Here is a 474,916-nt window from a genome sequence, read left to right as displayed (position 1 = left end):
GAGCTTCATATATTATCAGTATCATGTGCCTAATAGTTTCAAATGTGTTTTCCACAGTGACTTTCTCCAGCTGAATCTCAGAATCGAGAGCTTTGTTAATTGTAGCAGTTCACTTAAGATGGAATATGAAGCTTTTCGATTGGTTATTGGTGATGTCATAGGAACCACCCAAACATCTAGTGTTAAATTGTTGTTCCATTTCCAATACATTTGCCAAGATAATTAAGTAGATACCATCTTATTTTTTATAGATTTTTGGCTTATAATTTGTAGTACATTTAAATAACTATCTGAAATAGCATTGCTAATTGTGGCATCAGTTAAATATTTATGGAAGATGAACTTTGATCTGCCATTTTACTCACCAGAAGCTCAAGGATAGTGGTGGATGACATTCTAGACCTCACCGCTGGAGAGCTACATTTGGTACTTTATACAAGCTTTAACTGCTTTAATTGAAAGTCAACGTGACTTTATTTTTTTATCGTTGTTGTTGTTTTCATATATTCTCAATCAAGTAAGAGTTCAAGGTCTGCAAATGGGAGTCTACTAAGTTATTTCCTATCTAAGAGGGGATCATGTTCTTCGTGATAATTTGTTACTACAAGTACCATGAGCATGCACAGAGCTGTTCATAAATGTTTTGTTATAGTAGATTCTTTCTGTTAACCTAACATTAATGCAGGTCTTTGCATCCACCCCTCTATGGAATTCCTTGGAAATATTTTAACATATTGGTATGGGTATTGTTTAAATATTAGCACAGATTTTTAAAAATGGTACCGACTTTTAAAAAAGTCTTGTCACTTTTTTAAATTAAACTTCATTCTGAAAGCATTTCTTTCCATTATACTTTTTGCTCATTTCACATGGAAAGGCTTATGAAGAATCACATCCTTGATTTGCAGTGCTGTTTTAACATCCAAGATGAACTTAACGAGTGCAATGACAACCACGATAAAAACGCAAAATAATGTAACAAGCAATTCTTCTTGCTTATCACTCATTTTGTCTCATTAAGCTACTCCTGATCAAAGAAACCAGATTTCTTAGTGCCAAGACAGGAAAATTCTTAGGATTTGCCTTTCTGAGCTAGTGGCAGGGTTATTCTTCTCCAAGATGCAGCGTATGTAGCTAGCTGTAGGAGGGGCTAGCTATTCAGGAGGGAGAGGAAATGAACCTGGAAATTAACTCAGAGTGCTGTCACCATTGTAGCAAAACTCCCCCTTCTCTTCCCAACTCTGCTACGAACCTGTTTTCATAATGTGGTTAACTTGTATGTGTGAGCCTGATGACAAAAACCGATGGAGCTCATCAGGCCCTCTGTGCTGTGCACCCAGGAACACAGCGCTTTGGCCTGAAGTGTTTGGCTGCTGGCTTTAGCTCTGTATTGCTACAAGTCAGTCTGGCCAGCCTTCCAGTGACACAGTAGTTTATAAGAGAGAAGAGAAGCAGGCCATGCTTGTTAGGCAGGTTGCTGTGCTCAGAGCATGACAGCTCAAGTGCACATAATTACTACTAATGTGAAAACAGAAAAGCTGCTATAATTAGGGGGAAGTGGAGCAATGGTTTCTTTTCTTTTTTTTTTCCTGGAGAGAACTCAGATTACAGCTAAGCAGCACAGGGAGCTTTCTCTGCCACCTTGTATATATAATCTTTCTGACTTGTTACGATGTGTAATTGTACCCTTATTTTTGGATCTATTCTCTCTAGGCTACAGGAGGGCAGAGACCATGTGTCTGGGTTGTTCACCATTGCACACACCTAGGACATACTAGGGACATAGTGACTACAGATGCTTCTCAAGTTAGGATGGGGTTACAAAAATATCACTAAATGAGCTGGGCACGAAGACTTCTGCCTAGAATTTCAGCCACCCAGGAGGCTGAGGCAGGAGGTTCTTGAACTCGAGGCCAGCCTTGGCAATTTAGCAAAGCTCTAAGCAACTTAGTGAGACCCTGTCTCAAAAAAAAAAAAAATTAAAATTAAAAAGGGCTGGGATTTAGCTCAGTGGTAATGCACCCCGAGATTTAACTCCCAGTATCAAACAAACAAACAAACAAAAAAACACAAAAAAAGTCACTAAATGAAAAATTCGTATACTATGTCTAACCTACTGAGCATCATAGCTTAGCTGCATGGTACATTGTAAAGCATTGGTTGTTTCTCTTTTGTGATCTCTTGACTGACAGGGAGTTGTGGCTTGCTGCCACTTCCCAGCACCACCAGAGAGCATCCTATAGCACATCCTTAGCCTATGAAAAAGATCAAAATGAGAAATTTAAAATATGGTCTCCACTGAATGTGTACCACTTTTGCATCATTATAAAACTGATAAATCATAATTTGAACCATCTGTAATTGTTTCAAAAAGAGATGACCATAGTATTTCAGTTGCAGGAGGGACCTTCCAAATACGTTTTTCCCCATACATTGAGGCATCATTCAAACAAGTTATCTAGACACTCAATATATCTTTTATGTTGTTCACGCTGAATTTCTTGGTCAGATCTGGGGGAATGATACAGCAACCCATTACTGCTACATGTAAGACATGTTGGCCATGAAAGGTTGCCTACAATAGACAAGAAGCCACCTTAGCTGGTTATCTGGTCTGTTTTGTGGTCTCTTGGAAGATATGCATGCCTCTCCTTCCCTGTGGATATATTCTGTATTCAAACACTAAAAATTTTTGCCTCCCTATAATTCATTCTAACACTTACCAGCCTTAAAGATGACTACCACACTGTTGACACATAGCAGATGTTAAATAAACATTATTGCTGCTTTTGTAAAGTGAACTCAGCAGTAATAATGAAAATTGCAGCTACAAATATTGGGTGTGAGTTACAGCCGTTGTCTATAATCTCTGTTTTCAGTTCACTTGCATTTGCACAAGTTAAACTTCTTTCCTTCCAGTACCCATTTTATAGGCAGCTTTCTACTAGAGATACGCAAACCCTTCTGATTTTGCTTGTGCCCAGCATTTTGAAGTAGAGGGCTCCTCTGGCATAAGTCAGGTTGGGAGCCACTGACTGGATCACTGTGCTCAGTACCACTTGCCGCCTTATTCCCCAGTTTTCATCTGTGTATTTGAAAGAAACCCTTACTCTTACCATATGAAGTGCTTCTCAGATGTCATCTCTTAAATAAAACCTATTGGGGAATCACATTTTAATAGTTCTTTAGTTAGTGAGTTTTAGGCCCACATAATTACCATGCATGAAGTACTACTGTTTTATATATATATATATATGTGTGTGTGTGTTAGGTACTTCCTATGGGTCAAATGTTAGAGCTATTGCTGATTTGCTCAGCGCACTTAACTTACCAGCAAAAGAGAAGGAGATTTGCCCTTCTCTGCAAAGAGTTATACATGCCAAGTCACCTTGGCCAAGGTCAAGGGGTAAAGGTTATTTTGTATATTAGTCACAGATAATTTTTAAGTTTAACAAAACAGTTGACTGATATGGACTATACATTTTGGAAAGGTACTATTTGATAAGGTTTTTTTTGGTAGTGGGGATTGAACCCAGGGCACTCAAACACTAAGCCACATTCCCAATCCTTTTAAAATTTTTATTTAGACACAGGGTCTCACTGAGTTGCTTAGGGCCTTGCTAAGTTGCTGAAGCTGGCTTTGAACTCTTGATCTTCCTTCCTCAGCCACTTGAGCTGCTGTGATTATAGGCATGAGCCACTGTACCCGGCTGATAAGTTTTGACATGTGCATAAACCAGTGAAAACAATCAAGATAGTGAATAAATATACCACCCCAAAAAGTTTCCTCATGATCCTTTGTTATCCCTCTATCTCATCTCTCTGTGTCCCAACCCATCCCCGGACAGCCACAATATCTGCTTTCTGTCATTATAACAGTTTGTCTCTTCAAGCATTTCATAGAAAAATGAATCCTATTGAATGTACTCTTTGTCTTCTTTCAGGGTAGTCAGCATCCCAATTGGAGTGCATATTAATAGTTCAGTTCTTTTTATCACTGAGTAGTACTCTATTAAATGCATATAGTACAGTACATCTATTTATCTGTGGATAGAAATTTGGGTCCTTTTCAGTTTTTCTTTTAGAAATAAAGCTGCCAAGAGTATTCATGCACATGTCTTTTTTGTGGATATATATTTCCTTTCCTTTTGGTTAAGCACCTAGAGAGCAGAATGACTAGGTAGGTGTATGTATAAGTTTCAAAGAATGTGTCAATTATCTTCCAAAGTGTCTGCATCATTTTTACTTCCCAATAATAGGTTATGTGAGTTCCAGCTCATTCACATCCTCATCGACACTTGGCATGGTGAGTCTTTAATAGTAGTCATATTTTCTCCAACTTGCTGATTTAAAATTTTTTCCTTTTATCACAGTTTCTGGGCAATAGTATATATATGGGTATATAGTGGTATCTTATCATAGTTTTACTTACATTTCCCTCTTAGATAATGATATTTGCATGTGCTTGATTTAGTCAGTCTATCTTCTTCAGTGAAGTGTCTGTTCAACTCTTTTGTCCATGTTTTTATTGGGTTCTTTGTTTTCTTATAGTTCTGAGGGTTCCTTATGTTTTGGATACAATTCCTTCAGTAGACTTATGATTTGCAAATATTTTCTACCAGTCTGTGTCTGTCTTTTTAATTCTTTGGAAGAGACAAAGTTTTAAATTTTGATGAAGTCCAACTTGTTCATTTGTTCTTTTTTGGACTATAGTTTCGGAGCTATAGTTATGAAATGTTTGTCTAACCTAAACTCAAAACATTCTGTTTATGTTTTCTTATAGAAGTCATATGATTTGGGGTTGGGGATTTGGCTCAGTGGCAGAGTTCTTACCTAGCACATGTAAGGCCCTGTGTTCACTACTTGTCTCTGAAAAACAAAAAACAAGAAGTCATGTAATTTTAGGTTTTATATTTATGCCCATTCTGAGATATCAATCAAAGTCCATTTTGGTATTTTTGCATGTGGATATCCAATTGTTCTAGCACCATGTTGAAGAGACTCTTTTCTTCACTTCATGGTCTTTGTCAAAAATCAGTTGCCATATATGTAGGTGTATGTGTTTCTAAACTCACTGTTTTGCTCCATCACCCCATTTTTCTGTCATTGTGCCAACACCACCCATCTGGACTAACATAGCTTGGTAATAAATCTTGAAATCAGGTAGTGTTAGGACTTGAACTTTACTTTTTTTCCCCAAAGGTATTTTGACTATTCTATGCCTCTTGAATTTTATAAACAGCTTGTCAATTTCTACAAAACAATGTCTCTGCTATTTTGAGTGGCAATGAGTTGAATCTACAGATCAATTCTGGAAGAAGAAACATCTAAATAATATTAATTCTTTTGACTCATGAATGTGCTATGTTGCTTCATTGGTCTAGGTCTTATTTAATTCCTATCAATATCGTTTCATAATTTTTAGTGTAGAAATTTTTCACAGCTTTTGTCAGATTTATCTCTTATCATTTCATATATTTTATGCTCTTTTAGGTGGTATTTAATTTTTTTTCATTTCTAATTTAAACATTTCAAATTTTCAATTATTCATTGACAGATATAAAATTGTAATTGATTATTTAATTTGTGCTCCATGACCTCAATAAACACATTTGTTATTTTCATTATCTTTTATTTTTAGTAGATTTTATCACACTTTCTTCATAGACAACTATGTCATCTGCAAATAGAGGTTGACTTTATGAGTGATAATAGTCTGTAGTTTTCTTGTAATTTCTTTGTTAGGTGTTGATATCTGGGTCATGCTTGCCTCAGTGAGTGATCTTTCAATAATTGTAGAGATGTTATTGCACTGTTTAATTATAACAATGGAAGTGAGAAGATAGTCTGATGTCATCTTTATCTTTGTTCTTTTGTATGCAACGTGCATTATTTTCTCCATCCGGCTGATTTAAATATTTTTCCTTTTATCACAGTTTCTGGCAGTTTAGTCCTGAAATGCCTTGGTGTTGCTTTTTATTTATGTTTCTGGTATGTGAAGCTCACTGTGATTATTGGATTTATATAGTTTTCACCAAATTTGGAAAAAGCTGCACTCATTATTTCTTCAAGTATTCTTTCTGTACTCCTGTCTTGACCCTCTTTTTCAGAATTTCCAGTTGTACTTATATTATATTGAAATTGTTTCACAATTATCTAATACTCTGTTTTGTTTTGTTTTGTTTTTTGTAGGGGGGGCGGTAGGTACCAGGGATTGAACTCAGGGGCACTCGACTCTGAGCCACACCATCAGCCCTATTTTGTATTCTATTTAAAGACAGGGTCTCACTGAGTTGCTTAGTATCTTGCTTTTACTGAGGCTGGCTTTGATCCTCCTGCCTCAGCCTCCAGAGCCACTGGCATGTGCCATCACACCTGGCTAATACTCTGTTCATTACGAAATTTATCCTTTCTTTATTTGATCCATTTTGTTTCTATTTTGGCTTTGTTTGTTGTTTGTTTTCTTTATTATTTTCTTTGCTTATTTCATATAACTTTTATTTCTAGGTCTTTGAGATTAATAACCTTTCTTCTGCATGTCTAACCTGCCATTAATACCATTCAGAGTTCTTTACACCTCAGACATTTCAGTTTTCATCTCTAGAAGTTTGATTTTGATCTTTTTTATACTTGTTTTTATCTACCTAATTTTTCAACATGTAGAATATATTTCAGTTCTGATCTTAGTGTCAACTGGGAGTCAGTTTCAATTGATTCTATCTTCACTATGAGTCACATTTTCCTGCTTCTTTGTATGCCTGGTAATTCTTTTATTATTATCATCATTGTCGTCATCGTCCTCTTCCTCCTCCTCCTTGTCATTAGTTCCAGGTTGTCTTTGTCCGTTTCAGCTGCTATAACAAATGAGTACAGATTGGGTGGCTTATAAACAACATTTACTTCTCATTTACTTCTGGGGGCTGGAAGTCCATGATCAGACATCAGCATAGCTGGTTCCAGTGAGACCCCTCTTCTGGGTTACAGACTGTCAATAATCTCATTATATTTCCACATGGCAGAGAGTAAAAAGAGAAAAAGAAACAAGCTCTTATGTGCCTTTTTTTTTTAAGGGCACTAACCCCATTCCTGAGGATCCTACCCTCATGAACTGATCACCTCTCCCAAATCCTACCTCCAAATACCATCACACTGGGAGTCAGGATTTCTATATAATGAATTTGGGAGGGGTGGGCATGAGACACAAACAGTCCATAATAAAGCCATTGTGGATTTTACCTTGTTGGATACTGGCTGTTTTGTGTTCCTGTAACTGTTGCTGAGCTATGCTGTGAAGTGCAAAGAAGATACTTGAGAACAAATTGACCCTTCCAGGTCTTAATTTTAAGATGTGGTAAGTGAGTCTGGAGCAATGCTGAGTCCAGGGCTCACTATTCCCAGCTACTCATCCAAGGTCTCTTGCACTGCACTAGTGGCCTGGAGATCATGAGTTATCCTGTCTGGCTGGTGGAAAGAGATGCTATTCTTAGAGGGCTTCAGTGCTGGATATGGTTACCTCTTGTTTTGAGTAGCTCTTTTTCCCAGCCTTAGGCATTTGCTCTATGTGCAGGTATCAGTGAGAACTCAGCTGAAACCCTGAGAGGATGCCCCAATTTCCCCTCCCTGTGCAGCTCTCTCCTTTGCAGCATCCTGCCCTGTGAATTCTAGCTACTGTGGTCTCCCCTGACTCTCAACTTCATCTGCTCCACTCAGTCTGCTGGTGTCTATCTGGACTTCCCCTCTCTGGGCTGTGGCCTGGAAATGCCCAAGAGGGTTATCTAGGGCAATTTGAAGACTGACTTCTCTTCCTGTCTCTCACAGACCATAATGTTTCATTGCTTGATATCTGGCTGCTTTCAAATTTTGTTTCATGTTTGTTTCCGGTGTGATGGTAAATCTAATCCTTATAACTCCATTTTGGTCAGAAACAAAAACCTTTAAGTTTGGTAAGTCTTTGAACTTCAAGTTTAAATGATTAATTTTGTCTCTGTCTTTCCAAAGCAATTTTCCTAAATTTATGCTGTAACATGGTATTTGGATTTTTTTGGTGTAGGTGTTTTTAAAGAAAACTTCAGATCTCTGTTATGATATTTATTACGGATGTTGTTAAAAACATACATGGGCAATAGTATAGTTATCATAGTTATTTAAGACAACAGAAAACATTAACATTGTTGTTTAAATAATAATTTTCCTTGAGTGCCTACTCTAAGCTAGATATTTTTCCAGGTTATAGATACAGTGATGAATAAACATTATCCATGCCTGCAGGAGGCTGACACTCTAATGAGGGAGTCGATGGGTAAAGTAACAGAGTGATCAGCAAGTGCAAAGGCCCTGCACTGAGAGAAAGCCTGGCACTTTTGGAAAAGAATAAATTGATCTTCATAGAGTTCATAATCTAGGAGAGAAAGATGCTTATGTAAGACCACTGTCACAAGCAATTTGAGCCCCACTGGGGTAGGATTTGGTGATGATGATAATAACAGCTGGTGTTTTTTTGAGCTGTCATAATATGTGTCAGTCACAGCTATCCACGTGTTTTCTCATTTAATCATCAACATAACCCTAGGCAGGGTAAGTTGATATTGTTATCTACTTTTTATCCCCAAGGAACAGGAGACACAGAGCAGCTTAGTTAATAAACCCAGGGTCAGGTTCATTGTTCTGGTTAAAGGGTAAACTCATTTACAGGCAGATATTGACCACACATTCAATAACCATCTTTCCTTATATGGCAGTGAATTCATCAGGGTTCTCTAGAGGGACAAAAACAACAGGATATGTATATCCATGTTTATAAAAGGAGGTTTACTAGGTTGTCATCCAGGATCAGAAGCTGGAGAGTCCCACAATGGCAGTCTTTAGGCTGGAGAATAGCTGCTCAGTCCAAAGAGCTGGAGACTCCGAATGAGAGGGGTCAATGATCCAGCCCTAGTCCAGGACTGAAGGCCTAGAAGCTCCCTAGAGAATCACTGGTGAGAGTCCACGTATGGAGGGTGAAAGGAGCTGGACTCTGGTGTCGACCGACAATGACAGCAGCAATGGATGAACCTGTTCTAGAACAATCGAACTTGGATCCAAACAGCTTCCTCCTTCTTCCTTTTATTCTATCTGGCCCCCGGGATGTTGCTGTCCACACTCAGGATAGGTATCCCCCTTCAGTGTGCTGTCCCATATGTCAATCAATCATTTCTGGAAACATATTCATAGACACACCCAGACATCTCTTTATTCTGGATTAAGACTTCTAGGCCAGTGCAGAATAAAGTTGTAAGGATAGGAAGCAAAAGTTTGCTAGAGAGTCTCTAGGGGTAATGATGGTGGTATCATCCCATTTCCACCCCTTGATTCCTTAGTGATGGGAGAAATAGTACCATATACTGGACTTTGGTTCAGAGCATATACAACCTTCTGGAAAATCTTGTTCCAGCTCTTCAAGGTATTGTCACCTAGTTGGCCCAATAAGTGCATCTTCAAAGGGCCATTCCACTGTTCTATCCAACTACCTATTTTAGGACGGTGGAGAACATGGTAAGGCCAGTGAATCCCATGAACATGAACCTATTGCCATGCTTCTTTGGCTGTGAAGAGTTCCTTGGTCCAAAGCTATGCAGTGTGGAATATCAGGAAGGTGAATAAGGCATTCATTAAATACACGGATAATGGTTTTGGCAGAAGCATCACAAGTAAGGAAGGCAAATTCACACCTAGAGTAAGTATCTATTCTAGTCATGGCAAAGCACTGCCCATTCCATGATGGAAGCGGTCCAATATAATCATCCTGCCACCAGGTTGCTGGCTGATCACCTTGGGAATTGTTGCCATAGAAGAGGCCTGCTGTGAGTCTCTGCTACTGGCAGATTGGGCACTCAGCAGTGGCCATAGCCTGTTCAGCTGTGGTAAGTGAAAGCTCATGTTGCTGAACCCATGTATAACCTCCATCCCTACCGCCATGACTGCGTTGTCCATGAGCCCATTGGGCAGTGACAGGGGTGGCTGGGAAGGAGGTTGATTGCTATCCACAGACTAGGTCATCCTATCCACTTGATTATTAAAGTCCTTGTTTGCTGAGGTCACCTTTTGAGAAGCATTTACATGGAATGCAAATATCTTCACATGGTTCACCATTTGGAGAGGTCTACCCACAGACCTCTTTCTCAAATGTATTTTGTTGCCAATTTTTCCAATCATGATTTTTCCAAGTCCCTGACCATCCAGCCAAACTATTGGCCATAGCAGATGAGCTGGTATACAGCCACACACCTGGCCATTTTTCCTTCCAAGCAAAATGTACACCCAGGTGTGCTGCCTGAAGATTTTGTGTGTTAGTCAGCTTTTTTTTTTTTTTGTCACTGTGACAAATACCTGACAAGAACCACTTAGGGAGGAAAGATATATTTTGGCTTTCAGTTTAGAATGCTTTAGTCCATGGTCGGCTGATTCCACGGCAGAAGCATCACGGTGAAAGAGCTGGTAAAGCAGAGCTCCTGAACTCATGGGAAGCAGAGAGAAGAGGGGAGGGGGTATGGGGAGAGAGGCTGGGGATGTCTTCCAGGATATGCCCCCCATTGTCAGGAGCCGTCCATGGATTGCATGTGGGTCACCTCGAATGGAAGCCTCATGGATAGAGACATCTGGTGTCTGGGAATGACCAATGGACATTTCCTCTGGTCAGTTGCCCAGGGACAATGTGAATCTCTATCCCACTCTGCCGTGGCCCACCCAGCACCTGAAATGAGTGTGACCTGCCGAGATGTCAATCAATCTGCTGACTGCAAGACATCATGAAGCAAGACTCCACCCTTGAAACCCTACCCCTGCCTTTGATGTACCCCCTTAAATAAACCACTGGAGCCATTTTGTCTTTGTCGAGTTCTAGAACCCACATGGACTAGATCTATCAGGGGTTTCGCCTTTTGTAAATGTCTATTTCTGAGTATTTGTGTTTTGTTATTCACTAGTTATTTGAGATTTTAAGTTTAAGGTGGCTTACACCCTCCTGAGCACAAAGAAGAACCCCCAGTGAGTTGCTGGCCATCGACCTCTTCACCATATCCAGTAACCAAGTAGGTCCCACCACCCAGTGGTTCATTCAGCCATCAATCAATTGATCTGCATCTGCTGATAAAATCAGAGCCCTCCTGATCCTATCACTTCCTCAAAGTCCCACCTCTGAACACAAGAGACTTTGGGAGACATCCTAGATACAAACCATAACAGGTAGGAACATTTATTTGCAACAGATTAATGCCTATGAAATAATTTGGCACATACGATATATGCTATGTGGAGTGGAAACCAAGTAATCTGCACTTGAAAAACGAGTCCACACTCTTATTTTATCTTTGCCACTTCTTCTAGCAAAAGGGAAATTCTGACAAATGTTTTGGTCCTTACTCTATTGCCATCCTTCCTTTCTTTGTTTTAAGGCAAAAGTCACTGAGCAATTGGTCCTCTAATCTCCTCCTCTGGTGATCTTGACGGAATAGCTACCACCTCTTCTTTCCCCTCAGTAATTTCCCTGTCTCTGCTCTGGAAAATGCTGGTCTGAGCTTTAGAGAATAGGAGGTTTTATAAGTCTCCAGAATTTGATTAAATGCTTGAATTTTACCTGGAGAATGTAATTTTTTCTCAAAAGATGTGAGATTTCTTTATTCATGCAACATGCCAGACATTGTTAAAGCATCAGTGAATAAAGAGAAACAAAGACTATACGAAGGTTATATTCTAGTGTGCATATGGGAGGGTAAAGACTATGAGTAATTAAAATGTAGAAGGCTAAGCAAAAGGTACAAAAAACAGCAAAGCAGAACTTGCACGTGTGTGTGTGTGTGTGTGTGTGTGTGTGTGTGTGACCTTCCTAGGTACCTATAGTTATCTCACTGCAACAGCAGGAATACATTAACTGAGGCTTCTCCTGATCACAGATCTAGTTTAGATGATCCAAAAAGAAGTTTTAGGAAATTTGCTTTTCTTAAAATCCTACATTTACTTGATATTCTTATTTATCTTGAAATGTCTTTTCCATAAGATTTAAAAATTAACCTGAAATGCAGTATTTGCTTAACAAGTATGTACTTGAAGATAAGTTATCCACAGATTGCTTTATTGCCTAGATATTTTTACACATCTGATGAGTTACTTGACCAGCATTAATTTCAAGTAGTAATTCAGTTGTGAGCAGCCAAGTGTTATACTTCGAGTATGTTCTCTTTCAGAAGATTAGGACCAAGACAACATGTTATGATTTCAATGTTGGTGTCCCCACAAAATTCACGCTCAAATCCTACCTCTAATGTAGTGGCATTAGCAGGTGGGGCTTTTTGGAAGGTCATTAGGTTCTAAGGGAGTAGCGCCTTTATAAAAGAGACCCCCCAGGCCAGACATGGTGGTGCACACCTGTGATCCTAGTGGCTTGAGAGTCTGAGGCAGGAGGATTGCAAGTTCATATCCAGCCTCAGCAACCTAGCAAGGCCCTAAGCAACTCAGTGAGACCCTGTTTCTAAATAAAATACAAAATGGACTGGGGATGAGGTTCAGTGGTTAAGTGCCCTTGGGTTCAATCCCCAGTTACAGCTCTGCCACCCGCCAAAAAAAAGACGAATCTTACATCTATCTGAAATGCCCACAACTTCTGGGTGACATAGTGTTTCTTTTTAATTAATTAATTAATTTTAATTAGGTACATATGACAGCAGAATGCATTTTGATTAATGTGACGTACTGTTTTCAGTTGGAGCCATTTTTTCAAACAATTTAGATAAATTCTTTCCTGATAAGCACATTCTGACAAGCAGTGGTAAGAAAAGAGACCTTGCTGGGGCTGGGCAACTGGAACAACAAGGGTGGTCCTATTGGATAGGGAGGAACAGGAGGAAGTTTCTAAAGGGCATTTTCCCTGCTTCCCAATTTCCCACTTCTGATTTGTTATCTACTTGGTCTTCGAGGGGCTGGATGCTGTATGTATTCACCAGACTCCTGTGTTCCTTGCTCTTCATTCTTGGTCAACTTCTTTGCTCCATCTGGATAAAACTATTGCTTTAGATCTGTATGTGTTTGTTTAAAAGTGATTTTAAAATAAATTCTGGGTCTTTGCAAATACATATAAACATATCGTGTTTACACACACACACATGTATATATACATTAAATAAGCAACAGTAACTCAAGAAACTACTTTTTAAAAATTATTTTTTAGTTGTACGTGGACACATACCTTTATTTTATTTTTTATGTGGTGCTGAGGATTGAACCCAGTGCCCCATGCGTGCCAGGCAAGCATTCTGCCACTGAGCCACAACCCCAGCCCCTCAAGAAACTATTTGTATGTAACTTCAAACTGTCCATGGGTTGGGAACTTGGGCTGCCAGGGATTTTCCACTTTCTGAAGAAAGGGATACCAACATGGAGAGTCACACTGGCTCCAGAATCTGTGTGTGAACTCTCCCTTCTCAAAGGGGATGGAAAAGTGATTTTTGCTCCCTGGCAAAGAGGGAGCGTGTGGGAGGTTGCATCAACCATGTCCTAGAGGGGATACCAACAGACCTTTGCAGCACGGGAGCAATTGATGGAAAGTTAGCCAGTTCTGAAGTTTCAGAAAGGGAAATAGAGCAAGGTAAGGGATATAAATGCATAGAGAGCCATTTTTGGTGGTGAGACAGAAAGGTCGTCTTCAGGGAGGTGACCTTTAAGCAACCCTGCATGGAAGAGCAAGTGAAGTGAGAAAGCAAGTCATCACCCAGATGTGAGGGGACAGGACAGAGCCAAGCAGAGGTGGGGTGGGCCTGAGCTTGTGTCGACCTGCTGCTGTACACTGTGCAGGGAAGCCAGCTTCGAGAAAGGTGCCTTTGGAGTAGCCTAGCCTGAAGAGATAAACAGTTTTCTCTAAAAGATAAAACATCTTGGTTAGTTGTCACGATTTCTGTCACTATTTGTTGTCAGCAGGCAGACATCAGGACATGGAAAACGGGGGCACAGGACAGACTGATTTTGATAAGGAGGAAGGGTCTGATCCCACCTGACTCAGATAAGGCTGCCATAGTTATGGGTCCTGGGGAAATAGGGATCCCAAACATACTACAGAGAGATGGAGGAACCAAAGACGATTTCAAAATCTTATTCAGAATTCTGGAATAAAGCCTTCTTCCTTCCCTCTGCCTATTTCTCCCTCCTTGTCCTCCTCTCTCCTTCCCTTTGGTACATGGAATTGTGCAAATTCTCACCCTTAGTTCCTGGCACTCTCTCATGGCTGGTCTATGCATGGCCTGGGAGTAGAGCAGTTTAAAGTTCACATTTGCCCACTTTCCCACTTTGCTCTCCAATGGAATGGGCTTCTAGTTCTTCAGTTACTGGACACTAACATTGTGAGGCAAAGAAGCTCTCAGGCAGTAACCTTCCTGTGACTGTGGATGGGTGTGGGATGGTGATATTTATATGCTTATTTACTTGTCATCCAATTCGATGCAGACCCTAAATCTCCTTTGAGCAACCTTTGGCTTTTAAACCAGGCACTGTCCAAAGACTCACTATTGAGCCATGAGAGGAAGCACTGGGCAGCTGCAGGGAGGCAGTCTTTATGATGGTGACCATGGTGACATTGTCAGAACTCCCTGCAGCAGCAGTTTCTAGCCCTGATGCTGAGCAGCTGTCAGTCAGAGTGAGCCCTGCAGACAGCTGCCCTCTGCCTGCTCAGGGAATGAATGGTCAAAGTTACAGAAGCATTGGGGTGGAGACTGGTGAGTTGCTGTGGGGCCTGCTATTTATAGGACGTCTGTCTTAAGGCAGATCTATGTACACAAGGGAATTTCTGAGCCAGACTGTTTCCAGTTACCTGTAGCTTTCATTAATAATTCTTATAAAACACACAAGCTGCTCCTGTCCAGAGTTTAGCAAGATAACAAACAGTTATAGGAAAAGAATGTTTTGAAGAAACTTGAAGAGGCTAGGAGGTCGGTTATGTTGTATAAAACTCTTGCACGATGTCCACCCCTGGATCTGCCCCACCTCTCAGAATCCACGCTACCTTGTGAATGTAGGTTAAGATACCTCTAATAACACACTAACGTTCTCTTTAGGATTTGAAAATAGGCAGAAGGTGAATATCTGAATGCTCATGTGTCACATGGACATACCTTTCACGTGGACCCTTTGCTGAACATTTCTGATGATAATGTTCTAATACCAGTGATCACTAATATTTCCTTAATGGCATCAATTTAATGATTGGGCACTACAGACTAGTACATTTTCAAAGGATCTTAGCTCAATTAAAAATAATTGGGTTCCATTCTGTTTTAATGATCATTTCTTCAAGGCATCAAATTCCTTTCGGGTAGCATAAATCATGGTGATGACATTTAGAAATAATAAACAATAAAATATGTAATTTTAAATTATCAGAAGCCAAGCACAGGTTAATTATTCATTTGAGAAAGGTATAGTTTTATCTACAACTTGTTCATTTGCCTAGAAGCATGGAGTTTGGAGAATCTCAGTCACTCATTGAATGCATTTCAGAATCACTGAAGACTCAGTATGGATGTAAGGGGAAGAAGAGGACCACAAAGGCCAGTAGAAAGGACGTCCATGATCTGAGGTTAGGTTTCCAGGAGAAAAGGACTTGAGAATAAGTGATTATAATCCTGGAAAAATGGAGTTAGGAAGTGGGGAGAGATAGAGAATGAGGAAAAGCCAATGTAAGCACATCACTAAGGCACTTAATAATATTGGGTACTAGTTACCACTTGCTGCTATATCAAATGACCAGAAATGTAATGTCTTAACATAACATGATGTCACTATCTTACAATTATGTAGGCCAAAAGTCCAATGTGGGTTTCACTGAGATGAAATCAAGGTCTCAACCTGGCTGTGTTCCTTCCTGGGGTCTCTAGCAGAGAATACTTACCTATCCTTTTCCCATTTCTAGAAGATACTTGCATTCTTTGGTTCATGGTCCCTTCCTCCATCTTCAAAGCCAACAACATCACAGCTCTCTGACCCTTTTCCTGTCATCGTGGCTCTTTCTGTCCACAGCTGGGAAAATTGCTCTGCTTTAAGGACTCATATGATCAGATTTGGCCTACCAAGATAACCCAGGATAATGTCCCCAATTCAAGCTCCTTAATTCAATCACAGTCTGTGAAAAAGCAAATTCACAGGTTCTGAGGTAGGATGTAGATACTCTTGGGTGTCCATTTTTCTGTCTGCAAGAGGAGCACTGCTCTGTAGACATGTGGGGGCATCTCTTCCACTGGAAATCTGAGAAGCATATGGAGTCCCAGAATTGTCCACCTGAAAGTGACCAAAGAATTTATTCACTCCCGTCCTTCCCTCATTCCTGGTTGTTTGAAGGTACATCCAAGAACCAACTCCAAGAGCTAATTTTCCTGCACCTGCAGGCTTCAATGGATGGGGCCAGTGGGCTCTGCTGTGGGGACAGAGAAATCCTGCACTCTGTCTGCACAAACTGAGAGGAGCTAGCAAGGAATCATTTCCTCCAGGAAATTTCCTTAGTGATAACAGGCAAAGAGGACATGACACTCCAGTAGTAGGTGATCCTTAGGTCACTAGGTCACATCATTCCATGCATGTAATAGGCACCTAAGGATCACTTAATACTGGGGCTGGATACTGGAGCTCAAATCCAAGCCCTGCCGCTCACTGTGAAGACTTTGCAAGTGTCACACCTTTCCTAAGCCTCAGTTATTTCCATCTGTTATGTGGGAAGACTTATACAGACTGCCCAGAGTAGTTTTAAAGGCACTAACATGCAAAGTAGCCAAAGTGTAAGGAGTGGTCCAAAAAATACCAGTGGGTATTTTTACATAGATCAAAAAAATGTTTATTGGTTGACAGGCCCTGGAACTATAACTGTGAACAAGACAGATGAGATTCCTGACCTCATGGTGGAGTTTCCCTTCCAGCTGGGAAGGCAGGCAATAGACAAGCAAACAAAGAGTATGAGTTACATAAGACTTTACAGATCATGGCTGCTGCAATAAAGGACATGAAGAGGACAAGATGACAGAATGTCAGGGAATAGGGATGCAACACTGGTCAACTTCTCCAGACCCTATTCCTTCTAATAGGATCTTAGTGTGCTCAGGAAGCAGATGGCGACTCCTAGATCATGAGAGAATACAGGGGGGAATCACAACTGGCCTAAATCACTGTGGTGTCTAACTTCCACTGGTGAGCAGCTGGGTTAAAAGTAGTCAGTCATAAGACCCAGTGAGATTCTAGGGCTGATCAGGGTAAATAGGGGGAGGCTTCAGTTCCCTCCATTCTCCCTGCCTCAAACCAAATGAATGAGCCATCTGAACTGGTAATAGTATTTTTGTGATCAAGAGAGAGTGAGCATGAAGAGAAAAGTCTGATAGAGCGGAAAGCTTAGAAGGGCTCAGAACCTGATGACGACATCATTAAGCAGCTGAATTAGAGCCAGTAATAACCTCTCAAGATGGAGCACAAAAGACAGATACATCTCTCTCTCTCTCTCTCTCTCTGGTATTCTGTCACCTGCAGCTGAACACATTCTCAGCAGAGGTAGGTAGTGCAGGTAGTCCAAACAGATGTTTAATTTGAGACCTGAAGTGTCAGCCATGAAAAGAGCCAGGGAAGAGCCTTAAAGCAGAGGGAAGAAGTGAAAGGAATCCTACAAAAGAGTGTAGAATGGGTGAGAAGGAGAAAGGGGGTCAGAGGCTGGAGCCGGGGATGGAGCAGGGTAGGGAGGACCAGCCAGGTGGGGAGGGCAGCGTCCCAGGGCGTGGACTTCAGGATAAGGAGTTTTATTTTAAGAAGTGAAACCACACAGTGGAAGAGTAACATGTGGATGCAGAAAATTCTAAATTCCACATTCTTTAATGTAGGATTGGAAAACTACAAAAGGCCTAAGGTTTTTATAGGGCTATTAAAATAGTCATTAAAATTATGCTGACATCAGAGACTGCAGACCTCTAATATGCAGTTGTTAGCAGAGAACCTTAGGAAGTTGAAAGAATGTTGACTCAGTTGTCATGGGGAGGCAGGCCCGGAGCTATAAAGCCTTTTATGGCTCATCATTAAGAAAAAAGGCTTGGGAATAATTATTTACAGGATTTTCCACCTGGGAATTCTTAAAAAGTCAGTCCTGACCCATGTTGGGGTGAAGGCCCCATGGTGTCAGGCTGAGCCTTGTCCTGTTTTAGCTCATGATGAAGAGGTCCTGGCTGGCTTATAAGGGCTTTTTAAAGATGTGTCCAGACTTAGTGCAATACCCCCTAAAGCATCAATCCTAAAGCAATCTAGTAATTGATTGCCATAGAAAATTATACTCAACCCACTATCTGTAATTCCCGTTGGACTTGAATTCTTCTTTTTTATTTCCCAAGAAAATATCAAGACTTTGACTTTCTCCCTTCAAGTCTGACTTAAAATAAGTGACTCTGGCATATTCATTGTAATAAGTGTCTAGAACATGTATTTATTAATACAGATTTTTCTTGATGAGCATGATCTGATACATTAAAACAACCCCCTCTGTCTGCAATGGCAAGTGATGTTGTGGGGAGCTGGTGCAGGAGCCCAGGGAGGACCATTACTGTGGCCCCCGGGAAAGACTGAGATGAAGGTGACAGTGACAATACAAACACAGGGACAGATCTGGGATGTACGAAGAAGGCAGTGCTGAGAGGACTGGCTGGAGGCATCAAAGACGACTCCAGAGTTTTGTAACGAGGCAATGAGGTCGTGACACGTCTTACTAAAATTGTCACATTTGGGAGGTAAGGGCCTTTGGGTGAATAATCAATTTAGATCGGGTCACAGCCTGCACAAGGTGCCTGGTGGATCCATGTGGAGATACAAAGGAACAGTTGAGGGGTCTGAGTCTGCGACTCAGACTCAGACAAGACTGTGTGTATCAAGAAGGGAGCTTGGTGTAGGCTGGGCACTCCCACATTTATAGAATTAATGCCACCCCCATTGCAGATGAGGAGAAGCTTGATACTAAGAACAACGTTGACCAATTTTTGTGACCTGCTGCTATGGTTTTAATGAGTGTTTCCCCAAGATACTTATGTGAAAAAAGGAGCTTGTATCTTAGGACGGCACAATTTGGAGGTTGTGGAACCTTTAGAAGATGGGGCCTTCAGAGAAGCCCTTAGGTCATTGGGGGCATGACCCCAAAAAGGAATGTGGAACTCTACTTGTTCTCCCCCTCTCTCTCTCTCTAGCTCGAGATGTGAACATTTGCTTTGACACATGTTCCCATCATTGCTATCTGTTGTCCTAGTCAGAAGCTCAACCAACAGAGCCATCTGATCTTGGACTAGAACCTCCAGAAAGATAAGTCCCAAATAAACTTTTCCTTACTTCATAAATAACCTGTTGTCAGATATTTTGTTCCAGTAATGAAAAACTGACAAATACATAGAATATACTCTATTCTCTTTTGAAAAGTCCTGTAAATGCACAAATCAGGTTAGGTATATCCTCTTAGAATCTTCCACTCCATAGTCCCTCCATCAATTACTTAGGTATGAGTAATGGAAGCTAGTGCTGACAGTGACTCTCTGGGGTCAACATGGACAGCTAAGCCCTATTAACTGTGTGACTCATGTAATTGAAAGCTGCCTGTATCTTGGGTGACTAAGACTCCTTTGAAAAGCATGTCTTTTGAAAGAAGATGTGGGATTTGGGTGGTATTTTGGTACGTTTTAGATAGTTACATGGTGTCATTCTACCTACGTATAGGAGTCACTTCAAGCAAGAGAGGATTTGTAGGATCCGAGTTGAAGCACTAAGTTCACTCATGCATTAGCTGCTTTTCAAAAACATGGTATCAGGGTGAGAATGTCTTCAGAAAAGGCAGACTTGTGTGTCAGCTGGAACAGTGTGAGGACACAGGCTGAGTAATTTGGGTGATTAATCACTATTTTCAACTGAAGTCTTTGGCTTAATTATCTGTTTTAAGTGTGCTAATTTGGCCAGCTGACTCAGGGTAGCTAACTTTACCAGCTAACTTAAAAGCTTCTGCCATGGTGGAAGCTCTCTCTTTCTGGAAGAATGATAACTGATCAGAAGGCAAGTATGACTTTGTTTTTGATCAGTGTTAATGATATTTTCTAAGCCCCTTTTGATGACTATGAAAATGAAGGTCCCCAAGACATTCTGACATTCTCCTTCCACTTTATCACAATGTCACGAAAATGAAGGGGTAAACAAACCATTGCTTTCTGGGTCTCTGAGAGGCTTTGGGGATTACATTAGTAGTCTTTCTTTCTTATGCTCTTGGAATGTACTCTTATGGTTTGGATCTTGAGAGGTCTCCAAAGGCCTATGTATTAAAGGCTTAGTCCCCAGCATGGTGCTCTTGGGAGATGATGGAACTTTTAAGAAGTGGACCCTTGAGGGAGTTCTTTGGGTCACTTGGGGTGTGCCTCAAAAGGGACAGTGGAATCCTAGCCTAGTCCCTTCCTCTTCCTCTCTTTCACTCCCTGGCCTGCCATAAGGTAAGTGATTTTGACTTACCATGCACCTCTGCCATGATGTGCTGCCTCACTACAGGCCCAAAGCCATAAGGCCAATCGCCCATGGAGGGAAACCTCCCAAACTGTGAACCCAAATAAACCTTTTCCCTTATAAGTTGATTAGCTCAGGTTTTTGTTGCATGCATGAAGAAGCAAATAACACCACTTTTAAAGGCCTTCATTTGTCTTTGAGAACACTGTGCTAATAATAAACAAGATGTGATGTTTTGCTTCTCTAGTTCTGCTTTCTTGACTGAAGTTAGCACAGAGATGAGCGTGGGTGTGTGTATCGAACTGTAAGTCTTATTATTATAGATGTGGAAGGCCAGCATGCATGGGAAAGATAGCTGGTTATACTCACAGATTCCAAGAGGAGGAACACAGGAGCCACACAGAGAATACCACGGCCAGTTAGAATGGTTTCCATGGGAAGGACTGGAGAAGGCAGGTTAAGAATTGGCTAGTTGGAGTGATTTCAGCAGGCTCTGGGGCATAGATTGTTATTCCTATATGTACAGTACCTAGTGTAGGGGAATAGTGGCTCTGAGTGTGAAAGTTCAATAGAGGAGGTAAATTAATGGTTGGAATCAAATTAGATGCGTAGGCTATGGGTGGGCATAGTGTCAATATGCGGCACACAAGTTTATTTTTTTAGTGTCCAGATCATGAGCTTTGGTTATAGAAGTTTGAAGAGAAGGGTTATTTCATGGTATTGAATGGGGGAGATCAGGTAGGCTCCTTAAATACCAGATTTTCCTAATTGAAAATAGTTTTCATCTCTATCCAGAAGTTCTTTTTTTTAACTATTATAAACATCCACAGAAGTCATTCTTATGAATCCATAGGTTGCACTGAATCCATTTATTGTGAGGACCTACAGAGTAAGTGGTTTCCATAGTTTTCATCAAAGAGTCCACTAACCATGCCTTTTCTGAACGTCTTCCATGGCTGATTAATGGGCCAATTTCCCATTAAACTTTAGTTGTAAAATACACGGTGCTAGTGAGAGCAAGATTTGAAAACCTTCGCACTTTAGTTCCTTTCCCACTTGTGCAATTTCTTTCTTTCTTTCCTTCTTTCAATGAATATTTATTATACCCAAGGCACAGGGAGGAAGCAATTTGCATAGAAGAATTTAATGGAAGGAAATAGGCCAAGCAATGCTCAGGGTGCCTTGCATTTTTTTTTTTACTATGAAGCCAGTATTTATTTTCATTTTAGGATTCTCTCCATTTTTGTTAGTGTTTAAATGAAAATACCAATAAATGAAATGTCCAGAGCCACCTAGCTGAAGTCCAAGGCCAGAGAGTGGCTGCCCTGGAGAGTAATTAGTTGACGATGTTATAAATTTCCCTTCCTTTCACTGGAGAGATTTATCTAGCTTGTAGTTATTCTGCATTGTCATAGACCAAAGGAATACTAGGTCTTAAACTTGCATAAATAATTGACAGCACAACAACAGGACCATTAGGACTTGATATACCCACCCACTAGCTGACCCAGCTTCTCCTGGTCCAAGGTCAGCCGCCAGTGAGACTCAGATGCAATGAGATGATCTTTAGAGGCTGAAGGCTGCATCTGGCTCCTGCTCTTCTAGTCACTGCAGTATCCTGAGCTCTGTAGAGACAGTTCTAGGGCAACTGAGAGCCAGATGAGCTCTGGGTGGCTCTGCATCTTGCTGAAGAAAAGCAACTAAAGGTGGGTAAAGGATCTCCCAAGAAGCTGAGGGGCAAAGTGCCTCAGGTACTCTGTGCAAACTTGCTGGGAGGAGCATAAGAAGCTGCACCCAGATGCCTCAGTCAGCTTCTCAGAGTTTTCCAAGTGCTCAGAGAGTGGGGAAGACCGTGTCTGCTAAACAGAAAAGAAATGTGAAGACATGGCTTCCTTTCATGTGCCTGCAATGAAATGAAAACCTCTATCCCTCCTAAAGGGGAAACATCAAAGAAATTGAAGGATCCCAATGCATCCAGGAGGCCTCCTTCAGCCCCCTCTTGTCTTGAGTATCACCCCAAAACCAAAGGAGAACATCCAGCCTATCCATTGGTGATGTTGCCAAGAAATTGGAGAGATGTGGAATAACACTGCAGTGGACGACAAGCAGCCTCATGAAAAGAAAGATAAAAACATGAAAGGATATTGCTGCCTACCTATCAGGCTAAATGAAAGCCTGATGCAGAAGAGAGAGAGAGAGAGAGAGAGAGAGAGAGAGAGAGAGAGAGAGAGAGAGAGAGAGGAAGATGGGGAAGAATATGAAGATACAGAGATTGATAAATTGGGTCTAGTGGAGTTTTCTTATCTATAAAGTATGTAAACCCTCAGTACATAATTCTCTTCTAAAGAAAATAATTGAAATGTTAGTCTGTGTAATATTTGTTTTTAAGCTGCACAGTGTCCTTTTTTAAACAGTTGAGACACCACCAAATGCGTCTTTAGATAGCCCTGTCCTAGTGATATTTTCAATAGTCACCAACCCTGCCTGATATAGCATGGGTTGTAAATTGCATGGAAACTTACAGCAGGTTCTTGTTGGTGCGCAGCACAAGATAGTTATATATGGAGAAGGTAGGTTTTTTTTTTTTACATCTTCAGGTGTCTCTGATGCTGCTGTACAAAATAATTGTTGTTCTGTTAACTGAATAGCACTCTGTAATTGCAAAAAAAAAAAAATTGTTTTGTTGGCAGTCTGAGTGCTTCTAAAGACAATATTTTGTTTAACAAAAAAAGAAGCCAGAAGCTTTCAAGACTCGGTTCCTATGGCTTCCTTTCATGTGCCTGCAAGCCAAATTGAAACACCTCATTTTTATTCCACTTGCGTCACCCAATCCCAGCATTTGTGTGTGTGTGTGTGAGTGTGTGTGTGTGTGTGTGTGTGTGTGTGTCTGTGTGTGTGTGTGTGTGTGAGAGAGAGAGAGAGAGAGAGAGAGAGAGAGAAAGGGGGCAAGTGCAGTGAGATCAGAGGATACTGGGTTTGAACTCTGGCAACTGACCTAAGTTTTCTGAGGCTGAGCTTCTGGCTCTTGAGACAGGACTGATCCTGGTCAGGCTGTTTCCTCTGTCTTTCCATTTTTATCCTAGTGGGCATGAAACCCGACAGGATCCACTTCAGTGCTTGTGAGTTTACTGAGAACTAAACAACAAAACAAAATAAACAGCAAAGACACAAAACAACAAAACAAAAGCACTGCAGCTGACCCGAAAGAAAACGCCCTGGAACCCTAGCTCTTCCATCTGATGATCATGGTGGCTCATCATGGCTGCTTGACCCTTGTTTGATCCTGTTATAGCGACAACCACAGCTCCACAGGGCCTCACAAGAGATTTACCTTCGGTGGCAAAAATGAACAGCAAGTGGAATCAGACAGGGTGTCAACCAGTGTGTTCTCCTGATTGCAGAACCACTCCCGGGTGAAATCAGGGCAGAGCCAGTGGGCATGGCTTAATGATGAGTCTTGGCAGGTGTCTCCTCTCACCTACCAGGGTGTGTCCAGGTTAGTGATGAGAACCTGCGTGTCAGTTTGCCCAGCCTCGTCCCCTAACAATCTCTACCTGCACATTCAGTACCAACCCTGTCAGCTCTCACAGTGATACCAGGTAGCAGTCCCAAGAGCAGTCTGGCCACAGGCTTTCCATACCCTTGAGGTGAAAGCATAGCTTTTTAATGGGTGCTAGCAAGGTTGGTCAGATCAGAGTCAGGCAAGTAGCCAGTTACCCTGGCCCTGAATCAGCTCAAGGCTGAGCCTTGAAAAGTATCCAAAATAAGAAGAGCCAGGGCCCAGGTGGTGTTAAATGGTGATGCATGGTGTGGGCCCTAGGAGTTGTTATTCCACTAGCTTCAACCACATCCTGTGCTTGGCAACCAAAGGCAACTGCCAAGGTCAAAAGCAGCTGATTTGATTCTGAAGGCTGCAGAGGTCCTGGACTGCATCCCTCATCTGAGTCAAGGATACAATTTAGTGCTCCTCTGCCTCTCAGGATTTAAACTAAGTGCAAAGGACGGGTTTGGCACATTTCCCCTGGCTATTCACTCTTTCTATTCCCCTACCACCTTTATCCAAATAGCAGTTCTTTGTTGCCTGCTGGGAACTTGTGTATGTAGGTGTGTAGTCTTTAGAACCCACCCCCAGGTACACAGGAGCCAGTATGATCCACTTTGCCCTGGTACCTTTTCCTACCCCCTTTCCCAGAAGGCACCACACTTGTCAGGTGGAAGTAGCTGCCATCCCACAAGTGAGGCTTCTTAACTAGACAAGACCCCCTAACTATGATGGTCACTCTGAGTCCCAGTGATCTATGTGCCCAGCCACCTCTCCCTAGCTACCTAAAATCTCATCCAAAGGAGTTCTTTAGCTCAGGATTTGGTAGAAATTTAAAAGATTTTATTGAAAAGGACACTTTATAGTGAAAGCTATATACATTTACTAGAGTTAAAGATAAATCTATAAAACAAGATTCAAAATAGTTTCATTAGGCATCTCATAAATTTCCAGTTGCTCCCCACCAAGGGACTAAAAAGGACCCTTCCCGGGGTTTGGCTAAGATCAAGGGTTCTCTGTCCCAGTTGCCATTAGGATCACCTGGGTTGCTCTAAAATTCATGCATGTCTGACCCCTCTCGAGACCACATCTCTGCATTCGTGTATACTATCTGTACTAAAACAACTATCCAGATGCTTCTGAGGCACGGTGTAGGTTGAGAACCACTGAACAAAGATGAGCCAACCAGGCTGCAAACTGAAGAGGGTGTATAACTCAATTCTTTGTACCTAGAAGTGGAAAATAAAAATAGAATGAAAAAATGTAAAAAATCTTCTAGCTTTATTCTGTATCTCTCTACCCACCTAAGTGTTAATTATGTGAGCCACTGGAAACCTATTTAAAAATATAACCCACAGTAATCCCCAAGTTTCCCACAGTAGTCATTGTCTGTGTGCTGGTTAATTGTTCACACTATCCACAATGCCTCTTGACTTTTCCCACTCTTCTCCAACCTCCTCACCAAGATAACCTTGTCTCCTAATTCTCTGGGAAAATAGAGACTTCCTACATTTTCAACCCACACGTAATGGCCTCTCTTTCCACCTAACCTCACCTCCTCTAGTCTTGGCTCAAGGCAAGAGATCTCCTTTATCAGTTTTTAAGGTCATTCCTTCCCAGAGTCCTCCAAGTCCATTTCCCAGCATCTCCTCGCCTCTTTAGAAACATAAGCTAACTTCTCCCTGCCTGTCATCCTTAACCTTGCCAAACAAACCAACTCTTTCCAGTAGATGAAACATTCTATTCTGCCTTCTTAAATAAAAAACAAAGCAATCTGTCCTGATCATATATCTTCCAAGTTGCTTCTCTTCTTCATGATAACTAAGCTTTTTAAAGAGTAATTGACATGAATTGTTGCACTTTCCCACCTCCCATTCATCCCTTGGGTCCATACTAATCTGACTTCGAGCTCCATCATTCTGCTGAAATTGCCTTCACCAAAGGTACCAACTGCCTCTTTCTTGCTAAGTCCGATACCTCACAGCAGATAGTTGGGATGGCCACATGTTCCAAGGACCAGGCTCTTGCCCAGCCTTCCAGAGCCATCTCTTCACACAACTCACCCCCTTGCATTCATGCTTTCTGCACATGCACCCTGGGATTCTCTTCACTTTGCTAAGTTATGCCCTCTTTCTTCTCTGTCATTTCTCTTTCCCTTCATTCTACCTCTAATGCGTATTCCCACAATCTTTATCCCAGAGTTCCATACCTCTTAACTCATGTGCTTCCCCATTCTTTTTGGATGGAAAATTACCTTCTCATTGAAATGAGAACATAGGAACATTGCAACATTGAACAAAGCAACATTGAAATGACTTTCACCATTGGACAGCACCAGTGATTCCATGACCCTTCCTGGAGAATACCAATAGATGTTCCCCAGCTGACGCAGACATTTATCCTGCTTGGTATTTACTCAACTGGAAGGCTATGTTGGACCCTTACTTAAGTGCAGATTCCCTATTACATTTGAATGCTAATAATTGGATCCTTTTCTAGGGAAACTTACCTGAAATGGGATGAAACACAAAGTTCTGTTAATACAAGTATTCATTCCTATGATGGATTGTCAACTGTATTTCCTACACTTGCCTGATTATGGTGTGTTTATAAAAAATACAAATCTTTGCATTCATACCATATGCATGTACACACACACACACACACACACACACACACACACACACCATACTTAGGAAGTCATCCTCTCCAGGGCTGGCTGATTCATAATATGTATTTTAAGATCTTTTTATCTCCATGTGAGCCTTGTGTCCAGCAAGTCCACTTACCTGCCAATTACCTATCAAAGAGCAACAGTGTGCTGGGTGAACTGGAGAAACTCGGATAGCAAGTTCACAATGTTTGGTGAACCTCCTCCTCATGGGTGAGTTCTTGGTTGATACCTCTCATTTCTTCTGGGATTGGATTTTTTCAAATGCAGTGTTATCATTTTGCACAAAGTATGTAGGAAAGGGAAGAGATGAGGTCCTGGTAACATTTTCCATCTCACACTGCTGTCATAGAGTGTGACATGGAGTCACAACACTGTGTTTCATGTCTCAGGGCATCTAGTTGTGTGGGTCATTAGCCTTCAAAGAAAGGTTGAGCGTAGACAGGTAACCATCTCCAAGTCACTAGAAGTTTACCATGTGGCCACAGATATCCCCCTCACAGCTTTATTATTAGGTGGGTCCCTGGTGACACATCTTGGCAAAAGGCAGGATTTTAGATAGGTAGTTTTTCTTGTCCCTACCAAGGGAAACCATGTGAGCCTCAGCCATCAGGAATATATGTAGGAGGATAAAGCAGCCAAGATGGGGGCCAAGAAATGACAGCTGGAGTAAGAAAGGGAGATGGTAACCTCTTTGGAGGGAGATTTGCACGCAGTAAATACCATTGAAGCACCAATCTTACACTGCTTAGTTCTTCTTCCAGACCACCAGGCTTCTTGACTCATATTCCTGACCTGCAGTCTGGTTTCGACCTGGGAGCACACTTCATTTACAACTTAAAAGAACACCATGTGAGGGCTGGGGTTGTGGCTCAGTGGTAGAGCACTTGCCTAGCATGTGTGAGGCACTGGGCTCAACACTCAGGATTGCATAAAAAATAAACAAAATAAAGGTATTGTGTCTATCTACAACTAAAAAAAATAGAATTAAAAACAAGAACATGTGTATGCATAATATATAAATAATACATAATGAACAAAGCAAAATAATGCAGTATAAACACCCATGCCATTAAATTGTTATCTGTATCTGTTTAAATTCATCAGGACAAACTCCTAAGTAGAATTCATATTTTAAAATTTTATACTTGTTCCCAAATTGCCACTTTCCTCCCTCAAAAGGAAATCATTACATGATTCTATTGCTTCTTTATGTGTTTAGTCATTTATCCTATTATTTAAACGATTTTAGTCAAAACTATGGGCAAAAATAATATATTTTGTATTTTACATTTATATGATTGAGGCTAGTTATCATGTGCTTAGGGGAAATTTGCACTTCTTTTTTGTAAATTATCTTGTCCTTTGGCCATTTAAGAATTGATTTGTCTATATTTTCTTTTATTAATCTGTAAGAACTCTTAATGTATAAGAATACAAATACTTTCTCTTTTATATTTTTCCAGTGTTTCGTTTCATTTCATTTCTTGCCATACAGAAAATTAATGTCTAATGTATAATGTTTATCCTTTTTCCTGATTCATTTTTCTAAGCAAAAGGGAGAAATTAAATTTCCTTTACATGATGTAGCATTGTTATGTACATATATAAGGTGTATTTCAAATGAAGAAGAAACCTTGGCCAGGTGCAGTGGCTCATGCTTATAATCCCAGCAACTTGGGAGGTAAGTCAGGAAGAATATAAGTTCAAGGCCAGTCTTGGCAATGGGCAAGATCCTGTCTCAAAATAAAAAGTAAGAAGGACTGGGGCTGGGGGCTGGGGTTGTGGCTTAGCACGTACGAGACCCTGGGCTCGATCCTCAGCACCACATAAAAATAAAATGAAATAAAGGTATTTTGTCCAACTACAACTAACAAATAAAATATTTTTAAAAAAGGACTAGGGATGTAGCTCTGTGGTAAAGAGCACCTGGGTTCAAGCCCCAGTACCATGAGAAAAGAAGAAGAAATAGAAGAAGGAGAAGGGGGAGGAGGAGGAGGAGAAAAGGAGAAAAAGAAACTTTGTAGTAGAAGCTGTCAGTGTCCTACTCATATAACTTCACCCTATGACCTTCAAGCCTTGCCATCCCAGCTTCCAAGTGTCATGTGATCACATCTATCAAATATTTTCTGTATATTTTTTGAATTTGGTGCTATGTTTCCTAAATCTAAGATTAGGTTAATAATTTTTCTAATATTTTCTTCTAGCACTTCTTTGGTTTCATTGACCCCACTTGAATCACTAATCCATCTGGAACTAATTTTGATATAGTATGTAAAATAATGATCTATCTTTATCTAATTTTTCAAGCAGTTAGTCAATTACTCAATGTGTTGGTCCATTTTTCATCTCTGCAGCCAACATACCTGACAAGAACAACTTAGGGGAAGAAAAATTTATTTTAGGCTCACAGTTTCAGCAGTTCAGTTCATGGTTTACTGACTCGATTGCTCCAGGCCCAAGTTGAGATAGAATACCATGTAGAATGAGTGTCATCGAGATCCTGATCTACTCATGGTAGCCAAGAAAGAAGCAGGGAGTCAGGGGACAAGGAGCTAGGGACAATAGGTCATCCTTAAAGAAACATACCCGGTGACCTCTTCCAAATATGCCCCACCTGCCTAGTTATCAACCAGTAGTCCATTCAAATCAAATGGATTCATCCACCCATGGGGTTAGAACTTTTGTAATCTAATCATTTCACCTTTAAACATCTCTGCACTACCTAACATGGGTTTTTTAGGGGACACCTCATATCCAAATCATCAGATCAAAAATGGTAGAATGTGATCTTTTCAGCCTGCTTCTTCCTAGATTAAAAAAAAAAAAAGCAAAAAGAGCTCTTCTTGGGCTGGAAGAGCAAGAAAAGTGTCATCTAACTCTAAACCATAGAAGCTAAAGTTGCTGAAAGTGATCCACCTCTTGTTTCCAGAAGCCCTCAGACTCTATTTTTCCTCATGAAGTTGGAAAGATAAATGGTTGCCTTTACTTGTTGCTCTGGAAGATTTATCAGGCAATGAAGATACAGGAAATAGGAGACTGGGTTCCAGTATTTACTTGGACACTTAGGTAGCGTGACACTACCCTAGATTTTGAAAAAGCATTCCTCCTCTCTTTGCCTGTGATGTACTAAGTAGAAATATATGTTAAATTTATTTCTAAACTGTAAAGTGATGTTCAAATATAAGGTATCATTAGTACCAATGAACATTATTATTCAAAAGATAGCCTCCTTTGGTAAGCAAGTCAAAATTCCCACCACAATCTGATGATTAATAAATCAAAGTGAATCAAAGAATTTTTTGATGCTGGTTGACACAATGAGCTTACATGACAGTTTTCATTGTCTTGGTGAAAACAAGAATTCGTTGTAACACAAATATCATATTGTCCAAATCTACCACAAGATTGTCTATGCTCTGGAGGGTGCCTAAGTTGGGTTTCCCTGGGGCAGACCTTGAGTAAGAATTTGAGTAAAGGTATTTTATCTGCGAGACAAAGGACATGCCAATAATAGGGGAAGGGAAATGAAGGAGGGAGACAAAGGAGGGAAGGCAGACAATGAAAGAATATTCCCAAACCACTTCTCAGTGTGGGTGACTAGAGTGTAATTCTCCTGGGCAACCTCCAAGAATCAGTGTAGAATTTCTGTTCCTAGGTGTAATGGTTAATTTGAATTATCAAACTTGATTGGAGTAAGAAAAGTTGATGATTAAGAGGCTTCTGGGTGTGTCAGTGAGGATGTGTCTAGGAATGATTGGCATGTGGGATATTGAACTGAAGTGGAGACCCTCCCCATGTGTGGGCAGCACCATCCAATGGGTTGGGTAGTAGGCTTGGATGGAATAAAAGTTGGAAGAACAAGGAAGCAGCAGCAGATGCAAGCTCCATTCTTCTTGAACATGTTCTTGATTGCTGCCGTATCACATGAGGATATCAGACTCTTGCTCCTTCACTATTCTAAAGTGGACTCTGCTAGTGATTCTCCAGGGAGTTTCCAGAAGCCTTCAGTCTTAGTCTGGGGTACATTGCTGATGTTTCTCTTGTTCTGAGGCTTAAGCCTCTTGAACTGCGCAGCTACTGGTTCCTCCAGCTCTCCAGCCTGCAGATGGCCAATGTAGACTATCCAGCTTCTGGTTACCTAAGCCAATCTAATAAACCCCCTTTTTATAATCATACCACCTATTGATTCAGTTCTTCTAGAGAACCCTGATTAATACACTGGGAGTGTGGGAACTGGACACCAACTCCCATGAGTCACTGTTGGAGAATGCACCTGGAAGTTAATGCTCCTTGCAGCTCACCTGCTGCACAGGTGGGCAGAGCTGACTTTGCCAGCCAAGAAAAGTCTCAAACAAATGCTTTTACTGCAGAGGTTCCTTCTTAATTGGAAATATACTTTCCTTATGTACATAGTCATGCTACACAACAGCTACATAACACAGAGGGAAATTTTCTTCCTTTTCTGTTTCCTTACAAGGACAAATCAGGAAAAGTGACAAACATCAGTCCAAATCAGAATAGGAAAGATCCTTATTAAGTCTTTGGCTTTTATTCTTTTGAATAGTTGAATTTCCAAATACTTCCTAGAAATAACTAATGCTGAAGGAAGCATTTAACTTTTGACACTTCTATTCCATGAAGTAGAATGTGATATTCTCATCACATTTTTACATCTATCATCTCATTTAACTCTGAGACATGACTTGAAAAGTAAGGGAGTTAATGTCTGTTCTTCTAACTTCTAGAATATTCTAAACCTCAAAAAAAAAGAGCCTGCATACTTAAACCTCAGCTGAAACTGTAGGCCCAAGACAGCAGGAGTAGCTTAGGAGCAAGAGACTTCTAAGAGCCATAGTTCTTCTCTGTAGTGTGTGTGTGTGTGTGTGTGTGTGTGTGTGTGTGTGTGTGTGTGTGTATGTGTGTGTCTGATTTCCTCTTATTGTAGGAAAGTAGGATTAAATGGATTATGTGGAACTAAGGAATAGAAGACAAACCCTACTGGGAGTTGGACTTGTCAGGAACTGTCACAGCAGCAGCTAATCTTTGGCCCAGGAAGTGACCCAGAATGTACTTCAGCCTGCCACAGGTTCCCCTCACCAAGGACATTTCCCTTCTTAGGAAAACATGGATATTAATATTATTTTCTGTTGACAGCACTGCAGTTGAATGCTAGATAAATTGGGTCACTTATTTTCCAGAATATAGATTTAATTTCTGAGGACTCAGAGTCCTTGCAGGAACAGCAACTACCTCCTGAAATCTGCCTTTTGCCAAGACACCACACTGACATTTATCACTGCATACAAAGCTCCATTGTGACTGTCCAGGAATGCATGCCCCTTGAGTATGATGCAATCAGAATTACTGATAAATTAGCAAAAGCCTTTTGAGCAAGGGATGGATTAATCATTAGGTATGTGCTGTGCTATCAGTGTGCATTCATGAAGTCTCAAGTGCGGTGAAAAGTTCTGGTCCTTTATTCTCCGAAACTCCCAATTCTCTTTTTATTGAAGACAGTGTAGAGTGAAATGAACCACACATTCAAAATTCATGGGGAATCGAAACTTCTGGCAGTGAAAAGGTACTCTTTACATTCTGGGGTCACGGGAACCTTTATGAGCAAAGAACAGAAAAAGCATTTCCAGTAAGTGGTATTCATCATCTCAGAAGTTTGCCCTCTGCTTTGGGAGAATAATTGTTCCTCATTCTGAAAATAATGAACAAGAATACTCCAATTTTGTTTCTGTTTTTCATTCTCAAATATGAAGATGTGGTTCCAGAATTTCTGTGCCTGTGGATTAAGTTATATTGTTGGGCAAATGGGGAAACTAGAAAAATAAGACTTCTGCCACTTTCCACCATTGCTCTTACCAGTATCAGCCATGTTAAAAGAAAGAAAGAGAGAGAGACAGAAGCACAAATAATCAAAGTAATTATAGGCAAAAAGAATAAAGCCGAGGACATCACAATACCTGACCTCAAACCATACCACAGAGCTACAGTAACAAAAAGAGTATGTTACTGATATAAAAGCCAACACACAGACCCAGGGAACAGAACGGAGAACTCAGAAATAAATCCATGCCTCTATAGTACTTTTGACAAAGAACACTCCTTTTAATAAATGGTGCTGGGAAAACTGAATGTCCAAAGGCAGAATAATGAAATTAGACTCTTATCTCTCACCATATCAAAAAAAAAAAAGATGAACTCAAAATGGGTCAAAGATCTAGACGTAAAAAACCTGAAATTATAAAACTGCTAGAAGAAAACACTGAGGAAACACTCAATACATCAATATAGGGCGTAAGACCCTAAAAACAATGGCAACAAAAGCAAAAGTAGACAGATGGGATTTTATCGGACTAAGCGACTTTTGCAAACGAAACAATAAACAGAGTGAAGAGAAAACCTGCAGAATAGGAGAAAATATGTTCAAACTATTCATCAGACAAGGGATTAATATGGAGATTAAAAATGAAGAGGAGGGGTGGGGGAGGGGGGATAAATGTGGGCTCCCACAACCCCTTTCAAGGGTCTACCCCAAAGATCTAAGGACCTCCCACTAGGAAATTACCGCATAAAGGTCTGCAGCACCTCCCAAGACCCTCACCTGAGCCTTTAAAATAATGGACCTTTGGGTAATAAACAATTAGACAATATCCAAACCATAGTAGGAAACAATAGTGACTGTGGGAAAGAGTTGTTGATCCATGATACCACTGTCCCCACTTAGCCTCTCACCCCAAGGTCAGCCCAATCAGTGTAAGCATATAAACCAAAAAGAAGATGACAGTGATAATATATGGAACTTTACCAAAAAAAAAAAATCTTCAAAATGGTTCTTCTCTTTAAGAGCAGAACACATTTACAAGTGGAGAAGAGCTGCACGGGGAATTGGCATTTTCTCAACCATAATTCATTAGGGACTCTGTGCTTTCTGGTGGCTGGCATTCTAGTCAGCAAATGCAGAAGGGTGGTGGTTCTTCTTGTTGTTATAGAATGGAGGGGAAGCCATGGGGTGAGTCAGTGGAGAACTAACTGCCCCTTTGGGATGAATCTAGGAGGTTCTAACCAATAATGAGTATGATTGAATAACCCCGTACATCCAGTGAGACTAAAACCAGGAACCCAGAAGAGAGAAGTTTAGGTTCAGCAAAGACCTGTCAAAGATAGGTAAAATGGACAATCTTCCTGCTGACTTGGTTCCTGGGTGGTTAATTGCCTGGGGAATTTTTCATTTGAAAATTGGTGTTTTCAGAAAGCATGTGACTTAGTCATGTAATTCAGCCTCTCACTCAACAGAGAGTCTCTAAGGTCAACCACTCAACCTCCCTACAGTGGGTCTTGGCTACCTCTCCAGGAGAACATTCCAGTTTTGTACATATTCAGTTATTAGAAAGCATACCCATAAGACCACAGTGCAATAGTTATAAAAGAATGTGACTCAATTTCACAGGTGGAGGGCATCCTATAGGATTATCCTACCCAATTTTTAGAATCATTGTTTTCCTCCTAATGAACAGAGATACAATGTTAAAGACACAGAAATGTTTTCATAGTCTTCTTTGTTAGGCAAAGTGGTGCTTTTCTTAACAAACGTTGGTCTAGTACATTATCTAGTAATTTTCAATAAAACTAGAAGTGATTTCTCCTTCCCATGTATTTCTATTAACTTGACATACCAAGTGGCAGTTATGGTACATATATCCATCTCAGCTCTCCTACTAGATGGTTTGTGCCATCAAGGAATTGACAACCATAATCTAACTTGGTTGGTAGTGAACCAGGGAAGGAAAGGATTGGGGGACCCATGGGCTTTACTAATTAGTGAGCTCAGTTGTTCTATTTGTGACTTACTATTTTATGAAGATTTTATTTCCCCAATTGAATTGCATATTCCTGAAGGGCAGGAATTACTTCTAATACCTCACTGTAGTTCACACACTGAGCACACAGAATCTCCCAGAATGTGCTTGATAACTGAAGAAAACCATGTTGTAGGTAGCACATTGTATATGTGTTAAGGAATTAACACAGTTAACAATGACCACCAAGCCCCTGGTTCTACATTAATAAAGCATCATAATATGAAGAGTACACTGCATTTATTTAACCTCATAAATTATAACTCTTTAACATATGTAAAAGTTTCATATTTTTAAAGTGCTCTAAAGAGATTTATGTTTTAAACGTGTGTGTGTGTGTGTGGGGGGGTGTTCTTTAGAAGACATTTAATTTGTAGTAGAAAATAATATTGCCAAAATATCATGTATATGCTTGAATAACAATTTATCTTCTTCAAGACCTTTTTTTTTTTTGGTATAAAATACATAGTTAGCAGTAAATGCCCAAATGATGGGTCTATGTGGTTGGAATTCAAAATTAGATCTTCTGTCAAACTTGTCTTAATGGTGTCTTGAATCACCTTGAATGACCTTGAATGGGCAGAGAGAAGGTGAGTTCCTTGCTGGGTGGTAGCCTGAGGTTAATGGTCAGGGCAGCCATTCAGACTGACAGACCCCTGGACTTCTGTGGCTTCAGAAACAGGAACAGGGATGTGGTTGACTTGTATATTCTTCAGACAGCCAAAAAATGATTTCCACACTGGGAGTTTCAGTGTCTGCAAATTGGCTGAAAGAGAAAAGCAAGAGGCAGTCAATGAATAGTTCAGAGTGTCAGACGAATGCACCCTGAGTTTTCCAAGAGAATCTTATTAGAAAGAGCTGAAGGGACCCCTGGTCTCATCCCACCCAGACATTTCCCCCTCTTTAAGCTGAGGTCTGACTCTGCACCTGCTGCGATACATTGGCAACGAGGCTTTTCAAGTTCTTCAGAGGAGATTCCACAGCCCCAATCAATAGATGATAACTCTGAACTCTGCTGCTTTTTATGGGTCATGAAAGGCCTATAAAATTAACAACCAGACTATGTGGAAGGCCATAAAACTATAAAGAATGAAAAGGCTCTTTCCAGGCAAAATTCCAGCCTTGAACTCGATTCCCTCCCTACCCACCTGATCCTCCCATTCTCATAATTTAGCAGTAAAACTAAATGCTCAGGGAAGAGAGACACATTTTTCAGCCTCTTTCCTAGTTCTTCGCTTATATCAGGTTTCTGGGTTAATGTAACCTCTTAAGAGAGGCTTATAAATTATAGGCTTGGTCAAGGGGATGCAGCAGTAATGTCACCTGGACTGCCCTGAAATGTGCCCCCATTGTTAGTACATGCTAGAGCGCAGGGCCTCACCATCTCCACCATCCAGCCAAAGGCTGCCATGTTAATTACCCATCTGCTGGGCGTGATATATATTGGGTTAAGAAGAAAATGTTGAGAGCTGACATGGGGTAACGTGGGTGTAGAAGAAATCAGAGCCAGAGTTACCTGGGACACCTCCAATGTGGAGTGTCTCTTGGGAGCTGTCAGGCAGTAAGGTAAGCTGTCCAGCTGTGTAGCTGTTGTCTGTGTCCAGTTCTAGGTGCAAGATGTGTTGTTTGATGGTGACTGGAAAGGAAAGAAAAAATGGTTGGGTCTGTCACATGAGAGCCCTTCCCACTGCTTAACACCTACATGATTGTGTCACCATGGGCTTGATTTTAAACTCATCCCCATAGGACCCCTGGGGCCACTGTGTGTAGGCTTCTGTCAGGTTTGGGATAAATTCAACTAACTTCTTAACACCAGGCAACGTTAATTCTTAAGATGAATCTACATGGAAGACATTATCACTCCCAGATATGAGACTGTGACTCTCTATGACCTGAGTAGAAGGCCTGGTTTAGAGATCTGGGATTCAAACCCTGGTCCCTTGTCTCCAGAAGTCAGGTTTACTTCAATGCTTTCTACTGATCTCAGCTACTTTTTAACGAAGGCACTGATTTCTGAAAACTGACACCAAAGATAGCTACACAATTTTGACTCTTGATACCAAATTCCTCCCATGTTGACAATCTGAGCGAATTGCAATGTAGTTAGCTTTCCGAGTAGTCAGGAAAACATCACCTTTCACAAAAGGCATTCTAGCCAATTCAGGTTTACATATCTCTGAATGCATATCCACAGGTTATTAATAAAATAACAGATACTATTTGAGAGGATCAGGCTGCTCTTTACCTTTGGTTTGTCTAAATAGTTTGCATTAACATTAAATGATTGTTAAAAAAATAATACTACAAGGAGCTTTAATAATATAATAGTAAAAGCAGCACACTCTGCATTAGACAAGTAGGCCAAGTACTTTACACACATTTTCCCATTTCATGTTCACAACCCAGGAGGCATGCACCATTTTTATCTCAATCTTACAGTGAGGAAACTGAATATAAAGAGCTCTTAAGTAGCTTATCTTCCTCAAGGTCACCTAGGGTAAAGGATAGGCCTGAGATTGAACTGACTTCAGAGTTCCAATCTGAATCACAATGTTAGATTACCTTGAAAAAAAAATGAAGACTGTTACAGAGAGCTGGAGGCAGCAGCCTTGAACTATTTTAACACAGTTGGGGTTGAGAATGGACATGTTAACCTGGTGGGTTGACCCCGGTCATGTACTATGGATGAATGGACTGAAGCTACCTTTGAGCTATTCAATTCAGAAGTAAACAGAGTGTTTTAATACATGAACAATAGGCTTTTGGATGACATACCTGCCACTGAGTGCCACTGTCCATCACAAAGAGACTGCTTTGGTGTGACTGATGTCAAGGTCCCACCTGCTTCGCTGTCCATAGAGGCAGTGACCTGGAACACACATGCATGTTGCTATTTCCTTCCAAAAGATAGATTGAGTCAACTTTCCCCTGCCCTCTATCTCTTCCCTTGCCTTCCCTAAGCCTGGCCATGCAGACAGCCCTACGAGTGTGTTGAATGGTGGTTCCCAATTCCTGTACCTGGTGATGGGGTCTAAGGCTCCTGGAAATCCCTCTGCTGCATCCCTCCCAGGCAAGCAAGCTGCAAATCCTACCCAGCTCGACCTTGCTGGCAATGGTGATGAGCTGTTTGTTCCCTCCCAATCCAAACCCTATCCCCATCAACCCTACTCAAAGGTTACTGATGAACACTAACCATCCTCCTTAACAGTTAACACGTGACAGTGAATCTGTTGAGAAGATCATGGGAAATTGGAAGGCAAAAATGCTGGTGGAGTCCTATCCTCTGCTGCAAGGGCCAGACCATGAGCGCATTACAGCTAGAGAGTCTCATCTGAGACATAAAACAAGCCAACAGTTTTACTGGGCATATATATGTTTGGCATCAGGCACTCAAAATGTCTTGTGTAGAATCCCACCTTCCCAGTCAGGGGTCCTTCAAGATCTTTCAAGGGTTGAATTAAAGTGAATGAAATGAGAGGACTAGAGTAAGTGTCATTGTAAATAATTTACATTTAATCTGTCTTTAGTTAAATGCAGCCATCTATTCACAGGCAGCTCTTGAGGTCAACAATGTCACTGATGGCATGAAGGTCATTGGGTCTTGATTTTGTTTTCTTGAGATTATTTCCTATCCACAAACTCCCGCTGGACACCTTCTCCAACCCTTCCTCTGAAAATCAAGCCTTGTTTCATCTACCCAAAGATGGGTAATTGCTTGTTCCTCTGGGCAACTGGAGATCTATTCAGACTCAATGCTAAATTGTTCCAGGGACTGGAGATGTGGCTCAGTGGTAAAGTACTTGCTTAGCATGTAAAAAACTTGCTTAGTGGTTCAATCTGCAGCACTAAACACACACACACACACACACACACACAGATCTAGGAGTTTGGTCCATTTTATTCTTTTCTGGCACTTTTCCCACAAAGCTGTGGAAGAACAGAGATAAAAGAAAATGGCATAGCAGCACTCTTTGACTTGAAGATTATGAAAGGCTTCCTGGAAGAATATTTTCAAGAGACTTCTCTGAGAAGGAAGGAGACATGCTTGGTGGTTGAGAAATAAATGCCTTTCTCTAAAGAGCCTCCCAAGCAAGAAGATACCCCAAAGCTTGCAGAAGGGGAATCCAAGGGCGTTAAATCCAACTGGGAGTGATGAGAGGGGAGAGACAGCAAAAACATAAACTGAGGAAGGAATCCATGAAAAACCAAAGGATAGCCAGAGTGGGATCCAGAGACCAGCTTGGTTGTGGGGAGCAGAGGGCTGGAATTGTGTAGAAAATAAAGTTGGATGCAGAACGGATTCCATGGGCAGAGGACCATGGGCACAGGTGTCCCATGGTGTAGACAGCCGGTAGGAGGACATACCCTATTGATTCAGGGCCTACACTTCTGAATAAAAGTAGAAATGTGATGAGGGTGAAGAGAAAAAGGGAAAACGGACATTTATGGGGCACATGGCAACCCCAGGAAATAAGAATTATTGTCCACATTTTATAGATGCTGCAAGTGAGCTGAAGAGCTTAAGCAACTTCCCCAGGGCCCTACAACTAAGTGGTATATCTGGAATTTAGCCCAACTTGTTAGAGTTTTCCCAGTTTTGAAAATAAAGATGAGATAACATGATGACAAATTCCTTGGTAATGGAAATAGTAAGGCAGCCTCAAAGCCAGGTCTTTTAAATATAAGATCTCTTAAATATAAGCTCCACCTTCTCCCGTAACTTCACCTACCATGATCTCCAGAAATGAAATCTGGTTGCCATCTACCCTTCCCATATTATCAAACTGCCACATACCTTTCCTGCCTCCATATAAACACTTAAGTGCTGTCCTGGCTGACTTCCGATGTGTATTAGGATTCCAGTAAGACTTCTGGGGCGGATGCTGAAAACAAGCTTAAATTCTGGCCCCAACAACACAGAATTAGCTTTAAAAAAAAAAACAAATAACAGTTAAAACATCATAATTAAAGAATAAAAATGGTTCTCAAGACTTGAACTCTACTAAACTGTTTCTTACCTAGGATGATGTGACCTCCTCCTTGGGAGAAATAAATGCCTTTCTCTAAAGAGCCTCCCAAGCAAGGAGACACCCCAAAGCTCGCGGAAGGGGAATCCAAGGGTGTTAAATCCAACTGAAAGTTCCTCAGGCATCCCACAAAGCTGTTTTGGGGGAGGCTCTGCAACCAAGCAGAAAAGAAAGAATTCATTATTACAACTCTCAGAAATGCAGGGGTGGCCAACGTGAAGGGCACTTCAGTCTGAAAAAGTCAGGTGGGCCTTCCTGTGCCATTTGGCTTCCTGCCCATAGTATCAAGAAAAACCTGCACACCACATGTGTGGTGTGTGGTCCAAGTTTGAAGGTGTCACCAAACCAAGCAGGGTGTGTAGGAGGGAGAGGCAGTGAAGGCTTCCAACTTGTGCTGGAAGAAGAAGGAGGAGGAGGATCCACCTGACCCTGGTCCATCCAGACTGAGCCACAACAGGGGGAAATTTCCACCCCACCGTTCAACAGAGCTCCTCGACTTTTTGTAGGTATAAAACCACTTCTTTGGGTTTATGAGCCAATGTGCTAGCTTAATGCAGGGCAGCTGATTGAAAAACCAGGCCAGAATGTTCCAAAAATAATAAAGTGCAAAACAGCTCCCTACACCGTTAGGCTCAGTGTCCTTCCGACAAATCACGAATGCTGGAGTTAAAATAAGACGCTGTGTGCATCATCAGTGGGCTGGTGGGGAACTCCTTGCCTGCCTGAAGCTGGCCTGGAACTGGGGCTCCTCACTTGGGCCCACAGATGGGCTTTTTAGGATTTGTAACCTCTGGTACCAGATGTTCTCATTTTTCTGGGGAGAAGGACCATAAGGATTAGGAAAATTCTCAAAATATTCATAAAATTCTAAAAAAAAGTTTAAGAATCATTGAATAAAATCCCTTACCTCCCTTCTACAATAAATGCTTTTAGAACTCTGGAGTCTAGACATAAGAGAGGTGATATTAGAGATGCATGTGGTACCAGTGACAACCGTAAGCTGCTGATTGGTCTCCTCGTGAAGTTTTTAGTTTCTTTTTTCTTTTTTTTTTTTATAAAGTTGTTAGTTTCTTAAGATTTGTTATGTTGTCATGTGACAATGAAAAACCTGTGTCTGAGACCAAGTGCAGACTCCCCAGGATGGGCTCTAACCTGCCACTGAATCCCTAAGGACTGAGTACAGTTCTGGTGTTCAGAAGCACCGCTCTTGGAAAGATACCGAAGAGGACTAAAACAAAGGTTTATACCCTCAGGTTGTAGGAGGGTCACAAAATAAACCTTCACTGTAAAAATATTTTCAATGGGTGCCACATTTGCCCAAATGTTGGGAAGCCAGGTATGATTAAGAGAAGGTGACTTTAAGAGAATCAGGTCAAAAGAATGCCCAAATTTTGGCCTTGAATAACTACTCATTCCTGTGATTTCTCTGAGAGACAAATATATACAAAGGTTAGAAAACAGTAAACATTAGTATTGAGGATCCTCTTTAGCACTGAATATGTTACATATTACAGATTATATTGTATACATATATTGCATTGCAATATACATGTTTTATATTATGATATACATGTAAAAGTCACTGAATGTAATAAATTAAGATAATGCTTTCTTGGTTGTTGGGGTTCTGGCCTGTACCTAAGCCCTGGCCAAAATGCAAGTGGGCAGGCTGTACCCTGTGGAGACACCTTGGCTTTGGCTAGGTCAGCCTGAGCTCTAGCGTCCAAGCTGATAAAGACCTAATAGGATATTAGATATTATGTCCCTTTCCAAGTTCACATTTGAACTTGGCCCCTCCCTGTCTCACCAAAAGCAAACACACCACAAGGTGCCACAGGCTCTTGAGGAAAGGAGTAAAAGTTACATTTAGGTGGAAAATAGTTCCTAGGCCTGAGTTATTGACCATTTTACTTAACTCTGTAGGAGAAAAAGGAACTCTGGAAGAAGAGAAGGATGCACCAGGCCTTCCCAGGTATCACAGGTGCAATTTGCCCTCTGGCCAGGAGGGAGGAGAGAGGCATGGGGAGGGCATGCCCACAGCTGGCCCTGGGCTGAGGCCCCAGAGAGCCTTAGAATCCGAGAAACCCAGAGGAGAGTCTCTCTTCCTTGCAGACACAGGGAGTCCTGACTGTCCTCAGTCAGCATTCCCAAGTTGGGTTTTTGAGATAGTCTGTTATTTCAAACACTGAACAGCATTCGAGTAAATGTTGAGTCAGTTAAATTTTTCTGGAATTTCCCCTTTTCTGTGTGCAAGCAGGCTCTCTACCATGAGCCACACCTCTGCCCTCTTCCTTTGGTAATGCTCTTTTTAGCCCACTGGTGAGGACAAGGGACACATTTCAGCTTTGTGCTAATATATCCTAAACAGCCCTTGATCACTTGGCAAGCTCCTATTTCTCCCAATGAAGAGGGTATAGACCATTATATCCAGTTAGACTTTTCCAATTCTGTTTTATTTTGCATATCTGTTTTTATGGCTACCTACTCTTTATGGCAAAAGATACTGGGTTTCCATTTCTGAGAGAGAGAAAAAGACCCCATTAAAAACATATTAAAATTCAATAACAAATTACGAGAGAGCAAACCATGAAGTAAATCCTTTGCCTAAGTTCAGCAAGGACAGTGAAGGTGGCACAAATTAGCCTGGAATACATTATCTTAATTCAAAATCTCTTTAGGTCCACGACCTTAAACCTATTTTCCTAGAAGCTGAGACTCATGTGTATATAGCCACACCAAAGTTCCATATTCAATTTCTTGGGGTCTGTGTCTCAACCTGCACCTTAAAAAGCAAAGCTTCAGTGTGGGGGGAGTGGGCACCTTCCCTTTGGTTGTGAATATTAGATATAAAAAGTCATTTAAAGTATTTTGAAATTCTTAAATATCTCATGTAATCATAATGGTTCTGATACACAGTGAATTATTTTAAATTTACAGTTACCTTTGGCTTCCCTGATGGAGATGATCCCAGGTAAATCTGTTCTCTGGTGCCAACAGTGAAATTTCCAGGCAAACTCCCCTCTTGGGCCCTCAGCCCATCTACAACCAAGCGCCCCTTTCCACCATCTTGCCCAAATGCCACCTTTGGAGGAAAGAGAATAAACGAATCAAATCTTTACCTCTGACAATTGATGCGGCATTTTATTACTGGTTACAGGAAATTAAAAAAAAAAGTTTTTCTAACTTTCAGCTAGCTTTTAAAAATCAGATGTTTTTTTTCCTGTTTATGATCATCACCATGGTTTTGTGAGAATATATTAGAAGTTGAATACACTGAGCTAAAAAGGTGAGCTAAATAATACTAAAAAATGAGATTTGGAAACTTAAAAGATGAACAACCAAAGGCATAAAAACCAACAAATATCTTTGCAACCAAGAGAAGGAGCAGTTTGATAGAGCTGAGGAGTGGAAGTCACCACCACCCTTAGGCAGGGCTCCAGAGCAAGTGAAAACCACTTCTCTTCTGCTAAGAGGGGCAAGTGTTTTCAACTCTTTGCTACAAGTCATGGATTCTGCATCTCACGGCTCTGAGACTTTCATTAACACCCCTCTACCCTCTGTAGACACACCTGATACAGTGTGTGATTGGACACTGCCCGTAAGGCACTTACAATAGAGCTCCTAGTCTTCTCTGGCCCTAAACAGCTACCTCTCTGGCCATATCCACCTCCTCTCTAGCTTCTCCATCTCAGGAAATGACTTGCTGTTGACCCAACTGCTGGCCCAGATCCTCCCCTCATGCAATCCCCCAACCAGCCCTCTTGCTCTGCCTTCAGAACATATGCAGACCCCACCTCTTTCCACCTCCACCTCAGCCTCTCTAGGCAAAGGCAATCACATCCATCTGGCCCCTACTTCTACTCTTACCCTCCTGTAGTTTCTTCAACTAAACAGAGGTTTTTTAACAAAAACAAAACATAAATCTATTCAAGTAATTATGCTTCTTCACTAGCTTTAGTCTCTTCAAAAACTTCAGAGACCCTTGGAATAAAATCCAAAGTCCTTAATTTGGTTTTCAAGACTTAAATGATGGGGCCTTGCCTCCTTCTCTAACCCTACTGCTTTGTGATTTGCTCACTGAGCTAACTTCCAACTCAAGGCCTTCCTATTTGCTGTTCCCTCTGCTGTTTCCCATAATTCCATATGAAGACCACTCCCTGCTGGAGGCCTTTCCTGTCTACCTGACCTGAGATATAAGATAGCCCCCCACCCTGCCTTGTCATTTCCCAACCTTGCTTTGGTATTTTCTCAAGACACCAGTTTCTGACATGAAGTTGAGGATATTTTTGTTTATATGCTCCAAGAGAGCAGCTGATGAAACATTTGTGGAATCACCATGTGAAAGTCATTCACTTGACTCAAGTCAGGTCACTTGAGTTTTCTGAGTACCAGTTTCCTTATTAGGAAAAAAATAAAAAGTTCCCTTCTGCATTTCTACTGTATCTTTTTGACATCTGGGATGCCTTTGAGCTAAAGCTGGGATTCTAGGGTGTGGATCTTCTCTTTTTAAAAAATTCTTCTTCTTTGGAAGGAAGGTGGGAGATGTAGATCTGCATAATTGTGCTATGGGGAAGGCAGTTCCAGGACCAGAAAGAGGTCTGGCAGCCTGGAAGTTGGCCCTGGAGGACAGCAATGGTCCAGGAAGCAGGGGTGGAAGCAGGCCAGGGGAGTGATGCAGCCCAGGATGGTGTGGCAGGGACTGAAGAGCAGTGGGTCAAGTGCACCCTGGCACATAGGGTGTCACACACACAAGGCACTTGCAGCAGTCTTCAGTCCAAAGAGGCAGATGCTCAGGGCCTCCAACCACACTAGCTCTCCCTATGCCTATGCCTTAGTGCCTGAGAAGAATGTTGGGATTTATGTTTTTGGCTACTTGCATGGTGAATTGTGCAACAACTAGGGGTTCAGTGGAATGTCCCTTATCTAAAATGCTTGTTACAGATTTCAGATTTTTTTTTCAGATTTTGGAATAGGCACATAACATAATGAGATATCTTGGGAATGGGACCCAACTCTAAACACAAAATTCGTTTATGTTCCATATGTACCTTATACCTATACCCTGAAATTTGGTACAATTACTTTTAGTGTGGCTGTGTTTTGATTGTGATCCATCACAAGAGATCAGGTGTGGAATTTTCCATTTTCCAAGTCGGTGTTTTAAAAGTCTAGGATTCTGACACATTCTGGATTTTGGGGCATGCTTGACCTGCAGTAGTGCAGCCCCAGCTCTTACCGTGTGCCACTTCCCGTCATTGTATTTCTCTTTGCTCTTGAGCCTCAGTTTTTTCCCTTCTGCTCCCAATGCAAAGACCAGGCGTCCTTTTGATAGGTAAAGAGCCATGAAGGAGTTCCTGGTGCCCGTGTAAAACACCAGCCCTTTGGCGGACGTTGTCTGCATGTCCACAGCAAACTGAGATCTATGGGAAAAGAGCAACAGGCAATGAAGAAAAACAGAGGTTTTTAATATTTCTCAGCTTCTCTGATCTGGGAAAGTGGGTGGGAAGCAAACACTGAAACTCCCATTTGTGAGTGAGGCGCCATGCATGAGACCCTGGGTTTGATTCCCAGGGCTGCTACAACAACAACAACAACAACAAAAGTGAGATACACACTAACTGACCTGTCTCTCTGGGAACTTTCAGAAGACATTCTAATCCAACTATGAATAGTTTTTTTTTTTTTTTTTGGTACAAGTTCTTTACCACTTTGGGGGAATAATGAGGCACTTCTGTGGCAAATTTAGCTGATGGTATAAATCCTAGCATGTGGCAAGAAAGAACATGCCTGAACTTCAAAGAATATATATATTAAGAAAATTAGGGTAAAATTTACATAATATAAAATGTACAATCTTAACCACTTTAAGCATATTGTTCAGTAGTGTTAAGAATATTCATAATGATATACAGTCAATTTCCAGAATGCTTTTCATCTTCCAAAACTGAAAACGTCCACCCATTCAACAATTGTCCCCTGTTTGCCTCTCTACCTAGCCTTTGGCAAGCACCGTTCTACTTTCCTGTCTCAGTGTATTTGATTGCTCTAGGTCCCCCATTTAAATGCAGTCACACAGTACTTCTCTCTGTGTGACTGGCCTAAGGAACCTAAACTCTTTAAACCCAATGAACATGCATCCTATTTTGTGTATATTCATGGGAAGTGTAGGAGGAGCAGGGGACAGCTTGATGACAAGGATGTGATTCAAACATTAGATAAGCATTTGTTTCTGTAAGATATATTGAACAAAAAGGCACAGAGGTACAGAGTCACTTTCTCTACCCACCCCACATTTTTCTGACCCTTATTGCTCACCTATGATGGAAATGGAATCAGGCAAATACCATGGAGTCAAAGCAGAGTCAAAAGTTAATGCTTATTTGCATGAGGGTTCCTTATTATTGCCTATCTGGCTAAGCAAGTTTTATTTTCTATGAAAACTCACAACTGTCTCTCTATCCAACAATATTTAATGAGTATATAGCATGTATAAGGATTATGATGGGCTCTAGGAATGTAGTCATGGATGTTCCATTCCTTGAGTTGTTTATGGTACATGTGTACACTGAGAGGGGTTCATAAAAGTACAGCATGATAAATGTGATGAAGGCATGGGTATCATCACCTGTTGTTATGGATTAGATGTAGGTGACCCCAAAAAACTCATGTGTGAGATAGTGCAAGAATGTTCAGAGGTGAAATGATTAGATTATGAGAGCTATAACCTCATCAGTGGATTAATCCAGTGGTATGGTGGTAAATGTAGAGAGACAGGGTGTGACTGGAGAAAGTAGGTCACTGAGGGTGTGACTTTGGGGTTTATATTTTCTCCCTAGTGAGTACAGCATTTTCTGCTTCCCACTATCATGTCCTGAGCTGCCTTTGTTGGCCAAGCCCTTCTACCATGATGCTCTGCCTCACCCTAGGCCCAGAGCTATGGTGTCAGCCATCCATCATCTGAACCTCATAAGCCAAAATAAACTTTTCCTTCTCTAAATAGTTCTTGTCAGTTATTTTGGTCACAGTGATGAAAAGCAAACTAAAACACTCATTCACTGTGGTTAATGTCTAGGTACACAGGGCAGAAACGAGGTTGGTTCTGCTCACAGCTGTTTCCCCAGAGCCTAGTAAACAGTAGGCACTTAATAAAAACTAAATTGGGTTAAATAGTAAATGGAAAATCTGGAGGCAGATCTTGAAAGTGGAAGGAAAAAGTACACTATTAATTCTCTTTGCTTTTTAATACTGCAAGGCTGAGATGCACATTTATTCTTCAGATTATCAAGTTTCCTAGAGGGCAACATTCTTCAAAATGAAAAAGCAACCCATATTTGTTAAACTAAACCACCCAGATGGTAACACCGCTCAGTGTTTCTCCTGGTGTCTGTGTGCCAGTGTGGAGGGTTGGGGAATGAGGCTTGGCCAATTTGCCAATTTTAAGGAGGATGCTGGAACTTGCTCCAGAATGTAAAGTACTTTGCATATGTGGGCTTGGTAATCAGACTTGACATTTGTTTCCTAGCACTGTTTTTTTAAAGCAATTTTCTTTCAGAAAAGACTAACTAACACTCCAAAAAGGCAGCAGTAGATCCAAATCCCAATCTATGATATTGTAGCTATGAATCCTCATGGCTGAAGGAAGGGAGGAGAATCTAAACAACATTTTATAATAATGGGACCAGTTTTAAAGAAGAATCAAAACACTGCCTGCCGGGATGAAAATCAGAATGAGAACAGCAGAACGTTATAAATCTTGTGACTCCCTGAAAATATAATCCGACTGTTATAATATTTGAGACTAAAATAACTTAAAAATTCTATTTGCTGAAGATTCTTCACTTTGCCTTTTAAAATGTTACTGTTTCCACTTAGGATGGGTAACTGAGTACTGGATGCAAAGGTACTGGGCTTGAATCAGAAGAAGTAGCTTGTAACTCATCCCACTAAATGTGCTAAGGGAGAAGATGCAGGGGACGGGAGCTGCAGAGGACAGAGCTGGTGGAGAAGCCACAGTGGATGGCTGGGAAAGTATGTGCAGCTACTGTTTCTTTAAGAGAGATGGATGTCACTGAGGTCATCTTGAGAGGGGTTGGGGCATCCCAACTGAGAAGTCACCAGGGGAGAGGTAAACTGAGAGATAAACCCCACTCCCTCTGTTTTAGTCTTCTACTTGCACAGATTTGACAAATGAGGGATCCTTAGACTATTCCTGAAGCAACTGAAGATCTGGAGCCACCTGCACAGGCTCTCCCCGTAAGAACACCGGCATTGCAAGGCCTGTTGGGCCTTCACACCCAGTTGCCTATGAGTCACGCCCATGAATGGGGTTCATGGTTCACTGAAAGGGGTTCCCAGGGCCTGCTTCATTCCAGGCCATTACCGCTTCTTGCTGCAAGGAAAGCAGCATCAACCCCATTTAACTGATGAGAAAACTGAGGTCCAGAGATACACAGCAGTTTGCTAAAACATGTGAGCCAGACATGGAGAGAAAGCTTACACTTAGAAAAGTTAGACTTTATAGTGGCCACAAAGATGTGCTCCCTTCGTGAGAACTGCTGTGGGGCAGCTGCTGTGGGGCTACCTGCAGTGTGCTGGTAGCCCCCAGCTGTCACACCCTAGGATCTGCAGCAGCACGCAGGCTGTTTTCAGCCAAGGACTGAGTGAGGTCATATACTAGAGCAGGCCACTTAGGCATGACACTGAGCCCTTCTCAGGGGTGGTCTGTCCTTGGGGGGCCCATGAGGTCCTTCTACTCAACCCTCCTCCCTGTACCTCTTCCTTCGAAAATGTCTTTAGGACCCTCCAGCTACAGGTTGTCCCCTCACCTGCCTGCATCTGTCCCCTCCTGGTCATCTTTCACAAGCTTTCCCACAATAAAACTCTTGTCCACCTAACCCCATCTTGGCATTTTGACTCAGAGGAATGGAGCTGGCCAGTGTGTGGCCAAGCAGGGATTGCAAGCCACAAGTTCAATCCCAGGTCTTTTTGACCCCTGGGAAATGCTCCCTCTGTAGAATACTCTTGAAGAAATGGTTGACACTCTTTTCTTTATGTCTCCTTCAAATCACCTGAAAATAACAAACCTTGTTTTTCTACTTTGTACTGACATGATTCATATCTCTCCTCCTCCTCCTCCAAAACGATGCAACTTGTTAGCATAGAAAGTCTAGATGCATTCTCTAAAAATGATCTCTCTGGCACCGAGGCTACCTAAAAGAATGATTTTCCTTTCACTACAGAATGCAAGAGAAGAAAGGTGATTTGTCATTGAAATAAATAGCAGCTTTGGAAAAAAATATCAGCCTTATTTTTAGAACACTGTCAATTCTAAACTGGAGCTGAGCTGATTGTTTCAGGCCCTGAGCAGCATACTGTCACGTTTGCAATCCAGCTGTGAGGAAGAGCACATGGAAGGCAATCACGTTCCCTGTCCTGTGCAGGCTAGCACCTCTCTTTACAAAACTGGTAGGGCCACCTTCATTAGTGACAGGTGCACAGTGTCATACTGCTAGACTTCCCTGGGGTAAAATTGCAGTTGGGTTCTGAGTTGGCACTGGAGCAGGAAAATTCAAAAATACCTGGGTTTCAGCAACTCTTGGGGAAGCTTGAATAGCAAGTGACTGGAAGGACTGTCCCCAAACTGGAGGGCTCCTTGATTGGTCTCGGCCTTGAGAGGTAGTGGGCAAGACTTCACATCTTTCCACACCTCCATGCTCCTCAGGGAGGCCACTGGTGTGTCTTGCAACAGCTGCATGGGAGAGGAGCAAAAAATTAGGGCAGCTAGTTATCAGGGAAAAGAGGGAAGAATCTAATCTTGCCAAGTGCCTTGTTCAGTTTTCACTCTATTCTAAGGAATGGATTCAATGGAAAAGTCGAAGAGGCAGCAAATAATCCCATGGGATGGAAGTTCCCACTGAGAAACCTTCTGTGAGCCTCTGAGTGACAGGAGGAGACAGAATGGAGAGTCAGCATGCATTCTCAGCTCCTTAACCCCGCCACAGCCAGATCCACCCCTCAGTGTCCCAGTGAGGCCTCCAAGAAGGAGGAAGAGCTCATTCTTTGGGGAGACAAAGTTTTAGAGAATCTAAACATCCCCCCTTTTTTTTAAAGAGAGAGAGAGAGAGAGAGAGAGAGAGAGAGAGAGAGAGAGAGAGAATTTTTTAATATTTATTTTTTAGTTTTCGGTGGACATAACATCTTTATTTTATTTTTATGTGGTGCTAAGGATCGGACCCAGCACCCCACACATGCCAGAGAAGCGCGCTTCTGCTTGAGCCACATCCCCAGCCCCAAACACCCCCCCCCCTTTTTTTTTAGAGCATGATAATATTTTATTGGATCTCTTTACCCTTATGCATTAGAGAATTTAGATTCACATTTAGTGTGGTTAAAAAAAATAGAGTAGTTATGGCACCTGGAAGTGTGAGACAGGCAGGGCATTTATCTCTTCCTCAGTTTGAAAACTGAAAGTCAAAGAGATGAACTTGTCACTCTAGAAGTCAAGACTAGAACTAGTTTTTGTAGATGTCAGCTTATCATTTGAGAGCTATTTATTTCATCTATATCATTTAATGTTGGATTTTTAAGAGTAACTGAATAACAGGTTAAAGTACGGACATTTCCAGGTACCCAGACGAAATCCACATCTGCTTTTTGGTTCCAGTTAGTAGAAAGGTAGGAAAGCCAAACACCCCCCTTTTTAAAAAACACTCCCCCCCATTTTTTGGCTTTGTCTTTAGGGAGGATGCACATTATTCCCATCCTGTACAGTTCTGGCCTCTTTGCAGAAAGCTGCTGGACCTGGGAACCCCAGGTATCCAAGCCCCTCCCCATCATGGACTATCAGAAGAACCATGGTGTCCCCTGAGACAGCAGCACAAGGCCTCCATGGAGCCATAAGCCTGCCAACCCCTTCTTCACCATTCACTTGGGCTCTTGCAGCAGGACAGGTGAAAGGACTGAGAGAAGACACAGAAGGGCAGGGGGACCACATCCTGGCCTCATTTTCCTCAGAGGTGACCCATGTGTAAGTCTGTCCTGTGTTTTTTCAGCAGTCACAGAATCATCAAGATCAGTTTTGATAAATCCCCTTTGTCCTTCAGGGAACCCAGGCTCAAAATCTTGGTCATCATGAACACCTGCCTCCTTTGCCTCTTTCGTGCACTGTCTTCACATCTTACTCTGCCTCTCTGTGACACATTTTTGTCTCCACTTTTCCTTTTCATTTCTAGTGCCTCTGCCCTTAAAATCAACCCTGACTCTCTTGCCAGGACTATTGCAGTAGCTTGCCAATTTGACCCCTTGTCTTTAGAATTTTCCTACATCAAATCATCCCAAAACCTCCTGCCAGTTTAACAATCTTTACTTTTTAAAGTAGCTTAAAACACTTCTTTCAATGGCTTTGCATTGACTCTTGAAGAACATTCAAGGGACATACTAAGCTTGCCTGATCAGATGCTAGTGTGTGATTCCAGTTATCTCTCTCCAGTTTCCTTTCTCCATTAAATTTCCCACTGTTCACCAAGCTTTTCTAGCCTGGAGAGGCCTGAAAAGCATATTATTGGAGATTTTGACTCTACTATTTACTGACTGTGTATTCTGGGGCAAGATTTTTTTTTAAGCATTTCTGAACTCAATTTCCTGGCCCATGAAGTTGGTGTTTTATTTTGCCCTCAGAGGGCTGTGGTGCAAGCTGAAAGAGACAACATGAAGCCTTGAGAGCATCACAGAGGATGCTTGCAAAGTGTCTGGTACATGTGAGTGCCGCCCACATCCTGCCTCCCAACTTTGGGCTTCAGCTCATGCTGCACAAATATTCATGAATCTAAACACAACTCATGCTCCACATATCTCCAGCTCCTGGGTCACATCCTCCAGAAAGATCCCCCTGATTTCTATAACAGAAAAATTCCTGTTGCGCCACTCCTATAGCATGTCACATCCCTCTCATTTAGGTTCCTCTTATCATACACAGTAATAATAACTAATGCGTATTGCATGCTACAGGGAAGGCACTTTTCTAAGGGTTTTGTGTTTATTTATTTATTTCCTCATTTAATTGTCACGCCAACCTCATGAGATATTATCACTATTTGTCTTCATTTACATTGGGGCAAAGAGACCCACAGAGAGGTTACACAATTCAAGGGCACACACCTAGTCAGTAGAAAGGCCCCATGCAAACTCAGGAAGTCTGACTCCAAGGTCTATGACCTAACTATTAATTTCTGTTGCATTTGCTCTGCTATTGGAAGCAGAACGATCTTCTTCTATGTATCCTGGAGCTTGCCTGGAGCAGAGAGAAAATTAAATAATGTATTCACTGGTATCTCCCATGGCAATAGCCCCAGTTCCACCCAGAGACACTGATGGTTCCCACCTGCCCCCCCCCAATCCACCTGGATGTCCTGAAGACACCTGTCACTCAATATAAACAAACTACCCCTCCTTCTCTCCAAATACTTGTCCTCCTATCTCTGTGGCTCTCTCAGTGGCATCTCCATCTACCCAACAATCCAGATTGGCTGACAAGGAATTCTCCTGTCTTTCCCTGGTCTCTCAAATCCAATTATTGTCTCATTTCAATATATTATATCTTCTAAATAGCTTTGGAATCCATCTCCTTCTTTCCAGTCCTACTATCACTATGCTAATTTTGTATCTCAGTAGCTATCAGCCTTACAATAAAAAAAAATGAATACATGACTTAATTTCTGAGAAGGCAATTCTAAAACTATTCTTCTCACAGCAGTAAAATGACAACCCTTTGGAATTTAAGAAATGCATTTCTTCTTAATAGCAGGAAACACTTCTTCTTATGTATTATCTGTTCTCATGTCCCCGAATTATTGTAGAGCAAGGAAATATTGGTAGATGAGCAGTATGTGGTTGACATCAAGTGAAAAGTATGTTGAACAAGGGCAGATTGCTCTCCAGACAGCATAGGCTCCTGGGTTGGAATTCTATCTCCACATTCTACCTGGGGGAATATGGGCCAACAATTGCTCGCCTGTCTAAAACATAGCATCCTTTTCTGTAAGATGTGCCTATTAATAGTACTTACCACAAAAGGTTAAGGATTTAGTATGAGAGTGTACTTGGAGTGCTACTGTAATGCCTGATAGAGCAGAGGTATTCGGGGTTAACTGTGACCTCAGGCCTGGGGAGGTCACACTGCTGACCTCAGGCAGGGCGAGGAATTCCTTAAATCCTAACCTGTGTTCAATTCATGACCACATTTTCATTCCTCTACACCAAGAATGGCATTTCCTTTCAGTCTTTCTCAGCACTGCACATTAGAATCACCTGAGGAGTTTATAAACTTATGATTTGCTGGCCCAGTCCAAGGGCCTCTGACTTACTTGGGTCAGACGTAGCCTGAACATTGGGGTTTTAAAGTTCCTTGGGTGTTTCTAACATGCAGTTGATAATGCATATTATTGGCTTCAGTGAGGCCTGGGTGCATGTGTATACCTTACCTCAGGAATTGCACTAGGGCAGAGGTAATATCTGAAGGCAAGAGAAGTGGTGTGGACCTTATGTTCTAAAGAAAATCATTGGATTGCTATAGACTCAGCCCAAGTGTCAAAAGAGCATGACATCAGCTACAGAAAAAAAAAAAAAAAAAAAGAAACTCAAGTTCAAGTTCTGTTAGCAGCTATGCAGTTAGTTTTAGGGGCAATCATCTATATTGGACAGGGGAGCTGCTGCCCCTTTAGATGACTATTAGTATTCCTTTCAAGCTTTTTGTTTGTTTGTGATGTTTCCGTTGAAGCCCTCCAGAGAAAACCACAAAGAACTGGTTTAAACCAGCCAAGGCCTCACAGGCCCTCTTCCAGGTAACCTAGAGTAAACATTGTTCATTATAATCTCAATATAATGTTAAAACCTCCACCCAGGTGATGAATGTTCCTATCAGTCATTTTTGAACATGTGACATATGAAGATGCATGACTTCCAACTGAGCATGCTCAGAAGTGCACCTGCCTCTGCATGTGATTAGAGTCTTTCCAGTACAAGCCCTTTGTTTTCTTTGTTGGTGCAGAGGCACTGCTAAAGGGGAGAGAATTGAACAACAGCAGAGGAGGTAGAGAGGGAAGATGGGAGGGGAGGGGAGGGGAGTGGGGATAGTAGGGGATAGGAAAGGTAGCAGAATACAACAGTCACGAATATGCCATTATGTAATAATGTGAGTATGTAACAGATGTGATTCTGCAATCTGTATTTGGGGTAAAAATGGGAGTTCAAAACCCAATTGAGTCTAATGTATGAAAGATGATATATCATGAGCTCTGTAATGTTTTGAACAATCAATAAAAAACAAACAAACAAAAAAAAAAGAATGAACCCCAGTGTGCTCTCTGTACTTGTGACAGGCTGGCTGTCCTTATCAGTTTCACACTGAGAAAAGATCACCCACCTCAGGATAAAAACACTACTTTTTTTTTCTTTTTTTATTGTTGGTCGTTCAAAACATTACATAGTTCTTGATATATCATATTTCACAGTTTGATTCAAGTGGGTTATGAACTCCCATTTTTACCCCGTATACAGATTGCTGAATCACATCATTTACACTTCCATTGATTTACACATTGCCCTTCTAGTGTCTGTTGTATTCTGCTGCCTTTCCTATCCTCTACTATCCCCCCTCCCCTCCCCTCCCCTCCCCTCTACTCTCTCTACCCCCTCTACTGTAAATCTTTTCTTCCACTTGTATTATTCTTCCCTTACCCCTCACTTCCTCTTGTATGTAATTTTGTATAACCCTGAGGATCACCTTCCATTTCCATGCAATTTCCCTTCTCTCTCCCTGATAACAACCCTCAGGTGTAAGTAATCAACCTCTCTGCCCTCTTCTATCTCCTGGCTTTGCACTTATCAAGGGCGAACCGGTGGCCTTCGGTTATATTTCTATTTGTTCTCTGACTGCAAAAAATGACAAATTTTTATCAAGTTACAAAATAAAGGTTAAAAAGAAAACCCGCTTTGTCATTTGGTACAATTCAGCCATCAATGGCTACCAGCGCTGCTTCATGGGGCCACTGCCCAACATGGACCCAGTGACTGCTCATCCCCTGGCCCACCCTCTCCCACCAGGCAGGCTGAGGAACATGCTCTGGGGAGAAGTCAACCTCAAGGTGAGGCTTTGACACTTACCTGGTTGATATTAAAAGTCTTGGCCTTGTTAAACCTCGTGGAACCTTTGAGCAACATTAGAAAAGGTGGTTTGTTTAAACTGCAGCCTCCCAGGGACACGTCTCTCTTGGTAGATTTACTGGCCAAATCCAGGACTTCAGGACTCTCGGATAACCTGGAAGGAGGGCAGAAGTGAAAGCTGCTGTCAAGCTGTCACTCATGGAGGAAGACCCACTGGTCCAGAGAGTGCATCATAAAAATAGCATTCTCGCTGCCTAGGTCAACTTCCATCACCTGCCTGTATGTCACATCTACAGGCCAGCAGAAGGGCTCAAGAAACTTTTATTACTTGGACTTGTGGCAGGGCTAGAATACTAGTTCTTTCTTGGGAATGGGTGTCATAGAGAGAAATGTGAAAATCAAATATGCAGAGAGGGAAAAGATGGGCACCGGCTGATACAAAATGAGGGCAAACATCAGCAAACCTCTGAGTTTATGCAAGGATGCATCTGACTATGTTCGAGTAGGAAAGTGTCACAGCAGATCTGCTTTATTGCATGTTTGCTGCCTGAGACTTATGACTGCCAAAAGACTAACCCCCTTCCTGTCTTCTCCATCACTCCCACTTCCTGTTCAAGGAAGATGTTATATCAAACGGATGAAGATTGAGAACTCTGAGCCTGAAACTGGCCAAGGAGGTTGGTGCCTGATGGGTGGTGGGAGGGGAGGTAGCTCCATCAAGGCAGCCTACAAGTTCCAGTCTAAGATGCATGGCCAACACCAGGAGGACTTCTCTCTGCCTTGGGGAGGATTCTGCCTTTTATCTAAATCCAATCATTTTAAATTACAGGAAACAGTTAAATGCTAGCATGCATAGAAGCACCAAGCTCTATTCTTTCTACTAAAAGTCATGTTCAACGCCGTGGTGGTTTCATTTCCTATTACCACACTGGTCCATGCAATTCCTTGGCTTGAAAACCATGGTGAACTGATTATATCTAATTACCCCATCCTGATTAAAATGAAATAAAACTTCAGGGTGAATATTTTTTCAGGACCATAATCTGAAAGCTAATTTTAGTTAGACCTTTTCCAAGGTTATATGCCAAAGCTGCCCTTCTAAAGGGAGGCTGAAGTCAGGAGCTTTTTTGTTGGTTGGTTTGTTAATGGACGTCTCTTGCCAAAGAGGGTATTTGGGAGTCTGCGGTGTGAGAGGCTGGTACAGCATGTTGATCGATCTGACTTTGCTGACTGGATCAATGAGATACCCTTCACACAGGCAGGCTGTCCTCAGAAGTTACACATGGAGAAAAGATCACCCACCTCTGGATAAAAACATTATTGATACAACCCTCGAAATGACTCCCACCCAGGCGGAGAGATTGCTGAGAAGCTGAAAAGCCTGGTAGCCTTTGGTTTCTTCTCAGAGGCTGGTCATCAATGAGAAGTCGAAGGCTAGAAGAGGAAGAAAGCAAAACAAATATAAGAACAACTAGGGAAAAAAAAAATACCACTCTGCCATCTTGGTCAAGTTGCTGTTTTAACCTAGACTCAATCACTACTACCTAAAAGAACTAGTTAGACTTTTTAAAGAACATTAAATTTTTTTCATATCTATATTTTTCACATTACATTTTTATTAGGCATTGTACAGAAAGAGAAAGTGCACATAACATAAATGTTCAACTCAATAGATTTCTGAGACATGAATACATCAATATAACGGCACCCCCAAAAAGAAACAAAATAGATTTTGTGTTCCTTTTTTTTTTCTCTCCAGCTTCCCTCCTTCTCCAAGAATAATCAGTATCCTGAATTTTGACATGATAAATTAATTTGGCCTATTTTTTTGAACTTCATGTAAATAAAATCACAGAGGATGAACTCTTTGATGTGTGACTTCTTTTGCTCAACATTAGGTTCATTCATGTCATTAGATATAGTTCTAGATCTTTCTTTTTATTGCTGTATAGTATTTCATTTTAAATGCACCACAGTTAATTTATCTATCTGACTATTGATCTATTTTGTGAATGAGGAAATTAATATGGAACAAGGAAGGAGGCCAAGACTTATTAGTCAAATCACATTTGTATTAAGAATAAATATTTTGCAAAAAGGCACCAGAAAATTTAATTAAACTAAATAAAGTAGAACTCTCAGCTCTTTTAGCAGAAATATCATCCCACTCACCCTGCTCGGTCACTTATTACAGATACATAATGCAGTAAGCCATCCATATATGTCTCTGGAGATTTAAAAATTGGGCCGTTGCTGTCCCTGGTGCTCAATTCAATGTGACCATCTTCCAGAGTGACCTGAAGGCTACTTGTCTGAAATCATTATAGAAGAAAGCAATTAATTTGTATTCAAGGAATATGAATGAATAAATACTGAATTTATGACTCAAGCCATGTGCAAAACAGTTAGGATGTTTTGACCCAGATGTTTTGACACTGTCATTTTAATCTAAAGATTACTTTTTGAATATTTTGTCTCCATGTTTATAAATATAAAGATCTTAAGCAAATTAATTCAACTCTGATGAATTCATCAAAATCATTTTGTTTTGGACTTTCTACATTCACTAAGCCAATTGTATTTCTCAATCAGTTATACAAAATAGTTACATCATTTCTACCTTTTTCTATTTTTACTTTTATTTGCTAAAGTTATTTCCATCAATTCTTTCCTGAATGTTTTTTATAGCAAAGAGTTGATTTGTCAATTTTTAAAATAGCAAATATGCTAATTATTGATCATTAAGTTCAACAATATTTCTTTCTCAGGCTTGATCCATTCTACTCTGATTCCTTGGAGGTATGAAATACAATGAGCCATTTTAATAGTAACATTGAAACTTCTGTAAGCAATGGTAAGTGACACAGGAATTTCCAACAATGATTTTTCCTCCATAAACATTATAACAATGTTTTCTTTGCTTTGATTATTATGATTTTTTTCTACTATCTGGTCATTATTTCTAGGAAGCAAAAATTCTCATGACAAATTCTGCAGTTGAAAATTTTTGGCAAGATGATTTCTGTCTTTTGGTCAGTTATTAAATAAAAAAATGTGCAATTTCAGCAGCTGTCATTCCAATTTTATTCATATTATATTCTACCAAGTTTAAAGTTTCATGGTACTCAGCAAGATGTGATTCTTCAGTGAGCTTTCAGTCTGTTTTTCCCCGCTTGGGGCAGGGGGACCAGGGATTGAACCCAGAATGCTTAACCACTGAACCACATCCCCAGCTCTTTTCATTTTTTTTTTTTTTTTTGAGACAGAGTCTCATGAAGTTGCTTAGGGCCTTGCAAAGTTGCTGAGGCTGGCTTTGAACTTGTCATCCTCTTTCCTCAGTCTCCCAAACTGCTGGGATTACAGGCATGTTCTACTGCACCCTGCTGTGCTGCCTTTTATTTTCAGTTGGCAGTACTCATTTTGAATTGGTTCAAAAAATGCTACTTTCTATGTATTTCTTAGTTAACCCATTACAGAATTGAAGGCAATGTCCCTAAGGTATTTCTAAGATTCCTCTATTATCCAGGATTAATGTAATCATTCACTAACTCTATTCTTCCACCTGCTATTGACCATTTTCTGTATTGTGTACTGAGTAATCCTACACATGGCAGAGGAAGCAAGTATTAGTTGTCAAAAGAGCTAGGCCAAGACCTCCTGCTTTGATGGAAGACACCCCACTGTCAAATGTTGGCACATGCTTTTTTTTTTGATATTTTTATTTTGCTTACTTTATTTTTATGTGGTGCTGAGGATTGAACCCAGGGCCTTGCACGTGCTAGGTCAGTGCTCTACTGCTGAGCCACAATCCCAGCGCCTGACATATGCTTTTTTAGGACTAGTTTTAAAATTTTATATATATATATATATATATATATATATATATATATATATATATATATATATAGAGAGAGAGAGAGAGAGAGAGAGAGAGAGAGAGCATGCAAATTACCAAGAGAGGAGTGGTATTCCTAATACTAGGTAGCCTCAGAGTCAGTCCACTACCTCCCACCTTCTCAACAGATGCTAGATATATATTATACTGGACAATCCTAAAGAAACAAATCAAGAATGACAGTATTCTATTTAAAAATTCCACTCATTCTGCAAGTGAATTTTGTGGAGTCTGTGAGTGTTGACTCGCTGACTCCTACACCCACATGGCCACCCCAGCAAAATCCTCTTGAGCTGCAGAGGGCACCTCCTAGCTGAAGAGAATTTCTAAGGCTCTGTTGTACATGGGGAGGGAGCAAAGGACCCTCTTTTCCTCCATCTCTGGATATAAATAGGGTTCAACCAGTTGCTGCAAAGAAAGGTCCCTAAAGAGCTAGCCTTTGTGTAATAAAAAAGTAATGAGATAAATCTGGATTTTTTTAAAACTTAGATTTAAAATTTAGCCACATGGTTTAAATCACAAAATATACCTGTAAAGAATGAAAATGAGGGGGTAATGGAAAAAAGATGTACTGGGGATTAAAATGGAGAATACTATGCTATATGCATTTATGAATATGTCAAAGCCAACCCCATTATTCTGTATAGCTTTATAATGCACTACTAAAGAAAAGTTTTAAGATAATAAAAGTGAATTCATGGATACCCACAAATTCAGTTCTGCAAATTATTGGGTATGTCCTAAGCCTGATTTCTTTCAGGACCTACCCCACGATTGAACTATACAATAGCATTTGCCATGATGAGAGATAAAATGCCTCATAATTCTACCTTCAAAACATCTCTGTAGCTGGGCACAGTGGCACATACCTGTTATCCCAGAGGCTGAGACAGGAGATCATGAGTTCAAAGTCAGCCTCAACAACAGTGAGGCACTAAGCAACTCGGTGAGATCCTGTCTCTAAATAAAATACAAAATCGGACTGGGGATGTGGCTCAGTGGTCAAGTGCTCCTGAGTTCAATTTCTGGTACCAAAACAAAACAAAACTCTGTTGTTTTTGACACCAAACTTTGAGTCAGGTTTAAACCTTGTTCAATATTAGGGACTATTTCTTACCCGGGTCTGATGATTTAACAATACACCACTGGGTTGAAAGGTCTGAAATCCAAAGGAGGCCTGGAAGTGGTCCGGCAAGGGGAAGTCCAAATTGGTAAAACTCATTTGCCCTCCTCTGGAGAATGAGGCAGATCGCACAAGCTAAAATACAAATGTGGAATAAATTATTGGTGCTATCAACATTTCATGGCTGAAATACAGTACCTTGCTCTCTATCACTTTACTGGAACTGATGAAGGTGATTTATGTAACTCAGAAAGAAACTTGAGTTTTCTCTTCTGCCTAATAAGTTACCAATCATCTGTAAGGATTTGCACCTATCGCTGATATTCTTACTTTGCTACAAATTTAATATGCAAGTTGGAAGAGGCTCTGTATCTTGCGAATACATGGGCAGTGTAGGGGGACCAGTTTGCCGGTATTGGTGAAAGTATAGGACAGAAAATAGTCCAAAGTTCAGGAGATGGGTCAGCTGGGATACACTCCGAACTCTGTTGCAAGGTTCTGAACCTCCACTTACCTTCCAGTCCTCGGAGCACTTTTTGGTGACTCCCACAGTATCATTCAACCGAACGACACCACTAGTTTTCTTCAGATTTTTCATGCAGCCTCGGAAAGCAGGTGTAGAAATGTTAAACCTGATGGAGGATACAGAATAGGATCATGTCAGGCTCACCTGAGAGTCAAAACTGAAACACTTGCTGTCCAGCATTTCTCATCCATAAACAAGTTCCATACATTTTATAGCTCTCTGTGCTCACAGGATTCCTATCATGCTCTCCCAGGATTCCTATAATGTTGCTTATTTTATGATGCTGGAATAATCTACCTCCTTCATTCATTGAGTGAGTCTTCATTCTTCACTTTAAAAATCCAATAATGTTGACAGAAGAATGTCCACTGTCCCCAAAATGGACAGAGACAAAATATACCCAATATCTAGAAATCTCCACCCTCCACTCCCCAGAGTCTTGGCATTGCATGGTAGATGGAAAGTATATTAATAAGCTAATATATACTTATTATGTTAACTTATATAAATGTGTTAAGAAACTTGTAAATAACATATAAGAACCCACAAATGCTCTAGAAAAACTTTTGTTCTTTTTTTTCCTGTCCACTCTTAAGTGAGCCACTATGAACTTGGAAGAAGTAAGGGGTTACTTTTTGGTTCGATTCAATTATGGAAAATGTGATGTGGTTTAACCATTGCTAGGCTGAACCAATGGTGTCACCTGGGTTCCAGGCTGTATCCACCCCTTAACTATCCTTACCATGTGTGACAGTAGGCCAGGGGTCACTCTGAGAATTAAGGTAGCTAGTGTAGGGGAAAAGCTTCAGACAGTGGTGGCACATGGCTATGAACTCTCAGGTGTTCCAAAGGCAAAATAGTGCTCTCTAGAGATGAGGGCTATCCCTGCTGTTTGAGCAGGCAATTTGACTTCTCTGTGCCTCTGTTTCCATATCTGTATAATAGGATCATGTTAATGCTTCATAGAGTTGTCCTGAGTTTATATAAGTTAATATGTGTAACACATTCCAACAATGGTTGGTGCTCAGTGAGATGGTGGGGGCTAGTGACCACCCCCATATTACCATACTATCATTATTATTATGACAGCCATTTCTACAACACCTTCCTGTGTAACGCCTGGGCATTTCCCCTCTGATTTGACTTCTGGATGTGTTTGGAGCTGAATTTACATGAAGCATTAACACATGTGAACTGACTGAAGCCCAGACAAATGTTTATATTTCTAAAACAAATGGTATACTAAGAAAAGCCGAAGATTTCATTATAAGTCCCTAGGGCTGCTCACTTTTCTAAATGGAAAGGTGTCTGCATTCATTTTAATCCAATTCATTATGAACAGTGGAGCTGCATGGAACACACATAAAATTAAATTTCATTAAAAGGAAAAAGCAGAAACAAATTCTCACTGGTATGGCAGCATGAGCTTAATTATTTTGTAAAGATGGCTTTTTGGCCCAGAAGAGGAGGAAATTCTTGGAGCTGGTCCCTTTATACATATTTTTATGTGTTATGAAATTCTCTCCTGAGCTATCTGAGGCCTAAACTTTTAATTCTTGGAGCTGGTCTCTTTATATATATTTTGATGTATTATGAAATTCTCTCCTGGGCTATCTGAAGGCCTGAACTTCTGTGTTTACTCCACAGTGCAGGGTCTGAACATACTTGCTAGAGGAACGTGAATGCAGGGTACATGTTAGTGTTTTAAGGATTCCCACACTGGAGCACATGTGTGTGCATACTCTGGGCCAATCTGTCCACAAAGCTTATCTAGGTCCATGGCTGCTGTAGGCAGATTTCAGAGAGCGACAAGAAAAAAATATAATCCTAAACTCAGAGTGGAGTACTTAGTAAATGTTCAGCTGATCCCTGATCAGTTTTTCACTTTTCAAGTTATTTTCACATTTTATAATCACACTCTGTAATGCAGTGATATAAGTTCCCAGGAAAAAGTTCCTTTTTGGTGTCAGACCTACTGGTATTATCAGGGATGTTCTGCTCTTCTCCTGGGAAGCAGATGGGAGTTACAGGCTGTGATTTCTGATTAGAATCTTAAATATTCCAAGATATGGGTTCCCATTTCCAGAAGACAAATCACAGGAAGAGACAGAGACGCAAAACACCCACAAAATCCCTGGAGCAAACCTGCCTACTGCTAGTGTGTTTTGCCCCATGACAGGTTTGGATACTCAGATGTCCACAGGGGCCTTCCATGTATGCCAGGCATCAGACACCTCCCTCCTTGGGAAGAGCTGCCTGGTTGCCTCTACGCAGCTTGGCTGTGGGTTATGGGTAGAATTCCTCTGTGTCCACCCACCTCCAGAAACCCATGTCAGAGGGCAGTTTGAGGATTCACTAGATCACTAATAGCCTCACTTAGGGATGAAGCAACCCAGAAACAGCTGAATATTGCTTAGTATTTTCTTTCTTTTTTTTTTCTTACTTTCTTTCGTGTGTGTGTGTGTGTGTGTGAGAGAGAGAGAGAGTGTGTGTTTCTGGGGATTAAACCCAGGGCCTGGTGCATGCGAAGCAAGCACTCTACCAACTGAGCTGTGTCTCCAGCCTAGTATTTTACTTTCAAAAGTGTAAAAGTCCAGAGAAATCTTTAGACTTGCCTCTATTTCCTGCATTTCCCATTTTTTTTAAAAAAATTTTGATTGGAAACTGGAATATACTAGCCAGAAAAAGGAAGTAGCCTTTTTGTTTGTTTGCAACATTCTCAGACCAATTACTAGGAGAATCCTATATGTCTGTCTACATGTATAGGCATTTAATATCTGCGTATATATTTTCTTAGTGGAGAGAGATAAAAAGGCAAAGAAAGATTGAGTGTTGACTTAACCCAAGGCCACACCACTCTTCGGTGGCAGATCCTAAACTGGAACTGCTCTTGTGGTCCTGCCCTCCACCCTAGTGGGCCTCGATTGGCTGGTGCCAATGTCACTGACCAGGGACCTTCTGCTAGTAACACACAAATGCAAACCTCCTACTAATGGTTTTCTTATTGTCTTCCCTGGAGAATTCCTCCTGTCTCTGGCTCTGGGCAGCGCACCTGTCTCCATAATCTAAATGACCACCTGTCCCTGAACATCAGTCACCCTGGCTCCAGCCTGTTTTCTCTCTGGAGTTCCAGGCCATTCTTGCCACCTGCTTCTGTGCCTTTCCACCTGGCTGTGTCTCTGGCTTCTGAGCGCAGGCTGTTTCAGACTGAATATGTTACCTGCTCTTCCTCTGGTGCCTTTATCCACCCACATGTTCAACCAAAAACCAGGTATCAGTCTTGACCACTTTCCTCTTTTCCTAGCTCTGCCTTGGCAACTATTAAGGGCTACTTCTGGGACCTGCTCCCTTTTCCTCACCTGCATTGCTATTACCCCTTCCCCTGGATCAGGCCACCCTCATCTCTCACCTCTGCTAATACTCTATCTACTCTTCCAACTTCTCTGCCTGCTTCTGTTCTTCCTCTTCCCTAATCTGATCTCTGCCTTGCGCTAGAGTGAGATACTGAAAACCCCAAAGAGATCATGCCCTTTTGCTGCTGAAGTCTTTCCAATAGCTCCACCATGATTGGCAAGATCCCCTGTGGTGTGGCCTTGAGGCCCATGTGCACTCTCATAGCATGTGCCATACTTGACTATAATGACCATCTCACTTCCTCTCTTCTTGAGAGCTCTCCAACACCTGTCACATCCCTGATGCACACTAGGCCTCAAAAACACTTGTGTAATGAACAAATAAACAATAACTCTCAAATGTACTCTGAAGTGCTGACTACCTAAAGTAGTCTCTTATTACACTTAGTTGAATAATATCAAGGTCACTGGCAATTCATAACTAGTTGTTCATGACCATATTACTATTTAATATTACTATTCAATATTAATATCATCTCTTTGACTCAATTTCTTCATTTGCAAAATTCAGGTGTTATAGACCATGATCTACAAAGGCCACTGAGTTTAAAGGCATTCACTCCCAAACTACTAAGGTTGAGCTTTCCAATCTGAAGAATCACATGTAGGGCTAGGCATAGTAGTGTATGCCTGTAATTCCAGCAGCTCAGGAGGCTGAGACAGGAAGATCACAAGTTCAAAGCCAGGCACAGCAACTTGGCAAGGCCTTAAGCTAAATTGCTCACTAAATTGTGAGGTTGTCTCAAAATGAAAAATAAAAAGGGTTGGGGATGTGGCTCAGTGGTTAAGCGCCCCAGGGTTCAATCCCTGGTACAAAAAAAGAAGAATCACACGTATAAAAATGATCACAATCAAACATTCTGGGAGTATTTTAGCTTGATCATGAGGCTTTACAAAACCTTCTAGGATATTTTCATCTAACATGTTAATGTCAGTGATCTAAAAGCCTTTGGTACATTACAAACAAATTAAAAGAATATAAAAATGATTTCTGAGTGCATCCTCAAACTGGTGGATTTCAGATTAAGTTTTACAGCCTGTATGGAATACATTTAATTCATCCATGGGTTCATTCATCCAAGGATGAGTCATGAACCTATTCCATGCTTGTAGCATGCAGGGGGCTGGAAATGCAGATGGGAAAAAGACACTGTGTCTAGATTCTTCAAGAGACTTCCTAAAGGCGGCAACCTCAGCTTTCAGGGCTTGATACTACTCATCAGGCCAGGGGACACCTACCCTCTCCTTGCTACCTTTACTGGCCAGGGCTACAGCCTCATTCTACTTGTAGGCAGCGTGTTCTTTGTGGTTTCTCGACTCCCAGGGATGATAATGGGGACAACACAAAGTTTCCCCTTTTTGAATAGACATTTTCATTATTCAGTATCTGCAATCTGTGAACTATACTGTTTGTACTGAAAAGTTAACTGTGGCCAGAATTAAACAAGGTAGACCAGGGTTTTTGATGGCATTCATTACCACTATAAAAGGTGATCCTTTTTTTTTTAACAAAACATATGATCTTACCTTTCCCTGATTGCAATTGGAATTCCTCCAAGATAATATGTGCTGAAATCAAATATTTCCCCCTCAATTTTAATGTTTTGATTATCCACATTTATCCGCATAACTTTTTGGACTCTTCCAATTTTGATCAGAATCTGAAATAAATGAGGTAAATCAGAAAGCAATGGGAAAGAAAAGAATCCTATTCACATGAATGGCCCAGAGCCATTCAATCTTTACTTTTCTTCAGATTCATTATACACATGGTACAAAGATTGCAGTAGCAGTTTGGGGTTAAAAAAATCTGATATGAAAATATTTTAATAGAAATATTTTTATGTGAAATTAATCATGGTTTATATATGTGATATATATTATCTATTCTGTGCCTAAATGTTCAAATTTTATAAAGAATGTGTCCCTCAGTTAATAAAATAAGTCAGTCTGGTAATAAAAGGGGTTTGTTTTTGTTTTTGTTGGCATTGAATCAATTTTAAAGGTCTATAGACATTTAAAAATTCATGTAAACAGACTCGAAGGTCATACCAGATGATCTTTTCCATTGTTGATGGTATCCCTGATTCCTTTTTCTTTGGGTGGCTCTGAATTCAGCTTGTATCTCACCATGAGGTTGCCGTCTTCTATATTTAGGGATATGAAGCGATCCTAGAGAATGGAAATGATACAGATTACCAGGTGACCTGGGTGAAGAAGGACCAAGGCCCTGGGAATCAAGTTATTCTTGATCAAAAACTGTTCTCAGCTCCAACTGTCTTGAGTTAAGAGGAGTAGCAGTGCTATTAACAGCCATCACCGGGTGGGTGTGATGGTTCACTGCTGTAGGTCGTGATGAGAGCATCATGCCTGGCACTCAGGATGGACACAAAACATGGTAGTGATTATCATGATTTTGTTTCATGCCCATCCGTAGCCCATCCACAAAGAACATAGAAACTGAAAGGACAGAGAATATTATAGTAATTTGAAAACATGAGCACTACCTTTCAGAGAGAGAAAAATCCCCAGATATTTTCCACCACCTGTTTTCTGATTTACTCCTACGTCTTGGTCACTTTGCTGCCTCCTCCCCTCTATTCCCTATTTCAGTGTCTGGGTCCTGCAAGGCTCCCGCATGGGACTCCTTCTTTCCCTCACACCACTCCCTTTGCCTTGATGCTCATGATTGCTCCTAGGGTTCCAGCTCAGCTGTGCTCATGAAGCCCAGATGCTTCTCTCCAGCCTAGACATGTCCCTTTGGGGCCAGGTCTGTATGTCTGATCCCCTAGTTAGTGCTTGCATGACTAATGATACTTCAAATTCAAAATATCCTCAGAAGAACTTATGATCTACATGCCTCCCATATGCTGCCAAGCTGAACCTGTCTTTCTTTTCTTCATCCTGTGCACATCTCCCCTGCTCTCTCTCACTCATCATCATCATCATCATCATCATCATCATCATCATCATCATCTTGGTAAGCAAGCCATACCCTTCAGAGTCATTCCTGGTCTTTCTCTCCCATCCAATCAAATCTTCTGAATTCTTCCATTAAGTTTCTCACATCATCCCCCTGGTCCCAGCCACAATTTCTTTAGCTCAACTGCATAGCAATAGCCTGCTAGTTTCCCTGTGTCCCTTCAAATCACTTCCACTCAGCAGCAAGAGCAGCCTTCTGAAAATGCCAGTGCAAGAACCTTACTTTCCTTTGTTTTCAGACACATTCCTGATGCCCCGGCAGATACTGCAAGGGCTGAGCATCTCTTCCCTTCATTCCTTAGCACTCCCTCTTGCTCTCCAAGTCACAACCACACAGGTCACCCTTCCATCCCTGGGCGCTCCTGGCCTTCTCACCCCTAGGCCTTCTTTGTGTCCCTACCTCTGCCAGGTCCTGCATTGCCCTGTCCCCCAAATACCAGTTTCTACTTGTCGTTCTGGGTCTCTGTCAAAGCATCCTCTGCTCAAGAAAGACTTTAATGCCGTCAGCCTCATTTTCCCTCTATACAGCTCCTTACAATTGGGACAGACTAAGGACCCATTAATAGCATGCTTTGTATGACACCGGACACCTAGAGGACAGGAACCGTGTCTGTCTTGACATTATTGCCTGGCTGTCATGGAGCAAGGCATGCACCAAAGGCAGCTATTTCCTCTGTGGTCAGATAAGCAGAGGAATTTCTGACTCAGAGCTTCAGGCTTTGCTCTTACCCAGTCCCCTAACAATAAAAAGCTGTTCCTTTGAAGCCCAGGCCAGAGTCTTCATCTGAAAAGAAAAATTGGTCCTTTTCTAGATCCTAAGCCTTTATTGTTGAGAGTCAGGTTAGAGTTTATCAATCCACTAAAAAGAGTAACAGCAGCACTCAGAGAGGAAGGAACCATCCTGCTTAATAGCAGCTCTGCATCACTTCTTACACAATGACATTATGTAAGTTTTCTTCTAACATATATACTATTTTTGGTTCTTAGTCTTTAAGAAGTTCAAAATGTAGTACAGTTTGAGCATCCAAACATGAAATTCTTCAAAACCTAAAAAAAAAAAATTATTTTTTGAGCACCAATGTGATGCCACTAAGCTGATGGTTTAATGAATACAAATTTTGTTTCATGCACAAAATTTTTAAAAGTATTGTATAAAGTTACCTTCAGGCTATGTGTATAACATATATGAATTTTGTGCTTAAACTTGGGTCCCATCCTCAAGATATTTCATTCTGTGTATGCAAATATTCTGTAGTCTGAAAAAAATCCCAAATCTGAAACACTTCTGGTCCCAAGCATTTTGAGAAAGAAATATTCAACCTCAAGAAAGAAGACCTTGTTTCAGAACACACTGAAGGCACTGGGCAACTTCTCACCTCGTAGCATCCTTCAGGCTGGCTGGGACCTTCCTGACCCATCAGAACTAGCTCAGCCTCAGAATCTCCTGAAGGGTCCAGACCAACCCCAGAGAGGAGAGCTGGGCCAGGTCTGTGTCCCTACCCTGCAGGTAGAAGGGGCTGGTAAAATCTCAAACTCCATATCCACTTCATATTCTCAGACTAGAGAGCCCATGGTTTGATCCACATTTCTTCCAAAATACTAGCTGGGAGAGCAGCTACAGGAGCTCCTATTCCCAGGAGCAATTCACTGTAAGACCCAGGGTGGCTACATGGGAGCCAGAGCAAACCCACCTACTTTCCCTGGACCAGCAGGTGGCACTGATGATCATTTGTTGAGTGTGCCTTCGGATTTCTCTGACATAATGAATTTAAGTATTTCATGCTTGTATAATTATACCAAAATGGATTCTTTTTTTCATGTGTAACTAAAAAGAACCAATGAAAAAGAAGGAATGGTCCTCAGGAATCTCAGCTGCTTCAATGTAGACTGATAAAGAGACACCCCAGGCAGCCTGGCAAGAGTCAGAGCAAGATGGAATAGCAGGAGGTCACGTCAGTCATCTGGATCACAGAGACCCCAGGAGGTCTGCAATTGTTCTATGGCACGATAAGTAGATTATTAGGCAAGCAGTACTTTTCAAAGAACAAAACCAATACCCAAGCCAGGCTCTGTGGTACATGTCTGTAGTCTCAGCTACTTAGGAAACTGAGGCAGGAGGATCCCAAGTTCAAGGCCAGCCTCAGCAACTTAGGAAGATCCTGTCTCAAAAAATAAAAAAGGTCTGGGGTTATAGCTCAGTAGTTAAGTGTTCACCTAACATGTGCAAGGCTCTGGGTTCAATCCCCAGCACTGTAAAATATAAATTTAAAAATAATTTTGAACATACTCTATATGCAAAGATATGAAAAATTGTACTCTATATGTGTAATAAGAATGGTAATGCATTCCACTGTCATGTATTTAAAAAAATAAAATCAATAAAACTAAAAACAAATAAATAAAAAATAGAAACACCAATGTTGAAGAGAAAAAAAAGAATAATAAAAAGACTAAATTGTATTAAGCAAAATAATAATAATAATAATAATAATAATAATAATACTTACAAAGACAATTGAATGGGAGATATTTTTCGTCCCCATTTTGCATTATGGTCTCAAATTTCTGATTACTCTTCCTCATCAACACTCACCATTCCACCCTGCCCCCTACCAATAGAAAGAAGCAATTGGCCAAGAGAGAGGAGGCAGGCCACCTTTGCACATTGTTTTTCAGATCTACTTGGATGTTTATAAATAACCCAGTCATCTGCAAATTGCAACACAGAATGAATATTTTGGTAGGTTCCGGATGTTTATATATTACCTGGTTTTCTGCAAAGAACAGCAAACCTCTATCCACTGTGGTCTGAATGGTCTGTCCGAAGGTTGGGATGGGAGCGTTCGGTTGAGTTGGAACTCGAGCATAGCCTGTACCTTCAAAATAGTTCTTGTCTGACTCTTCTTTTCTCCTGTCAACAGCAATCATTAAAAGTTAGAACACTGCAGCAAGGGTGTTCATAAGAATAAAATAAAATAAAATAAAATAAATAAAACTAAAAATAAATAAACAAAAATAAAAATACTAATGTGGAAGAGAAATAAAGAATAATAAAAAGACTAAATTGTATTAAGCAAAATAATAATAATAAAACTGACAAAGACAATTGAATGGGAGCGTGCTACTGATAGGAGATGCTGCCATCTGAAAAGTAGGACAAAGAATATGCAATCTAGATGTCATGATTTTATTAAAGAAGAGGGAATACATTTAAAATGTTAAAAGAGCCAAAATTTTCTCCTGGATATGCTCTTATCCCCTTATATAAAAAAGGTAATATTCAAGAATCCTTTTTGGAAATGCCTGCTAACAAGGAAGTGGCCTACAAGCTGAAGCTTTTGAAATGTTGAAAAGTACTCATTTGAAATATAACCTTATTCTGAGCAATAAATGCTTGACCTAGCTCTTTGGACTCTTCCAAGACTCTTTTTTGGGGGGGAGGGAGGCGACCAAGGATTGAACTCAGGGGCACTCAACAACTGAGCCACATCCCTAGCCCTTTTTTGTATTTTATTTAGAGGCAGGGCCTCAGTGAGTTACTTAGCACCTCACTAATTGCTGAGGCTGGCTTTGAACTTTCGATCCTCGGGCTTCAGTCTCCCCAGCTACTGGGCTTACAGGCTTGTGCCACCACCCTTGGCTGTTCTAAGTCCTTTTAATTGTAAGGATGGTTAGAAGCTCAAAGCAGCAATTCTCAAAAAGGTTCAGCCAGCACTGTACCTACAAAGTCACCCACTTTGCATATCACTGTTTTTTAAAATTTAAAGTAAATATGTAATTTTATGTCTAAAACAGGTATCATCTTGTGGTACGAGACATCAAAAATTTAAGAAAGATTTCGTCTTTTTAAAAAATTGAGAAAACTCTATCAATCTAATGTTTTATACAACTTGGAGAAGACTGACATTATGAGATTTTCAGGATGGACTAGCAGTGTTGCATGCATAATTTAAGAACTACTGACCCAAAGCATCAAACAATATCAATAGCTTCCCTAACCACCCTTTCTTACAGGTAAATGTACTGCAGGCTACCCACTCAGTTACACAGACACTGAATTTTAGATTTCATTTACCTTCTACAAGGCTCCACCTCAGTTGTGTTGAGATTGAAAGTTTTTTTGAAGTTGTACAAACTCAGAACATTTTCATTGAGGTCATCTAATTCAATACAACCTTTGTATGGAGGGAATCTCAGTCTACTGGGAAGCTGAAAATGAAACAAACAAAACAAAATCTTCCACTAATTGAGCAAAGGAAAGTAATAAGTCTAACAAAAAAAATAGTATAAGCCTATCACTTTGAACAGTCAACAGTTCGTAAGGGTTAGGAATGTGGGCCCTGTAGCTTGATGACCTGGCTTTGCTTTTGAATAGTTGTATAATCATGGACAAGTTACTAAACCTCTTTGCTTCAGTTTCCTCATCTGTCAAATGCTAATGAAAATGATGTTTACTTAAATTAATACACTTAAGGTTAGAAGAGTATACAGAGGAAGTACTCAATTAGTGTTAGTTATTATCACTAGATGTGTTTAAAAACAAGGTCAAATCCATTATAAGGTAATTAATTAAAATAGAGATGAATCATTATGTTATTTTAAATTTATGTTTTCATTCAGGGAAATAACATTTATACTTACTTTAAAACCAGGTGGATAACCTCCAACATAAAACACAACATTTTCAGGATCCAAATTAAGGAGTGTGTTGCTACTTCCACTATCCATGTCATGGAATTGGGATGCTTTGGGTTTATTGGAGGTGGCCTCTTTGGTGTAATTAAGCCTTGCAAACTGATAAATTCTGTTTAAAATTAGATAATAAAGTTATAAGAAAAATTAAAGAATTCAAATCCAACATATGAAAAATAGCGTTTGTCAACAGATAAATGAAGAGTTTGGGGAGTGTAGGTCAGGTTCACAAAGAGCAATATCAAATCCAATTTGTACCTCTGAAATTTCACCCGGTCCATTACAGCCTCCTGGGACTCACTCTCGGTCAAGGTCTGATCCACCTGGAGCTCTGCCTCTCGTTCTCCCAGGTTGTACACACACGTGAGCTGGCCATCCACAACTGCCATGCCAATGTAGTCCTTGGAGGCCTGGGACATAAAGGCCACCTCAGAACCCTTCAAACACTTATGTTTTTCCCAACTTTCCATCCCAAGAAGATCTCCAGAGTTTTATTTCATAAATTAATGGGTTTTACGCATTGAGCCTTGGGCAGACAGAATAAATGAGGTACATCCTCTTATAGACCAATTAAGTTAATTAATAATATCTGGGCCATCTTTGCTCATGTTATAGTGCCTTTATTTCCATAATTCCTCCATTTTCTCAATCTCCAAGTATTTCATAACACCTGTCATACAGATAGACCAGATATGGACTCAGACATCCATTAGATTTCAATCTGGTAACAGAGAGAGAGGACATTTTTGTTCTGTTAGTGCAAGCCATACCCTCTTAAACTTTGTGGCTGTTTCTTCTACGATACCTCTATTTTGCCATGTCAGCTATGTACATATCTTTCCTCCTTCTTAGAACGTGAGCATGTTGAGGAAAAAGTAAATCTTTAAAAATTGTGGTGAAGTATACATAATATAAAATGTTATAAAGCCATTGGAACCATTTAAAATGTATATTGGCATTTAGTACATTCAAGAAATAAATTTTTGATTATCATAAACACAAGGTGTGGTAGATAATAAGTGCAATCTCCCTCTGTTTTCAGGGAGGATTGATTCTAGGACCCCCAAAGATACCCAAATCTGCAAATTCTCAAGTCTCATATATCAATTGGCATAGTATTTGCATATAGCTTATGCACATCCTCCCAAAGACATTAAATTGTCTCTACATTACTTATAATACTTTATTTAATGTAAACACTATATAAATAGTTCTTAAATTGTATCATAGAGGGAACAACAAGAAAAATATCTATACATGTTAGTCCAGATGCTTCCTATCTATCTATCTATCTATCTATCTATCTATCTATCTATCTATCTATCTATCTATCTATCTATCTATCTATCTTTCTATCTATCTATCTATCTATCTATCTATCTATCTATCTATCTATCTATCTATCTGTTTTGGGGTACCAGGGATTGAACTCAGGGGCACTCAGCCACTGAGCCACATTCCCAGTCCTATTTTGTATTTTCTTCAGAGACAGGGTTTCATCGAGTTGCTTAGCACCTTGCTTTTGCTGAGGCTAGCTTTGAATTCATAATCCTCCTGCCTCAGCCTCCCAAGCCACTGGGATTACAGGCGTGCACCATTATGCCCAGCAGATGCAATTTATTCTTGTCTGGACATTTTTGATCCATGGTTGGTTGAATCCATAGATGTGGAACCCATGGAGATGAAGGTCTGACTGCATATGGTGTAAATTTGTTGAAGGCATAAAGTAATGTGCATTTTGTCATAATACAAAGCAAAAAGTCGTGTCATAAGGTGACTACAAATAAAGTGCCAACATTTTGAAGCATGAAAGTGTAATTAATAGTACTGTTGATTTTAAGAATCTAACACCAACCATTCAAAATTCCTACAATGGTAAGGTTAGTGAATTTGGATGATAAAAAGGTGGGGCACCTGCATTTCTTATTAGGCAAGAAAGGCTTTGTTTCACTTCCATTCTCATCCATGGATGATTCCCACCCTGCAGACTTGAGGAAGGGTCTGTGGCTGGGCCTTCTGAGGAATATAATAGGGTCATGCTTCTGTGAGAAGGAGCTAAAGTTGATTTCCATGAAGTCTTGATCTTGATGCCCTGGCAGTGTGGAGAGAGGATGCCGATCCTCCCCACTCACATGTGCATGTGCTCACAGGTACACACACATGTGTCCACATCCTGAGTCAACCAAGTAAGGCCACTTGATCCATCAGCAGCTAATAATCCATGATGGATGGACATCTCAAGTGGCTGTCCCCACGGCAGGGAGGTGTGGTGAGGGGTAGCCGTGGTGGGATTTTTTGATGCCTTAAGGGGATTTACCATGATATGCTAATGGCAGGGATGTAGTCTCAAAAATACACACCTCCCAAAACATTCTGCTATAAAAACAAAAGAAACATACAAGCAATACTTACATCTTTATTTCCGAGGTACATCACAAACATATTCTCAGTCCCCCCATTTTCTCTTGAGTCAGGTCTTTGAAGAAACAAAGAGAGAGATGTGTATCCTTTCAAATCTTCCAGGTCATTTGGAAGTCGGACTTCAACGCCAGATTTACCATTGAATCTCATGGGGACTGCGACCTATGAGGAATGATCAGGTGTCAAATGTTCTGATGCAGACAGTGGTGTTCTCACTGTCTTTGTTGTTGGCCCTATTTATCACCCATCCTGAACAGCTCTGATAAAAAACAGGGAGTATGGATATCTCCTGGACCCAAGTTACAACTCAGGAAGCTGTTTGAGGAGCCAGATAATAGGGTATTCATGCTCTCCCTGATATTAATATTAATAAGTAGTCCTAGTAGTAGTATTCCAACTCTGGATGAATTTTATACAGAAATTAATGTATGATTATTGTCAGTGCATAGAAGCACTTGGCGTGGTGTCTGGATATGTAGAAAGATCTATAATACAGCAAAAATATTTTTAAATGCATTTTTAAGGAATTAATTCCCATGAACATATTACATGTTATGGTTGCATATATTACAGGCATTCAGTCTTTAAAAGTGCATGAATGCATGCATTAAGGCTCTAAAATAGTGCCTTTTAGAATCTCTGTGGAGAAGGGCCTTTTTTCCCCCTCCAATCGGACATGGACCAATACTTTTGTAAGTTGGGAATATATTTTATGTGTTAAAAAAGAGGTGGGGATGGGGTGGGGTACAGAGAATATGCCTGTATGTTTATACCATCTTAAGAAATAAAACATAAGGGATATAACTGTCCCTGTTCTACTCTCTCCCTTCTCAGAGGTCACCACTACTCTGAATTTAGTTACATACAAATTTTATGCATTTTAAATATTTTTTACATATACATTTATCTACTCACTCTAACTAGTCTTATTTTTCATGTGTTAAATATTTTACACAAATGGTATCTGCCTGTACACATCCTTTACAACTTGCTTTCTTTGCTGGGCACTAGGTTTGTAGATTTATCTGTGCTAATAATGCATTGCTCCAGCTTGTTCACAGTTACTATTTCAAACTTTCAGCTTTTCTCAAAAAAATAATTATCATGAAAAATTGCTGCAATGAACATTCTAATACATGTCTGTTAGTGCTATCCATTAGTACCACTCTGAGCCCCTTGAGGTAGAATTGGGACTTGCTAAGACATAAACACAACTTTATTCTTAGCAAAGTCTAAGAAACCATTTACAGTGGTTGGTGAGCAGCCTGAGTTCAGGACAATGACTTAGTTATTTCTGTGTCCTCATACCCAAGGGAGTACCAGTGCACATCAGGTACCCAAAAGCACTGCCTTACTTTTTTAAATATTATTTTCCACTAAGGCTACTTACTATCTGCCAGGAACTGTTCTACATTAGCTCATTTGACTCTAACAGTCTCTTGAGGTTGGTACTATTATTGACCCTACTCCCCAGATGAAGAAACTGAGGCACAGAAGAGGTGAAGTGACTTGTTCAAGGCCTCACAGTTCATAAGTGACTGAACAAGAATTAAACCAAGACAATCTGGCTTCATTCACCAGTTTTTAACCACTGTGCTATAATACACTGCAAGTCTTGTTAAATAAACTAGTGAATCAACTCATAAGGACAAAAGCTACAGACACATTCTTTTTCTTTTGGTTTTTGCAAAACATGCACAGGAATTAAAAAGGGTAGTTTCTGTTTAATGTTAATCTTTTCTTCCCTCATTGTTATACAAAATTACATATAAGAGGCTGTGAGGGGAATGGGAAAATAAACAAGGAGAGAAATGAATTACAGTAGATGGGGTAGATAGAGAAGATGGGAGGGGAGGGGAGGGGGGATAGTATAGGATAGGAAAGGTAGCAGAATACAACAGTTACTAGTATGGCATTATGTAAAAATGTGGATGTGTAACTGATATGATCTTGCAATCTGTGTTTGGGGTAAAAATGGGAGTTCATAACTCACTTGAAGCTTATGTATGAAATATGATATGTCAAGAGCTTTGTAATGTTTTGAGCAACCAATAAAAAAATGAAAAAAAAAATAAAATAAACAGTAAAAAAAAAAAAAGCTACTAAGTGCATTCAGAGGATCCCATACAATTCCTGGTTCATAATTCTTACCCAGTTAATAGCTGCCAATAATGATAATCATCATAAATAAATATTTATCTTGATAAAATAAAAAAAGGGTAGTTTCTTCAAAACTTTCTCTTTTGCTAAAGGTTCTCTGTTGGGATTATTTCTCTTTCCTGAAAGAAAGAGCAGTTGCTGAGGCTGAAAATAAAAAAGTAATATTAAGTCTAGAAATCAACCACGGTGCCTCCAGGACGGTGGTATTCTGCATTGACCTTCTTTCCCAAACATCTCACAAGAAGCTGGCTAGGATTGTATTGCAAAATACAAGGACTTGTTTTGAAATACAAAGACTTTCTTTACAATAATTCCCTCTCACACAAGGCCTTGTTTTCCAAGGTTTCAATTACTCATAGTCAAAATCTTTTTTTTGTGTGTGTGGTCCAAAATTATTAAATGGAAAATTCCAGAAATAACTAATTCATAAGTTTCACAGAGGACACCAGTCTGAGTAAAGTGGTAAAATCTTATGTTATCACACTTAATTCTGTCCAGAATGTGAATTATTTTTTTTTTGTCCAGAGTATCCACACTCTATATTCTACCTGCCCGATACCCACTTAGTAGTTGTCTTGGTTACTGAATGGACTGTTATGCTATCTAAGTAACCCTTACGTAGAACCCTAATGCTATATCATGATGCCTACACTATCAACTTCACTTCATTTCATTATGTAAGCATTGTATTATCTCATATCAACATAAGAAAAAAGGTGAGTACAGTATAATGTTATTTTGAGAGAAAAAAATTTACATACCTTTTATTATATTGTTATAATGGCTCGATTTTATAATTAGTTATTGCTATTAATCTCTTACCATGTCTAGTCTGTAAATAAAACTTTATCATAGGTATCAATAAGTAGAAAAAAATAGTCTCAGGCATCCTTGGCCAGGGGGTGGGCAGTGCTCTTGAAATGTATCTTCCATGTTAAGGGAGGATCACTGTACATTGTTTGGGGACAATATAAATCATACGAGGAATGTCAGGCATTCAAGCAAATAATGTCAGGTGAAAATAAGAAAGGCTGATCGATCAATCCTCCAGTGATAGAAAACTGCTATAATCCTGTCTTCCATCCTCAACAAAGATAGATTCTCCACTTTTCAAGTTACAAGAGAGTAAGGTTCTGTGCAGTATTATATTGCCACATTCTGATAATTGAACCCCTCACCTGAACTTGCAATAATAGTTTAACAAGTTAGGTCTGGAAGAATATCCTTCCTGCCTGCATCAACTCAGTGGGAAGAAACTGCTTCAAGTCCCTGATAGACCAGAAAATGTAGAGGATGAAGGTCATATGCACTTCTGAAGGTAAGAGAGGGAAATCAACCTTTATATTTCAATCTACCAAATAATTAGGGCGAGAAAGACAATCAATTCTCGAATAAATTAACGCCTTTCCTTTCTTGATGAATGTGATAACTAATATATCAAAGAATTAGCCTTCGATATGACAAAGTGAGGACACGGCACCTTATTTGCAGCATCTCTGGCCTGCTGAATTAGTTCCCGAATTCGGTCCATATTGTCAGAGATGTTTCCCAAGGGTAACAGTTGTTGGTTGATACTTTCAATCTTGCTCAAAAGATCTGGAAGTTTCTTAGTTAATTTCTTTACTGTTGGTGAGATGAGAAAACAGAAATTTTAAATTGTGCATTGAGAAAAGGTTAAATACAGATGTTCTTATCATGGACAACATTTAGTAAGTGGCAAGCTTAGGCTTGATGTTGAACAGGATGGATCATAGTCAGATGATCCCTTTCCAAATGCATCATAGATTTTATTCTTCAATATAAGTATCATATCCTTTTCCTTGCTCACTACAAGAAAAAAAATTTGTTTTCTAATCCTTAATATCAATCATAATTAAATACCTCATGATTCAGGAACTGATCGCTCTATTTAAAAAAAAAGAAAATTAATAGCACTGTCAATGGATTAAAAAAGGAAAAACAGCGTGCCTGGTCTTTCTAATAGAATATCAATACTATTTGAATGTATGATGTTAAACTATTTTCAAATATTTTCATTTAAGATCAGACTTTACCAGGGAAGAACTGAGATGTACCAAGACCCACAACAATGCAGAAAATGGCTAATACACCTGACCCAAGAAAGCCTGGTACCTGAGTTATGTGCATCACTCAGAGCCTGGTTGAAGTCTGCACTCTGTGTGCTCCCATAAGTATCCTTAATTCTTTCCAAGTCTGTCTGAATGGGGTTAAGCCCATCCAGAACCTCACTTGTGATGTCGTCAGCCTTTCTGACCAGGCCCTTTGCACCGCTAATCATGCCATCGATGTCACCTAATGCACACACAGATAGGGAGGTGTAAGAATTTAAAACATTCAACAAAAGAAACCGAGTACAGTAGTCCAGGGAGATGATGACCTCTCTGTATCCCACGAAGGTTGTCACGGACAGTAGTGAGATTGGTGTCTATCAGTTTTTTCTGAACCGTCACAACATTCAGGGTTTGCTGTAGGTTGTTGAGAGCTGGATTGATTTCTAGAAGAAAATAAACAGCAAGAGGCAATCACTCTATGAGCTCTGATCCTTTATTGATATTTGTGACCTCTGAGATAGCTCGCATCAGGGAGATATTGGGCAGACTTGTGCCTTGGGGTTCATTCCAAAGATGCCCGCTGCACATGGCCTAGACTGACAGCTCTGGGACCCTCTGGTTACAGATGCCACAAGTGCATCAGAGCCTTGTGGTGACAGACTCCTTAGAAATGCATGAAGAAAGCGAGAAGCTGAATAACTCAGGAAAGGGCTGAACTACTCCACTGGGACCAGAAGACTCTGCTTCGTGAAGGGAGTGTCTGTCTTATTTGATGCTAAGTACCAGCACAGGGCACAGTGTCTGGCGCTAGCTGGAGATTCATATTAGCACATATTTGTTGAATGAGTGAATGTATGAATGAACAAATGAATAATGCAGAAAGAATGCTCTTCAGTTGGAGGACAAGAAGGGCTTTTTTTTTGAGAGAGAGCGTGCGTCATCTAAAGAACACAAAGTAGACATTGTTTGTTCCTGTTCATTTCAACCTGACCAATTTCAAATATTGCTGTATATTTTAAAATATGCTTTAAAATCATACTGATGATATGTGACTCACATTATGATTCTGGGACTACTTTTTTTTTTTTAAGCAGTGTAGGTATTAGCATTCAAACCTACTTAAAACATTGATCTTGGACTGGGAATGTAGCCCAGTGATGAAGTGCGTGCTTAGTATGTGAGAGGTCCTGGGTTTGATCTCCAGCACTGCAAAAAACAAACAAACCTCACCAATCCTACCTCTAAGCTCAAATTTCATAAAGAGAGCAGGTGTCATGCCATGAAATTTTAATTCTTAAAAATGGCTAGGCAAATGTGTGTTTATTAGTACATATTTTTTCTGTATTTTATTTTTCATATATTTAATTTTTAAAAAATTCTTAATAAATAAATTTACAAAGGCATTGTCTAATCCATCGTAAAGAACAAAGAAGCTAAGTGAGGACTGTGGGCTCAGATTTCTACTTAGCCTTAAATGCCCACAAGAGACCAGAGAAATTCAAAAGACAGAATTTTTAGAACACAGGAGTTTGGTGAGTTTAAAACAGTTTCATTCTTTTTAAACAAAATTAAATTAAATTAAGTGAAAAAATTTCCAAAGATAAAATTTACGCTTAAAAACTTCTCATGTTTCAGAGCCATAGTGGCTTTTGGGGTACTTTTGATCTTTTGATTTTAGGACTTCAGAAATTATGAAACAGTAATCAGGTATGAGACTGTGCCTCAAAATAAAGCAAAATTTAAGAAAGTAAAAAAAAATTAAAGAGCTGTGGTTGTAGCTCAGTAGTAGAGCACTCTGGATTCAACTTCCAGTGAAAAAAAGAAAGAACAAAAGAGAGAGAGAAAGAAAGAGAAAGAAGGAGAGAGAGAGAGAGAGAGAGAGAGAGAGAGAGAGAGAGAGAGAGAGAGAGAGAGAGAGAAAGAAAGGAAAAAAGAAAGAGACAGAGAAAGAAGAAATTTGAAAACAATTGCATCAATGACCTGGAATGAATGATCTGGAATGTGGGTTCCCAATGCCATGGTCACAAAATTGATTAAATTAAGAGTCTCCACTCAGGGTCTATCACCACAAGACTTTTTTATGATTAATAGACTGTAGTCAATTTCATAGATGATGGATGGGGGATATTTAGAGTTTTGGGGTTGATACATGATATTGAAAAATAAATCACAAATTCGGTATCTTCTGTGTTGACACTGAAATTCAGAAAGAACATTTGTTTCCAGGGCTGCCTCTCCTGGTCCCAAAGGTCATCTTAAACCCTTGACTATCCCTGCTACCCCCAGGTCCCCAATACCTTGCTGTAGCTCCTTCTGTGTTAACTTGGCTTTGTGCAGCAGTTTATCACTGTCAGAACTCAGGGTCTTAGCTTTTCCGGGAAGATTTTCCTTTATCACTGTCTGCAAGCAAAGCATTTATCAGTCTTAACCATACGCTACACCTTAGGAAATATGAAGGAAGAGTTTCACCATAGTCTTCAAGCTCTTTCAAGTCTGAAGGGGAGAAGGGGCCTAGAAGTATACTATTCCCTAAAAAGAGATAGTTTGGTTCTAGGTAGACATCCAGGGTTCAGGGAGGTGGACCCATCTTCAGTGACATACTGGCAGATGATGAGATAGTTGCCTGCTGTCACTTGTACCCCTTCTAATAATCAAAGGGAGAATTTAATTCAGGCTTTCACATTTTGAAACCTAAATCTTTAACTTGCCATGAAGGCCTGTTCTTCTGACTCTGATATTTAATATTTTTGTCCTTTGTTTTTTTCTGAATATTATATGATACAGGTTAGATCTCACAAAACTCCACAGACATACCCAGATGTAAAACCAAATCACTGGTAGAAAACAGTGGTCAAATTGTTTACAAAAGTCTCTTTTTGGAAAATGCTAATATTTAATCACAGGATAAAGGTATACCTGGCAAGCAGAATATACTACTTGTTTACATTCACAGTCAATAATGGTTGTAATTTCTATCTGGATTTACAAATAGTTTTAAACTGCACTACAGACATCAAATTGTCAAATAAATAGAGAAATGGCCCATGAATAGAGTGAGTTTAAGTGTATTCTATAAAAAAGTTCTGATTTGCAATAATGCTTTTCAATATCCTCCATACACAGAGAATGAGAATAAGAAAATGTATTGCCTCCAGATCAAATCTACACAAGCTACTGGCACAGATGCCCACCTGGAGGGCTGACTCAGATGCACTGGTGGCCTTGTTGGCAGCATCCTCTGCTGCATTGATGGCATTGAGGATGTTCTCGTAGGCGGTGGCAGCGTCCACAGCACGGCGTACCAGCTCATCCCCACTGGCATTTCTTTTGATCCTGCAAAAAGGTCGAGCAGGTTAGGTTCTCTAACAGGTTTGATGTAAGGGCTGCCATCCCCTCCACTCTTCCCATTTCTTTAGGCAAGTGGACACCAGATGTGGTGGCCTCTGCAGCTCCACCCACAGGTCATGGTTGGGAATCCACTCCTCATTGTGGGTCTGGTTCTGACCTGGGCTGTGGGTCCTGGATGGGGCCTCAGCCAGGACCCCACTCTCTGTCATATTCTGGGCCCCTCGCTAGCTCATGAAGGGCCTCACTTGGCACTTAACCAGCCCCTAGGGTTTGGATCTCTCCATCCACTTACTCTTCCAGCTGCTTGGCCAGTTCTTGTAAAGACTGTGCATGCTTTTCTGCCTCCACTACCAGGGATGTCTTGCTCGCTGATCTGGAGAGTTCTCTCACTTTGTCACTTAGTTCCTGTCTTCTTGCATTTAAAGTGGAAACTAATTTTTCATATTCCTATTTTTTCCAAGTAAATAAAGACAGTATAAATTCAAGCAAAGGCCATATATACCATTTTCTCAAACTCTGTCACAAATGATGTTTCCCATGTGAAATTATATTTTCTAAGCCCATTTAGCATACCAATTAATCCTTGGTTACTTCAGATAGGAGTATTGACAATATCCCTCCATGTCTTACCATCATCTCGAGCATTTTATTTTTAGTGGGAAACCTCTTTAGTAAGTTTATAAAAGTATAATGTCATCATCAAGGTAAAGTTCTATGAAACCAAAGGATTTTATGACATGGAAATAGTTGTTATAAATGACACTTTCAAAATGCCCATTAGGCTGCTAAGAAATTTTGTCAATCTTTTATCAAGTCTTAAATGCATTCTATTAATAAAGATATGCTTGATATTTAAGAAACAGCATTTCAAATTGTTGTTGTTATTGTTTTTATCATAAAAGTGACTTGCTCCTTGCAGACAAATTAGGTAAAACAGATGGACTTTGATAAGACACATCATTTGTACCCCTGGCCCAAAGGAGAAACACTGATAACTTTTGGGGCTATTTGCTTCCACCTAAAAGACACACGTTCAAGAAAAAAAAAATAGATCAGTCCCCCAATAATATAACTTAAATGTTTCTAGATTTTTTCTAGAGAATTAGCAGCCTCCTCTACCTTCTGTTTTTTGTCCATCTGCTGTAGTACAGTGTTGGTCTGAAGCAAGGAAGAGTCTGCAGTAGACAAGAGCTTTGTGAAATCACTCTTCAGCAAATCAATTTCTTTCACTTGATTCTGGAGAGGATAAAAAGAACATCTGCTTGAACTCCAAGACACATCATCAGAAAGCACAGATGGATTTATTGGACAACAGCATATAAGCAATTCAGAATCAGAATGTTTTCTTGAACCTGAGGTTGGTCTGTGCAACTACAAAGTGATGGGACATGGGTTCTCTCCTCAGTGTCATCTTGTTGCCATAGTTTCCTCCCACTATCTGCTAAGGAAACAAGCGCTAACACGGTCAAAGATTTCTACCCTGGGTCAACTTGACCAGTGAGGTGAAAATATTACTAAGTTCTAAATTTGGGGAACAGAATGAGAGATTTTAACTCAATAAATCAAGGACTAACCAGCACACTGTCTGCCAGTCCCAGCGAAAATGTAACAGGTGCTTGAATGAGAGATGACACAGGACCTGAGCAGGCCAGGCCAAAAGGTGGCTCAAGGTCAAACAGCCATGCAGCTGGAGTCTGCTCCCTGCCAGGCACAGTCAGGGATTCAGACAGAGGAGGGGAAGCAGTGGGAGCTGAGCATGAGGCCATGCACAAGACATCACTTTGGGGGTCAGTCTGATGTAATTTGACTTTAATCCTACATTTTGGTTATTGTTTGTTGTATAAGACTCACTATTAAAAATGCAAGGTATGAATTCTTGAGCTCTAAATTCTGCCACTGTAGCTTCTGTTTGCAGCCTGTTCTTAACTTGTATCCTATGAAGCTTGGAATAACTTAAATGCCTTTGCTGGAGATTATGATGCTTACCTATCTGACAAATCATGTCATTGGAAACAAAGTATACTTCATTAACTCTAACATGATTAATTTATCATTTTCTTGGCATCATTATTCCTCCAACACTCTTTCAGCCAGGGGAAGGGTTGAGGCAGTTTGAAAGGCTTAGCCTGCGACTGAAGTCCAGAATCTTTTCTGGTAGCTGAGGAGTGGAATTGACTGGTTTTGTATTTATTTATTTGTTTATTTGTTTTTAGTTTTATTGATTTTATTTTTTTGAATACACGACAGTGGAATACATTTCAATTCTTATTACACATATAGAGTATAATTTTTCATATCTTTGCATATAGAGTATGTTCAAGCCAATTCATGCCTTTATACATGTACTTTGTTTTTTTAAATTTTGCATTACAATTCTTATTACACATATATACCACACATCTCTGTTTTCATATCTCTGTTTATATATAAAGTATATTGACAACCCAATTCGAGTCTTTATACATGTACTTTGGATGGTGATGTCCATCACATTCCACCGTCCTTGCGAATCTCCTATCCCCTCCATTGCCCTCCCACCCCTCTTCCCTATCTAGAATTCAATGCCTAATTCCCACTTGACCAGGCAGGGTCTGAGGTGATATAAGCAGCCAGGGCCCTAGCCATGCCACTTGTTTAATACAAATATCCTGTTCCCTTGTCTTGACCATGATGAAAGCCTGCACGTTCCAACTGTGAGCTCACCTTAAAGGTTCCCAAAGCTCGCTCATTGTCTTGGTTGAGATCAGTGGCCTGCTTCGTCTGGGCGGCTGCCTCCTGTAGCACAGCACGCAGGTCATGGAGTTTGGCTTCATAATCACTTAAAGAATTCCGTATGTTCTTTACAAGTCCATTGTTCTCCAGCTTCAGGGCTTGCCGCCTTTTCTGGTCCAACACTGTAGTAATACATTACTTTATGTTTCCCACTTGAGAGAAGAGCATACTGAAGCTAGGTTATAAAGACTGCAGAAGGAGAACTGAACTCCTGTTCATTTTGTGAGTCTCCTTGAACTTTGGAGGGAAGGGGAAAGGAAACTGACATTTATGACGCCTCCTGCATACATTGCATGCATTGCATCTTTTAGCTTCTATAACACATGAAAATAATAATTATTGTTCTCATGTTATTGATAAGGAAATGGAGCCTCTAGAAGTTAGGGGGTCAACCCATGGTTACAAAACCAATCAGACTTAGGACTTGAACCAAAGTGGCAGAGTATAAAGTGCACACTTCTTTCACTGTTAAAACTGCCACCTTAACAGTTAAAAGCCAAGACTAAGATTGCATTTGAACAATATCCTTGCTACAAGAAAACTGCTACAGTCTGCATATTAACCACAGATGCCTCACTTTACTAAAGAATAAATATCCTTACTTGAAAAAAATATATGTGCCAAGTTAACAGCTTAGTTTTGAGGCATTTTCTCTAGGCAAAACTGTTAGATAATATTCAGTTAATTTCAAGGCTGTCCTTTTCTATTGATTTCGATATAACAGTAATTGCTTTTTGATATAACAGCTAATATGGATTTGTGACTCAACAATTCAATATCAAAAATGATACAATGAGAAAATTGGAAAGAGGTACAGAAACATTAAAAGAATGAATATGCAGTTAAAAGGAAAAAGGAGGTCTGAATATCTAACTTCTAGAAGCACTTTTTTTTCTATACCATGGTAATATGTATAGATTCATAGTCACTTGAAGAAAAGTCTCTTGGTCTCTGTTATGGTTTAGATATGAGGGTGTTCCCAAAAGCTCATTATGAACAATGCAAGAAAACTTAGATGTGAAAGGACTCAGTTATGAGAGCCTTAACCTAATTAGTGCATCAATCCTCCATTAGGGATTAACTAAGTGGTGATTGAAGGCAGGTAGGGTGAGACTAGAGGATGTGGGTCTTTGTGGGTATGCCTTTGGGGTATACATTTTGTCCATCATGAGGGGAGTCTCCCTTTGCTTCTTGGTGACATGCCCTCCTCTATCATCTGCCATGATGTCTTACCTCACTTGGGCCCAGAGCAACGGAGCTGGCCCTCTATGGACTGAGATCTCTGAAATAATGAGCCCCTTTCACCCTCTAAAATTGTTCTTGTCAGGTCTTTTGGTCACAGTGTCATAAAAGCTGACTAAAACACTCTTCCAGGTTGGGGGTGTGTGCCCCTAATTCCATCATGTGATAGATACTCTTACAGTCACACTCACTGAAATCAGACCTTCCACCTATAACCAGTAGCTCCATCCAGTCTATATTTTGCACTTTGTATTTCAAGCCAGTTAGAATGGACAGAATTGGGGCAGGTCCTTACAGAGCTGGGCGGCTCTTTTTTCAGCTTCTGCCTCTCTCAGGTGCTTTGCAAAGTTTCGGTCCCGCAGTTCCCTCATCATGCGATGGGCTTCTGCCAACTCTCTGGAGAAGTCGCCCAAAGGCAAGTGGTTTCCATCTCCACCTGTCCCGGAGATCTGCTTGAGGAGAACTGGAAAATATCGAGTAGTTTATTAAACTGGGAATTCTGGGCTCCAGTAGACTGCTTCTTTTTTTAAAAGGCAGAAGCTTTCATAGAGGTTTCATATTAGTTTTTTTTTTTTTTTCATGCCACCATAGGACTTTTTCATAATGTTGAACTCGCCAAAGGAAATTCTTTCAGTGAATAACAAAGATTATGTAACAAAACAAACAAACAAACAAAAACCCCACAGTTAATTGAGTCAAGTGATTTTTCTTACTGTGCACATTCCGGATGACATTTTTAATCTTTGTGTTCAGGTCTTCTGCACTTTGGATGGTCCGATCAACATTGTTATATAATGTTTGTGCTTTCCTGGAATTTATTTGAGCCTACATGAAAAATAAATTGGTTAGCCACAAATTAAATTGATAGGGAAAGAAAAAAATGAAGATATCTAGGAAGGGGAAAAAAGGATTAGGGTAATTGATCTACTGCATACATTACCTTTTCTTGCAAAGTTTCGAAGTCAGGATTCAAGTTACTCAGCTCTTTTTCCAGGGCATCCATTTTTGATCCATGATTTGAAACAGTAGAACGATAGTTGAGCAACTGATTCTGAAAGCAACACACCAAGCTAATCTCAGTTTGGAGTAGAAATTGAGGCTACATCCTATCAACCTGGTGAACGTGGTAATGAAGACGCTCATTGAATAAGAACAACGGCAGTTCTAAAGAAAAATAATGTGGTTCTTTGAAACAGATTCCATGGGGAAAAAAAAATCCATCTTCTGATGCCGATTGTGACATGGCTCTGAAATAAAGTAGCTTTCCCAGTTAGCTCTCCATCAGTCTAACAAATACCTGAGACAATCAACTTACAAAGAGTAAAGTGTTTAATCTCGTCTCACAATTTTAGAGGTTTCCAGCCCCTTTACTTTAGGCCTGTAGTGACTCGGCGCATCACAGTGGAAGCACTGGGTGACACAAAACTTCTCACCTCCTGGCTACCCAGGAAGTGAGAGAGGAAGAGAATGGAGCTGAGGGTCCCCACTGTCCCCTTCCAGGGCAAGCCCCTAGGGTCAAGAAGACCTCTCACTAGACCATCTCTTAAAGTTTCTATTGCCTCCCAAGAACACTATTCCAGGGAACAAGCCTTCAACATAGAGGCCTTTGGGGGACATTTAAGATCCAAGCAGGAGCAAATTTAAAAACATGGAGACAACAGACACTTTGGTTGAATGAATGACCTGACCTTATAGAAATCAGAGTAATACTGCTTATCTGATGCATTGATTTCCAGATTTATATACATTGTTTAAAAAAAAATCTGTGCTTAACCTTATAGTACTAAAGGTAATGCATATGGCTACTTTATTGAAAGACTCATTAGATTCAAAGACTCCAATATAACAGAGCCGTAGGGGAATTCTAGAGCTCTTGCAGTTGGATATCTTAAAATGATAAATGAGAAAATTGAAGCTTAAGGAAGTTGGGTGACTTGTCCACGGCTGTATAGCTGACCATGATTGCTTCAGGCTACAAAGGCCGGTCTCTCATCCTTGACATAGTACAAAATTGCCTCATTACTTTTAAAGGTAACATTTCTGCACAGAAAAGAGTAGTGGTTATTTTCAGTTTGGGAGGGGGAAGTAATATCTTGAAAAAATTGACAAGAGAACAATGATCGTATTGCCTCCATTTTTTTTGGAACCAGTGTTGGGTAAAAGAACATAATCCATCCAAACCCTCAGTCTACCCACTTAGTAGATGAGCCCCATCAAGCTTAACCCCTTTCATCAGCAAATTGTGAAATGTGATATGAAACTTCAGGGTGGGTTATGGTGACAAGTGAGTTAATATATTCTAAATGTAATGTACATATGAGCATTCAAAAATGTTAGTTCATACTCTTACTGAATTATCACAGAGTTTATGTGACGTGGCAAGAAGATAGTTCTATTTTAATTTTATAATGGGAAAAGTAACATGACTGCATAAATGTTGGTAGAATACCCGGATAAGAGATCAGTGGGTCAAGAGCAGTCATTAGAATTTGGTCTCCATCTGGTTTCTTCTAGAACCTCTGTGTTCTAGATATATGGTTTTAGGCAAGTTATTTAGCTTCTCTGTGTCAGTTAAATGAAACTAGTACTATTTCCCCAATAGGGATATAGTAAGACTTGAGCAAAGCACCTAGCATAGAACCTGGCACATAGTTGGCATACAGAAAGTTGAAGCAGTGCAGGGCTGTATCAAGGAAATCAAAGCAATTCGTGTAGCTTCTTCTGTTTTTCTCATAACATAAAGGCTATTTTTTTTCTTTCTCTACTATATTAAGCCTATAAACCATGGACTAAAATTACCCTGAAGGGATGAAAAGAGCCATTTTTCTAGAATTACTTCTTGCTATATATACTCTGCTGTAGCCACTAAAATCAGCCCTTACTCTAAAAGCATTTATTAAACTTTCCCCAAAGCCTATTTCAGTGTGTCTAGTCTTGGGTTTATTTCATCTACTGCATTATTTTACTTCAATGAGTATTTTTTTTCTATTTCCATGAATTTCAATGGGATGTATTTATCTCTACCTCTCCTTGTTTCATTTCTGGTGGTTACCCACCCCCTCAAATTTCCTAATTTCTTGTTCCTTGCATTGGATACTATTCCTCAAAGTAATTTTCTGGTTATCCTATTATTTTCATTGGTACATAGTGCATTCAACTCTTGACTATTGCTTCAGTTGTGCATTTTTCTGTTGTTAATAAGGTTGTTTGAAATGGTCACAGGTTCATGGAGAGTTGCCCCACTCTCTGCATTCCCCACATCCTGTCTAGTGATCTTATAGTTATCACCATCCCCATGTTGGATCCCCCCAGTCCAGGACCAGGTCTTATGTTGGAATTCAGGACATGAGCATTATGGTGACACTGAGGATGTCATTCCAGCATAGACCCGACTTTGTGGATTTGTCTGGTCTGACCAAAATGCTGTGATTCCTATAGCTTTCCTTCATTCTTATAGTCATTGCCCAACAACAAGCTCTGGGCTGTTTTATGGTGGTGTTCTTTCATTCTTCATTCATGGACAGAGTAGGCTACAGGTTCCCTCAGAGAACCTGACTCTGACCCTGTGGGCACTTTAGGCCCCATTATTTCTAAGGATACTCTTCCAGCCCCCTTCTTTCCAAGTGCCCAAAGATCTGAATATGATCTTCAGAGCTAAGAATCAAACCTCAGCATATTTAAAATAATTGAAATCATATGTAGTTTGCTCTCTGACCACAACAGAGTTAATTAGAAATTAATAATAGAAAGTTCTCTGGAGAATTTTCCAATTTGCAAGTTAAACAACACACTCCTAGGTTACAGCTATGTCACAAGGGAAATTAGAAAATCTTTCGAATTGAACAAAAATGAAAACACAACATTTCAAAATCTGTGAAACACAGCAAAAGCAACACTGAGGGCAAGATTTTATAGCCTCAAATATTTGTGTTTTCATTAAAAAGGTTATGATATAATTCAGTGGTAAAGCGCTTGCCTAGCATGCATGAGGCACCAGATTTGATCCTCAGCACCACATAAAAATAAATAAAATAAAGGCATGCAGTCCAGCTACAACTACCAAAAAAATTTTTTTTAAATGTTTTGAATCAGTAAAATAAGCTTTCAACTAGAAACTAGAAAATGAATAGCAAAATATGCCAAAGCCAGCAAGAAAAAAGGAAACAATATGGATACGAACAGAAAATAATGAAATTGAAAACAGAAAAACAGTGAAGAAAACCAATAAAATAGAAAAATCAATAAAGCTGATAAACCTTCCAAAATAATTCAGAGAAAGAGATAAGACACAAATTATCAAATATCAGGAAAAATGAAAGGTCAGTGCTAGAGATTTTGCACCATTTAAAGAATAGTAAAAGAATATTATGAACAATTTTATGTAACTACATTTCTTCATTTAGATAAAAAAGGCACATTATTTGAAAGACTTAGATTACCAAATATTGTTTAAGAAGAAATAGATAAACTCAATAGTCTCTTATCTATTTTTAAAAATTAAAATTATGTTTTTTTTTAAACTTCCAACAAAGCAAATGTTAGACTCACATGGCTTTTCTGGAAAACTCTATAAAACATTTAAAGCAGAATTATGCTTATTTTACAGCCCTGTGTCTAAGTCTTTTGAATGAAACACACTTGAGTTAAAAGGCTCTGTGAGAAAAAAATCACCATGAAAATTCAGTTAAGAGTGCACACTTAGAAGTGTTAGGCTTGTGTGTTCACAAGCACTTTCCACAGGTGAAAATCTTATCTTCATTGAATCAGAGGAAGACAGGAGCCCCTTGATTCTTAAACTGGAGTCAATCCCTCCCCCTTTCCTGCCCGAGGATATTCATCCAGGCCTCCTCTGTAGTCAGCTCTCCATATCTGCAGGTTCTCACCTGCAGATTCAATCACGTATCAAAAATATGTTTTTAAAAAACTGTATGTGCTGAACAAGTACAGACATTTTTCCTGCCATTTTTCCTTACACAATATAGTATAGCAGCAATTTACATGGCTTTTACAGGGTATTAGGTATTATAAGTAATCTAGAGATGATTTAAAATATACAGGGAGTTGTGTGTAGGTTATAAGCAAATATTATGCCATTTTATATCAAAGATTTGAGCATCTGCAAATTTTAGTATCCAATTCCTGTGGCTACTAGAGATCCAGCTATATTCACAGAGTATGTACTCTAGGTCCCCCAGGGGATTTACCCTCAGGTCCTTGGCTTGGGTCTCCACGTGCCGAATCTGCTCCAGGGTGCTGGCACTGGCACTCAGGCCTTGTAGCTGAGACTTGGCCAGACGGAGCTCCTCACCCATGGTGGCCAGGTCATTCAGGAGCGTCATAACACAGCTGTCACAATCTGCAGGGACCATAATCAAAGGTAAAAGTGCTGGGGCTGGAGCCAAGGGAAGGCAAAGAGAATGTAAGGGCTGGACCCACAAGCACATAGGTCATCACGGTCATCACAGGCAGAAGTCACAACCCTGGCCTTCTCAGGGAGGGATGTAGATTCCAAAATCAGGTAACACCTGAGCATTTTAAATAAAAATGGTGAGTCTATGCAACGAGTTGATTCTTTGGAATGTGAAAAAAATAATAACATATAGTTTTCATTTATGGAGTTTCATTTATATGTAATAACGTATAGTTTTCGTTTAATTTTTAAAAATTGATATGAGACTATTGAGGTTATTTATTTCTTAAGAAGTTTATCTACTTCTACGCTTTTCCCCATGCCACAAATATTGTGATAAGGGATTTATAAGCATTTCCCCCAATAGCTATATGAAGTAGGTCTAGTCATGTCCATTCTACGAGTAATGAAACCAAGGCCAGGAGAAGTAAGGTGGCTTGCTGAAGGTCATCAGTGAGTGGTTGACAAAAGCTGGATTTGACCTTCGATTGTCCTTCTCCATCTCCTCCCAGGGTCTGCTTTCCCCATTTTGAAACCCTGTTTCCCAGCATAGGGCTCATATCTTAAACCCCACAACCTGGGAACGGAAGGGCTTTCTTTTCTCACCATCACATTCTTCTGCAGGGTCACTATCTTTGGGTTCTTGGTTGATGCAGTCTGAAATCAGGAAAAGAGAAAAAGAAATCATTACCATTAAACTTAATCTTCCACCTGCTTTTTAATTTGGTTTTCAGAAAAGTTAGTTGGAGAAGATTTTAGCCATCCAACCACACAACATCACTGGCCCTTCCTTTTCCCACCCTCACCCACGCCATTGCTCATGGAGCAATTTCATCTCCCAGCAAGGCTGTGCAAGAACTTCTTTGGTCGCCTCCTTGATTATACTATAATTCTATTTCTTGTCTACAAAGGGCCACCTATATAGAGGACCATGCCTTTCTTATTGGATTAAAATTCCTAATTGTTAGTGTTAAGGCTTTCTTCAGTGGATAGTTCCCTACATGTTGACACTTCTTCTAAAATCATTCAAGCATATTGTACATTCACTGAGCATCTTTGAACATTTGCTGTGTACTGTGGTACAGGAAATATAGAGCCATCAGGACAAAAATCCCTGCTGTCCTGTGGCCTAATGGTCCCCTGGGATTGGCAAATGATAAAACAGTTTGACAGAGATAAGCACACAATGTTATTGGGTCACACTGCCAATGACTGCACATATGAGCTGAGCTTTGTTTGAGGTTCTTAACTACATTTGAGGAAAGCCCTGTGATCATCCTTGGACCTTCTTCACCCTTCACTTCTACTCTTTTTCCCATGCTATGAATTCATATATGAAATGCTCTCTCACTTCCCTCTGAAAAATAATCTAATTTCACTACAGCAAAAATTAAAGCTAGAAATTTTCCAAAACATGGCCCTTTTGTATTCTAAAAATATCATAGAGGCATTTTCTATCCTTACCACTTCATGTCATCTGGTAACTGGGTAGACATGCCTGCTATATTTCCATACAAGTAAAAAATGTTCAGCAAGATGGAGTAAAAAATGAAGTACTGAGACATGGCAATAAATACCCTATTCAAGACTGGCATTAATCCATTTCCTCTGCATTCCTTTGGTTATGGTTACTTGATTAGATCTAACCCACACATCCAGGGCTTAGTTCCACAACTAAAAGATGAGAGATTTTGTATAAGTGGTATTACACTACACCAATGGTATTTTCCTAATAAATCATATTAATATTTTTAAAAGAAGGAAGTGAATAACTCTTCCTTTTTGTTCTGTGTTGCTCCTAATGAATTCATACTAACTCCCATTAACTCTTTTCCTTGGTGTGTAGAATCTACCCCAGTTGCCTGTACACATCCCAGAATATGTGTAGCTATAAGAGAAAGAGTATTTTGATGCCTTCAGATCCACACAAAGAAGCCTAATGTTTAAGACAACCCTACAGTGTCAAAGAGAGAGCTCAGCAAATTGCCAGAGTCCAAAGTGATTTTTATCTATAATTGCTTGGGTTTTAAAGATAATTTACTCTTAAAAACCCTAATAGAAGTAAGTTACTCAATAAACCTATAAAAGATACCTAAGCATTCCCAGGTATAATTGCCAGGTTATTGAAACAAGGGGATAATTTGTTAGCTGGAATTGAGTATTATATGTCCTAAAAATTTGCGCTTGGGTCCTTATATTTTTATTTTATATCAATTTTACAAATGCAGATTAGCAGAGATGTGCACTAATCTTACCTCCAGTTAGGGGGTCACAAGAATGTAACTGGCCATTGCTGTTACAATTGCATGGTCGGCAGCTACCTCCAAACTTCTGGGGATTCCCAAAATATCCTGGTGCACATCTACAGAAAATAGAGAAAGAATGAGAAACACTCCAACAATTCATCATTTATCCCACCTAATTTTCTTATATCTAACTCTCTGTTTGGGATACTGTAGCCCTACAGAAGGAATGGTGACATAGATTTGCAAGAATAAATGAATGTTTCTCAGTATAGGGATATTTATCCCTTGAATGAGGCTGTTGAGCGATTGCTCCTTCCCTCCTTTCTTGCTCCCAGAACTACCAAATCCCCAAATATCCAGATAGCCTAATGGCAGATGAGCAGAATGTACACTGAAGCAAATGGTTTGATCAATATGTAAATCAGGGATGACTGAATTTTATGGAAGAGTTATATTCCTAAAGATAACACACAATTAAATATTGCTTAACTAAAAACTAATTTCTTCCTAGCAACAATTTTAAAGTAAGACTCATAAATTTCAGACTTCTGCAAAGGAAGACTTTCTTCTTATTTTCTAATGTATTATTTCAAGGCTGCATAATTCATACTTGCACCAATTGCTGCAATGGGGTATATAAAGAGCTCAAGCCACTGAGAGCAATTATTGCTGCTGCTTCTGATCTTGAACCATTATTATTCTAGATAATTTAGTGATAAGTACAAGTTTAAAGATCATAAGTCCTTCATTCTTAGAGTCTATTTTTTAAAAAGTAAAACAAATACATGTTAATGTTTCTGGCACTGAGATGTCAATTAAAATATTTCCATTTAGCAAAATTCCACTTCCCACCCTGTCATACCCAAATTGATATATAGTGTCTTATCATCAATGGAATTGTTAGAATCAAAGAAATATGGTAACTCTTTTTACAAAATTTAAGCTTTGCATTAAAAATTGTTAGGCAATTTCAATGTCCTTTACCAATGAATACACCTACAATTTAATGCAAAGTACATGGGTTTTGGGTGAGGAAGATCTGGCTGGACTCTGCCCCCACCACTTACTACTGTGATCTTGTGCTGTTGCCATAATTCTTTGAGCTTCAGTTTCTTCATCAATTATCCCCAGGAAAACATAAACTCCATGAAGACATGGTGTATGTTTTGTTGATTTGTTTGTTTGTTTTAGGCTGTTTTGCCCATTCATAAATTCCTAGTACTTGGGGTAGTGCCTGGCAGATATTAGAAGTCAAATAAATATTTATTGAACAAATGATTAGACTTATAATACCTACTTCGGTAATTGGATGTAAGAAAAAAATGTAGTAAAGAAGCTAGTATAATGCACATAACAGACACAATAAAAGGTAGCTAAGATTGTAAGACATGATGTAATATTCATTTTATAATTGGTGCCATCTGGGATTATTTGGTGTCAGAAAGTACACAGGAATCAGAAAACTCCCATATTCCCTAATTATCAAGAAGACAGCTAGGCTGAGGTGGTTTGTCTGAGTCTACTAAGCAGGATGGTAAAATACTAATAATAGGGCTTTATTATTTTTTTTACATATTTTGCCAAACAAACCATGTTATGCGGGACATCTATGTTCTAAAATACTTTGTCCTACTTATATCTAAACTTTCCATGTAATAGACACGGAAGCACAAAGCATCTTATATTAAAATCATATAAATATTCAGGAAGTTTGATTCCATTTCTTCCTTATTTCTTCAGAGCATTAGCAACTGATTGTAAGAAATATAGTTGGTTCTCTTTTTTATGGCTAAACATAATGGATTAAAGTGAAAGTTCCTGATTTCACTGATGACTTGGGTACAGTAAATAACGTGCCGAGGACATATTTATAATCCAAGCTCTATGTGGCCAAGGGAAGAGAGGCAGATGAGCACGGCGGGGAGCTAGAAAACCTTTCCCACAGTGGCCCTGGGCAGGCTGCTCCTCCACCCACGGAGGCTCCTGTCTGTGGTATATTCTCCCTCTATTGTCCTCATGTTTGTCATTTCATACTTAATGACTAGTGCCAGTCACGATGCCTGGAAACCCAATCAATGTTTAACAATCGAAAAATGTTGACATCAACCTGTCATTTACCTGTGAAAAAGTTCTTAAAATTTTTAAGAAACAACAGCTTGCTTTCTTGAGACATTCAAGGTAACAAACATAAGCCAAGAGAACTGTTAATTAAAAATTTCTCTTCACATCAGCTGCCTGCCAAATAAATAGATGCCTCATCAAGAAAGTTGCTGTTTTCTGTTTCTCTGTTTGTGGAGAACCATAAGGAGGATTAAATTAGAAAGCCTCTCCTAGGTGTGAGCTTATAGCTTTTAAATCATGGGGCCCAGAATACCTGCCCAGACCCCAACCCATCCATCCTTCCGGTATCTTTACAGCTGCCCCCTTCCTTCCTCACCCATCAGGGTTGGTTGGATGCCCCTTCAATTGCAATCCAACTTAGCCCAGTGACCTTGTGCTTATTTTCATGTCTGTCCACCCATGGCCTTAAAGCCCTGGGGGATCCACTCTCTCTTTGCTAATGTGTCTCTAGGGTTTAACATGGTGCTGAGCAGATTCTAGGAACTCCATGCATGTTGACATTGAAAGAATGAATGAATTTAAGGCCAATGTGAGAAAGGTTCCTTTGGCTAAAATGGAAAATAGAAAATGAAAGACACTTAGCTACAGACACTCAAATTACTACAGAATGGTGTCCTGAGCTGTTACTCGGTGACTCCATGATCAGGCAGGCCCACCTTCCAAATGAAGCAGAGATCTTCTTCTTCTTGGGCTTTCTTGTACTTCTCCAACTTCCTACCTCTATTTTGTGCTCCAATGGTTCCAGTCATCCCTTAGGTTTACCCAAGTCCCACCCTGTTCACAAAACATTTCCAACAACCGCAGTCTACAGTGGCTATGCCCTACTCTGAAATCTGGTTGAATTAATTTTCTTGCATTTTATTTTTTAATTTGGTCCAACTCTTCCCAACCTTAGCTAGAAAACTAATAAGCCAGAATGACCAAGGAATAAAATTTAGATGAAAGTTACAGGGGAACCTTACTCAACCAAATAGTCAAAGGCATTTTATACTTTCAGGAACAATACATCAATGATAGGGCACGAGAACCAGAGTACAGAAATAAATCCATGTGCCTATGGAAATTTTCCACATATGCATTAAGTTTCTTGAATTCAACTGAAAGAACTTGGTAAAAGAGAGTAGGAGGATTGGACAGCGTGAGAATGAGAGAAGGAAAAGTGGTGGGAAGGTTTGGTGCCTATTTCAGGCAATGAACACATTTCTGGAGAGAGCACCACAGGCAGGATGGGCACCTGCCACTCCCCCAGCTGGTCTAGTTCCTTGTGCCTGTCCTAGCATGAACATCTCACACTGAAAATAGTTCTGGAGAGTAACCAAATCCTACCTATATTTGATGCAACAGGGTCCTTGGCTTATTGAGAGACGGGATATTAGGATATTTAAGGTTATTTGACCCCTGGGAAATTTTTGCCTTACATATTGACCCATGTAGTGCCTGATATATAGAAGCTAATCATGAACATCAGTTAATGAATAACCAAAAGTGTAGCTCTACTGCCCCTTTATTCTCTTGTTTCATAAGCATTATTTGAACACCTATTATGTGACCAGTACCATGCTAGCTACCAGGGATTCAAAACTGAACAAGTGACAGACTGTTCTCAGAGTGTTCAAAATATAGTGTGGGGATAGGGAGTGTGTGTGTGTGTGTGTGTGTGTGTGTGTGTGTGTGTGTGTGAGTGTCTAGGGATATCTAGGGTTGTGGAGACATGTGTGTATGCATGAATATATAAAGTTATATCTGTGTACAGGTAAGTAAGGATATGAAGATGGGGGTGTGTAGAGATGAGCACACGTGAAGGGGTAGGAATATGCAGGAATGTTTATGGGGTTAGGAGTATGTAAGGTTTGGAGGGAAATATAAGATGTACGGGGGAGGAGCAAGTAGGGATGTGGAGTGGGGTAGAATATGTAGGGTCAGAAGTAGGAGGACCCTGGGGGTTAGGAGAGAGAGGGTGTGTAGAGATATTTGTGGGAGAGGTAGCTGTATGTAGGGGTATATGTGTGGGGAGTATTAGAGGTGGAGGAGGGGCATGAGAGATGAGTGTGGGAATTGGGGTACACAGGCCATGCCTTGGGGCCCCATAGGGCTACTTGTGGGTATGTATACCTGTTGTGCTTCATTCTCAGATTTCTGAATCATGTACAAAGCAAGAAGGGAGGAGCATCAATGACTGATTACAGGAACAGTCTCGTGTCTTCCCCAAGAGAACTTGTTTCCAGTCCTTGGAAAAGGAACAGCCACACTGTTGCCCCAAGCCCAGCCCGCATCCCTGTTCTGTGCCAGCAGCACACACTGGCCAGCTGCCAGGTCCCCATCTGCAGGTGGCTGGGAAAGGGGGGGGGCAAGGAGAGGGACACCCACCTCTCGCACTGTGCTCCTGCGTAGCCGGGTTTGCAGGCACACCTCACGTTGGCCCCACTCACGACACAGCCAGTGGCAAAACTTAAGAGGAAGAAAGAGACAGGCCACAGTGAAAACATGATCCCTCGGGCTTCGTGCTTAATTCTCTTTTACCACAAAGGGCAGACTGTATCAAGTGAACACTGAAACCCACTGCATCAACAAAAATTTCCCTTGAAGAAAGCTTTGCCCCTCTAGACTGGTGGTGCTCAGGATGAATTATGTCAGCTAACACTGGACAAACTGCAGGGGATAAGAACTGAAAGGCACCCATTTTTTTTTTTTCTGATTGGAGAGGTGCATTCCTTCTCTCGGGACAAAGCAGAATAACTCACTCTGGAAGAGATGATTACAACAACATTTTTTCCAGGAATAACAAGGAAGCAATGCAACAAGTCTAGGCAGGGGGATTAAAAAAAAAAAAGGAAGAGTTCTATTCTTTTTAAAAAAATGTCTCCTTGCTTATTCTAGTTTATTTTGTATTCAGCATATGGCTAAGGCGGAGGAGGTCAGGTGGCGGGGGGAGGTCAGGCCAGGGGGGTGGGGGGACTGCCCAGAGAGGAGCACAGAGCCAGCTCAACCCTACTTGGTATTTTTGTGGGTTCAGTTATTGGCAACTTTCAAATTAAGCCATAAAATTTGGATTCTTCTTATTTTAGCTCTAAACTGATATATATTTGAAAAGAAGCCCCCTGTCCCAAAAGAGATCATGTAAAATTGTGATTGTCAGCTGGGTTCAGTGTCCTTCTACCTGTAATCCCAGTGGTTCGTGAGACTGGGGCATGAAGATCACAAGTTCAAAGCCAGCCTCAGCAATTTAGTGAGCCCTAAGCAATTTAGCAAGTTCCTATTTCAAAATTTAAAAAAATACAAAAAGGGTTGGGAATGTGGCTCAGTGGTTACGTAGCCCCTGGGTTCAATCCTCAGTACCAAAAAACTTAAAATTTTTTAAAAAATTAAAAATTGCAAAATATCTATGCTGTTCATTGAACATTACACTGACATAAATCTGAGGGGAAATTGCTTTGCTTATCATTTGCTGATAAGAGAATTCATAGTTGGGAAGCCTCTGTTGTCCTATTAGATGGACTCAGACACCTCTACAGGGACAGTTCGGAGTTTTTAAACAGTATTGCTGTTGCCAGAAGGAGAATTCTATGAAAACATAGCTTTACTGATAAACCCGAGGAACTACATGTTACTCCAACTCCGACAGAGCAAGAAGCTGACCTTTATGGGAAAAAAATGCTTTGCAACCAAAAATGAAAAGGTTTCCCCAAACAGCTGGTGCAAGCTTGCCACTTTATACTCCTGCCAGCTTCTGTTCAAGCAAGTCTGGGCAAGCGTAGTGACAGATCCCTGTACAAATAAACCTGCAGGACTGGGCAGGCTGAAAAGGTATCAAATACATAGATAGCAAAGCGGAGTGAACATTGCAAAGACAGATCTCCAGAAATACACACTTGGCCACGTGACTTCTAGAGATGTGAAGTCTTGGCCAATTTGTCTGATATCAATCCACTTTATGGCCCCTTCTTATTTCTGAGCCTGTGGACTCTGGATTACTTTACCAGTTTCTTGATTTTCAAACTGACTCGTGCTTTGCTTCCTTGTCTGTTATGTTCTTCTTTGCTTGGACCCCAGGGTGAACACAGGAGGAGCAAGAAGATGACCAGGTGCCAAACCCAAGCAGAACATGGATAACCATAAAAAGAAAATGGTGTCTCTACCTACATAGATTGTTGGCCTCCTGAATGACACTCAGATCCTCACTCAGGGGGTCAGAACTATCCCAAGTCTTCTATCACACTAATGATAAAACCTAGATGTTGGCTGAAGCCTGCCAGGTTCAACAGGACCTGAGACCCAGCTGACCCTCCAGCCTCATCTCCAGCCCTCTTGGAACTGAGAGAAAACCTAATTAAACCCTCCAGCTCCACTTACTTTTAGTTAATTCCTTTCAGCTCACTTTTAAAACCACTCATCTGGAGGTCACGCAGCTGAGCAATATGTTATTAGTCTCCCACTAGCTCTGCTATAGATAACGCCTCTGATGGGTGGCTCTCGATGATAATGGTTGCCTAGGTTACTTGCCAGGGACTGGAAGGCTGCTTTTGTTGAAACCGCCAACTCTTCACTGGGACCCGTGCAAGTGTCCTCTTTGAATGACTTCTCTGACGTCAAGGGACCAAAATACTCTACCCTCAGATCAGGCTAACGCTGCCATTTTCTGAACATGTGTCCTCTGAAGAACTACGGAGATTGATTATGCACATACAGACCACTGATTGCTTTGCTTTCCCTCACCTCAATCACCTTTCCCCCTGCTGTAAATCACCCTGTTTCTTTATCCCATAAATATTCCTAAATTCTACTCTTAGGAAGATGAATTTAAGACTTGCTCTTCTGTCTCTGCACTTGACCACCTCATGAATAAACTATTTCTTTTGCAAAACTTGTCAGTTCAGTGATTGGCACATAGTGTGATGGGCCAAAGGGCCTGATTGGATACATTCTTCTTGCACTGCATTTCTGCTCCTCCTGTCTGTAAGCACAGCTTCCTAGGGGCTTCCCCTGGGGACCTCATAGCTAAGATACTACTTTGCTTACTTCACCCCATCATTCCAGTACCTGCTCAATAACTCGAGGCTTCCTTAGCGATTCCCTCCTTTGGTTTTTATTTCACTTGCTTGTTGAATGTGTTCATTTTTTAAATATAACAGCTTTATTGAGAAAAAGGTCAGGCCAAAGGGCTATCAAATGCATAGAGAACAAAGCAGAGTGAACATTTACATACCATACAATTCGCCCATGTGAGTTGCACAATTCAGTGGCCTGGGACAGTTATAGAATTGTAGAACCATCACCACAGTTAAGCTAAGGATATTTCATCACCCCCAAAAGAAACCACAGCAGTTTCTTTCCTTTCCTCCCATCTCTCCTCCTCACCCCCAGTTCCAGGCAACCACTAGACCACTTCCTGTCACTAAGGTTAATTCCAAGCTTCTACAGTACCTGTTGGTATGAGGACACGGACAGACCCTACAGGATCCATGGACAGCGTTCCCATAGTGACCCTCCTTGCAGCGTTCACAGTGATCTCCAGCCGTGTTATGCTGACAGTTCTTGGGACAGATGGACAGGACAATGAAGAGCAGCCTATTACATTTATTAGTTTTGAGGTCATTATAGTCTTACACAATTATAACTTAAGTCCTCTGACTCTACAGTGATATCAGTTCTGCTAACCGTGTGTTCTTCCTATCTAATCACTGTTGGTGCCACACACACACAAAGCAGGTGACTTCTATAAGTTATTTGGAGGCATGATGTAGTGGAGAGAGACCAGCTAGGTTCAAATCCTGCTCTGGTAATTTCCTTCATTTCTCTACACTTTACTGTTTGTTTGTTTTTTAATCAATTCTCTGATGTATCACTAAATATAATTTTAATTCACTTAAAATGTACAGTTAGAATAATGCCAATTTCCAAAGCTGTTGGGAGAATTAAAAAAAAAAAAAAACAAGGTGTTTGACCCTGGGTAAATGTAGATTTTCTTCCCTTTTTCCTTTAGATTGCTCCTGTGAAGCTAGGTATGCAGCTTAGTGTAGGGGGTTTACCTAGTATGCACGAGGCCCTAGGTCCAATCCCAAGCACCACAAAAGGAAGAAAGAAAACAAAGAAAAAATAATTTTGCTCCTATGAAGATTAACTTCATTTTATTTCAAATTCACTTAACATTGATACATTGAAGAGCAATAAAATTTAAATGTTTTTAACACCTGGAATTTGTGAAAATAATAAAAAAAAGTTGCATAGGATTTGGAGGAAGCACTCAAGTCCCAAAGAAGCAAGAAATTATTTCTAAGCATTTTACTTACATAATGCAAATTCAATTAACCTCATGTTAAGGTTAATGTGTAATAAGTTGATCTTCCGTACAGTGTTGCGATAGAATTTTGCAAGTGAACTATTGACATAAAGCCTAATGGATTGTGTGAAATTTGTTTTGTGGAATTTTTAATCCAGTATAACCTTTGTTGGCTTTGCCCTGGTAATAAAGATCTAAATGCACAAAAACATATAGGAAAATTCCCCTTGCCCTGGAAATTAGGCAATTCAGACTTTTTTGTATTAATTAAATGATCTGGAATGAGTATAATTTAAAATTTTTACTTATATATATTTCACCTCTCTATGTCTTCATGCAGAGGTAGCACTTGAGCAGGAAACTGTAATAGGTGTGAGTTTTTAAATAATATCTGAAGCTCATCTGGGAAAACCAAAATACACACATATCATGAGAGGAGTGAACTTGTTTGCAATGGGAGAGAAAGACTGCCCTGCGATCCTGAATGTCATCGTTTTGTCTAGATTTATCAAATCCACCCTTTGGGAACCTTTGAGTAAATGAGAATTATACAAAACTGTTAGGTAGGAGGAACAAGTTCTAGTGTTTTCTACAAGCCTGAAGTATGACCCAGTCAACGATCCTTTATGGTATATTTCAAAACAGCTAGGAGAGAGGATTTTGAATATTCCTAACACAAGAAAATGATAAATGTTTGAGGTATTTGATATGCTAATTACCTGATTTGGGCTTTCCATGTTGAATGCATGTATCAAAATATCACACTGCTCCCGCCATAAGTATGTACAATTATTATGTCTTTTGAAATGAACAAAACACTATGATGTTAAATAGTTTTGTTGTTGTTCTAGATATAGAACTGTGCTATAAACACAGGAGATTAATGTTTTAGAAAATAGGATGCTATTCACATGTTCCCATGTGATCATCACCGGAAAGCTCACCCTATCTGGAATCCTTCCTTCCTTCCCCAAATCCCACTGCAGTGTGGATTTCTTCTTTCTGTTCAGACATTGGAAGCAAATCCACCCTACTCCACAGAAAAGCACTGTCCCAGTGTCAAATGAGGACATGAATGATTGCCTTTGCCTTTTTTTTTTTTTTTTTTTTTTGCTCAGCTGTCCTGACCCACTCATGAAACATAATTTTGAGCTAATTATTTACATTTCAACTCTAGATTTTCTTTCTTTTTAATGCAAATCACAAATAAAGAACATGCCTGGATAGATATAGTTTAGTCCTATGCCTACTTAGCTCCAAGACAGAAAACACTGGAGAAACAAGAATTGCACTTGAGGGCATCTATATCCTGCTCAAAACACTCTGACTGCTGATTCTCCCCAGGGGTGAGGAAAAGAGGTTCCTGGAAGGGGGTCAGAGCCATGCTACTTAATGAATTCCCATAAGAATGTTTCAAATCCCCATGCTAAGAGTTGATGTTGGATTCTCTGGAAGCTGTCTTGATCAGTCCTGCAAACTTATATGTGAATTATCCCTGATTTTAGAGATTTACTTTGAACCTTGAGAGACCAAGGTCAATTTGCAGCAGAATAGGCCTAAAAGACCTTTTAATATTGAAAGGTACTTGGTCTCTGCACCACTGTGCCTTGAGAATGCAAGATGCTTTCTTGGCTTTCCATGTAAAGGCATATTTTGGAGTAGAATCAGTACTTAGTACTTGCCATTGAGCAGTTCGTTGAATGCAGACAAGAGCTCCATGTGTGCATGTGTGTGTTCACATATGCATTTATGTGCATAGCATATGTACTACATGCACACTACACAACAAGCCTCTTGAGAGTAGGGATTGTCTCTGATGGTTTTTTACTCTGGCACTTGGCTCAGTATCTATCACATTAGCAAATACTCAGTAAGGATTTCCTGAATGAATAGTCTTTAGGGGCCATGTGGTTATTGGAGACAAGTGAAAACAGGGTGAAAAAGATAGGAAATGGGAAACAAATATCTTATTTGATTAAAATATGAATTATGATTCTTATAGGTTCTCCTTTCACGGGGCAAATCGACTGTAGAGAAAATTCTTTGTTCTTTGGCAGCTTTTATAATGTGGACTTGACATTTTGCAATGGCTCGGTGATAAGATAAATATTTATTTTTAATTAAGGCATTCACTTGTGTTACACACAACCTATAGTATCCAACATAAACTGTTATAAAGAAAGGCTTAGGAGCTGGAAAACAACCTTTCTCAGTGTCTTTTCTTCTGTTTGAACTTATAAGGTTACAATCCAACACAATATTCTATCAGGCAGCCCTTCACAACCCTTTCCTGTTCTGGCCTGTCCCATCTTGCAGAGGAAGCAGCTCCCTGGGACATGCTGAGCTGGCTCAATACAGTCTAGGAACTATGAGCAGTGGAAACACACAGTAGTTGAATTATAGGAAGTCCATGGCAGCAGAGGGGAGCCCTCCAAGAACACAGCACTACTGGGGCCCTCTGTATTCCTGGAGTGAGGATGTTCTCTCCTTCCCTTGACGGGGAAGGTCCTGGCTACTGGGCAGAAGAACTCGGATCAAAGGGAGGAAGGAAGCAGAATAAAGAAGATTCAGCTTTGGGATGAAAAAGGAAAAAAAAATTCCTAAGAAACTAATTTTATGTAGGAGGATTTTATAAAACATCCCGAAAGAAGTTCATTTTCAGTGGAAAATCAATAGAATCTGGAGCCTTGAGAAAAGAAGTCAAATGCAGGCCCTGAGGAGGCTGAGGGGAAAGGGAAGTGAGATGGTACTTTCCTTTCCCACACACCCTGCACTTACCCACCGTTCCCATAAGCCCACTTTGTCTTGGCAATGGTGGGGGGTTTCTTTGACTGATTGAGCGTGAGCCATAAGCGTTCCTCAGTATTTCCTTTTCCCCTGAGTGCTTTCTTGAGTTACTGCCCACCTGACAGTAGCCAGTCCTCCTCTTGCAACCTCCTCCCTCCCCAACAGAACTGGGGCTCAAGGTAACACAGCTCTGACATTATATGCTGGCAAGAGCTAAGTCCCCAGGTCCACCTTCTAATATAATTTAATGAGGCAGAGATGTAGAAACCAAGGTGTAATGGAACCGTTCAGACAGCTGTTCTCTCCTGATACTGCATGTTAAGATGAAGGAAAAAGTAAAATGAAATATACATAACTCAGCCTGACGGCGCTGGAGCCTCCTACATGGTCATAGCGACCTCTACTTAGGGTGTGGTAAGAGATGACACTGATGTCTCAGGGCACTGTAGGAGGGAAAGAGGAGAAACAGATTGCCTGCAGATAGCATCAGACTATCAATTTACTCACAATACATATGCCGGAGCCATCCTGGCATCGATTTGAATGTCCGTTGCAATTGCAGGGAACACACCGTCCGGTAAGCGAGCCTTTGTTATCCCAGTAGTATCCAGGGCTACAACCCTATTTTTCAAAAAAAGTGTTTAATCAATACAAAGAAAGAGAACAATTACTGTCCAAAGCACATGACAATTCTAACTGAGAAGACTTCATTTCCCTTTTCTTTCCTTTAGTCAGTGTGTGCATTTCTAATTTCAACCACTAGCCTGGTCCACCTGCTTTTTTTTGTCAGGTCATGTTCTTTTTCCATGCCACAGTGGGTGTGTAAGATGCATGACAGGGAACTCAGAGAGAGGGAAGGGGTGGAAGTGGGGTCCCTCTTCTCCTGCTTCCTGTTTGGTTTTTGGGGTACTGGGATTGAACTCAGGGGCACTCAAACGCTGAGCCACATCCCCAGCCCTATTTTGTATCTTATTTAGAGACAGGGTCTCACTGATTTGCTTAGTGCCTTGCTTTTGCTGACGCTGGCTTTGAACTTGTGATCCTCCTGCCTCAGCCTCCCGAGCTACTTCCTGTTTGTTTTAAGGATGGGTGGAGGCATGGATGGGTAAAGGGGATCAGGACTGTGGTTCTTCTGGGGACGAAAGCTAAGAGTAGCTGAGTCCTCTCAAATCATGGGTTTGGGTTGATGGAAGGAGCAACAGAGAAGGAGGAAGATTGAGGTGGGGTAGAGTCTTCAATGGGGCTTGCACAATAATGGCCAAATTATTGGAATCACCTCACTGCCTCTTATTCATCTGTGGACAACAGGGAACCCCAGGGGAGGCGAGGTGCTTGAATTCTCATACAGGACTATTCACCAATATTTGGTCCATGGTGAACACACTAAGACCCAGCCTGAGAGAGTCTCCTTGGGTTTGTTCAATATTGCTTTAATTATTTCTATCTACAGTATATGGTCTCCTTCCTGAGTAATAATACTAGTTGTTAGTTTTCATCTAAATAAAAATAATTATAGTTTTTCATGAAGTGATTCTAGTTAAGAAAGCCTCCAATAAATTAAAAATTAAAAAAGCAATGATCCTGGTTGCAATTGCAGGGAATACACCATCTGGTAAGTGAGCCTTTGTTATCCTGATAGTATCCAGGGCTACAACCCTGTTTTTCAAACAAAGTGTTTAATCAATATGAAGAAAGAGGACAGTTGCTATCCAGGGCACATGACAGTTCTAACTGGGAAGACTTCATTTTCCTTTTCATCCCTTCAGTCAGAAATCACTTAAATTTCTGTCTTTAAAGAGGACTACAGACATTCTTTTAATTTTAGCAGAGCTAATCACAAAGTCAGACATTGCCCCTAGTTTGTTACGCTGGTCTCCTATATGCCCTATCTTTAAAGCATCAGTGAAAAAAATTAATATTTTAAGATAAAGGGGAGTCTTTCATCTAATTTTCTTTAAACAGCACTTATGTCCATCAAATTCTGAAGTCATGATCAACACAAATCTTGAAATGAATGTTTCATCTGTAACCATAAAAGTCTCTGCCTGGATAAATGGAGGAGAAGAAGAAGTCACCCCATGGACGCTCCCCAGGGTGGAACCCCACTGTTGCTGCCTAGAGTACCTTCCCACATTACCAATGACGACTGATCGATCATACACAACAACAGGTCAGAATTTCCAATATGATGTTCCTTTAAACTATTAGGAACTATGTTTAGGCAAAAGAACACATTGGAAAAAGTTAGATTTCTTTGTATGCTATATGAACAGACTTGTCTAAAGGAGAATCAAAGTATGAAAGGAATGTTCTTTTGCTGAGAGCACAATGGATAAATACATCTGAACAAAATGCAGCCATCGATGGTGTGATCCTATTTACAACAAGCACCTACGGTTATCATGATACATCACATTGCCTACCTAAAAAATAATTGTATTTGGTAAAGAACAAATTATTTAAATCAACAAATAGATCTGGTTAGTTTGTATCGATGTACTTGAGTAAAAGCCTTAATTAAACATGCTTTGAGAAAGGCTAATCTCTCTTGATTAAAATTAAATCACTCATCTTAATTTGCTTTTGATTAGAAGCCGAAAAACAGTCTGCAAGAGTTATATGTCATATGACTCTTGGAGCATTACTGAAATGTCATCACGTCCCCCCTCTAGAAAACAAGCAAACTCAGATTCTACATAAAATTTAATTCAAGCATTCAGATTGTATTGAGCACTTAGCTCTAAATAAAAATAAGGGGGTTTGGTAACTAGTTAACCTTTACAAAGTGATGATTTTTCAAGATAGGTTTTCCAGTAAACTTTTATGTTGTAAATGATAAGATTGCGCCCCTACCCAGGTTCCAAGGCTGTTTTAGCAGCCATAGGACCTATTTCTGTAGGTGTACATAATATCCAGGAAGTTTAAATAAAGAGCAGAGTTTATGTATGCCTCACGCCTGGCAAATCGAAGCATGCCTGTTAGATATTATGCAAACTTTGATTAGTCTTCTTAGACATGGATTTCACTTTTTGTCGCATTTTACTTTGTGGGTAAATTTTCCTGAAGGTAGAATTTGGAAAGCTATAGGTAATGGATTCTTTTTGTCCCGAGGCTTGAGTTTCTCCAGGGCACCAAGTTTCATAGTCTATTAACAGCCACAAGCATTCAAGCCCTTAACTATCTCAGGCATTTCCAGGTGGGCTGATGTTTATGGAGTTTGTGGTTAATAGCTCAGGAGAGCAATCTGTCAGGTACTGTAATAAACACTGCCTGTCAATGCAGGGGAGGCCACCAGCCCCTCCCCCAACCCACCCATTTACTTCTTAATCACCCTAACTTAAAATGTCATAAAGCTGGGAACCCCTCCCCATCCCAAATCAAAACTTAAAAGGGACATTACCTGGCTGGGTCTAAACTCCACATAACTTGTTTGCAGATGACTTTGACCTGGAGGCTGAAGAAATGCTACCCTTTGTTGCTGTGAATTGTATCCCAGACACTGCCCGAGGGCTGCCCCAAAGATCCACAGCCATCCGGTGCTCCAGGCTGGCCGCCTCACTGCGGGGGGCATCCTGGTCCCGGGAGTCCTGCTGGCTGCACTGCGCACAAATCTCTACCTCTTCCTCTTATACCTGCCCTTCCTGCTCAGTGCCCAGGCCTGCCTGACTCAGGTAAGGAAGGCTGTCTGCGGCAGGGGCCCCACCTTTAAACTTCACACATGAGTCAGCCTGTGCCAGAACGCACATAACAGTCCTGCAGGGAAGCGCACCACTCTGTAATTCCTGTGAGGTGGGGCAGGCATCACCTTCTACCCACCTCGCCCCACAGACGGCCCTAGACGATTAGAACAGCCATAGATCACAGGCTGAGTCATCGCAAAGAACACACCCTGAGCAGGAGGGTGGTAATCCAGGTTCCCCTCTTTTCCTAGGGCTATCTATTTTAACGGGGCTAGAAAAGAGATGGAGGAGAGGGCGAAGAATGGAGGCGATCTATGGGCTAAAAGTCACAAGACAGGACAGAAAACCACAGCAAGAAGATATTTCCAAGTTTAAAAAGCAGAACTCTTATGTGCAGATCACCTTGGGGTTTTCTGCTCTCAAAGGTCCAGGAAAGAAAGTGAAGAATTTTGCCACTCACATTCGGAATATACACTACAGAGAATGGTGAAGTTCAATGTTTCCTGCTCATTGTACTAACCTGGAGCTTTCCCTTTGGGGAAAAAGCACATTTATAGTGTAAGGTATTAAATAATCCTATTTTGGGGGGTACATTTTAGTTACTGGAGGACAATTCGGGTTGACAGGACGGACCTTAAAGAATGAAGACCTGCGGAGAACTAGAAAATTGGAGCAAGATTTCTTCTCAAAGAATCTGGGAAATTCTCTGGAATTCTACTCATCCTGCAGACCAGGAGGTGATGGGAGGGAGGAAGTGAGTTAGAAAAAGGCAAAAGCACCCTGGGTCAGCTCATGGGGAGCAGAGATTCAAGTATGGGGATGCTGACCAGTGGGCTCCTTCCTGCTTCTGATCTCTTCATCCACTGGACGCCTGTGGTGTCCCATGCCTATCTTTTTCATATTTATTTCCTGGAGGTAGTCTAGGTAAGACATAAGCTCTAGCCCAGCAGAAGCTTGGAAATTGGACAAAGTGTCTCAAACCATCCAGTGGTGTAGGACAGGAGCCAAAAATTAGCCAGCCACAGTTGCTGCCCCAGGGGAATGCTGTGGGTGGGAAATTTTCCTACCTGACATGAGTCACCCATATAGTCAGGGGGACAGGTACACATCTCCACTTCGTGTGCTCTGCGTCCACTTCCTGTGTCGGAGGCCTCCTCCAGCCCCACCTCACCCAGGGTGAGCCTCTGTGTCTCGGTGAAGTGGAGGCCCCGGATGTGCAGCCCCTGGAGTCTAGACAGGACCGTCATCAGCTCTTCCCTGGACACTGGGGCTCTGCTACTGGCGTGTCTGAAGTTTCCCTGTAAGGGGAAAATGGAGAGGCAGGGGCTTCTTTAGGCAGTCTCACTGCCAGGGAGGTCAGGGGCAGACCCCAGATGCAAAGGAGGATATCCAGGAGGCAGATGGAAAATCCAATCAACTGAGATGGGGAAGTCCCTCCTGGGACATTTACATTCAGAAGCAGATGTCTTGGGTTACTCCCAGGAAGGGAGAGAAACACAAGATGTGGGGAAAGAAGGGTGGGGAACCGAGAGCACTAAAATGATATGTCACGTCCCCGTGCTATGCTTTCTTTTAAAATGCACATTTGTCTGGGCAAATAAAAAGTGACTGAGAAAGATATAGGAAAGGCAGTCATTAAATGACATAATGGTGACAGTACAATCTTGCACATACTGATTTTATTTTTATTGTTGTAAAAACACATCACATGAAATTTATTAGCTTATCATTTCTAAGTGCACGGTGCAGTAATGTGAGCTATAAGCACAACGCCACATGATGGGCCACTAGCACTTGCTCTTCTCGCAAAATGGAAACTCTAGACCCACTAAACCAGCCCCCTCTGCCCCTCCTCCAGCCCCTGGCAACCACCATTCCAAGAGTTGGAAGACTTTTGATAACTCCATCAGTGGAATCACATAGTAGTTGTCATTGTGTGACTGGTGTATTTCACTTAGGGCACTGTCCTCAAGGTTCACCCATGTGGGGTGTCCTCCTGTTTAAAGTGTATACTACATTTTATTTATCTCTTCATCCATTGGCAGGCATCTAGGTCATTTCCATTGCTTGTGGATAATGCTGCAAGGAATGTAGGTCCCCAAATATCTCTGCAAGATCCTGTTAGCAATTCTTTTAGATATACACCCAGAAGCAACATTGCTAAACCATGTGATAGTTCTATATAAACATTTTTAGGAACCTCCATGTTGTTTTCCACAGCAGATGCACAATTTTACATTCCTACATACAGTGCAAAAGGGTCTCAATTTCTCCATATCCTTGCCAACACTTGTTATTTATTTATTTTTACTGTTGTTATTGTTTTAATAATAATCATACTAATGAGGGTGAGGTGGTGTCTCACTATGGTTTTGATTTGAATTTCTCTAATGATTAATTATGCTGAGCATCTTTTCATGCAAAAGCTTTCACTTTTGATCTTTATATTCTGTTGTCTCCTTTGAACTCAGTTTCTACATCTCTTAAATGAGCACAGTAATACCTAATATCTCAAAGCTGTCATGAACATTAAATTAAATATAATGTGTATAAAATGTTCCACACAGTGCCTAGCATTCAATCAATGGTAGCTATTATTATTAATATAAATATAATACTTAAATAATTTTAATGGATGGTTTTAACAGCTTGGAGTATAATCTGTATACAATAATATTCTCTTATTTTAGGTGTATAATTTTTAGTAAGTTCACAGAATTGTACAACCATTACCATAATGTAATTTTAGGATATGTTATCATCCTCCAAAGAATCCATATGCCCATTTTTAGTTATTACCCATTCTCACCCCCTCCCAAACACTAATCTCTACCCTGTCTCTATAGATCTACTCATGCTGGAGAATTTATATAAATACCAACTTAATGTCAATAGTCCACCAAAACTTTCCTTCTATTACCTTCATTTCCTCTCTGCTCCTTTGGGTTATTATTGTCATATAAATGACATATTTATACATTATATGCCCATCAACAAACATTTATAATTATTGCTATATGCAGTTGTCTTTTAAATCAGACAGGAGAGAAGAAAATGACAAACAAGAGTTAGAAGGTCCTTTATATTTACCTCTGTGGTTGACTTTTAACAATGATCTAGTTCTTCATGTGGATTTTTGAGTTTCTATTTAGTGTCCATTCATTTCAGTCCAAAGGAATTCCTTTGGCATCTCTTATCAGCAAAGTTGGTTAGCAATACATATATACACACACATATATGAATGAATATTTATATATATATAGATATATATGAACACACACACACACACACATGAATGTCTTCATTTTTCCTTCTTTTTTGAAGGACATTTTGCTGGATACATAATTCTTTATTGATGATTTGCTTCTTTCAGCACTTTGAACATGTTTGCCACTGCCTTCAGATGAGTTAGCTATTTATCTTATTGAGGACCATTTGAATGTGATGAATCACTACTCTCAAGGTTTTCTGTCTCTGTCTTTCAGCATCTTCACCATGGTATGTCTCTGTGTGGATCTCTGGCATTAGTCCTATGCAGAGATTTATTGAGCTTTTTGGATGTATGTATTAATGATTTCAACAAACTGGGGGAAGTTTTCAACAATTACTCCTTCAAATATTTTTTCTTTCCCTTTTGCTCTCCCCTCTCTTTCTCGTATCCCCATTTTGCACGTGTTCATACACTGGACGGTATCCATCGTTGTTTAAAGTCTGTTTATTTTTCCTCATTCTTTTTGTCAGATTGAATAATCTTACTTGACCCTCTTTAATTTTGCTGATTTTTTCCTTCTGCATGATTACATTTGTTTCTGATCCTTTGTCTTCATCAACCTGGGCTGATATACAAAGTACCATATACGGGGTGACTTAAACACAAGGAATTGATTTCCTCACAGTTCGGGAGGCTGGAAGCTGTGGATCAAGGTGCTGGCTGAGTTGTTCTGGCACCTGGTGAGGCTCTCTTCTTGACTTGCAGGTGATTACCTTCTCACTGGGTCACATGGGGGAAAGAGTGAGCTTGCTGGTGTCTCTTCTTAGCAGGACACTAATCCTACTAGAGCGTCACCTTTTTATCTCATTTAACCTTAATTACTGCCTTACTCCAAACACAGCCACACTGGAGGTTAGGGCCTCAACAGAAGGCACAAGGACATGATTCAGTCCACAGCAACCCTTTCTAGTGAATTCTTCATTTTGATTACTAAATTCTTCAACTCCAGAAATTCTTTACTATAATTTCTATTTCTTCCTTTATATTCTTTGTTTCTGGGATATTGTTTTCAGATTTTCTTTTACTTCTTTAGACACGGTGTCTTTTAGTTCTTTGAGCATGTTTAAATGCTGATTTAAAGTCTTTCTCCATGAGTCGAATGTCTTTGTCTTCCTCAGTAAAAGTGTTATTTATCACTTTTCCATTAACTCCCCTTTTTATGGACTATATTTTCTTGTTTCTTCACAGATCCCCAATTTTTTGCTGAAAGCTGGACATTTAAAATAATATAATGTGGCAGCTCTGGAAATCATATTTGCTCCACTCCCTAGGATTTACTATTATTATTTGTTTGTTTTATGAACTAATCCTGTAAAGTCTGTATTTCTTGTAAATGACCACTAAAGTCTCTGCTTTATTAGCCTGATGATCAGCTAATAATCCGCAGAGATTTTCTTAAATGGCTGGAGTCAAAAAGCCTCCTAATCTTTGCAAAGTGGTTTTGTGCACATATTGGAGAACCCCTTTGACTCTCAACCAGGCCGATGATAACTCTACCTTAGCCTTCACTTCCTGCTTTCATAGTCCCTCAAGGTCAGCCAGAAGTGAGAACTGTAGGGCCTTCTTAGGTTTTTCCTCTGCATGTTCACATACCTGAATGTGTACCAGCCTTGAGCAAGTGTAGCCTCCCACATCCCCAGTTTATGTTGGAGCTTTTCAAAGCCCCTATGGACATCTCATTCCTAGGCAGTTTTATTTTAAGCTTTGTGATTACCTTACTGTTTGCCCCCAACCACTTCAGGTAGTGATAAAGCAAGAATAAAACTGCCTCTGAATGTTTTCAATAACATTTCTAGGGGAAAAGCTCTAGTCATGTCAAATAAAGACAATGTTCTACAAATGTACCTGTACAGAAATGTTGAAATATGCCTGAGTTCAAGGAACTGAAAAAAATGTCATCTTGAGGTATTGAACATATACTTAATAATATATATGGAACAATATTTTTTAAGGAATAGTTATGATCAAGGAGGTGTAATAAAATATTTAATGATCTGGTGAGGCTTTATTTGACTATTATTTTTATTTCTCTTGATGTAAGACATTTTCAGTGCTTTTCTACCCATCCACACCAAGAATTTGTTGGACGCTGACCAGGTTCCAAGCACTAAGGGAGACTTAAGAATGAGACTTACAGATGAGGGAGCTATGTTGTAGCCTTTACAAGCTCACAGGGTTTATAAAACAAGATTAATTAACTGTGAAATGAGAGAGTGTGTTAAAGGGCCATAAAGGTGGTACACACAAAGCAATGAGAACATCAAATAAATTATATTTTAAAGTATATGAATTATATTTTATATAATTTTGTGTCTTGAGTATATAAACTTATATCTACATAAACAAAAATTTATGAACATAGAGTATACATAAATAAACATAAATAATAAATAAATAACAAAATCTATAAGTTATATACATTATATTTTATATGATTTGTATTTTGAATATATATAAACTGTATCTACACAAACATAACTTAGATGCTAAAATTCTTAAATAAAAATTTATGATTGGCTGAAATAATTAGAACACAAACCAAACAGGATTATTAAGAACCATTGAATAGGCACCGAGCTCAGTGGTGCACACCTGTATTTCCAGTGGCTCAAAAGCCTGAGGCAGGAGGATTTCGAGTTCAAAGCCAGCCCCAGCAAAAAGTGAGGTGCTAAGCAACTCATTGAGACTCTGTCTCTAAAATACAAAATAGGCCTAGGATGTGGCTCAGTGTTTGAGTGCCCCTGAGTTCAATCCCTGGTACCCCCTGCCTCACCAAAAAAGAGCCATTGAATAGGTGCTTTTCCTTTACCTCAACCATCTGCACTCTACCATGATACAGTCGATCTGGCCGGGGGTCACTTGACTCCTCATGGATGATGGACATGTGCTGACCCTGTTGAAAGAAATACATGAAAGTACCAGTCCTTGGTTAGGATGTTTTAAGATTTACAATTTATGTAAAAACAAATATCTATGAATCTACATTATTTGAAAAGCTCGACTCTAAAACGTAGTTCAGGTAAAAGGATTAACAACATGGAAACAGAATAACAGCTAATACAGTGATTTTCACATATAGAAAATTAAGAAAATTGGATTAACTGAAAAATGACTTAAAAAGATGGAAACAATTTTTAAAAAAATATCCTGCTTTGCAGTAAATGCATGTGGTGCTGTTTTCATCACTGCTTATAGTGCCAGATTGTGGTAGCAGGAAAGTGCTTTGGTGAGTGGGTGACTGGAGTGGGAGGGAGAAAGCAAGGGTTGGCAGAGCCCAGCTGTGAAGCTTGCCTAGGCCTGGAACCACACAGCTGGTGTGTGGAGGGAGGAATTAGCTTGTAGCCTTTGTCCTGTGGGATCCAGCCTTGCTCACTCTCAGCCTTCACCCCTGAACCATTGCACTGGCTCTTAGGGGGCTTTTAATAGAGCAGAATGGGATGATGGGCACCTCCCATCAGCAACCCTACCTCAAGCACACACACAGAATAGCCAGCTATTCTGTAGGACCTCCAAATCTGAAGGCATTCCATTCATGAGGACTGGGATTTCAGAAAGAAGAGAATTATCTAGAATCACAAATCATTTAAAGCCTTAATCTAAAAAACATGCCCGAAAGGCTCTTAAGTATAGTGGTTTAGAACAAAGCAGGGGAGTAAATGTTTCATGAGCCTAAACCATTTTCCAAGTTTAAAGGTAAAATTAAGGAGAAATTTTGGTCATTACCTCTCAGTGAGTTCCAACCGTTTGCATAATCAACTCCGGCACTAAAAATAAATACACTGATAGCCTGAGCTGAGATGCCCTACTACACCATGAAACTGAAATACAACATGCTGCAATAATATTTTTATTGGGTAGCTACTTCTCCTTAGGCTATAACTCGAAAATCTTTCCTACTTTATTTTCAAGATGACCTGCAAAGATTCCTTGGGGTTTTTGAAATATTTCAATATATTTGCTTATGACTAAAAATAAAACATAGGTTGACCATGCCTGAATGTAAATATCTACTCAGCATGGGAAGCTCTCAGCTGAGCTATGTGAAATTTGCCAGTCCCTGTTGATAGTGACTGACATGAGAAAACCCTTCAGGAAGTTGTAGTTGCATTGAATTTAATCAGGAGCATATAAACCAGAAATGAGGCCACCTTCAGGCTATGGAACCCGAGATCTGCATTTGAAGTACCATCCTACAATGTAGAGGATGCAAAGTAGGATATGACATCACCCTGCCTCAAGGAATTTTCCAGATTGCCGGTCTCAATTGTGTACCAGGCACATAGAGTGTGGATGCTACTTCCCCAAAAGCCAAAGTAGCCCCCCACTATCTATATCAAGTTAACTTCATAGCATATCAGTAAGCACCCTCCCTACTCTTCCTGGTTTGTTTTCAATAATTCACACCCACTGACAAGACAGCCAAGTTGGACTGGTCTCCCTTGAGCACCACCTCCCGCCCTGCTCTCCCCTATACACCTGGGTTTCCCTGAGTTCTTTCTCTTGGCATTTCTCCTCTTGTATCCATTCTTAAGGACTTGGCTCAAAAGGAATCTGTTCCATGAAGCCCTCTGCAGGCCTCTCAGCCTAGATAACTTCCACCTGGACTCAGCCTCCAGCTCCAATACAGCCTTGTTTATTCCTAAACACTTACTGCTCCGTGGATTAAATCATTTGCCTATTTATCCAATTTCCCCCTTTTTAGAGGACAGAGTTACTCATCCTTTACAGAGCCCAGCAGTGCATGTGACAAGAGCTCAAAAACGTTAATGAAACTAAATCAAAAGACAGAAGCACAAAAATATACAACATGAAATACTTGTGAGAAACAGGGTTGAAACACAGTTAAATGCTTTGGGGGTAAGGGGGGCCATTTGGTCAGAGGATACAGGATCCTTTTCTGTTTCTCTGACACATTGGAAAACAACTGTATCCAAACTTTTTGTAGGCCACACATCAAGATGTCCTCAATTTAGCTCAGTACAAACTGCAACCACTGTTTCTGCTACTTGAGTTGTGTTCTGATACCTACAGTGAGCTGCACATCTGGCTTTTTTTCCAGAAGAACCATGTCACCAGGTAAGCCAAATGACTTGACTTGATAAGTGAGGAAGCCACCATATGAAGAAACCTAGAATGAAGTAACAGCATAGTGTTAAAAGAGATGATGCCAATATTAACCCACATATAAGGCCCTTGACATCAGGAAAAATATACAACCAAGAATGGCATCTAGAGAGTGGGATTAGGGATGATATTTTATACATATACATATGTATATGTGTGTGTGTGTATATATATATATATATATATATATATATATATATATTTTTTTTTTTTTTTTTTTTTTCAATTGTAGTTAGATACAATAGTTATTCATTTTTATGTGGTGCTGAGGACAGAATCAGCACCTCACACATGCTAGGCGAGTGTTGTACCGCTGAGCCACAACCCCAGCCCTGGGGATGATATTTTAACCTTCTACTGAACACCATTTTTTATATCATTTAAACTGTCTAGCATGAACATGATTGAGTTTTATAAGTGAGAAGAGACTCTTTTTAAAGAAAAATAATAGTCGACCCAATTTTTTTTCCTAGATGACTACGAAATCAAAATATTTATTTAATCTACAGCAATTCTAGGAAATCTAGGCCACTGGTTTCTTATTTAACCAAGAGACTTGGATAATACCTATCAGTCACAATGTGAACCCCTAAAAATAAATTTTTAAAAAGTCCCCTGAAAACAGATGGTGAATATTCCCCAAGTTATTATGAATTATACTGGGTACAGACGACATGATCAACAACTGTGTTAGGGACATGAACGGTCTTGGTGCTGGGTAAGCAGTATGTACATGGTGGCAATGAAACAGTGAATGGTTGTAGTTCTCTGACAGTCACTTCACTTTGTGCTGATGCTTCTGACCTTGAAGTAAACACCAATCAAGAAGGAAGGATGGGAATCAGAGGCAACATCACTTCAGCTTAACAGAACAAAATACTCAGGAAAATGCAAACAACAGAAAGCAGGGGAGAAATAGGGCTTTTTGGAGATCTCAATCCACAGGAGTTTTCCCTAGGATCTATGGTTTGACAAAGGCTCACAAAGTTGTGTTCTGAGAGTTGGGAGGTATTCCAATGACATCTTGAATCACCTTACTGAGATTGCCTTTCTGATGGGCTAAGGTGGTTTTAAAATTATGTGCACAAATTCTTTGAGACTCCTCTCTCTAGGAAGTGAAACTTAATTCCCTTCCCCTTGAGTGTGGCCTGGACTTAGTGACTCAATTCTAAGGAGTTAATGATCAGAATAAGGCAGAAGTGGGACTATGTCCTTTCTAAGATTAGGTTATAAAGAATTGAGGCTTCAGTCTTGAGTTCTATCATATATTTTCTTTGTGTGTCTGTCTGTCTCATCAACTGCTCTAGGGAAAGCCAGCTGCCATGTAATGAAGACTCTCAAGTAACCTATAGAGGGTCTCATGTCATGAGGAACTGAGGCCTCCGGCCAACAGCCACCAAGGAACAGAAGCCGTGCTAACAACCATGTGAATAAACTTGGAAATGAATCCTTCAGTCCCAGATGACTGCAGCCCTGGCTAACACCTGGACCACAACCTCAGAAGAGACCCTGGGCCATCATGTCCTAGGTCCTTAATCCACAGAAACCATGCAATATAATTGTTGCTTTTAAGCTGCCAAGTGTTGGTGTAGTGTGTTACACAGTAAGGGGTAACCAACACATAGGCTAACCACAGAGAAGTGAAGAGCAATACTGAATGAAGGAGAAGTGGGTCACACAAGAGAAGCAACATTTCATACTCAAGACATGAAATCCTTAGTCCTTTAATTGGAAGACAGAATTAGAAACCCTACACCAACAAGATCCTGATATTAAGTTATTCTTAATGTGAGATGATCACCTCACCTGGGCCGGGTCCTGTGCAATCTACCCCTTCTCAAAGTTTCTACCCTTGCAAAGCTTGAAGCAATATCACCAGGTGATGTATCCACATGGGGCCTGCATTTCTGTCCTTATAAAATAAGCAGAGTTGGCCAGGCTGTGGAATAATAATTTATGCAGCAAAGGAATAACAGCTCATTTATAAGCTCCCCAAGGATCATGTAACTAAATGCACATGATTCTGCTTATGAAGTTGAGCTGCCACGGATTCTGCACTTCTTTTAATAAGCTTCTGAGTCACTTCTTAGCTTTTGTTTTTCTGCAAAGGAGCCTTTCTTCTGCTCTAAAACAAAGAATCTTCAGCACTGGTATTTAAAGATGTACCTGTCCTATGTGCAACAGATATTATTTAAATAGTTATATCTTTCCCTGAAGGAAAAATCCTTTGACAGTAAGTAAAAAATAGAGGGAAAAAATGTACATTATGATTTCCTTTGCTTGGGAGCTTGTGCATGCAGGTCACAAGAGGCACTTTGCCCCTTACATAGGGTCTTCTTCATGATTGATTAACCTTATTTCTAAAATTTATATATTTATCGGGTTATTTTTTAACCTGAACTTCTTCCTGATGCTTCCTTCCAGACCCCCAGTAGATGATGGTCATGCAGTGATAGAGGAGGCCCATAGAGGGCTCAGAAGAACATCAGGCCATTGTTACCTTGTCCCCCAGGTAAGATGGAGGCGCGATCCAAGATGCACTGTGCACTGTTGAGGGCAGCTCCTGGAGATCTGCCACGACACTGTTGCTACCTGGGTTGAATGAAACAGGGACATCCACTCGATCTGCTGTCTCCAGGTACCATCCCATCATATCCACAAACTGGAACACAAAAGCAAGGCATGGAAATGTGAGGCTGTGACCTCTTGGGGGATGGCTGCATTATGTGTCATAGAAGGAGCCACAGGATAGCCACCTAGCTCAAGAGGCTTCCTTTATGTGTCCCCTCTTTTTAATTTTTATTTTTTTATTTTATACACTGAGCTATACCCGCACCCAAGTGTCTGACCATGAGCTTGCCCTCCCTAAGACTCTGACGTTGGAGCCCTCACCCACCACTGCTCCCATCAGACCCATTGTGACTAGGAGTTCTCGGAGGGCAGTGATCATGCATATGCAGGACTTATCCTTGTATTCAAGCACACATCCTAAGTTCTTGACATTTAGTATTTGGTCAATGAATGTTTGAATCATAAATAATAAGTATATGAATAATAATTAGAACTATGGGCACATTTAATAGGCAAGTTCTATGGAGAGAAATGTGTTGCTGTCATTATTTCTTTGCCAACGGGTCATCAAAATGAAATATTTTCCTGGTCACAAAAGAAGCTGGTTCCATTTTGAGAGAAGCAAATAGAAAGAATTGACAAGGCATAGATTAGGAAAAAAAATGCCTTCTGCTTCCCTGGGGGGTAAGGAGAGAAGACCAGGGCAGATTTACAAACTAATTTTTTTTTTTCCAATTGTAAGTCTGTACTCCTTTGTAGGAGGCAAGCAGTAAAATATATAGAATAATCTTCCTTTAAATCTTTGTTGGATATAAGACATTACTCACACAAAGCAAGCAAGCATGAGGCTATTGGTTCATGGAAAAATGGAAAACAACAGAAGTTGTTTTATGAAGTTAAAAGAAAAGATGTGATAAAATAGGTGAGAAGGAAAGTAAAACAGGAAAGAGAAGAAAAGAGAAAGGAAAATAAGAAGAAAAGATAAAGAAGGATGTGATGTTGTACTGTCATGAAATATATCTATTTGGTCTTTGTTCCTGGTTCCTGGCACGGTGCTCCTAAAAGTCATAATTTTTCAGGTGGTAGGGAGTGATTGGATCATCTTTTGTCTGATATTTGGTATTAGTTCTCATTTCCTGACACTGGAGCTTCTAAGACCACCAGCTCTCATGAGTGACAAGAGAGTCATGCTAATGAGATAACTGATGATGGGACCACTAGATAGCTTCAAGATGGCGGCTGATGGCCAGAAGCACCATAGTATGATTAGAGGTTGAAACTGTCAGCCCTACTCAACTGACCTCTTGGGAGGGACTGAGTTGATTACCAATGGCTAATGATTTAATCAACTAAGCCAACATAATAGAATCTTCATTAAACCCCTAAATGACATTTTTAGAGAGTTCTTGGGTGCTGGGAGGGTTTCACACCTCAAATCCATGGTAACAGAAACTCTTGTGCTTGGGACTCTTCTAGACAACTCCTTATACACCTCTTCATCTGGCTGTTCATCTGTATACCTTATCATATCCTTTATAATAAACTAGTAATAATAAGTAAAGTGCTTCCCTAAGTTCTGTTAGGAATTATAGCAAGTTATCAAAATTGAGGAGGGAATTGTGGGAACCCCTGATTTGTAGCCATGTCAGTCAAAAATACCAGAGGCCTAGAATTTGCAATTGGCATTTGAAGCAGGGATAGACTTGAAGGACTAAACCTTTAATCTGTGGAGTCTGACACTACTCAGGTAGATAGTGTTAGAATGAAATTTAGACTGTAAAACATCCAGTTGGTATTTGGAAAGAAAATTGGAGAATTGCTTGATGTGGGAAAAATTCCACACATTTGATGTTAGAATTGTTGTGAGTATAGAAACAGGATTTTCTTTAAGGGGAAAAATAATGACTATGATTTGCATCATTTTTTATTGTGCATATTGATTATACAGAATGGTGGGTTTCATAGTGGCATATACATAAAAACATAATTTGAGTATGTATTAAAGGTTTGATCCCCAGCAGAGTGCTAGTGAGTGGCAAAACCTATAAGATGTGGGGTTTAATGGAAGGAAGTTAGGTCATTGGGGGTGAGCCTTGAAGGACATATTAAGACCCCCAGCCCCTTCCTCTTCCATTCTTTTGATTCCCACTACCTTGAGGTGAGCAGCTTTGCTCCACTATTCATTCCCACCATGTTGAACTGCTTCACCAATAGAATGAACCAACTATGAACTGACACTTCCAAAGGTATGAAACAAAATAAAACTTTTCCCTTCTTATGTTGATTATCTTGGGTATTTTGTTTCAGTGTTAGAAAGCTAATTAATACAACAAACTCCATCCATTTTGTAAGTATTTACAATGCATCTATTATATCCTAGATCCTGTTGTAGCCTCTGAGGATGTATCAAGGAATTAACATTCTAATGGTGGAGGAAGCAAGATAACAAATTTTTCAAATTAAATGCATGATATATCAGCGATTGATAAAAGCTATGGAGAAAACAAGGGTAAGAACATAGAGAGTAACAGGGAATGGTGAGCATGTGACATTTGATCAGAGACCTGATACTTTGGGAAATCATCCTAGGAACATGATTGGTGCAGGCCAAAAAAACAGCAAGTACAGCATTCTCACCAATCAATAAGCAAAAAGTTCCACAACACCTCACACTAATTTATTTCTTTTTTCATTCAGAAGTACTAAATAAAAACCCAAAGACTCTAATTCTTTGCATACCTTAGCTCTTTGCTTATGTGTACTGTGACAACTACTGGTCACTCCAAAACAGAAGCAGCTGGTGCAACCCTTGGGATTGGCTGGATCCAGATAGAAGGATCCTTCTCGACACGTGTTACATTCTGTACCTTCCACATTTGCCTGTTGACAGGAAACAAGAGGAACATCATTCCTTCTAAAGGTTCCCTGATTGCAATCAGCTGCTTGCACAAATTAAATACTAACACGAGATGTTAGAATGTGGATGTTAACAAAATACTCAGAGATATGTCATCACTAAGCTGTCACAGCACTTTGGTTAAACTTCTATAAAATGTGCAAATGGAAGAGAGAATTCATAAGATGCCCCTTCATATCCTGAAGGTAGAGAAATGGCACTACAAGGACCCACAGCATGGTGACACCAATTCACCCCCCTCACCACCACATGGAAACATCTGCCCATTGGGAACATTCATGGATGCAGAGAAGAGGTCTTAGGAGGCAGGAGATAGGGACAGGCTTTGGGAACCTATTAACCTCTTGATATTGCAGACAGAAATATGCAATGATTTTTCTGGAGAGCATGTACCCATCATCAGATGTTCAAAAGTGTCTGTGGCCGCTCCAAAGGATGAGGGAGGTCTCCTTTCTATTTCCATGAAGTGAGACCACAAAAAGCTACACAAACTATGGAACTCTATTATGGGTCAGTCTCATTTCTCCCATTTTTATATGCTGAGTCAACATGAAGAACTTTTCCTGACTCTGGGCATCCCTGGCATCGTGCCGACTGTCTTACCTTGCAGAGGCAAGCCCCAGTCCCCGGGTCACACACTCCTGGCTCAGTCCCATCTCTGTTGCAATCGCAGGGAACACACTCAGGAAAATGGTAGAACCCAGAAGTACACCGGTCACACTGCCGCCCAGTGATCCTGGGCTTGCACCTGTACCCAAAGTGAACGAAAATGAAATTCCTCACCATCTTTCTATGCACCATCCTAAAGGGTCCACCTGCCCTGTGCAGAGCCGTTGCTGTATGAAGTTAGTAACATAGACAAAATCACTGCCCACGGAGTGCTTATCTGTAAAGCAGAGCAGAGAGGAGCAGACAAAAGGCACCATTGATTTTGCAAAGCACATTGTGGAAATTTGGCTGGACAGGTTTTCCGTCAGAGTGGGTATACCATTGTACTAAAAACAACATTGAAAAGCTGCCAATTTCTTTGGTGAGTGGTTGGTTGATCTGAAATCCTTCCAGGATGCCGATGCTCAAGCTGTTGACATACTCATGTTCTACTTTAACAACTGTCAGAAAAACATGATGGGGTGAGGAGGTGCTTTTTGAAAAATCGTTCATAGACTTCTGTAAGAGGCAAGATAAAGTTATCATAACAGTGATTCTTTCAATTTGGTGTGTCCTTTGAATTTTCTTTTTATATATAAAAAAGTGTTTGGTGAATTCAATAAAAACAAAACAACAAAATAGTTGGTGGCTGGCTCTGAAGCGCTCTCTGCATCTTTGTCCTGAGAAACGGGATTCTGGCAGGTGCTTCAGCTGGGGAACAATTTTCCTTCTCAGCTTTTTTGGAGATACATGGCTAATGTTCACGTGGTGTCCCATGAGAGGGTGGTTGGAGCATGAGATCTGGGACAAGTAGCTGCTTATTTCCAATGTCCAGGGAATGACTGTAAAATTCCAATTCTCTCCCATACGTGAGGATTGTGGCTGCTATCTCACTGCCAGGTTCTCCTCCAGCTTTACCATATAAGGGAAACACCAAGTGCTAGGCACCCTCCCTTGGAATTTTCTTCCTTCTTGGCCTATCATTGTCTCTTGTAACTGGCACATTAATATTAGCTGGGCATCTGTGTTGGCAAGGAAGGAGAGTGGTATGCTCAGTAGAGAGAACTCCTCTGAGTCCAAATGGGGATGCTAAAGGAAGCTCCTACCCTCCATCCCCCACTTAGTGTTCTGGGTCTGAAAAAGGCCGACCACAAAAGCTTTTCTATTTTCTCTACTATAGGAACATTTGAATGTGACCAGGAGAAACCAAGAGGTGCTGCTGCTTCTGGTGTTTCTGGTACCTCCAGTTCTGCCTCCTGAGGACTTAACTGGAAGGGTTTCTCCAGTGACACACAGGGAGAAGGCTGTTTCGTGGGTCTCTGCTGTGATCTGCCTTGTCCCAGCTTGCTAAGGAAAAGGCATACACAGTACTGGTTTTCCTGTTGTCAGGCTGTTCATACTGAGGGGCCTCGGAGCAGTCGTTTGGCCCTGAGTGTCTTGACCATGTTGTTTTTAATCCCTGTGACCCTTAATTTTAAAGCAAAGGCCAAGTGTTGACAAAGCACGTTGGCTGGGTAGTGGTAGAGGGAACCGTCCCTCAACCAAGTAAGGTCCTGAGGGGACCACTTGCTGGGTAAGCTGTCATCACTGTCATGATGAACCTGTTTTCCCTTCTTTGTACCTAGACACACACAATCCCTGATGTTGGAAGGATATTACTATGTGAATAAAGCAAGATCCGTGCCTCTTTTTTAAAAAAAGAAAAGCAGAGCAGAGAGGAGCAGGCGAAAGGCACTTACAGAAGGCAGGTGAAGATGATCACAGGGTGGTGGCCCCTGGGTCAGGCTTGGTGCTGGAGGTGCAAGGGCAGACACAAGCCCCAAGCCTGGAGGGCCCCCACAGACAGCCTGTGAGTGGAAATGAGAACAATACACACACAGAGAATCCAAACAAGGTTCAGAGGAGCTGCAAAGGCTCCAACCCAGGAGCATAACAAGTCTCCCTGGGGAAGATCACTCCTGGGCTGAGCCTTAATGGTCAGTGTTGCAGGGTAGCGGGGTGAGGCAGGTGCTCCAGACCAATGGGAACAGGGGAGAGGGCCTGGGGGAGACCACACAGTGTATGCAGAGAGCACAAGTGTGTTGCTGCTGGGCCAGAAGCTGGAGAAGGGAATGCTGGACCGTGAGTCTGCAGAGGTGGGTGGGAGCTCAGTCATGCCAAGGAGGGGCACAGCATAGTACTAAGGCTTCTGCCCTGAAGGCAGACTGGTTCTGATGCAGATGTGACATATGATATAAATTTTGTCTTTGCAAGTTATTGAACAATTGCTGTGAAGAAAAAATTCATGCAAAATATGAAGAGGTAGTAAGGAGGAAAGGGTGTGGTTGGACTTTCCTGAAGGATGGAATTGGAGAGATGGATTCCAGCAGAAGGCTGTTGGGTCAGAAGAGAAGTAAAGGGGCTGACCTCAGGCAGAGGCATTGAGGATAGACGAGGGATGAAATCCTAAGCTATTTTGGGGTGAGATTGTTGGGACTTGTAATGTTATGAATGAGAGAAGAAGAAAAAAGGAAAAGGAAAAGAGAATTCCCAAGTTTCTAGCTTGGTATTGGAATGGATCCTGGGGCCCTGGTTGGGTGGGGGAGAAGGGTCAAGGGCACAAGCTGAGCAGGGGAGAGGATGGTCAGGATAGGCATTGGGGGAAGATCAGAAGGCAGGGGACTGTAAGCGCCAGAGTTCATCAGAAAGTTCTCCAGGGAGCTCCAAGTCATCCATCATCCATTGGCAGCACATGCAAATAATGCACAGGGTAGACAAGAAAAGGGGAATCAGGGGAGAAGACCATAAATAGAGCCCAAGGAGCCCACCATGTGGGGCAGCGAGAGGAAGCAGTGCTGTGTATGAGTCTCCCTTAGCTCAGTAGCTCCCTGTGTTCCGCAGCTGAGCTCCACTGCCTCTGGCAATATCTGCTTATAACTAGATAAAGTATGTTGTACTCAATTAAGAATATAAACTTGGAACCAGGCAACCTAGGTTTGAATTCCAACTCTACTGCTTCCTGGATGTGGGACTTCGAATAGATTCATCTTTACACGATTCATGTTTTCTCATCTATAAAAATGGAGATATTAATGCCTGCTTCATGGGACTGTTGTGAGCATTACACAAGATGACATATGCAAAGCCCTTAAAACAGTACCCTGCATACACACAGTAACCCTATGATTATTCTTGTGACGACATTGGCAATGAAGACCAGATATGCGCCCTTTATCCACCTGGTGCACCTGCAAAGACTAAATCAGCTTTACCTGCAAGACCTGTTGACAGGTCAAATGTCAGGTCAGTTCTTCCAGCTCCTTCATTCCTCTAATCCCCTTTCCTACCTGATCCTGCAGAAACTGTCTCGTAAGGAAGACAGTAACCTCAAAACTACACCCAGAGCAATCTAGGTATAAAGTGGGAACCACACCGAAGGCCATGTAGGAAAGTGTGTAATAGTTCTTCTCCAAGGGATCATGCAGTTCAGTGGATTATGGGAGGGGATCAGGGGTCCTTCTGGGAAGCTGGATAAGCTACTGACCATCTTGTCAGAGAAGTCCTTATAACACACACACACACACACACACACACACACACACAAATACACTTTGCATTCACTACCAGAGGGTTCCTGGGTCCCAGGTTGATCTATTCTCTTATGAATCTCAGACTAAATGCAATCAGAAAAATTACAGATGATGTCCTGTTTCTGGAGAGACACTGCGAGTTGAACACAAGAACTTTGGTAGCTTAGAGATAGAAAAAGAAGACAAATGACCCTCCCAAGTAAATAGCAACAGAACAAGGAACCATAGAATAGAAGAGGGACTTTGGAGGTGACCTGACAGAAGCTAAGTGAACCCTACTTCTTTTGGTCTGGCAGTGACACCATGCACCAAGGAATAATATTACCATGAAATGTCATGAACTGGATATCTTGTCCCAAGGTTTGGTACATTTCTTTAGCAAACAGGCTGGGCTTCTAGCCCAAGGGTACACTAACTAAATCCTGATACCAACTAAACAACTCAAACACTAACTGCCTTTGGTCGTATACGAGATGTGATTGAGTGTCCCTAAGTGAGTGACCTGTGCCTGGACCTTGAAGGTAAGGACATACAGAGGGAAATCTGTTTTTTATGTGTTTACTCTTCTGGAAAAGAAAGGAACCGGAGTATGATATAGTGGCTGTGGAAGCTGTCTCTGCAGGCGAGGCAGAAGTGACACAGAATCATTCTCTGTCTGCCTATTTATTTCAGCATGAAATAAATGATGAGCTGATGTGATAAATTGGAGAGTGGGATGTGAGGGTTTGTGACAATCGGTCATATAGGACCCAGCTCTGAGCCCCACTCAGTATTTAAGTGGCAGCTGAGATTATAAGACAGGGGGAGGAAATGCAAAATGAGGAGCAGTGATTCGAGTAGTGGCCTTGGAACTGGTCCTGGATAGCCCAGTTGGTGCTGAGAGGCCAGGGACAGGAAGACTATAATATCTACATTCCTGAATAATGCAACGTTTAGATCACTGACTTAGGAATCCTATACAAAAATAAGCAACCAAGAGAATTTCTGGTGGTGCCATAACAACAGGGAAGAAAAAGGAAGCTTCCTCTTCAAAGTCTGGCTGAACACCTTTTTAAATGTCCTAATGTCAGTCTGACCTCACACATTTCCCCAGGGAGACTCTTTGCTACCCAAGGAGCTGCCTGAACTGCAAAAGCCAGAAGATTCCATTAGTTGCTGCTGCCTGAAGGTGCAGAACAGCAGCTCTGGGGATGCAGATCAACGGAGTCATCTCCAAGGTGATGGGCTCCCGGCCAAACATTATGTAATAACATCTGCGTACGCGGGGGTGTTGCAGCATTTCATAGAAAACCAGGCCCAGATGTGTCGGGGTGAACTCCATCCTTCTGTTATTAAGTACTGCAGGTTCCTTTATATTATCTAACACCAAACTCCAGTTTAAATCTACAGCCCAAAGTCCACCTTATTCATTTATTCATTCAAGGATTATAGAAGTTTTCTACATACACATCTCTGTGTCAGGGGACATGGGAAGGAGGGGACAGAGTTGAATAAGTTAGTCCTGACTTTGGCACATTTTCACCAAGGATGGAGAACCTAGAGCCGTGGAGAGTTAAGTAACCCTGTGAGATTGGATGACTAAGCATTAAACTTACTGAAGGCATAATGATGAGGTTATCTTCACAGACTTGTAGAAGGCTTCCCACCTTCTTTGAGTTTGTTATTTTAACACGAAATGCTTGAAGGACAAGTATAATTTGAGGGTAGCAGAAGAGGAAGACAGAGGCATTTTATAACTGGAGAACTGAATATATGCAAAAAGTATTTGGAGGAAGTGAGAAACGGAGAAGAAGGGAGGCTGAAGTTAGTTTAGGCAAGGCCCAGATTACCATGGAAAGTTGACCTTTAGGCTACTAGACAATGGCCAGTTGAGCCAACAGTGATGTCATCGAAGGATGCCACACAGAGTCCTGAGACTCCACAGCATCTTGCACACTGCCATTTTTTATTAGTGCAGGTTCCCCCAGCCCACCATAGACAGGTATGCCTTCCACATGAAGTACAGGGCCAAAATGGAGTATAAGATACACTTTGGCTAATAAAACATGTTCATGTTGGACAAAATAGAATTTAATGCAAGAATAAAACCAAACACACAATCACACACACAATTAGGATAGCCATTATGGGAAACAGTATGGAGGTTTGCCAAAAAATTAAAAATAGAACTATGTGATCTAGCAATCCCAGTGCTGGCTATATGATAAAAAGAAATGAAATTAGTATGTCAAAGAGACTTTTTCTGCACCCCAATGTTCATGTCAGCACTATTCACAACAGCCTAGATATGGAATCAACCCAAGGATCCATCAGTGGGTGAATGTATAAAGAAAATGTGGTGCATATACACAATGGGATACTGTTCAGATATTTAAAAAGATGCCATTCTGTCATATGCAACAACACAGAGAGATGATAAATGATAAAGAAATGATAAAAATTTTTAGATAATTTTTAGGGTAATTACCCTGATGTGATCATTATACATGAATTGAAAGATCAAATTGTGCTCTTAAGTATGTACATTATTATATAATGTACATATTATTATATGTCAATAAAAAATTAAAAATAGACATTGAAAGCAAAAAAAAATCACACATCAAGAAGATAATTTATAAATATAGGTATTTATCAACATTGTCTCAAGTTTTAAAGACTAAAGGTACCATGGTTTAGTGACAAAATTAAGGGGCCAGAATTAACTAGGATTAAAATCCTAGTAAAATTGTGCATTTAGCATATTCCTCTTATATTTAAGAGGAGCCAGAAAAGAGTATTAGGAACAGGGACAGCCATGGAAAGAAGGGGGATAATGTGTTCCTTGCCAGATGTTGACACTTGACTAGCTGTGGGGAAAGTGGGTTATTCTAAGACAATACTCGGATTTCAGGCTTTGAGGACTAGGAAGAAGCTATTGCCATTAAGTAGAATTTTCTTTAAAAAAAAAAAAATCCAAAAGGTGAAAAGGCTTTAAAGCCATGACAATGACACAGGTGTCAGATGAGGGTCAGAGTTAAAGAATCTGAGAGTTCAAGTTCATCCAAGTAAACTTTTATTATACATGTTAAAAGAGAGGAACCCAAGGAGTTTAGAGACTTGTCCAAGGCTACCTAAGTAAAGCTAGTAAGTGAATCCAGGCTGGACTGATTTGCCATGAAGATGGGATAAAAAAAAAAAAAGAGCCATCAAGATCAGGACTGGAATGTGGATTGGGGGCTCATGAAGGAGTAGAGGTGACTGAAGACAGGGGGATGGGTGGGATCTCAGGGGAACAAAGCACAGAGAAAGAAAGGCACATAACCGTGACCTTGGCCAATAACAACAACAGCTAATACTGGGTGTTCAGCATGGGTCAGGCACTGTTCTACAAATAGAAGGGTGGCATAGGACACTTCTCATAGGACTCTAAATACCTTAAGGGTAGGTAACTCTAGTATCCTTATTTCACAGAAGAAGAACTAAAGCAGAGAGCAGAGACGTGGTTTGACGGAGGTCACCCAGAAACCGGATGCAGCCTCCTGCAACTGCACCCCACTCAGCACCTTGATCTGAGGGCACAGGGAGAAACCAGAGTGGGTGAAACAGTCATAAATGGATGATTCAAGAGAAAAGAGGAGGTGCCAGTGTTGCAGAAGATGAAGGATGACAGCGGGAGTGTAGTGAGAACTTTGAGCCCCATCTTTGAGCCCTACCAGAGCCCAGTGCTGATCCTTCCTTTTATTCTATGAGGTTCACCTGAGGACCCGCCTCTCCACGCTGTCAGGGCTAGCCAGAAGCATGTCTGCTCAAGAATTCCAGGTCTGTGGCCCTTCCTAGGATTCTACTCATCTCATACCAATGTTTGATAAGTCTGTGAGAACTGGCTGGGGTGTATGAAAAGACACGTGGGAAACGTGGTTCAAGCGGAAGCCTGGAAGTACTGTCTCCTTGAGTCCATCTTTTCTTTCTTTTTTCCCCATGGTCCTGAGTATTGAACCTCGGACCTTGTGTGTGTGAGGCAACCACTCCACCAACTGAGCTATATCCCTAGCCCTTTAATCCATCTTAAAGTAACTTGAAAGGAGTCATCATCAGGAAGATTTGCTACAGCATCAATTCCCAGCTTCTTGTATCTATCACCAGTTGGCAAAATCTTCTGAGGATATCCTAGCCCTCTCGTGTGTCCAAAGATTTGATGGCATATATCTTCCGCTATTAAAAGGAGGTGCAAAATTACTTTATCTTTGCTGTTAAAGTTGATTAAATATATATGCATGTATATGCATTTGTTACTATAAAAATGGAATTTTGATCAATCTAAGCATCTTTTTTAAATGTATTTTTTTTTAGTTGTACACGGACACAATACTTTTATTTGTTTGTTTATTTTTATGTGGTACTGGGGATTGAACTCAGTGCCTCACGCATGCTAGCCAAGTGCTCTACCACTGAGCCACAACCCCAGCCCAAATCAAAGCATCCTTATGACCTTGTTTAACAGGGTGGGCCAAAATAAGTCATTTTGGTATTTACACAATGCAATTCTTGCAATATTGTCTTGATATAACTAGAGATTGAAGAAGAAACAGGATCAGAATTTAAATGATTTTATCAAACTTCATTTCACATGTTAGGAAACTGAGGCCCAGGAAGGCAAAGTGACTTGCCTAAAGTCCTCCTAGGACATCTGTTTCAAAGGCAGGTTGAGAACTCAGTTTTATGGTTCCAGCTGAATTTATTCCCAGTTTATCTCTAAAAATTACAATATCACTTTTAATAAAGACTGTGTATTGTGGATTGCTAGAATTATTTTTGTAATTCATTTTAAAGTAGATTAATATCTCTGACAGTTTAATTTTCTTTTAGTGAATATGATAAGCTTTAAAATCTTCAAGCTGGTAAATACAATTTAAAAATTCAATTTTTGAGCTTTGTAATTTGTGAAAATCTATACTACTGCAAGAGCATTGGGAATAATTGGGAAATGATGTGTTTTTCTTTTTGTTGCAAATGCCAGATATCTCTGATCATTCTTTTACAGGAGCTTTAGGTCTCTCTAAACATATTCTTCATTTACATCAGGAAATTTTCAGGAAGGCAGGTAATTTTTCCTCCACTATTTTATAAATAAATAATCTTTTAGGCAATCAAAAGCTTTTTCAGCATTAACACTGGAACTATTATGGGAAATGTATGTAATTTGCACTAGTGCAATACACTGAATTTTTTTGTTTGTTTGTTTTTTAAGATTATCTGCCCAGGACCCTTTAGGACAAATCCACTTTGATCATGGTAGATATGTAATCCCATTGTGTGACTTCAGTCTCTTTGGCAATGTCAAAGTGAACAATTTCACAGTTGGTTTGAGTGTGACATGGGTTAATAAGGTCCCATTTCTGTTGATGTTCCTGGGTGTGGGCTGAACGATATGAGGTAGCAATCTTCTAGTCTATTAAACTATTGGCTGGGGAGGGTTTATTAAAAGTTCTTCAAATATTTTTCTATAGTAGTATAGCAAATCCACTCATCATCTCCTGCTGCCTTAACTGATTTTTTAAAAAAAAAAATTGAAAGCATTATCCTCCTCACTCCCAATCCCAGGGCAGTAGCATTGAGAACTGGGTGAGGTTCTGTTTGCAGCAACTGTTCCCTTTGAAAACCCTCTCCCCACTAGTTCTCCTGTTTTTCTTCTTCCTGAAAACTGCTGTTCCATCCCTTTCTTGGTTCCTTTGCTTCCTGTGATTAAGCAAAGGTATCCTCCCGGGGCCATCCCGTGGTTGTGGAGTGACTAGATTGACGCAGGGAGGACTCACACCTGGATCATGGAATGATCTATGACTCAGGTTTCCTCTCAGCTTCCTTACAGACCTGAGCAGCCTAAAGAAGTTGGCAGCCTGCAGGCAACAGTTAAAAGATGATGGAGGTTCTTTCTTTTGGAAAAGTGAACATTGCTGCAATAGAAAGTTGAATTGTGTCCCCTCCAAAGATGCATCCAATGTCCTCCTGGTACCTGAGATAGTGATTTTATTTGGAAATAAGGTCTTTGAAGATGCAATCAAGATGTGATTAGGAAGGTGGGTCCTAAGCCAATACAACTTAAGTTCTTATAGGAAAGCAAGAGACAGACATGTACACAGAGTAGAGCTCTATTTGAGACAGAGGCACAGAGAGAATAGCATGTGATGACAGGGGAGACTGAAGTGATGCAGCAATAAGAAAAGGAACTCTGATTGCTAGAAATACCAGAAGCTAACACAAAAGGCCTGGAACAGATCCTCCCTCAGAGGCTCAGAAGGAACCGACTCTGCTAACATTCTTGATTACAGACTTCTACTCTTCAACACTGTGAGAGTAAATTGCTATCATTTTAAGCCATCCAGTCTGTGTTCTGTTGTTACAGCAGCTACAGGAAACTAATACAGTTACCCACAAGCTGTCACTGAGATCTTCCACCAGCTACAAACCCTCCTGGTTCTCATACCCAAATCCACATGTTTGGGGTTACCAGATAGATGGTGAATCTTATGTCTTCTCCTACTTAGCCATGCTGGCATGGACCCTGGAAGCTCTGGCATTATTTTCTTTCCATACAACCCCTGACCTAATTCTTACCAGCCTCTTCTAGCAGACTGGATCCTTTTCTTCATCATGTAGCCACTGTCCAGCACTGTTGAGATAAGGTTCGTCACCTGGGATTGTGTGACACCCATCTCTACCTTCTAATGCAGAGCCTGGCCCACTGAGCATTAAACCTCTTAGCTTCTGCATGAACAGAAGTTTGCCACCATTTCTTAGCTGTTGTGTATGGGGCTGTATGGGTGTCCCCAAAGGTAGCCACCTCCCAGCTTTTCTCCTTCCCATTCCCAACCAAGCCCTGCTGAAACGGCCTCAACTTCTAAACCCAGACACTGGTTCAAGGAGTTCAGACTTTGTGTCTTGCATTGTTCATGATAATGCTGCCAGCTAATGCTAGAATGAGGGTTGGAATGTAAAATAGAGAGGTGCTCATCACATAGAATCACAACACAAGACACTTATAACTCCATCACATATACATAGTGCTTCCCCACCTTTTATACCATGGTCCCCACAGAGCACAACCTTGTGGTGACAGCATGCTAGAGTAAATGGGCAAGGCTGCTTCTGGGTGATCCAGCACCCAGGTTCTGCCTGGTTACCCCAAGCCTGCAGAGACCTATCAATCTGCCCGCTGCAACCCTATCTGGCTGGGATGCTCCATCCTGAGGTCAACATAGAGCACTCCTTGGACAGGTGGGGAAATGGGAAATAATAATGACCAGTATGTGGACAGATGGTGGCTTACCTTCTGTGACAGCACTGATACAGTAGTATATAGCTCACCTGCATTGTCCACTGTCCTTATCGCAATCTGGGGCAGCAGCCCCAATGATGCCCCTCCTAGAGCAGTTGCAGCCTTCGCAGCCAGCTAGGGGGTGGAAGCTGAAGGAATGCAGCTCGCAGGCCTCACACTGGGGTCTGACAGTGCCGGGAGGGCAGAGGCACTGCCCCGTCGCCTCTTCACAAAGCCGCCTGCCACAGTTGCACTCTGGCCAGGGGATAGAGAGATGTGGTATTAGGATTAGGCACTGCCTGACCTCCAACTGGACTGCACCAACTGCCAGGATTTCCAGAAGTTTCTAAGGGACTCAGAATTGTTTTTCCTTCCATTCATTAAGAAATCATTGACCTCAGTGGATCTGAAAGTCCCATTTCTTGGGGCCAAAACCAACATACCAAATACTCCTGGCAGATACAGTGTGTGGACCCTGAATGAGGCATAGCTGGACCAACTGGTTCCAAGCTAGATTCTCCAAGGAGCCCACCAAATTGCTGTCATGTGCTGTTCTTTTATAAAACTGCTGTTCATCAGAAAGTTCTAGAAATAAGCAAGTAGGGGCTGCTCACAGGCTCCCTGATGCAGCTCCATGGCCTCCCAGTGCACTGCAGGCCCAGAGGCCAAGGTCAGGGCCAGTGGATGCAGCTATATCATTTCTTGCTTATTTAGGGAAAGGCTGGTCTCTGTAGGGTGCATTTGCCACCACATGACATGGGTGACCTATGCCTCAGATCACAGATGGTTCTTAGACAAAAGCTCAAGGGTTTCTCATCCAGCAGGTAGCACCTAGTCATGGGAGTGACCCTGGTTCTCCTATCTCAAGTGAGTTTCAATTAGGCCACAAAAACTGAAGGGGCTTCTACAAGGAAGGTATTTAGCTGCCCAAGATTCTGACATATAAGTCTGTAGTCAGCTGCTTGCCAAGTGCATGGGTCACATGGTATGGGGATCACCAATATTTGTCTTCTAGAACTTGCTCCTCACTGTGGCCCAGGGGAATGGGAATCAGATGGGTGCCTACTGCAAGTGCAGAGTCTCAGGCCCAGGTTTGCATTTCATAAACCTTCGAGGTAAGTCTCTGGCACAGTGGGATTTGAGAAGCCCTTCCCTGGATGAGCATCCCCTGGGAACCAGAGAAGGCCTTGGAGGTCTGGAATCGCTCACTTACGCTTGCAGTGTGGGAATCCATAGTGGCCAGTTGCACAGCGGGTACACTGCCGCCCGATGATGTTGGGCCTGCAGGGGCACTGCCCGCCCTCAGGGTTGCAGTGGTGGCTGATGGCCCCAGCAGGGTCACATTCACAAGGCAGAGCGCCATTATGGTAAAAGGCCACCAAGGACCTGGCAGAATTCTTACAGAATCTGGAGGCTGTCTGGGGACTGAGAAGACAGAAACAACTTATTGCTGACATCCTGGGACATGTGCCTGGAAATATCCCAGACTTCCCTTTCCCATCTGCTCCTCCCAACAGTATCCTTGGGGTGGGGGTGGGGTGCTCTGGGCTCTGAGACTGAGAAATCTCAACTACTAATAACTTCCCTTTTCCCCAACCATCCAGTCCAAGAGAGGATGCCACCGGAATGGTCAGTGGGAACTCTGGGTAGCTGGAGTCACAGGGTGAAAATACACCTATAGGATGAACACTGTGGCCCGTGAGTTATATCTCAAAAAAGCTGGTATTTTAAAAAATACAATAATAAGGAGGAAGGCAATCACCATGTATTGAATGTTGCTTCTAGAATCTTTAGCTATATCTCATTGAACCTCACAACCATCCAACCAATTAGGCCTCAGCCCCATTTCACAGATAAGATGACTGAATCTCCTAGAAGTTAAGGAACATTCCTAAGGCCGAAAGATGTGGAGCAGCCAAGCAGTCATTCAAGACCACAGCTGTTTGGCTTTTTTCGGGGGATACCAGGAATTGAACTCAGGGGCACCTGACCACTGAGCCACATCCCCAGCCCTACTTTGTATTTTATTTAGAGAAAGGGGCTCACTGAGTTGCTTAGGGCCTTGGTAATTTGCTGAGGTTGGCTTTGAACTTGCAATCGTCCTGCCTCAGCTTCCTGAGCCACTAGGATTACAGGCATGCGCCACTGTGTCTGGCCAGAGCCTTGGCTTTTTTTTTTTTTTTTTTATATTTGTTTATTTTTTTAAATTGTAGTTGGACACAATGCCTTTGTTTTATTTATTTTTATGTGGTGCTAAGGATCAATTCCAGGGCCTTGCATGCTCTAGGTGAGCACTCTACCACTAGGCCCCAGCCCCAGCCCCTAGCCTTTGCTTTTAATATTGCTGTCTAGGAGACATGCCTCTCCAGGGCCTCTGGAGCTCATGGGTCCTTCAGGAAACTTACAGGTGGGCACTGATGCCCATGGAAGAGCTCATACTCATCTGTCCTTGTTCTCAGTATTCAGGGATATAAGAGGACTGGGAAGGGAGGCTGCATCTCTGTATGTTCCCCATTTGGGCAGATAGGAAGGGATCAGGGCTGACGTCTGCTTAGTGGAGGGCAATGTGTGGTTATCTTTTAGGACTCTGCAGTGGTAGACAGGAAGCTGCAAAAGAGGAAGAGCTACTCCTAAGCAGCCCCAGATCCCAGCTGGGAGGGTGGACCTCTGCTGAGTTCTATCTGGCCACGCTGCCCAGATGATACACGGAGAGGTCTGTCCCAGGACTGTGGATGCAGAGGAAAAGCATCACCCTGCTAGGTCCTGAGACTTACTTGGGTGGTGGAGGAAGATCCAGGACCAGCCTCTTCTTGGATCTCATTTGGTTCTGGGTTGTGGGCATACCCCATGCATTCCCAAGCCTGGCCACGGTGACACTTACTCAATATAAAAACTGTTTCCTCCACAATTGGTGATAAACTCGAAGGACTTGTCCACCGATTTTTTGTTAAGTATTTGATAGTCGTAATTCTCTGCAGGCACCACTAGAACACGGACCTAAAAGAAACCCATCAACGCGTGTTTGGATTTCCAACAACGTGACACAACTCTAGCTCTTCACTAAGATTATATCCTTGACTGTTAAACCCAAGTCCTAATGATGCAGGATTTATGAAAAAAGAATCAAAAGATCAAACCCAAATCAGGGTTAATGGCTCAATCCACATTGCTATGTAGGAAATATTGAGCACCAGGCAGACTTGGTATGTCTATTCAAGGGAGGAGCAGCCAAGTGCCAGTTGGATCAGGGGAACTTGGGGGGAGTCCGACCTGTTAACATGGCCAGGGCTTCATGTGATCCATGCCTGGGATTCCCCTGGATCTCCAGGGATTGTTGTTTTCCAAATTTTAAAGGTAAGCAAACTGAAGTGGCAGAACCCATGTGGAGCCTATCAATGTAGAACCTTCTGGGTTTGCCCCAGAAGTTTACTTAGTACTGCAGAGTGAAAAATCATAGCCCCAGTCTTTAAAAGTATGACTCAGACTATTCTTTACCAGCTTATAGTTTTCAGACTGTCTACTGTTCTTGTATTTACCAACCCAATACATACTTGCAAATACTATGTGCCGGGCAGTGTTCTAGGCACAGGAATATGAAATGGATACAGCAATAGCCAAACACACATTTTCTTGGTATTCCCCACAGGAACAAAAGAATGAAATTTTTTGATGCACACTCAATCTACTCCCTCTCACCTTTTTTTTTAAGGTCAATTTTTAAATTTCTCTATGATTTTTAATAATGGATTCTCAAAATAATCAATCTAAGTCTACACAGCACATCTAAATCAACAAGCTTTAAAAAATAAAGAAAACAAAATGAATATAGTTAGTCTTCTCTGTGTCCTGGGACAATGGCATCCTCAGAGAGAGGTCAGGAGGCCTGAGCATAGAGCGCCACACAGAGTGGAGCCTGGGAAACGAAGCATTTCCTGCTTCTCTGGAAGGATGGCAGAGAAAATGAACTAAATCTGAGTCAGGCTAATGGTCAACGGGATTTTTTCCAGGCACAGAAGCAAGGGGACAGTGTGAGAGAGCCTAGTGGTATGAGAGTAAATGACATGTCTGGGAGCTTGTGAATGGAGAGGTTGGCCAGAGAATGTGGTGGGGAGAATGGAGGGGGAAGCATAGAAGAGAGGAATAGCGGGAGAGATGGAGGAAAGATGAGTTAGGAGGAGGTCGGGAGGGCCCTGGTCGCCAGAGTGAAGCATGTGCACTGTAGGCTATTGGAGGTGAGAACTCCGGAAAAGGTGGCTGAGTCTCAGCATGATCAGATCCACTTCAGCCAGGAGTGGGGAGGAGGGACTGGACGGAGGGGAACCCAGAGAGGGAGACCATGGCAGGAAGTTCTGGCCAGTCTGAGTGAGAGAATAGATTGTCAACCTGGGACTAGAATAGAAGGGATAGGGCCAAGAGACATGGCAGAGTGCCAAATTATGGCTCAGAGCAGATGCAGAAGGGGGAGTCATCCAATTTGAGCACTGGGGGGACCATGGGGACCATCATTAGAGGTAATGAACAGGGTAGGAGAAGCCGGAGCTGTGCAGGTAGCAGGCCAAGTGCGACAGGCCCCTGAGATCTCTGGCAGCAGATGATCACACATTGGGTGTGGAGTTCAGGATAGACTGTGGGTGCATTGAGAGATGTGGGTATTACGGCTAAGACTGGAATAAACAGGCTCTAATGATGTCATCCAAAGAGTAAAGATCCAAGGAGGCTTAGCATTGAACCTGAGGGAACTCCAACATATAGAAACGAGAAGGACAGAGAACTATCAGGGGATTATGAGGGAAAGAGACATAAAATGGGGAGAAAGCAGCAACAGAGGTCAAAAGAAGCAAGAAGTATAAAATGCTTGGGCGAGAGATTGGTCAGATGAGGAGTGGGCAGTGATGGTGAATATGAGCACTTTGCTTTTGGTCATCCCCATTTTCCTTGATTTTAATTGTCACATGTTTTTCTTTCTCTTTTGGGTCAAAGCTGTAAAATGATAATTCGATAAACATGGCTTCAACTCCTTGGAACAACCGTTGCAGTGAACCAGTTGGCCAGAGAAGCCACAGGACGAGGAAGTCGAGGGACAAGCAGAACGCACCAATGTTAAGGACTTTCCTTCCGGAACCTTCACAGTCACAGCCACCTCAGGCTCTGAGATGTCAAACTCAACCTGGCCTCCACTGATCACTTGATCCCGGCAGCCCAGCACATGGGGACAAAAGGAGGCACGGAAGGAACCTGGCAAGGAGAGAGGAGCTCCCGTCATGTGACCGCAGGGACAATGCCAGGCACACCTGCTCATGGACCTGCTCATGGTGCTCACCTGACCTCGGTCGCCCTCCATCCACAAACACCTGGACGGGAAATGTTGGGTGTGCTGCTTGATAAAAATGGATGACAAAAACATACCGGCCCAGGTGTGGTACAAGTCCTCTCAGGGTCACTTGGCTCTAAAAGGGAGAAAAATGAGGGTAATAAAAACTCCCAATGAGAACCCCTTAAGCTGAAGAGCTACAAAATGATTAGAATATTTAGAAGTTGTTATCATACGAGTATGGTTTGTCCTCACCAAAACTCAGGTGGAGACTTAATTCCTCCGTGTGACTGTGTTGGGGGGTAGAGCCTAAGAGGAGGTACTTAGATTATAGGGACAGAGTCCCCATAAACACATAAATGCCCTCTCCCAGAAGTGAGCTCTTGCCCTCCCAGGATGGGCTGAGTTACTACAAGAATGGGTTCCCATAAAGTACCTGCCCCCTTTGTCCCCTCCTCTCTTCTACAGGTGCTCACTTGTCACTTTACACATGTACGCACCATGTGGTATCTTCTGCCATGTGATGTTGCAGGACAAGACCCTTGACAGATGTGGCCACCTGACCTTGAACTTCCCAGCCTCCAGAACCAAAAGCTAAAGCAACCTCTTCTATTATAAATTACCCAGACTCAGGTACTTCATGGTAGCCACAGAAAACGGACTAGAACAGTTTAAAAACCTAAAATGACCTAGGTATTTACCCAAGCAAAATGACAAGGTGTATTCCCAAAGAAACCTTCACATGAATGTTTGTAGCAACTTTATTTGCAAATATCAAAACTGGGCACAAACCAAGCATCTCACCTACAGAATGGACAAACAACAGTGATATAACCATACATTTTGTTGGAGGGGGTGTAATTTGGTAAATTACATTGAAAAACTGTTTGTCAGTATTTGCCAATGTCGAAAACATAACCCAGAAGTTGCATTCTCAGCTAGTACCTATAATACTTTTGCTAAAAGGCTGCAGGAGTATGTTCAAAACAGCACCTACTCAGAATACCTGGGTAATAAGGAGTCTGACTCCATCTTTGATGTTTGACTACTGACAGCTTTCAACTCCTTTTACCGCACACCTGGACAAGTTGATAAGAAAACCCAAGGGCCCCTCCCTTGGCATGGGTGAAAAGTCCAAACCACACAAATTCCAGCTCTTGGGACCTGGACTGTGTTCCCTACACCCATCAACCACAACAAAATCCAGAACCACACTCCTCCTTTTGCTTAATCATGAATGTGAGCCCTGCTCTCTCCAGAAAAGCTGTACTTGGTGCATAATAATCTTTTAACTCTCAAAAAAATGCAGCAACAACAACACAATAGCAATAAAAGATTATCCTCGTTTTTCAAGACAAAAGTTATAACTAAGAGAGAGTAACTAACTCGTAGGAAGTCGCTAATTTAATGATTCACTAATTTAATGAACAAACCAGGACTAGAACTAGATCGATTTGATTTCAACCCATTTCTCTTAGCTATTATTTGGCTACCTTTCCCATCTGGAATCTTATTCAATTTTATCTCTGAGGTTCTGTTAATTTCCAAACCTTCTGCTATTTGAACGGACAGAGACCATCCTTGGGATTATAAGAACATAATAATACCAGAGTGTTAAGTGTATTCCATACTCCAGAACTTTTAAAGTCCTGTGATTATATAGTTTATGTGAAAAAAAATGCACCTGGAGAGTATGTTAAAATACAGATTGCTGAGTCCCGCCCCCAGGGCTTCTGATTCAGGAAGTCTGGGGTGGGGCCAGTGAATATGCTTTTCCAACCATCTCCCAGGTTTCATGGATGCTGCTGATTAGGATCCACACTTTAAGAAACACTGGTCTAGACACAGCACACTAGATGTGAGTCTTACCTGTGGGGCCTGTAAGGTAATTCCAGGCATGACATTTGCAGAAGGAGAATTCTCCTCGGGCAGGAGAGAAAATGGTCTCCCACTGGGGACATCCAAAATTAAGGCTGTGGGAGGAGTCTCATGGGTCAGGGAGATACAGGTGGCACTGAAAAATACAATATTAAAAAATGTTATTTCACAGTTCTAGGGTTTTGGCTCAGTGGTAGAGCACTTGCCTAGCATGTGTGAGGCACTGGGTTCAATCCTCAGCACCACAAAAAATAAATAAAATAAAATAAAAATCTTACTTAACAATTATCAAAAACCTGCAGAGCTGTCCATGGAGCAAAGAGACAAGACTTTGAATACAGGACTGAGTGAACTATTGAAGGGTTCTCATGTCAGGGAAACCATAAGATTCTAGACATCTTTTTATTTTTAAATTTCTATTTAATTTTTATTTTTGCAACGCTGGGGATTCCTGGGCTTCACACATGCTAGACAGGTGCTCTACCACGGACCTACAGCCCAGCCCACTGGAAATCTTTATATAGTGATACTCAGTAAAGTCTATTGGCCAAGTATATTCCAGCTGCCTGCTTAATACAACTAGTGTAAACAGAAAGCAGACCTCTATTTTGAGGTAAAATAAGTGAAACAGAAAATTACTGAAACATCCTTTTCCTTCAGAATTAAAATGCAACCAATACAATATTATTCATCTCTTTTTTATAAATGTCCACCTAACAAAAAGAGAAGCAAATACATATTTCTTTTAGGCACAGCCAGATCTGCACTGGGTTGGCCATTTTTACAGTCCTAACCACACACACAAGGCAAATGACTGTGTCTATAAATTAATTATTTTTGAGTCTACAGCAAAGTAAGCCTATGAAAACCCCAATAAGCATGAGCTAATTCTGATAACATAGCTGTGAGATAGCTCATTATTTTTGTGGTTTTGTGAATACAGAGCCTCAGACATAGAGATTAAAGGATTGAAGCAAAATGAGGGCTCAGAATAGAACACAGGGACCTGCCCTCCAGGGCCAGGCTTAACTATTTCCCCGGGTACCACTGTGTCAGCCTCCTGGAGTTATGGAATTCTGGAAAAAAAAATGACAGCTGAGAAAAATAATTTTGCTGGCTTTTCTCTTTTTAACATCCATCACCAGACTTCCACACCTGAGCTTATGATCACTTCTGAAGGACAGGTTGAGCATTCCTAATCCAAAATTTCAAAGGTTGCAAATCCAACACTTTTTGAACACTGACCTGATGCCACAAGTGGAAAATTCCACACCTGTCATCATGAGACAGGTCACAGTCCAAACTCAGGTAAAATAAGAATGTTATAAGACATTACCCTCCGGCTATGTGTATATTCTATGCATGATATATAAATGAATTTTGTGTTTAGACTTGGGTCCCATCCCCCTGATGTATCTCATATATATGAAAATATTCCAATTTTTTTAAAAAAAGCTGGAATTTGAAACACTTCTGGTTCCAAGCATTTTGGATAAGGGATATTCAATGTGTATAGAGTTTCAGCCTTACAAGCATCACAATATCCTTTAGATATCAGTAAGAAACAAAGGAAGAAAACACATTACCTTTGATTAACCAATGGCCCGTAGCTGGCAATACAGTGGACTTGAGGCCTCATGTATTCAGCTGAGAATTCTTCAATGGGTATGAGACAAATCTGATGCTGTTGAGCAAATACAATGTGGAAAGGTAGCCACGGTTACCAGCAAAACAGTGGTATGGCCAAATCATAACATTCATTCAGAAAAATTATAGTCATTAAAGTAGTAAATACTATGCAGTCATACAATGGAAAATGTTACCATTGGTAACATCCTTTTTTAGTGTTATACACTACTGACTAAATTGCTGTTGGAAAAATAAATAAAACTGAAAAAATCATGTAAAAGTTACAAAAAAGAAAAACTCTTTCAGTGACCTTTGATGCCTGTTTTGGAAGTTTTGTCTTGTTTCTTTTTTTTCTCTCCTCTCTAGATGTACCATTACTAGATTGGATAAGATTGTGCTGGCTCTTGAGACTCACTAACAGGAAGCCGGCAATGTGGTGGGTTACCAGAGAGCTGTATTGCTATTCAGAGAGCTGTTCTTGGTAGAAATAACCCTTCTTGATAAAAAAATGACCTGAATCTCAGGTATACTTGGACTTTGTTGAAGGATCTATCTGCAGAGGTAGTTTTTGAGTGATACAAGAAACTCAATCATTAATGTACCAGTATATTTTAAAAAACAAAATTGTATTATCAGCTGGATTGCAAACCTATTCAGTAACAACAAAAGTTTTTACTGAATATCATTAAGACAGGGGGTCCTACAAGACCAAGATAGACTGCCTCTGTCCTCATGCACCTGCTATTCTAGTCAGCCTTGAACCTGAATGACAGCAGGCTATTTCAAAAGAGGTACACGGGACTGGGGACATGGCTCAGTGGCAGAGTGCTTGCTTAGTGAGACATTTACATCCCTAGCACAGAAAACAAAGAAAAATCAAAAAGGGCAAAACCTATGATTAAAAGATGAAGAGTCAGCCTTATGGTCATTTCTAAAGATAAAGAGGATTGATTTGCTTGGATTGTTATGATTTTTTTTTAAAAAGAGGGCTGTAATTTTATAATAATAATTTTTAAAAATCAAATTTCAACTATTCTTAAGTTCAAAGTTTTTAATACTGACATAGATATTTAAAGTGCATTTGTACAGTCTAGCCTGGCATTTCCCAGGGTTTGATACATGCTTCATATCAGCAGTAACAGGAAGTTGCTTCATGCTTAAAATATCTTAAATTCCCTGAGACACCTATTGTGAATCTGGCCATCCCTTCCTACACAGACCCCAGGGTCTCTTAATGTTGAAGGTGTACCATTACAAGATTGGACAGGAAGGTTATTTCCTTGGCTCCATTTCATAGTTTAACTCTTAAGCTTATATATCCAATTAACTAAATAATGCTTTTTCTGAAAAAGAAGTTTTTGTTTTTTTTAAAAAAAAAACTAGCTGATAAAAACTTTAACTTTCTGATAGACTTTGCCAAAAACTATAAACAAGAGGTAATAGGATAGTAAAATGGGAAAATAAATAAACAATAACCAATGGCATTCCTGTACTCTGGCAATAAAAATAAAGTAGGAAATATAATGACGAAGAATATTTCATTCTTGATAACAAAGAATAAAAATTAATGAAATGGGATTTTGTGAGATGTGTTCGAATTTGATGACTAAACTTTATTGGGCGATATAAAAAAAATGGCTCAAATAAATAAAGAAGCAAGTCAGGCTCTAGATGGGAAGAAAAAATATTAAGCTGGCAATTCTTCACAGGTTAATTTTATAGATGTAATGAAACTGTAGCCAAAATTTTAATAAGCTTTAAAAAATATATCGATAGCAACAAAATGCTTCTAAAAGTTCAATGGGCAAAACAGAAGCATACCAGAAGGAATCGGGCCATGTGCACCTTGAGTTGAAGGTCTGCATCTGCCAATAGCTCATACACAGCAATGCGGCTCATGCTATCGATCACAATGCTCCGGCAGAGAACACTGCAAAAGGAAACAAAAGTTTTCTTAGCCTAGCTCCCCTCTCTAATTTGCAGCCCCTGGAGTCTCCCTCACTGTGCACATCCCCATAGAAATTGCTCTTCGGTTTCCCCCCTTCATAACTAGATGAACAATAGTAAATTTTTCCTGCATAACAAGTTGCAGAGCAATGCAATCTGCATTTGAAAGTTGAATGTCCCCTCTAAAATTCTTGTTGAAATTTAATCGCCATTGTGACCTTTAAGAGAGTAGGACACAACATGGGTGCTCTGCCCTCATGAGTATATGAACGGTGTTATCAGAGGAGTGGTTTCATTATAAAGTGGACTCCTGCATGCACATGTGTACTCTAGCTCTTCTACCTTCCACCATAGGATGACATAGCACAAAGGTTCTCATTGGATTCAGGCACCATGATCTTGGACTTCCCAGACTTCAGAACTGTGAGAAATAAACTTCTTCATAAATTATCCAGTCTGTGATATTCTGTTATAGTAGCACAAATGGACTAAGACACAGCCCAAAATCTCTATGGAAAAACAATCCTTCCACTATATGCTGTACCTCTCAGGGCTAAGGACCCTGCTTACCTTTCCCACATGGCTTGATGAATGCTTGGTTTAATCATAGGGAAAAAGAACTCTCTGGCAGTGATAGCAGATCTCTAACACATAGTCTTCTTGGAATTTTACCAATATTCTTGGGAGCATTTGAAGTTCAAGTTACCCACTCATGACCATGCCACTCCCAGTCAGTAAGCATGGTAGACCTTCCTCAACATTGGAGAAACCAGACTTTGCCTTTGAGACTCAATCTGTTCCTTCTCTTTCTTTCTTCCTCATTTCTATCCCTGACGCCCCTTCCCTCTATCTCATCAGGTGAGCTGCAGAGTTTGGAAATATTTAAATGGCCACATAATTCCAATGGTTAAACCCAGACAGGAAGTCTTTTTTGAGTAATGTTTCAGATTTCATACTCTGCTGCAACTTCTCTGCTTGTAAATAAAATATAAAACTAGTAACCTATTAAGACAGAATGACCACCTCTGATTAATATTTGAAATAATTTAGGCAATGACTTTTTAGGTGAGGATTAAAATGAGATAAAACATACCCAAAAAAAAGCAGAGTTTGTGCATATATTAGGAACTTAATAATTTCGCTTGTGTGTTTGTGTGTGTGTGTGTGTGTGTGTGTGTGTGTGTGTGTGTATAAATTAAAATATTTCTTTTGGATTCAAGCATAATCCTGGGAGTTAAATATATGAAGTGATTCATTGAAATTTAGCTTTAGCTTTATCCTTTATTAAATTATTATTTAATGATTTAGGTAGTTATTCCTCAATAACCCATTCAGACAATGCTCATGGAATGCTGGGAGGGTGTTCTTTCTTTGGTTTTAAACCCCTCTTATCCTGGGCGTAGGTATTCTCAGAGCTCTTCTGAAATGATTCAGAGTCACCAGCATCATATGAATAATTCCTCCTGTTTCTGAGCCATCTCCACTTTGGATCCTACAAAACTGGAATCAAGCCCTGTGACATGGGAGGTGGAAGGAGTGGAGAGAGCTAAACTGGAGGGTGGGCTTGGATGGACAAGATGTGGAGAAGCTCTGCCCCAGTTCTATGGCCAGCGGTCCCCAGGACTCAGGTAACTTGGTGACCCACCCCTCTAGGGGTGCATACTCTGCTGGTACTGATGTCACCTAAAGATGCAACTCATATTTCCAAATAATGACAGAACATTCTGGGGAACTCTTTTTAAGGCCCATCTCATGGTCCTGTTAAAAATCCAAATATAGAGATATGGGTGCAGCCCAGTGGTGGAACACCTAGCATACATAAAAGAGGCCGTCTTCCTTCCCCAACAACTACAAATAATAGTAATAGTAGTAATAATAATAATAATAATAATAATAATAAAAAAATTATATTTTTTGGTTTCTTTTTATAGCTGCATTTTTAATGTTGCTGAGAATAGCCATTTCATTGAATTGTGTAAAAGTTTCCCTTCTAAATTTCCAGAAGTTACTTTTTGCCTAAGTTCTTCCATTTCCACATCAGGGAAAATGTCCAACTACTCAGGTCATCTTGTGCTTGGCAAAAAAAAACAACGTTAAAGTAAGGGTAACCAAATGTTCAGGGCCTTGAGCAAGAAGTGGGTGGGTTTTCTTCAGTTCTCCACCTGCTGCTTCAAGAAACTCCAGCTGACTTCCAGTACCATTTATTATACAATTAATCTCATGTGGAAAGCCTCTTGTGCTGATTCTTTCATCAAAGCTTGTTCTTGGAATATTATGCAACGAAAACCATTTTTAATAAGCTCGTGTCAATTAATGTTTTGGACAAGAAGACCTTCACCAAGGCAAATTTTAAATGTCCTTTGTTAATTTTTTTTCATCTGTTAATCATGAAACATTAATTACCCCCAGTTCTGAAGGTGTATTGTGAATGCAGGTGTGTACTTCCTAATAGTATAGAGAATGAGTCTCTTTCCTCGTGCTATGTACACATGCACTTGGCAACCTTTGAGGTGAGAACACTGAGTTCATTGTACCACACTAAGAGCGACATGGAATCACGAAAAGAGGCCATGCAGCTTCATGTGATTCTGAACCAGATTGCCAAGGAGAGCATGTAGCTTTTTAAGAAAATGAAATATCTTCAATTCACTGCCTTCAGAGAGGACTTTCACTGGGCATGCTACAGATGAAGCTGGATCATCTAACTAGTCCCTGGCTTGTTTTCAAGATTTGCTTCAGAAAGAAAACAAGGTTCCAACACAAATGCAAATCAAAGTTCCTCAGGCATGCACCATATTTATTCCCGGGGAATAAGGGGGACTTCCTGGGGTGGGGGCGTGGGCTAATTACCTGTACTTGCAGCTATATATGGTCACCTGGCCTGCCAAAACAGGCCCCCCAGGGCTCTTCATGTTCACGTCAACTGTAAACAGCTGGTCTGCTTCTGTGACATATTCAACCATGACCACGTACTGGCCGACCTGTGGGACACGCAGCTGCAGATGCAGTTCCACCTGCCAAAGAGGCCAAACAGAGCATCATCCAGATGTGGAACACACACATGAACATATTTACATACATGATGATGAAAATAGAGAAAACACCAAGGAGACACTTCTACATGTCAGCATAGTACGGATCTGGCTCTAAGGGTGGATATGGGAAAAAATATACTTGATGCCCATTAAATTTGAAGTCCAGATAAGCAATGAATAGTTGTTTACATGAATTTCAAATCTAAAGCAGCACTTCTCAGAGGAGGATATACAATCAATCAACAAGTACATGAAAAAATGCTCACCATCTCTAGCAGTCAGAGAAATGCAAATCAAAACCACCCTAAGATACCATCTCACTCCAGTAAGATTGGCAGCCACTATGAAGTCAAACAACAACAAGTGCTGGCGAGGATGTGGAGAAAAGGGTACACTTGTACATTGCTGGTGGGACTGCAAATTGGTGCGGCCAATTTGGAAAGCAGTTTGGAGATTCCTGGGAAAGATGGGAATGGAACCACCATTTGACCCTGCTATTGCCCTTCTCGGACTATTCCCTGAAGACCTTAAAAGAGCATGCTACAGGGATACTGCCACATCGATGTTCATAGCAGCACAATTCACAATAGCTAGACTGTGGAACCAACCCAGATGCCCCTCAATAGATGAATGGATAAAAAAAATGTGGCATCTATACACGATGGAGTACTATGCAGCAATAAAAAATGACAAAATCATAGAATTTGCAGGGAAATGGATGGCACTAGAGCAGATTATGCTTAGTGAAGCTAGCCAATCCCTAAAAAACAAATACCAAATGTCTTCTTTGATATAATGAGAGCAACTATGAACAGAACAGGGAGGAAGAGCAGGAAGAAAAGATTAACATTAAACAGAGACATGAGATGGGAGGGAAAGGGAGAGAAAAGGGAAATTGCATGGAAATGAAGGGAGACCCTCATTGCTATACAAAATTACATATAAGAGGTTGTGAGGGGAATGGGAAAATAAACAAGGAGAGAAATGAATTACAGTAGATGGGGTAGAGAGAGTAGATGGGAGGGGAGGGGAGGGGAGGGGGGATAGTAGGGGATAGGAAAGGTAGCAGAATACAACAATTACTAATAGGGCATTATGTAAAATTGTGGATGTGTAACCGACGTGATTCTGCAATCTGCATTTGGGGTAAAATTGGGGGTTCATAACCCACTTCAATCTAATGTATGAAATATGATATGTCTAGAGCTTTGTAATGTTGTGAACAACCAATAAAAAAAAGAAAAAAAAGAAAAAAGAAATAAAAAAAATAAATAAAGCAGCATTGTGAATTTTTATCCTTCAAATCTTGCGTAGGGGTGTCTACTTCTTCCACCCTGTAGTGGTTTAGCTCCCATTTCTCACAGTCAAAGGCACTCCCAAAATTGAAGTAAAACAGATTACCAAGGAAGGGTATGAGGAATGGATATATGCCTTGAAGCTTTTTAGCTGTTATTTTACAAAGAATTTAAATTACCTCAGTGAAAATAACATCTCTCCCACCCCTGTTGATAGCTTGGTACATCATGACAATGACAACTGATAGCTTAGTTCTCATATTTTCAAACCATTTTCTATGCCTGGATGTGCACACACACTTTAAACAGCAACAACAACAACAACTGTGGTCATGGTAGGCAATCAAGGATGTTCTTGAACTATAATAACACAAACCACGTGGCCTGCAAAGTCGAGGAATAAATACTATCTGGCTCTTTACAGAAAAGTTGTGCTCCCCTGATCTCAACTATTGGATAGGAGCATGGAGTCTGAAATCAGATTGCTCCCAGATGTGTGATCTAGGGTTTTTTACTTGACATCTTACGTGTCAGTACCCTTCTGTGCAAAATGAGGGTAATAACAGTACCTACCTCTTAAGATGGTTTTGAGGATTAAATGAATTAATATATGCAGAGCTCTTAGAACTATATGTTCCCATGTCCTAAGCAGCAAATAAACATTGATGATTATAGCTGTGATTATTGCTTTTTGCTATGACTTGTTTCACTATGACTTGTTACTCAACAATACTTCGTATGTCTTTTTCAGCATACAGAAATATACTTCGTTTTTCTAACAGTTACCTGCCACTCTAGTGTATAACTATAAAAATATTTAATCCCCTATGGATGAACACTTAAGTTGTCTTTAATTTTCATATATATGGATATATACACATACACACATATACACACACATATATGGGAAATATATATATGTATATGTGTGTATATATTTTGTATATAATATATATGTGTGTATATAGGGAATTTATATATATTTATGAATTTATATATGGAATTTATATATGTATTTAATTTATATATATATAAATTAATATATATATATATATATATATATATATATATATATATTAAAATTCCATGATGGTATTTTTATAAGATTCCTTGAAATAGAATTGCTTGTGTGAAGTATGTGGTCATATTTCATGCCTAACCCAGTATTAGAATTATATTCCTTAGCAGCGTAACCCACCTTAGTTCATTCGCTCAAACCCAGTTGAGTTATACCACACTTAATTGAAATGGTCCTCCTTCTCCTTGCCTTCAGGAAATTCACATTGACTGCTCTTTCTGAAAAGTTCTGAACCACATAAATGCTATTTTCTGTGGTGATTTTTCCACCACTTAAATAACAAAAAGATTCCCTCAGGGAACTATGTGGATTATCCACACCACTCTTGGCTCTATTACACAGTGACGTACGGCACTACCAATGGTACAGGTGGAGAGGTCATTACTGGCTTCTCTCCCCTGGGCATCTCCAGATGAAAGCTTTTCTGTCTTCTCTTCACTATAAAACACACATGGGTCAATGACTCTTCAGGTTTTCTCCCAGAGGTTATCATTGGCTGCAAGTTCTATCATAGTACTCTACTGTAAATTTCTAATATGCTCCCCATTCTGAGTTCTATGGATTGATTTTTGAAAGATCTGTTGGAAGAGTTTAAAATACATTTGATGGCAAAAGCAGGTTTTGAGAAACTCAGATAAAAGACGTTACAATGACAAACAAAATCTTTATGCTTACTGTTGTTATCAGTTACTTATTTTTAAAAAGGGAAATTTGAATGGAACCAGTATCAAAATGGTATCATGGCAAAAACTGCCCTCTCCTAGTTACAATGTTTTAGGATAAAGACATAGAAGGTGGGTTTATCAAATCTATTGTTTGTGCAGAAACCTAACAACTCTGATGTTAAAATGGGGATTCAAATGATGTGGTCAACAAGTATTAAATGTATATTCTAGGCCAGGTTTACTGGCCAGATGGTGGACATACCATGGGGAACAAAGCAGACATGGTCTCTACCCTTACACAGACTTTAATGAAATAATTCAATAACTAGACAATAACTATAATAATTCAATAACAAGCTATTTTTAATTATATTTAAGCTTATTAATTTGATTGTATATAGTCACATGGAGTTAGAAGGTATTGCAGATCTGGAGGCATTCAGATAAAACCGTAAACAGAAATTTTCAATAAAACTGGACAGCTCTGGACTTATGTTTTATGCATCAAACCAAAGTGATTCTGCTGAACAGGTCAGTGCTGTGGCTCTGGGCTCTATCACAGGTAAGAACACCTTCTGATGAGTCTTCAGCATCCCTTGCTGGAGGCTGGCCCTTCTCAGCTACACCACCCTGTTGTCTGGGGAACACATACACAAATAGACACGAAAGCACATACACCTATGAGAATCTGTATTTTTGTGTCTATGCATTTTCATAAATGTGTATGTCAATGGACAGCTGTGTGTGTGAGTGTGTGTGTGTGTGTGTGTGTGTGTGTGTGTGTGTAGAGACACAGTACAGAAAGAAGGGATGCAGTAAAATAAATTTTAGAATAGAGACGAGGAAAGATCATTTAGTTTTTCTTTATACTTACTTATATTGTTTACTTGATACAACATACATAAATATTATTTTGTAAAATAAAAATTCTAAAAAATAAAACAAAAACTATATTTAAGAAATATATTTAATACCTTTAGCTGTTACTATCAAAATGTTAGTATTATTGTTGATTTAAAAAATGTACCCATCTAAATGCTCAAGGAGAGAACTAAGGCCACAGATATTTTCATTCTATATATTGAATGCACCAAACGAACATTTTCTTCACAGGTACAAAACAGAGAATGTTCTAGAAAATAATAAAAACGTAGCAGAGGAGGCTGTTTTCAGTGTCTTCAGTTTGAGGTGTTGTATTTTCTTATTATTGCTGATGTACTGTACTTTTAACTCGCATACTAAATCAATATATTCTTATATTTGGCTATGAGGCTCAAAGAACTCCTGGAAGAAAAGTAACACCAAGACCTGTAGTAACATGTCCCCTGAGCTATGAGTAGCTGTCTTGGGGTGCAGCAGTTCCGGATTCTGAGATCCAGGAATTCAGCTGTTCCAAATTGCTTAGCCTACGGGGTTGGATGGTGAGTGGGTGTTGTGTCCTTTTAGGGTAAGCTATGAAGATAATGGAGAGCTTTTAGGTTGAGTGTCGTCTTTCTTTGACATCAGAGATATCGCCCTGAGTCAGGTAGAATAAGATGCCTCCTCTAGGGAACCAAAAAGAAAGGATTCTATAGTCACCCATGTCCCCTGCCTTGTCTAGAAAGTGCTCATAGAGCAATCTTAACAAAGCTCAGTGTAAGGTGCCATCCAGACCCAACCAAAATCAGAGAACTCAGCAGATGCTGACTAACATCCCTGAGAAATTCTTCCAGTTTCTCTAGAACTTGAGAAGTAACTGTGGTGAAGCATTTTCAACAGACACAGATAGGGATACAGTATTAGCATTGACAATAAATAAGAGGCTTCCCCCACCTCTCTCCCGCTGAGGTCCACCATGACTGGATGTGCTGCAGTGGGCTGCCTCACTGCCAAGGGTCTCGACTGGCCATCAAGCAGGAAGTGCCTGGCCTCGCAAGCCAGGGTGCAGGGGAACCTGGTCACTGGCAAATGCTGGTAAAGCAAGCAACTTCAACAACAGCAAAACACATTAGTTACCACCGAGAACATGAAACCAAATATCAGTGTACATCCCTGAGGACTCTGAGTCATTCAATCCACCTCACTCATTCATGTATCATCCCTTTAACAAACTCTTAGTAAGTGTCTACTACCAGAACTGAGGACTTTTCATCTGCACCAGGAAGGGAAGAAACAAAAGTCCATTTTGATTCTATTTTTAAGCTCTTACCCTTACCCAGTACATGACCTTGAGGTTAAAATTTAGGCATGCAGCAACACTTCTACCTGCTACAGGGTGGTAGCCACTCATAAAAAAAAGCTCCAGCGTGCAAAAAGTGCTTTGTGATTCTTACTTGAAGGGCACAAATAAGATGGAGAAGGAACAGCACAATTAACTCATTATCCAGAACATTCAGCTGCACTTGTGATCTTGAGGACTATCATGAACTCTTGTGTTAAAGGCTCCTAATTTAGAAGATCCAGTCATGCTGCAGTTGCACCTTCTGCCCCATACTAACTTTTCCTGGGGAGATCCTGTGTGGGCACATGGTTCTGTGACAGGCAGCTGCAATGCCGAAGCTTCAAAGTAGTCTCTGGGGAGCAGCACCAGGTAATCCTAGCAAAGACCCAAAAGACAGTTACTCATTTTTCTGGGAGCCCTATCTTGATGATAAAATAACTAAACATACTAGCTAAATTAACAACCAGATGAAGTTCCTGGTTAACCTCTCTATAGCAACTTCCTGTTCCTTACCCTGACTCACCAAGACCCATAAATAACTCTGGGGGGTTCTTTACACAGGGGTGTTTCAGTGTGAACATTGGTATTTTTCAAACTGCAGAAGAAATTTTACTGTCTCTTCTAAGTCATTTATAAATCCAAAAATTAGCAACGATTATAAGCTGTCAATTGATAAGATGCTCCCTTGAGAGGCTGGCTGCCTTCAGCAGAGAACACCCAACGCAGATCATGTCAGATGGCTTTCTGCTCCTTGCAGAAAAAAAGGTTCAGAAAAAAAGTTTCACAATTCTTGGTGACTCAAGAGAATGGACTGACCTACAGCTTGTCCTACCAAATGGGAAGAAAAGCATGTTAGAACAATAAGTGTGCCAAATGAAGCCCACTCAGAATAAATTCTGTTAACCAGCTCTTCAGGAATAAATCTCCAGGCTTCAAGATATGGATAATTTGACAGGTTCTCAGCAATCTCATATATGTGGCCTCACCATAGATGTGCAAGGAAAGGAGGAAGGGACATGTAATCAACAGCAAAGAGAATCATACATGGTCTGCCTGGTATTTCTCTCCTCAGGGAGAAATGGCTAGGAGGGAGAAAGTAGGAGATTGTGGCTCGGGTAACTCGGTGGTCTTATTACCTGTTATGGTTTAAATATGAGGTGTCCCCCCAAAACTCACGTGTGAGATAGTGCAAGAATTTCCAGAGGTGAAATGATGAGGTGATAAGAGATGTGATCTAATCAGTGAATTAATCCAGATATGGATTAAGTAGGCAGGTGGGGTGTGCCTAGAGGAGGTGGGGTGTGGCACTGGGGGGTGTGTTTTTGCAGTTCCTATTTTGTCCCTAGTGAGCAGAGCTCTCTCTCTACTTCCTGGTGGCCAGGTTCTGAACTGTTTTCTTCTACCACACCCTCTGCCGTCATGTTCTGCATCACCTCAGGCCCCGAGCTATGGAGTTGGCTGATAATAGACTGAACCTAATAACTGTGAGTCAAAATAACTTTTTTTCCTCTGTATTGCTCTTGTCATGTCTTTTGATCACAGTGACAAAAAACTGACTGAAACACTGAGTTTTACTTTCAAAATGGTTATCATTCTACTTGTAATATTACTGAGGTTGGAACTGTATCACCTCATTCCTTGATATCCCATAGATCCTAGAACAATAAAGGTTGATAATAGGTGCCCAATAAAATATTTTTAGGAGAAATGGAATCATTATGGGGAAAACTACATTTGCTCTACTATACAGTGGCACCGACTATACACCATTAAACATATTCCATGCCTCGTAGTAACTTATAATGAATCCTCCTTTCCATTAGTTCAAGTTTGTGCCCATGATTGGCATCATTAGAATTTTTCTCATCCTCATTTCTAACATCTGTGCAGCCATCTTAAACTTTAAAAAAAAAAAAAAAAAAACAGCACAGTTTTCTGCCAAGAAAGTGCAAAAAAACCAGGAACAAATGGACAGGATAAACCTACATGTTATCTTTATAAGGTTCCAGACTTGGAAAGGATCTGTAAGGATTAAATACTGTCCCTATTGTCTGGAATCAGCAAGAAAGGCAGGCTTCCAGTTGAGGTCAATCAATGGGGTTGTGCCAGAAGGAAAACTTCATATTTTCCACTCAAGGAGCATAAAACCAAGATTTTGCCAATGATTTTGTCTTGAGAAGACCCTGCTATAAGTAGAAGCAGACTTCAAAACAGATATCAAAGAAGGGTGTCCTAGAGAAAAAGTTTTATCTCTCTGCTTCTCTGGTTACTTTATTAGTGTTGGTGGACACAGCTTTTCCTTTGATGAACAGTTCTTTGTCAAAAGCAACCAGTTTGGTGAAATTCTTGCCTAGGTTTAAGGTAGGAGAGAGCAGGAACAGTGTTACGGCTCCTGTGGCCTCTTCTCACTGATATTAGGGTTTTCTTGTCCTCTGTTTTTCTGACTTCATTCTGCACAGTCCCCAGAAAGGCTTATTTTTTTAGGTACCCTCTGATTTATGATGGGAAATACCAAACGAGCATTTGGAAGGCAGGGACATATGCATATGAAAGCTTTGCATTTGTTCTGATAACTTTGAGTCACTGTGAGTTACAGTTTAGGTTATTTGGTTTTTGTGTTTTGTTTGCCCAAGAGAAGCTGGCTAGAAGGAAATAATCTTACATCATTACGTCATTTTAGGGGAAAGGTCACCTTAGTTTCCTGTATGATAAAAGGGAAATCTGTGGCAGGGGATACAGCTCAGTTGGTAGAGTGCTTGCCTCACATGCACAAGGCCCTGGGCTCAATCCCCAGTACTACCAAAAAAAAAAAAAAAAGGGGTGGGGGAAATCTGTGATTTTGATGTTTTCTGGTCACTGTTGGGTCATAGTGTTGGATGAGACCATCTCAAGTGGGGGAACATCCCTCAGAGATCCCCATTCATTCAGAACTCTGTCTTACCAAGAGGACTCCTTCTGCCTTGATACAAGCAATCCATGTCCCCGGTGTCAATGAGAACGGGTCTGCAATGCCTTTTCCAGGGATGGTGACGAAAACTGGCTCCCTGCTTGGCAGGAAGGTGATCTCTTTGCTTTGAGCAGCACCTACCAGAAATACGAAGAACTGTTGCAGACATCTTTCTAGCAGCTAGTGTTAAGACTTTAGATAGTTCAGTTTCAAGTACTCAGTTTATATCTGAAAAAGTTTAAGATGGTTTACTGATCATGAATACTGATCAGATTTACTGCTCTTACTTTTTTAAAAATTTATATATATATATGCATATGTGCAAAAATAGACCAGAAAGATATTGATAAGATGTTAGCAGTGGTTGCCTATGCTGGAAATGTAATTTTATATATTTATAATATAAGAATATTAGCTTCTGTAAGCTGTTGATGAATGTTTCTTATTTATAATATATGCTTATTATATTACACTGACAAGTTATTTTTCTTTTTTTTATATGAGATTTTTATTTTTATTAATGAGCATACATTCATTTTGTTATGAAAATTTGGGGCCTCCTATTTATTTTCAGGATGCAACATTTTTTCCTCTGCATTAAGCACACAGAGGACCTTCTGCAGATGGCTCAGAAACAAACAAGACTTGCATGTGAGTCCAAATGAGACTTTTTCTTGAGAAGAAATGTTTGCTCCAAGTCCTTGCATTCACTCTCATTCTACAGACATCTATGTGCCTGGAACTGAGTTCTAGGGACAAGGCAGTGAACACAATCACATGGTCTTTACTCCCCAAGGGTGAAGATGGGGAATTTGAGGAATAGAGATGATAAAACAAGAGAATACGGTACAGGGTGAACAGTGCTGTTTTGGGAAAGGAACATGTTACCCTGGGTATACATTGCTGAGCTCCTGACTCAGACTTGGGGAGAATCGCCCCAGAGGATGAGAAAACAAACCAAAAAGTATTCTGACTATATGAGTTAACAGAGGGCAGACTGCTGATGGCATTGTCACCCAAGGGTTCTATTAGCAAGAGTTTGGAATCTGAAGACTTTGTTTACAAAGTCCAGCTGTGCACTCAGGCAATTTACTCAACCTCTCAGCTTTGTTGCCTCCTCAGTCCACAAAATTCTTATCACCTGAGGGAAGGGATGCTGGACCACTCTGTATACCAGTTCTGCCTTCTGGGTATTAGTTAACCAACCTCCATCCCTACAATCTTGACTGACATGACTGGGGCATGACATCATTTCTTCCTCCCTATTCCAATTCTGCTATGGATGCTGAACCCAGATGCTCACATCTTGATCCTAAATTAGATTTCATTGGGTGCCATTTTGTGTCTTTATGAGATTTCAAATGCTCCCTGGAATCTGTTTCCAAGAACAATAAAAGCCCTGGTTCTTTATAGGACACACTCCCAGGCCTTGTCCCTAGCTTTGGGTAAGGCTGTATTCTCTTCTCCTGTCCCTCTGAAGGAGAATTTGCAGATTTCTTCCTGGGTTCTGTTGGGATCTGTGCTTTACAGCCTTCATCTTAAAAATTCCTATCCTCACCCACTTCTCCTTGAACTACCTGGTTTGCTTGAAACAATGAGAGAATTAAGAGCAAGAGGCCAAGCTCCCCTAAATAACACCAAAAAGGTGACACCTGCTGTACCATGAATGAGCTATAAAATCAGCTTTGCTCAGTGAAGGTATCATGACGATGACACATTGGATCAGCCAAGGTACAAAGGTTGCTATATCATTTTTAAAGTAACAGTTAATGATAATTTAACAGAAGAAGTTAAATAATCAGGAACTTTGGAGAATGAGAAGGTAACAAAGAGCATCCAGAGAACTGTCCAATCCAACCACTTACTAGGTGTAATGTTTTCTAAGAAGGATTACCTTTGGGAAAATTGGAGAAAATAATTTTTTCGATCATTTTTCTTTATTATTGAAAAGAGACTTAGAATTTTACCCACCTGACTTCACCCAAGATGGATAAATGGTTATATGGCCAGAAACGGCTTCAGTTCCAGGGTTTACGTATCTCAGAATAATGTGAAACAAGGAGAGATTTGACTTCCCCACATCCAACATCACCCTTACTTCATTCTGAAAAAGATCAAAAAGCCATGAAGCACAGAAAACAGGTTAAAAGAAATGCTAGCCAACCAATGACTTCATTCTATTTGAGTTTCACTATTGAACTTATATACAACACACACACACACACACACACACACACACACACACACACAGGTATATGTTCACGCCCACTCAACAAGGACCAAGGAACTATATGGAAAAAATCGAGCCTAACAATGAATTAAAATCACTTACAGTGACAGTATGCTCTCTCAGCCACTGAGATCCTCTTTTGACCTTTTTGTGATCAGGCAGACAGAGCGAAGGATTAGACGGACTAATTTAAGAAAGCCATGGTGACGGGGACAACCACCACTGGCTGGGAAAAATGAAAGGGCAGAAGAGAAGGAAAGGAAAGTGTATTATTTCACACCCCGCCCCCCACTAAGAGACTACTCTAGGACCCATTCCACATAGAGAAAATCTAAATGGTCACAGAAACCAATGGTGGCTGGGGAAAGGTTAAAGACCCCAAACACATAAGTGATAAAATCTGGATGTCACGAAACTATGCCTATTATGTCTTATGAAGTTTTACCTCAAGCCCTTATCCAAGGAAAAATATTGGATTTTCCACCTGAAGGAGGAGCCAATGGGTTCCCAAGCTCTGAGGCTCATACAATACTCTAAGCATTGCAGAACCCATGCAATTTTAATTTGGAACATAGACATGTTCAGGTACACTGTGGCCTAAAGAAAGTTCATGAAGTGTGGAAATTCTCAAATCCGGTTTTTGTGGTCTCTTTCCCAGCATCTTTGGTTGCAATGCAGGGAAAATATGTTAAGTGAGAATCTGGTGACAACAGACTGACTTAGGGTAGGATCACTGGCCCTGGATACAGGAGCTATGGAGCTACATGTGACCCACAGTCAGGAATACCTGATGGTCCTCAGAATTTGACTGTGTTCATCTTTCAGTGTTAGTTTCAAGTTGGGAGATAAATAAGCAAAGAGGTCACTCAAGGACACCACCAATGTCCTCTGACCAAAAAGACTCAGAAAAATCTATCCTTAGAAATTCATTTATTTGGGTCAACCAAACTTTTTTTTCACCTGTGAGAGGGTCTATACCTTGATTGGGCTCTTGGACAGTCATTGACATGCTACTCTGACTTTATAGAATCCAACATTTTTTGATAATGAAATGAGATCAGAGCATTAAGGAAACTGAATTTCTGTATTTGGGCAGAAGGGGAAGAAAGTGAGGTGTTCTAAGGTTCTAGGTGTTATTTGGGAAAGGCAGATTGGCTGGGGGGAATTTGACCAGGCAAAAAGCAGCATTAGAATCAGGGAAACTATGAGCCTGTCTCAGTTTCTCTATGGAGTATTCTAGACCTGAATCTTCTCAGGATAAGTGTTGAGCTACCATGGTCATCAGACTTCCTCTTATTGTGAATTTCTCCACCAAGACACAGCTCAAAGGGATCAACCTCCAAGAGAAATTCTGAGGTCAAAACTACTCAATGACTCTACAGGATTTTTTTGTTGTAAATATTGCATAAGGGTATGAAGGTAAACAACATATAATCATCCTTACTCTAATGTAAAGTAAAGAAGGATGGATAAAATAGAGAAGAATGAAGCGAAGGAGAAGTAAGGGAAAGAATAATTAAATAGCACTAACTAAAACTCATCATTTATTTTTAGTTTCTATTCCCAGGGTAATTTGTATTTAAAAATGATCAATAAAAAAATTAGTGACACTAACTATATTAGAATTATTTAAACTAACTTATTTTCACACAAATGGCTCTAAAGAAAATGTCCCTTGTGTGAGAATATAGCTAATGTCATTTTAGAAACTTCCTTCCTCTTGTGAAAAGTGTCCAGAGATGAGCACCATTTTTCTTCATTTCTTCATTTTCTGATTGGTGACCAAATGAAAGTAGCAATGACCTTTGGAATCCACACGTATATTTATCAGCTAAAACCTCACCTTACCCCAAACCCAAGCCTAACCTTAATTGAGACTCCAACCCAGCCTCTGGAGAAAAAGAATCCTGGAATCCACTCTGGGGACAGTTCACTTTCAATGGCCACCCTGCCATGAAGCTGTGGCCTCCTGGCTGCCTACCTGTACTGAGGTCATCTGGGCATATCCTCTCCAGCTAAACCCAGGAAATGCCAGGGGATCAAATCCAAACCGAAGGTCTCTTCCATTAGGTACAGTGCCATCCTCAATCTCATACTTCATATGATGCAAATTTGGGAAATAGTAGTTATTTTCAGGCCTTTTAAAGGAATAAAATGTAGATACAGCAAGTTAGGTTCATTGACCATCTGAATATTCTTCACTCCAATAATTACTGCTAAATGAACTCCGCAAAGTTGACAAAGTGCATTAAATAAAGGCAAATGAGAGTGGACCCTCACTCTTTTATCTAAAATACTGTTTTATCAATGAAAACATTCACATAAATATCTATGTGCCAGGCCCTGTTGCCGTGCACCATACATAGATAGAGTGGTAAACAGGATATAAAATGTTTCATATGCTAGTTTACAAGTCAAAGAAGTTTCTCTATGTACACTTTTGATCATTAGAATGACTTTTCTGACTTGTTTTTTTCTGAAACTATATTACAAGTAATGAGAATCTTGCATGACATCACTATATGGGTGGTGCTGACTAATTAAGGGTTTCCTTTAAAGAGTCCTGTTGTGTCAGACACAGAGGAGGATCAAAAATATCCCAAGGCTGGCCTGGGGCTCAGCAGTAGCACACTTGCCTTGCATGTGTGAGGCACTGGGTTCGATTCTCAGCAACACATATAAATAAATAAAGGTCTATCAACAACTAAAAACTATTTAAAAAAAATACCAATGCTGTGTGGCACTTCAAACTACTTGAAGTTCTTTCAAATGATAAATTTTGCCAATCCAGTCACAAGCTAATAGCAGCTAGTGGTTTTAAAGCCATAAAAACCAATTATAATTAGTCAATTAGTCAAAGGAAAAAAACTAAAAGGCTCTGATCCTCTACTTTAAGTAGAATTAGAAGCACTTGCTGGGCATGGTGGTGCATGCCTGTAATCTCAGCAATTAGGAAGTCTGAGGCAGGAGGATCACAAGTTCAAGGCCAACCTCAGCAATTTAGCAAAGCCCTAAGCAATTTTAGCAAGACCCTGTCTCAAAATAAAAAAATAACAAAGGCTGCAGATGCAGCTCAGTGGAAGAGTAACCCCAGGTTCAATCTCCTGTTCAAAACAACAACCAAAAAAAAAGCGAGAAAGAAAGGGGGAAAAAAGGAATGCTTATAGTTCTGAGGTGAATTTACAGAGAACCTTAAAAGTTTTCATATCCATTGACCCAATAATCTTATTTCAAGGTATCTATTCTAAAGAATGACTTTATATATACACTATCAAAGGATTAATATTAAAATGTTTAAAACATTGAAAACTTAGAAATGTGAATGTACAAAAAAATTAGGAAATAAGGATTTTATGAAATATATAACCATTAATATTTTGAGGACAATTTAATGCTAAAAGAAATATTTATGATTTTATGTGAAATTAACAGATAATTTGTTAATAATATCATGACAAATATTTATCATGAAAAAATAAAACTAAATTTCATTCATAAACAAAATCTAGAAAAAATATACTAAAAGTACTAAAAAGGATTATCTCTGGGTGGTAAAATGAAGATTTTTTTCTTTGCCTTTTTACTATCATAAACATTTACTTTCTACAATGAAAATTTATTAAATTTATAATAAAATTATTTAGAAAACAAACTGAATGTAAATACTTTTCAAACTTACACACAAACCTAAAAATGCTCAGAAAAAAATCACAAACTAACATTTGGAAAAAAAAAAAACTAACATTTGGGAGGACATAATACAAAAGGTTACAAGATTTGCCAGGCAGGAGAAAAGCTGATATGCCATATACATGGGGTTGACCACCCTTCATTTCAGTTGTCATTTGCCACTATATCAAAGGACATATTCTAAATTTCGAGGTGTATACATATACATATGTGCATATGTGTGTATGTACAAATGCAAAATATGAAAAATATATGCTAAAATGCAAAAGGTTGATATTTTTCCCTATGGTTGGGTAATTCAATTTTTATTTGGTTGCATTATATTATTTGGTTGCATTATATTATTCCACCTACATAGATGGAAGAAGAAAAAACATTTGCTAGAGTAGGGAAAAACTCATTTTGTAAACATAAGGGTGAAAAGGAGCAAAACAGAACACATTTACATTACAGAACATCACAAATCACTTCTGGTCCTTCACATGCCCTACTGGCTTCAGGAAAACAAATTTACAGATGCATTCTTTCTCCTGGACCTTCTACAAGGCCCAGCAGTGAGAGCCAACTAGGAAGACTGAAAAGCACAGCGTAGTGACCCTGACCTTTAGAATCCAAGTGTTGAAAACAATGAGGGAAAGAAGAGAAACACCATACTAGATACAAATCACTGTAACTACATACAAGATTTTTAAAATTAATCTGTCCGTGGTGCAATTAGTAAAGAAGGTGTCTGGTTTTCTGTGCATTTCCCAGAGTTTCCAGCACATGATTAAAAGTCAGAATATTTACATTTAAATTTTCCCTCCCTCCACTGAGAAATGATTACGAATGGATCATGTTTTATATATATTTGTGTGTGTGTGTGCACATGCGCATGTGCATGTGTGTGTGTGTGTGTGTGTGTGTGTGTGTGTGATCTATAAACAGCAGATGGGGTGACAATAAGCTGCTACTTGTATGGCCCCCTCTGGGTCTCAGTCTCCATATTGCTTTGCTGCTCTTAGTTCATTTTAACTTACTTCTGCATGAGATGAAACCTTCTTCCCTACTCTGGAAGTTTTCTTACCCTCTGGTTGTGACATACCTGATCTCGCCACTCACTCCCTAATGACTCTGAGGGAGCAGCAGAAACTAAATGCCAGTGGTCCAGGAACCTGGCCATGTGCCTGCCATCTGCCCCTTATTCCCTCTCTCTTTCAAGAACTGGAGCTGGCTCTCTGCTTGGTTCCTCCATGCCATGACTTGTCCATGGGAGTTCACCCAGGTGAACATACCCCATGCTTCTCGCTTCCTCATGCCCCACTGTCCTTCTGCACCTGTCCACTTCGAATCTGGAAACTCCGACATGCAGGTGCTCCCTGGCTTACAAAATGGAATCGGTTTTATGGGCATCATTATCTCCTATTTTACTTAACTCATAGACAAATGTCCAGATTTTGAATTATATTGTACAGCTTTTTCATCTACTTTTGATTCCTAGGACTCCTTTGCTCTTGGCTACAATGGCAGTACAGATGGGGAGGTCTTAGCTTCCCATCACATGAACACAGGAGGAAACCTCCAGAAGACTCACCTCTGGCACGCCTTCCCCACCACATGCTCTCGGCATTGGCATGCTCCAGAGTGCCCACTGCACACAGACGTGAGTGCCCCGCCAATGTCACACTGACACCCTGGAAGTCAGGAAACAGCTGTGGTTATCCACCATACCATCCCCATACTGAACACTTCCCTCTCTCTACAAGAAAGGAACACTAAAAATCTCAGGGTTACAGCACCGCCTCTCTTCCAATCACACCTTGTATCTGGCAAGGGTTTGAAATAGGCAGGAGTCTTCCTAGTGGCAATGGCCTGTCCCTCCAAAAGTCCGCTTCTAAGTTGGAGGTGCATGACCACAGGCCAGTTGGAACACAGATGCCCAATGTGAAGCTAGCGATAGACCAAGAGCTGAACTAGATTTGGAAACAGTACTGTTGTAAATAAGGTATAAACTAAGAAGGGGCCACATGAGACATTCAAGGGTAACCTTCAAGGGGCCAACTGTTGCTGTGATTTCGTTATTTAATACAACCCTATCTCCAAAAGTCTGGCTTTTCTGATAATACAAAGTACAGTTTTAAAGTCACTAAGTCTTGATGTTATTTATAACATTAACACATACCTTCCCATTCCAGGTATATTTCTTTTAACAGTGTACGATAGAAGAGAAGTGGAAACAGCCCCATTTGCAATTTATGACTAGTATCAACCAAATATTTGGCCCAATGCCCCAGACAGAGTATTTAAGCACATCCCAGAAAATCAGCCTGAAGACAGCGAACACAGGAGAAAGGTTATTCTGACAGTCTGTGTCCTTGAACGCTTTGCTCTGCTCAGGACACCCTGGATGTAGGTACTACCTTGACACCCAAAGTAATTGCTCTTTTCCAAAGCGAAATATCCGTCTTCACAAGTATCACAGGCATCACCACTCACACGGACCTTGCAGTGACAGTCACCGTCTCCCTGTAGAACAATGAGCCAGATGACAAAATTTGATTCTGTTATAGAATTCATCTCAAGACTGAAAAATGGCTCATTGTACCATAAACAGCAAGATAGCCAGGGCTTGAAAAAGATGACCATGAACGGCACGCCTGGAGAAGTACTAACACGCTCCCCAGGAACTCCTCAATCAATTGCTCCACATCCCATTGGTCTATGAAAACCGGCCCACAAAACCTGCCCACATTACCTGCCCACACTCTCCAACTCCACTCACTGTTCCTGCCTCGTGGCACTGGCACTCTGTAGAGATAAGAAAGTGTCCTGAAACCAAGGGTCACCCAAAAGACAGCTCCCTGGCTCTGGGCACATTTCACTTCTGCAATACAACACTTTCAGGTAGACTTTCCTGCACCCTTCAGCATCGATACCGATTGCACTGCTGAGGCCTAAAATTGGATGGCTTTCTGAGGCTAGCAGAACAGACCAACAAACATGATCCATCTAGGAGGATGGTTAGTTTATGGCTACTCCAAGACAAAACTGCAACCTCATGGGATTTGAATGTCAAGGTCATTGTTGATGTACTTGCATGAAAATGTACTCTATTTAAAGACACTTCAGCAGGTGCAGTGATGCATACCTGTAATCCCAGTTACTGTGGAGGCTGGAGCAGGAGGATCATAAATTCAAAGCCAGTCAGGGTAACATAGGGAGACCCCATCCCCCCAAAAAAAGATATACAGCCGGGTGTGGTGGTACACACCCGTAACCCCAGTAGCTTGGGACCCTGAGACAGGATTGCAAGTTCGAAGCCAGCCTCAGCAATTTAGTGAAGCCCTAAGCAACTTAGTGAGACCCTGTCTCAGAATAAAAAATGTGTTAAAGGGCTGGGGATGTAGCTCAGCGATGAAGTGCCTCCAGGTTCACTCCCCAGCACCAAAAAAAACAAACGAACAACAACAACAACAAAAAACAGATAGAGATATTCAGGGCTGAGGATGTAGCTCATGGTAATGCACTTGCCTAACAGATGTGAGGCCCTAGGTTAGATCCCCAACACAATAAAAAATAAAAAGAAAGAGATTCGCCTAATTTAGTACATTTAACCTGCTATGTTCAACTTGTTATCCTGGTTTCAATACATGTATAAAATTATAATAAAATTAAGCCAGAAAGAGTGAATCATAGAAACAAAGAGGTAAAAAAAATATTTATCAAGAAGTTGCTGTTACAGACAATAAAATACATATGGAAACAGGATGAATATCCCTCGCTGAAATTTTTGAAAATGACAGAATTTCTGCCAAAAGTGTCAGGGGAAGACATCAAACACTGCACAGTAGGGGTGCATAGGTGACTAATAAATCTATAAATCAGAACAAGGCACTGAATAACACACACACAAAGTTACACAGGATTTTGGACAAATCAAATTGCTTCAATAAATGGCTTTTTGTGAGTTTATTTATTGAAACAGAGAAAATTAAGAGGAAGTTACAAAATAAGAAGTGATGGTGTATAAATACTTTACCTGAACATCCACTGGGATTTTCTCTGGCCAGATTCCAATATAATGGCTTGCAGATACTACAAGTAGGACTTTCCACATGAAGCTTGCATTGGCAATACCCCTTAAAATGCAAATCAAACTAACATTTGACATCTTGGAATTAAAACCTGTTTTCAAAACAGTGTTCTGGGTAAAGGCTTGTCACAGAAATACAATATGGCCATGAAAAGCAAATTAATTGTATCCAGGGGGGACAACAGCACTGGGTTAATTTCAACAGGCTAATTGCTTTTTGTAAAGTTCATTTACTTGTTACACATATAATCCACATTTGCAATTAAAAAGAAATCAGGAAAGTACCGAGAGAAAAAAATAAATGTCTTTCTTGTAATATTCCCAGTGTCTGCTGATGCTGTTACTGTGTGGAATACAAATTTACATGGAAACGTATCTGAATATGCATGATGCTGGGAATCAGTAAAGAATGGTATTTTACTAAGAATGCTTTTATAAAATTTAAGATTCACTGCCTGGGGCTGGGGTTGTGGCTCAGTGGCAAAGCACTTGCCTCGCCCGTGTGAGGCACTGAGTTCAATCCTCAGCACCACATAAAAATAAATAAACAAAGTAAAGATATTGTGTCCAAGTATAACTATATAACTATATAACTATATATATATATATATATATATAGAGAGAGAGAGAGAGAGAGAGAGAGAGAGAGAGAGAGACTTTAATACTGTCAAGGACGGCAAAACACCTGTCCCTCTGTCCTTCTAGTGCCTGAAATCACATCTAGGCCATGAGACCAAGAAGAGAGGTCATTTCTAAAGACCCTAGAAAACTTCAGAACACCACACTATGTGCTTAGAATAATAAAAAAGAAATAGGAATTACTTTGTGTATAGCCCATTTTATTTAATTTGTCCTTGGCTATTGAAGGAGCCTTGGCAGGACTCCATAGTGGCAACACTATTGTAGTATCTTACAGTAAAGGTTAAGCCCGAAGACTCCAGAATAAAAAAATTAATTAAACTATATTTGTTACTGGAGAAAAAACCCACAAAATCATAGGCATTTTGAAAAAAGAACACCGACCTCTTTAAGCAACGTGTGCCTTATTTCAATTTACTTTTAATTTCAGGAAGCTCCCACACACGGTTAGCCTTGAGTAAGAATCAGAATAATAAGAGCTGCCAACTTGATACACATCCTCTACTTACCAAGCTGGAGTCGATGGTACCAGCCGGGTCACAAGCACCACTGGAACCTGTAGATGATTTAGAGATGTTTTAAATGTCTGACAGTTAATGGTTTCCATGCTTCACGCTTTAAAAGTTCTGCTTGTTTTTAAAAATAGCGCACCCGTATGTATGTTTTTGATAAGTGCAAGGCAAAGGGAGTCTTCCTGAATAATCCTTCACAACCCTTGATCCCAAAGTGCCCCCTTTGTCACTGAACAACTCTATTCCTTGCCCACTAACAAAATTCCATTGCCATTTGAAAGAAACTGGGGGGAATAAAATTTTAAGCACATTTACAATCGTCCAGAAGAGGGCAGTATTATACCAAGAGATGGTCACTTGTTACAGGATTTATTTTTAAGTTTGCCCTTGGGTTAACCAAGCGTTAATTCTTCAATTATCAAGCCCCCTTGTTTCCTACCTGCATTAAAGTTCTTTTAAAAATTTGTTCTAATTAGTTATTTATGACAGTAAAATGTATTTTGACACATCATACAGAAATGAAGTAAAACTTCTCACTCTTCTGGTTGTACATGACGAGGAATTACACAGGTCATGTAGTCACATGTAGGGTAATAATGTCCGATTCATTCTACAATCCTTCCTACCCCCATGTCCCCTCCCCTAAAGTTCTTTTTAAAATCAGTTAGCGTTCCTGCCCCCATCATCAGAGCATCAGGGGCCTGATATAATCTTTCTTCAATCAATCAAGTGCTTGGCATGTCTCAGAGCTCCTATTACACAGCATTAGAGCTGTGAACAGGTTGGATTCAGCCTATTCCGAGCCTGGTTTTTAAATCATTTCAACAAATCCATGATGGTAACATGTTTTCTTACAAATTGTCCCTTAGCTTTCTGTTTTCATTTCCTCTTTCCTCTGCCTCAGCTTCTCCTTGATCTCTCCCTCCTTCTCTCTCCCCCCCTCTCTGTTCTGCTCTTCTCTGTTTCTCTAACAGCATGACTTTCTGCTCTTGCTGTTCACCCTAACCCTCCTGGCCTTGAGTCCCTCTGTAGGACCAGGGCTGCTGCCTTGTACTGGGATGGCTGGGGCTGCTCGCTTCTCTGTTGCAATTTCTCCCACTCCTGATGTCCACGCAGGCACATCCTACTCTGGGATTCCCTTACCTTCCGGGGACTCTCAGGCCTTCCCAGATGACAGCAGCCCCTCTGGCTGGTACCTGAAATTTCCACCCTCAGGAAAACCTGGTCTTGAGGATTCTGGTGAGGAAGGTTTTAGGCAATGAAGTCTATGATACAGCCTGTACCAGTAGGCTCAGAGCACCAAGTGGTTATGAAGAGCACAAAGGGATCCGAGGAAACCACGTTCTCCGGTTGGAAAATCTGGGTCTCCTGGGTCAGCCTCACAAGTCAGTCTCTCTCTCTCTCTCTCTCTCTCTCTCTCTCTCTCTCTCTCTCTCTCTCTCTGTTTTTCCAGTACTAAGGATTTAACCCAAGGGTGCTTTACCACTGAGATACATTCCTAGCCCATTCTTGTTTGTTTTGTTTTAAATTTTGAAACAGGGTCTCACAAAGCTGCTGAGGGCTTCACTTAGTTGCTGAGGCTGGCCTTGAACTTGCCATCCTCCTTCCTCAGCCTCCTGAGTCATTGGGATTATTGGCATGTGCCAGTGTACCCAGCACAAGTCCCTCTTTTAACAGAGCAAGAGACCTTTGAAATCACCAGGAGCTCCTGGCCCACACCGGAGGCTCCCTGCACCAGGGAGCTTGGGAAGGACACAGGCAACTCATTTCTGCCCCTTCTGCCACATATCACACCCAACTCACTTTCATTCTCAGGTTTCCATCTGCTCCTTGGCTCACTCTTTCCTGACTGCATGGGCTTCAGTGCACCCCAGGTCCCTCCCCTCGTACCAGTGCTGAAGTGTGATGACAGTCCCTCCGGGGATCAGAGGCAGGAAAGAAGCAAGGGCAGAAGCACAGCCCAGGCCTCACCCAGCCCTCAGCAAGGGGCCTGGTGGAAAGACCCCAGTGCCTCCCATCAGTGCTGAGAGCCAGTAAGGAGAGCAGGCCTTACTCTGCCTGGGCACAGGGGCCAAGAACGCTAGGTTAAGTTCAAAGAAGTTGCTTTTGGCACACTGATATACACAAAGAACTGACATGTAATTAAAAAACCCAGATATATATTACATGAGAATTAAATATGTTTTTTAGTTAGAAACAAACAATCCTTTGTGAATAATGATGCCTATGTGAATATGTGAAATATGTGTTGTCAATGGACTTGAACTGGGGCAGATTGGGTCAAATGTGTCGGGGTGACCATGGATGGTTGCAGCTTCTCTGGGAGGTTGGCTTCACACACAGAGAGGAACCAACTCTGCAGCATTCTGCTGGCTTCTCTACCTTGACAGTAGGGGAAGTCATAGGCTCCTGAGAGACATCTGTCACACCGCTGTCCTGTTATCCCTGGCAAGCATTCACACTGTCCAGTCACCGGGTGGCAAGGCGTTGGGTAGGATCCAAGGGCTGAACACTGGCAGGCTGGAGGAAAAGAAATCAGTCAGACTCAGGGCCTGGGCTGTGGAAGGGGCTGTCTCTCCTCCGACCTTCTCCTTTGAACTTTTTTAGTCAGAGGATTTCACAGCATCCCGGATCAGACCCCTGGGGTGGGGCCACAAAGACCCAAATGCAAGTTCCAGCTCCATCTCTTATTAGACCTAGAACCTGGAACTAGATGCTCAACTGATATAAACTTCAGTTTCCCTTCCCATAAATAGGACTGACACTAGCATCTACTTGATAAGATTGTTGTAAGTATTAAAGAATACTAGAAAGAGCTGGGATACCTACGATTACAGTGACCACTCAGGAAACACTAGATTCTATTGTTATAACTTTGTATTTAGCCAGATTGGCTGGTGGCTAGCGAGGGTTTGGGGGATGCTTCTCACACACAGCAATGGTGTTCATAAGAGAAGAATGACAGGGACAGCTGATGGGAGATGTGACTCACTGAAGGATCCACTCCAACTCTACACTCTACTGGGAATTGAGTGCAAACCACTCCAACCCAGATCAGCCTATAACTGAACCCCCGTTTTCCTTTGTCCTCCTCTCTTCATATTTATTTTCTCAAGATCTAGTGGAGTTCAATAATCAAGGAAAAATGTTACACATCAGGAGTGGGAATGGTTGGAAAAGGCATCCCAGTATCCTTTGCCCGGCCTCAACCTGTTACCATCATCTGTGGCAAAGGGAGTGAATACACACTTGTAGGTGGAGAGAAGAGATTCTGGCCACTCTCCCCTTGGCAACTTTCCCATTTAACCCTGCAGGGCTGGAGTTGTTGAGTGTCACTCCCATTACAATTGTGAGCACCCTGCTCTGTCCAGCATTGGTGTGCACAGTGGATACAACCCAGCTAACTTCTTCAGCCAGAGGGTCTCACATCTTAAGAATGGAAAGCACTGGAAAGAACATCACATTGTATTTCACCACAACATGGTGAAGATCAGAAGTTAAGTGGCACTCTCAGAGTCACCAAAGTAGTCTGTAGCAAAGGGCTTCTACCTCTGGGGTGAGACACATCTGGATCCAAATACCAGCTGTGCTACTTGTTATGGTTTAGATGTGGTGTCCCCAAAAAACTCACATGTGAGACAATGCAAGAAGATGTGGAGGAGAAATGATTACGGTGATTGGGTTATAGCTTTAACCTAATCAGTGAATTAATCCCTGATGGGATTAACGGAATGGTGGCTAGAGGCAGGCAGGATGTGGCTAGAGGAAGTGGTTCATTGGGGGCATGGCTATGGGGTATATATTTTGTATATGGAGGGTGGAGTCTCTCTTTCTCTCTCTGCTTCCTGATCACCATGTGAGCTGCTTCCCTCTGCTACACTCTTCCGCCATGATGTCCTGCCTCACTTCGAGCCCCAAGGAATGGAGCCAGCCTTGTATGGACTGAGACCTCTGAAACCATGATCCCTGAAATAAACTTTTCCTTCTTTAAAATTATTCTGGTCAGATCTTTTAGTCACAGCAGCAAAAAAACCTGACTTAAACACCACTTAATAGCTGTACAGTCATTAGCAAGTTATTTAGTCTTTTAAAGACTCAGTTTAATTTCCTGTAAACTGATATAGAACCTACCTGATGAGGTCATTAAAGAATCATCAGAAATGAGGTACAAGAAGCCCTGAGCATGATATTTGGCAAAGAAGTACCCAGTGTTTGCTCTTACTGATGTTGCTCTAAATAACAAACTCCCCCAGTGCGTGGGGAGATGTTCCTTATACTATTCCACACTGAATTAATGGCAGTCAATAAATAAGTATTTCTGACATCCAAATTTATGATCAGAACATGCAGTTTAAAAACAATAACCACCTTTTTGCCAGTTCTCAAGAATTCCATACTAATTGAGAATTTGGGAAAGAAAAGAACTATACAGTAAAGTCTCACTTCTGATGTTTTATTTACAGGTACCCTTGGGATGTGAAAAGTCCCACATGACTAAGCCTTGGAGCACTGCGCCCTTTGTGGGGACAAGACCATGCTGTTTTCACTGTTTGACAGGACTCAGTTCAGCCTGTATGTGGTGATTTACCCTGAAAGTGCTTTTTAGTAATAATAATAATGAAAAACAGAGTTTGCCCTTGTTTTCATTAGAATCATAAAATGAAATCTCACTAATAGAGGGGAACGGAGCTAGTTTTATCCTCGACAAATTACCTGAGAACTCAACAGGCTGTATGATTTGTTCAGAGCGACATGATTAGTGGCAGATTCAGGGAATTTACCACCATCCCACCCTATTTTATATCCATCCAACCAGCAGGTATTGATTGGCAACCTACTACATTTGATGACATCATGGCTAGGTGCTATGGTGGAGGTAAATACAAAAATACATATTCCCTGATCTCAAAGAGCTGGAGAATTACTGACATAGTATGAAGTGCCCGACCCCACGAGAAATTAAATGTGAGAAACATGCCGAATGCTACTCTAGCAGATGTTGAAAGACAGCAGGACAAGGACTGTTATTTCCTGCTGCCGTCCCTTAAGTGCCCTCTCATGGCACTGTGGCCCCACCAAGCCTGTCTGCAGAGATTAAGCCCCTACCTAGTGGCAAGTTTCTGAGCAAATGCTCTTGGACTCTGTGCTGGTTAAATTCTATGAGTCACTTTGACTAGGAAGGCTGTGGTTGGTACCTAGATGTTTGATCAAACACTAGTCTAGAGGTGCCACAAAGATATTTTTTAAATGAATTAATTAACATTTAAATCAGTAGGTTCTTGAGTAAAGCAAATTATTTTCCATAATGCAGGTGGGCCTTATACAATCAATTGAAGGCCTTAAGAAAAAAAAAGATTGATGAACCTCAAAAAGGAATTCTGCCTACATACAGCCTTCAGACTTGAGTTGCAAAATGAACTCTTCCCTGCGCACCTCCCCTGCAGATTTTGAACTTAAGAAGCCCCACAGTTGTGTGAGCCAAGTCTTGAAATCGATCAACTCTCCACCCCACACACATACCCCATTGGTTCTGTCTCTTTAGAAAACAGATTTTTGGCATTAAGAAGAGTGTTTCTAGAGGAACAGAATCTTAAGAATGAGTTCTCTGAGTTGGTTTGGGGGTTTCTAGAAAATTAGTTTTCCAATATGATTAGATTTAGAGGCACTGATGGCTTTATTTTTAGCAGTGGCAAGAGGACTAGAAGTCCGTGACTTGATGTGGCAATAGAGATACATACAAATATCATCATTGCATACTCCTAATCAAAGCTTATAGGAAGGCAAGTTTATAGGAGGCAAGTTTCTGAGTGACTATGTATTTGCCTCCTTGGAACATTTTTGTCAAACTAATGAGTATAATGAAGTTGGCTAGTTGTTCCTAATTTTACTGCACAAAGTTCAGAAAGAAAAGGGAAGGAGTTCTAGAATTGGAATGTTTGGATAGGGCAGAGTATAAATGACTTGAAATTTTCTGTGTCTTTCCCAGAAGAACCCCTTACTTATCTCTTCTAGCCTCAGGGTTGAGATTGCTGAAAACCAAACCCAGAGTTTTCACCTTGTAAGTGGCTGAATCACAAGGCCAATCAAATTGCCAATGTTGCAGAAATGTGCCATTACAAATGGGCACAATTGAAAAGGAATGGGATTCTGAAAAATTGGTTTGGAGACATATGGGAAGATCATGAAGAAGAGAGGACCCCAAACCCCCAAATTCTATGAGTGTTGTTTGCCAGTAGAAGCAGTCACTCCATTAGCATCTGAGTGCATCTGCTTTGCCTATAAAAAGTAATTTATACACATGGGAAAAATAAGAATTCATACCCCATTTGAATCAAATGTATGATATATGATATGTCAAGATCATTGTAATGTTTTGAGCAACCAATAAAAAAAGAAAATTATTAAGGAATATGGCAAACTATGAAATTGGTGTTGAATTTTATCAAGTGCCTTTTCACTATCCATCGTTGTTATTTCTCTGGGCTTATTGTTTTGATTTATGATGTTAATAAAAGTCCCAATAATAAATCATTGCTGCATTGTTAAAAAAAAAAAAGTATAGTTTTCTTGAGATCATTGACTTGCAAGACACTGAGGGCTTTCCTCTGCACCTGCCCTGCCACCTCTCTTTCCTTCTAGACTGATTACAAGATTCAATCCCAGCAAGTGCTGCACGGGAAGTACAAAGTGTGACCCATAATGAGGCGTGCTACACTCCAAAATGATTTGTGATTTTTCAAGTTTAAACAGACATATGGCTGGGCATGGTGGCACATGCTAATAATCCCAGAGGCTCTGGAGGCTGAGGCAAGAGGATCACAAGTTCAAAGCCAGCTTTAGCAACGGCAAGGCGCTAAGCAACTCACTGAGATCCTGTCTCTATATGAAAATACAAACTAGGGATGGGGGTGTGGCTCAGTGGTTGAGTGCCCCTGAGTTCAATCCCTGGTACACCCCCTGCCCACCAAAAACCAGACATATGAGGAATATGTCTGAAATAGGTACTAAGGGTGTAGGAGCTGTTACTATTGAATTGGAAAACTTAAATACAATGGGGACCCTGGAGTAGCAGGGCCAAATGGTAGCACCTAAACACCAAAAGCAAGATGGGCATAACTAATGGACAACACAGTCAAAACAGCAAATCAGTATCGCCTGACCCACAGTGTTGGAGGGTGCTGGCTAGTTAATCATGGTATTCCTAGACGTGAAATTGATAGGAAGTCATTTAGAGTCTTAATCTGTGTAAGTGGAAGAGTTCTAGGTCAAGTAGAAGTCTAACTTGAAACATAAAAACAGAGAGTCATGCCCCTTCAATCAATTCCTAGATTTGACCCAGTTTCCAGATTCAGACTCCTTGAATAAAGGAGAGGCTGAGGCCATTTGAGGAAGGACTTCTCTACATTATCAAAAACTTAATTTGTTAATCTATCCCCCAGTCTTCCTCAATGGGACTATGACTTCTTGCCAGGGTGAGTGTGCACTGAGGAAAAGGAACGATGCATAACTTTCAGGGATTACTGGACACTGGCTATGAACTGTCACTAATTCTATGAGACCCCCAAATATAATTGTAGCCTTCTATTTAGGGACTTATAGAGGTTGAGTGATCAACAGAGTTTTAGATTAGGTCTTCCTCATAGTGGGTTCAGGATCTCTGCATCTGTCCTGTGGGTTTTTTCCCCCCATTTTGGAATTTACAACTAGCATAAACTACTCACTAGCAAAATCTTTCCATTGGTTCACTGACCTGCGGAATAGGGGTTATTATGATGGATATGACCAGGTGGAAGCCTTTGGATCTGTCCCTGTAAGGTTCTCTAGAAGCAGTTGATGTTCTGAATCAGCACCCAATATATGGTGCTATCTTTTCCACATCCTGAATTTGTGGGTCAGGAATCAAAGGGTGGAAACAGGAGTGTCACCAGTCACCACTACCCCTAGTATCCTACTAGCAAAAGTTTTGTCTCTCATCCCTGATATTTTTTATGCTCTGCTGGTCTAGAGATCTTGCTTCCAAAGGGAGAAAACTGCCCCCTGGCCACTCTGGGTTCCTCATGTCTCTGAATCAACAAAGATGGGAGTAATTATGTTCCTCTGATAATCAAGGGAAAATGGAACTGCTCTTCCACAATGGAGGTAAGGAAGAACATGTCTGTAATACAAGGAAGAGATCCTTCCTGGTATGTAGTATCACCATGCCCTGTGATTGAGATCAGTGAAAAAGTCCAAAGTCTTCCCATTGAGGCAAGACGGCTGGTGGCCTAGAGCCTTTAGCAGTGAAGATTTGGGTCACTCCATAATGACCACCAGAGGTGCTAGCTGAGGGCAAAGAAAATAGGTAATATATACTGAAAGAAGATACCAGCTAAGACCAGGGGACTCATCACAAACATGGGGACATAAATGTATTTCTTTGTTGTGTTATATGTATCCACATGTACATGAAACAAGTATCTTGGGTTTTTTTTCCCTCTCTCATCCTCTTGCCATATAATGTTAGATGTATAGACTTTGTGCTATAGTATTTAAGTTACAGGACAGCAAGAAGAAGTGTGAACATCACCCAAGGACTTCACATCCTCTTCTGAGGAAGGGGTTGCTGTGTTTCCAGTTGTAAGCTAGATAGTTCTATCATCAGGCAGAATTATGACCTCGTTATACTCTTTTATTTTAATTTTTAGTCGTAGATGGACACAATACCTTTATTTTATTTATTTATGTGGTGCTGAGGATCAAACCCAGTGCCCCACACATGAGAGGCAAGTGCACTACCACTAAGCCACAACCCCAGCCCCTTGTTATAATCTTTCCTCAGAGATTAAATATGGTTTAAGGAGATGTGTATGGGTGCCAAGATGGTTGCATGGGGTGAACTGTGTTGGTTAATTTTACATGTCCATTTGGCTAAGCTATGGTGCCCAATTGGTTGGTCAAGCAGCTGTTGAGGTGCTGTTGGGAAGGTCCATTTCAAATGAGATGGACATTTAAACCAGGAAACTGAGTAAGAAGCTTACCCCTTCATCATGTGGGAGGGCCCCATCCAATCAGCTGAAATCCTTAAGAGAAAAGAAGCTGATATCCCTCTCAGAAGAAGAAGGAGGAATTCTGTTTCCAAAATGTGTTCCGACTATAGGTCTCCAGCCTGCAAGCCTGCAGATTTCAGACCTGCCAGCCCCTATCCTGGCATGAGCCAATTCCTTAAAATCTCTCTCTCTATATATATATATACACACACACTCATACCCTATTGATTTTGTTTCTCTGGAGAACCCTGGATACTTCTTTCTGCTATCTCTGCCCTAAGGAAAGTTAATGTACAGGAAGGCAGGAAGGGTAGCTGCCTTGTGTGCAATAGCTACAGCTCTGCAGCATTATGGGACAGCACAGATGCTGGACTATAGGGCCACTGGGATTTTACAGGGAGCCTCAGGAGAGGCAGTTACACTCTGGAAGTGAAAACAAAGACTTGACCCTAAAAGCACATACCTTATTTTAAAATGGTGGATTACTCAACTTGGCGTCTGGCTTCCCATTTCAGTCCAGCCGTCAGTGAAGGCTTCCAAACCTCAAACCCAAACTCCAATATTGGCAGTGCTTTTCTCAGTCTTGGAAATACTAGAAGACTATAAGACTTTTTAAATATTTTAATTCTATTCTTTGTCTTGGTCCAGGTCTTTTGGAGTTCCTGGGATAGTTTACTTCTTTTCCATTGACTCCTCGTTGTTTGGGCCCTCAGACATTTTCTCTCCCAAGGAGTGTAAATAATAATAATAATAATAATAATAATAATAATAATAATAATGCAGGGTGAATTTCCCTTATCTGAAATACTTGGGTCAAGAAGTATTTTGGATTTCAGATGTTGGAATATTTGCACATATATAATGCGATATATTAGAAACAGGACCCAAGTCTAAACATAAAAGTCATTTCTGTTTCATATACACCTGATATGCAAAGCCTCACGGTAATTTTATACAATACTTTTAATACACCTGTGTTTAGACTGTGACATGTCACATGAGGCCAGGTGTGGCATTTTCTACTTGTGGCATCATGTTGGCACTCATGAAAATTTCTAGTTTGGAGTATTTTGAATTTTGGATTAGGGATATTCTACCTATATATAACAGCAAAAGTTCAAAGGGACAGAACTCTTGTCTGCTATGCTCCCCAATGTCTCCCAGCACCAAGCCTAGTCCTGGTTCATACTGCATGCCAGGAGACGTTTCTTCAAGGAGAGCATGAGCAACCACTAAGATCCTTCTACAGGCTCTGACGTGAATCTGTTCTTGATACGTGTTATCGCATTGAATCTCGCCATGTTGCTGTGAAACAGGTATTATGTGAGTAATGTCATCCTGTTCACCTTGAGTAATAAACTCAAAGAGTGAGACAACACTACCTAGAAAACATGCAAATTAAAAGTTGCACAGAGCTCCTTATTGTTCAAGGGATGATTTTATTGCCTAAGATTTTTGGAGTGTTTTCCTTCTGGTAGGAAAGCAGGTTAGCACCTTATTAGTCAAAGCCACAAAACCAGCAATTAGTCCCACGATACATATTACAATCCCTCTTCTTTGGATCTGAGAACTGGAGAAATTAAATCTAGAGCAAATCCTAAGCCACTTATCAATATTCTCTTAGATAAAAACAGAATTTCAAAGGGAAAGGCCATTTCAAGGCAAAATTGTACAAAATTTTCAATTGGCTTCAGACTACGCTTCAGACTACTTCCCCAACCAACCACAAGGTATTTTCCCTCCGGAGATGGTGGGAGGCTCTCCTAGGAGCATGTCAGGCCAGAAACCTCCCCCAGAACCCTTTGCCATTGGCTAGATACCTTTGTCCTTGTCCCTTGGCTGGTTTGCCTGACTTGTGAGACTATGCCAACCAGGGTGAAGGAGGCTAGACTTCTCACTGGCAACATATAAGAGTTTTCTAAGGGAAGAATATGCCATTGTATTTAGAAAAGTCTGGAGTCAATTAATTTAAGGCAAGCCATAAATCCAGGTCTGTAGTTGGCAAGAACAGCTTAGAAGCATTTTAAAATTCCCTTTAAAGAAGGTTTTGAAAAAATTTAAAGCAATAAAGCTGAAACCCATAAGAACAATTTTGGACTAGAATATACTGAGCTATCTGATGTAGCATTTTGAACCACATTGACTTTATTCTGAAATTCACTGATTGAGCTATCTACTCTCTCTTTTGAAAAAAAAAATCGCAAAAGCTAGCAGAAAAAAAGAAAAAGAAACACAAGAGAAGGAAGACTAGCACAGGCAGAACATGGGTTACCCCAAATTCTTACCAGAAAGGTTCAAACCTAAAGCTACAAACTGTAGGATACACCTGGATACCCATCTAGGAATAAGGCAATGGTACATCATTTCCTATTGGGCTCAGAAAATGGCTCTTCAGCATTGGCAGTCTTCTCTGCAGCAGGGCATGCATTAGTATGTGTTCATCCTCCACAAAGGCAGGACCCCAGGCCAACTGCTTCCCCTGTTCTAGCTTGAATGACAAAACCAAAACAATGCTTTCCTCCTCCCTCATCTACTCCTTCTAAATGGAAGAGAAGGTAATTAAGCACATGAGTTACTTGTCCCTCTTTCCCTCCACTGGGACCATAATTTTTTGAGCCACAAACAGGATCCAGCAGAGGCTGACCACAGACATTCGTGACAGGGACAGACAGTGCTTCCTGGTGGTCCTCCAGCCTTCTTCTCGAGTGGGTGAGCCTTACCACTCTGAACCTTCCAGTGAGGTCGGAAGGCCCTGGGAGACCTTTGGAAGTTGTTTCAGTCAGCTTTTTCACTGCTGTGACTAAAAGACCCAACCAGCACCATTGTAGAGGGGGAAAAGTTTATTCAGGGGCTCACAGTTTCAGAGGTCTCAGTCCATAGGTAGCTGGCTCCATTCCTTGGGGTTCAAGATGAGGCTGATTATCATAGTGGAAGAACATGGCGGAGGGAAGCAGCTCACATGATGATCAGAAGGCAGAGAGAGACTCCACTCACCAGATACAAATATGTACCCCCAAAGCCATGTTCCCAATGCCCACCTCCTCTAGCCATATCCCATCTGCCTCCAGTTACCACTCAGTTAATCCTATCAGGGATTAATTTGCTGATTAGTTTAAGGCCCTCATAACCCAATCATTTCCCCCCTGAACCCTCTTGCATTGTCTCACATGTGAGTTTTGGGGGGCACCTCACATCCAAACCATAACAGAAGCAGAGGTCCAAATGAACTCTACCGAAAGATAAATTCCTGTTTTTAACAATTCATTGAAAAGCTTTCCATGAAAGGTGTCAGCTTCTTAAAAAGCAAAATGCTACAATTAAATCTCAGAGTGTTTCCCAATCTCTCATAGGATCTGTAAGGACTAAGTCTTTGTAGAGAGCTGAGAACTGGACACAGTTTTTCCAGCCTACCTGAGCTGTGGCATCCTGATTTTGGCCTAGGGAATATGTTCTCCCACTTGCCCCCATTCCTACCTCCATGGATGTAAGAAGACTTGGCCAATCAGAGCACTAAATTTCAAGGCCATGTGACTCATCTTTGTGGGGATGCCTTTTGGGCAGCTTCTGAGGTATAGAAATTGTTTTTCATTAAATCGAAGGAGTTTACAGCCATTATTTCTTTGGCTATTTTTCTATCTTCTCTTTCCATTCCTTATGGTACTCCCATTATAGGTACGTTAGTGCACTTAATGTCCTGTAATTCTATTAATTATCTTCACACTTTTTTTCTGTTTTTCAGATCATCTAACCTCTATCAACCTATCTTTCTTTCTTTTATTTTTGGTACTGGAAATTGGACCCAGGGGAACTTTAACCACTGAGCCATAACCCAAGCCTTTTTTATATTTTATTTAGATACAGGGTCTTGTTGGGTTACTTAGAGCATTGCTAAATTGCTGAGGCTGGCTTTGAACTTGATTCCTCCTGCCTCAGCCTACCGCACCACTGGGATTATAGGCATGTGGCACCACGCCCGGCTACCAATCTATCATTAAGGTTGTCAGTTCTTGGACGCTGCCCTGCCCCGGATTTCGTTCCGCGTCTGGGGGATCAGTGAGTGGAATTCCAGGCGGCTGCCACGACTCCGGTGCAAGGCGAAGAAGGCGGCATGAGTGACCCCTGAATATGCATTTGGGCATATTTAACCATTTGGTTTTGATTAGGAAAAAGAAGACAGGCATCCCTGTGAAAGATATTTAGAGTGCCCATTAAATTTTATGTATGAGATCCAACATGGCGGTGGGCGCGGAGAGATCAAGTCTCTGACCTCTTCAGCTGCGCGGGCATAAGGAGTTGTAAACTGTCTAAATGCTGTTTGCTCAGGATCACTAGGCAATGCTGAGCTGACGTGGATATGGGGCGAACAGTCTGGTCCTCTCAGAACACACCCCGAGCCTGCATCGGCTGAATTCAAGCTCCCGTTCGCCTGCTTCTCGCAGACAAACTGCTGTGACTCAGCACTAAAGGATCCCGCTGAAACAACTGGTCCAACCTTCTGAATCTGCGGAGGTTAATGCCAACCGAGCCTTCATAGGCAGTGGCCACAGGATTGAAACGAGGCTTGGGAGAGCCAGTCAGGACCCACCCGTTGCATTGGTCACCCGGCAAGGGGAACAAACTGTCACCATTTGCATGGGATACCACCGTGGCAGAGAGCTGATGTCACCAGAATGTGGCGGAGGAGATAAATTCATTGAAACCAGCGGTGACAGGTGTGTAATCCCCTAGCCCTCCCTCTCCACACAGCGGGGAAACCTTAAGGGCCCCTCCCAGCTCTCCCGTAAGGGCCCCTCCCAGCTCTCCCATGAATGCGATAGCCAGACCAAGGGAATCAGGAGTGGCATGGGACTCGCGGTGCGGAACTCCTGGCTACCGCTCCCACCAGTGATGACAACTGAGGTCTCTTGCACCAGCTACCATGGGCGTGGCTACCGGAGGGCAAGCAAAATTTGCCAAGGGTTCTCAGCCCCAAGCTCTACAAACTTAGGGTCTGAGGGAATGGCAAACAGGGAGAGTGTGCCCAGTCATTCATGAAAATAGGGCTCCCGGGAGCAGCAGACCTGGCGTGTAGCCAGTATTGTGGTGAGCGTCACTGGTGAGTGGGGCCTGGCTTGAGGAAAAGTGGGGAAGTGACTAGACACAAGAGAAGGCCCTAGGCACTCAGGATTGGAGACCTGCCCAGTCTGGGAGGAGGAGCTGCTGCACAGTGATTGGTTCCCACGTATTGAGAGGAGAAGCTTGGCGCGGTGGGCACAGCTCCACCTACTGGAAGAGAAGTTAATCAAACTCTAAGACTGCATTTATTAATTTTTTTTATTATTTGGGTTTTTTATCATTTTCATTTTTTGATGTTTTTTAAAATTTTTTAAATTTTTTTTATTATTTTTTTAATTTTAATTTTAATTTTTTAAAATTATTTTTTTAATTTTTTTTCTTTTTTTATTTTCTATTTTTTTCTTTTGTCTTTTCATTTCTTTTCAATTTCCTTATTCCCCCTTCCTTGAATTCTACCTGTTTACTCTCATTCTCTTTAGTGACTTCTTCCCTTCCCTTCTAATACCTTTCCTCCCAAGCATCAAATAAATTTATAGGAGTAAACAGTAACTCAGCAGTCAAACAGAACAAGAAGTAACATGAGCAGCATGAAAAAGCAAGGAAGAAAAGGAGTACAAACAATGCAGGACAGCCTAAATATTCAGGAGGACCTAGAGGCATCAGAAAAATGGTCAAATAAAGAACTCAAGGAATACCTTAGACAGATGGAATGGAACCTTAAAGAGGATATGAGACAGCAAATTCAGTGAAAGAACACATTGAAAACGAATTACATAAACAGATAAAAGAAGAAATTAAGCACCTTTATCAGGAGATAGAGATTATAAAAAATAATCAAACAATAATTCTAGAAATGAAGGAAACTATAAACCAAATTAAAAACTCAAATGAGAGTATCACTAACAGAGTGGAGCAAGTAGAAGCCAGAAAGTAAGATAACGAAGACAAAATATATCATCTTGAAAAGAGTCTAGCCAACTCAGAAAGGCTGGTAAAAAATCACGAGAAAAACATCCAAGAGATATGGGATAACAAAAAAAACAAACTTAAGAGTCATCTGGATAGAGGAAGGTATAGAGGTTCAAACCAAGGGAATGAGCAACCTGCTGAATGAAATAATTATAGAAAACTTTCCAGAAATAAAAAAGGAAACGGATATACAAATTGTAGATGCATACAGGACACCGAGCATACAAAATCACAGTAGACCAACGCCAAGACACATTGTTATGAAGATATCCAATATACTGAACAAAGAGAAAATATTAAAAGCTACAAGAGAAAGGAGGCAGATTACATTCAGGGGTAAACCAATAATTTTGTATCCACCAAAATTAAGCTTCAGGTACGACAAAGAAATAAAAATCTTTCATGATAAACAAAAGTTAAGTTAAAAGAATTTGCAGCCAGAAAACCAGCATTGCAAAACATCTTGAGCAAAACACTACACGAGGAAGAAATGAAAAACAATAACCAAAACCATCAGTGGGAAGTGCCTCAGTAAAGACAGAGGGCGGGGGGAAAGATAATCATGGAGAAACAAACTAAATTTAAAAAAAAGATAAATAACCAAACATGGCTGGAAGTACAAATCATATATCAATAGTAACTCTAAACGTTAATGGCTTAAACTCTCCAATAAAGCGACATAGGCTGGTAACATGGATTAAAAAAAAAAAAAATCCAACAATATGCTGCCTCCAGGAGACACATCTGATCAAAAAGACATACACAGGCTGCAGGTGAAAGGTTGGGAAAAAATATACCACGCACACGGTCCTTGTAAGCAAGCAGGGGTGGCCATCTTCATATCGAATAAAATCGACTTCAAGACTAAGTTAATCAAAAGGGATAAGGAAGGACATTATATACTGTTAAAAGGAACCATTCACCAACAAGACATAACAATTATCAATATTTATGCACCAAATAATGATGCTGCAACATTCATAAAACAAACTCTCCTCAAGTTCAAGAATCAAATAGACCACAACACAATAATTATGGGTGACTTCAACACACCTCTCTCACCATTGGGCAGATCCTTCAAACAAAAGTTGAATAAAGAAACTATAGAACTCAATATCACAATCAATAACCTAGACTTAAATGACATATATAGAATATATCAACCATCATCAAGTGGATATACTTTTTTCTCAGCAGCACATGGATCCTTCTCAAAAATAGACCATATATTATGCCATAGGGCAACCCTCAGTAAATGATTTTATACCTAGAAGACCCAAAATGGTCTACAAAAAAACTAATAGAACTAATAAATGAATTCAGCAAAGTGGCAGGATATAAAATCAACACGCATAAATCAAAGGCATTTCTGTATATCAGCGAGAAAACTTCTGAAACGGAAATGAGGAAAAACACCCCATTCACAATATTCTCAAAAAAAATAAAATACTTGGGAATCAACCTAACAAAAGAGGTGAAAGATTTATACAATGAAAACTACAGAACCCTAAAGAGAGAAATAGAAGATCTTAGAAGATGGAAAAATATACCCTGTTCATGGATAGGCAGAACTAACATCATCAAAATGGCGATATTACCAAAAGTTCTCTATAGGTTTAATGCAATGCCAATCAAAATCCCAATGGCATTTCTTGTAGAAATAGATAAAGCAATCATGAAATTCATATGGAAAAATAAAAGACCCAGAATAGCAAAAGCAATTCTAAGCAGGAAGTGTGAATCAGGCGGTATAGCGATACCAGAGGTCAAACTGTACTACAAAGCAATAGTAACAAAAACAGCATGGTACTGGTACCAAAACAGGCAGGTGGACCAATGGTACAGAATAGAGGACACAGAGACTAATCCACAAAGTTACAACTATCTTATATTTGATAAAGGGGCTAAAAGCATGCAATGGAGGAAGGATAGCATCTTCAACAAATGGTGCTGGGAAAACTGAAAATTCATATGCAACAAAATGAAACTGTATCCCCTCCTCTCGCCATGCACAAAAGTTAACTCAAAATGGATCAAGGAGCTTGATATCAAATCAGAGACTCTGCGTCTGATAGAAGAAAAAGTTGGCTCCGATCTACATATTGTGGGGTCGGGTTCCAAATTCCTTAATAGGACACCCATAGCACAAGAGTTAATAACAAGCATCAACAAATGGGACTTATTTAAACTAAAAAGTTTTTTCTCAGCAAGAGAAACAGTAAGAGAGGTAAATAGGGAGCCTACATCCTGGGAACAAATTTTTATTCCTCACACTTCAGATAGAGCCCTAATATCCAGAGTATACAAAGAACTCAAAAAATTAGACAATAAGATAACAAATAACCCAATCAACAAATGGGCCAAGGACCTGAACAGACACTTCTCAGAGGAGGACATACAGTCAATCAACAAGTACATGAAAAAATGCTCTCCATTTCTAGCAGTCAGAGAAATGCAAATCAAAACCACCCTAAGATACCATCTCACTCCAGTAAGATTGGCAGCCATTATGAAGTCAAACAACAACAAGTGCTGGCGAGGATGTGGGGAAAAGGGTACTCTTGTACATTGCTGGTGGGACTGCAAATTGGTGCGGCCAATTTGGAAAGCAGTATGGAGATTCCTGGGAAAGCTGGGAATGGAACCACCATTTGACCCAGCTATTGCCCTTCTCAGATTATTCCCTGAAGACCTTAAAAGAGCGTACTACAGGGATACTGCCACATCGATGTTCATAGCAGCACAATTCACAATAGCTAGACTGTGGAACCAACCCAGATGCCCTTCAATAGATGATATCAATGGATTAAAAAAATGTGGCATTTATACACCATGGAGTATTACGCAGCACTAAAAAATGACAAAATCATGAAATTTGCAGGGAAATGGATGGCACTAGAGCAGATTATGCTAAGTGAAGCTAGCCAGTCCCTAAAAACAAATGCCAAATGTCTTCTTTGATATAAGGAGAGCAACTAAGAACAGAGCAGGGAGGAGGAGCAGGAGTAAAAGATTAACATGAAACAGAGACATGAGATGGGAGGGAAAGGGAGAGAAAAGGGAAACTGCATGGAAATGGAAGGAGACCCTCATTGTTATACAAAATTACATATAAGAGGTTGTGAGGGGAATGGGAAAAAAAACAAGGAGAGAAATGAATTACAGTAGATGGGGTAGAGAGAGAAGATGGGAGGGGAGGGGAGAGGGGATAGTAGAGGATAGGAAAGGTAACAGAATACAATAGTTACTGATATGGCATTATGTAAAAATGTGGATGTGTAACCAATGTGATTCTGCAATCTGTATTTGGGGTAAAAATGGGAGTTGATAACCCACTTGAATCTGATGTATGAAATATGATATGTCAAGAGCTTTGTAATGTTTTGAACAACCAATTAAAAAAATAAATTAAAAAAAAAGGTTGTCAGTTCTTTCATCCACCAGCTCAAATAAACTGTTGAGTCCCTTTAGTGAATTTTTCATTTCAGTGAGTATACTTTTCAACTCCAGAATTTTCATTTGGTTCTTTTAAATAACTTTTACTCTTTATTGATATTTTCTATTTGTTGATACATTGTCCTCATGCCTTCCTCTAATTCATTAAGAATCATTCCCTTGAGTTCTTTACACAGATTTGTACTAGCTGCTTAGACGTCTGTCCATTAAGTCCATCATCTAACCTAATCCAAGAGCAGTTTCTATTGACTGCTTTCTTCCTCTATCTATGGGCCATACTTCCCCATTTCTTTGAACATACATTTTCTAAAAAATTGCAGCAACTCCAGCTACTGATTTACTATCTCCACCAGGATTATTGCTATTATCACTTGCTGCTTGACTGTTTATTTGTTTAGTGACATGGATGATCTAATTCTGCCATGTCCTATTTCTCCTGCAAAGTTCAGCCATTGATGTTCCTAGTCAGATTGTTTCACTCTTGTTTATATTTTCTGGCCTGTCTACTAATTGAAGCCATTTATTGATTGAAGATTATGCTTAAACTCCCTCAGTTTAACACACAGTTTGACTGTGTGTTATGGCTTACATTCAGAGAGGTTGCTTCCTGTCCCCATATTCCCCTCTTGATCACTGCTGGGATGGTATTGTTTGGGGAATGCATATAGGTCTTGTAGATGGCCAGGGATGGCTGAATTATTTTTAAGCCTAACTCTTTAGAAGTTGCCACTGTGACAAAGTAGCTCTTTGGCTCAGTATTTGGTCAGAGGATGGGCTTAAGCCCCTGATGCCAGGGAACTCTAACCTGGGTTGATGGGTTTGTTGTGTGTTGTTTGGGAATATTTTTGAATCTGCCCCTGTCTTTCTCTGATTGCATGGTAGCTTAGCACATGCATAGAGCCTTCCCAACCTGCAAAATCTTCTGAAATCAGGAAGGCTCTTCTTGGCTGTAGCTCTCTCTGATTATCTTTATTACACTTCTGGCTGCTCTGCTGTTTCACTTGCATCAGAGCTACCAACCTCCTCTTAATTGCTCTACACCAAGATCTTCATTATTTTCTATAACACCCTTGGGTATGAAGTTCTCGACCATGTTTAAAATAATCAATTCCCTCAGTCAAATCTGCAGAGCTCTTTGTCCTTCTGACCTATCTTTGTTTCTGGGTAGAATCACTGTCCCTCGAAGTTGGAGGTAGGAGGAATGACATCTCAGGAGGTGGCAGCTGCTGGTGGTATAACTGATTTCTCAGCTTGACCTTTCTCAGCATGGAACCTTCACTCTCTGAGCCAGCTGGGATGGGAGTGATTGGCACCTCAGTATTCTCAGCCTCCAGAGCCTACAAGGAGATGGAGGTTGGTAGGGAAGAAAGAGACCTGGCTCTCTCTGCTGAGCCTACCTGGAATACAACTTCTGCACAGGGATAAGAAACATCAGCAGCCTGGGCCTCCCAGAATGAAACCACAGTCCCAAATGAAGTACTGGAGAAAGACAGTCCCCATCTTCTTGGCCACATATGCCCTGGAGCTTCTCCAGAATGGAGTTGGTGTGGGGCAGGTGAGAAATGGAGTGGACCATGGCTCAAATGGCACAGGTTCTTGCTGTTCTAATATTCCAATTTTCAGTATTTTTTTTTCATTTGCCATATGCTCTTAGGACAACTTATGGAGACTTAAAATGATTAAAAAAAAAAAACACCTTTACCAGTTAACTTTCTGTTTTGCTGAAGAAAGTACCCACTGAGTTTCATTCTGGAAATCCCACCTCGCTTCTGCTTTATCTTGAATCTAGCCTAGTATTTTCTACCTGCCTTATAATTAATTAGTTTTGGTAGTGAAGAAACATGGGAAAAAAGCATTCTTAAAATGTTGTATTATCCTTTCCCTTTGTATCCATACACATGTCAATACAGTCTAACTACCTGGCCCGTATGAATGACCTAGTTGGAATATTTGTAATTCTTTCTACCAGATGAGTCTGGAACAGTGGCTGGCACAGAGGAGGAAAAATAAAAACTCCTGAGGAAATATTCACAGAATATTTTGCTTTTGCTAAGTAAGAATAATATGAATGCAGCAGATTATGTACAAAATTAACATGAGATACTCTTGTCCACTCCTTTCCCCCAAAGAGTTTACATTTAAGATATAATTGGGAAGAAAAACTAAAAGCATCTTATCTGTGATACACTCATTGTTAATATTTGATAGAGAAGAAAGAAATGAGCTGCCTCCTCCACCCCTCCCCCTCCCCTCTGCTTTCATCAAATAAAGCTGGTCTTCACCACTCATGATCTTGCCTGCCCCAAACATAAGTCCCTTTAAGGTTGGCCTGCAGCAGACATGTGAAAGGGAAGGCTTCCCCACTTCCTTCTTGTTAGGTCTTCATTTTGTCCATGAGACTCTCAGTGTTTGCAATGCAAGCCGTCCCCACCTTCATTATTTGGGATATCTTTCCACAAAAAATAACATGTACAAGGACAATTACTAACCCAGACCACAGAGCCAGTTTGGTACAGAATCCACCTGTATCATATCTCAAACAATTCTAATGTGAGCATGACCCAGGCTGATGTTTCCACAGGAGATGCCCTGGGAATTCTAGTTTCCAACACTGCAGTTCCGTGCAGTGTCAAGACAGAGAGAGAAAAGATACTCTCTTCCTTCCCTTACTGTCTCCCCACCTTCCAGGTTACCCAACATCTGGGTAAGGATGGCTGAGATCTCCTGTGGCTCCAGAGAAATGAGAGCAAAGGAGAATGGTCCATGAAATGGGCATCCCAGGGGACCAGGAGAGGAAGGAAGGTCTAGAGTATGGCATTCAGACAGAAGCAAGAGGGAGATGAACTGGGATCTGGGATCAGTACTGTGAAAAGGATGAAGTGGGGAGAAGGGAGCAGCAGCTGGTAAAAGAATAATAACAACATACGCATGAGGACTTCCTAGATTCTGAGAGCTTTGCATGTCAGTACATATGTGACCCTCACAACATTGTTATGAGGTGGGCACTAGTATTAGGAACTGAGGAACAGAGGTGTCAGATAACTTGCCCAAGTTGATAGCTAGTGTGACCCTTGCTCATCACAACTTGGTCCTGCTGCTTAGGGGAGGGCTTTTCCTGCTCTGTCCCCCATTCATCCACCGTGTGGCTGATCTAGCCAATGAGAGAGCCTTTACCTATTCTACCCTTCTCCTGTGTTCAGAGGCTGGAAAGCTAAAAGCAGCACTCCACAGATTTTTCCTGGAGTTGGGCTCTGGATGCTAATTGAGTTTTGAAAATTAGAAATATTTGCATAAGGACTGGGTAGAGCTCAGTGGAAGAGTGTTTGCATAGTATGCATGCTTGCCACACTGCAAAAAAAATGTTTTAATAAATTAAAGAATGGGAAGTAAGAAGGAGGCTGCCTTCCTGCTGCTTGTGAACATTTCTGTTGCTATACCCTGTCTCTGATTTCCTGAGTACCAAGAAATTGCTGGTAGGACTGCAAATTGATGTAATCACTTTGGAAAATAGTATGGAGATTCCTTAGAAAACTTGGAATGCAACCACCATTTGACCCAGTTATCCCACTCCACAGTTTATATCCAAAGAACTTAAAATCAGCATACTATAGTGATGCAGCCACATATTGATGCAGGCACATATTGATGATCATAACAGCTCAACTCATAATAGCTAAACTATAGAATCAACCTAGGTGTGCTTCAAGCAAATGTGGTATATATACACAATGGAATATTACTCAGCCTTAAAGATAAATGACATTATGGCATTTGCCAGTAAATGTATGGAACTGGAGATTCTCATGCTAAGTGAAATAAGACAATCCCCAAAAACCAAAGGCCAAATGTTCTCTCTGATACGTGGATGCTAACACACAATAAAGGGGTAGGGAAGGAAGAATAGAAATTCATTGGATTAGACAAAGGGGAATGAAGGGAAGGGAGGGAGGATGGGATTGGGAAAGACAGTAGAATGAATCGGACATCACTTTCCTATGTTCATATATGAATACAGTGTAACTCCACATCATGTACAACCACAAGAATGGAGAGTTATATTCCATGTATGTAGAATGTGTCAAAATACTCTCTACTGTCGTGTATATCATGTGTATTTAAAAAGAACAAATAAAAAGAGCTGGGGTGGGGGGCTGGGGTTGTGGCTCAGTGGTAGAGCGCTTGCCTAGCACATGTGAGGCCTTGGGTTTGATCCTCAGCACCACATAAAAATAAATAAATAAAATAAAGGTATTGTATCCATCTACAATTACAAAAAAAAATATTTGAGAGAGAGAGAGAGAGTGTAAGAGAAAGAGAGAGAGATGGCTGTGGAGGCAGCAGCAGTATGGTCTTCCCAAAGCAGGGCCTGATCATGAACATGATTAACTCCATGTTGTCTGGCTCCCTCTGACCTATTCTTTTCTGAGTTATTCTTTCCCTTGGCTTATGTTAAATTCCAGGATCATGAACCCAATAGATAAACATCTAGTGACAAAAAACAAAACTTCCCCCTGAGCCCAGGCACCTTCCTTATTTCCAATAAGATGCCGCATGACCAGTTCCAGGATAATGATCAACCAGATCATGACCTCACCAAGATGGCCAGCTCTGCACACCCCCTCCACTCTTGCCTGTCTCTTCCCTATTACCCACAAAACTATTGCTGACACCCCAAAGTCAGCCCTGAGATCTGCCTTCCCGGTGCTACCCTGAGAATAAAGGCCCCTTCCTGCTTCACGGCCGCTTTCTCTGTTTGATTTTCTATTCAGGGTGAGCAGCATGGCTGGCCCTGTTGGTATCCACCTCCCCTCTGGGGTCAAGGCCTTTGCCCAGGATTCTGGTAGCTTCCTGACCTTTGTATGGTGCCTCAACAGTCCTGGCCATTCCCCTGAGATCTCCCAAGGAGTCCAGCCTACTGCCGGCTACTCCAGTCTCAGTGACTCAGTTTAGTGACCTCTTACCTACAGGAAGTCCCTTTCTGTTCATAATACCTGGAGTATATCAGAGAGAATATTCAGCCTTTGGTTTTTTGGAATTGGTTTATTTCACTTAGCATGATGGCCTCAAGTTCCGTCCATTTACTGGCAAATGCCCCAATGTCATTCTCCTGCCCTGAGCCCTGACTAATGCTCTTCTCTTCTTTCTCTTTCCTTCCCTACAACACTGGCCATCAGGGGAAGCAAGTGGCAGATGGAGAGGAGGAGGCAGGAGAGAAATGGGGCAAATCCATCCCTTCCTTCATTCATCCACACATTTGCTGCACACCTGTTATGCTCTAACGATCAGGCCAGACACCTCCTCCTTCCACCCTGCCCCCAGTGACTCTTACTAGGGAGGATCCACAAGGGTACAAAACGCGTGAGGAAGGAGTTTATGGTCTGCCATGTCTGCAGTCTGCATATTCTAGGCCTTCTCCCTAGAATGCCCCATTTCCTTCTCCCACCTACCTGACAGGTTCCCAGACCCTGTTCAGACACCACTTCCTCCCCAGAACCAGAACCTGAATCCACAGCACTTAGCCACAGAACGGGGAGCAAGAGTAGCATTGGAAAGACAAGAGAGGGGAGGTGACGAGGTCCCAGCAGGACAGGCCCAGGGAGCATTCCTAGGTCAGCCAGGGGTTCAGTTATTAAAGTGCAGGTCAAGCAACTCTGACAGAAAGAAACTCCGTCTTTTCTCAGGAGGGAATTTTGTTTGGAGGACTGAGAGTACACTGGGTTCTGCTCACTTACCTTGGCAAATAGGGAACGAGTAGGAACCAGAGCGGCAGGTGTCACACCGGGGGCCCTCGACCCCGGGACGGCACAGACACCTTCCGAGGTCATCGCATATTTCAGGGAGAACACCTTCCAAGTTACAGTCACACCCTGCAAAGGACAAGAGACGTTCAGAGGGGGCCAACCCCCTCCCTGCCTTGGCTAATGTCTCCCTTCCTCCAGACTTCTGTTGTGGAAACACAGGTTATGAATAATCTATGGTTTATAAATATTCTTAATCCAGAAGACAACATCTTAAAGGGAAATAAATATTCAGGAAAAGTCAGAGATAGCAATTTAATAGATTCTCATATAATGGCAATTGGGAATTAAATATACATATATATACCTTCTACCTTCCAATTCCTATTCCATGCCAGATGTGGCTTCAGAGGCTTCCCAGGGACTGTCTGACTCAGTACTCCAGACACAAGGTCTTTGTAGCAGCCACACTTCTTCAATGTCCCATTCAAGCACTTTCCTGCCTCAGGACCTTTGCTCAGTTTATTCCCTCTGCCTGGCATGCCCCTTCCCTGCCTCTTGACACAATAGCTCTTTGTCACCTCTCAAGTGTCAGTTCGTATGTCAACTCCTCAGAAGGTCTCCCTGAGCTGTCTGTATATATAAACAGCCAAATGTCTTCTTTGATATAAGGAGAGTAACTAAGAACAGAGTAGGGAAGAAGAGCATGAGAAGATGACTAACATTAAACAGGGATGAGAGGTGGGAGGGACAGGGAGAGAGAAGGGAAATTGCTTGGAAATAGAAGGAGACCCTTAGGGTTATACAAAATTACATACAAGAGGAAGTGAGGGGAAAGGGAAAAATAATACAAGGGGGAGAAATGAATTACAGTAGAGGGGGTAGAGAGAGAAGAGGGGAGGGGAGGGGAGGGGAGGGGGGATAGTAGAGGATAGGAAAGGCAGCAGAATACAACAGACATGAGTATGTGAATATGTAAATCAGTGGAAGTGTAACTGATGTGACTCTGCAATCTGTATACGGGGTAAAAATGGGAGTTCATAACCCACTTGAATCAAAGTGTGAAATATGACATGTCAAGAACTATGTAATGTTTTGAACAACCAATAAAAATAAATAAATAAATAAAAAATAAACAGCCTCCCCCTTTTTTCTCCTTATTCTTTATCTTATGTTCTCCTTTTATAACACTTTGGCTTTGGAAATCACTGATTGACTTGTGGCTTTCTTTGGCCGAAAGAATGAGGCAAAAGTTCTATCCTGTGACTTCTAATAATAGGTCACCACATACCTTGAAGTTTCCATTCTCACCTTCTGGGCATCCTGACACTATCATGGGAGAGACCCAGCCTGGTGCCATGGACCCTAGTCCCATTGCATTATATGTCTCAATAAATAAATATTTCTCAAAAACAGAGGCCTGTTCCCAGGCATGGCTGTCACACCTGTAATTCCAGAGACTTGGAGAGGCTGGGACAGGAGGATTATAAGACCAGCCTCAGCAACTTAAATCTCCAGTACCAAAAAAAAAAAAAAAAAAGAAAGAAAAGAAAAAGGCCTCTTGCTTGACTTTACTATAAATATATTAGTTATAAAGTCAAGCAAGAATCCTGTAAGATAGGTATGCATTTAGAATTCAATAAAAAGAGGCTCATAAAGAGTATTTAACTTGCCCAAGGTCACACAACCAGGAGGGCAGAATTAGGACTTGAATCCAGGTCTGGCTAATTCCAAAGCCTGCCTTCTATTATACTAAGAATACAAAACCGATTTTTTTTTTCCTTTCAGTACCTGAGATTTAACCCAGGGACGTACTACCACTGAGCAGCATCCCCAGCCCTTTTTATTTTTTGAGACTTGAGTCTTGTCAAGTTGCTTAGAGCCTCGCTAAATTGCTGAGACTGGCCTTGAACTTGGCAATCCTCCTGCCCCAGCCTCTTGAGCTGCTGGGATTACAGCCATGCACCACCATACCCAGCCCTTTTAATTTTTTATTCTGAGACAGGGTCTTGCTAAATTTCCCAACTGACCTTCAATTTGCAATCCTCCTGACTCAGCCTCTAGAGTCCCTGGAATTGCAGGCGTGTGCCACTGTGCCTGTCACAAATGGATAATTTTAAAACCCACTTTCAGGGTACTTCCTAGATTGTTATATGTATTTAAGCCAATCTCATATTGACAACAGTTAGATTTCTATCAATGACATTAGCATTTAAATGTGCAACATGCTCTCCTGAGTAGGATCAGGAGAGGCTCAAATATTTGGGTTTAGCCTATTTATCAAGGGAGGGAGTTTGATGTGTTTTTGAGAGATTTTCTATAAAGGTTAAAATAATAGATAAGGTAAAAAGTTAGCTAAATTCCTCCTATTTTCCTTTGCCCTAAACTTTTAACCTTTCAGATAAAAGATTAATAACAAAACAAAGAGGAGGAGAGGGTCATTGTCTTATAGAAATGACCAGGACACATTCAAAACAAGAGAAGCCTTGAACCCAGGCTGGCATGACTGTCCCTCACAACACCTACCCCTGTCCGCTGAGAATGCCACAAGGAAAGAGGACATTTTACCATGAATCAGTCTGGTGTTAAACCAAGCTTAGGGATTCTGTGAGAAATCTGGACTTGACCTTGGCGCTGAGGTTCCAAGAATCTTGATTTATAACCGAATCACAAAGAACTTCATATATCTCATCACTAAGGCTCAGGGACCCCATCTCAGGAGAGTCCCTTGAATTTTCCTCTCCTGCCAGAGTTCAGGACCACAACCTTGTTTGCCTGGGTAATTTTGAGATCCTCCTAAGAAGGCCGACGGCATCCTATCTCAGCCTTTTCATTCATTCTTCATGGTGTGTCAAGAGTGATCTTTCAAACCCATGAAACTTTTCAAATCACTTCCCAGTTTTAAGACCCTCTAAGGCGACCCAATGCCACCTCAAGACACAATCCAAAGTTCTTCACATGTGTGACACAGTAGCTCCTTCCAAATCTTCCAGGCAACCTATGTAGCATCTTCATGCACATTAGAAAAAGGATGTCTTCCTGTCGCCACAATGAAACCATCGTTATAAATATGCAAATCTGCAACGTCTTCAGAAGTGATGGCATCCCTTAGACAAGGCACAGCTGTGCCTCACAAGCCCGCATATCTGAGCCTGGCAGCTCATCCTAATCCCATAGATGTCCTTCCCTTGAACTTGTCCCCGCTTCCCACGATTCAGCCTGCCATCCCCTCTCCTATCCCTATGCCTTCTCTTCCCTGCCACTCTGCCTCTCTGCCTGGCTAATGGCTCTTTGTGCTCCAAGACACGGCTCAGAATTCTTCTCCTGCTCTGGGGAAGCCTGCCCCTCTCTCTCCCTCCCTTCCTTCCACCGTCTGGCTTCCCAGCTACCTCTCCTGCATGCCCACAGCTTCCTGTTCTTCCCAGTACTGCTCTTAGCTCCTGCTCTTCTGTCTACCTGTCCATGTCTCCCCTTGGGAGCTACTGAGGAGCATAACAGGGAGCCGCCTGGTCGGGGCCTACTACAGAGCAGGCCTTTATCAAAGTGTAATAAATGAAGACTGCACTAAATAATTAATTCTGCAATTCTCAGTAAAATTCTATTTTAGTGGAAAAGCTTCCAAACTGAGCTCTCAGGATTAGTTTATCCGTCTCTTAAGCCTTATCTGGCAGGTCTCCAAGCCAAGAGTGACATCCCCTCTCTGTTGGTCAGAGAGATGCTCAGCCTGGGGAAGGCATAGCCAGGAGAACAGGCCCTAGAGATCATCGCCCCAAGCTCTTTGGGGTTTCCCCTGTTTAGCACACCCCTCAACCCCAACCACTCTGACCTCAGAACTTTGGTGATGGCAACGGCCCATCCTTACAAGGTGATTGGGGGAATCCAAACCTTTTTAAAATCTTTTTTTTTTAATTTTTTATTGATTATTTAAAGCATTACATAGCTCATGATATATCATCTTTCATACATTAGACTCAAATTGTGTTTTGAACTCCCATTTTCACCCCAAATATAGATTGCAGAATCACATCTGTTACATATTCACATTTTTACATAATGCCATATTAGTGTTTGTTGTATTCTGCTACCTTTCCTATCCCCTACTATCCCCCCTCCCCAAATCTTTATGAAGAAACCTCATTCAATAATCAAACTGGGAGCCATGTCTTTAGGCCGAACACACTGTTCATACGATCAGCCCCGTTTGCCTTAATTTCCTTGACAAAGGAGCACCCGGTCATTCTATCACCACCACTGGCTGTGCGTACCACCGCTCTTTGGACTTGGAAGACAAGAGTGTACACAAACCCATAGGTTAGGGTCCCTCTAGAGAGTATGTTTGGGCACCCATTCTTTTTGTTAATTCCAAAAGGGAACCCTTGAAGATGTGTTTACTATAGGTTGACTTCCTAAGAATAACTCTGAGATGGAAATAACTGATCATTTGTTCTGGAAAATTCTAATAATATACAAAGTCATGAAATGTAGTGGGTTATCTGAACACATTCCCATCTGCAAAACTGACCTCCTCATTTGTTTCAGCTGCTCATGGCTGGGATTAGATCCAGGGTGCCCCTTCTTCCACCATATTTTAGGAAGCTGCTGTGACTAGAGGATCTGACCAGATTAACTGTAAAGAAGGGAGGTTTATTTAGGAGTTCATGGTTTAAGAGGTCTCAATCAATATACAGCCAGCTCTGTTTCCCAGGGGCTCTAGGTGAGGCTGAACATCATGGCGGAAGAGTGTGGCAGAGGGAAGCAGCTCACATATAGTGATCAGGAAGCAGAGAGAGAAAATCTCCACTCTCCTGATGCAAAATATATACCCCATAGTCATGTCCCCACCATGAACCACTTCCTCCAGCCACACCCCACCTGCCTCCAGTTACCACTCTCTTAATCCCATCAGGGATTAATTCACTGATTAGGCTAAGGCTATAACCCAATCATTTCTCCTCCAAACCTTGCATTGTCTCTCACGTGAGCTTTTGGAGAATGCCTTACATCCAAACCATAACACACCACCTGAGGATACCAGAATCTGAAGATGTGCTAGTCCCTTATACACAATGACAAGTATTTATAACATTTAAAATAACCTATGCACATCCTTCCATGTATTTCAAATCCTCTCTAGATTATTTTAAATATCTAATGCAATGTAAATGCTGTATAAATAGTTGCTGTACTGTACCACTTAGGGAATAATGATAAGAAAACAATTTGTACATTGTTCGGTACAGACACTTTAAAAATATTTTTAATCTGCACTTGGTTAATCTGCAGATACAGAATCCATGGATGTGAAGGATTAAGTTACTAGAACAGTAGTCTCAATCTTGATTGCCCATTAGAATTTCCTGATAAAATACCACTGCCTGGGTATGGAATTCCACACCCAGAGATTCTGATGTAATCCTGGGATCTGTATATTTTGGCTCAAGGGCCAAATCTGTCTTTGTTTTAGTAAATAAAGTTTTATTGGCACACAGGCAAGCTCATTCATTTGTATGTTGCCTGTGGTTGAGCAGCTGGGGACCTTGAGACAGAATCTATAAGGCCCGCAAAGCCAAAAATCTTTACTATCTGACCTTTCATGCTAAAGCTTGCTGACCACTAAAATAGGAATTTCTGCTAACTAGAGCAGCAGTTATTAAAAAGAAGCAGGCATCCGAATCATCTGGAAACTGTGCTCAAAATACAAGCCTGGGCTTCACTCCTGGAAATTTAGATTAAGATCTCAGGTGACAGACAGGAATTTATATTTTGAAAAGCAAAGCATTCTAAAACAGCTCCTGCTTAAAAGCCATGATGTTCCAGGACATAAAATCTTCAATGGGCCTTAAAGAATTAAAATTCTCAGGAGTGGAGGGGGGTGCCCAGTATTATCCAGTGCTATGCATCTCCTGGCAGTTTACAAATTTGAGCCTCTGATACTCATTGCCAGAAGTTAGGTCCACAAATGTGTGTTTTCTTGATGTATTAAGAGAAGACGACACTGAAGTGGGTATGAGTGTTCAAATTCTCACACGGACCTGATTGCACTAACTGAAGCTTCTCTTTCTCCAGGCTGTATTCCAAGGCTGCCCTAATATTTTTAAATAAACATCCGAATTTCCCTTCAAGTTCACTGAAATTTCTTTTCCTGAAGTCACTGCCAGTCTGCTTGGGAAAAGGAAGAAACTGAATATCAGTGGGAGTACTGTAATAGACTATAAAAAGGACACCTACAACATTCTTGTGGAAGAAAACCAGGGGTGTGTGTTGTAATCAAGGCTCAAACATTAAGTTCCATTCTAGTCAATTTACAAACATTGAAGGAAACGTGTGCTGATTCCCACCATGGGAAGGATACCTAAGTCTGTCTGTACAGTCAGGAATTACAAACCAAGTCAAGCATAGCTGCTGTCTGGAAGTGCTCAGCAGGTGTCTCATGATGGCATATGGACAGCGTAAGACAGCACCCCGTCAATAACACATAGCCCCATGGTATGATCACAGGAGTCGGTTATGGGTAGGGTAAAAACTAAAGAATAAGAGGAGGAAAGTAAAGGTGACTCGATATTTTTTTCCTACTGGGAATTGAACCCACAGGTGCTCTACCACTGAGCTACATTCCCAGCCTCTTTTTATCTTATTTTATTTTTAAATTTAGAGATGAGGTCTTGCCAAATTGTTAAGGATTTAAGTTGCTGAAAATTTCTTTAAGTTGCTGAGGCTGACCTCAAACTTGCAATCCTCCTTCCTCAGCCTCTTGAGTTACTAAAATTATGAACATCCACCACTACATTTGGCCCAGACTCACATTATAACAGAGCTCCTGTGAATCCTCACTCAAGTGCCACCCAACAACCCTATGACATTTCCCAAGCCCATTTATGTCCCCTTACTCCAGGATGACTCTCACACCTTCTCCCTCCTCCATCCCAAGTCCTCAGTCTCATCCTTACTCCTTGCCCTTGACCTTATTTCTGAGAGAGGAACAACACAGGAGAGTTTCTGCAAAAACACCTGTCTGTCCCTCCCTTAGTCCACGCAATCCACCTTCTCTTTTTTTCAGTTTTTCCATCTCAATAAAGGGCAACTTCTTCCTTTTACTTTTTAATTATGTTTTTTAGGACACTACTATAATTATATGTAATAGTGGGGTTCATTGTGACATGTTCAAACATGTGCATCACATAATTTGTTCTATTCCATTTCCCAGTGTTTCCCCCTTTACTCTTTGCCTCCTTCTACCTGGTCCCTTTCCTAATTTTACTGATTTCCCTTCAATTTGTGTTTTTATTGGTGTGTGATAATTATACATAAAGTGGGATTCATTGTGATAGAGTCATACATGCTTCATTTCATTTCCAAGTACCTCCCCTTACTTTCCTCTCCTCCCTCTCCATCAATCCCTTTCCTCTTCTCTGCCATTCCTCCTTCTATTTTCATGACACCCTCCCCTTCTTTTAATTCCCTCCCCCACCCTTCTAGTTTTTTCATATGAGAGAAAAAATTGAACTTTTACATCCTGAGTCTGGCTTATTTCACTTAACATGATATTCTCCAGTTTTATCTATTTACTGGGAAATGACATAATTTCGTTCCTATGCCTGAGTAGAACTTCATTGTGTGTATACACCACATTTTCTTTATTCATTCATCTGTTAATGGGCACTTAGTCTGGTTCCCTAACTTGGCTAATGTGAATTGCACTGCTGTAAACACTGGAATGCATGCATCACTATAGTGTGCTGATTTTAGTTCTTTGGGGTAAATACCAAGAAGTGGGGTCGCTGGGTCCAGGTGGTGGTTCCATTTTTAGTCTTTCGAGGAATCTCCACACTGCTTTCCATAGTGGTTGTACTAATTTGCAGTCCCATCAGTGATGTATAAATGTTCCTTTTCCCCACATCCTCAACAAAATCTGTTATTATTTATATTCTTGATGATGGCCAATCTCACTGGGGGGAGGTTAAATCTCAGTGCAATTTTGATTTCCATTTCCCCGATTGCTAGGGGATGTCAAACTTTTTTTTTCATTTATCTGTTGGACATTTTGCATTTCTTCTTTTGAGAAATGTCTACTTAGCTCTCTTGCCCATTTATTGATTCCTTAACAATGAGTCCTCTCTTTCCTTCATGCTCCACTCCCAGGTCAACAATGCCTAACAAAACCTCTGGGTTCTCTCTGGGGATCACATCCTCCATCAGTCCATTTCTCCTCTGCTCCACTGACACCACCTGGGATGAGCCACCATCATCTCCTCTTCATGGATAATAGCAGTGGCCTCCATTGTGTCTCCCGGCTTCTCTTCTCCATCTATAATTTGTTTTCAACACAGTGGTCATCAAGACCTGCCGCAGTCTTGGCTGGGCACAGAATCACGAGCCACCACACAGCTTTGTAGATTCAAACAGCAAATCTTTATTCCCGAACTCACACCGGCCTCCACACACGTTCTGGGGCAATCCCAGTTCTGCTGCCACCCAAAATCACCTACTCCACGAGGCTTTTTTCCCAAAATCCTCTCTGAATCTCACGAGAACTCAATGGGAGCTCAGGCAGCAGGAACGCCCTAATTCCAGCAGCAATAATCCTCAACATCGAACTTCCCTAAAATCCAAGGTCTTAAACCGGGAACGCCCTAAACCCAAGGACCGGGATACTTCCTCAAACCTGATCAGCTCTAAACCCGGATCCGCCTTGGTCTTTGAGCAAGGTCACCTTACATGCAATGTCAACAGCGAAATCATTAACATGGGGTACGCTAGCAAGGAAATTTTGATGCGTCATTTCTACTTGGTAATGGCCCTCAGCAAAGACCCATATATCCAATGTCACTTTGTGCACAACTCTCCATGCCTCCCAATTCCTTCTGAGGAAAGAGTGAAGTCTTCACAGTGCTGACAAGGGCCTGGTCCCCAGGGATGCTCTCCCTCACTCCACTGTCACACATCTAATTTGTGGTTATTCACTGGACACTCCTACCCCAGGGACTTTGCGGTGGCTCCTTTCTATACCCGTCCATTTCAACTTGCAAACCTCACACTCCCTAACCTCTCCCTCTGCCTTATTTTTCCCACAGTGCTCATCGCCTGCACCCAGACCTTGAGTTACTATAAGATTTCAGAGCTCAAACTCCTCTGCCAAGGAGAGCTCTCCAGAGGCCCCTTCTCTGCCACTACACCCTGGACATGGCAGGAGGAAGAGTGCTCATGTCCCACACACTTCACACCACCTTGTCCGTGATGAGATGAGCAACACCAGGCCTCTACAGGTGCCCTGGGTGGAGAAGCAAACTCAGGGGCTGAGCTGAGTATGACTCAGATGGGGCACAGAGGTGGGCTGTGTGTAGTGTGCCCCTACATTGGTACAAGCATGTCCTGAATGAGGTGGGCCCCTGGGTGCCACTAAGGATTAGTGCAGGAAATAGCCACAGCTGCAGAACCAAGCCTAGAGGCCTGCAATCTGCTCATTATGAATTAGTTTATATCTATGGTGCAAATGGCTCCCCGTTAAAAGCAGCACCCTTGTGTAGGACACAACTCTGAATATGACAGTCAAATATATTAGATATTTTGTTTTGTAGTGACACACACACTAGTGTATGTGTGTGTATATATATATATATATATATATATATATATATATATATATAAATTGGCACTGTGGTACATGCCTATAATCCCAATGACTCAGAAAGTTGAGGTAGGAGGACCACAAGTTTAAGGCCAGCCTCAGCAACTTAGTAAGGCCATAGGCAACTTAGTGAGACCCTGTTTCCAAAAAAAAAAAAAAAAAAAAAACAGCATCCTTGCAGGGCACAATGACACATGCCTATAATCCCAGTGACTTGGGAGGCTGAGGCAGGAGTATCATGAGTTCAAAGTCAGCCTTAGCATGGCCCTAAGCAACTCAGCAAGATCCTGTCTCTAATAAAATACAAAAAAAATGGATGGGGATGTGGCTCAGTGGTGAAGTGCCGCTGGGTTCAATTGCCAGTACTAAAAACAAGAAAAAACAGCACCCTTGACTCCAATCCTGTGTGTGTGTGTGTGTGTGTGTGTGTGTGTGTGTGTGTATTCACTCCAGGAAAACTGGATTTTTTTTCCTTTTTACTGTTAAATCCCCAGCAGCCAAATTGATGCTTTGCACAATGTTGGGCATCTCAAAATACTTGCAGAACAAGTAATCAGGTAGATATAGCACCACAATTTCTGGGTCCTCATCTCTCTACTGTACATTCCTGCTACTCTCAGACTAGGGGCTTTTTCCTAGCTGTAGAGGCTCCCCAGCCTTCCTGCAGGCCTTCTCTAAGTGCCCAAGGCAGGCCCCTACTGGCTGCAGACTGCTTCACAGGGATTGACCTGAGGAGGTAGCACTTTGTCTCCTGGAGTTATTTAGAGGGATGCCACTCCAGGTGCCACTACTACCCTTGTTGACTAATGCACCTTTACAATGGCTCCCTCCACTCCCTGACCTACACCCTTCCTAGTATTTCCTGGAATCATCTCCCGAAATAAATGACTTACACTCAATTCCCTTGTCAGGATCTGCTTTTGGAGAACCCAAACAAGTATAGCACTGAGCAAGCTAGTAATATCTAATCCAAGCCCTGTTCAGTTTCCTTAATCAGGCAGTGCCACAGCCAAAGACAGGATGCAGTAGAGAGTGGTAGGTAGGGAGCAGGTTGATTAGGACAAGGTCCCTGACCTGAACTTGGGCTTGGTGGAGTGCAGAGGAAGATGGAAAAGATAATAAAGCATACCATTTTTATTGATGTTAAATCAAAGGAGAGGTTACTTGCCTTCTATATTTCCAGCTTCTGGATCTTCTAGACTTGGAGTAGAAACAGGAGAAGCAGGAATTTCTATAAAAATACATAAAGAATGATTAAGGAGATGGTAAAGTAAAACATTAAGTTGTGCTAAGTAGGAAGAAGCCCTGTCTCACTTAGTGAAAGTAACACATAGAAATTAATTTGAAGAAAGGCAATACTGCTCTAGTTTACATGTGCCTGGTGACTGAAACTTCCCTGATCAGACATTCTCATTTGTAGATTAAAGAACAGAGATAGATGTTTTGTGCTCATAATAGTTCAGTCTCAGACTAAACAGGGACAAATGTGGCTTTTCTTTTTTTTTTAGTGGTTATTTTAAAGCAAGATTGAGACTAGCTTTTTTTTTAACGTTTTCTTTCAAATTTCTTGCCCTGGAATTTTGTTTAGACCATAAAAGTGATTCAGATTTCTCCTTCTCCCTTTTTTTCTTTCCATTAAAGACCAGGGAAATTTCTGCCCTGCTTCTATTCAATAATCAGACTGTAAATTGATAAGCTCCTGATGTGGGACCATTGTATTTAGACTTAAGACTTTGCTTCCTTTAAATATATTTTATCATCCAAACTAGGATAACCTCCACAGTGAAAGTGGGTGCTATTTTAATAACTGTCCTGGGACAGCAGGTATTAACTGAAACCTAGAGTCACTTCCTTCATGTGTCCTGCCCCATGCTTCAGTAAACTTTTCCTGTGTCAGATCCACAGGAGTCACAGGGATGGAGTTACAACCAATGGTGTGGGGGTGGGGGCTCTTCTTGAGATAGTGTTTCTTTGTTCAAACTGAAAAGTGCAGATTTTTGCATTGTTGCAAACAAACAGAACGGATACTCTGTCATGGTTTGCATAGCCCATTTCATACTCCTCTTTTTCATGGTCTACAGAATTTCTGATGTCTTTTCTCATAAAGATGCTGCAGGGTGGAGGTAGGTGCCCTGATAAATGGCCTGTTCTATAGCAGTAAAGAGGAACTACAACTCCCTGGCTCCCAAAATATGACACATACTATATGCAAACGAATATCTGGAAGCTCATGACATATCTTCTAGATTTAACAAGAAAAGTCATACACAAGGATTAATACTAAGTTGAAGTTCCCAATATTTGACCTACTGAAATGGCTGTGTCTGTTGCTATATTATAATATCTTAGAGTTAAATAGGACTAGAATTATAAAGCTTATGTTCCAAACCTTGGGGAACACTTTCACGTAAATACAATCTACCTGGCTCCATTTCTGTCCCTCTCCCCACCCCATCCCACTACCCACAGGTGTTACTGCACAAAGGCCAGCAATGGGCCAGAAAGGCTGGCCTCTCCAGGTACTCACTCAAGCAAAATGGGAAGTTATAGTAACCAGCGGCACACTTCTCACAGTAGTCTCCATGGAAATTTGGTTTGCAATGACAGTGGCCTGAGCCCTGCTCACAGTCATCTGCATGCTCAGGGTTACAGCTGCAAGCTAAGAGAAATAACAGATTCCAGAGGATCAGTCCTTCACTGCACTTCATATCGCAAGTATGTCTCGAGAGCTCCCAGCAATGTTTCGCATGTGGTCAGTGGTCTAGAGTTACCCTTGAAAGGGCACAGTCTATTTCCCACTTCAGACCTCATTGGCGGTTCTCACTGAGTAAACATCATGGGCCATCTGAGAACAGCTGTCATGAGCACCCACACTGAGAAGCTCTCAAGAAGTCAGTTATTCCACTGAGCATTGCCCAGGTCACTGAGCAAGGGGCAAAGCCTGCACACACCACAATCAGGGGGACTGGCTGGGTGGGCTGTTCTGTGGGTTCTAGCAGGTCTGTTGGGCACAATAAGCCAACCATGAATAGCACAAAGTGGCCATCAGTATCCAGTTGTGATGTGCACACAAGTGTAGGTGCCTAGACATGGATAGATAGTGTGTGGCCACAAGATGATGCCCATAATAATCTCTAGTATTAGATGGAGTGATATCGCATGCTGAAGGCAGAGTTTGCTAACAAAGATGATTAGTAGCTTGCATTTCAAAAGGACACAGTTGGAGTATAAGAGGTTTGATACAGTCCACTGCTTGGGGCTTCCCTTCATCCAGCAGGTTGTTACACTGGACTCGGAAAAAATACTGTCATAGCTCATCTGAGTCCATGTCCTGATGTCCTTTTCCTGATTTGTTTATGACAGATGTGTCCTATGAGTCCTTTATAGTAAGCTTCTAATACCACTTCAATGATGACTTTGAAAAAATCTAGGATTGTGGTTTTTAAGAGTGAGGTTCCTAATGCAATTACGTTCGCAATGTCCTCTTTTCCTTTGTGATGCCTGTTCTTTGTGGTCATAAGACAAGAGATGGACATGCTTTGCAGGACACAGGGAAGAAGGAAGGAAAGCATAAATACTTTTGTTTAACAACTAAGAATGCGTGGGGTCTCTCTCGTCCAGCGAGGAGGTCCATGGAACAGGGTAGAGGAGAGTGTAGCTGCAGAGTTGCTAATTAAGACCTCTGGAGACCAAGCAGGAAGCAGGTCTGATTTTATTGCGCAGTTACCATGTATATATACTCAGGCAGTAGCTAAGCAGATTACAGCAGCCACCAATGCAATGTCTGCTAATCTTCCTTGCAGCGACCAATCGAGGAGTGGGCCATGGAGCAAGTGCAGGGACTGCAACACATGGCCTCATGCCCAGGGCTGTGCCTACAGGGCAAGTGGACTATTGCTCTCGAGCCTAGCAGGAGGGGAGTAGCCTGCCACTCAGATGCCCTTAACGTACGCCATGTATGCAGTACTCCATGCACTTGTCCCCACATAAGAATGCCCTAGAGAGAAATAAAGACTTTTCTTTGGACTTTAATGTCCTCAAATGTTCATGATATACTGAATTTATTTGGGAGTGTGGGTAGGCACAGAGACCAACTTCAAGACTGGAATTGTTCTCCACTGTGACAACTAGACAATGTAAAAGAACAGTGTCAAATAGACTACAGGTTGTGCCTACAGGGCAAAGTCCATAATCTGACCTCAAACCAATAATTCCACCAGGAAAAACTAGCATCATTCTTCTGTATAATAAAAGTGTCATGGTATAGTTGTGCCAGGCAGAAATGAACCACATGCTGGATCTATCAGTTGGTGGCTGAGTCACCCAGACCAAAATATTCAACTACCCAGATCGCTTGGTTTCCTCATATCTAAAAATGAGAATAATGACACAATGTACTAAGTTTGTTATAATAATTAAATAAGACCTCAGCACAGTATTTAGGTGGTGCCTTGCATAGGGCAAGTGCCCCATGAGTCACAGAAATTTTAAATACTATGACTATTTATTAAATTCTTATGACATCACTGCTATGTTGTTTTGATGTTAATTTCTAACAAAAGTTGAAATTCCTGGAGATCATAGAAATATGTCAAAAATGGAGGGACTCCTGGGTGCAGTGGTGCATCCCTATAATCCCAGCAGCTTGGGAGGCTGAGTCAGGAGAATCGCAAGTTCAAGACCAGTCTCAGCAACTTAGCTAGGCCCTAAGCAACTTAGCAAGATCCTGTCTCAAAATAAAAGATATAAGGGGCTGGGGATTTTGCTCAGTGATTAAGCAATTCTGGGTTCAATCCTTGGTACAAAAAAAAGAAAAGAAAATGGAGACACTAACATTTATTGCAGACCTAGGGTGACAGGCCAGATGTTAAATATTTTCCTAAGTACTTTTAATACCATTTTACTTAATCTTACAAAATATACTATCAGTTCCAGGGCTTGAAGTGATTATGTAACTGCCGGAAAAGAGTAAAAACAATACCATGAAGAGAGAGGGAAGGAAGATTGTCAACCCATCAGAACCGAGTCTGACCACTTCCTTAACAGCAGTCTACACAGGCCAAGATACACAGAGTTGAAATAAAACTTACGGATGCAGCCATGAGGGGCATCGATTGGAACCCCATAAGGGCGGTAATAACCCTTGGCACACTTTTCACAGTTCACCCCAGCTGTGTTGTGCTAGAAAGAAACCAAAGAAACTTAGAAAATACTAGAAAAGCCCAGTACTCTTGATTTTGTGCTATTTACCAAGAGAAATAATTCTGTCATATTCAATTGAAATTTCAAAGTCACTAAAAACATAAACATTGATCTTGATCTTGGGTCTCTGAGATTTGCCAAAGCACTTTGACTTAATCTTGGCTCTAAATGTAATAATAATAATAATAATAGTTTTTTTTACCCAGTGGAAAAGGAAATGAGGAAAGTTCCATGAACTGGACAACCAAACCTTTCCCCTCTAAAAAAATCATTTGCTTTAATGAAGCACTCAACACTTGAGTGAGAAAAAACCTCAAGGACTAGCCCCATGGCTTCATTCAGAAGAACTGATGAATGGATAATAAACCACCTTTAGGTTTAACTGAAAGAATAAAAGGTCATGTGTTCATTTATACCTTTTCCCATTTTTGGAAAAAATAGCATATACATACAGACAGACCTCTGTTTCTAGTCATTCTAATTTTATCTGCGCTTTAGTCATGAAACCATTTCCCAGACCTTTCTATGATGTGAATGGAAAATGTAGGCATGGGTCTCATGCACAGATCTTATTTTGAAGTATAATACCAGGCGGCTTTTTCTAGCTTGTGGTTCATCCTTATAATTGCCACAAAATCAAATTACCCAACATGCATCATCAGTTTCCAAGAACTATACACCATGGGTCTAGCTCAATTTTGCTTCTAATTTGGAAATGATTAAGAAGACAGTGTTCTTTCATTAATGAAAGGAATGGCAATAGAAAATTAACAGGAACAAATATAACAAACTTTGACGCACACAAAAGTCTGCATAGAAACACAGTGGGAAGAACAAAGACTCATTTTCTATTCTCTTCCCTGTTTCAGAGGATTTTATTAACTACAGACTTTTATTTATTACTACTCCTTGTCCTGTGGGCTAAAATCTGAATTCACTTTAATGCTGAGGTCAAAACCCATGCTGGCCACTTCTCTGGCTTAATATTTAAAAGCACAAACATCATGGGCAAATAAGAAGCAGCTGCAGCCCACCCTCTCTTCCCATCAAATGCCAATTAACCCTCCACTCTGTTGCTTCCTGTTGTGTCTTATCGTAGAGAACATCGGTTAAGCTTGGCTGCCAAATTTTTTTCCAATTGGAGTAGAAAATGAGAAAGTGTTTGTTGTCTGAGGAGGGGCAGTCTAAGCTTTCCCCTCTACCACAAAGCATCTTCCAGGGAGAAGTTATATTTTTAAAACACAAAGAATAATAATAAAAGGCTAAGAGAGAAAGAAATAATGCCTAGAGTTTGCAGATGGAATAATGCCTAGAGTTTGCTTAAAATCTTGGGTGGTTGTCTAGGAGCTTCAAGGCCCAAGGATCAGATGCATCATTGTATACATGAACACCATGGTCCTAGTTAGACCAAGGTAAGGTCAAGAACCAAGGACAGGGGTAACTTCATAATTTCTAAATTAGAGGTTCTGTGGGGGGGGGGCTTGCTTGAAAGAGTGGATGCTTGAAATGTAATTTGCATGACAACGTAAGGTGAGAAAAATCTCAACTCTCCAAGATGAAGAGTGGAGTAGATGAAGATGAAATCTCTGGGGGCAGGAAGCCCATCCCCCACCTACCTCCTCCTTTGGCTTCACCCAATCTCATCTCACTCTTGACTTTCTGAGTCTAACTTATTTCACCTAACATCACACTCTCCAGTTCATCCACTTCACAAGTGACAGAGTTTCATTCTGCTTTATGAATGAATAAAACTGCATTGCGTGTGTCTGTGTATTTGTGTGTCACACACACACACACACACACACACACACACACACAATTTTCTTTATTCATTCATCTGTTTACAGACCCCTTGGCTAGTTCCGTAACTTGGCTCCTGTGAATTGTGCCACTGTAAACATGACCAAACTTGGTCACCTTGGAGCTCACCAAGTCAGCTGGCCCAGCTGCACCTCTCTCCTTCTCCATACCCAGTCAAGGCTCCCAAGTCTCTCTGTATGTGCATAATACAAAGTTAAATTTGCCCCCAAATGAGAACCAACTGTCCCAACATCATTTTTATAATGTTTATCTTTCCTTTCCATTAAAACTGCCATTTCATCTTAGATAAATATCTACATGAATTTGTTTCCAGATTTTCTATTAGGTTTTATTGGAATAGTTATTCCTGCATTGAGTCATACTTAATACAGATTCATGATATTTTGAACATCTCAGAAGACTAATTTCCCCATAATTGTTTATCTTTTCTAAACTATTCTCATATATTCTTTGATCAATAAGAACTTTAGAATCAGTCTATCAACCTTCATAAAAGTTCTGTTGGAATTCTTACTGTGATTACACTGAGTTTATAGATTGGTATCACAGAAATAGTATATATATATATAAAATATTAAGTGTCTGGAAACACATCATGCCTCTCCATCAAGGTCATCTTTTATGAACTTCAGTAATGTTTGATAGGTTTGACTATTGCTCCACAATCAATTTTTTTTCTATCTGTCATCTCTTGGATCTCTCTAAGTCATTCTAGCATTTCCAGCTGTATATCCCTACAAGTATGTGTTTTTGCTTTCTAACTTTTTGGAATCTCATGAAATTCCTGATCTGTTGTTGACACTCTTTTCTAAAGTTCATGCTATTATGGATTCTAAAAGGAGGGTGTATTTTTTTAGAATCTTTTCTGACATGTTGTAGGGCTCCTTGCAGGAGGGAACAGAGCCAGCTCTGCTCCGCGTGCTCTCTGAAGCCCATCTCTCAGTTTCATGTGGAGTTTGTTTGTGAAGGAGACAGTTTGTAAATAGTGAGACCAAGGGCTGGGGTTGTGGCTCAGTCGTAGCATGCTCACCTAGCACATGCAAGGCCCTGGGTTCGATCCTCAGCACCACATAAGAATAAATAAAATAAAGGTATATAAAAAAAAAGAAAAAAATAGTGAGAACAAATACATCAAAGACACAACCAACTGGGGAGTAAGCTTAAGACTTAGATAAAAAGTGGTGTCTACCAAAGAGGTTAAGCTTTGTTTCAGTTAATGAAGATAAAATATCTTCCAGCATCATTTCAAACAACATTAATATTCTTCAATCTCTGTTAAATACATCAAGGTTTCACTAAAGAGAAAGAAATCAATTTCAAAATGTGCTTCCAGTCTTCTTTCATTGCTCTTTTCCCTCAACATTTTATTATGGAAAAATGTCCAGTTTTACAGGGGACACTTAAATACCTTCCACTGGAAGTATGCCATTACTATTGTACTGTACTTGCCTTATCACTTAATTCTCCATCTACCTACTCCTCTCTTCATCCACTAATCCATCATATTCTATGCACTTCAGAGTAAGTTACAAATACCAGACACTTTCCCCTAAGAACCTTGCTTATACTTTCTGGCTTTTGGTGTGAAACATATACAATAAGCACAAAGATCTTCATGTTCATTCATCAAATTAGAAGGCACACAAATGTGAAATTCTGTTCCTTGTCTAGGCATAGAACAATCATCCCATAAAGTTCCCCATGTCCCTTCTCGGTCAACCTCCATCACCCTCTCCTCAAATATAAATCTCACTTTTTCACTCTTGATTAATTTGTGTTTAAAATTTTCATTTGAAGGATACTCACACTGTATGTACTCTTTTTAGTAAGTTGACCTTCACTCAGTGTTTCTAAGATTCTCACGTGTGGCTGCATGCATCAGAAGTTTGTTCTTCTCTATGAATCCTTAGTGTCCCATTGCACGAATATGCTAGAATTTGTTCATCCAATCTACTGTTGATGAACAGGTAGGCTATTTCCAGTAGAGGCAGGAGGGGGGTAGTTGCATGAAGCAGTTATCAACTATGTGTAAACAAACATTTTTATTTCTTATAGATAAATGCTTAGGAGCAGAATTTGTCAGGGGAGAGGTGTGTGTTCAGTCTTTAATTGGTAGAACCTTCCCCAAAAGAGTTGTACCATGTTTTCATTCATATCAGCACTGCATGATAGGCACATTTCACCAAAAATTAGTGTTATTAGCCTTGTTAAGAATTGCCATCCTAGCCGGGCACAGTAGCACACCTGTAATCCCAGCAGCTCTGGAGACTGAGGCAGGAGGATCAAGAGTTCAAAGCCAGCCTCAATAACAGTGAGGCACCCAGCAACTCCAGTGAGACCCTGTCTCTAATAAAATACAAAACAGGCTGGGGATGTGGTTCAGTGGCTGAGTGCCCCTGAGTTCAATCCCCGGTAAACCCCTCCCCCAAAAAAATTGCCATCAAGGTGCATAGGCAGTAGTAAGCCATTGTAATTTTGATTTGCATCTCTCTGATGACTAATGATTTTCAGCCCTCTAATTGGCTATGCATATGCCTACTTGAGTGAAAAGGTTGTTTAAATCTTTTACATATTTTGGAGGTTATTTGTTTTTTTATAACTAAGGTGTAAGAGTTCTTTATATATAAACCATTTGTCAGAGTATGTTTTGTGAATATATTCTCCCTCTCTGCAGCTTGCCTATTCATTTTCTTAATAGTGTCTTTTGTGAGCAAAAGTTTTAATTTTAATGAAATCCAAGTTGTTCATTTTTCATGGTTATTGCTTTCTATGACCTAAAAAAAGTCTGTTCATCCTCTGAATCACAAAGATATTCTCTTCTACTTTTTTCTTCTATTTTTCTTTGAAGTTTTTTAGATTTTGCTTTTCTTTAGATCCATGGTCCATACTAAATTGAAATACAAAACCCAATTAATATTGGGTAAACACACCTTTGGGTAAACATGCATTTTCTGTGCAACCTCTAAGTTATATCCACCTAATAAGGTCTTTTGTGGCCAAAAGTGGAGAAAGAATCTTAGGAAATACTTTTGACTGCATATCACTTTCTTGACATCTTTTGGGGATCAGAACTTACCAAATGCTGGTTCGCAACCATGACACACCCACTTTGATTTAGAGAGTGCCTTACCTGGCAGTCGATGCAGACCCCGCCACCTGCATAGATGCCTTGGGTATTCAAGCTTGCTTGCTGCTGCTCAACATCTGGGTCATAGTAACAGTCGATGGCATGGCCGTGACAGTTGCAGGCTGAAAAACAGCCCACTAGGTCAGTATTCCATCATTACTATACGACGTCTATATGATGTCTAAGAAATTCCCACATAGTAACAGTGCTCATTGGAGTATAATAAAGTCTATTCTGGAACACTAGGGAAACAGTGGAGAATTTGGGGGATTTTTACACACAGACCAGTAATAGATTTCTATGAAATTTATAGCTGCTTCCATTTGATATTAAACGAGAGGTTTCTCTTTTAAAAATTAATATATGTACTTGAAACAAATTAAGATGCACCAAAATGCCAATTAAGCTTCATACACAGAGATTAGTACTGTTACTGATTTTTTTTTTGTACCAGGCATTGAACCCAGGGCACTTAATCACTGAGCCATATCCCAGACCTTTTTTATTTCGAGACAGGGTCTTGCTAACTTGGATCTTGCTATGGTTTGGATCTGGAATGTCTCCCAAGTCTTATATGTCAAAGTTGGGATTCCTGGGAAGTAATTAGATCAGTAAATTGCTAAGGCTGGCTTTGAACTTGTGATCCTCTCGCCTCAGTCTCTGAGCCACTGGGATTACAGATGTGCACCACTGCCCCCAGCTCTTGGTGATTTTTCTCCTCCTCCTCCTTCTTCTTTTAAATAATTTCAGAATATCTACAAGAAGTATATATAAAACTTCTATAATTATAAAATGTAGTTACAATTCCATTTAGGATTTTCATCATTGCCAAGATTTAGAATATATCTTCATTACATTCCACGCAGATCAAATTTTCTAATTATTTGAATGTTTTTATCAAGTTCCCAGACACACATAATAGGGAAGAAGATGGAATTATAAATTTAAAAATTTCCCCTGTTTATATAGGCTGAACACTTTCTTATTTTCATTTTCTCAGTGGTGCCAGATCAGTCTTGGCATATATGAAAGAATAATAATTCATATTAATGATTATTGTTATTGTAATTTGTCTCCTCATATTTCTACCTTAATTCAGAGTAGGATAGTTTTCCCTTAAGTCTGTGAGTTTTTCATTATAGAGTGACCTATTATCCATAGTTGCATTTTCCACAGTCTGGATTACTTGCAGTCAAACTTGGTAATGAAAACATTAAATGGAAAATTCCAGAAATAAACAATTCATAAGTTTTAAATGGCATGCCATTCTAAGTAATAGAATACTTAAGTAATAGTAATATCATGCTGTCTGGCTCCATCCTGCCTGGGACATGAATTATTCCCTTGTACAGAGTATCCACACTGTACATGCTACCAGCCCATTAGTCACATAGAAGCTGTCTTGGTTATCAGATCAACTGTCTTGGCATCACAATGCTTGTGTTCCAGTAACTTATTTTACTTAATAATAGCCCCAAAGCCCAATAGTAGTGATGCTAGTGATTTTAATTCAGTAAGTTATAACTTTTATTTTATTACTAGTTATTATTATTGATATCTTACTAGACCTAATTTATACAATAAACTTATCAGAGGCATATATATATATATATATATATATAAACATGGTACATATACGGTTCAATGCTATTCCTGGTTTCAAGGGATCTTGGAATTTATCCCAAGGATAAGAGATGACTATTAAGCAGCAACAGACCTGAGTCCCTAAAACGGACATGATCCCAGCCTCTTCAGGAGCTCAGGGGAAAAAAAGAACACAGCATCAGTTTTCTGGTAGGACAGGAAGACCATGTGTAGGACATGGCTCCCCAGTCCCACCCCAACACCCACCTTCACACTCATTGTTCTGCTCCCACAGTGCCGGCTGCCAGCGCCTCTGATTGTAGCCCACACAGCAGTGACTGCAGGTCTCCCCACAGGTGTGGTGCTGGCATTCACACCGGAACCTGGGCATGGGGGCAAAGCATATCTCAGTTATTGAAAAGTTTTGATTAAGGTCAGTGGTTCCTGTGTGCAAAACATGAACAGAGCTGTAGGGTCATCCGTGGGCCATTCTCTGAGTAATTAGGAGAACAAAGCATTCTGCATACATGATTTCAAGTCCCCCCATAACCTGCTTATTATCTACATTTTATAGATAATAAAACTAAGATTCAGAGGTATTAAGATGCTTGCCAAAGGTCAAGCAGCGATACGTGGAGAATCAGATTTCAAACCAAAATTTGACTCTGAAGCCTCAACTCTTTCTTCTCTATCACATCATGGCACAATAAATGAACAAGTGAACAAGCAAGTGCTGAGATTCCTGGGATGCATTATCACATCTTCACCAATATGCCAAGGAGTCCTGTGAGAAGTCCACTCGAGTCTCTCACTCTCAACCTGTGATCATGCACAGAGATTTACTGACCAGGAAGCACCTACTAAAAAGACCTCGAAGACCTTTGCTCTCACAGGCTGTCCCCTCTCATCTCAAGACCATGAGCTGAGATCACTCAGAAGAGATGAAGCTAGAAAAATCTGAAAAATCTCACATCTGTCTTAAATTTCAATCCAAACCAAGGTCATAGCCTTGGTTTGCATCAGAACTCCAAGCTTTGAGCTCCTGTTCATCTGCACTTGAAAGAAGATTCAAAACAGTTGCCTAAGAAGGCTCTTGATTAGGCCTGTGGGGACTGCCCAAAAGGACTTGGGCAGGTGGGATGGTGTGTCTTCAGCCATACTCCTAAGAGCAGACGTGTCATCCTCTTTCTCTGCCTGAAAGCCACAGATGTAGATTTAACTGGTGGCATATAACAGCTGGAGTCCAAATGGGATCTTGTCAGAGAGGAAATTTCACCTCATTGCCAATGAAACACTTGGCATATGCTGGGTTGAAAAATATTTAGTAAAGTTGCTTGAAAAACATATGGTCCAGCTATACTCATAGGGAAATTGAAATTGAGCACAGCAAATATAAAAAGAAAAAAAAAGAAAAGCATGTGAATCTGTCTGAATTATATGGCACCCCCCAACTACTCTCTCAGCCCAGACAGAAGATTATTTAGAAAAATTGTCTTTAAATTGTTATTAAAGGTGTTGGAACCAATCTAGATGCCCTTCAGTAGATGAACGGATAAAGAAACTGTGGTATTTATACACAATGGAATATTACTCAGCATTAAAAGAGAATAAAATTATGGCATTTGCTAGTATATGGATGGAGTTGGAGAACATCATGCTAAACAAAGTAAGCCAATCCCAAAACCAAAGGCTAAATGTTTTCTCTGATAAGTGGATGCAGATCCATAATGGGAATGAGGCATGGGGAGAATGGAGGAACTTTGGGGTAAGGGGAGTGGAGAGGCAGGGGAGCATGAAGATAGAAAAGATGGTGGAATGAGATGGACACCATTACCCTAGGTACTTGTATGACTGCACATATGGTGCAATGCTACCTAGTGTACAACCAGAGAAATGAAAAGTTGTGTTCCATCTATGTACACTGAATCAAAATGCATTCTGCTGTCATGTATAACTAATTAGAACCAAAAAAAGAATACAAAAACAATGTGTTGGCAAGGATGTGGGGAAAAAGGTACATTCATACATTGCTCATAGAAATGAAAATTGGTGCAACCATTATGGAAAGAGGTATGGAGATTCCTCATAAAACCTGGAATGGAACCATCATTTGACCCAGCTATCCCATTCCTTGGTTTATACCCAAAGGACTTAAAATCAGCATATTACAATGATGCAGCCACATCAATGTTTATAGCAGCTCAATTCACAATGGCTAAACTATGGAACCAACCCAGGTGCCCTTCAACAGATGAATGGATAAAAAATATGTGATATATATATATATATATATATATATATATATATATATATATATATGAATGATGGAATATTACTCAGCCTTAAAGAAGAATCAAATTAAGGCATTTGCTGGTAAATGGATGGACCTGGAGAATGTTCTCTCTGATATGTGGATGCTAATTTGCAATGGAGTTGGAGCTAGGGAAGAATAGAGTTAATTTAGATTAGGTAGAGGGGAGTGAAGGAAGGGGAGGGAATATGGGGGTAGGAAGAATAGTAAAATAAATCAGACATTATTACCCTATGTACATATATAACTATACAACTAAGGGATTTTACATCATGTATAACCAGAAGAATGAGAAACTATACTGCATTATATATATAATGTATCAAAGTACATTCTACTATCATGTATAACTAATTAAAACAAATTTTAAAATTTTTTTTAAAAGATGGTGTTTAGGGGCTGGGATTGTGGCTCAGTGGTAGAACATTTGCCTAACACTACATGTGTGAGGCACTCAGTTCAATCCTCAGCACCCCATAAAAATAAATAAATAAAAATAAAGGTATTACATATGTCTACAACTAAAAAAAAAAAAAAAAAAAAAGATGGTGTTGATTAGAGAGTCTGTTTCATGATGATCTCTCTACTCAACCTCCAGGGGAAGATTATCTAGTTCTAATGTCTACAAACATGTTTCTCCTAAGTGAATAATTGCTTTTTATATTGTTATCATAGTGAAATAGGAACGTGAGCAGGTTTCCCTTGTTTAGTTGACTGCTAGGATGCTCAGAATTGAATGTGTAATCCTTCCGCCTGTCCATGCATGACGTCAGCATGGTCTACATCCTTGGTTAAAGCCACCTTCTGCCTGGTTAGCAACTAACTTTACCTATTATGCAGCCTTGGTTCCCTCTACTAAGTCATTGAGTCTCCTTATACACACCATAAGATATGTTCCTATTCATGGGTGTGGTTTCCATCAGCATTGGTTCAAGGTCAACCTTTGGGCAGCAGCAAATCAGGAGGCAAAGAAACAAAAGGCAGAGTGGACAGATGGTGAACTGAGCTTTCCCCAAGGCACAGGGAGGTACTTGAGCCATTAACCACTGGGTCAGAAGTCCTTCAGGTCTGGCAGGATCAACGTGGTTTGGCAGCTCTTCTAAGCAGGATGATCAGCCCCTCCCTGGTGGCTTCTAGTTCTTTCTCACATGGCACCATTTTGTCCCAGGGCACCATTTTGTCCTAGAGATACTAAATGAACCTTTCTCTCCCCAACTCAAAATTTATTTGCTCTGGCTCCTAGTGTCCTGGAGCCCTCCTATCCAGGAGGTTACATGGTGCAGATAGATTAGTCATTAACAAACAGGTCCTTGCTAATTAATTGTTGGTTGTTGAGTGGATGGGCCTTTTCAGACGGCACCCTTGATCCCTGAAGGAGGGACAGCAACATTAGGGTCTGCAGCCGGTCAGGAAGAAGGGCTCCACCCAGCATACCACACAAGCTGGTAGTGGGCAACTCTGTCCGAACACCAAGCGAGGCCTAAAGATACATAAGCCTGGATCTGGCTAAAAGTAAAATCCATCTCTCACAGGTACTTGTACACACAGAAAATTATTACTATACCCAGCAACCAGCTTAATGGCCAGCCTTTACAGCTATTCCTCTTGGGGTAGTAATACAAATAGGTACAATTGATGACCATTTAACATTTCAGATCTATGCATGTTATGGTTTAGATAAGAGGTAACCCCCAAAAGCTCATGAGTGAACTTTTATCCTACAAGGATAGTCAGAGAGGAAATGGTTGGGTTATGATGGTCTTAACCTAACCAGTGAGTTAATCCATTGATGAGGATTAACTGGGTGGTAACTGTAGACAAGTAGAGTGTGGCTAGGTCCCTGGGATATACCTTTGGGAGTATATATTTTGTCCCTGGTGAGCAGAGCTTCTCTCTGCTTCCTGATTGTCATGGCCTGAGCTGCTTCCGTCTTCCACACCTTTCCATCATGATGTCTTGCCTCATCTCAGGCCCAGAGCAATGGAGTCAGTCATCTATGGACCGAGACCTCTGAAAATCTGAATGCCCAATAAACTTTACCTCCTCTAAAATTGTTCGTGTCAAGTCATTTGGTCACAGCAGCAAAAAAAGCTGACAAAAAAATAATGCATCCTATTGTATGCAAAATATACCTCAGTTTTTTAAAAGCAAAAATAGGGCACATGTATGTTGGCACAGACTTAGTCCCAATCGCCAAAAGATAGACGCAACCTAGGTGTCCATATATGGGTGAATGGATAAACAAAATGTGGTCTATACATATAAATAGATATTATTTAGGCCTGAAAAGGGAAGGAAATTTTGACACATGCTCAAGATGGATGAACTTGAAAACATGTGAAGTGAACTAAACCAGTTACAAAAAGACAAATGCTAGATGATACCGCTTCTCTGAGGTACCTGGCATGGTCAAATCCATAAGACCAAACGTAGAGCTGGCAGAAGGGTAGATGGGGAGTTCTGAAAATGGACACCAAGTTTCAGTTTTGCAAGACGAAAAGAGTCATAGAGATTGGTTGTACAACACTGGGAATGTACTCAATGGCACACCTAAAGATGGTTTAAGAATGGTATATTTTGCAATTCATAATTTAAAAAAGAAAGAATTTGAAAATGTGTAACCCCAAGGTGACAATGAAGTCTTACTTCTCTTTTCAACTTTATCATTTATTAATGGCTTGCCCAACTGCACCAGGTAGGTCATGAAAGGAAGCTTAAACCTTGTGGTTTGCATTCAGGATCACCTCTGTTCAGAATGGTTCACAGTGAACCTTCCCTTGTAAGGCTGGAGAAACGATTGCATATTAAAAACAGACTGCTGACTAGAATCCAACTACACTGTCAAATTAAATAAGTAGCATAAAAGAGCAACAACAACAAAAATTGTCTTCAGAGAAAAAAAGTAGTTTGGCAAAGATAGGAAATGAAAGCGGTAATTGTTTCTGAAAAGGAAGAAGAGAAAGTTCTAAGATAAATTCCATTAAAATAACAATAGAGCTCCTCAGGCTGTATCTAGAACCCTCATTCTAGAGGACTCCAATTATTATTGGATTTCTGTGACCACTATGGTCAAACAGTGGCCATAAAATTTAAGTATTTAAAATATTTGAACAATGTCTTTCAAATAAATACTCAAATTCATTATTGCTCCAGGTTACTCTTGGTATCAGCCCTCATTAATTACTTTTGGTATGAGTCCTTTTGGTACCTTCCCTCACTCCCCACAAAAGAAGACATTTATTTCAACTAAATGTTTTCTAATATAATTTGAACTAGAAAGGAGGATTATTTAAACATATTTAGAAAGGAGATGATTTAGAACCAAATTTTCATCATTAAGCTCCTTGGCATAGGCAGAATTGAGTGGGTCTGAAATCCATTGGACTAAATCATCACCTGCTTAATGGCAGTCGAACAAGATTTTCTGAATGGAGAGTATGTTCACAGTAAGCTGGGCCCAGTGTGTGCTCTTGCTTTCTGTGCCTATTCCATCTTAAGGTAGAAAATGTCCAACATGGCAGAAACCAAAAACCAAATGAATGTAAAAAATCAAATTGTAGTGGGGTAGGGGGCAGAAAACTAATGGCTGCTTGGGGCATCTTCTTGGGTTTGGGGATTTAGTGGCTGCATCCCATATTATCCAGAGAGCACTGAGATCGATTAGTGACATCTGCTATGGGCCCAGTGGTGGTCTGAGGAAGGAAGTAGAGGGCTATTGAACCTGAAACGTTCTTGTTGCAGGCAGGAATCTAGAAATAGTTAATGGGATGCAACATCCACTGGAACAATTAGACTCATTCATGGCAAAAACAGTCTGCCCCGTGTACTTACCGTTTTTCAGGATTATTTGCATTGCACACTTCAGCGTGGCCATTGCAAACACACCGCCCACCGATGCTGATATCCTTTATGCTGTAATAATACTGTACAGAAAATGGAATGGGTCAGTTTCACTATACAGAAACAAGAAGTTTTCTTACCAAACTTATCCCATATCTGTGTTGGTTCAGCTTCTCTTTTTCTTAAACATTTCTTAGTTGCTGATGGAGCTTTATTTTATTTATTTATATGCGGTGCTGAGAATGGAACCCAGTGCCTCACACATGCCAGGCAAGTGCTCTACCACTACTCTTGCACACTTCTCCTAGCCTAACTCGACACATAAAAAAGAAGCCTCATTGGTATATAACTTGTCTTACCAAATGAATGCATTTCTCATTCTTAACTTTAAAACTTCTTCTGAATGTGTCCATTTAAAAACAAATCAAGTGCTTTAAATGCATGGAAGAAAATTGTCTTTGAAAAGAATTCATACCCTATAGACTACTGGAAAAGATTAAGTGGTTCCAAGTTTATTTGTTTGTTGATAAATCTGGATTTTGTATAATGAACATATTTCTCTTCCCGAAACAAGTTTTATATCCAAAACTGTTGCACCTATTATGTGCAAACTACCATTCCAGGCTTCAGGAGGGAAGAGAGTATTTACAAAGATGGGTCAGACACAGCCCTGAGGCTGCGGGGCTAGCAGTTGTTGGCAGTTGCTGGAGTCTTGGTAGTTCAGGGTCAAATTGGTCAAAGTGAGGGATTCAAGCTCCACAAAGACCAGGCAGAGCCAGCTTCAGCTGAGCATTGGTCCCTAAACTAGGCCAAGCAAATATGCCTCCTCATTGCCAAGGCACCTCTCCAGGATGTTAGAAGCCTCGCCACCGGCAACAATAGTTGGTCCCTACTGCCAGCTCCTTCCTCCCCAGACTTGGCAGGAGACAGCACAGGACTGGGGAGGAATGTGTGGCACTTGAAACAATCTTTCTCATTGAACCTTGCATCCAGTGAGAAAATTACCTGTCAGTGAGGAAGTCTTTGAATTCACAAGGACAAGAGGATCTTTGTATCTTTGTTGTTGTTAGGTGTAGTAGTCTTAAGGATCCCTATTAATTTGATATAGGGATTCTCTTCTGGTTCCCTAATTAAAAACTGTTCGGGTGTCAAAGTTTACTCGTAACCTCTGACTTACGTGTGAAGGCATTAACAGCCCCCTGGTTGATATTGGATAAAGTCAGGGTTACCAGGGCTTTCCATGACAAGCTAACCCCAGAGGCTATGCTGACCACCACAGAAGTTTCTCTTCCCACATGTGTTAAGGGCAGCAACAGCAAGAAAGGAAGCACTCAGTCCACAGCATACAGAACCGTGTGACAGGACAGTTTTGGGTGTTTCTCCATTACAGAAACATCTTACACTGGGTGAGGGGTGTGTCAAGATTCTATACTTGGCATGCTCCATAAAAAAAATTACTTAATGGAAAACCCTGTGTTTGCCTAATTGAAAAGTAATATATACACAGATAAGAGTGCAAATCTTGCAACCTTGTAAAAGACAATTTATGGAGGGGAAAAACTGGTGAGCTGGAGCCAGAAATCCTTTGTGAATGTTCATCCTTGGATGAATACAGTCCTCATCTGCATAGTCCCCATCTGCACAGTGGGTTCAGAGAGCAAAGAGAGCAGAAAATGCAAAAGGTAGGCCAGGCTACCTATACCCAATATGTCTGGCCTTTCTGGAAAATTCTCAAAATGGGAGCAAAACTTTTTTTTTCCTTCTCTTCCTTTTCCAGTCATTGATTCTACCAACATAAAAAGTCAAACTTTAGAAGATTTGCAGGGCATCTCACATTCACCTTTCCAGGTGACTTTTGCCCTGGAGTTGAATATTATGGGCTGCAATCATTGGATCTCTTGCTCTCTGGCTTCCTGTTGGATTTGGCCAATAGGAGGCACCTGTGGGAGACCAGAGAGTGGGAGAAGAGTGATTCTACTGGCTCCTGTACCATTCTGACACCTGAGGACAAGAGATGTTCAGGGTGGACATCCAACATGGCAGATACCGATACTCACAGATATCTATGTTCTTCTCTACTCCATTTAGATTATATATATAATATAATCCCTAGATGGAGCTATATGACCAGATCTTGCCAGTGGAAAGGACTCTGATTAGGAACTGAGCTAGGTGACTTTTATCTGTGCCCTTTCTTCCCTTATTGGCTTCCCTGAGGCAAGGGATCCAGGGGAGGACCCTGAGGTCCTACAGGATAGCTCTACCTCTAGATAAGAAGAGCTGGTGCCCTGAACAACTGTGTAGGGCCAATGCCACCATATTGGAGTATAATATGAGCTAAAAACAAACCAGTGCTTTGGCACACCTCTGGGATTTGGAGAGTATTGATTATAATAGTAGTTAGCCCACCCAAACACCAGACTGACTATAATCTTTGACCTTTCATCTTCTTTGAATATAACTATTTTTCTTCAAACAGCCAAACTCCTAATGATATCTAGGATTTCAGGCAAGAATGTCTCCCATGCCCACATGATTACTGGCTCTAAAGGTTACTTAAAAGTGTTTAAGGCAATTAATTTCATAAACAAAAAGTAACAAAACAAAAGCAGCCAAGTAGCCACCTACGAGACACTACCTACCCTCCGAGTGACAGTTGGATCCCGCTGTGCTTTGGAGATGAGATGTCCAAGCAGGGTGTTGGTTCGAAGAAAGCGCAAACGGATGTTTGTTGCCTTAGTGAACTCCCGGAGGGTGTGGGAGAAAGTAAAATTTTCTGCACCTGGACGACCATTTATCAAGGACACCACCACCTAAAATAACCACACAGATGAAGGAGAGGAAAGTCCTTTCATCGACGTTTAACAGCATGTGACTAGAAACAACACACTCCAAAGCATTTGGTTGTTTGGCCCCATGAGATGCGTGTAGGTGGTCTTGGATCTTGTTTATGTCTAAGAGCATCTTTGCTAATTGCATCTTCCCTCCCTCTTCCTCCTTCCAACTTCTGGCACTATGTCCTCGACACTTGGGCTCTCCAGAGATGTTATCCCTGCATTTCCAAACCCTTTGTTCTATCTGCATAGTTGTGGGACTGTAACACTATGAAATATTAAAGATATAATATTAAGTCTACAATTATAAGGTAATAACTTTGTCAATCTGTAGCCAAGAGATAAAGGTTGAAATAATCTAAATGTCTAAATGAGGTTAGAAAAACTGACCAAAAAAAAAAAAAAAATCTGTATAAAGCCTAGTTTTTGTTTTAAATCTTGAGCTGGTATAGTCTGTGTCTCAACCATTCAAAACAAACTTTTCACCAAGTGGAAGACATTGGATACAGCTGCTCAGGTAAGAGCTCTCTGCTTACAGAGAGGAAGGATGACACTCTTAGTGGAAGTTAATTTGCAACTCAGTTCATTTTCATTGTGGCCTCACCATAATCATAGACGTCTCTGATTTTCCCCACCAGTTTGCCTACCTCCCTTAACAGCCAGGCTGATTTCACAAAAAGACCAGCATTTTTTTTTCCTCCCCAATAGAGGATGTCCACCCTGCCAAAAGGGGTCAGGGCTTAGCACTGCCCCCTACTCTTCATCTCCTCACTCATATTGGGGATAATGTGTGAAGAGGTGGAAGGGCTCATTACTCCAGTTTCCAGTGACCCATTTTCTAACTATATTACCAGAAAGAAAAGCTCAAGACCTATGGGCCTTGATTCTCAAATCCTTCAGGAGAATTCAAGACCCCAAACAGAATTTCCAACCCAACTCATTCTGGGAGTCCTTCATGTGATTCCTGTATCACCAAGTCTGAAGTACTGGTTTCCATCTTAATCTATATTAGATCTACTTGAAAGTACAAATTTTCATGATTATGAAATATTTGACATCCTCATGTTTATTTCTGAGTCCCACCTCTCAGAGCTTCCTACATCTACTTACCTCACCATTTTCCAAAGGTACAATGCGGGAAAATTCAGTAACACAGAGTACGTCATCATCCCGGGTGATAGCTTTATTTGCCTGCTGCCCAAATTGTTCCAAACAGTCTCTTTTAGAATCTAAGAAGAAAATATTTTAATATTATAAAATTAAGTATTATCATTTTTTGGTAAATTGCTTAAGAAGTTTTGTTTCCTTAAGAAAATACATGAAAAGAGAAAGAATTAGAGAAGTCTTAGACTTTTAGGTGAAAGCTTAAAATAAAGTTTTAATTCATAAAAAAAAAAAACTACAAAGCCGTTTCAGGACACTAAACTCTTGGGAGTGATGTTTGGAGATGTGGTGTTAACTCCTCATACTTCATGCATCATAAGGCAAGTTTATCCTCTAAGGAGGCTACATGGAAAACCCAATGCTCTTGAAGGGAAAATTCCTGCCCACCTCAATTTGTCATAGGGTCCAGAGACACTGACATTCTTGAAGAGAGGGTAAATAATACACAATACAAGATCCATAAAGATGGAACTTAGTTGCTAGTTCTGTATAAAGAGGAAAGAGCTGCTTTGGCTCAGTAATAAGTACCCCCCGAAGTAGTGACAAGAACTGTTATCATAAAAGGAGTTACAAACTCAGCTCTGTGTGTGGGATCCTTGGAATTCGTACACACATGCTTGAGAAATGGGGATATTCTGAGGATAAGTGGTTAAAATTGACCATTCGCTACCCAGCCACACTGCAAGACTAATTTTTCTAAGTAAATCCATAGTCCTGATTGGTTGCAAATAATTAAAGCCACTCATTACTTACGAGCAAAATACTGCCATGGTGAGTAGGTGTTTCCAAAGTCTACAGACCTTTCCAAGACCCAAAGATCAGGGCGAGGAGAATTTGCAAATTTGATTAAAATATAGGCCACATGGAAGAGCTGACAAAGCAAAAGAGATATCATTATTATTAAAGTCTTCTCATCTGTCCACAGCTTCAACCATTTCTATAGGATGCTGATTCCTAAGGCAACACATCCAGCCACAACCCCAGTCCAAAGATACAGATCTTTTTTTTCTAACTGCCTATTGGACATCTCTACCTGGGTATAACTTCTCAAGCTTATCATGTTCAAAACCAAAATCATCATCTTTCTCCATCAAATATACACATGGAGCACGATCTTTGTCACAATTTAACCATTATACCCTAGAACTTCAGCCAATCAACATAGCATCTTCAAGTCTACCAAGTCTATACCTCAAGTCTACATATCAGAGAAGTCTGCTGGCAAGTAATGGCAAGAAGTCCAGGGCCAAGAGCCAATAGTATAATCTAGAGCATCTTTTAGAGGAATTATAATCCCTGGGTCCAGGTGTTGGAGAGATCTGAGGCCACAGCTGTGGAGTGGCGTGGTAGTTCCTTCTCCCCTGCACCATCTCCACTGGTTTCCTCTTTTCCTGATTGCTTTTCCTCTTATTAATTTCTCCTTGTAAAAACTCTCATCACCCAGTACATTTTTATTTACTCCCACCATTGCAGTGTAACTTGCAGTGGGTTCTTATCCAGTGCTCTGGATCAACAGCAAATCCCTTCTGAGACTTGTATATTCAAAATGTTGCTGTGAGAGACAAACCCACATAGATACAGTCACCTGATACTCAACAAAGGTGCCCAAAACATACGTTAGAGAAAAGATAGCCTTTTTAAAAAATGGTGCTGGAGTCAGAGAAATGCAAATCAAAACCACCCTAAGATACCATCTCACTCCAGTAAGATTGGCAGCCATTAAGAAGTCCAACAACAACAAGTGCTAGAGAGGATGCGGGGAAATGGGTACACTTGTTCATTGTTGGTGGGACTGCAAAATGGTGCAGGCAATTTGGAAAGCAGTATGGAGATTTCTTGGAAAGCTGGGAATGGAACCATCATTTGACCCAGCTATTCCCCTTCTCGGTCTATTCCCTAAAGACCTAACAAGAGCATGCTACAGGGACACTGCTACATCGATGTTCATAGCAGCACAATTCACGATAGCAAGATTGTGGAACCAACCTAGAAGCCCTTCAATAGATGAATGGATTTAAAAAATGTGGAATTTATACACAATGGAGTATTACTCTGCATTAAGAAATGACAAAATCATAGAATTTGGAGGGAAATGGATGGCATTAGAGCAGATTATGCTAAGCGAAGCTAGCCAATCCTTAAAAAACAAATGCCAAATGTCTTCTTTGATATAAGGGGAGTAACCAAGAACAGGGTAGAGACGAAGAGCTGGAGAAGAAGATTAACATTAAACAGGGATGATAGGCGGGAGGGAAAGGGAGAGTTAAGGGAAATTGCATGGAATTGGAAGGTGAGCCTCAGGGTTATACACAATTACATATAAGAGGAAAGGAGGAGTAGGAGAGAAATTATATAAGTGTAAGAAACGATTTACAGTAGAGGGGGTGGAGAGAGAGAAGGGGAGGGGAGGGGAGGGGAGGGGGGATAGTGGAGAATGGGATAGACAGCAGAATACATCAGTCACTAGAAAGGCAATTTGTAAATCAATGGAAATGTAACTGATGTGACACAGCAATCTGTATACGGGGTAAAGGTGGGAGTTCATAACCCACTTGAATCATTCTGTGAAATATGGTATATTAAGAACTATGTAATGTTTTGAACAACCAACAATAAAATAAAAAAAATAAGAAAATTTAAAAAAAAATGGTGCTGGAAAAATTGGATATATGTAAGTAGAAGAATGAAACTAGATCCTTATATCTCACACTGCACAAAACTCTACTTAAAGTGGATCAAAGACTAGGAATTAGACTAACTTAGCAAGTGCTAGAAGAAACGTCAGGTCAATATTCTAACATATTGGCACAGGCACCAACTTCCTTAATAGGACTCCTGAAGCTCAAGAAATAAAAGCAATAATCAGTAAGTAAGGTAGCATCAAATTTAAAAGCTTCTGAACAATAGAGCGTGTGGAGAAAGCCTACAGAATGTGAGCATACAGAATGTGAGAAAATCATTACCAGCTACTCCTCCTACAGGGATAAATAACCAGCATAATAAAGAACTCAAAAAGATTAACATCCCAAAATCAAAAATCCCAATCAATCAATGGGCCAAAGAATTAAACAGACATTTCTCAAAAGAAGAAATATATGAAAAAATATTCAACATCTCTAGCAATCAGTGAAATACAGATCAAAACTACATTGAGATTTCATCTCACTCCAGTTAGAATGGCAGTCATCAAAAGTACGAATAATAAATGCTGGGCAGGATGTGGAAGGAAAGATACACTTGCACATTGTATGTGGGCCTGCAAATTTGTACAACCATTCTGGAAAGCAGTATGGTGATTCCCCTAAAGAGTAGGAATGAAACCACCATAGGACCCAGTTATCTCACTCCTTGGTATCCAAAAGAACATACTATAGGGATGCAGCCACATCAATGTTTATAGCAGCACAATTCTTCAGAGCCAAGTTACTGAACCAGTCAGGTGCCCATCAACAGATGAATGGATAAAGAAAATGTTTTATATACATATAATGGAGTTTTACTCAACTATAAAGAAGTAAATTATCTGGGCGCAGTGGCACACACCTGTAATCCCAGTGGCTCAGGAGGCTGAGGCAGGAGGATCGCAAGTTCAAAGCCAGCCTCAGCAAAAGTGAGGCACTAAGTAACTCAGTGTCTCTAAAAAATATATATCCAAAAAAAATAGGGCTGGGGTTGTGGCTTAGAGGTTGAGTGCCTCTGAGTTCAATCCCTGGTACCAAAAAAACAAAACAAAACAAAACAAATTTTAAATCATAGCATATTTCTGGTAAATGAATGGAAATGAAGAACATCATGCTAAGTGAAATAAAACAGACACAAAATCAAGGGTCAAATGTTTTCTCTCATAAGTTGGAAGTAGAGCAAAATAAAGAAAAATGGGGGACACCATGAAAATAAAAGAAAAATCAATGGAGCAGAGAAGGAGATTAGTGGGGAGGGAGGAGGGACAGGAAAAGGGAGGAACTGTGGAATGAAATTGACCAAACTATCCCATGTACATATGTGAACATATCACAGTGAACTTCACCTTTATGTGTACCTATAAAGCACCAACTTAAAAATAAATAAATAAAAGGCAGACAGTAGAGAGAGGAGGGGCAGCAGAGGGAAGGAGGGAGGAAGGAGTAAAGGAAGTACTAGAGACCAAAATGGAGTAAATTATATACAATGCAGTATGATTGTGTCAAAATGAACCCCACTATGACGTGTAACTATAATGCACTAATAAAAACATTTAAAAAAAATGTTGCCGTGAGGCAGAATGAATGATCTCTGAAGAGTGCTCGCTCCCTGGTTCAGGCATGTTAAACCAACAGACAGGAACCCATCTATTCTTCCTGCTTATATGGCTTCTAAACAGCTCCTTCTATTCAAAGCCTTTCTTACTATCAGGTACTTATAGTTTTTACTCTTTAGCCACTGAGACTATTTCAAAGCACACATGAATGATGCTTGAGATTTACCGATATAAAGGAGGGCTCTTCATGAAACTGGAAAGCACCAGGCTGTGGAGTTGCTCTAGAGAGATAGGCAAAGTTGTACGTTTTCAAAGCAATAATGTTTGGGGGTCAAAGATAAGGGGGCATATATCTGAGATGCACACCTCTTTTCATGTGCTTTTCTAACAAACTAAAGACAGCTTGAATTTTGTGGATGGTTATTTAGGTAGAAATTCAAAGTTGTTTTTTAAATTATGTTTTAATAAGCAGATTCATAATCATAAAAGATAGTCTGTGACTTTGACTTCAAAAAACTTTCAGATGAGTAGGTAAGAAAAGACAGTACTATCTGATCTTTATTTCTCTACCGGTCTATGTTCTAAATCCTCTGAAATTACACCTTGTGACGGCTCATCATTTATTCATTCCAGGGTCTTCTGGGATTGCATAAATGGTATAAATGAATGCATGAAAAAAATTAAGGCTGTGTAGCTGCAACTGACTTCAAGAGGCAGATGCCAGTTGCCAAAAACAGAGATGGAGATGAACCCCCAAAACTTTCTGCCCTGGTGCCTGAGCTAGGTTGTTGTAGAATCAACTCCTGGGGGGAGGTAATCCCTGCCCTGCCACCTACTGGCTGTGTAAGGGCAAGCACATCACTTAACCATTTGCAGATCTGATTTAGTTGCTCATAAATAATAACATAAGATAATCACAAAATATACGTAAATGAATAAGGAACAATACTAGGCCAGGCATAGTGGTACATGCCTGTAGTTCCAGCTACTCAGGAGGCTGAAGCAGGAGGATCACCTGAGCCCAGGAGTTCAAAATGAACTGGGGCAACATAGTGAGACCCCATCTGAAAAACAAAAAAGGAAAATCTATTTCATGAAAATTTTATATTCTCCTTCTTATAGAGCATCTGTCATCTCTGTGGCACGAGTTTGTTTTCATCCACTAAACTGCGACATCTTTTGGCCTTAATCATTTCTGTATTCTCAGGGTAGGTGCTGAATGCATGCTAAATTGAAATGAAATCAACAATGGGATAAGTGAAAGCACAAAAACCTATGTGAATGAATTTAAAGTTATATCCAAAATAAGCTTCTTATCTCACTACACATTACATACATGCCCCCTCCCCCAAAAAATCTTAGTTTATAATGAAGTGAAATCAATTTGTCAATAGCTTTCTAATTTAATAAGCATATTGATCAATAAAGTAGCATTTTCTACTTAGGCCTATAGATTTATAAACTATTTTAAGTAGTTTATAAATCTATAGGAAAGGGCAAAGAACATTTTGCCATGTTTGTTCCCTACACATGTGTGCAAACACATGCACACACACACACATTTTTTTGAAAGTAAGTTACAGACATCACGACACTTCACCCTTAAATATCTCCCAAATATATGGACATTTTTCCCACATAAAAATTTTATGCCTAAGAAATATTACTATTGAAACAGAGCCCTTTAAAATTAAAGGCAACTTCCTATTAACTGCTCTTCTACATTCCAAACTTCCTTATGGTGCAAATGGAAACTGAGAAACCACCCCCTGGCCCTTCCAGGTAAGAAGGAACCTGAAACTGACAACGTTTTCTGGCTAGCACAGCTAGCTAAATCCAACGTGTGTATCTCCTGCCTTTTATTTATGTAAATTATAACCACTTCTATAGAACAGGCAGAGAAACAATCTAGCTGCTTCTCTCCAACTGGACGAAACTGCATCAAATTCATTTTTCCTTTTTACATAGTTTGCTTGTTTCTTATGCAGGTGGACAGTTGAGTCCAGTCACCCAGGACCCAGGCAGTTTCCCTGGCTTGGCTGCTGGTAACTCTATGGTACAAAAATCTTATTTAACACACTGTTGCTATTCAAGTTTTCCTGATTCTCCTAACCCCTACTGTATCCTTATTCGAGAATCACAGAACGTTCCACAGTCCCAATTTGATCACTTTCTCCTGATGTGAATTGGGTGAAGCATCCCTGGCCAGATCACAGCCTGGGCCACGCTTCCTTCTCACTGTGTCACATCCTTCTCACTGTGTCACATCCTTCTCGCTGTGTCACTGGCTGAGAAATAAGTACACTGTGACTGTGGGGAGACATTTTGAAACATTTACTTTTATTAACTAAATTATAAACATTCCCACTTTCCAAGCACAAAATACAAATAACAAATTACAAAAAAAAAACCACTCAATTAAATTTATTTCATGGTTGGTGACCATTTGAAAAACTTGTAAAAAAAAAAAAACAGAATTTTTTCTTCCTTTTTAAAGAAGGAAAGACACAGATAGAGTTAAACTAAATTCCATTTTAGTAACCTGGTTTGAAAGATTTTTACAAACCAAGGTTCAATCCTCATAATACAACCAAAGCCAGTGGTGAAAATACAACTCAGCTGGCCTTAACAGGATGCTTTAATCCTGGTCCAAAGGAACCTCTGCCAATGGCTCCGCAGAAGCACCTCTATCTGAGTCTGTCATCGTGCTGGGCTGAAAAGCCAGTCCCTGGCACCATCAAAGAGATATTTGTGTTTTAGGTCTAAGAAGGACCCTCAGCAACCCTTACTGGCTCGCAGAAGCACGTGCTCCCTTGGAAGAGGAAACCTGGATCATTCCAGAAGCTCTTTCAGGCTCAAGAGGTCCCGAGGTCTCCTCTCACCCTAACATCTCCTTCTGAGCAGAAGGCCACTGCATGGCTGACGAGTTCTGACCATCCCAGGCTTCCTGGGTCTTGTGTCAACAACCTTCTCTCGGCAGTCCTCTTCCCACTGTGGGGGGAATTTCTACCCTTCATCCCACCACCCAGAATTTAAATAACTGACTCAGGCTCTTTCTAAGCGGTCAAGGTTCAAGTCAGCAGGAAGCAAAGATTAGGGTGGAAACTGGAACCAAGTGAGAGAAATGTCTCTTACTTCCTGTTTAAAATAACCCAAGATGAACTAAGTTATAGTTAGATAAGAGAAATACATTCTGGCATGCTCTTGCAAACTAGGGGTAACAATTAAAAAATTCTCTTTAAAAAAAAAGTGAAAAAAACACTTCATTGATTGTCTCTATGACTAGCCTGAATGAGGGTAAGAGATCATACATCTGCAGCAGCATCTGCCTGCACCCTGAGAAAGATTTCAGCCCAGTTCCAGAAGTAGGGAGCTACTCTCTGAGTACATGAGTCTAACGAAAGGGACTTTCAGCAGCTGTCCAGAGGATGCCTGGAGAGGGGGTCTTGTTGCAGATGTTTGCCTGTCCTTTCGTGACTTTTAAAGTCCTTACCACCATATGATTCTTGCTGGGAACAGAACGCAATTCCTACTTTAGAAGCTGCAGGTGCCAGCTTCTCCTGCTTCCTTGGCAGGAAAGGCAACCTGGGCACATGACCCAGGCTCAATGACTTGGATGTTTTCTTCCAAGACTTTGCATCTACAGCAAGTTGCACAAAAAGGCAGAGACTGGAGGATTCTAACTAGAATCAGCAGAGATGGCAACACTGCCAGCTTCTGGGAACAGTGGCTGATCCCTACAGAGGCATGCTGAACCCAGTGTCCAGGCCAAGGGCTGTCTATGTGGTCAGGACAAGTTGCAGCAAGCAGCACTAAGTGTCCTTGTGGATGGGCTCTGGGCCTTCTAATGTGACTCTGCAGCCTCCTTTGCTTCTGAGGCTGGTTCTCTGTGCTCCCCAAATCCCCACCCACAGTCTCACTCCTTCCACTTTCAAAGGCTACTTTTCCTTTTTCACTGGTAAAATCAAAACTACTTTCCCAAATCCATGACTACATTGGTATCTGCACATCCTCTTCTTCCCTCTGGACCAGTAGAGGGAGAGACCTTCAGTCACCTCCGCACACCCCTGCCTTCTGTTGGATCCATCTCACCAGCTTTTAAATGTCTCTGCCTTCCCAAAGAGGCATCCTGGCCTTCCATCTATGCCCTCTTCTAGCTCCACCCTCCCCTCCCATCGCAGTTACACACCCTTGGATTGCTGTGTGCTGGCACAATCCCCTTCTCTCCCCTGACTCACCCCTCGTCTCCTCCAATTCACTCAGAGTTCAGTTCCCTCATCCTCCACACTATTTGAATCTTACCAGTTCCTCTCTAGCCCAAACTTCTCACATAACCTTCAGGGCCATATTTCTGGACAGCTCTCTTGGCAGTGTGTCAATTCCCCCTCAAGTCAAAATGACCCTAACTGAAGCCTGATCCCAGCCCCCTGGAGCCTGCTAACTCCCATTTCACCTTCAAGTCTCGGCCTCTCTATTCCTCTCGTTAGCGGTCTGAGTCCCATGCTTCATGAAGCACCGTGCTTCTCCTATCAAACTCTCCTTGCAAGAGAAATAAGTACTCATGCCTTGAGTGCACATGGTCCTGTGACTCCAGGATGTGTGCTGGTCATCCTGCCTACTCATAAACTCAGCAGGGGTGCCTTGGCTACACATAGCTGTAGGCCAGGCCAGGGCCCACACTTTGGATGAGGGCAATGCTGGTAAGTGGCCAAACCCCTAAGGATGGCACTTCCCATCTGAACTCTGAACATTAGAACTCCCCCTGGGCTCCAAATGTTCCCACCCAATTGTTCTGGATCCTGCAAAGACCCCCCCACAGACATGCTTCATGATTGAACAAACATGTGGGACAGGGTGATCCTGCCAGAAAAGAGGAGGCTCAGGGTGTGAAAGGTCACAGCTGGATGGACTGCAGGAAGGTGGCCAGGCAGGGGAATGAAGCCTGCATAGACTCCACACCTGATAGACATCAGGAGCACTGTGTCTGTGCCCAGCTCAGCATCATTAGGAGGCAGGTGACCTTAGCTGAGTTCAGTTGAACTCCCCTGAGCATCTGTTGCCTGAAATTCAGCTCTGGGTTTTCAGTTAGGCATGAGGAATGAGGCCTGCCCTAAAAGAAACATGAAGAACAGGAGCCAAGAAAGTGGGAAGGGTGGCCAGACAGACCTGCCATAGAAAGTATAGGTTAAACAGGGAAACTGGAGCCAGCAGCCCAGGGAGGATCACCTCCAGGACACCAGTGGGCATGGGAGCAGCAGAGTCCCACCCTGCCCCCTGATGGAGAAGGGGACTGAGAGGAGAAACATTCTCCATACAGCAAGAACCATCCCACTAAAAGCAATCCAGCCCCATTCCTCTCTGGGGATGAAGTTTGGTCTTCAGGAAGTTGTTGTTGCTGAATGGTTAGGGATTCTGAAAAGGACATTCTGGTATTCGTGTGGGTTGAATCACAAATTTCTATCACCCTCCACCCCCACACAAGGGCCTGCCCTTGGACCCATCTTTCCCCAGTCCCAGACAGAAGAAGATTCCCCTCTAAAAGTCAGCATTGGTTTATACCATCCTATCCTGCAAATGTGGAATATTCGAGCTATTATAGCTACACTAGGAACTACATGCTTTTGATGTATCTCTTAGGAGATAATAAGATAGGATAAGATAAGGAAAGAATTTTTATTCCTAACATCTTTTTCTTGGAAAAATGCAATGTAAGTTGTAAATATCTGATGTAACTTTTGGTACACATCATTTATACCCGTATATGATTTCCTCCAAGGCAATGTTGTATTAACTAGGATAATACTGAAATGTTAAATTACTTTTAATACTTTCAATGTAAAAGAGCATCTCACTAAGGACCACATAAATACTGATACTGAAGGGGTCAGAAGCAAGGAAATAGTTGAGTATACAGAAATATGGATGGAGCTTCTATAACATAAAGTGCAGAACACACACATATCTAACTAAATCCCCTGACAGCAGATTTATATAAATGAAAAAAATGCATAAAACAACACTTCATATTTTATCAGCTGTGATTGTAATGGCTGAGTGTAGAATCTGGAGCCAGAATGTCTGGCTTCAGTTTCAAAGTGTGTGATCTGTTAAGAGATTAAGCTGTGAGAGCTGCTTTATCTCTTTGGGCCTTAGTACCCCTGTCTATATAAAGAAGTGATAATAGTACTTAATATTGCAGTTCTTGAAGGTCCAATGAAATGCATCCCTCTTCCCTATCTGGTTATTAACCAATTAAGAAATGAGACAAAGGAACAGGGTAGATAAGAGCAAGATGTCCCCTTTATTTCTAGTGAGGCTAATCAGAAGACACAGGTTGTAGCTACTGATGGTGGACACCCCTTAGATATCCAGTGTATCTGTAACAGGGTGAAGCACAGAAGAGAACTTTGGCTGCGTTTGCTCTTCAGAACAGAGCTGTGACATTCAGTTCTGGATTCCATGCTCACCATCCAAAAGAACAGGAGACACCACCAAGGTGTTCTCCACATGGAAGGAAATATCAGTGAACCTGCACCACAAAGGGTCCGTGTGAGGAGCAAGAGTGGATTCCTGTAGAACACTTGGCACAGAGCCAGGCACCCAGGACGTGCTCTTCCATGGAGGTGAGTTCTCCCAGGAACAAGTGTGTTTAAGGAGAAACAGCAAGGACATTAGAGCAAGTGTTCATAATGGGGAAGGGAACTGGAGCAGGAGTCTTAGATGAAGGAGAAATGCAAACATAAAGCAAGAAGGAGCTCAGTGGGGAATTCTATGTGCTAAGAAGTAAGGTTAGCTGTTCATCTCTTTGAATAGGCACCCAAATCTCAAATATTCTTTAACAACCACTTCCTAAGGAGATAAAATTATACAAAACCAAGTGGAAAGTCATTAGTTATTACAAAATATAAATTGTCACATGTTCTGGACAAGTAACTTGGCAAAAATCCCAGGGAACCATTCAGAATCTCCATTAGCATCTTCAGGGTTCCAGGCAGCCACAGGAGCCCCCTCTTGTGCAGGGAGGAGAGAAGATGGCATGATTAGAGTAAGTCTTATAAATGCAAATGCACACAAGAAACTCCACCCTGAGAGGAATCAGTTCCTTCTTGTGATTTTGACTTTCAGTAATTGAGATTTCTCTTTTATTTTACTCATTCCTACTGGCTAAGTGAAGTAGGTATATTTGCTACTTGATTTGTAAAGAGAGAACATGGCTTCCACTCAAATTGCAAACCAGGTGCTGGCACCCAGGGACTAAATCAACCTCAAAGTTGGGGAAACTTCCTGAGGTTTAAAATACCCATTAGTTCAACTTGATTCTGCCCCTGCTGGTGGCCCAGATTCCAGGGTCCTGCCTCCTCTCTCTGACCTTGTACTCTCTCCCTGGCTTGCAATGGTAACATCTTTTCATAAGCCAAGCGAAGAACTGGTCACTTCTTGAAACTTCTGGTGCAGGGGTACAAAGTCTAAGGATGGCCACATGGGGCTACCTCATCTCTGTAGTTTGGTTGGAATTACTATCTCATTTTCTGTTCAGCAAATTCCAAAAGGAAATATTTACTTTTGTATCCTTTATTCCAGAGAATCAATAAGAGGAGTTCTGTGTGTCTGCCTTCGGTTCTACAACTAAGCCCTTGGGGGGAGTTAGAGAGTCACACTTGGTTAGAACCAGCTCTGTCTACCATGGCAGGCTACCAAAGCCAAAATCTCAATGGCTTAAAGCAGTGATTGTGTATCTCACCAATGTGTATGTATCTCTCATGTATATCAAGACTGGTAATTTCTCCTTACTTAAGGACACAAATGGACGAAGCCTTTACTGTCTGGAGCATCACTGAGGCCGAGGGAAGGGACTGTGATGTACTGGGTACAAAAGCGGGCCCCATGGCATCAAAGATTTGGTGATGATCAGAACACCCTGAGCCTGAAAGCAGAACTGAACATCCTGCTGAGCTGGAGGCACAGACACATGATGCTTAGAGGACCCACTGCAGAGCAGTTTGGCCCCACAGTCCCTGCCAAATTGGAAATCATTGGCAGAAGCTCGGGTTTCAGAGGTGTTGAGGTTTTCCTTTTTCCTTCCACACTCCCCATGCTGGCTTTAAAGATAAACGTGGCTGAGAGATGTGATCAATCCCTGACAGGCATTGAAGCTTGGAGAAAATGATGCTTCTCTGCTCTCAAACTTAAATGTATAGTAGAGCACCCGCAGAGTACTAAAATGTTAAAATACAGATTGCCAAGCTCTCGTTCTGGAAATCAACTTCCAGAACTCAGGTCTTCAGGAAGCACCAATGATTGGTACTCATGACCAAGGAATCTAGATCATGCCAGAATAATAAGAATGACCCACCATTCTGGTTTGCCTGGGTCTGTCCAAGGGTTAGCACCAAAAAAATCCTGCATCCCAGATAAACCTCATAATCTTAGATAAACCTGAGATGGCTAATCTATGGACAGAGCCTAGTATTCATCCAACAAACTCCTATTTAACTGAAAGACAAATGAAAAGTCTCTTGTGAATCTTCCCGAGATATCCCAAACACAGTTAACACCTCCATGGGGGTTACATTCACCAGGATGTACCCAAATTTTTATTCATGCTTACAACTCCTCAAGAAGAATGTGAAATTCCAGAAGCCAAATGCTGCTCACTAAGCTAGAAAGCCAGGGATCCTCTGCTTTGCTCCCTGGGCTGCAGGCTAATCTCAAAACTCGGAGCTCTATTTGCTTGGATTCCTGACTTAAGGAAATACAAGGTCAAGAGCTAGGATATCTGCATAAGTGGCTGCAGTGGCAAGTGGAAGGAGACGTGGTGGCACCTGAAAAAAAAAGCTGAATTATTTAAATGAAAGTGAGAAGGAGATGAAAGAGGAAGAGAAAAACTAGCATTTGTTGAGAACTGTTAAGATCCAGGTACTAATGCTTGCATGTTTTCTAGCCTTCCCAGCAATTCTAGTTGTATCAGTGCCATTATAATCTCTATCTATCCATGTAGACACTCAAGTTTGGAGAAAATGCATGCATAACAGGTCTATAGTTCCACGGTGTGTAGGTAACAAAGCAAGGACTCAAACCTACATCTGACTCCGAAGCCTGTGCTTGTTTGCAGTTAGCTCTCCTGCCATCTCAGACACTACAAGGTCAGACAAGGCCAATGCGGAGGAGTTCGATGCTGAAAACCTGCTCACCCAGCAGGCCCTTAATTCAAGGAGACTTTGCTCCTGGGTGGTTCTGCCAGTGCTGAGAGTTGCTACACAGACTGGTTTTCCAGCCAATTAACTTACTGATCCAATAGGAGGAATAAAAAGTTATTTGAATTGAGATTTTGCCAGTCTTTAGGAACAGTGTGTCTCTCGGATACGATGTTCATTACCACTCTCAAGGCCAGTTGGGAGGCTCTGTTCACTTCTCTTTCTGGACCACATCTTGCATGAGGTTCTCGCTTCTTCTCCACTGCCCAGCCTCAGCCTACATCTCCTGATGAGCCTTTCTTCTAGCTCCTGGCCACTCAGCGTGGTCCATGGACCAGCAACCTCTGCATTACAGGGGAACATCTTAGAAATGCAGAATATATGGGCTCACTGCAAGCTCCTATTGTTGTAACAGATGATTGAGATGCATATTAAAAAAACCACTTGTCCAGCCCCTAATACACATCCTTTTTTCCAGTAGAGGCCACATTTCCAGCACTGTTCTTTCTCCTATGGGATCTTGGTCTCCAGTTAATTATAAGAAAATATATTTGCTCTTCTGAAGAATTAACCTTTTAATTACTTTATCCTTAGCTAAAGGTGTTTCTAGGAAGCCTACTCTCCATCTTGAAATTATGCCATGCCGATAGCTGCCAAACCTTGCTGGGCATGGTGGCACATGCCTGTAATCCCAGCAACTCAGGAAGCTAAGGCAGGTGAATTGCAAGTTCAAGCCAGTCTCAGCAACTTAGCAAGGCTCTAGGCAAATTAGAGAGATCCTGTCTCAAAATAAAAACTAATAAAAATTTTTAAAATAAAAAGAGCTGGGATGCATCTCAGTGGTGAAACACTCTTAGGTTCAATCCACAGTCTGTATAAATAAATAAATAAACAAACAAACAAATAAATAAATAAAATTAAAATTAAAAGTTAGTCCTATTTTTCCAGTGAGTGGAGTATATGTGTTCCCCATTCCACAACTACAAACCAGTTTGTGGAGAAAGAAAGTATCTTTAGGAAGCCAACATACAATCTATTTCTCCCAAATCTATCTGGTAGAAGATAATACCTTGAGCAAGAAATTTTACATGTATTGAAATGTCCCACGGTACCCCATTAAATATATAGTTACTATGTGTCAAATAAAAATAAAAACATATTTTAAAAAGAAATTTTAATGTAGGACATGCTTTACTAAGCCCATTTGTCCTCCAACTTTTTTTTATTGTGTTGCTGGGGAATCAAACCCAGGGTCTCATACATAGTAGGCAAACAATTCTTAACAAAAGGAAGATTAATACCTAGAAAGAGGCACAATGTGGGTGGGAAGGGGTCTTTTAAAAGAATGCCTCAAGATAATATGAGTCATGGTACAAATGCTTGGGGTGAATCTTTATATATTTAGACACAAACCCGCTCAGCTATGAACACACATAATTATCCAATGTCACTGGAGACGTTAAGGAGCTAAAGCAAATGTCTAGTAAAATGAAATAGTACAATAGCTAATGAGGTCTTACAATTAAAGGGTGTATTTGCTCTGGGGAAAAAAATCAAATCAGTTTAAGAAGGAAATGGCTGAGCTAAAGCAGGTCCATTATAGATTGTAAAAGAAAAATTAAACCCTGGTATACTCTTGGAACACCCTTTTCTGCTCAGTCATTCTGTTCAATGTTGAATGGCTCTGTGACAATCACTTAAAGAAGCACAGTGAAAAACTAGTCACATCCAGCAGATAGAGCTTGATAGTATTTTCCATAGAATTGCACCATATTTCTTGAAATGACTTACAAATCTTTAATACTATAAAATAAATATTTCTATTTGAATACACAAAATTTTCAGGCTTAGGATAATCGTAAAGTATGTCTTGACAGCTTATTCTAAGCCAAAACACAATATATGACTAAAATGAAACCAGCAATTGTATTTATGATTTTTATCCATATGCTGCTTGTATTTTTCTACATCCCATTTTATCTAAGGGAAAGAAAAGGGTGGGGAAGGATTTAGGGAAATGTATAAGGATATAAAGAAAACAGAAATACAAAATTATCAAAAATCCAAAACAAAAAGCAGTAAAAGAAAAATTTCAAGTAGAGATGAAATACCATGCACACATGTTCACACACTCCCACGTTGGATGCACTTTTTAAAAACTGTTTATTCATTGCCTCAATAATTTCCTTTCATTCTTTCAGAGATGACCACTGGGGAGTTTTTGGCAAATTTCAACCAGTAGAAAAATATCCTTTGCACATGAGAGTTCTGGATGTCACACAGCGTCCCAGTGAGAGACAGAGAACCTACTAGAATGAAGTGACCTGAGGAATGTTTAATAAAGCAATTGTTTGCAAAGGAGTGGGCAGGGGAAGGGAAGCCTTCTCATGATGGCAGAGTACCTCAGAATCAGAACTGAGGACCTTTCCACCCCAGGCAGGAAAGGCAGGAAGATGTAGATGCTAGAACCAGGACAGAGCTGGAGCCAGGACCTTCAGTAGAAGGTGGCTGCATCCACGTCCACCAGAGGGAGCTAGGGGAACAGATGCCCCAATCTAGCTCTCCATCCTCAGCACCTGCACTAACCTCCCTGGGGCCCAACCCTGCCAGAGATGATAGGGGACTACTAGTGCTTCAAAGAAGGTCAGCTGCCTTGGGCACTGAGGGGAGATGGGCAAAGAGTGACTGAAAGAGGGGAGACTATCTAGGTCACAAGGGGTCTTGGGGCTATTTAAAAGTTTTAAATAATTAACAAACATATCTTGAATTGCTCAACCAAATCTGAGCCAGAGGAGAGACTTGAAGCGACAGAAAGGACAGATTGACTTTTCAGGATGGGACACATGGGCATCAATGGCTTTGAAGAAAAGTTACAGTATAGCCTCTGGAGCAACTACTCAAAGTGTGGTCCACGGACCAGTGCCAATCCAGGAACTGTTGGTTATTCATCCACAATGACAAAAGTTCAGAAAGTGAGAATAAACATTTAGAAAACTTTATGATAATTTAAAAGTGTGAGTTTATGCCTGTCAAATCTAATTTTTATAAGGCCTGTATTTGAAGCTTTATTTTTTTTTCATTTTTCTAAGATTCATTTTTATTGTATTTTACAAAAGTATCAGTCTGTATTAATTACAATTTTTTTAAATGGTCTTTTGTGACAGATGGTTTGAAAAGTATTGGCCTACAACAGCACTTCTCAAATATCAATGTGTATATGGACTTAAGATTGCAGATTCTGATCCAGTAGGTCCAGGTTGGGACCCCAAATTCTATATTTCTAACAAGCTCCCAGTGGATGACAATGCAGCTGACTGAAAGTCCACTTTGAACAGAGAAGATCAGAGCTACCCAGGCTAAAGATGAACACAGGTTCAAAGATGGAGATATGAAGGTCACCTTGGGTTGGATGGTGGTTTGTATAACCTTGGGGGATTGAGAAGCAGCAACACACAGACTAGAAGAAATGGGTCAAGTAAGGGGAAAAAAATACAGTGTTCGGGGATGACTGGGTTGCTTGCTTGAAGAGTAATAAAACAAGTTTAATTATAGGGCTTGTGTCATCACCATAGCAACTTACTAACAAGTGCAAGCCAGGAGGCCCAGGAAGGACTTTCCTGTTCTAAATTTGGCCCTCTATTCTCATAGGTTTTGCATCTGCAGTTTCAATCAACCATGGATCAGAAATACTTGAAAAAATAAAAGTGTACTGAACATGTACAGACATCCTTGTAATTATTCCCTAAACAATGAAGTATAGTGACTATTTACAGAGCACTTCCATTGTATTAGGTATCATAAGTCATCTAGGGAGGATGTAAAATATAGAGAAAAATGTGCTTAGGTTACACGCAAATATCATGCCATTTTATATGAGGGACTTGAGCCTCCATGGATTCAGGTATCCACACCAATCTCCTGCTGATCCTGAGGGACAGCTGTACCAGGCACCTCCAGGCCCAGCCCTGCCCAGAGCCTCAGCTGAGAAACAGCCAGTTCCAGCAGTTTGGGCACACACCCTCCCCTGAAACACAGGAATTTACAAAATAGCTGCCCTCAGCAATCTCCTTGGATGGCTTCCTCTACCTCAAAAAGACTGAGCTCTGCTCCCAGTGCACCTTACCTCAGCTTGGCTGGCTTGGGCACTGCCTTCTTGCTGTCATCCTGACTGTCCCAGCAGCTCAGCCCACCTCAGACCCTTTGCTAGGGACACTAGTCAGAATCCCAGCTGCCTTTGCCCCTGGGTCTGGTGATTTAGACTGACCTTAAAGGAAAAGCCAGAACATAGCATTTCCGGGTTTGGGTTTCTTGGCCCCACTTGCCCTCTCTATCCATGTCTCTGAGGGATCCCAACACGTGTGGCCATAGCAGGTGGCAACAGGGATGGTGGGAGCCTGCAGAGCTAGGGGGATTGTGAGAGGCAGGGGAAAGAACTGAGTGTTCCATTCCAGTTGTTCTGCAGTGTTAAGGAACAATGAAGTAAACACACAATCTCATCGCTCAGAGTGCTTAAAACACGGAACAGTGTATGTCACGCCTGGCGGGCTGAATCTGGAATTCCTCAACCATGGAACGTTTGCATTACCGGTTTGAGAGTAGAGAGGAATGCAAACAGCTCAGGAGCTTGCTCTTGAGTTAGACATAGAAACAGAAAGCACCTTATCTGCAGGCTGCACTGCCCAACGGAACCCTGTGAGTTAGAGTGGCTGAGGTTGCCTGGGGAGGGGACAGAAACCTGGCCCCTCTGCTGTGGGGAGGTGCGATGTCACACTGCCTGTGCTGCTAGGTCTCTGTGCATGGATGGTGGGTGCAGCTGTAGTGTCCAGGCAGGGAGCCTGTGCCCACAGGAGCTCTGTCTTGCACCCTTATAGCTCAGCACCACTGCTCTACCTGGACACAGCATAGCACTCCTCCCCAAAGCTGGCAGTGACCCCAAGAGCAAAATGGTGGGTTATACTTAGAAAAGGTGGTGTAATGAGAAAATAGAAAGTGAAAACACAAAAGAGAAGAGACTCACAGAAGAATAGGCATCAGAAAGAAAAGAGTGAAGGCAGATAGTTAATGGCTAGGAAGGCTCTGGATCACCAGGTATATGAGGGAACAACAGCTCTGTGCGGGATGGGGCTGGTGCCCTGAAGTCAGCAGGCAGAGGAGACAACCAGGGCCCAGCAGCTCCCCAGAGACATCATATTTAACTCAAGCTTTCGTTAGAACCATCGTGAAGAATTCACAGAATTCAGTTTTTCTTTATATATGCTTGCCATTAATAGTAATAGGAAAACTGCCATGATTTAAAGCCAAAATATGCTTGAAATCATGGAAGTTTCACAAGGGAAGAAATATAAAATAGCTTTCAAGATTTGCTAAGGAATAAAAATATGCACTTTAAAAAAACTCAATTTCCATTTACTGGTTATATTTCTGATTCTGTTGGCACTTAAGATCTCATGCACGCCAACTCCATCCTGAGACCTGAGAGTCAGAAGCAAATATTGGGGGAGATGGAGAATAGCAGGAAAGCTCCAAGGAGGCATGTACCTCAATCCAGGAATCATTGTTCCTGTGTCCACTTGAACTCTTCCCTTTTCTCAGAAGGGACATAGTTCTATTGTTTTCCTAACTGTACAATAATGCCTGCTCATTGCAGAAAATACAGATGCAATAGGTAATGCAGAGGGAGTTCTCACAGTGTGTGAGGTGCTATTCTAAGAGCTTTCCTGTGTTATTTTGTTAATTTCTCTAAACGACCCCTACAAGGCTAGAACTAGATTCATCCCCATATTTCAGATGAAGAAACTGACCCTGAGAGATTAGCTAGAGGGTCCAATGTCACCCAGCTAAAGAGTCGTGGAGCTGGTTTTACACTAGGTAATAATCCAAAGCCAACCATCTAAATGAAATTTATAGAAGAAAGTAAAAATTGCTGGTAATTCCGCCATCCAGAGAGAAATACTCTTTTTCCTGGCACTTTGCTTACATGCACAGTATTTTTTTAAACTACAACATAGGATCATAACATACTATATATGCTTATACTTACATGTAGCTTTGGTTTTTTTCTTCACAAACTTGCATGGAAATATTTTGTGTCTATAGCCTCAATAGCATCATTTGAAAGGCCACCTATTAATCCATAGTCTGAACCAATCCCCTTTCATTGGATATGAGATTGTTTCCCATTTTGAGCCATTATGAAGAGATTTCTGATGCACACCCTGCATTAAACACTTGAGCACTTCATAGTTCTATAGGAGAAATTTCTAGAAATAGTAGTTCCATGTCAAAGATAGATAGCAATCTTTTAGAATACAAGTATTTGGGAAGATGTAACATCAGTACTGAGTCCCCAGAACTGTGGTGTGAATGTATTTATATACACTTGACTCACTTTAAAGATATAAAGGAGCTTAAACTCAGCAGAAGCCTAGGAAGGCAGAGGAGGGGGTCAATGACCATTCTTTGGAGGAATGCTTATAATATTCCTTTTTTGTCTACTCTTTATGGTGCTCAAAGAACATTCACATATGCCCACAGGAGCCACTAGCTGTAGGCCGTGAGTCTTCCCCAACTACCAAGCCCACCACTGGGTACTCTGACCATGACCACTTCTGCTCTGTACCTCAGTCCCCTTCCCACTCTGACCATCCCCATATGCCTAAAGGTTGATGCAGCAGCCCAGGGCCTTCCTGAGAAGATGGTAACCTTTCCTTTTCAACTCCCCACCCAGTGTAATTCCTGACCCTCCCCGGCATGCCATCTCCCTCCAGGCTTCTCAACTACATGGAAATAGGATTAGCCTTTTCTAAATGGCACCAAGAACTTTGTTTTTGTTTATTTTTCTCTCATCAGCATGGGCCATAATCCCATTTGCATGTTGGCCATCTTGCTATGTGAGAGACCTATCAGATGTGGGCTGATTCAGCAGACGGTGAGCTGCAGCTGCTGATGCCTCCCTCTGGACCACAGGCTGCACTTTTCCATGGGATGCCAAACCCTGTCACTTTTCATGACAAAAAACATCCCTCTGTCAACTTTACCTGGAATCCTAATTGTGTGTAACCCAGAGTTACCTGGTAAGAGTCACCAAGTGGGTCATGGTAACCTCCACTGATCCCTTCATCACACGGATTTCTCTGTCTAGAGAGTGGGAGAAAATTCCAGAAGGAAAATGTTTCACTTCCTAGTGTTGCTCCTTCCTAATCCAGCTTTTATCCTTCCTCCCGTTGCTTGGATGCATGCTGTCCGCCAGCAGCCGGCTGAGTGTTTTGGAAGGAAACATATTTAACTCGTCTTCTGTTATGGCTGTTATATTTGTGGTGTTAGTTCTATGAACACCAACAAATGTAAATGTTAGGGATCTTTAAAATAAAGCAGAGTTGTTTATGATCCCAGCAAGACATAACATCAAATGGATAATATGGAAAGAACAGTTGGGATTCATCTTTCTATTCAGTTCAATGTGTTTGAGGAAATCCTACAATTCTGGAACTTTTCATCTCCCTGGATTTAAAAAGAATATTGTACACACAGCCCTTGGCCTTAAGGAATGGTGTATGTTGCCTTTACACCCCAGCATAGCAGGTGCCTTGGAGGAAAGAGGAACAGTTTGGAGGGTAGCTGGCATCTGGGGGGGGGGGGGTGCTGTGAACAGTACCAGAATAACACCCAGAGGCCAAAAAAAAAAAAACCCCACCAGCACTAGATTCTTGCAGTCAGGTCTCTACCTCAAGAAGAGGTTTAAAACAGCTGGATTCTGGAGAAGCTCGTGCCATGCTAAGAAACTTGGGCTTTATTCCAAATTAGAGCAGTGAAGCATCAATGGAAAGGAGCCAGATTCCAAGAATTAGGGAGTAAGATAGAATGATCAACTCAATAAGTAAGGGTCTGAGGGGGCAGCTCAGTGGTAGTATGCTTGCCTAGCATGTGAGGGGCCGTAGCCTCAATCCCCAGCACACAAAAATAATGACAATAAAAATGATAAGTGGGAAGAAGGAAATAGAAGGATGTGGAAAAAAAGTGAGAGAGATGCTGGTAATTAACTCTGAGAAGGACGCAGCCTGGGTTTGTAATATTGGCTGATTTCTGTGATGTGAGTGCTCCCAGTATGGCCTTTCAAGTAACCAAATTGATGTCACTGAACACAGGGCCTAGAAGAGACGCGGAGTCAGCTCTCAGAACTGGCAGGAGCACTGAGCACACACGGAAGAGACTCCTCTTCTGGGCAACAGCTACACTACATTTCCCAGCCGCCTCTGGACCCTTTAGCCAACAGAATACAAACTCTTAGAATACGAATATGCCAATTCCAGACTTGCCCATAATCTTCCATGGTCTTTGCTCATACCTGCTGGGAGATGACCCCAGGATAACCTTGGAAACCATATGTGGAAGATGGTAGAGCCACAATATGGAAAGAGCATATGTCTTTGAGCCATTGTTTGAAAGGAAGCTTCCAGGGCAGGATCAGCTATGTTCGGACTGTCTGGAGAATACGAAATAATAGTTTCCATTCTGACTGGAGTGAGATAAAATCTTAGAGTAGTTTTGATTTACATTTCTCTAATTGCTAGAGATGAATATTTTTTTCATATATTTGTTGACTGATTGTATATCCTCTTCTGGGAAGTGTCTGTTCAGGTCCTTGGCCCGTTTGTTGATTGGGTTATTTGGGTTTTTTTTGTTTGTTTGTGGGGTTTGTGGGGTTTGTTGTTGTTGTTGTTGTTGTTGTTTTGGTGCTTAGCTTTTTGAGTTCTTTATATACCCTAGAATCAGTGCTCTATCTGATGTGTGAGGGGTAAAGATTTGCTTCCAAGATGTAGGCTCTCTATTCACCTCACAGACTGTTTCTTTTGCTGAGAAGAAAATTTTTTAGTTTGAGTCCATCCCATTTATTGATTCTTGATTTTAATTCTTGCGCCAAAGGAGTCTTATTAAGGAAGTTGGGGCCTGATCCCACATGATGGAGATTAGGGCTGGTGGGACTGCAAATTAGTGCAGCCAATATGGAAAGTAGTATGGAGATTTCTTGGAAAATTTCTTGGAATGGAACCACCATTTGACCCAGCTATTCCTCTCCTCGGTCTATACCTTAAAGGACTTAAAAACAGCATACTACAGGGATACAGCCAACATCAATGTTTAGAGCAGCACAATTCACAATAACTAAACTGTAGAACCAACCTAGATGCCCTTCAAGAGGTTAATGGATAAGGGAAACGTGGCATATATAACAATGGAATATACTCAGCAATAAAAGAGAATAAAATCTTGGCATTTGCAGGTAAATGGATGGAGTTAGAGAAGATAATGCTAAGTGAAGTTAGCCAATCCAAAAAAAAAAAAACCAAATGCCAAATATTTTCTCTTATATAAGGGGACTGATTCATAGTAGGGTAGGGAGAGGGATCGTGGGAGGAATAGATGAACTCTAGATAGGGCGAGGGGTGGGAGGGGAAGGGAGGGGCATGGGTTAGAAATGATGGTTGAATGTGATGGACATTATTATCCAAAGTACATGTATAAAGATACGAATTAGTGTGAAATACTTTATATACAACCAGAGATATGAAAAATTGTGTTCTATATGTGTAATAAGAATTGTAATGCATTCCACTGTAATATATAAATTAAAAATTAATTTAAAAAGACTTATCCTAAGGGATATGAATAATAAATATTTTGTTTCCAGTAGGGAAAAAAAGAATATAAAATAAAATTATGTTGTGCTTAGCCACTGTGTTAGTCAAAGTTCTCCAGAGAAACAAAAATATAACTAATAGAATGTGTGCGTATATATGAGAGAAAGATTGTTTAAGGGATTGGCTCATGCAATTATGGAAGCTGCCAAGACCAAGGCTTGCAGGGGTCAGCAGGTTGGAGAACCCAGAAGAGGCAATGTTACACTTCAAGTCTGAAGATCATCTCTTGCAGAATTCTTTCCTTCCTAGGGAAAGGTCAGTGTTTTTTTATTCAGACCTTCAACTCTTTAGATGAGATCCACCCATATTAATCAAGGCAATCTGTTTTATTCAAAAAAATCTACCAATTTAAATGTTATTCTTGGGGAGGGGACGCTCACACCAGCATCAGGAATGTTTTATTAAATATCTGGGCACCATGGCCCTCAGCCAAGATGATCGAAAATTAACCATCACAGACACCAAGAGTCCCAGTTTATCTGTTTCAATCTTAGATAATACATGGTATAAATGGTGACTCTGTTTCATGGCTTGGGGAAATAAGTAGGTGGTGGTAAAACACATCAGTTGAAAAAGGAAAATACTGAAAAGGAGCCAGTAGGAACAGAGAACATATTGTTCACTTTTTAGGTCAGACATTATTTTCTAGACATTATTTTCTATAATAGTGTTTAATGGTCTTGGAATCTACTTACTCCTATCTATTATCAATGCTGTTTGGGGTAGCAATTGAGAGAAATAAATTTAACATCTCAGAAGTTCCAGTTTGTTCCTCTGGATCTACTCAGCTTTAAGTATAAAGAGAAAATGCCATATTAACAGATTCTTCCTAATAATTGCTGCAAGGAACCTTCAAGTTAACATTTTCAGATTACTACAGGATCATAAAAGATAAAATTACATCCCCCCCGCCCGTCCCCCACAGTGGCCCAGGAGATTTTACTGGCATCTGATTTTCTACCAACTAACAAATTATTTGCTTCCATGGGTTGAGTCTCATGATTATGCTCATTAATAGCACACTTGTTAGTAAAAAATGTGTCCTCAATATCATCTGTATCCTCTGTCTTGTTATAGCTACAAAATACTTAGAAGGTGTTACAAAAGACACATGTATAATTAGCCCAGTTCCATCAAGAGATTTGGTCTCATGGCAATATGCTTTCATTGCCACTGTACCCTGGGAGAACTGCAGATAATTCAGTTACCCTTGGTTCATTGTACATTAGCTCAGTAAAAAGTTATTGAGCATCTACCATATGCTAAGCACTGTGCAAGATGTTGGGAGCCAAAGAAGTAGTGAGAACAGAAGACATGGTCCCTGGCCTCCTGAAGCTTGTAGTCTAGGCAATTCCAGAGGAATCCAGAAAGATTGGGTCATGATAAGCCAAAAGTCATCCACCTTCTAGATTGGACCCTATCTACCAAAGGTCTCAGCTGAGTCAGATTCCTTAGTGACCTCATCTACCAAACATCTCTGGGACCAATTTAATCTCCAAAGTCCTCAAGTCCAAGAAGAATCAGAAACTAGCCCAGACCTCCCTCCATTTCTGAGCCAGAACAACTGATGAGGTCGACAAAGAATGTTTTTGATTCATCCACCAGAGTCTCATAAATGTTGAAAAAAGACCAAAAATAAAAGAAAATCTTAGATGGTATCTACACATATTAAATTCATTCTCAGATGGTTGGATCCTGTGTTTACATCTGGCCCCTAGGTGGCTCAAGGTAAATTCATGAAAAAAAAAAAAATAAAAGAAAGGTAGAATAATAGAAATTTTTTCCTGTGGCCTATTTTTTTTGTTATAATGTTATTTCTTTCATCACTCTTTTTAAAAATGTTTTAGTTGTAGATGGACACAATATCTTTATTTGTTTATTTTTCTTTTTTAATGTAGTGCTGAGGATCAAACCCAGGGCCTCACACATGCAATGGCTCTACCATTGAGCTACAGCGCCAGCCCTCTTTTATCACTCTTAATCTTAGAGCTTTATAAACATTTTTTGAATTTTCTATCTGTTGCATTCTAAATAACTTTGTCATAATGTTTGCTTGTGTGGGTCTCAAGCCCCTTTCTTCTGTTTTACTTTGGGTCCTCTCTAAAGCCACAGGACAAAGACTTGTGTGCAGGTAGTTTATTTAGGAGTTGACCTCAAGAAGTACAAACTGGGAGTGAGGGACATAAAAGACAGGGAAAGGCCAACAAGTGATGTATTAATCAGACAATTACTACCAGGACTACCAAAGCTTCATTTCACTAGTGACACTCTGAATTACTAATTATGTAGAATACCCTTCAGAAAGGAAAATGGGATATTTTCCACCAATTCCCATTCCTGGTGGGATAAAGGTTGTCTCTGGGGGCATAAAATGCAGATCTTTTCCAAGCTGTTCTATATAGACCTTTAAAAAGCTCCCAGGCCCCAGAAAGAGCCTTGAGGCAGGAAGTAGGGAATCAGGCAGGTGTTTAAGATGGGTGAGTACCTGGGGTGAGATGGGAGAGGAACAATCCATCGCTGCCCACTCAGAGGAAGATCAGGGGGGCTGTGGGCATCGAGGCCTCTGCTCTACAAGGCCTAAAAGACTGTCTCAGCTGCTACTTCCTGCAGTCATCACCTGCCCCAGGCAGACAGGCCTCCTTCCCCAGCAGCCAAGCAGGACAGGTCCTCTCTCTTCACACCACCAACCTCTGAAGCAAACACTACTCCTTTCTAGGTTTTTGGACAGGGTGTTTTTTTTTTTTTTTTTTGTCTTTGTATGTTTTTACTACTAACAGCTTACAAGTCATATTCTTAAAGACATTACAAGTTTCATGAAAGCCTTGGAATTCTCCAGGTGATCTTCTCGTTCACTGGACAACAAGATGGACCTGCTCTGCCATGGCTCCTGTCTTGCTCTTGTGCTGGTTCCCCTCTTAATTCCTATGCCAGAGACAGCTCTTCTCAACCTCCCAGCCCTCTTGACTTCAGGGTACCAAAAGGAGCCCCCCACACCTACCTCTACCAGGAGGTAGACCTTAGACCTCACCTGGGAGAGGGAGCAAGAAAGTGCATATAAGGAATCCACAGAGTATCACTTGGATTCTGAAGGAAGTCCAGGATGTGTATCTAATTCTGTCACTCCACCTTCTATCTCACAGGGGCATGTGCCACCAGGAGTCCAGGAAGAAACAAATGTCCCTGTATTCCAAACTCTGCTCTTAACAACTAAACATCTACATTAAATTCTACATGTAAAGAATGTGTTCATTATATTTGGCCAAATAATATGAAAGCTTCCTTTAAAACTTTGTGCTCGCTCTCTTTCTTTCTTTCTTTCTTTCTCTCTCTCTCTCTTTCTTTCTTTCTTTCTTTTTTCTTTTTGTACCAGGGATTGATCCCAAGGGTGCTTCACCACTTTGTTACATCCCCAGCCCTTTTCTATATTTTATTTAGAGACAGAGTCTCACTAAGTTGCTGAGGCTGGCTTTGAACTCACAATCCTCCTGCCTCAGCCTCCTGAGCCACTGGGATGACAGGTGTGCGCCACCGTACCCAGCAAGACATTGTGTTCTTATCGTACATTCTGAAACTAATGAACAATGCACCATCAAATGAAGGTGAACAATCCCAGAAAACATAATGGCTTTACTGAATCACAGAACTATTCCACACATGCCACCTTGTGAAGGCCAAACTGCCCTTTAGGATTGAGTCCTGAAGATGATGTTTTAGAAAACTAACTATGAAAACTACCAAGTTCAAAAGAAAACAAATAAAACTGACCCTTAGCAACAACATAAGCTGACAAATGGACTAGGCATGTCAAAGTCCAATTTAATTCTCAATAGGTGAAGAAAAGTGACTTAGTCATTAGAAGTTAATGATCTATATTTTACTTCCCAACCATGCATCAAAATGCACACTTCCCTAGGTCTGGGTCTTAATGTTCTTCTGAAATCATGAAATCTAGCCTCACAATAACATTCTCATGGTAAATTCCAGCACAAGGAAGAAAACAGACCTTACCAATTGGGGCATAAAAAATGAATCTTACAAGACAAAACATGTTTGTTGAAATACATGTTGCTCCAACATAAAGAAGGAAAAGATGTCTTCAGTCTGACTTAATTGGCATTGCTTTTCCTGTTCCTAAATTTTTTTAGAGAATTCTTCATTGTATTATATATAGTATTTTCTGGATGCACAAAAGTTTAGTCTGTTCTTTTTAAAAATAAATGTTCATTGAAGTTCACTTTATTTTATTAAATAAAAATTACCAGATGGGCATGGTGGCACATGCCTGTAATTGTAGCAGCTCAGGAGGCTGAGGCAGGAGGATCACTAGTTCAAGCCAGCCTCAGCAATGTCGAGTCCCTAAACAACTCAGGGAGACCTTGTCTCTAAATAAAATACAAAAAAAGGGCTGGAGATGTGGCTCAGTGTTTGAGTGACCCTGACTTCAATTGCCAGTACCAAAAAAAAAAAAATGTACCACTGCCTCAAAGATGTATCAAAATGAAGCAGTTAACTCACTTAAAACCCATAATAATCTATGAGGTACACACAATCATCTCATTTCATAAATGTGGAAACTGAGGCCGAGAGCAATTGTGGAAGACCACATAGTGAGTAAGGAGTGCATCGGGCACAGACTGAGGCAGGGTGACTCTGGGACCCCATTGCCCACCACCTTCAGAGCAGCCTCAGGACATGGGTTGGGGGTGGATGCAGAGCATGAATATTCATGCCATGGCTAAGGTCTGTCAGCAACCAGAAAATTACTAAATTATTCCTATGTTGATGTTTTCTTAATTTAACTGTCTTAATTAGCTGTTTTTCAGTACATCAAAGGATGCTTTCTAACATAGGATATTTTTTTGAGTGTGTGTGATACTGGGAATTGAATCCAGGGGCTCAGTGAGCTGCACCCCAGTCTTTACTCTCCATCTTTATCTTTCTATTTTGATACAGGGTCTTGTTAAGTTACCCAGGCTGGCCTCAAACTTGTGACCCTCCTGTCTCAGCTTCTCTGATAGCTGGGTAAAGTAGGGTTTTTAAAAAGAGCTTTAAGGAAGAGAAAAAAAATGTAAGTCCAGCAGGCATGGATATGTTCAGCATGAATCATTTTGGTGAATTAAAATTCCCTGTTAAGTACAGACGTCCTCAGTTAGAAAGTGAGATAGTGGGTAAATCGAGATCATTATAGGCAAAATCTACTGAATTAATGCTAGAAGTTAGCTATCAGCTGTAGTTGAAATTCAGGTTATAGTCTTTTGACCCAGGAATGATCTCTCTGAATTACATCAGATATAAGTTGATGATGAAAGTATTCTCAGGAGAGGCCTAATTTAGCACAACCTACAGACTTAAACAGCTAGATCTCTTCATCACAATCAAAATGAAAATAGTGCACTTGTTCTAAGAAAGTTTAGTATCATTCAACTTCCAGACTGTGGTGTGCCTTTCCTTTTTTATTTCTTTCAAACAATATTTGTTATACGAACTATATGCATGACAGTATCTAGCAAAAAGAATAGCCTAACCATTAGTATAGTTTTACTGAGTGTTGAAAGCACCTGACAAGTTCACATATTACATACAATATCATTCTTTTTCCTCAGAAAGCTAAATAAATCTTGCTCAATAAATCTTTTCTTGACCTAACTTTAAAATGAGTCTTCTCCCTCCCCCCGCCCCCATTGCAGCAAGACTCTTCAAAATGGATTTGGGTGTTAGATGCTTTAATTCTTACATTCTCTCTTAATCCTCCTACAAGCAGGCTTTCAATCCTGTGAGTAATTATAAACAGTCTTGAAGCAAATGAAAAAATATATAAAATTTCAAAAATAAATAAAAGACAGTATGTAATCATGGCAGTTTTATCTTTGAACTGTATCTGAGATCTAACCACCCAGTTCCACTGCCATTCATGTCATCTTTCCATGGCTTCCTGCATCCTCTCCTAACTGGCTCCCACACATGCCCCACCACAATCCTCAACAGAACATACAGAGAAATCCTTTTAGAAACAAATCAGATCATGTCATTCTTGGGCTTGAAACCCTGTAATGGCTCTCTCTTCACTTCCAAGCCAAAGTCCTCACCATCTCCCATGGGGTCCTACACTATCCAGCCCACCCCTTCTCTCTCTGACCTCTTCTCCCACCACCTTACCCCCTTACTCTGCCCCAGCCACTCTTTCCTCCAAGCTGTTCCTTGTATGTTCCAGACAAGTTCCCAGAGTTCCCTTCTCTGGGTGGCAGACATTTACATAATTAACTTCTTCACCTGTTTCAAGTCTATGCTTAAATCTCACCTTCACAATAAGCCACAAACTACAATTGTTCCTAGGACTCGTGACCCCCTTCTCCTATTCTACTTTTTAATTTTCCACACCTCTTAACAGTGTCAAATATACTATATGGACTTATTATGTATATTTTTATTGACTGCCCCTCCCCACTGGAATATAAGTGCCATGAGGGAAGGAATTTCCATCTCTTGTTTCCTGATAAAATCAAATGCCTATAACATTTCCTGGGACATAAATAATTGTTGAAAGAACTTAAATAATTGTTGAAAGGATAGGATGAAACAAATGGGAGGTGCTCCCTGGTCTGAAAGAGGAAATAAGAAGGTGCAAGAAGTTTTCCACTGCAACACAATGGAATTACCACAGACTTAATGGCTTAAACAACACATATGTATTATCTTACCATTTGTCAGGTTAAGATTCATGCATGACTGGATTCTCCACTCAAGGTTTTGCTCAAGGTCAAGGCTGCAATAAGGTGCCTGGAATGACTTGCTTCTAAGTTTCCACATGATATTAGCAGAATTCAGTTCCTTGTGGTTAGAGGACTGAGGTCCCTGTTTCCTTACTGGTGGTTGGCTAGGGGCCACCATAAGGTCCTTACCACATAGTGTCTCCATGGTAAGTTCACAACATGACATCTTGGCTCTTCAAGGCTAGCAGAAGACTTTTAGACCATGGGTCAAATCTCTTCCTGTAGGAAGGGCCCAGTCCCTTCTTAGAATTCCCCTAATCAGAAAGATCCACCCAAGAAAATCCCCTTTTTGATCAACTGACTTGGGTTTTAAATGAATCCACAAAATCCCTTCATCTTTGCCACAAAAATGCCTCTAATCACAAGAGCAGAATCCACAATCAAGGCAGAAGGGATTGATTATCCTGGATGTATGCACCAGGGGCAGCTATCCTGAAGACCTTCTTAGCTTATTAGAGGAAGACAGGCATGAAGCCTGGTTCCCTTATGGACCAGCTGGCCAAAGTCCTAAGCTATGGTAGTCAGTGTTCACGTCGCCAGGATTTCCAGGAAAGAAAATGTTATAAAAATATCTCTGCCACACCCAAGTTCATAGCAGCATGACTCACAATAGTCAAAAGTTGGAAGCAATCCAAGTGTCCATCAATGGATGAATGGATAAACAAAATGTGATCTATACATAGAATAGAATATTATTTGGCCTTAGAAACGGGGGAAATTCTGACACAGGCTTCTACATGGATGAAACTTGAAAGATTAGGAAAAGTGGAATAAGCCAGTCACAAAAAGGACAAATATTGTACAACTTTATTTATAAGCAAATATTAAAGTCAAAGGCTTAATAATGATTAGTGAATTAAAACTGAAGTTCATTTCTTATGATAATTATTGTCATGTCAGAAATCACCTCAGAAACAGTGACCGAACAAATATTTCTGTTCCAATCGAAAGCGAAACTCACCTGACCCAGATCCAGGGTGAGGTTGACTTTGTTGTACTGTGTGCCTGAGGACAGAGGAGGGCTTTGCCACCAACGTTCAGATCCATCAATTGCATTGGTGGCTGGATGTGCTCTTCTGGAATCTTCAGAATTACAATAGTCACAAAACTGACCCTGAAAAACAAAACACACTTTTTTAAACTTTCAAGCAATTTTTCTTACCAATTTAGCAAAAAAATAACTAAAAAAAAGGATTATTCCATACAGCTTATTGATGTCAGCTGTTGGAATTTATCATAATATGTTCTTGGTGAAATCTTCTTCTTTTATTTAATCTTAAACCATGTCACCTAGGATATAAATTATATTTATCTTGCATCCTTTACAGTTATGTTTTTCTTGCCCCACACAATAATTTAAGAAGAGCCTGCTGTATATGGAATGCAAAGATGTTTCCACGTCAACAAATTCATTTCACTCTTTAAATCCTACTCTTTGCAATTCTGTATGAGGCACCGAGTTACAAAGAGGATCACTGTGCATGGTCCCAGCGGAGGTATTAAGTATATAAATAACCATTAGGGAAGTGGGGATGGCAAGTGTCTCTGCAGAGTACAGAGTGTTGGGGTCAAGGGCTACAGATATCCCAGGGTGGAAGAGATGGCGCTTAAGCTGTCTGGGAGGATAGGAAGTGACAGTGAGCATCAAAGAGGGAAAGTGTTCCAGGTAGAGGAAACAGCATGAGCAAAGGCACAGAGGTCAGCTGGTCCAAGGCTTAACAGTTCAATGGGGAGAGGTGGCTGGCTGTGAAGAACAGAGTTGAGAAGTCAGCAATTCATTCAATAGGTAAATTGGAGCCTATTTTTCTTTGGGTGATGTCTGTTTGGTATTATAAACTAATTCCTAACAAAATTACTCTTTCTTTTTTGTTTTTTTGTAGACAGATTATATTGATTCTGGCTTTTTTTCTTTTTTTGTTGTTGTTTGTTTTTGCAAGAATTTTATTACCAATTACCATCTAAAAAACTGAACCTAACAACAAATCACACTGTTATGTATTAATTACAATGCACCAATAAGGAAAAAAACAAGCTGAACTTAAGCCTCTCTTCTAGGTTGAATATACTTTAACTGGGTCAAAGGACCATGCTTAGCCAAGGTAGGATTCCACATACTGAACTACTCTGCTCCCACGTAGATAAAGACAGAGAAACAAACTTAAACTCACAGCCTGCTCTAGAATGTGCTGCATAGTAGCAACAAAGAACCAGAAAATTAAAGGAAAAAACACCATTTCCTATTGTCTTGAAACACAATAAGATAATTACAAAATGTATATATAACTGTGAAGGACCCAGAAAAGTTCAGACATTGCTGAAAAGAGAGTCCAGAGAGAGAGTAAGACATTTTTCCCTTCAAGGTATCAGGGCTTATTCTGAAGCTATTGTAATTAAGGGAGGAAAGATAAGAAAATAGAACTTTGGGATAGAACAGAGCACCAGAAAACAGTCCATTGCACTTAAGAAATCTTAGCATATTAAAAAAATGAGCAAAAAATAAGAATTGTTGGGAGAAGGAAGGATATTCTCTATCCCACAGATATTCCTTCTAGATCTAATAAAATTGTGTTAAGGTCTGTAAACAAGTCAGGATGGCACCTGGCAAATGTTAGAGTCTGTAAACAAGTCTGGATGGCGCCTGGCATTTTGCCAGAGGGAGTGGTTTGTGAAGTAACGCCAGCGAGCCATTAAGTGTGGAGATTTCTTATTGGTTGACTGCTGTATCTAGTTTATGATAATTAAGATAAGCTGTGTGGAATGTATAAATACCACTCCTGTCCTACAATAAACGGCTTCCACTCCTGCTGTATCAACGTATACAAGTTGTTCGTCACCCCCCCCCCCCCCCCCCGTTATTTTGCGCAGCCAGCCGGGCTGCTGCGGCAAAATTGGATTTCTACCCAAGTCACAAACATAAAGCAACTTCAGATGCACTAAAAACTCGAATGTCAAAAATAAAACAAATTCTCTTAGTGGAAATCATGAATATCCTTGAGAACTTAGAGCAAGGGATGTTTTCTTCAGATACAAAAGAATACATAGATAAAATCAACTAAATTAAAAATAAGAATTTTAGTTCATTGAAGGTATTTTAGAGAAGTGAAAAGTTACAAGAAGAAGAGATTCACACTACGCACGTGGTCAATAATCCCCCATCTCTCTGTATATGGTGGCTACTTCAACTACAAAAATATGAAAGGGTATTTTCCCTGGAGGGTACTCTCTCTTCTTGAGTCCAGATTGACTTTGTTATTTACTTTCTTTTACCAGAAGTGTTATTCTGGGACATCCATGCATAGGCCTTACGAGGGCTGACAGGTTCTGCTTCTTTCGTCTCAGGAGCTAGCCTCTGGGTGAGACAACCAACTACCCCTGAGTCACTAAGCTATAACAAAAACCAGTCATACCTCACTAGAGAGGACTAGTGGAAGAGCACAGAGACACCTGACACATCTTGGACCTTTCAGTCCACCCCAACCAATGAGTTACCCCACCTGATACTACATGCAGCAGAAGAACCATCCAGCTGAGCCCAGTCAACCCACAGAATTGTGGAGAGGAAAACCTTCATTGTTTTAGCCTCTAAGTTTTGGGGTGGTTTTTAATACTCCAAAGAACCAAAATTTGAACAAGGACCATGAAATCAACAAACATTTCTAATCAGAAATATATACCAAACTCTTTAAAATCAATAAGAGAACCATAAACAGTTCAGTCAGAAAATGATCCAAAAGAAGAATAGACATTTCACAGAAGAGGCAATAAATATTTGGAGATATGTTTACCATGAGCATCATTAGGGCTCCAGGCAGACCACAGTGCAATACTATTTTATACCCATTCATCAGGCCCAGATTTAAAGTTTGGTGATTATGCATATTAGAAAATTCATAGTAGGAAAGAAATTGGTATAAAATTTTGAGAAATGTTTTGGTATTACTCCTAACATCAAAAATTCACATTTTCCTAAATGCAGAAATTCAACCCACAATTTCACAACCCCGAAACAAATTCTTGCACATATTTGTCAGCATCATCTTCAAGAATATTCACAGCAGCACTGTTCATAGAAGCAAAATTCTAGGACTAACTTAACTGTTCAGCCACAGGAGAGTAGCTGAATAGACAGTGGCATATTCACACAATGAGTGAATATATAAACAATCATAAATAAATAAAAATATGCAATAATATGAAATAATATATATGAATCTTAGCAATAACTTAAGTGAAAAAGAGCATGGTATGCTTTTTATAAAGCTAAAAGCAACCAAAATGAAAAGCACTTACATTTAAAGAAATACTTACAGATATGATTTTTAAAACTATATAAAAAAGAAAGCAAAGGAATGATTAAAGATTCGTGATTGTAAGAAGCAGAGAGAATGGGGGGAATTTTATATTCTTAGGCATAGGTTAACATCAAGGCTCTGGTTTTGGTTTTGGTTTTGGTAGTGGTTCATGGATGCTTATTGTACTATGTAAAAGACACACCCATATATACAAGCAGCTATGCAAAAACCAACAGTAGGAGCATGTCATAACCTGAGAGCTATGACATTCTTAATCCAATTCTGCACCTGAGACCCAATGGTTTTTTAAATAGCCATAAATAAATAAAAGCAGGACAAAACTGACAGAAGTTGAAGAGGAGAAGGGAAGAGAGAGAGAACAATTATTCATCCAACCATGCAACAAATCTGCTCTGATCATCTAATCTGTACCAGAAACTATTCAACACCAAAAGATAAACAGGACAAGGACTCGAATCATGCTGAGGATATTGTTAGTCCAGTTATATAGGAAGTAGAAAATGTAATGGGATGCAGAGTTAAGAAAAATTGTGCTGTAAATGGATAATTATGAATGTAATGCTCTCCACTATTGTCATCTATGTAATAAATAAAAAAATAAAAAGAAAATGTAATGGGAGAGGGTAGAAAGGGGATAAGACTGTTCAAATAAACAACTAAACTGAGTTTAGCTCCAAAAGTGGTAGTCCCAGGGGTAAGTCATGTTTGTCCCTCAGAGAGTGACCTCCACTTTTTTAGAAGGATGGAAAAATATAGTCTCTTCTAGTTCATAACATTTTTAATGATTCTCCTTAACTAAAAGCCCTCTCTCTCATGCAATACTTTGCAACTGAATCCACAATGCAAACACTGTATTGGTCTAAGAAAGTAGGCATTGATTATAACAGTCCCTTAACATAACTTCTGTTTTATTGCTTTAACATTGATTCATTTATCCAGCTTATCCAAATTACCCACAATCTGGAGTGCATTGTATTAGATACTGGAGTAAAAACAAACACTAATAGTTGGATTGGCTGAGAGATGATTTGAGCCCCCAAATTCCAAAAAAGGTGTTTGGATTTACATAAACATGAGGGTATGGGCATACAGGAGAGGTGCACCATATTTAACTTAATTTTCACAACCCGGTCTGGTTTATATCAAAGCACACAAAACTTAACGATGAACAAATCAAATCTCAAACAGGTGAAGTGTCTCAAGCCACACAGCTAGCCACACAGCTAGGACATGCTAGAACCAGGACCAGCCTTTGAATCTGGTGACATTACTTATGGCTCAAGACACTCCATCCTGGACACATTAGTCTGTAAGCTCCATCAAGGAGACCTGCCTTAGATTTGGATGGAGTGTGTGGCAGCCCTGAAATAACCATCATGTGATATTCCAAATACCTGACCCACTCCCAGATGTGTAAAAAGAGACACAGTTGAGGAAAGAACTTACCATCAAAACCAAAAATAGAGACTTAACGACAATCGTTTAGATGCCCCCATAGCAGCCACAGAAATCCTGGCAAGATGAGTAATGAACCACACTCATCCACCCACAGTCCCATTATGAACCACCACAGTCATGCTGCCATGGACCGCACTGCACGCTAGCCATCACTCACTAATGTTCTGGAAGCTATAGAGTCTCAAGTGCCCAAACCTAAGCCAGCTGGAGCCCTGAACTGGAGAACATTCTGTGGTGCGCCAATGTCAAACGGAGATTGCTCCTTTGCAAAGATCCTGTTCAGAGCATCCTCCCTTCTGAGAAGTACCAAAGCACACAAGCTTGGTTACAGTGATTAAGACAAACATCTTGTAAATTTCCAGAATGTCTGAGTACAGTGAGGTGAGTGCCAACTGCACAGAACACAGAAAGCATCCAGCACTGTACCTTCCACACAGGCTTTATGACACCAGGGGGTGGAGCATGCATATCTACCTGGGCCAAGTTCCTGGAGTTAGGGATTTGAGAGAGAGAAATCAAAGAATTTAGAGTTGGTTCCAGGTATGAAAAATATTTTTAAAAGAGGATAAGGAAATGTCTGAAAAATGTGATGCATGTAGTTCAAAACTTATGTTCATCCAAGGAAAATTCTAGGCAGAGGTAGGAGGTCTTTCTAACTTGTTTCAAAGATACATATGTGGGAGTAGAATAGACAGAGGTTCAAATCCTGGCTTTACCAATTACAGCTGTTAGTGGAAGTATTTAGCTTCCTTTGAGGCTCTGGTTTCTCTTTATTAAAATGGGCTAATTCTGCTGATCTTGTGCTGTCCTTGTGAGGATTAAATGAGATGCCATCTATGAAGCTCCACACCAGGGACAAGACAACATTGCCACTAAAACCAATTCAGTGTTTGTTGAAAAGGCTGACTCCTGGGCCCTGCCCCGACCTTATTGAATCAGCATCTCTGGTGGGATCCAGGAATCAGAATTTTTAAGACCACCCCAAGTGATTCCACTGTGCACTACAGTCTGAGAACCACAGGGGCGATGATGATTGGCATCCACAGGGCACACCATAGTGAAGAATGGGGCAGCAGTCACAGAGTGGCTTCCTGGGTGACAGTGATGACAAAAGGGCAACACCCATACATCACTCATGGCACCTTGCACTTCCCAGGTATTCACTCTTCATCACCATGACAAGTCCACCATGTAGGGACAATCATGAGACTCTTAGAGTTAAGGAGACAGGCCCCAAGAGATGGAGCAATTTGTCCAAATGGTGGGACCAAGAGAGGAATGCAGACAAGGATGACTTCAAGAGGAAGTGCTGGGATTGGGCAGAAGAGAGAAGGAAGAAGGGGGAATAGCTGTTGTTATAGTTTAGACATGAGGTATCCCCCAAAAGCTCATGTGTGAGACAATGCAAGAATTTTCAGAGGTGAAATGATTTGATTATAAGAGGAGTAACATGATCAGTGGATTAATCCACTGATATGGATTAACCAGGCGGTAACTGTAGGCAAGTAGGGTATGGCTGGAGAAAGTAGGTCACTGGGGGTAGCCTTTGGGCATATATTGTGCCTGATGAGCAGAGCTCTCTCTCTCTCTGCTCCCTGGTTGTCGTGTGTTAGGCTACCGTCATGATGATTTGCTTCATCTTGGGCCCAGAGCTATGGAGTTGGCCACCTGTGGACTTGAACCTCGGAAATAGTGAGCCCCAAATAAACTCCCCCTCCCCATGTTGTTCTTGTCAGGTCTTTTGGTCACTGGGATGAAAAAGCTGACTACGACAGCTGTCTAGTGGTACAAGTGCAGTACCTGAACCTGCAGGCACCCTGAAGATTGGAGGTGACCAGAGAACACTGGGCACTAGCTACACATGAGTTGGACATGAATCCAGTAAAGGAAGATGCATTTAGGCTTCTCCATCCTTAGATAATGGAAAGCTGTGTTTTCTCTATATTTTTTATACCTTTTTTAAAATTTATTTTTATGTGGTGCTGAGGATCAAGCTCAGAGCCTTGCACGTGCTAGGCATGTACTCTACTGCTGAGCCATAACCCCAGCCGGTTTTCTCTGTATTGATACACTATTCCACTATATTCATTCTCACTCTTCTAGAAATTATTTCATACATTATTAAAGCTCATTGTCCCTACTCTTACCTTATGGATTTGCTTAACTGTCTGTTATTCCTAATCCACAATCTTTTCTGCGTCTATACCATATACCTGTCCTCCCTGCTGTTGCAATGGAGAAGTCATCTGCAATACAAAGTCCCCATACTTACACACACACACACACACACACACACACACACACACACACACACTCAATCCCATCCCTCCTACCTGCTAAAGGACTAGGCATCTGCAATCATAAGCCTTTTTTCTCCTCTCCTCTCCTCTCCCCTCCCACTCCCTCTCCACCCCCCTCTCTCCCCGCTGCATCTCAGTCCTTCCCTTCTACCAGATTGCTTCCTCAGGATTGAAACAAAGGTGCTTGAAACTATATCCCACTTTCTATCCCTGCACCTCACGCTCCACTCCCCGCACACTGACTCTCTTGCTGTTTCTCTCTCTCTCCAAGGTCACTCCTGCCTGCTCTGCAGCCTTTGCACCTTCTGTTCCCTATCCCAGGAAAACACTGCACCCAAACATCCCTCTCTTTTCAGAGAGATCTTCCCTAAATCTCTTTCAGATGAAGTGCTGCCCTCTATTAGCTGAAGAATCTATGTTTTTACAATTATGGTCTTGTTTTAGACAGCTTTTGTTGTTGTTGTTGCTGTGACTAAAAGATCTGACAAGAACAATGTTAGAGGAGGAAAAGTTTATTTGGTGTTCACTGTTTCAGAGGTCTCGGTCTACTGACAGCTCCATTGGTCTGAGCCCCAAGTGAGGCAGAACATCATGGTAGAAAAGAAAAGCATCTCGGACATGGTCAGCAGGAAGCAGAGAGAGCTATGCTTACCAGGGACAGAATATATACCCCAAAGGCACATATCCAGTGACAAGCCTCCTCTAGCCACACCCTATGTGCCACCCAGTTAATCCATTCAAGTGGATTAATGTACTAATTAGGTTAAGTTCTCATAACCCAATCATTTCACCCTTAAATTTTCTTGCATTGTCTCACACCTGAACTTTTGGGGTACATCTCATATCTAAACCATAACCCATCTTTATTGGATTATAACTGCCCTAAGATCAAGGACCTTGCCAGCCTGTTCACTGAAATAATCACAGAATAGTATCTGAAAAAACCTTTATATTTCTTGATTTAATTAATAAATAAAGGTAGCATGAACTATTTAGTTACAAGTTAGTGATTTGGTGATAATTTCTAGCCTTGGGACAGGCTACGCAGGCTGATACCTATGTCACTTAACTCAGCAGTTAGAAAGCACCGTCTAATCTAATGTAGGCTCACTTTCTCTACCCTGTTGAAAATCTGCTTGTTTATTCCTTGGGGTCTCCCCAGACTCCAGCATCAGCACCTCACTTCTGACCACAGGCCAGATCTGGCCAGGAGGTACCACTCATGCTCAACACTGCTCTCCCATGGTCAACTCTGGCTGTTCCCTGGAGAATCTCACTAGCTTCTGAAACCTCTCAGGTACTGACCCCCTTTGCTTAATAAGGCCAAGTCAGAGAGGAAAGAAAAAATGACTGTCACTCTCCTGGTCACACTGTTTCTTCATTGAGGTTCCCTTCCATTCAAAAAGAGGTTCCTAAGACACACTCATACACTGCTGGTGGGACTCCAAATTAGTATAACCACTCTAGAAAGCAGTATGGAGAGTCCTCTGAAAACCAGGAATAGACCCACCAGATGATCCATCTACCTCACTTTTTGATATTTACTCAAAAGAACTAAAATCAGTCACTTCATTGTTTATAGTAGCACAATTCACAGTAGCCAAATTATGGAATCAGCTCAGATGCCCATCAATAGTTGAACAGATTTGAGAAAATGGTACATATATACAATGAAGTTTTACTCCACCAGAAAGAAAAAATAAATAATTTTATTTTGCAAAAAAAAAAATGTATGACTTGGAGAACATCATGCTAAGTAAAATAAGTCAAACTCAGAAAATCGAGGGTCAAATGTTTTCTCTAATATGTGGAAGCTAGAGTCAAATAAAGGAAAGAAGGCAGTGTGGGGAAGTTGGATATCATGAATATATAGGGAAGATCTGTGGAGAAGAAGGAGCTCTAGAGGGAAGGAGAAAGGACAGGAAAGGGGAGGAAATACAGAATGAATTTAACAAAATCATTTTATATACATATGTAAATATACCACAGGGAATTTCACCTTTATGTATATTTAGAAAACACCAATCAAAAGTAAATAAATGAGCAAAAGGAAGATTAATGTAATAGGGAAAGAGAATGGGGGGAAAGAAAGCAAGGGTGGGGACAGGAGAGGGAGCAGGACTGAAATCAGATTCCATGCATGTATGATTTTGTCACACTGAACCCAGCTGCTATATATAACTATAATGCTCTGATTTTTAAAAATCTCCAAAAAAAAAAGAGGTTTCTAGGCTTTCCCACTTAATGCCCCAAACCCTAGTACTTTCTCTTTTAAAAGTTTATCCCAAAGCCTAGCTGATTAATAAAAATGGGTCTACCCTGATAGTTTATTCATTCCACCATCAATTACTGACTTACTAAAAGCCAGATACTGTCCCCAAAGAGAGTCTGTGCCCAATCCAATTCATTCCTAAAATCAGGTTTTCCCTAGTCCCCTGGGTTATGATTTGAATCTCCCTATGAAATCCTTACACTCTTTCCTTCTTTCTTTTCCCATTGCCCCAATTCTCTCAACTCTTCCATTCATCCTTTTTCAGTTTTTTTTTTATTTTAAGAAATTATAAAGTATATCATTTTATTTTTTTTTTATTGATTATTTATCGCATTACATAGTTCATGATATATCATCTTTCATACATTAGACTCAAATTGTGCTTTGAACTCCCATTTTCACCCCAAATACAGATTGCAGAATCACATCTGTTACATATTCGCATTTTTACATAATGCCATATTAGTGACTGTTGTATTCTGCTACCTTTCCTATCCCCTACTATCCCCCCTCCCCTCCCCTCCCCTCCCATCTTCCCTCTCTACCTCCCCTGTTTTTTCAAGGCAATGGAATATTATTCAGCAATAAAAGAGAATAAAATCATGGCATTTGCAGGTAAATGGATGGAGTTAGAAAAGGTAATGTAAAGTAAAGTTAGTCAATCCCAAAAACACAAATGCTGAATGTTTTCTCTGATATAAGGAAGCTGATTCATAGTGGGGTAGAGAGGGGGAGCATAGGAGGAATAGACAAACTCTAGATAGGGCAGAGGAGTGGGAGGGCAAGAGATGGGTATGGGGTTAGAAATGATGGTGGAATGTGATGATCATTATTATCCAAAGTACATGTTTAAAGACATGATTTGGTGTGAATATACTTTGTATACAACCAGAGATATGAAAAATTGTGCTCTATTTGTGTAATAAGAATTGTAATGCATTCTGCTGTCATATATAAATAAAAAGAATAATAATAAAAAGAATACAATGCACACACACACACAAAAAAGATGCAATCTTTTCAAAACCTGGAAAGGCCACCAAAGTCTCACTAAGGGACAACATTCAACATACTTAACAACCAGGACTGCATGGTTTTTTGAGTTCCTAGAACACACCAAGTACCTTCCCACCCTAGGGTCCTCAGTCCTGCCGGTGCCTCGGCCTAGAACTCACTTTCTCAACCTCTTCACAGGCTGACTTCCTCTCATCCCCAGGCTTCTGTACCAGCAATACCTCCTATTAACTTTTATCACAGAATCCTATTTAATCTCTCCCAAGCACAGTAACAACCTTAAAATCATTTTATTTGTTACTCATTGGTTGCACTCCCCCATGCAATGCTAGCTCAAAGAGGGTAGGGATTTTTTTCTGCCTTGTTCTGAATTGTTTTCTCAGTCCACTGTCCCCAGCCCTATGTCTGGTACACGATAGATGTCAATCAATACAAACACAGAAGCAAATGAGCATTATACACAAGTAACTGAAAATACACTCAAATCTCCAAATAGCACAGTTCTTTATCATCAGTAAGAATTTAAGGATCACCTCAAAAGACTTTTTACCAGCCCCACCCAACTTCCAGGTTACTAACGTGGTCAATTAGAGCATTTGAGCTAAATTAAAAGTACCAACCAAGACTATTCACTCACTGTGACATTGCAGGAAAGAAGGAAAAGAGGAGAGGAGTGTTGGCTCCCCCATGTTCCATTTCCATACCCCTCACCCCACCATGGAGTATCATCACCAGGCAAAGGTCAGATGACAGTGAGATACCGCCCCCAAAGAGGCTTTTCTGGCCCTTTTTATGGAACCAGAGGAGAAGGAGTAAGAACAGAAATTTAGTGAAATTTCTGCCTTCTCATCAAATCACGATGCAAACTATTTTATGTGATCTAAACTATTTTTAGAATATTCCCCACCATTTCGATGCACACATAAATGCTCAGTCACATTTAGTGTCTGCAAAGTCTATTCCAGGATGTAAGGAATTGGACCTTTCAATTCACAATCCCATCCTTCTCTTCCCCCAGATGCAGCCCCCAGGGCCCTCACTAGTAATAATGAACTCAGCCAATTGGTCTATATGCAAAATGTGGGTGCACGGCTTCCAGATATACAGTATCCCCCACTCCAGCCACCCTGCCTGCAGTTAGCCAGGCGCAAGGCCAGCAGCCTTTCCCCTTCCACATATAGCACTGGCTTGGCACTTCCTTCCTTCTTCTATTTCTGTTTTTTTCCTTTTATTGTATATATTTGAGATATAAAACATGATTTTTATATACATAGCAAAATGATTACTATAGTCAAGCAAATTAACAGCTCTTCAGACCATTACCTTTGTGTGTGTTCAGGTGTGGCAAAGACATCTGAAATCTCTCTTTGCACATTTCTAGTACACAGTATACAATGTTATTACCTGTAGTTCTCATGATGTACATTAGATCTCTGAACTTATTTATCTGATATAACTACAACTTTGTACCCTTGATTGACATACCCATTTGCCCCACCTCTTCATCCCCTGACACTGAACTCTTTTCTTTTTGAGACAGGTCTAGCTGGCCTCAAGCTCTTGATTATACTACCTCAGTCTCCCAAGTAGCCGGGGCCACAGACACATGTCATCACTCTCAGCTTATTCCATTTTGACATTTTTAGATTCTACATATAAGTGAAATCATGCAATATTTGTCTTTCTATGTCTGGCTTATTTTATTTAACATAACATCCTCCAGGCTCAGTCATGTTGTGACAAACGTTAGGATTCCCTTTCTTTTTTTAAGGCAGAATAACATTGCAGTGTGTGTGTGTGTGTGTGTGTGTGTGTGTGTGTGTGTGTGAGAGAGAGAGAGAGAGAGAGAGAGAGAGAGAGAGACAGTTTCTTTACCTTCATTTGTCTATAGGCACTTATATTATTTCCATATCTTGGCTATTGTTAATAGTGCTGCAATGAACAGAAGGGCTGACTGTGGCGGTTTTTATGTTAACTTTGCTAACATTAAGATGCTAAATGAGGAAGAGGGAATGCAGTACATCCAATGCTTTTGGCTTCCAGGAGGCTTTAAAGGATGACCCTAGCATAACATCACCTAAATCAACCTTGCAGAACATCACACATCCAGGAGAACCAGAAGGTATTCAGGCCACACTCCAAGGATCACACCTAAACAGAGTCAGTCTGACTGTTAACATGGGTGATCCCTAAGTATTTGGTCAGCAAAGAGCTCTCCTCCTTCTGTTTATGCACCACATTTTGAGTTAACAGATTGCAAAATCTAAAAAAAAAAAAAAACAGAGACCCTGGAACCATCCACTGAGCCTCACCTGTTGTCCTCCATCTTCTGTTCTCCCATACATGGATAACACTCACACACCAGTCAATAATACTGCTGGCAGTAAGTGATTTGAAGCTAAAAAGTTACTATATTAATTTTCCAGCACTGCCATACAAAGTAGCACAAACTAGAAAAACAGAAAGTTATTGTCTCACAGTTCTAGAGACTAGAAGTCTGGAATCAAGATGCCAAGGACACTGGATTTAGATCCTGCATTAGACAACTCTGCTTTGAAATTGAACACATCAGGGCCACACCTGTTTTCCAAAAGACAGCATGCTGTGGGGCAGGGATTGTGGCTCAGTGGTAGAGCACTTGCCTAGCATGTGTGAGGCACTGGGTTCAATTCTCAGCACCACATACCAATAAATAAATAAAAATTTAAAAATAAAATAAAGTAGGGCTGGGGATGTGGCTCAAGCGGTGGCGCGCTCGGCTGGCATGCGTGCGGCCTGGGTTCGATCCTCAGCACCACATACAAACAAAGATGTTGTGCCCGCTGATTACTAAAAAATAAATATTAAGATTCTAAAAAAAAAAAAAGACAGCATGTTGAAAGTCAGGTACTCTTTTTGAGGGGGGTGGGGTTGTCAAACACTTCCATCGAGTTGTTTGTTGCTATGGGAGAAAAATTCTATCCTGGTGTTGCCCTCTGAACATTTCTTCATGAAGTCTCCATGAAGACAGGCTGCCACAGGGAAACAGACAGGAGCAGGAAGAAGTTGGCCCCACACTCTGAGAGCTGATGATCTAAGATGTAAACAGATGTGAAAATGAACAGTTTTAAGGTGATGACTGGAATTAGCAAGGTGGCTGAAAGTTTAGCTTGAACTTGAAGGTAGAGTAGCTCACTCAGCTCTGGCAGGTGGTCTAGTGGGTAAGGCAAAATCTCTGTAGTCAGAGAAGCTGGTTTGAATCCCAATTTCACCACACACTAGCTGTGTGGTCTTAAGCACATCAATTAACTTTTCTGTGCTTCAATTTCTTCATCCATAAAATAAGCACACTAAAGTAGCTCATTCGTAAATTCATAAATTGCTTTGACGATTAAGAATTCAATGTGCATAAAGTGGCTTAGGACAATGCCAAGCATGTGTTACATGAAGTTCTTGTCTTGAGCTGGGGAGCAAGACCCTGATTATCAGGCTGCTTCCCCTACTCATCATTCCGCATGCCCTTCATTTGGTACCTTCCTTTACAGTATGTGTGGTATGAGCCACAGCTTGAAAGAAATGGATAAATGGATTTCTTCCCTACCTCTCACAGTTATGGTGCATCAATAATCTCTTAAAATCCATATTTCTCTTTAGTTAGTACTTATTAATTCAACATGTTGTTTATGACCTTGTAGGATGAGGAAACCACTGAGGGAATACAACGTTTGTGACATAGAAAAAAATGAGACACATGGAATTCAGTGAACTGACTTTCCCCGGGGCAGTCTTCACTCTGTTAGCATGAGGGATCTAATCAGTGTCCTGGTGGCTCTTTCTTGCAAAGCAAAAAAAGGCTCTCTGCCTCTGAGCAGATGCAGGCCTCCCCCATCCCCCCTGGCTGGATTTCAACCCCCACCCTCCTCCTAAGTCAGGATGCCGTTTAACACAACATAACTATAGCCAGCTCCATTGATTTTAACCACACAGGTACCATTTAATAAATCGTTTCCTCTCTGGACAAAAGGATGCAGAATGTTGAGCACAAGTGAACTGAGGTTTCATAAATGCCTCAATCACAACTAGAAACAAATTTATGACTTGGGAGAATACACTACTGCCACCTAAATTAACATTAAAAATTAAAACCTCTCCCCAAAATGTTACTTTAGTTAATAAAAATATATCCCTACATAAGCAAATAATATCTAAACCAGTTACTAATATGAATCAAAGTAATTTGCAATGCTATAATTTGGAAGGCTCCCGAAGTCTTTGTAACTTATTTGGCCTGCCAAATGTATTCAGTATATACTGTAATGTATTCAAAGAATTTTACTCAAAAATTTTATTTGACTATTGTAACAACTCATCTTTGTAGTTTACAATTTTAGAAATCTTACCCAAGAAGAATTAATATTTATAAGCATCAAATAAATGTATGAGATAGATACTAATATTAATTCTGTTTTATATATGGGAAATTAAGATTATACAATCAAAAGGAATGAAAAAATATAGAGCCTAAGAGATTTGTGGAATGTCATCAAGCAGACCAACATACACATAAGGGGAATCTCAAGAGGAGAGGACAAAGAAAAAGAGAAGAAAAAAATATTTTAAAAAACATCTCAAACTGATGATATACATCTATCCAGGAAACTCTACAAACACCAAGTAGGATAAACTCAAAGAGATCTATACCAGGACACATTATAATCAAATTGTCAAAAGGAGTAAATACTGAAATTGGCAAAAGAGAAGCAATTCATCACATAATGGGAATCCTCAATTAGATTAATGACCTTTTTCTCATCAGAGACTATGGAGATCAGAAAGCAGTAACATGACACATTTAAAGCACTGATGGAAAAAAATAAAACTATAAATCAAGAACTTACCCCACCCCCTGAAGTAACTTAGCAAGGTACTGTCTCTAAATAAAATATTAGAAGGTCTAGGAATGTGGCTCAGTGGTTAAATGCCCATGGGCTCAATCCCTGATACAAAAACAGCAACAACAAAAAAAACTCTATTCCCAGTAAAAACTATTCTTCAGATATGAAGTAGAAACCAAGATATTCCCAAGTAAACAAAAACTTGAAAAATTAATTGCTAGTAGCAGTAGACTTGGCTTATAAGAAATGCTAAATGGAGCCTTTTTAGCCAAAATGAAGACACTAGACAATATCTCAAAGCCATACAAGAAATAAAGAGCGGGAGTACAGGTAAGTGCATAAGTAAATATAAAAGCCAGTATTATTGTATTATGTGTTTTCTCTTTTTCTCCTATATAACTTAAAAGATAAATATACAAGAAGATAATGATAAATTTCTGTCAATAAAGAAGAACATAGAAAGGCAAAATGTGCAATAACACCATAAAGAATAGGGACAGAGCTGTATAGGAACAAAATTTTGGATGCTATTGAAGTTAAGTTGGTATCAATTCAAACTGAATTATTATAAATTTAGGGTGCCACTTTTAATCTTCAGAATAATCATTAAGAAATACCTAAAAAATATTCAAAAAAGGAAATGAAGGTAGAATTAAAACAGTACCATAGAAAAGTCAAAACACAAAAGAGGACAATAATAGAAAAATTGAGTAAACAAAAATAATAAATAAAACATACAGAAAAAATAGCAAAATGATAGAAATCCTTTATTAATGATGACTTTTTAAATCACCAATTTAAAAGCAGAAATTGGCAGAAGATTTTTTTAAATGATCCAAATATTAACGAGTCTATGAGACTTGTTTTAGATACTAAGGCACAAAAAGGTTGAAAGAAGAGAAAAAAGATATTCTCAAAGACAACAGTAATTCAGAGCATAAAGTAAAATCTTTTAAAAAAACTCACTGCTTTAATGCATTTGCCTTTTTTCTAATTTTTTTTAATTTTTATTTGTAGTGCATTGCAGCTACACATGATAGTGGGGTTCATTGTAGCGTATTTACAAATGCATATAACATAGTTTGCTCCATTGCAATCCCCAGTACTGTCCCCTTCCCCTTGCCCTCCCTCCCCCATCCCTTTCCTCTACTCTTGGTTATTTGTGTATTTATTTTTAATTGGCATATTGTAGTCATATAAAAATTTCTTTCAATTCAAGCATTGAACATTTGTAGTTTCCAACTGTTCATTAACAACTCTAAAAATCTATATACTCCAGTAATCTGTGATTTGCTGAGTTACAAATTTAAACTGCAGCCAGTCTGCTGGGTGGAATCCTATCTCTTAGCTGGTGAGTGAACTGTGCTCTCCAAGAAAAAATGCGTGAGTTTGTTCCCTCCAGGAAATATAAAGGGTCAGCAAATGTATGAAAAAGATGTTCAACATCCCTAGCAATTAGGGAAATACAAATCAAAACTACACTGAAATTGTATCTCACTCCAGTCAGAATGGCAGCCATCAAGAATAAAATGATAATAAATGCTGGAGAGGATATGGGATAAAAGGAATAATTTTATACTATTTGTGGGATTATAAATCAGTACAACCCTTATGGAAATCAGTATGAAGCTTCCTCAACAGACTAGGAGTAGAACCACCATATGACCCACTATACCCCTCCTGGTATTTATCCTAAGGAATTACAGTCAAAATACTATAGTGATAGATGTGTATTTGAAGCAGCACAATTCACAACAGCCAAATTATGGCACCAACCTAGGTGTTCATCAAGGGATGAATGGATAAGGAAAATGTGGTATACATACACAACGGAGTTTTATTCAGCCATGAAGAAATTATGGGTAAGGCACCATAATAGTGGTGCAAAAAAAAAAATAGATGGAACATGAGACCATTATGTTAAGTGAAATAAGCCAAACTCAGAATGTCAAGGGTTGTTTGTTTTCTCTTACATGTGGACTCTAGAGAGGAAAAAGGAAAAGACAGGTGGGGGTGAGGGATGGGGTAAACACTTGAAAAGCAAAGGGAGTAAAAATTTGTTCCCATGATGTAGGCTCCCTATTTACCTCTCTTATTGTTTCTCTTGCTGTGAAAAAAAACTTTTTAGTTTAAGTAAGTCCCAATTGTTGATTCTTGTTATTAACTTTTGTGCTACGGGTGTCCCATTAAGGAATTTGGAGCCCGACCCTACAATATGTAGATCGGGGCCAACTTTTTCTTCTATCAGACGCAGAGTCTCTGATTTGATATCAAGGTCTTTGATCCATTTTGAGTTAACTTTTGTGCATGGTGAGAGGAGAGGATTTAGTTTCATTTTGTTGCATATGGATTTCCAGTTTTCCCAACACCATTTGTTGAAGATGCTATCCTTCCTCCATTGCATGCTTTTAGCCCCTTTATCAAATATAAGATAGTTGTAACTTTGTGGATTAGTCTCTGTGTCCTCTATTCTGTACCATTGGTCCACCATCATGGGAACAAATTTTTACTCCTCACACTTCAGATAGAGCCCTAATATCCAGAGTATACAAAGAACTCAAAAAATTAGACAACAAGATAACAAATAACCCAATCAACAAATGGGCCAAGGACCTGAACAGACACTTCTCAGAGGAGGACATACAATCAATCAACAAGTACATGAAAAAATGCTCACCATCTCTAGCAGTCAGAGAAATGCAAATCAAAACCACCCTAAGATACCATCTCACTCCAGTAAGATTGGCAGCCATTATGAAGTCAAACAACAGCAAATGCTGGAGAGGATGTGAGGAAAAGGGTACTCTTGTACATTTCTGGTGGGACTGCAAATTGGTTTGGCCACTTTGGAAAGCAGTATGGAGATTCCTGGGAAAGCTGGGAATAGAACCACCATTTGACCCTGCTATTGCCCTTCTCGGACTATTCCCTGAAGACCTTAAAAGAGCGTACTACAGAGATACTGCCATATCAATGTTCATAGCAGCACAATTCACAATAGCTAGACTGTGGAAACAACCCAGATGCCCTTCAATGGATGAATGGATTAAAAAATGTGGCATCCATACACCATGGAGTATTACGCAGCACTAAAAAATGACAAAATCATGAAATTTGCAGGGAAATGGATGGCACTAGAGCAGATTATGCTTAGTGAAGCTAGCCAATCCCTAAAAAACAAATACCAAATGTCTTCTTTGATATAATGAGAGCAACTAAGAATAGAGCAGGGAGGAAGAGCAGGAAGAAAAGACTAACATTAAACAGAGACATGAAGGGGAAGGGAAAGGGAGAGAAGAGGGGAATTGCATGGAAATGGAGGGAGATCCTCATTGTTATACAAAATTACATATAAGAGGCTGTGAGGGGAATGGGAAAATAAACAAGGAGAGAAATAAATTACAGTAGATGGGGTAGATAGAGAAGATGGGAGGGGAGGGGAGGGGGGATAGTATAGGACAGGAAAGGTAGCAGAATACAACAGTTACTAGTGTGGCATTATGTAAAAATGTGGATGTGTAACTGATATGATTTTGCAATCTGTGTTTGGGGTAAAAATGGGAGTTCATAACTCACAGGAAGCTTATGTATGAAATATGATATGTCAAGAGCTTTGTAATGTTTTGAACAACCAATAAAAAAAGAAAAAATAAATAAACAAACAAATAAAAAAAAGAAAAGCAAAGGGAAATCAATAGAATAGAGGAAAGGGACCAAGTAGTGGGAGGAGGGGAGAGAGAAGGGAAGTGCAGGGGAGTGCAATTGGCCCCATTATATTATAGTGTCACGTACTAATATGTAACAACAAACCTACCATTATGTACAACTACAGCACATCAATTTTAAAATATGGATAAAAAAGCTTTTCTTCTTCATATGTTTTGTATATAAGCTTTCAATGCTAAACTTAGGCTAATTTCCACAAATATGGAACATAAAATCATTTTTAAAAAGAATCCTTTGCCCTTAAATTTCGGACTGTAGTGATTCATTTGAAATCTTTAAGTAAATAAGATTAATAATTGTTACAAATATGTCAGTGGACATAGTACAAGCCTTAGATTGCCCAGCCCTTGCTCAACATTTTCACACAGTGAAAGGAAAAAGCCCTTGTTGGAGTTAACAAATGATTTTCTTTCATAATAGCCCTATAAACAGAGCAGTGAAGTTGGCTTTCCTGTTTATGGCCATTAGTCCAAGTTACACAAACACAACCGAAACTGCTCTGTGGCTGACAGCAAGCACACTCGCTCACTGCCATAACTCAGGTGTGTTCATATCTCTGTCAATATCATACAGACTAAATACACAGCCCCATATGCAAATCACAGTGTCATAAATAAATGTATAAAGGATGGGTCAAAGTGTCAATGTACAAAATAAAGATCATGTGCTTGGTAAATGTGTGCGTTTCATCCCTTACAAGTACAGCGTGCATAAGCACAGCTACCTAACTCTAGGTGACATTGTTGATGCAGCCTTCCATTTCCATTTTATCATCACTTCTGTCAGATGTCTCACGTATTAGATCCCATAGATAAGTTACCATTCAAAACTAAAGCACAAAGTGTACCATGTTTCATTTATAATTGCTTTTCAACAGAATGGCATTCATTTGTATATTTTTCACGTTTACTTTTTCCGTGAACTTCTTTGACTTACGTTCATTTCCATCATCCCTTCATTCAACATTTTCTGAACACCTGCACTATTTCAGGTCCATTATAAACACTGAACGTGCAGTTATGAAGATCACAGAATCCCTAAATCACACAGCTCTCTGACGCAAAAACCTTAATGTCTGAGCAGAAACAAATACATAAAACCTTTTTAAATAAATCTTGCCTCCAGAGAAACTACAGTGAATGTTTTGCACACAACAAACAAGATGCAGACTTTTAAAACATCCTACCTATTGATACAAGCTACCATTCAAGTATCAACATTGGTGTTATATGTCTTACCAGAGAGAGAGACCACTACCCCAAAACCAGATTTTGTTCTAAGACATGACCTTCTCTCTCTCTTTTTTTTATTTTACATTTTGTGCAAAATCCTTTTGACCTGGCTATCCCCCAAAATTTATTTTTAGAAAGTTTATAGAAATAGAACGATTTTGGCTAACTCTTCTGTTTCCCATCTTGAGCTGCATATAAGGAGATTGAGGTCAAGCATCACTTAGACACAACCATTAATCATAATCCCTTTTCTCCACCTGTCTCCCTCCTCCTCTCAATTTTCCAAAAGGCAAATCTGTACTAGCTTTTGCCAAGTAGGAATGACGCATCGAAATTTTCTTGTCAGCCTACCCCATGTTGCTTAGAGGAAGGATTCTCCATTGTGGAAATGGGCTTGTCTTAGACTCAGGTCATTTGCAGTGACATTGCATGTATGCTTGAGTAAGGTGACCTTGCTCAAGGACCAGGGCGGATCCGGGTTTAGGGCGGATCAGGTTTTAGGGAGTATCCCACTCCTTGGGTTTAGGGCGGTTCCAGGTTTAAGGTGTACCCTGCAGGGGAATAGGGCGTATCCTACTGATTAGAGCCTGGTGGAGTAGTGGATTTTGCAGAGAATGTGAATTTCCCCAGAACGTGTGTAGAGTGCCGGTGTGAGTTCGGGAGTAAAGAATTGCTGTTTGAATCTACAAGGCTGTGAGTGGCTCGTGATTTTGTGCGCAGCCAGATTGCGGCACCTACTCTGGGCTAGAGTGAGTGTCTAGTAGTCCCACCTCTGGAACTCAACTTTCCTATCTTGTCCCCAACATGCTTCTCTTGTGTCAGCCTTACCAAGGCCTCAACTTGTGAAAGCAGAAAGTACAGTTCAGCAGGGCCTTTGTTCAACCTTTATTTGCAGAGGAGAATAAGGTATAATGCCAGACAGCATTTTCTTTCTTCAGGCTACATCCTGCCCAGAGACATTGTCTGCTGGGTGACATCAGAAAGCTACCTCCTACTATATCTAGGAGCATGAGCCCATATTTAATGACCTACTCTAGAAACCCAATTAGAACAGCAAATGTGATTTTCATTAGCCTCCAGAACAGTAATGCTAACCTATGAACAATCAATGGGAAGAATGAAGGTGGCCCTCCCTGGACAAATCTGGGGAAGTGGAGATAGATGAAGATCTCTACAATGTATTTCTTCTCTTCACCTCTACTCTACCTATAATTAGGACAATTTATATAAATATATATATATATATATATATATATATATATATATATAGAGAGAGAGAGAGAGAGAGAGGTGAAGAGAAGAAAGGCATCAATATATATATTGTAGACCTTTGTTTATTTATTTTTATGTGGTGCTGAATATCGAACCCAGTGCCTCACACATGCTAGGTGAGCACTCTACCACTGAGCCACAACCCCAGCCCACAATTTTTTCCAAAGTTGCCTGTTCCAGGCAATCTAGCACACAGTTGTAAGAAGTAAATACTAAAGCTGGTTCTCATCCTTATTTTACTTGGAAATGGAAAAAAAAAAACTTTTTAAACTAGTTTTTTCTAATATGAAACATACAGAATGATTTAGAGGCCACCACCTGATTCCCAAGTCAGCTGGTCATAAGTTATCAACGGTCCTGAATATCTGAAGGAAAAGGCAGGCCATGACATATCACAGGTTACATGTGCATGGTTAAGTGGACATATGAATTCTGTTCCCCCAAATAGCAGAAAAGTTACAAACCTATCTTGAAATGGGGAGTAACTGTGGGCTTACCAGTTATCTCATGGCAGAATACTTAAAAGACCTTTTAACCTTAAGACAGAGTTACATGTGTGTGTGTGTGGGGGGGGGGGGTTTCCACAAACTTCAGAATTTGCTGACTTTTGCTGGAATAACAAGTGGCTGCCAGCAGTTTACTGCCTGATAGATATTTAAAGAATACTGAAGGCCCTCACTCTGTTCCTTCAAAGTAAAAGTGTTGTTTTAACAAAATGCACAAAAGTAGACACTACTTAAGGAAATGTATGCCTTGGAAAAGGCATTTTGAAAAACAGATGTTTAGAAATGTTTTCATTTTTTGTTACTGAAAAGATAGAACTGCATAACTCTAAAAATACTCATATTTTTGAAAACAAGGAAAAAACTTCCCTAATATATTTTAATATTTTCCAAAAAAAAAAAAACTTGCAGTGAGTTTTGAATCTATTGTTTAAAACATTAAAACGCAGTACTTTCGCTAGTAGAAAGTACCCAAATACAACCTGAAAAGAAAATAATTACTAACCAAATTTCAACTTTTAAAAAAACTTTAGAATAATTGAAGGATAGGGAAAACTATAAGTGCAATGATTTAGGGATCTGGAACAGCGGAAGATCTATGCAGTCACAAAGGGTTTGCACTTATAGGGTCTCTTGTTAGTTTAATGTTCTGCTGTCACCATCTTGAATTTTTAAATAATTTTTAAACAAGGGCTCCACATATCCATTTTACATAGAACTCCATAAAACAGGTAGCTGGCTCTGGAATACAGTAGTTCAATGCATTTCTTCATTTAAATCTACATATTTTTAAGTGTATTTTTTTCAGTTATGCAACCACTAAAATCAAGTATTAATATAAAATCAACTGAATTGTTGAATCATAAGTGCTAAACTAAACATGTCAAAAATAATTATATACTTAATTTCATTTGTATATCTATAGTCATCCACATCCCAAAATAATTAAAAAAGACAAAATTATTCAAGGACTGTTAGAGAAAAATCTAAGGTATTTTCATTATTGTTACTTTACCTTCAGTTTCTCTTTTGCATATTTTATAATATATACACTATATAAAAATAGTAAAAGGGATTTTCATCAATCATTTTTAATTTCTCTTACTACATATTTTATAATGTGCACAGCATATTAATAGCAAATACATGCATATAATTTATAAATAAATCAATATATATAGAACACTGCGTGTTCAACTACTTGTCATTTATGAATATGCACCATCAAAAGAATCTCTAACATACTAGACACGCAATGATAATCCTGCTATTTCCCAGCCCAAGTTCCAAAATGACTCCCTCTTATGGCAACTCCCCATCCTCAGAAGTCCTACCCAGGACAGGTAGGCGATTTCTACTTAGCACAGAGGATTTGGAGCCAGGACTGGATTCAAATGCTGCTGCCCTGCCCAGGAAGCGAGCACTTTTCTTAGCCTCCTCTCCTGAGCCGCATCCCAGCAGGTTGGGAGGCTCCTGCGTCAGAGCCTGGCACACCACAAGATGCTCACTTAAGCACCAGCTGCACTATCTTTTCAACCAGGTGTTCCCGGCGGAAGTGTGATCACTGAAGATCTCCTTTGCCCCCATGACTGAATGGTGGCACTTGGGGGTGGGTGGTGGAGCGGGAATGAATCTTTTCAGTGACATCAGAGTGATACTATGGATTTAACCTGAAAGTTCTCTCTTGAACTACACAACAGAAGGTAACTTCCACCAACGCCTAGTAATAAATTCAGGAAGATGAAGAGCCTGGCAAGAGGCGCGCCCTCGAAGCCTGGAGCTCTCACCGTCTGGCCGGGTGCCACCTGGGTGATGGACAGTCGCTGCATCCCTACAGCGCAGCTTCGGACTTTCTCCTCTACAAGCTGGAACCTGACCACAGCCTTCACTCATCTCCGCGCTTCGCCCATCCCCGCCTCGGGCGGCATGCTGCCAGGGCAGTGCTCCCACAGGCTCGCTCCTGCGGCACCATGCCACCTTCCGGGGTCCCTGGCACGTGCGGGGCTGGGGCACACTTCCCTGTCGCATGGGGTCACCTAACACGCGTGGGGAAAGTACCCATCCCTTGGTCTGGTGCCTTGCCCCGCGGGGAAGGAGTTGGCGCCCCACACCCCACCCCCGCTCTCTGCGGGACCATACCTGGATGGTGTGGCCTCTGCCCGGGACGTTGGGGCCCCCAACCAACTTGCAGTAGAGCTCTGGCCGGGGCTGCCCTCCGCCGGGTCCCCGTTCCCCGCAGGTAGCAGTGGCCCAAATCTTCGCCGCCTCGGCCAGGTTGAAGTAGGGCGGGTGCAGGCTGAGCTCCTCGGCGGGGTCCCGAGCTGTCGCACTCCAGGCTGACGGCACCCGCAGCACCAGCACAAGCACAAGCAGCGACCGTGGCGACCGCAGGACTGGCAGCGATGTCCAGTCTGGAGCCCGCGCGGCCGCCGCCATCCCGGGGCGCGGGGTCTTCCTGCCTGGGCCACCCGCCAAGGGACTCGGTGGCACAGCCGTGCGGGCGGCCGCCACTCTCTGTGCGTATCTCGTGGAGCCTGCAGCGCGAGGAGCCAGAGCAGCCCCGGGTGTGGGCGGCGCCGGAGCCGTGCCCCTAGTTCCACGCGCGGAGCTCGGGCGTGGGGGTGGCTTTTCGGCTCTGGAAACTGCACCAGCCCGGGCGGGCACCCGCCTGATCAGGAACTGACAGCGCCCAGCCTGGGGCCAGCAGGCGTAGTCTTTGAGGACGCCCGGCGCACGGCAAACTTCGCGGGCGGGGAACGGGAGAGGCGTTCCCGGGCTAGTACCCAGGCAGCCCGAGCCGGGGCCCCAGAACGGCCCGACCTTCCCAGCGCCAGGGCAGAAATCAGATAGCTCTCCAGATACTCACGATCTCGGGCCAAAGCCAGTGAATCTGGCTCCTGACCTAAGAGATTTGCAGGAAGTCGCCACCACCTGCAGAACTTTCATGGAAGACGTTGTCCCCAGACAAGTATTGATCTGTCCATTCTTCAACAGTGTGCACGTCCAATCCCTGGCACTACAGCCACATACTAGCGGGGATTAAAGAAACTCACCGAATTAGGAGTGGTGGAATGTACACATTTAAAGGGTAGCCAATAATACGAGTTGTGGTTAGCGAGCCAGAAAGGTACCTTAAAGGAAACCCTTTAGATGCCCCATCAGCTCAATTTTTGAGATGTTGAGCGTAAGTTACTGGAGCTGTCACGCTGGCCTCAGGACAAAGGGTACTTGCCCAGAGCTGAGGACTGGTCCAGTATGCAGTCCACCTTGCTGAAACTAAGTCCACATAGGCCCTCTAAGCAATTAGAGGAGGTGTCATTGTTGTGGGCCAGGATGACCAGGGGACTTGTCCAGAGGAAGTAAGACTGGAGCTTTGAAAACAGAAGGAAAGAAAAGGGCAGCTGTGAAAGGGCTGCTCTGCAAGGCTCCAGAACAAGGGATAAAACAGTACACTTGTTGGGGGGGGGGGGCTGGGGTTGTGGCTCAAAGGAAGAGCACTGGCCTACAATGAGTGAGGCACTGGGTTCATCCTCAGTACCACATAAAGTAAAATAAAGACATTGTGTCCAACTATTAAAAAAAAAAGGTACATTTGCAAGCTTTTATGGTCTGAGTGTTCCTGTATCCCCCAAAATCCTAATCCCTAAAATGATAATTTTAAGAGGTGAGGACTTTAGGAGGTGATTAGGCCATGAAGGTGGTTCTGGTGAACTGGTGAACTTTACAAAAGAGACTGGAGTTGATGCTGGTTGGCAGCTTCCAGCATCTGAGGACACAGGGAAGATACTGCTATGAACTAGAAAGTGGAACTGTCACCAGACAGGATATCTGCTGGCACCTTGATCTTAAACTGATCAGCCTCCAGAACTATGGGAAGTAAATTTCTGTTGTTTATGGACTACGGAGTGTAGGAAATTTTGTTACTGCTGCTCGCAGGAACTAAGATAAAGGACAAAGACATGACTGGTATATTTATTAAATCCTGTGATATGTTATAGGACAAAATATGTCCATTTAATCTTCCATGTGTTCTCCACAAAAAAAAATGGAGAGAATTGTGAGCATAACACGGAAATGAAAAGCCATAAAGATCAATAAGTTACCTCCATAAAAACTGAAATAAATGTTTGTACATCAAAAAGCTAACTAAATAAAAATGAAAAAAACAAAAGAGGGAGAAAATGCATACCATAAATGACATAGGATTAAAGGCTTTAGTACATACACAAAACAAGTACAGACCATTTAGGTCTAAAGAGACCTAAATGCAATTCACAGAAAAAGAAACTTTAAAAAAGCTAATAAAAAAAATTAAAAAAAAATAAAAAAAGCTAATAAACATATTTGTTTTTAAAAGTTTGACCTTTCTGGAAATTGAAATGCAAGCAAAACACCAATTAAACTCATATTTTCATTTAATATACCTAACTTTCCTACTTCCAAACTGGTAAAGATTTTTAAAAACTGATGGTTGAAGAGAATCCATGGACTCAAATGTCACACATACTGTAAAAGTAAAATCTACCAGCTTTCAGAAGTATAATTTTTTGCTGTGCTTAGCAAATGACTCCAATAGGCATATATTTTGCCCTAACATTTCCACTTGTAGAGATTTATATCCAGGAAATAATTGGGGCTATTTTCAAAGATTCATTGGCAAGTATTTGTCAGAGTTGTTTATACTTTTTTTAAGTTTAAAGGTAAATGTTTAATAATAAGGAATTTAGGTAAATGCTTAATAATAAGGAATTTAGGTAAATGTTTAATAATAAGGAATTGGTAAATGATGGTACATCTGCATGGTGAAATATTACAAAACCATAAAATAATATTATAAAAGTATATATATCAATATAAACACACATACATATATAATCTTTTTGGCACATGTGTACATATATAATATATATATATATAATCTTTTTTTGCACAGTATTGGGGATCAAAACCAGAGCCTCACATATGCTAGGCAAATGCTCTTACCACTGAGATATACACCTAACCCCCATAGAAGTATATTTTTTGACATAGAAAAGTGTTCAAAATATTTTAACAGAATAGATATACAATAATATAATCAAATGTATTTCTAGACACTAACAATGAACACTCCAAAAAATAAAATTAAGAAAACAATTACATATATAAAAAATAAAAAAGAATAAAATTGTTAAAAATACATTTAACCAAAAAATGGTAATATTTGTAAAATAAAAACTACAAACATCTTTGAAAGATACTTTAAAAGACCAAAATACAGATGTCCCTTGACTTACAATGGAGTTACATCCTGATAAACTCATCATAAGTTGAAAATATATTAAGTCAAAAATGCATTCATTTAATATACCTAACTTTCCTACTTCCATAGTTTAGCAACACAGCAAACTATAGAGTATTGGTAATTTACCCTTGTGATCATGTGGTTGATTGGAAGTCGTGATTTACAACTCCTGCCCTGACCAGAATCTAAAGAGAATATGGTACTTCATATTGCAGGCCCAGGAAAAAAAAAATTTAATTCAAGATTTGAAGTACAATTTCTGCTGAATTTTGCTATATATTATTGATAAGTTGAAAAATTATAACTAATGTAAATTGGGGAACCATCCATAAATGCTCATGGATTGGAAAACAATATTGTTAAAATGGCAATATCCCCCAAAGCAATCTACAAAGTCAGCATAATATCTATCAAAATCTCAACTTTGCTTTTCTTTTTCCAGGAATCAGCAAGCAGATCCTGAAATTCATGTGGAAATGCAAGGGACTTGGAATGGCCAAAACAATCTTGAAAAAAAAAAAAGTCAAAGGACTTATACTTCCAGATTTCAAAACTTAATACAAAGTGACAATAATCAAGACAGTGTGGTGCTGGCTCAAGGATAAACATATAGATCAAAGGAGTAGAATTGAGATTCCAGAAATAAACCCTTATCTTTATGATCACTTGGTTTTCAACAGGGTACAAAGACCATTCAATGAGAACAGAATTTTTTTAATAAGTGGTGCTGGCACAACTGGATATTCACATGCAAAAGAAGTTACCCTTACCTCACACCATATGCAAAAGTTAACTCAAATAACTCAAATCCCTAAATGTAAGGGCTAAACCTGTAAAACTCTTTGAGGAAAACATGACTCTGGGTTGGCAGTGATTGCTTAGATATATCAAAAGTACAAGAAAGAAAAGAAAAAAAATAAACCTCCGTCAATTTTTAAAAGTCCATGTTTCGAAGGACAACCTCACAAAAGTGAAAGATAACCTAAAGAACAGGACAAAATATGTACAAATCATGTATTGAGAAAAGACTCATATCTAGAATAAAAAACTCTTGTAACTCAACCATTAAAAAATGATGGGTAAAATATCTAAATAGGCATTTCTTCAAAAAAGATATTTAAAAAGGTCAATAAGTATTTCTTTCCATTGTTAGTCTTCAGGGAAATGCAAATCAAAACCACAAGGAAATACCATTTCTGCCAATTAGTATGGCTAGTTAAAAAAATAAAAGCAAGTATTTGGTGAGAACACGGAAAAATTGGAACTCTCATACATTGTTGGCAGGAATATAAAATGGTGCATACACTTGGGAAAACATATTGGCAGTTCCTAAGAAAGTCAGATATAACATTACCATGTAACCCAGATATTCCAATCCTAAGTGCATATTCCAGAGAACTAAGAACATATATCTACACGAAAACTTCTTCATAGATGTTCATAGCAAATTACTCATAACAGCCAAATAGTAAAAATAACCAATGTTCACCAAATGATGAATGAATAAACAAAATGTGGTATATCCATACAATGGGATATATGTCACCCATAAAAAAGGAACAGACATCTGATACATGTTAAAATATAGATGAGTCTTGAAATTTGATTAGTTGGGAAAAGCTAGACACAAATCGCCACATATTATACAGGGAGTGACTGCTAATGAATCTTGGATTTCTTGTTGGAGTGATGGAAATGTCCTAAAATTAGTGGTGATGGTTGTATAGCTCTGTGAATTTACTAAAAAACACTAAATCATGTACTTTATTAATTTATGGTATATAAGTTATATGTTTGTTGGTTGGTTGGTACCAGGGATTGAACCCAGGGCGCTTAACCACTGAGCTGCATCCCCAGCCCCAATTTAATATTTTATTTAGAGATAGGGTCTCACCAAGTTGCTGAGGCTAGCTTTGAATTCACAATCCTCTTGCTTTAGCTCCTAAGAGGCTGGGATTACAGGAGTGCGTCTCTATGCCCGGCTTTAAGTTATATGTTAATAAAGCTATTACAAAAATTTTTGCAGAACCAAAATACATATTGGTGTATATGAATGTGTGTGTGTGTGTGTGTGTGTGTGTGTGTGTCTGAAAGCTACTCAATAGGTTGTTCAAGAGAGGATAGCTGCATGGGGAAAGGGGATTGGGGGTATTTTTGCTCCTTTTTTTTTAACTTGCCTATATTTGAAAACTTTTCTAATAATTAAGCCATATTATTTTTGTCCCAACAAGAACTTTTAAAATTCTAGTAAATCAACTGAATGAATGCCCAGCACTGCCTTTAAAGGTCCTACCCTGTTGAAGATGAAAGATGATTAACAAAAAGTAAGAATGAGGGCTGGGGTTATGGTTCAGTGGCAGAGCGCTTGCCTAGCATGTGTGAGGTGCTGGGTTTGATCCTTAGAACCACATAAAGATAAACAAATAAATAAAGGCATTCTGTCCATCTATAACTACAAAAAAAAATTTTAAGCGAGAAAGATAGATTCTATGTATTTTTTAAAGTCCTTCTAGACACAGGATTATTTGAAGGAAAACATTCAACAAATGGCTAAGATTCCAAAATTATTTTATTTACAGGCAAATGTGAAAGCAAAGGCTAAATTAAAGACGCTGTTCTTTATTTGGGCCAGTAACTCTTTCCCACAGCGAGGTCATTGTGCAGAGATGTTCTGATAGTATCAGAAACCACAGCAGCAGAGCTGACCATCTATGGATTTAAATCAAGACTTTGTCCTCACAACATCACCTTTTACTCTATCTACAAGGCAATATCTAACAGCATGGCATAGAAATTGATTGTATTGTACCATGACACTCTTTCTTTTTATGTTTTTTTTTAAACATCCTCTAGTCAGAGGATATGTAATATCATTAACCTCATTTTGTCCTTACTGTTTAAAAATAACTTTGTGTTGTCCAAGTAGATGTGTGTTTGCCCACTGAGACTAGCTTCAAAGATAATCAAATAAAAGCTACATATCTAAAGTGAATATCTGTTAGTGAAATTATCTCTCAGAAGATTATGTATGTAAAACAAACATCCAGGCAGCACCTACCTTCCACAGTCCTGGGTACCAGAAATATAAATATGAATAATGAAAATGAGATTTGGATTGGGGGTTCAGGGTTGGGCACAGAAAGGTTATTTTGAAATTTAAATGAAGGTATGTATGAGCAGGTACTTTTAAACACCAAAGCAATAAATGTAAGGCACACTTGTGTTCTTAAGATGGAGCTGTTAGGTTCTAACATAAAAAGACGATGCTTACAGGAATTAAGTAACTTACCCGTGTGTTAAGAAAAATGGTGGACCCAGGACTTTCCTTCTTTCTTTTCCCCCCTTAGAAATGGAGTCTTCCTATGTTACCCAAGTGAGCCTCAAACGCCTGGGCTCAAAGGATCCTCCTACCCCAGTCTTCCAAGTAGCTGGGACCATAGGTGCACACCCCCACCCACTCCCTGATGGACCCAGGATCCCTGATTCCCAGTTTGTGTTCCAAGAAGAACAGAAGGATTCTGAGAGAACAGAAGGAAAGTGATGGCTGAGTGAGGCCCATCTGTGATGAGAAGACCACAGATGATTCTGAGCACAGAGGAGCTATTGGTTTACTTGGTCTAGGAGGGGTGGATGGGACTGACATGCATAGTTGGGTGTAAACAAACCCACACCAACACCAGTGAATTTGTGGTTGGCTGGCCTCCCAGTACTTGAGAAGTGATTCATGCTTAGCTATGTCCTTCAGATCTCAAGATAGAAATGCAACTGGCCATGCTATTGTTGAAAAGAATTTCCCTAGAGTCAAGAACCTAGACATGCAAGGGTGACAAACTCAGTGTCTTGCAAGGGCATAATTGGACTCAATAATGTCCCTTTAATACAGTGATTTGCCTAACTGTATGCTCATAATTGATGCTCCTCTAAGTCAAAGCATAGGTTTCTCTTTTTTGTACCCCTTCCCCAATACTTCCCATGTCCTCTAGGAATATGAACTGGGATCAGAAACCCTGGGTCCTGTTTATTATTACTAAGCTTCTTTAAATTCTATTGTTAAACTGCAGCTACTTGCCATTGCCCTTGGTATCACTTAATAAGCAGGTTTCAAGTTTTCCTCATTCATCATCACTTCACAGAGAAAGCCATGACCTCATTCTAGGTCAAGAGCAAGTGTGGATCACAAATAGCAATGAAAAGAACACACACAAGACAGGAAAACGAAAGGCATTTCTACTTATAATTCCACACACCTGTGGCCTCCAGAGGGAACTAGACAATGAGTAAATTCTGCTGTCTCATTGGTTGGATTCATGGCAATCCCCATAGGTAAGGAAAGCATCTTTTGGAACCCCACCATTGTATACGACCTTCTGCTTTGAAAGAATTTCACCAACTGTATTTCTTTTTCTTCTTCTTTTTTTTTTTTTCCACTAGGAATTGAACTCAGGGCCTCATACATGCAAGGCACATGCTCTACCATTGAGCTACATCCCCAGCCTCAACAGTATTTTTTAACAAATATTTTCCATGTTATTAAAGATCTACATAATTGAAAATGTAGGGTTTTGGGCAGAGGTGGGAGGGTTACCAGGGATTGAACTCAGGGGAACTCGACCACTGAGCCACATCCCCAATCCTATTTTGTATTTTATTTAGAGACAGGGTCTCAGTGAGTGGCTTAGCACCTCGCTTTTACTGAGGCTGGCTTTGAACTCTTGAACCTCCTGCCTCAGCCTCTGGAGCCACGGGTATTACAGGTGTGTGCCACTCTGCCTGGCCCAAATGTAGGCTTTTGATTGGAATCAAATAATTAGCACAACCATACTGAGCTAAAATTATTCCAGCTCAGGCTGAAGAAAGTGTACCCCAATATTAGGCCATTTGTCATACTCTAAGGCAGCTTTTCTAGAATTTCCTCTAGAATCCTGGGCATCAGGAAACACAAATCTAAAATCATTCAGTTTTGTTGACAGATAAGGAAGACCAGGTTAAGGGACTTACTTAAGTCCCTATAACCATGAAATGGTCTCCAGAATCCAGCCATGTACCTGCTTATGATTATAAGTATGCCTCCTCCCTCTTCCTCCCCTCTCCTAGCCTCAAGTCTAAGGGCTCCTTGTGAAAGAGTGAGAGACTCAATCGACGCGTGGCCTTTGTCTGATTCACCTTCTGAGCTCAGAATCCTCAATGTTAACCAAACCAGAGTGGAATTCTCGGCCTGATTGTGGCCAGTGTTTTGGCTCACTGCACGCAGATTTCAGCTCCGACAATGGGACCTCCTGTTAGAGCACTCCCTGATAGGTGGTTCTGCCAAAGACTCTATGAACAATTCACATTCCAATTGCATGAATTTCTTTCCAGCTCTTGCTTCACACACTCGGGTTTGGCCTTTGTGTGAAACCTGCAGTTGGGCAGAGTAGGTAATTTCATGCGATTGTTATTAAGGGGTATTCTTTCTTCCTGCCCTAGGAGTGTGTTACTACAAGCAGTATTCTAGGATAAAAGAAAGCCTACACCTATGTAATAGCACCTTTTCTTTCCTACCAGCCCAGAGTTACCCTGCTAGGTAAGTGGGTGGAAGCCATTATTCTCATTTTATGGATGAGTAAAAATAAGTTGGTAAGTAATAAAACTGTCTTGCTCTGGCTTAGTGGGGATTTAGGGAATGGAGTCTTTATTTTCTTGATATAAAGTCAGGAATTTCTCTGGTGGAGATTTTAAGTAAAACTTAGAAAGCAGCCTGGGAGAGGTGTTATTGTATCATTTTCGCTTTTTCTGTTTTCTTGGTGGCCTTAAGTCTAAGGATTTGAATTCCATTAGGTAGCAGGATGAGCGGAGTAACAATACATCACCGTCCAGTGTTCATCACACTGTACTTTGTTTCCAGTTCTGAAACACATCACATCAGAGGCATGCATTTTAGTAAGAATCTGCCAAGCAGGCCCAATAAAGGGTCTTTCTTTGGTTTGGACTGGAGCATCCTCCAAACGCCCATGTGTGAAAAGCTTAGTTCCCTGTCCAGGGTGTTACTGGGAGGACATGGAACCTCTAGGAGGTGAGGTCTAGCAGAAGGAAGTCCGGTCCTTGGAGGTGAGCCCTTGAAGGGGATGTGGAGGTCCCAACCCCTTCATGTCTCTCTCTTTGCTTCTAGTCTGCCATGAGGTGAACAGGCCTTCCCCTGCCATGCTCCCCCCCCCCATGATTTATTTCACTGTCATACACCCAAAGCAACAGGACCAAGAGACCATGGATTAAAACCTCCGAAACCTTTCCTTTTTTAAAGTTGATTATCTCAGGTACTTTGTCACAGTAACAAAAAACTGACACAAGCCATTTAAGAACAAATGCTATAGACTCTGAGGACAGGGGCTGACACAAGGGGTTTTTATTCTCCGTATCATGTAAAATCACCAAAAAGTACCTTATACAGAGTAGCAGGTTGGTCAATATTTGTCAAAATTTAGGTTGAATTAATTTCATTTGGGTCCTAGAGCACAGGGCTAAGAGATAACTTTGCAAGCCACATATAATCATCAAGGATGTCTCCCATCACCTAATGCTCTAAACCATCTCTTAATGTTGAGAAGTTCACAGAACAAATGAGGGCGCTTGTATCAACACTTCTTAAGAAAGCAGTGTAGCTTGCTCATCTCTGTGCTTTTTTTAGTCTAGATTTGTAAAAAACCTATCTTTGTGGAACTTACCACTTATTCCTTCTTCTCAGTGTGTTTTCTCTAAAAGTCAATTCCAAAGGACATTCTGGGAGTGGATGGTTAGCTGCCAGGACATGGTTGCAGCAGACATGTAAAATAATTGAAAAATAGTACACCATGACACATGGCCCTCAGAGATGAGGGGAGATGGGAGTGGGACAGAGTCCATGGTATGTCTGCCAAGGACTGGAGCAGTGTGCAGTTCCATAGTGTGGAGTTATTCCCGAGAAGTGGCTACCTCTCCTGAGACTGAATTCCTCAGCTCTACTTGCATCTAACTGGGGCCATATTTTTTGAGCCAATGGAAAGTGATCAGAAGCAATTCATTAAAAACCTCTCGTGTTACTTCATACTTCATCTCCTCCTACCCGGAAGCAAAGAATTCTGAGGCCCTAGGAGATGACAGACCCACAAGATGAAAGAGTCTGAATCTCTGAGTCACCACATGGATGTTTGCCCCTCACCGGACCTGTGCCTGTATTGGATTGTTACGTAATGAGAAATAGACTTACATTGAATTAATCTACCCATATTTGGGAAATCATCTGTTAAAGTAGTTAGTGTACCTAGCTAATACATCTAAAAATTGAATAACTTTTGTTATACTGTTTTTGCACATATGGAAATAGAAAGAAGACCCTCATAATGAAGTATTCAATAATCAATGAAAAAGTGAATCAAAGCCCTAAAATCAAATTGTTGCATGGGTCATAATTTTTTTTAAAACCTTCAGTTCCTTCATCTCAAAACCTAAGTAGCCTTAACATGTTTATTTTTAAATTATGTTGGAATATTGCACTGTGTTTCCCTGAGTTTGCTAAACTGATAACATTAAATACTTGTTTGGTTGAGTTTTGGCTTGCTATTTGCACTCTTTTAAGCTTAACATTCTTTGAAGTATTTTCCTATTGACCTTGAAGGACAAATTCCTTTTAGCTACTGCTATTCATGTGGAACAAATAAATTAACTTTTGTCTATTGCCTTGAAACTATCTTTTATAAAATAAATCTCCTAAAATAGTTTATCAGTCAGATAAACTAATTAGATGTAGTATTGTTATTTAAAACCTATAGTCTACACATCTCTAATTCTCTTTTCTCACCTCCTCAACAAAAATGCACAGAAAAAGTAGATCGTCACTTAGAATAGAACTCATGTTAAAATTATATGCAATGGAATTCTCCTGACTATGCCCTGTTCTGGGCCAATCCATTTCTATCAGCAATACCACCAATTTTTCAGGTATCCCAGAGGTAAGTTTTTTGTGAAAGTATTTAGCATAGTACTTAACTCATAAGTGCTTAATAGTCATCAATTAACTTTTCCCTTTCACTTATCAGAATAGAAACATGGGTTTCTCTGACTCTTTCCGTAATGCCTTATGTTTCAATGACATTGATTATCATTAGCCTGAATTAACTTTCATCCAGGTCAAAATTATTGCCATAGCTTCTACGCTGCTCTATTTATGACCATTCTGTCTCCCTTACAATCCATCTTGCATATTAATAGAAGAGCAGCAGAAGATGCCAAATCAAGATGTTGCCTTGACATTAGACCAGAGACCCTGCACCTACTAGAGAAAATGTAGGCCCAACTCTCCATCATGTTGGCTTAGGAACCAGATTCCTCAACAAGACTCCTAAAGCACAAGAAGAAAAATCAAGAATTAATAAATTAGATGGTATCAAACTAAAAAGCTTCTTCACTGCAAAGGAAGCAATCAAGAACGTGAAGAGAGAGTCTAGAGAGTCTACAGAATTGGGGAAAATCTTTGCCACTTACACCTCAGATACAGCACTAATCTCTAGGATATATAAAGAAATCAAAAAACTTCACACACACACACACACACACACACACACAAATAATCCCATCAATAAATGCTCAGAGGAACTGAACAGACATTTCACAGAAGAAGAAATACAATCAGTCAACAGATATATGAAAAATGTTCAACATCTCTGGCAATTAGAGAAATGCAAATTAGAACTACACTGAGATTTCATCTCACTCCAGTCAGAATGACAATTATAAAAAAAATAAGTAATAATAAATGTTGATGAGGATGTGGGGGAAAAGGTACACTCATACATTGCTGGTGGGACTGCAAATTGGTGCAACCACTCTAGAAAGCAGTATGAAGATTCCTCAGAACATTTGGAATGGAACCATCATTTGACCCAGTAATCCCACTCCTTGGCATTTACCCAAAGGACTTAAAATCAGCATACTATAGTGATGTAGCCACATCAGTGTTAATAGCAACTCAATTCACAGTAGCTAAGCTATGGAGCCAACCTTGGTGCCCTTCAGCAGATGAATGGATAAAGAAAATATGGTATATATACACAATGGACTACTACTCAGCCTTAAAGAAGAATGAAATTATGGCATTTGCAGGTAAATGGATGGAGCTGGAGAATATCATGCTAAGAGAAATAAGCCATTCCCAAAAAATCAAAGGCCAAATGTTCTCTCTGATATTTGGATGCTAACACACAATAAGGGGTGGGGAGTGAAGAATAGAAGTTCATTGGATCCAACAAAGAGGAATGAAGGGAAGGAAGGGGGATGAGAATAGGAAAGACAATAGAATGAATCAGACATTACTTTCCTTTGTTCATATAGGAACATACAACCAGTGTAACTGCACATTATGTACAACCACAAGAATAGGAAGTTATATTCCATTTATATATAATATGTTAAAATACATTCTACTATCATGTATAACTAAAAAGAACAAAAAAAGAAAGAAATTTTTTTAAAAAAAAGTGGTTTCCATGACTGCTTACTGCCCACCAGTAATCCAAGCTGTACTGCTTAGCTTTCAAGCCTCCAGATTGGAACTCTTCCTCCTCAGTATACTTATTTGGCCCTACTCTTGATCACCCATCTTCTTCTTATGATCAGACCTTCTTTCTCATGTCAAAAAAGACACCAAATTCTGTCCATTTATTTATTTTTTTAAATATTTATTTTTTTAGTTGTAGTTGGACACAATACCTTTATTTCACTTATTTATTTTTATGTGGTGCTGAGAAGCAAACCCAAGATCTCGCAGGTGGGAGGCGAGCACTCTACTGCTGAGCTACAACCCCTGCCCCCATTTTATTTCTTAAGTAATTCTCAAGTCAGGCACAACTTCATCCTCATGATAAAGTAGTTAAAGACCACATTATTTCACACTTGAACTGTTACAAGGTCTTCTCCCTCCTTCTTGCCTTCATCCAATTCACACTCCCCACTGCCACCACTGAGATTTTTCTAGAGCCAGCTTACCCAATATGTCAGCCAAGAGGCACATCTGGATATCTACACTTAAGTTGAAAGTTGAATTTATCTGATCACATTTCAAGTAGTCCTGTGGTTATGCCTTCTCATACTCAATAGAAAAAAAAATGATAGAACGTTTTCATCATTATTGAAAGTGCTATCCGTGCTGTCCAGTGCTATCCGTGCTGTCCAGTAGGCTCAGTTGACCTTGGCTTTCTTTTCTGCCCCCGCACTTGCCCGCCTTGTACCCTCTTCTCCAGGCTTTTCTAAATGTCCCCCATTCCACAATGTGTCTCCATGATCTTCCACATAGTCCTACTTTCTTCTGGGAGTGCCCTTCTCCACTTACCCCCCTGTATCACTCCAATGTATTCTTCAAAATCTAATTTAGGAATTGCCATGTTTGACAGGTTTGATGGTTAATTTTTGGTGTCAATTTGACTAGAGTCAGAGGTACTCAGATCGTCAGTAAAACTTCATTTGTGGGCATATCTGTGAGAGTGTTTTCAAAAAAGAATTTCATTTCAATCAGTAGCTGATCCACCCTCACCGATGATGGGGGGCAGTCCTCCTCTGCCACACCCAGGACCAGGACAGAACAAAGATGCCTTGAGCTAGGACATCCATCTTTGCCAACCCGCAGACAGCAGAGCTCCTAGTCCTCCAGAATCCAGACTCTGGGATTTATTGACACCAGTACTTCCCCATCACCACACTCCTGCCCCATTCTGGGGCCTCCACCTTGAACTGAGAGTCACACAGTTAGATCCTCTGGTTCTCAGACCTTCAGACTTGGACTGAATTACACACCTGCCATCCTGATTCTCCAGCTTACAGATTGCATATTGAGGGACTTCTTGGCCTCCATAATTGCATGAGCTGATTATTGTAATAAACCCTCTTCTGTATCTGTCTAATTGTGTATCTGTCTGTCTGTCTACCCTATGTATCCTACTGGTTCTGTTTCTTTGGAAAACCTTAAGGCAGGAGGCTTTCTCTGGCCCCATTGTGGACACTCCACTCACCCTAAGTGCCATTCCTATCACTGAGCTGGCACAGCCTATATTCATGCCTCTATTGTAGTGCTGATATTTGCCACTCACTAGGCTATGAGCAGGCAACAGGTTTAACTCATTTTGTATCCCCGTAATCTAGCACAATGTCTGGCATACAAGTAGGTACCTAATAAATATTCATGGAATAAAGCAGAGCCTGGAGTGGAAACAGTCTTATTCCTTCCCTGGACTGCAGTACCCTGAATCCAGGAGGATCTGTGGCTCTGCATGTCATTACATTTCCAACCATTTCTCACAAATGTGCAGCTCTCAGCCTCTCCCCATGTAGTTGAATGATGCCCTGTGGCCAGACCATCAGTTATGAAAGACAAAGAAACCAGCTGACAAATTGACTTTCAAGAGCCCTGCCTTCTCAAAGGACAAGGTCTCAGGTTTGAGAAAATCTAATCACTTTCTTGAAGCTGTTGATTTCTCTTGATCTCTGCATTCATGGGGCCAGTGTCTTTCATCTCCAAGAGAAGGGCCAGTAGAACCAGAGGGTCGCTGTGCACATGCTCAGATTTAGATTCTCAATGGGTTTTAAGACCACCTCTCCATGTGTTGAAGGCTGTATCTGAATAAGCCATGATTAAAAGTTTGAAATTCTTTACTAATTTACATCCTGTATTGATAAAAATGTAGCAATTAGTTATATTCTATCTTAAATTATTTTCAACATCATTTTTACTATTGATATTCTCCAACCCCATTGCTGAATTCAAGTAAAATGTATCTTGCACACCACTTTGCCTAGTGATAATAACTTACTAGGTACTCAATAAATACTTGTGAGTTTATCATTATGCTTGGCCCATCTAATCTGGTGAGTTTATATATGTCCACAAACCACTAAAAGCATCTCCAAATACTATTCTATAAACTCTAGAACATCAGCTGATTTTCTAGTTAGCCTAATTCTGCCTTATTCATAAAAAATAGAATTTACATTTTATAACCTTTACATTTTTTTCCATTAGCATGATACACTGTTACATTGTTGCACCCCAATGAATTGCACCTCTCAAAATTCATGCCCTTGTGTTATTGCTTCTTACACTGAGTCTGGGCTGGGTCATGTGACTTGCTTCAGCAAGTGGGACATCAGCAAGTATGATCATCTGCTCAGCAAGCAGAGCTTAGTAAGCTGTTTCTCTTTTGAACGCAGATTCTAAGGTGTAAGAAAGTCCAACCGTGTGAGATGCATAAAATATGTGAAGTAAAGACTTCCCGAATGTCACAGTTCCATTGAATGCCTTAGAGGGCAGTACCTAAGAGAGACCTCAGAAAAGACCAGCAGAAGAACTGCCCAGCTGATCTCAGCCCAGATTGCTGAATTCAGATAAAACAAATGATGTTTTTTTTTTTTTTAAGAGAGAGTGAGAGAGGAGAGAGAGAGAGAAGAGAATTTTTTTAATATTTATTTTTAGTTCTCGGCGGACACAACATCTTTGTTGGTATGTGGTGCTGAGGATCGAACCCGGGCCGCACGCATGCCAGGCGAGCGCGCTACCGCTTGAGCCACATCCCCCGCCCCACAAATGATGTTTTTTAAGTCACTGGTTTTGGTGTAACAGTAGACAACCAAAACCCTCAAAATCTTGATTCAGCTTCCTAACCATCATAGTGAATTAATAAATGCCCCCTAATATTTGTGGGTCCCATGTTTAAGTACCTTGAGTTATAAAGCATTAGAAGTGGAAGATAGGATACTTTTCCTGATTTGGGGGAAAAAGATTTTGCTTCTAGACATTTCAAGGATATTGAGACTTTAGAATTTGACTTTTGCATTTAGAACTTTTTTCTAGGTGGTGCCTTTAAAAAGATAATTAAGTTAATCTCTCATTATTATTATTTTTTCTTTTTCTTTTCTTGCTTTTGCTCTGGGGTAAGTATCTAGGGAAAAGCAAAATCTGATCTTTTGAGTCTCATGCCCTGTTTTTTGCTCTTGCCAAAATGTTCCATTAACTTCATTCCAAGTTTAAAAAAAAAATATGTTCTTGTGAATTAGCTTTCTGCCAAGTCATCAAGAACAGTGCCAAGAAGGACAATTCTTCAAAAATGGATATCCTGTCTGTACCTAAGTGAATTCTACAAGCCAAATATTATATTTGTGGCTATCTTATAAGAATCACGGTTTTCCTCTAAAAGTGGGTTTTAACCCTTTGTGATCCTTTCTTTCCAGTATAACCTTGGCCACATCCCCTCCCCCCAGCTATGGCTTACATTTTATATCTTCTCTTTTCACTCTTCCGGGGCCTTTTTTAGGTTGGTCTTTGAGGAAGAATGTCTCCCTGACTTCTAAATTGCAACAAGTATGGTTTACCTCGAGTTCAGTTCTTTAAATCATTTATCAGGGACTGGAAAGGTCTCCTGATAAGATAAGCCAAAAGTTTTTCAGTTGTTAAGATGGGTCTGGAGTGATCCTGCCTTGTTTAAATAAGGGCTGCAGGAACTATGGTCTACTCAACTGTGCCAGTCCACAACCATAGCTGTAATAAGAAAGGAATGAAAAATCAGTGTTTATAAACGTTTTTTAGCAATTCCATATTGGCATGACATCCAACTATGTGATCGTTTTTCTCATAACCTAGTTATATTGTATATTACCAAATATATGTCCACGATGGATCAGAATGTATTGTATTGGTCTTTCTTCCCAGATACTTAAAGAAACACTCATCTAAACAGTCTCACTAGATGATCTTACGGTCTCAGGGATAACGTAACAAGAGACCCAGGATTGGCACTCCAAGCCAGGTGTGGTGGCACACATCTGTAATCCCAGCAGCTTGGGAGGCTGAGACAGGAGGATTGTGAGTTCAAAGCCAGCCTTAGCAAAAACGAGGTGCCAAGCAACTCAGTGAGACCCTGTCTCTAAATAAAATACAAAATAGATGTGGAGATTTGACCCAATGGCAGAGTTCCCCTGAGTTCAATCCCCAGTACCCTCCCCCCGACAAAAAAAGAAAAAAAAAAAAGAATTGGCACTCTACAAACATTTATTGGTTATTGATTATTCCTTGATGAATAGTAGTACCTAAGTCAAATTTTGACCATTTACACATCTCTATATACATAAAATATTTTTAAATTGTGGAGTTTTGTAATATTTTTTAAAGGACATGAAATAACCTGCCTAATTCTCTTAGCTCATGATGAGTAATTGTACCCAAGTTTAAACAACTCAAAAGAAATGACACATATGCTAAAGTTAAACTTGGTTTCACTTGCTCCATTTAGCTGATTTAGCTGCCTCCGCACAGAGACACGGTAGTTGTTTTAATAATATGAACTCAATATAGAGACTAAATCTATGATTCATTCATTTTGAAGAATAAATGCATTGTTGGGTTTTTTCAGGTGAAAATAATCCCTACATCCTATCTTGGAGGACCTTTATTAACTCGGCTTTTGAACTAAGGAGGCCTGAATGGACAGCAAGTATCACCTCCTTAATTCTTAGGTTTCTTCCTTCCCCTTGGCACATCAGCCTCGGGCAGTCTTGCTGCTGGTTTTGCTCTGACATGTGCACCAGCCTCATTCATTTGGTTATTGCCTCATTCCTGCGTGATTTTTCAGCAGGCCACTTTGTCTCCATATGCTTCAGATCTCTCATCTCAAGTAAAAATGAGGACAAGGGTAGCGTGCAGGTTAAATGATGTAAGGTATGTGAAAGTGTCTGCAGGGGGACTGGACCTACCACCAATTGGCAGTCACTGTCATTTTCCCTTCACCCTGCTCCTGCTTGCTGGACCAAGCTTCTACCATGCAGTATAGCAGTTAAGCCCACAGTCTGTAGAATTACAAGTGTGAGTTCAAAAGTCCCAGTTTGCCCATCTGGCTATGTGACCCTGTGACTTGGGTAAGTTGTTGAAGCTCTTCAAGTTTCAGTTTCTTGAACATAAATACCCACTAATGGATGAGCAAATAAAGAATATGTGAGATATATAGATAGGTATGTATATTTATACATCATATATACATACAAAAAATATATATATCATATTTATAAATAAATACTATACACAGAATGGAATACTATTCAGCCATTAAAAAAGAGAGATCCTGCCATTTGCAACAACATTGGATGAACCTGGAAAAGATTGTGCCAAGAGAAATAAGCCAGACACAGAACGACAAATACTGCGTGATTTCACTTATAAGTAGAATCTTTTAAAAGTCAAATATAGCTGGGCATGTGGCACATGCCTGTAATTCCAGCAGCTCTGGAGGCTGAGGCAGGAGCATCATAACTTAACAAGACCCTGAGCAATTTAGCGACTTACCTGCCTCAAAATAAAAAATAAAATAAAATAAAAAGGGCTGGGATAGGCTGGGGTTGTGGCTCAAGTGGTAGCGCGCTCACCTGGCATGCGCAAGGCACTGAGTTTGATCCTCAGCACCACATAAAAATAAAATAAAGATATTGTGTCCACCTAAAAAAAACTAAAACATAAATATTTTTATAAAAAGGGGCTGGGAATGTGGCTCAGTGGTTAAGCACCCCTGGGTTTAATCCCCAGTACCAACAAAACAAAACAAAAAAGTCAAATATATACAAACAAAGAGTAGACTGCTGGTTGTAGGGGATTGGGAAGGGTGGGTATGGGATATGGAGAGATGTTGGTCAAAAGGTATAAACTTTTAATTATGAGATGAACAAGTTCTGGGGATCTCGACTATTGAATGAAATGATAATGATGAAGAACCAACTGCATTGCCAACACTTAGTTTACTTCCAACTAAACCTCTGTTATTCTACTTAGGTGCAGTTCTTGACACAGGCCTTGAACCATTGTAACTGAATTTCCATCCAGGAGCCTACCCAAGATCTCAGTGTCTCGGAACCTGCAAGTTTTCTTTGCTCTTGTCAGTCTTTGGTGACTGCATTTCTGCTTCTAGATGCTGTGGATGCTGATGTCTAATGCCCTTGTTTTTACCTTGCCAGGACCCTGCGATGTCAGAGGGCCTTCAAGGATCCCTTTGGAAACTCTCCCTAGTCAGAAAGTCTGCCTTGACTAGCCCCTACTGTGTTCCCATGCCACTGTGGGACACTGCACCAACCTGCAGGTTTCTACATTTCTGCTCAGAGCTCCACAGATCTCTGCCCTCTCAGAGAGCCTGACTAGTCCCAGGAGTGAACCCCAGTGGTCTGTCCTCTAGTCCACCTGCTGAGCTCATTCACTGGCAGGACTTGCCTATGGACCTCTCAAGGCATTAGTCCCATCCTGATGGGCACACCGTAGTCATATCATAATGCCGGCCCCAGACTGAAGGCAGATGTTAACAAGAACTCTTTTGTCTGGAGCTACGTCCGATCCTGGTTTCTCTGTGAGCTAGCTTCTGCTGACATTGCTCCCCCCAGTGAAACTGATTGGATCTCTCCTCTACACCCTCCCACTATTTAGTTATGATTCATTCTTCAGCCTCAGCCCACTTTCTGGGGGACCTGAGAATCCTACACCCACATAGAAGACATTAAAGCCAGTCATGCCCCATGAAGGGCTGTGGTCTGAGGTTAATTTGGCGTGTACCTCTGGGGAAGAAGTGAGTAGGGAGAGAACATTCCATAGGAGCAAAATTTCTGCTGTTCAACTTGAAAATTCCAGACTCCCAATATTCATTAATTGAAGGCACACATATACACACACAAAGATGGAGTTGTGGCCTCTTAGCAATAAACTTCAGGACCCTCAGGCACCTCCCAGCTGGGGCAGTGGAGACTAGTGATAGGGAGTCTTTTGCAGGGGGGAGGGAAGAAGGCTCTGCCCTCCTTCAAGCTGTCATAACTGCTCTTCCAGGCAGTGGGCCTCATGTGAAAATAGAATAATGCTCCCATTGTTGTCTGCCCAGCGGACTCACTTGCAAGCTAGAGTCTGGCTACCTGCCTTAGAATCTGGAAGAAAAGAAGAACCACACAAATCGAGACTCCAGATCTCATTGGAGAAGAGAATACCAGAAGCTTTGATTCCATATCTGAGAGGCTTATGGATCCCCCCAAAAATCTGCAGGCATTCATTCATTCTGTCATTCTTTCATTCAGAAATAATTTACTGAGTACCTACTCTGTGCTAGATGCTGGGCTCGGCTTTAGGGTTGCAAAGACAATGAGGCACACAGTTTCTGACCCCCATGTGGCTCACAGTTTGATGATCAGATCCAGTGAGGTTCCTATAACCCTAACCTTCCCTCCTACCTCTAAGCTGTGAAAAGGCCATAAAGAATCCTCAATGAAAAAAAAATGAGGATCCTGCCAAGCTTGAGATTTATACTATTTTTAAAGATACACTTCAATACATCATGATTCAATTGCCAGATAAAGCCCAAAATATATTCTGCACTTCAACCATAGGTGCAGGGAATCTGCTTTTGTCACAAATAAAATTAAATTTAAATTCCACCCTTGCTTCCATGGAAAACTGTGAGAGAATTTCTATAACATGAGAGTCTTCTGTTTCCTTTTCCCTAAGGACTGAACTCAGCAATTTTTGACTTGTCTTTAAATGGCTTTTGTTCGGTTAAAGATTTGATGAAACAAGTGTCAACTTTGCAAAGGCTGTAGAACAGAGTCTGTGGGTTTCTGTGTGCCACAAATGTTGCCCCAACTTGGGAAAATCTGAGGACTGAGATTTCAACTGCACAGCAGCAGTCAGTGCTTCCGGTACATTAAATGATGATGCTCTTTTGTGGGTACTTACAGTCTTCAGCATTCTGCTGAAGGAAGCTTTTGTATGGGCCTCTACTGGGCCCATTCATAATAGATACTTTGATTCTCAAGGGCCAAGTTAGTGATAGGGTACTTTTCAACTATTAACCCAGACTCTCTTTAAACAAATGTTGGAAGCCAAGGAAGCTGAGAGAGCTACACAATAATGCTAAACATCCAAATGAAAATCAAACACTTCAGGCAAAATCTAGACGTCTAGCCCAGGGACTGAAGAGTCCTGGAGCTGGCATTTCTACACCAGAAATCCTGCCATGTATAGCTCACAGCTCATTGCTGTGTGTTTTAAGTGGCAATGCATTTGTTTGAGCAGTGCCAAAGGCCATTGATCTCTCCAAAAGGGAGCACCACCATCCCATCACTAAAGTGAAGAAAAAATCTAACATTTTGTTAAATCAAAACCAGTAAAATAATAATAAAATCAAAATCACTAGACATATCAAAAGGCAAAGAGTGAAAGAGACCCAACTTCTTCTTCCATGGGGAAAAGGAGAAAGAGCAGTGGGATTTTTCATTTGAAATCAAGCCAGAACCAGCATTCCCTAGACCTGGGTATCCTGTCTGATGGAACATTCTGATGCCCACCTAACAGAAGGGTGATCACTTCAACAAGCAAGCAGAGGCTTTATGTAGCTGTTGCCAATTAATCAAGGAGCCATAGAAAATGTTTAACCAAAGGACATTCTTTTCCAGAGGTATGATAGAGAAGAATAGATTGTCAAAGGATGAATCTCTTGAGAAATGGATTTAGTTATCAGAGGAAAAAATAGCTGAATCAACAGCAGTATTGTAAATACACCAAGATTACCAATTTAAAAACCTTACGAAGTAGATACAAGATATCAATAGCTACTGTGCCATTCTTTAATATCAAACTCTTAATTTTAATAATTATTTTCAGCAGAGTAAGCATGGCGTTAATTTAACATTATTGCCCGTTTATGGATGCACTGATTCATTGAATTAACATTTTTGGCACAATAATGATAGTAATAATAAAAATCACCATGTCAGGTACAATGCTATGTACTTTATATGCATTAAATTAATCGTAACAATCCAATACAGAATATTATAAGAGTATCTTCGTTTTGTGCAGAAGGGAACCAAAATTTAAAGAGATTGTATATTAGCAAAAATCATAAAATTACTGATATTTGCCCAATTCCAACCTGGACAAATTGCAATTTTATATGATTTTGACCTGAAAATTTATCACCTTCACATAGCCCAATCTAAAAGCTTTCCAAAGATCAGGAAGTAAGTTCCAAATATATGCTCTTAACAACTCAGCAATTCCGTGTGTCATGTGCCAGAAACCATGGCAAATTCTGGGAATCTGAACTCAGATGGATTAATTTGGATAGATGTTAGCCATCTATATATTATGCTTTTAAAATATGCATTGTAATATTTCATAATTCTTTTTGCTTTATTCTCTCTTCTCATTTCTCTGTCAAATAAGATAAACTGGGAGGTCCTATTACAATTGTTGTTCAATTAAGAGTAATGATGCAACAATATGCTTCAAAACTCTGTTTGTTTTTTCAGTGGGTTGGCTTGGCTTCTGGTTTTTGTGGCGGCAGAGGCAGGGGGCAGGGAGGGGAGGTTGGTTATTGTTCTTGCTGCTGCAGCTGCTGTTGTTCTAGTTTTCCTCGGTTCTCTCTGAAACACAGCCAGCTATCTCCAGCTCAGGACAAATATCATGGTTTTAGACGCGCATCTCATCCAGGGTTGGGAAGGCCAGGCATTTGTGACTTAGAATAGCTCTGCTCTTCTCTTCCTTGAGTTGAACATAAACAGCTGACTCTGAGAAGTTTCATGGTGTGGGCCTATTTGAGTGCTCCAGAGAAACATAAACAATAATTTGTGTATAGAGAGAGGCTTATTTTAAGGAATTGGCTCACACAATTGTGGAAGAAGGCAATTCCAAAATCTGCAGGGTAAGCAGCGGGCTAGAGACCCAGGGAAGTCAGTGTCTTAGTTCAAGTTGAAAGGCTGTCTGCCGGCCGAAGTCTCTCTTCTTCTGGGGATGTCAATATTTTTTTCTATTAAAACCTTCATGTGATTGAATGAGGCCCATCCACATTATGGAGGATAAACAGCTTTATTCAAAGTCTACTTAATTAAATGTTAATCTCATCTAAGATAGACCTTTACAGAAACATGTAGAATAATATTTGGCCAAATAATGGTCTACTGTGACCCAGCCAAATTGACACATAAAATTAACACCACAGTCTGAAGATTTGGTGTTCTCTATAGCTTCTGAGTTATGTTCGCTTTCAGTGCAGGAGCCCAGTGACAGCACTGTGCCCAAGTCTTATGGCTCACAGTACAGAACAATTCGCTTTCCTGGTTCTGTGACACCTTGGCCCTCTCAGAGGGCATATATTTCTGTTATTAAGGAAGTTAAAATGTCCAAAATTATTTTGAATATCTCATTAGAGTCATGAGGTAGGCTCTGATGTATAAAAAAAATTGTTTATTTAAGCATTCAAATTCTAATAGTCATTTCTTTTTCTTTTTAAAATATTTTTTATATGTTCTAATTAGTTATGCATGATAGTAGGATGCATTTTGACACATCATATACAAATGGAGTATAACTTCTCATTTGTCTGGTTGGACATGATATAGAGTTACACAGGTCATGTAATCACATATGCACATAGGGTTCTAAATAGTCATTTCTATGAAAGAACACTTAAAACATGTGGATCTAGTACACAGCCAGGCCTATACTTGAGGCATTTGTTTGGTTACTGGAAAGAAGTTGCTGTAGGATAGGTTCCCTGGCAAACAGACTCTGATGTATAGTTTAGCAGGCAGTTCATTTATTCGAGCTTGTTTTTGCACTTCATATTGTACAGAGGATGAGGAGGCAGGATTGGGCATTGGAAGACGTTGCAGAAGATGAAAGCCCAGTAGGTATCTGTGTTGGAAGTCCTCCAGGCTCCAAAGACTAACTTCCCCATCCCCCAAGAAGAGCCTTCCAATGGTGAGCCCTGCTGGCTCACATGATCCTTACCCACCAATCAGACTAGCCCTGCTGGCTCACCTGATCCTTACCCTCCAATCAAAAAGCACCCCATGCCAACTGTCAAACCACCCCTGGTTCTATAAATATGCAGAGCTGTTCCTCAATAAACAGGCATTTGCTCCGATGACAAGCCTTGTTCAGTCTTTCAATCTAGAATGACCCTTCAGAATGGGTTGGGTATGGAGGGGCAAGAAGGCTGGGTCTTTATACTTCCATGTCAATCAGTCGTTAGATATGGGCCTTCAGAAGATAGCATGACCTTGGGTGAGGTGACTCTTAGGAGTCTATGTAATCCTAGAAGAGGCTAATAGCTGACAATTACCTGCCAATAGTATGTATGTGGTTGAGTGATATTTCCTTCAAAAGACAATAAGGCTAAATTCATCCCCTTACACATTTAGGACCACTCTGTACAAGTGCTAGGAGCAACTCCTCCAGGATTCTAAGGGGCCCCTCTTCCTGGGGGCCCTAAGAAGTACTTGCTGCTGCTACTGGTCTCAGTACTCAACGGATACTCATCATTTTGCTCCTCCACTATCTGTTCCAAATTCTTCTTACCAGCTTATAGTTCTGCCCATCTTGAAGGCTTAATTGATAGAATGACTCAGATTCCCACCCCTGAGGGGTCTGACCCTGGTTACCATGTGCTTCTCAGGATGGAGCTTCTTTCTTTGTCCATTTACCATCAATCACAGTTAAGAGATTACTAAAAGGAGTCCTAATAGAGGATCCAAATAGAGCTCCACACATATACATACTGACTCCAGTGTGCAACAGCAACGTACCTCCTCAAGTGATCAAGGTCAGATGCAGATTTGCCTTCTGTATTAATCCACTTATCTATCTATCTATCTATATCACTGAAAGTTTAAACAACATGGCACATGCCCTTTCAAGGGTCCCACCCCTCCTTGGTTGTGTTACTTCATGGTGGATGCAATGGCAGGAGCACATGTGTATATTTGTCTCTTCTGGTCTCTTGCTTTCTTCTTCTAAAACCACCAGGATTCAATCATGGTACCCACCACCCTATGACCTCATCTAATGCTAATCACCTCTCAGAGACCACACTTCTAGACATAGTTGAATTAATTTTCCATTCTCTTAATACCTCCCAATGGAGATTACAGCATGAGTTTTGGGAAGACAAACCATATTCAAACCATAGTGACTTTTTACATGAATACAGATTCCCAAAGTGGCCAGGAAGAAACCATACAATAGCACTATTGCTGTATCCCTTAGGGGATGTGTTCTTCCTTTGGGAACCAGGACTTCTGAATTGGCAGAGCCTTTAGTTACAGGGATAGGAAACACAAATGGATCACTGAGAGTAATAGTAAGTAGAATTACCCCTGCTTCCTACTAGTCTGCAGAACTATGTATTCTTCCTATGTTGACATAATGCCCTAGAAACATCTTTGATTTAAACTATATATTGGATCCTGGAAGATGATTCCCCATGCTTATAAAATCTCTCTCCAAGTTGATGTTATAGCTATGCCTTCCACAGGTCACTCCAACTCTTTAGTGGTTGTCAGCTTTTGGTAATGAGATAGGTCCTATAGATGCTCTGGCTATGAGCCCACTGTGCTGGAAAGTGGGTATCTTATTCTGACATAATGCCTGGATTCTGTGCTAGCAGAACAAATATTCCCTAAGGTCCTGGATAGTGGTGCTGGCTGAGTTCCCACAGGAGGGAATGACAAATTCATACATGGAATATGTATCTATTCCTGTCAAAATAACTTGCTGGATTCTACTCTCTAGGAAAGTGTCTAATGTAATCAGCTTGCCACCAAGTGACCAGCTGACTGGAGACTCAGTATGGGTCCCTGACTTTGGCAGTTTAAACATTTAGTGGTCACAGTAGCTAGATCAGACTTGGACCGTGAAATCTATGCTATTGGATCAGTCCATGACCTTCATCCCTGCTGCCATGACTGGATCACTCATGTGTCCAGGATTGGGGAAGCCAATCACAGAGGCTGGTTGATATCAACTAGGTAAGTCATTTTGTCTGGTGGTTTAATGCCTCCCTTGTAGTAAGTGGTCTTCATTGAGTATTAATGTGCAGTGCAAAGATCTTTATGCTTTAAAACCCACTCCTATAAGTGCATCCACAGGACTCTATGCTGAAGTTCTTCTCTCTAGTCTCCAGCTTCTCTCTTTCCTGGGATATGACCACAAGTCAAGCCATTCTCATATATTCTCAGTCACATATATTCTAACCTTGGGCCATTTCCCTTTCCCTACAAAGTAGATGATCATGTTGTTTACCTGAAGTTCTCTTTGTCAAGCTGTCCCTGAGTAGAATTATAGTGTGGCCACCATGCATTTTCAGCTTTCACCCATATGAGTATCCTCATTTTGACAGGCAGACCATAAGCCATGCTCGAGATTTCCCTTCTTCATTATGTGGCCCTCAGGGATTCCCTGTGCAGCAACAGTAGAGGTGATTTGTGCATGCTTGTGCCCTCTGATCCTATATCCCACAAGTCCAAGTTCCATCGTAGGATGGATTGCTACTGGCCCACCCAACCTATGACAGAACCCAGCTCAGATGCAAAGTTCTGATCAAATGATCACTTGATGTCCTTTAGTCAAGAATTTCATCTTCACCAAGCCTCACTGACATCTGCCTTGGGTTTGTCCTGGGCTCTACTTCTTGGTTAGGTGGGGGGGTGGGGGGTCTCCCACTTTAGCTAATATCAAGCTACTCAAATTTTATAAGAGAGGATCAATCTCATTCCCAGTTCTATGGTTTGTATAAATTACATGAATTAATTCCACACCTAAACCAATTGTATTCTGTTATCAGCTGAAGAATGAACCTCAAACTCATCCACTTGAAGCTTTAATGGGAACTCTGTCAATCCATTTGGGCAGATATAACAAAGTATTATAAACCAGGTGAGTTATAGACAATAGAAATCTATTTCTTATCATTTTAGAGGCTGGGACATCTGCAATCAAGACATCAACAGATTCAGCTTCTGGTAAAGACTCATTCTGTGGTTCATAAGTGGCATCTTCTCACTGTGTTCTCATATGGTAGAAAGGGCAAACAAGCTCCTTTGGGGATCTTTTATAGGGCACTGATCTCATTCATGAGGACTCTACCCTCTGACCTAATTACCTCCTAAAAGATCCCACCTTTCAAATGATTGCACTGGGATTACATTTCAAATTTACCAGCAGTGCTATACCTACACTATCTTGAGTTTCCTGAATTCCTTTGACGTTGGCCTAAGTAAAGAAATGTTCCCAAAATAGTTCTGTGAAATTTACTGATGTGTTTGCCACAAAGAGAGATAATTGAGAGGCTATGAATTGCTCCAAGTTTCAGTTCTCTGTGTGATAGTTGAACTTTTCTCATGTGACTGGAGAATTTTGATCCCATGAGCCATAAAAATGGTCAAGTCCCTTCTTTGTCTTAGCAGCTGCCACAAAGCCTGGAGTCTTGTTGCTGTTTCTTCTGCCTCCATGTTGGTTCTCCTCACTCCCAGTTTTGTGTTATCTTTCCTAATATCAACTTCTCTTTGTCCCCTTTTCTGTATTTCTTATTTTATTCTTTCCCTGTTTTATTCTATTTTAAAAAGAGGCTTTAAATATTATTTGTCAGGAGTATAAATAAGCAAACAGATAAATAGGATGCTAAGTGCATACAAACAGCTGCCTACAAAATGTCATTGGAAACATTTGGAAAAACTCCAAACAATATTTTAACCCACCCTGATGAAACTATAAGACTGTGCCTTGCAATTCTGGAAAGCAATTTGTAAATATGAATCAAGAGTCTTCACAAGGTTCGTATGTAGAATAGAATATACACTAGAATATAGAATATACACTAGAGGAATAATCAAAAATGTGAATAACATTTAAATATAGACTAATTATTCTAGTTTTATTTTTAATAGCAAAAACAAACATCAGCTTAAAGGTCTTTTAAAAAGAGAAAGGCTGAATAAATTATAGTGTACTGAATTTTAAATGCAACCATTAAAAGGATTTTCAAAGAATTTTTAATGCCAGGGGAAATGCTCACATTATCAGGTTTTGTAAAAATGAAGAAAGAGGAGGAGGAGGAGGAGAAAAAAACAGAATACATGATACCAATTATGTTGTTATATGCTTAGAAAAAGATTGGGGGTATATTTCAGCCAAGGGCAACTACAAAAGTTGCATTATAGGTCATTTTTATCTTTTGCTTTATTCTTTTCTTTCTATTATTCTGGATTTATAAATTTCACTAGATTAACATGTCTACCTTAGGAATTTTCACCAAGTAGACAACAAAATAGGGATGCTGCCTATAAAAGGTAATGATCAAAATCTCTGTGGTGCCCCTTGGATTTAGTGTTCATCCCCTTCTTTTAGCACCCTGTCAGCAATCCATTTAATTCTGAGGGACACTGTTGGAAAAGTGGTATGTTAGCTTTTCATAGCTGTAATAAAACACCTGGAAAAAATCCATTTATGAAGGAAAGATTTGTTCTGACTCACACTGTTTCACAGATTTCCATCCATGGTCAGTTGATTCATTGCTTTTGGACCTAGTATGTATCTGTGGTGAGGCAGAGCATCGTGGTGGAAGGATGTAGCAGAGCAAAGCTAGTCACCTGGGAGCAACTGGAAGGCAGTGATAGAGAGAGGAAGGAGCTGGGGACAAGAGATCTCCTTCCAGGGCCTGCCCCCAGGGACATATTTCTTCCAACTACACCCCACCTCTTACAGTTTCCACCACCGCCAATAGTCCATTCAGTTACGAACCTATCAATGGATCAATCCATTGATGAGATCAGAGCCGCAGCTTTCATGAGCCAATCACTTCCCCAAAGCCCCACCTCTGACTTGCTGCCCTGGGGATCAAGCCTTCAACACATTAGTCTTCGGATGACATTCAAGACCCAGACTATAATAGGCAGCCTCATGCTGCAGAGTCTCCATTCCTAACCAGCCCCATGAGAACAGGCCTGAGACACCTCCTTACCAAGAAAAAAGAGTCCTTACAGCCTGTGCCGGGCTTGTCACCTCACAGGGGAATTGTCTGTCCCTGTAGTGATGTGGCACCTGGCCAACCCCACTACTATATCTGTACCCACAGGAAGGGGAGAGGATCCTACTGCTACAGCACAGAGGGCTGTGTGCAGACCAACTGCCCTGCATTGGCTCCTTGGAGGGACCCTCTGGCCATGGGGGTCACCGTCCACCACTGAAGCGGATCTTGTTCTCTCTGTGAGTAAGGTGATGTTCCATCCAGGGTTTCACTGTGCTGTTTTCCTTGGTGACCCCAATACCAAGACGTAGTGGGTAGGAGTGCTCAAACTTCGACTCCTGATGATAGGAAACAGGTGACACTTGCTTGATAGATATTTTCAGTCATCCTCAGGTTGTAAAATGCAGAATGAGTAAGTTCATTTTGACATTTATTCAACAAATGTTTTTATACAAAGCTGGTGAGACAGCACAGTAGGGGTTGTGGGGCACCCTTGGATTAGCATGGGTTCAAATCCCTGTGGGCACAAACAAGTTTCTTACCCACTATGAGTCTGCTTCATCATCAGTTATAGCTTTTACATAGGGTTGGAATGAGAATGAAATTCAGGGACACATTCAAATGTTAGTACATAGTGGACCTTAGTCCACATGGATTAAGTTCCCGGTTCTTTGTTCAGCCATTCTCACCCTGTATCAGAATACTTCCAATGGAAACTAAGAAAGAAACAAACTTCAAGTGGCTTAAACAAGAAGATATCCAGGGGTTGGACAACACAGGGCCTTAGTGACATTATCTATCTGCTCTGCCATCATAGTTTCCCTCTTGGTCACAAAATGGTTGCAGCAAAACCAGGCATTGCTGAATCCACAAAGGGCCTGTGTTAATCTTAAAAGCAAGGAAACTTTTCTCAGAAGCTCCAAGAACACTTCCTTTCATGTCTCAGAAAGAATAATTTGTCAGATGCCCACACCTAATCCAGGCACTGTCACCAGCCTAGACAACAGACCTTCGGACAGAACAAGAGACTGCTGTTCTCCCCTTTTAGTCTGCTTTCTGTTGCTATAACAAAATACCCAAGATCAAGTAATTTGTAAAAAATAGAAATTTATTTAGCTCATAGTTCTGGAGGCTGGAAAATCCAAGAGCATAGAACCAACACCTGCTCAATATCTAGGGAGGGCTTTTTTGCTGCATCATAACGTGGCAGGGGGCATCATATAGCAAGATAGGGCAAGTGTGCCAACCCAGGTCCTTCTTCCTCTTCCTATAATGATATTAATGCCATCATGGGGACTCCACTCCCATGACCTCATCTGATCCTAATTACCTCCCGAAGATCTCACCTCCAAATACCATTAACATATGAATCTTGTGATTAAGTTTCCAACACATGAACTTTGCAGGGGACACCTTCAACCCCTCTTAAACACATCTCCATAATGCCAGCTTTGCAAAGTATGGTAGATTCCTGACAAGACTGGCATTCGGATAGGGAGAAGGAAAGGAGCAATGGTCATGGGGTCCTTATTCAGCACTGGCTCTCTCTGCTGCAGGAAGCCTCCTCTAGGGTAAAGTCCAACAAATAAGGAGAGACTGAGAGATGTGGGGTGGGAAAGTGAACATGGAATGTAGACAGATAAGATTCCAGGATGGACTCTGAGTTGGCATAAGGCTAGTTGAAGGGCTCAGGAGACCAGCTTGACCTGCTTCAGAATTTTCAAATAAGCAAGGGCTGCCTTAATTGGGACAGTGCAAAATTAAGGCCAAACACATTATGGACTGTGCTAGTGTGAACAGAAGGTAATAATGACCATGGCCTCATTTGAAATGAACACAGATGCCCATGCATTTGAGCAGTAGTATGAGTCTGTGTACAGAAGTGGTGGACCTTCTGACTGTGTAGAAGTGGACAGCACAGTCTTTGACTGAATCAGAGTTCTTAAATTTTGACCACTACCATATCTCCAACTGGAAACTAGACCCTCAGGAAAATAAAAGACACGGAAGGCACAGGGTCTGGCCTTGACAAATTTGAACTCTGCTAGAGGAATCAAAAGTAAGGGAAGGTAGCCGGGCACAGTGGCCCATGTCTGTAATCCCAGCGGCTGAGGACACTGAGACAGGAAGATTGCGAGTTCAAAGCCAGCCTCAGCAAAAAGCAAAGCACTAAGCAACTCAGTGAGACCCTGTCTCTAAATAAAATACAAAATAGGGCTGGGGATGTGGCTCAGTGGTCGAATGCCCCTGAGTTCAATCAATGAACACTCCTCCCCCGTCCCCCCCCCCCACAAAAAAAAAAAAAAACAAGGGAAAGAAAGTTGACAAGATCAGACCCTGTGGAATCAAGGCCTGAGGGATGTGGTGCAGGGTGGTCTACGGCAGGAGGTTGGCTAAGTTGGAGAGAGATGGGAGGGTGGAGGGGAGACAGGGGAGCTCCAGCTGTGGATTAGTGCCCCCCCTGGGGTAGGTCTGGATTTGATTTAGGGCAGACAGAAGAGAGAAGAGAGGTGAGAGCCATTAGGAGTGAGAGGAACAGACAATATGGAGAGGATGAGGGAGAGGCTCTCTGGAGGTGGGAGGAATTATTTGGATATGGAAAGTAGATCATTTAAATTTCCTTTCCTGTTAGGCCCAGTGGTCACAGTTAAATTTTGGAAGAGTGAGCCATTTTAGAAAGAGTGGCCTAGTTGTGACCAAGAAGGTTTTGTTCTGTTCGGGGGCTGCTTTGATTTAGATAGGCTTAGCCGGGTTTGTGGGATGGTGTATTGGGCACCTGGAGACTGGCAAGAATCCCATCAGCCAGTTGTGTGGGCCTGTGGATTAGGCACAGTCTTTCCAGAGACTGACAAGAATCCTATCAGCACCCTGGCCAGAGACTCTGCCAAAAACAACTCTGAGCAGCAAATGTGGTAGTAGAAAGGAAAAGGGCTTTGAAGTCAGATAGAATTAATTAAAAGTCTAGGTTCATGTGTCATTAGTAAATTACTCCATCTCTCAGAATCTTAGTCTTTTTATCTGTGGAATGGGTATAATACTCACCTTGTAGGATTTTCATAAAAAAATAAAGCTGATACCTAGAAAACATTCAAAATATTAGTTATTTCCCTTCTTCCTTTTGTTTATCAAAACTACTAAAGTAAAACCTCTGATACTTGGTCTTACGTAACATTATTTTATGGCAACTTAAAAAATTGTCTTGTCTATAGATACCCAAGGGAAAAGTTTTGAGTCTTTCTTGACTTAAAACTTGAACTTTCCTACAAAATTTCAGGATGTTTTTATTTTAAAATTGCTTTAAACACAAAGAAATACGATTTAGGGGATAAACATCACATTTTCATTATTAAGTTTTATTTGTCATAGTTTTAAAACTTTTTATCTTCATAAGTATTTTTAAATTTACATATTTTATTGATGCATTATAGTTGTACATGATGGTAGAATCTGTTGTTATATATTTGGCATATGCACACATAACAATATTATTTGGCCAATATCATTCTCCAGTATTTCCTCTTTCCCTCTCTTCTTCCTACCCCTCCCATTCCTTTCTCTTTCAATTTTCATGAGTATTTTTTTAACTTTTATGTTAAATACTTCTTCCAAATTCAGTTAGGAAGCAGGAGGCATAAACAGGTGAGTGAGATAATAACTAAGTGGATTCATATTGCTTGAGGAGATAAGACATTCACTTTTTACATGAAAAAATGCTCACCATCTCTAGCAGTCAGAGAAATGCAAATCAAAACCACCCTAAGATACCATCTCACTCCAGTAAGATTGGCAGCCACTATGAAGTCAAACAACAACAAGTGCTGGCGAGGATGTGGAGAAAAGGGTACACTTGTACATTGCTGGTGGGACTGCAAATTGGTGCGGCCAATTTGGAAAGCAGTATGGAGATTCCTGGGAAAGCTGGGAATGGAACCACCATTTGACCCTGTTATTGCCCTTCTCGGACTATTCCCTGAAGACCTTAAAAAAGCATGCTACAGGGATACTGCCACATCGATGTTCATAGCAGCACAATTCACAATAGCTAGACTGTGGAACCAACCCAGATGCCCTTCAATAGATGAGTGGATAAAAAAAATGTGGCATCTATACACAATGGAGTACTATGCAGCAATAAAAAATGACAAAATCATAGAATTTGCAGGGAAATGGATGGCACTAGAGCAGATTATGCTTAGTGAAGCTAGCCAATCCCTAAAAAACAAATACCAAATGTCTTCTTTGATATAATGAGAGCAACTATGAACAGAGCAGGGAGGAAGAGCAGGAAGAAAAGATTAACATTAAACAGAGACATGAGATGGGAGGGAAAGGGAGAGAAAAGGGAAATTGCATGGAAATGAAGGGAGACCCTCATTGCTATACAAAATTACATATAAGAGGTTGTGAGGGGAATGGGAAAATAAACAAGGAGAGAAATGAATTACAGTAGATGGGGTAGAGAGAGAAGATGGGAGGGGAGGGGAGGGGGAATAGTAGGGGATAGGAAAGGTAGCAGAACACAACAATTACTAATATGGCATTATGTAAAATTGTGGATGTGTAACCGACGTGATTCTGCAATCTGCATTTGGGGTAAAATTGGGGGTTCATAACCCACTTCAATCTAATGTATGAAATATGATATGTCAAGAGCTTTGTAAGGTTGTGAACAACCAATAAAAAAAAAAAGAAAAAAAAAGACATTCACTTTTTCACCTTAGCATTTGAGTTTTCTTAAAAGGCTTATTATTGCCTTCTATACTTAAATTTTTGAGCAAAACATACATGACCCTCCCATTGTTAATTCCTGTAAACCAACCCTGAGCAGCCAACGGTATGGCTTAGGAAATGAACCACCCTTCAGTACTCCAAAATGACATTGAAATATTGAAGGCTTATTCCCTGGTGATATGCTCCTATAATCCCAGCTGCTGGGGAGACTGCAACAGGAGGATTGCTTGAGCCCAGGAGTTCCAGAGCAGCCTGAGCAACATAGCAAAATGGTGTTTCAAAAACAAAACCAGACTTGTTTCCCAGGTCTCTTCCCCACAAGGAATAAATAAATAAATAAATAAATAAATAAATAAATAAATAAATAAATTCAGCTTCTTAGAAATTTAGAAAAGAGAAAACACTGAGAAAGACAAAAATTAAAATGAAAATAACTATTTGAAATAGCGGTGGGATGACAAGTGAATTTTTTTTCTCGTGCTTCATTTACATCATTATAACATTTGTATTTTAATGAAGATCAAAGCATCAGGAGGCTCTTTTCCTGTGTGTGTGTGTGTGTGTGTGTGAGAGAGAGAGAGAGAGAGAGAGAGAGAGAGATTGTGAAAGGACTGTATATGTGCAATGTGATGTGGAGAATGTTGTGTGTGTGAAACCGTCTGTGTGGGATACGCAGAGTGTGCACAATGTACGTGGAGTTTGGAAAGTATTGGGCTCGTGTGTGTCAGACTGCAGATGTGTATGAGTGTGTAAACCTGAGTGTGGAGAGCTTTATGTGTGGAACTTGGGTGTGTGCAGAGTTTGCCCTTATGAATAGGGTGTGGATGTGTAAGGAATGTGGGTGTGTGAACGTGAGTATGGAGTCGTGTGTGACCCTAGGTGTGTGGAACATGGGGACTGCACAGTGTGTGGAGTTGGGAGAGTATGCGGTGTGTGTGTAAGTGTGGGTGTATGAACATGAGTGTGAGGGTGTCGTGTGTCCAGAGTGCGGAAAGTATGCACAGTGCCCTCTGAGTTTGGAATATGCGGCCGTGTGTGCACGCGCAGCGTGGAGTGTGCAACGCGGCATCCTGTGCGCAGTGCGCGCGCGCGCGCGAGCGGAGCGCATCGCAGGGCCCAGGACAGGCGGCCAAGCGCGCTGCCTCCCCGCCCTCCGCGGCCCGAGCACCCGCCTGCCGGGGCGGCTCAGTGTGCGGCCGCGGCAGTCCGGCCCGGCGGCGGGAGCGTGCGGCGCCGTGGGGGCCGCCCCTCTGCGGATCGCGGAGGGAGAGGGGAAGGACGGGGAGATCCCGGCGCCCCAGCGCTCGGGCTCTTGCCGGTCGCGGACATGTGCAAGATGTCCTTCAAGGTGAGCGACGCGGGCTCCGGGAGGGGGAGCTCCGACCCAGCGGCCGACCCCACCGAGGCGGAGCCAACACCCCGTGCCCTCCAGAGCCGCCGCCGCTCGGCCCGCAGGTGGGGTGGGGCGCTGCCCCTCGCCCCTGGCTGTCCGCCAGGCGAGGAAGAAAGAGGTGCGGCTGAGGCTCCTCCTGTGGGTTTGTGGTTTGCTTGTCTGCTTTGCTGGAAAGGCTTTCTGCACTTATGGTTGCAGGTCAGGTGAGCTGGGCGGTGGTGACTGTCCCCGGGGTAACAGGTCGCGGGTGGAGGCGGGGAAGAAGCAGGCGGCCAGCGCTTTCCTGCAGCTGCAGGATTCTCTGAATCCGAACCTCTGCGTCCTCCAGCTCTCGCTGCTGTCTCCTCCTCAGAATACTTTTTCTGGACACTGCAGCCTAATGTCCAGCACTGAGAGGAGCTGCAATTGATGACCAAGCTTTGTTCCAAAAGAGTCTTGTCTTAGAAGAGTTTATTAAAATCATCCTATTTATTCCCACATTTGAGGCTGAGAGTGGAATTAAATGGTTTGCATGGAGACAAACCTTTTAAATAAGGTTTTAATAAAAATATTAAAGTTAACATGGATTGAGCATTTAAAATATACCAGGCTGAACCAGTTTTGGGGAAGGCCAACTGTTTTTAAAAACAAGGAGATTAAGGTATAGAAAAGTGAAATAACTCTCCCAAGATCTTGCAGCTGTAAAATTCATTGTGTTGAGTCTGAAACTGGAGTGTCTGACTCTGAAGCCAATGTAGTCCTATCTCTAACAATAGCTCATGGAAGCCCAGGAATGACATGGCAACATTAGCATGTTAGAAAGATCACTGGCTACAGCAGAGAAGAGCATGGCACTGGGAGGCCAATCAGGAGGACGCTGTGGTCATCTCAAGAAATGGTACTGGATCAGGACATAATAGGCAGTGAGGATAGAAGGAGACAGAGGTGAATGAATCAAAATTTATTTAATTCAGTAATTGATCTTATTTGCTGAATAGAGAAGGCAGGAGAGGTTTAAAGCATGAAACTTTTGGTTTGGAACAAAGTTTGAGGATAGATGGGAATCCAAGCAGCTGTGTTGATTAGCTGACCGGGAACTCGGGAAAAAAATCTAGGCAGCAGATGGAGATGAGATTTCAGAGTCAGCAGCATTAAGAGGTAATTGAGCTCATGGGAATGAAGTGATTACCTGGTAATGAAGACAAAAATCTTGAAGATCAAAATTTAAGAATGAGCAGAGTAAGAGAAACCCAGTGAGAAACAGCAGCCAGAGATGAATGAGAAAAATCAGAAGCACACTGTCACTTAAACCAAGTATCTTTAGTCTTTAAATAAAGATGAAGAAGATTTTAGTGTTCAAGGCCACAGTGAACTCAAGCTAAGAGTGCAAAAGTAACAGAACAGCCACCCATGACCTTGCCAAGAACAGTTTCAAAAATGCTAGTTTCAGGATCCAGATTGCAACAGCTTGAAAAGAGAATGGGTGGAAACCTCAAGTGTAGGGAACATTTTCAAGACATTGTGCAAGAAATGGAATTTTTATTTTACTTTGTTTTAAAGTATTGGTTACAGTGGGGAACCAGAATTGACCAAGGGTTTATTGGCTTTACAGCAGTAGAAACTTGAACATCTTTAAATGCTGATTGACAACTCTACAATAAAAAGATAATTTGGAAATGGGCAAGGATATGAATAGACATTTCTCTCAAGAAGATGTACAGATAGATGGCCAATAAGCATCTAAAACAATGCGCAACATCATTAGCCATCAGTGAGATGCAAATCAAAACCATGATAGGAAACTACTTTACCCCCACTAGGATGACTAATCAGCAAAACAGACAATGACAAGTACTGGCAAGGATGGGGAGAAATCGGAACCCTCATACATTACTGGTAGGAATGTAAAATGTTGCAGTCATTCAAAGAAAAAAAAAAAAAGTCGATCTGTCTTCAGAAGTTTAAAACAAGTTACAAATGACCCAGCAATTCCACTGCTAGTTATATACACAGGAAAAAATAAAAACATATGTTCACACAAAAACTTGTACGCATATTCATAACCATATTAATGGTTATGAATCAAAAGTGGAAATAATTTGAATGTCCATCAACTGGTGATATATTATGTATTGCAAATCAGGTAGATTGGTGGACTTAAATCACAAATATTTCCCTTGATGCTATAGGCTGGAAAGTCCAAGATCAAGTTTCCTGCAGATTTGGTGTCTGGTACAGACCTTTTGCTGTCTTGCAGATTACTACCTGCTCCGTGTTTCTTAACACGATTAAGAGACAAAATTTAGGTGTCTCTTTCTCTTCTTGTAAGGGCACTAATTCCATCGGGGGGCTCCACCCATGGGACCTCATCAAAACATCATCAACTCCCAAAGACCCTAATGCCATCACATTGGGGATCAGGACTTTAATGTACAAATTTAGTAATGACACAAGAGAACAGATGTCTCTAGAAAAGGATCTGAGGAGTTCCCAGAGGAAGAGGGGAACTCACCTCAGGACCAACTGGGTTCCTGGCATACTTGAATTTCAGCATGAGCCAAACAAAGACATAGACAGAGGTTTATTTAGGAAAGTAGATACACATTCAAGGGAGAATGTGGGCTATTTTGAGAATGAGAAGCAGTCCTGCCTTGGGCTGGGGGGTCCAATATTTATAAAAGGACTGTTTCAGGGGCCAGACTGAAGGCAGAGCCAGAGTGGATCTGCACAATTTCATGCCAGTTTTCCCTGTGCTTGGGTATTTCCCTCATTTTACAAGGGTATGAGCCAAAGGCATGTTGCCTAAGATATACAACTGTGCTCTCTGCATCTCAATGGCTTGTGGGTATTTCCTTTAAGATTCAGTATTCTCTCTTTATTTTAAGTCCCTATCTCAGGAGGAGGACATAAACATTCAATCTATAACATTTCCTGGCCTCCAAGATTGTCCAATAAATTGTCTCCAATAAATGTTCCTGTAGTTTTTTCCTCTGAGCTATATTTATTTATTATAATTAATTGTATAAATTAATGCGTTTCACTATGACATTTCCAGGCACAGACGTTTCATGCTTTGATCATGTCCATCCTCCCTTCTATGTCCTTGAGCCCTTCCCTCTCTCACCCTCCTTAACCCTCTTTTACTTTCTGTGCTTTTTTTCTTTCTGGTTTTCACATATGAGAGAAAATATGTAATACTTTCTCCATCTGCCTTATTTCACTTAACACGATGTTCTCCACTTTCATCCATTTTTCCTGAAAAATGGCATAATTTTACTCTCTATGTCTGAATAATACTGCATTGTGTATATATACTATATTTTCTTTATCCATTCATCTGTTGTTGGGCACCTAGGCTGATTCCATGTCTTGGCTATCTATGTTCTTTTTGCATGCAAAATATATTGCATTTTATGCAAAATAAAAAGCCTTTATTTGTTCCAACATCAACTGTAAAGTTGAAGTGTCATCTAAATTTCATATCAATCAGATATGGGTGACACTCGAGGTGACACTTGAGGTATGATTGATTCATCTTGAGGCAGATTTTCCTCCAGCTGTGAGCTTGTGAAAGCAAACGAGTTATGTGCTTACAAAATATAATGTTGAGACAGACATCTCCAAAACGGAGAACTGGGAGGAAGAAAGGGGTGATGGGTTCCAAGCAGGTGTAAAACCTAGCGTGGCAAATGCCATTAGATCTTAAGGGTGGAGAGTAATGCTGTTGGGTTTGATGCTCTGCCTTCTGGACTGACTGGGGCAGGGATCATGCCCTCAAGACGCTGACAGTTAGAGCTTCAACATATAAATTTGGAAGGGACACAAACAAGGTATATCCATACCATGAAATATCCTTCAGCCATGAAAAGGATGAAGCACAAATACACGCTACAACATAGATGAACCCTGAAAACAGTATGTAGAGTGAAGGAAGAGCACAGACTGTATGATTCCATTTATATGAAATGTCCAAAATAGGCAAATCCATACAGACAGAAAATAGGTTAGTGGTTGTCAGGGACTGGAGGAGAGGAGGAGATGGGAAATGATTGCTAATGGGTGTGAGGTTTCTTTTGGGGGGGGGGTGATGAAATACTCTAGACTAGATAGTGCTGATGTTTGCACAGCCTCATGAATATACCCAAATCCACCAGATTGTATGCTTTGAAAAGATGAATTGGGTGCTATGTGAGTTATCTCTCAATGAAAAAGCATTTTAAAGTGATGACAGGGTGTGCTAGACGGCTTGGAGTAGAGGGAATATTGGGCTGAGTGACTGAATTCCGGGGGCAGGGGCGCAGCAGCCCAGCAGGGGTCCCTTAGCTGGAGGGATGGGCTGGGAAGGTGGGGACCTCTCCCATTGGGATAAAAGGAAAGCAAATGAAGGTGAACATCAGTGTCTTGCAAAGGGAAGGCCAGGATGAGATCGGGATTTGGGGTGAAGAAAGGCAGGTGCCCAGCTTCACACCATACTGTTCAGTGAATAAAGAAAAGTGATTATGTGACAACTACCAGGTGAGGTGGAGTAAAGGCTCAGAGGTGGGATGGCCTGACTTTTGAAGGAGCAGAGATTTATACACTTGAATGGACCGCAGTGGTCTGGAAGCCAGGTAGGCCTGTTTCCCACTCCAGTGCTGGTGTGGGAGAGGGCCCCGTTTCCACCAGGAGGGGGTGCTGGGAAAGTTGAGGCAGAGAGAGGGACACCCTGTGCTAGGTGGAGGAGGAAGAGGAGCTGATTTACCATGGAGTGGAGTTCCAGAGACACAGAGGGAGGGTTTGCAGGGGAAGGGACCCAAGTCTCTGGCCAGTCTACAATTTAGCACTCTCTTGGCCACTCTCAAACATATCACACATTAAAATGCATCCACAGAGCACAATATATAGAGACTTTTATTATAAAAATTTTGAAGGGAATTTCATAATATTTCTTATTAAACTGTTTAGCTATGAATTTACCTTTAGACCATGACTTTTCTGCAATTGTCATCTATGGTCAGTAGCTCTTGTGTAGTGAGAAAAATCAAACCTACAAATTATTTTCATGTGTCATCAATATTTAATGAATACTAGGGCTGGGGTTGTGGCTCAGAGGTAGAGCACTCCCCTAGCACGTGCAAAGCACTCAGTTGGATCCTCAGTACCACATAAGAATAAATAAATAAAATAAAGGTATTGTGTCCAACTACAACTAAAAAAAATTTTTTAAATATTTAATGAATACTAAATTTAGCTATTAATAAAGTTAACAAGATGTTATATTTTATAGCTATTTAATTGCATGTTTATCTACTTTTATTTGGGAGCCATGGGTTAACTTTTTTATTTTTGTAGCCACCCCCCATAAAAGTCTTCTAAGCTCCAGGTTCTGAATCTCCAAAGCCTATCTGTAAAATGGCCCAGCATTGTTGGATGAGTCTGTGGGGGAATAAACAGCATTATTTAGTTTCCTCTTGATTCAGAAGCAATTTGCATCTGAACCCCGGGAGACCCTGTGTATCTACTTTTCTTGGTACTAGGGATTGAACTCAGGTGCATTTTACCACTGGGCCACATCCCCAGTCCTTTTTATTTTTTTATTTAGAAACAGGGTGTCACTAAGTTGCTTAGGGCCTTGCTAAGTTGCTAAGGCTGACTATGAACTTGCAACCCTCTTACCTCAGCTTCCAAAGCCGCTTGGATTGCAGGCATGCACCACTGCACCTGTGAGCAATCACCTTTTCTTTGGTTGTATGCCAGTGCTTTAACTGAGCTTCATCCCTGGTCCTCTTAGCAGTCTCTTCTCCCTGGTATCAGTTTTCCTCCAGTAATCTTCCTTTCACAGTCAGCAACTCCTGATTTATTCCAGTTGAGGAAATGGGTACCTGTGTGTTCAAATTTATTTGTTTAACGAAACACAAACTCAGAGTGCAAATCTGAGCTTTTTTGTGTAATAAAGTTCATGGATTTCAGTGTATTGACTCTCAACTTTATAACAAGTATTTTAACTGCTCAGACTGAAGTTGTTCTTCAGGGCTGAAGGTGCCAAAAGCCTAACACAGTTAGGGAGGAAGGGAGTTACCATAAGAGGCGAGGTCCATTGCCAGATTAATATATATATATATATATATATATATATATATATATGTCTTTCTTGAGCTTCTGTTAGCCAAGAAAGTAAAACATCTCACTGCCTGGTGTCATGCCTGAGCTGCAAGTATACAAAACTGTATCCTTCATCCCTGTCCTGAGAGTGTGTAAATTATAATCAACTCCACTTCATCAGTTTAAATCATTTAGATGAGCCATAGGAAAATAAATTTTAAAAACCATATTCTTTGTGTGTGTGTGTGTGTGTGTGTGTGTGTCTCTGTGTGTGTGTGTGTGTATAAATACCTCTTTTTTGGGGGGTGGTTACGGAGGATTGAACCCGGGACCTACAGCGTGCTAGGCAACCTCTCCACCATTGAGCCGCATCCCCAACAAAAGCATATTCTTTTTTTAACAGCTTTGATAAATCACATACTAATTTATCCATTTAAAGTATTCATTTCAGTGATTTGTAGTAAATTCAGAGTTGTGCAACCGTCAGCACAATTGATTTTAGAACATTTTAATCACACCCAAGGGAAAACTCATGCCCATTAGCCATCACCATTACTCCAAACCTCCCAGCTTTAGACAACAGCTAATCTTCTTTCTTTCTCTAGAGATTTATATGATTTATATATATGATTTTTTAAAAATTTTTTTAATTTGTTTTACCAGACTTTATACTTGGTCTTGAGTTCTAAGTCTGGAGATGCTCGACTTACATGGGCCTACCTCCAAGGCAGAATGCCCAGAGCAGAGCACTTACTTCTCTTCAGTTCCCTATTGTTCAAGTGTAATAATATTATTATACTTGAAAAATGGGGAACTGAATAACACTGACAATTCTGGGTTTAGGTTTAATGTTTATTAAGCATTAAAAAATTTTCAAATACTTAGCTCAGAGTGGGACAATGGATATTCTTAGCCAGTGACATCTCAAAAACATCCTTCTGCACACAGCTTCTCAATTTATTATTACATACTTATTTTATGTAACCTCTAATATCCCAGAAATCCATTTATTTAATATACTTGATAATCTCTTGATTAAATCACTAAGTGTGCAGTTGAAGCCCACATTACTCTAAACCCTTTTTTAAAACGATACTTAGAAAATGTGTACCCCCCACTTGGCTTTTCACTGGAGTTGCAGTTCTGTATAAATCAGTCTCCCTTCTGTGTTTCTGCCTCCCTTCCTTCCCTTACTTAACTTCTGGTAATGTGTCATGAGCAACACGTTAGCCAAAATCCTGGCAGTAAAGGCTGGGTGATGGGGGAGAGGTGTGCAGAGAAAGAAGAACATTTGACGGATTCGGAGCTTTATACTCAACTCTTCAGGATGTATGAAGCAAGCTTTCAGACTCTGCACCCAAACAGACTTGGGTTCAAATCCTGGCTATGTTACTTCCTCACTGTGTGGCCCTGAATAATTTATTCTGTGCTTCAGTTTTCTCATCATGAAATGGGAATTATTTATACTACCAGCTCATGGAGCCATTTGGGGAAATAAGTGAGTTAAAACAGTTAAAAGCTTAGCACACTGCCTGACCTAGAGCAGGATCTCAGCCTTTGTTGATGTGGCCATTACTCATAATTTTCAACCAGCAAACCTGAGGAAGGCCCACTGGCCTTAATGTAAAGAGCAAAAGAATCAAAATGCTTTGAAAAGTGCTAAACATTTTACCTGTGTCAACTTTTTATTTTTTAATTTATTTTTTATAGAAATTTATTGGGAATTATGGGGAAATGTTACTTGTATGGAAGGCATTGCTAAGAAAGTAAAGCAGAACCGGAATTCTGTTTAAAAGCTAAGTGAGGATAGAGATTAAGCTATTTGTTTTAAAAAGGGTTTAGAGTTATGTGGGCTTAAATTACACACTCATTAATTTAATCAAGAGAATATCAGCTTTATTAAATAAATGGATTTCTGAGATATTAGAGGTTGTATAAAATAAGAATGTGACATTGGATGCAGAAGTACTGTGCAGGATATTTTTGAGATGTCATTGGCTAGTCTAATCCATTGTCCCACTCTGTGATAAGTATTTGAAATTTTTTAAATGCTTAATAAACATTAAGCCTAAACCCAGAGTTGCAAGTATTATTATACTTGAACAACAGGAAACTGAAGAGAAAAAGTAAGTGCTCTGCCCTGGACATTCTGCCTTAGAGGTAGGCCCATATAAGTCTAGCATCCCCAAACTCAGAACTCAAGACCAAGTATAGAGACTGGTTAAAATCACCCATATCGAGAACAGTCAAATCTCTAGAAAAAGAAAAGAGATGTGTGGAAGTTGGCAAGTCCAAGATTGACGGGCATAGTGGGGACACATCTTCTCTTTTAAAGAGTAAAGGACTTGCCCCTGTCCCTTTTTACACCATTTATAATTGTGTGCATATTATATCCAGAGAAGACTGGGAAGTTATCCAGGGAACATGATTTGTGTAGACCCCAAAAGAGAAGGAAAGTTGAGGGACTTTCCATCTTGGCAGGAAAGGATCTTGGAATGGAGGACAGGAAGGAGGTCATCAGAGGTCATTTGCTTTCTACAGAAGAATTCTCTGGAGGCAGCACAGGGTGATGATTAACAAGGCAGCCTCAAGCAGCAGACTGCCTGGCACACTGAGGCCTGACTCGTTATTTCTCACCTACCTCACCTGTAAAATGGGATAGTAATAGTACCCACTTCCCTGAGCTATGGTGAGGATTAAATGAGGCAGTCTGCAGAAGATGTACCTCGTGGTACCGAGTAAGCACTTCATGAGCATCAGCCCAAGATTCTTGACCCTAGTAAATGTGTGGCCACAGTGCCATGGGACCACATGCCCATTTCTTTGTTAGACATTCCCCCAGAGGAACTTGGAAGTCAGCACATTCAAAGCCAAGCCCATCACTTTTTCCGAAATCCCTCCAATGGCATTTCTGACCTTCGTGGCACCATAATCAGCCTGGCACTGAAACCAGAAACCTGGGAGTCAGTTCACTCTCCTCATCCCTCTTTTCATGCACACACCTTCGCAGACCAAGACCATTCCATTGAGCTCTTTAAAATGTCCCCAGTCTGCCTCACCCTCCCATTCCCATCGTCATTGCCTTGTTTGGGCCTTATATTGTTTGACACATCTAATGCAGTTGTCTCCTAACTCTGCAGACACCAATGTCAGTCTGGCTCCAAACCTAAGTCCTCGTCCCTGAGTCAGGGAGACCTTTCTGAAACACAAAACTGATGGTATCTCTCACAGATGTTTCCTTGACTCCCCAAGGCCCACCAGGATAAAGTCCAACTTCAGTGGTATGGTACCACAGAACCTCCAAAATCTGCCCTACTCTGATCCTGCTATCCAGTTGTGCCCTCTCTCCCTCACACCCTTCACTCCATCCCTGCTGAGTATGTGGCAGTCCCCAGGAAGCTGGGGCAAGCCTCAGTGTCTGTGCCTCCCTACCCCCTGTGCCCGGGATGCTCCATATCCTTTGTGCACCCAGGGCCCTACCTAGCTTTTCGAAACTCATCATAAGGCTTCGTTCTGCTGGGAACTATCCCTGGCGCCCTCTCAGAATTGACCATCTCTGGTTTGCGCTGTTATCACAAGCCACTGCTTTTCTCCTTTGGTGCCTACAATAACTTACCATGCCCACCGACATGACTTATTTTCCTGTTATACCATAAAGCCCGTGTGGACAGAGATCAAAGTTGATATATACCTCTAGCCCTAGCCCCTGGCCAGTCCACATGCTAGTGACCAAGTCAACACATCACCTCCACCAGGATTGTAAAGAGCTAAGAGGACTGTGCCTTTATAACTACCATTTCTTGAGTGGGCACTAAGTGGGTTTATGTGTTTTTTCCCATTTAATCCCTGAACAATACATGACAGAGGTACTATATTATTATTATCTGCATTTTACTGGGGCCTCTAGAAGTTAAGTAACTTGCCCAAGGTCACAGACCTAAGAAGCAGTCTGGACTTGAACACATCTCCTTCTTTCCCCAAATCAACTGCACTGCCATCCCTCCACCACAATAATTCAAGCCCTTAAGGAAGAGCAAACTAGTTGCAGCTTTTTTACAAAACTCAGTTTCTAGACTTTTATGGGAAACCAGATACCCAGTCCAACAGGAATGGAATCCCCAAGTCTATCCTAGAGAGTAGAAAGTCCTGGCTGGAGAGCTTCCCATGACAGAAGACATTGGCTGTTCAGAGATGGTCTATCAAAGGCATATTTGAGGCTAGAATAGAACCACAGCGTCACTGAAAATGAATTTCCATTTATCTCTCTCGTGTTTGCACATTTTAGGAAAAGTCAGTAGAGCTGTTCCATGGTGTATATTAAATTCTCTTTCCAATTCACCCTCCCAGGTTTCATTTGGGCCTTGTGTTATATTTCATTATTTATTATACAGTTCAGCCCTGCCTTGCTATTATTTCACCCTGTTACTAACAACTATCCCAGGTTAGACTCAGCCTGGTGCAAAGGCAGCAAGCTCTGAGGGTCAAGGCCACAGTTGCATTTTGGCCTGAAAACTCCATCTAGTACAGCAAAAATACCTACCCAGAAAGGTAGATTGTTAGCCTGGAATTTGAAGTGTTTTTCTTTTTCCCCCTCCCAAATGAGCCAGGAGGAAACTATTCAAAGTATGTTTGTAATCTGGTTATCACTCCCCAGCTTGCCCTTCTCATCCAGATATGCACAAGAGCAGCGGTTAGGCAGGTGCTGAAGGACTTCTGAAATGAAATCCTCACACCAACAAATGTTGTCATCACTCTGCTGTCCCTGTGCCTTCATTTTAGATAGCTTCCTTGATAGCTGAAATTATGGGCGTTTTCTTTTTAACATCATGAATTATTTTATTTTATATAATACAGTAGTCCCCCTTTATCCATAGGGAATGCTTCTCAAGACTCCTAGTAGATGCCTGAAACCACAAATATCCCCAACACTATCAATATTCTGTTTTTCTAAACATACAAGCCTCTGGCAGATTAATTTATCAATTTGGCAGAGCAAAAGAGTAACAATAAAACTAAGGATAAAATAGGACAATTATAACAATATACTGTAATAAAATTGCCAGAATCATGATTCTTGCACTTTGAGACCATTATTAAGTAAAATAAGGGTAACTGGACACAAGCACCATTGATAGGAGAAAAATTATTTTTCCTAAGCTTCCTTGTTCTCATCTGAAACCTCTGGCATGTTCCAGCTATAGCACAGAAAATTAGACAGAGGAAAGTGAGGGGTTTATTCAAATAACTGGAGTCAGAAAACATTGAGAACATAGAAAAAGTACCAATAAACTCCCAAAAGATGTCAGAATGGGGAGAAATTGTGCTCTGCTGAGAAGGGAAGAGACTTGCAATGTTACAGAGAGGAAATGGCATTTGAACAGAGCCTTGGCCTTGAAGGATGGGGGAAAGTTCATTTCAAGCGAAGAGGAAATTGTGTAAACAAAGACACAACAGAGGCAGGAAAGTGAGGACATTGGTGGGAACCGGGGTATTAATAGTGCTGAATTATCAACAACAGTGCCCTGAAGACAACTTTGTGGCTCATGTGTCTGGCACCAAAAACATACATCCCACAACCAAGTATTTTACAATCTTTTTTTTTTTTTTTTTTTTGCCCAGGGAGCATCTTTCAAATGATATAACAGAACTGGAAATTCTCCCTTTTGAATGGTATTATCTAGATGCATAGTCATGTTCACTAATGTTGATTTTAAGATTCTGGTTGGTTTTGTTCTTGCAGAAGGAAACTCCACTTGCTAATGCTGCATTCTGGGCAGCAAGGAGAGGAAACCTGGCCCTGCTGAAGCTGCTGTTGAACAGCGGTCGAGTGGATGTGGACTGCAGAGACAGTGTACGGAGGGACACGGTATCTGCATGCCCAGAGCACCCTTTTCCACCCTGCAGGCACGACAGCATCTCACCAATACAGTTCCCTTTACAATGTTGACTTACTTGCTTATGTGTTTGCTTGCTTTATCCCTTTCAAAAAGTGCTGTGTATAGTGATGATCTTAAAAACACACAGGCAAAGTCAGAAAGGAAACAGTTGCATGCACACAGTGGAAGACAGCCACCAGAAGGTTGAAAAGGCACAGGAAGCAGAATCGGCAGGTTTCAAGAAAAAAAGACTGTTGAGTAAAAGAATTCACTTTTAAAAAAATGAGATAATTTAGAGCACACATGGGTTGTTGTGGATGTGGGAGTTGATTTTCTACAAAACTGAGAAAACTGAGACATTGAAGCCTCCACCCAGCCTCCTATCATTTCTTCACCATCCGTAAACAAAAAGACATTAACTGTCAAGTAAGAAGGGGAAATAAAAATAGATACTAGGCTTACTGGCAGGTCCCATCTAGAGAGCCCTTTCCCTCCTCCACTAGAGGCCATGATTTCTCCTGTGCTCAGCAGGACCTCTCCACATCTCTGGGGACAAAAAGCATCTCAGATGAGAAGATGATTTTAGAACTTGAATCAAAATGCTTTCAAAGGAACCTTATTGTTTTCCTGCAAACAGGGGGTGCCATTACACAAATTTATTGCACAAATTTGGTAAATGCAGTCTACCACCAGCCCAAGTGTTTGCTCCAGTTGGTCCACTGGGGATCAGGGCAGGAGAGTGCGCACCATCATATCCACTCCGTACCCTTTTCTACCTGGCTCCGTGTTCCAGAGTCTGAACCATATGAACTGCCCTCCTTCTCTCTGGCCTCGGGTTGGGTTTGGCCTATTTAAGAAGAATTCTAGGGGCTGGGGATGTGGCTCAAGCGGTATCGCGCTCGCCTGGCATGCGTGCGGCCCGGGTTCGATCCTCAGCACCACATCAAATAAAGATGTTGTGTCCGCCGAGAACTAAAAATAAATATTAAAATTTCTCTCTCTCTTTAAAAAAAAAAGAATTCTAAATTCAGAAAACCAACTGATACCCTTTAACTGGTTTTTGAATTTCGCTCAGGAATGATTTAATGTAAATCATAAATTGAGAGCGATTGTATCACTGCTGCCTTAAAATACAATGACTATGGGTTCACTTGGACTCTGTTTCTGAAATTAATAGAAGTAAGTAAATTCATAAATTGAAAATTCCAACCTCAGCATTGGTCACTTTGCTTTTTCCCATCTAGACTGTGTTATAGGATGATTCATGAGGCATTTTGATCACTGCAGGAAATTTTGCACTTGGATTTGTTCTGGGTAGAGCTGATATCTCTGTGGTCTCTTCTCCAGGATCCCTCTCTCTGACATAACGAGGGCCTAACTGTTCATCTGTCTCTCCTTCATCCAGCATGGCACCACCCTCCTCATGGTGGCCTCCTACGCTGGCCACATTGACTGCGTGAGGGAACTGGTTCTGCAAGGAGCAGATATCAACCTCCAGAGAGAGGTAGGTCATTTGAATAAAGATGACCAAGCCAAGAGATCTGAAGTCATTCTAATAATGAATTGGTAAAGAGGACAAGAGTCTTTATTGCTTTTCTACTACGTTAAAGTTCATTGTAGAATTTGTTGTGCCTTAAATAAGGTTGAGGAACAGACTGTCACTGGACATGTCTGAGGTAACGGTAAGAATCTATTTTGTGTTGCTCTAACAATACCTGAAGCTGAGTACTTTACAAAAAAAAAAAAGAGGTTTATTTAGCTTGCTATTTTATAGGTTGAAAGTCCAACATTGGGTGGCCCATTGGTTTAGCCTTTGCTCATGGCAGCATTACAACATGGTGGGGAAGAAGATGGGAAATAGAAATGGCTGCATGCAGAAGAAACAAAGCACATGGGGTGGCCTTGCTTTATAACACTCCACTTTTACAAGACTCACTCACTCTCTGAGACCAACATTAATCGTTTCCAGATTCTACCCACCAATGACTTAATTGCTTTCCATTAGGCTCTACCTCTTTCAGGTCCCACTGCCTCAACACTGCCACTCTAGAGCACAAGCTTTCAGTGCATGAAACTTTGGAGGACACGCTGAAACCATATCAAATGCAAAGCACGCAGTAACCAAATCTCCTACCACACTTCTTAAACATTAACACATTTTGTCTCATGCATAAATCAGTACTTCCTTCTTCCCTTGGCATAGATGCTATAACATTTATAGATTTTCCTAGAGGTCATTGTGTTTTTAGTCACCAATCTATTCATAATGAAACTTGCTTGCTCTCAATTATCCTCACCAAACCATCTCTTCAAAGGACTTTTCTGTCTGGCCATGTATTAAATAAGCTTTCCCCAAAAAAGCCGTGTGGGTGAATGTTGAACTAAAATGTGAGTCTGTGCCCACACTTCCTTCAGGGTAAGCTTCGGAGTTTGGTTTTGCCAGAGGATCCATTTTTGGTCTAATCTAGAAATGAGTAGGAAGGCTGAGATATTTTAACATACTTTGGGATTCCAGTCCTAAGAGCCTCCATATATTACTAAGCTGACCTAAGACCTGGTAAAACACCTTTATGGAGATATGTACTCTGGAGATCTAAGAGTGAATTTGACCCCTCAGTTCACACTGACTCAGACCTGAGGTGGGCATCCCGGGCAAGCTCCAAACCAGACTGAGCACTTGGTTTTCCTTGATGGGGGGTTATCCCAAGATCTGCCTTGCAGTTGTTTCAGAAGGATAACTCATCAACCAAAGCCTCACAAAGCCAATGTAACCCATCCTTCCAGTCTGGACCACCACCCCTAAGTGGAGCAAGTTAGGACACAATCAGGCAGGTCTATGGGCTATGTCAAGAGTTCCAAAGTACATCCAGTAGTCCTTCCTGTCACTTTCTGGGTGTTGGAGGCCTTGGCTGTAGATCATGAAAGAACAATGTGTGACTGACAGTTCCTGGAATCTAGTTCCCCATAGACCTTGTTCAGCAAGGCTGGCCTATTAAGAGGGGCAGTGTAAAGAGACCACAGCAAGTTCAGTTAATCTTCCCACAACCAGGTTCTTCTGAACGATTTCCATAACAATAGATCATTGTTTTAGGTCATTTTTCACATCAGCACTTTGTTTCCCTCCGGGATGAAACTCTTTGGATCCATTTAGAAATATAGTTTAAAATTACCATCATCATTTTTATTTTTCCTTTCTGTTTTATGGTCCTTGTTTATTATAACTTCAAAGCAAAGACATTTTCTCTAAAGAAAACAACGTGGTCCAGATCTGCTTACTCAAAAACCGTATCCCAAAGAGCAGGTCCAACATGTGCAAAAGTCTGTTTAGAACAACTGAGAAAAGCAAGGAGGAGAGAAGTATTGGATTTCTAGCATGGATGGTTTTATGGTTTTATCTGAATCTGTTTGGTTTCAATGGCTCAACTAGTCTTACAGATGAGGATTCACCAAAGCACACTCAGTTTGGATGTAAACCATATGACTCAAATGATGATGCTCTTTAAGTTTCCAGCAGTCCCTTGAATATCCTGAAACCATGCCAATCTGGGGCAATAGAACTGCTAAAACAAAGGGAGACCCAACCTCACCCACCTGATTTGGAAGCTGGATGAGAGAGCCTTGCGGTGCTTTGGAACTTACTCTTATGGTGGATTTATACCTTGGTCCATTATTAATCCATTTTAAAATCAAAATATTTGTTTTCTGAAAAAAGTACCTGTCATTGTTTCCTTAGCTTGGCTCTGTGGGTACACAGAATTTTCTAGGGTGGCAAACTGGAAGCTAAATAGTCCTGAAAGACCATCACTGTAGAGAACCGGCAGTCATCGCTGATTATAACTGGCACACACAGAAACTGCAAATGCCGTTAGTATGAGACCCTGGGTTTCAGTTAGTAAAGTACATACATTTAAGACCTTTATTCACATTCCAGACTGAAGTCTAGATTCTGTTGTCTATGAAGTGCTCCATTCTCATGCATAATGGTTGATAGTATGTAAGTTCCAAAATTGGCTCAAACTGCTGTCATTATGGTTTTTTTATTAATGTGTCAAAAAAACATATTGAAAACCAAGTTATTTCCATCTCTGACTTTTTTCAACTTGTAAAACCTGAAAGTCTGAACCCATTAAACAATAACTCCCTATTCTTCCCTCCCCTTCACCCCTAGCAACCATCAGCCTGCTTTCTGGTTCTATGAAGTTGACTTCTTTGGACACCACAGTAGAATTCAACTGTATTTTTCCTGTTGTGACAGGGCTACCTCACTTAGTACATCTTCAGGTTTCATCCATATTGTAGGATGTGTCAGAATTTCCTCCCTTTATAAGCTAAGTGATATTTCATTGTATGGATATACCATGTTTTGCTTGTACACCCATCGATGGACACTTCAGTTACTGCCACATTTTTACTGTTGTAAATGAGGCTTCTGCTTCACACTTATTAGGACACTTATCACTAAATTTAGGGCCAATACAGATAACCCAGGTTGAGTCCATCCTCTGAAAATCCTTAACATCTTTTGCCACATAAGGTGATATTCGTGAGTTTTAGGAATTTGGACCTCATCTTACAGGGAAACACCATTCACCCTACTACATCAGGAATAAAGTTCTCTTTCACCTTGTCACATCCCTGACCATGAAATAAATGAGTTTAAAGGCAGCCCCTTCCTAAGCTAGAAGGTCTACATGCAGGGATAATGTTTTGTATTCTTTGTAAATGTATAAATCAAATGTAATTTAACTAAATGTCTTTCAAAGCCAGCCTGTCTCTCTCCCAGTCAGGTACAACTGCCCTTTTCTTTGCTGCCCAACAAGGTCATAATGACGTCGTGAGATTTCTCTTTGGATTTGGAGCATCTACGGAATGTAGGACCAAAGTAAGAGAACCATCTTGATTTCATACCCTATTGAAATTTTTCAGAAATTTTAGGTATTAAAGAAACCACCAATTTGTATAATTTCTTTCTGCAAGATTATACAAATTTGTGCTCCCCTTTCTACAAGATTCTCAAGCCTACGGATGTGGACCTCACCATGTTACTTATAATGGTTCAGGGATAGTTCTTGGAATTCATTCCAAACACTTATGATTTTGCTGTGAGCTCAAAATGAGAGAATTTCCTGAGGAATTATTTGAACTCTTTCTTGCACTGGTTGGTGCAAGACAACCAGTGTCTGGGACACTAAATCTTATAATCAGGAGGAGTATAGCATCAGGTAGCTCTCTAACTTTCTCTGTTTCCATGTAACTTTGTTCTGTTTCAAGATTAACCTCACTACTATAGTAAGAACAGTGGAAGTGTTAATCTGATCCTAGTAAATCTGAGAGATTTCTAAAGGCAGCAGTGCTTTCACGCGCTGTCCTCACTGAAATAGAAAAGGCATTTACAGTTTATGTAGTTGGGCAAGTCGTTGTGGTCCCTCCGTTAAAGAAGTTATTGATTTTGATGCAGATAAGAAAATCAAGGGGCTGGGGTTGTGGCTCAGAGGTAGAGCACTTGCCTAGCATGCATGAGGCACTGGGTTCCATCCTCAGCACCACATAAAAATAAATACATAAAAAGATATTGTGTCCACCTATAATTAAATATTAAAAAATAAGACTCTTTAAAAAAAAAAGAAAAGAAAATCAAGGCTTGCAAAAAGACCAACTTTGTGTTCACAACCTAGATTTACTTGGTAATGTTCTGTAGTAGGAGAGTATGAACTGCCACTAGATTGTTGTAGTCGTCAGCTCATTTCTGGCCTAATCATCATAAAAGCAAAAGTCCTGAAAAACATTTCCAAGTTGGATACTTAGGTTTTCTTAACCAGCTGTATGTAACATTTAGATGTCAAAGGAATTTCTGGTAGATCTTTTTTTCCTGGTAAATTGCTAACTATTAAGTAAATCCACATTTCATATAGAATTTCCGCCTTTTCTGAAACCTGCTATTTCACTGTGCTCACGTCTCCAAACATACTGAGTATAATATACAGAAATACAAAATATTTATGTATATTTTATATTAATTACCACTTCATTTAAAAAAAATATTTATTTTTTAGTTGCAGTTGGAAACAGTACCTTTATTTTACTTATTTATTCTTAAGTGACACTGTGGATTGAACCCAGGGTCTTGCACATACGAGGTGAGTGGTCTACCGCTGAGCCACAACCCCAGCCCCCCCACCTCATTTTTTATAATGAGAAATGCAACTAAAAATAGAAAGGTCTACAAACTTAAATCTCCATTCTTTGAACTTAAATCTCCATTCTTTGAACTTAAATCTCCATTCTTTTAACAAAGTCAGAATGATCATGTGTGACCATGTGACCAAGTCAGTCTTCTTGGTTAACAAGTTAATACTGGCTTAAAGCCTTTACACCTGAGCCAATTTGTCCTGCCCCAGAAATCCACAGCACATAGGGGCCCAAGAGGAGCAATTCCAAATGTTTCCATTAAGTCAACGGCAGGTGTCCAAGAGCTTTTTTTCTTTCAAGGGAAGAAGAGGCTTCAAGTTTCAGTATGCTCCTGTCTTCAAAACTGACTATGTTTCAACAGTTGTTCTCTCTGTGTTAAATCTAAAAAGTTGTAATCTAAAACTGTGTCCTTAAAAATCAGAGCTCAGTTCTATCATAATCATTGTATTTTATTCTTCTGTTACCTCATTAGTCAAATAGCTGAGAAAATTGGCAGGACAAAATCTGGAAACAGTGGAACTAATTGATGCTATTAAGCAATTTCTTGATACCCCCCTCAAACCTCCCCAACAAACTGCAGCCTTCAGTCCCTCTCCTCTCCCTTCCCTACCCCTCAGGGCCCAGCTCAGCACCCATCCCCACCACACAGCCAAACATCTGGGTCTCACCATAAACTTACTAAATCAGACTCTCTGAAGGTGGAACTCCTTTTGAACAAAAACCCTATTCCTAACTTTAGAAACCACAGTATCGTATTTATGATTCATATTTTTTAGACAGATTACATGTTCTTGAATTATTTAAATGTCCACCTAACAATTCACAGAGCCAAACAAACAACTCAACCATTCTAGAAGGGAAAAGATAATGTCTTACCTATGTGTCTGAGAAACACCATTAATGGTTTTCATTGACCACAAACTCAATGAGTCAGTAGTGTGATGTGGTTGGCATCAAAGCTAATTCTAATTTGAGCCACAGAAATAAAAGTAGAGTAGATGGAAGAAAGGAATCTCCACATCAGAGCACACCAACTTTATAGGGTTCTGCTTTGTTTAGGGCCTATACTTTAGAAGAGACCTGGGAAATTGGCATATGTTCAGAGGAAAACACTAGATATGACAGTGAGAGACACGTGGGACATGCTGTCGTCCTCTGCTCTTTTAATAGACACAAATCTTGTCCCAAGAAAGCAGTGGTTCCAGAGGATCATCCAAAAAAGCACCTTATACTCAATGGATTATAACTGGGTGGCACTACAGGGAGAAGCCAGTGTTTGTTAGGGAGGGGGGTCTCTGGCCAGAAGCCACGGGAGGCTCTTCTGGCTATTCCAGGATGGAACTGACAAGACTTGGCACAGATGTTGTGCTCTGTTTTTCTCATATTAAGAAGCAAATAGATGCTTCTGCATTCAGCATGGGAAATTCCTTATCATAATAACTTGGTGAAATAACTGTAATAGATCTCTAGCAAATCATCCAAGTGTACAACATAGACATGTCCTTAAGATGAACCTGATCATGATTATAAAGCAAAGATAAAAGGGTGAAAGAAGGAAAGTGAGTTTGATACTATCTAAGGGCAGATTCTCTTCCAAAGTTCTATCTATGTGAGGAGCTCCTCTTTGGTAAATACGGGCCTATACTTCTCTAAAGGCATTTATACTTTTCATGTCCACAGGATGGGGGCACCGCCCTGCTGGCTGCCAGTCAGTATGGGCACATGCAGGTGGTGGAGACCTTGCTGAAGCACGGAGCCAACATCCATGACCAACTTTATGTGAGTGTGTTTTCAAGCAGACATTTGCTCCTTCCTTCATCACACACAGCATTGCAGTCTAAATCCAGACGTTGGAAACACCAACTTCAAAAACATTTTCAATTGGGACTTTCATCTGAGACATCAAAGGGAAAAGATATAGTTGATCACATGAGCTTTTTCTATATAGAAACCGTATAATATTTACCCATCATTTTTTTTGTCCTCACTTTTAAATGTTGTATGTCTGAAACATTTCAGATACCTATGCAAATTAAGGTCTTCAAAATCATAAGATACATAATTACTCATACCATGACAACCCACATAGCCCAGCATGTGGACTTGCCAATAACCAAAATATACTGACCTATTGTATAGTCATTTGTGAGGAAGGACACAAGGAGGAGAGAAGCGGGTGCACCATAGACCTTTGAAAGGCACCCACTGCTAGTGTGGATCTATTTGTAGCTAATTGGCAATTATCACATTACCTCGGGGCTCTTTTAATTGTGACTGTCATTCCATAGGCTTCATGGAAAATCTTTTCCCGGTTTTGTAGGGGAAAAAAATGAAATATGGGGAGATGAAGTGACTTGACAGAATCTCGTGCAGAGGAGGGAAAGAATTCCTACCTCCAACAATCTAGGAACCATATTCTAGGTTTTTAGCCCTTATGCCTAGGGCACTCTGCTTTCATAGCCAGATAATGAGCTGTGGAGAGGTGAATGTTTCCATTGGAGTACCCTTTCCAAGTTTACCTAGTTAGCTCTGACAAATCAGAGGCCTCTTTGAAGTCCATGGCAACTAGCCTTACCCTCTGCACTTCAAAATCTATGACACTCTTTGAGCCTGCAGCATTAAGACTAGAATGAATGAGTTACTTGATAATGATCTAAAGGAGTGATTCTCAACTCTGGCTGCCCATTAGAAGCACCTGGGGAGCTTTAAAAAAATATTTCAATTCCCAAGCCATCCAAAAAGAGTCTCTGAGGGCACAACTTGAGCAACAGGTGGTTCTGATGTGTGGCCAAATCTAAGAAACACAGGCCTAAAGCTTTAGCTATTTCTTTGGCTTTATATAGATAAGGTGTGCCTGAGTGTGTTTACTAGTGCATATATGTGTAGATTGATAGGAAGAGACAAAGTCTCTTTGGAAAGGGAAAGTTTGTTGTGATTTTCATAGCTATCCAAATTGACTATGGGTAGAGAATTTGTACTCATTAAAAAATATTCTTCCAGAAGACTATTGAAGGACACATACCTCAGAAATACAGAGTTTTGGGGGGGAACCTCCCATGCCAAATTCCTCTCTATTGTAAGCTGACTCAAAAATTTTATGCATCACATCGATAAAGGGGAATGAAGGGAAGGAAGGAGAGATGGGAATAGGAAAGACAGAATGAATCGGACATAATTTCCCATGCTCATATATGAATACACGAGCAGTATAACTCCACATCATGTGAAACCACAATAATGGGAAGTTATGTGTGTATAATATGGTATGTATAATACGTCAAAATACATTCTATTGTCATGTATACCTAAGCTACCCAGTCAGCTCTGAAACAAATAAAAAGTTTTTTAAAAAAATTGTGCATCATAACTTCCCTTTACTCTCACCTGAATATACCAAATATGGGGATGGGGAGCAGGGGTCAGGGATCCCTTCTAGGAACTGAAACTTGCAATGCCAGTGAAAAATGCATCACTGCCCCAGGGATGCATAGATGGTGCAGTTCAGAAAATTCCTGAGAGCAGCTGCTAAGGGCATAGTAGACTTACTGAGGCATTAGGGAGCAGCTGGGATTTCTATCCCTGTATCTGCTTAAAAATCTGTACAGACTAATTTTTTTTTAATTATTATTGCCTTGAGGGCAGTCTGGCAGCTCAGCTGAAACCCACTGGAAATCCAGTATCCTGCACATGAGGCGCCTAGTTGAACTTGCAGGGAAAGGTGTTTTGTGTTTTAGCTGTTAGCATTCCCAGCAGGAGGTGTGATAATTAGCTGGGCTGGGTGGATGTTTTCCACTAAGGTGTGCTCTGAGTTTTCCACTGTAATCTAGAAACAATGAGGCTAACCCTACTCTGTGCATGCACTCTGGGTGAAGTGAGCATTTGGGAAATGTGTGCTCTCAGTCACAATTACTGCAATTACCTTTTGACCTGTGTCCAAGAAAAAAACAAATGCCCAGAAGACAGAAGCACCCAGTTAAAAAGAAAACTCAAGAAAATGGCAGCACGAGTTTTGGGCTTTTATGCCTCACCTTTTACATTTGTTGATGTCTCCTGGATTGGGAGCATCTTTGTGGAGATTCTTTCAAAGGGCAGTTTATCTGAAAACATCATACCTTTTAATTTTTGTTGTTATTCTTGTGGTGGTGGTGGTAGTGGTACTGGGAATAAAACTGAAGGCCTTGCACGTGCTAGGGAAGTGCTCTACCAATGAATTATATCCCCAGCCTATTGTGCCTTTTAATACTCAGGGAAACTGTATGTTAAGGAGACATGGATAAGGGACCAAGAAAGACAAAGGTGTAGAAAAGATCAAATTGAAAGGACATTTTTACACCCTATTCATAAAAACACACAAAATAGGTTTGAGGTATTTTTGTTGTTATCTAACACTAAGCTCATCATTTAAAAAAGGATAAAAATCTAAAAGGAGATGAAAATGGAAAATTATATTAAATGTATTTTTCACTTTGATTTATTTAAAAATAAACATAAGACATAATTTTTGAATACTTTCAATTTGTCTGCTTTCAGGATGGAGCCACTGCCCTCTTCCTAGCGGCACAAGGTGGTTACTTAGATGTTATTCGATTATTGCTGTCTTCAGGAGCAAAAGTCAACCAGCCAAGGCAGGTAATGTCCATTGATGAAGTTTGCTCAAGTGCATGAGGCTGTCAGATGTCCTCTAGCAGGACATACCTAAGATACCCAGTCAGCTCTAGGCATTCTTTGAACCCTTTTGCCTCTGTGATGAAAACTTAATCTTTGATTAAGGTTTCTCCTGGTCTATGCTTTGGACTAAACAGAAAGCCTATGGAATCAAGTTGACATCACCATCCGGTGCTTTTAAAACTTGAGTGTTTAGTCTGAGGTCAAGTATGCATTCTGCCACCTCCTGTTCAAATAAAGTATGACTGCACTGAAATAATTAGTGTTGGCTAGCCTGGAACATAGGTAAATAGAGGCAAGTCCTGCCCGGCCCCTCTGCTGATATTCTGCCTTATCTCCTATCCCTACCTCCACTTTCCTCCACCACGCATAGAAGAGCCCAGGCTGTTGGAATCTTGGGCAGATTCTGCACCTTCATCTCTCAAAATCATATCACTTTTGAGACTTCATTTACCAACAGCCTATTAACATCTGGCTAGTCCATCCACAGATACTTAAAGGAACAGAAATGCAAGTTAACGATGGCAGCACTTGATGAGCAGTCAAGAGCCCTCCAAAAGTAAGGCAGCATAATATGTTGCTCTTTCTCTGCCCCAATTAATTTTCGAGGGGAGGGGTAGTACCAGGGATTTAATTCAGGGGCACTCGACCACTGAGGCACATCCCCAGCCCTATTTTTGTATTTTATTCAGAGACAGGGTCTCACTGAGTTGCTTATTGCCTCGTTTTTTTTGCTGAGGCTGGTTTTGAACTCACAATCCCCCCACCTCAGCCTCCCAAAGTGCTGAATTTACAGATGTGCGCCACGCTGCCTGGTTTGCAGCGTGGCACACATCTGTAAATGTGAGACATGACTATAAAGGTAGTACTTAGGGTAAAGCCAAGCTGATGTCTTACCAGTAATGACCCCCAAGCAGGTTTCCATTGAAATTGACCTGATAAGGGAATACCTAGACATTTACAGAATGCCTCTCTACGGAACCTTCGGGTTGGTCTGAGGTCTTGGCCATAAGCTTTGTGGATCTTCAGAAGCTCATTAAAAACTGAGGAAAGAAAGCGCTTTGGGATATAAGGTCTGGATTACAGAGTTCTGTATTCAGTAACAAGTTGTGTGGTTTTGAACAACAAATCAACCTCTCCAGCCTTCATCTGAAAATTAGGAAGCTGGGCATGATGAACCTAACAACACTTCGAGTTTGTCAAGTTTTGACAGTTGTTTTATTCCACATTCAATCTGTGTTTCCTAGCACATATCATGTGCCAGGCACTGCTATGAATGTAAAGTTGTATTTTTAGAATTTTAAAGATCTTAGCTTTAAATGGTGATAAGAATGCTATTCAGAAAAAGTTGAATCCTAAGACCTACCAAAGCTGATATTTGGGATGGAGTTTGTTATTTTCTTGACTATCCTTCTTATTTTGAAGTTGTTGACTGATTCTGAATCAGAGATTTCATTATACCAAAATTAATTAAAGAAATTCATTGTTTTTAGACTGTAGAAATTTGATTTGGAGATGATTATCCAAGGTGCCACTGTGAACTTAGGCATGAGATATTGTCAAGATTATCAAGCGTCTAGTACTTCCTCCCCAAATAATTTATGGTACTTTGACAAATCTATTTGTAAAATATATTTTATATTTCATATGCCAAACAACAATAACAACAAGGTTGATAGATGATATTTCAAATGTTGTATCCACTTGAACCTAAATTAAGTCATGCAATGACCCTGAAACCAAAAGTTAAAGAATAAATCAACACTGCAGCAGTAACCACAACATGTGGTTGTTTTCATTCCTAGGGAGTGAGGATAACCTGGTCAAAGGGATTGACCTGGCCTCTGAAGACCCACCCTTGAGTTAAGACACATCCTTCCAAAGATTGCGCCTCATGGGCTCATTTTGAATTGTTCAGAGCCCAGCTCTGAAAGCACCATTATTCAGGAAAGGGGTGTTTTATAAAATAAGAATTGCTTTGAGAGAAAAAAGCAATGGAATTTTCCCTTTTTATAGAGTATGCTGACCCCATTGTGTTCTTAAATCGAAATCAGTTTTACTACTTGCTGTGAGTATATAATGAAAGGCTCCTATCTATCCAGGTCAGACTAGCCCAAGTTCTGCCTTCTTTGAAATTATAACCTCTGCTGATTTCATTCTGTTTTTTTAAAAAACAAATAATGTCATAAAAGTGACAAAAGTTATACAAGTCCTGGCTGACTTTCTTACAAGTTATAAGAAGCTTTCAAAAAAAAAAAAAAAAAAAAAAAAGAAATCGTAAGTTCAAAATTTCCATTAAGATGACCTGCACCTGGTAGTATGTTATAGGGAAAGCATCTGGAAACCAACCTTTTACTCTGAAATCTCAGCTGACATATTGTGTCATTATCAAAAAGTTCTCAGATTTACAAAATAAGGACAAAGATATTTTCCTAGTTTCATTTCTTACTATTCTTAGATAAATCTGAGTTATAATCTTTGTGCTGCCATTATATGGAGTCCCCCTACTTACCGGTTTATGACTACAGGATGTTAATAAAGTTGCTTTGAAATTGCTCAGCTGACATTTGATCAGAGCTGCAGGGAATCTGAACTGTACTAAGAATGGCTTTTCTTTGTAACTCTACCACTGAGAACGAAATGGAGACCTTTTTCATACTTGGTGCTGAGGAAGCATAAACACAAGCAAGCCCCAGTCAGGTGTGGGAATGACTAAGCTTTTAATTTGAAACTTGAAGACTTTCCTTCCACACCATCCACATAAAGAGGTCAAGAGATCCTTGAACTCCACAATCACTCATTTTTGTTTCTTTCCATGTGTCCTTTCCAAGTAGAGTTGACATGAGTCAAACCTTTGAATCAGTAGCCAAGGTGCCTACTTTGTCTATTTTTCAATCAATAAAATGCCTGGATAGACTGGTTTCCAACTCAACTCAACCACCTTATTAAAACAATATTTTCTAGAATGGCAAAGGCCTGATTTGGTTTACCCAGAGCTGAGATTTGGCCTCTCATCACTCTCTCTTCCTGGTCCTCTTGTTATGTTACTCTGCTTTTCTCTGAAATCCAACAGAAAAGCCATCTAATAAATGGACTTCTCTAGTAGAGGCCTTATGTTGGATTTGCACACAGAGTTGCTGGGACCTAGAAAGTAAACGTTTTCCTGGGTTACAGGATTAGAGGGACAAATACAGAGGTGTATAGGGGAAAGAAGAGCAGACAGATGGGCACAGTACCTGGGGCTATGCAGACAGGAGCAGACAGACAAGGCCCTGCTGCTTGTGGAGGGCAGTGACAGAGTTAGTCCATCTGCATATGGTGACACTCAGAAGAGGTGTGTTGACTGCCAGAAGATATTCTGGAGCTTGGGCAGAGGATCAAAGGGATCTGGAAGCCTGCAGCACAGAATGATCTATGACTGGGAACTAGAAGACTCTAAAGTAGGGCTCAAGGGACAATGTACCAGTCCCAAGAAGACAGAAAAGAGCAGCTAGGGAACCAGATTCAGGGCTCTCTGTGGGGAGAAGTGTGGTAGTTATGGGGACATGAATATATTAAGGAAATGAAGCTCTGGTTTCATTTATTAACTACATGACCTTGAGCAAGTTGTTTGCTTTCCCTGAACCTCGTTGTTTGTTTGTTTGTTTGCCATAGGTTTGCTGTGAGAAAATTAAATAAAATAATTTCTGCAAAATTCTTAATGCAGCAGCTCTAGATCAGGGTAGGACTGGTAACAACATTGTCTTGATATTTGAATCTCATCTGCTACTGGTGATGCTTCCTTGCATCTCTTGGACCCCAGCTTAGAATAGAATTGATTCCAAAGACTGTCTGGCCTGAGTCTGCAAGTAGAAGTAGCCATATACAAGGTCTGAAAGGCAGTAGAAACAGGGAATTAGTGTCTCTTCATAGACTTCTTCCTATGGGTTTTAGTTCTCTTTACTAAATCTTCGAAAGCCTAAATAAGATCATATAAGATTAGTTTCTAATCCAGGTCAAGTCATATGCTCCATCTCGTGCTGTGATCTATCCCCCAAAACCAAAGGCTTAATGTTCCCTCTGATAAGTGGATGCTGATCCGTAATGGGAAGGCACGGAAACAATGGAGGAACTTTGATGGGGCTAGGTTCCATCTCGTGCTGTGATCTATCTATAAAATAACTTAGAGGATACATGACTAGAACAACACTGTTGGAAGAAACTGCAAAAGTCACCCTGTTGAATTGTCCATCTAGTGACTGAGTCCTTCCCACACTAGTAAGCTGCTGTTGAACACCTGCAGGCATGGGGAACTCATCAGCTTAGTTAGTCTTTAGCCAGCCCTCATTATACTTTATTTTTTACAGTGATCCCAAGTTTCCATGTGGCTTTTATCCATTAGTCTTCTTTTTATTACTTGGTCTGCAAAGTCAGTCTAAATCCTTTTCCACTTGGTATGCACACAGATAGTAAATAATAGCTATCATAGCTTTACCTTTCTAAAAATAAATGTCACACACCTGTAATCTCAGGGACTCAGGAGGCAAAGGCAGGAGATTCACAAGTTCAAGGCCAGCCTCTGCAACTTAGCAAGGCCCTAAGCAACCTAGTGAATCCCTGTCCCAACATAAAGCATAAAAAAGGCTGGTGATGTGGCTCAGTGATTAAGCACCTCTGGGTTCAATCCCCAGTACCAAATAAATAAATCTAAATGCTCTTTTTTCTTTTCCTTTTTTATTAATTTATTTATCTTAATTAGGTATATATGACAGCAAAATGCATTTTGATTCATTGTACACAATTACAGCACAACTATTAATTTCTCTGGTTGTACACAATGTAGCGTTGCACCATATGTGCAGTCATACATGTACCTAGGGTAATGATGTCCATCTCATTCCACCATTCTTCCTGCCCCCATGCCCCCTCCCCAACCTTCCCTCCCCTTTGCCCCATCAAAGTTCCTCCATTATTTCCATGCCATCCCATCATGGATCAGCATCAGAGAGAAAGTTCGGACTTTGTTTTTTGGGATCAGCTTACTTCACTTAGCATGATATTCTCCAACCTCATCCATTTACCTGCAAATGCCATAATATTATTCTCTTTTAATGCCTAATAATATTCCATTGTGTATATATACCACAGTTTCTTTACCCATGTTGCTTCCACATTTTAGCTATTGTGGATTGAGCTGCTATAAACATTGATGTGGCTTCATTACTATGGTATGCTGATTTTAAGTCCTTTGGGTATAGACAGAGGAGTGGGATAGCTGGGTCAAATGGTGGTTCCATTCCAATTTTCTAAGGAATCTCCATATAAATAAATAAACAAATCTAAATGCTCTATTTTTTAAAATGCAACAGATAATATAACTTCCACTTCACAATGATTTATTCAATTGCATATTGCAAACCGTTTTTGTCCAGAAATATTCAAAACCTGATTTAAATAGTTTAAAATGTTTTTCCCATTCTGATTCTTTCCAAAACTCTACAAAAAAAGTTAAATTGATTTGTTTTCCATCATTTTCATTATGAAAATGGAAGCTCAGAGTATTGTAAAGGAGGAAAAATAAGAAAAAAGAAATAGAGCTGTACAGAGAGGAAAACCTTTCCATTTCACAGCTAGATAATCACCTGATAATTTGATTTGACTGTAATGTTCTAACTCATACCCAATCCTCTGGGTTCAAAAAAACAGATTTGGAGAAGCAATTACCCATCATGAAATACATAGGTGACCCCCACATCTGCTTACAATTTACTCACAGTCACTGGGGAGAATCAATTAAATAAAGCAGGTGGAAGTACTTGGTGAACAAAAATAGAAATTAAATTGCTTATTGTTTCTCATGATGAATAATACTCAGATTCAGTTAACTTTCCTAAGCATCTTTCAGCCCGTCCTCTTGCCCACCACCTTTATATAGAGTTCCTCCTTTGGCAGTATTGCTGTGAGGCTAATATCCTTACAGATGAGGACATGGAACCTGAGAGGGATTTGCCTAAGATCTCACAGGCAGGAAGTGGTGACTGCTTTCCCCAACATGACTATACCCATTAAGAATAGATCTGAAGCCAGGCGCGGTGGCGCACACCTGTCATCCCAGTAGCTTAGGAAGCTGAGACAGGAGGATTGAGAGTTCAAAGCCAGCCACAGCAAAAGCAAAGAGCTAAGCAACTCAGTGAGGCCCTGTTTCTAAATAAAATACAAAATAGGGCTGGGGATGTGGCTCAGTAATCAAGTGTCCCTGAGTTCAATCCCCGGCACCAAAAAAAAAAAAAAAGGAATAGATCTGGGTGTGACTGTGATAAATTGATAATAGTAAAAGCCGATCCCAGACGGTACCTCTCAGCACTCTTCCAAATTCAGTTTTACTAGAACAATCAACCCCTTGGGAAGCATACCCATCTGGCAGCCCAGCTCATGTCCCTGCCTGCCCTCTGGTGGAGAGAACAGAATGAACCCAGAGCAGACAAAAAGGGAGAGTGCCAGAAAACCAGTGCTGAGTGCCAGAAAACCCAGCAACATTTTAGGTCTCTGGAATCCAGATGCCCTATCCTGCCTCCCTGAACCCCACCTACACCCCTGTGCCACAGCCTCTAGATTGCCCACCTGCCTGCCAACCCATGTCTGTCCAAGACCCTGTGACTGTATGTGATCCTCCTTCTCTCTGGAATGAACTTTCTTCATTAAAAAAGCCCCTCTCCCAGGTCATCATGTTCCTTTTTATCCATACTTTAATGCAACACTGCAATCATACAGAAATTTCCAGGTCTCTTCTCCTCCAGACTTGGTTCCTTTAAAAACATTTTAGGTCTTTGGAACCCAGAGGAGATGTTTAACAATTGTCAGTTGGTTGGATAAATGAGTAATTGATTAAATCCTGAATCTGGGAGACTCAAACTAAAGAGTGTGGAAGTGTTTCGGCTTTGGAAACAATACATGATACCTTAATTTATACTTAAAATCTGTACTTTCAGTAAAAGTGATAATTTGCTAGTGACAAACAATATTCAGATTCAAGAATATTTCTAAGAGACCCCAGGGAAAGTATGAAGGAGTGTGAAGCAGGTGAAAATGTCTTCGGTCTTCCTGCAGCCTTAGTTTCAGGACCTCTTTCCCCACCTCTCCCAGGACAGCAGTGCCCACATCCTCTGACCTCCTCTCGGCAACCCCAGTTTCTCCTGGGTTTTCAGTTTGACATCTTCCACCACCTACTCAATTGCCTTTGCCTTCTGCCTTTTTGCCAGGACAGCAATGGACAATCATCCTGGGCCTCCTTTGGCTAATAGGCTCGGGCTGAAATTGCACTCTACAGCAGAAAATGTAACTTCAGATTCTATAACAGCATCAGGTTGTCCTTTCAGTCCCCATTCCCACTGATGGGTAAGCCAGTGTTCTCTGGCTGAAGCAGACTCTTGGCGCTCTATTACTGTAAAGACCTCTGGGGTTAAATTTAACCAATTCTGGATCTGGCTCCCTCCTCCTGTCCTTCTCTCCAAAGTGACCTAAGATCTCAAAGGCTATGCTTCTTACCCTGGCATCAGGAGAGACTCATGCCTGAACTTTGTGCTGGCCTCTATTCTCCAAACATCCTGGAGTGGTGCCCCCCCAAATGCAGCTGGTTTCACATAATATTGACCCTGCCATGGTCTCTGCTCATGAATTTGTGCCTCTCTGTGGCCTTGTCTTCCCAAACCCTGGCTTACTCCAGGCCACTGTTGCCTGAGCATTTCCAGTCCACAGGCAGACAGGAACTCCTGGGGACCCGGATGCCTGATAGATGTGGGCCACAGGGTTCAGGTCCATGGTCAATAGTGACAAGTCCCATCACCATTTATTTTCTAAATCTCAGGCACTAGCCAAGAACAGAGCTTCTGTAAATCACTTATGATTTCCTTGGGCTCCATCCCAAGAAAAGGAGACAATCCTTCCCTATCTGGAATTCCCCATAATTTATCTGGGTGTTTCTACCCTTAAATTACTTACCTTCCTGTCTCCACACAACCAGATTCAACCCAGAAGGGGAGGAAAGTGTGGACAGTCCACCTCTCTTGCTTCGCCTTCCTACGCGAGTTGGTTTTTCCATTTCCTGTTTCTTCTGGCAGGACCCACCCTGCTGTCAAATCCTCCATCCTTTGGGTATTTCACCTTGTCCTCTCTGGAGTCATTATTTCAGCCTCAGGGCTTCTTATTCCCAAAGAAGTTGGGGAATAATATCAAGAAATATTACCAAAAATATTACCCTGCTTAACTCGCCAGGGTGTGTCACCTGCTAAAAAAACACAACATTACCTTCACATAAAATGAACCTAAGCTCCCTTAAAACATGATGTGGCTGTGGGGGACATGAGTATAGAAAAGAAGAAGAGAAATGTCTTGAGTTCTCTGACTCTACCTTGAAGGACAATTCTCAGTTTCCCGTGGTTACAAAGGACTTTCACTAGGCAGGATGCATTGTGTGCACATGACTGAGCACCAGAAAAGAAATTAGTGGTCTGGAGGCCGAGGAAGGGAAATACAGCCTGATTTCTTTCTGGATGTGTGCAATCTTGTTCTGCCTGGTGTGCTCTGCTGTCCCCTGCACATTCCCAGTAAGATCCCAGCAAAGTTCCCACACGGCCTTCCTCAAAATCTGTACCACACCCTGGGGTTAAATGTCTAACCCTAAATGACAGTTTTTATGAGCCCCAAACTGGATATTGGCAGTCAGGCAAGCAGTCCAGGCACTGCCAAACGCCAGTATGTCAATGGGTTAAGAACATCCTCCTCTTCTCTGGAGACTTCTTGGGAGCATTTCAATCAGTCGAAGGGTCAATCTGCCTTTATCAAGTTCTTTCCCAGGGTTTTTGGTTTCGGAAACTTGGGATCAAGCACCACAGTCACACTGGCCGCCTCCTCTTCCCGCAGGATGGGACGGCGCCCCTGTGGATCGCGTCCCAAATGGGCCACAGCGAGGTGGTGCGGGTGATGCTGCTGCGGGGCGCAGACCGCGACGCCACGCGCAACGTGAGTGTCCGAGGGATCCCCGCGGCCACCAATCGGAGCCACCCAACAAACTCGACCAGGCTTGGATGTACACAGAAAGTCGGGTGTTTCTTTAGTCTGCAACTCACCTGGGCTTCCTCCCAATCTCCACCTGCTCTTTAGCAAGAAAACAAAGTCGAAGTTAAAGTCCAAGTCGGTGGAAACTTCGATGGTGCCATGAATTCTGGGCGGAGTGGGGAGCCACGGAATCTTGCTGGGCCTCCGGCCTGTGGGTCATGAAAGGTCATGCATGGTGTGCAAGGTCATGCATGGTGTGCAAGCAAGCGATACCCCTGGCTGGCTGCATCTCACCCCTGGTCTCCACAGCTGCAGACTGCTGCACCACATTCCCATGCTCCTGCTGTCCACACTAGCTTCCCAAGGTGTCACCTAATCCACTTGGGTGTGCCTGGAACAAGCCCTTTGCCCCAGGGGAACTAAAAGGCATCTTGGGGAGATTCTACCCACACCAGGCTGTCTGCTTTTTGTCTCACTGTGCCTGACCTCTTTACCTTTCTATCACCTTTACCTATGTGACCCACCTTCCCCTCTCCAAATCTAAGCCCAGAAAAGGAAAATCCTAAGATACATTTCCGACTGCTCACATGTCCTTTCTCCCACTCTCTCTTCCCACCATCACTGAAGCCAGAAAACAAAAATCTGTTTAGCCCACCTTCCTTCTTCCTGATGCCAGATAAACCCTAATGGTGACTAGAGGAAAGTTCCAGAGCTAATCCTACAAATGACAGCAAGTGATCAATCAAAGCATGAAGCTTTGAAAAAAACCTCTTCTTGTACCAAAATCGATGACAGAAGCTGAATATTAACTCTTGACTTTGTCCTTGAATTCTTTTTTTTTTTTAAGCAGATTTCAACCTACCCACCTGGCCCCCTGCCATCAAACACAGGCAAATGGGTACACAGAGGAGACTAGGGCAAAGTTGTATAAATTTTTAAAACAGTACATACAGTACAACAATAATCTAAATGGTTAAAAACAGATGATTTCTGCTAAGTCACCAGCAGCAAGAATGCCTCTTGAATCCATTAATACCCTAGTATGCTCTTGAAATTCCCCTTGTCTCTGACTCCATGTTCTAAGGGACTGGGAAATTATGAATTCCCAAATGCAGACTTCTAAGTTAATATAATGATCACATATTGTGTCTAATATTCTTCATGCAGAATTAACTGCTTAATATGCCCCAGACTGCTCCGAGATTGAGACATTGCTGATCTGTGCTTCATTTACACACTTTGCCTATTTCTGGCAAACACACTATACTCCCAGTTCTCAACTGACATTTAGTTCTCAGCCAACCCAGACATATGTTAATAATCAACTTTTATTTTCCTGTTTCTATTCAGGACGGTACCACAGCATTGTTGAAAGCAGCCAACAAAGGGTATAATGATGTAATCGAGGAGTTGCTTAAATTCTCTCCCACTCTTGGTATTTTGAAGGTAAGACCTAAGAGAAATGATACAATCTAGAAAGGTAACAGGTTAGAAAATAAGTTCTTATTGGGGACTGCTGTAGAATTTGGGTGTAATCAGCCTGGGGAGGGCGTTCTTAAGAAGACATGCCTCCAACTTCACGGTGCTGGAGTTCCAAGGGTACTAGTAAAAATGAGAAGGTGGTAAAAGGAGTAAACTGAATCCCTGGTATTCTAGGAAAAAAAAAAGATAATTGTAATGAAATTGCTAAATGGGAAAGTAAACCATATTGATATCATTTGGAAGATTTGTGAAATCAAGGAAGAATACTCTTCTCTTCATTATCCTAAGCAAAGAATCCCTGAGCTTGGTTACCTTAAATGAAATAAAATTTGCTTCAAAGATCTGAAAGCCTCAGAAAAATGTCCTTCTGGGTCTTCCACAAAACAGGGCCCAATCCTCTTTGATAAGTTTTAATACTTACAGATTAAAATATTTATAAACTATAGTGGATGCCAAGAGTCAACAAACTTTTTTCTATAAGGGACCAGATAGTAAATATTTTAGGTTTTCTGTCATAACTGCTCTACACTGTTGTGGTGGTAAGAACACAGCCAGGAACAATAACAACAAATGGGGCTGAATTCCCATAAAACTTCATATACTTATGGAATTTTGTATTTTCACATTACAAGATATTCTTCTTTTAATCTTTATTTAATCACTTAAAAGTGCAATACCAGTTCTTGGCTTGCAGGGATACAAAAACAGGCAGTGGGATAGACTTGACTGGCAGACAGAAGTTTGCTGGCCACATGTATGCCTCTCCTGTCTTCTCAAATAGAGGATGCCACATCTTGGCACAGTGGCTTAGCAGTTTGGGAACTGTGCCCTCAGAGTCTGTCAATGTGCATAAAGTCTACTTGTCCTTGAAGGCTTTTGGGACACTTCCTGTCTGTCCTTTAGAGTTTTCGACTCCATTCTTGCTATCAGTTAACACAGAACTGCTGCTGTCAGTGCATGGGTCCTTCCAACACTGACCTACTTCTGATCTTACGTGAACTTGGAAGACAGAAAACTGCACTTGTTAAAATCATTTGTAAAGTAGGAATAAATCATCTTTGAAAGCGAACTTTATGAAGAAAAGGGATGGAGCTTTAGAAACATAAATTATCCAGTCTTTTTCAAACAGCTCTTTAAAAAATTTTTTTTTTTTTAATTCATAGCTGTGTTGCACATAGGTGACATTGATAGACTGGTTAAGATATAAATTTGAGAAATATTACTAAATTAGTAAATTATAACACTTTTGAAAGCAACCATAGAAAAATGCTGTTTCGCTAGATTTTCCCCCTCTTCCACAAAACCAGCATAATTTTTAAAAATTTATTTATTTTTGTACCAGGGATTGAACCCAGAGGCGCTAAACCACTGATCCACATCCTTAGCTCCTTTTTATAGGGTCTCACTAAGTTGCTTAGGGTCTTGCTAAGTTACTGAGGCTGGCTTTGAACTCATGATCCTCCTGCCTCAGCCTCCTGAGCCACTGGGGATTATAGGCATGCACCACCATGCCAAGCTCAGCATAATTTTTATTAGTCATTAATTACAAAACTAAGTTTGAACTTGGGTACTGTTTATATACATCTGTACCCTCTGGAACCAATGTCCTGTAGTTGCCCACGATTCTTATGTAAGTGGTTATATTCTCTTCCCCTCCCCTCCCACGTCCAGCTACATGCTACATTTAGCTGCTTCCTTATTTCAATGAACATTTTCACCAAATTTCATATAATGTTAGTAACTCATCCAGTAGACCATTCTGTGCTTAGAAATAAATGTTCTAGCTCCAGAGTCGGGGGAAGGATGCCTCAGCCCACATATTCTTCCTGTTAAATGCAGTGACTGCACGCCCACCCCTGCCCACCAGAGTGGGCAGACATAGTGACTAGCTGGGCTGACAGGTGGTCCCACTGGCCAGCCAACTGTTCCTCCGGCTCTGCTGGAAGTGGCTCACCAAATGTACAAAGACTATCTGTGTTATTCTTCAAAAAAAAAAAAAAGTTTGGCACAGCATTGCTAGGTATTTTTGCAGCAATTCCTAAAGTATATACAACTGCCTGAAGTTATCTGTACCGTGGGTCAGATTCCTTGTTTCATGTGCAAAAAAAAAAAAAAAACATTGGCAATATTTATACTTATCATAAGCTGTGTATCCGAGAACACTATACCAGGTTCTTATATGACTTTGAAAAGTACAAGGGAAGGTAAGTAAGATTCTGACATCACAGTCTCATCACTGAGGTAATTTATGATGAAAGCCAAGCTAAGCGCTGATATGAGCTCTTCCTGACACACACTGTCTTTTTCTTCTAGAATGGGACGTCAGCACTCCATGCCGCAGTGCTCAGCGGGAACATTAAAACAGTTGCCCTTCTCCTGGAAGCAGGGGCTGACCCAGCCCTGAGAAACAAGGTACCTATTTCTTTTAACCCCATTTGGTCCTTGTGCAAAGAGATAAGACTACATCCTCCCAAGCCAGAATAAGCATTTTTCTGGCTTCAATCCCTATTTTCATTCTTATGCACGGGTAGTGTATGCAAGGTTGCTATTAATAGTTTATTCCTGAGCAGTAATTTGGACCCAAGGAATTGTACTAAAAATCCTGTGTCATCAATGGTTTTTCTGTTAACAGTGCTGCAGGCTTCCAGCAGGGATGAGAAAGGCAGGCCAAGCAGTTATTATGGCGAGGAAGTATTATTGGTTTTTGTTGTTGTTGTTGTTGTTGTTTTGAGTGTTTTGTTTTGTTGGTACTGGGGATTGAACTCAGGGCACTTAACCACTGAGTCACATTCCCAGCCCTTTTTTGTATTTTATTTAGAGACAGGGTCTCACTGAGTTACTTATTTCCTCACTAAGTTACTGAGGCTGGCTTTGAACTCATGATCCTCCTGCCTCAGCCTCTTGAGCAGCTGGGATTACAGGCGTACACCATTACACACAGAAAGTATTATTGTTCTGTCATCAGAGATGTGCCCTAAAAATGCCAGAGTTCTGGTAGCTAACCACCATTCCCATAAGTTGGATGTCCATGTCTTAAGAATTGTTTGCACTGTTCGGTGACTATGTGGGGGAAATGTTGCCTTTATATTGTTAAAGGCAGCCTATGTCACTGTTACAAAACCAACTCATATTTTTTATAGTCCTAAATCCTTTTTACAGTTAGGCCAGGGCTAGGGATGTAGTTCAGTGGTAGAACACTTACCTAATATGCACAAGGCCCTAAATTCAATCCCTAGCACTACAAATGAAAACAAACAATAACAACAAAAATAGTTACCATTAGGCTAAAGTTGGAAGTTGGAGAGTATACAATAACAACGGCAGGAATATCATTGTATTCCTCCTATTCAGCATCTGCCTCAGCTGTCACATGCACAGATTCAGGGTGAGGAGACTAATCTAGCAAAGATCTAAACTACCCATTTTTTAAAGATCTTTTTTTAATTTGTTTTACTTAGTTACACATGACAGTACAGTGATCTTGACATATCATATATTTGAATCAGATGAGATATAATTTTTCTGATTATACAGGTTGCAGAATCACACTGGTCATGCAGTCACATATATACACACAGTAATAATAATGTCTGTTTCATTCTACTATTTTTGAAAGAGGATGCACTAATCAATAAGGAAAGGTATGAAAAGAAACTTTTACTTTACTCCATACTTACACACTCTTTGAATTTTATAAATATCTATTAATGTTTAAAATTATTTTAATAATAAAAACAAAACATGGGGTTGGGGTGTAGTTCAATGGTAGAGCACTTGCCTGGCATGTATGAGACCCTGGGGTTTGATCCTCAGGATTGCAAAAAAGTGTGTGTGTGTGTGTGTGTGTGTGTGTGTGTGTGTGTGTATAATATCATGACACTTTGAAAAGAAGCCATTAAGAAGTGCCTATTAAACAATATGCCAGGGGCTAGGGATGTGGCTCAAGCGGTAGTGCGCTCGCCTGGCATGCGTGGGGTGCTGGGTTCGATCCTCAGCACCACATTAAAAAAATAAATAAATAAATAAAGATGTTGTGTCCACTGATAACTAAAAAATAAATATTAAAAATTCTCTCTCTCTCTTTAAAATAAAAAAAAACAATATGCCAAAGTCAAGGGTCATTTTTTTTTCGTTTTACTTAGACTATAGAAGTATTTTTTCTTTTCCTATTCTCAACCTTGAGTTGCTTGACGATAGCGTTTCTGCTTATCTCTTCCTGGGATACTCAGGTCTGTTCTCCAGCCTGCCTGGTGGCCAGTTGAGATCACAGTTGCCTTTCTTTTAGATCTTACCTTTAGACCTTATGCATGGACTTTCAGAAGAGGTTAGTCTTTGTTGGTGAACTATCCAGGACTGAATTAAGCAAGGGGGACATATTCAATCCCTAGCCCTTAATATAGGACTTGAAACATGCAATTCCTCCCAGCATAATGCAATAATCTTCAATCATAGTGGTTTGGGGTAATGTCCAGTGGGAAAAGTGCTGAACTTTGACCTATCCTAAAACTGCTTCAGTGTATATATTAGTGCTCATGTTGGAGCCTCATACTACTGAAGCCTTTAGAGTTCTGGGAAGCCCTCACTTGTCTACCAATTACCCTAGAGAAGCCATCATCTTTAATGGCAGCTCCAGAAGCAAGGGTGAGCCTCCTAGGACTCTTGAGATAGTATTCTTGGCTTTCATTCATTATTCAACAAATACTTATTGAACACCTAGTAGATATCATGCACTGTTAGTGCTTGTGCTGAGGATACAGTGATGAATAAGATTCACATCATCTCTGCTTTCATGGAGCGCAGAGTTTAGTGGAGAATTAAAACAACTAAACAAGCAATTGCAATATAAATGATACAAGCTATAAGCAGGGAAGTAGAGAATGCTATCAAAGGCTTCCAAGTTGAAGTAACTTCTGAACTATATGGAAGTACTCTTTTGTTCCAGGGGTCCTATGACTTCTGTTCTGGGGCTTCAAGGCCCAGATGCCCAGAGAGAGGACTAACCAGTGGCCCTAATAGCCACTCCTTGCACTATAGCCACCCCCGCCCTAGGTACAGGGGTCTTGTGTTTCCAATATCCCTAAATGAGCACTGAGAACACATTTTCTTCCAGAAACAATGAGAAAGTAGAGCAGTTTGATGCAATAGTGTCGAATATGAATATGGGCCTCAGGTTCCTGCTCCATAATGAGTAAGATGGCCATGAAGGGCTAACCTGGGTACCAGCCATCATGAAAATCCATACAACCTCGGCAACCTGGGAATTAAGTGGGGACCATCCAGGAGAGAGGAGAATGGACAACCAGGTTTTTAGAACTACCTAAATGACACATAAAACCATATCACCCAAAGTCCTTTATTTTCATATTGCTGCTGAGACACATTCTTCAAGCAAAATTTAATAATAAAGCTCATTTTTCATGGAAAAGGATGTGAACATGCAGGCAGATGATCACACAAGGCACTGAGAAGTGAGCAAACTTATAGACATACAGTTCCATAGCTCCTTCTTCCTCCTGACTGTAGTGGCTCATCTGGCCACCTCTGGCGTGCTCACCGCTGATCAATAACTGATATAATCAGTTCAGTTATTCATGAGTGTTTACTCTGGAGACTGAGTGAAGCTTAGGTCTGTTTACCAGGAGCATTTCCCTGCAGGCCCAGGTGTTAAGCTTGTGCAATGTCTGCTCTTGCAGGAACTAAGCACATAGTAGACTTTGACCTCATGAAAGGGCCTCTGGCATAGCATAGTAGTTTCCTTTCTGATTCAGTCCAGGGGCAATATCAAAAGTCCCATGTGGTGGGCACGAGCGCAGCTACAGAACATGCCACACAGCAGACCGCTGTGGCAAAGTCATACTTCCCCACAAGTGAGGTCCCAGCCAGCAGGTAGGGAAGCAGGGGTCAGGGAACAAGATCCAGCCTAGATGATGAGGACAGCAGGCGCTTCACCTAGGATCAAGTTCCAAAAAGCAGTGGATGGTCCCCGAGAAAAAATACATGAAGCAGGTAACGTCTATATGCAAGCCCTCCCTCCCACCATTCTGTGTACCTTTTTACTCTTCTATGATCTGGCCCCAAAACATGTTTTTGATTCCTTTATAACAACTGTTTTCAAAGTGTGGTCTGTGGACACAGGAAGGTCTTCAAAACCTTTTCAGGGGATCTAAAAAGTCAGCACAGTATTCTTGATAATACAAAGATGAACTGCCTTTTTCACCATGTGGACATTTGTTCCAATGGTGCAAAAGCAACAGGAGGCAAGCACATTGGCGACGTGGTACACTTCAAAGCAGGGGCACTAAATGATACTGGCAAAACAGTTTGCAATCCTTTGTAAGTTATTTTACAAATTTTGTCAATTACTTTTCAAAAATATTGATCTTTAAAATGTCTTTGATGAAGCAGTGAAAAAAATGTTAATTGTATTAAACCTTAACTTTTGCTGCACATCTTTTAATATTCTGTGTGATAAAATGGATAATGCATTTTTTTCCTTTTCCAAAAGGCTTTTCTGAAAAATAAGTCGTAATATTAATGAATGTGATTTTTTGCTATTGCACAACGAAATGTGTCAAGATTGGGAAGATCTACGTAACTCTAAGAACTGTTTCCAAATGAGCAATGCATGATGTCACAAATAATGCATGGGTACAAGATTCACCTATCAATAAATGGACCTGTGGATTTTTTTTTTTTTTTTTTTTTTGGTACCAGAGACTGAACCTGGGGCACTCGACCACTGAGCCACATCCCAAACCCTTTTTATATTTTATTTTCAAACAGAATCTTGGGCTGGGGTTGTGGATCAGTGGTAGAGTACTCGCCTAGCACATGTGAGGCCCTAGGTTAAATTCTCAGCACCATATAAAAATAAATAAATAAAATAAATGTATTGTGTCCAGCTACAATTAAAAAATAAATATTAAAAAAACCAGAATCTTGCTGAGTTGCTCAGGACCTTGCTAAGTCTCTGAGGCTGGCTTTGGATTTGTGATCCTCCTGCCTCAGTCTCCCAAGCCACTGAGATTACAGGTGTGTACTACCATGCCTGTGGATTTTAATGTAGCAGAGAATTAAAAGTTCATTGATGTGGTGTCAGGTCTCACATTGCATTTAAACTTCAAAAAACTACCTTTTGTTGAAGTTTGGTGTAGCATCCAATGTAGTTCAGTAATCTGCCAAGCTGTTAAAATCTCCTCCCTTTTCCAATTCTGCATCTGTGTGAAGCTAAATTTTCTTCCTGTGTGTGCTTCAACAAAAATAACATATCACACAACACCAATGCAGAAGTAGATATGAGAATCCAACTGTCTTTTATTAAGCCACACATTAAAGATTTATGCAAAACTATTAAACAATGCTACTCTTACTCATTTTTTTCTGTTTTGAAAATGTAGTTGTTTTTTTTCCAAAAATATGTTATATATAATAACCTGTAATGGATTTATTATTTTTAATACATTAGGAAGTATATTTAAATTTTTTCTCAGTTTTAATTTCTAATAAGTCAAAACCAAAATCTTGTTAGAGTGCTCAATACTTTTTAAGCATAGGCAGGGATCCTAAGACCACAAAAGCTTGAGAACCATTGTCCTATAACACCTATTGCCTGTGGAAGAAACTGGATTCCTGAGTGGAGACTGTCTCCATAGCAATAAGAAAAGAAGGGACTTCAGGTGATGGGGGATACCGGTGGTGAGTTACTGGGTCAGGTGAAGGTCGTAGTCACCATGAAGCTGTTCTTTCTTGGGTTTTGTTCTGCTCTGTGTGTTACCTAACTCTTTCTTCTCATCCACAGATACGTGTCCTAACACTGCAAGTTCTCACTTATAGATGCAAGCTGAAGAGTTGATTTCATAGCAGCAAAAAGTAGAATGGTCACTAGAGGCTAGAAAGGGTAGGGAAGGGATAATAGGGGGAATCAGATAACAGGTGCCAAAATACAGTTAGTTAAGAATAAATTCTAGTGTTCTACAGCACAGGATGGCATAGCTTTCAACAATTTATTATACATTTGATAGAGAACCAGAAAAGAGGCGTTTTAAGCTTCCCAAAACAAAGAAATGATAACTGTTTAAGGAGCGGGAAATGCTAATCACCCTGATTTGATCATTACCCTCTATATGCATATTCAAATTATCACATTGTAGCCCATAAATGTGTAAAATTTAAAAATAATAAATGAATAAATAAATTGGAATGCAGAAGAAAGAAAAGATACTTGCCCTGTGTCCTAAGTCCCTATTGGACAGACCACCTCACATAATAAATAATTAAGAATAAGGTATCAACTTTAACTTGACTAGTGTTTATGAGCAGAAATAAGATGCACTACACGTTGTATTGGAAATGAGGACATAATGATTTCTACAACGTAGATCCTACCCTCCAGGAAATTCTTAAGGTCCTGGATGGAAAGAAAAATAACACTGAGATCAGAAAGTAACAGGTAACATTTATATGTTTAAAGGAGATTTTTATTGCCTTAATACAAAAGAGTGTCCAATGGGGATTTTTCACTAGTGAAGGAGAAAGTTGTGGGTCAGGTGCCCTCTTTAGAGTCCCTGAAATCACACCAGCTATGGGAATTCACTAATGTCCATCTCTTCTTGTTTTCAGGCCAATGAACTTCCGGCAGAACTCACAAAAAATGAACGTATATTGCGCCTCCTCCGAAGTAAAGAAGGACACAGGAAGAGCTAAGTTAGTCTCGTGTTTGACAGAAGGGTAGAAACCTAAACCACATTGTCCAAAAAGAAAGTGCTTTTTGCCAGGTGTGGTGGTACATACCTGTAATCCCAGCTACTTCTGGACGCTGAAGCAGGAGGATCGCAAGTTCAAGGCCAACTTCAGCAACTTTGTGAGATCCTGTCTCAAAATAAAAATAAAAACCAGGGCTGGGGATGTAGCTCAGAAGCAGAGCTCCCCTGGGTCAAATCCCCAGTAGCTATCTTTCTCTCTCTCTCTCTCTCTCTCTCTCTCTCTCTCTCTCTCTCTCACACACACACACACACACTTTTCAGTGTTGAAAATTCTTTTAAAAAAGAACATGCTTAGAATGCCCATCCTGTGGGACCCTAACAAAGAGCTGAGTCAAGAACAGAAGAGCTCAAGGTCCCTGTCCCCTCACTTATAGTGAGCTTCTTACACTGCCCTGAAACTCAGTTCCCAGGGACCTAGCATATTCATGGATTCCACAGAAATTCATTTGCTGCTAGGCTAACTTGTGTCTCAAGAGTTAAACTCAAAGTTGGACAGGGTTTTCAATACTATGCAAAGAGACACAAAGTTTTGTTCCTTTTAAAAACCGAAAGATTGACCTTAAATGAATTGATGCATTTTTGCTTTTGTGTTAAATGTAGGCCTGCTAAAATACGTAGATGCATCCTATTTGACATATATGGACCTATACGTATGTCATTTCAGTGTTAAATGTTTTCTTCCACCGAAGATCATAGCCATGATAATTGAGAATCAATGACGTGCAAGCATATATTAGGGAAAGCCACTTCTGACAGCCACCATGAGCTATTTAAAGAGGGACTGTTGAACTATAGAATGGGCAACCCATATGTTTGTTGGTTAATGCTCATCTTATTCCTGACATGTAAAAATCCTTTTCACTTAGTCAACATGGTTTTGAAAATGGATTTGAAAATCCAGAAAATTATAAACTATAAGAAATGTAGGCTTGTCTCTTTTGAGATTTTATTTTGGTTCTATTGTTGGGAGTCTATTTCCCATACAACAAATAAGTAGACCTAATATGCTGTGGAATCTTGAGCTTCCAATATTACACCACTTGATACAATGACCGAGGTCCTCAGATAAAATATGATATATGTAAGTACACGATGCTATCACTATTGCAGGAGTATAAATTATAAAAGATGGTTGTTAGTATTTGGTAAGTGTTCATCTATGCATGTTCTTGGGTTGATGGATTCCAAGAAGGAATTCTGAGTTTTATTGAATTATTCTTTTAAGGGGAATTAAAACTTACTTTGAATGCACTTTATGATCAATGGTGTCTAACTGCCTCTGTCGGTGCCTAACTGCACACACACAAAACTAAACCTTCTTTCTATAATCTCCCATAATAAATTCTAACAGTATTTCTGTTATTTAAATACATTGTTAATTTTCTTGCTCCTGTTTTGCTCTGGTTTCTAGCCAATGTTCTGTATAAAGACACATTAATATGGAGAGAAATATTGTAATCCCAGAATGAGTTTTGTTTAATCAATTTACAGTGGTGCTAAAAGCATCATCTTTAAGTCAGTAAATGATAGAATGTAATTTTTGAAAGTAGAAGATATTCTCTTACACTTCTTATGATTAATACAATAAAAATAAGCATATTTATCAATGTCACAAGCAAAGCCACAGCCTTCAGAGATACCTATTACCTGACTAGCTATACAGAAATCTTCAGCCTAATTCTAAGATGAAAGATTAGAAAGCTCTGTGTTGCCAAAACACTCAATATAAACATTTTGGTAGCTACAAAGCAGTGTCAATTTCCTTGTTGACATTCTTTTATTCAGCAAAGTTATACAAACACACATTTTCCCCTGTGGGAATTTCAAAAAACTATATTCATTTTTAAGAAGAAAATAATGTGGGCTGGGGTTGTGGCTCAGTGGTGGAGCGCTCGCCTCGCACGTGAAAGACCCTGGGTTCGATCCTCAGCACCACATAAAAATAAACAAAATAAAGATATTGGGTCTATGTATAACAAAAAAATATTAAAAAAAAAAAGAAGAAAATAATGTGGCCTTAAATGCTTTATAATTTTCCCTTTAGTTAGCCCTTATACCAAAAATAGTTGCTCATCCTGATCCAAAACAGAACAGCTTAATAGATAAATGACACATTTTCCAAAGACAAAATCACAGGCTTAATATTTTTAAAGTATGTTGTCATTGGTCTATTCCTTAGATGTGTTAAGTGGATAATGTTCTTGAATAATATTAGGGCCTTAAAAATGAATCTAGTAGCTTTAATAATATTTAATGAAGGCCTCTTACTATCTATAGGTAGGAGGTGTCTAGCTTACAAGGAACACATTTGAACTAGAGGAAATTATTATATTATCTACAGCGGCAATGATGATTAATCACCTACCAAAGACTGAACAGAAGGTCTGTTCTTTTAAAAATTACATTTTAGTTTTAAATGATTCTTATTTTACATTTATCTAATTCACAATTCAATTAGCTCTGCATCCTAGGACTTAAAACTATCAAGTCTTAGTGCAAATCATCTGCTTACTTAAAATACAGAAAATTTTCAATACATGTATTTGTTTGATGACACATTCCACATTGTCATTCAAAATAAAATTAATATACTACCCAGTTTGCCTTTGCTGATTTTTTTGCTTGTTTTCAGTCAGAAGTTATTTCTGTGATTTTTAATAGCATGGGATTTTAGAGTGAACAATTCAACTCTGTTGGTAAATGTGTTGATTTGGGGGATCCTGAATAGAACTTCAAACTTTATTCTACAAATGGGTCTATGATTTTGTTATTTTTTTCCTGTTACATATCAAATGTTTAATATATGTGTCACCATTACTATATTTTTAAACAGATTCTCTACCTAAGTGCACAAATACTCATTATTTGTAATTACTTATTTTTACATGTATGCTTTCAGCAAGTCTTGAAGCAACAATTTGATTTTTATAGGGCACACGAAAATATTTTTTAATATTTATTTTTTAATTGTAGTCGGACACAATACCTTTGTTTTATTTATTTATTTTCATGTGGTGCTGAGGGTCGAACCCAGGGCCTCGCACATGCTAGGTGAGTGCTGTACCGCTGAGCCACAACCCCATCCCAACATGAAAATATTTTACCAGTGTTTAAAAGTAATAGCTAAATTCTAAACATTACTTCAGAAATTGAATGAAACTGAATTCAGAAATTTCATTGACCTTAACATTTTAACACATATTCCATTATGGTATTTTCTGGACTATACCCATTCATTGCTATCTCTGAAAATCCAGGAGCATTTTCTTACAGAACACAAAGGCTATTGCTCAGAATTCTAGTGAAGACATTGCTAGTAATCATTAATGAAATTAAATAGACACTAAAAGGAAAATAATAGCAACAAAAAAAAAACCCCACACAAGAAATAATTTTTGAATTAGGTATTGAATCTTAAAACATGACTCAAAGGTATATTTTTGAAGCTGTGTTCTTGGTGTGGGAGATATGTATATATATATATATATGAAAGTTTTGGGAAAATATTTAAAAATAAATTTTGAGCAACTCTTCAGTGCATTAAGCATGAGTAGGTTTTTGACCCTGAGTTTGACTCCTAGCACTGTTAAAAAAAAAAAAAAAAAGTGAGCCTGGCTCATCTTCAGATGAGAAGACTCTTTTGCCATGTGACCTCATCCACATATGCTACTCTCTATTCTTGGCATCTTGACCCAGGACTTTCAGCCTCCAAAATTGGGAATGCAATAAGCCTCTTTTCTTTATAAAACACCCAGTCTCATGTATTCTGTTACAGGAATACAAAACATACTAAGATATATGTTCTATGGGCAAAATTAGAAAAATAAATTCTACATTCTCCAGCCCAGCTGGCCTGCCTCTGCCATTTTTTCTTTTCCTTTTCTTTCTTTTTTTTTTTCCCCCTGTATTGGGGATTAACGTAGGGGCATTCTACCACTGAGCTACCTCCCCAGACTTCTTTTATTTTTCATTTTGAGACAGGGTCTCACTAAGGTGCCTAGGCGGGCCTCAAACTTGCAATCCTCCTGTCTCAACCTCCCAAGTCACTGGAATTAACTCCACACCCAGGCCCCAGCCTGCCTCTTGACTCTGCTTAACCTACTGAGCACCATGGGGTAAACCAATAACACAGAGAGAGACCTTCTCCAGACTCCCTGACTATCCTCAGCCCTTCATTAAAAATGTATGTAATTAGTGAGTCTGGAAAGTCTTAGAATCTTTTCCTGGTCCCTTTACCCTTATTTTTAGCAGTACTTTAAGGCAATTTTAAAATACGAATGAGTGAGGTTGTGCGTTAACAATTATAGGAAGTTATTTAAAGATTAGTTCTCAATTCCTTGTCAGCTTTATCTCTGTCAACAGAAAGAGTGACTCCTCTGTCTAGTTTTCCCCTCCCTCACTAGTATTTAACCAGGGAAATACTGTTATTGTTCCTATTTTGCTGCTGTTAAAATTTTAAAAATCATCTTAAAAAGAAAGCTTTGAGTTTAAAGGAGTCAGATTCCCTGTTTTAGAAAAGATATGACCAAAAATCACCCCAGCAAAGAAAACTGTGTGATAGAATCTTCTAGAGAAGGGAATGCTGATTTGAAACCCTGACTGCTAAACTGCAAGTTTTCCCCACCCTGATGGCATCCTGAGTGGGTCAACCACTGACTCAACCATCTTTTTTTTTTTTTTTTAAAGAGAGAGAGAGGGAGAGAGAGAGAGAGAGAATTTTTTAATATTTATTTTTTAGTTCTCGGTGGACACAACATCTTTGTTGGTATGTGGTGCTGAGGATCGAACCCGGGCCGCACGCATGGCAGGCGAGCGCGCTACCGCTTGAGCCACATCCCCAGCCCCTGACTCAACCATCTTTACTATGGTGAATAATATTTTTACCTTAAGTCTGATCAGCAATGCCTCATTTCTGAGTCAGTCATAACCATCGGCCCGAAGGTCATAAATGTAGGCATAAGCTGTTTTAAATGAAGATGAGTGTAAAAATGCAGTTTGCTTAAACAAGGAACTTTAAAGGTCTTATTGCAGAACCCAAATGATTCGAGACTACATGTTGAATGTAAGACATGTTCGAGAAAGCTCATAACAACAAGAAATGACCCGATATTTTACACCTTGGAATACTACTCAGTAATAAAAAAGGATGAGTTACTGCCACAAACAATGTGGACGAGCTTCCGACATAATGAGTGAAAGCAGTCAGATACAAAAGACTATAATTCCATTTACACGAAGTTCAAGAACAGGACACAACAATCTATAGTGATAGAAGTCAGAGTAGTAGTTATTTCTGGGTTAGAAGCTAGTGATGATATTAATTGAGAAAAGGCATGAATGAACTTTCTAGAATGCTAAACTTTCCCTTGGGTATTGGCTGCGTGAATGGAATGGCCCCAGTGTTCCTCTCCTCTAATATTCTTATCCTTGTATAGTCTCTTTCCTGCCTGGGATCAGGACTGGTCTGTATGCCCACCAAAATATGGCAGAAGTGATAGCACGTCACTTTTGAGGCTAGAACATGAAAGCCTGTGGCTTTGCTGTGCTGTCTCTTCGATCCCTCATTTTAGAGGAAGCCAACAGCCATGTCTAGAGGATACTCAATCAGCCTAAAAGAGGCCCACACGGAGAAGATGCCAGGTCTCCAGCATACTGCACCTTAGAAGCAGCTCTTCCAGCCTCATCAAGGGTTCAGATGACAGAAGCCTGAGCCAACATCTTGACCACAGCTTTGTCACAGAAACCATGGGCCATCATCACTCAGAACCACTCCAATCCCTAACTTTAAATTTTTTTAAAACAATACTGAGGATTGAACCCAAGAGCACTCTACCACTGAGGTACATCTCCAGCCCTTTTTACTTTTTATTTTGAGACAGGATCTCCAAGTTGCCCAGGCTGGTCCCAAACTTGCAATCCTCCTGCCTCAGCTTCCTGAGACGCTGGGATTACACACGTAGGCAACCATGCCTGGCCTGAGTATTTGTTCTTTTGACCTACTGATATTTTGAGATAATTTGTTATGCAGTAATTAATGTAAGTATATGATAAGTTGGAAAAAAAAAACTGTGAGGATACAGTGAGAAGTCAGACATCTACAAGCAAGAAAGAGCATTCACCAGGAATCAAATCATCTAGGACCTTGACCTTGACTTTCCTGCTTATAGAACTGTGAGAAAGACATTCATTTCTGTTGTTTACCATTTCACCACATGATTGTCACAGATTTTATGCCTATTTTTTTTTTTTTGGCAAAAAATGTGAGGTGTGACCATTGTGTGATTTTTTTTTTAAATGTGCTGGTACTACTTTAGACGGATTCATTACCAAATAGTCTTTGGTGCAAAATTAGGATGCACAGAATACTTATGAATATTCATTAAAATTGAGTAGTCCATATTCATGCACATGACTTTTTCATGACAGTTAGTGAATGTTTTTCTGGTCTGAAAAAAAGTTAATACATCAGTGTGATTTGTGTATTGTAGTCAAAATACTACACTTGAGAAAACTTATAACAGTGTTGGGAAGTATGAATTTACAAAATTTAATCTTTTGTGTCCAAAGATTCTGCACACTGTTACTGGTTTCGTCAATTGACGTGCCATCCTCAGGGTCACTCACAGAAGATGTATTTACCATTAGAACTGCAGCCTCTAAACAAAGCATTTAAATCTCAGGAAATCCAGCATGTGCATTCAGAACTCTGGGCCCCTGGCTCCCAGTGCTTGAGAAGACAAATGCTTACTACCCATACTCCCCTGGTGAATACATGGCTACTCTGTTTACCATTTTTTACCCCTTTTTATTTGTTTTATTAGATACAGAATGTATTTTGGCATATTATACATACATGAAGTATAACTTGTTCTAATTAGGATTTTATTCTTGTAGTGGTACATGATATGGAGTTACCTTGGTCATGTATTCAAATACAAGGGTAGGAAGATTACGACTGATTAATTCTATCATCCTTCCCATTCCCCTCCCCTCTTCCATCTCTTCATTCCCTTTTTTCTAATCCTATGAGCTTCTATTCTTCCCCTCCCCACCCTCTCGTTGTAGATTATCATCCACATATCAGAGAGAACATTAAGTCAAAAATCAGGTTTTTGGTATTGTCTTATTTTACTTAGCATGATAGTCTCCAGTTCCATTCATTTACCAGCAAATGCCATAATTTAATTCTTCTTTATGGCTAAGTAATAGTCCATTGTGTATTTATACCACATTTTCTTTATCCATTCATCTGTTGAAGGGCACCTAGGTTGGTTCCACAGCTTGGCTATTGTGAATTTAGTAGCTGTAAATATTGATGTGGCTACTTCAATGTAGTATACTGATTTTAAGTCCTTTGGGTATAAATCAAGGAGCGGGATAACTGGGTCAAACAGTGGTTCAATTCCAAGTTTTCTAAGGAATCCCCTACTGCTTTCCATAGTGGTTGCACCAATTTGCAGTCCCACCCGCAATGTATAAGAGTATCTTATCTCCCCACATCCTCATCAACACTTATTGTTACTTGTCCTTGATAATTGCCATTCTGACAATTACATTTCATCTGAGTGAGATGAAATATCAGTGTAGTTTTAATTGGCATTTCTCTAATTGCTAGAGATGTTGAACATTTTTCATATATTTGTTGTTCAATTGTATTTCTTCTTCTGTGAAGTGTCTGTTCAATTCCTTTGCCCATTTATTGGTTGAGTTCTTTGGGTTTTTTCGGTGTTAAGTTTTTTGAGTTATTTATATATCCTGGCGATTAATGCTCTATCTGAGGTACAGGTGGTAAAGATTTTTCTCCCACTCCCTAGGCTCTCTCTTTACATTCTTGATTCTTTGCTTTGCAGTGGAGAAGCTTTTTAGTGTGATACTATCCAATTCATTGTTTCTTGAAGTTACTTCTTGGCATTAGGAGTCTTTTTGAGGAAGTTGGTTCCTAAACCTACATGATGGGGAGTTGGGCCTACTTTGTCTTCTAGTAATCATAGAGTCTCACACCAATGACATATCAGCTGAAAGGGAAATAAGGAAAACTCTCCCATTCAAAATAGCCTCAAAAAATAAAATAAAATACTTGGGAATCAATCTCATAAAGGAAGTGAAAGACCTCTACAATGAAAACTACAGAACACTAAAGAAAGAAATTAAAGAAGACCTCAGAAGATGGAAAGATCTCCCATGCTCCTGGATAGGCAGAATTAATATTGTCAAAATGGTCATACTACCAAAATGCTATACAGATTTAATGCAATTTCTATTAAAATTCCAATGTTGTTCTTCATAGAAATAGAAAAAATAGTCATGAAGTTCATTTGGAAAAATAAGAGGCCCAGAATAGCCAAAGCAATCCTTAGCTAAAAAAGTGATGAAGGAGGCATCACAATACCAGACTTTAAATTATACTACAGAGCTATGGTAACAAAAACAGCATGGTATTGGCACAAAAGCAGACATACAAACCAATAGAATAGAATAGAAGACACAGAGACAAACGCACATAAATAAAGTTGTCTCATACTAGACCAAGGCACCATAGATACCCATTGGAGAAAAGATAGCCTCTTCAACAAATAGTGCTGGGAAAACTGGAAATCCATATGTAGTAAAATGAAATTGAACTCTTATCTCTCACCCTGCACAAAACTCAACTCAAAGTGGATCAAGGACCTAGGAATTAGACCAGAGATTCTGTTTATCTTTTAAGGATGTGACAAACAAAATCATACCATGAGATGATTACTTGATGAAAAGTTATAAACTAATCTTTGGACTGAAAAAACAGGATGTAGCTATTACGCTACGTGACAATTATGCAGTAAAATACATTAAGCCACACAATCTATGGTATTTTGCTACAGAAGACAAGAGGAAAAGGTGAGAAAAGAGTAACCAAGGTAAAGAGAGTCTAGGTCTATTAATAGCAGCCTCAGATATCACCAAGTAAGATCTGTTGCGTCCTGTTACCCACAAAGACCCAACTTTATCTTCATTTCCTTATGAAATTTAGGCTTCAAGTTAAAAAGTAGGCAATCATGTAATCTGTGCAGTAGTTAGGAATTCTTGTTTTTCTTCACCAACTTGAATCACTATATACTTTGAAGTTTCCAAATCAGCTGCAGGTGGAAAAGGCTTTATTTTAGAAAAAAAATCAAATTTGCTTTGTTGTAATAAAACTCTATTAACGTGACTATATTTCTCAAATCGTAACTTGTCTAGAAGATAAGATATTGTCAATACTTAGCCAATGAGGCAACCCAAGAAAGACTTAAGGAAGAATATGTTTCACAGAGGAGAGTGTGATCAACCATGTGGAATGCTACTAGTTAAGTGAGATGAGAACAAAATAATTGTTATTGGATTTGGCAACCCAAAACCAACGATGACCTTAAAAAAAAACAGGTATGGGGTAGAAGTTTAGCTTGGTGGAAAATCACTTGTGTAGAATGCACAGGCTCTGGGGTTGATTCCCAGCAAAGAAGAAGAAGGAGGAGGAGGAGGAGGAGGAAGAGGAGGAGAAGGAGGAGGAGGAGGAAGAAGAAAAGAAGGAGAAGAAGAAAGAGGAGGAGAAGGAGGAGGAGGAGAAGGAAAAGGAAAAGAAAAGCAGGTATCCATATTCATTGTCTTAGGGGAAGGAGGAAAGCTAATTTTATTTATTTATTTATTTGTTTGTTTGTTTGTTTTTGGCTGTGCTAGGGATCAAGCCCAGGGCCTTGAGCATGCTAAACACAACTACTGAGCTATACCCCCAGCCTAGAGTTGTATCTCTATGTGATTCCTTATAGTGAACAACTCCAGGTAGATCATTATTTGCATGAAATGATTAAAAGTTTACAGGAAAACATGGAATAATTTTTATAACCCTGAAAACTAATAAAATAGTAAGTGTATCTGCAACACATATTATAGACCAACAGGCTAATTCTTAATAAAAATATTTTTAAATAATTTAAAAAGAAAATAATCTGATACAAAGTAAAAGGCACAGAAAAAGAAAGAAAATCACAATACATAAGAAAAGAGTCTTGGGCTGGGGCTGGGGCTCAGTGGTAGAGCGCTTGCCTGGCATGTGTGAGGCACTGGGTTCCATTCTCAGCCCGCATATAAATAAATGATTAAAATAAAGATCCATCAACAATTTTAAAAAAGAGTCTTATTCTCATTTACAGTTAAATACAAACGAAGGCATTCTAACATTTTTTAAAATAAAAAATAAAATTGGGCTTAGAAATTGCTTAGTGATAGAGGCTTGCCTAGCATGCACAAGACCCTGGGTTCAACACTCACTACGAAAAAAAAAAAAAGAAAGAAAGAAAAGAAAAGAAAAAAGAGAACAAATTACAGATTTACAAGTCACAGATTTTATGTTTCACCTATTTGAATAGCAAAGTGTTGGCAAGCGGGTAGGGAATCAGGCACTTGCATATGTTGTTGGCAAATGTATAAACTTCAGTCTCTTTGGAAAGCAATTTGATAGTAATCAAAATTTAAATTTACATTTCCTTTGATACAATATAAAAAAACCTCCCAACACTATGTTTGTAGATTATTGCAAATACTTAGGTACAAAGCTATTCATTGCATCATTGTTTCTTATAGAAAATATCAAACTCAATGTCTAATAGGAGATTTATTAAGTGAATTGTGTAATGGATCAAAATGAATATTTCAACATTCCTCTTCCATCTGCCTGCTAAACATAATTTTGTCTTGGTTCAACTTTTCCCTCTCTCCCCCCAAAGGGAAATAAATGTTCAACAGTTTTTAGATTTTTGTGATGGAGTACCATGAGAAAGTGGAAGTCACAGACAGATGCAAGGTTTTGTGGAATCCAGAGAAGCTCAGGAATGTGAGAAAGTGTAGAAAAATAAAAGGTAAATTTATGGGTTATTACTAGGATCACACAAATCTTCACATGTACCAGAAATCCAAGTACAGAAAATGAGTTGTTTTGAAATACTTGTTAGTTGGTGATTTGAATTTTATTCACTTCAATGCTATTCTGCAACGGGCCCATAGAAGTCATAGAAATTTAACTTCAGATGTTTTGTACACATGTATTAAAATATACGGCTATTAAAAGTAGAAGTTACAAAAGTATATTGCTAAAATACAAGATGAAAACCATGTTCAATATGTTCCCATTGTTTTAAAAGTCTGTATATTATATTCACATACAGATTTTTAACTACATAGAATTATTCTAAAGGATGTTTTTGCACATTTATAAAAATGCATATGTCCAATAATTATATTTTCCTTCTTGTTTTTTCCTTTATTCTGAGATCCACATTGAATGGTGCTTAAGGTAGTGGTACTAAATATTCATTAACCCATTAAATCACAAGTTTTCAACTCTGCAAACATAAAAGGTATTCAAACACTATTTCAGTTACCAGTATATTTGTTGCTCAATTTAAGTTTTTTATAGATGTTGCATATTTGTAATGAGGAGTCAAAATGGGTTAAGCAAACAAGTTTCTTTTAGGATCTCAACTATGTCAAAAAAAATTTCATAAAAGGCGAAAGTACACCACAATAACATGAACTATCCATCAAAGGAATTATAAGTGATTTTTTGTTGTCTCTAAACTTTTGTGTGTTTTTCAGTCTCCACCATGAGTGCAGATTATTTTATCAACCAAACAAAAAAAACCGCACAACTATTTCTCCTAGATATATGATACTTTATTTTAAAATATTTTCTGGGCTGTTGAACATTGTATGAAGATGTATAATAGATTGAGGCCTGGGGGAGCCGAGGGGGTGTCTATCAGATGTTTTTGTTACTGTTTTAGTGAATGGTGGACATAATTTGTGGAGCATCAAAGTTCCTGCCCAGTCTAGAAATGTGTCTCCTGGAACTTGAAACTGCCTTTTCCCAAGTCAATTATTTAGTAAAGGTGGTTTTGTTTTGTTTTCATGAGTAGTTTACTAATAGTGGAAGTGTAATTAACCCACCAGAATCCAGGGAATATAGTCAGCAGGAAGTTGAGAACCTAATTGTACAATGGAAACACAGGGAGAGTTTGCTAAAACATGCATGCCCCCCCCCCCAGGAAGACTTGAGAATTTGCATTTCTACCAAGTTTTCAGGTAATGCTGCTGTGGTGGTCTTGTGACCACCCTTTGAGACTCCTTGCATGAAAGCATATTTATCATCATTTTATATTTTATAAGTATTTATATATTTTATAGCATACTTACATTTTATCATCAGTAGAACCACCCACCAGAAGCCAGTATCTGGGGAGTGGGAGAGCACTGAGCTGGATGAGAGCCAGGAGGTCCTCATGGAAGATCTAGGGCTAAAGGTCCAGAGGAAATCTACAGTTTCACTGCCAGGCCAGTCAGGTGGACATCTCAGGACTAAGGAGGAAGGGAGGAAAGATGGTAATTGAAATAGTGCTTTGTAGGGTAAGGATGGGAAGGTCACCTTTATCATGCTACCTACATAGAGTTTGGTCATTGCTACACATGATAATTTTTTCACTGTAAATGGACTTTGGGAAAGAGATCCTTACTTCCATTTTAACTTCAAAATGGTAATGACTGATGCATTTTAGTGATCTGAATAATTGAAGTTTGAGAGAAAATGGTAACAGAGAAAATCATGCAATAAAAATAAGTGCTGAGCAAAAAAATATATAATGAGGGCATGGCTCAAAAACGAAGGTGACTTTGTGTGTGTGTGTGTGTGTGTGTGTGTGTTGCTTGACTTCATCTAGAACTTAGAATACACTCAGGTCTTCCCCTCAGAATCATTCTCTGCATTTTCTCTCTCCCATTGGTTTACTGCGAGGCGAGGCTCCGCCAGCAGGTGGTGCGGTTCCAGCGCTTTCCCAAACGTGGTCTGCGTGCACCATAAACAAATAGATTGGCTGAGACGCACCACCCAGCTCCGCGCTCCGCCCCCTGCGCTCTAGGATCACAACACCATCAGGCCACCGCTTCACCGCCCGAGCTTTGCTAGATGGTTCCCAGGCACGAATTCCTTTTGGGTAACTGGGTTCGGGAGAAGAACTGCTCAGTTTTGGGGGCCGAGATAAACATATACTGCACTGAGGAATGGGGTCTTCAATGGGAAAATTGTCTCCAAGTATTCTCTTTTGCTAAAACCTCGCCACCCTCTCCAACCCAGGTGGAAAATAAGGGTGACAAAAGGAAACAAAGCACCAAAGCCAGATACTGTTGACACGATTCTAGAAATATCCTCCCAGACTGGATTCCAAAAGCTCAGCTGACCAGGTCCGGGAGTCCCCAACCCAACGTTGCGCACGCAGAGGCCGCAGGATGAGAAAGACTGTACCGGACCTAGGAGAGATCTCCGGCTGTCGTGGCACTGTCAGAGCCCGACCCCGCCCCGGACCCCCAAGCCACGCCCCTCTAGGCCCCGCCCCTGAGCGCTCTGGGGGCGGTAGCAGCACCTCCCAGAAAGGGAGGAGCCGACGACGCCTCTTTCCTTCCTGACCTGCGCGCGCTGCCTGCAGCCGCCCGCGCCTGCTCCCTCCCTTGTCAGGCGCTGGTCCTGAAACAGCCCCGGGAAGTGAAGAAGCAGCCTGGCGCTCTGCGGAGCGATCCGGACCCTAGCAGATGTGCGCAGCCCCGCGTGGCCGCAGCATGAGCGGGCGCGGTCCAGCCCTGTGCTTCTTCCTGCTGCTGCTCTGTCCCGCGCAGGTGAGCGGCGGTCGGCGACCCCGGCGCACTGTAGGGGACGTGGCCCGGCCGCGAGCCCAGGAGATAGCAGGCAGAGCCGCGGGTTTGGCGGACGCTCCCCCGAGGCGGGGGACCCAGGACGTGGGAGACTAGGGGGCGCGGACCGGCAGGGCCTAGGGAACTTGGTCTGTGGGTGCTGTCCCCGGAGCTCCTCCACGTCTCCTGGCTCCAGCCACACTCTTCCCGGTGGTCTGGAGGAGGGTGGCAGCTGGGGGCTTGCTTGTTTGACCTATTTAGAGATCATTTCAACTGTGGTCATCTAGTTTCTCCATTTAAGATATGGGGTCAGAGGGAAGGGGGGACGGAACGGTGGGTGAAGAGGGATTGGGACATAATCTTTTTTTCTAATTCTATATACACATGAACTCTGTGTAAATTTGTTTAGAAGATCCAGCCACTTTATTTCCTTTTCTCTCCTGAGAATGGAAGTGTAAGGGGAGGTGAAGAATGGAAATTCATGAAGCACCAAATGGAAACAAACTTGAGTACTTTATATAATGTAGTCAGCTTGATCTTCTAAGGGGTGCATCTTGCTACTTATCACCTCCTCTTTAACATTTCAGGAAACTGAGGCCCAGAGTGGGTAGTTGAATTTCCCCTTGTCACAATTAGCTAGTGACAGAATGGTCCTGGAACTGTGTCCTGACTCCCTGGGTGGACTTCTACTTGGTTTAGTAGCCTTGGGCATTGGCCCCTCACAGCTGTTTGTGTGTCTACAGTTTTCTCTTTTAAAACCATGGGGAATGGGGGAAATACCTAAGGACGTGGGTGTTAATGAAATCAGATCAGGATGAAAGAGTGGCCCTCTGGGAATTCTGTGCCCACTAACTCCCCTCAAATAGGTGGGTCATTAGCTAATGGAGTGGTGAATCTGTGGGAAGAACAGATTAAGGGGTTCTGTGAAAAATCTATAAACTTCTGTGTAGTGCTCAGAAGGGTATAGGTGATGCTGATCCAGTAAGGGCCCAAGAGCCTGAAAAGGAGCTGCTTCCTCCAGAAGTGTGTGTGTGTGTGTGTGTGTGTGTGTGTGTGTGTGTGTGTGTAAGTGTGCAATCCCCAGCTCTGTGGGCTTGTGGAAGAGCCCACATCTAATATCAGGGTATCAGGATGAATCCAAAGTGAAAACAGATTTCGGAGGAACAGTTTGGGATAGGGTTGAGGTTCAGGAGTTAGATCAGTCACCAGCTCTGTGGCTTTAGGCATTTTACTCTCAGGCCCTAAAATCTTCTAAAGATAAATAATACTTTATAGAGTTATTGGAATTATTAAATACCAAAATATTTGGAGAGATCTCATCACTATGCCTAAACCCTGTAAAAGCTCAAGAAACAGCAGTTTCTCAATAGCCCTAGAGAAAACATAGCTACTCAGTTTCCATAGATCAGGACCTAATCAGCAGGCTTCACATTATTAAGTAGCTTTAATTTATCTCTGCATTCCTTTTGTTTGTTTGTTTGTTTTCTGGGTTTGATTTTTGTTTGTTTGGTTGGTTGGTTGGTTGGTGGGTGGGTTTTGGTTATCTTGGTACTAGGGATTGAGCCCAGGGTGCTTCGCCATATCCCCAAATCTTTTTATTTTTTATTTTGAAACAGGGTCTCACTAAGTTGCTTAGGTAAGCCTCACTAAATTGCTAAGGTTGTCTTCAAACTTGGGATCCTCCTGCTTCAGCCTCCAGAGCCACTGGGATTACAGGCATACACCCAGGTCTGCAGTCCTTTTACCTCAAGGCTAATGGCCCTGATGGGTGCCTCCCCTCTAGGGCAATTGGAATAGAGCAAAGATTGTGAATCTCTTGCAAAATTCCTGGAAGCCTTTTCAAGGTCTGCAGATCTTAACAAAAAACACTCCTATTGCTATTTTTAAATTTAACTCCCTCTAGTCTAGAAATTTTCACTGCACCTGACAGATGGGGGAAAGCCTGGAAGCTAGACAGATTGGGGGAGGGGGTAACTGCTTTTAGAAATCATACCAATGATAACCACTCTTCAGGTTTCCATCTGAGCACTAATCAGCTTCTCTTGGAATTACACTAATTATTCTTTGTAAGGTTTGAAATACATTTCAAGGAGATTTTTGCTTTTCTTAATTTTTACTATTTATAAATGATGAAATAACATTACTAGACCAAATGATTTTAAAACATTGTGGTTACCCAAATAATGCAAGCGGCTTTGAGAAAATTACACTCTCCTGAGTGTAATTTTTTTTAAAAAATTTTCTTAGTTCTAGATGGACACAATATCTTTATTTCGTTTATTTATTTTTATGTGGTGCTGAGGATCGAACCCAATGCCTCACATATGCAAGGCAAGCGCTCTGCCACTGAGCCACAACCTCAGCCCCTGAGTGTAATTTTTAATAAGCTTTTTTCTTGAGGGTCTTTAAACTCAAGGGCTGAGAGAAATTAAGCATTGAAGTGACCTTTCCTGAAGAGAGATGAAATGGGTTCCTCTTTAGACCTAGAGTGGGATGGAACAACCATTTGAAATTGAAGTGAATGTGGGTAATCTTGCGCAGTCTCCCCTAGTCTTTGACTATTGGGGTGATTAGAAGTCTCATTAGCCTAAGTCTTCAAGGGGAAAAAAGAGATTTTTTTTTAAAGAAATTTTAGCAAGTGGGTAGAGAGAAAAGGATTTGCTGAATGGGTCTTTGTATTTCTCCATGTTTGTTCTATGACTCAGAACAAAGAATCCCTCTGATCATGAAGACAGTATGATCTCTCTCTCCTGGGTAACCCTTCCTCAGCCTTCACTTGTGAAAGGGATGCAGTGTTTTATGCACAGCATATTACTTACTGGGAAGCCTGGATTAGGCCATCTCTAATCTGATCTCAGATCTCAGGTGCTCCTTTCCACCTTGTCACCCACAGCTCTGTGAAGGGCATCAGTTCTCCAACAAGATTAAACTGTTAGCTATCAGAATTGTGCCCCAGTCAGTGTGCTACATTACATGATCCACGATGTTTGCATCCTGCTCTGCAGCTAGGATACCTTCTCTCTAAAGTTCTTGGCCATCAGAATTGAATTTGCAGTTGGTTCCCGGTGATCGAAGTGATTGACTGGATAGGGAGCTTTTCCTTTGTCTTGAGCTTTCTTGGAACATTTGCTTTGGCAATTAAAAAAAAAAAAAAAGAATCAGAAGAAGAAGTAAAAAACTCTCTCTCTCTGATGCACTTGTATTGTTGAGAGGATTTGAGAGATGCTTTAAAATTATATTCTTCAATTGTTACTGTCTCTTCCATTGAGGAACTCTGATTTCCTTTAGGGGCTCTGGGTACAATATAGGATGCAAAAAAAAAAAAAAAAGAAGAAAGAATTACCCATTTGGAAAGTAGTCCATATACTTTAAAATGCTGTGTTTTAATGTTATTTGTTGTCCCTTTCTTGTTCATAGTTAATGAGGAGAAGAGCAGGAATAAAAATATATATAAAGGGAAGTCCTGAAATAAGGATGAGGCCCAAAGAAGTTCATTTTTAAGTTCTGTTTTGGAGAGTAAATTGACGTATACCAGGCGGACGAGAGGAAACAGAGGAAAATGGGGGAAGCAGTACCTAGAAATGATTCGTGTTTGAGGAAATGCTGATTACCCTGATTTGATCATTGTATGTTATATACATGTATCAAAGTATTACTGTGTTCCATAAATATGTACCAATATTATGGGAAAAAAAATTTAAAAAAAATTTTAAAGAAAATGAGGGGAAGTTACTTCATTGCTCATTAAAAATCATCGAACACTTGAAAAGGGTGAATTTTATGGTATCTTAATCATCTTCATAAACCTGTTAAAAATTGGCAGGGAGTCTATTCTAGATTACAGAAAATTGAAGACAAAAAATAGCTACCTAATTTTTGCATAGTGCTCCATTGCTGTCACATATCTGTTCTTACTTTGTCTCACACAACTCCTTTAAGATATTATGACTGTTTTTCTTGTTTGTAGATACAGTGGGCATTATACCTCATATCTGTGCTAAGGTTACATGGTTCATGAATGGCAGACTGAGAGCCTGAACTACTGTCTTCTGATTTGTTCTCTGATTTATTCAAATTCAGAATATTGCTACCTGATTACTTATGTTTAACAAGCTAAATTGAATGGCTATTCAGCAGATGTTTCATTTGGCCAATAAAGCATCTCATTCAAGGCCTATGCCTATCTCCAGTTTGGCTTCTTCCAGTAATTGGTAATAAACTAGAGATGGAATTAGCCTGCTGGTCTGACCCATGGCCCTGTTGCCACATTGTGTGAACATTCCATAATAATCTGCACAGACCAGGTACTGACACCCATTTTCATGGTTTTGTTGTAGTACTGTGGCTTTTGGGTTATTTTTCAAATTTGGGGTTACCAGAGCTCAGAAGTGTCTAATAGCAATTAGCAGTGTGACATTGGATGAGTTAAATACCAAACTAAAGGGATTATCTGTTAAAGGAAGACTTGGACAAGCTGAACTTAACTCTAGAAACGTGACTGAAACACCTATAGACAGGCAAGTCTGGTGCAGACAGATTAACCTTTGTTATATGGATATGTTCATGCCAGATTGGCCATTAAACAGTTACCAGAGACTTCCATCAATAGAAGTCAAACCAGCCTTGCCTCCACCTCAAAGCTTCTGCCTATTTGTTTGGCCTGCTTTCCTGACTCCAAAGAAAATAGCAGCCAGTGTAATCTCTGGGCAGGATTCTCCATTCCACTCCTTCCACCCGTCATCCTGCCTTGTCCTGACTGGCCAGGTCTGTGTCCCTGCTCCTAGATAGGCAGTGGGCAGGGGAGTTAACTAGCAGTCACCTTCCCTCCTTCCAGGAGCTTGAGCTGGGTGTGTCCCCAGGTTCTGCCATTGGCTTTACCTATCCAGGACAGCAGCAGCAGCAGCAGCAGGGGGAACCCAGCCCTGCCCTCTTAATTGTGGTGGAATGGTCGGATGCTGACCTGGGGCAGAGGGATGCCAATGGTTCTGAGGAAGTGAGTCATTACTTGACAGGTACTTAATGAGACGTGAATTATAGTCATTATTTCTGCAAGTGAACAAGTTCATGAAGAATGAACGCTTGTGTAGGATCATGGTAGATTGGACAGTCTGTCTCTGGTCCATTTTCAAATTCTGAGGCTACATCAGAGCCCAAACTGGATTGGAGTTTGAACAGTGAAATGAGCAAGAGGAGTGAGGAAGGATGAGGGAGATGGGTGGAGAACACTTAACTGAGCTTTGAAAATCATGTCTCATCATCATATGAGCCATATGACCTCAGAGTATCCTCGCTGAGCCTTAGTTTCCTTGCCTATAAAATACTCCTACTCTGTTGTTGAGAAATAAATGAGACAAGGGGCTGGGGTTGTGGCTCAGCAGTAGAATGCTTGCCTAGTGTGCGCAGGGCCCTGGGTTCTATCCTCAGCACTGCATAAAAATAAATAAAACAAAGGTATTATGTCTAACTACAACTAAAAAAAAGAAAGAAAGAAATGAAACAATAAATAGAAATCACTTAACTCTGTGCCTGGCTTGCAGTTGGGTTTCCCTCATTGTTTGGATGTGAGTAAGGCTGCAGTAAAATTTTACTAAAGGCAGCCTGGAATATTAGCATCTCTACTAGTGTTCAGAGCTTTTTCATGTGATAATGCATGCTCATGGAGCACCGATTAGAATCGGGTTTAACAACGGCTTTAGTTGCTCACAAATGGCAGAAGAGGCTTTTTATTTTTTTAACCTTTCCTGTCCAGTCATATACCTAGTAATTAAACCCTGGAGCATGTTGTGAAATGTCCACATGAGCTAACCTTTAAAAGTAGAGACTCTCGAGCCTTGTAATGCCCAGATTCTGAGTCGACACCAAAATGACCAGCAGTTCTCACTTCTCAACTTCTTATATAAGCCAGTTGAATTCCCTCGACTCACTGCAAGTTTGGTGGTTTCTGAATCCATGAACATCAGCTACAACGCTACAGGAAATTTCAAAGGAATATTACACCTGAGATTTGCCCTTTATGATTTTGTGGCCTCACAAGGAAGCTAAGACAAAAACAAGAAAATACTCTTGTGATTCTCACAAATATAAATTCTGCTTGATCTTAGCACAGGAGCCAGAAAGCTGGCCTAGACTGAGCCTTGTTTTTGTGAGTAAAGTTTTATTGGGACGCACCCACACCCACTCATTTACCTCTTGTCTGTAGTTGCATTTGAGCTTTGAACTCCAAGGGTTGAGTATTTGCCACAGAGACCTTAAGGCTCCCGGGCCTCAGCTCCTTATTGTTTGGCTCATCTAAAGTAATGTTTATCACAGAAATGGGCACACCAGAACTCTGGCAGAGAACATCTGTGTTCCCCCGGACAGGAAGATGAGGGCAGATGCTCTGTGCTCCAGGCTCTCAGCCCAGTGCTGCTTCTGTTCAAGGACAGCCTTGCTTTACTTCGGGTACACCAGATTAGGACCAGGTGCAAGGAGTCAGCGTGGAGGAAATGAGCCTAGGGAGAGGCTCCTAAGAAGGCATAATTAGGGAGGGCGTTGCAGGATGGGTAAGAATGAAACCTGTGGCGGAAACAATGGGTAGGCTTGTTTTTCTGGGGTTGGGGATAAGGACTGGAGTTTGGCCTTCCGGAGCTGGATAAGTACAGTTCAGATAGAGCAAAAGCCAATCTGGGAGGTAGTAGAGATTTATTTGTTTATTATTATTATTTTTTTGTATGTCCCCACACTTGTATATGTTTGGATGTGTGTATTTATTTATGTGTACCTGTAGGGAGAAATTAAATTAGATCTTCTGCCAGGAAGACCTAACGCTAATAAATTAGCACTACTTAAATCTGAGGAGTAGGGTAAGGGGACAGAGGATTTTCAGTGTTATTCTATATACACCTGTGATGTGTGGATATTTGTGATGAATGTATATTTATTTGTAAATAAAGTCTGCTACTTTAAAAAATATTTTAGGACTTGGCAAAAATTTTTAAATGCTTAAGTAAGGTAATTCTAATGGCTATAAAGAGCCCTTTAAGATCACATGACCACAAGATGAACAGGGAAGAATAATTATTCTTTGGACTGAAACCTGACTATGATTTGAATGTGTTCCCCAAAATGTGTTGGAAACAATCCCCAGTGCAGCACTGTTGAGGCGCTGGACCTTTAAAAGAATTAGGTCACAAGGGTTCTGCCTCTTGAGTACATTAATGCCATTATTGCAGGCGTGGGTTATCACGAGAGGGTTCCTAACAAATTGAGGGGTTCAGCTTCCTTCCCTCTTGAGTGCCCTCTCTTGCCCTTTGCTTTCCACCATGCGGAATGATGCAGCAGAAAGGTCTTCATCAAATGCAGCCCCTGGATCTTGAACTTCCAAGCCTCCAAAACTATGAGCCAAATAAATTTGTTTATTTAAAATTACCTAGTTTCAAATATTCTCTTACAGTAACAGAAAACAAACTAAGAAATATGTGTAATAAGAATTGTAATGCACTCCGCTGTCATATATAAATAAAAAAAGGAAAAAGAAAAACCCTCCTGGTAAACCAAGCTCTAACAAGACCGGGTATGTGCTATGACACTCATGCCCATAGTTCTTCATCTTATTTAATCTGACAGCTTTTTCTCTTTTAACCTCAGAATGGTAATTGAGAATGTGGGTACTGCAGTTCTTGCCACTGGGCTTTCCTTTATTTTTTTAATACCTTTATTTTATTTGTCCATTTTTATGTGGTGCTGAGGATGGAACCCAGTGCCCCACACATGCTAGGCAAGTGCTCTACTACTAAGCCACAACCCCAGCCCTAGGCTTTCCTTTTATATGGTGAAGGACATCTGAGCACATGGTTCTTTTGATGTGTGTTCTGTAAAATACACATAACGTAAAATTTCCATTTTTAACCCTGTTCAGTGATGCTGAGTATATCACGTTATGTGTAGCTATCACTGCCATCCATCTCCGGAAGTCAGTTCACATGTTAAGTAGATGCACATTTTGACTATGGTATTAAAATGTTGGTGGATTTTATTTCGGTATTAGACATGATACTTCCTTCCCCATGAGAATATTATTGGATGTAAAATCAGGGTTCTTGTATCATAGTGAATCCAGCTTTAAGTTTGGAAATTAGATGCTTCATTTAAAAAGGAAGTATGTGTACTGTACAAGCCTTGTTTGCCCAGTATACCTTAGTCTTAGTGTTAGCATGTGCTGCTATGAGAGTCCTAAGGGATCTTGAGGTACATCCACACTGTTTGTCAATAAAATCCAAACTGCCTACCACACTGGTGATTTCAAGACTGAAAGACCAATCGCTTGGATGCCAACTAGAATCTTCATGGGTCACAGAGATGAGCATGTCCCAGCCCTGTCTGCCCAGATCCACAATGGAGAGTCTGTTTCTGGAGCCAGAATGCTCTTGTTTGAAACCTGATTTGGCCACTACCTGTGTGATATTAGAGAAGTTCTTAGTGTTTCAGTGCTCCCTCCATTGTAGCATCTCCCACATCAAACTGTTGTTAGGATTCATTGGGCTGATATAAAACAGTGTCTGGAACATAGTGAGCACCTTGTCGGTACTTTGGGGTCCACTGACTTAGGGCTTGCTATAGGCAGAATGGCTTTGTGAGAAGTAAACCTAAGAGTTTATTCAAGCCCAAATTTCCTGGACCCCAAAATACCTCAGGTGTTTTATTCTGTTCAGATCTTTAGAACCTTATTAAAGAGGTTCCAGACAGTTGGAAGACATTATGTCTTTACATTTAACTGTAACTTGCCTTGTAGTTTACTGAGTACTTGTTATATACACATGTGTGATCTCTCATCGGCATGCTAAACCTCTGAGATAAGCAGAGATAGTGAACTTCATTTCACAGGAAAGGGAATTTCTATTCAGTGTGGTTTTAAGTAATCTGCCCCAGATGGGGTCCCAGGTGCCATGAAGTTTACTGACCAGATCATTAGTTCTTTGGATCAGAACCTAGAGCTGCTGATCGCATGCCTCCTGATCACTCCATGCCTTCTCCTTTCCTCTTCCACCAGATGGGTAAAAACAGCACTTTGCTTCGAAATAAATGACATAAAAGATGATCTTGGTAAAAAGGAAGCTAAACAGCATTGGGTCATCTTGATTTGCCTTTGTAGCACTAAGTGCTGAGGAAGGGAAACTTAGGCTCCAGACACCCATTCTGTTTGCCATGCTGGGACTGGATTTGTTGACTAGGTTCCTGTTTTTTACTAAAATTTGTGGGAGGTCATGGATTTGGACTGGGCACCTGCACTAGGCCCAGTAAACCAAAGCAATCTAGAGTTTAATTGCAGTTCTGGTTGGTTATAGGAGGTCCTCAAACCAGTTAACTAATTAAGCAGTAACCATTTGACTGGTTGGTAAAGCAGTAGCAGATTATTTCACTTGGGTTTTTCCATAAATGTGTCTGATCACATTGTTTGTTGGCTTTCCTGGAACCTGCTCTGTTCTGGGAGCTGCCAAGATGTGTTGAATTGGTTTTGTTTTGTCCTGCCCAAATAAACTCTCCTAAATTCAATTGGTCTAAGGAATTTTCCTTTTAACACTGTCACTTCTGCTCCTGTGGTTGACCAGTCTGAATGGCCCTGACCTGAGACCTGTTTGGCCAGCCACTCAGTTGAGAATTCCCTGAGGTCTTGGGAGGGATCCCTTGTATTTAAATTATATGTAATTATCAACAGTTCATTCCATCTCTGTCATCAGCTTTCACTTTTTCAAGCTTTGGTTAGATAGGCAGTGATCTTTTATTGGAAACCTAGATTTGCAACACTTTCTTTAGATTCTCTAGGTTTTTGAGGATAACAATTGGGGGTCTTCTTATATAAAAATGTTGGTGGAATTATGCAACTTCTTGACAAAGGATTGGTACAGGAGCTTCATTGAAGGCTCACCACTTCCTCATTTGTGGCCCAACATGTGACTTTTAATGAGTCAAGCAGAGAGATAAGTGGTAAGTGGTAATTTTTATTTTAGAATATCTGAAGGTTGAATTGAGTGGACAACTCAATTATATTGACTCCTTGGATTCCCCCAAACATGCACACCCCTACCTCCTGCTTGGTTGTTTTTTTTTTTTTTTTTTTTTCCCTCTCTCTCTGATGTTTCAGGGCTTCTGGGACTGTTCTGTTCTGGGATTCTGTCTTGACCCTGGGGACCAGCAGACTCACTTAGCTTGTTGCATGTGTGTAGGTCATGTGCCGCTGTCACTGGAGAGGACTCTGCTGTTGCTTCTATTGAGATCTTTTTAAATGACTTTCTCCCAGGCATTTTTGGGACTGTAGTTTTGCTTCTTGGTCTCGCGTTTTTCACTAAGGCACAGACAGTTACAAGCCAGTGGCTCTGGCTCGCTGGGCCCTCTGTGACTGTCTGAGTTCATTGTGATACCAAGAGTCAGGTTGCTTTGGGCAGTGTCCTTGGAACAGGGTGCTGATTCATTCTAAACCCTCCCCACTTATGAATTTTCTGACAGCCTTGTGACTCTCACATGGGGAATATGAGTGACTCTTGAGAAATCTTTTTGCAAGAGAGATTTAAAAAAAAATTTTTTTTTAAGAGTGCTTAGGTGATTTTCCTTGGAGTTAACAGGTGCATTCCTTGCTTTCTACGTAAATCTCAAGGATATAATATTCATTCTTGCTCCTACCTTGCTCATTGATGTTTATGATTTTGTTCTTCAGGTTATTTATGGAGTACTTAACCTAAATATATGTGGGAATATCCTTCATTCTTTAAAACTTAATAGTTCCTTGTGCAGATGTGCAAAAGTAGTGTCTCAGTAATTGCTAACTTACTCTATCCTGTGATTCTTAGTGATTTTTATAGGGAACTGTAACTTCTCTTAAATAAGCAGAAAGTTGAAATCATGTAAATAATTTCCATGACCTACTTTATTGACTTGACAAATCCATTTGGGTCATTTGGTCTATTTATTTTTTATTTTTTTGTAGTTGTAAATGGACAGAATGCCTTTATTTTATTTGTGTATGGTGCTAAGGATCGAACCCAGTGCCTCGCACATGCTAGGCAAGCGAGTGCTCTGCCACTGAGCTATAACCTCAGCCCCCCATTTGGTCTATTTCTATTACTGTTTCTCAAAATGTTTAATAAGTGCCTCTTGCTTTCACTTCCTTTTGCAGGTAGCATTGACAGATTCTGTAACGGTGCTTGAATGAGCACTTTTTATTGTTGAAAATATGTTTTCCATTAGACCCCAGTTATACCTAGTCTTGTGTTAATTTCTGTAGGTGTTTTTACAGTCCTGCGTTTGGTATGGAGAGTGTGGAATTGCATCTGGAGATAAGAGATACAATTGCAGATATTCCGGGCCACCAAAACCACTGCCAAAAGATGGGTATGACTTAGTGCAGGTAAGTTCCTTGTTAGCCGTACAAAATGCTGATCACAAGATCCTCTGTAATTAAACCTTGCAGCACAGTGTGGGTAGAGGTGAAACTAATAGGCCTAAATCTTATCCCAGATTCTAACCTGTAATGCACAGTGTAGAGAAGATAAGCTAACTACAGAGGTTTAATTTTTCAGGCACCGACTTTCTATCTCTCATAGTTTCCCAATAGCAGGTTACTATTTAGAGACTGACATTAGTCCTCAAATGCTACTCTTTGAAACTTCTGCAAAATATATTAGAACTTGACTTTTTGGTTCCTAGATCCCAGGACTTGAACAGACTGCCACTAAGAAGCTCTGACTTCCTCTTTCCCTGTATATTTTAGTGATTTCTTTGTGTTCCCCTGAGCATGTGAAGTTTGGCTGTCGCCAGGGTTTTGCTTTGTTATCATTTTTACCATCCTGCATGCACAAGGGTATTGGAAAAGAACTTGGAAAATCGGGGTGGAAAGACTGATTTTTAGAGACTTACGTAATAAAAAGTCAAATTGACATGATAGGAGATCTCTGCTTACTTATTCCTTTCATCAGAATTAGTAAAAGTTTTGACTTTCCCTGGAGTGACTAATGGAAATCATAAATAGCACTCTGGTTGAACTTAAATAAAAAAAGGTAGGAAGAGGTAAAATGACTGTCGGGGGAGAGACAGAGCTTCCAAATAAAAACTAAATTAGAAATGTCTCTACCGCCTCTACCCTTGAGTCCCTAGTTTATGAATAGTATATTTGATGGCCTTTCAAGAGAATTCTGCAAGAATTTCTCAAATGCTTGCCTTATCCTCAGGCACTGAAAAGGTTTACGTGAGCAGAGCTGTTTTTTCTCTAGAGGAATGGCATCCTTACCCTAACTGCTACTCTCATATCTGTACTCTGTCTTCTGAAAGGAACTCTGTCCTGGATTCTTCTTCGACAATGTCAGTCTCTGTTGTGATGTTCAGCAGCTTCGGACTCTGAAAGACAACCTACAGCTGCCTCTGCAGTTTCTGTCCAGGTAGGTTGACCACCAGGCAAACAGAGCCAGGGGGTTTTAGCTACTTGTTAATCAGTAATGTTAGGGTCTGCTTGTAAAGTCAGAGTTTTGGTATGTTCTGTTTTGATGACTTCTAAGAAATAGAGAAAGTAATCATCATGATAGACTTGGTTCTCTTCCCAGTTACATCCACAGTTGTGACTTGGTTTCCTCTGAGATGCCCTGGCTCTGCATAGTAGGCTAGTTCTTTCAGATTCGAGTTTCTGTGCACCCTGGAAAAGAGAGGTTCCTGGGAGTCCTGCACAGGTCCCTCACCTGTGCAGTCTTCTAATCATTTCCCTCTCCTCACCTCCCCTGCTTTGCTTGTCATTTTGCCTTTTTCTGTGGTGAAATGATATGCTGCAGGTCCTCACTAGGCTGGCCTTGGGTCACTGTTCAGTTTGTTCTGGCATAGTTGGCCAGTTTTGTCAAAGTTCGTTTTCTGTTCCATCTGTTCTTCATGACCCAGGCCAATGAAAGAGGATTGCATAATAGGTGTTCTTCTCTAGAGGCCTATCTAGCAATTTTCAGATGGGCAGAACAACAAGTAAGACTGTGTTATCTTTGTCAGTTTTTCAGACCTTAGCACACTGAGATAGATGGATGGGGAGCAAATATAAAGAGGGGGAAATGCTCTCTGCAGTTATCACTGCAAGTGGCAGGGCATAAGCTACCTTCCACTATGGAACCCTGCTTCTTATCAGAAGTTACAGTACAGAATGGAAAACCATCATTCAGTTGTTCTCCCAGGACATCGTATAATACAATATCAAAAGCTGGGAGTCTGTTTGGGCCACTATATCTTACGGAAGGCTGCTGGACATTGATGGAGCTAGATTGGACCCTTCGTCAATTCAGTCAAAACATTTATTTAGCACCCATTCATGAACATCAACAGATAGCTAAGATTTTCTCCAGAGGTACCAAAGCTTTGTTAATAACAGCAAATAAGAAAAATAACCTGACATATGGAATCTTATGCAGCTGTTGAAATTCATGATCAAATGAAATAACACGGCAAGAGATATGTAGAAATCTGTACACCCCAATTGTGATTCTTATCAGGGTAGTGTGATTAAAGTTTCTGGTTTTGGAAAGTAAAGGTTTCCTGAAAAAGAATCTGTGTGCGTATCTGCTTCACTGGAGCAGAGGCTTTTGAAGGCTGGGTTACACCTTCCTCATTCCGTGTCATGTGTGATCACTAGCGCTGGATCAGTCTAGAAAATAATCTCAGTTGTGTTGTGAGAATGCACCAAAGGGAGAGAGCCCTTGTGCCACATAACAAGTCAGCTTTAGGAGCTTAAGCTTTGAACCCGAAGGGCATCAGTCAGCTGTCCCTTGTGCTTCTCTAATGTATGCAGCCAGAGAACACCATGGCTGTCCCTTTTGTTTTCACAAGTCACGAGGGGATCCTGCTGTGTTTTGGGAAGGCCTGGGATTACCCAAGGCTTGGAAGAAAGCCTTTCAGTAAGTTATAAGGTGAAAATCCTAATGTGAAAGCTCATTTTTTTCCCTTTTGTTCTTAATCAGAATTGTCACAGCTCTAGGACAAAGAAAGATGTCTCTAAATTACAAAAGCACAGAATTCATAAAAGCATCTTTCTCTTTTTGAAATTACATCTGAGCAAAGTAAATATAGCAATTACAGCAGTTTGGGAGGGGATAGTTTTAAAAGTTACTTATTTTTTTTTTTTTTAAAGAGAGAGTGAGAGAGGAGAGAGAGAGAGAATTTTTAATATTTATTTCTTAGTTCTCGGCGGACACAACATCTTTGTTGGTATGTGGTGCTGAGGATCGAACCCAGGCCGCACGCATGCCAGGCAAGCGCACTACCGCCTGAGCCACATCCCCAGCCCCAAGTTACTTATTTTAACATGGGGTTTTAATTGAAGAATTTTTGGTTTTAATATGTTCATTTGTCCCTTTGCAGTTAATTTTTAAAATTCTTTATTATTTTTAAATCATATTTTTGCTGGCCCTATCTGTGAGATCATGCAAAATATAATTTATTTTTTCTCTAGATGCCCATCCTGTTTTTATAACCTAATGAACCTGTTTTGTGAGCTGACATGTAGCCCTCATCAGAGTCAGTTTCTGAATGTTACAGAAACTGAAGACTATGTTGATCCTATGACAAACCAGACAAAAACGAATGTCAAAGAATTACAATACTATGTTGGACAGAGTTTTGCCAATGGTAAGTAAAATTAATTATTCCCCTTTTAGCTAGCATGAGGGCAGAGCATCAAGCTGTTCTTTTTGTTATTCTGTCAACTGTGTGGATCTATTCAGATGTGGAATGATATTCAGCACTAAATAGAAATGAAAAGACGTAGATACCACTAAACATTAATCACAATTTCCAGTTCCATTGGCCTTGAACTCAGAGTCATTTCTTGTTTGTATCCTAGGACTTGGGCTACAACCAACAAAACCACCTCTTTAAAGCATTGGCTTTAACCCCTTCCCTAGCCTTAAGCTCCTGTATGGAAAATTTTAGAATATGCAAATTTGTGTACATTTTAATAAGCATTAGAATGTTGATTCTAGCAGATGTGAACTGTTTAATATCATGAATTACTGCAAGACTTAGGAGGAAATAGATGGATAGAAGTAGTTGATGAGGAAAAGAAGTTTTGACTCTGAGACACAAGGGAAAGTAAACAATATCACAAATAGGAATGCCCCCCCCCCCCCCCCCCGCTGCTAGAGATCATAGAACAATCCAAAGAGACCCTCTGTTTGTGGAAAATGAAAGAATTCTAAGAAGAATAAGTAACTGCAGAAAAGGAATGAACAAATTAGAAATAGAATCAAGTGGATCTAATGAGGGAGCAGTGATCATTGGAATGGATTAAAAGATAAATAGCAAATTAGACATAGGTAAACAAAAAGTGTCAAAGAACAGTCTAAAAAATAATAGAATTATTAGCAAAGTTATTGACTATAAGAATAATTTAGAACATTGATCATGTCTGGATCAATCCATGAAATGCCAGTTAAAATAGTGAACCACCATTCATACTTTATCCAATTGTCACAAATATAAAAAGCTTTCATAATGACCAATTAAAAATACAAGAATAAGTTTAATAGAAAAAAGATTCTATTTAAAAAAAAAAAACACAAAAAGTATGGTAACTAGGAATCAGGCTTCCAAAAGATGTGACATAAAGGCAGCCTGAGTGAAGAGAGATCATTCTGTATAGAAATAAAAACATGCATACATGGAAAATTTATATATAACAGGTGCATCATTGCAAATCATTGAGGGGAATGGGATCTTGTTGATAAATGGGGTGATAAAACATATTCATCTCATTTTTTGGCATATACAAAAAAAATCTACTGTATAAATTAAAAATCCTAGCCTTGGAAAGTTTTAGAAGCAAATACAGAATATCTTCATGACTTTAAGGTAAAGAAAGATTTTCAAAAAGAGAAAAAGCAGAAACCACAATGAGAATGTTTATGAATATAAACAATTCATGTCTGGATCAATCCATGAGACGCTGATTAAAATAGTGAAACACCATTCATACATTATCAGATTGTCACAAATTAAAAATTTAATGATAATGATGTGGAGCTATAGAAGTGTTAATAAATTGCACCTCTCAATAACCAAAAGCTGGCGCAAATGTTTGAAAACAATTTTGCATTACCTGGTGAAGTTGAAGATGGATAAGCACACCCATACTGCAGAAATTCCACTTATAGAGGCCCACCTAACAGAAATTCTTAATACATATGAACAGGAAGGCCCATATAATTATGAACATCCATTATAGCATTCTCATTGATCATGAAAATTGGAGACATCCAGAGAATGAGAAGAAGACAAATCACAGACTGGGAACAAATATTTGCAAGAGGCATATTTGATTAAGAGCTATTAGAGTATACAGAAAACTCTTAAAACTTAACAATGAGGAAATAAAGAACTTGATTGAAAAATGGGCAAAAACCCAAACTGATAACTCATCCAAGAAAGAGTATAGATGGTTAATAAGTATTTGAAAAAATGCTGAACATCTTATGTCATTAGGGAATTGCAAATTGAAACAATAGTGAGATACCACTAAACATGTACTGTAGTGGCCAAAATCCAGAACACTAATGCCACCAAATGCTGATGAGATGGGGAGCAACAGGAACTTTAATTCATTGTTGGCGTGAATGCAAAATGGTACATCCTCTTTGGAAGACACCTTGGCAGTCTCTTACAAAACTAACCTATACCTGTCATATGAGCCAGCTATTGTCCTCCTTGGTGTTTAACCAGATGAGTTGAAAGCACATCTATGTGAAAAACCCTGCACACAGATATATGGACCACATATTCATAATTGCCAAAACTTGAAAAAAGCAACTAGGCTGTTCTTCAGTAGGTGAATAAGTGTATAAACTGATCCATTTAGATGTGGAATGATATTCAGCACTAAATAGAAATGAAAAGACGTGGAAGAACCTTTAAATCATATTACTAAGTGAAAAAAATCTAATCTAAAAAGCTGCATAGCATATGATTCCAACTCTGGCGTTCTGAAAAGGCAAAACTTTGAAGACAGTAAAAAATCATTCATTGCTAGTGGTTAGCAGTGAGGAATGAGTACACAGACTACAAAGGATATTGAAGAAGTGAAATTATGTGTGACACTATAATGCTGGATACATGTCATTATACATTTGTCATATCCCACAGAATGTACACCAAGAGTGAACCCATTATAAACTATAAGGTTTGGATGACAGTAATGTATCAATATAGAGGTTCATCATTTGTCAAAGTAAATAAATAATATACTACTCTAAGTCAGAATGTTGATAATGAAGGAGGTTATTAATAATAACGTGGGGATAAAATATGTGGAAATTTTGAAATTTCCACTTAATTTTACTCTTACCCCAAAACTGCTCTAAAATATGAACTCTAATTCTTTTTTTAAATGGAGACACTAATTGCTCGATAATAGAGAATGGATAAATACATTGAATATAGTCATGGTCATAGAAAACTTAAAACTAAAAAGTATGGATTAGAATCATATTTGTTACATGGGTAACTTAAACACGATAACTAAAAGGCTATAGAGTATGTGTAGTATGTTTATACGACTTTAAAACAGAAGTACTATATAGATACAATATCTCATAGGTACACAGACGTGCATAGGAATATGCATCAAATTCAGATTTGGGATCATCTTAGGGAAGAGGAGATGCTAGTGAGAAGCAGTAATCAGTGGGTTTCAATAAAATCTATGGTGTTTTTCATTTGTTTTTATTTTTGTTCTGTGACAGTGTTGGAAAGTTAATCTGGGGCCTCACACATGCTAGTGGCTCTACCAGTGAGCCACATCCACAATGGTACATTATTTTTGTTTTGTTTTGGTGCATTGTTTTTGAAACGCCAACCCAAGTATTGTAAAATTGATAAAGCTGGGTGGTGAGGAAATGAGAATTGTGTTATTCTCCATATTCTTCTCTAGGCTCTAAATATCTAATAAAACCCTGAAATCACTGGAAGATATGAGAGAATTATTCAGAAAACATCATATAGATATAAACAGAGGGATAATGGCTAAAGATTTTCCAGAATGAATGAGTAATAAGTCCTCAGTCTTAGGTAAATAAAATCCTTAAGCAGGATAAGCTAAAAAGAAACCCAATATGAAATCTGAAAATGAAATTAAGAAAACAATTTCATTTATAGTAGCATGAGAAAATAGGGATAAATGTAACCAAAGTACAAAACTTAAACTATAACACTTTATACAAATAAATTAAGGAGGATCTAAATAACTAGAACAATATCACATGTTCGTGGATCAAAAATGTTGTTAAAATGACAGATTTTCCCCAATTGATCCACAAATTCAACTCAATTCCCAGCAGAATCCCAACTGAGTTCATTGTAGGAATTGACAGGGTAATTCTAAAATCAACTTGGAATTCCAGCAGACCTAGAAGAGCTAAAAGAATCCTGAAAAAAAAAAAAAATACAAGGACTCACTTCCCAATTTCAAATTTAACTACCAAGCATTGGAAATCAAGGTGATATGGTCCTTTAATACAAACAGACATGTGGACCAATGAATATAATTGAAGATAAGCTGTATATCTATGAACACTGTTCTTTGACAAAGGTGCTAAGACCATCACTGGGGGGAAATCCTCTTCAGAAAATGGTGTGGCTTAACAGTATCCACATGCAAAAAAAAAAAAAAAAAAAAAATGAAATTGGACCCTTACCTCATTAAATTAAAAAAATTAATTGAAAATGAATCAAAGACTTAAATGTAAGAGCTAAAACTACAGAACTCTTAGGAGAAAAAATAGAGGTAAGTCTTTATGACCATGGATTTGGCAGTAAAGTCTTAGATATAATATCAAAAGTATGGGCAACAAAAGAAGAAATAGCTAAATTAGACCTCATTAAAAAAAAAAAAGAAATGTTTGTGCTTCAAAGGATATCCTGAAGAAAATATTTGCAAATCATGCATTTTTAAGGGACTTATATCTAGAATATATACAAATCTGTTATAACCTAATAGTAAATAGACAGCCCAAGGAAGGTATGCAAATAGTTAATAAGCACATGAAAAGGTGTTCAACATTATATTCATGGAAATACAAATCAAAACTGCACACTCGTCAAGATGGCTAATGTCAAAAAATCAGATACCAGGTATTGGCATGGATGTGGTGAAATCAGAACTTCATTCATACGTGGGAATATAAAGTGGTATAGCTGCTTTGGAAAACACTGGCAGTTCTTGAAACAAATATAGTTACCATATGACCCAGCAGTCCCTCCAAGAAAAATGAAACGTGTCCACGCAAAAACTTACCAATGTCTGTAGCAACATTACTCATAGTAGCCAAAAGATGTCAACAAAATATGGTACCTCCATGTGATTGAATATTATTTGGCCATTAAAAAAAAAAAAAGAATGGAGTGTTCAGTAGGCTAAAGCAGGAAGATCACAAGTTCAAAGCTAGCCTCAACAACTTAGCAAGAACCTGCCTCAAAATAAAAAGGCTAGGGATGTGACTCAGTGATTTAGTGTCCCTGGGTTTAATTCCCAGGTGTGGGGAAAGGTAAATAAAAGAAGCTCATCAGAAAAGACCAAACATTATAAATTCTGTTAATATGAAATGTCTAAATAGGCAAATTCTATAGACACATTTAGTGATTGCTTAGGGTTTGGAATGTGGGGAAATAGCAGTCATAGTTAAAGGGTACAAGATTTCTTTTTTTAAGAGGTTGAAAATGTTCCAAAACTGGATGTGATGGTGATTGCATATATTGATGAATATGCTAAAATTCATTAAACTGAATATTTTAAGTGGGTGTATGATATGGTATGTGTATGATATCTCAGAAGTTTTTTTTAAGGGCTGGGGCTGTAGCTCAGTGGCAGAGCACTTGCCTACCATGTGTGAGGCACTGGGATTGAGCCTTAGCACACATTAAAATAAAAATTTAAATAATTTAAAAATTTTTTTAAAGCAAAAGGAAACCCATACCTTAAGTATGACTTAGAAAAAGGAATGCATTTCAAAGACAGAGATCTTAAAAGCAAATAGAGAAAAGACATAAAGCTCTTCAGAAGAATGATAATTGAACATTTTCTCACCAGCCATAATAGGCCAGAAAGGACTGATATATTCAAAGTTCTGAAAAAGACAACTGTCCCTCTAGCTAACCTTTCTTTCAAAAGTGAGGGTAAGGGGCTGGAGTTGTGACTCAGTGTTACAGCACTTGCCTAGCATGTGTGAGGCACTAGGTTCGACTCTCAGCACCACATACAAATAAATAAAGTAAAGGTCCTTTGACAACTTATTTATTTATTAAAAAAAATAAATAAATAAGTGAGGATAAAACCAAATGAATATGTAGAGATCCCCTTGGAGGTTAAGGGAAGAAGATCTAGGCAGATTCTAGCAAGCAGGGACTGGTGAAATAAAAATTAGCAGTACAGGACACTCCACCTGCCTCCCTGTGTGTGATAGCATTGATATTAGGTACTGTGTTATCTTTGTGTACTAAAATAAAACTAAAAACCAGAATGGTATTAGTTTAATTCACATGTGACCTCATTCCTAAAGCCAGTGTTCCCTGTGATTTCCATGATTCAGCTGTGTAGTCTCCTGCTGCAAGAGGCTGCTCCAGGTTTTCTGGAACCAGCTTCACTGACTGAAGAGGTACTAAGATTCTTAGCTTTAGTCTACTCCTCTGGACAGTGGAGAGGAGACTTCCCAAAGCTTTTGTAAGAACTACATGGTATACCATAAGCCTTTCCCTTTCCTGTTTTTTACTTTTAAGTTACTTGGAGTCAAACTGGAATAAGCCATTTCACAGGGAAGTCACCTCTCCCTTCCACGGTGTGCAGCCCTCCCACATTCCAGTCTGCTTGCTAACACGGTTGCAATCCACCTGGAGTCCTTTGTTTCCATTTCAGAGGCCTTTTGCAAGCTCTTATCTGGAGACTAGAGCAAGTGTCATGTCGCTTTTTCCCTTGGGATTCCTTTTCTAGCAATGTACAATGCCTGCCGGGATGTGGAGGCCCCCTCAAGTAATGACAAGGCCCTGGGACTCCTCTGCGGGAGGGATGCTGATGCCTGCAATGCCACCAACTGGATCGAGTACATGTTCGATAAGAACAATGGACAGGCGCCATTTACCATCACTCCCATTTTTTCAGGTAGGGATGACTACTCCCAAAGTTGCTATATTTATAATAATGTTATAATGCCAAGGAATCAGTCTGCAGTGGGAGGATAAATTCCGGTAACTAATGCCTAGAGTTTCTCTCGAGTAAGAGAGGTTACTAGGGCATTTATCCAGTATGAATGGAAGCGGAAAAGGAATTGCCTGTAGGGATCGCTGTGTACTTGAGGGAATAAACTGGGGTTTTGTTTGTTTAAGAAAGGCTAAGGAGTGTCACAACAGACTTTTCAGAGCTCTGCTGAAATCTTAGTCTAGCTATTCAGAGTGGGAGTAAGACAGGACTGAAAGTCAGCTCTTGTAATTTTATAAGGCAAAGCCACAAATTTTATAAGGCAAAGCAATAAAACATAAAGGGATTGGAGATTAAATTAAAACCTCCAGGCCTTATTCCAATTGTTATGCTGTATTTCAGCATGCTTATTATTGGGTTTCGAGATAGTTCAGTACACACTTTTTAATGTTTTTTTCATTGAGATTGTCTCTCAACACAATTCCTTCCCATAGATCTTTCAGTCCAGGGGATGGAGCCCATGAACAATGCCACCAAAGGCTGCAATGAGTCTGTAGATGAGGTCACTGGGCCATGCAGCTGCCAGGACTGCTCCATCGTTTGTGGCCCCAAGCCCCAGCCCCCAGCACCTCCTATTCTCTGGAGGATCTTTGGTTTGGATGCCATGTATGTCATCATGTGGATCACCTACGTGGCATTTTTGTTTGTGTTTTTTGGAGCATTTTTTGCATTGTGGTGCTACAGGTAAGCAGCTGTGTGTGTGTGTGTCAGAGAGAGAGAGAGAACGAACTAGGGCCAGAAGATCAAAATTACTCAAGTGGCACTTGTAGCTTTCACATGGCAGGTTTATTAGAACAGGAAGCAAATACCTGCGTGAATGCCACTCCATGGATTGCTTATGATCTGCAGCTAGTAAATAGTCAAGAGTCGTTGAGACATTTAAACATTTGAAGTTAATTTTATTGATTTATTCAGAATAGTATGTGAGTTAAAGCTCAGTGTGTTAACCCATCTTTAGAATTCTAGTCAGAGTCATGGGCTGGGGTTGTAGCTCAATGGTTGAGTGATTGCCTCGCATGGTGAGGCACTGGGTTTAATCCTCAGTACCACATAAAATAAATAAATAAAACAAAGATATTGTGTCCATCTATAACCAAAAACAATTTAAAAAAGAAAGAAAGTCAGAGTCAAATGAGCCAAATGTTCCAAATCTAATTGAATGCAGTGCCATCTACATTTAGTAGAGTACTTTTTTTTTCCTTTCTTGGTACTGGGATTGAATCTACCACTGAGCTACACACCCAGTCCTGCCCCCACTTTGGAACTGGGGATCTGAGTTGTTCAGGACATCACTAAATTGCTAAGGCTGGTTTTGAACTCATGATCCTCCTGCCTCAGCTTCCCACGTCACTGGAATTATGGCCACCCCCAGCCTTTTTTATTTTTTATTTTGAAACAGGGTCTCAATAAGTTGCCCAGGTTGGTCTTGAACTTGTAATACTCCTTCCTCAGCCTCCTGAGTTGCTGGTATTGTACCACTATGCCTGACAACAGTATATTTTTATTTATTTTAATTTTAAAACCATTTTAGACTTACCAATAAGTTGCAGGAATAGCAGAATTTATATATATTCTTGTCCCAGCTTACCCTCATGTTACCACTGAGAGAACCCAGTATAATCATCAAAACCATGTAACTGGTACCGTATTATTAGCTAAACTACGCACTTTACTCATATTTCACCAGTTTTTCCTCTCATGCCCATTTTCTATTTCAGAATCTCATAACACATTCACTTTTTATGTTTTATTAGTCTCCTCTAATCTACAACAGATGGTTCCTCCGTCTTTTTCCTTTTTTAAGATCTTGACACTTTTGATGAGTACCTGCCACTTGTTTTGTAGCCTGTGCCTCTTGCTTTCATCCGGTGTTTTGTGGTGATTAGATTGAGGTTGTGTGTTTTGCACAAGCACATCACAGATGTGGTGATGGGTCTTTCTCAGGGCATCATGCTAAGGAGTCCATGATGTTGATATCTTGTTACCAGGGATGTTAACCTTGATCTCATGGTTAAGATGGTTCTGCTGGGTTTCTACACTGGGGTTACTATTTTTACCTTTATAATTGAAAATTTTCTTGAGAAAAGATATTTTAAAACTATGCATGGGCTGGGGGTGTAGCTCAGTGTTAGAGCACTTGCCTAGCACACATGAGGCATTGGGTTTGATCATCCGCACCACATAAAAACAAATAAATAAAATGAAGGTATTGTGTCCATCTACAACAACAACAACAACAACAAAAAACTATACTAATACTTTCTCCTCAGACCGTCACCTACTGCCCACTAAATCATGGGTTCTGTCTGCAACCATGATTATTGCAGTGTTTGCCTGATAGCAATTGTGGATTTCTCTCACTCCCTACAACTACTAATCGGACTTCTTCCTTCACTTATTATTCATTTAGTTACATTATGGACCTTTACTTATTCTGTGGACTCCATCTAATTCCATTGTTTTGCTGCTCAGGTTTTTTCCACGTTGGGCATGGGGAGGTGCCTTCTGGTTGGCTCTTATGTTCTTTTGACATGTTCCCACCCTTGGGATCATCTGCTTTTTCCCTGCCCTGGCCCAGGATAGTATTTGAAATCAAGGACAGGGCAGCAGGTATGCTCGTTGCTACTACGCAGGATAGTGTGTTTTTAAAGGACCTAAAATGAGGGTTGCAAAGTGAAATTATCCTTTAACAATTTGGATTTTTTTTTAATACATTCTTAAATGTTCTGAAACTGGTAAACATAGAGACCCAAGAGAGCTTAGGATTAGGGAGGAAGAAGTCAGGATGAGGAAGTAAGCTTTTAGTGGGATTTTGGGATGTCCAAATAACAATCTTGTCGTGAAGTCCACTAATATTGCTTATGTGCTTTTATTTTTCAGAAAGCGTTATTTTGTCTCCGAATACACTCCCATTGACAGCAATATAGCCTTTTCTGTTAATGCCAGTGACAAAGGTAGGCATATTTGTACAGAAAATAAAGGGTTTGGATTTTGTTGGCCTGAAAGAGCCCTTGTTTCCTCAGCAAATATTGACATGCCGATTGTGGGTGAGGCCGTGCACAAGTGCCAAGGACACAGCTATGGTCCGCACAGACATGTCCCTGGCCTGTGGCTCTGATGTCAGGGTGGCAGATCAGACCCAAGTAATCAATGACAGCAATGAAATGCTTAGAGACCAGAGTAAAAGCCACAGAGGTACCTGTGTGGCAGGCCAAGGGCAGGAGCAGCAGAGCAGTCAGAGAAACTTGCTTTACAGAAGCTCTTGTGTGAGCATCTTTCCACCCAGGAGTGCAACAGCGTCCATTGTGGATAGCCAAAAAGAATAGCTTCCCCAAGCAGACAGCACAGGGCCTGGGGTGTCAGTTGTGTCACCCAGGGAGCTGGACTCCTAGCAGGTGCAATGGTAGCTAATGCTGTCCCTGTTCCGACTTTCAGGAACGGCCTGGCTCTTAACCTCCACCCTCCTTTCCTCTCCCGCTCTTCCAGGGGAGGCGTCCTGCTGCGACCGGCTTGGTGCGGCCTTCGAGGGCTGTTTGAGGCGCTTCTTCACCCAGTGGGGATCTTTCTGTGTCCGAAACCCTGGCTGCGTCATTTTCTTCTCACTGGTCTTCATTGCCGCATGTTCTTCAGGCCTGGCATTTGTCCGGGTCACCACCAATCCAGTTGACCTCTGGTCATCCGCCAGCAGCCAGGCCCGCCAGGATAAAAAGTACTTTGACACACACTTTGGGCCTTTCTTCCGAACGGAGCAGCTCATCATCCGGGCCCCCAATACCAGCAAACACATTTACCAGCCATACCCTGCAGGAGCCGATGTGCCCTTTGGACCCCCACTTGACAAAGAGATTTTGCACCAGGTATTCTGCCATTAGTAGATGTCCGTCCATCTGGGGGACCTGGTGGTACGCTGGCTTTTACATGTAGACCAATTCTATCCAATACGGATTTGGGGCTGATTATTGTGGTATCTCTTAAGTCTTTAAAGTAAAGGTGTTTTCACTTATTTTTCAAGATAGTAGTGCTAGTCATTGAATTTAATAAAAAATTTACTGTTGCCTGCTTTTGGATTGACTTCAAACAGCACATCCTGCCTTTTTCTTGAAATTGAGATGAACAGAGGAAGGTCTAAGTAGCATTTCTCTGTTGAAGCAGAATATATTTATGAGGAATTTAGCTCGGGAATCTATGGATTTTTTGTGTGTGTGTGTGTTAAGAGTAAAATGAAAAGACCCAAAGGAATGAATTTGTTTATGCTGTCCTGGAGTCCGGGACAGGAACTGCTGGATCATTACTAATCCAGGGTCTAGGAATGAACTTATTGTGACCTGAATGTTAGCTGCCAGCCTGTAGTTAGTGGAAGACATACTTGGGAAGAGATCCATCTGTTTCTCTTACAAAGGTCTTTAGAATTTCCTGTTGTCCTTCATGTTTGCTATGGAAATCTGTACCTGTGAATAAACTACATCTGCTTCTTTAATGAATGATCATTCATCACAATCACACAAATTTTCCTTTAAATATTATTCTTGTCTACAGAAAGTGTGAGATTTTTTAAAGCATTGAAATGAGCCAAAAACTTTAATGGAATTTTTTTTTCCTCTACGCAGTGTCTGACTGTTCCATTTTCCTAGCTTGTTGCAAAAGATGAACAGCACAGACATTTACTTCCGAGAGTATAGTCTATATTGGAAAATATGGGCATATACGTAAATGATTGTAGCACAGAGCCAGGCATGTGTTTTGGTGTGTTTTGGGAAGGGGGAGTGTTGGGAAGACCAGGCATCTCACTCTAGTCTACCTTGTGGCCCCTTGTTGGTGGCTGCTAGACAAAGGTGAGGGGAGATAGTGAATGCTGTATTGAGATCAGTTCTGATCACATATGTCTTCCCCATCTCTGGACACCTCTTACCAGGCCTCACCAGATACTTTACTACAGTGTGCCTGAACCTCCTCTGTCTTAGGATGTGTTTTCCTCAAAGACTTTTCCTTCTAACCTCTCACAATACTAGTTAGTAAAGATTTGAAGAAATCTGACATCTTTCTGGGTTTGCTTATTTTTAAAATCTTCTTTCAGGTTCTCGACTTACAAACAGCCCTTGAAAGTATTACCGCAAATTATAACAACGAGACTGTGACACTTCAAGACATCTGCTTGGCCCCTCTCTCACCTTATAACAAGAACTGTACCATTTTGAGTGTGTTAAATTACTTCCAGAACAGCCATTCTGCACTGGACCATCAAGTAGGGGATGACTTCTTTGTGTATGCTGATTATCACACGCACTTTCTGTACTGCACACGGTAAGTGGCAGCAGCCAACCATTTATATATCCTGCCAATATTCGAGCACTTATTTTTGCTTTCACCACTCACGGTACTAGAGACCCATCAGTGAACCAACAGAGCAAGATGTACCCTGCGAAGCTCACATCTTAATGAATGGGAACTGGCAATCAGTAAATACAGTCATATGTTTCTTCTCAATGAGGACCCATTCTGAGAAATTCATTGATAGTTAATTCTTTATTGTGGGAACAAAATGGAGTGTGTTTACACAAAATAAGGCAGCTATGACATCTCTAGGCAATATAATCTTGAGGAACCCACTATCATGTGTAGTCCATCATTGACAGAAACGCTATTGTATGGCATACTAAATATATATGCTCTCGTGTCAGTAAAAGATTAGTGTTGGGAAGAGCTTAGCCAAAAAGAAATGAGTTTTAAAGAAGAAACTTGCACAAAAGACAGCCTGTGGGTGTCACAGGAAAAAGTATTTGCGGCAGAATAAGCAGCATGGGCAAAGGCCCTAGAGTGGTTGCTTCCTTGGTGTGTAATCCAGGATCGATCTTTAACTCTTGCCTGGGTCAATAACAGTTTGATGTCCACACCTACCCCCCTAAGATTTGAAGGTAGAATCTTATTGAGCTTGTGCCTGTTTTTCATGTGTAACCTAATATCCTGATACCTAGCTGTGTGTAAAGCATGTCACCTCCTTTTGAGGAGTTGGGGAGAACTGGCATGCAGTTTTAGACTAGAAGGCCTTAAACTGCTTCCCTTGGGAGGCCTGCATCTAGCTGGGCAGAGCTTCTTTATAATTGGGATTAGTCGCCCAAGGAAGCTGTGTTTAGGTGATCTGTGAGGGGAACTTTGGGCTTATTCAGTCTGCCATCTCTGAATGCTCCAGAGCTGGCCTGAGGGCGACTGTTCAGTGATGTGAACAACCACGGTGGCTTTGTGTTCACCATAGGAACAGGAAAAATGCTTCCATGTCTCCTTTGATTGCATTGCTTAACTCACTGTGTCTCAAGAGCTGAGCACTCTGGTTTCTGGTTGTCAGGAACTCTGGTGACCTTAAATTTTGTTGTTAAAATGTGACTGCTCAGGCTGTTGGTCAGTGTTCATTCTGTTTCAAGGACGTCGCCTCTTAAACATGAGTTGTACTCATAAAACAATAAATAAATATATGCCTATGTGCCTCAAAACAGCATTGTAGATAAGGCAGATGGTACGAGGGGACTGTGGGTAACCAGGAGGGTATGTGGGTGATAAATATGATATTATGTAATTGCTTTCTATATTTCAGAGGGAAAAACTATTTTCTGTTTTATAAAATAAAGCCAAAAAAATTGGGGGGAGAGGTATGTGAGACTTGTGTTTTATCAAAGGGCCTGGTTTAGACAGGCATGGAAGCCCTTCTGGGACAGTTCCCATGACAGGCTGTGTGGCTTGGTTTTTTTCATGACTTGGGCCTGTCTCTCGCTCTCACCCCTTTCCACTGCACATCCCAAAGGAACAACAGACTTGGCCTTCCCAGAGTCAGGGCTAGACTTCTTTCCCCGGTGTCTTTGAATGGCATTGACATCTACCAGTGAAGCCAACATGAGGCTCTATCCCTGACTTCCTCCTCTCACCTTCCTCATGTGATTGTGGTGAATCTTAACCTCTCCAGGTCCTTCCTGCTGTGACAGTCAGGCTGTGAGATGAAGGACCTCACAGCAGCTCCTAAGGGCAGGTCCTCTGTTCGGACCTCCCTGAGCGCCCAGCTGAGTTCTGGCTGCCAGCTGCCTTGAAATGTTCGTTCCCTTCACACAGAGTAGCCATCTGCCCGTGCTCTCTTGCCTGGGCCATTGCACAAACTTCCTGACTGCCCTCCCACCTTCCTGTTTCTTTCCCACTCCCCAGACCTCCTTCCACTTTGCCACTGATTTTTTTGGAAAACAGCTCATGACATCCCTTCCCCAGACATCTCTGACTGTTCCTCAGTGCCTTCAGGGTTAGAATTAAACCACTTAGCCTGGCATCAATCAGATCCTTATTTTTGCCATTGTTCATCCTTTCCAGCCCTGCCCCCTCCCCTAGGAGCACCCTTGTCTGCACCTCTAATGCCAGGCCAGGACTTACTGTGACCTGACCACCTTCCTCTTGCTCTTGTCTCCTCTTACACACCTGTTCTCTCCCCCAGGGTGTATGGAGCAGCTCTTTGCTGCTGAATTGCCCTTACACTTAGAGATGTGATCCAGAACTACATCTCTATAGGTCTCCTTCTGGTGGCAGTTTTCCCCTCGTGTCATTTGCCCCCTCCTCTATACCCACACAGCACCAGACACCAGGGCCAGGTCTGATGCCTGTAGTCCAGGGAATCCAAGTTCTGAGTGGCTCGGGACAGACCGTATCATCCAACTCAGGAACCTTAGGGCCCACCTTGTACTTAGCAAACACTTACTGTGGTTGATTGTATTCTGTCTAAATGTCCATGATGTCTTGAGGCTTATTCTAAGTGGGGGGTGTTTTCTGATCTCTGGGCAGGGCTCCTGCCTCTCTGAATGATACAAGTCTGCTGCATGATCCTTGCCTCGGTACATTCGGTGGACCCGTGTTCCCGTGGCTTGTGCTGGGAGGCTACGATGGTAAGTAAGAGAAGCTGAGCTTCTCCTAGTAATCCTGGTTCCATCATGCAGTTAAGGGTGGTTAGGAAGATTTCATAAATGGAGCAACCTTCTTAATTCCCTGACTGTTGAATCTTAAATATAATATTTTCTTTGGCTTTGGCTTTGGGTTTTACTTTGGATTTAAAAGAAGTGGATTATGTTTACCTTTTAGGTCACACATGCCTTTGAGAAGCTGTTAAAGGCTAAGGACATTTTCCCAGAATAGTGTAGTTGTGTTGTTGGTCAATTGCAAGGAGGTCACAGACCTGGAAGCTTACCAGCAGAATGTCTTGGGAGGCCATGACCTAAGGTTCAGAACCCACGTAATGGGGAAGGAATAAAAATCCAAAGTTGGTGTGGTTTTTTTGTTTGTTTGTTTTTGTTTTTTTTTTTTTTTTTTGTCCCCTTCTAAACCATTCAGAACAATCTGGATACCTTTATAGTGGAAAGAACATTCTTCGCTGGTTTCTGTGGCATCTAGGACAGATGGGGTAGATAAAATGGGGTGGTGATTCACGCGACATCTTTGGCATCTGAAGCCTCCCTGCAGGCTCAACAGGTTTTTCCCTATGATGAAGAGGCCAGCTAGGTTTTCTTCCCTTGGCTCAGAAGCAGGAGAGAACTTGTGATCTGTATTTAAAATTGACTCTGCCCCATATAATAAAATGCCATTTCTAATCGTAGGGAAAGCATGACATCAGCAACTGGCTAGCCAAAGGGAAAAAAATTAAAACTGTCCTCTTCCTTATTCCTTCTACCAAAATAAACTCCACGTAGATCAAAAGACTGAAATGTGAGAAGTAAAACTGTTGGAGAACTGGAAGATCATACAGGAATATGGGAGGATTTTTCCCCCTAGTACTGGGGACTGAACCCAGGGCCTCACACACGGTAGGCAAGCAAGCACTCTACCCCCTGAGCTATATCCCCAGCCCCAACAGGAGGAATTTTTTAAAATAATTTTGAAATGACAAAGACATTTTGAAATAAGAAAACTGGAAAGCCACAAAAGGAAAGACTGATGGATTTGACTACATAAAAAATTTTGAATGCTTGGGTGGAGAACAAACGTACAGTTAAAAACTGGCAAGAAACTGAACAACAACAAAAATTAGCATTCGTAACAGCGTTTCCTTAGCACTGTGAAACCACAAAGAAGTGGTTGAAAGTTAACAGAAGCAGCAATACAAATGGCATTTAATTATATGGAGGAAATGTTCCTGTTCTCTCCTGATGGTAAAATGCATCTCACTTCAGTCTTTCTACCTAACAAATTGACAAAGGCCTAAAATAGTTGATAAAACCTTGTGTTGGTGGAATATGGGAACTCTACTATTATTGCTGAAAATGTAAATTGGTTACTCAAAAGTAAATTCTAGGAAGATAGGAGTTTTCTTTTACTCCCTGATATATATCCACAGGACCTAAAGTAAGGCCTGGCACAAATTAGTTCTCATTAAGTGTTTTGTTAAAGGTATAAAAAAAATAACAGCCTCTTTGGACAGCAGTTTGTGAGAATTTATCAAAAATAGAAAGTCACATCGTTTTTTTTAATATTTATTTTTTAGTTGTAGCTGGACACAATATCTTTATTTATTTATTTTTATGGGATGTTGGGGATTGAATCCAGGACCTCACTTGTACTAGGCGAGCACTCTACCACTGAGCCACAACCCCAGCCACCCCTTTTTTTTTTAATATTTATATTTTAGCTGTAGTTGGACACAATATTGGCACATAGTTTTTGACTCAGGGATTATGCTGTAATATTTGATCCTATGAATATGTACTTTACATACTAAAAATATAGATATATATATTTATACATCTATGGATATATAAATAGTTATAGATATAGTAATTTTGTAATAAAAAAAAATGCAAGAATGTCCATCAATTGGGAATTGGTTGAATTATACTGGCAAATAGCATGCTTCATAAAAAGATTAAAAAGCTTTATATGTACTAAAATGGAGCGGTCTCCAGGATACAGAATTTTAAATTGTAATGTGTAGAACAGTATATTATCATTTATGTAAGTAAAAAGGAAAAGGGAAGAATATCCATATGGGTTTGCTTGTGTGCTCATGGTGCAACTTCTGGACAGATTCACAAATGGCCACAGCATGGGAAGAGAAGAAAAGAATGGAATGGAGAAAGGAAGGGGAGAAAGTTCTCACCCAACACCTTTCTCTTCTGTTTGAAATTTTTACCATATATGTACGGTGTAGTTTGAGGGGAAAAATCATTCTCCCTGAATTATAACTGTCCCCTTCAGACAGGGAAGCCTGTTCACTAACCAAGATACTCATAGACCATTTCTTGTTTGGTCTTAGAGCACAGACACCATCTGTCTTCAGTGAGAAATCAGATCAGCTACTGTGTTGTGATTTCCTCCTTGTATTTATCTGATTTTCTACATGCTCGTAATCTGCTTTTTGATGTCACGTTTTCCCTTTCTAGATCAAAATTACAATAATGCCACTGCTCTCGTGATTACCTTCCCTGTCAATAATTACTACAATGATACAGAGAAGCTCCAGAGGGCCCAGGCCTGGGAAAAAGAGTGAGTCACTCTTGGATAAACAAACTGTTCTTGCTTTTTGTGAAGCTGGACATTTGCAGCAAGCCCTTGAACTTCATTTTCTAACTTAGCCAACATGAGCTCTAAGTTATGTAATTTTTTTCACTTGCTAAGAATTATGTTTAGAAAAAAATCTTTGGACATATTTACCTATAAACAGATGTTTTAAGCAGGTATTCTTACCCAGGAAGGCAAAGCATGCACAAATGCACCTTGCCTTTTTTCTAACAGCAAAATTGGGAGCACACTGAATGTACAGCAATGAGGGATGGGTACAGTAGAATATTATGCACTTATTAATGAGAACAAGGTAAGTAAATGATTCCAGATCTAGTAAAAGCTGTAATCAGCATATTTATATGAATATGAGCTGTTCATGCTGTTCATGAATATAAGCTGTTCAAGTAGATGTGTTCTTAACCTCTCAGAACATGGGAAGAGAAGTGTCAGGAAGATGGGGGACTTTAACTCTTCATACCCTTCTGTACTTTTTTGTTTGGTACTTGTGGCACTGGGGATTGAACCTAGGGCCTTGCACATGCTAGGCAAGCACTCTACCAGTAAGCTGCATCCCCCACTCTTTTTTATTTTGAGACAGGTCTTGCTTAAGGTACCCAGGCTGGCCTCAGTCTACAGGATCTTCTGACCTCAGCCTCTTACATAGCTGTTATTGCAGATATGTGCCAATCAGCACAATTTTTAAAACAGTTTTATTGGGATGATATAGAGTTCACTCATTTGAAGTGTACTTTAATGGCTTTAGTGTATTCACACATATGGTCACCCATCACTACAGTCAATTTTAGAACACTTGGATTATCTTAGAATGAAACACTGTATCCTTTAGCTGTCACCTACCTTTTCTCATCTTATCTACTTTCTGTCTTCATACATTTTCCTAGTTTAGACTTTTATATGGTTGGAATCATTTTTGTGGGCTTTTGTGTTTGGCTTCTTCCACTTAGCGTTTTCAAAGTTCATCCACGTTCTCACATCTTTTTATGACCAAATAATATTCCATTATGTAGTTCTACCATATTTATTTGCCCATTCATCAATTGATGCACATTTGGGTTATTTCTGTCTTTTGTCTATAATGAATAATGCTGCTATGAATATTTTTATAAGTTTTCATTTCTCTTAGGTATATATCTAAGAGTAGAATTGCTAGATCATGTGGCAACTCTACCTTTAGTTGTTTGAAGAACTGCTGGACTATTTTCAGTATGTGATGGTTCCAGTTTTCGCACTTCTATGCCAGCACTTGTTATTATCTGCCTTTTAGATTCTAGCCATCCTACTGGATATAAAGTAGTAGTCGTTGTGGTTTTGATTAGCATTTTCCTAATGATGAAAAATTGTAGGCATCTTTTCATGTGTTTAATTCTCCATCTTCCTTGGAGAAATATCTATTCATATGGTTTGCCCATTTTTTTATTATTGATTTGTAAGAAATTTTTATATTTCTTTATCAGATATATGACTTCCAAATATTTTCTCCCATTCTGTTGGGTCTTTTTTTGGTTGTTACTTTTTTGATGCACAAAAATTTTTTAATTTTGAAGAGATTCAATTTTTTTTTTCTTTTCTGGCTTCTTGCCTTTGTCCCAACACAGGCAGCCCTTGGTAGAATGGGCTGGCTGCAAAGCAAAACCTAAGAAAACCAGAACGACCTAGAAACTGCAGGACACAGAAAATATTTTCATAAAGCGGAGGCAAGGCAGGCTAGCCGATTATACAGATCGAGCTTCTATACTAAAAAGGCAAAATGGAGCCTGTGCTTACTTTATATATATCAGGGAACATCAAAGGCCTTCCATAACATGTTCTTCACCAAAAAAAGGTAGAAGGTGGGCTGTCCAGTTCCCAACGGGCTACACCCATCTCCACAGCTTCTGTGAGGGACCTTCCTAGTAGAGTGGAGATAGAGGTCCCTGCCTTGGGCAATCTACTGTGTGGGAGAGCCATGGATTGTTCCCAAGGTTAAACCTAAAATCTCCCTGATGCCATACTGAGAGAAGACCCTCAAGTAATTCGCGGGTGGCTTCCCGCAGTGGCTCAGACTTTCAGTGTCATGTCCAAGACACCATTGTCTAATCCAAGAACATGGGGATTTATTCTGTGTTTTCTCCTGGGAGTTTTATAGTCTTAGCTCTTACATTCAGCAGTCTGATCCCTGGAGTTAATTTTTGTGTGAGGTGAGGGTCCAGGTTCATCCTTTTTCTTGTAACTCTCCAGTTGTCCTACAGCATTTGTTGAAAAGATTTTTCTTTCCCACTGAAGAGTCTTGGCATCCTTATCAAAAATTAATTAATCCCTGACACATGGCATGTTTCTGGACTCTCAGAAATTTGTTCCTTTGATCTGTGTCTCTTCTGGTGCCAGTATAATGGTGTCCTTATTACTGTTGTTTTCTAGGAAGTTTTGAAATTGGGAAGTGCAAGTCCTACTTTCTCTTCTTGAAAAAGTTGTCTTAGCTATTCTTAGCCAGGCAATTGCATGTGAGTTTTGGAATCAACTTATCAGTTTCTACAAGAATCAGCTGGGATTCTGATAAATTTTGGTGGGCTTCTTTTTTTTTGGAACTGGGGGTCGAACCCGGCCAGGGTTTTACAAATGTGAGGCAGATGCTTTGCCATTGAGCTACATCATCCCAGCCTGATTCTGATAAATGTTGCATTGTTCAATGAGTTTTTATGTTCATTAAAGTGTACTGCACATAGATATCTTTTTTTTAACTTCAATTTTAATTTTTTTTAATATTTTATTTTAGTTGTAGTTGGACACAATATCTTTATTTTTATGTGGTACTGAGGATCAAACCCAGGGCCTTGCACGTGCTAGGTGAGCGCTCTACCGCTGAGCCACAACCCCAGCTCATATAGATCTTTTTTAGTTTAAAAAAAACAAAACACACATAGGCAGAACATGAACCAATTTTAAACTTGTTCCAAATCTGTTTTAAATGGTAGAAAGTTCAAGACTCCATGACAGAGTGCTTGCCTAACATGCCTGGGGTTTGATCCCCAGCATCTCCCCCACCCAAAAAAAGGAAATTCAGCTTGACAAGGACTGTGGCGGTGTTTCACCTTTTAGGCTCCAGTGTTGAAGCTCCTAATGCAGGGCAAAGGTTAAGTGTGGCCTTTGCCCTTAAAAGTTGGGAAAGAAGCTCTTACTTATCTGTCACTTAGTTTTAACTAAAACTATTAAATTTTGCTTATCCTTTAGGTTTATTAATTTTGTGAAAAACTACAAGAATCCAAATCTGACCATTTCTTTCACTACTGAACGAAGTATTGAAGATGAACTAAATCGTGAAAGTAATGGGGATATCTTCACTGTTGTCATTAGCTACGCCATCATGTTTCTGTATATTTCCCTAGCCTTGGGGCACATCAAAAGCTGTCGCAGGCTTCTGGTAAGTGTGTGGGGGGGGTGGGGGGGATTGTATTATGTGTATATTTCATGTTCCTATGTGTTTGTTATTTGTGTGTTAGAAATGGCAATGCCCGGCATGATGTTGTATTTAAGCCTCTACTTAAGTCTATTTTTTTTTCTTTGTACTGGGGATTGAACCCAGGGCTCCTTAACCACTGAGCCGCATCCCCAGACCAAGAAATAGTCTCCTTTTTATTTTTTATTTTTTTGTTGTTGGAGTGCTGGAGATTAGAACCCAGGGCATTGTGCATGTAGGGCAAGCACTCCACCAACTGAGCTATATCCCCAGCCCCCTTTTTATTTTTTATTTTGAGACATTCTCACTAAGTTGCTTAGGCTGGTTCTGAACTTGGGATCTTCCTGCCTCAGCCTCCCAAGTTGTATTACGTGTGTACTACCATGCCTGGTGCCTCTACTTATTCTTTTTTATTTATATATTCTTTAGTTGTCAATGGACCACTTATTTATTTGTATGTGGTGCTGAGAATCGAACCTAGTGCCTTGCATATGCCAGGCAAGCACTCTAACCACTGAATGACAACCCCAGCCCCTCCACTTATTCTAAATTCATTAAGTCTCCTAAACTCTTTTTGAGCTGGGCACAGTGTTGTGTGCCTACAGTCCCAGCTATTGAGGAGGCTGAGAATTCCAAGCCTGAGGCTAGCCTGGGCAACTGAGGGAGTCCCAGTCTCAAAACAAAAGAGAAAGGGTTGGGGATGTACCTTAGCGTTAACACATTTGTGTAGTATATATGAGGGCCTGGGTTTAATCCCAAGTGCCACAACCCAAAAAAAGGAAAACTTAGATGTATTGATGTACTGCTGTTCCTTTTGAGGGACTCAGGTGCAAGCTGTATGTTAATTATGTGACAGTTCTGTTTCTTGCATCTGTTTTCTTCAGTTTCAATTTTTTGTTTCATCTTAATCCTAAAGTTCTTCACATTGTTTGTCTGTTAGTTTGTTTTTTCTAATTTGTCCACTCCATCACTAAGAATGTGAGCTCAGGAAATATGCTACTAGGAAAGATCTGGAAGTTTTTTCATCTCTCTCTCAAATTAGGAATTAGCTTTTTTTTTTTTTTTTTTTTTTTTTTTGGTACTAGGGATTGAACTCAGGGGTATTCTACCACTGAGCCACATCCCCAGCCCTATTTTGTATTTTATTTAGAGATGGGGTCTCACTGAGTTGCTTAGTGCCTCACTATTGCTGAGGCTGGCTTTGAACTCGCAATTCTCCTGCCTCAGCCTCCCAGGCCCCCGGAATGACAGGCGTGCGCCACCACACCCAGCTATATTTTTAATTCTAGGTTAGATAGACCCATGTAAAGCAGTAAAAATGAGGACCTTTTAGTAATCAATGGGCAGAAACCCCTCTAACTGACAACTTGTGTCTTCGTCACCTCTCAGGTGGATTCTAAAATCTCCCTAGGCATCACAGGGATCGTGATCGTGTTGAGCTCGGTGGCCTGCTCATTGGGTATCTTCAGCTACATGGGGACCCCGTTGACCCTCATAGTGATTGAAGTCATCCCGTTCCTGGTGCTGGCGGTGGGGGTGGACAACATCTTCATCCTGGTGCAGACCTACCAGGTATGCCTTCGCCTTCCCAGGGAGCATGTCATCCCAGCATGGGGCCTGTTAGCAGCTGGGCATTTGTAGGTGCGGACAGTGAGGAGGCTTTGTGTTTTGGCCTTCTGTGGCTCACGGGTGTCCTGGATTTGACTTGGACATTTTGGAACCAAGAATTTCAGCCCTGTCTTTGGTAGGTGCCATAGATGTAAAGTGAAAGTTTGATTTTTAAAGTATCTTTCCACATGTGCATGAAAAGGGCTAACATTTTGGGAATGCTTTTGGACATAGCTGATTAAAATAATTCTCAGCATAATGTAGAAGAACGAGAGTTTTGTTCTAAGCACCACTAAAAAGACCCAAAGTCAACACACAGCCCGCTGATGTAGAAAGTGGTCCCAGTCAGTCATCCTGAAGCCCCTGCCAGAGTGGAGGGTCAGTGGCATAGAAGCATCATTTAAGGGTCCAGCCACCTGCAGCCTATGTTCCTGTATTCTTGTGATAACAGATTCAGTTTTTCCTTGGGTTTCTCACCTAGTACCTGGGAAGTGGTTCAGAAATACTCTGCTTCAACCTGAGAAGTTTATAGGGTTAGCTATACTGCTAATCATCTACTAATAATTTTATATTATCAAATTAACACAAAGAAGCAAAGAGGTGGCAATTTTATTGAGAAATTTTAATGTTGCATACTTAATTTTGTTTTTTTTAAGAGAGATGAACGTCTTCAAGGGGAAACCCTGGATCAACAACTGGGCAGGGTCCTAGGAGAAGTGGCTCCTAGTATGTTCCTGTCATCCTTTTGCGAGACTTCAGCGTTTTTCTTTGGTAATTATGCTTTAAATTGTACCAGTCCTATAGTTTGCTGAGCCTGAGAATAGAAAGAGCTGGGTACTTGGATTTGTGCACCTTCCTGCTCTTCCTTTTGTCATTTTTATTCCATAATTGGAAAGTTATCACTGAGTGGAGAATAAGAACAATTGGTGACAGTGTCTTGGGTATCAGTTTGGAAGTGCCTTCTTTCCTATGAGAGGCATTGGCCTGCAGGATGTTCTGGCTGTGTTTGGGTAGAAGCCTTCCTCCCCTGTTCACACCACTCACTGGGGAGGCAGCCTCCCCTAGGGGTTTATGCATCTTTCTTCAGTTCGAGGAGCTGGGATAAGCCGGAACTAAAAATCAGCCCTTCTGTACTTCTTTTCTTTGGAGACATCACCAAGTAGACTCACGGGTCAGGCTGCCGGCTGCATCTCTGTAATGAGTGAGGAGAAAAGCAGTTGTCCTCAATAGAGGGGGGTGGATTAGAAGCCATCAGCCCAGAGAAGATACTGTCTGTGGGTCACAGACCATAGTGCCTGCATGGTCCCAAGGTCACCTTCAGCAGGGACACTGTAGGATCTTCAATGATGGTAGTCTTTGAACACAGATATGCTATCACCATGTTAGTCTCATTTCCACAAAGCTGAATGTTTTTGAAACCTGTGGCCTTTGTTGTTCCTTTTGACAGACACAGGTGCAGAAGAAAAAGTTCTTTTACTTTCATCATTAGAAAACCCGTGCAAGGATAAGGATATTAGCAGCTGAGACTGTGCCTCAAGGTTGGAGTGATCTTGGGGAGATAGTTTGGGAGGAAGCTGTGGCACCCTGAGTGCGAGTGTCCCTCCTATAGACATAGTGACATGTGGCCAGCCCAGGATTGCAAGGTCTGATTTTTCTTTTCTTTTTTTTTTTTCAAAACTAGATTTTTGTGTTAAAACTTTATCTCATCATTAAATACTACTTTTTTTTTCAGTGCTAGAGATTGAACCCTGGCCCAAGCCTTGTATAAGCTAGATAAATGCTCTTCCTTAGGGCTGTGCCCCTATCCCAAATGCTGACTACTTATTAAGAAATATTTTTAAAATCCTAAAATGGACCACTGAAGTGTGGGCCAAGCAGTATACGTCTGGCCAGGGGCTGCCAGTTTACCTTTGAGTCTTACCCGGGTACCTTTGACCTGGAACACCCTCGTTTGATTGTAAACTCTCTTTACTGTAACTTCACAGGGAAGCGAGCATTGTTGAAACAATAGCAGGTGGAAAATACAGTTCCTCTCTCAGAATGAGACATATAGGTTACTCCAAGAAATAGCCTTATTTTTCATGGTTCTCAAAGTGTAACACACATAAATTTGTCTGAAAACCTTTTAAATACATTAGAGTTGGGGTTGAAGTACGCAATTGTGTCTTGATTAAGCAGGATAGGGCCTGGGACTCGGAGTGTACTCCCCAGCTGGTCTGGTGCTGACACCATTTGGAAAAGCTCTGAGCTCTTAGACCCCATTCCTCTCCCAGTTTCCGTGTGGCAGCCATGCCGACCGTGGTGTACCTTTTAATGGGTCAGGCCTATGTGGCCCCTTGTGTTCTTGTGTCCACATGAGTGTGACTTGCACAGACTCCTGTGCAGTGAGTGGAGTGACATAGAGCTATTCCTGTCCCTGTAGGAGCCCTGTCGGTGATGCCAGCCGTCCACACTTTCTCTCTGTTTGCGGGATTGGCCGTCTTAATTGACTTCCTACTTCAGATTACCTGTTTCGTGAGTCTCTTGGGATTAGATATTCAACGTCAAGAGGTAAGTTGGTACCAGGGCTACAGTCCGTTTAATATGTGTTTGAAATCTAGATGAAGGAACCACAGGAGGGTATTTTCTGTGACCTTTGCTCTTCTTTGTTCCCTCAGAAAAATCGGCTGGACATCCTCTGCTGTGTGAAAGGTGCTGAAGATGGAAGCAGCGTCCAGGCCTCAGAAAGCTGCCTGTTTCGCTTCTTCAAAAACTCCTACTCTCCACTTCTGCTGAAGGACTGGATGCGACCCATCGTGGTATGCACCCCTCTGTGGTTTCTCTTTCTTCCCCACAAGACAGATGTGTTTCATGCCTTCGAAGAACTCACACAGTCCAAGAGGCAGATTTCTGACAGCTTTAACATGCATAAATAGTAAAATCCTTTTCTAGCAAGGTTTTATCAGTCCCAATAAGCAATAGAGTTGTCAACTTTTTTATTTTTAAGTAATTATAAACTCATAGGCTGTTGCAAAGATAGTACAGATGGGACCCAAGTTTCCTGGACCCAGTTTTCCCCAGTGGTACATTTTACATAATTATAGGACAACATCAGAACCAGGACATGTCTTTGTGTGTGTGTGTGTGTGTGTGTGTGTGTGTGTGTGTGTGTTTGTGTGTGTGTGTAGTGCTGGGAAGGACATACTAAACAAATGCTCTACCATGGAGCTACACCTGCACCCCAGAACCAGGAATTTGATATTGACACAGTGTGTGTGTAGTTTTGAGATATTATCACATTGTGCAGGGTCCCATGATCTTCACTGTAGTCAGGATTCAGAATTGTCCTATCACTGTCCAGACCCCTCATTGGTGCGCCCTCTCATTGCTAGATAGTGACCATTCTCTACTAAAAGAACACAAGGTAGTTTCCCATAACAGCAAAAAGCAATAGTGATATTAACATTTTTTGAACATTTAGTATCAGTTGGGAACTAGGCTAAAATTGGAATTATCCCTGGATTTTAGTAAAGTCCTGCTTTGAAGTGTAGCTCTGTGGTAGAGCCCTTGCATGTACTACCACTGGGATTCACAGCACTGAAAAAAAAGAAAAAGAAAAGTCCTGCTTTGTGTGTGTGAAGGAGAGAGAGACTGATTTTATTTCTCTTCTTCAACTCATTGTTATAACAGTTGCCATCTTACAATTCACTTTCATTCCAGATTGCCGTATTTGTGGGTGTCCTGTCATTTAGTATCGCGGTCCTGAACAAAGTAGAAATTGGATTGGATCAGTCTCTTTCAATGCCAGATGTAAGATGTTTTCTTATTATTATTTTTTTACTTTAACTGGTGATGAGTAAAGTTTTCAGTAAATGAACGTGGGTGTTATGCCTGCTTCTCTGTGCAAAGGCAGCAGGCAATGGTGACAGTTGATCACATGATATAAGAACTGCCACCAGGCTGTGTCCCTGTGGGCCACCTTCACCTTCTGGGCTCTTTGGATACAGCCATAGAATGGAGGTCCAACCTGATTGGGACTGGCAGGAGGAGCACCCTGGAACCCAAGGAAGAGAATCACGAATCCAGGCTGGAGGCGTCTGGGCCTACTGGTGCCCTCTGAATTCTCAGTGACCATCACCTCACTTAGTTACCATCAGATCATTCATACTTTCTCTCCCCTTCTTTGGTCTGTCTTTCAGGACTCTTACGTCATAGATTACTTCAAATCCCTTGGTCAGTACCTGCATGCGGGTCCACCTGTGTACTTTGTCCTGGAGGAAGGGCACAACTATACATCCCTACAGGGGCAGAACATGGTGTGCGGCGGCATGGGCTGTGACAACGATTCCTTGGTGCAGCAGATATTTAACGCGGCTCAGCTGGACAACTAGTCAGTACCACCTGCTCCTCATGTGCCTCAGCAGAAGCAGTAGGAAGGGGCTCCCAGCTAGTCAGCTTGGGCCTGAAATTTCTCACTGAAAATAGACTTTCTTGGAAAAGTTGCTTTTAATCAAAACATATGTTAAATCCAGTTTAACCTAAGCAAAACCTTTCAAAGAACTAATTTGCTACCTGGTCCTTTGAAGGTTTTTTTCACTGAGTTACAATGTAGTTTGTCTTTTGACTGATAGCAGTATAAAGCAATAAAAGATATAAAGTTTCAAGGAAAAGTACTGAATTTAAAGACTCCTCCCTGTGCAGCAAGTTAACAGTTTTTTTTTTTTTTTTTTCTCCTCTTTCTCCAGCACCCGGATAGGCTTTGCTCCCTCGTCCTGGATTGACGATTATTTTGATTGGGTTAAGCCACAGTCTACTTGCTGTAGAGTCTACAATATCACTGACCAGTTCTGCAACGCTTCAGGTATTTTCTCCTCCTTCTCCAGATCTTTCCTTTTTGCTGAAAAATTTTAACATTACATACAAATCATTTGCATTTTGCCTCAGCGTGTGCCCATTTCTGTGCCAGCTCCGGGTTTCATTCCCTTTGTCTTTGTCCCTCTCCTCTGTCATTCACTCTGAATCATGCCACGTGTTTCTCTCTGAGCCCTCCATGGGGCTGGAGGCCAAACAAGGTCACTCCAGAGAACTGGTTCCCTGATGAGGGTTCTCATTCTGCCTTTTTTGAGTGGCCGCTGGCCCTGGCTTCTCAGAGGCATGGTTTTTAAGTGTTGAGGTTGTCTTGGAATTTTCTTAATGGGACCCGGAAGTTCCTGGCTCTCATAATACCACTCGATGTTGTCATTCATGAAGCAGGAAACCTACCAGGGCAGGAAATGCTGCTGTATTGTCCACCTAAGATGAAGCTGTGTATTAAATGTATTAAACAATGAAAGTCACTTGTGACTGAAGCTTTTGGATAAAGGGAAAGATTCAGGAAAATCATTCAGTCTCTAATTTTTTAAAAAAAATCTGCAGGCCCATTCTTCTAACAGTTGGTTCCCCCTCTGTTTCTGCCAGTGGTTGACCCTTCCTGCGTCCGCTGCAGGCCTCTGACTCCGGAGGGCAAACAGAGACCTCAGGGTGGAGACTTCATGAAATTCCTGCCCATGTTTCTCTCTGATAACCCTAACCCCAAGTGTGGCAAAGGGTAAGTGCTGCTGAGCCAGGTCAGATAAGCGTCTGCTGCAGCTTTAATTTGTAATGGAGAACTAAGGGAGGGCTGGGTTAAGACAGTTGGTGGGAAAGGGCATCTTCTCCACCCTCAGCCATCCTGTCCCAATCCTGGGGCAGTAAAGAAATTTAAGACACCTTCTAAAAAAACAAAAAAAAAAGTCTGTTTTCAGCAGATTTCCTCCTGGCTTGGGATTCGTTTCTTACGCTGCTGTCTGGGTCCTGTCCCAGTAGATGTAGAGATAGGTGCTGGTTCCGTGCACATTATGAGGGGACTGGAGGGAGAGAGTAGACATGCCAGTATTTCAGAGTGTGAATGAACTTGGTTTGTCCACTTCTGCCAATAGGTGTAAAGGACCATGCCTTTGCTTTGGTAATGCTATCCCAGATCAAGGTTTCATGGTGCATAATCATGATCCCAGGGACATGGGAGACTATAACAGTAGGATCCCAAGTTCAAGGCCAACCTTGGCAACTTAGTGAGACCCTGTCTTAAAATTTAAAAAAAATAAATAAAAAATAAATGCTAGAACATAGCCCAGTGGTAGAATGCCCCTGGGTTTGATCCCTAGTACCACAAAAAACAATGGTTTAGATTCGGTTAGCCCCACCATGAGCCCCACCGTGCTCCCTGCCAGCCTGGCTATGGAGGAGCCTGTGGACTTTCTCGCTCCCCATCCAGCCAGTTGCCCGCAGTGCAGAATATCTGACTTGGAAATAGTGAAGAAGATTGGGGGTTGATTTGGAAATTTTTGTGGGTTGGAAGACGAGCATCCGCATGTATGTGAGTTTAACTGAACATACTTGTTTTTTCGTAAGGATCCATTTTTTACTTGAGTCACATCAGTTAATCGTATGTATCATGTCTGTGTTTTAAAACCTGTACTAGGTCCCACGGGAAGGCTGCCCCTAAAAAATAAAAGAGAAATGAGTCTTGCAACTTGGTTCCTGAGTGCTTTGGCCTACATAATACCAGCTGAGATGAGCTCAGTTGTAACAAAGGCAGCTGGGGGCACCCGCTGTGCAGAACTGCCCATCCGGCCTGCAGCCTGTGGCGCTGGAGCTGGTGATGCCAAGCGGGAGGCTAAAGCTTGGGTGAGGGAATCTTGCCAGGGTTTCAGGACCAAGTGCAGCAGGCCAAGGTCGAGTCCAGGTCTTGGCCCTTCCCTGCCTCCTGTTACACAGCAGCACTAAGTAAACTCCGTATCAGAGCATGTTTGTTTAAGAGCAGAATCAGATAGAAAAATAATAGCTACCAAGCACCAGAGAAACCACAGCAGTAAAGAAAAGCCGGTCTGGGCGAGAACAAGCCAGAGCTTCTGCACTCCCTCATCAGGACACCTTTTTCATCTGCGAACTGTACAACTGTGTCTGGCTTCTGAGCCTGGTCAGGTGACTCCACTGCTCAGATTCTGCCCAGTTTGCAAGGCTGGCCTCTCTGACACCCACTCTTTCCCAGGGGACATGCAGCTTACAGTTCAGCAGTTAACATCCTTGGCAATAATACTGGCATCGGAGCCACATACTTCATGACCTACCATACCGTGCTGCAGACCTCTGCTGACTTTATTGATGCTATGAAAAAAGCCCGACTTGTGGCCAGTAACATCACCGAAACCATGAGCACAAAGGGCAGTAATTACCGGGTGTTCCCATACAGGTAAAATGTGGATTTTTATAAAGAAGGGTTTCCTAGAGAAGGGTCTGTCTCTTAGGGGGATGCTGGTCTTCAGCTTGGATTCAGGCACTTGCTCCATCTTGAGCACAGGAGAGGGCATGCTAGGAAAATAGAACTAGAACCTTGAGCCTCTGAGAACTACAAACTGCACTTGGTTAGTGCTGCCTCACAGCCCCAAAGAGACCCCAGGCAGGGTGCTGCCTCAGGGAAGGGCTGCCCTGGCGTACCTAGAGAACAGCTGTTGGGTATTCCTGACTGCGGATTACTCAGTGCTTTTAAGTGGACTTTTTATTTGATGGGTTTATTTATTATTTTTTCCTGCCAAGGAATGTATTATATATTAAATATTGAATTTGGGAAATAGAGAATGGTAAAAGAAACAAGTGGCTTTTAAAAAAACAAACAAAAACAAAAACACCACCACAACATGGAAGAAGTTCTTAAAAGTGTGTGTCCTAATTCCTGGGAAGCACTGATTAATTTTTAGGGGTAAAAATAGCCTGAGGTAGTTCCCAGGTCAGATCTGGACCTTTTTTTCCGAAATACTATGGAATGCTTTTTGTCAATAGCTGTAAGGTAACATAGTTCTGGCTTTGAATCAAAAACTTTATATAGGGGGCTGGGATATGGCTCAAGTAGTAGCGCGCTCGCCTGGCATGCGTGAGGCACTGGGTTCTATCCTCAGCACCACATAAAAATAAAATAAAGATATTGTGTCCACCTAAAGCTAAAAAATAAATATTAAAAAAAAAAACCTTATATAGAACAATACATGAGGCCCTTTTTGGGTGTCAGTGGCCATCAGATCCAGATGAATTACTGTACATGAGTGGTGCAGAAACAAGGGAGGTGTTCTGCAAGGGTGTCTCCAAGTGTCCCAGCTTTGCAGGAGTGAGAGTGGTCCAGGGTGGGGCTCCCAGGAGTGAGTGTAAGCTGTAACGGAATGTCCCCCTTCCTCCCCAGTGTGTTCTACGTCTTCTATGAACAGTACCTGACCATCATTGATGACACCATCTTTAACCTTGGTGTGTCCCTGGGGTCCATATTTCTGGTGACCGTGATTGTTCTGGGCTGTGAACTGTGGTCTGCAGTCATCATGTGCGTCACCATCGCCATGATCCTGGTCAACATGTTTGGCGTGATGTGGCTGTGGGGCATCAGTCTGAACGCAGTGTCCTTAGTCAACCTGGTGATGGTGAGTCCTCGTCCACTCTCATTTTGTCCCTAGCTCCCGTCACTCACATGAATGGTTTCCTGAATTTCATATAACCCTAAAATGGAGTAAAATAGTAAGTCTGCCTCTTACTGTTGGTACTTAAGGAAAGGTGGGAGGAATCAGGACAGGGCACAGAGAGGCAGAAACCGGGAGCAGAAGCACATTAAAGGTAATCTGTTCCCTCCCATTGTTTCCTCTAATCCCTTTGCAGCTATAGTAAATAGTGTGGTTCATGACATCTGTACCAATGGCAATCTGACCCCACCTTCTGGCATGGGTATTCTGCTTTTATTATCCGGAAGGCACTGCAAAAGCATGTAGCCTGATGACAGCAAGATATTTACTTTACAGAAAATCGTCCTTGCCCTCCCAACAGGGCATCCCATACAGTTGCCAGGTGCTTTTAAATAAAATCTTGAAGTGCACATTCAGGAAGGTATTAATGGAAGATAGAAACTGCATCAGTACTTTCAGATAGTAATCCTTTCAGAGTGGTAGTGGGGCCCAATTACAGGAAGACAGTGTGCTCGCTCAGTGGGGTGTAGTGGGGCCAACCTTGAGAGGTTCCAGCAACTTCCCCTGACAGAGCAAACATGCTGTAGAAAACTGGTGTACTGGGTGGTGCTTAGAGGGTTCCAAGGTTTCCTGCCACCATTTAGGTAGGTGTGATGGGAACTTTGTTTTATAAGTCAAAAGGGCTGCTTGAGGGGGCACTGGGGTTGTGGCTCAGTGGTAGAGCACTCGCCTAGCACATGCAAGGTCCTTAGCACCACATTAAAATGAAGGTATTGTATCCAACTACAACTAAAAAGTAAATATTTTTTAAAAAGGGGGGTCCTCCAGCACCGAGGTCCCCTGGTAAACCCCCATTTTAGGAAAGGGGAGGTGGCTCAGGATTTTCAACTAGAAAAGAGCCATTCTCATGTAAGTACTTTATTTTAGAGCTGTGGCATTTCTGTGGAGTTCTGCAGCCACATAACAAGAGCATTCACAGTGAGTGCAAAAGGAAGCCGCGTGGACCGTGCAGAAGAGGCGCTCGCTCTCATGGGCAGTTCTGTGAGTATACTCTGCGGGTGCACGCAGCAGGAGTGGCAGGATGGGGTGCATGCTCGATGACAGAATTTCTGAGAAGAAATTTTAAAATTCAGTGGGTAAAGCTGTTTCCGGGGTGGAGTTGTGGCTTAGTGGTAGAGAGCTTGACCAGCATGTGTGAGGCACTGGGTTTGATTCTCAGCACTACATATAAATATAAATAAAATAAAGGTCCATCAACAACTAATAAAAATTTTTAAAAAAAACTATTTGGATCTTTTACTGGACCTCACAGGTACTAAGTAGCTCCTGTAAGTTGTCAGGCAGTTCATGAAATAGCTGTGTATTGTACACACCTGAAATTCTTTACAGTCATGTTTGTATGACTCCTTTTTAGGTAGCAGGATAGCTCAAGCATAGTAAGAAAGATTTGAGAGCGCAGGAAGCCAGCATGGTGTGTTGACCAGCAAGAGCTGCCTCATCCCAGAACCCAGCCTGCAGCCTGTAGTGGGTGTCTGGAGGGTCTTAGTCCAACTCTAGTTCATCAGTTAATAATGTTTTCTATAGTGGCAAGGCAACTAAAGAATAAAGATTGCCAGGTGCATGCCAACAACTTTGGTAGCTGAGACAAGGGGATGGCAAGTGTGAGCAAATTAGTGAGGCTCTATACAGCTGCCTCAAAATAAAAAATAAAAGGGATAGAGATGAGGCTCAGTGGTCAAGTTCCTCTGGGTTTAATCCCCAGTACAGAAATTTTTTAAAGAGTAAAGACTAAAATTTAGGTAGACAATAATGCTACTTCCCAGTACCTCTAAAAACTGTCTCGCATTACTTTGGATATTGAATTCTAAGACATCTTTGTATTAGGAAGTGTTCAGTTATAAGTTGATAAACGGAGTTTGTAACACTCTCTCTTCTTTTAGGTATTCAGCGGAATCACACTTACAAAATTTGGAGGAATTGTGGTGTTGGCCTTTGCCAAATCCCAGATTTTCCAGATATTTTACTTCAGGATGTATTTAGCTATGGTCTTACTGGGAGCCACTCATGGACTAATATTTCTCCCTGTCTTACTTAGTTATATAGGTAAGAGTTCTTAAGCACTGTTTTATAGTATTTGAACTTGTACTATGGTTGGTCATCTGATAGATATTACTAAGTAGAAATTCTTTTTATAGGAAAAAAGTTCTGTCCAGAGATTTCAGGAATATCCAAACTGTTTCATTAGTAAATTGTGAATTTTTTTTTTATTTGTCTGCTTAACAAAAGCTAAGGTCTGGTCTTTGAATGAATTTGTATGATAGCAGGCCAGGATGCCCTCCCACTGCTGAGGAATGAGCCCCAGCAGTTACAACAGCTATTCTTTCCCCTGTGATGAAGGTTTTTAGCAAAAGGCCTTGACCTCCACTACTCCTTTATGATCTGTTTACTTCTGTGGCTACTATATCTTGTACAAATGTCCCCTGGTTGAAAGGACAACATTATTATTTGCCTTATACCTTTGTAACTGAGGGACTTTTCTCTATCCCTAGGGGACAGACTATCGAAATCCAGTATAAACTATCTCCTTTTCTCCTGAAGAAATAACAAATATTATTTCTCTCTTTCATAGGCCCATCAGTAAATAAAGCCAAAAGTCGCACCACCCAAGATCGGTACAAAGGCACAGAGCGAGAACGACTCCTAAATTTCTAGCCTTCTTCAAGGGTTTGTGACTTTGAACTGTGTCAAGGGGTCGGTCTGTTTACCACTGGACAGTAACTGCATCATCAAGACTGAGCTGAACACCAGATGTTCCAGGCCTGGGGCTGTTGAACAGAGCTTCAGATGTCCTGCTTTTAAACTCAGGAACGTGCATGTGACTTGGTGACTTGTGAAGCAGTATTATGAAATCTGAAGGGACCTTTGGGACACTAAAGCCTCCCCCACCCCCCACCCTAGTCCTTCAGGAAAGAAACCTCATGTTTGACAAGAAGAATGACACGTAGGGTAACTGTGAATGTGATCTGCTCATGGACACTGTCTGAAGGCCAATCTACACACTGGCTCCTTTTTTGGGGAGTAAGCCATCATACACATTCTATACCATATTTTTAGTAACATTTGAGGATATTGTAGATATACTTTATTATGAAATTTTGTAGTTTAAAGAGCTTTATTAATGCAATAAATTAACTTTTTACACATTTATATATATATATATATATATATATATATATATATATATATATATATATATATAAAAAAAGCCTAGAATGTTGTAGGCCTCATTAGAGCTTGGTCTCCAAAAACCTGTTTGAAAAAAGCAACATGTTCTTCACAGTGTTCTCCTATGAAGGAAAATAGAGATTTAATCACCATTAGGTGTGGCAGGAAAGGAAAACAAGAGAATGTAGCTCACAGATTGTATTCTGGGTTTTAACTTATTTTTCTTTAATAAAATACCTGTTTTCCTAACTTTTGGGGTTGCCCTTTCTACTACAGAACTAGTACCTTCATAATTCCTAGCAAGTCACCATGTGCTCAGATGAGCAGAAAAACTAAATGGAAGTGATTTGCACCCATTGTTGGGGTCAGTACCATCTTGCACTGGATGCTAAGAGAAAAGGTTGGCAGACCTAAATTGGAGTCCGTCCTAAGAAGAAATGTCTTAGATTTTATCACTATTTGGAGATGAGTTATTAGCCAGTGTTTCAAGGCTTACTAAAAGAATGCTTCCATTTTAGGCAAGAATTGTTTAAAACCCTTAGGCCACCATTTGCTCTCTTGTTCCTGAATGTCTCAACCCAAAACACCTCTGCTGTGAGTTCCAAAGTGTAATTAATTCACATTAATTACACCCACGTGATGAATCCACAGTTTAGACCACAGGCTAGGTTAGCTGTTGTTAGGAACTTTCATTTCCAGAAAAGCTAACATAGGAATCCTCCTTACACAAAAGCTGCCCACCCACATTCCTGCTACTACATGAGTCTGTGGTTACCCCATGTTTTCCCCTAGCAAGTATACTCACCTGGTGTGAAATTAGGGTTCCCTCGCAAACGCTGGTTTCGCTGTTCAAAAAACCGAAATATAGTATAGAAAAGCATGTTGTCTTCGGTCTGCTTTGCAGCATCTAGAAATTTCCGTGCAGATATGTTGTCATGGCCACCAATGCCCCGGATAAACCTCAAGGCAGCTAATACCTGGTGTTTAGACAGAAGAACTTCTACTATCTCGTCATTGGCTGTTGAAAGTCGCTGGAAGGGAGAGACAAGTGCAGATCAGAGCAAGTGACAAAAACACTTGTGCTGTCTGAAGCTGTGACAGACCTGCATTACCTTCAGCATATCCAGAGACAGCTGATGAGCAGGAGGGTAAAAACTCTCGAGGGACAGCAGCAGACAAGCCTGCAAGACAGTTTCAGAGGAGCTTCAGTTGGAAGGTTAACATTTTAAGCTTTTAATCACAACAAGAATAAAAATCTGGTGATACACACCAAAGGTTTGGAGTCGCTGAGCACATGGTACTGCAGGAATTGGTGCAGCATGTAAAAGCGGTTGTGCTGGACAAGCGTCTTGATGACAAGTTCATGTAAGTAATGCTGGGAACAAAACAGAAGGACATTTCCAGTGGCTCAACTATGACATACAGGGCGCTGCCTGAGGACTGCAGGCAGCTACTGACTTGGGCAAATGTTTCAGTTATGACGAGAAATGGTTTCAACCCAAGTTGACATTACACTTTCATTCCAACTGAACAATGGGGGATGTTCAAGTCACTCAAAGTTCTGTGTCAGGTATGCAGACCCTTCTAGTGAGTAAAATTGTCATCTATAAGACTGAAAGTGCTTTTATTTAACTCCTCTTAGGATGACAAATGCCAATAAAGTTACCTGTACTGTAATCTGAAACTGGTTAAGAGAGCGAATATATTCCATCAGCACAGCTATCACAAATTTATGTGGCATCTCCTACAGAGAGAAGAATGGTTTTTTAAGCACCAGAATTAACAAAAGGAACTACATATAACTCCTTTAACCTACCCTGTACTTGTGCCCAGAGTAAAATGGCCCAGTTTGGTTTTGCACTGATCTCAGAACCACATGAAGGGCAATTCCATGAGTTCTGATATTAGAAACCAAAGTACCAGCAAAGGCCATCACTCAAGGCAGCTCCAGCTAGCCTAGTCAGAGTGTGATTTCTACTACTTCCCCACAACAACCCATTTGGAGAATTCTTGGTCCCAAAAAGACTGAAAAGCTGTAGCACCTTGTTTTCCACGAATGCTGACAGCACGTGGGTGTACATGTCAGACTGGTCCACCACAGCCTGGGTCCGGGTGGGCCTTTTGAGAGGTGGGTTGCTCCGGCTCTGCCCTGCTTCTACTGCCTAAAGTGATAAATCACAGGTGTTGATTACAGTTAATCCCAAAAGACTGAAATTCCATGATGGAAACCTAAGACAAGACAGAGGACAATTTCACTACTTAGAGAAAACTTCCTGTGCCAACTTGGGATGGTGGCAGGTCAGAGTTGATCATCTCGGAAATACTCAGGGTGGATCCATGGTAGGTGGAACTACATAAGCCTAAGTCACACTTTTCTCTTCAGATACATCATACTTTTTTAATCTCTGAAACTTTCAACCTCAATATTCTGAATCCCGAACTGTGGCATTTGTTAACTAATAAAAACAAAATGGCTAGCTTGTTTTATGAAGCTCTGACTGACAATAAAGGTTGCAATGAGAATATTGGGATCTTTTTTTTTTAAACTTTTTGTTTTGTTGTGATGCTAGGGATGGAACCCAGGACCTCATGCATGTTAGGCAAGTGCTCTGCCACTGAGCTACACCCCTAGCCCAGTATATCGGATTTTTTAAAATATTTTTTTAGTTGTAGTTGACACAATATCTTTATTTTATTTTTAATGTGGTGCTGAGGATCGAACCCAGCGCCTCGCACATGCTAGGCAAGCACTCTGCCGCTGAGCCACAACCCCAGCGCAGTATATCAGGATTTTTAACGGGAAGTCCCAGCTCCCCAAATATGACTAAGATGGGAGAGACCATGCTGTGAGAAGACCTTGACTATTTTGCCTCATGTTTCAATGCAGTATAGACTCATGCATGTTCTGCAGTAGCTGTGGGTGCAGCCTGAGACCCCACATTTCTGTAGCTCCAGGTGCTCGCCATCTCCAGTGAGTGGGCTGCACCCACAAATGCTGAGTCTGTGAAACCTGGTGGCCATGTAGGGAAGCCCAGAACTGCCATCTGGGGGCAGACCTTCTGACTGCCACAGCCCAAGACACCAACAGCAGAGGGGTCTGGGAAAGCTCAGCCATCCCTCGTGGCTGACGGGATGGGGCAGAGAGGTGATCCAGGCAGCCCGCCTCCTTCAGCAGCCTGCTTCAGACCTGCTGCCCTTGAAGAGCTAAAGGGGAGTTCTGTGTGTGTTGTTTAAAACCACTTCCAGCATTAGGACTAATCAGGCATTTGATGTGAAATAATTTCTCCTGCTTGTCCTAAACTTTTCTTTCTTGCTTCAGAAAACATGATGCACCAATAGTACAGTACCTGGTCACAAGCCATGTTGATTATTTCTAGCCCCTCACTACAAACTGAAAAGCATCAGTCTGCTCAGGATACTAATGGAATTCTAGAATAAATCTTATTTTTGTACTTATTACATCCTAAAGCAAAAGGAAGAGGTGTGATAAATAATGGAAACTGCATTTCTAATTGCTAAGCCCAAGCTCTAGCAATGTATAAACAAACACAAAGCTGAGACTGATTTTTGTCTCCACAAAACAGAGGTAGAACAAGGACCTGTTTATGTGTAAGATCAACATTGGTTAAAAAGCAAGGCAAAGGGCTGAGGCTGTAGCTCAGTAACAAAGCGCTTGCCTAGCATGTGTGAGGCACTGGGTTCAATCCCCAGCACCACATAAAAATTAACAAATAAAATAAAGGCATTCTGTCCATCTACAACTACTAAAAAAAATTTTTAAAAAAAGCGCAAGGCAAAAATGAGATGGCACACTGCATGTGCTATTGCCACCCTGCCCTCTGCACACATCAAACCTCAGTGACTTTATGCTATCAGAATCTTGCATTTTAATGGCTGAGGAATTAGGGGGTTGGATTCGAGGTCTCACTCAAAAGCTCCTGTGTCAATGCAGGAATACTCAATAAAATGATTAGATTGTGAAACAGCCATCTATAGACTGAGACCTCTGAAACCATGAGCCCCAAATAAACTTTCCCTTCTCTAAAATTGTTCCAGTCAGGTGTTTGGTCACAGCAATGAAAACGCTGACTACAACAGGGCTTTGTTATAGAGTATCTAACTTACCATCACGTAACTCTGCTCAGCGTCCAGGTACTTTTTATACTCGTGGTTGAGTTTATCAAACACAGTGGCTATCACAGGCAGTGTGGCTCTGTCTGACTCACTCAACACTGGAAAGAATACAATACAAAATCAAACCAACTATGTAATCTTTGGAATTTCAGCGTTTTGCTGATGACTCTTAATCTCAAAAGGTTGCTGATAACATTCTTTTAAAGGGCGTTCAAAGAAATGTTACATATATTTTTTAAATATTTATTTTTAGTTGTAGATGGACACAATATCTTTATTTTTATGAGGTGCTGAGGATTGAACCCAGGGCCTCACTCGTGCTAGGCAAGCATTCTACCACTGAGGCACAACCTCAGCCCAAAGAAATGTTATATTTTATAGAACCAGCAACTGAAAAATCTCGTGAAAAATAGCTAAGGCAAGATACTAGAAGATAATTTGGGGTTTGGGGTATTTTTTTTAAAGCTTTGAAATAGGGTTTCACTATGTTTTCCAGGCTGGTCTCAAATTCATGGGCTCTTCTGCCTTAGCCTCTCAAATATTGGAACCACAGGTGTGCACCACCACACCTGGCTCAGGACATTCTTCAAGCAGCAATATCTGCAGTTTATGACTCGGATTTTGGAAGATATTTGTTTTAACACTAGAGGTAAAGGGCCCACTCCATTGTGTATGCTCATTTTCAAGTCTGCTTTCATCTGGAACTATTTTCTAGTCTTCTCTACTGAATTCTCTACAAACCATGTTTATTTCTCAGCCTATCCAAGGGATTACATAAGCCATCTTTCAATTAAAAAAACAAGTCTATAGGTTGTAGACCTTGTGTTACCTCCCCATAACGGGGAGGGTGGTGGCAGCACAAGCCTACCATGGGAACAAGACTAACAGAGGAGTATTCTTTAGCTTACTCTGTGAACAGACAGACAGGATGACCATCTTGCACTCCTTCCTCTGGAGAAGAAAGTCCATTAATCTTCCTTTATCTGGCAAGAGATTTACTATGGGCTGGAGTTTCACCTGAAGATTCCAGAGGTAACCTGGATTTTAAGAGGCAGCAAATTTAATGATATAGTACAAATCTAAAAGTCCAACAAGTGGTAATCCTAAACACTCATGGAAAAAACACAAATATTGTTAATGGTCCTTTCTTTCTAACCAAAGGCAGGACACTAAGGAACACATCTGACAATAGAAGGACAGGTTATCAAACTTTCTGCGTGCCTAGCTGATCCCTTGAGAGCAAGTTCTACATTTGGAAGCATGTCAGTGGTGTATGTCCCTAAATATGGAGGACAGCAGGTCCTTAACTCCAAATAGGACCACAATACCTAGCCCCTTTAAATGTTTCACATAGAAAAAGATGTTAACATATAGCATCAACATCAGCCCAAACTTGGGTCACTCTGCAAGCTCTCAGTGGGATTTCATAACTCACTTATCAACCCTGATGTGTACTGAACGCCCCCCACTCCCCCCGCACTGTGGGCAGACAGGCCAGTGCAGTCTTTCTCAATTGAAGTTCCACAGGAGAACAAAGCACTCATCAAAAATGACCAGAATGTGGGCTGGGATTGTGAATCAGAGGAAGAGCGTTCATCTCACATTTGTGAGGCACTGGGTTCGATCCTCAGCACCACATAAAAATAAAATAAAAGATATTGTGTCCACCTATAACTAAAAAAAATAAATATTAAAAAAAAATGACCAGAGTGAGCTGGGGTTGTAGCTCAGTTCTCATGCATGAGGCCCTGGGTTTGATCCTTAGCACCACATAAAAATAAAGATATAAAAATAAAAATATTGTGTCCATCTACAACTAAAAAAAGTTTTTAAAAAAAATTTTTTTTTAAATGACCAGAATGGCCACTTTCTCAACTGTCTCTAGGCAGAACAAAGCTAGTGCGATTATAGATGCCCAGGAGAAGCAAATTCATGATACACAGGATGCACACAGCATCAAGGCTTTCTCCTTGAGAATCTCAGAAGACAGGAAATACACAAGTGACTCAAGACTAATATAGAAAGTTCTCTAAGGGAAAAAGACACAATATGATTACCCAGGAAGAGACAAGAAACCAGCTGAGGGAAGCTTCACCAGCAAGGTGAGAAAGGGGAATGGGCTTCTAGGCACACGTGGAATGTTGGTGGGGGACAAGACCCATGCCATGGTGTCTGGCTTTTCAAAAGGGACTTATAGCAGGGGCCTGCTGCTTTAGTTGTTGCTTTAATTATTAAAAATAACATGGCTTGGGACAAAATGAATGCAGAGCAGAGAGCCGAGTATAAGCTAAAAACAAACCCATTCCCAAGGTTGAAGGAAAAGGTCATCTCTCAAAGATTCATGTCAAAAATGTCACAGGCTACAACTCTGAGGTTAAGTCAATGAGCACTATTTTCTTACATGATGATTGTCCTTGACTGTCTCCCCTGAGACATACCTTGGCTTGCACTGATAATGATGTCAGGTTGAAAGACAATCCAGGATGAAGAATCTACACATTATAGGAAATTCTAAATCGGGAAGAAATGTAAACAAAGGGGAAGCCCAGGTTCAGTTAGCACTGGCCCACCTCCATGTGATCTCACTCTACATAAGCCCCAAATGCTTAGGAAAGATCACAGGGCCTTCTCCACAGGCGCCTTGGGCTGGTGGCAGGGATACTCCAGGACCAGCTGTAAAGAAGAGGCAACCACTGCCCACTCTGGGCAGGGCCAAGGCCTTTGTAAAGGATACAGAGTTTACAGGGAACAGGAGACTGGCTGGTCACAGCAGCAGGACCTACAAATTGAGAAAACAGTGATGAAGCAGTCAGAAAATGCTGCAAACACTGTACTTAAGATGCAAAAGGTGACACTTTTTAAGGCCCTCAGTAAATGCTCACTTGAATATAGGAAAAGCACTGTCCTGTCTCACTGGTAATACATAGGGAAGAAGAGGGAAGGAGTCGAGAACAATCCATGAAAATGTCTCCTCGGCAGACATGGCAGCACATGCCTATAATCCCAGCAGCCTAGGAGGATGAGACAGGAGGATCACAAGTTCAAGACCAGCCTCAGCAACTTAGCAAGGCCCTAAGCAACTTAGTGAGACCCTGTCTCAAAAAAGGGGGGCGGGAGTGGGCACTGATGTGGCTCAGTGGTAAAGTGCCCCTGGGTTAAATCTCCAACACCAAATAGAAAGGGAGGAAGAGAGGGGGGAGGAAGGAAAAGAAAAAAATGAACAAAGGAAACAGAAAGAAAAGGTTTCCTCAAGGAGGAAAAACCATGTCAAGGCTTCATTCACAGTTTTAATGACCAAAGATGTCACCTTGCATACATACACATTAAAGAACCGAGAAACTGACCAAGGTGATTTAAAATCGAGTACCCAAATTCACTGTTTCAAATAAAAATGGTTTGTGATTTAATAAGCTAAATAATCAGCTTGAATATCCACTGCACAGACTAGGCCCAGGCACAGAGAGCTGTCTGGGAAACAGATCTACCCAGATAACCCAAGCCTCACATGCTAGGGACCTGGGACAGTTACCCTGTTCAGGTGTCATGTGGGCAGTTGTACAAACTAAATACTTTGTAAACAGTTCTGTTTCCATGACCCAGGTACAGTCAATCAGTGGGTGGGAAGGCGATGATTTTCAGTAGGCCACACACCCTGTTTGGGGGAGAGCCCAGATGGACAGGCTTCAGCACTGGCTGGACCTACACCTGAACGGAGCCAATGGCCCTCAACACCACAACACACTGATTCACGTGCCCCTGGGGAGAACTCCCTTGAGTTTTTTAAGTTCCCCAAATGATCCTAATGTGTAGTTAAATGGAGACCACTGGTTTAACAGGCCAAAATCAGAAGCAATTAAGGGTAGCTGACTCTTCCCCAAACTGCTGGTTACAAAACAGCCCATCCAGCTCCTGAATGCACCCCACCCCATGGTAGCACAGGGTGACATAAAAAGTGTCAAGGCTGCAAGGGGCTCATAGTTCAGGAGACAAAATAAGGGTCAGTAACCTAAAAACAAGCTTCGCCAACCCACAATTCCTAGAACTCCACAGACTTCACCGGGCTCTTGGATTCCTAACGCTGGAGCTATTATTTTGACCATGCCTGCCACTTGTTTTATCAAAATGAGCCAAGGAACACCCAACGTCTCTTGACTAGACCTTTACAACTGGCTCAGAGCTGAAGATTTTAAATATTTCAAGCGATTTTTCCCCGAATTCACCAGTACTTACTTTCATGTTAATAGGGCAACAGATATAAGCTAATCATCTGAGACAATCTATTCTTTTAGTGCAAACATAATTACCCAGGGAAAACTGAGATGCAGAAAAGAGGTGAAAAACCCAAATATCTGAGAGAACCAGCTTCTTCTTCTAGACCATGCAGGAAAGCAATTAAGCTTTTGGCTGATCAGCAGGATGGGCAGGTGGCCCACAGGTGCTCTCACTAAACATCCACCCACCATGAGCCTGACTCTCACTCTTCCTTGGGAAAAGCAGGAGGAACTCCTGAGTGCAAGGCAGTCCAACCATGGGATGCCACCTCACAGGTGTTCCTCTTAAGAACAAAACACGGCCACCAGAGTCCCAAACATGAGCTGTCAACTATGGTTTACACTGAGACTTTGACTAGCTAACTGTGAACTCCAATCTCCCTTTAAAAGAAAGCAGAATACTGTCTTAAGTTCTTGAAATAAATTTGCTTTGGGAGCAGGCAAAAGCTGGTTCTTTCCCCTTATTCTGAAATCCTGACTCCCTTCTGACTTCTTCCCCCTGAAGCCAGAATAGACAGGCAGAAAGGCAAGGGTCAGATCCCCAGAATGGAGGAATTGAAGCCTTAATTCCTTCAGAGCCCTTCCTCCACCCTATGAAGATAACCAGCCCCAGCTTTAATCTGTTGCTTTTAAAGCAACCAGTTCCAGGAATTGCCCCTCCCTACAGGGAGTTATAAAGTTGTTAATTAATGTGTCCTGGGCTGCTCCATCCGGCCCTTTCCTCCCCTCCACCCCAAATCCATCTGCTTCTCACCTTTTGGCCAGCCCACCAAGCACCTCCTAGGCCTAGTCACATACACAGGAAGGAGAAAGATAAGAGGAAGAGAGCAGGAAAACAAAGGAAGCCTAAGACATAAAAAGGCGGAACACCTTGCTTCTTGGGATACCAGGATATCAGCTATGGCCCTCTTCTCCCTCCCAGGAGATATCTGTTACCCCTTTTTAAATAAACCCTGCTTTATATGCTGGCCTCGGTGTGCTTCTCTAATGTTCAAACGTCAACATTTGAATGGAGCAGAACTCAGGTAATAGGCAGTATCACCCAATCTTTCTGGGCAGGAGGACAACTGATTTGCAATAAACCAAGAACCACAGCTCTAAGTTCTTATTGTTAGTACTGATCACAAGAGAATGCAGGTATTACAACTAGTGACACAGAATGTGAAAAGACAGGGAAGAGTAACCCCAGGTTAAAATAAGAGCCATCAGCAGCCCAGTTTAATTGCAGGGTTACGGAGCTTAGGCAAAGAGAAAATCTTAAGTGGTTATCAACATTAAAAACCTTTCAGCTCCAATGCATAATCACAATTCTCCATTTTAAAACTCAGGGAAGAGAAATCATTCTATCTCCTTCAAAGGAAAATATTCTTTTCACAACACAATTTTAACTTATGCAATTATAATAAGTTGTATTCTTTTTAAAGTAGAACAGACTGGCTGGAGGTGTGGCAAGTGTGAGCCCTGGGTTTCATCCCCAACAGTGGAGGAAGAAAATATAACAAACGTCCCTCCCCAAAAATCACACTGACTGAGGAATCCCTGTGTATTCCTCATAACTTTTTTTCTTTTTTTGAGATGGAGTCTCAGTTAGTTGGCCAGACTGGCCTCAAACCCACAATCCTCCTGCCTCAGTTTCCTGATTAGCTGGGATTATAGGTGTATGTTACTACCCCACCCCTCATCCCATCTTGAACATGACTCCCAGAGATCACAGCAAGAACCAGAGTACACAGGGAAATAGCAGCACAGGCCTCTCACAGAATCTACTTCACCTGCCATGGGAATCTGATAGGGCTGGATCGATCGAGCTGGAAGCACTGGGTGATGGAAGGTAACTGTGCCATCGAACTCTCCCCGCAACTTGATGTCAAATATCACTGAAGTCTAGGGTGGAGACAAAGAAAGCATTACACCTAATCATTCCAGCTGAGTTTCAAAGTCTGTGTTTGCATTCCGTCCCTTCAGGCTAGTTCTTATTTGAGGAGGAATCTGCCATTAACACCACAAATTTTTTTCCACTTTTACCTCTTCTCACAAATACTTCTTGCATTTATGGCAAGCTTCCTTTAAGAGCTCAAAGTGATTGTTTTGGTTTTGTTTTTTTTTTTTTTCATTTTGTGGTACTGGTGATGGAACCCAGGGCCTCACGCACTCTATCACTGAGCTACATCCCTAACCCTTTTTTTGTTTTCTTTTGTTTTGAGACCGGATCTAAGTTGCCCAGGCTGGCCTCAAAATTTTGATTCTTCTGCCCCGGCCTCCAGAGTAGCTGGGATTACAGTTGTGTGCCACCACTCCTGGCTCAAAGTGATTTCAGCAAGTCTTTAATTTGAAACATCTCCAGGAAGGCAAGGGAGGGAAGTGGCTTGTCTACACCAGATGCCCTGGTAACAGCCTACAAGCAGGCAGGCTTCACTTCAGATCTCTTGGGCCCACAGCCTGAAACCATGACTGCCAGGCACTATCATCTGGGTCCACACAGGAGTGCAGAGGTCATGGATGCACACCCCTCTGTGGTTCTGCAGGTAACTCTCAGCTGGCTCAACCAAATAATTGTTCCAAAGGTCAAATCTCATGTGTTATTTTCTGCAATAGTTTTTAATTATCCTTAGTCGACTGTCGGGGGAATTACTTTTTTCTAAACCATTTACAATATCAAACCTCTTTCCACCTACAAGACCAAAAGTTAAAGAGCATACAGAGCACTTTCTAGTCCTTATTCAGAAGTTTTGCCAATTTTCACAGTGCTAAGTTTTAATCAACTCTAACCTGTACACACACAGATCAGATTCCCCAGAAAAGAACTCATACCTCTGTATCCTGATGATGAACGACTACTAGGTTGTCTACCACATTGAGGGCAAACTTTCCCGTCCTGTTTAACTTTAGTATGTGCATCTTTTTACAGGCACCCTCTCTGTAGGACAACAGAATAGTCAAAAAACAGAGCAACAGGATTTACTTCATTATTTCAAATCAGAGAAAGAGGAAAGAGTATGAAATGTACCGTGGTAAATGATACAAGACCACCTCTGCTCCCGTGCTATTGGAGGTCCGAGAATGATGTCGCAGGAAGAGAACATAAAGCTGCCCATATCTAATCAGAAGACAGACATGAGTCACATTTTTGCCATTTAAAATTTCTTCCTTCTAAATGCTGAATTATGTAGTCATAGTTAAATAAACTGTGAGAACTCACTTAATAAGACTATTTTGCAGCCAACAAAAATGTTTACAAAGAAACTGCAGTTAATGACACAAAGCCTATCATAAGCTTCAGTGGAGAAGGGAATACAAGATTAAATAAATATGGTTTGATCACAACCTTTCAAAAGAGAATCATAAATCTAAACAGAGTTCAAAAGTATTAGGAAGGGATACTTGCTGTTAATAGCTATCCTTGAGTGGTAATAAGCTATGGCTACTTTCATTTTTTATCTTTGCTTTCCAAGTTTTATATAATGAGTACATATTCTTTAGTAATAGGAAAATATAATTACTACTCATTTTAATTATCACCTAATAAATGTTGTTGTAAGCAGCTCCTGAATGCAAATTTCTAATACACTGGTTAATACTACACTAGGCTTGCCACATGGATGAGGAGGAAGCTGAAGGGACAGGGAATGGGTCTCCAGACCCACTTCATCCAAGACTGCTCTCACTTTATCTGTTTTCTAAACTGGGATGCCAAAGAATAGTATGTTTAAAAAAAGAAAAGAAGAAAAAGCATGCTACTATTTAAAATTTTTTAAGTTTAAAAACCCACAGAAGAATCAAATACTTTAGAAGCAAATTTTTTAATAACTGTTGAATTATGGATATGGGCATGCAGAGAGTTCTTTGTATCTGTTTCCATTTTTGTGTTTGAAATTTTCATTACACAGCTTAAAAATGAGATATGTTTTTCTAAATGAAAATATACCTTCCTATATCAATAATTCATTTCTATGTTTATTAGATGAACAGATTTTTATATTTAGGCCAATTATATTTTAGCTACAAAAAGTCCTTGTTAGACTTTAACTCACAAACTAAACAAGAAAATCTAAAAGATAATTAAAAAATAAATTGGGCTTGGTGTGGTGAAACATGCCTATAATCTTAGCTACCTGGGTGGCTGGGGCAGAAGGATCACAAATTCAAAACCAGACTGAAGAACTTAGTGAGACCCTGTCTCAAAATAAAATTTTAAAATGGCTGGAGATGTATCTCAGTGGTAGAACACCCTGGGTTCAATCCCCAGTACTGAAAAAAAAATTTTTTTTTGATGTATCTGACTAGAGAGGTGAAAAAACCTTCCCTAAAATCAAAAAGCTAGTAAAAATTTAAAAGAAAATCCAAAGATTTTCTATATTCATAACATCTAAGTAGTACATGTCATAGAGAGTCCTTATGAGTTCAAAGGGTCCTTTCCTTGAGAAAAGGTCACTATTGTCATGCTCAAAACACACTCCTAGGACTGGGGATATAGCTCAGTTAGTAGAGTGCTTGCCTTACATGCACAAAGCCCTGGGTTCAATCCCCAGCACCAAAAACAAAAAATATACTACATTCCTATTACTTATATAACTAAAAGCAATTACAAGAAGAAATTGTCTCAAAGACCTACATGGTTGCCATTGCAATGTCTCTTTCAGAAAGGCTGAGCTTAGTTGACTTTGGTGCAGCGGGTAATTCAATCTCAAACTTGGGCAGCTTTGACATAGTGCCAGCCTGTTTAGGGAGAGAAAGTTTTAGGAAAAGCTTATTAAACTTCTTCAATGTTTTTTCTTTTCCTACATTAAATCAATGAAATGAACCCAATCTTTCCATCCTTTCCAATGGCCCACTCCTGTGTGCTGTACTCACAGCTCCACAAGAGTAAATCTTTCTTGGAGTTGATGAGATGGTGTAGGGTGCCCTCTACTGGCCATAGTGGTGAGGTTTGTGTTAGAGGAACTTGCCCCTTTAAAAAGGGACCCATTAGGACATAAGAACAGGGTAGGAGTGGGGAAAAGGAATTTTTTTAAGGGGGAACTTAATCTTACCCTAAAATAAAAAGGCTGAAGAACATTTTCAAGAACTGTGGTAGACAGCAGAATCACAGCACTCTCGGGACAGTACATGTACCAGTTCACATTGATATTATGGCTCTTCAGGAGTTTCAGACTCCGTTTCTCAGGCAGTACCTGAGGCAAAGTTCAAAACATAGAATCTTCATTTTAAAAACAGAAGAGTATCAGAAGATGATAGAGTAAATCAAGGAAGATAAAATTCACAAAAAGCCCACTGAACTAAATAGAAAAATGTCATTTGTGTTTATTACAGCTACTATTCTTGGAACCCTATGCTCAATGCTTTTCATACTCATCTACTCTTCACAACCCTGGGGAAGTGGACATCATTAGCTCTTTGTAACAAATGAGAAAATAAGTCTCAAAGAAGCTAGGGAGCAATTTAATAAAGCAATTTTAGCCTATCAGGTTGTTTCAATCCAAAGTCCATGTCGGAGCCTCAACAGGCCTTGGGCACCAAGCACCAAAGAACAAGGAACAAGGAAGTTCTCACTCATCAAGGAAATGATCAAAACACACTGATACCCCCAGAGCCCTGCATCTTAGGCCAGTCACCACCCGCCTGCAGCAGCTCTGCCTTCTGTCTGATCTTATCTCCACTCCAGTTTGCACTAGACCTCCCTTTCCTAACTGAAGCATTTATGAGACTCTGAATGTAAATGCAGTAATTTATATTCAGATACATAATGATACATAAAGAACAGGATACAGAGCTCACAAAACATGCTTATGGAGAGAAGTGGTAAAATAAACTGTAGTATATCTACACAGAACACTATTCAGTCAGAATAAAATACAGAAAGGTTGGGATATGGATCAGTATAAAATACTTGCCTATCATGAGTGAGGCCCTGGGTTTAATCCCTAGCATCACAAAAAAAAAAAAAAAAAAAAAAAAAAAAAAGACACAACATGAAAGATGTCCAAGATATTCTGCTATGCAAAAAAAAAAAAAAAAAAAATCCAGCTGTAAGTTTATAGACAATATTCCCTTTGTGTAAAAAAAAAAAAAAAAAAAAAAAAAGAAAGTACCTGTGTAGAAAAACATGGAGGACCATGCATGTCCATCATAATAGTTATTTCTAGGGACGATGGGGATTCTACTTTCTACCCATAATTAAGAGAAAAATTAAAAACATATGCAAGAGAGACTAATGCTCTAGAATCTCAAAATTTCTCTTTAGTGCTAAATTCAAACGGCTGCCAAATTGCTATCACCCTCTTCTCCAGCAAACATAAATGATAAACCTAATACCTGGTAAAATTCGATTCCTTGATCTGTTATGAAGACAATTTCAGTAGAACTAGTCCAGCAGAATCCTAGTATGTTGGCATTCTTGGTCTGAAAATAATAAAGTTTTCATTTACTTATTTATTTAATAAGAAAGGCATGAGTAACTTTCTTCAAAAACTTAAATTTAAATGCTCTGCTGTTTGTGTCACTCTTTAATGGAAGTTATCTAGAAAGCTTTCTTACTAACAAATCAAATTTTCTTTTAAATACAGCTTTCTGTGATATTTGCCCATAATATATCAAGACCCTAAATCTTCCTTAATTCCTTTAGTCATAAGAACAGAGGAAGCCTGAGTTTTGTGAAAAAAATAACTGACCAGAGCTCAGAGACATCAAGTTCATTAAGTAGCATTGATATTCACACATAGAACAACTATAGAACTGGGAGGGGTTACATGCCAATGCCTCTTCCTGTTGAGGAGCCCACCCTGAACTCCATTAACAAAAGAGTTCCAAAGATGCACAAAGCCATTCCCCATGCTTTAGAGGCATTGGTTAGTTTCCTTTGTGCAATGGACACTGAGTTAAGCCTCCTCCGGCCTAATTTATTATACTCAGCAAATCTAATTAACATGGATTAGAATCTCCACCTGGGGAAAAAAAAAAAAGCAAGCATAAGGAAAGCAGAAAGAAGAATAAACTGAGGAAAGAAATAGTGGGAGACAGGAAAAAAATTCCTCCCCAAAAACCTCCAAAGGAGGCACATGCCTGCCAGCCCAGTGTGGAAGCCCAGGACCCAAACAGCCACTAACAAGGCTGTGGGTAACAACTGTCACCCATTCACTCCTCTCAACTCCCCTTGACACATGAAGAGACACATTTTCAAAACTGGGAAAACTGTCCAGTGTCATAGAGGAAACTCCTGGCCAAGCTCAGCATTTCCACAAGCCTGATTCCAAGATGGTGCCTCCACCGCCTGCTCACAGCTCTCCACCCACAACCCACAGCCAAGGCCACCAGGTGAGGAAGGAACCACCCATACCTTGCACTCTTGTGTGTATTCCAGCTGAGAGTTATCAGGGATAAAATTACAAAAATCCTGTAAGAAAAAAATAAATAGGGAAAAATCTGGATTGGGCAGCATACTGCCAACCTACTTGACATTCTACAAGATAAATTGAAAAAGCTAATTAAATTTAAAAACTTACCAGAAAATAACAAATACTCAAAATTAGAAAGATATAGAGAATAATGTGGATAATCTGCTTTCTTAAAAACAGCAGGTTTATCATTCAAATAAAAAAAGTCTAATTATTTAGTTACGAGTTTAGAAACTGATTTTCAAAATTCATTCCTCAAATGGGAAATGTCAGAGAAATTGGTTTTACAAGAGGCTTCCCAGAAATTCCAACAATGAATAGTGATTGAAGAGATAAGGGCAGGATTCTGCCGGTCTTTCCTGACAGCTTTTCCTCTACTTCACAAGGTCAATGGTGAAGTGCCAAGAAGCTGCTCCACTAGAAATATCTGTTCCTATTGGACCCCAGCATTCAGCAATGAAAGAAATAAACACAGCAACCCAGATAAGGCCAATATACCAAGAAACCAAAACCATTCCTCACATAGTCCATGCTGCTAGCTACCAAACAGCACAAAAACGCAGTAAGTTTCAAATTACTTTTAAAAAGATCTTAAGTCAAAAATGTCAGATTCAGGGCTGGAGTTGTGGCTCTGTGGTAGAGCGCATGCCTAGCATGTGTGTGAGGCACTGGGTTCAAACCTCAGCACCACATAAAAATAAATAAGCATATTGTGTTCATCTACAACTAAAAAAAAAATTAATGTGAGATTCATTTATCTATTCAAATCTATTTCTTACCTTCAAATACTCAAACATTATGTTACACAACTATACCTTTGAGGACAGTTTAAAAAAAAAAGTTTCCTTTAAACACTGCAACTTTGCAATTCCTCTCTTCCAACTGGTTTTTTGTTTTTTGTTTTAGTGATGGGGATCAAATCCAGGGCTTTGAGCATGCTGGAAAGGCACTACCACCAAGCTACACCTCCAGCCCCTAATGTACTTGTAATGTTCTCTTTTTAACGCTATTTTTAAAGATATGTCTTACCACAGTCTTTGAAGTCCTCTGGACAGCCAGTATCTTATTTTCTAAGGAAAACTTAATGCACTTCACTTCTCCTTTGTCATCCATTCTTTAAGAAAGAATATGTTAAAAGTTAAATTAAACAACTAAATTCTGACTACTGTCATGTACTGGGAAAACAAAAGACAAGATAAATATTCAGAAGGTAGCAAATTCTCGTTGAACATTAGAAGTATGTTGTTGAAGCTGTCAGTAGTATCTTTTCAAACAATAAAATTTAACTGGTGACAACTTGCTAGAGAAGTTTACAGTATAATGGACAACAAGTGACTGAAGAATTAGGATCACATGTATTTGTCACCTGAAAAGTAGTTTTTTTTTTTTTTGAGAATTTTTTTTTAATTTTTATTTTTTAGTTTTCAGCGGGCACAACATCTTTGTTTGTATGTGGTGCTGAGGATCGAACCCGGGCCGCACGCATGCCAGGCGAGCGTGCTACCACTTGAGCCACATCCCCAGCCCTGAAAAGTAGTTTAGATATAAATAAATACATATGAGCATACAGTAAACTTCTCCACAAATACGGCCTTCTATCCCCATCATTCTTATGGCAACGCTGTCAGAAAGTCCACTGGGGTCCCACTCAATACACAACCAAAGTAATGCACTAGACCGCTCCACCTCCAGACTCTTACAACTCTTCAAACCACACTAAAAAGAGAACTCAAGGGATGGATTACAAACAGGCACAAGGAAACTTTGGGGGTATGGACATGTCTATTGTCTTGGTTCCATGGGTGTATACATGTGAAAACTTATCACACTATATACCGTTATGATGTGGATATGAGACATCCCCTGAAAGTTCCTGTGTTAATGCAGGAATATTCAAAGGTGCAATGGTCAGATTATGAGAGCTGCAACATAATCAGTTCATGCTAGTTTGAATGGACTGGGTGATAACTAGAGACAGGTGGGTCATGGCTGGAGGAGGTGGGTCACTAGGGGTGTGCCCTGGAAGGGTTCCTCTTCCTGCAGCCCCCTCCTCTTCCTCTCTCTGCTGCCTGGTCAGCCATGAACACAGCAGCATTTCTCCACCACGCTCTTCTGCCATGATGCTCTGCCTTCTCTTGGGCTCAGAGCAATGGAGTCAGCCAACCATAGATTGAAACCTCTGAAACCATGAGCCCCAAATAAACTTTCTCTCCTCTATGTTGTTCCTGTCAGGTATTTTGGTCACACCAACACAAAGCTGACACGTATACAGTAAATATGAACAGTCTATCATGGGCCGATCATACCTCAATAAACTCTTTAAAACAAAACAAAAAAGTTCAACTCCATACCTTCCCCCTCAAGCTCCTCAGAGCTTCCAAATCTAGACTATCATGGGCGGCTCACTTTCCTTTTCTTCATTGTGCCGACCAAGTCTCACCAAGGCCTTTCTAAGCATGCCCTGTTTCCCATGCAATGGAGGTAGCATCTGGGATACTGGTCTTTGCAAAACCTGGCTTAGCCAATCTCCTTTGTCTCTCAGTGGTATCCCTGCCTCTGATATGCTTCCAATAATCCAGACTCAAGAATGTGAACAGTGTGATGTTTCCAAACACTGACGGGATCACACCACACCTGACCTGATAAATTTTCAGTAACAAAACAAAGTCCTGATTTCACAGTGGAATATATAAGGTTCAAAGCTGGCTTTTGCCAGTGGTCATACTACTACCATTTCCCCTTCCCCACAGACACTCTAACCTGCAATTACACAGACGTGGGGTCCCCAAAACACCCAGAGTTTACACATGGTGTTCTCTATCTAGAAGGCCTCTCCACTTCACCTACAAATCATCCATTCAAACTTTAAAGCTTTATCCAAAGGCTGCCTCCTCTCTGAGAACACCCCTCTACCTCCCCAACTAGTGGTACCCTAGCCCATCCCCAAATCAAAGTCACATCTTCTGTGTGTTCCCACATTCTGAGCAGAACTCTTATTGCACTTATCATAGCATATAGTACTGTGCCCTCTCTTGTCTCCCACATTAAAATTTATGAGTTCTCCAAAAGGAGCCAGGCTAATTCAAAGTCCTCACTTGCTTGGTGCCTAGCACAAGTGCTGCCATCAGTGTTTGCTGAACAAACGCGGATAAAAGAAAAAAGAGAAAAAAAAAAAGGTCCACTGCTTTCTACCTCAAAAACAGTTTTCCACTAACACAAGCCAACTGTAAAAATTTTTTTTTAAAGTCATCACCAAATTGAGGGCCGACATTGTATTTTCTTCCTCTGTAATCACAGGAATTAAGGTGACTGAACAGTTTGTCACCCAACTGAGACATTTCTGAAAGTTGAAAAGGGCTGCTGTTAATCACACCAGCTCAACTTGTGTAAACTGGGACATCCAATCACATTAAGTATAGTGGAAGCCATGATTTTCTTACAGTACATGAGAAACATGAATGTACTCCATCCACCAAACACTCTAGAAAAACCTGGGCTAAACAGAGTAAGGAAGTCCCCATGCTACCCCCAACTAACCGGAAATGAGTGCATCCATGCACTGACTTGAGGAAGTAGGTGCACTACTTTTGGAGTATTTGGTTCCCACATAAAGGGCTGCACAAACTTCACTCTGACAGATCTAATATGTAGTACCAAGACTGCTCACAAGTGTCTGCTTCCCTCTCCCATCCACCTCCATACACTCCAGACCTCTTAGGGAATGCAAAGATAAAATCAGGTAACCTTTTGAATCAGATAAACACCATTGTGTTTACATGTGGAAATTATTCAGAAAATGTCAATACTGTTACCTAAATGAGATGGGATTCCTATCATCTGGGCCTTTAACTACCACCCCAGTAGCACCACCTGATCGAACAGCAAAAACCTGAGAGGGAAAAGAAATGATATTAATAGTCTGAATTTTGAAAGGATCTAGACTCATAATACCAATTTACCAATTATTACTTCTGCTATACCCCATCCTGGATTAAATTAAACTAACAGGAAGCAAATCAAGATGCTTGGAGGGTCACACGAATTTCAAGAAACAAGAGACTAGAAACCCTGGTGATCACAGATGACACTGTCAAAAAGTGAGACCAAAAAGACTCCCATTCCTAGTGTTTCCCACGGTGCAAGATCGCAAGATCGGGTTGAGTGCCTGAGGCTCCAAATCTGAAGCCCGTTTGTGCATTGGCTCCGCTGATGCACTTAAATACGGTCTTTGCTCCCTTAACAGAATTTCAGGGGCGGGGAACGAAAATCTCTAAATTCTTGACTGCAAGTATACAATGGCAAATAACACAAAAGGTGAGTAGAAAGGACTGGCGTGCTGAATACACTGGCCAAGGGGCCACTGGGCGGGTGGCGCTGGATACGGATCCATTCTTGTGATCCCCTTGCTAGGACACCTGGCAGCCGGGCGAGGTGGCGCCGGTCCCTCCGCCCACCCACTGGAAAGGACGGGCGCGGGGACCGTGGGGGAGGCCCGGGCCTGGTCCATGACTCCCGGGTTCCGCACGCCGACAGCCCCGCGGCACCGGCACAGCGGGCGGCACCCGGCACCCGGCCGCGCGGGGGAGAAGGGAGCCCGCCGCCCGGACCTGCTTGTTGGCCTCATCGAAGAAAACGCAGTTGACCGGGTTCGCCTTCTCGAACTGCACCGGTCGCTCGCACAGCTCTAAATAGTAGTCCTCCTCGCCCATGGCGGGCGCCGCCGCGGCGGCTGGGGGTCCGGAGACGGCCGCCAGCGTGGAGCCGGGCGAGCGGCACCGTGGCGGGGTGCGTGGGGCCGGGAAAGTCAGGCCGGGGCAGAGACGGCGGCGATCCCGGGCCGGCTCCGAGGCTGCTTCCTGGTGCCACGCCCCCACCACTCCCACCACGTGACCACGGCCTTCAGCACTTAAAACGGCCACTTCCCGAGGTGGGGCCCACCGTAATCCCGCCCCGGCGCGAAGGGCTCCTCCCCTTTCCTGGTGGGAGAGCGGCCCTGTGACCTAGAGGCTTGCCCTCGGATGCCGCTAGCCCGGGTCTAAGACTTTCCAGGGGATTTACTATGCGCAGCCTGTGCCAGGGTTCCTGCCTCTGAGAGATTTTAGTAAGAGAGATGATCCAAGAGGCTGGCTGTGAGCTTGCAGCAGGGATGCAATCTAATTTAAATCACAGGTCAGCAAGCCCCTTTTTTAATATGGTTAAAAAAAAACATAAAATTTACCAGTTTATCCCTTTAAAAGCGTACGATTCAGTAGTGTTAAGCTTAGTTACAATATTGTGAAACAGATCTTCAAAACTTTTTCATCTTGCAAATCTGAAACTCTACCCATTAAACAACTCTCCTTTTCTCCCTTCTCCCAACCCTATTGTTTGTGAATTTGACTGCTTTGGGTATAAGCGGAATTTTGCAGTGTCTTTTGTGTCTGGCTTTTTTTTTTTTTTTTTCACTTAGCATAATATCCTCCAGGTCTATCCATGTCTCCATGTTGTAGCATTTCCTTTCCCTTTTTTCTTTTTTTTTTTTTCTTTCTTTTTTGTACTAGGGAATGAATCCAGGGCCTCCTACATGATAGGCTAGAGCTACACCCCCAACCGAGGATTTCCTTCTTTTCAAAGGCTTCATAATATTCCATTGTGTGTATACACCCATTTACTTTATCCATTTACCTACTGATGCACATTGGGTTACTTCCATCTCTTGACTATTGTGAATAATATTATGAACTAGGATGTGCAAATATCTTTGCTTTTATTTCTTGAAGGTATATACCCAAAAGTGAAATTATTGACTCATGGTAGTTCTGATTTTCAGAGAGCCATTTATGAGTGGCTTTGACTGGAGAAGCAGGGGGGGAGGGCAAGCTCTTCCTTCAAGGAATAGAACAGAAGATAGAGGAAGGAGGAAGAGAGGGGTCATGGATGGCCCCCGTTTCTATTCTTAACTGACAAATGGATTTGGAAACTTTGGCAGGGAAATAGGACAGATTAAGAATTCCATTTTGAACATGGGAATCTGAGAGAAATGACAACTAGACAGATGGAGCTATGGATCTGAAACTTACTAGAGAAGTGACAGGACAGGAATTACAAGACTTCTCCCCTGGATCTCAGTCTCCCCCACCAGGACCACAAGCCACAAGTTTAAAAATCATTAATTCTTCTCTGCAGCCACACCCTGCGGTCCCTCCAACCAGTCCTCCCTTCCCTCATCAGCTTCAATTCCATTTTCCTCCATTCTGATACTATTTCTGCCATTATTTTAATGTCCTTCTCCTCTGTCTTTGTCACACTTGTCTGGCAGAGCCTTAGTCCTAGATGAGCTCCACCACCTGCTTTCTCCATAAAGCTACTGGAGGAGCCACACAATAGGGCTGAAGACACCTGAATGTCAGATGGGCTCTCAGTCCTGACTGGCTCTCCTCTTTATCAACTCTCCCCCTCATTCTTTGCAAGGACATTCCAAGCCTTAAGTTGCCTCTATTTTTGGAGAACTTTCAGCCATCACATGGAGCTGGAGTTTTGCACCAATTGCACAGGCCACCACGGATACTCTCTCTTGTCCTGACCCTCCTGCTGTGGAAGAAAAACAATTTGCCCTGCCTGAGGCTAGAGCCAGCAGCACCTCTTTGAATCCATTCCTCATCTTCTCAGGAACTGAAGAGTATTGATTATCCCTTCTCTCTTGTTTATTTACCTCTCTCCAAATCCTGGCTGCTAGAAATGGCTTTCAATTTGCTCATCCTTTTTCTCTTAAACACAAAACAAAAGCTAACTGAAAACCAACACAAATAACTTCCCTGAAACACATCCCTCCCCAGCTCTCATACCTGCCTCTCCTTCATAGCAAATAGCAAGCAGCGTGGACCCATTTCCCTTGTTCAGCCCTGATGCCCAAGGACGGGCTATCAACTGAGGATAGAAATTTGGAGACAAGAGGGAGGCTTATAGGAGGGCTGGGGTTGTGGCTCAGTGGTAGAGCACTTGCCTAGCATGCATGAGGCACTGGGTTCCATTCTCAGCACCACATACAAAGATAAATAAAGTTATTATGTTCATCTATAACTAAAAATATTTTTTTAAAAAGAGCACAAAACTCAACTCAAAATGGATCAAGGACTTAGAAATACAACCAGAGACCCTGGGTTTAATAGAAGAAAAAGTAGGTCCTAATCTCCATCATGTGAGATTAGGCCCCAACTTCCTTAATAAGACTCCTGTGGCACAAGAATTAAAATTAAGAATCAATAAATGGGATGGACTCAAAAAGCTTCTTCTCAGCAAAAGAAACAATCTGTGAGGTGAATAAAGAGCCTATATCTTGGAAGCAAATCTTTACCCCTCACACATTAGATAGAGCACTAGTCACTAGGCATATCAAGAACTCAAAAAGCTAAACACCAAAAAAACCCAAATAACCCAATCAATAAATGGGTCAAGGACCAAAGAGACACTTCTCAGAAGATGATGTACAATCAATCAACAAATACATGGAAAAATGTTCATTATCAATAGCAATTGGAGAAATGCAAATCAAAACCACTCTAAGATTTCATCTCATTCCAGTCAGGATGGCAGCTATTATGAAGACAAACAATAATAAGTGTTGGCGGGAATGTGGGGAAAAAGGTACACTCATACACTGCTGGTGGGACTACAAATTGGTGCAGCCAATATGGAAAGCAGTATGGAGATTTCTTGAAAAATTGGGAATGGAACCACTATTTGACCCAGCTGTCCCTCTCCTCGATCTATACCCAAAGGACTTAAAAACAGCATACTACAGGGACACAGCCACATCAATGTTTATAGCAGCACAATTCACAATAAGCTAAACTGTGGAACCAACCTAGATGCCCTTCAACAGATGAATGGATAAAAAAAATGTGGTATATATACATAATGGAATATTACTCAGCAATAAAAGAGAATAAAATCATGGCATTTGCAGGTAAATGGAAGGAGTTAGAGGAGATTCTAAGTGAAGTTAGCCAATCTCAAAAAACCAAATGCCAAATGTTTTCTTTGATATAACGAGGCTGATTCATAGTGAGATAGGGAGCAGGGGCATGGGAGGAATAGACGAACTCTAGATAAGGCAGAGGGGTTGGAGGGGAGGGGAGGGGGCATGGGGTAATTAATGATGGTGGAATGTGATGATCATTACTGTCCAGGGTGCATGTATGGAGACACGAATTGGTGTGAATATACTATGTATATAATCAGAGATACGAAAATGTGCTCAATATGTGTAATAAGAATTGTAATGCATTCTGCTGTCATATATAAATAAAAAATTTACATAAAAAAGAGGCTCATAGGAGAACTCATTAGACTTTGCCTAAGAGCATATTTTGAACATGACCTCTATGGGAATGTCTATCGAGCTCAGTGGGGAGCAGGGCAATGTGCTTGTGTGTCCATCACATTTAACCCAGGGGAGGGAAAAAACTACTGCCTCCTTTCAATGCTGGTTATCTCATCCTTCTTCACAGAGAATTAGGTTCAGTTGATTTTGGCAGGATTGGGTGTGTGTGTTGGTGGAGGGGGGGGGGGGTCCCTGACTAAGAACCAGGATTGATTTTTATGGAGCTTGTTTTAGGACTACAAGCCTCATCATTATCTGTTTGAATGTTATAGGCTAAACTGTCTCCCCAAATTTATATGTTTAAGTCTTAACCCCCAGTATCTCAGAATGCATCTGTATTTGGATATAGGGTCTTCAAAGAGATAATTAAGGTAAAATGAGTTCTTTAGGGTAGGCCCTAATTCAATATGACTGTTGTTTTTATTAAAAGAGATTAGGATAGCCAGGCTCAGTGGCGCACACCTGTAATCCCAGTGGCTCCAGCGGCTGAGGCAGGAGGTTTTCGAGTTCAAAGCCAGCCTCAGCAAAAGTGAAGCACTTAGACCCTGTTTCTAAATAAAATACAAAATAGGGATGGAGTTATGGCTCAGTGATTAAGTGCCCCTGAGTTCAATCCCTGGTACCCCACCCCCCAAAAATGAGATTAGGACATAAAACACACAGGCTCCCAGGCAGCCCTTGTGAAGACACAGCAAGAAGATGGTTATCTGTAAGCCAGTAAGAGAGGCCTCAGATGAAATCAGCCCGCTGACATCTTGATGTTGGACTGCCAGCCTCCAAAACTGTGAGAAAATAAATGTTGTTTAAGCCACCCAGGCTGTGGTACTTGGTCATGGCAGCCTGAACAGATAACACACTGCCAAGGTGAGAGGTCTTGCACAGTGATCTTGACATTGGTTATGAACCCTGGAGATAGTGAAGCCCCTGGGAAGTGACTGCTGGTTGTGCAGAATCCCAAAGAGCCAGAACCAATTTGTATTCCCTCTGAGTGGTCTCTGTGACAAACTTTTTTATTTTTCTATTTTGCATTTCAGACCATTTGACCATTTGATTATTGGCCCCATGCCCATATAGAATTCCATATTCTTCCCAGTTTTTTTAAAGTTGTCATTTCTTTGATCAAAATCAAAACTCTGAAAATAGTCCTAAAAAATGGATCAGAAGTCATTTCTGAAACTTTGAGGTTCCAACTGTTACCAGGACTCATTTTTTAACAGCCTAATTAATATCAGTGTGGAATTCACAGTGATAGTCCAGAACTTGAATTAGGTGAGAATTTCCTTTATATTGTGTGCCCTTCTGGCCTCAGAAGATTCTTTCTTTGGATTTCCTTTGCCACTTAGGCAGATTTCAGTTCTTTATGTAACAAATAATGTTTCTGGTGTTTCTCTAAACATCAAATTGAAGAAAGAATGTGAAGATTAATCTGTTTTGGTTTCTTTTCATTGCTGACATGCTTTTCTCAGCTCCTGAATTGATTTTCAGAGGCAAAAGTTCATATTATAAATAAGAATCATCCAAATGTTTAGTATTTAAAATTCACTTTTATTAGTAATAAAAAAATTGCATTTAAAAAAATGATTCATTAAGCAATCTTAAAACATCATTCTCTTAGTTGTTTTGGAAGATCATTGAAAAAACCTGTTTTGTTTTTTTTTCACATTTAAACCCACGGAAGAACCGGTAGGCACCATTTTGCTCCAGCCCGTGAACTCTGCCAGGGAGTTCATGGGAGAGTTTGAGATCCAAGATATTTCTGAGATTGTCTAGCTTAATGGCTCCCCAAACCAACTAATAATTATCAAAATCCAAAGAGTTAAAAGTAACATAAAATAATGCCATGTTGGGCTGGGGATGTGGCTCAAGCAGTAACGTGCTCACCTGGCATGCACAGGGTACTGGGTTCGATCCTCAGCACCACATAAAAATAAAGATGTTGTGTCCACCGAAAACTGAAAAATAAATATTAAAAAACTCTCTCTCTCTTAAAAAAATGCCATATTGTAATTCAGAAATGCATATGGGTTAAAACAATTCCAATAGTATAGAAAGATATCAAATGGACAAGTCCCCTCTGTCCCTCAAATACTCAATACCACAACCCTGAAGAAGCCATTGTAATCAATTTCTCATTTCAGCTCTGATGGTCACAGCATGACTCTTGTATATGTATTGTTTTATCAGCTTCACACAGTATTTGTTGTTACCTGCTACAAAAAATAAGATGAGGAATTTAGCACATGGATCTCTCTCTCATCTCCTTTCCTCCTATATTTCTGATTTTTGTTAGTTGTATTTTTACTTCTTCTAATATTTACTTGCATAATGTTGTGGTTTGAATATGAAGCGCCCTCCCGAAGTTCCTGTATTAATGCAGGAATATTCAGAGGTAAGATGATTAGATAATGAAAGTCATAACCTGATTGGTCCATCCAAGTTTGAACAGACTGACTGGTGGTGAGTGTAGGCAGGTGGGCATACATAGCTGGAGGTGGGTCACTGGGGATGTGCCCTGGAAGGCTGAATTTTTCATGAACACTCTTCCTCTTGCTCTGCTGCCTGGTCAGCCGTGAACAGAGCAGCACTCCTCCATACACCCTTCTGCCATGATGTTCTGCCTTCTCTTGGGTCCAGAGCAATGGAGTCAGTCAACCATAGATTGAAACCTCTGAAACTGTGAGCCCAAAATAAACTTTCCCTCCTCTATGTTGTTCCTGTCAGGTAATTTAGTCAGAGAAATGAAAAAGTTAACTAACACACATAACTTTATATACTACACCTTGACTTCCATTTTCTTTTTCTTTCTTTTTTTTTTTTTGTGTGGGGGGGTACTAGGGATTGAATTTTAGGGGTGCTTTAACACTGAGCTATATCCCCAGCCCTTTTTATTTTTTATTTGGAGACAGAGTCTCACTAAGTTGCTTCTGGCCTCCCCAATTTGCTGAGATTGGCCTTGAACCTACTATTCTCCTGCCTTAGCCTCTCAAGTTGCTGGAATTACAGTCATGCACCACCATGGTTTTGACTTCCATTTTTTATTTATCACCATTAGAAAGTTTTACAGAGTCTCCACTCTGTAAAATGGGGGAAATGAATTTGGGGTCTGTTTTACTGGGTGAGATGAGAGGGGTTCTGGGGTCAGCAGTCAGTATCTGGGAAAGGATTGGTTTAGGGAAGGATCAATGCTTTGGCCTCTTCCCAGAGACTGTCACTTCAGACTTGATGGATATATCGTCCCCAGAACCTGTCTTGTCACTGGGAAAGAAAGTATTGGGAAAGGATCAATGTGTTGTCTTCTCCCTCATTCCCTCTCCCAGGCCACATTATCTCAGGGTTTGTCATTTTCCATATCCAACAAAGAGGATCACAAGTTCCAGGCCAGCCTCAGCAATTCAGGGAGGCCCTGAGCAAATTAGCAAGAACCTGTCTCAAAATAAAGAGAAAGAGCTGGGGATGTAGCTCAGTGTTAAAGTGCCCCTGAGTTCAATTCCAATTACTGAAACAAATAAACAAAAACATTGTTTTAGGTATATTCAGGGCTAGGTAGTAAAAATGGGGGTTCAAATCCTACTGAAAAGTCCTGGCAAACTCCAGGCTTTCTGTGGGACACAGGGTGGGGGGCACCTACCTAGGAGAAAGTCAGCTTAATTAGAGGAAGAACCAAGTGCAGCCCCCAGCCACCCCAGCCTTAGATGAGGTTAGGGTCTCCCTCCTGCCCTGAGGGTGAATGAATCAGCAGAGGGTTCACTAATTTTTCTTTCTCTTCCTTATTTTACTCTGGCCCTGTTTGCCAGAGCCCTGTACCTCCTGGTGTGTAAGACAAGCAGCTACACATGCTTATTTTAAACCCGACTGGCCTAGATTGTGCTTCTAACAACTTCTAAAAGCTAAAGCTAAAGCATAGGGTTTTCCTGGCTTTTTGAGCTTTGCTTGTTGTTATTCTTTGTCAAACTATATGACAGGTGTCTCAAGGGATATACACCAAAATCTGTAGTGACTCACTATTGGGCAGGTGTTTGGGTAACTTTTACTTTTTTTGTTGAACTTTCTAAATTTCTTTTGGTTTTAAAATGTGCATGAATAACTTTTGTTCTATAAGAAGCTGTTTTTAAAAGTATGGACCTATACTTACTAGCAAAACTTGACTACATATCACATTTATTTCATGAATATTTTGTTTGAATGCATGCTTATTTATATATATATATATATATAAAGTCTTAGAAAAATGTATAGAATAGTTGTCTTGAACTCTGGGTGATTTTTTTTTTTTTTGGTTTGGCATTGTTTAATTTTAGAAGTGAACATAAATTATCTTCATACAGAAAAAAATTAAGTATAGATTTAAGGAGTTAAAAAATGCCAATCCTGTATATTGACTATTTAAATGAAGGGCATTTGAAAAACAACAGGTACAAGAAGATAACCCTGACCCTCATGCTGTTTCTTAAATGCAAATGAAATTCCCACATGAAAACTGGCACAGTGGCACACACCTGTAATCCCAAGGGCTCAGGAGGCTGAGGCAAGAGGATCACAAGTTCAAAGCCAGCCTCAGCAAAAACGAGGTACTAAGCAACTCAGTGAGACCCTGTCTCTAAATAAAATACTGGGGATACGGCTTAGTGGTCAAGTTCCCCTGAGTTCAATCCTCGGTACCAAAAAAAAAAAAAAAAAAAAAAAGGTGGAGGGGTTAGGATTGTAGCTCAGTGGTAGAGTGCTTGCCTAGCATGTATGAAGCACTGGATATAAATAAATAAAGTCCACTGATAAGTTAAAAAAAAATTTTAAATTTGCATACGAAAATTGCCCTGACTATACTAGAAGAAAAGTATCTTTATCCTCAAAGATGAGAAATCAAGACCAAAAGAATTATGCACACACCTTGTTGTGGGGGCTGACACTTTTTAAAAAAAATCTCATCTTTTAAGCCTTCCCATATAATTTAGTTGCTTATTCATGACTACTCTAATTCAGTATATGAGTAACTGACTCTAATTGCTTCTTTGGGCCTTTGTTTCCTTACAAGGGCTCCAGTGCCATGTAAAACCTGTTATTAAATAAGTTTGTATGCTTTTCTCCTGTTAACCTATGTTGATTCAATTCTCGGATCCAGTTGGTGGGACCCTAAAGGATAGAGGTGGATTTTTGTTGTTGCTGTAAGGGTAATTGAAGATACAGAAAGTTCCACAAAAATTAACCCACCCAACCAACTCCTTCGTACTCATCTGTAACAAACCCACCATTGAGATCATCCAGCCCCTGTGTTAACAATTTAGGTAATAAGGAACTCATGTCCTGCCACAAAGCCTATTTCCTTTGTGGACAGTTATTAGAAACTCAGAAATCAATGTAATTTCTATCCCAGTTTTAGCCTCTGAGCCAATATAGCTATAATAAACTTTTCATATATTCAAAATACATTGGAGCTTCTACTGAAATGTGCCAGGCACCATCGTAATACTTGGGATACAGCAATGAATAAAGCAGGAAAAAATTCCTGCTCTCATGGGGCTTAATAATGTAGCGGGCAGAAATAGAGTTGAGTAAAATGTATTAAATAGGAGTAAGTTCTATAGAAAAATAAATCAGGGGAGAGGGAAGGAATTGAAGAGGTGATGGCTGTACAGTTTTGGATATAGGGGTTCAATGATTCCTGCCTCTTCGTACTTCGTCCTTGTGTGGCCCCCTCCTATGATGAAGAGGGCTGACCTGTATACCAGTAGGATATTATACAAATGACAGTAAAACTTCTGGGGATAGGCGATAAGTGACACTGACTCCTACCTTATTGTTTCTTGGATAAATGGCTTTTGGGGAAACCAGCTATTACGTGGCAAGGGCCTGCAAGCGGGGCTCTTGTAGAGGCTGCTACCTTAAGGACTGACATCTCCTGCCAACAGCCAGCAAGAAATTCAGGCTTGGGGCCAACAGTCATGTGAAGGGGTACAGAACATGCCAGCCCAAGACATGCCACCCTCACACATTGATTATTAAAGAAACTTAAAAATAAAACAGCAGATACAGGAAGGACAGCCCTGACCTTCCTAAAAGCAGATGAAACTTCTACATGGAAGGTGCCACCCTCTACCTAGAGAAAAAGACATCCCTGTATATCCAGAGATGAGGCAAAGATGAAGAATCTGCACAAGCTCACCTTGTTAAACCTTCCTAGTCGCTTCTCCACCATGAACCACTTTAGCCAACCCCCCTTGCCTTGTCACATTGGCATGATTTACTATTCTGTCCAACTCATAATATAAGGGGTTAACTACCTCCAAATACAGTCCCATTAGGAGTTGGAGCTTGAACATATACATTTGTGGAGGACACTTTCGGGCTATTGCAAGCTCTTCAGTTTTTATAAATATGATACAACTTAAGATTAAATTGATGAACAGCTATTTTGTCATTTAACAACACACCAAATACTTCAAACAATGGCTTTGGATTTAACTTTAAAAATCCTTTTTGTTGTTTTCCCATTTTTCATAAATATTGGCTCATTTGAGGCTTTCCCCAAATACTGTTCATTCTTTTTGTCAAGTATTCTGTTCAAATGTTCTTTTCATATCAAAAAGCATTACGTTCATAGAGCTAAAAGTAGTTGCTCACGCATTTATTCTGTAATGAATACCCCACCTTACCCCTCCATTTGCTTTCTTATCTACTGCATTTTATCTTTTTCCACAATGCTGGAAGTCAAACCCCCAACATCATACATGCTGGGGAAATGCTCTAATACTGAACCACACTCTCAGCCCCCTATATTTTATCTTAACTCTCAAAAAGCTAGCTACATTTGAGAAAGTTTTAAAGTCTAGTCATGCTCTTCCAAATGTAATCTTTTGCCAGGTGCACACCTATAACCCCAGCAGCTTAAGAGGCTTAAGCAGGAGTATCGCAAGTTCAAAGCAACTTAGCAAGAACCTGTCTAAAAATAAAAAATAAAAAGGGCTAGGGATGTGGCTCAGTGGTTAAGCACCCCTGGGCTCAATCCTTGGTACAAAAAAAAAAAAAAAATCCTATTATTTTTGAATTGGAAATTGAAAAACAAAAGAAAAAAATTAGAGGCTTTCAACCTAGTAAATGGATATGACCAACTATAAACTTAGAAAACTTACTCTTTATGAAATCCCTGTAAAGTTTTAAAAGAAAAATATATTTTTTCATAAACTTAAGTATCAAGGTTTGAAAATAAAATCAGATGAGCTTCCCCACAGCCCCACTTCTAAAGTGCTGAAAAAAGGCTTGGAATTTCAAAAGGTGTAGAAAACAGTCTCTTGTGATGGTCAGAGCCTGAGTGAGCAGTAAGAAATGCATCCCCTTGACCACATCTCAGGACCTCTGGCTCCTCCATCTTCCTAAGGGCATCCACGCTGTTCAACATTTCCCCATCAGCTTCATCCCAATTTTTGCTTGAAGAGTTTTTATAAAGAGAAAATAACATGCTGAGGGTAAAAAATAAATTGGCAGGGATGTATGCCAAACTATTAACAGTAGATTTTGGAAATCAAGGGATTTTTTAACATTTCTAAATTTCTGTAATATTTAAATTCAAGTCAATTTGCATTATTTTTGGTAAGCAGAAAAAAATCTTTTTTTTAATTATAAAAGAAACTGTCAATGAATTATTTTATTGAAATAAAAATTCTTTACAGTCATCCTTGTTGATAACTTATTTTATACCTATTTATATCCACTTCCATTAATGGTGAGGTAAAATATCCCTACTTCCATTTTTATATATATTTATGTGTATTTTTTGTATTGAATTTTATAGTAAAACCAACATTTTCCACTATGTGAAATATTTACTCTCTGATCCATAAGAGGGAGGGGAAATCCTATTTGTAATATAAAGTAGACCAGTTGAAAGTAAAATTAAAATATGAGTTGAAGGGGAAAATTTTTACTTAAAACAGTATTCTTGAATTGTATATAAAAATAGTAATTTGGTGCCAGGATATAAGTTAATAGAAGGAACGGGAAGAAACCACACAAAAAAACAATTCTAAAATGATCTCTGCATTTTTAATTTCTTAAAAGGCATGTTCACAGCACACTCCAAGCAATGGTTTGCTGCTTTTTGTCAAACAGTATGTCAGAAAACAAAGTTTTAAATGATTATTTCAAAAATTAGTTCTCTGAAATTTCTGTAAAGCCAATAATTGCCAGTGATCTAAATCTTTATTTCAGAGTAGTAAACATTTCAGAAATATGAGCCTACCCCAAATCACACTTCTCTGAAATGCAATTAAAAGCTATATAACAGAAACAAAAATAAATATTTTTCTAGAAAGAACATATTTGGCATTTTAAAATAATGTTAAAAGAAAAGCTTCTAAATGTAAATAATGTTTAGATTTTTACTTTCTACTACCGGACCGAAAGTTTGGGTCTTTACTAGTTCCAGTATAACTTCAGTAATTGGAGGAATGATTATGTTGTAATTAATAAATTTCAGTCCTAACAAAGCCAATGTACTTTTCCAGTACTGTGATTGCTTTTCTCTTAAAAAAAAAAAAAGGCAGTGTGTAGCCATTGCTAAAAACTATTAAAAGTGTTTTAATAGGCAGCTCAAATTAGTTGGTTTGTTTGGTATCTGGCTTACTTTATACATATTTTTCATCCTTTAATATCTCTAGTTATTTTTCTCAAAATTAATCAATAATCAATAAGTATATGGTTTTAATGAAATGTAATCTGAATTTCATCGATTTCATTAAAATATAGCAAGTATAGTTAAGTCTTATATTCTGTCCCTCTAAATAATTTACATCTTCATTATAAATGTAGAGCAGCCATGCTGTGAGTTATATCCCAACCTTTTAACCTAAATGTAGAAAAGTTGAAAATTAAATTTAAAATTTTGGTTGATGAAGAAGTTCTCACATATTTGTCTCTTTTAGAAACCTATGATGCTTTTCTTGATTATGAGCATGGGAAAAGTAGCATTCTGTTCATTTTCAAGATGTACCAATAAAAACTACATTGCTCATGCCTATTCCTACTAGCCATTCTGAAACCAGAATGGCTAGTAGGAATAGGCCATTTGTAATCTCCATTTGTAATACCCACTAAGCAGAAGACACTTTCTTTTAGAATCATGATCAAAATCTGGAAGAAGAATTGAGGAAGGCTAATTTTAGGCTGATAAAATAATTGAGCAAAAATGCAACACAAAACAGGAAGGTGAATATCGCAAAGGTGTGGTCACAAAACCTCCCTTGTAAACAATCTGTCCTTTCCTTCCCATATTTAGAAATGTTACCTAGTTTTAAAATTTCTCATCAAAACATTTTATATCATGAGTCATGTAAAATTCAGTTTCCTTCAACTAGATGATCTACAGCTGTTAAAGAATTATATTATCCTGTTCATAAGATGAGAGGTAGTGACATTTTATTCTCTCAATGCTTAGCTAAAAATTCCACACATCTGGCACATGGGTTACAACGGGGAAAGCACAGAAGCACCATTGTTCACCCCTCCTTGTTTTGGTACGTCAAGTCACCCACAACTTCATTAGCTATTACAGCCGACAATCACCACTGTGTTGACAAAGAAAGCAGTGGGCGCAGGTACTATTCATCATATAGCACTGGCGGGTCTCCATCATCTTTCAAAAATGAAGCAGCTTTCCTTCCATTCTTCTGAACATGATCCTCATTCATTTTCTCCAAAGCTTCTATCTACAAAATCAATACAATGAATTCCATTTGTCAAATTCCTACTTGGCAGAAATCCTTTAGATGAAGGCAGTATTTTCACTCTCTTAATATTGAGTCATTCCTATTGATGCTGGCCTTGAATTAGAATTACTGTGTGTGTGTGTGTGCGCGCGCGCACGCGTACACATGTAGGTACATATACAGATATGTTTTTACTTGACTACACTCCCAGGGTCAATACTGCATATATTTATGAAGCTAGTAACTGGAATATGATAGGTCTTATTGTGCACTCCATAAAGCTTTTCAGAAACAGAAAAAGGAATTTTCAACATTTGTAAACACTAACACCTACTTACTGAGCTATTATCTTGTGCTAGTATGCCGCAATTCACCATCTTTCTGGCACTCCTCTTGTAGCCATAGGCTCCAGCAGAGAGTGGCCAAATTCAAGTCATACTAGGGAGTTCTGGAGCAGACTGTGTAATCGTTCTCTGCTTTGGTAAAATGTTGAGAATCATTAGCTACTGTTTCACTTTTTAGTTTTGGTTCAATTCTGAGCAATCTTCTAAAAGGAGTTCTGTTTGCTTACCTGCTTCAGTGACTGATTACACATATACACACTATATGTATAGCATATATATTTTACATTTAATATTTATATTACAATATATCATATCACATATATTATATACAATATTATATATATATACATATAATATATATATTTGTACCAGGGATTGAAGCCAGGGGTACTTAACCACTGAGCCATATCCCCAGCCCCTTTTTCTTTTTTTCTTATTTTTTATTATTTTAAGACAGGGTCTTGATAAGTTGCTTAGGACCTTGCTAAAAAAATTGCTAAGGCTGGCTTTGAACTTGCAATCTTCCTGCCTCAGCCTCCTGAGCCACTGGGACTACAGGTGTGCACCAAAGCACCTGGCTGGTAACTGATACTTTAATAAAAGAATATTTCCAGGGATGATGACATCTAACTTCTGGTGTTCTATTAAGAGCAGGTACTATGTGTTACTGGTACCTGCTCTTAATAGAATGTGCACCAATTTCCTCATTCTCAAAGTACAGAAAATAGGCCTAAACTAGAAATACTTGTTCATCTTAAACAAAACTGAACTCCTTGAAGAAGTATTTTGCTGTATGTTTATGCTAAGTTTTAGGCCTGAAAAAGACTGAGAATAACATCTCAACAGGAAAAAAGTCTCAATTTTGTTTTGAAGGAGGAGAGCATAAAATTAGCTCTGGGTTTCTGGTATCCCCTCTATGCATCTTTTCATCACCAGCAAGGAAAAAGAAATGTAATCACTTACCTCTGCTAAGAAATCAGCTTCATTGTCTGCTGAGATATTCAAGCCTGAAACGGCATTGAAGAGTTCCCGTTCATTAAGGGCTTCCTTTACTCCTCCTTTCTGGAAAAACTAGTAACAAAATGTAAGAACATCAGTAAACACACGATTCTCTTATAAACGAAACAGTATACTTGTAAGGCACCACTGAATTCTTAAAAGAAAAAAAAATTTTTTATTTATTTTAGGTGTAGATGGACACAACACAATGCCTTTATTTTTATGTGGTGCTGAGGATCGAACCCGGGTCCCGCCCACGCTAGGTGAGCGCTCCATCACTGAGTCACATTTCAGACACTGATATTCCCACTTTAAGTTTAACTATACTCAGTTCTCCTTGATTTCGTCCTCTACATATTCATTTCACCTCTTAGATTTTGTTTGTCACAGTGCATCTTCTTCAGCTATAAAAATGGTCTATATAAAATTGTTTGGCACTGCTTTGAATGTGTAGATATAATAACATGCACTAAATCTCCTGAATTAAAAATTTCAAGCAGGCTCAGAGGTCGTTTCCAAAATGAAGTTATTCTGTCCTTTAGAAAGATCATTCCTATCTAAACCTGTTGCTAACAACTCATATCCCTTAGAAATGGCAAATAACCGTGACCCAACTTTGGACTTCCTTCCAATCCTTTTACTTTGCTTTGCAGTGATAGTGACCATACACTGCCCTACTAAGGAGACTGTTCTCCTTTTCATGGTAACAGTAATGGCAGTAAGTATGCAGACTCTCACTGTATGTCAGCTTCTTTTTAAGTGTGATGCACACATTAAATGTCTACTCAACTGCTTGAATAGTAAGAGCCAAAACCAAAACTTATCTCTTGGAAATTTTGCTCAAATGTGAGGCACAGAATCAAAATTTGCTGAAAATCAAATCTGATAAATTGATTTTAAAAATGTTTTTCTTTTAGTTGTCAATGGACTTTTATTTTATTTATATGCAGTGCTGAGACACATGCAGTGACTCACACATTCTAAGCCAAGTGCTCTACCACTGAGCTACCCTAGCCCTGATCTTTATATTCATATTTTAAAGGCAGCCAATATCCCTTCCTTCAATTTCTAAGAATATGGCCATCACTTACTTATCTGAGTAGTAAAAATATTTAAATCTGTTACAATCTACAAAAAAAGACACACTGGTTACACACCTACCTGTGAAATATTCCTACAGTCACGGAACAAGAACTCCAGGCCGTGAGGATGGGTTGGTTCTACAGACTGACTGACATCAATCAACCAGACCTATTTAAATAGAGAGCACACTGATGTATTTACATTTAATAATTTACACCAGGTAATTAAATCTGAACTTTAACACAATGTTCTCCTCACCTTTCCAGCATGCCACAGCATGTTATACTCGCTGAGGTCGGCATGTACAAGTGTGCATTCATTATATAACTTCTGCATCAACTGGGGGAAGAAAGGCAAACATTTAGAAAACTAATTCTGATTTATCTACATAGTTAAAATGTGTACAGCAACCAATATCTTCCAGAAAAACAAAACAATGTTATAAAACTTATTTTCTTTTTTCCTTGTGATGCTGGGGATCAAACCCAAGGCTATGCCCATGCCAGGTAAATGATCTACAACTGAATTACAGTCCTAGTCCAAAAAACTTATTTCCTTTTTACTTTGTGTAATCTAGGACTAGAATTTTGCTGTCATTTAGATAGTGAAAAAACAGTGAAACAGGGCTGGGGATGTGGCTCAAGCGGTGGCATGCTCGCCTGGCATGCGTGCGGCCCGGGTTCGATCCTCAGCACCACATACAAATAAAGATGTGTGTCTACCGAGAATTAAAAAATAAATATTGAAAAAAATTCTCTCTCTCTCTCTCTCTCATTAAAAAGAATACATTAAAAAAAAAAAAGAAGAAACAGTGAAACAATGGAGAGTAACTTGTTATTTCCTCGCCCTTGGGATAGCAAGATCAGGAGACCAAAGGTCAGATTTGGATTCTCACGTAGGTAAGATGGCAGTTGTGTCTGCAGTCAATAATCAGGGGAATAAGGGAAGCTACTTCCCTTTATAAAAGGACAAATATCCCTCTATGAGTACAAACAGGAAAGGTAATTTCCTTCCAAACATGTTAGAAAAGAGATACTCTTTTAAATTAAGTAGCACAGTATATTCATTATTGATAGTGATTCCTAGCCTTATAGTAGAACCCAACATTATATATTTGTTTTCTAGCCTAAATAAAATTAAATAACAAAGGTTTATCATCAATTTAATCACCAACCACTCCATGTCCCAAAGAATCCAGAAAAATGGCTTGATTTTCTTTTCACTCTTCTCTTACTGGAGGCAGGGAAAGGTGGCTCATCTTTCTAGTACACCTTCACAAATTATTTTCAATTAACACTTTCATATTCAGATCAATTGCTGCATGACATGATGTCTCCATACAAAGACTACGCAAAAGGCACATAAGTTTTGCCAGTGTGCAATTAGAAAAACAGAGGAATCACTACAGTATAGAAGCATTTTCTTAAGGTAAAAGGCCTCAACTTTCCCAAGTATGACTAACTCCCTTAAGAGTTTTGACATGTGCCTGCATTCCCTACTACCTTCAATTTTCATCATCACTTTCTTATAGTGAGACCAATTCAACTTCTTATTTCCCAGCCATACCCACAGGTCCCTCCTTCACTGTTGGAGCCAGAACTCTCAAAAAGACATACATACTAAGGAGGCACTTTACCTACTAAGTCTAGTAACATGAATATTAAGGTAGTTTTGTGAAAAACAGCTTCATGCTGTATATCACTAATGTCAACAATGAAGCTATCTCTTGCTCCACGAGTCTCTTAAGTTTTCTAGAACTACTCAAGATACCAAATATCAGTGTAAAAATAACTCTTTGATGTTAACATTCCTTTACAAACTGTAGTTTGCCCTTAATATCACCTTTAAATAATACTGTTTGAAGAAGTTTTTTTTTTTTTTTTTTAATTCAGAGAACGATTTCTTTTTTCTTTTGGTATGGGGGTTCCTATGTTGCCCAGGTTAGCTTCCAATTCCTGGACTCAAAAGTGATCCTTCTGCCTCAATTTCCCAACTAGCTGAAACTACAGGGGTATACCAGTACACTCGGCTAGGAAAAATGTTTTTAAAAGTCAGTGTGTGAAGCCGGACATGGTGGCACATGCCTATAATCCCAGCAACTCGGAAGGTTGAGGCAGGAGGATTCTAAGTTCAAGGCCAACCGTGGCAAGGCCCTAAGCAACTTAGTGAGAACCTGTCTCAAAAAATAAAAGGAGCTAAGGATACAGCACAGTGGTAAAGGGGATCCCCGCTCTGAGAGAGAAGGTCAGCAGTATGTGAGTGCTTTTAAAGACACAACTTACATGAAGAGTTTGATAGTAGGCATCTTTCATTTCTTCACTACTGAGCTTTACTTCTTTTAATTTAGGGGCTGGAACTTGATCATGGCCAATAAAAGACATAACTAAAATGTGTTTCTTGAGCAGTACAACTGTTGGACAAGGAATTCCCGCTCTCTGCATTCTACACAGAAAGAAATAATTAAGAATGCAAAGATCAAAAGGAGAAAGTATGTCATTTATTTAACAAATACCTAACACAGGCCTGCAATGAGGTGGCACTATGTCCCACCCTAGCAACATGGGAACACAAAAACACTAAGAGAGAGCCTCTGTCCATAGGAAACCCATGGAGTGGTGGAAGTAACAGCCACATGAGGAGGTTAATAGAGGGAAGTGTGATACATAATGTTGGCAAAGATGTGAGCAGGCACTACAGGAGCTTTTTAAAAGAGAAGGGGAGCAAGAAGACCAAATTAAGACACTATGAGAAAATGCACAGAGACATTCAAGAGCACAGTCCATTTGGGGAATGCAGATTAGTCAACATAGCTGGATTTGTGAGGACAGGGAAGGGCAATCTGTGAAGTTATAGAGATGGTCAAGTTTCACGTCACAAAAGGTATTTGAATTCACACTAAAGATTATGATAGCTGCTGACACAGTGAGAAATGCAGGGATGAGAGCTTAGCTGTATAGAAATGGGATCAGAGAGGCAGCAAAACCACCTAAGATATTTATTCAACTTGAAAACTGTAAGTAGAAGAATTCTGCAACTAGTAAATGTGGATAATTGCTTTTGAAACCAAACATCTTTAGAAAAGAACCCAAATTAAGTTTTCTATAGATTAATAGGAAGATTTAATTAATGGGAAAATATTTAATGGGGAACTTAATTTCTTGTTTGAATGAAAAAAATTCCTTGATAGAAAATAAACTGCTTAGAAATTGAGAACTAAGTCTAATAAATGAAAGGAAAATCAATTTGATTGGTTAAGATCCTAACCCCATCAAATTAACAAATTAGAATAATAAACAACATTTTCCCAAACAAAAAGGGAAATCATTATTTGTACTAAGCCTAACAGGAAGCTAGACAGTTTATAATTCAAAGACAATTCAAATGTGATAAAATGTCTAGGCAGAATATTTTCCTCAAATGTCACTGGAGAAAGAAAAGTGACTTTTTTATCCTGAAAGTATGAATTCCGGTTATATACATAGAAATATAACCTCAGAAGCACTAGAATTTCAAGGCTTTTCATTATTTCTATAAATGAATATAAGAGAAAGCATGGACGTTTTGCCTGGCTAGTAGTCCTCACACTAAAAGGCAATTACCCAAGGTTACTTCTAGCACAATGATTTTCTTTACCTTGTGAGATTGTGCATTTCTTTTTCTGCCCACATGCGGATGATCTTACGTGGATTTAGTTTACTGAAGCGATCTTTAAACCTGAAATCATCTTTAATATATTTGTCACGATTCTTAAACTCATTAAGGGTTGTTTTAAATACCTTGATGGCACATTCTGTAGGTATAGCTTTACCATCTTCCTTTTCATCTTCCATGCTAAGTGGAGAAGAAAAGTTAAATCAGTACAAGTTATCAGTTCACAAGTGAAACAATTACAAAATAAAAATTCTATAACACTAAAGTAGATCTACCTTCTCTGAGAAGGTCAAATTTTTATTTATTTATTTATTAAAGCCTTCAAGTCAGAACTTAAGAAACTTGGGTTTTGGGATTTTTATTTTTGTTTGAGACCACGTCTTGCTATGTTGCCCAGGCTTTCCTCAAGCAATCCTCCTGCCTCAGCCTCTCAAGGGGCCAGGACTACAGAAGCATGCCACTGTACCTGGCTGGTTTTCTTTCAAATAAATTGTCAGTCAGTTTTGAACAGTCCACTATAAAATATTCTTCATTTAATGTCCCTGATTGACCAAGGAATCAAACTTGAGAAGCAATGAAAAGATATGCACTTTAAAATGGGACACAGTCTACTTGAAATGGCTTAGGGGCAAAATTCAATAGGAGCAACACAAAGAGTGGTTTTCAAAAAATAACTTTCATTCCTAGCAGATATAAAGGTGTGTGAAGGAGTCCCTGTCCTGTAAGTATGCAAGGAGGGCAGGAGAGAATCAAAGAAGCACGTGAATGGACAGGTCTCTTTGGATTGGAAAGGGCAGCAAGGCTTCATGGCACAAATGGCACTGAAACGAACCAGGACAACAGGTATGACTTGACGATATTAGCAAAAGCAGAGGTAGAAGCCTTAGGATATATCTGAGGAATATTAAACATTGTAGTTAAGACTAGGCTGGAGAGGAGTGAAAGAAGCTGAGCTGAAGGGATGCGGGGAAGACAGATCTATGAACAGCCTAGTCATATCCCCAAAGGCAGTGAGGAATCCTGAGGGCTCCTGAGCACGATACCCTCAAAGATGCACAATCAAGCAACCAGAATATCAGGATGGGAGGGAGCGGGGAGAAGCTTGAGCGTGGGGCTGACTTGTGACATACTCCAACTATGAGCTGCTGAAAGGGCCCAAGTCATGGTGGTGGCAGTGGGGATAAGAGGAGGTGGATGAAACGAGAGCAGTATTTACCTTTAAATATCTGAAGGGATATTAATCTGAAGTGAAAGGAATGTATTTCCAGAGAACAATCTGAATCAAACTACCAACCTTCATCTGTACCTTATTCTCCTGGTTGATTCCTTGTCCTCCTCCACTTAGCCTTATAAGGTCAGCATCCTCCAAATGATTCTAAAAAACCCCACTTCTCCTTCTGGGCAATTGTATATAGCCCATAGCTTTAAATATCATCTCTGTATGTATAAAACCCACATTTCCATCCCAGTCCTTAGTTCCTCTAGAACTTCAGGTTCATTTATCCAATGCCAATTTGACAACATTTGGTTGGAAGTCTAGCAAGCATCTTCAACTTTACATGTCCAAAACAAAAACTCTTGATGATTGCTACCTTAACTTACACTTCCCTAGGGTCTTGCCTCAGTAAATAGTACACAATTAGATGTTCAAGCCAAGAGACCTCCCATGTCCAAAGGGTACAAACTTTTTATTCTGCCTTCAAAACACACACCAACAGCTGTCTCCTGTATCTTCACTTTCACTATTACCCAGAGTCCAAACCACCACCATTGCTCATTTCAACTGCTACAATTACTTTTTACTATAATGCTCTTTCCTCATAGTAGCCTGAGTCATCTTTCAAAGATAAAATCAGTTTTGGTTCCCATTGCAGTTAAATGAACAGCAGATTATTGCCCTGGTTCACAATCCTGCCTATACCAAATCCTGCCAAATTCTCCAGCCTCATCTCTCCTCTGCATATACTGTGCTCCAGCCATTCTGGCTTTCGGACTTTATCTCAAAAACCCTAAGTTTGTACCTGTCTGAAAGCATTAAGCACTAGCTGTTCTCTAGTCTAGATTGTCCTTCAACCTGACCTTTGAGGTAGCCTAGATGTGTCATTCAAGTGTCACTTCTCAAAGAAGACTTTCTTATTCTACTAATCAAATTCAGTCAATGAATCACTATAACAGTCACTATGACATCGCACATAACTGAAATTTTTTATTTAATATCGTCTTGGAAGAGTGTTGGAGAAGCACACTCTGCAGGGACCCTCCTTGTACCATTCATTGCTGTACCCTCAGAACTTAGAAGAGGACCTGGCACATGGTAGCTGCTTAACTATTGGTGAATGGATGGACTGACTTTCAGGGATTAAGGACATACAAAGAATCTAAAGACATCACAGACAGAAAAGGCTAGATTTTGAGGTGATAAACAAACTCTTTATCATTAGAATAGTTTAACCATATAGTACATAAGGCCCTATTAAAAATACCAGAGAAGGGGGATGGGGATATAGCTCAGTTGGTAGAGTGTCTGTCTTGCATGCAAAAGGCCCTAGGTTTAATCCCCAACAGCAAAAAACAAACAACCCACCCAGAGATTTCTTTTAGAAGATTTGTAGAAGAGTCTAAATATATGATTTATCTTATCATTCTCCTAGTTAAAAAATAAAAATTAAAAAAAAAAACCCAACACTTCCTTATTTCTTAGCAAATTTTTCACGCCCCCCCCCCTTTTTTTTCAATAGACAGGGTCTAGCTAAGTTACCCAGACTGGCTCCAAACTTCTGGGCTCAAGTAATCCTGCTGCATAGCATTCCAAGCAGTTGGTATTTTAGGCATGTGCCACAAGACCAGCTTCCTCTGCCTAACTTTTTTTTTAATTGATTTTTTTAAAAAATAAATGACAGCAGAATGCATTATAATTCTTATTACATGTATACAGCACAATTTTTCATATCTCTGGTTGAAGACACCAATTCATGTCTTCATACATGTACTTTGGATAATGATGTCCATCACATTCCACCATCCTTGCTAATCCCCTGCCCCCTCCCTTTCCCTCCCAACCCCTCTGCCCTATCTAGAATTCATCTATTCCTCCCATGCTCCCCTTCCCTACCCTACTATAAGCCTGGTACCTCCACACATGTACCTTCTAATCTTATTGTCTGAACCACAATCCTTATCTAACTTTAAAAGTATATAAATGTCCACATGAATAAACATCTATAGATGATATACTAAATATATTCTACAAATAGCTTTTTGTACTCAACATTGGTTTTGTTTTGCCTATTTTTAAAATGTAGGTTGAGATCTAACTTTATTGCAATGCCTTTCCTGAATCTACCTGGCAATGATCTTGTTCTGTTGTTATTACCTGCAGTGAGGTCTCACTTGTATAACTGGGCATTCTGTTATTTAATTACCTTTTATTGACCATAACCATTCCTGCTATAATGTTCTCTCTCCTTGGCATAAATTCTTTAGAGTGTGGAGAATATGTTTTATACTTTACTCCCTGAAAAGTATAACACAACTTACTATGTGAGCAATTGTTGACTACAGGACTGAAGCTGTAACTCAGGGGTAGTGTATGTGTTTAACATGTGCCAGGCCTTGGGTTAAATATTTAGCACCAAAACCATAAACAAAAAAAAAAAAAAAAAAAAAAACACTGTCAATGGCTTGGCCATCTGGAAAATGCCAGAAACTAGAAGAGCTTTGTAGAAGGAAGAATTTTAAGCTGATCCCCACGAGTTTTGTACCCCTTATATAATAACTCCCTGTCCTTGAGGGAATTGGACAGCCACTCCCTAGACTAGGTTACATTATATAGCAAAGGTGACATTTAGACGAAATCTTAGCAGAATGAAGGAAGAGATTCTCCTGCTGGTTTTTACATGAACTATGAGGGCCTGTGAGGGGGTCACATGGTGAGGATCTACAAGGCCAGGAGTTAAGAGCAAGCCAGCCCCAGTTGATAGCCAACAAGAGTAGGAACTCCTATATCTTCACTTTCACTACAACCCAAGTCCAAATCGCCACCATTGCTCATTTTAACTGCTAGTAAAAGGTGCCAAGGGAAGAGGACTCCAAGTTTCAGAAAGTAACATGGCCAGGCCAACACTTAAGACTGCCTTGTGAGACTGTAAGCAAAGAATCCAATTGAGCATAGAACCGAATAAGCCAGGCCTGAACTTCCTGTCAGCAGGAACTATGAGAAGATGGGTGTTGTTATTGTTGGGTAACACAGATAGAATCCAGGGAGGTTTTACCACTGAGCCAAACATACAGCCCTTTTAATTTTAATATATGGTCTCACTAAGTTACTCAGAGGTTCAATAAGTTGCCGAAGCTGGCCTTGAACTCACCATCCTCCTGCCTCAGCCTCCTGAACTGCTGGAAGGGTATTGTTTTGAGTTGCAAAATTTATGGCAATTCATTACATATAGCACATTATATATGTTTTTGAAAGCATTTTTCAGTTGTACAAAACCGGATGCTTTCTAGATTTGCTAACTTAAATGCAGAAACACAGATTATGATACCAATACCACCAGAAGGAAAGTAAATATTCATTATATCAAAATATCATTAAATATAGTAGAAAATGATCAGAGGATAAAGGAAGCTGTTGACAACCCCCCCCCAAAAAACAAACAAACAAATGTCCAATGAGGCACCTGAAGAAAATGTACAGTATTAATCACAAATAAATATACAAACTATCAAGATGTTACTTTTCATTGTTCACACTGACAAAAAATATGAATGTTGATAATACTAAACATTAATGAGAACAAGGGAAATAGGCTCATGCTGCCAGGAGCAAAATAATCAAGCTTCTCACAAGGCAATCTAGCAATATCTCCTGACATTCAGAATGTACACAACCTGCACATCTGGCTAGCTCATGGGGAAAACTGAATTTGCCTTACCATTAAAACACAAATTCAAGATTTTGACCACTGATATGGTATACAAGAAAAAAAGATTTTGTAATTGTTAACTTTTTAATATAGAAAAGTTAAGAAACACCACTGCTACAATAGCCAACTAGGGGCCAAAACAGTGAACAAATTCATATACTCCTCATTTTGTGAGGCCTTCCACTGCTTAACCAAAAAAGAAAAAGAAAAAATTCATAGTCTTTGCACCAGCAATTTCATTATTAGTAATTTAGTCTAAGGACATATTTGCAAAGATACACTAACGTATAAGAATATTCTTATATGTAATGGAATGCACTCTTAAAAATAGAGTGGTACAGGCTAGTATTTTAATATAGAAAGGTCCAATATATATTAGCTAAAAAAAGATCATGAATATAGAGTATGATCTTTTTGCATATGCAAAGTAAAGGACAAACACATACAAATTTCTGTAAAATTATAGACTTAAAACTGTTGTTACTAGTGGTTTCTTTTGGAGAAACAGCTATTGGGCAAGGATAAGAAAAATAGACTACTTTTCATTTTAATCCTTTCTACAAGTTTTAATCCACCACCATAAGTAATCTTTCACTTTTAAATAATCTGTATTATTTATTTATATTTCCTGGACTCAGGAAATCCTCAGTTGAAATTTATAAAGAGGGAAACAAACTTTAAAGGAGGACATATATGCTGACTAAAATTAATATCAATATTATCAAACATGATCTCATTTAGCCTGACAAAAATCCCATGAGGTGAGATATAATTTTTTAATGAGGTTTAGGAACTTGTTCTAGATCATATAACTTGAAAATGTAAGCTCCAATGTTAAACTCTTTTTCTTTTTCTTTCTTTCTTTCTTTTTTTTTTTTTTGGTGCCAGAGATCAAACACAGGGACTTCATTGAGTTACACTCCCAGCCTCAACATTCACTTTTATCCTCTTCATTTTTAGAACTTAATATTATAATTCAATATATTATCATGTATATGTGTTATCTAGAAAGGGAGACTAGTTAATTAAATAGTTAAGAAAACTAAAGACAAGAACTTGACCAAGTCATTTAAAAACTCTTAAATACAAAATGAATACCTTTTATATCATCTAGATTTTCTACAATACTTTTTAAATAATTTTACTTGCCATGCAATGTTAACTCTGACTTTGTATAAATCTGTTAATCCTGGGGAGAAAGGATTTCATATTTTGTTCATTTACCTTCCTCCATATGCATGAAAGACAACAGATTCCTTTCCTGTACTAATACAGCCAGTGATTGTCTCCAACATTCCAGAGTTGACCATTTTATACATAAGTAAACGTGTCTTAGGATCAACTGCTTTTTCCTGCAAAAGATAAAATACTGTAAGTAAAATGACTTATTATAAAATATTTTCTGATGGCAATTATCTAGAATACAAGCAACAATAAATGTTGGTGAGGATTTGGGGAAAAAGGTTCACTCATACATTGCTGGTGGGACTATGAATTGGTGCAACCACTCTGAAAATCAGTATAGAGATTCCTCAGAAAGTTTGGTGTGGAACCACCATTTGACCCAATTATCCCACTCCTCGATTTATACTCAAAGGACTTAAAATCAGCGTACTATAGTGATGCCACCACATCAATGTTTATAGCAGCCCAATTCACAATAACCAAGTTATGGAACCAACCTAGTTGCCCTTCAACAAATGAATGGATAAACAAAATGTGGTATGTATACACAATGGAATATTACTCACCCAGAAAGAGTGAAATTATGGTATTTGTGGGTAAATGGATGGAACTGGAGTCTATCATGCTAAGTGAAATAAGCCAGTTCCCAAACCCAAAGGCTGAATGTTCTCTTTGACATGTGAATGCTAACACACATGGGGGTGGGGGGCGCGGAATAGAAGTTCACTGGATCAGACAAAGGGGAATAAAGGGAAGGGAGGGGAATGGGAATAGGAAAGACAGTAGAATGAATAAAACATAACTTTCCCATGTTCATATATGAACACACAACTAGTGAAACTCCACATCATGCACGACCCCAAGAATGGGATCCTAAGTTATACTCCATGAACGTATGTCAAAATACACTCTACTGTCACGTACATCTGAACAGAACAAATAAAAAATCATTTTCTGAGCCATTTCTAAGATCTAACATTCAAAATACATATTTACTTTTTAAAACTTTATTATTTAATTTACTTAGATGTATATCTTAAAAGAGTGCCATCAAGATACATTTCATATAACTCTAGTATCTCTGAGAGTGAATAGCTAAAAGAACCATTCCAAGTCAGATGCTAAGGGGAGTCATAGCTAAGATGAGGCATGGGGCCTGGAGATCTCAAGGTCCGAGTTCAGACAGGACCATGAGGCTAATATAGGTTTAGTGAAAGTCCCAAGTTTGTGCTGCAGTCACTGTTTCTGTAAGGGACATCCTCAGGGGCAGGGTTTCTTGAAGGCTGGACTCAAAGGGCTAACAGCAGAGCTGCAATTGCCAATGTCCCAAGGGAAAGAGAGCTTCTGAAAGGAGATTGCCCAACATGGGCAGTTTGGAAGGAGTTTTGAGAGGAGTTTCTAAGCGGAGGACAAAGGGCAGAAGTGAGAAAAATCAACTTAGGCCCCATCTCCCCTCCAGCCACACCCACCCACAATCTGCACTAGAACTATCTAAAGATTAAGAGTTCCATCTCAGCACCACATAAAAATAAACAAAAATATTGTGTCCATCTACTTAAAAAAAAAAAAAAAAAAAAAAAGAAAGAAAAAGAAAAAAGAAAAAACAAAGTTTTTTCTGCACCTCCACACTCTGGGAAGAAGCTGGTCTCCACTCTCCTCCAGTTTGCTATGGGCCCCAATGTAAAGACTCTGAGGGAGGTAACTCCCAGGTGCTCAAGCTCAAGAGCATCAGCAGAACCAGCCCCAAGCAGGAACACTTGCCCTGACAGTGGGCATCACCTTCCTCCTCACAGCATCTTAGTTCTTTCTTCCCACTTAGTGGGAAGAGATGGGACAAAGCTGGAAAGGAGCACACTTTTGGCCTCTCTAAGGGAAGCCTAGTCATGGAGTCTACACCATATTATTTGTGCCTGCCCCTTCTGCTCCCTCCTCCCAGGTAGGGCACTGAAATGGACAGGTAGAGAGACAATCATGGGTTCTACATGGCCCTGGCTCTGGTAATGTCTGGTACCAAACTGACGCTCAGAACTCTCTGTCCACTGGTGCCCTCTCTCTTTGTCCCCCAAGAGAGGCAAAGATGCTCTTTGAAAGAGCAAATTGAAACATGGGAAGCACCAGCACTATTCTACTACCTGCCACCCCTTCCCCATTACAGCAATAAGTATGTTTTCCTTCCCCTACTCCCAGGATTATGGTTAGGGTTAGATCCAAATATATAGTAGACACCCCTGGAGTGAGAAGCAATAGACAAAGAGACAAAGATAGCAAGGGGTACCTAACAGGCATGTAATATACAGACACCATCTCTCTCCATAAGGTAGAGGCAGAGTCCCTCTCCTTCAAAACCCTTGGCTTTTGACTTCCCCATTCCAGCTTTAGACACACTTTCCACCAAGCTAGGCCCCCAACCAGGTATCCTTGGCCCCATTTGCTCTTCTGTGTAGAACCTATGCAACAGAGACACTTTTGGAAACCATGAGACAATGCCTCCTTCCTTCTAGCCCTGAGCCAGGACCAAACACATAGGACCTTGCCTGGCCCACCCTATGTGGTCCTCCTGCCTCCAGGGTCTTTTTCAAGAGATTTGGCTGTGATTTTCATAATCTGTCCTTAATCTAAAAAAAGTAAAGTGGAGATTAAAAAAAAAAACTGAGATACTAAATCAAAATCTTATTTTTATCACCAGTTTAAAAAGCTCTAATATTCCTACTATTTTTCTAAATATTTAACAAAATTAGTTTATTATCAAGATGGTAGGCATTATCAAGAATTCATTAGAGACTAATAGGTCACAAATATATCAATAGAGAAATATTTTTTTAAAAAATCCTGGAACATTCAGATGCAATGTAAATTATACAGTCCAAATTAATTATGACCACTAAAATGTACGTTTTGAATAAGTAATTAGTAATCATGTTAAATTTGAAAAGTCAAATGGCAAAGTCATTTAGACTATATTTACATCTTTGATTCGAAAAACCAATCCTGTGGAAAAATATCAAACATAAAATTTTATTTTGTTTTCCCTCCCACACATCAAGTTTTCTAATACGAATATGTTAAAGGAAAAAAAAAATCTAAGATCCTTACTGCAGTAGAATGTTCCTTCTTCTCATGGAGGCGGGCACTTCGACGTTCTTCTGAGTAGGCATGTTGTTTTAAAGCATTGAAAACATGGTTTGACAGTTTTAAATCCATTCCAATTCCATCTCCTACCTGAAATCCAGGTGCAAACTAACAAAAATAGAAGAATTAGCATCTAAATATTTTTAGATGGGAACAGAAAAACAAAACAAAAACAGTGAGAAGTCTTTACTTGGAACAGAGTTCCTACTCAATAGATATTCATGCTATAAAAACAAAACGCAGGGCTGGGGCTGTAGCTCAGTGGTAGAGTGCTTGCCTCACACATGTGAGGCACTGGGTTCGATTCTCAGCAGAAAGAAAGGAAGAAAGGCAGAAAGGATGGAAAGGAGGAAGGAAGGAAGAAATTGTGTCCAATTACAACTAAAAAAAAAAAAAAAAAAAAACCCATAGGTACTACACTGAAAAATAAGTCACTAACACAAATAGGAGAAATGCTACTAAAGAAATTACAGTCCAAAGGAAGGTACTTATTCTATACACAGAAAACGCCCAATTATACCTAAAATTAAGGTCTTTCAGTGTATGCTTTGAACCTCGTTTTAATATCAGCCAAAGCACACAGTACTGTATTGTGAAGGCTTACCAAAGAAATCAATATCATAATTATTTATGAGAACTGAGTTAGCACAGCAAGTTATGCCCATCCCATCTATGACAATTGCATTGTAGAGCTGCATAGCACAATTAGATAGCCACTTGCCACATCTGGATATTTAAATTTGAGCTAATTAAACTGAACTTAAAATTCAATTCCTTAGTTGCTTCATGGTGGCTACCATACTGGAAAGCACAGATACAGAGCACTGTCATTAACACAGAAAGTGTTAATGGATGGCAGTGTTCTTAAAACAGATATGAAATATTTCTAGAAATTATATACTTAATAAAATATTTACTTAACAAGCGTTTGTGTTCTAAGGTCTATTTTCTATTAATCATAATATTTATGGAAATTAAAATGTTATCTTTTAAAAATTACATTTTATTTCTGATTTTGCAAGGGTGGTTCAGGCACAAAATAAAAAATTAGGAAAGGAGGGGGCTTGCCTAATAGCATGAGTTCAATCCCCAGTACTGGAAGGGGAAAAAAAACCCAAAAGTATTTCTCCCTCTCATTCCTAGCTCAGTTATCACTGTTATGTATTTATTGGGTAGGGATGCTATTTATAAAAAATAATATGAAAAATGAATGTTATATAAGAACAATTTCTTAATTTTAGGATCAATGTTAAGTCATTTTAATTTTTTAAATAATATAGGGTTTTATTCTGAGATACTGTGTATTCTCAAGTGGTTGAGTTTGCATGATATTGCTACATTGCCATCTAAACAGCAAATGTCTTCAGAAAGATGGATTTTTAGAAATTTAAGATATTCTACATAGAATCCTGTTTTCAAAACATTCAAACAAAACTCTTGATTCAGAGATGGGTATTCTCTGTAACTTACATTTTCCATTCTTGCTGTATTCTTTCTGCCACATACCACTTCATCATGTTTGGTGGTGATATCTTTTCCTTTTCCAATAAAACCCTTTTTGGGAGTAGGAACTGGTTTTGCTAAAGGCAATTAAGATAAGCCAAATATATGAAAATAGAAGAAACTAAATTACTACATTCAACACTGCCTGAAAAACATTGGAATCTAATGGAGTAAATCATTAAATGAGATTCCAAAATAATTCAATGGAAAAATTAAGTTTTTTATACTATTCTATCCCCCCAATACTAACAGCTTTGATACCTGGTATGTAGGGATCATCGCGAGTGTCCTGCCAGTCAACCTCATCTTCGGAACTATCACTGTCTTCAAAAGGATGCACTTTTCGATAATTTTCAAAGGAAATGGAAACTTAAAAGGAAAAAATAGTTGAAGATTTATTTAGAACAGTATAAGCATTTTCTATCACTCAATGGAGTTGTCACAATAAGGTAATAATACCTTTGCTATCGCCATTGAATTTTTTTTCTTCACGCCTAAGCTGTGCATCATATTCTCTGTCAAATTCCATCTGTAGCATCTGAGCCAGCATTAGGTCGCTGGAAGTATCAGCGTTTTCTCCAGAAATAAATGGTCCTTCAGCAACACTATTCAAAACAAAGTGATATAAACTAATATAATGTGCTGGTGCAAACAGGGCCTGTTGATTATGACAGTAAGATATGCCTTTTTAGGGTTAGAATTGTATTTAACAATGGGCAGAACTCTTATCAAACCTTCTCTTCACCTTCTCCTGCCCAGGCAGCCTCAAGACCAATGGCCTATATCTATGAGAACACCAGCCAGGATTAAAAGAGCCAGAAGAGAATGCTATTGGGTCTATTAGAAAATTCAAACTGAAACCCAGAATGCATTTTTTCTGTGTTCTAGTTAAAGGATAAAAATTTATAAAAAGATAAAACCACAAACACTCCAGAACTACACCTCACCTAGTTCAACTGTTAAATTAATAAGAAATAACAAAACTCAAGAGAAAGAGTGGTTTATCCAAGATCATATAAGCCGAGTATCTTTTATACCAAATGCTTGAGAACAGAGGTTTTCAGATTTTGGAATTTTTCCTTTTTTGGAATATTTGCACAGGATTTATCAGTTGAACATCCCTAATATGAAAATTCATATTTGATATACCCCAAAATATGAAACTTTCTTTTTTTTTAAGAGAGAGTGAGAGAGGAGAGAGAGAGAGAGAGAGAGAGAGAGAGAGAGAGAGAGAGAGAGAGAGTTTTTAATATTTATTTTTTAGTTCTCGGCGGACACAACATCTTTGTTGGTATGTGGTGCTGAGGATCGAACCCGGGCCGCACGCATGCCAGGCGAGCGCGCTACCGCTTGAGCCACATCCCCAGCCCCAAAATATGAAACTTTCTGAGTGTCTTTTGAGCATCGAAAATTTTGGGTTGTTGAACCTGTACAGAAAACCAGTCACAAAATCAGGACCAAAATTTAAATATCAGTACATTCCCAATATTGTGCTCTTTCTACTGCACTGCTTTTCTAAATGTATTTAATTGCTTGTCATGACAATCATTAATCAAATCCCTAAACTTTGTTATAGTAAGCTACCAAATAAAATAGATATTTTGTGAATTTTACTTACGAAACCTCAGGAAAAGCAGCAGCTTCTTCTTCTAATTGTAATTCTTTAGCCAACTGTTCACTCATTACATCAGCCAAAGAACAGGATATTGTGTTTTGAGGGGTAGCCCATGGACACTATTAAAAAAAACCAAAAACTCATAATTAACTTAGAATAAGGGTCCCTTTTGAAAATTATCTGGTTAAATGAACACAAAATGCAAGACTAGTTATTTGAAGAAATTATCTTAAAAGTAAAAATATCACCTAGCTCAATTTAAACAAGGATTTTATACACACACACACAAAAAAAAAAAAAAAAAAAAAAAACAAAAAACAAAAAAAAAAAAAAACCAGCCTGAAGTACTTTCTGGCCTATTCTCATAGTTGAGGGAGGCACCAGGCTATTATGGTATCATCCCAACAACCAGAGTTCAAGTTCCTCCCCTGGTTCCAATTCCTTGCTTACTGAGCAACCTTTGGCTTATGATTTGGTTTTCCAAGTAGATTCTGTCATAGAAATAGACAATACCAACTAGCACAACTTAAAACCCACTTAGAAATTATACTTAATTCTAATTTGAGTATTAAATCTTAGCTAAGTATAAAATGTGTCTGCCCCGTCTCAAGTCTTTCTAAAATAAAACCAACAAGAACCACAAAAATTATATTTTTGAACCTCAGAATTTGAGAGACAGACTCTTGAAATAATATAATTACAATCAAAATAATATTCTGAGACTCTTCTTGAGCAACTGGCCAGTTGGCCTTCCTCAATGACATCTGTGTCTCAACCTTTTTTTTTTGGTCCTGGAGTTTGAAGTCAGGGGCACTTAACCACTGAGCCACATCCCTAGACCTTTCTTGTATTTTATTTAGAGACAGGGTCTCACTGAGTTGTTTAGCACCTGGCTTTTGCTGAGGCTGGCTTTGAATTTGCGATCTTCCTGCCTCAGCCTCCCAAGCTGCCGGGATTACAGGTGTGTACCACAGGTATGTAACCACCGTATCCAGCTGTCTCAGCCTTGTTGAAACACAAATTCCAACTAACTCCTAACTAATCTTTTTGCTATCTTGCTTGCTTACATTCTTCACACCAACAAAAGTAAAAAATTCAGATTTGATTGATTCCTCATCTAGATCTCTTTTTATTGTTTCCCACTGCCTTTGGGATAAAGTTCAAACTCATTTCTTTACTAAGTGTCTAATATGGTATTTATCATACAAGGATATCTGTATTAGCCCCAAATTTAATTAAACAAGATTAGTCAGCACAGGCTGTCTATCTAGTCTAAGAGCCTTCTGGCATGGCTCTGAGAGACAACTGGACAACTGACCCTTGTACAGGCCTCATAGCACTTTGGTTCAGGAACTGACTTAGCTCAGCTGTTTGGGTGGAGTACTTAGGGGTGATAAACAATGATAACTATATTTATGCCTGAGTGAATCAGAATCAAGTTTCATTTAGTCTCACACGGAGATTCAGGGGGTACACCTGTTCCCTAGCACATACCTACATTAGCCATCGCAGAAATGATCCAGACTTATGTATAAGGCCAGACCTAGGGAGAACAGGGAGGCTTCCTCAAGTTCTGGTGTGACTCAGAGTTTATCTGTCATTGAGTACACTCCTGATAAGTCTTTTGTGGTCTGGCAACTTGAAGCTCTCTGTAATTTACAGAACATAGCTAATCTTTTGGTTACATGATTCTGCTGGTTTCTTTCTGCTCTTTAACCTGGAAATACTTGAACCAAAACCAACTAGTTTTGGTTCAAAGTCCAGGTTCCCAAAGGCAGATATTTTTATTTTCTAACTCAGAATTCTCATTCACATTTGACAATAAATAGTAGTAGCATATCGGAGAGCATTTCAATATTCCCCGTATTTAAGCAGCTTAGCTAAATACATATAACATACACAGATTATTTAAATCATGCCATAACCGAGTAGTTACAATAACTTTCCCATTTTAAAGGTTTGGAAACGAAGATAAAGACAGGCTTTATAACTCAAGATAAGACTGTAGGTGGAAGTCTGATGAGACCTGAGCCAAGGTTGTAGGACTCAAGAGGCTACATTTCTTTATCTTTTACTGCAGCTTCCCTAATTGCCTTCCCTGGAATGTGAGAAGCAAACTCACTTATTGTCTCTAGTATAAAATCCACATTCCTCAGCAAGGAATGCCCTTCACAACTTGCCCTCACTTACTTTTCCATACCCAACACTCATAGATCCTAACTAATTATATACCAAATATGGCATATTTCACCCCTCCAAGCCTTCACTCATTCTTTTCTCTCAATAGTTTTTCTCCTCTGTTTACATCAATTAAATGTTACCTCCTCTTTTAAGATTATCTCCATCACCAGACAAAGTTGGACTCTTGCTTTTGTGTACACTTCTATTGCATGACCCACTGCTAATTAGGGTTCATATACCAGCCATGATGAAGCACAGGCTCCTTGCAGGGTGGAGTCTTCTCATCTCCAGAGCTCAGTATAGTTTTGGACATAAAGAAGCATTCAAGTACTTACTGAATAATGTGCTACGAGGAAACAGTACTCAGTTAATGGAACTGCCAAGCTGTCCATAAGCTGCAAAGGTCTGGTACCTTTTGACATTCCTACTATTCTGAAGTCCTTTCCTCCACCCTTGCCCACCCACTTCTAAGGCTTCCAGTCTTTTGTCATATGTGAACTAATTCTGTAAAGATATTAAAACATTAGTTGAGAATTTCTCAGAGGAGGCAAAAATGATGGACAGCAATTTGGTCACTTCGAGGCAAAGATTCCCTACTCCTAAGAGTCTGGATCAGAAAGAGAAACACGTAGAGATAACATACAGCACCTGGACACTCTAATGGTCCCCCTCCTACTGACTTTGCTCCTCAGAACCTCACACTCTAGAGTTACACTTCCCGTACCTCTGCTGACCAACTTGGCTGGGCCACCTCACTCTGAAGCAACTTCCTGGGGTGAGGTAAATAAGTAAAGATTTCAGAAAGGCTGCCAACTCCACACTTTGAAATCAAATCAAACTCTTCAACCAGTCATCAAAAGCCCATCAAAAGCAGAATGCATTTCATTCATTGTACACAAAGTGTGCACAACTTTTCATTTCTCTAGTTGTACAAGATGTAGAGTCATACCACACGTGCAGTCATACATGTACCTAGAGTAATGATGTTCCACCATCGTTCCTGCCCCCTATTCCCCCTCCCCTTGAAGGGTTTTTAAATATAAAAATGTTATTTATGGGCTGGGGTTGTGGCTCAAGTGGTAACGCGCTCGCCTGGCATGCGAGGGGCACTGGGTTCGATCCTCAGCACCACATAAAAATAAAATAAAGATGTTGTGTCCACCGAAAACTAAAAAATAAATATTAAAAAATTCTCTCTCTCTTTCTCTCTCTTTTTAAAAAAATGTTATTTATGTTAAGGTGACTTTTAAATAACTTAACAGTTTATTTCTCAGTTTTAATTTCAGCCATGATAAATGTCAATAGGTATAACTAATATAAACAACAGGTTGTTTTTTTTTTTTGTCTTCAATGATTTTTTTAAAAAATGGTACTGGGGATGGAATCCAGGGCTTTGAACATGTTAGGTAAGTGCTCTACCACTCCTCTATATCTCTAGCCCTTGTTATTTTGATGCAGCTAGAGCTAGGGCCCAGACTGGTTTTAAATTTGTAATCCTCTTGCCTAAGTCTCACCTGGGATTACAGGGGTGTACTACCACACCTGGCTTCAAGAGTATTAAAAGGTCCTAACCAAAAAGTCTTGAAAATTATTAGCCTTAAATCTTCCTTCCATTTTTCAAGGCCTTCCTCAAATGTCTACCTGCTTCCTCCATTCACTCTAGTTTTCTATAAGTTTAGAGAAGAAAAGGGTTAAGTGATACTTTTAGCCTTTTTAAATAGTTTTGTTTGTTAAAGCCCTGTCTTTCCAATATAACATCAATAAACCCTAAGGAGCGTATTTTTTGTTAATGATGAAAATGGAATTTTGTGGTTTTGATTATGTACATTTAAATGACAATATGACATGAAATATTTTCTTAATCAGTTTGGTAAAACTGGTTCTGATGTTAGGATCTATTATGAACAGTTTGTCTCATTTGACATTTTCACCAGGCTTTGTGGATGTTTAACTGCAGGAATTTAACATAGAGTATATATATTTGTTAGTCTGTCTATTGATTTTTTTATGTCCACTAATCACATTTACCAATGTAATGTCTTAGATTTCTCCTAAAGTTGTATAAGAATTTTTAAAGCCAGGCATGGTGGCTTGGCTTGTAACCCCACAACTCAAAAAAGAGGCATATGCTGGAGGGTGACAAATTTAAGGTCAGCCTGCCCAACTTAGCAAGACCTCTCAAAATAAACAGGGCTGGGGATGTAGCTCAGTGGTAAAGCACAACCAGGTTCGATTCCCAGTATCACCAAGAAAGAAAAAAAAACTTCTATAAAATAAACTTTTCTTAAGAGCTAATTATTTGCCTCCTTTTATGTTCAGTAAGACCAAGCCTAAAGGTCCAATAAGATTAACAGGTAACCTTTTGAATGAAACAAATGTTCTGTGTTAGCATGCAAAGGACAATTATATAGTTAAAATTGCTGGATTTCTTCATAACCTTAATTTGAGGAACACAAAGCCCAATGGAATTGCTTTTGCTCTCAAGCAATCCTCAATAATGCGGCACAAATCTTTTCACCCATCTAATGAACGTAACATCAAAAGGAGCAGCCTGAAAATCAGAAAACAGATGTGAAATAAAGGTTTAAGTTTGCTATTCTACAGAAAAAAACTTAAACGTTAACACTGAAAATTCACAACCGTTTTATTGTATGTAGTATACACTTCCGTATCCGCGTCGGAGGAGGGAGGGTCTGCCCGCGTTCCATACCACTTCCAAAACAAGAAATCACAGAACTGGGATAACCACCCTTATCAAATTAAGAAAAAGCTTCCTAAGGCAACTTTCTGTCTAGCTTTCTATGAATTGGGCTGACTCACTTGGCCTGTGAAAAACAAGATCGTGTTCGTTTCCCCTCAAGTGTCAGTGTCTGTAAAGGGAATCGTACGCAAATATATGCTACAGAGACTCAAAGGCAAGGTAGGGAACTAAAGACAGAGCCCAGACCACCCAGGGCCACCAGCGGGAGCCCTAGCCGCCCTCCGCTGTCTCTTCCCACTACCACACCCCGGGAGCCGACTGCGGTTCCCTCGTCTCAAAGTCGTCGGGGTCCCGCCCCTCTAACTGCCTGAGTGACTTCTCTCAGCGTTCCGAGAGAACCAGCCCAGGTGACCAAGGCAGGTTACTCCAGCACGACCACCACTCACCTTGCTGGGTCCCCAGGCCGCTGCCCTCCCGGGCTCAGGTGATGCTACTTCGACCAGATCCATTGGGGGAAGAAAGCAGCAAGAACAGAGCAGAGAGGTGGCAGGGCGGGAAGCAGGTTTTGCCGAGGAGAGAGATGGCAGGACGGGAAACAGGCTATGCTAAGGGGAGAGGTGGCAGGACAGGAAGCAGGCTTTGCAAAGGAGACAAGCGGGGCGGCGGCGACTTGCTGCTGGTGCCGGAGTTAGGGTGACAGATGGCGGCGGCTGCCGCCGCGTCCGGAACTAGACCTCTTCTCTTCCGTCTTGACCGCAGGAGCATTCGCTTCCGATTGGTCGCCCTCCCTTGGCTCCTCCTTAATTCACCTTGCCCCGCCCCCTGGAGGAACGCACTTCCGGCCGCTACCTGCTGGACCTGGGGCCTCCTGGATCGGCTCCCAGTGGCAGCGGGTCTTCCTAGCTGAGGCCTGTTTGGGCGGGGCTGCGTATGGCTTCCTCTAGTCCGGGGTTTGCCCTGTTCAGGCACCGCCTTCCCCTAACTTCCTTCCTGGTTGCTCTAGATAGTCACCGAGTAATTAAACTAGACAGACTGTGTGGAGTATAAATAAACAAATGAAGCTGTCTCTGTTCGTTCGTTATTTCTCAGCGTAATTCTAAACTGGGATGGATTGGGAGACAGAAAATGGCAGGCTTAGAGGAAAGGGACTGAAGATGAC

At 40.5% G+C, this 474,916-nt stretch overlaps 5 protein-coding genes across 13 annotated transcripts; 2 read left to right on the top strand and 3 right to left on the bottom strand.

Moving 5' to 3' along the window:
* Positions 1-32,890: 32,890 nt before the first annotated feature.
* LAMA3 (laminin subunit alpha 3) lies at positions 32,891-277,789 on the bottom strand. 2 transcript variants are annotated; one of them, XM_081263355.1, is made up of 75 exons: positions 277,215-277,789; positions 253,073-253,225; positions 222,966-223,083; positions 222,159-222,277; positions 220,857-221,027; positions 218,206-218,297; positions 212,331-212,446; positions 210,483-210,601; positions 205,420-205,510; positions 202,857-202,988; positions 201,498-201,560; positions 190,699-190,833; positions 168,843-168,980; positions 166,458-166,504; positions 165,256-165,355; positions 163,972-164,024; positions 163,637-163,742; positions 162,811-162,910; positions 159,529-159,685; positions 157,289-157,421; positions 155,312-155,454; positions 152,648-152,745; positions 151,983-152,136; positions 146,948-147,111; positions 143,972-144,080; positions 142,108-142,205; positions 140,513-140,657; positions 138,653-138,779; positions 138,428-138,567; positions 136,214-136,329; positions 134,546-134,757; positions 133,383-133,587; positions 122,425-122,569; positions 121,644-121,784; positions 118,834-118,995; positions 116,239-116,337; positions 114,019-114,102; positions 109,006-109,236; positions 104,766-104,879; positions 100,616-100,725; positions 97,562-97,642; positions 93,083-93,189; positions 91,434-91,484; positions 90,622-90,773; positions 86,358-86,468; positions 86,131-86,242; positions 85,713-85,880; positions 84,107-84,297; positions 82,523-82,639; positions 81,696-81,850; positions 81,247-81,388; positions 80,353-80,455; positions 78,382-78,498; positions 78,117-78,296; positions 77,464-77,606; positions 73,815-73,985; positions 71,661-71,812; positions 71,352-71,514; positions 70,786-70,919; positions 69,477-69,621; positions 65,781-65,900; positions 65,256-65,389; positions 60,304-60,421; positions 59,784-59,924; positions 56,944-57,083; positions 56,074-56,205; positions 54,772-54,925; positions 49,191-49,360; positions 44,849-45,032; positions 42,554-42,694; positions 39,604-39,763; positions 39,381-39,511; positions 37,361-37,454; positions 36,102-36,221; positions 32,891-35,351 (listed from the first exon to the last, which is right to left on the bottom strand). In XM_081263355.1, the coding sequence occupies exons 1-75, from the start codon at positions 277,509-277,511 to the stop codon at positions 35,206-35,208; spliced, it is 10,017 nt and encodes a 3,338-aa protein (XP_081119481.1). In that variant the 5' UTR covers positions 277,512-277,789; the 3' UTR covers positions 32,891-35,205. The 2 variants fall into 2 exon arrangements, with proteins under 2 accessions (XP_081119481.1, XP_081119482.1); XM_081263356.1 differs by lacking the exons at positions 159,529-159,685; positions 162,811-162,910; positions 163,637-163,742; ... (14 more) ...; positions 253,073-253,225; positions 277,215-277,789 and adding an exon at positions 157,650-157,770 and having other exon boundaries at positions 32,892-35,351.
* A 34,005-nt stretch (positions 277,790-311,794) lies between these two features.
* On the top strand, positions 311,795-356,891 carry ANKRD29 (ankyrin repeat domain 29). Of its 4 annotated transcripts, none has more exons than XR_014018274.1 (10): positions 311,795-312,252; positions 324,098-324,223; positions 325,639-325,737; positions 329,017-329,115; positions 332,103-332,201; positions 334,953-335,051; positions 343,986-344,084; positions 344,226-344,331; positions 345,471-345,566; positions 347,916-347,954. XR_014018274.1 is itself a non-coding variant. In XM_081262931.1 (10 exons), exons 1-10 carry the CDS (start codon positions 312,232-312,234, stop codon positions 354,303-354,305), a joined length of 906 nt encoding a protein of 301 aa, XP_081119057.1. In that variant the 5' UTR covers positions 311,795-312,231; the 3' UTR covers positions 354,306-356,891. The 4 variants fall into 4 exon arrangements, 3 of the variants coding, with proteins under 3 accessions (XP_081119057.1, XP_081119056.1, XP_081119058.1); XM_081262931.1 differs by lacking the exon at positions 344,226-344,331 and adding an exon at positions 354,222-356,891 and having other exon boundaries at positions 324,098-324,208; positions 347,916-348,014; XM_081262930.1 differs by lacking the exon at positions 344,226-344,331 and adding an exon at positions 354,222-356,891 and having other exon boundaries at positions 347,916-348,014.
* A 10,939-nt stretch (positions 356,892-367,830) lies between these two features.
* Positions 367,831-416,594, top strand: NPC1 (NPC intracellular cholesterol transporter 1). The gene is made up of 25 exons (XM_081263600.1): positions 367,831-368,041; positions 379,314-379,436; positions 380,357-380,463; positions 382,503-382,678; positions 389,025-389,192; positions 389,723-389,972; positions 392,169-392,242; positions 392,775-393,145; positions 394,363-394,589; positions 397,098-397,198; positions 399,683-399,785; positions 403,032-403,221; positions 404,647-404,829; positions 405,522-405,636; positions 407,288-407,415; positions 407,523-407,663; positions 408,565-408,654; positions 409,044-409,234; positions 409,590-409,705; positions 410,302-410,431; positions 411,914-412,114; positions 413,096-413,327; positions 414,291-414,404; positions 415,304-415,466; positions 415,993-416,594. Exons 1-25 carry the CDS (start codon positions 367,958-367,960, stop codon positions 416,073-416,075), a joined length of 3,861 nt encoding a protein of 1,286 aa, XP_081119726.1. The 5' UTR covers positions 367,831-367,957; the 3' UTR covers positions 416,076-416,594.
* RMC1 (regulator of MON1-CCZ1) lies at positions 413,271-437,248 on the bottom strand. 3 transcript variants are annotated; one of them, XM_081263602.1, is made up of 20 exons: positions 436,992-437,248; positions 436,197-436,273; positions 433,414-433,498; positions 432,327-432,383; positions 431,306-431,392; positions 430,024-430,164; positions 429,606-429,709; positions 428,001-428,090; positions 427,805-427,910; positions 426,766-426,877; positions 423,457-423,501; positions 423,161-423,214; positions 421,631-421,759; positions 420,714-420,820; positions 418,631-418,750; positions 418,255-418,332; positions 417,859-417,963; positions 417,701-417,769; positions 417,394-417,619; positions 413,271-413,403 (listed from the first exon to the last, which is right to left on the bottom strand). In XM_081263602.1, exons 1-20 carry the CDS (start codon positions 437,091-437,093, stop codon positions 413,357-413,359), a joined length of 1,941 nt encoding a protein of 646 aa, XP_081119728.1. In that variant the 5' UTR covers positions 437,094-437,248; the 3' UTR covers positions 413,271-413,356. The 3 variants fall into 3 exon arrangements, with proteins under 3 accessions (XP_081119728.1, XP_081119727.1, XP_081119729.1); XM_081263601.1 differs by lacking the exon at positions 413,271-413,403 and adding an exon at positions 416,581-416,710; XM_081263603.1 differs by lacking the exons at positions 413,271-413,403; positions 432,327-432,383 and adding an exon at positions 416,581-416,710.
* An 11,849-nt stretch (positions 437,249-449,097) lies between these two features.
* On the bottom strand, positions 449,098-474,516 carry RIOK3 (RIO kinase 3). 3 transcript variants are annotated; one of them, XM_081262712.1, is made up of 13 exons: positions 474,204-474,516; positions 468,879-468,994; positions 467,720-467,865; positions 467,522-467,629; positions 467,228-467,337; positions 465,722-465,865; positions 462,668-462,795; positions 456,501-456,698; positions 455,150-455,309; positions 453,126-453,206; positions 452,946-453,035; positions 451,749-451,856; positions 449,098-450,441 (listed from the first exon to the last, which is right to left on the bottom strand). In XM_081262712.1, exons 1-13 carry the CDS (start codon positions 474,264-474,266, stop codon positions 450,334-450,336), a joined length of 1,560 nt encoding a protein of 519 aa, XP_081118838.1. In that variant the 5' UTR covers positions 474,267-474,516; the 3' UTR covers positions 449,098-450,333. The 3 variants fall into 3 exon arrangements, with proteins under 3 accessions (XP_081118838.1, XP_081118840.1, XP_081118839.1); XM_081262714.1 differs by lacking the exon at positions 455,150-455,309 and having other exon boundaries at positions 456,644-456,698; XM_081262713.1 differs by lacking the exons at positions 449,098-450,441; positions 451,749-451,856 and having other exon boundaries at positions 453,011-453,055; positions 474,204-474,515.
* Positions 474,517-474,916: the final 400 nt, after the last annotated feature.

Source organism: Spermophilus citellus (assembly GCF_964194105.1).
Source record: "Spermophilus citellus genome assembly, chromosome: 12".
Lineage (NCBI taxonomy): Eukaryota > Metazoa > Chordata > Mammalia > Rodentia > Sciuridae > Spermophilus > Spermophilus citellus.
The sequence above is the reverse complement of the archived record's forward strand: the minus strand, read 5'-3'. Positions and strand labels throughout refer to the sequence as shown.

Excerpts from the sequence above, each read along its gene's own strand:
- LAMA3 (XM_081263355.1), bottom strand. The coding sequence starts at position 277,511 with ATGGCGGCGGCCGCGCGGGCTCCAGACTGGACATCGCTGCCAGTCCTG. Across the intron at positions 121,785-122,424 it reads CTGGGGCTTGCCTCTGCAAG|GCAAATGTGGAAGGTACAGA; the intron begins GTAAGACAGTCG and ends TCCTGTCAACAG. Across the intron at positions 81,851-82,522 it reads AGATGGACAAAAAACAGAAG|GAATATGAAAAATTAGTTTC; the intron begins GTAGAGGAGGCT and ends TGGAAAAAATAG.
- ANKRD29 (XM_081262930.1), top strand. The coding sequence starts at position 312,232 with ATGTGCAAGATGTCCTTCAAG. Across the intron at positions 324,224-325,638 it reads ACAGTGTACGGAGGGACACG|CATGGCACCACCCTCCTCAT; the intron begins GTATCTGCATGC and ends TCCTTCATCCAG. Across the intron at positions 344,085-345,470 it reads ACCGCGACGCCACGCGCAAC|GACGGTACCACAGCATTGTT; the intron begins GTGAGTGTCCGA and ends GTTTCTATTCAG.
- NPC1 (XM_081263600.1), top strand. The coding sequence starts at position 367,958 with ATGTGCGCAGCCCCGCGTGGCCGCAGCATGAGCGGGCGCGGTCCAGCC. Across the intron at positions 368,042-379,313 it reads TGCTGCTCTGTCCCGCGCAG|GTGTTTTTACAGTCCTGCGT; the intron begins GTGAGCGGCGGT and ends TAATTTCTGTAG. Across the intron at positions 379,437-380,356 it reads ATGGGTATGACTTAGTGCAG|GAACTCTGTCCTGGATTCTT; the intron begins GTAAGTTCCTTG and ends GTCTTCTGAAAG.
- RMC1 (XM_081263601.1), bottom strand. The coding sequence starts at position 437,093 with ATGGGCGAGGAGGACTACTATTTAGAGCTGTGCGAGCGACCGGTGCAG. Across the intron at positions 426,878-427,804 it reads TTCATCATCAGGATACAGAG|ACTTCAGTGATATTTGACAT; the intron begins GTATGAGTTCTT and ends TCTCCACCCTAG. Across the intron at positions 417,620-417,700 it reads TGTCTCTGGATATGCTGAAG|CGACTTTCAACAGCCAATGA; the intron begins GTAATGCAGGTC and ends TCTCCCTTCCAG.
- RIOK3 (XM_081262712.1), bottom strand. The coding sequence starts at position 474,266 with ATGGATCTGGTCGAAGTAGCATCACCTGAGCCCGGGAGGGCAGCGGCC. Across the intron at positions 462,796-465,721 it reads AGAAGGAACATTCTACTGCA|GAAAAAGCAGTTGATCCTAA; the intron begins GTAAGGATCTTA and ends TATCTTTTGCAG. Across the intron at positions 453,036-453,125 it reads TGCTGTGGCATGCTGGAAAG|GTCTGGTTGATTGATGTCAG; the intron begins GTGAGGAGAACA and ends CTATTTAAATAG.